The 560424-nt window shown below is 47.0% G+C and overlaps 31 protein-coding genes and 2 long non-coding RNA genes across 85 annotated transcripts in view; 16 read left to right on the forward strand and 17 right to left on the reverse strand.

Moving 5' to 3' along the window:
* Positions 1-2099: 2099 nt before the first annotated feature.
* dock4b (dedicator of cytokinesis 4b) lies at positions 2100-56041 on the reverse strand. 4 transcript variants are annotated; one of them, XM_088287050.1, is made up of 52 exons: positions 55859-56041; positions 38936-39019; positions 37196-37236; positions 36955-37107; positions 36425-36573; positions 35939-36023; positions 34479-34630; positions 32415-32496; positions 32290-32350; positions 32017-32149; positions 31785-31873; positions 29605-29730; positions 28072-28196; positions 27572-27734; positions 27155-27261; positions 25585-25738; positions 24774-24871; positions 24601-24684; positions 24170-24270; positions 23801-23882; positions 23456-23626; positions 22644-22836; positions 22442-22578; positions 21617-21751; positions 21121-21219; positions 20393-20487; positions 19861-19936; positions 19684-19784; positions 19556-19614; positions 19334-19482; positions 19164-19249; positions 18253-18279; positions 18009-18104; positions 17861-17921; positions 17693-17786; positions 16972-17120; positions 16493-16579; positions 16299-16403; positions 15625-15766; positions 15262-15428; positions 14525-14611; positions 13000-13176; positions 11207-11290; positions 10050-10169; positions 9839-9960; positions 8680-8800; positions 7927-8008; positions 6892-7001; positions 6406-6478; positions 5414-5509; positions 4828-4889; positions 2100-3984 (listed from the first exon to the last, which is right to left on the reverse strand). In XM_088287050.1, exons 1-52 carry the CDS (start codon positions 55893-55895, stop codon positions 3544-3546), a joined length of 5910 nt encoding a protein of 1969 aa, XP_088143176.1. In that variant the 5' UTR covers positions 55896-56041; the 3' UTR covers positions 2100-3543. The 4 variants fall into 4 exon arrangements, with proteins under 4 accessions (XP_088143176.1, XP_088143175.1, XP_088143178.1 ...); XM_088287049.1 differs by having other exon boundaries at positions 8680-8812; XM_088287052.1 differs by lacking the exon at positions 18253-18279.
* Positions 56042-66537: 10496 nt separating this feature from the next.
* Positions 66538-70396, forward strand: ifrd1 (interferon-related developmental regulator 1). Its single transcript, XM_088287828.1, has 12 exons — positions 66538-66774; positions 67670-67774; positions 67846-67927; positions 67993-68117; positions 68181-68338; positions 68407-68457; positions 68530-68708; positions 68783-68891; positions 69309-69443; positions 69509-69637; positions 69715-69810; positions 69886-70396. The coding sequence occupies exons 1-12, from the start codon at positions 66744-66746 to the stop codon at positions 69970-69972; spliced, it is 1287 nt and encodes a 428-aa protein (XP_088143954.1). The 5' UTR covers positions 66538-66743; the 3' UTR covers positions 69973-70396.
* A 12343-nt stretch (positions 70397-82739) lies between these two features.
* On the reverse strand, positions 82740-91238 carry tmem168a (transmembrane protein 168a). 2 transcript variants are annotated; one of them, XM_088287826.1, is made up of 6 exons: positions 91170-91238; positions 89859-90756; positions 89084-89359; positions 87940-88082; positions 85780-86057; positions 82740-84292 (listed from the first exon to the last, which is right to left on the reverse strand). In XM_088287826.1, exons 2-6 carry the CDS (start codon positions 90690-90692, stop codon positions 83742-83744), a joined length of 2082 nt encoding a protein of 693 aa, XP_088143952.1. In that variant the 5' UTR covers positions 90693-90756; positions 91170-91238; the 3' UTR covers positions 82740-83741. The 2 variants fall into 2 exon arrangements, with proteins under 2 accessions (XP_088143952.1, XP_088143953.1); XM_088287827.1 differs by having other exon boundaries at positions 91065-91183.
* An 18662-nt stretch (positions 91239-109900) lies between these two features.
* On the reverse strand, positions 109901-113692 carry gpr85 (G protein-coupled receptor 85). 2 transcript variants are annotated; one of them, XM_088285861.1, is made up of 3 exons: positions 113250-113692; positions 111474-112759; positions 109901-111330 (listed from the first exon to the last, which is right to left on the reverse strand). In XM_088285861.1, exon 2 carries the CDS (start codon positions 112607-112609, stop codon positions 111476-111478), a length of 1134 nt encoding a protein of 377 aa, XP_088141987.1. In that variant the 5' UTR covers positions 112610-112759; positions 113250-113692; the 3' UTR covers positions 109901-111330; positions 111474-111475. The 2 variants fall into 2 exon arrangements, with proteins under 2 accessions (XP_088141987.1, XP_088141997.1); XM_088285871.1 differs by having other exon boundaries at positions 109901-112759; positions 113503-113691.
* A 1234-nt stretch (positions 113693-114926) lies between these two features.
* Positions 114927-115514, reverse strand: LOC148341121 (small integral membrane protein 30). The gene has a single exon (XM_088285881.1). It carries the CDS (start codon positions 115435-115437, stop codon positions 115246-115248), a length of 192 nt encoding a protein of 63 aa, XP_088142007.1. The 5' UTR covers positions 115438-115514; the 3' UTR covers positions 114927-115245.
* Positions 115515-115633: 119 nt separating this feature from the next.
* foxp2 (forkhead box P2) lies at positions 115634-211070 on the forward strand. Of its 7 annotated transcripts, none has more exons than XM_088285802.1 (19): positions 115634-115979; positions 144172-144237; positions 144625-144692; positions 167591-167789; positions 179337-179426; positions 186569-186706; positions 188067-188156; positions 189312-189501; positions 190534-190876; positions 192049-192153; positions 197371-197458; positions 198628-198711; positions 200739-200949; positions 201531-201634; positions 201824-201925; positions 203501-203622; positions 203812-203881; positions 204516-204811; positions 207245-211070. In XM_088285802.1, exons 4-19 carry the CDS (start codon positions 167598-167600, stop codon positions 207387-207389), a joined length of 2370 nt encoding a protein of 789 aa, XP_088141928.1. In that variant the 5' UTR covers positions 115634-115979; positions 144172-144237; positions 144625-144692; positions 167591-167597; the 3' UTR covers positions 207390-211070. The 7 variants fall into 7 exon arrangements, with proteins under 7 accessions (XP_088141928.1, XP_088141920.1, XP_088141957.1 ...); XM_088285794.1 differs by lacking the exon at positions 115634-115979 and adding an exon at positions 135552-135850; XM_088285831.1 differs by lacking the exon at positions 115634-115979 and adding an exon at positions 135552-135850 and having other exon boundaries at positions 201558-201634.
* Positions 127754-133198, reverse strand: ppp1r3aa (protein phosphatase 1, regulatory subunit 3Aa). The gene is made up of 4 exons (XM_088289088.1): positions 132289-133198; positions 131672-131724; positions 131518-131597; positions 127754-131281 (listed from the first exon to the last, which is right to left on the reverse strand). The coding sequence occupies exons 1-4, from the start codon at positions 132996-132998 to the stop codon at positions 129542-129544; spliced, it is 2583 nt and encodes an 860-aa protein (XP_088145214.1). The 5' UTR covers positions 132999-133198; the 3' UTR covers positions 127754-129541.
* Positions 211071-223306: 12236 nt separating the features above from the next.
* On the forward strand, positions 223307-357709 carry mdfic (MyoD family inhibitor domain containing). Of its 2 annotated transcripts, XR_015842000.1 has the most exons (11): positions 223307-223826; positions 223951-224126; positions 225390-225464; positions 234016-234297; positions 282165-282266; positions 287066-287127; positions 287388-287441; positions 289923-290214; positions 292392-292441; positions 330708-330986; positions 357532-357709. XR_015842000.1 is itself a non-coding variant. In XM_088287795.1 (5 exons), exons 2-5 carry the CDS (start codon positions 224027-224029, stop codon positions 237919-237921), a joined length of 702 nt encoding a protein of 233 aa, XP_088143921.1. In that variant the 5' UTR covers positions 223308-223826; positions 223951-224026; the 3' UTR covers positions 237922-238053. The 2 variants fall into 2 exon arrangements, 1 of the variants encoding a protein (XP_088143921.1); XM_088287795.1 differs by lacking the exons at positions 282165-282266; positions 287066-287127; positions 287388-287441; ... (2 more) ...; positions 330708-330986; positions 357532-357709 and adding an exon at positions 237677-238053 and having other exon boundaries at positions 223308-223826.
* tfec (transcription factor EC) lies at positions 329841-355997 on the reverse strand. Of its 2 annotated transcripts, XM_088287793.1 has the most exons (9): positions 355878-355997; positions 352187-352389; positions 336225-336458; positions 335682-335783; positions 333940-333985; positions 333118-333174; positions 332918-332993; positions 331920-332067; positions 329841-331145 (listed from the first exon to the last, which is right to left on the reverse strand). In XM_088287793.1, the coding sequence occupies exons 2-9, from the start codon at positions 352370-352372 to the stop codon at positions 330702-330704; spliced, it is 1293 nt and encodes a 430-aa protein (XP_088143919.1). In that variant the 5' UTR covers positions 352373-352389; positions 355878-355997; the 3' UTR covers positions 329841-330701. The 2 variants fall into 2 exon arrangements, with proteins under 2 accessions (XP_088143919.1, XP_088143920.1); XM_088287794.1 differs by lacking the exons at positions 352187-352389; positions 355878-355997 and adding an exon at positions 339491-339762.
* Positions 357710-358719: 1010 nt separating the features above from the next.
* akr1b1.2 (aldo-keto reductase family 1, member B1 (aldose reductase), tandem duplicate 2) lies at positions 358720-362762 on the forward strand. Its single transcript, XM_088285660.1, has 10 exons — positions 358720-358903; positions 360222-360389; positions 360556-360672; positions 360742-360819; positions 361018-361140; positions 361594-361700; positions 361781-361862; positions 361996-362079; positions 362138-362220; positions 362304-362762. The coding sequence occupies exons 1-10, from the start codon at positions 358721-358723 to the stop codon at positions 362344-362346; spliced, it is 1068 nt and encodes a 355-aa protein (XP_088141786.1). The 5' UTR covers position 358720; the 3' UTR covers positions 362347-362762.
* A 371-nt stretch (positions 362763-363133) lies between these two features.
* Positions 363134-365144, reverse strand: LOC148341127 (dnaJ homolog subfamily B member 9-like). Its single transcript, XM_088285673.1, has 3 exons — positions 365011-365144; positions 364498-364744; positions 363134-364054 (listed from the first exon to the last, which is right to left on the reverse strand). The coding sequence occupies exons 2-3, from the start codon at positions 364712-364714 to the stop codon at positions 363630-363632; spliced, it is 642 nt and encodes a 213-aa protein (XP_088141799.1). The 5' UTR covers positions 364715-364744; positions 365011-365144; the 3' UTR covers positions 363134-363629.
* Positions 365145-365244: 100 nt separating this feature from the next.
* pnpla8 (patatin-like phospholipase domain containing 8) lies at positions 365245-372826 on the forward strand. Of its 11 annotated transcripts, none has more exons than XM_088285633.1 (13): positions 365245-365377; positions 365449-365543; positions 366312-366488; positions 366779-366829; positions 368196-369080; positions 369153-369302; positions 369366-369517; positions 369606-369700; positions 369777-369948; positions 370025-370082; positions 370538-370732; positions 371577-371772; positions 371950-372826. In XM_088285633.1, the coding sequence occupies exons 5-13, from the start codon at positions 368211-368213 to the stop codon at positions 372222-372224; spliced, it is 2163 nt and encodes a 720-aa protein (XP_088141759.1). In that variant the 5' UTR covers positions 365245-365377; positions 365449-365543; positions 366312-366488; positions 366779-366829; positions 368196-368210; the 3' UTR covers positions 372225-372826. The 11 variants fall into 11 exon arrangements, 10 of the variants coding, with proteins under 10 accessions (XP_088141759.1, XP_088141721.1, XP_088141704.1 ...); XM_088285595.1 differs by having other exon boundaries at positions 366332-366488; XM_088285587.1 differs by having other exon boundaries at positions 365251-365377; positions 365423-365543; positions 366332-366488.
* LOC148341129 (A-kinase anchor protein 14-like) lies at positions 366252-366641 on the reverse strand. The gene has a single exon (XM_088287887.1). It carries the CDS (start codon positions 366639-366641, stop codon positions 366252-366254), a length of 390 nt encoding a protein of 129 aa, XP_088144013.1.
* Positions 367497-367982, reverse strand: LOC148341130 (A-kinase anchor protein 14-like). The gene has a single exon (XM_088287888.1). It carries the CDS (start codon positions 367980-367982, stop codon positions 367497-367499), a length of 486 nt encoding a protein of 161 aa, XP_088144014.1.
* A 1955-nt stretch (positions 372827-374781) lies between the features above and the next one.
* nrcama (neuronal cell adhesion molecule a) lies at positions 374782-395631 on the forward strand. 2 transcript variants are annotated; one of them, XM_088282206.1, is made up of 31 exons: positions 374782-375006; positions 381190-381237; positions 383984-384123; positions 384576-384593; positions 384897-385002; positions 385260-385453; positions 385528-385650; positions 385727-385897; positions 386274-386385; positions 386458-386642; positions 386747-386878; positions 386997-387140; positions 387203-387314; positions 387390-387704; positions 387767-387891; positions 388106-388135; positions 388483-388584; positions 388649-388846; positions 388927-388997; positions 389248-389473; positions 389557-389672; positions 389960-390179; positions 390248-390370; positions 390435-390611; positions 390722-390754; positions 391377-391445; positions 392091-392213; positions 392308-392463; positions 392660-392791; positions 392987-393065; positions 393581-395631. In XM_088282206.1, exons 3-31 carry the CDS (start codon positions 384000-384002, stop codon positions 393813-393815), a joined length of 3951 nt encoding a protein of 1316 aa, XP_088138332.1. In that variant the 5' UTR covers positions 374782-375006; positions 381190-381237; positions 383984-383999; the 3' UTR covers positions 393816-395631. The 2 variants fall into 2 exon arrangements, with proteins under 2 accessions (XP_088138332.1, XP_088138340.1); XM_088282214.1 differs by lacking the exons at positions 384576-384593; positions 388106-388135.
* A 610-nt stretch (positions 395632-396241) lies between these two features.
* Positions 396242-403327, forward strand: cntn1b (contactin 1b). Of its 3 annotated transcripts, none has more exons than XM_088282224.1 (24): positions 396242-396388; positions 397226-397281; positions 397372-397407; positions 397494-397620; positions 398268-398449; positions 398517-398612; positions 398685-398897; positions 399001-399100; positions 399250-399434; positions 399508-399632; positions 399794-399911; positions 399973-400123; positions 400198-400325; positions 400432-400604; positions 400694-400817; positions 400888-401055; positions 401215-401364; positions 401488-401558; positions 401624-401876; positions 402122-402243; positions 402303-402492; positions 402580-402701; positions 402778-402934; positions 403005-403327. In XM_088282224.1, exons 2-24 carry the CDS (start codon positions 397227-397229, stop codon positions 403079-403081), a joined length of 3123 nt encoding a protein of 1040 aa, XP_088138350.1. In that variant the 5' UTR covers positions 396242-396388; position 397226; the 3' UTR covers positions 403082-403327. The 3 variants fall into 3 exon arrangements, with proteins under 3 accessions (XP_088138350.1, XP_088138357.1, XP_088138365.1); XM_088282231.1 differs by having other exon boundaries at positions 396256-396388; positions 397222-397281; XM_088282239.1 differs by lacking the exons at positions 397226-397281; positions 397372-397407; positions 397494-397620 and having other exon boundaries at positions 396259-396388.
* Positions 403328-408154: 4827 nt separating this feature from the next.
* pdzrn4 (PDZ domain containing ring finger 4) lies at positions 408155-422707 on the forward strand. 4 transcript variants are annotated; one of them, XM_088288932.1, is made up of 10 exons: positions 408155-410528; positions 410613-410799; positions 416948-417185; positions 417262-417364; positions 418825-418923; positions 419117-419179; positions 419683-419784; positions 419854-419961; positions 420031-421035; positions 421104-422707. In XM_088288932.1, the coding sequence occupies exons 2-10, from the start codon at positions 410634-410636 to the stop codon at positions 421674-421676; spliced, it is 2457 nt and encodes an 818-aa protein (XP_088145058.1). In that variant the 5' UTR covers positions 408155-410528; positions 410613-410633; the 3' UTR covers positions 421677-422707. The 4 variants fall into 4 exon arrangements, with proteins under 4 accessions (XP_088145058.1, XP_088145059.1, XP_088145057.1 ...); XM_088288933.1 differs by having other exon boundaries at positions 408157-410528; positions 416962-417185; positions 421104-422706; XM_088288931.1 differs by lacking the exon at positions 408155-410528 and having other exon boundaries at positions 410537-410799; positions 416986-417185.
* A 4013-nt stretch (positions 422708-426720) lies between these two features.
* Positions 426721-453774, forward strand: pphln1 (periphilin 1). 3 transcript variants are annotated; one of them, XM_088289027.1, is made up of 13 exons: positions 426721-426867; positions 428286-428392; positions 442795-442977; positions 443252-443429; positions 447845-447898; positions 448035-448105; positions 448200-448391; positions 448471-448535; positions 448733-448843; positions 449157-449308; positions 450129-450184; positions 451037-451177; positions 453205-453774. In XM_088289027.1, coding segments are annotated over exons 5-13 (1062 nt in total). In that variant the 5' UTR covers positions 426721-426867; positions 428286-428392; positions 442795-442977; positions 443252-443429; positions 447845-447897; the 3' UTR covers positions 453478-453774. The 3 variants fall into 3 exon arrangements, with proteins under 3 accessions (XP_088145153.1, XP_088145155.1, XP_088145154.1); XM_088289029.1 differs by having other exon boundaries at positions 449157-449302; XM_088289028.1 differs by lacking the exons at positions 426721-426867; positions 428286-428392; positions 442795-442977; positions 443252-443429 and adding an exon at positions 447359-447411.
* Positions 432374-435697, reverse strand: gxylt1b (glucoside xylosyltransferase 1b). The gene is made up of 7 exons (XM_088287892.1): positions 435443-435697; positions 434688-434889; positions 434445-434576; positions 434122-434373; positions 433889-434012; positions 433563-433735; positions 432374-433027 (listed from the first exon to the last, which is right to left on the reverse strand). Exons 1-7 carry the CDS (start codon positions 435640-435642, stop codon positions 432866-432868), a joined length of 1245 nt encoding a protein of 414 aa, XP_088144018.1. The 5' UTR covers positions 435643-435697; the 3' UTR covers positions 432374-432865.
* yaf2 (YY1 associated factor 2) lies at positions 436309-444954 on the reverse strand. Of its 2 annotated transcripts, XM_088289032.1 has the most exons (4): positions 444719-444954; positions 444232-444357; positions 438213-438368; positions 436309-438047 (listed from the first exon to the last, which is right to left on the reverse strand). In XM_088289032.1, the coding sequence occupies exons 1-4, from the start codon at positions 444742-444744 to the stop codon at positions 437792-437794; spliced, it is 564 nt and encodes a 187-aa protein (XP_088145158.1). In that variant the 5' UTR covers positions 444745-444954; the 3' UTR covers positions 436309-437791. The 2 variants fall into 2 exon arrangements, with proteins under 2 accessions (XP_088145158.1, XP_088145157.1); XM_088289031.1 differs by lacking the exons at positions 444232-444357; positions 444719-444954 and having other exon boundaries at positions 438213-444225.
* Positions 445670-447379, reverse strand: zcrb1 (zinc finger CCHC-type and RNA binding motif 1). The gene is made up of 8 exons (XM_088289030.1): positions 447213-447379; positions 447012-447117; positions 446869-446897; positions 446645-446756; positions 446472-446579; positions 446284-446393; positions 446131-446209; positions 445670-446057 (listed from the first exon to the last, which is right to left on the reverse strand). The coding sequence occupies exons 2-8, from the start codon at positions 447093-447095 to the stop codon at positions 445908-445910; spliced, it is 672 nt and encodes a 223-aa protein (XP_088145156.1). The 5' UTR covers positions 447096-447117; positions 447213-447379; the 3' UTR covers positions 445670-445907.
* A 769-nt stretch (positions 453775-454543) lies between the features above and the next one.
* prickle1b (prickle homolog 1b) lies at positions 454544-469089 on the reverse strand. 2 transcript variants are annotated; one of them, XM_088289025.1, is made up of 8 exons: positions 468882-469089; positions 459505-459702; positions 459068-459181; positions 458421-458558; positions 457028-457231; positions 456769-456955; positions 455688-456674; positions 454544-455618 (listed from the first exon to the last, which is right to left on the reverse strand). In XM_088289025.1, the coding sequence occupies exons 2-8, from the start codon at positions 459691-459693 to the stop codon at positions 454702-454704; spliced, it is 2736 nt and encodes a 911-aa protein (XP_088145151.1). In that variant the 5' UTR covers positions 459694-459702; positions 468882-469089; the 3' UTR covers positions 454544-454701. The 2 variants fall into 2 exon arrangements, with proteins under 2 accessions (XP_088145151.1, XP_088145150.1); XM_088289024.1 differs by lacking the exon at positions 468882-469089 and adding an exon at positions 461486-461742.
* LOC148341139 (uncharacterized) lies at positions 463724-483226 on the forward strand. Its single transcript, XR_015842372.1, has 4 exons — positions 463724-463848; positions 467442-467562; positions 479676-479804; positions 482030-483226. It is a non-coding gene; the product is annotated as an uncharacterized LOC148341139 (long non-coding RNA).
* A 2344-nt stretch (positions 483227-485570) lies between these two features.
* On the forward strand, positions 485571-486492 carry LOC148341140 (uncharacterized). Its single transcript, XR_015842373.1, has 3 exons — positions 485571-485690; positions 486107-486276; positions 486347-486492. It is a non-coding gene; the product is annotated as an uncharacterized LOC148341140 (long non-coding RNA).
* A 3453-nt stretch (positions 486493-489945) lies between these two features.
* On the forward strand, positions 489946-503033 carry shank3b (SH3 and multiple ankyrin repeat domains 3b). 5 transcript variants are annotated; one of them, XM_088288771.1, is made up of 27 exons: positions 489946-490143; positions 491831-492002; positions 492133-492336; positions 492447-492518; positions 492602-492710; positions 493331-493482; positions 493564-493693; positions 493854-493891; positions 493999-494115; positions 494441-494518; positions 494692-494758; positions 494857-495076; positions 495301-495479; positions 495572-495685; positions 496097-496172; positions 496256-496338; positions 496420-496544; positions 496614-496746; positions 496929-497009; positions 497099-497116; positions 497321-497451; positions 497535-497628; positions 497862-498404; positions 498553-498837; positions 498898-499999; positions 500146-500172; positions 500535-503033. In XM_088288771.1, exons 1-27 carry the CDS (start codon positions 490136-490138, stop codon positions 501133-501135), a joined length of 4959 nt encoding a protein of 1652 aa, XP_088144897.1. In that variant the 5' UTR covers positions 489946-490135; the 3' UTR covers positions 501136-503033. The 5 variants fall into 5 exon arrangements, with proteins under 5 accessions (XP_088144897.1, XP_088144899.1, XP_088144898.1 ...); XM_088288773.1 differs by lacking the exon at positions 497099-497116; XM_088288772.1 differs by lacking the exon at positions 500146-500172 and having other exon boundaries at positions 489947-490143.
* A 933-nt stretch (positions 503034-503966) lies between these two features.
* Positions 503967-507030, forward strand: tymp (thymidine phosphorylase). The gene is made up of 9 exons (XM_088288782.1): positions 503967-504232; positions 504412-504614; positions 504705-504803; positions 505194-505323; positions 505397-505515; positions 505575-505737; positions 505963-506190; positions 506286-506426; positions 506496-507030. Exons 1-9 carry the CDS (start codon positions 504115-504117, stop codon positions 506636-506638), a joined length of 1344 nt encoding a protein of 447 aa, XP_088144908.1. The 5' UTR covers positions 503967-504114; the 3' UTR covers positions 506639-507030.
* Positions 507031-507065: 35 nt separating this feature from the next.
* On the reverse strand, positions 507066-508199 carry lsm8 (LSM8 homolog, U6 small nuclear RNA associated). Its single transcript, XM_088288783.1, has 4 exons — positions 507993-508199; positions 507669-507709; positions 507358-507485; positions 507066-507276 (listed from the first exon to the last, which is right to left on the reverse strand). The coding sequence occupies exons 1-4, from the start codon at positions 508021-508023 to the stop codon at positions 507186-507188; spliced, it is 291 nt and encodes a 96-aa protein (XP_088144909.1). The 5' UTR covers positions 508024-508199; the 3' UTR covers positions 507066-507185.
* A 722-nt stretch (positions 508200-508921) lies between these two features.
* grip1 (glutamate receptor interacting protein 1) lies at positions 508922-526010 on the reverse strand. 8 transcript variants are annotated; one of them, XM_088288778.1, is made up of 25 exons: positions 521515-522031; positions 517456-517536; positions 517239-517374; positions 516944-517089; positions 516782-516865; positions 516636-516711; positions 516395-516540; positions 516088-516235; positions 515840-516009; positions 515465-515602; positions 515121-515267; positions 514715-514901; positions 514488-514633; positions 514297-514377; positions 514148-514217; positions 513925-514070; positions 513699-513843; positions 513400-513539; positions 513151-513336; positions 512927-513080; positions 512690-512801; positions 512508-512540; positions 511937-512164; positions 511506-511652; positions 508922-511360 (listed from the first exon to the last, which is right to left on the reverse strand). In XM_088288778.1, exons 1-25 carry the CDS (start codon positions 521645-521647, stop codon positions 511070-511072), a joined length of 3471 nt encoding a protein of 1156 aa, XP_088144904.1. In that variant the 5' UTR covers positions 521648-522031; the 3' UTR covers positions 508922-511069. The 8 variants fall into 8 exon arrangements, with proteins under 8 accessions (XP_088144904.1, XP_088144903.1, XP_088144900.1 ...); XM_088288777.1 differs by lacking the exon at positions 521515-522031 and adding an exon at positions 525701-526010 and having other exon boundaries at positions 513699-514070; XM_088288774.1 differs by having other exon boundaries at positions 513699-514070; positions 521515-522034.
* A 1323-nt stretch (positions 526011-527333) lies between these two features.
* On the forward strand, positions 527334-530274 carry kin (Kin17 DNA and RNA binding protein). Its single transcript, XM_088288524.1, has 12 exons — positions 527334-527560; positions 527650-527744; positions 527898-527941; positions 528208-528330; positions 528403-528587; positions 528688-528736; positions 528812-528863; positions 529237-529357; positions 529440-529568; positions 529639-529738; positions 529813-529913; positions 530196-530274. Exons 1-12 carry the CDS (start codon positions 527447-527449, stop codon positions 530253-530255), a joined length of 1173 nt encoding a protein of 390 aa, XP_088144650.1. The 5' UTR covers positions 527334-527446; the 3' UTR covers positions 530256-530274.
* Positions 530275-530405: 131 nt separating this feature from the next.
* On the reverse strand, positions 530406-536329 carry itih2 (inter-alpha-trypsin inhibitor heavy chain 2). Its single transcript, XM_088288526.1, has 21 exons — positions 536139-536329; positions 536012-536044; positions 535787-535825; positions 535265-535437; positions 535087-535191; positions 534742-534904; positions 534573-534680; positions 534373-534501; positions 534182-534298; positions 533955-534123; positions 533755-533880; positions 533506-533687; positions 533191-533376; positions 532960-533099; positions 532690-532862; positions 532462-532611; positions 531904-532017; positions 531626-531824; positions 531385-531557; positions 530777-530888; positions 530406-530695 (listed from the first exon to the last, which is right to left on the reverse strand). The coding sequence occupies exons 1-21, from the start codon at positions 536238-536240 to the stop codon at positions 530548-530550; spliced, it is 2841 nt and encodes a 946-aa protein (XP_088144652.1). The 5' UTR covers positions 536241-536329; the 3' UTR covers positions 530406-530547.
* itih5 (inter-alpha-trypsin inhibitor heavy chain 5) lies at positions 531658-550435 on the forward strand. 4 transcript variants are annotated; one of them, XR_015842067.1, is made up of 18 exons: positions 531658-531759; positions 531831-532031; positions 537036-537223; positions 537298-537342; positions 537643-537806; positions 538142-538246; positions 538787-539043; positions 539125-539294; positions 539373-539489; positions 540158-540329; positions 540403-540712; positions 541751-542382; positions 542550-542591; positions 542910-543026; positions 543205-543585; positions 543669-543962; positions 547186-547273; positions 547552-550435. XR_015842067.1 is itself a non-coding variant. In XM_088288515.1 (16 exons), exons 3-16 carry the CDS (start codon positions 537089-537091, stop codon positions 543923-543925), a joined length of 2904 nt encoding a protein of 967 aa, XP_088144641.1. In that variant the 5' UTR covers positions 531658-531759; positions 531831-532031; positions 537023-537088; the 3' UTR covers positions 543926-546752. The 4 variants fall into 4 exon arrangements, 3 of the variants coding, with proteins under 3 accessions (XP_088144641.1, XP_088144640.1, XP_088144642.1); XM_088288515.1 differs by lacking the exons at positions 547186-547273; positions 547552-550435 and having other exon boundaries at positions 537023-537223; positions 543669-546752; XM_088288514.1 differs by lacking the exons at positions 547186-547273; positions 547552-550435 and having other exon boundaries at positions 543669-546752.
* tmem110l (transmembrane protein 110, like) lies at positions 544708-549511 on the reverse strand. Its single transcript, XM_088288525.1, has 8 exons — positions 549052-549511; positions 547978-548026; positions 547782-547877; positions 547577-547698; positions 547208-547320; positions 547055-547138; positions 546853-546984; positions 544708-546069 (listed from the first exon to the last, which is right to left on the reverse strand). Exons 1-8 carry the CDS (start codon positions 549227-549229, stop codon positions 545953-545955), a joined length of 891 nt encoding a protein of 296 aa, XP_088144651.1. The 5' UTR covers positions 549230-549511; the 3' UTR covers positions 544708-545952.
* Positions 550436-550565: 130 nt separating the features above from the next.
* sfmbt2 (Scm like with four mbt domains 2) overlaps positions 550566-560424 on the forward strand; it is a 12853-nt gene continuing 2994 nt past the window's right edge. The window contains exons 1-13 of one of the 6 annotated variants that reach the window (XM_088288519.1): positions 551023-551164; positions 552773-552858; positions 554727-554851; positions 555461-555564; positions 556102-556342; positions 556552-556566; positions 558148-558236; positions 558616-558865; positions 559013-559110; positions 559256-559357; positions 559592-559822; positions 559945-560071; positions 560140-560253. In XM_088288519.1, the coding sequence (XP_088144645.1) occupies positions 554773-554851; positions 555461-555564; positions 556102-556342; positions 556552-556566; positions 558148-558236; positions 558616-558865; positions 559013-559110; positions 559256-559357; positions 559592-559822; positions 559945-560071; positions 560140-560253 (1450 nt within the window). In that variant the 5' untranslated portion in view covers positions 551023-551164; positions 552773-552858; positions 554727-554772. Of the gene's footprint in view, positions 550722-551020; positions 551165-552708; positions 552859-552893; positions 554630-554726; positions 554852-555460; positions 555565-556101; positions 556343-556551; positions 556567-558147; positions 558237-558615; positions 558866-559012; positions 559111-559255; positions 559358-559591; positions 559823-559944; positions 560072-560139; positions 560254-560424 lie in introns of those variants that run through there. The other 5 variants (XM_088288518.1, XM_088288522.1, XM_088288520.1 and 2 more) reach the window with 5 other exon arrangements.

Consider the following 560424-nt stretch of genomic DNA (forward strand, 5'->3'; position numbering starts at 1 on the left):
TTCCGTTTGAGTCCGACTCCAGCCATGAAATTTCTCACTTGTATTCCAGTTACATCGTTTTGTGAGACACGGGAAGACTTTCCATCGGTTCTTTGTCGAAGAGTTCACACACGGGTCATCGAGGCCTCTTCGGCGCATCTCAGAATCAGGAAGAGCGATGTGATTTGCATCCTGGCTGTGGCACGGCGGACCAAGCTCGACGGCCTCAGAACGGTTCTGGAGGGATCGTGATAGTTTGCCAACCGGTCCATATAGGTTTGAGGACTTGGATAAGTTGCTTTCAGTGTGTCTCTCGGGGGTCCTGTTGAAGAAAATGAAGAAGGACAAAAATTAAGCATTTTTGGAAAAAAAAAAAACTCGTTCCTCACATGTATGTTTGTGAAATTAAATTAGGACACAAACATCTCGCTTTGTAACCCACCCAAAATGCATGCACAGAAATTTGTCTTTTATGTGGACGGTGAGCCTAACAATAAATCCATTTTATTTATCTTATGGAGCGTTTCAATGCATTGTTTTATGTCACAAAAAAGGTACAATTGCTCCTAGCTTCCACTCGTACCATCCTACACACAAATACAATCTGTGTCATCCAAGACTTCCCACCCGCACAAGACTATTTCCCTGCTGCCTTTTTTTTTTTTGTCTTGATCTGCTTTCAAAGCGCACCGAAACAAGCTTGTCATCTCTCCCGTTTGGGGATGAAGCGACGTCCCCTCTGAGGACGGGCGCCAGTCGAAAAATTAAACTTCGCTCGCGACGCCGTTAAAAACAAGAGTGGCGTTTGAATCTGGCAGGTGGGGAGGAAAAAAAAAAATACCCCCCCCCCTCCCTCTCCGCCCCCACAATAATCTGCGAGGAGACAATAGAGCAAATCTCAGTGAGTGGAGAAGTCAGATAAGACGTTTTCCATTCCCCCTGAGGAGATTTGAAGAACGAGACAAACACCTTCGGGTTTTTTGCGGATGTGTGTTATGTTCTCCCAAATTCACCGCAAGCTGCACGACAATAATAGCCGGCGCCGTCTTTGCTCAAACCTCTGATAATTCCGATTCATTAGCCGTGGATGCTCGAAATGGAGGATGTTTAGTGCTTGTATAATGCTGCTGCTTATGCTCACACACACAAAAAAAACCGCACGCTGAATGCCCTGAGAAAAGTGCTGAATGCGAGTCCAATTGGAGCAGGCTGACAATATTTAGACGCTATCATGACACCATACCTTCTCTCTGCAAATGTTTCTCAACGTCCTTTTCTTTTGGGCCTTTGTTTGTTTGTTTTCATCACGGATCCGAGTGGCCAGACGACTCGCCATCACGGCACAAAATAATTGCTGTGAAATTACAGCTGAGGGCGTGTAATCATGATGAGCTCTGACAGGTGTCATTAGCGTGTCAACACGCAAGACGCGCACACAAATTCAAAAAGCAACACATGTACGAAGCACTCAAAGTTAAAAGTACACGGAGTTTGCAAGACAGGCAATGTTTGGGGTTGAACAAAGCGCAGGGTTGATAATAATGATTTACATTTCGGAAGGGGGGGGAGGATAAACCAAACAAAAGACAAGTGACACCTGCTGTTATATGCAGTTCACTTTCTGGCCGGTAGGCGGCGGCCATTTTGGAGCATTTTGTGCGAAACCCGCAAAACCAAGACGAAAAAAAACGAATCGTGTCTGCAATTTCGTGACACATTTTTTCTCTCAATTAAATGCAATAAAAACATCATTTTTAAAAGTTTATTTTGGAGGGGGCCATTTCGGATTGCGGAATCTTTTCACGTGCTGCAACTCTTTTTTTTTTAATCACTGTGTGACAATTTATTTGTTAAATAAATATGATAAAAACATTATTCTATATGTGCATATATCGTGTTTACACGTGGTTGTAAGTATTATACATAAATGTTTTTTAAGCAGAGATGTCATGGTATTTCTGTTTGAATTTCCTTTATCATGCTGAAAATTAAAAATGATACAGCAATATAACACCTACATTTTTAAGACAGGCCCGTCTAAAAAGTGTTGTAGCTTAGTTTCGATTTTCCAAGTGGCTTGCACTTTCTGCAATTCCAATTTGTCTAATAACACAACAAGCAACATTTACAGTGGGCAGTTTATTGAACTTGTAAATGTGTTAGGCGTCATTAAAGCATGACCTTTTATTTTTCTACACTCACAAAACCCATAAAAGTTTGCACATTTATAATAATAATCATTTGCTGCTCCAACATTACATTCAAAGCTGTAAATTGTTATAACTACATTTTGTTAAAAACACAGTATTTACATAAATTGCAATACACTTTTTTTTCATATATTTGGCTTACTTACATTAATCTCATCACATAATTTACAGGTTCTCCAGAACTGATTCATTGAAATATTTCATGTAAAAAAAAAAAAGTCAAAAAACAACTACAAAAATGAGACATACAAACAATACTAAAGCTAATCCCCTCCCCTCTCAACCCATTTGCAAAAAATGCATCAAAGGAGTCCTGATTGAGGAATATTTGATGCTGAATGTCCTCTACTGTTTGAATCAGAATGAACTGCTCACAAATCAACAGCTTCACAATACAATGCCATGAAACAGGACCATTTACTTTGAAACTTTACACGTGATTTCCAATAGAGGGTCCATAACAGTACTTGTCGCATTAATGAGAGCATCAGAAAATTGTGCTTAAAAAGTTACTTAGGATCAGTAGATTAGAGCATTTGGGGTCTTCAAAAATCACCTTTCAGACTCGCTGCTGAGATGAGCATTTCCTTGGCTACTTGGCACCATTAAAACAAACAAAAAAAGTGTTCCGTTGTGCATTCCACTTTGGCACAATACTTGTACCTCACCCGTTTAAGGTCATGCAAGACGATCAAGGGCAAGTCCGGGCTCGAAAGCATGCAAAAAAATGCCATGAACTGCCAACGCGTTTGGTCCGACTTCCTGTTTCAGTCTTCAATGAAAAGTGCAACGCTGATTGGGGAAAAACAAAACGTCGACGGAGCGCGGTGGGTTGTGAAGGAGACGATTGGCGATGGGCCAAGCAGCCTTAAAAAGTTGCTGGTCGTCAAACATTAAAGTTATCTTTGCTTTAAAAAAAAAGTACCATTGCATGCGTGGATATGATGATTTGGAGCTTTGTTTCACGACACTTTTTTCAAAGTGCATGCTCCTTCTCAAGCACCATTTTAGCCATACAGCCTTCGAATGTACAATTGTTAAAAAAAACAAACAAAAAAAAAACGTGCAGGATTCACGGTTGCCAATACTTAAGGCGAAAACAATCCTCATACAGCATATAGCAATATACATATATGTGAAATGATGACACCTATCAAAACTGTCGTTTTAAGTGTAAACACGTCGTCGAGCTATAGAAAAACTATGTTCAGCTTTTAAGAACGGCCTGTCGTTTATTGGAGTGGAGGTACGAGATCCGAAGAAAACAAACAAAAAAAAAAACCCAAAAGTTGAGTGCCCAGTAGAAAAGTGCAAATAATGCCAGTGAGTTTGTTCCCGCCACGTTGTCGTCTTCCTATAGCTGGGACACCTTCCGGGGCAGAGGCCTCGGCCGGGGCACGCGAGGGTCCGAGGTTCCGTCCAGCTTCATGCTGCCCGTGCGCAGCTGGTGAGGTTTGGGGGGCAAGGCGGGGGCGTCCGTCTGCGGGGGGATGGACAGGCTGTGGGGCAGCGGCACAGGCCTGCCGCGGGGGTTGTTCCTCTCGTAGACGCTGTAAGGCGGCGGCGTCTTGTTCTCTCGGCGGACGGGCTCGTCGGGGGCCGCGCCCGGCGTGGTGGCCGTCGGCGCGGCGAGCGGCTCGCCGGCGGGCAACTCGGTCCCCGACGCCTCGGACACGCTGCAGCGGCTGAGCGAGGAGATGCCGCTGCTGTAGCTGCCCGAGAGGACGGGCGAGTTGGAGACCAGGCTTGTGGAGTGGCACTCGGTCGGCGACGGCGTGAAAGGTGGCATGGTGGCCTGGTGGGTGGGAGACAAACACGCACGCATTAGTTCTCATCTTCTCAGTCTGGACGCATCTTTTGACTGACTTGGCCACACGCGCTCGCCGATTTACCACCACATGTATATATGTGTGTGTGTGTGTGTGTGTGTGTGTGTGCACTTGAGCCAGTGTTTTGTGCACCAGCTGGCTGTGATTGACAGCACCCGAGCTGTCTCTCACACTTGCAGAGCGGCTTTTTCTCCCCTTTTTTCCTCCTGCCTGCAAGCCGTCACCTGCGACAAAAGCGGCACGCTTCGCACTGTCGCTTGTGACGAGCACACAAAGACGACAGAGCGGTAGTGGGAGAAGGAAAAAGAAAAGAAAAAAAAGCCTTTCGCCTCATTAAGAGCTCTGTGTCCACCTTCGATAGCTTTACAGGACATCCATTAAACAACTTAGAGGAGCGACTCCATGTCAATAAAGACACCGGAGGTGTAAAAATCACATCAATGTTTAGAGAAGAATATCCACAGTTCACGATTCAGAAATGGGTTTTTATACGCAACATATCTCTGTAAAATCCACCTATTCATATTTTTTTTTGTGTGTGCTTTCCACAAACAAATAGCGTTGCTTGAGGAAAGACCACTTCGATGCAAAATGCCAGAACATGCTAGCAGGTTTTTTTTAAGTCACTCATATTTGAACACACGAGAACAAAAAATATTTTTCAATATGCATTTTCGGACGGCAAAGATATTTGACAGAATAATCTTCTCATCATTGATTATTTGGCTAATTCATTAAAATAAATAAATAATCAACCCCCCCCCCCCAAAAAAAAAAATCTGATTTACCAAGCAAAGAAGCGAACCAACCTTTTGCGGTGACCTGGACATGAGAATGGGCGACTGCGACCTCATGTTTTTGGCCGAAGAACCTGCGAGAATGACAAGCGGAGGCGATAAAACGGAGGGCAAATTGAAAGGCTTTGCGCCGTGACGCAGCGTGACTCATGCAAACATCCACACATGCAGCTCCGAGACGGCCCCGTGGCTTCCAGCGGGAATGAATCAAACGCTTGGCGATGTCGTGCGGGGCCTTGGGGCGGCATTAAATGCTTTTTAGACATGGAACAGCTGCTTTCGCCTTTTGCAACAAGGGCAGACGGGGGGGGGGGACACGTCAGCGTCTCTTTAGCACACTGCCGGGCCAAAGAAGTAAATAACGTCTCGCTCAAAGTGGACGGATGGAATAAATCGACATGACGACGGCGGTCGGTTTGGTCTGATCAGCAAAACGACAGAAATGGACTGACAATCCTGCCAAAGTGCGACGAAGGAAGGCAGAGACCCACTGAAGCAGCAGGGGGCGTGTCGGAATGAATTTGAATTTCATCCAGGCGACGTCACGGCCGTCTGATCGATGCCCAGGCGTGCGTGTGGATTGGCTGGAATGGAATACCTGCGTACGGCGGCCTGGGTGGGATGGGAGGGCCGAGGAGGGACGGCACGCCCTCTTTGACGCTGTCCAGGCTCCAGCTACTGGGCGTGGCTCGCACTTTTGACGGCACACGGAGGACAACACAGTCACCATGACAACAACAACAAGATGGCGGCTGCATGCGCAAGCAAGGACCAATCGTGCGCATGCCAAGGGAACGTTTTGCATTGTGCAATCATTTATCACGACCGTTAAATCGTTAGAATAATGAAATGTAAACAATATAGGTGTGATGTATTTCGATTTTAAATAATTATAGGACCTTACCATTTTAGTTTTAGGAATTTTTTTTTGTATTGATCAAGAAATGCTTAAAATGTGGTTTATTTTCGTCAGATTTTGAAGCTCACAGTTGGAAGACTAAAAATATCATGCGATCATTGATGTGACTGACGCGTAAGGAATCCTATTAAAGCTACTTTTGCTTTCGGCAATTCAAAAGGTGTCATTTGACGCAGTCGACGCCACGGCGGCTTTTCTGCAAATGGTCACACTTGTCTTCTTTGGTGGTAATTGCGCCGTACCGCACCTAAAGTGTGTCAAGTTCACCATATTTCTCATTTGCACGCGCATGCGAGAGGCGAGGAAGCGTCGCCGCCTCATCCGCCGACGTCGCTTCCGCTGTAGTCGCTAATTATTTTCACAGCTCCGCCGTTGTTGCCTTCGTGACGGCGCGCTTGAAAGAAAAATGTGGAGCGGCTTTTGTCAAACATATGCATGCATTTTCCTCTTTTTTTTTTTTTTTAACAAGATGTGCATGTTTCTGCCGAGCTAAAGAAAAACAAAAAAGACATAAGCCGGGGCTTTACATTTGTGAACTAATTAGCGATCGGGCTCCGAACGCAAACGCGCTGATGTGCTTGATGCAGTCACCGAGCCATTAATTGAACCCGGGAGGTTCATTTCGAGAAACATCGCAAAGACGTTGCGCAGAGTCAAGAGGTGCTTTTTACCTTTGTCGGGAGCCGAGAGGTTGGGGTCACTGCGGGGTAACGTGGTGTCACCTATTTGGTGAGGAGCAGCCCTCTGCGCGCAAACACCAAAAAGAAACAAACATCACAAAAGTAGGCGAGAAATGTCCGTTTGCGCTCATTTCAGTAATGGGCTATTTTTTTTTTTTTTAAATCAATCTTCCATTAGCAGCCAATAGCACGAGCATGACGGCCTTGCTGATATTTGATTTTTCTTGCACAACTTTTGAGGAGGTGAAGTTGTACATCCTTGAAAAGCAAACATATATTTGTTCTGTTTTTCTTTTTTGTCCTTTAAACCAAATCCGCCATTGCGGCTCAAGTGTACACATGCTGTCCTTTCTAAACACTTCAACAATCGCTGTCACTTTTCAACAGCCAGTGCTGAAAACATGTTTGCGGCGATATTTGGAAAACTTTGTATGTTCATCCGTGTGTAAGATCCAAAGCGTGATTTTGTGTGTCAACCTGCGCGGGGTCCAGCGGGTTGGGGAAGATGGCGCTGACGGGCCTCTCTCTCGGCGACAGGCAGGCGTTCTCTCTGGAGTGCTTGTGTTTCTCGGCCATCTGCGGCGAACCTGCGGTGGGCGGCCGTGAGTCAGCGCGAGAACGCACAGCGAGCGGCGGGGGAGGCGTTAGACTGTTACGCGCCAAGACCTGGACACGGCCTGAGTCTCTCGGCAGCTTGATAAATAGCCCACGCCGAACTTGGGAGTGGACAAGCGCGACGGATGCCGCAACATCCCTCAGCGTTGCGTCGCTGGCGCGCGGCCAGATAAGAACACGCGAGCAATAAGTCACAACGGGCAGAACGGCAAGCCACAGGCCACGTTTATAAGGGCGCCGCTCGCCGCCAGCGGCGAATACGCGTCCATAAACGTCGGCGTATATTCCGTCTTTTTATGATTTGGATCAGGCAGAAATACAGCGCGACAAGCGAAAAGACGAGAGAAGATATTCAGCAGAGATTGCCACGAGGTCGAGCTCGAACTTGTCGCCTCCATGTTGCTGCTTATTTTCACTTTGGATTCATTCCCAACTTTTCATTCTTTACCCTCCCCGTCGTAGTTAATGCGCTCCGTGCAGCCTGAGCTGTCGATCTCTGCAACAGTCGGGATGACATCGACTTTTAAGAGCGTCTGTTTCCTCCGCGTGGCTTGAAAGGCAAAGAAGAAAACAACTCGTGCAATCAAAGCTAGGAATAAATATTTAAAATTGTGGCATGCAAATTCTACTTTCATTTGTTATAAATAAAAAAAATACAGAATTATATGAAAATTATTGGTGAAACTCGCTTCAGAAATGTTTAAAAAAAAAAAAAAAAACTCATCAAACCGGCCTTGACAAAAAAGACGAGTGGATTGGTTTTGGCGCGTTAAATAAATTAAAGGAGAAGAATCTCCTGAATCTTTCTGACTTTTTCAAAGATTCAAAAGCTTGGACAACACCGGTTTGCGAGCAGAAGCTCACCTCGGAAGGCCTTTGAAAGCGTGCGACTCTCACCTCGGGCACTAGAGGGCGCTGAGCTGGTGACATTGGGCGAGGCCGAGTGGTTGGAGCTCAGGCTGGAGGTCGACGGACTGGGCTGCAAACAAACAAGCGTCTCATCATCACGCGCCGTCAAAGCGGTGCTCTTACACCCCCCCCCCCCGCGCCATTGATGAGTCTCGCGCCTGACGTCAAACGAGGCCATCTCGCTTGCCGTTCTCCAAAAACAAAAAAAAAGGACAAAGTCAAAACGGCTCAAGAGGCTTCAATGGCCGCTGAAAGGCACTTGAGCGACGCGCCTCGTGCTCGCTTTCAAAGGAGAACGCGACGGCAGGGCTTGCCGGCAACTTGGAACGACAGAAATCGCAACCAAATGGGATCGGCGCCGTTTGATTGACGGCAAACACTTCTCGCGTGAGTGTTTGTAAGCGTCCAAACCGATAAATGAATCCAAATTAAAGAACATTGCAAATGGAAGCCTCCACCCAAGCGATGGTGCAACTTGAGCTGGCAATTGCTGCAGTATATGCGTCTCCATGGCAACAGATGTCAAATAAATTTTTCACCTTTTTGGATTTTTTTTCCCTCAAGCAGCATAAAAACAAAGAACTTTTTGTTTTCTTTTTGAGCCGTCTTATTCCCTCAGATCTGTCTGTCTGCTGTCGTGCCGTACAGCCACGAATTTGAAGCTTTCATTTTCAAGTTGGCCTATCGAGTTTGATGCGCCATTTGCATTTTTTTGAATTCCTGGCTGGTGGGTTCAAGTACCTGCATGTTGAAGACTTCATCCGAGCTTTCCGACTGCCCCGTGATGTTGCTGACCTCGTTGGACGCCTGAGAGGACAGCGACGACGACGAGTAGCGGTTCACCGCCGGGTAGCTGAGGAGGCTGGAGGGGAGGCTGAATTGTCAAATGTGCGTCAAAAAGCAGGAAGTGATGAAGAAAAGAAAATATTTAGCTCACCGAGACGCAGCGAGAGCCGCATGGAGAAAGAAGAAGAGGAGGCAGACAAACAAGAGACATAAAAGGGGAGGAAAATGTCAGATTCGAAGATAATGGCGGCTCCCTCGGATTGGCGAAAACACAAAAGGTTTGCATGAAATCCTCGGCAAAGCGAATATAAATGAAATTCAAAACTCAAAAAGAGGACGAGGGAAATGTCAAGAGGGAAGCGGATGCAACGCTGCCCCCTGGGATCAAACTGTGGAGACGGAATGTCGCAAGGAGACTGCGTGGCAGGGTCACTGAACACGTCAACACGCGCGCACACACACACACACACACACACACACACACACCCCATCTGGCTGCTGCTCACACATTGGTCGGCCTTCCGCAAGCTCAGGTGGATACAAGACGAGCACAAAGCGGCGTTCGAGGTGATGAGAGGACATGAAAAAGTTTCCAGGAGAATGAGGGAAGATGAAGTGACATTGTGACAAAAGTCGGATTCATTATTAAAGCCAACAAGCGCTTCTGTTCAACAATCTTTTTTTTTTTTTTTCCCCTTTCAGTCCTCACGTCATCCAAAGTTATAAATGGTATAGAGATAGCTCATCCATTTTTTTGGTCCCCTTGCGTCGGGGTGACCATGTGTAAAATGCCCCCCCAAAAATAAATAAATAAATAATTTATATATATATATATATATATATATATATATTTATTTATTTTTTTTGGCGGGGATTTGCAACGGTGCAGACGTACGTAAGCAGGACACATATATGGGACGGTTCTTGTCACAATAAATCTAAAACTAAAAAAAAATCCAGAAGCCTTCAGCGATGCATTTCGAAAAACCAATTAAACATTCAATGTTTCACAAAGATTTGTTTTAAAATGGACACGTTTGTTGAGACTGCACGTAATAATACGCTTCGTGACGGTAAAAAAACGGTACAGCTGCATAAAGATGGGCTCGCTCACCTTCGTCTGGCGATCCCTCGGCCGCCATCTGGGCTGATGATACTGGGCACCGAGTTCCTGCACGTGCGTGGGCTCCCATTGGTGAAGTGCACCGGGCTTGCGCGCACATAAGGCGGAAACTCCTGCGGTGGGGGAAAAAAAATAAATCAACATTGTGAGGCAAATAGTTTGATGCATCGAATCTCGCAAAGAAAACGGCGGCGCCACCCACCTGAATGCCCAGACTGGATTTCATCAGGTGGAACTGGTCCACGAGCTTCTTGTGCAGAGGTCTCATGTCCTGAGGCACGACCTTCTCGTGCACAGCCAGCCCGTATTCCAGAATATGTGCCTGCAAGACAAACGGTGGCTGGAGGTCGACATGTTGGGCAAATAAAAGCAACCGAGTGGCACGGGTCCAATTCGGGGGAGCTTTGCACTCAGGTGGTCCGTCGTCCACCTCAGAGGACCTTCTTCAACTTTTTTTTTCTGACAAAGAGGTCACGACAATGCGCAGTCAAGCAAAGCGAGCCGCGCCGCTTCCTTTCGGCTCCTTCCTGCCTCGGTTGTTTCTTTTCCTCGTGACCTAGTCGTCGCCCCCCCCCGCGGTCGTTCTTCAAACACGTCTGCCAGCCGACGAAATTTCAATATTCAGCTTTAACAAAGGCGGCCTGCGCATCATCATGCAAACAGATGCGTCTTGTTTTTGCACCTTCATCACAGCGGATGCTTGCTTTTTTTTGGGGGGGGGGGGGTGTGTCCAGCATGGCCTTTGCGTGTGTTTTCTGCACAGCACTTACACACACACGCGTGTCACTGCCAAGCTCGTTTTTGTTTCACTAATTTGAGGTGTGATTTAAATACGAAATGCGACGAATTGTCATCCTCCAAAGTTTTTATGACAAATTGTTGTAATTAATCCAGTAAACATTCAGAAAAGATTATTTTTGGGGGGTTTTGGGAAGAATGTTTTTTTTTATTTTTATTTATAGAAAAATTTAAACAGTAAAAATGTACAATTTTTAAATGTAAAAATGTTTCGTAGTTTTCAATTACTGTAATATTTGTCTTTTATAAAATATAAATACATTTTGGTTTCAATTAAAACAATTCTATATTTTAAAATTAAATGTATTTTAAAAAAAGGACATTAATAAGAAAATAATAAGAAAAACATTCGTGCATTGAGATCCAAGGTGAGTTATTATGGATTAGCATCCGCATTCCCATCTTTGTCCAGAGTTGCGACTAACGCTCGTCCAAACGTGAGCAAGAGCCATGTTTACTTCTTGTTCAAGCGGTTTTGTTTTGTGAGCGCTTGGCCACGGACGCCACATAAATAAATAAGCACAAAATATCTGACTGTGGCTTTAATCTACCGTTACCAACCTGTTCAAACATGAGCTCTCTCAGGCGCCCGATCTTCTCCCCGTCCTCGGGGTGATTCATCATGTAGTCCTTCACAAAAAAGGCCTGCGTGAAGACAAACATCTGTTAGGCACAAACACGGAACAGCAGGAGGCGGTTGCTTTGGTTTTTTTGGTGGGCCTCGTCGATGCACTTCAAAATAAAGTTTTACCAAAGAAACGGACCTCCAAACGCAGACTTGAGAACAATCGCCAAGCGTGGTTTTTTTTCTTCTTCTATAATTAACAAGTTCATGGATCCGAATGAAACGAGAGCAAGTTAAAAATAAATAAGCGCTTGATTGGAGCTCATTTGGTCAAACATGCCACTCATTAAAGACTTTTAGGAGGTGCAACCCAAAAAATAAATAAAAAGAGGCTGCGAAAATAATCAATCGACGTTGAGGTTGAATAGAAATTCCGAGGAGTGGCTCAGTCAATCATTTGAAAAAGTCCAATTACAGATGGAACGAGATTGGGGAAGAGGTGAAATAAATCAGACAGCATCGCCTCCGCCGCCTCCCAAAAGGGACTTGAGCTCAAATTAAAGCCATAAATCTGAATATTAATAAGCGCAATTTTGCCTCCGTTTGTCGCGGAAGCAAACGCCGCAGATGTCAATCGGAATCACGCTGGGAAATGAACAGCTTTTTGGAGACGACGAGGCAGGGCGGCGCACGCAGCAAAAAAAAGCGCTCGTGAAAACGCCGCTGATGCTTACGATCAAACTACTTTCCCTCACTGTAAACATCTGCGCCGAGGCCGCAAGACGCCCGCCCGCCCGACGCCGACGCGCCGCTCTGTGGGAAAAGGCGGTTGCTATGCGACGCGGCGTTGAGGATGGAAAAAAAAAAATTGGAGATGGTCTTTTTTGTTAAAAGATGACTCGCTGCGGCTCCAGCCGTGAATGTTCCCGGCAGGATGATGCGGAACAAAAGCTCTACTTGACTGGATTCATCCCGCCCTCCATCTCTCCCTCAGGCCACATCTATCCGGCCGTCGACTTCGCATGCGCTCCTTTTAGTCGTCCTGTATTCTAGGGCTGCGGCGGTCCAACGCAGCGCCACCTCAAATCCAATGGACCGGGAACCAACAGAATAGCCCGGCCCACTCAGAACATCACCTTGAAAGTCGTTCAAGTATTGGCCAGAATGCTTTTTTTTCTCTGTAAAATCCTTCTCGATGGCATCGAATTGTAACAGAAGTGAAAAAAAAGCAAATGCTCATAAACGCCGAGCACCAACAAGGTACGTTTGGATCAACTTGAAAACGAGTCGGTGAAATTGAGGTTGCGACGTTGGTGACATTTGGGACGAAGAAGCACAGTCGGGCTTTTTGCCTGCTAAACTTGAACTGTGTCAGGCTGTCGGCGTCAATCGATGTTTGCCTTTTTAACTTTCATCTCAAAATGTTGACGAGCACGTCTCTCTCTGGAAGGATTTCAAGCAGAATGTCATCCGTGCAGTCAGGGAAGCCGCCTGGGCCTGATGGGTTCTCTGCAGAGTTGTGTTTTTTTTTTAAAACCTTTTTCAAATAACCTCTCACCCTGTTTTGCACATTTTGACGGATTTTCCAGGGACGGCTGCTCTTTTGGTTTGCACCTCTCTGCTTCTTTATTCAACATTGACGTCAAGTTTTTGGCAGAACCGCCGATGAGAAGGTGGAGCACATGAATAATTGTTGCCGCCGCTCCTTTTGACTCGTCTTCCTGACAATGTGCATCAAATTAAGAGCTACCCGAGGAAGAATTATGAATATATTTTTATCCCGTGGTACCTCTTGGTAGCGGGCCAGCCCGCCGTTGACGGCGGCGTCGATGACCCCGTTGAGGCACATGGTGAGCGGGTTGACGTTCTGCATCTGCCGACTCTGGCACTGCGTGATGAGCGTGCGCAGCTGCAGGTTCTTGTTCTCGATCACCTCGATGGCGTTCTCCAGTGGGCTCACCTCCACCTGGAACCGCCATTCATTTCAGGTTGCCACATTTTGCAGATGCCGTCACAACGCGCCCGCTTTGTATAATGTAAAACAAAGAAATCAATAAAAAATACAAGCAAGATGAATTATTCCAGAAAGGTTTTCTTTTAACCTTCATTGAAAAAGAAAATGAAGGCAAAAACGGCACATAAAGTGAAAGGGACTTAATGTGGTTGCATAAGTGTGCACACCCTCTTCCAACTGGGCAAGCGGCAGCATATCAAGCAATTTAACGGGCGTGACTGCAATGCCTCACCTCTGTCGAAGTTATTTTTGGGTGCAGTAGATGGAAGCCATCAATATTCTTAATGCGGCAAACGACGACTTGCACTCAGCAAATTGACGTCAGCAATTACTTCAGGTTCTTTAACGCGCCATCGCGTCGCTAATTTCCAATCGGAGCTCATTGCGCCTTCTGCTCGCATGCTAATTGCGAATGTGCCCTGGAAGCGGAGGTGGTTTTTTTCCCAACCTGGGCACCGTTTTGGAGTTTAAGCATTGGGCAATAGCGGGTGTTTACTTTAAAGGCGATGCTGTGCCGTTGCACATTTCCGCGAGATTAAAGTCATTTCAATTAAAAAGCCAACTGTCTGCATGTACTGTGAACAGGGGAGTCATTTGCGGGCCACAAAAAAAAAAACAACACAATGTGCTTAAAGGCGATAAAATGCCTTTCATCACCTTTTGCATTTACAATCTTTATATTTATTATGTGAGGGGAAAGCGCAGCGGCTTTTTGAGGATGAAGTGCAACGTTTGCAAGAGATAATTAGTCTTGGGTCACCCTTGAATATGATGCTTAAGAAAAAAAAAAAGGTTCTTCCACTCACGCCGCATTTCTTTTTTTTTCTTCCCCTGTCGCACGGAAGCCTTAATCCTCTTTAATAGAGCGTTTGCCGGGGCCATATTTCATATGCTATTGCACCACCGAGCTGTCATTGGCGCTTTTTGTAATCCACAATTTCACAGCATACTCTTAAATGTGCACATGTATACATGGACACAGACGCGTGTTTGAGTCTGTACATACCGGCCCCTAAAAAAAAGCATTTAAGAGCAGCCATTGACAGGAAGAGAAAAAAAACGGTTCTTCTCCAAAATTGCACATTTGTCACGAAAGCAACGCAATGCAATGTTTAGCACGACATCCAACAGAAGGCGCGATGATTCGACGGAGCCAACAAGAGCAAACTCGTGACCGAGGCCATTACCGTTGCTCAACGCAACGGAGGCTGTGCTCCAAATGGCAACGTGCAAACTCCAAAAGTGGATTAGGGGCGTCCATCGTCTCGATGAGAACATCGTTGTTGTTGTTAGCGCTCACCAGCTCTCGTTTATCCACCTCGAACCACCGCGAGATGCCGGGAAGACTCTGGACCAGCGTCAGGGTCGTCCTCTCCACCCACAGGCTCTGCACCGGCACACAAAATGGTCACCGTGATCGGCACGTGCGCTGAAGAGCAGCGATACATCAATCTAAAAGCAAGCAAAGCGCGTCTTGCTCGAGGACACTCCAGTAGCGAGCCCGGTGGATCGATGATGAAGGAGGCTCTCCCGACGACCCGCATTGATTTTGTGCTATTTGAGGCCGTGGCGCTTCGCTATCAACGCACAAAAGCGTAACACGTAAGACAGCATGACTGACAAGTAAAAGACGACCTTTGGGCATTTTTCCACCATCTTGGCTGGTGGGCACTTAATTAAGGCTGATGGAAGTCCACGAAATGCGCGCGAGTAGCTTTCGATAGACGCTAAATAAGATAAGATGCATGACGAGGCCGAGCGCGCGCAGCTGCTTGCTTGTGCTCATCGTTGCAAAAGTGTGCATGACCGTCTCATGATATCATTAGTTCCACACGAGTCGTACATGTGCAAAACACACACACTCATTAACACCTAAGTGTGCACACGGTCAAGGTTTTTGCTGAACAGAAGAACCGATTCCCCTAAAACGTACACGACGGGAAATATAAGTTCATTTCATGGTGAAATTGGATCATTTTTCTCAGCAGACCTGAGACGCGAGCGCGGTGGTCGGGAAGCGCCGTCTCATCGCATTACCTTGAACTCATTCTCCTTGTCTTTGGTGCCCTTGTGGAAGGGCCGATCGTATCGGAACCTCCAGATGTGATTGAACTTGTAGAAGCTCTTGATGTTGTCGGGCACGCCGTCGCGCTGAAGCACGTCCTGGCTCTCGGGGATCGGCGTCACGGCGTAGATCTGCAAGTCTGGAAGTGACGCCTTTTAAGGGAAAGGCGCCGAGAAACAGTTGGAGATCGAGTAATTACCAGAAGCAGGCCACGTCGGAATGTTTGGTGTTGGTGTTTCACTCCATGACCGGATCATCAAATTATTTTTCATTTATTTTGGTCCAGGCCTATTTCATTCAAATGCAAATGCAACGGTGGAATTTGGAAAGGATACACTGCGCGTCGGCCTGGTAGATGGTCTGGTCCGGCTGGTTGACGTGCTGCATGGCGATGGCGTGTGGGAACTCGTTGAGCATCCGCTGCTGGAAGGCCTCCAGCCTCTCGTAGTCGTGGCCGCGGCACACAAACTCTTTGTTCTGAGGAGGGGGCAGCCAAAGGCAGCGTGGCGTTAGTTTGACATCTAGTGGAGAAACGCTGCTACTGCATCAGAGGACGCTCAACGATCACATCACACTCGAGGACGCTTGTAGTGGAAAAATGCAATTCTCCCTTTGGGCTTCTTCCTTCTTTGGACTAAGAAATGAAGAGTTGATGGTTTTTACAGCTTTTCTAAACTCGAGCGTTAGTTCTCAAGTTCTTCCGGAGCCTTGGAGCCGCGGTCGATATATTTACAGTGCTTTACATGTTACATATTCTCGTCAATTTTCTTGAAACGCAAGCGTGATCCCAATTGGCAAAGACGGCACATTTTAGGTCAGAAAAAGCTCACGGCACACCACCAAGCAGAATAGTCACAAAAAATATATTTGTGCTTGTACAAACTAGTCGATGAGTTGACTACTGGACCATGACGTTTCCGGCATGATGTTGCATGTCGATTGAGGCAAAAAAAAGCATATCAATGAGCGACTAGTTTATGTGAAGCACAAGTTTTTGCTTGTGATTTACCCGTAAGAAAAAGGGGAACTTCTTTCCGTAAAATCCCACTCTGAAGAATTCTGGCTCGAGCCGTTGCTGGTCCATGATCTTGTCGTATAGCGACGCTTCCATCATCTGGCGACACAAATACAAATGCATAAATGCTCCCGCCACAAAAAATAAAAATAAAAACAAAATAATTCTCTTTGGCGTGGGTTGCTCACCCTCATCTTGCTGAGGTTCCGGTAGTCGTAGTAGGACTCGTACTGGTCGGCCAGCTCTCGGCACAGGATGATGCCGTTCTCCCAACACTGATGACAACAAACAAGAGCAACTCAATTGTGGCTGCAGAGCTCAACTGCGTGCACTAGGTGGCGCCAAATGGTCGACTACAAAGCAGGGGAGCCAAATTGGTTCTCTCCTTCACGTCGCCGCCGTCTGGCTAATTAAATGGACAGCCTGCTTCTCCTTTCCCGCCGCAGACTAATCTCTGCGCACGGGCAGACGACATTGAGCTCATGTACAGTCCGTCTTTCCATCAGCGGAGTTAACAGGATTTATTTGGCGTGTGCGCGAGTGTTGAAGAGGTTCTTCCTTTTGCCCTGATCGTACTCAGCGGGGAAGGTCAACTCCAAGTGCAATAATTAAGACTGTGGCTGCATATGGACAATAAAAGGAGATTAATTGGAATTCCACGGCTCACCTTGCCTCTGTCAAAGTTCTGGACGATGGTGAGGTGTAAGAACTCCTTCCTCTGCCACTCGCTCTGCATGGGGTAGTTGAGGAATTCTCGCAGGGGCCGGTCGGACCACTCCAGGAGCTCGTCGTACAGCAGCAGTGTGTACGACGCCTCTGCGCAGCAGTTGACAAAAACAAGTGAAATAACGTCAAATAAAAACGGAAAAAAATGTGTTTAATTGCAGGCTAAAAATGATCTGTGATTATGATCTTTAAAAGCATTTTTAAAATCGTGTTGTCCAAAATCTAAAAATTTAAGTCATTTTCATACCCTACTTTTCATTTTTCTTTTTGCTTTGCTTTGAAATATGAACTCTTTTTTTTGTAAATGCTTTAAAATACTGTGCTTTTAATTTTGGGAAGCACGTTGAGTTACCTTGAGTCTGAAATGTGCGGCATAAATAAAGCTGCCTTTGTGAAATAAAATAAAAACGAGAAAAAAAATTTATTTCATTTTGCATCAATGTAGAGCTGTGCAGACGTTGACCACGCAATACCATAAAGTCTTTTCCTTTTAAAATCAAAAACTAAAACTAAAATTAAAACTAATAAAAAAAACTCAAATTAAAAAATACAAAACAAAGCAAATTAAAAACTAATAAAAGTGAATTGAAAAAAGTCCAAATGAAATAATAACTATAACAAAAAAAAATGGTAAGTATTCAAACCCTGGCGTGTTCTTTTACCTGTGTAGTTCTGCGCCTTCAGATGCAGATCATACAGCTTGTGGATGTAACGGATGTACATTTCCTCCTTGTTCAGTTCTGTTTTGTAGAAATTCTGAGCAGCGATAACACACCACCGGAAGGTTTTGAATTTGCACTAATCCCAATCCTGAATTTTGGCGTACTCACCAGCAAACTGACAGTGCAGCCGATTTTCTTGCCATCCACTTCGCCAAGCTTCATGCAGTCCCTGTGACCAAAAAAAGGGAAGAATGAAAAAAAAAACTAAATACAAATCTTAAATGGCAAAAGATTGGAAGCGTCGAGGCCCTTTCACCTGTAGTCCAGCAGCCTCTCCATTAATCGTGTGACGGTAGCGATGAGGGAAATGCCGCTCTCCCGCCACGTCTCTCGCTCGATCTTCTTCAGCAGGCTGCCGAAAGTCATGTCAAATGCGGTGAGAAAACGAGGTGACCACGCAAACGAGACCATCCGAAGACGACAAAAAGGGGGAGCATTTCATTTTGGACCGCTCCTCACAAAAAGACGACACCGAGAGAACAAAGAGAAGAGCATCTTACCTAGGGTACGGACCAAACAGAGGAATTCTACTCCAGGCGGGAAAGCATAGGCGGGATAAATTAATACGATTAATATCAGCACACACACAGAGAGGTTAGTTTGGAAGTTAGTCGCGCTAGGAAGGAGGAAATAATCTTGGCGTTTAAAAAGTAAATCGCCACAATTTGCGCTGCAATTGTAAGCAGGCGAAAAAGAAAGCAATTTCAAATGAAACATTTTGACGGCCAATTTTTGGAATCCGCGACAGAAAGTTTTCAACATGATTGACGATGAAAGGCGAAGGCGATGCATGTACATGATGGGATTTTTTTTTTGTGACATTGCACCGACGCTCAGTTGAAAGAGACAAAATAGTCAAAGAAATGAGATGTAACACACACACACACACACACACACGCGCACGTAAAGCATGCGGGAGCACAAACCTGGAAAGACAAGGACGGACGGACGGACGGGACCAAGACTGGACGCGGACGCGCGTGCGAATATGCAAAGTGAAGACGAACGCTGACCCGCACTCACCTTGCCATTCGGAAGCCCTCAAAACATCTTCGAGTCATTAAAAAGCCAACAAAGTGTGTGTTTGTTTGCAGCGCGCTGGTTTGCAGACAGGCTTATTGTTGCTAGGATACCAAAGCCAGCTTCCCACATCTCTTTGTTATGAATAGAAAAGCTCCATCAAAAAAAAAACACCTTTGTGACATTGTTGCGACTGTAAACAAAGATGAGCGGACGGCGTCTTCATTTGATGAAGGTGATAAGACGCTAGTGACCAAAACGGTGAAAAAATGGCAATGTCGCCCGCCCAAATCCATTTTAAACTTAAAGCCTCGTACTCGTCCACTTTTCCCCCGCTTTGTGCGATGAATGCTTAAGAGTCGAAGTTTGAGTGAAGCGTCGTCCAACTCACATGCTGTTGAAGAGCTCCCTGTACGTCTCATCTCCTTTGCCTTCCGACATCAAGCTGTCCAGCTTGTCGATGAGCTTGGCCTCCACCTACGTTCAAAAAAGGTTGACTTCCGCAACACCCTTTTTTTTTTTAAGATGAGAGGACGCGTTTTGCCGTCAGCCGCGACGAACCTGTTTGAAATTGCCGCTGCGCCGCTGCTCCCAATCCATCATGTCGTGGAAGATGGGGATCATGACGTTCCTCAGGTCGGGCTGCGGCACCAGCGTCACCTCCAGGAATGGACCGATCATCGCCGGGATGAAGTTCAACTTGTGCTCCCCTGGAGACGGCGCGGCCAATTCAATTTCACATCCCACATTTTTTTGTAGCGTCTGCCGCGAAGGAGAGCTCACCTAAATTCTGCCACATGCTGAAGATCTCGCAGCCCATCATCACCCTCATGTCGCCGTACCTGCGAGGTACAAGAATATGACGTGACGCGACGTTGACGTGACGCGACGCGGCGCGGCTCGAGACTTACTTTTCCAAAGTCTTCTTCCTCTTTGAGGGAGAGAACGACTCCAGCTGAAGGCAGGGCTGGTTGATGAACAATACCGACAGGTAGAAATACGAATCCCACACCTGAAAAGCAGCCCACGCCCAACATCGCTTTGATTTAAGGCTTCTTGGAGGCTCGCGGCCTTCTTTTGCATCTTACCTTGTAGTCAAACTTGTCATTGAGAAAGTTTTTCCTCAGGGCTTCGGAGAGGTAGAGGACGGTGGTGATGATGACGCTGTAAGAAGCACCGCAGAAAGTCACTTACAAGAAGGCGGCGGCGTGGAATAAAAACGGCATCAATACGAGGAAACTCGACAGCAGGGACGGGGATTTATATAAAAGTCCAAATGTTTATGTGGCCAAGCAGCCGCAAGACGTCTCAACCACTAGATGGCAGACGTACTTCGCGACCAAATCATGTGAAAACAAACAAATGTTTCCGTCATGCCATCAGTCATGAAAGATTTCGACTAAGTCGCCACGGCAATTCCGATCACATATTTTGTCCCATGAACCGCTGACGTTTCGTTTAAAGCGCATGAGCAACTAAATTTGTGGATGTTGCTTAACTGGACAAGCGGCCGTTGTGACAGCCCAAAAGATAACAGGTAGTTGCACGTATTAAACTGCTGATACCATGAAAAAAAACAATTATTTGGACTAGAACGAGCGACAAGGGGGGCACGCTTACTTGTTGGTAACCAGTCGCATGACAGTCCAATCTTTAGGGAACATCTCCGGTCGGATGAGAATCCTGAAGACTGTAAAGATCTGAAGGAGGAAGTCCTGCAGCCAAGAATACAGTTATTTGTTTAGTTATTTGCATTGTCGTAGTGCCAGTCAACTTGCGCCACTGGAAATTTCAACTTTACTGACGCACAACCGCCAGTAGATGGCAGCGACACTTTCGATATCAGATAAGACCAGCTTGGGAGTCCACTGGAAGACATTTTGTTCCACTGCTGATTAAAAATGAATGGAAAATGTATTTTTTTCTTACATTTGGTAAATTCTGTGCATCTCTAATTCATCAACACAACATCCGGCGGGTCTTGAAAAAGTCAAAATGCTCTAAAATGGCAAAAATACCACACGATAGTACTTTATAAAATGTGTAATCAGCAAATGAATTCATAGTTTCTGCCTCATGATTTGAAACTGCACTTCTGGTATACTCGCCTCGGCCACAGGGGGGCAGTAGAACACAAAAATAAGGCACAAACAAAGAAGATCATTCTGGTTGTTTGAAATAGACAATATGTCATTTTCTTTTAGGTTTAGTTTGTCAACTTTAACGAGCTAATAATATTTTTGAAGAAATGTCTGTATGTAAATTTTGAAGCTATTTGACCAAACGCTTGTCCGTCGGCAGTCCGGTCGCTGTGAGTCATCGGATGCGGAGCGAGCGAGCGCCCGTACCCTCAAGTCGTCTTTGCTGCCGAACGCCTGCAGCAGCTGCTGGTAGTGTCTGTCGCTCATCTGTCGCAGCAGCGCCAACAAACACGCCACAAACTCCCCCTGGCAGGACGACACACACACGCGGAGAAAAGCGTGATCATCAAGTGTCAGTGTTTTTGTGGTTGCTTGCATTTTATTCTGCAGAGTTGCCAAAGTAAAATGCAGTCTTTATCACATGTGTGCCCTTCATTAACTTTACTGGACAGCTGCAAGATATGTGGAAGACGCCAGTGTCCCTCCCCTCCCCGAGGATCCTTCAGGACGTGGTGACGATGAGCTCATCGTTACTCACCGCCAACCCCCCAAAGAGTGTGTGTTGCATTATAAATCTTCATTACTGCCATTTGTGTTAACGATGTTGGCACAATTGTAGTCGCCACTGCAGCAAGTCCTTTTCAAATCTATAATTACTTGCCAAAAGGAGAGCACAGCAACACACACACACGCATACGCATACAGTGACATCCTGGAATTGAAGTCTCATGGCAGGCCCGGCAGGCTGCGGCCGGTTGCTGATTTCCAGGATGGTCCTCAGCAGCACACCCAGCAAGCTTTCCACGATCAGGTCCACTTCTTCCGATACCGCCGGCTCCTGCCGGCCGAGCAAACAAAGCAGAGAAGCTGACGATACAAGTTTTAAATAAGAATGCAAAGTGTGTGTGTGTGTGTCTGACAAATCAGACAGGTGACAGGCTTTGGGCAGAGCCATAATGAGAAGAAGCTCCGGGCAGGCCCGTTGACTGTCACCGCTGTCACGTCGCTTTAGACCTGGTGTGTGTGTGTGTGTGTGTGTGTGTTTTTGGAGCCGAGTGGCACAGCGCCCACTTCCTAAATTGATGTTTCTCATTAGCGGAGTGCGCGGCGGCCAGTGTGGCTCTGACAAACTGACCGTAAACGCACAAAACAAAGCAATCGGCTCCCGCAGCCTATTGGCTGGGAAATTGCTGGAAAACTCATTCCTGCAGCTTGTAGGTTTTTGTTTTTTTTCTCCCTCCAGGTTATGACGGCCATAATTCACTTGCACACTCTTAGAAGTGAATGGCAGAGGCAATTCACCGCATAAGAGTGTGCCGGATTTCCTGTAAGCTGATAAGGAAAACAAAACGAGAGGGATATTTTGGGCTTTGGGGTGAAACTTCGGGCTCAAGCTAAAAGGCGCTCCGAGTCAACTTCATTTGACCTTTTTTGGAGCACTCGAAAAAGGGAGGCAATTTCAAACCCAAATGTGATGAATGTCTGACTCGCATGAAAGCTTTTTGTTTTGCGCGTCGGCAACACTCACCGAGGTTCCGTTCTCCTCCTTCTTGATGAGCGACAGCATGCTGGTGAGGATGCGCGCGCACATGACCAGGTCTCTCTGCTCGTGCATGTGAGCCTGCAGGATGCGCAGCACCACCGGCGACAGGATGCACCGCGATTCTACGCCGAGGACAAACGGAATCAGGCGGTGGCTGGACGCGGCGTGGAGACGAACGCGGCCTCACCTGCGTTGATGTACAGTTGGCTCTCCACCGTCTTGGCGAGGCACTGCAGCTTGACGGCCTCCAAGGGGCAGTCGGCGTGGACGATGGCGGGCAGGCTGCCCAGCGTCTCGCGGACGAAGCCGGCCACCTCGCGCACCGTGAACAGCTTCAGCAACTCCGCGTAAACGGCCGGGAAGGTTCGCAGGAACACCGCCTGCGGACGCAACCGTGTGAGGTTCGTTAGGGGGAAAAAAAAAAAAGCAGAATTGGGATCACTTTTTTTTTTCATGTAAAAGTCATCCTTTTTATGAGTTTTTCCTTCCAGTGGATTCTGCATAATTAGTATGGAGCACTGCAAGAAAAAAATAAAAAAGTATGGTAATATGTATTTTGATTCTTGCTCGGTGCTTGCCTCATCCCTTCAGTAAGTTCAGAGAAATTGGCCTGGTAGGTTTTGTTTTGTTTTTTTTTTGGGCACCGCTGGAATCTGCTGATGACTTGAATGCCAATCCTATTCTCATGAAGCGATCATTTGGGGCCACACAGAATGAGAGTCATCCAACACACGCAGGCAATCGGCGCATATTTGCCCACTCGGTTACAAGTGTGTAATTTCCACGATCATCCTGTTTGTTTTGCTCTTTCTTGAAATCCGTCGCCGCCGCTACTCGCCATCTCCCAGCAGGGGAAAGGAAAGCAGCCGCAGCGCGCTTTGACGCCACTGCCATTGCTAGCATGAAATGATTCAATTACAACTGCACGGAGTCAGGGAATTGGAGGCGGGGCGGGGAGAAGAAATGTTTAAAAAATGCTGACGAGAGATTTGCACGTGCCTGCGTTTGTGCCACCGGGCCGGCGCCTTTGCTTTCCTGCGAGAGGAAGAAGCGGATGGACATGAAGAGCTCGTGGATGCACACGCGGAACTCTTCCTCGTTCTGGCCTCCCGTTGCCAAGGAGAAGAGGCGGCGAGACTGGATGATGTATTTGAAGATGTACTCGCTGGCCTGGAAAATAGCGAGGGGGGGGGGGGGGTCATGATCAGGCAACTGTCGCTCAGAAAATGGCTTTGTGATATTTGTCTCAATCTGAAATGAGGTGTCACAACTTCTCAAGTTCAGGACCACCCCCCCTCACCCCCCCTTCATGCTTAAAGTGAAAATCAACAGACCGCCTCTCACCTTGAGCACCTGCTGAATATGTTCCTGATGCTCGGCGTCCACAATGCGGTCCACGTACCACTTGAGAACTTTGATCAGGTCCCTTTGAAAAAAAAATAAATACAAAATATTTGTCACGTTACATACACAAGAAGAAGACCTTAAAAAAATGCTGAGAGGAAAAACACTTTTTTTGGTGTGTGCAATGTGTGTGTGTGTGCGATAACATCATCGCTCAATCTTAGCAGGTACACAAAGTGTGAAGTCGACAGGCAGACAGAACAGCCAGCTATGAAATGGCCTGCTTAAGAAGGTAGCACCTCCTCCCCCCCAACCCTTCTTTGAGTTGCCACAAGGGGGCGCCAAAGCATTTTGCTTGCCACTACACACCTGTATGACAGAGCTCCTGCAAAGTGGCTCTCAATGTACGTGTCCATGACTGGCTTGAAGTGCTGAAATTTGCTGTCTTGGAGAAGATTGATGATGTGAACCTGCGGGAGAAAAACAAGATACACTTTTCATTTTCTACACACCCTGTGGAAAAGGGTGTCGGCAGCCTCCAGAAGTAGCGGGTACCTTAAACTAACTAACTAATATCTGATCTTAAAAAGCTAAACTGTAACTAGACAAATGCGTCACATTGTCATATCTTTTCATCACTCTGAGCACCTCGCCGAGCTCCCAGACAAAGATCTATCAGCGCGGCGCGCCGTGGCGTGACCGCGGCGAGATTGCTTCACGGGCCTCTCATGTGTTGCGTCTCACCATCGTCCGACGGCGGGTGGCGTTTTTATTCTTGTTTGTGGCGAGAAAGCACTTACGAGGCAGTCAAACACCTTGAGGCCGTATCTCTGCGAGCTCTCGTCCAGAATACCAAAAAGTGTGTCCAGGGTGTCTTGCAGGAACTGCGGGAAAAAAAAAAAAAAAAGAACAGGAGACATTTTAGATATTGAAGGTCCTCAAGAGGGAAACGTCAACAATCAATCGGGCCCACTTTGACAATCTCGGAGCCATCGATCTCCTTGAGCTTGGAGAGGCTGTCGTTGATCCGCTCGGGGTGCGCTCGCCACTTCAACAGGTCCAGCATGTCGCCTGAGGGCGCGCAAACACGCAGTTGAACGTGAGAAGCTCAGAAGCCACAAGTGACAAGCCGTGTAAAGCAAAGCGGCGTCATGAGAGCGACATCGGCGCCGCCTTCGATGAACGGCGGCACAACCCAACAAATGTTGACATTTTCAAGTGGAGCCGCATAAAAGAAGTCATTTGGCCGCGTCCCCAGACGTACGCATGAATAAAAGAGAATTCCGCTGTCGCTCCCGATCGCTTTTCACCTGAAGCAGCTTTTCTTTTTCTTTCTATTTTCTGCACGTCTGCTAACGTCACATCAAGTGGAAATTTGACAGCTTCGCGTGCGCTTGCAAAAAGGAGACGAGAGACTTTCATGGCTGCCAGGATGGCCGAGTGGTCTAAGGCGCCGCGTTCAGGACACATTCGAATCTCGAATTTCCCCATTGTGGGACTAATAAAGGGAATATTATTATTATTATACAAGTGGACCAATCGGGTTTCGTTTCCTGAGTTCATCGTAATAGCAAAGAGCAGGTGCCGAATTTCACGAGAATAATACGCAGCCCCCACGCCATCTAGTGTCGGTCATAAAAAATGACGCTTTGTGATACTTGCAATTATTCCAACGGCTGTGACCAATTCTAGAGGGCTTGTGCGGCTAAAAGCGCCCCACGACCCGACCGACCCACTGCAGGATACGAGGATGCAGACGTCCGCTTACTAAAACGGCTTTTTACCGTTTTGCGTGAGCTTGGTGGAGCAGAGGAAGCTGGTGATCCAAAAAGACTCCTTGGTGCCTTTTAGCGTTTGGTTGTTGGACGGGATGTTGGCCTTGGAGAAAGGCAGCTTCAGATAACGCGTGCAGTCGGCCAAGCTGCTGTTCTCCTCACACTGCACAAAAAAGGAAAAGAAAACAATTGATTCAGTCGCATGCAAAAAAAAAAAAAGTCTGTCGGTCCAAATTGCACCTGTCGGCCATTTTAATTGAACAGGTCGCTATGAAAATATGGACCAGGGTTCCAAAGAAAGGTTTGGGAGGGTTTTTTTGTTTTTTTACAGCATTTGTTGAGTGCACGATAAACAGAAAGTCAACATGTAAACTACTTGTTTCCAAAATTAATGAATCATTTTTTTTAAATTTACATTTTATTTCGTGAATGGAAATGTCTGAACGAGAACAGCCTCGTATCTAAAATTGATTCTCACTTTGACGTCAGACTTAAAATCTTTTTATTCGACATGAATCATTTCCCATGAAATGAAATTGCGTCTTTGACAAGCGAGTGGCAAAATGCCCAAATTCTTTCAAGGTCCTCACGTAACGCCAGCGGAAGTCGATCATCAACTGGTTATCTCATGATCCCGCTTTTGGGTTTTTCTTTGCTTTCCAATGTTGCCAGTTGGAGTTACCCAATCGCAGAAGGAGGCCGGCGTTGTTTTATTGATCGAGCGTGCCGCCGCCGCCTTCGCGCTCGGCTCAGGCTGCCGGAGCTCCAAAGCTCGCGCACACTTTGGACTGCTGCTTCAGCATCTATTTTGGGTCTGACGAGAAACTAGGCCATGCAAGTTTGCATTGAGCTCTTCAGCAACTTTCATCTGACATTAGCAACCCCCCCCCCCCCCCCCACAACCAAGCAAGGAAAGCATCTGACAATGCCACTGAAGGCCTGTAGCGAGCAGAGGGGTAAAAATAAATTAAAAATCAGACGTTGGGTGACTGTCGAGCCCGGCGGCTGACAAATGAATCAATGCGGCGTGCACGTCATTGTGCGCGCAGCCTGAGGTTTGCGGCCCCCCCCCCCCTTGCCTGCAGCTGAGGACACAGTCTGCAATTATAGCCCAAGCAGGACGTTTTTAAAACGAGACATTTATTTGCTCCGGGCTTTTGATGTGTCACCACCAAAAGGTTTGAAGCCATGAGAGTGCGTTTTTTTTTTTTTTGCAGGTCTGTAATATGATCTTGAGGGACGCAGACAAGGCACACCGGGTCCGCGTTTAAAAGCACGTACAGTGAGAATTACAAGTTCAGGAGTCCCTTCCGAGGACACGACTTGGCTCTCAAATAGTGAGAGGACAACACGGATGCACTCAGGAGGCGTGAATCACATAATCATACACTGCGTGATGCCATTTGGGAGGAAACCTGCGAGACGCACACAAATAGCTGGCGTGCAGAAAAAAAAAAAGGACGCAACCAAAACGCAAAGGGAAATGAAATAACGGCAGGATTTCAAAATTCTGATTCAAGACAAATATAGAAGCTTTGTTTTGTTTTTTTTTCCTGCAGAGGGCAAGCAGGCCTCGTACCTTATGGATAATGAGCTCATGGGTGCCATCTGGCAGAGTCCGTCCGTCCTCCTGCATCAGAGGGACAAAGGAGTAGCCGAACAGCTTCTTCTCTCCCTTCTCTTTCGCTGCGGAGGGAAGCCAACACAAACGGCATCACTCGACCAAAGCACGGTTCCATATTCTCTACATTTACGAGAGCAAGTCGAGCATTTGCGGGAGGCGCAAAGTAAGATGTCAGCGGGCAGTGAACGCACCACAAGCACGCAAACATGTCATTGGTTGACGAGACGTAGAAAAGTGGACGGCGCCATCTTGCAATTTTCAGATCCATTTTCAACGGACAGGCATCCCGTTCGGTTCGAATGAAACGCAGCAGGTTTGCCACTTGGCGGTTTGATGTCAACACAGTCGGAAATGGAGAAGCTCGGCACTTACTGGAGCAATGTCGGAACTCAAAGCGAACGTGCGATCCCCGGAACATGTCCACGGGGATGGGCAGCTTGATCTGCTCCGCCCAGCGTGGGCTATTGTTGTGGTAGAGCACCAACGAGCGGTACTCGTCCCCGCCCGGTTCCGCCGAGCCGGCGGCCACGTGACCCTGAAGGGAAATGAAATGCGTTGGAACGGGAAGGACGCGCTTTCCGCGCCTTTCTATTTTCTGTCCCAAAGGGAAACCACCGAAGCAGATGGAGATGAGCAACACGCCGGAGGTGCGGCTCTCATCTGGGTCAGCCGTATTTAAATGAAGAGTTTAGCTCCGTGCAGCTAAAAATAAGGAGCCATTAAGGGATGCGCTAACTTAACTAAGAACTTCAATTGGAGGCGTTTAGCACGGAGACGAGTTGAAAATTGCAAACACGTGATCACGGAAAACCTCCGACAATCTTTCAGTGTCATGTTTTGGATTAGGAAGCAACGTTTAAACGTCGTTCTACCTTGAGGATTTGCCCGCCAATATCCAGCAAGTAGATGGTGATCTCCACATTCCTGGCAACACTCTTGCCACCCTTTTCAAATTCTCCTTTCTCCAGGGTGACGTAAAGGTCATTCCGCATCTCTCCTACAAGGTAAAAAAAAAAACAGGCATTGATTATGCAAGCAAGCGCAGTGTTTTGAATGACCTCCCAACAGCTTGGAGACATTTGCGCGCGTGTGTGCGTGTGTGTTAATGCATCCTGACAGAATTTACATTAGCGGCACTTAATGACACATTTTGTGCTGTCGTTAAATCAAACCCAGCGAGCTGACATTTAGCTGCTATCATCCACATTTGAACTTGAATGTCAGTCAAGACAAATAAATCAAATGACTTCAGTCGACTGTTTTTGCCCTCTTGGATTTTATGATCACAATAATCTAATATATTTTTAAGGTCATCTTTTTTGTCATTGCCCTCCGCATGTGGACGTGCTCATGGCGCCGTGCCAACAGGCGAAGGAAAAAAGCTAATTGCCTGCAAGGCAAGTAAGGTCGCCGCCTCAAGAGGTGACTCGGACGCTAATGTTCAGAAAAACGACGTAAAAAAATCTAAAAGTTGATAATCTAAAATCATTTTTACGAGTCCAGTGAAGGGAAAATGTGGGCAGTTCATAATGCCATCTCTAGGGTCAAAATGGATTTTTTTTGCTCTTGACAGTGGTAACCATAGCAACAGAGAGCATCCTATAGACTCCCCATCCTGTAACTGCCCCCAACACACACACACACACACAAATGGATTTAAAAAAAGAAAAATAGGCAGGTGAGTATAGACTCAATGGCTACAAAAGGAAAGTGGAGAAGGTGCAATTTGTTTCGGAGACGAGCAAAAACAGGAGAGAAAGATGCCGCTGTTCACAGAGGAGCGAGCGAGCGAGCGAGCGAGGCGGCTTCCTTTGCCCGGGGGGCAGACTTTCTTGGTCAGAAACGGAGAGCGACAGACAGCGAGCGCGAGTGCGAGTGCGTGTAAAAGGTTTGTAGTCCGACGCAGACAAAGAGAGCCGACATAAATCTGTGTTAGTGAGGCGCTGGGGGACCCGCCGTCTGCGCTTGCTCTTTATCGGGGTGACCAGACAGAGCACCTCGCTTATGTCAAAGTAAGCTTTATCGAGGATTGCACACCAAAAAAAAAAAGGATTTGGCCTTCATGTGAGGCCAAGCCAAGAAAAAAAAAATCGATTTCAGCACTTTTTCTATTTCTAGTCGTCATGTGGTGCATGACAATACGGGCGCCGTACTGACGAGGCCCGAGGCGTCTGCGTCATGTGACAGGCATCTATCTGCACTGTGAGCACCTGAGAATTAAGATGAATACTTAATCAAGTAAATGTAATTTGCTCTCAAGCAGTGGGTGAGGGTGTTGCCTAGGCAACGGCAGTGGATATCAAAAGGCAGGTCAACGTATATCATGCATATGCTTGTTTTTTTTAAATGAATTTTTACATTAATGGGGCTTCCGTTACAGACAACCCGTTAATGTGAAAAATAACCTGGCATGATGACGTCAGAGAAGCCCAGTTTCCTCGTGATGGACACGCCACGTGTGAAGAGCACCATGTACTCGCGCCTCAGTTGATCAATGTCGCCGTGGAGGAGCTGGAGAGCCACCGCCAGCCCTAAAAAAAATAAAAAATAAAAAAAATTTACATATTCAAAATGAATTTCATCACATTTGAAAAGAGGCTCGTTATTGGCGTCGTGTGGGTTCGGTGAGGCCTCGCACACCAGCAAAAACTTGACACCGACATTAATAACCGCAAAGCGCTGCGGCTGCGTGTGTGCAACCAAACACCCACTGCTCAAAACAAGAGAGAGGAGAAAAAAAAAAAAAAAAACACCCGTGACTCATTCGCAATTCTTTTTATATTAAAAATCACAGCCTCGAATGTCAGCATGAATAAAAATGTGCACAGAAAAGGTCGCGCTTGAGGATTTTGTCTTGTTGGGGAGATGAAAACGGTGACGGGGCCTCTCAAGTCCTGAGATGCGACGGCAAGAGAGGAAAGCGCTGTTAAAAATCCAAGGGAAATATTTCCATCTTGAGACCCATGGAGACGGCAAAGTGCGAGCTCGTTTATGAATTTGGGTCTGATCAATTCCTTCATTGCGCATTGTCAACACGGCCACAAAAAAAAAGCCGGCCATTTATGACGGGCGAATTTCAACCGATGCGCAACTCCATGCATGTGTTGACAGGATGAGCTTGTTTGGTATTTCAAATCTAGTTATGATTCATTTTTCTGCAGCTCGCAATTCAAGCTGACACCATCCGTTTACATAAGACGAGTTGCAATAATAATTTTGGCGGAGGCGCACAAGCACGATGGCAATACAATCTAAAGGGGGCGCTATTTTAAAAAAAAAAAATTTTTTTACCGCCACAGTGGACTCGAAAAGCGTCATTTGGGCCGACGGACCTCATTATTATTCGGCTTGACAAAAGCGTGGTCAACCTCCGCTGGCCTCAGCCCACCCGGCCAGCCTCCTCCTCCTCATCTTTGTGCGTCCAAAACAAAAGAGCTGTGTGCGGCAGAACGGCCTGCTTGCCGCTGCCTACGCTGGCGTGGAGGTGAGAGCTCAAGCAACTACCTGGCCTGACTCATCGCTTGCACAAACACTCTTATGAAACCAGCCCTTTCAATGCGCTGCCCCACAAAAAAAAAAAAATGTTCCCAAGACGAGAACCGGACTCTTGGCCTCTTGCCGTCCGGTTTGTCTATTTGAAAGCGCTTCTAATTGGGCGCTAATAAGAAATTCCTGCAGCCGTGCCAGGCCTGTTTCAAGCAAAACAAAGATGACACACATTCTCGCACACCATTGCACCCGCTTTAATTGTCTCGCTGACATGAAGTGTTTTAAATCACGGGTCTTAAATTATGCATGGAGATCTGCGGCGCCTTTATGTAGCGAGAGTCTGAGAGGATTTTCAAACAAGTTGCCGTGTCCAATTATATGCTCGCAAATCTCAAGCGGGATCACTCAAATTGATCATGTCTGTCTACTTGTGTTGCTCCATCGTTTTTATTTATTTTCCGCTGCACCATTTCAATCGCACAGCGAGCGGCAGCTCAGTATGCTGCAATTCTCCGGCATCGGATACGGCGCAGACCGTCTGTGACGTTCAGCATAATCGCCGCGTCCCGAAGATGCAATTTGAGGGACGGCTGATGATAAATTACCATTCGAGTTCTCGTCAAGTCGTTTGCCCTCTGGGAGAAGAAACGCTGACTCGGTGTGTTTGTCGATTGTGAACACAGCTTCCCCTCACCGGAGTCAAACTTCTCGACAATCTCAGGTGAAATCTTTGTGACGAATCGCTTTTTTTTTTTTTTTTTTGACACCTCCGGCCAAGCCGTTGCCATGGCAAAGTGCTGATGTTGTTGTTGCGCGTACGCGGCTATTTGCGTCGGCGCGTGTGAATGCGTTTTGCAAGCACTTGCAGGCTTCCTGCGGAGACGGCCACGCAAGCCTTTCAAATCGCTCGTCTGGAAAGAAGAACTTGTGTGCGCACAAAAAACAACGTGACTCAGAGCGAGCGGAAACGGACGCAACCAGATTTGCGATGGCACGGGGGTGCTGCATTTCTTACGCGCGGATTGCAGGATTTATCATTTGGAAATTTGCATTTACCCACAATAGCAACGTGGATTCATCGTTGAGCCCGACTTACCCGTGTTGGATCCGGACAAGTTATATCTGGAATTGGCCTTCTTGATGATGTTCTCATGAATTTGGTACCACTCACTTTCTGTATTACACCTGAAACATCAGAAAGAACAATAAAAATCAGAAATGCCAAAATATGAATCATGACATGAAATCTTGTTCCGATTGGTCGCGGAAGTCTGTGGTCTTGAAAGTTGCTCACAAAACAGGTGGCGAAGCGTCGGCCGCTGACTTACGCGTAAACCTTGAGCAGGTGGTCGTCCTTGGAGTCGGCCGTGAGCAGATCGGCGACGCTGATGACGGCGCAGCCGAACGGGCGACGGTATTGAACGCTGCACTGGTTCTTTTTCTCCCCGGCGCCCATTCTCCCTGCGCAAAAAGAAAGACGTGTCACGAGTAGAATAATTTCCACTACTAGTGCCACTTATGACTAGTAGCACTAGTAGCACGACGAGGCCAAACTAGTAGATGATTCTTGATGTGCGCTAAACAAGACTGTAGATGCTCACCTATTCTGATGATGTGCACGACGATGTAGACATCTTTGCGTAGATCGCTGCTCCCCAGATCCTGATGGGAATGGAAAACATGGTTTTGGACGGATTCACCGCAACGGTTGGCGTTCGCCACTCACCACAAACAGTGTACACTGTCTCTCCGTCTTCTCCGGCGACTTGGGCAAGCCACTCTTATTCAGCCTGACAAAGAAGCGTTCACTGTAGCGACAAAAGAAAGCCAAGACAAGCGGGATCAGCAAGTGTCACTGGGAAAAAAAAAACATGAAACAGAAACTAAAAAAGAAAGCAATAATCTGTCCGCACAAGAGAGAAAAATAACGAGCGTGCCCAAGAAAAAAAAAAAGCAGCAAACTGACTCACTAAAACTGTGACACTGCTGGAAAAAGCACGTGGGATCACATTTCAAATGAGAACAAACGAGCAGAACATTAAGCGCATGACGGGCAAAAGCAGAAAGGACGGCTCACATTTGCACCGTCGCCCGAAAATAAAAAAAAAGAAGCGGCGGAGGCATCCTGCTGGATCCTGCTGGGCCCTGGCGAGGTCTGGGGGGGGGCTGTGGCCTAATCCAGTTAGGTGACTTTCACAGTCGGCGCGATAAGCGCAGAGAAAGCCGTGTAATGCGCCACAGCGACTGTCGACGAGCCAATTCGCTGACGCGGCTCGCCGTCCGAGCGCACCAAAAAAAAAAAAAAAAAAACTGAAACGGTCAACTCTTCAACTACTTCGCTCTTTATCGCGACTGCGAATGATGAACACAAGGTTTGTTTAAGAGCGCCACTTTCTTCCATTTTTGGTGGGAAACAAACCAGCTGTTATTTGGGCTGAGGTTGGCACAAACGTTTGAATGAATTGGATCCAATAAAACACTTGGAATGTGACTTTTCACACATGTATTCCTTCAGCGGAACATCTTCCCTCCTTTCATCGTCACTTGGGAATCGCACGTGGATGTGGTTGCTCCTCATTAGCTGCTCCCCGGAACTTTCCACGCCATTTCTCCGAGCGTACGCGGACAGATTCCTGCGCTTCAGACACAAAGCTTTCCTCCACCTTAATGAGCAGTCTATTGTTCAAACCGGCAATTAACGGCGAGTCAAGCACACGCACACACACATGTCCTCGCCCCGTCCCGTGCCAGGCCTCCCTCACAGCTGCAGTGCGTTGATCACCCGGGCTTGGAGGACCGACCGGTGTTTGCCCCCCCACCGGGACCTTATCTCACGCTATCAGCGCTCGTATTAACACAACATGAATGACCGAGTTCCCTTCCCTCCGGGCCCGCTGAGCACTCGCCGTTCCCTCTCCTGATATCGATAATTGCATTTGGGGCCGTGCGCTCGGCCCATGGAAGGGGAAGGGGGGGGCCCGCTTGGCTAAAACATTGGTCCTATGAACCACTGGCGTAAGGCGACCAAAAGGGACAGTTTGGTCCCGAAAACGTTGAAAGTTCAGCACTAAGCACCAAAAGGCCACGTTGGACACAAAAGAAAATGGCGCGCTGCAAGAAAACGGCATGGCACTGAGACAACGGGTCGGACCCCCATCTGGTCGGAACGCGCCAGCTCCGGAGTCAAGCGGTGAAATGACTCGCTGCCAGGCGGCCAGTGGAAATGGGTGTGTCTGTTTACTTGCGGCGCCAGACAGTGAGAGACAACGCTGGCGAGGTGCCAACGATTGATTCCCCCCCCCCTCTCCCTTCTTCCAAGACAACTGATGCAATCGTCAAATTAACACAAACGGCACCAGTGGCATTCTCAAATCATAGCTGAATGCATCGCCCGTGACCCAAATGCTAGCCGGAAGTCGAAACCTAACCTACATCAGCAATTCCACTTCATGAGTTTGGGAAAAAAAAATTAAATCACGTTAGGAACGACTTTCTGAAGCTACTGTGTCGCATTTTGAGAACAAAAATCACAATTAGACCCTCATACAAAAAAAACCCAAACTTTGCTTTCTTGTCAAATAGTGTGTTGCCACGGCAACAGGGCTTAACAAAATCAAAGCTTTTGATGACTTGAGTTCAGTATTTCACTTATAAACCGTGCGTGAAATGTAGTTTGGCGATGTATAACACACAAAAATAAAACTAAAAGAGTGGCGAGTGCATTCTTTAATGGTGACGGCGCCACTCTGAAGTCCGTACGTCTTTGGTGTTTTGTGCGTTTAGCGCTTACCTAAGTGGTCGGTTCTCCCGCCCGTCATATATGTGGAAGAAAACCTCAAGCTCCTCCCCCAGATTGGCACTCATCAGACTCTTGAGGTGGACGAACAAATGATGCGTGCTGGCGGGTGTCGGTGTCTCCTTCTTGCGATGCCGATGCTCCATCTGCGACCGAGCGTCAAAGTCAAATGGCGGGGAATGAAATAAAAACATTTTGGAGACAAGCATGCAAAAACATTTAAGTATACAAAGGGATGGATTTGTTGAGGGGAACAAAACTAAATCTAGAAGCCGCAAATCCTCAAATACAGCAAATCAAACGGACTTCATCCGATTGAAGGAACAATCGGCCAATCCCATTTGACAAACGACATCCTTGAGCAACGCGGTGGCCTATTGGTTAGCACGATGGCCTCACAGTGCCGAGGTCGTGGGTTTGATTCCGGATGTATAAAATTGCATTTTATTTATTTTATTTTCAGCACCTATTTGGTTAACAGGGCCACTTGCTCAACTGTTTGAGAGGTTCAACTGTTCAAACAAACGCACACAAGAAGCAGCAGATGGCTGAGAGCTGCTGCCAAATTTGTATTCCACAATCACACGATGCATCGATATGGCGAGGGGAAGAAGGAATCGGATAAGAAGCCGGAAAAGGCCGATGCGAGACGTCATTAGTTTTCCACTAAACGTGTTTAGAAGCGGCCTGACATTGCGACTTCTATTCTTGTTTGTTTTTATTGTCGCTTTTTGCTAATCTCGAATGATTCCTCAAAGTAATACAGCCGTCATGTTCCCGCAATATGACCTCAGTAGCGCACGTGATCCGCCTCTCCGTTTAAAAAATCCGCTCCACTGTGGCGCGCAAGCAGAATCGTTCTCCCAAACGAGAATTGGACGAGCAATCCCGGCGAGCCGCGTGCTATTGCGTCGGCATTTCTCCGCGGGCGAACGCCTCGTTTCTCTATCTCGTCCCGCCGGAGTCAAAAGTGCTCATTTTGTGAGCGCCGTTTCGCGGGAGGTGCATTCAAGCGAGCGTCCTGCTGCGCTCGGCTTTTGTCTGCGCCGACAACAACAACAAAACACAAGCGGATGGATTAAGCGCTTCAATTACCCCTGTGAGAGGAAAGTCACCTCACGGGGTGTGTGGAAGATACAATCTTCCCCATACTGTACCGGAGAGGTGGTTGCCATGGTAACAGCGCTCTCAGAGGATGTGAAGGAGAAGCGGGGGGAGCGCGCACAAGTCATCGGCGTATTCGGTACATTTTCAAAATCAATAAAGCTTCAGCTTTGACAAAAAATGTCCACCCTGACGTTTTCCAACCTTTCAGCAAATTCACATTTTAGCTCTTTGCATTTATCATGTTATTATTTACAAACAAATCGTTTTAAAAATGGGGGAAAAAAATGCCCATTTATTTGGGGACATCTCGATGGCAATTGCATCTTCTGGACTGAGAAAGCGCTCACCAGTTTGTAGAGCTCCGTCACACTGATTTCGTCTGGGTCCACCATGCTGAACTCCCGCCTCGGGACCAAGTCCAAGCCCAGTTGTCTGCAGAGAAAGGACGAGAATTCCTTGTACCGTGCAGACGGACACTCACGCAAAAGCAAAGTTGCGCGATGGCCAAGTCCGTCACACCTGATTTGAATTTGGTGGAGCAAACTCAAACAACTTTCACGTTTGTTTCATTTTGGCTCAAAAAGATGAGAACTGGTCCATGTCCCAAAATGTATGCACCTGACTGCGAGTAAATCTGAGAGGACAATTTCCAACCGAGTACTTCTCCTCAAATGTCCCAGAAAGACCCAGAAGTGCCGTCACTAAATATAGAGCGAAGGGTCCAGAGAGAGCCGCAGAAGTTTGAATCTGTCATTTATTCAGCGGCCCGTGGCACTGAGGGCGACAGGTGCCAGACGGCAGGCGATGTGACAAGAAAAAGTTGTCAAACTCACTCGTTGCCCCAGTCCAATCGGGCCGTGATGTGCTGCTTGACGTCCCTCATGCGGTCGTGGGTGAGGTGGCCCACCAGAACCTGCCTCCTCAGGTCCAAGATTTCATTCATCACGTGCCAAAGCCGGTGGAACAAATCCCCCTCGTTCTTCTGCGGGACGGGAGCGCTTGTTACATCAAACACGGCACATCGTGGGAAACAATCTGCTGCGAAAATATGAAACTTTCATGCGAGCCACAGACGGAATCCAAATGGACGACTTTGAAAGGATTTGTGCAAATTAGCCTGGCTGTCCTGCCGCTTTTCAGCCTCAAATGGATGCACTCTGATGTGTAAGTATTCATCAGCGCCCCAGATAACTTCGTGGGCCGCAAACACAATCGAGCCGACTAATGAGTGTGCGTAAAATCGCTTTTGGTGGTGGAAATGAACCGGGTCAAAGAATTCCGAAGCAAAAGCGTTGCACGTGTGTGTGTGTGTGAGGAAGCGCGCTCACAGACTGGCGCGAAAGGCGGGAAAAGCATTTCGTACCACGTAGAGCCGCTTCCACATGGCGCCCCAGTCGCGCAGCGTCAAAGTCATCTCGGTGATGACCGAGTCCTCCACAGGGACGACCGTCTCAAACTGTCCTTTGTTCTTGACGTGGGCATTCTTCAGGTGGATGTAACTGGTGGGGAAGATGCCCTGTGGGCACGCAACACACTTGGTCAAGTCGCAGACACGTCAGAGCTTTGGCGATGGTCGTTAAATGTGAACCAGATGACACCCTTACCTTTACATTTGGATTCTTCAAGATGAAGCCTCGGTACCAGCCTGCAGAAACCCAGTGGCAGTTATTTTCATCGTGTCGCCGTGAATGCTTATGAAACTTTACATGAGGGGGAGACTACGGAGAGCATGAGTATGTTGAGGTTGGAGTCGTACAGCAGAGTGACAGATATTTATATATATGGAGAGAGAGAGAGAGCTTCCATGTTATGAGCTATGATTATTCCTCATATTTTGCCATCGAGACAGCAAGACATCTGTAAGCGACAGCTGCCGATTCAAAACTCCGCAACAACATTGTACAATAACGTGGCAAGGGATTGCCGTTCAAAGTAAAAAAAACATCACACAGCTGACACAGCGCGCTTGTAGGCGGGGGATGCGCGTCAGGCCGTCAGCGTCGACACTTTTGCAGTGTTTTGAAGTGCCGACGGCGACGTCGACATGAGGCAGCGCCATTCGCCCGTCTCTGCGATTTTCGTGCCGCAATGTCACTCAGCATCGTCCCCGCTGCTGAGCTTGTGACGGCCTTCGGGGCTTTTGTCAACTGCCGACGGATGTGTGTGCAATAGCACAGCCCTCTGACCGGCTGGCTGTCTCGGTGTACAAACAGGAAGAGAAAGTGTGCGTGTGTGTGTGTCGAGACCTGACAAACACACCGCAAAAAAAAAAGTTTGGTCAACTCAAAATTTCGCTTGGACAATTGAACCTGCCAAATTAATAACGAGAGCCGCAGCCAAAGCTGGCACATTGGAATTTGATTTTTGTGAATCGTTGAACATTTGGACCCCCCCCGCCTCCCGAGCCAGATGTGTGTGGAAAGGTTACTCACTTTTCACGCATATTTCTATGAAAGGCCCATGAAGTTTTCTGACCCAGTGCAGCACATTTCCCTTTCGAATACCACGAGCGAGCTGAGCTTTCAACGTACCGTGCAAAGTTTCGAGACACCCCGGGCCAGACGCAACAAAACAGCCCCAGAACATAACAGAACCTTCTCCATCGTTTTCTTTTCTTGGTGTGCTTCATTTTTGTGAACTTACAGATGATGTTTCTTGTCACAAAGTGCCAGTTTTCTCTTGGCTGCCCGTGAACTTTTCTCGACAAGCAGTTTGGCTTTCAAGAATTATTTTTAACAGTGGTTCCCCGCAAAGTCCATTTTGGCTCAAACAATGAGAGACGGTTGGATGAACCTTGACCCCTCCCCAAAAAAGCTAACTACATACATTTTAATTCATTACAAGATGACACAGCAAAATTGGAATGACAGCAAAACATTGTACGTGGGTGCGAGCGAAGGAGAAAAGCAGACTCGGCGTGGGCCGCGTGGCTGGAAAAGCAATCCGCTCCCTTGAAAGGAAACGGCAGCGGGTACCATTTCATCCCAGCGCGCATTTTATGTGCCGTTCACCGAGCAAGTCCCTCAAGAAGCTTTTCCGGCGTGCTCTGTGATATTAGCCGGACTGGAGCTCCTCGGAGTACAAATCCACACAAGTGAGCATCCGCGGCACGAGCACGAGCACGAGCGTCACTGCCCAAGCAGAACCAATTTATTTTCCTCGTTCTCAGAGAGACGCCGCATATGTGGGAACAGGCACAAACCACAGTAGACGAGGAAGTGAAAATGAGAAGCGCTGCTATGAGATTTTGTCATGTGTGGGAATTGTTGTCCATTCATTAAAAATGATGAAATAAAAAAAAAAAAAGAATCCAGGTCACATGTATTTGCCGTTGTCTGACCTACCTTCACATTTTTCCAGGATCTGCACCGTGTCGCCAATTTCCAGCGGGAGGCCATGCTGGACGGTCCCTCGGAAACTGGCCAGCACTGTGAACAAGCGCAATCAAAAAAAGATGCATCTTAAATGTTTTCTGCAGAGAATACAATCTTTGGTGTGGAAACAATCATCTCCGAGGAGCGCAAAAACAATCGCAGCTCATGGCATGGAAATGAGCCCCACTCATTCCTGGAGGTCAAAATGTGCTTAAGACATCATTTTTATTTTCCCCACTTCAAGTTTGCCATTGCGATTTACTTAACATTTTTTTTTTTTTTTTCCAAGACCTTTCTCTTGGACGATATGACAAACTGCAGCAGTGTACTGTCGAGTTTTTTATTTATTTTTTAACAAAATCAGTGACGGGTGGCAGTCAGGTCAGCCGAATGTCCCCGCAAACATACGTTGACAAGTCCGGCCACACACACAAATGCTCACCCTGTTAAACGTGTCGGTGCTGGTGTTTTGCGACGCAATCGAAGACAAGTGGGCAATTGAAAGTGAGCGTTGGCACCTGGACGCACGCGATGCCAAAGACGGATTCGTCTCGGCCATCCGGTTTACCTGAACTTTCACTCCAAACAGGAAATATTCCAAAATCGTTTGACACTTGGGTTGCAATTGGAGCGCAAAAGCTGATGAACAAAACAGTCATGTTCCGATAAGAATCCTTTGGCAGCGCCGCTCCCTCTTTGCATTTGCCCAGCATTTTTCTTTCAGCTTTCTTAGCGTGCTTGCGATCTTGAAGCGCTTTTTTCTCCGGTAATGTACGAATTAACCACATTGCGGTCAATTATTCAACATTGAGTCTTTTTTTTTTTTTTTGAAAGTCTGCTGCACGTCAATCCACAAGCCATCTGCAGTGTGTCCTCAAATGACGGCTCAGCATCAAATGATGCCCCAAGCCAGATTTCAGTCCCGTTAAGGTCCCCCAAAATACAAAATCAAAGCGCTTAGCCCACTAGAGAGCACATTTCTGTCTTTAAAAAAAAAAAAAAATCATTGAAAGGTTTCCGTTCTTGACCACATGGCGACAGGTGCTCTCTCGTGGGAACAAGTGATGCAATCGATGCTGACAAACGCGTCCGCAGAAAAGACGGCGGAAGATGCGAGGAGCGAGCAGAAAATCGGACGAGGGAGACGCTGGTCTGACAGAGATGCGGCGTGTCACAGGAGTGCGCGCCAGGTTAATGCGTCAACACTCATCTCCATAATAAGCCACGACTCCGTCGCTTGGGCGCCTCGTGTCAAGGCCGCTTGAAGAGAAATGCGGAACTCGGGAATTGGAAGAAAAGGACCGTCTATCATGACTCGGGCCCATGCGCTATTGGCCCAACTCGCAAAACAAATCAAAACTTCCATAATTCCAATGAAAATACATCTACGTCACGTCCTCTTCGGGGTTCGGGTTAGGATTTGAGGAGATCTGTGTATCTGAGCTCCATTGCTCTTCCTAAAGTATAGTCGTCACCGCAAATTTGAATTTCAATTTCGAGAACTGAATTGGCTTTGAAAGAACTGAAAGTGAAAAGGCAGAGTTGCGTTATTAGGCAAGATCAGTGCACTTTGGCAGAAACGGAGAGACGTTTCGCAATTTTACCTTTTCAATGTAATTATTCAAATGCAAATATGAATTATTCAAAGTCAGCCCATGGCAGCTCATTAAATATGCATGCCAGGTGTCAATGTCGGCGCCAACATCGCAAGCGTTTATAGATGTGTTGCGTGTCACATCCGTACATAGAGGAAGGCTTCATTGGAATATACGTTCATAACAAAATTGCCAAAGCTTTGGCACTTGACCCTTGACCTCTGGCCTTTGTAAATCGACACCCCAAAGGGGCCGGACAAACTGCCCACCTCTGGAAGCATGCAAAAGAAAAAAAAAATGGTTGGCGTAACAAATAATGAAATGAAGTCGCGGTCCAGCAAGGACGAACTAGAATATTGAAAGTGTTCTCGCACATGGTTCCTGTTAACGTGCGAGAGGAAGTGGCGGTGGCGACGAGGCCTCTCGTCTCAGATGGGTCTAGCAGGTGTTCTCCACTTCCACTCCGACTGGAGGCTTGTCAAAGCGCATTAAGTTGGTGCGTGGCGCTCCTTAGAAGAACAAACACAGCCGGGAGGGACGCTTGGAGAGCGCGCAACAGCGGCGCGTCTCCTTCGCAAAGAGCAAAAGGGCCCCTTCAAAGCGTATACACAAACTCAGGCAGGTCTGAATACCCGATGAAAGCTCCTCCTTGTAAATTTCCTTGCAGAAAACGATGACATTCCACTCCGAGCACATTTTGACCCCGTTAGCTTGACTCGTTCTTCTCCCCGACGGATCCGACCGAGTTTCGCGAGCGTAATCCACGCCCACGTGGTCATTATGCAGCATTTCTATCATTAATATGCTCATTGTGCCAACGCAGCAACTGGTGGCGCCGCGCTCGCCGGCAACGCTGCCAAATGCTCGCTTCATGAATATTCAAGCGCCAAGTGCGAAGAGACCCAACGTGTGAGCACGATGAAACATGGCGATCATAAAACGCCAAAAAGAAGGAAGCGCCACTTCTGTCCCACTCTTTCACAACATGTGTTTGTTTTTGTAGAGCAAACAGAACCGAAATCAAACTCAATAATCAAATGTGTCGACTTCCTCATGCGCCGATTTTCGGGTCAGACGTGACACGTCAAGCAGGCAAAGCAGCTTTTCGTCCAGAGATGTGACATGAAAACATTCCGACTCCGACCAAAACGAGCTGAGCTATGCTTTTTGTTCGCCAACACGGCGAACAATGTTTCCCAAATCAAAGGGCCCTACATATTTACCGCTCACTCTGTGGTGAAGTCAAAGAAAAAAAAAGAAAAAGTCTTTAAATACACCCCACGACTGTAATCGCTTCATGCACGTGAGGCCGTAAGTCAGAGACGGCGGTTAGCGACACAAGGACTTGAAAATGCAAACTCGACGACACGCTCTCAAAGACACGAGTAACACAGATGGGTGTTGATGCACATCGCAAAGGTCATTTTTGGATTTGTGTGAAGAGAAACTGTTTGGGAAAAGGCGAGCAACCGCATCGTGCAGCGCGAGCTCGACAAGCTGCCACGGTGTCAGTTGGGAGAAAAAGCACAAATCTTTCCATCCCGAAAAAAAAAAAAAACATTCGGTGCCGTTCTTGGCCGCACGACCTCCCCCAAACATTCAGTGCCGTTCTTGTCCCCCAAGGACACACATTTGTCCACACGTTTCGGAGCCTTCCGCAATCAAATGAGCCCGACGACACGCGTGTGCTCTCGCCGCAAGGTCACCGAAGGTCGGGCGTTCGAGAAAACTGCGGCGGAGACGTCGGCGCACGCCAAGCTCTGGCGAGGACGCGCGATTAGGCAGCACGTACAAAAGCCAAAAGCACGAAAAGCAGCGCATGCGAGTCTTTCATCTGGCCTCCTTCATCGCCGGCTGCCGCCATCTTTTCACCTCGCCTCTGCGTGCGACCCGGCTGCCGTCGCACCGGCCACTCCGACAACAACTGCAGAAGCGCAACCTTTGAAAGCAGAGCGGCGCCAGCAATATTACTTTTGGGAAATTGCTGTAAAAAGCATTCCGAAAGCCGCTTATTTTTCTTTTACTCCATCGAGTGACTTTTCTGATCCAATAGAAGGACTGAGGTGGCACTCTTCATTTTCACAATCGAGTTGAACATCATCAAGTGAGATTCTAACGAGGCGCCGGTGGGGTGGCGTTTAATTTCAATTTAACGGACTAATTGGGGGTTGCGGTCGTCCTTTAGACAAATGACATTTTTTTTCGTGGCCTAAATGCACTTCAAGTTTTTTGGGGGTACTTATTTACAGAGTGTTTGCCAACATTTGCAGTTGATGCAAACTTTCCTCGCCGTCCACCGAATGTAGGTCAGCCAACTGGATCATATTCCTCCACATTAATCTGCTGATGTATGTGCGCTAAAAGCATGCATTGGCGGCTTGAATTTGCCAAGAATTTCTAATCCCCCGTCGCGTGACATCATCGTCAAGTCTATTTTGCGTATTTGTGGAGAAAAGCATCCAAAAGGAAACGTGATCCAATAATTGAGTGCGGATTCATGTAAAATCATCACAAGCATCTGTCGCCGCTCGCTCGGACGCTTCCAGATGCTCCCACCGGGGCGCTGCAGCTTTCCATTTTTCCGACATCGGGGCCTACACACGAGAGCGATGGAGGCAGAGCGGCTGAAATACGCCTGAGGGAGGGGGGGGGAGGAAGGAACTGAGATGGGCGAATGAGGAGGCTGTCAAAAAAAAAAAGCAAAAAGACGCAAAGGAGTGAAACATCTGGCTGGCTCTGCCACCCAACTGTTAAAAGTGGGCGTGTTGATGCAAACCCGCCGCATTGTGACTCACAGAAATTCTCTCCACTTCCTTTAGCAAGTAGGTGGCGCCGACCTCCATCTGCACTTCAGGCTCTCGTGAATCAAATTAAAACAAATGATGCCACATGCAAATAGAAACACACGCGCAGGCAAAACCATGAACACAAGCCACCTCGGAGAATATGACCTTTCTTTGTGAGCTCTCACACACACACACACACACACACACACACACACCCACACACACACACACGCATGGTGATGATGGACTCGGTCATATCAAAACAACCTGCTACCAGCTGCTTTTGTTTTTTCGAAGCACCTTGAGTTGCCTTGCAAGTTGTGCATTTGTCACACGCTTGTGCAGGATGTTTTGAGCCGAACGGATGATTTATTTATTTATTTTTATTTTTTTAAACAGAAACCTGCCATGCTGACGTCACCGCCCCTCTGTCGGTCGTGGGCCGGTGAGGCCAAACACAAAAGCCCACACAGCAGTGAGGGAGACCACAAGCACATCCTCGAGCTTCCAAAATGCAAAAAAGACGCCAGGATATGTTTGATGATGTGGGTGAACATGCAAAACGTTGCCATGCGTGCATGCATAATAAAAAGCTCTCAGGTTTTATTTTATGAGGAGGAGGGGGGGGGGGACACAAATGTCCCCTGATCATTCAAATTCACTCCAGTCTCCCATTTCGGTTTGCGTTGCCGCTAGTGCAACTCGTTGTACAAGCGCCGCGCCGAGACACAACATCAGCAGGTAAGCGACGGAAAATGATATCATTTGACAAAAATGAGCACTGCAAAATGACAGATGGAACAATTAAATGCCGTTACACGGGAGAAGGCGCAATTAAAACGCATATTCACCTGTTGAAAAATTGCGTTCGGCTCGACCGGCTCACGTTTCACATTTAAGTACATTTGTGAATAAACGGGATGAAAATCATCACTTGTTCACAATACGATAACGATATAGTTTGTTTTTGTTTCGGGAGATCTTTTTCAAATGTAAAACTAAATGAGTGGAAGACGACCATTGCCATTTTTGTTTTTTTTACTACACGTTTCCATGTCTCGTCAAATTGGGCACGTCTGCCGCCAACCGCCGAGAGTCTAATTTAGCCTCGTTTGCCGCAAACAAGCTCAAACACAAAAAGGGGAGGATGAAAGAAGCCTCACAAACAGCTGAGAGAGACGCAGCGTCGCTCCCTGCGGATTGAGAATCCCAAATTCCGTGTCGTCGTTATCCCAGACGTTCGCTTCACAGCCTGGCCCAGTGGCCTTCATTCGGCGCTCGTCCCAAAGAGAGAAAACAAAGAGCCAGACCGCATAATTGTGTGTGTGTGTGTGTGTGTTTTAGAGACAGTGAATGGAAGGACTGCAGTGTTGGCGGTCCGCGTTGAGCGAGAGGAGCCGGCGGGTGAAGGTTCAGATGTTAAACGTGCACTCGGCTTCGCCGCGGGAGGCTGAGACGCGCAAGCGAGTCCCGATTGAAACAAGAGCACGGAAAGTGATAAGCGCTCGCTCGCTCGGACAGACGGCGGTCGCCTCCGAGCGGAGCTGAAGCTACTGAAGACGCTAAAAAAAAAAACTGCCTCCAGTCTAGGACACGCAGATGGCAGACGCTTCACAAATACAAGGCAGTGAAGCGGACCTCATTATCGGCCCGTAAGCTCACGGGGGCGCGCTACAAACTTGCACTGCCAAACGGGAAGCCGAGAACAAAACAGCGAACAAAGTCACGATTGTCAACTTATCTCCAACCTTGAGAACAAGCGCCGCTACCTTGAGAGCCGATTTGTGTGAGGATGAAGTGGAATTTGCTCAACAAAGCCCGACGGCTTCCAAATGTCCAAACGAGAGCAACATTGACGGATGACTAAACGAGCAAGATCTGGAACGGACTCTGGTGCGCGTTTGTGTGAAATCCCCTTCCAAAGGTCAACCCGCTTTAACGGTCAGTCAAGCTGGATCATCAAATATTCATTGAATCCATTTGACCCGAGATTTAGTGCGTCTGCGTTTTAGGTCTTGTGCATCTGTTTGGCGATAAGGTCACGTCTTCTCATGTGAATCTGAAGTAAAAAAAAAAAAGGCATCCCGTCATAATCTAGGGGGGGGGGGACGTCCCAAAAGAGTTCATTACCTGCAAGACCTGACTTGAACGAGGTATTGAGCAAGTGTACCGAGAAGCACCGAGTGGACCCGGCCCACAAAAAAAGCGTCAGCACTCTCAGCTGACGCCTTCTGAGCGCAGGAGGGTTATTTCTTGTCAAGACAACGATGGCAAAATGACAAAGTGGTGCCGGCGGAGACGGACGAACGCAGCAGCGGCGGTTCTGCCGGCCGGCCCGGGCCTCGGAATAAAAATTAAAGCTTTTCACGTGATGTGCGTTGGCCTCTTCGTGAGCCGCAACATATGGAAAATGAAGGAGCGAGTGTGCGGCCGTGTCTTTACTGGCGCCGGTTCTCATTCTTTCCCATAAAAAGGAAGCCCCACGGGTTGGATTCTGTGGTTTGTTGTCTTGCCAACGCAAGCGACATTTGCAAGAAGCCGACCGTCACAAAAAGTGATGTCCAATCAGCGGTTGTAGCGTGGCGTGCATTTCAAACAAACGACGTGCTCACTTCGTTCGTTGGCCTGCTTGGCAGGCACGTTCAGCTCAAGCGCTGAAGCGGTTGACGATTCCTGAAGAGCAAACCCACCGAGCGAAGCGCCGTTCGTATGTTTGAATGCACGGCCTTCATGCGTGCACGTCGTCCGGCATTCCGACAGGGTGAAGGGGGTTCAGCTGTCGTCTGAGCTATTTTGCGGCACCCGGCATGCCGCCGGTGGATGGCGGAGGATTTTCCACCGTGATTATCAAAGACAATGAGCACGAGCATGGGCAAGCGTCTTCCTGGAATCCAAACGGCTTGTGGAACACAAACCAGAGAGAGTACGACAGATGCCGCTCGATCCCTCTCACGGAGCAAAAATAATTAACCATTACTCAACCGACACATGGCAACATCGTCTGTGCCTACTTTGAATTTTGAGGAGCGGCTCCACACTGAAAGAGGCGACTCTCCAATTTGTTTCAAAATGGCTCTCTTCCTGTTAGGCACCTCAAATTCAAGAGAATCCCAATTGAAGGGAGTGGCCCCGGTTAAAGTAGGATAACGCGGCTTCGGCAGCAAGGCGAGGTGCTTGTTCAACTGACACAGAAGCGCAGCTAAAGTCCAACAAGGATAAAATCAATGCGCTTGAGTAAGACACTTGTCGGGGTGAGGAAAAACAAAAAGCGGCCCAGTTTCTCTTTTTAGGTCAGTGGCAGTTGCAAAGCTGGCGGTGATTAAATAAAAGTATTCAAAAAAAAAAAAAGTCTACAGGAGGTTGAAGTAGATGAGGAGGAGGAGCGGGCGAGGCTGGAGTGATTAATTTCCTCTTTGCTTTTCTCCTCCCACCGTCGTACAAAGTAGAAAAGGTAACCTCATTTGTGAGCCCGTTCCACGCTCGGCGCTCGCTGGAGGGAACAAAGTCGAAAACACGCTAACGAGCTGTGGAGAAACAAACATCGGGATGAAGTTCGGGCGTCCGGCTCAAAAGACGTTGCGCCAAATCCCTTGACGGCCCATCACGTTGCTGTCGTCGCAGACTCCTTCGCGTGTTCTCGTTCGTTCGCAAGGAATCGCTGACAAACTTGCGTCATCCGCTTGCTGGCAACGCAACAAAACTCAAAGCAATTCTTAAATGGGTCCATAATTAGAATAGCAAAACCGTTTTGCCGTTTCAGCTTCGTGGGAAAGCGGACTGACCGACAAAGGTTTAAAATTCCCACGGGCTCGCTCCAAAATCTTGTCGGAAGTTGCCGCAGCAGAGTGGAAGCTCTTCCGTTCTTCATTCTTGCAATGGCAGCTTTCCCAAGCTCAATAACTCAAATAGCCAAACGCACAATGATCGACAGCAGCTCTGGTTCCCAAGCACAATTTTTTAAGCCCTGGAAGAAGATCTCCATCCCGGTCTGATGATGTTTAAGGGGGAGTGAAGAGTCAGGAGGGAGGATTTGTAGCGGCTCATCACCGGGGACAAGAATACCTCACACCGACTCAGGTTAAGTTTATTTCATCAACGGGCAGCCCAAATGAAAACTGTACGAGAAAAAAAGGCCGGACGCGGTCGTGCACACTCAAAGACGTTCAACAAATATGTGTCACTTGATGAAATCTTCCGACAAAGAGAAAAATCAATCGACTCATGCGTCACCGTGGCCCACTGGCCCAGAGTCTTTATTCCTCGGTGGCGCCGGTGACGAGAAGGTTACTGGTGCATTAGGCAAAGAGGATTATGGCCGCCGTCCAGATGAAGGCCCCGGGGGGGCTTACGTGACGCATCATCACTGATGAGGTCTGGAAACATCCCCCCCCTTGCAAATCAACGACTCCTTCCTGGCCCGTGACTGCGAGTCACAGTTGATCTCAGAAGATACGTTGGGAAATATGGAACAGGAACCGTCCGGATTTTGCTTGAGGACACGAGCCTGCCATGCGCTAATCTGACAACGTACAAGAAGAGGCGCGGTATGATCCATTTGCGGCTCACTATATATAGATTCTCCACGCTCATTAGGTCAGCAGGCCACAGCGGAAGGCCCCGAATGGCAAAAGTGAGCAGAAAGACGGAAACGGACGAAACAGCTGCGGGCTGTTTTGATTACGATTTCAAAGGGCGACGGAAAACAAACAGGTCAGATTTCACGCCACGGCTTTGAAACCGGCGAGCCCTTCCACGAGGGAGGGAGTCCGCTTTCAAAGACGTCAAATTCACTGACGATGCTTTTTTCTGATCTTGAAAGCAACGCTCAAAAGACTGAAAGATGAGACGGAGATTTGTGAGCATCAAGGTCACAGCGGATGCGCCCGATAAATAAGCAGCGGTCAAAAGATTTCCATTATTGATCCATTAATGGTGACGATTAGTGAAGAAGTGCTATTTTTACATGTGCGGTCCCCCTCGGGGGAAGAAACCCCCACTACGCCATCGCTCTCGCTTGATCAACAAAGCCATCTGTCGGCAAACAGAATCTGGGAGTGAATCCCGGTCAAACGCGGACGTTTGCTAAGTGGCACGTGCTGGATTATTTCCATGCTCGCGTCTGGATGGATATGATCCGGTGGCCAGCTCTCAACACAAATGACTTGTTCGTGGGGCCTCATCGGGGACGACGCTTCCTGAATTGAGCGGCGGTTGTGGATTTGGCAAACGGGAACTGTTTTGTTTTTTTCTGCTATATTCAAGTCTCCATGCGCCGAACAAAGACTCCCACGGTGGTTTCCTTCCCCTCTGGCCCACACAAAGGGGATATGTTTCAGCTACTTTTAGAAGCAACACTTGACGCTTGGAGGTCCTCGGACTCCCTCCCCTGAGGGTGGAGAGTGATTGAAGTCGGAAAAGAAAGACGCCAGGTGGACCCTCGGTGAGGTTCGGCTTGTGGGGAGCAGCAGGCCAAAGTGGATGGATTTTTTTTTTTTCGTCTGCAGTGAGACGACTTCTGGATTGATATGCCATCTTGGAGTTGCGCAACATCATTTTAAGAGCATGCCATCGAGTTTATCTTTGAACTGCGAACAGCGACCGATTGCAAATCGACAAAATTCCCGAGACTTTAAGAATTGTTTCTATCTTCTTTTATAGTGACACAGATTTCAAACTGAAAAATAGGAAACACAAACTGTGGTGAAGTTGTAAAACGTCTCAAAAAAGGACCCCATTCAATCAAGCGTCAGATGAGAGAAGCTTGAAAGCGCTTCTTCCCACAGACAAACAAAAGTTGAAAAAAGAAAAAAAGAAATTCCAGCCGGGGGCTTATTAATGCAAATATTTAACGAAGAAATCTCTTTTTATCTGCATATGTGGTTTGAAGGCTTTCCTTTTCACTCGATAAACACTTGAAAAAGGGGGCAATCCCGGCAGACAGGTTGGGTTGAGTAAGCAAAGTGGGTCGCGGCGGGAGGTGGAGTCAAACCCATCAATTAAACGCCCTCTTAAACAGCGAAAGCCAGACAATTCATTTGGAAATGCAAATGAATTATTCAGCAATGCTTGGTTCCAATCGTGTTTTGGAGCTTTCAGTTGATCTCGTGTCAGAGTCGTCTGCACTTCAGTCGAAAAAAATACATCAGAGCTTGGAACGCGCAGAAACGAAAGCGCCTTCTTCCTCAAGTCGAGCCATTTTCGCGTGTAACGCAAATCAATTGCAATTCGGCCCAACATTCCTCAGACGGAGCGGGAGAGGGGGAAAAAAAGCGAGGCGTGAAAAGCCCGTCTTGCATCAAAGCTTTGGGGAGGAGACGTGAGGTGGAGGGCCATCGTAAACATGGAACGGCACGCCAAGGTCACAAAAGCCACCGCTGAGCGAGAATCTCAACTGTGGTGGAAAGATGATTTAGAGCGATCAACATGGTCATCGCCGCTCTTCAACTTACGAAGTAAGACGCAGACGGAACCGAGGATGTTCTGGCGCTGCAATGCAGTCAATGTGAAAGTCCTTCCCTGACACTCATTGGCGCATTTAATCAACAGCAGGCTTGCCTTCCAAAATTGACCCGTAAGATTATCCTTTGAGGTCTGTTGTTACGATAAAAGGACCCCAAATGGGTTCTGGGGGACAATCTTTGTTCAATCTTTTCGACCAAAAATTCAACCGTGTGAGGAAAACCAAGTACGCCAGTCATGTGACTCTGCGGCCAGTGACGTGAAGATGTCGTCCGTGTATAAAAGTGGGACCCAAAGCGAGTCTTTTCTTGCCGGCTCCTGCCTCCGGTTCTCTTCTGAAACACCATCGACGCAAACCTGGAAGCGTCCGCTCGCCACAACATTATCGCACGATTAATCGAAACGGTATCCGATGATCTTTAAGGTCGTTGGCGACCGTGCCACGGGTCTTTGCACGGTCGCAAACAAATTTGCAACAAAAACAAAATCCATTAAAAGCATAAAAAGGATAATTGTGCGAGCTGAAAGAGTAGCTAAGCCTCCTCCGTTGCTAATCTCATTTTACCGCATTTGTGCTGTCAAAAAGGACAATTTTCCGTCAGAAGAGGCGTAAAAAAACAAAAAAAAAGCAGTTTACAGCCTTTTCAAATCTCATTGCAGCGTAAAACACGCCTCCAAAGAAAGCATAACATGTTTTGTAAGATTTGACACGTCGCTCGCACACCAAAGATCCTTTGCGCTTTGCGTCGCTCTCCGAAGCCTGCCGAGCATCTGTAGTACTTTATCATCTGCAAGACGTGAGATCCGCCGAGGCTGCCGCCTGCGCACGTATGCCGGCTACACATAAACACACGAGGCAGACGCAAACACACACATTACGCGGCAATATCTGGGACAGATGAGTATGGATTTGAAGGATAAAAAAAAGGCCAAGACGTGAAGAATGAAACGGATTGGGAGCAAGTCAGGAGTGGCAAGTGTGGGGGAGGGAGGGGGAGGCAGAGTGTGAGATAAGGGTCATGCCGGTGTAGCGTCCTGCTAGCTTGCGGGAAACGGAGTTCCTTTGACGACTGAATGTCGAAAGCAAAAAGGACACCAGATGGAAGCGCATTTTGGATTTCTGCCCGTTCGCCAGAATTCATCCAAGCGTGCTTTATGGACGTTGCCCTGCCTTTACTCTTTGAAGTAAAAGATCCAACAACGTCCCCCACCAAAAAGTTGAAGACGGAATTAAGGCTTGAATGACAAGTCAAGGTCAAACGGCGCGTTTCTTAAGCGCCATCAGTTGCAAGACCTTCCAGGCCTTTCCTCCCGCCGTCTGTCTTACGCTGGAATTAATCCTGACCAACCCGGCGACCTGAGCTTCACCGGGAGTGAAAGTCAACTTCCACGCTGAGCTCATGCCATTTCTTATTGGCGTTATTTGCGCAAAGTGACCATTGAGGTCACAGCCACAGAAGCGGGTTGAGAGTTTTCCAAACACACGTAGTAGGTGGTGCATACGTGACCGTCGAAGAAAACACCGCAGAGTCGATATTTAAAGGAAGCTGACTTGCGCCAGAGCTGAGCGGAGGGAGCTGGGAGACAAAAAAAAAAAAAAAAAATGACCGACCGCAATGGTCAGCGCCTGGCCTCGACGATAACTTGAAAAATCAACATCACGAATCGGGCGAGGTTGGAATTGGAACTGCGAACAGACACCACAGAAACTTTGGAAGAACGTCCACAATCGCTGCCGCGTGCAATTGCTGTCCGCGACCTTGCATGGCCTAAAGTCGCATTTTAACATCATAGCTAGCAAACACACACACTCGCCCGAGACGACTGCGTCTGATTGGACGGCTGACAGCACGAGCGCACACTCATTTTGACATAACAAACTCCAAAAAATGAAATAACTGCACCCAGCTTGGAGCAACCTTGGACACGAGTATGAGCGATCAATATGACATGAGCACATTTCTTCCTTTTTGACGATCATATTAATAATGAATTGAACACGTTTGGTCGAAGTCAGTTGAGGCTAAAACTAGCATGAAAGGGAAACGGAAGCCTTGAGGTCATGATGATTACATTGGTTCACGCACGCACGCCCCCACAAATCAATGCACACTTCCTTTATGGTCAATACGGGCGCGTCGGGATTACAGCCACAGGGAACAAACCAGCGTGTCAATCGTTGTTTTGTTTTTTTTAACACAATGAATGAGCACAAAAAAAAAAAAACATCTCCTGGCGCCTTCACAGCGCCTCTCACCTGCCAATCACAGTGATTGACAATGCCAGGCACCCCTGCATTTTGTTTTGTTTTTTTTCTTCATGAAAATTGCACGCAAGTCACATCTCCCCCCCCCTCCCTCGGCCCACACAGATGACAAACACTTCTGCTGGCAACACCGCCGGAGAATTACAGATCAGTTAAGCCGCTGAATTCCTAATAGGATTCATCCCATGAACCCCTCGCACACACGTTGATATCAAGAAGCAGCACCACAGCAGGCTGTTTTGGAATTCCTTTGCCATTATTTTCCAGGCCCATTGTCTTGAGCTTTTCAAAAAAAAAACGCAACACGCAAGATGACAGCGGCACTTGGTGTCAACGCAAATGTGAAATATGGGCTGTAAATACAGCCGACGAGGGGGGGGGCTCCCGACTGCAAAGCAGGCTGGGATGCCACTGGAGTGGAAAAGAAGGAAAGCCCATGCCCGTGCCCCCCCACCCCGCTGGCCTGTCATAACATTATGCATAGCTGTGGACTAATGCCGCATGTAGGCTCGTCCGTGTCACCGCCAACAACGGCTAAGCTAGCGAGAAGTGGCAAGCGGGAGAATCCAATTGCCCAAAATCCATTCATCTTCTTCTCCTCCCATCTTTTGTGATGACAGATGGAAAGAACCAAGCTTTTTTTTTTGATCCTCTCATTGAAATTGTGGGCCCAAATAAATAGAGCGTGGCTTAATTGTACAATAAAGCCGCAATGGCATTTCCCCTCGTTTGTGTAACAACGCGTTCCCGGTGTGGACCACCGCACAAGCCAAACATGACAGGATGGTTAACGATCACTTACTGGATTATTTCATTGATTATGATTTTTTTAAAGCATTGTTTTCAACATCTGTCCACCTCACAAGGGGGGTGCGCGTTCCACGCCTGCGTTGGTGACGGGTCTTCATCTTTGCAGATGGAGACGAGGCGGCAGGCGAGGAAGCAATTACAAGCGGGTAGGCCTCATCAAAAAACAACCCCTCCTCCGAATCTCGATCCAGAATCATGACTATAATGGTGGAATGGGCCTCGGGGCGCCCCCACCCCAAAACAACCTGCTAATCCCCCGTGGAGTGAAGTGGGAGAGTCCCGGTGACAATGAACCCGCCCCTGACACGCGCCAGCACCCACAGCGACATCCCCCACTAGGGAGGAGGGGAACATGTGAGAGGAGGCGGGGGTCCCGACATTGGTCCTCCTTCGCAGCCAAGGCCGCCGGCGACAAACAATTCATAATCGGGTGAGCCTGGAAATCAATGTTCAGAACTCGCAAAGACTTTGCAGCGAACCGGCTCGTTAGAAGACTTTAATTACGCGTCGACGTTGTGATGAGAAATGACACGCTTGATTGGTTTTATCAAAGGGGTCTTAATGAGGGGAGGAGGAGTCTGTCTGTGGCGTCATGTGACGCTATGTCGCCTTGAGTGACTTATGGAGCACATCCGCATTTTGATCTCTTATCTGATCGCGTGAATTTCTCTTTGCATTCAGAAACGCAAATATTGAACAGCTTCTCATCTTCATCTTCATCATTGTCTCGCTCCAGGTTAAAAACCAGTAATCGCTCAACTGGTGGGTTAATGGCCGCCTTAATACCAACTCGCCTTGAGTCCATTCATATTTCATCAACGGCGGCTATCCGGGCCTCCCTAAATGAGAGATGAATCGACATCTAACAAAACCGCGGCCGTCCAATCAACATGAGCGCCATTTTGCCAAACTGGTTCGACATCAAATAAAACCCGAGGGATTCCCACTTCCAGTTACCGACGGTCAAAGGAGGATAAAAAGCAGCAAGCGGCATTACAAAATGCCCAATTTACTTGTTCTAACACAGAAGAACCTCGATTTAGTGGACCCAGAAGCAAAAAATGTCCAGTCCGGTCCAAACGCACCTTTCAAAGTCGGCTCGGTCTAAAATTGGCAATTGGCGGCAATTTGCGCCAGCAGCTGCCACAGACGGGTCACGTGTTGCAAGCAAACACAAAAAGCAAAAGCAAAAGCTAAAAAGTGGCGCCGTTCGTTCGCAAAACATGAGCCAACCATCAACCTGTTCTCGTCTTCCAGATCTGAATAATTGAGCATTCCTTCGGAATCCGCGACCGCTGAACCAAAGGATCAAAGTTCAATTGGGGATTAGTCGGATCAGAAATTGTTGAACGTGAAAGCCCAGAATTTTAATGACTTTGAATCTTGTTCTTGGATTAAATTTCAAAAGCTGGTGAGGGATGGAAAGCCACCAATGAATTTGCCAGATGATGATGATGATGATGTCATATGAGAGGCGTAAAGGGGCCGGGACCTGAGTGTGAAGTTTTACACCGGAGAATCGCTGCCCACTTCAAAGCAAATATCACCGTCCCTGCAGACGCCGGCGTTGACGTCGCCGTGCATGTAAATATTCAAATAGATCCAAACGGTGAGTCAAGTTAGACACAAAACTAATTTCAGGGATCCATTCCAATCCTTTTGCATTGATCGAGTGTTAAGATGGTCGCTGGCGTGCACCGATGCCGAAAAGTTATCAGAGATGCCAGCACAACCCGTCAGTCGTCTCTTTGTGGGGTGGCCTTTCACAACAGGAAAACGCTGGTTCCTTCCTCAAACAAAAAAAAAAAGAAAGAAAGAACGAAAGAAGGGGGTCCGTGCAACAAAAGATGCACTCGGCTGCCAAAGAGCGTCTTAAAAATTAAAACGCAGTTACTCAGGGGAAAGGCGGAGAGCGCTTTTAATCCAATTAACAGCAGTTTGGAGGGGACAGTGGTGACTATCGAGCCTTTAAAATTAATATCCTCCCTTTAATCCAGCCCAAGTGGGCTTTGAAATTGGATAGTCTGCAATTAAAATCCTCAAAAAAAAAAAAAAAAAATTAAATTGGATCCTTCAGAACGGATCGTGGACCTGTGACCGGTAACACAGGACGGGTGATTCCAAGACAAGGAAGTTGACGCTTAAGAACAAAATCAAACAGGAAAAAGTCCAGAGCGTAGCCTGTGACAAAAAGAGGCCAAAGGTTGCTTCCTAGTTCACGATGGTAAGGGGGTTGTGAGCAGCACACGAGGAGGCAAATATGTTGACGTGACACCCCAAAAATGAAATTGATTAGGGGGACATTTCAGGGGACTGGAGCAGCACTCCCACACTGCAGATTAAGATCTCAGGGGAATATTATTAGGAGACATTTAACACGCTCACATCTCAATGATCATGTCATTGTGAGGAAAGAGGAGGAGGAGGAGGGGGCAGCAAATCGGAATTCTCACCACACAAGCAAGACTGTGCTCCAACAACCACCCCCTTGCTTCCAACATTTGGTTCGGGGTGGCTTGTTTGTCTCACTCTGCTGTTTGAATCACAACCTGAAACAATGCGCGAAAGAATGCACGCATCTTAATGAGAAGAACTAAATGATTCATTCCAATAAATAAGGGGGGAAGGTGTCCTATGTGAAGCGAGAGACATAAAATAGGAGAGAAATATTTAAGATGCTGTTCATTTAGCAACCCGTTGGGGGCAGGGGGTAGTGGAGCGGGGGGCGGCGGGGAGGGGGGGGGCACACGGCGACAACGCTATGCTTTGCAATGTGGCAGTCAAGCGCTCATCATCAGCTCGGATGCTTCCCATTGTTGGGAGGGAAAAAAAAAATCCTCTTATAGTAAACAATCAATTGCAGCTTCATCCCTCCAAGACAAATAAAACCGTGCCAGTAAACGCACCACGCGTATTACACTTTCACACATTCAACAACCACACGCACAAAAAAAAGAAAAAAAACGCATAAACTTACCGACGCCGTATTTTTCCTGTTCCGTAGGTATCCACATCTTTTCGGCGGGTGCTTTTAAGTTTGGCGTGGCAATAGCGGCATTCTAGTGGCGTGCTTTCCTCCGATCCGTAGCTGGAGTCATTGTTTGGATTTGCAAGGCGAGAATGCGCCGCCGCTGCCACGGCCGCTGCAGCTGGTAGCGGTACCGAGAGTGGTGCGTTCATGTGTCAGCGGACATCCCGACATCATACCAACCTCATCTGACAGTTCAATTCGAATGGGGACAAATTACGTTTTCATTCGGCCTCATTCGTTTAGCTACTACGGCAAGAAGTAGGGGCGAGTCAATAATGTTTTGTTCAAACTTTATGGTGGTTTTCAAGGGGTTCCATAAAAACATTTACCATGTTTATAAGCGCAAGACGTTCTACGCGAACGTCATTGTCATCTTAAATTATTTTTACTTTTTTTTTTTAATCTGGAACGGACCAAAGTCTGTTTCCTTTATCTTGAAAAATATGAGTAAAACTGTCCAATAATCGGATACGTGGATGTGCCAGGTGTCATTGAACGCTACAAAACGGCCAACGCAGCCAGAAATGACCGCGTTGCATTGTGGGGGTTGTAGTCGCTTCCGGTGACGTCAATGTGGTTAGGATGTGGTCTTGCGAGTCACAAAATATATTTAGGAGAAAGAAAGAAAGAAACAAACAAACAAAGAAAGAAAGAAAGACGTTTTGACTAAATGATGCTCTATACATTATAAAAAAGTTTAAATTGGTCAATTCAGCAAAATATATTAAGTCTTGCGAATGTGAAAATTGCCTTTGTTGTATTTTCAGCAAAGAAATGCGATTTTATATAACTTAATAAATTTAAACTTGCTTTGTTGTGGTAATGTTATTGCCATCAAATGCAAATAATTTACATTTCAAACCTGTTCCAACAAGGATTAGTTTAATCCCATAAAAAATGCATTTAATTTAATTTATTTATTTATTTATTTATTTATTTTTGCAGTATATTGTACCGCCACACGTCTAATTTCTTGCACGAGGCGTTCGAGATGACCTTGACCAGGACCGTGAGACAAGTGATGCATGAAAAATACATGAGTCTATTTGAAGTAGGAAGCTCAAACCTGGACGGAGTTGCGCAGCCCAAATGAAAGTGTGGATGTGCACGCACGCACACACGCAGCTGTCTGGGTGTGCATAAGAAAGTGAGTTTGCACGCGTGCGTGTCTCTATGTGGGTGAGTGCATGAGCACCAAATGTCACACATTTTTTATGAGCAGGCTGTGTCCTCACTCGCTAATACACTCAATTTCACTGAAACACGCACACAACACACGCACACACATGCACACTCTCTTGGGGTTGCATTTGGCAAAGGGGCGTTCAAGTCCAACGAATTTGCTGTGAATGGCACATCATGATGCTTTAGAAAGCGTCAAATGTGTCGCTCTGTCCCATCGGCACGTCGCAAGTCCATTTACACATCTACCTTGTCGTTTCGATGAATGAATATGCCATGAAAAAAGCTGCACTCTTGCTTGCTGGGAGCATCACAGCTTGCTTGTCACCCGACTGTCTTTTGCAGTGTACATTTCTTGCGCAGAAAGATTCCGCTGGGAATTTTTAATTAAAAGAAAACAGACTGCGTGGGATTAGTTGTACAGGACACTTTGCCTATTTTCAGTCATTCTGATTGGAGCTGTGGGGGTAAATTGTTGGATTGTAGAATGTTCTGCTCTGCATATGAATAAATCATAAGCCGAAGAGGGGGGGAAGTAGCACAGTAAAAGAGAAACCCCACAGATTCATCCCTTGGAGGACCAGAGGTGGTCTCGTTTCCAGCAAGTGCCAAACGATGTTTTGCAACTGTGAATCAATGTATTGTCAACATAATGGCAGATAAACAAGAAAACTTAGGCGGGGCATGCTACGACTAAGACATTAGAGTAAAAACGGTCAAAAGCCTTTTCTACACTAGAAAGGGTACTTTAGATTGTCCCCTGAGGGACTCCTGCTCGCACTGTCGGTAAAACCTCGTAGCACATAATCTGAAAATCGGATTTTCTCTTTGAATAGGAACGAACATCGGACAGAACAAGATGAAAACGGTTTGACCGTCAATCATTTGTGATCATTTTTACGTCCGCTCCATTTACTCCGAACATTGGATTTGCTACAAAGCAGGAAGTGAGGATCAGAAAGTTGAGTGGAATAAAAACATCCCGCAGCTTGCACGCAGCAGGCAACATCCTCACCTACAAAAACAGCAGGCTTTTAAACAAAGCCGTGGAAAAAAAAACCCAATGTGTTCCATAACGGCAGAATAGCATCGACGCAGTTTCTTATTGTGCGCAGAGACGCTTAGATGAATGTGAATAAAAACAAAGAAACAAAATTGCGCCAAACTCTAAAGTTCCTATCGCGCCCGTTTTGGATTTTGTGCAGTTCGCCGACACCTTTCGTCCAACAAAACATTTTCATCTGAAAGTGTGCCAGACTTGCCGCTTCTAAAGGTTGCGTAATCAACACCATCACGTTAAATCCAAAGGCCCATGTCGGATTATGCGCATTCCTCGTTAAGCCTTTGAGCTCCTAAAACATATCAAAAAGATGTCCGAGTGTCAAAAAGATGGCTTATTTTTAGTGGATAGCGGGGAGGGTTTTTTTTTTTGTTTTTTTTTTCCCCTATCGTCACGGTCATCTTATGTCGGAAAAACACCAGCATGGGGCTTTTTCTGTGACTTGTAAGTAAAACAGGAAAAAATGAGCAGATTTGTGGCGTTCGCGTTCATGGCGAGCATTTGTGCTGCAAATGGGGCGTTGACAAACTGCAGCCGGACCGGTCAAGAGCTTTCTTTCACTTGTGTCATATTACCACTTAAAAAGTCATAAAAAACAGAAGGCTTCTTTTCCGAAGGTTTCATGCTTTGGTTAGCGACATGAAGGTCCAGATTGACTCGGTTTTTATGACTCACATGCTCCGTGCTGTTGCACTCTGTGGGTGCAAAATGACAGAATACAACCACCTGGACCCCCGAACACCCACCGGCGATCGGGCCCGCAAATGAATGACCACACACACACACGCGCACACACACGCGCACACACGCACACACTGGACAGATGGCAGTCATAAATGGCTTTCCTTTATCACGTTCTACGTCTCACGTCCCTTCCCGACACCGAACCAGGAGGACCAAACTGATTTCCCCCCCCCCCTTCAATATTGCGATGACAATTTAATGCGTGATTTTTTTTCAAGCTCCCTCACATGAATGAATTTCACCTTTCTTCCTAAATGTTTCTATTGGCGGCGTAGATTAATCAGATGAAAGTTGAAAGGAGGCGTGGCCAACACCATCGTTTGCCACCGGCAATTATTTTGTATTTTTAGACAACTACTGCATAAAAAGATAATATTCCTTATAATATTTCTTCCACCTTGGCTGTAAAATGAAATTTTGGCAAAAGAGTGAGAAAGTATACAAAGTTTTCAGCTCAGCATTTTTTCCCCCCACATTATCTCTTGTAGAAATGTACTAAAGTGTATGTAAAGAAAAAGAGGAAGCACTAAATCATGTGGCTTCCTTCTTTTTTTTCAATGTACTTTTGGAATGAGTGTCGTGAGCAGCGCGCAGAGCAGACACTCCAAGTTTTGTTTCTTGGATTTAGTCACGCGTCTTACTCATATGTGTAAAAACCACCGAGCGCGGCAAAAAAAAGGCCCGCCCGGGCACACTTGCTCTTTATCCGCACGCCGGCTTGTGGGCGTTGGTGTGAGCGTCACGAGCCAGCCTACCTACGGGTTGATCTTTTGAGGCCTTCGTGAGCACACTCCGCGCTCATCAAAACAAGAATCACAACATTGCCGTGATCTCATCTTTTGGGGCCCTGGGCAAACAAAACTGTCATTAGTGAAACTTCCACTCAGCACTTTGGCGAGAAAATATGGCTGCAGCGAGACCGGCTCAAACATGACATAGACAGTCCATTTTCTTTTTTTTTTTACAAGAGAGACCCAAAATATTGAAAGCAGTTCTCCGTATGATGCACGGCTTCATATTTCTTTTCATTTGATGAGCAGATCAGCCAAGTTGGTTTAATCGCATCCCGCTGGTGATGGCAATCTGTAATTTCCTTCCTTATGCGATTAGCTGAGTCATTATGTTGGGCTGATGATGATTGTGATGAATGTGCGTCGCTGCGCATCAACTGGATGGCGTGACAAGTAACAGCAGGACGCACGCTCATGCGATGATATGACGGTCGGAAGAAAATAGAGCGGCATACAAATATTGAACACGGCAATATGGTGTCAAAGACGGTCTGACCTGACCTGGGGCCAGCTTTTTTGGGTTTGATGTATTTAAGACAAAATGTTGGGACAAAATGAACAAGCATGTATTTTGAGTTCATATTTTAATGTACCTGGTTCGGAAGTGTGTGGTGAAAAATCCAGCATTGAAGTTAAGTGAAAAAAGGCCAAAAGTTCAACCCAAGCGTATTTGGAGTTGGAAGCTTATTTATAAAGAGTAAGTTGTCACGTCTGCTCTCCGCCAGTATGTCCTTCGAATTATGATGCAAGTGGAAAGGCTGGCAATGAGTGGTGGTGTCCTCGCGCAAGATGAAAGCCGGTCGAGGGAATGCACATGCTCAGTGGGAGTCGCACTCGGCTTTACTCTGATAACCCCCCCCCACGGCGAGGTGAAACTTTCTATTTTTTGGGGGTTTTTTTGGGTCTATAAGTGGATAGCAGATTCCCTCCTGCATGCATGAGATATCCACGCATAAAAAATGCAAACACTGGCTTGGTGGCAAGAAAGATGGATTGATTTGCAGCCACACACAAGACAAAACAAACGGATCTTCATGCTGAAAAAAAAAGGACAAAGTCATCTCGCAAATGTCAGGCCGGCTGATTTGAAACTCACTCGGAGTGTGGTTATTTTTGTTGCTGCTGTTTTCTTGCAGGATTCGCATCTGAGCACAGATGAACGGCTTGAATGTGGAGGATGCGAGAGGGTGGCGAGGAAAGGGGGGGTGGGAGACGCTGCATTGCCAGACCTCTCGACCAGTGTCAATCAAAACAGCTTTTGTGGTAGTTTGGCATTTTGCATTCTACTGACTTTTTTCAGTTTTTTTTAGGGCACAGCAAATTTTGCATGTGTATGATATGATATAAATATCAATATACAATGTTTTATTTCATATTTTTGGGTGTGAAATGTTAGCATATTTCACATGTAAATCCCGCACGAATTGCAGCTTGTGGCACATTTCATTGTGCGTTGTTCACGCAGCGTTTCTGTTCGACATTTTGCAGCGATTTGCCTTCCGACGTGCATGTGGAGGTATCCAACGTCAAGCAGCGGCAACGCCCTCTGCCCGCCGGCTTATTGGCAGGTGCTTTTGAAGACTGTTAGCAGCTTGACATACATGTGCGCACACCAAAACGCACTCGACGTATCTTTGATCTGCCGTTGTCTGCATACATTAGCAGCATGGAATCATGAGGGAGGGGAGGAAAAAAAAAGCACAAAAAAAAAAAAGAGGGATCCTCTGAAGACTGACTTGATAATCTAAATAATATGGCAAGTACAAAATGAAGCTTTTTCCGTTGGGTTTTGTTCCACTAAGTTGAAAAAAAAGCTGTGACGTGAAGCAAATAATGAAATGGTAATGACACGTTCAACTTCCAGGGTTGTCTGAGTGACTGCCCTTGGTTCTTTGTGTCTTTCTCGGTGAATTCGAGGCTTCTCGAGCAGCAGCCAGTGGTAATATATAATAATAATAATTCACAGTCCGTCGTTGCCCACAGTCGGGACGACAATTTTGAAGATCTCGCGCTCACGCTTTGTTCACTTCTCTTCTGCTTATTTTCTCTACGATTATTTTTACATACAAAAGACGCCGTTTCGGTTACCTAGTTTTGATCCTGACACCACACGTTATAAAATATATCTTGTATTCCTCAGTTAAACCATTCGGTACACAATATGAGCTGTTTCAAATATTCTTGCCTTCTCATCTATGGATTGAGCCCAAGAGGTAAATCCGTCAACGGGCACCCGCGGGTCTGTTTTCATCCGCAGCTCGGAGTCCAAAAGGCGGACTGGCGAGGGAGTGTCGACTCCCCCCACCGTGCCTCGCTGCAGGTTCACAGGAGGTTCCCATGGCTTCAGTGGGCTGCACCCCCGCAGAGCACAGTGGGTGGTGACCTATTGCATCCAAAATATCACCATGGATGAGGGCAGGGAGCATCGCATCGGGTTGCCCGCTTGTGTTTGAAGAGGAGCACTGAGGAGAATCTTGCCCGATAGTTTCGTAGACTTTGGATGTAGCAAATATGATTTTCAACATCTTACCTGCCTGATTTCAAGTCCTTTCTTTTACTTGTAGCCTTATGCAACCTGCGCTTACGCAAGATATTAATCAGTGCCAAACTTCCCCCTCTTTGTGGCCTAGAGGGTTGCCAAGCAACTTCAACAAGGTCTACTTCTTAGTGTCCCTGCAACATTTTGTGCCAAAGACACACACACACAGACAATTTTAAAACAATGTTTCATCATTTTGAGGGTGCAGGGCTTTTATTTGCTCATCAAGTAGCTAAACAATTGGTCTGCAAACAGCGCACATGCAATCGTGATTTTGGTACCAGCACGAGGCTCATTGTGCGCGTTTGCCAGTTTGGCCGAGCTGGCCGTTGTGGCACAGCGAGGGTGTGTCCGTAGAGAAGAGTGACCAAAAGTTTGTCTAAACTGAAGCCTGCTCCGACCACATCAAAATACTGGCGCAGCTGCCCGAATGCGATTTGGGTGATTTATGGGAATTACGGCGCATGTCAAATCCTCCGAATCACTGTATTTTAAATTTGAGAAACATTCCGATGGGCGGCACACTTCTAGACGGAGGGGTGTGGGGGGTTCTGGCGTCTTCAAGTGCCAACATGGCACAGATGATGTACTTGTGACGCACGCGACGCATTTAAGAGGCAGGAAAGGAAATACTTTGATTGGCTGTGGTGACCACTCCCACAGCGGCGCAGTCGGGAAAAAAGACAAATTGCAAAATGTTCAATTGATTGATTAACGATCAGAGCCCTTTTAGTGGCGATCTTTGTGCTTCCTGAGCCTCGTGACGCTGCCCAAAAGTAGTGGACTCTCTCTCAGCAACCAACTTGGAGCCATATTGTCTGTGCTGCGTCTTATTTTAGCCACACATCCTGAAACGTGTCAAACGGCAGCCTTTTTGAGTGCCATGCTGTCGCTTTGACGTGAATTGCGACGCGAGGACGCCCGCCGCTGCCGCTGCCAAGGAGCAACGTTCACATTTGCTTCTGTAAATCGTGACTTCCCACCCTAAGATGGAACAAGCCGCTCACTGTGCCGCCCGTCGCGTGCCAAAACAAACTCACACTGGCCTTCTTCTGTATGTTAAATGCAGCTGTAGTGCACAGAGGCCGGCCTTATAACCTCAGACAAAGCGCGTGGATTGACGCCACGTGCCAAGAGACGTACAATTTGTATTCCGACACGTTTAACAGCCCGATTCCATTTATTTGGACACAAGGCAGAAAGGCTCACATGAATATTCAGATCAATGCAAATTCAATTTTCATCCTTTGGTTGCCCTGCGTGCGCATCCGGTAGAGGACGTCGGAACATATTACAAGTCGCAAAGATTTATCGGCCACAAAAGAGGAAGAGGAGAAAATAGAGGACATTCCTTGAATAGGAAAGGGACTTTTTTTTGTTTTTTTGAAGTGGAACCGAAGCAGCTGTCTAGTAGCTTGGCTCACGACTGATTTGAAACCCATCTGTCTTTGAAAGTGGGCAAAATGGGACTCGCCTCCACGACGGGAGCCAAAGAAGCAAAAAGGGGGACAATTAAACGGCTTTGTTTGTCATGCTTGGCCCGAAGGTTCCAGGTAATCAGGTCACAAGTGATTACCAAAGTGCCTTTAATCCACTTAATCAGATGGGTGGTCGACAATAGCTTATCAGCTGTGTGCGCGCACCTCTCCGGCTTTTTCACACGCCTGAGATAAGTGAGCACAAAAAGCATCCAATGCAGATTTTGTGTTGCGATTCTGACGACATTTTCATTTGCAAACCAAGTCAGACAAAAAGCGTTTGAAAAATGCTTTTCTGCAAAGAGAGACGGCGACTTAGTGCTCTGCTAGCGTGATGAGGTTTGAAGTTTGAGATTAAAAGAAAGAGCAGAGTCGGGGACTTTTTGACCGACCTTCCGCTCGCTCCCCCGCCGCTCCACTCCCTCGGCATCTCTCTTCGCTCGCTATGATCAATTAAAATCCACGTGGCAAATCACGGCAAAGGGCGTGTTGCCGACAAAGGCCTCCATCACCCTTAAAAGATGAATAGATGGGCGACTGAATGTGAGGGGGGAAAAAAGTTGCTTATCAGAAGTGACAGCTAAAAGAAGGTCAACAAAATGGTGTCTTTCAGGTCAAATCAGAAGTGGCAAGCCAAAGACAAAGCCTTCGAGACGTTATCACCGATAAAAGATTTTAGGTCGCCAATGCAACATCAATCTCAAAAGTACAGAATGCTTTTTTCCCTACAAGAACCGGTGACAGTTTCTTTGAAGTGAATGAAGCGTTACTAATTAATTAGTTAATTGGACTTGACGTGGGTGTCAAACTCAAAGCCCGTGGGTTAGAAGAGGCCCGCCACATAATTTTGATAACTAAACGGAGATTTTTATTTTCATTTTGGCAAAATGCAGCCATATTTTCCGTTCTAATATCCCTCGGATGGAAACCATCATTTGAAAAGAACTTACAAAACAGCAGGAGGAGCCTGTGGGGGAAAATACAAATCCACGGAAACAACTCTACAGCTACGTTGAATTACAGAGACTATCATGTGTCCTGTTAAGCGTTTGACAGCGCCATAAACGCTTGTCGATGTCTTAAATGATTGCTCGTCATAAAAAAAAAAAATTTAAAAAATAGAACAAGTGAGTCGCTTTAATTCAACATGCCGAGTCTTAGTCGGCCTTTAGGCCTCAATTTATTCCCCGACAACCGTCGGAGCCTCATCACCTCGCCGCGGGACTCGTCATTATACAATATTTAAAAACTAAGGAGCACGGCGATTAATATTCACGCAATTTCTCTGGTCTGCTGTCAGTCAGCCAGGCGCCTTTCGCTGCTCCCATCATCTGTATTCCTGTGGCATCAAGTTGATCGGGCCCTGAGCTGTGCCCACCGATGCAACGTGAGCAGCATGCCGATCGACCATCACACTGGGCTGCTCTGTGCTGACGCTTTTTTTTTTTTGTGGCAGGTGATTATCCACTCACTACGTCTTTACTTCCTGTTACTTCCAATAAAAGTCACGTTTAAGCAAGCAACCCCACGCTTGCTTAAGTCCACAAGCTGAAAATCCCACTTTTGCAAGTGAACGTGATTCCACGGCACACGCCAGTTTATTAAGGAGTGAGCGCAGTGCAATTAAATTATGCATCACAGAAACATATCTGAGGGAATTGCACACACTCCATAGCAATTGGAGCTGGCCTGTGAGGCAAGTCCATTTGAATTTCAAACAGAATGGCTCCCTCTAGTGTGCCAAAGACAGTTTTGGAGAGTCCTCATGCAGGTTTAATCTGGCTGCCAACCTACTTCAAAAAATGAGTTTGGGATAATCAAGCAGTCAATTGGAGTTACTTTAGGCCTTGTTAGTGACATGCAAAACCAATTCAACTACCATTCTTTTTGGTTTTTACTCAACAGATATCACACTTGCATTTACACACAATTTTCTCCTGTCAATTTTGATTCAAACTTATGATTGCTGTCTGTTTTGAATAATTTTTGGGGAAAAAATGCATCCAATGTGTACTCTGTGTAGCTGAGTCATGGGGAGGACCAAACCCTGTGCAATTGCGTCAGAGATAAAAAGAACATCCACATTGTCATGGCATTTGACACCACCCGCACAACCAAAACGAAAATAAAAATTGTATAAAAAACAGGAGCAGTGTTAAAAGGTGCATCTGTAAAGATAAATCAAACTATAACCTCAACAAATGTTGTTAAAATATAGATTAGTTTTAAATAGTTTGTCACAGAGGAAAGCAGGAAATGGACACGAATGCTAATCCATCATATAAATTAGTTTATTATGTCCCTGGAAGAGAATAATGAGACTTTCGTTGTGAAAAAGGGAGAAAAATGAACCCCAATTTTTTTACTCTTGAAATGATTCATTACTTTTAGACTCAGAAAATCCAGTGAAGATTAACATCCTATTCAGACTTTGCACTTGAGGGTGCTGCTTTGCATACAGTTCATTTAGTCATGAGCGCTCCAAACTATTTCAGACTGGGGAGAATGCTTGTTTGTTTAATAGTCGACAATAAATCATCAATCAATCAGTTTGCAAACTAAAGCGCAGTTGGCTGTGCATTTACCCTACTGATTGGATTAAATGTTATTGCAATGCGTTGTATTGATTGTTTCATGCATGTCGCAGCACCAAACATTGCACCACCTACAAGATAAAATGCGAGCATATTTGCAAGAGGACATGCAAACGCGACTGTTGTAAAAACGTGACCGTACAACCCGACGCCCACAAAGTGCGCACATTCACGTCACGCGTGTGGACATGAGACCACGACGCTGCGCCCTGATTGGTCAGTTTTGCCGGTAAAAGTGGCGCTGTCGCGTGATCAGCGCAGTACTGGTGTGTATGAGGGAAAATGTATCGTCTCGGTCAACAGTGTACCTCCCAGATCGCTTTCAATTGCAGTTTTTTCACGGTGCCGCGGGGGTATTTTCATTTTGCCAGACAACACAATAAAAGCTGGTCGTGTATTGGCTGATTTTGGATCAAATTCTGCAGATTTTTGGGCAGAAGAAAATGCGAAAGGCCAAGAAGAAGAGTGGCAGGGGTGAGTTAGGAAAGTGGGCCTTGTTTGGCGTTGGTCGCTGTAGTTCTTTCACGAGGCGCAGCCATTGAGGAGCGTTGAACGTGTCTCGCGCGCGGACTACAAACATGGAGTTGTAGTTGCAAAACCTTATTTTGCGGCTAACTTAGCAGCTAACACAAAGCGGTACAAAAAACGTGCGAACGCACGACGATTTGTGTTTTTTGTTTTCACGTTTGTTATTTTGAAACATCGGGAGCATTTATGTCGGGACACTAGCGAGGCTTAAACCCCGAGGAAGGCTAATTCTCCCTTTATAAGTCTTCGTCAATACCCGTTAGCAAAGCGTCGGTTAGTTTTCGTTAGCTCACTTGTTAATCTTGAATAACTCTCCTATAGAGAACAAGACAAATGTCTTGACGTAGCCTTATTTTACACACGTATTATTTCTTAGGTGTAAGGCCTCCGTGCCCTGTTGCTTGGGCGGAACTGAATGCGGACTTTGTTCGCTGATTGTTTTGGGCGTGTTGAAGGCGGTGCTGGCTTCTTCCCTACATGCATCAGCTGTTCAGTCCACGTCAACACATGCACTCAAATGGCCTCAATGCACGTCGAACTCAGCTGAGTGTGCTGCATTCCCTGCACCATGCGTGGTGCATCTTTATACCAGTGATTTTTTTAATACTAAATAAAGGCGTAACTGCGTTTGATACCCGTGTACTGAAAACTGAGCGCTGTGTTTGCACAGCCTCCAAAATCAACCTGACATGTTGTAATCTGCAAACCAGCAGCATACGGGAACAGATTAGATAACTGGTGTGTTTGCACCGGTACCCGTGCTGTGGCAATATTACATAAGAGGCGTATCATATCTTGTGTACATACCATAGTTTTGTTTCTCCTCTTCCTTCTTCTTCAGGGGCGCAGCATGGAAACGTGCAGCCTTTCAGCGACGAGGACGCCTCCGTTGAGACGCTCAGTCATTGCAGCAGCTTCAGTGATATCGCCAGTGTAGCGGATGAAGGTGAGCATCACTTCTGATTGTGTACTGATGACATTATGTGTTAAAGTACTAAGTGTGGTTTATTTTCTTAGGTGGCGAGGCCAGCGAGGATGCAGCCCAAGAGGATTTCCAGTACAAGCTCAAGGGGTTCATCGACAGCACCGTGGACAAGAGGTATTTGGATTTAATTAATCCATTGAAAAGATGAGCCGAAATGAACATTTCTGCTCTTGGTTCAGTGCGAAGACCAGGCAGGGGGCGTTGGATGGGCTAAAGACGGCAATGGCCACACGTATCTTGCACGAGTTCATCTCAGAGCGAAGGATGACCATCACTGACAGCATTGAACGCAGTCTGAAGAAAGGTAGCTGGTGTGGAATTGAAGATGCACACACTCGGGTCAAATTCAACGGGTTGCCATTTTCAGGTAAAGGCGAAGAGCAGCGGGCTGCGGCGTCGTTAGCTTGCCTTCTGTGCATCCAGCTGGGCTCCGGGATCGAGAGCGAGGAAGTGTTTAAGACCCTCAAGCCGGTTTTCAAGAACATACTGGCCGACGCCTCGGCCAACATGCAAGGCAGGCAGGCGGTGAGTGGCTCATAACGTGGCGATAAAGGAGCTTTTGAAAAGAAGCTCAAATAAAGCTCTCGTTTTAGGTGGCGACAAGTTTGGGCCTCTGTACTTTGGTTGCAGAAGATGATGTTTTGGTGAGTTGCTTTTTGTTACTAGTGGAAAACTGGTGGATCTTTGAATGACTTCCAGCGTTTGGATTCCTCCAGGACGTGCGCTGCACCATGGAGTGCTTCGAGAACCTCTTCGGCCGCTCCTATGCCAAGGCGGACGGCACGTGCGCGTCCATCAGCGCTGCGACCAGCCAGCTCCACACCAACGCTCTTCTGTCCTGGGCCCTGCTGCTCACCATCTGCACCGGCAGCCAGCTCAAAGACATCTTGCACAAGTATGTCAGGGCAGCGCTTGGCGAACCAAGACGTTTTTTTTTCTTCATTTTCCTATTTCTTTTTTGTTGCTCAGACATCTACCCAAGCTTCCGAGGTTGCTGGAGAGCGACGACGTCAACATGAGAATCGCTGCAGGGGAGACCATCGCGCTGCTTTTCGAACTGGCCAGAGACTTGGACCCTGTGAGTGTCTTGTTCTGAAATCAAATTTGCCAAAATTTTACAGTTGCAAACGTTCCGTGGTAATGACAAGAAGTTGATTGAGAACAACTATCGAGTGAGTCAATGTGTGCTGGGCAGCCACAAAACTTTGACAGCCCGAAAGAGTGGAATCAAAGCGGTAAATAAGTGTCCAATTTGCATCGGACGCATCAGTCACTGATCTAAATGACAAATCAGCGGTGGGGCCTGAATAAATAACCCTGCAGACCACCCCCCTAAAATCTCCGATGGACGATAACAAATTCAGAGCGCATCCATCCTAATTGACTATTGTTGAAGTAATATGAAAGGCAGGTAACTGTGTTCTCTGATCTGAAAATCCGAGTGACGCAATAAAATGTTTCAAATGGAACCTTAAGTGTGGCCGTTGTCTTGTAGGAATTTGAGTTTGACGGCTGGGACGAGCTGTGCGACAAACTGAACGCGTTGGCCACCGACTGCAACAAGCACCGGGCCAAGACGGACAAAAAGAAGCAGCGTTCCGTGTTCAGGGATGTGCTCAAAGCCGTCGAGGTGAGCATGAAACCGAATTGTTGAGCGCGGCACGACGTCACCAGTCTAAACCAGGTCGCTTGCAGGAGGGCGACTTCCAGCCGGAGAGTATTCGCTTCGGGACCGAACGCATGACCATCGACAGCTGGCTCAGGAAGAGGATGTATGACGCCTTCAGGGAGTTTGTCGGCTCCGGAATGAACTACCACTTGCAGGTGTGTTTATTTCGAGCCACCGAGACGTCACACCGTCATCGATTTTGAAAGCCGATGGTTGACCGCTGCCTTTGCAGGCCAACGAATTCATCCGTGATGTGTTCCAACTCGGACCCCCCGTGCTGGTCGACTCGGCCACAATAAAGGCCATGAAAATCTCCCGCTTTGAGAGGGTAAGCAACATGTCGTTTGCTTTTTGCTCGTGGCCAAACCAAACGTTGCATTTAAAGCCGGCTCCCTTTTGACAGCATCTTCACAACTCGGCCGCCTTCAAAGCTCGGACCAAAGCCAGAAGCAAGTTTCGGGACAAGAGATCAGATGTGGGCGACTTCTAAGGATTCTTTTTTGTTTGTTTGTTTTTCCTTCCTTCAACAAATTTGCCGTGATTCCCGGCTCATCTTCACTTGTTTTATTAGCACAGCCTTTGCGTGTACCCGTTTGGGTAACATTTACACACTACATCACTTTTAGTAAACACACTTACATGCGTGTTCATTAAGCATGTCCGCATTCATTGTGACATTGTACATATTGTTCAAGACTTGTTGAATATTCCGGTTGAAGTTATGTCACATTTAGATTCAAAGTAGCATTGACTGTGTTTGTATTTTTGCCCCCTCCCCCTTTTTATGAATATGTGTTACGTTGCACTATTTAGGTGACCACGAGAAGTCTCATTGTGTAGAATCTGGTGTTTATTCTATTGTATTGGGTGTATGTTAAAAAAATATGGTGGATAATAAAGTGCAGACAAAGAGATTTGACTTTTCTTTCTTAACATTCAAATCATTAATTTGTGAAACGAGTGATTTTATAAAATGTACTTTTTTTTTATTGTGAGGAATATATTCACCATGGGAATAAAAGTTATAAAATCTTCACCCCGATAACAGAAACGTTGAGCCATTCGGTATAGAATATCTCTAAAAAGCCGTGTCAAATGAATTTCCCCAAGATTGGTGGAATATATATTTCTGCTTTGCTTCGCACGTTTAAAGCGCACACTGAGAGAAGGTCATTGTAAGCCAATGGCATGTGTGTGAATCTCTTTTACGACTTGGTATCAGAGTGAGGAATCTGCCCATAAAGGGTACCCAGCAGAACATTGTGCCCCCCCGACACACTTGTGAACTCCCCAAGGTTGTTGTGATTGCGAGCTGGTCAAGGCCGCCACAAATAACGGAGGCGGACAAAGAGAAACCACCAAGCGTGTTATCAACAATTAGCTGCAGCTCTTCTGTTAAGCAAACGTGATCATCCTGATTGGATTGGCAAAAAAGGAGATTGGGAAGAATGCTAATGAGCTATTACTCATTTGAGATGGTGATATGCAAATAATAAGGAATGAAACCGTAAGTTAAAGCTGCGCTGTCTATGTTGATCATTAGAAGGTGAGAAAAAGTCAGCCCTAATTTAGGCCTACAGACGCAAAACTAATAGCAAATTCAGTTTTTTCCCTTGGATTTTGTCCAAACATTTTTGTCAGACACACATGTGTGGTTCTATGTGCTTCAGTGATTCCACAAATTAAAAATACATTGGCCCTAGGATTGTAAGGCTTAAATAAGGAACACAACACATCCACAACATCTTGGATTTGTGATGATTAGATTGCACTGCAAGAATCATTCCGCAGCTCGCCAAGTGGTGGCGCTAAGCCTCCATCTGCCTGCTGCTGCAGTGTCAGTCGCATTGACACTAATCATGTCTCCACTTGAAAGTGAGCATGAGTGATGATATGGAGCACCCAGTTTGGAGGTTAAAAAGGATTCCGTTATACAATTCTCAAATTGCTTCATTGACCCCCCCCCCCCCCCCCCACCTCACCCCGCCTCTTCATCACGAGCCTCGATGGTGCCATGACAACGCAAGCACGTGTTGCAAATACTAATCATAACAATAGAGTATTAATGAGCGCATGCTCACACGAGTGGACATGCATTTCATTCATGCGCGAGTGGAAACAAACCATATGGAGGGTGCTCGCAGCCTTGAAACACGGTGCAGCGATGCACATTTTGTCGTGCCGGGCGCAGATGCAGTGCAGCCCCCACACTGTGTGACTCATTGCTGTTATGCGCGCACAAACACACACACACACACACACATGAACACAAAGACACATCATACCTCCCACTCCTGCCTCTCCATTCCACCCCCCCATCCCCCGTCAAGTCAACCCTCCCTCCTTTCCATCCCGCCTCGCCGCGATGTGGGCCATTGATGATGGCAGACCCCCATCAGGGCCGACAACTGTTCTCCGGATGAGGCCATCGTAATGAAGGTTGGGGGGATGTTGACGGTGGAGTGAGGAGGAATACACCTGCCGCCAGTGCTGGGGAGTGATGAAGTACAAATTTCACGACTATGCTTAAAGGGACTTTCACTACGTATCCCCCTTTTGGTCATTGTACCACCTAATAGGGCGAATCGGAATCTGATTTGGTTGCAGCGCCATTATTCTCCCAACGTAGCAAACGGTGGCTATCTTAGCAATGCAATTTTGGTGAGGCTGGACGTGCGTTCTGTGACTATTTACCATCATTTCGGATCGCCCTGTTTGAGAATCGCACCTGTGCACGTCAATCTCGAGGAGTGAAGTGAAATGAGTCCACGTTCAAATCCCGATCGAGGTTTACAACTGTTAACTCCCCCTTGAAAAAGATGATTCTCTTATCTGTACTTTACTTGAGCACTTATCTTTCTAACAACTTTCTACTTTTACTTTCTACATTTTCCAACAGATAACTCTGGTAAAATCGGTTTGTACACACACACATTATGAGTGAAAAGTCCCTTAAGCGTCTTACAAGCCTGTGATATCCCATAATATTGAACTCATGATATCTTGTCTTAACAAATCAGCTCACAAACAAATTGGAGGCTTATCATCTTCATGGCAACATTTTGGCGTTAGTCGAACGTTGTTTTGCCACTCGTAAATGACTCGCAGAGTACATCGTGTCTCTCGGGTTTCCAGGAAACCAGCCACGGCATGAACAAAAAGTACAAACTAGATTATGACCAGCGAGATCTGGATGCGCTGTCGTCGTTCTACGCTATCCACGTATCCTAATGTATGATCAGACATTGCGGTGCGAGCAAATAAAGGCAGTAAGCTCCATTTTTATAAGCACCTCAATAATTCATAGGTCCATTTTTATGTAGTTTTCAGGGTATATTTTTGGTCGGGTAGAATCATACAAGGTCCTTTAAGTTTTGACTGTTATTTTAGATGAAAATATTGGACGGACTTGAATGATCTACAGTAGATCGGGTACGATGGCGCATGTGAATTTTTTGATCACGATTATTCCTTTAAAGACCTTTTTTTTTATTTACAATTGTTCAAATCATTCAAACCTATAAATGAAACATAATTAATGATGACATGCGACAGGAAAAAAAAAAAAAATCAACTGCTTTCAACACGATTGCACAAGAAGTGTGGAAAAGGTGTCGTACTTTTGACCGACGCATGTCACAGCTGATTTGAATTTGCATGTCTTCTGTGCTCATTTGGATTCTTTTCATCGTTTGGAATTGAATTCCGTTTGTACGGGCCGAGAGGGACATCAGCTGTTGTAACAATCAATTTTCCTTCCGTTCCTGACTTCAATGAAACTTCCGTTCAATCCTAATTATGTGAGTGCACACCTGAGTATACGTGCGTGTGTATCAAGCTGACGTACAAGTGTGTGTTTTTGCAGCCTATAGATGAGATTGTAGTAAGGACTTCATGAGGTCATCAAGTAATATGCCACCCGTGAGAGAAACTACGGAGATTGGAATAAGACCTGGCATAGTGTGTTTAGTGTGAGTAGCGAGTAAACTCACACACGCACACACACCACAGCTTAATACAAGAGAGTCCGGACACATTTTATACGAGGCGCTACGAGCCAAACACACACACACACACACGCGTGCAAAGACAACCTCCCTCTCTTTCCACACATCACGCTGCTGTTTCTGCTTTGCCGCGGAGGTTGTTGCCAAGGCTCGGAATGAGCCACTTGATTGGTCGACCGGGCTCATCAGTGTGAGAACTCGCCAGTAGGATTGGCTGCTCCCATAAAGGAAGCTCCTCAAGATGCTTTGGCCATCTCATTATCGCAACATGCTGCTCATGTGATTTAATTAGCCCGGGCTTCAAATTAGCACATCTCCACTCCTCTTACTCCCTTGATCACGTCTTTTGTAGGTAAATTAAAAACAAGGCAACCATTCCGCACTTCATCATACCAGTGAGGATTCTCGACGGAGTCATCCTGATGAGATGCATTATGGTAAAATGGTGGGAGTGATATCATCAGTGATGCACTACGCCAAGCGGCTTTTTCACCATCTGCGCTCCATAGTCGTTGATAAACAAGACAAAACATGTCCTCGGCCTCAAGGTGAGCACACTCGCCGGTTAGCACGGGCGCGCACGAGGCTTGGGCCGGCGGCGGCGTGCGAGCCCGAGCGCTGCGCTGCGATGCATGCGCTGAATTAAACAAGGTCACTCGGTGCAGGCGGCGCACGCACACACATGCGGGCGGTCACTTCACAAACGAGGAAAAGGAAGCCGGCCTGCAAACAACGGCTAGATGCTAACGCCGAAATGTATTTATTTACAAGCAACAGGAAGGAGGCTTTCACGATAAAACAATTTTTGTGTGCCGACTGAGAGAGGAAAGGTTCAAAGTCAGCGTCATAAATCGGGCTCACTTTTTGACGGGGCATGTCGCCATGGCAACCCATACTGAGAAGCTCGGTGAGAGATTTACGTGTATAATCTCGGGCCGATTTGCTTATCTTTGTGCCTCGAATCTAGCACTTTGTAGGCTGACCTTTTAAAATTTGACATATTAATTCTAAATACTTTTTTTTTTGATCAGCACTCTTCCCTGGAGCTTAAAGATATAAGATTAACATTTCACCAGTTAAGAGACCTTGAAAAGTGTTTACGTAAAAATGATAAGAAATGAAAATGATAACGAATATGTCAAATCATCGCACTTTAAGGTCTTCAGTTGACCTCGGCAGATCTCCAGATTGGTTACGAGGCTACGAATGAAAAGAAAGAAAATTTTTTGTTGCACCACCCGAGTGAAAATAAAGTCCTAAAATAACTCAAATATGCAACAAAATGACAAATACAAAGGCGCGACTCTTGACGTTGACGCTTTGCATAAAACTGATGAAGTGGCACATTTCCACGCTTTTTTGTCGTTGTCAACAAGGCCACAAATAACGCTAAATACAGTTTTCTGAATTGGAATCGGAATGGCTCAGCCATGAATCACGCAACTTCACTTCGTTCGGCCCGCCACAGAATTTCTTGATGGCTTTGTCTCCTCGTAAGGTGCCGCGGCTGCCAGTAATCTCGGTGATAAATTCTCGTCTGTCACAACAATAAACCCCGGTCCTCGCCGGGGAGATAAAAAAAAAAAAAAAACACCGGCAATCGTCTCAATCGGTATTGCTGTTAAATCCTTCACACAATGCCTTTGATTATTATTATAATAAATGTTTTGGTTCAGTATCCTTCATTTGCATAACAACTAAAGAGATATTGTGCTTTAAAAAAAAACATTTATGAAAACTTATAAAAACCACACAATCCTCCCTATTTTTTTTTTTATATCAGTACTCACTGTCATTTATTCTTGATCCTCAGTATAGAAGAGCGGTGACAACCATATATCCGTCTATCGGTCAAATTTCCAATAGTATGCCACATTTCAGGAGAAACAATAAATATTCCACGACCATATTAGCAGAGCCACGTCTGCGATGGCAGCAACTCGTTCATGTTTCTGGTTGACCGGGCCTCCCAAGCTCGGCATTGGCAGCCATTTTAGCCTCCGGCATGTAATCAACGTAATCGGATGTGTTTATCCACTGTTGTCTGAGTTTACACTCCATTCCCTGCGAAATGAAACATGTACAGCAGCTTGTATCTGCATATAGGGAAATAAGGCCAGTGGTTCGTTTCACAGCTCATTAGGCAGCGATGATACATGCAGAAACTCACTCGAGCCTTTAAAGACGAACAAGCAGCGCGTGTCACGACAATGCCACACGTTGAAACGTTGCACAATGACATGGCATTGTGACTTCTTGTCAAAACACGAGGAAAATAAAGGAAGCGTGCGGGGATAAAGTAGTCGGCACGAAGAACCTTTGCTGACCGGCTTTACTGCTGCTGTTGCCATGGTAACTGTGCCGCGCTAACCCTGGCGGGCGCAGCAGCTCTCTATGTGCTCGAGTGATGATAAACGACATTTTCATTAGAGAGCAAGTTACGGAACAACAAGAGTGGCACGAGGATGTCACATCACAAGTATTCCATTTCTTTGCAGCGTCGACACTTTAAAGTGTGCGTGTGCACACTGTGGAACGTTATTTTAAGAGACTAATTGGAGGAGGGGTCATCAGTGTCTATCAAAAAATAAGCTTCAAAATATATTAATTTTTTTAAATAGCAGTTACTCCGTTAAAATTGGATTCCATAGATAGCGACCCTCTGCAGAATGGTGGCGCCGTTTGGGAAGCGTGATAAATAACAAGCTCATTGCATATCCCCTCACAATGCGGTGTCAGTGTCGCTTGCCTTCATTTATTAACCTATGGACAGGTGGTCTACAACCTGAGCGCCCCACCCCGGCCCCCACCAGCACCGGCTTACCATTGATGCTCTCTAATTAGTCTTTAGCTTCACTTTGATCCCCCATCTTGTTATTCAAGCGCCTTGACTTCTTTGCCCTTTGCAAATAGCAAAATCATCCCTTCCCACGCTGCGATTTACCGTTATCGTCGGCAAGGTAATTTGGAGATGAAAATGAGCAGGGACAGGAAGGAGAGTTCTGCTCTGAAACTCATCTCACCTCCTCCTCCTCCTCCTCACTATGAAAGTCATAACTCGATTCTTTTGTGTCCACTGACGATCGAGCCTCGATCTCAAATGCGGCGTCGCAATATGAGGCTCAATAAAAGTGATGCCCGCCACGGAAAGATGGCTGTTGGATAACTGTTCAAACGTTTGAGCCAGACAAATGAACACGTCAAAACAAACAAACAAACAAAAAGCCGCAAATGAATGTCTGCTTTGCCGTAACAGAAAAACCATACATTACATTAAAAAAAAAAGTTTTAAAATTCCATCACAGCATGTCTAGCTAAAAGGAAGCGCAACCATAAAAAGCTATCAAAAGGGATTTTGTCTCTATCGCTGTGTTTTTGTGATCCGATTTTGTACGTGCCGTGCCTTCATAGTACTTGCTGTTTGCGTTTGCTTGCTTTCAACTCTTGCACATCACTCCTCACATACGTCCAACAAGTGGACATCCGCCTCAGGACATGTGTAAAGCCTTGAAACCGGCGCATGGAGAGAAAGCAAACATGGGCAATTTGCTCCCAGACACCTTGGAGGTGCCCGACCTCATCAGAGAGGAGATGATGATGAAGGGCACAAGAGGAAGAAGGGCACCACAAGGGTTTTGGACGACGGAAGCCAGTCCGTATGTGTGTGTCACAGACGAATAGAATTCAAAATAATACAATGAATAAATAAATTATGATAAATAAAAATCCCTCTGGTTTGCGCACATGCCGACGAGCGGCCTGCCAATACAGCCATCAATACGTGTTCATCTAATAAATGCACACATCTTGGAAAATAAAATTGAGTTTGGCTGACAGTCGCCAGCAGAGCCATATTGGATGCTATTGATCGCCAGCTGAGGCACGTGGGGAGGGGGGGGGGGGCTGGTTTGGGTGAGTAGACTCAGCAGAGTTTTGCTCCGCACGCGCCACTTAACCTTGAATCGTCCATAGCGGGAACGTTCTTGGGAAAGGGAAGGCCACGGATTGGATTTGAGCAGTGTTGGGAAGGTCGTGCGGAGGAAGTGTGCAGAGCGGGAAAAGGAACGGCAGAAAGGTCACTAGGCAAAAATGATGAAGTCATCTGTATTAGATTTGGTGTGGCCGCAGTCGGGACGAGAGCTGGCGACACGCCCGCACCTGCAGCCGGAGCTCCCCCAGGCATCAGCACTTAATCACTTGCGCAATCCGAATCAATAGTCAGGGCTCGGAAATTTATTGAGGCTCTTAAAACATGTACTTAGAGGGAGAAGTAAATACAGCGACGGTTTGGTTTGCAAATATTGGTGGGGCAGAACCCACTTAAGAAAAAAAGGGAAAACTAAATTTTTGTGTATCTACCGCACAAAATGCAGCAGTTTAGTTTTCTATTTTTATGAATAAGGCCGCAGGGTCGAGGCCGGAACGGTACTGAGATCGCGGGCAGAGGGCGAGGGACTGACCGGCAAAAAAGGCTCAAGTACCTAACTCTGGCATCAATGTTACGGTGCTTTAACACTATAAGCAAAGGCGAAGGAAACGCGTCTGGTGTGTCAGGAAAACACGACTGCACATGCATTTTCTCGTTCACCCAAAATGCTTTTTCCGACCTGCTCGCCGTGGTAAGGTGTCATCTTAAATCACCATGAATGAGCAACATGTAAGACCTTAGAAACTATTACGCCCACCACCATCATTCTTTTGCGTCTTGTCGACGACACGTCCTTGTCAGACAGAACCACTTTTTTTGGGTGAAAAAAAAAAAAAGCACCGATAATCGTTGCCAAAAGTGCTGAGCCTGACGCTTCCTCGAGGGCTTGCATCCACGAAAGCACTGATGCAACAAATAGGCAATGTACTCCCCGACGGCTCGGCAAAGATGCACTTTCTAAGAGCAAAATGGAAGACGAGCATACAGCACTCATCAAAAACGTGGACAGCGAGAGTTGTACACAAAAAAAATAAATAAAATTAATGGACTCTCGTGGATGCGTTTTGGTCCAATATCCTTACTTAAACTTTGGAGCAACCATAAGACGAGCGATTTTTCTTTGAACGTAAGCCGTGCTGGCCGACCATGCGGCAACTGGCGAGTTGAATGTAGATTAGAAATAATATTTGTGGGTTCACGTTGAGAATGTAGGGCTGCTCTCATATCACCGGGAAGGAAAAGTTGGAAATGTGGAAATGGAGTGGAGCGAGAAGCCACTCGGTCATGCTGTCATGAGCCTCCATTACAAGGACCGCCTGGCACGTCCGCTCGTATAAATCACCTGGCGAATACGAGCGGAGCACGGTGACTGACCAGCGCTCCGCTTCCAGAGAAACACCTGACGCCGTCTTGCGGTCCGGTTGACCTCAAAGCAATTTCAGCTCAGACGCTTGCGAGTACGAGCATTATTCGAAAGCGTGATGGAAATGAATGTCGGGGTGCACGCTACGGCAGGACAATGCTTCACTTTGCTACAGACTACTTTCTGGTTCAGGTGTCGCGATCGTCGGATACAAAACGTGCGGGGCTGACCTGACGGGGCTACAAAACTTTTGCTAGGTTTTTATTTCGTTTTGGACTTTGGTTATATCAATTTGAACTTAGAGCAGGTTTGTCATCTTTAGTTATTATCTTTGAAAATAGTTTTGTTTTTGTTAGTTTTAGTGCTAGTTTTTTCTTCTTCATTTTTTTTTTTTTTAAATATATGGATTATTTGTCTCACTCAACATTTAAAGAAGTGAAGGGCGTAGAATCAGCTGCCACCAGACAAGGCACCACTGTATTTGGTGCCACGTCCCGTCTATCCTCAGCGTTGTCTCGTTTCTTTATCGACTGATAATGCGCTTGCTGGCAGCGTCGCCTTGCTGGCAACTGTCTTGCAAGGAATATGATGCAAGTTGTGGATGAGGCGACTGTACGTGGCCAAGTGGGAAAGTGATGTTGAATCTGTCAGCGATTAGCAGAGGGGAACGATAAACACTTTGCCTGTGGCGGTATTGATAGGGAAATGCGAACATTTCGGCGCAGTTCTACGTTAATTAATCAGTGTTTTAAGGACGGCGCAGGCTGTTTTGACATGGGCAGTGTACGTGTCCAAAATAGGCAAATTAATTATAGTCCAGAAGTGGTGGGGGCCATGTCTGCGAGTGCAAGCTGTTTTAATTAGCGCCGTGCGACTTGTTCAGTCGCTGTGCATGTGTACATCTGGAAAGCCAAAGACACACAGCGCAGCGATGAAAAAACAAGAATGGGAACATAAAATGTGCTTCTTAAGTCTTTTCGCCGCTGATGCACTCAGCACAGAACGCAATCACTGCTCTGTCCAACTCAGCTCGGAGACAATCAATAAAAGGCTTTTATTTCACATTGTGGCTAGCCGCAAGGATCAATCCCCCTCCCCCACCCCCGGTCGCCCCATCCAGGGGTGATAAAAAGTCAGTCCCTGATGTCGCACCTCCAATCTCCAGGCCTCAAGTAAACGTCATTGATGAGTAAATAAAGAATACATGACGGGTAGGGGATGCCACAGGCAAACGCTTGTCTCGCCGGGTCCAAATTGTGATTTCATTTATCTTCCGCTGATTAGAAAATAAATATTAATAAAAAGCCTGACCTGGGGTGACATAAAATGTGCGCGGCCGTCCGCAAAGGTAAAACAATGGCGGCAAAATTGGCACAATATTAGAAACATAAACTGTCTTTTTGTGTCATGTGAGGTGGGCCATTATTGACTCTTCAAAATAAACGCGGTTGCATAAGGCAAGGCAATATAGCAAATGCTTAAAAAAGAAATTACGCATTTAGAATATTGCAATTGAAATACTCGCTAAACTAGACACTATGACCCAATGAAACAGAATCACAACTGAGCCATCGTCACATGCTTATAATTCCTTTTCATTCCTCTGAATTCTGCCTCATTTGCGCCTTTTTCTCAGACGGAGCCTGCTTCAAGGCTGCAATCAAACAAGCTCCTGATGGACCCCCCCGGGTCTTACTGACAGTGTGCACACAGGAATATGAAGTACACGTACACGGCTGAAATCATGCAGAATGAATCACATCACGACATACGTTTGGTCCCTGTCAAGTCAACCTCTCTTAATACCGGAGCTTGCTTGTTTTCCAGGAAGTAAACACATAAAAGTCCCTACTCGTCGCTGCCGGAGTGCCTTGTTGTGTCACGGTTGAGAAGACACCCCAGTTACCACAGTGCCGCTGTCTGACAGGCTGCAGAGAGTTCGGGTAGCGCTCGTGTGTACGTGAGTCATGCATAGAGTTGCGTGAGATGCACGAAGCGTTTGGAGACCGACGGGAATGCTGGGAGCTGACAGACGAAGAACGCCGTCAGTTTAGCTTGACAGTAAAAAGGTGAGGTGGATAACACCATCAACGGGAGAACAGAAGACAGCCGTGTCAAAATGTTCCCTCGTCGCAAAGACCTCAAAATGTGTTTTGTGAGATTGTGGGGAAATGGAACACCAAGTTCTGAAAGATGAAATGAAAATTGGACCAAAGCTAAACACGCCGCCCTCCGATATTTTCAATAATGAGTCAAAGCCAACCCCATTTGCTTCTGACTCATGTTCAACTCCAGATGCAGAAACACAACGGGAATCTCGCCTCAACCCGACTGTGACACGCCGCTAATTAGCAAGCACTCGGCTCCCGCAGCGCGCAATGTCTTGTTAGTTTTCCATTTACACTTTTAATGCGATCAGCCTTGCTCTTGCCTGGTCTGCCGCATCCAAAGTGTGCTTACAATATCTTTGATTAGGGACGACTAATCTATTTACAGCGACACCTGGAAGACGACATTTATGGCACCTATTAACAAGATAATCTGTCCATTTTCAAACTAATTCCAACTTAATTTAATACAACAGGTGTGCTTTCCCTCCCTTTAAGACGACTGGGATTTAAAGGTTACACTCGGACAAAAATTTGTTTAAAATTCAATCATTTTGACCTTCACTTGACTCAAAAGGCTCCACTATTCCACAAATCTATCTCCAAATCGTCCGTTTAAGAAAGAAAAAGCCACAACGTTCACAGAAATATTTCAACAAACAAAATTCATACTAAATTGGAAACTGAGTGAAAATTAACTCGTGAAAATCAGACATTGCGTTTGAATTGCAATTGGCTTTGGAGCCAACCTCCCTGGATGTGGCCACAAGAAAAGGAAGATGGATGACAAACCAACCAGGGAACACATCCTCCTATCCATCCAACCCTTCGTGAGTGAAGGTAATAGCGTTGACATTTCATTGTTGGGGATAGTCGGAGCCTATTGGAATCAGTAATGCCCCCAAAACATAGAGACAAGGCAGTAATCGCTTCCTTCTGGCCTGAGAGGAGGCGGTAATAAAAAGAAATTCAGCATTTATCTTTATGTCCATTTCTACTACATTTAGCTTAGCTCATGTGTGAAAGTGATGGCAAAAAGGAGTAAAACACAAAAAGCCATCACGCTGAGCTCACTCCAGGTTCATTCATAGGCATTAAAAAGCAATTATCACCACACAACTGAGTCTTCCTTTAGCGAGTTCATACACCCTTTGCAATTTTAATGAATGGACCGGCGGTAATGCACCAAATTACTGGAGCAAAACTCGCAAGCGAGAATTGTGTTAAAGGGCATAAAATTGCCCTCCACCCTCGCTTTGCCTTCAGAGAAATGTTGGCTGTCAGATAAAAAAAAAAAAAAAAAGAGGGAACGGCTGTAAAAGCACATCTATTTCCTCAAACATCCGCAGTGAAGCGTTGCGTCACTTTGCCGCTATTGGAAGCTAACGCTGCGTGACAAGTGATTAGCCACACACGTCGCGTGCAGCAGTGTGTGTTTACATGCTTGGAGAATGTGCATGTGTGCGTGTGTGGGTGTGTGGGGGAGGGGGGGGGGGGGGGGGGTGGCCAGCCGCCTCTGACTCAGCACATCCTCATTGGGCCTCAAGAGGGGGACCGGCTCTTTTTATTACCTAATCCAGTTTGGGAGATGAATCTGGCCCGTAATCCAATATCGTGGTGAATGATTGTTGGCGTAGCCGCAGCTGTACGGCAACTATCGCCGGACTTTGCTGAGGCTGCAGCTTGCAGGGGATTGAAGGAAGAGCAGTCCCCTACCTTCAATTTTTTTATTTTTCCTTTTATTATTCGGAAAGAATATTTTTTTTTTAATTACCCAGGCTTTAAATGGTTTCCCTGCAATCGACGTGCAATTCCTTCCCAGACAAACCCACATTGGAACAACAACGAATATGAATCTTAAAATGACTTTATTAAGTTTTGTTCTGACAGCTCCACAAAGGCACATGGGGGACGGGGGGATTTGCATTATGAAAGACACCAATCACGGAAGAAGCATAATGCAGTAAAATTATCTACATTATATGCTTAACGGAATTTAAAATGACAACGATATAGAGGTTAGTTGTTTTTACATGAAATTATTAGTATTATAATAATTATGATTATTGTAGGCGGTATTAAAACCGCTAACAATAATCACGTAATGTGTCGGTTGCATTTCTCCCTTTTTGCGGTTGCTGGGTCGCCATGGTGGCAAGAAAATGAACATCTGAGCGTTTCGGATTGAAAGTGACAGCAAAGGACCCCATGCGCAACACTGAGTGTGTGTGTGTGTGTGTGTGTGTGTGTGTGTGTGTGTTTGTCGGCTAAATGGTTACATCACATCTTTCAAAGCGCACATCATTTTGTGCATTAGAGGCCACTCCCGTGGCTGTCACTTCTCAACGGTTGGAGTTTGCGAGGTGAAGTATAACGCAGAATCTAATTCATAAGTACAAATGAAAAAGCCACAAAGTGCAAAAGAGGAATAGTAAGGCACGATCATCAAAAACAACAGAAAAAAATAAGAAGCAGGAATATCAGCATTGTCTCACTAATGTTAATTGAGCTTGAGAAAAAAAAAAAAAAAACACAAAATGACATTTAGTCTAACAATCACTCGAAATTAAAGAGTTGGCCCAACTTTTTCCCCCCAAAATGGCTAACCCACAAAAGAACCCATTTTTTCGATATCTTAGTAAATTCTTTAAGGTTATGTAACTTTGGGTTGAATCAGTAACCCCAAAATTTGTCTTGGTGCCGTTTTTGGGTTATTTCTGAGCCAACAGTATTTTTTTGTTGTTTTTTTTTTTTTTTTTTAGAGTGATGTGACTGCATTATGTCCGGATTCAAATATCCGTGATTAAATGTGCTTAAATGTGCTCAACTAGTCCAAGTGTCCACGCGGCACATCTACGAGTGCACCAGTTTAAGGCCCTGCCCGGTGTCCAAAACGGCAGGAGGGAACCACGCCAGTTTGCACCTCCGGAAGCAGCGCAGACACACGCTGCAGAACCAAAAGAGGTTGAGGCCGCAGCACCAGTTGGAGAGGTGCACCATGGGATACGTCGCCTTGGGAAAGTGGGTCTTCCAATGCTTGGCCACGTCGCTGCCCGTGGGAAGGTGCAGCGTGTAGTCGCTCCAGCGTTTGGACAAGCCGTAGACGGCCGCCACGCCGCGTCCCTTCTCAGACCACTGCGTGTCGCCGTTCGGGTTACAGTTGAACTCCACCCACTCGGACGTGAAGTCCCCGAGTAAAGGGGCCTCACCGGCCTCCGGGTCGGGCCCGGCGGCGGACAACTCGACCGTTTGTACGGCTATGTAGACCCCGTCTGCCCTACGTACCTCTTTGATCCAGGGGAGGGAGTTTTCGGTGTCCAGGACCAGGATAAGTCGCGAGCAGTGGCCTGCGTTCTTCTCCTTCCACAATTCCAACAGCTGGGCAAGATGAAGACTCTCTCCGTCTATAAAACCAGAAGCGATCAATAAATCAAGTACAGTGTTGCCTGTTGTACCTGCTTTGGTTACCGGGATGCAGCACAACAGTAAGAGATTCAGTCAAATGGAATAAAAGATTTTTCAGAGGATAAAGAATATGCCAGTTAATATTGTTCCATATTGCTCTCAGGGTTCTAAATATCAATGGCAACCATGAGAAGGTCCACTATAGGTTAACGTTAAGATAGTGGGGCAATCTTAAGGTAATGATTGGTTGATTAATGAATCATTCTCGTTGATTTAAGTTTACTTTGACAGTAAAGTTCAAGAGAAACGTGGGCTTTTTGTTTCAAAGAATTATTGAAATGATGGACAGTCAATTGTTTTCTCTGCTCAGTGGCTATTAAAACTCATTTGCTGCTATTGATGGATATAAAAGCCAAAAAGTACGATCATTAAATTAATTACAATTATAAAATGTTTTCTATCCTCCAGAAATAGTGAGGATTAACTGTCGTGGTTCAAGGACATTACAGCATGACACTCTTGATGGACACCGCGTCTGTGCGTGGATCAAACCTGTCAACTTCCACTTGCCCGCCTGTCCGTCGAACCACAGCAGACGCGCAAACGGCACAAACATGGCCGGCTTTTAACAGAATGGGGGCGGCCAAAATGACAGATTAAAAGCACAGAGTGCAGAGCCGTGTTGCCCTGCCAACAAATGTGAAATCAGTTGCCTGAGTCAAGGGCATGATCTGCGGCGCCACGTAGGTAAATTCGAGCTCCAAGTGTTATTTCGGATGCTCACATAAAGCTTTCATGAGCATTATTTTTGTTCCGAGGCAATGTGTCAAGTTGTCACGGGTGCTGCAGCAAGAGCGTCCAAAACTTTCCCGGAATCCTTCGCTCGGCTTCCGTCCTTCACAGCCATTTTAACTCCTTTGGCTCACTTGTCTGGACTGTGACAAATCAGCCTGTGAATGACTGACGGAGGAGGGCGAGAATGCAAAGCGTAGTGGGATGCAAATGCCGTTTGCAGGTTGAAGGCAATCTCTGAATGTGTGTGTGTGTGTTTGGGGGGGATAAGTGGTTTATGTCGTTTTGCTTTCAGAAGAAATAAAGATGCTTAACGGTATTTCTAAATTGTGACGCTTTCGGTGTCTAGAACAGCATTAAAAAAATACAACCTAGGAAAATAATGACATATCGCAATACTGAAATTTTGCTTTACGAAACCCAAGACCAGTGGGGCTCTCCGTTCCCTAATTGCGTGGATAACAGCGAATGAGTTCCGGTTGGATTCAAAACGTCTTTGCTATTGACAGCACTAAAAGCAATGCAAGTTAAGGTAGGCCATTTTAAAGTCAAAAGAAAAATGTTTCTGTAGTTAGAAGTGGAGGTTTTGAATCCAATTTTAACATGAAAATAAGTTGCAGCAGCCAAACTACGAAAAATAAAAGTGCGACTACCCAGATTCGTCAGGTCGATGTGAAAATGTGATGCGTCTCACCAGCTAGCGCCCAGGCTCCACTTTCTTTGCGCGTGTGCCCACTGTAGAAGATCAGGTAGGTGTCGTGGCGCGGCCCGTCCGCCGTCCGCAACTCCAGGAAGTTGCACAGCTTGGCATGCAGCGTATCCAGGCTGACGCCGCCGGCCGAGTAGTCGCAACCGAACGTCTGGATCATGTGGTGCGAGAAGAGCCGCTGCACATTGTTCAGCATGCCCGTAGAGCGAAGGTTCAACTGCTGGGCCTGCTCCGGGGGCAGCAAAATGGGCTGGCCATCGGCTCTAAACCGGGGAGAGTCGATAGCGTCAAAACACTGAAGTGGCTTCGGCGATGGGGTGGGCAAAGTGCATAGCAGAGTCGGGAATGAAAGCAAAGGCTGAGGCGAGCAGGTTGAAAAGCAAAGTCGAGGGCAAAGTAATTTTCTGGAAAAATGTGTGTGTGTTTGTGTGTGGATGGAAGCAGCATAAGTAACACTGAGGGGCAACACACACACACAACGTCAAGGCTGGCTGCAAATCACACGGCCATACATTCCCCTTCAATTTGTTGGCTTGATGTTATTCATGGCCAAGCGGATGGAAGTGATGCCTCAGGCCTTCACTCCAGACATCTGCATAACGAGGTTTTATCATTCCTTCAACATCACCTTTACAAGGACAGGTGAAAGTTGGCTTTGCAGGATATGGCCTCACAGGAATATTCTTTCATTGACAACTACAACTATGTTAAGACATGTTGGCATGCCGCTGGGACGAAGGACACAAAGTCAGACAAACACATTTGTAAGATCAAACAAATCCAATATACAACCTTATCTACCAATGCCTTCAATGGTTGACCCCATCCCTGGTCCCTTGCTCTAATATGGCGCAACTGCAGAATGGGATGTGGAGGCACCCTTTTGGATGTGCATCGTATATTAAGGAATGCTTGTTTGTTGAGGTCAATTTTTCAAAATCCTTGCTGTGCTCCTCTTACAGAAGCTCAGTCTGGCATTGTTTTTTTTATTTCCCTCCCGTTGTGTTACGCTTTTCATATGCGAAACGGGGCACTGTAAAAGGCGACCTGGCGGACTATCGTTCCCCCCGTTGGTCATTGTTTGTTCCATTTCGTTGCGCCCTGTGGTAGAGTGACAATAAAGCTATTTGAATTTCGACGGACTATGGAAATTTCTGTCACTAGATGTTCAGTTGTGTAGAAACTGAAGGCAGAGGGCTCACTGATATTGATGGCCCATACAAAGACAACGCCTTACACACACACACACCCATGCACACACACGCACACACACCCACTGGTTTTAATAAGAAAAATGACATGCTTCATTCTCGCACAGCGTCTTGGCAAGCTCATCTAATCTTTTCAGATCTCATGGCACCCAGGGGAGGAAAGGCTCGCAGTTTGAGATTCACGCTGCATCTTCCTGTCTCTCTTTCATCCTCGCTCTGAACCCCTCCCTTCTGTCAAAATGCCGTCCCTCCTCGCTACTCCCTCACTTGCTTGCTTTACAGCCTATCCTTGTGTTTCCTCCCCACAGTCGCACCCTCCTGTGTTGTTTTATTCCGGCCTCCCCTTCTCACCCCTTTTGCTGAAATCTCCCTGTGGGGCTCTTGTCATTGTGGCAACATGATCCGCGGCCATCAAAAAGCCGATTACACACCACCGCATTCTCATCATGCCCTCAGTCGTCCCCCGCGGGCCCGGCCGTGAGCAGCCTCGAATACAAAGACGCGGCGACGACGGGACGGGAGTTCGACGGGAAAGGTTCCACGCGGAGGAGGCACGTCACCTGACCGAGCATCACTTCTTTGGTGACAATCATTTCGATATGACGGCGAGCTGCCACGCCTTAGGCCAGGGAGGAGATCATCAAAACTAACTGGCCTATTAAAAAAAAAAAAGGTGGCAGGCCATCTGAGAGCAAACTGGGGGAGGCGTTGGGAGTGGCGGCGGCTAATGGCTAACCGCTGCAGTACTAAGTATGCTGCACGGGGGGGGGTACCAGAACAATCCCTTTAGGGGCCGAACATTAGCGGCATGTTTATGCATCGTTATTGGCCTATTTATCCAGTTGGTTTTGCGTTAACTGAGAGGGGAGTTGAGATGAGAGATCATATTTACAACAATCCTGTGAAATGCTTCAAAAAAAAAAAATAATCCCACCTGCAGTACATGGTGGGGACGACCAGGGCGTAGCCAACGCAGGTTCCCCCGAGACAGCTGCCCAGCTCATGGAACAGCCCGTGGGCCAACGACTCCAGAGGGAGCACGATCAACAGCGCGCTGAGGAAGAAACCGTTGGCCGGCTGCAACGAGAGAGGACAGCACCGCAAAGTCACTTCCTTCCATTTGTCACTTGCGCTTTGTGCAGAAGCAATCACGGGCGCTTAATTGGTGGTGACAGCCTGCGAGATAGTTACGCAACATGGGACCGACTGCAGGATCATGCTAGAAGACACATAATGTCTCAACGCGATTAAACATCCAAAACTAAGTGCTTTCAGAAATGGAAATGAAAAAGTAAAGACAAACACAAACTTTGGACTTGTTACACTATAAATGAAATCAATTTCATGAGTCACTGGCACGCAGTCTCATTTAGCATTCTCAAGCAGACGTGTTGCTTTCACCACTTGCCCGTTCAAGTTTCTGAGAATGCTAATCAATTCCTAAAAGTGGAATTGGAAAAAACAATAAATGTCTATACCAGTGACTCCCAAACACTGAGCATCGGGGATTATTCAATTTCACTCAATTGGTCTTATTTGCTACAAATCATGTTCAATGACATATAGAGACAGTCACATAAATAAAATGCTCAACTTCCTGTTCAGCTAACCAGGTCGTGATTTCACACTGAACTCATGTCCTTTTCCATAAAGGGTTACGCAGCAACACCCCGGTTGCCAGCGTGCCCATATTTGGAAGGGCTGACATAGCTGCTGACCAGGAAGTAAACAAAGAGACTTTTGCCAGTAGTTTAGATACGAAGTAGACAGATTTTGTAAAAGAAAACCGTGACTTTGCAGAGGAGGAGGATGGGGGGGGTGAGTGGTGCATCCTTTACTAATGGCGCAGTGGGAGCCAAGACCGCCTCGAGCTTTGATTCAGGCTGAGCGGTGTGTTCTTAAACAAGTTACTGTAAGTCATTGCGCACACTTATTCCTTCATTGTCGTCATGCCGTTATCGCTGAATAAGTGGACCAAAATGGCACTAAATCACTCCACAAGGTGCTCTCCTTTCAAAGCCGTGACGTCGCAACGCTAAAGTTGACAATGAAAGTTGCGAGTTTGTTGTGTCTCCTACCTGCCAGGACACAGCACCCAGAATGAGCGTGGACAGCAGGCTGAAGAGCGCCAGCCGCTCTGAAATGAGGCAAAAGTGTCGGATGCCCCTGGAGGCCATGACCTGCTCCAAGCTGCGGCTGCTGGAGCGCTGCGCCCGCCAGGCTCGCTGGCACTCGCTCAGCTTGCTATGGAAGCCCCAGACCGTTATGAGGAGGATGACATGGCAGATGGACCAGAAGAGGCCAAAGAGGCAGAAGCCCGGGATCACCAAGTACCACAGTTCCAAGTGGCCGAGCTGTGGGACAGAAAAAAAGTCGGCAATGTGCTCTGCATGCTTGGTTATTTTTTTATTTTATTTTTTTTTAAGCACCAGCCCATGTGGATTTTGCAGCTTAGTTTTTTTAAGTGTATGCCAAAGCAACAGGTGGCGTTAAAGGGAGCATGAGCTTGACACACAGGGTTGTGGAACCTTTCTCCTACCAGCGGCCATTTCAAAGTCCTCAAAAGCCCATTCCATGAATCTATGGAAAAAATATGATGCTCTAATGGTGTCTTTGATCCTGTTCCTCGAGGGTCAGTTTCCTTCAGTTTTCCTTCTCTTCCTGCTGCAGCACACCTGATTCTAATGATCAGATTCTGCAGAGCTTGCTCTTATCTGATCAATTGAACCAGGTGTGTTGCAACAAGACAAGAGAGGGGGAAACATCCAGGAACGTAACCCATGAAATAAAATTGGAGAGAGCTGACTTGCCCACCTCCATTAGACTAAGAAATGGGTGAAAATTCGGTCGTACCTTAAAAGCAGCCATGATGATGAAGGTCAGCTCCAGCAAGCTCAGTGGCAGGAGGGACAGCCGCCTCCACATGTTCCCCAAATTGAGCACGGGCATCCAGCGCTCCGTGGCGCCCAGTCCGCTGAAGTACACGTCCAAAACGGGCTCGCACAGCAGCCTGCCCAAGTAGCACCCTAACGCAAAGGGGTTGGCGGCGATGCCCAAGGCTTGGAAAAACACCAGCGAGGTGACCAGAGAGAAGCTGACCAGGTTGGGCAAAGCCAAAAGGGACTTCATTCTCAAGTCCACGATGAGAGCACCCAGCGCCACCACAAGGCCAACGATGGCCACTGACTTGTTGAGAAGCATGGTGGTGCTGGCGATGGCAAACCCGAGTAGCTCGAGGAACTCGGTGGACTTCAGCAAAACGGGTTTGTAGCGGATAGAGCGGCATATTCGCTCTGTGGCCGCCCATACTGCCTTCATGAGCACGCTTGCCAAGAGGAGATAGTTCGCAACCACCTCCTTGACGTTGGAATCCAAGGCAGGACTGTTGAGGAAGCACAGGAGACCCAGCAGGAAGCCGAACCACAGATGGAACAGGCTCAGGCTCGCTTGCTCCATGCCAAAGTAATAGTGGAGGATGCTCGCAATGCCGAGGACGAAAAGACCAAGGATGAAGATGACGAGGATCATTGGCTCGCTTGTCAACTCCCAGCGCAAGTACATTCCGACGCACACCGCCACCATGAGGTTCAGGCTTGACAGGTAACCGAGGCAACGTATTGATGTAATCATGTCCACCTCCTTGGGCCCCTCGGCCATCAGTTCTTCTTCGTCTTCGTCGTGTGCCATGGCTGACGGTTTGAATAGACAAGCAAGTCTTGTGTGTAGTAAAATTTAAGATGAAAATCACCCCCTGTGAACAAATAAAACGCATGTGATATTTTGTAAACTCATGCTCATGTTCATAGTCATAATAGTAGTTAATCGTCATAGTAGACAATATGCAGCGACATGATTTGCAACCAGTGCTGAAACTAAAGCAACGTGACAAGCACATCAAACCGTAAAAAAGGACAGTCGATGTGGAAAAGTTAGCCAATTAGATGGCCAGCGTGCAGCTGACACTTTTCTGGCGATGTGGCAGTTGATCAGGGAAGCTGAATGCTAACTAACATTAGCATAAGCGATGTTTTGCCGATCATCGAGTGCTAACTCACTCACTGCAGACAGAGGGAGAAGGAGCTTTCGGAAGCACGACGGAGCAAAATGCTTAAACTATTCAGAGTTAACTATTATAGGATATTTATCGTTCAAATGAACGCTTACATGTTGGGGAGTAGTTTCAAGCAGCTGTACTTCCGGATTCTAAACTACAGCAAGTAGCGAGGGTAAAAGATTAATCGAATCGCTTTTCGTTTTCGTCCATTCTGGACCAAATTGTATTTGAAAATTATTGGAAAATAACAATAAACAACTTATTTGTAACGCAGGAATATAAATTCACTAAAGTTGCTAAACTATTATAATTTACTGGTTCTTATTAAATTATATACTTTCGGCCCATTTCTGATTTTATATATATATATATTGATAGAGCAAACCTCATTTGAATTTACCAAGACACAGTGCCTCAAATTATTTTGTATTGTACCATGTTGTATTAATCATCAAAACACTGACCTAAATTTACAACCTCATTTCAAAGAAGTTTCAATTGTGTCAATTTTACTCAAGATGGCTGGAGAAAAATCTGAAATTTCTTTATAAAGATAAGGCACTCCTGGTCAAAGGGGGGGGAAAGTCATTAGGGCTCCTGCACATCCTAATTCATCATCTCCATTCATATCTGGTTGAGTAACAAGATCGCTAACACGATGAAGGAGTCATCACATTTATCCAATTAGACCCTTAATGTGACATCTCTGAATAATTAACCCATATGGCGCGAAATCATTTGTTGCGTGTATTTGTGTGTGTGTGTGTGTGTGTGTGTGTGTGTGTGTGTGAGTTGAATACAGACGTACACTTTTCAAAGTGAAAGGATCATCTTGGTTCCTTATCCGAGCTTGTAAAAATGATGTGTTGCTTTTTCCACTGAAGGTTAAAGTGCTGAAGGATCTCAGAGGGAGAGAGATTTGAGCGATTTTAGAGAGGTTGCATGAGGATATAGGAGTGAAAGCGCACGAGGGAGAGAGAGAGAGAGCATGGATGGAGGATGTGGTGGGAAAAAAAGAATAGAGACAGGTTCACCTGAATTATGCAGAAGGTACCTTCATTCTAATGTCAGACATTCCTCCACCAGCCCTTGCATGTGCCTCACTACACAAACCAGTGGCACAGACACAAACACGGACTAAGGCTGACCCGACACACTATATTGTCGAGTCAGAACTTTGCCAAGTGCGATTGTAATTCAGAAATGTCGAGCTTAAATAAAGAGTGAATTGAGAATTTGGGCATGAAGGACACTGGAGGTGAAACGATTTGATATGCTTCAAAAAGCTGGTTAAAAACTGCATTGTGGGAGAAAACAAACGAAAGAATCTAGTTGCAGTCTTGGAAATGGTGATCCTGGAAAACTCAGTCTTTGAAAATTTCTGTCTCGGCTCTTTGCTAAAAGCATCCCCAACTGTATGTAATCGTCAAACACACGAAAACAAATGACCAAATACCTTCTATTCTGGGTGACTTGATTCATCACAGCGTGTAAACACGCAAGACGTAAAGACACGAAGCACTTGTCATGGCCACGCCGAGTTTGGGTTAGAGGAAATGAGACAGAACTAATTATACATGAAAGAGTCATTTGTAGGCAGCAGATAGAAAAAGCGGCGCTTCACTGGCGAACTGCAAAAAAAAAAATTCCGTATCATCTGGCGGGTGATTGGCTGTACCTCGGTGGCCTTCTTCACATGCCGCCGACAGCACGGCGGCCATCAGGCGGCCAGGAGAGGTCTTTCCAATCACTGGTCTCATCTTCACAGAAGGCAGTCTGAGAGGATGTTACAAGGGGAAGATGATGAAGTCAGAATCAAAAGAGAAAATGCTTTTGGTTTGAATGGGAGGAAAAAAACAGCGGATAAGACTCTTGACTTTTATTTGTCTCACAGGAGGAGAATAAAAGAGATGCTGGAAGCAAGAGAATGAGAATTCCAAAGATAAGAAACGTCTCAAATCACCTTCATCCCCCAGTAGGAAATTGGTGCCACCTTTTTTTTTTTTTTTACTGGAAAGAAGATTCATGTGACGTTGCAACGTCGATTCATTTAGTACAGTTTTGCAATCGAGCGAGATTCGACACACAGTCCGGATTTTGCGGCTTCCAATGGCCTCTCTACTTTGGCTTCCTCACATGTGAGGCCAATCGAAGACTGGTTCCAAGTTCTATGTATCTTCCTCCCAGTTCTGAGATTCAGGTTTGAACTTTGGCACAGGCTTGTGTTCCGTGTCTAAGTTCCAGTTCTCCACGACCGAACGGAGGACAAGCAGGATAGAAATGCTATCCAGTGTTGTTGTTGAGAGATCTGCACTGCATCATTTTTTTTTTCACGGAGCTCAATACGGTAACCATAATATTGATTTATTGTGCAAGAACTGCTTTTCATTGGACTTTTGGATTAGCTCTTCCATGACCTTGAATTTATGAAGCAGACGGACTTCTTGATGATGAACTTCAATAGTGCTGACAGGAGGAAAATTCCCGTCCAAATAATTAATTTGTTTGCGCCCCCCGCGTGAAATGCCGTACACCCACTTAAAGCCAACGGTGCGGCGCCACCTAATGGCCGTTCGTCCTGCGATCACGCGTGCCGACGATGGCAGCATAGTTCATGAATTAAACGCACCGTTTCACAAACGAGCGATTTGAATCCCGTCGGCGTCGAAAACCTCGATGAGCTCATCTCGTAATTGGCCGGGATTAGTCAGCGTTTTGTCAAAGTGCGAATGCCGCCTGCTTGCGTTCAGCATCCCATCGCCAGATGGGTGAGAGATAAAGATTTGGCCACTTGATTTCCCGGCGCTCTGTTCTGCTGCGCTATACATGCGCCGGCTCACGGAGGGAAAATATGGATGCTTGCTGTGCTTTCTCAGGTTTGACAAATCAGCATCTGTTGGGCTGTCTGCGAGCCAAAACCTCTCCAAGTGTCCATCGATAATAGAGAGAGGACACATGGAAGTGCTGAGATGCTCTTTAATTGGGAGCTCTCAGGTGCAGAATTAAAATGGGAGAGACGGAAATGAGTCTGACAGTCAGTCAAAATGAAAAACTATCTTTGGCTTCGGAAATAGCCGCCCTCATTAGTTTTCTCCGACTCGGTCTTTATCAGCAGTCTGTAACAATGAGTTTTTTGTGGAGTCTGTTGCTCTTGTAGCCTGGCTCTGGATATTGTGGAGTGCATTGCTTGCAAGACATGTTTGTGGAGTATCTTGCGATTGATCAACGTGCAGCCGTCGCTTTCCGTCGGCGTAGTTTGACAATCCATAAAAATGCAATTCATTCTTCTTCTTTCAAATGTACACGGCTCAAATCAAATAATGCTGCCGCCAATCCGTAAACTAGCAAACCTGGAACCCGTGACGGAGGAGAGTTTATTCTGTTCTTTCGTCGAGGTCGGCGTCCTCTACGTTACCTTTTCAGGGTTAAGGCCAACCACTATTTTCACGCAATAGCCAACAGCCCTTGCAGTTGTCGTGATACAAACCTCAAGAGGAAATTCTGTTCATCTGATGGTCCAAGGTGTGAGCAACAAGAAGGCGGTGACTCATGATCAGAAGCCGAGGGCTGACTAAGTGTGGCCGGCCACACAGGCAGGATCCACGTCGGTGTGCAGAAGGTGGCGTCGAAGCCAAAGGAAGCCACTGGAACGTAGTCCGTTGGATGAACAAGTGCCGATTAAAATGATCCAAAGGATTTGGACACAGGCTGTCTCTCCCAACGGGGGCACATTCTAGCCGTGACTTGCTGTGTGATTTAACGTGCGCACGGCTTCTGCGCGCGAGCCGATGATTCACCATTTTGATATCACCGTCACACTCTTCCAACGTGCCGATCACTTCTCTTTTTCCTTGTCACTTGGTCTCCCACTTGCCCCGGCAAATCGTTTGCTCGCAATTGCGTTCGGCCTCGCTTTACTCTTCATTGTTAGTGCGGCGCATGCAGAATACTCATGCAATGTCAAGGTAGGGGAGTTCAGTCAGCACTTTCATGCGTCATTAGAGCACAGATAAAAGCACAGACGACGCCTGATTGGCCACCGAGTGTCTTTTAGAAGACATTTGCTTCAATATCATTTTACTATACGTGGTTGTGCGTAAGGGCTCCAGTATGACTTGTCCATAAAAACACGACGTGTTGCTCTTATGAAACTAAATTAATTTCTGTACACATTTCATGAGTGGAGCCATGTTGTTTCATGGATGAGAGGCGGATGACTGAATTTGACAGGCAGGCAAACAGGCGGCCACCCTATTGCTGAGGAACTTTAATTGGTGTGATCTAACTTATATCGTGTTTGTTTTCATGGCATCATGTATTTATTAGTGAGTCTTTGACGTGTAACGTGAAGGTCAATCTTGTCTAACCCTTCTCTCAGAATGAGCTTGTGGTTTTTTATCGCGATCCATTTTGTGCAGTCCTCCCACCCTCATTGACCAGGCCTAATATTCAACTCCGTGTCGCATTGCAGGCAATAAAAACACGCAGGGAGAGGAGTCCTATCGAGAAATATCAAGTCAGTATTTTTGATAAAAATAACAGTAAAAAGGCTCAAGTCTCGTCTTCCCCGGCAAAAAAGATTTTAGAGTAATGCAATCGTCTCCGATGAAAATGTGCAGAAGTCAATTTAGCTTTAAGACATTTAGCCTCTCATTCGAAACAATTCTTGGGAGGAATTGAAGCTATTTGGCGTCTATATCTGCTCATTATGTTGGTCGTTGATACCACTTGGCTGAATTGTTGAAGCCACTGCATATGTTTATGCGGGCCCATTGAAAGCAATAAGACACTGCGGCGTAAACAACATTTTCCAATTAACTTAATCTGAAAGGCCCCCTTCGGAATAAGCAATGAAGACAAGCGTTGTGGTTTTAGGAGCATGTACAGTACAGCATACATTTTAATGGACACGAGATGTTCTCTTCTCTTTTGTCGACTAAAATACTTGGCTTTTATGGCTTGGAAAAGAATGACAATTGGCTTAAAGGTGCAACAGCCACGTCAAAGATCCCCATGGGGTAAATGGCGCTTTGAGTTCTCTTGTCGCTTTGTGCACATTCTTTCATCAAAAGCGTTTTAATAATAATAATGCCTTTATTAGTCCCACAATGGGGAAATTCGAGATTCAAACCCAGGCCTCCTGGGGAGACTGGGTCCTGAACGCGGCGCCTTAGACCACTCGGCCATCCTGGCAGCCACGAGATTCGAACCCAGGCCTCCTGGGGAGACTGGGTCCGGAACGCGGCGCCTTAGACCACTCGGCCATCGTGGCAGCCAAATTAAGATTCGAACCCAGGCCTCCTGGGGAGACTGGGTCCTGAACGCGGCGCCTTAGACCACTCGGCCATCCTGGAAGGTATCTCTTTGTATTTAATTCATGGAAATATGTTTTCCAACATGCGGAGTCCCCCAGGGCTCCATTGTTAGCACCCTGTTTCTCTCTAAGAGGAAGGTATTAGACAAATTAGTTGCAAACGATGTTGTACTCAAGAATATCTCAGTCGAAGAGCAATGAACCACAAGAAATGACTTGACAATGTGCCAGCAACAAGATAAATCAACCTCTCGCCGTCCTTTTTAATTGGATTTTCCCACCTCTTTTGTTTGGGACTTTAGCCATGAGATTGATTCTCCCTGCAGCTGTGTCATTTTCTCCCTCTGAAAAAAAATAAGATAAAAATAACAAGTAGATTTGTCGCCTCTCTGTTATATTACACTTTTTCAAATAACCTTTCGAGCAAGCAGAGGCTAATCATTTTGGTATTAGTCCAAAAACTCATGGAGTCGTTTATCATAAATGTCAGAACACCCGCATCAAATCCAAAAGACATTTTTCCTCCGTCTTCACCATCCAGGTTGGGGCTCCTCCTCATGTCCCCTCCGCTGCCTCAAGGCTGCTGTTTTGATAACGACATTTCCATGGCTAATGTACTCTGGTCATGACTCACCCACAGATAGATTGGCCAAATGCACTTTTTCTTTCCCCGCAGTGCCCCACTTCCCAGTAAAGAGCTGTCCGAGACTGTTCAACTATGCTCGTTCTTGTGGTATAATGTTGAAATGAGATCATTTAGATGCCGGAGAGCAGGGCAGACGCTGGCAAGTCTCACTCCTAATTTACGACGCAGGAGTTTGCATATGTGGCGATTAAATGCGGCAGAGTTTCAAAAGGCGGCCGATGCAGAGCTTGTTTGAACGCACGTAAAAGGCGGACACTTTGATCCCAAGTGGACATTTCTGCACAAAAGCAACAACAAGGAGCGTCTGCTTTTGACGACAATATACCGGCTTGCGCTTTAGCTGGGCAGATATGCTCGCCGTCCGTCGTAAACAACCCGCGTGCGGCGTGAATGGCAAATGCTGCACGTCAGCTACAATGCAGAAGCGATTGCTCATCAATCAATATGAAGTGGAGGCTATTATAAGTCCCGGCCACCGTTAGCCGTGTATATTAAGTGTTCCATTTCACAGTGAGAAAAAATAAGGGGGGGATACATTGACGGATGAGCTGTAAGTGAATCCAAATAATGCAATTCGCATTTTTACGGAGTTTTTGCGCCCACAAAAGTCTAACGTAGGTGCAGCGTGGGCTGCAGTACCTCGGTCATGCTCGATATACGCTGAAGGCCAATCCTTTTTTTTGTCACTCGGAGAAAGCGCATATATCTCGTAGCAAACAGACGACATAGCGGCGCGCATCGGCCGTTTTGTTCCGGGAACACGCGTGGTAGTATTGCGCAAGATATGCTTAGAGACAAAAGCAATGTGTCACAGCCTGTTGACTCCGATAAGCATGTTGAGGTGGAGACCCTTTGAGAGCAGCCCGGAACATAATGGATGCCTGGATTGTGCGCTACAACTATGTCAAGTCTTGTTATCGACACCAACAATGGCAAAGAAATATGCTGAAAAAAGGAATAAAAAAAAAAAACCAACAACGCGAGCATGAGCGATTTCAACTCAAGTAAATAAAAGCCAATCAAAAATGCAGGAAAGCGCTTTTCTTTGGATTTCTGTTTGATGAGCCATCCAAGCACATCGTCACTGGAACCAATTGGACCTGCGCATCCGTCTGATGGCTTTTGGAATTCGCTGGAATGTTGTTGTTGTTGCCTCGCCGTCTTTGGAATGTGTATACCGCGCACTTTGTGAGCAAACGAGTCTTGCTCAAAGGAAAGAATGAAACTTTGGCGCCACTTTGAAGTTATTGCACCTGTCTGTGTGCGTGTTTCCATATTTGACCTCCGTCTCTTTTGAACCCTCCTCTCTAATTGGCTCTGGCTTTCAGAACCCAATGCGCAATAATTACATCGATGATTTATGGGTCAAACAAAGCCCGTCGTGTGACACGGTACCTGCGGGAAGTGTGGGGAGTCGCAAAAAGGATGACTTTGTGACAATTTCTCCATGAATCAACTTTCCCGCTCTGGCTGCACCTGTCACAGCAGAGAAGCAGTGCTACCTCCCACCGGGCTCCGGGGAGAGAGCGTCGCAGCAGATGGGTAGGCCGATACAGGAGGGATCCGCTTCGCCCGATTGCTTTCTATATGCGGGCGGAATATAGGTCAGTAACACATTTGCTCTCTTTTATAACGTGGCGCATTTGTGCCAAATGAGCGACTCCCACTCGCTTGTCACGAGCGCTTTGTTGCCCCTGTGATGAATCAGAAACAGATTAGAACAGGAGGATTGTAACGTGGCTGCGTCTTCTCTCGGTGAGAAGGAGAAGACTTGCGGACAGCGGAAGAAGGAAGGTGATGGAGGGAAAAGAAGGCCACGGCCGAGGGCTGCATTGCTCGAGACAATCACAAGTATCACCGAAATCTACCTTTGTGCATTTCACTAAGATTGATGAACTACGCCCTTTGACCTCAGCGAGATTTTACCGGTTGCAACCAAGAGACCACCCGTTTTACTCGCATGGAAGTCAGGATTGTTGCTCTACACCCGCGCAGGCTTTTATTTTTCTTTCCATCCCTGCTCCTGCGCCTCTTCCGCCGCACGGTAGCCGATGGTGACGAATACCTCAGCTTGCATGTATATTTAATACAGAGCACTGATCCAGTTATGGGATGACTATTCATAACGCTTGAATGTTTTGGGAGTCATTCCCTGAGTGTTCATGTCTCCGACCGCTCCCGTTCACCCCTCGTGTGGTTTACTTCGACATGTCTTTAGTCTCTGGCGTAGTTATGATTGAATCTCCTGAAATCTGCCTGGCAACAAGAAGCCCGGGGAAAAAATGATGCAAAACCTAAACTGTCATATGGGATTCTGTTGCTCTTGTTGCTGTTGATTTAAAAATGACAAAATATAAAATGGATAATAAGAGACTATAAATTGTGGGGATTTAGCTAAACCCAAGTGGTTGGTGGTCAGTCCTATAAAAACACTGGTGGCCCCCTCTAAGCTACCCGCTAACCTCACAATCGTATCTCACTTTGTTTCTTGCTCCCAGCCGACACAAATACAGAGCTTGGAAAATGAACTGCCGCCTTGGCCACCGATGGACATTAATAATTCATTGGGGAGCCGGTGCGGCGCGAGAGTGGAAATTAAACATCGGTTTTAGCCTGTGCATGCAAGGCGCTGGAGTCTGCCATGCACGGCCAAACCTCAGAGTCTATTTTTTCATTACGACAGCAAGGCATCTTCTCCCCGCAGTTATTTGTTAGCGAGGAGCTGATTTCCGAGTGACAGATTATCTTCAATGAGGTTTTGTGGTCTGGAGAAGAATATTTTTCATGCCTGGAAAGCAAATCCCCCACCAGTTAATTCACGTATGCCTTTGCAGCTTTCATTTCTTTTTTTTTTCATTCAACTTTCTTGAAAGAAAACAATATCACGCAAAGGATGGGAGTTGGCCGTTGGAGGGGTTGGAAGCAGAGTGTCGCCTGACAGAGGCAGAATCACCGAGAGCCAAAATACACCGGAGGGCGCTTTGCTCGGCCTGGACTCCGATCCAGCCTGACTGGCATGATCGAGAAAGCTTCAGGTGAGATGCTGTGAAGCTGATCGAATTTCAGCCGTGTGACTCCATCGCAAACCTCGAACGCCCAACGGAGATTGCCAAATGAGTTTTGGCGTCGCTGCCAGTCCGCTTTTCCGTTGCGGCATCATCGGGACGGCAAACGCTCGTGACGTGCCGCCGCCACAGGAAGAGCTAAATTAATCATGGGTGGGAAATTCACACCTCCTGTCAAGTCTTTCCTGTCTTTGGACAAAAACTAGGAGAGACACGCAAGACTGGCCGCCGCCCTTCGGCCCGGCATGACACGCGATGCAAATTGACAGTTGGGGCGCATATAATAGACTTAATGATGAAATGCTAACGGTATTTTGAGCTGGTGTCGCTCCTCCTGACGGGCTCCGAGGAGACGGCGCCAAAGCGGTGACCTTCAGGTGTGAATGATGATATTTACAGGGACGAGTCGCTCCTTGTCCCTACCCCCGGCTAGAGCAAATTTTACAAGACGGAGGGGAAACTCACTGACGGGGGCTTGTCAGAGGACTGACAAAACGAGGCGGATCCAGACTTGGAGATAAAACCTCTCGTGTAATCCACTTTTCTGGCGGCCAGCCGTCACATGGTGATTGTTCATGACCCCCAAGCATGGAGCCCATGTATCATCATTCATCAGACATTCTGCTCAACTTTCTGCAGATCTGCTGCGAGGGGAGGGTGGCGATTGGGGAGGGGGCTTTCATTCTTTCAGAAGACGGATTGCCAAACTGCGGTGCACAAACCCGTCGGGCTACGATATAATGAGAAAAATAATAGCCCGCACGGCGTGAATGTTTTGGGATTTTGTCGAAATTGGAATGGTGAGAATCGGTCGGGAAAGATGGAAGGAGAGACGCCTTAAATAAGTGAGGGGAATAAAATCGACCAAAGTGTCGAATAATAATAATCCAGCTGGTGCCCACGGGCAACGTGTCGGTGACTTTCAGCGGAGACTAAATTAAGACCCCGCATTCATCCTTTTCCCCCCGCCCATCATACTTTGTGTAAGTGTGCAATCACATCGGCGTGTGGGTGGCGGCTGATGAGGAAAGCAAACGGGCGTGCAGGGGGCCGTGTTTAGCACACATGACTCATGATAAATTCAAAAGACAAGCTCCTCTTTTTGATTTAATGTTGCCGAAACGTACAGTGAAGCCTCCATAAGCACTGAATATTTCACGGCGCTTAAATGGCTTTTTGCCGGCAATTTTAATTGACTTTTGCATTCACAAAGCACAAAAGCCTATTAGGATTCCGTTCTGCATTGGACGGAAATCCATTAAAGTTAACAAGGACTCGTAACCTTCATGCTTTCTTATGTCGGATAGCTTCTTGTTTATTCCGCCGCTCTTTGGCCTCGGCCTCCGCTGTCAACTGCGCGCTGCATCATGCGTGCTTGCTAGCGATTCATAATTCATTTTTTGGGGGGGAAAGCAGGTGTCTGGCCTTGCGACTGGCTCCGCCTTCCCCACATGGTGGTGTCCAGACAAACCTACAAAAATCCCATATGTCATTGAAACTAGGGCAGCGACACAATATGCAAATTTGGAGTCACAAACTTTTCTTTTTGGCGAGGGTGGGGGGGGGGTAAATTAGTAGCAAGCAAAGTTGTTGGAACATCTTTCATTGAGAATTCGAACAAAGTTCAATTCAGCATCCAGCGAGTGGTGCTCAAGCACCCTTTGGTCGTCCATCAAAATTTTTGAAAATAAAAATGAATCAAGTCCGAGTGAAATGAATGCAACTTTTTTTTTCCTTAATTTTGGGTTGACAAATTTGGGAGGCCTCTCGCCATTCGACTGTCGGATTATGTTCCGCCATTTCTATGACCGGAGTGAAACCATTTCCTTGTTTTAACTGGCGCTTCAATTACAAAAAATGATTGTGCTGTTCTTGGAGTGTGTGCTGCTTATTCCAGTCACTTGTTTTTGAAACTTGTCACTTTCTTACCTCAAGCCGACACATATTGTTCACACAACAGATTGTTATGTGCGATTGTGAACTCGTAGGTGGGCAAAACCAAACATATGAAGGGAGAGTTGCTGACACAACTGTGAAACAAATACGCCTGTAGTGTACGTGTTTGTTTACATCGCCAGCTTGATTGATTTCAGTCGCTTTAGCCTTTCTAGTTTGCAAATTGAGCAACACTGCAGGTGTGATGGAGTGCCGTGAAGAAGCATTTTGGATTGATGAAGCGGCCTTCTTTTCGATCATCTTTGCGCTTTGGGCTGTTGACTGACAGCCAACATGAAAAAAGAAGACAAAGCCACAGGTGACAAATGTGTGTTATTCTGGGCCGTCTTCTCCGAATCCATTTGAGTGGCGCCCACTCGAGACATCGGTAGCCAGCGCTCATTCCGTTTAGCCGCCATGGATGGCGGCCATGACGAGAGGCAAATAGATGGTAAACCAAAGGCCGGCTTAGGAAGGAGGACTGACGGAACAAATGAGAAGGTAGAGTGGGAAAAAGAAAATTTTACGGGATGCTCGCGACGATTTGGAGTTCCAAGTTACTTTGCTGGCTGGCGTCCAGCGAGTGGTGTGACTCACTTCTTGTCCAAAGTCAGCTGGGAAAGGCTCAAGATCATTTGCGACCCTCATGAGGATCACACTTTAATATTTTTACAAAGACCCACATCGCCTTGACATACCCAAGCAGACTTCCTTGGGGATTGTCTAAATTGTTGCTTGTGAACCAAAACTGAATCTCACTTTGGCGGGAAGCCTTGCGGGATCCTCGTGTCGCTGTTTTTTCATCCTCTTTTTTTTTTTTTTTTTTTGCTTTCCTCCGAGATTAAAGACAAACTCTTTTCCTTAAGAAATAATTTCTCCATTGCAAATTCCATCTGGTATTCTAACTGCATGCTTTTTTTTTTGTTGCCGTCTGAACACACTGAAACAGTTTTCTCAGCCAGAGCTGCTCCGCCGACCAAGAGATTTTCCGGCATTAGCCGCGTTCCCTTGTGGTGCTCTGCTTTAATCTGCCTTTGGCTGCCTGTCTCTACAAGCTCAGGTAGCATCGGATCAAATGAGAGGAATGAATCCAGTGAATGTTTCCAAGCGCCACAAACAGAGAGAGTCCAAAAATTCCTTGCCAGTGTGGAGAATTTGGATCCCCTTGTTCGTCCTTTCAAGGGACCTGGATCGGACATGACGTCCACTTCTTTTAGTCTCCTTAAGCGCAGCCATCCTCCTTTCTTTTTTTTTTTTCTTCCAAGCGCTCTGATTCTTTTCCACTTGACTGCCCGCGTCGCATGGGATTATGGCCTCATGCATCCGTTGACGTTTTTGTCGTGGGAAGACACTCGAAAATGAAGCTCGGTGCTTTTGTACATTGTTCTTGCTCGAGCGCCGGGTCGCACACTTGCAGGACTGTGGCGCACTCATTAGCCGCAGACATTCCTTTTTACATCATTTAAAAGCTCTCAGAGTGAAACAAGAGGCGCCGTGCACTTGCAAAAATATCATGGCTGCATTCCCATTGCAGCCGCTGCCGTGCTTTGCGGGAGAACGAGGTGGGGGCGTGTTGGCCAACTGAATACTTCATCAGGCTTTCTCCCGACAACACAAGCCCAGGTTTTCCGTCTCAGCTGGCATCACACACACATACAGCCAACTGCAAGTGCAGAGACGCGCCAAACTGGAGGGGAGACAAACATTGCATGTGGACTGCAGGTTGAATGTCAGAAAAGCTTAAATTGGAATAACATGCAAACAACTGAATCGAAAGCACGATAAGATGTTGCGGCCCCACGTTTCTGCGTTAGTCTCCAGCTTCATCCTGATTCCACCTTAAAGAATTCACACCCCCTGACTTTTGAGTCCTCAAAGAACTTTAACATGTACAGTATGTCTTCCAAGGTATTTCAAACTTGACACCAGATTTGAAGCTGGCACCATCCGAGAGTGTTTCACTTCAGTACTTCATGTTCCGCATAAACTCCCGTTTTGCTTCCGTGCTGCAGCCTGTCCCAGTCATCGATTGGCGGCGTACGGCTAATTAGCTCGGATCTTATCGCTGCGACTCGCTTATCTGCCTCCAAATAACACGACGGGATTGCCGCCGCCTGTTAAATCCGATCGCCCCCAGAGCTGCTTATTTAGGCGTCGCTGCGGCATCCGTTCCCATCGTCAACGTCTAACCGCAACATTTTGTCTCGTTCGGTGGCTCTGTGGTATTAAGTTACCGGAACTCGACGTATGCTGTCGAAGACGAACGGGAGAAGGCTGAGCCCCGAGCTTGTACGGGCCGGTCGTCCAATAAAAAAATGAACTTACGTCGGGACGCCGCTGCTGACGACCGCCTGATCTTATTTCCCAAGACGCACACTTATTGATTGCCTTCCGCGTGCCAGCGCTGGAAAAACATTTTCACATGCACTTTTGCGGCGACACGGATGGAATAATGTGCCACGGACATTGACATTCAGGTGCGCCGCGGGCCACGACCGCCAAATTGGCCGGGGCATCACCGACGCGGGTCAATGAACAAAATCAATGGCCTCCACGATGAGAAACAAGAGGAGGAAGCATTTTTTGGCACCCCTAAATTCATAACTTCTTAACTTTATGAAAAGCATCCCCTCCTCTCTGGCATTTCTCGCTCCAAGCCGTGGACACAACAGTCTTATCTCGCGCTGCCTTGCTGTCAGCGAGAGTGCTCTATTTTGGGCTTTATCTCCAACGCGAGCCGGAGCGGAGCTGTGGGTCTTGAAGCCGAGCCGGTGCTGCGGCAGATAAGACGGGGACACTGTAACCTGCGTGTCTGCGGTCAGGGTGGGAACAGACGGGGGCCTCCGCTTGGCTATCAAACGGCTTCCACTTTGCGGCCGACGGATGGGACGGGGGAAAGGCTTCAAAACGTCAATAAGGGCGCAAGTTTGTTTGTAGAATCGACTTGAGTTCTGTGATATGCGAGGGCAAAGGGTTCAACACAATCACAGATGGGTGGGGGTGCGGGGGGGGGGGGGTCTTCAGGCTGTCTGTCTGTCTTGCAGAGTATATAGAATCAATTTAATTCAACCGTGTCGAGCAAACATCAAATATTTGCTATTTTTGATGACCCAAGCATGAAAAAAATGAAAGAGTATTTTGTACCGGTCCTCGTTTCTTTGTCTGGCTCATTTAATTCATTCGGGCCTATAAAAACTGAGAATATTCTCCGTTTGTTGGCGTACAAGTTAGCAGTTTGCAAACGCTCGTCATGCAAAACAATCCCGTTTTTTTTTTTTAACCCGTCAACCGAGGAACCCGCCACACTGACCTCTTTTGTTTTCCGCGCATAAAAGCGATACCGTCGTGCATTTCCCCACAGAGTTTTGCGCAGGCTTTGAAGATAAAAATATTTCACATTTCTGAAAAAAAAAATGGCAGCTTCATCAAACTGCCTTTCTGGCTGTTGCTAGGCAACAACACGAGCAAAGAGCGCCATTGCCCCTATTTGCCTCAGTTAACTTTCAAACAAAAAACAGGAAGAAAATGTTCCTCAAGTGAATAGCGTGGAAATGCGACTAATTTAACTCAAGCGAGAACTCCAACTTCCCATCAGAAGGCCAGCCACCTCTCCGATCGGGCACAATGAGAACTTATCAGCCTGTAATCATATCAGTGACACGCCGTCGCCTTTAGCAACCGAGCAACGGAGAGCACCATAAACACACCGTGTTCCCTCCGCTGTTTTACGAACTGTTCCCAAACGGATTTCATGCACATGAACCACCTCATTACGGAATTTGTAGGCAGGATCTAACAGGCGAGCGTCAGGATGGAACAGCTGTGTTCATCTGGAAGGCTTCCATGCACACCATCGACGATGTCATACGTATGGCCTCGCAAAACGACGGGAAACCGGTGGCGATCAATAGTCATGTGATCGGGAATGGGGCCACTCTTACAAATGACAAAAGTGAAAGACAACAGCGGGGACATCCGTAAAGGCAAAAAGAGGAAGCCAAAATCCTCCGTCAGAAATAGCGTGCTTCTCTTCATTTAAATAACAAACCACTTCAGAAAGTGTGCACAATTTTTAGGTCAGGAGGCTGCGGCCCGCCGCGGATGGAATACTAAGCGGGTCATTGGCTATGCGTGCACAACTCCGGAAGCACTTGGCGAGCCATAAATGCTTAATTACAGAGCAGCGATGTGATTGTTTTAAAGATGCATTCGCTCCATGCTAAGTATGCTTCGTGACCAAGGATGCACGGAAACCACTTTTCAGTCTGTTAATTGTGACTAACAACTTTTCCATTTATGTTTGGGAACAAGCACGGGAGTGTGTGATGCAAAATTGATTCTCTCTTGTTTGCATCATTCGTCAGGCTAATCAAAACCTGCACACACACACATATTTCTATACATATATATAAAGCCATTCCCCCTTGAATGAAAACTGAAAATAGAACTCATCAATCACCAGTGCCATCAATGCTCGCTGTCACTGATTGATTGATTGGTTTATAAATGCAAAAAAAACAAACAAAAAAACACATTTGCATCCCGCCACTTTACGTTCGCCAGCCCCACTTTTTCACAATCCATGCGAGGAATTTCGGAAACAGCGCATCAATCCGTTCCCTGCCATTAACAGTCACGAACCATTCATTATACGGCGCGGAAGGGAGCACGCGTTTTCTTCTGTTCTCGGGGCACAAACAGCAGCGAGGAGCAGCAGGAGAGGAGGCCTGACTCACAAGAATGAGATGTTTCCAAAAATAAATGAGATCGGTTGGGAGTGCTGAATAAGCTGGAACAAGAAACAAGTGGCTTAACCCGCCAACCTCGACCCCCCCCCCCTCTCGGATTCATCCAAACAAGTCGAATTAGCGTGAACAAACCACCCGTAACGATGCGAATAGGGCATAAAGAATCAAGTCCTGACGCAATCATAAGTCAACAAGAGCGGGAAGGGGACGACAAGGGGATTTCTTGCGCCAGCCCCGGTCGCTTCCGCGTTGTAAATAAGCTCCGTCATGAAGGCTACACGTTTGAAACTTTTCCATCCGTGACAGATTGCCCTCCGCAAATGAGAGCGTGCTGCAGTATCATGCTTCCAAAGCCCCGTCCCATCGACGCCCCCACCCCCCCTCCCCTTATAAAACAGATAGCACCTTTTGAATATTTGATCATGTTGGGAAAATGTTTGTACGTGCCACTTTGAGTCTGCAAACTTTAAGAGCGCTGCAAGCCTCTGCAGAACAGTGCAAGGTTTAGGGGGGGGGGCACAAAATCTATTTTCTTGCATGGCATCGCACGAGACTTCAGCTCTGTGAGCATGTGAACAGAGGTGACAAACTCATTTGCATTGATGACCACATCGTAATTTAGCAGCAAGCAGCTAAATGAGAGCTTTCATGCGTAAAAAGTGACCATTCAAACAAAATGTCGACAGTTCGTGTTGTGTTGGTTTAATTTGAGATTTTAGCGGCGCTCGTATGTTTCTGGCGTTTGTTTCGGTTCCCAGCATGCATCGCACCATTCAATGCAGATTTTTCTGGGATGGATTCACCTTTGGATGCTCCACTGTATTTTTGTCTGCGTCATCTCAACACTGCCGGGATTGGTGCTGCTACCTAAATCCCAGATTAGAGATGACAAAAAAAAAAAATCATCCATCCGCAGCATTGATTGTGCATCGGGACCTGCGGGTATCATGGCATACTTTAATCTAGCATGGGTAATCCTCGTTGGTTGCGGTGGGGGCGGAGGGTTGGGATTATGCCTCAGCAGTTGTGTCTCCTCACGTATTCCAATTTTGGCATACATGTGCTTAAGTAGTCGCCGGGCCACCAATCACATTTGATCCCCAACGCCATCACTTATCCGGAGACTTAGCAGCATCAAGGACGTGTTTACTCCCCAGCCAGCACTGTGAGAATTTGCCACAACCTGTGTGCATTTCTGCAGCTATATCCGCCACCGTGCCCTTTCATTCTGTTGCCATAAAAACTAGAAAAAAAAAAATAAAACGCGCCGTCCTCTAAGATTGGTACAAAGCTACTGCACCAACTGTCCAAACAAAGCATCGCCGTTCCTCTGCGCTGAGAGAAAGAAGCAAACATGAGACTTCATCCCAAGCCTGCAACATTTTGCAAACGGCTGTTTGGATGAGCGGGAATTTTGTACAGTAAAGCCAGCCGTTATTTTTTTTTCAAATGGCATCCAAAATCAATGACATTTGTTCCGACAGTGTCGTGAAACGCAAAGGCCTCTTCACGCAACAGACGATGCGGTGGACTTGCATACGTTTGTTTTGGTTACCACGGCAACACCAGTGGGAAAACAACACAAATACGAATTGTTTAAGTTCCGTTTCCGACCAGACGGAAGCAAGATCGTCGCAAGTTACATGACATTGCGTCAACAAAGATCATCACAGTCCTCCAGGAACTAGTCCGAGCTGCTAGTATCTTTTTGAGCAACACCCGTTGAATCATTTAAAAGGCGGCGATTCTTTTCTATTAGCAGCAGAGCGGCCAGTCTGCATCATTGGTATTCCAAAGATGGTTCCGTCTGTAATCGCTTGTCTGACAATAAATGATGCAGCGTTTTTTTCTTCTTCTCCTTCTTTGTTCCCCAGATGCAATCAAACCCCCAAATGATCATTACAATTCTTTTTTTTTTTATTGGACCTTCTGTCGTTGTGCATCTTTGGCTAATGTGATGCGTTTCTTCATTATCGTGGCTGCATATGAGCAGACAAAGAGTTTGCTGTCGGACACATGTTCACATTCTGCACACGGCGAGCATGAGAAAACAGCGAGTATATGTACAGCATGTCGCCAAATGTGAAAGCCGTGCCCTGAGGATGTTGAAAAGCATGTTGTACTTGAATGGCGGCCTTATGCAATCCAAACAAATACGCAAAAAAGCTGTTCTTTATCTGCTCCGCACTCCAGGCAGACTTTCCACACAAAGCACAACTGCCCTTTTAATTAAGTGCACAAAAAGCGATTCGACGCTACCCGGTCAACAAATGCTATTAGCTTAAATTATACACGATGAATGAAAACGACAAGATGTTTTTGTTTTTGTTTTTGTTTTTGGTTCAGGGTTGCAAAAAAATTACGGAACAAAACACAATTGAACGGTTGGCAAAGCTGCACATTTCTTGTTCGGTGGTTCAAACATTGGATGTAAAGTTGACCCCTGCGTATTAATTGGTTTGATTAAAAACAATTCTCGTGAGCTTTCTGGGCCGACTTTAACGGAAGGCAGACTTGCTCAAACGTCCTCCAAGCGGCTTCCTTCCTCGCCGTGCCAAGAAACGGGATATTCAAAAGCTCACCATAAGCAATCCAGCCCATCTTGGCGCTCACTTAAACGGCCATAAAAGGCTTGCACATCATCTGCAGGAGGCCATAGGATGATCAATGTCCTAAACAAAACCGTAATTGCCAAGCTCATAATGAAAATGGATCCCTAATAGGCGTTTCTCATCGGCGCAACCCGCAGCCCGCCGTGCAATTACCTGGAGTGTTTACAAGCCCTTTCGCCATCATATTCTTGGGTACTCGGGCACCCCGAAAAAGACTCTACTTAATGTAAGCCTTTTTTTTCATCTGTGTGTTTGTTTGTTTTGGGGTTTTTTTGTTTCTTGGTGGGGGGAGCGGGTCACAAATCAAATAAGCATCAACAGTGAAATTCAATTTAGGAAAATAATCAGGCACGTGCACACATTTATGGGGGCAGGTTCTTAAGTTAAAAACAAAGGGCAATTATCATATATATATATATATATATATATATATATATATACTTAAGCGCTCGCCAGTAGAAATGTTGCACAAACACATTTTTGACAGTTGAACATCCCATAAGTAAATTGAGTAGCAAATGAACCATGTTGCAAAATGGAAACTTTCTTTTTTTTTATTATTATTATTATTATTATTTTTGAAAAAGAAGAAAAAAAAGCAACAGGTTACACAATTTACTTTCAGCGAAATGCAATCCTAACTGAAACTGTACTCACATTCGGGACTCCAAAAAGGAAATAAAAGACTCACATACTTACACACCATCTATAATTTACAAAAAGGAACAGAGTAATTGTTAAAAAAAAATGGCCACGAGAGAGAGAAGAGAGAGAAAAAAATGATCAGTACAGAGCAAAGTAGGGAAAGTAGAAACAAGAGTGTGTGCCTTAAATGTCCCCCGTTTTTTTGTCTTTTGACTTTTTCTTATTTGTTTGTTTGTTTGTTTGTTTTTTACAAATTGTGCAATATATCATACTAAGGCTCTGGTCTTGAAGTGTTTGATGCACTCACACGCACACACACACACACACACATTTCCTGTGCTATGAGCACACGGTGGTCGTAGGAAACTGTAAAAAAAAAAAAATTTAAAAAAAACAGGAAAAGTAAAGTGGACATGCACTTCATGTGATTAAAAATAATAATAACTAAATTTGCCTTGCATCGAAGGACTGACTTGAGAGGAGTGCATGGAATGAACTAAGATGACAATAGCATTGTAACCATTAAGGCAAGAACACCCGGAGTGGCATCGGTAACAATATGATACATGGATATGATGACACATTTATCTTCAAATGTCTTTTTTTTAAGCACAAGTTTGTTCCCCAAAGCATTTTTTCAAAGAAAAATCTCCATTTTCTTCCCCCACTGTAAAAGGTGATTTAAAAAAAACTAAACTAATCAATGGCAGACACTATTCGGGACGAATGGCAAAAACGACAAGAGATCCACTTTAGTTGAAACTTCAAAAAAACGCACTTCAGAAAAAAACCTTCCCACTTTTAAGCTCCCCGTCCCGCCCCTTGGTAAATAAAAAAAAGTTACCACTTACATTAAAACCATTTAATCCTCTGGTGATGGAGTTATTCCAACACGTTTGCCTTACTTACAGCGATTTTCGTGTGTGTAGTCTGTTGCAAATTAAAGCATTCATCGTTTAGTTTGGAGAAAGGAGGAAAAGTGTTGTCTTTGCAACCAGCATCTTTACATCTTCTTTTTTTGTAGTGCAACTCTGAAAAATGTAAAACATTTCCAGTGATTCCTTGAGAGGTATCATTTCTTTGTTGGATTGTTTTTTTTTTCTTTTCATTTTCTTGTATTTCACACCTCACAGAATAATGCATCTTGGGAAAAGAAAATCCAAAGCGTTTTCATTGTCTGCGTTTTTGCTTCTCTGCACGGGCATGGCCTTCCGCAAAACAACGAGGGGCGAACCACGGAGCCCTGTTGTACTCCATCGGCCTCCTTTTTTTTTTTTGGGTTGCGATCACCAAAGGTGGCTGGCTGCTGGAAAGGAGGAATGAGGAGAAGAAAAGATAGCAGAGAAAGAGAGAGAAGGAGAGCAAGAGCTGTACAAGAGGAAAAAGCCCAGATCGATCGGGGGAGGGGGGGGGCGAAAGTGAAGGTAAGGGGAGGGCGGGCTTAAAAACCTTCATATAACGCAGTAGGGTTCCCTCGGTAACCTGGATTTTCGGCAGTAGAGGAGTGTGGTGCTGAAGCAGCGCCGCAGCTCCCTGTTGGAGAAGATGCAGATGAACGGGTTGACCCCGGCCTGGGCAAAGCTCATCCACACGGCGGCGGTCAGGTAGCCCGCCGGTACCACGGGGCCCCTGGCGAACACCCGCCAGTAGCACGCCACCAGATAAGGCCCCCAGAGCGCCAGGAAGAAAAAGGTCATGATGTAGAACATCCTACTAATCCTCTTCTCCGTTTTGAACTCGTCCAAGACCAGGAGACGCCTGCGGCCCGCCGCGTTGCCGTTCTGCCGGATGCCCAGCAAAGTGGGCGGAGTCGGGCCCCGGCCGAAGCCGGCCAGCCAGTTGGCGGCCGCCTGGCCGCTGGCGCCGGGCCCGTGGAAGGTCCAGTTCTGGCTGACGGCGGGCACGAACTGGACGGGCTTCATTTTTCGCCGGTCGTGGACGAAGAAGATGAGCTTGAGGTAGACCAGCTGCGTGGCCAACAGGATGAGCGCCAGGAGCAGCATGAAGCCCAGCGAGTCGTTGGCCCGGAAGGAGCGGTGCTGGAAGGTGCACTGGTCCTCCTCCTGGATGAACGAGTACGTGCCCACGTCGAGCACGGGCGGGAAGGCCATGGCCACCGACAACGTCCACACCATGCAGATGACGGCCAGGCAGGTCCAGAAGGTCAGCCTCTTGGTGTAGAAGCGGTGGTGGGCGATGGCCAGGTAGCGCGTGACGCTCACGCAGAAGAGCATGAAGGCCGTGTGGAAACAGGAGAGCACGCCCAGGAAGGCGATCACTTTGCACGTCAGCGTGCCGTAGCTCCACGCCGAGCCATTCTTGACCGAGGTGAAGACGAAGGGGAAGCAGATGGCCGAGCGCAGGATGTCGGAGGCGCACAGGTCCAGCAGGAAGTAGTAAGGCGCCCGGTGCAGGCTCTTGTCTTTGACCAGCAGGATGGAGATCAGGAGGTTCCCGACCACGCCGACGCCGATGATGAAGCCCAGGGAGGTCAGTTTGAGGAATGTGGCGAGAGGAGAGACATTCTGCAAGATGGTGTGGTCCCCTGCATGGCTATAGTTCGCCATAGATGGAGGAGGGATCATAAAGATAAGCGGGGAGAGCTTCAGCCGAGTCTCATGATCTGGAGGAGGCCAAGGGGGGAGGCGATAGATCCATTTGGGCTTTGAGGAGGTTTCCGGGCATGTAGGCAACCTCTCCTCTAAGGCATCCTTTGTTCCTTTGTCTCATCACACCTAAAGGAAGCAAAACGAGGAAGAGAAAAAAAAAATCATCCGCCTATCAGCTACTGCAATGTCTCTGTCACATTCTCCTCCAGTGCTTCACATTCGTTTCATTTAAACAGCCACACTGACGCCTTATCGCGTCCATCCTTTTTGCACTTGCGAATGCGCAGTGAAGGAAATGTTTCAAAAGCGACCTTCTTTTTTTTTACGCAAGCGCGAGCAGGATATTTTAAAGCCCCCTCGAACAAAATAAATAAAAAAAATCAAATAATAATGTGCTCTTGATCACACCCTATATTCTGCACAACGCACACAAGCTGGATGCAAGTAAAGTCGCAAGAAGCGTTCGTTTTGCATCCCCGCTTTTTTGTGAACCTTAACTGCGTTATGATTTAATGAATGTCCACAATTTGCCGAAATAGCACAATGAGAACATGTTGGCTCACAATTGCGTATTTCTACATAAAATAATGTCGCGTTTGTCGAGCGGTGTACTTACGGTTTATTTTTATCTTTAAAAAAAAAAAAAAAAAAGCCTCCTTCGACTGTCACATGAAGCAAAGCAGCAACACTGGATGAAGCAATCCCGGTGTTTTTGTCACTGCTTTAGATAAAACACAACAACCTCGACGAGACCAGAATCATGTCAAAATCCTCCAGGAAACACAAGAAGAAAAAAATGGGGGGTAAAAACGAAAAAAAAAAACAAAAAAAACACTCAAATCAAATCAGGCGATCGATCCACGCTGTACCTGTGGTAAGGATCCGTTTTCACATCCCCTGGAGATTATTTCGTCGTGCTTTGTCGCTGGTTTAAAAAATCCCGATTGTTGCCTGCCCCCCTTTTTTCCACCACGGCGAATATCATACAGTAAACGGGGAGCAGTGCGCATGCGCCCTGCATCCCTATTTGTGATCCAAGACGCGTCCTGTCTCTTGTTGCAGCAGCAGCAGCAGCAGCAGCTCTCATCCACTCAACTGGGCCTCTGCTGCCTCGTAAAAAAATAAATAAAAAAACACTGCACAAGCCACCACTTAATTATGCACATTTACATTGTCACGCATTAATTCAGGCATCAAAACAACACAGCGGTATTCATAATTTAAATTTTTTGTTCCAGGCTGATCAGCTAATTTTGATTTTTTTTGGGGGGGGGACTGAAGGTACAGTGTTTACATTATATATTGTATCTGTCACATATGCAAAACTGAATTAATAATACATTTCACATTTTATAGGAGCAAAAGTAAACATATCTTTCAAAATGATTTGTCTTTACATATATCCTAAAGGTGACTTACAGGGTACCTCAAGGGTCTGTAATGGGTTCTAAACTATTCCTAATATATATTAATGATGTGCGCCCGATTTGCCAATGTTTAATTTGCTGATGACACTACTCTCTACCGTGCTGTCAAATTCAAATACTGTTGAAAGTGAACTTAATACAATGAAAAACAAAACAAGGTTGATTTTACATACATATATATATATATATATATATATATATATATATACATACATATATATATATATATATATATATATATATATATATATATATATATATATATATATATATAACGATAAATGTGTTGGTAGCTATAGCGCCGAAATGGGTCGAGTCAGGATGACAGGTTCACTTGAGGTAGAAGTCATCCCATATACGGTGAATGCATAATTGACAAGCACTTTGCTCACTGTTGTTCCCTCGTCCTGGGCAGCATGACAAATTCATAGAATTGGTTTTCTCAAGCATGCAGCCGTCATGTCGCAAGCGTGTGGGACAATGTGTTTTTTCGTGGGAGCTCTGCTATAAAACGTGCAACTCTTGGCGGGGTGATGGCATTTTTGATGGACTCTTTTCATTCTCATTTTATGACACACGAGTTCCCCGGGGTAGTCGACGGTGTAACCCCCCTGGACTTGAACATGTTCTCCATTCAATAGGCTCTTCATCCCGAGTAGGGATTTATTTTGAAGGATATCTAGCCATGCAATAAATACATATAAGAGCGTTGGGCAGTATATTGCGTACTTGTCATTTTCTCTGTTTTGTCGACAGTGGTGCAGAATTCCCCGCATTTTTATTTTAATATTACTACGTTTAAGTGTGTGGCTTCCTTTAAGTTGGATTCCAAACTAAGATGCAAAAACAATCACAACAATCCCCAGTCAGGGATTAAATGATTTTATTTGTCAGCTTGCTTCGATTTGCCAAGCACTTCGCAATGAAGATGAAAAAAATAAAGTCAAGTATGCATTTTGAGCAGAATACAAGTATTATCGAGATTATCAATGCAACTTGCTCCCCAGTCATTCTTCCGGATTTGCGCTTCTTCTCTACGACGTTTCCGCTGCAGGCGCACGATCCTCTTCACGAGTTTATCGGTCGATTTGCATCAAATCAACCACAAAGAAGGGTATATAACGTCATATATATGGATCCGTGTTAGAGCGTGACGAAGCGTTGGAACAAGCGACTCTTTCCTCCTCACAGCAGTCTGTTTCGCTTCCGCGAGTACCAGCCCAAACAGGCGCAGAAGCCCACCATGGCGACGACAGTTCCCAGCAGCAAAGCCACCGCGTCGCCGGCATCGTACGCCGCCGCGGGGGTTATCGTTTGGAGGAAAATCAGACAGGTATACGCAGCCGCAACGCGAGAAATTTGCTGTTTGGGTGTCATGTTTTGGTCGCTCCGACTGCGGCGTCGTCCGCTTCCGGGAAAGCTGTAGTGCGTGCCTACGTCACAGTCATGCGACCGAAGGGTGGGACTTCCGGTAGTCGTCAGCCAATGGAAATGTAGGGTTTTGTAACAGCCGTGCATGATTTTCATGGATTGCAAATAATAACGAAATGAAAAATGAAGTATAAAATGTAAATGGACGCTATCCTGTCCTTAGTATTAGCAGGATATTTTTTTCTGGAAGCACCATAAACCAATCTCAATTTCTCGTCGCAGTGGTAACGCAAATGATTGCACCTGGAAATTAATTATTTCACAAATGTCTTGAATTATTGCAAACACTCAAACAGGATCCTTTCGAGTGCTTTTGCATTGGTTTGGTGCGCCATATTTTATGTTCATTATACATAAGGAACGTATCAAATGGATTTTCACGTGTCTTGGACTGTCGTTGTTGAAATAGAAACTTGACCTGTACAGACAAAATGGCGAATTCAACCTGGAGATGAACCACACTGCGTCACATTTGCAGCCAAATTAAGGTAAGCCCTTTTAACATTTAACTGCTGGACTGCATGCACACCAGTTTAACTTTCTCCAACTCCAGTCTGGGATATCTACAATTTATTTTGCCACTTGTAAATATCGATAATGGGAAACCCTCTCCAAGAAAAAAAGAAAGTTGCTCATTTGTTCTAAACTAATTGATTGAGAAGATATTTTTGACTCTGCAAGATGGAATTATTGTGTCACAATTACCTTACAAAGCACTATTTTTTCATTTATTTTTACGCATTACAAAATAAGGCAACGATGATGTCAAACATTCCAAAAATGTGTCAAAAAACAACTTATGTGTTCATGTAGAGTCAGAGAGAGCGTGTCATGAGCGTGGCCGCTGAACATGCACGCGCATCCGAGAGTGTCAAGCTGGTTGATTCTTGAAATGTAAATCAATTTATTGTTTAATTTGAAGATATTTGCACACGATGACTCATCGGTGCTTGTAGCGAAGTAGTAACCGTCCATCTGGGCGTGTTTACTTGAAGAGCAAGTATGTTGTCATTAAATCCCCCCCTTCCTCGAATTTAATGCGGGCGTCTGCTGGCTCTGCAACCCGGAGCAGAGCAATAATGTGCAGCTGTTGTCGACCTGCCATTTCATGAGAAACCGTCAATAACCTTGCATGAACAATTTTGTTCCGTTGTATTCTTAATGACGTGCATGTCGCAAAAGAAGCGTGTGCAAAATGTGACGCTTCAGTCACATTTTTTGGAGGGGGGGTGCATTCCAATTCATTTGGGCCGCGTCGCTCTCGCAGGGGAGCGCTTCTCAAATTGATGCGCGCCGGTGGAATCGATCTCAAGGAGTGTTGACTCAAGGTGATCAAGTTTTCTTCAGATGCGCGCCGATGTGCGCCCTGCATCAAATTTAGCTGACAGCAAAAGTGCATCACGGTGACTCACGCCCATGTGTGCGTGTGCGCGCGCGCCCACAATATATGCAAGGGGGATTGATAGCTCATCACATTTCATTTCGAAGTGTAAATGTCACCCCTGTGCCTTGCTATCATGAACACAATCATCGGGTTGGTTTATCATCTGCACACTTCTATGGAAAGGCGCAACACACACACACACACACATACACGCGCATGCAAACATTTTTCCAGATATGATGCCAGATGTCTTTTTTAATCGTTTGTGTATGTGCTGACTTTCCACACTTGCTTGATCTATGCATTGTTGTATTAGTCGTCGTATTCTGTAAATATGATCAGATAGATGCAAAGCTCATTACTGGAGGTAAAAGCTCCTGCGCCACCTGCTGTGATTCAAAGTGCTTTTCCATTAGTGCGCTATTCATCCTTTTTATTCAGCCTGTCAATCGCTGACAAAGGAGTGTGAGGAAAGTGGAGGGAAGAATTTCTTGACATCGGTCTCGAGACCTCTTTTCAAGGGTGTCGCTCTCGTCTCGCAATCTAAGGCGGTTTTAGTCTGTCGGGTCTCGGCCTCGGACAGGGCGGCTTCTGGATATTTGATCAAAACCAGTCGAGGCCAGGCCAGCACGACCGGTCTGTGAAAAACACAGAATGCAAATGCGGCGATGCCTTACTGGTGTCGTGTCGAAAAGTAGATGAAGACGACCAGAGACGCGGCCGAGTGATGTATTTGTTTTTCATATATTTGATCTTGTCTTGGTCTCCATACGCCGGAGTCTCAAAATGATTTAGTCTTTGTTGGTGTGGTCTTCTCTTCAGTAGAACTGTTAAGAATCATTCACTCAGGTGCTGAATGGCATCCTGAGAAGGGCAAATTTGATGATGTAAACAACCTTTTAAGTGACTATCTCGGCCATTTTTTTGGAGTGGGGGGGTGGGGGGGCTTTTGTCTGGGGCTTCCACACCCATCAAAGACAAGTCATTAAAATTGGGATGATGCCAGTCCGTGCAAGTACACAATAAGTGGAATATGCACTTTTCCGGGCGCCGCCTCTGAGGCTGCTCGGAGACGTCAGTTCCATTTACTTATGAAGTTGTACCAGCGCATTCTCTGCAATTGAGCCGTCAGCTGCTGCCAGTCAGGGGAAATTAACGAGACCGCTGATTGCACTGTTGGTAATTACAGATTGCAGCAGGAGGTGCGCTGTCATGCCTTGGAGATATTTTCCAGCTTGCGTTCCCTCCCCCCCCTTAGCCAGGTCAAGGAATTCTCGACAGAGGACATTCTCTCTCTGCTGGCCGCACAGATAAGCGTTACCTCTTGCAAAATATTCCGACATTGTCTCCGGATTTGTGTAAAACCGTGACGACGGAAGCCAAGTGGCTTCTGGCACGTCCCGCTCGCTGACCCATCGTACATAGCGATGAGCCGACATCTTGGGGCGGCATCCAAGCCAATCAATCCACTTTAGAGGAAAGTGGAGGGAAAAGCGCCAAGTCCCCCGTTCTTCGAGCATGCATAAATACACGACTGATTTTTCTTGATGCTAAAAGATGGAGAACGCTTGCGTTTGTCGCATTCAAAGGGACAAAAGGCATGACTGTTGGTATCCATCGCCCGAAACGGAGATGAAGGAACGATTTGGGTTTGATCCCCAACTTTCAACCAAACCCCAAACACCCACACGTGGGTGTAGTCGGATCAGCAAATTGCTTCACATTTGTCCTCTTTGCTAGATGACGACTTTGGTCATCTATAAATCCGAAAAGCTGAGAATTGTGTCGCTGTCTCGATATTTGTGGACCGGTCGGCAAGTGACGTGAATGTCCACTTGCAATCCACGTAATGGTTGTCAACCTCGCGCTTAAGCGGTCGCGGCAGTCGACAAAGCTGACTGCTGCAACTGTAGCGCGCTTTCTTGGAAACCAGGAAAAAAAAAAAAGAAGAAGCCATCGGCTTGACTGCCTTGCTTTAAAATTCTCACAGAGAGATTACGTAACCCCGCCTCCTCCCCCGTCGAGCACGCTGGCCATGCAGTCGTCGTCTGGGTGTATGTTTTGTGTTAAGCTCATGTGCGTGCTAATGCCGTCGCTTGGGGATGTTTGGACATTTTTGGGTCTGGCTCAAGATGCTGCATAAGGTTGCCTGAGATGTCGGCGGCGGGAGGGGTTAGCGTAATCCCGAAAACAAGCACCAGCAAGTCTCGGACGGACAAATTGCTCGACAACGGGACAAAATGTCGTCTCTGTGCTCTGTGCTTGTGTGTGCTTTGTTGCTTTTTCCATTTTGGATTTTTGCAGTCCGCCCATTCATTAGGCTTGTCGTTTTCTAACCTTTTAAAATATTTTTTTGCACAAACAAAAAAAGTCAAGGCAATCATGTGCATTAGCTTCTCTGTCTAAATTATTTGTCAGAACACAAGTGTGTTGTTGCTCTGATTATTTTTGTGTGTGTGTGTTTTGGTTGGCGGCACTCGAAATGATTGCTCTTACTCAGCAGAAAATTGCTTCAAATTCAGTGGATACCGAAGCAGTTTGGAGATTTGTAATTGGAAAAGCTGCAATGAAAATTGAATGGCAAGGGAAGAGAAGTTCTTAAAACATGTTTGAGCTTCAGTGAGTGAGCAGGCAACCTTGAGATGTTTGTGTGAAATTTATTTTTATTTCTGCACAAATAAGATGATGTATTTGCGTCTTTTGGCTTGCATGCCAAACGATGCAGAGAACGTTGCTCACCAACAGCTGTTGGCTCCTCCCATCTGACCTGGGAGACTTGTGATGGCCGCCGGCGCTCGGGCAGTGTCAGCATACACGCGCACATGCTGGCATTTTTTTTTGTTGCTTTTTCTATTCCCAGCGTGATGGGCGATATCAGCCTGCCTGAATGTTACTGAGACGCAGAGGACAACATGCACACGCTCGCTCTCCCTCACACACTCAGCTGGAGCCGATGGAGGAGGACTCAACCTTGAAAACCCCCTCGAGTCCCCTGGGGGGGTTCCCGAAATGGCCTGTTCATTCACTCATTGCTTTTTTTCTCTGTGTGTGTGGGCGGGGGCGGGTTCTGGGGGTCAACATTTGTTTGTGAGCTTTTCATGTTGACCATTTGTGATGGCGCATGAGTGAAATCAGGTTTTGTGTTTGTCATTTTGTCCTCGCGCTCACGATTGATCATCTCGGCCTTAACTTGACTTGGTTTCTCTTCTCGTTGGCAAGTCCAACAAATGAGTAACCGGAACATGATTGTCGTCTTGCAGGAGTCATTCCTAATCCAATTAGTCGATCAAATAAGGCGACCCGGATCCGATCGAGCGTAAATTGCACTCGCCGAAGCCCGAACCGAAGGCAAAATAACTCGATACCAAGCGGTAATTGAAGGCGGTTGCAGTCGAGGCCTCGGCGGGGAATTGAAATCCAGCGCATCTTGCTCATTTCATTTCAAGGCAAAAAAGATGAGAAGTGTGTCGGCGTCACGACATTTTGTAATCTTAATTGAGACGAGCATGAGAAGGTTTGGTTCACCTTAACTTTAACCCTCACCACCTCTAAGCTCCTTTTGCACGGATTGATGTGAAAAAGTCACGCGAGGTTATCAGCGGCGAGCTACAATCCCGGCCGTAATGAGACTGTGAATAAGAAAGGGGTGGCGTGCTTAAGCTGAACCCTCATTTGGCGGCAAATCAGCTCCGACTCCCTCCCACGTTTGCTGCTGCTTAAGAAGCGCGTTTTGCTTGAAGTAGGACATCTGATCAGGAAAATGGAACGCTCCCCAGTGGAAGATATCGCATACGTGCATTTTTTTTTTCTTTTCTCTTTCACGATGATGTGGCGCCAACTCCCGCTTCAGGTGGATGGCACCGTGGCGGGACGCTCTCAGTTTTGTTGTGTCCTTGGCTCAACCTGCCCCCAAAACGAGTTTACATTTGCATGCATTAGCGCTCTCCCGCGGCTCGCCCGTTACCCGCTGCGCCGTCGAGCCTGATTAATGATCTGAGCGCACCGCTTCGCGTGGCAGCCGAGTGGGCCGCCTGCCTGCGCTAACATCAAGGTAAAAAAAATCTCAATTTTGGCTCTGACTGAAAGTGGGTGAAGTAAAAAAATTGGATTCAAAATCACATTAGCGTGTTGTGTTTTGTTGATAAATGACACGTGTAAAGTTGACGGTCTAATGTGCGCTTTGGCCTCGGTAGCAAGACGATTGAGTGGAATAATTAAGGGGGCGTTTCCATCAGGATTTTACGCTCCCGATTCCGATACGATCATTCATGAGTGACTTTTACTTTATACTTTATTTTACTTTTTTTACTTTACTCTTATTTTAAAAATCAATTCATTTAAGTTTTTTTTTCAGTCAATTTATGAATCAGTAAAAAAAAATATGACTACATTATTATACAAATATGGGACATTATTTCAAATTGATGTAAACGTTTATTTAATTTATTTATTTATTTTTCTTGCCAATTAATAGATTCATTATTAATACGCCTTGACAGCTTAAAAAATGTTTTGGAAAGTCTCGCTTGATTGTCACAAAGTCTGATTTGTGCATAGAAGGCTCTCTGCGACGTTTGCACTTTTTCACCTTATTGCCTCAAAAATGAAATTGATAGCACATTCATTTTATTTGGTCAACAAATATAATGTTCAGGTGCATCTTTTCGAATCGTATATCCAAAGAAAGACATCCTAACGGAAACGACTGCTAATTGAGGGGACCTTCATGCTTTCGAGTCATGTAGCATAGCGTGCAACATGCTATCAAGTTGCGACATTGCACCGCATTGAGCAGCTGCATGTCAACACATATTCTTCTTCATATGGCAACAGACCCACTCGAGGCGAAGGGATAATGACGGAACGTTTGAATGCGTGCACATTAGGACAGACGCGTGCGCGGACGCCCACACGCTTGCAGGTATTCGTAATGAATGGACGTTTTCGCGCCGCCACGTCCTTGCATGCGGGCAAGCGCTGCCTCGGGCTTGCCACTTTTGGCATATGTTCGCATATCGTTCACTTTGATCGATCTGTCGTTGCCATTAGAGCGAGCGGCAATTCAGCACCAAGGACAGAGACGGGGGCTGGAAGACTGGAAAAAAAAATTTTTATTTCAATTTGAGCTAAAAAAAAAAACAGTGGAACTGTTTTGAAAATACTCAATTAATTGTTCATCCCTCCAAATAATTTTTACGGAGAGGCCATTTGCCACTGACTGGCCTATCAAAATGTGGTCTGCTTTGACAAAACGTTGAGGATCCAATCCCTTTGAGTCAGGAGCCTTGGCATGGCGGGTGCAGCTGTAGAGCAAAAAGTGTGTGTGTGTGTGTGTGTGTGTGTGTGTGTGTGTTTGGGTGGTTGAGTGAGGTGGCATCAGTCCAACAGTGCAGCGAGCCAGTCTGACATAACACGGCGTAACTCACTTGAATGACATTTAAAGGACCTTTTCAGCACAATCTGTAATCCACAACGCTCCACATTTGTACCCAGACGTGCATCATTCGGATTCAGTCGTCGTTACTTCACTGATGGGCTATTTTCTTTTCCCCGCCGTGTGGCAAATGCAAACAAATTGATCGGCATTGGTGCTCATTAACCGTTTGACATTTAAGTTGGGCGAATGAGGAAGGAAAGAAGGTTTGGGGTAGCCGTGCAAACCCCTGGAATGCGTCATTGGCTCGCCGTCTTCTTGCTTCGGATTTCATCATCTGCTGCGCGGAAGACACCTCGCATGTTCTTTCTCTCAACTGGAATCCCCCCCCCCACCCACCCCGTTTTTCCCTCTCTCCCACCCGCTCCCTGGTTTTTTGAAATGAGGGCATACAGAAAGAGGAGGGAGGATCACATTTGGGATATTAATATATTTAATTTTGTCCGTGCGTTGAAAGTAAATCAGAGTCTGAGCTTAGCCCCCCCCCCCTTTGTGTTTACACGCGCAGGCTTGCGAGCACTCCTCCTCTATTTCCACTGGCACACTTGCCGCCTGCACTGATTTGAACCCCCTCAAATAAGTCCAGTACAATTCTGTGCTCTCACCTTGGCAACACAAAGGAGCACAAACGAAATGTTTCACTTATTTCTCAGCCTATTCAGAATAATGACAAAAAAAAACCATGATTTTTGACATTTTTTGACTCCCATTTTAAAGCCTCACATTGCAAACTACACTGATGGACCCAATTGGACTCAGTGGTCGAAATTCTAAAGTCCTCTTTCCCAAAAATGATTCACTCAACATTACTAACTCGTGGAGCTGGATGTAATAACTTCCTGTACCTTTTCAGTGAACACAAAGGTACCAATGTGTAAATATTTTGAGGCGATCGCCCAAGAGCTGAGGGTCCAAGAATTGACCCTTGAGGGACTCCATCTGACGTGGCTTACTCGATCGCATTTCAAAATTCCAATCTATTTTCTTCCTAGATGGAGCAGGACCCTTTTAGGATTGTTTGATTTAGTCCTACCCAATTAGCATTAGCATTAAGCTAGTGAACTGAAAGACCAAGATATGGGCTTGTTGTTTTTTTTTTTGTGCTATGATTAGTTTTTAGTGTTTAATCAACTTCAGCTAGGTGTGGCGAGTAACCTTGTTTTTGAAGACGGCCAAAAACTTCCTGACGCTGAATGTTACAGCGTTGCCATGGAAATAAGCATTTAGGCATAAGTGCTGGGAATGATCCGTTACCATGGCAAAAGGGTTTTACGAGGCCAAGTGGTGTCGATCGTGACGGGAGATGGGTCTCTGGGTGGCGTTCACGCGCACAAAACATTCCCGCGTGATGGAGCGCTGATCGTCCTCGTTGGATCTATTCATGCTCCGTCTGTCTCCGCGGCACCTTTGATTACAGGCTAACTGGATGGACTGACACATCTTGGGAGACTTTTATTATCTACTCGTGGAAACAGTAAATGAGAGGGAAGCGGACGTCTTTGATGATTGCGATGCGAGGCGTTGAATAATCATCACCACCTCGCCGTGCCTTCATCAGCATTCTGCCGCGATCGGCGCACCTGATTTATTTCTCACCCTCGCAGTCGTGTGCGTTTTTGTGTTTGTGTGCGTTGCGCAGACGCGCAGGGAAGAAAAACATCAAGTAGAAAATGGAAAGAAAGATGGAGGGGGGGGACGAGGACATAAAAAAAAAATCTTTTCTCTATGGTTGCGATGCAAAGACAGTCGCCATGGCAACACAGCAGTCCCACTGTAGGCGCCTTTCCCTCTACGCCTTCTCTTTTGCCCGCACTGCTTGCCAACAAGGTATGCAGGCAGCCACCCCCGACACCCACTTCTTATCATTTGTTGTCTCCGACGGTGGCGGTTGGCAAATCCAAAGTATTGATGTGCATTTGTTGCAAAACGTTGTCGTATTCCGAGCAGAAAACAAACACAGAATGAATTTCAAAATATACATTTGTTGATTCATTTTGGGACCTAAACCCGCAAGAATTTAGGATACTCTAAAAACCGTCAAAAATAACCCGATAGGATTTAAAAAGTTGACATTTTGGCTTAATTAAACAACCCTAGAAGTTGGGTCAAAATGAATAAGCCGCAAAACAAAAATACAAAAATTAAATAATGAACCCAAAAAAATACATTTTACTGTTGGTTTGTAAAAAAAAAATACATCCTTAATCATTTATTGATCCATTTTCTGCTTGCTATCATCTCGAACGTCCGCCGTCAACGTTGGCACTTGAAGGAACTGGAAACGTCGTCCCATCGCGCTCAATTTATTTATTTTTCTGCTCTCCCAAATTGTACCTGGCTGATTTCGCGGCTTTTTAACGAGCGCTCTTCTTTATCTTTTCGTCCTATTTAATCGTGCTAATCTCCCCTGATGAGCCAGAGGAAGCACAAGAAAGGTCGTTTGGGGTTCAGCCGGAGTGTGTTGAAAAAAAAAAAGATCGGTGCAAAAGAGACAGCCAGAGCCGAGAAGCACTTATTCCCGTAAACTGACAAGAGCAGACGGAGGTGCTGCTTCCCCTCACCTGTCACTCAAAGTCAAGCCACTGGACGTACTGTGGACTTGCACCGTCTATCACACGCAACACTTGGCTTCCTGTCACGCGGACACACACAATTACAGGCGCACATCACACACACCGGTCTTCACATTTTTCCCCCGCCTTGTAAGCAGTGAACCAGAGCGGGCCGCTCTCCTTGTTAGTGCGGGAAGAGAGAGAGAGAGATTCTGGAGCACATTTACGTGTATATCTTGGGAGAACACGACAATATCACGTGCTGTGCAACCTCACTGACGAGGTAACATCTGTCCTCTCCACTCAACCTTTTTAGCTCCGGAGGCTGCTACATTGTTGACAACGACCATGCTGTTTGGGCCCGTGTGCGTATTTCTTTCATTTGGAGTCCCGCAGAGAACATTACTCTGACTCCTGACTCTTTACGCACACTTTTGTGGTCGTGCAATTTTGCATATTTTGATGTGATGGATGGAAGAGATACTTTCACATGTGCACCCGTGTCATTGGACAAGTGTGCTTAATTGTCCGAACGGTGGGAATCAGAAAATGGATAATATTTTCAGATTGACTTTTATCATTTTGCCACTCGCCTTGCGTTGACAATCAAACTAGTCAATTGATATTTAGGCAATCGTGATGTTTTCTTCATGGATGGGATGGAGAGTGCTTGTAAGAAGGTCATGAGAGTTGGATTGATTCAAGTAGCAAAAAAAAAACGTGTGTGTGTGTGTGTGTGTGTGTGTGTGTGTGTGTGTGTGTGTGCTTGTTGTCATACAAAGACACACGTACGCAGAAAGAGTCTTGTGCTGATTTACAGGGCCACTGCTGTAAAAATCGATTCAATTCAGGTCACCCTCGTACACGGGGACACGGTGGAGCTATCTCATCTGTCTCTTCCGTCTTTTCTTTACATTGCCTTTTGCGGGCATCCATCGCCCCCCCCCCTCCCCCTCCCCCTCACCGGAGCACTTTTGTCCTTTTCATTCACCCATTTGCCTCCTTTTTATAAGCGCTCATCCATTCTCTGGAGCGAGGAAGGAGGCGCACACTCTTTAAAAGTTAAATTCAGTTCTCAATAAATAGCTAAGCGCACACTCTGCTAATTAAAAATGCTGACTAACTGTTCTCCATCAGACGCCAAAGCGACGTCCGCCTGATTAAAACGCTTTTTGATTTGTTTTGACACGTCCGAAAATGGATTTGAAAGATCATCACAGCAAAGCGAGGCTGACGCTGGATAGAAGAGGAAACTCGAGAGAAGGGGAGGGGGGAAAAAGGGCAAGTTGATGAGAGGCAAAAAGAGACGATCGTCGAATCGGATGAGATAGACACAGTCTTGCTCCATGCGTGACCTTTTGACGGCAAGACAGGGAGGGGAGCCTTCATGAGTTGCCTGCAATATGGCCGATTTCATTATTGGTGGAAAGAAACTTTTTCCAAATTGGACTGCTTGAGTATGACTCATAAATAAACAAATAAAAATGATAACTGCTCGTGGTAAGTTCTCTAATGAACTTGCACGTAAACACGCACTTCAAACGAACTGTCAACGGTTCTTGTCAAAAAGAAAAGAAAGAAAAAAAAATTTGTACTTTTGGGCGCGGACATATTCGAGACAAAGTCAGAGGCGCAAGGTGGTTTCATTTCTTTACCCAAGATGCACTTTGCTTCTGTACATACAGTACATCAAACTCCGCCCCCATTTGCCTCCCCCATGCAGCCTTGTTACGCTTCGCAACATGTGAATTGAGGCGTCACAAACACATACGTGCATATGGCGCCCCAAACATGACATAGTTACTTGGCAGCAGATTCCCCACACCCCCACAAAAAAAAAAAAAAAATCAGTCTGTGCCTTCTGCTTCAAGCATCCACTGTGTAGAACGAGCAGAATCAACAGCGGATCATGTCGTCGTAGCGAATGTGCAAGGAGGTGCAAAAACATTTTGAAAAGATCAAAGCACCCAAGGGCTTACAAAGCGGGGCGCACAATTTTTATGAAGGCCGGATCGGTACCGTGATTGCGGCCAGAGGGCGGGGGACTGGCCAGCCAAAAGGGTCATGTGCCCAGCTTTTTATATTTAGATATATTGGTTCCTTTAACATTGCCACTGGGTGTACCTAATAATGTGGCATCAAAGTGGACGCCATTTGCAGCCATATGGCCGTCAGCACGCTGATGAATCCCTCAACAGGCTGCAATTAGTGTTGGTGTCCCACCTACGTCCCACCCTCCAAATGCCAAGTGTCACGAGCACCAGCAGATGGAAGCTTGCCTGACATAAGAACGAGAGGACGAGTATAGTTGGTGGCATTGCAAAGGTGTAAGGGGAAGAGGTCATGATGTCGGCAAAGTGCAGGATGGATGCATGCAAGGTTGGATGTCGGCGGCGGCGGTTGGGTGTGTTGGACAATGCAGTCTTGTCAGGTCTGCGATCTGTCAGCCGAGCGCCTCTGGTCCCCTCAGGCCTCGCAGCAAGGCCCAGCCTCCACTCGAGCTCTCATCCACTCACGCACCATGTCCTCATTCACCCTCTTGTCCCCGGCAGTGCACTTCATTGCACGCTGATTCGTTTTTTTTTTTTCCCCTCTCTATTTGTTTTGCCACAGGGGGAGGGGCGACTGGGATTGTTTGTCTGCGTGTCGCTCTTTGCGTCACACAACCGCTTATTATTTAGAATGACATCTCAAGTCCAGGATTATGCAGATGGTGTCAAATATTTGCTGGAGGTGTTTCCTTTTTTTTTAGTTTGTGTCACAGGAAACCAGCCTGATGGGTGATAAGTGAGGTTGCAGTGACATCTAGCGGAAGATAATGGCGTTGCACCATAAACCCACTCTTGCCCGTGCTCATTTCTTAGTGTGTGTGTGTGTGTGTGTGTGTCCCTACTTTTAGATAATGCAATAATGAAGTTGAATTTTTAAAATTCACTTGTCACAATACGACATTTTCTCATTTTTGTAAGATTACAACTTTGGCACAATTCATTGTTCTTGTACGCCTTACTTTTTCCCCCTTGAAAGAATACTTCTTTGTTCTTATGTTTAATTTTTTTTAATCTAAAAAAAGAACATGAAATCGTAAAATTATAACCCCCCCTTCAAAAAAAAATACAATTGCATTGATAACTAACAAGAACGCTGTTAAGTCAGCAAAATTTACACAGTTAACGTTGGACTTCCTTTAAGATCTTATTCTGAAAGACAAAGCGCACCACTTCTGTTCGTGAGAGGACGCTCGCTGACTTGGGTTTTTAGTAATTGTCATCATGTCGAATATACCCATGCACAAGACCTCGAAAGCTTCATGAACAAATGAAAGCGTCGGCAGCACGTCTGAAAATATCACACACATGATCTTGATGCGCTCTATTTTCACCCCAAAGGCCGTGCCAAAGCACTCTTGCCACCCGTCACGGGCTCGCGCTAACTTTTCTCCTTTGGCGACTCGACCTGCTTCACATTGTTCCGTCGCGCTCAATGTTCATCATGACATCACTCCCTTCGGAATGCTGAGCTGGTGACCTCCGTCACGTGCACGTCGAGCAGGTCGCCGTGTGTGATTTGTGAACAACAGGAGAAGCGGCCTTCTGCCGTGCCAACGCTTGGCGAGCCGCCATCTGCTTGGAGGCTGCCAGCGTGGGATTGGCGCCCGTTTTACAAAAGGTCGCCGTACCCCGGATCGGATCAAGTGACTTCGGCTGAACCGCTTTGCCACCCACCGTGCGGCGTCATGACGTCTCCGATGAAACGCGGACTCATTTTGAGCGAGTGATGTCATAACGAGGCACAGACGGATTGATCGGCGTGATGCCGGTCGCGCGCGACTCCAAAATAGTTTTTACCGTCACAACGAACGCATGACTTTGCTCAGTGAAAGTAATCTGATTACAGAAAGACTTTTAAAGTCACGCATTCCGTAAAGTAACTCCCGTATTTTTGGGACTACAACCATTCGAATAAGATCTGCTAATGGATTGGCTCGGTTCGGCTTGTAATGTTTCACCTCGGACATTTTGCTTCTTAATGGCGAGCGTTCGACTTGAAACGAAAAGCGCAACTCGATGTGATTCTCTCATCAAGCCCCGTGATGTGTTGCCTTTAGCGGCTCCCACCAGAAGTCGTGATAAAACGGCGCCTTGTTTGCCGGGCAAATTTGACTTCCTTCCGAGTCTGGTCGACAGGCACTTAAAATGAAGCGATGGATGGCCCCGCAGAGACGGAGGAGGGAAAGCGGCATTCTCATTCGGAGCCACCGAGGTTTGCCGAGTTTATTCATGTGAATAGCGAAGGGGGGGGGGGGGGGGGGGGGTTAAGCGTCAAAATCCTGAGCAAGATACTTCATTGCGGGCGAAATACGGCAGACAAGCGTCAAGACTTTGACAAAGATAACAAATAAAAAATAAATGTTCGGGTCCATCCTCGATTTTGTTGGCTTGAGCCCCCCGAAAATGGTGTGACCGGTCGTTTATTTTATTCAAGACAACCACGGCACGACTTGAAAAATAGGAAAGAGAAAAATCCAAATATAAAAACGTTCCGAACGTTTGTGTTATTGCACCTTCTCCCTCGTCCTCGTTCGCCGAGACACTTTCGAGATGAACCAACATTACTCGAGTGTTCTATTTCACACACACGCACGCGAACACACACCGCACCTTCTGTCCCTCTTCCGACCTAACCGACAATCGCCTTGTTGGTTCCCCCCCCCCGAGGGCCCCTCCGCTTGTAGAACCAGCAGGCCACCGAAAGGACGAAGAGCGCGCCGAACGCCGGGACGTCGTACAGGACGACGACGACCAAGAAGCCGACGACGAGCAGGCTGCAAGTTACAATCCTGCTGATGTGACTCAAGATGGACAACAAGCTCCACCACGCCAAAGCGCCGGCCCCCCCGCGGGGAATTTGGTCACGGTCAACTTCGGCCACCGCGTCGACATTCGTGTTTCCTCGGACATGAGCGCGGAGCCTCGCGGCCGAATCGTCTCCGACTCGTCTGGACTCGATGGCGTCGACGGCGTCTGCCTCCATATCGTCCGATTCCTTGCTCGTCACGTGAGCGTCGTCCGTCACGCTTTCCACGCGACCTCCCTGGTTTTGATTCCAGAGCTCGCTTGACATCTCGCTCCTCGTCACGTTTTCCATCGCGGGACGGTCGTCTTGTTTCTTTGCACGCGTCGATCGCCGACGTTCATCGGAAGATAAAAGATGATGGTGGCCGTCTTTTGTCGTGGCCGTGAGGCCGTCCTGATCTCCTCTAACGATCCGGGCGGCGCCATCTCCAGTATCGTTGGAGATGACGCCGCGCTCGCCCGCCAAACCCACGTGGCCCCGATGCGATGTCGCGTCTTCACTCGTCATTTGTTTCGGATCGAATTCATGCTTAGCTTTGAATCGGCGACTTTCAAATGCGGTGCCCGCTGTTTGATTTTGCTTTTTCGGAGGCCCGACTCGCTCGTCTTGCGCGGATGTGACGGGACGCCTGCCGTTGATTGCCGTTCCGTCTGCCGCTCCTCGTCTGGCGGCTTCTTTTGTGCCGTGTCCGATGGTGTCACCCGTCACGTCGCGTTCGCCACCTGCGTCTTCGCAGTCAGGACTTTCTCCCCGCAAGATCCCGTCGCCGTGGCGACTGGCATTTGCCGTCACGTCTGTTGTCGCGGGCCCCCTCCGGCTTGTTGCTACGGCAGCTGCGAGCGGCGCCGAGGCGTCATCTCCTTGTCGTCCTCCTTTTATCTCGTCTTCTTCATGCCGGTGACACCCACTTAAGCCGTCGACAGAGTCGCAGGACACGAGCGCGGCCCCCGCTGAGCCGCATTCCCGGAGCTGGCGGTCCTCAGAGTGTGAGGAAACGTGAGCCGGCGAGGCATGTGACAGCGCCTGACCGACGGGCGAGGCCGCCAAGGTGGCCCGCCGATCATTCCGAGGCGCGCCCGGGTTCTCGCTCGCCGGGGGAACCGGAGCCGCGCTTTGCGGCCATTCCGACTCGGGGACGCCGCAGTGGTCCTCGTCGGGAGGCCCCTGAATAAACGCCCGCCATACGTCGCGCACGGAGCTTTCGTCATCACGACCCGGACCTTTCCCGTTTAGAAAAGTCCCCCAAATATCATCGACGGACAGCGCACCTCTTGCGTTTTCCTCCGGTGCTTTTGACAAGGTCACTTTGGCTCTGCCACTCCAGATATTGTCCACGTTGGAGCTCACCCACTGCGGCTGCTTCTCGTTGTCCCAGTCCAGCGCGATCAGCGGAATTTGGTGATAGGTGAGGACTCGTTTCCGTTGGCGTTTAAGCAACAATTCGCCCGAGGGTTGAAAGTTGCTGGCCGGCTCACGCGAGGGAGCTTGCATCCGATTCTGCGAGAAGATCTCTTTGACGTGCGCCAAGCGCGTCGCTCGCCGTCGGCTTTTTAGGCTCGCCACCTGTCAAAGAGGCCACAAGTTCAAAATCTGGACGCTCCGAGCAAAGCGAGAGTTCCGCGAGGGGACGTTTGTTGGTTGTGAGGCTCAAAGGGCGATTGACAAGTTAGCCAGTTCGTGTTTAGGATTGTGGCTACAGTTGGCAAGGACGTAGAACTCTACTTCTTCTCGATTTATTTCCCTTCCATGGTGGACGTTCTGTTCCAGACGGCAAAAGTGAAAATCGGAATGAACCTCACCAAAGGTTTGCGTTGAGCGTGGAAGAATAACGACGGAGCGTCTGCCCTCGTCTCCTCCGCTTCGCTTGGGGCCTCGACCTCTGCGGGTCGACAAGGGTCAAAGTTTACCGATGGAAGGAGAAACACAATCGAATGGCGACGCACGCAAACATACCTGCAGCAAGTGTCACTGCGTCCATACTTTCCTTTTGGTGCGCGCTCGGCCTCCTGCAAGGGCACAAACATGCAACCGTGTCAGTCGGCTTTCCGTCAATACGACGGATTATTATTCACGATTTGAATAATCTGCCTCTGATGATGTCACATGCAAAAAAAAAAAAATAATAATCTCAGTTTCCGGCATCACAACCTGATGTTGTCATGCGTCGCGACTTGTATTTCTTGCTGATGTCCAGATTAGCACGTCCGCACAGGAAGTGCATGTCTCTCTCGTTCCAAGAAAGACGGACAACAACACCATATATGGGCAAAATGACGTAACTGCAGCCGAGTTGGCCGGCAGAAACGGCTGCGACTTCAGCCCCAAAAGCTGCTCTTGTTTAAATGCGAGCAGCGAGTCGTGTCAAGACGTAAACACGACAAATGAACTTTAACCTTTCCTTCTCCAAACTTTGGAATGCTCTTTTTCGACCGTCACTTCTTTGGCTTCACTTGTTCTTCTCGAACGACAACGTTGACATTCCTCATTTCAAAAGCTTTTTCAGTTTCTTCGTCGCAACCTGCTCATGACGGTCTAAAGAGTTTTCAATAGCCCAAAAGTGAAGATGTTACCTGGCTCGGAGGCAGCTCCTCTTCATCTTCGGGTCGTCCGCCTCTTGTTGCTTGGCGGGACTCTTCCGGTGGCAGAACATGACGTAGTTCATCTCCCGGTTGTTGGCCCAAAAAGTGCCGGCCGACGTCTCGTAGCGCAGGCAAAACTCAACGCGTGTGCCCTCTTGCTGGAGCGGAGGGACCACCGTGTAGCGGAAGCTGAAGCGATCCGTTTTCCGATCGCTCGATCCAGGTACGTAGTCGGCCAGCAGGTCAAAGTGGCTCTTCCAGCTGTCCAGCGTGATGCGGGCGTAGACGGACTTTGTGAAACAGAGGTTGAGGACCCGGACGTGGCCTCGGAGTGTCGTGGTTCCCGGGAGGAGCTCCACGCTCTCCAGCTCCACCATCTGCGCCTCCAAGCGCCGCGCCAGCTCCTCCTCGGACGAGGGCGCCGTAAAGAGACACGACAGGTAGAAGTCCTCTTGCGCCGCCGCCTCCTCGTCATCGGCGCCGTCGATGTCGTCGTACTCCCTGATGGACACCAGGTCCAGGCCGAAAGCGTCGGCGAAGGACACCTTCCTGCGGACGGCAGGAGTCACTTCCCATTTTGCATCCGGAGCGGACCCCCAAGGCGAGCCGGCCTCCACCCTCACCTCGTCTCGTTCGCGTTCCTGCCTTCCTAAAGACAACTTGTCCTCCTCCAGGAGTTGAATGGACAGAGCCTCCATCATGTGCGAGGGTCCACAAGCCAGCTGTTGGCCCGGCCCGTCCCGGCCCGTCCTGCCGTCCGTCCGCCTCGCAGCGCCGCGGGGACACTGGAGAAGGGGCGAGCAAGGGAGAGGCGACGTGACTGGACAGATGGAGTTGGGTTGCAGGCCTATTAATAGGACGCATGCAGCTCAAGCGAGGGCCCGCATTGGTTGTTGGCTCCTTTATCCTGCCACAATGTGTTTGCTAGCGACAAGGATAAATAAATCCAAACACGGCTTATGTAACGCCACTCTGGAAATTACAAAGCCCACGTCCGCACGACTGATGCAAGTCGTCCTTTAAAATCCAAACAAAAACACAACCCTCAGGCCTATTCTTAGTCAGACTTCCCCAACTTTTGTCCTCATGTGCCCCCCCCCGACACAGGATCCTACATTTCCCATGATGCATTGCTTGTACGACTGCAGGCCTCAAACTAAAAAATGACTTTCATGATCTACAGCTCTTCTCTCTTGTGACACTGTTTCACCTAATTTTTTTTTCGAATCAAAAAGGGGAGATTATTCTGTTCTTTGTACAGCAAGATTAAGCCGTGAATGCGTTCAACCATGTGAAGTTTAATTCAACTAATCCTCGATATGCAGTGCGACCGTCATCCCCTTACGGTTACAGTAAATCTTGTCAGTTGACTTCAATGCGAGTCGCAAAATCCCTCACAGGTGGCCTCTGCCCACAAAGAAGACTTTGTTCCCGAGCCAAATATTTCCCTCGAATGACTTTCAATGGCCTCTTTGGACTTGAGCTATTATTAGGCGTCATTCCTTTTCACTCTTGTGGACTAAGATCGCCTCAAATGTTCACTATGCGACTGAAAATGTTCTGAAAGGAGCCCTGATGTTGACCCTGCGCCGTTTTATTAGAAATGGGACGTTTTTTGTTCTGCGAGTATGCTGTAGACTTGTAATGTCAAAGTGTGACCACTAGATGGTGGTGTTTGATCACGATAAAATGCAGCCTGATCCAGTGGCATTCGCTTCCCAAGATTTCTTTTTTATGAGCAAAACAAAAATACAATAATGTCATCTCTAGATAATGTAATAAAAGAAAAACATGAGCCCTGTCATGAAGCCAAAGCAAATGTATGAATGGAACACCACATAGAGAAGGGAAAACTGGATTGCTATTCTAAAATGAATCAAACTATGTCAGAAATCCTTCAATATGTCTGCATGTGATAAAATAAGTAATGGGAAAGCCATCAAAATTTAAATTTGAACGAAAAATATAAAAATATGTTGTGTGCGTGCCCCTAAAGTTGTGTTTGCTGTGCGTAAAATGCAATTTCGACAAAAAAGTTTTTTAATTCTTCTCGGCGATTGCTGCTTGTCATTCGACAAATGACCACTCGGTGGCAGCAAATCCCCACAATCTCGTTTTCGCCCCGCCGCGGACGGACTTCCCACTTTTAATTGAAATATTCGCATCTCATGCAACATTTTTTAACACACTAGCACAAAAATACATACGTTGGACATATTTATTACATTAAAATCATAGCAGAGCTGTTTTTGCACATTTTAAAACGAGTATATCATCCGTTTTACTGAAGAAATTTTACATTTCGGACTTTTGATATTGCAGTGATCCAGGTCAATGCTATGCATGACCATCACGACCCCCCCCCCTCTCTAGAACGTTAATAAAAATGTTCAGCTTGTTTTTTGCTTTTATAGTGGCTGTTTGAAAAGAATGCATTTGGAATAAGTAACCTAAATTGATGAACAAATCGAATTCAACTCATCTCTACATAACGTGCATTCATGTTGATATTTACATGTAAATAATTGTCTTATATATTTCATTTTTTTCGTGATTATTTAAGTACATCTCCTCTCAGCCGAAATGCCCTTGTGCTTGCAAAAAAAAGTATTCAACGAGACTAATTACCTGTGAAACTATATGGCAAAAAAAATAACAAAATGGTGCGTCTTTTTGCACTTTTACATTGCACTCATTTTGTAGCAATGTTATTATGTCGTTAACGGATATTATTTAAGAGGAAATATTTGATGGTCTTTTGTCTTTATTAAATGCCAATTTATTACAGTTGTTACAGTCCACTTTAATTGTGGTTATTTGTATTTATTGTATTTATTATTATTTATTGTTTATTGCTCGCCATCCTACCACGCGAAGTAAACAAGCGCTGACATCATTTGAGTAAGTGGCAGAAAAAAAAAAAGGTTTTTTTTTTGTTGTTGTTTTAATTGATTTGTTTACGGAGCAGGTGGCCCGTGACGTCACACGGGGTCGCAGTACGCCCAAAAATAACAAAAACTCACCTCCGCACTGAGGGAGCCACGAGGATGATGAGGATGATGATGAGGAGGAGGAGGAAGTGAAGAAGTGTGTATGTGTGTTCTCGTCCCAAATTGCGTGGCGTGGATACATCTTGATGTGTGTGTTTGAATGGAAACGCGAAGAAAACACACACACACACGCACGCACGCACACAAGCAGCCTCTTGGCTTTTTTTTTTCCCCCTTCCCGCATTGCGCGTCATTCAAACGGGACTGCTCGCTTCCCCCTCTGGGTTGCACAAGTAAGCCGAATAACAGCAGCATTGACGGGAGACGCCGGTGCCCGACGGAGGAATATTTGTGCTTATTTACTCTTCCGCAGCTTGTTGCCGCTTTTTGTCATGCTCAACTCGGACTGTCACTTGTGAAGCGCTTATCGTCAAGAAAGAAAAAAAAAAAACGGAGACCTCCTCTTAACATACCTGTCCTGTTCTTTCTTTCTTTCTTTTTTTTTGTTTTTTTGTTTCACTTACTTCACGGCGAGGAACATTAACCTGAGACTTTTTCTTATGGTAAGTTGCTATCCTTATTATTATTATTTTTTTTGACGTGCACTTTGAATGTGACCCGACTTGCGTCATTAGTTTGTTTACGTAAAGATACGTCACTTTGGGTTTTTGTTGCAAAAATAAAAAAAAGTTAAAGTTAACCTCGCACTCTTAAGTTAAGTCTGCTGTCTGGATGTTGAATTTGCACTTTTGTTGCTGTCATATATTTTTTTATTTATTATTGTTATTATTATTGTTATAATTATAATAATAATTATTATTAAATTTACATTTCACATTGTCCCTTAATGATGTAAAACACAACACCATAAAGATCTATGATAGAAAATAAAAGGAACAACTAATTGTATTTAATGGTAGTTTGTAAAAATATAGACTCAAATATATTTGATTTAGTTTGCCAAAAAATCCAATCCTTGTCATTTAAAAACAATTCTGATCATTTTTTATTTAAGAATGTCCAGTGCTAATCATGAATGAAAAGTAAACATTTTCTCACAAGGAACAATTTTCATGTTGAAGTAACTCGTGAATTCCAATTTCCACTTCTGTGTGAGAAAAAAAAAAAAGACATTTTCTTGTGTGCAATGACAAATCTCATTTGCAATCAATTGTTCATTTTGTCAGAATATTTAGTGAAACAGTCTTCCATGGAAAATATCTTGTGAGAAGCAACTTAAAAGTTTTCTGACCAATCTTTTAAGGTGTGCTCATTTATGCTGAATCCACACACGTGTGTGTATGATAAGCGTCACTTACTTAATCTTATTTTTTCACAATCGGGCCTAAATACAAAAGATCCTTTTAAGTGCCTTGCCACTGTCCTCATGAGTAACTCACGCCATGATCATATTACGTTACATTTTTACCAATCTAAACTGCAAAAGGCAGAACGTATCTAGCACATGAAGCAAACAAATGTGAGAGATGTCGAGATGAAAGTCTGCAAAGACGCCGATGCACCGGCGTGACATCGACTCTGATCCCGTTGTGTCGATACTCTCGCCTCTACTGTATCGACACTGCGTCGCAAATACCTCCCAAATCAATATTTCGCTTTGATGAGTCGGGACGAGCTGCGGCGACCCTCCTCCCCGAGGGAGCCGCGGGGTGCACAGGTGTTTCCCTCCCCGAGTTATGCAGGTGTGCGAAGCGGCGTACCCGCCTCACTCAGCAGCTCGGCCGCTTCAAAGGTGCGGGCGGCAATAAACGGCCCTCGTGAAATATGCCGGTGACGGTGCACAATCGGCCTCTTTGTTGCCGCGGCCCTGGAATCATTTCTTAAAGACGGCCCTTGTTTATTATGCACGAGAAATGACATTTCAGTTTGGATAGATTTGAAAAAAGGCTGGCCATTAGTCTGGTCGTTGCTTGTTGGGAGCACTTATTAAAGGCACTCTCCCCTCTCGGCATCCATTTTTTTTTTGATTGCTGCATTCATCATGGGGCGCTCGTGCGCTACATTATGGTAATCGGAAAATGAATGTCCTCCACTGGATTAATGTGTGGAACCTGTCATAAGTTTCAATCATTCATCAAAATCAACTTTGCAGCTTTGTGAACGCAGTCGCATTCGTGTGTGTGTGTATTTGAAAAAAAAAAAAAGAAATATCTTCAAACGTGGAAATCGGTGCTTCTTGTTTGTGTGTATTTGAAAAAAAAAAAAGAAATATCTTCAAACTGAGGTCGAAAATGCTCTGCAATTTCTTTGTCATTCCTGGAAACTGAAACGGACAAAAGTGGGAGGCCAGATTCAACACGAAAAGTCGGAACCTGGCCAAAAATTGAAACGTTGAGGCCGTGAAATGGTTGCGGTAGTTTTGCATTCATCTCTTCCTGAACACAACTGCAACTAACACATTTTTTCAATGAAATTAAATAAATGTCCTCACATAGAAACGAGGCCTCTTTTGTAACGGTTCCACTGCAGTCGTATTTGTTTTTCAAATAAGACGGTTATCCAAATCAGATGCTGTGGCGTCCGTTCTCCGACGCTGCCCCTCCTCTAACGCGTTTGTCATGTGAACGCGAGCGCCAACGTCGACCTCCGAAAAAAAATAAAGGCGAGCTCAACCCTGTCGCTAAGCCAAAAAGGCAATTAAATGAAACAATCTTTAGGTTTAACTTCCCAGCCATGTTGCCATGACAACCAGCATGCATGTTAAGGCAACCGCAAGTGAGCATGTTGAGTCCCCCCCCACTCCCCCCCCCGCGCCCAAAGTAAGACTGGAATTTGTGTTGACAGTTTTGGCCTTTAATGGCACTTTTGTGCCGCACAAAAGTATTTGTTTACCGGGATCGTACGCTGCGAGCTGTCAGCCTCGCCAACATTTAGTCGTCAAGATAAAAGAGTGTATTAGGCGCTTAAGAGGCCAGCGTCATGACCCACATGGCTGGAATGATGTTTTGTGTGGCCAGTTGCGAAGGGTCTTGGGACAGCTCAGACTTTTTTACTTCTGCTCCGGGTCACTTAAGCCAAAGTCGATCCTCAGCTTGTCGGTCGGCGAGGAGCGAGACCTGCTCAGGGTTCGAGGATTAGAAAAAGCCACCTCGGACGCCTTCGTGCTGGATGAAGTGCCGCTTTTGGCAAATGAAAAACGTTTGGATGCGAGTGTGCGCTAATTTCTCAAATATTTTGGTCTGTTCTGCTTTGACTCGTAATTTCGGCTACTTGCTTCTTTATTGGTTGACGTGGATTCCCAAAGCCCGTGTTGCCTCTTCCGTACTCCCGTCAAATTTTGAGAAGCGTGACGACAATTACTTTCAACTTTCAAGTCTCGGGCCATTCAAATCCAATTTTAGGTTCCTCACTCGTGATAAAAGGTGAAAGGCTTGCGACGCGAGGGGATCCGATTTGGATGTTTTTCTGACGGAGATTTGACACCCTTTATTTTGGGTAAAAATACAAATGCCTTTAATTGATTTCATAGCCACACACATTAGTCAGTCCGCCTTCGAGTGCACTCTCAGTGGCCGCGCGGTCGCACTGAGTCACCATGGAGGTCGATTAAAAAAAAAAAAAAAAAAAATAGAGTGCACCTGAGAACCCGCCAGGATTTACGATGGTGGTGCGTCTGCTGGGCATGGACGTGGACTCCCCCTCCAGTCGGGCATTTTGACAAGCACCGGTCCGAAGGAAGTTAAAAACTGAGTAAAATTAAAGAAAGCGGTGACCCAATCAGAACAGAGCTTCCATATTGAATATTAATGATAGATTCAACTTGTCGTTCGTGGCAAGTGTTCAAGAAAAAGACGCTGTGGGCTTTACGAACCCAAAATATCTTGCAAACCCAAGAAAAGGACATCCGAGATTATTTAAAAAGAAAGAAAAGAAATCAGTTGGACAGTCGTCGACCGGTCGCGTCTTTTCTGTCACCAGCCTCAGTGACAGGCTGTTATCTTCCCTTCCCTTCATTTAACAATCGCTTGTTTACGAGCTGCGGTCACGCTCTGATGAATGGCTTTCTCTCTTCGGGGTGGGGGGTGTGGACAGAAACAAAAAAAAAGATGGAGCGAGAGCGAGGGCGATTGTTGGTTTTGGGGTGTTTGTTCTGAATGAAAGATAAGAGGTCACCCGTGGCAAAAGGCAAGGTCATCTCCGAGCGCCTAACCACATGTGACGGCCAGCCCGTCGCTTGTCGTTAGCACGCCAGGCTAACAGTCGCGCTAGCTCGTCCTCACCTCGTCCATTTTCATGTTGGGAAGAGCCAAAGTTTGCACATTTCAAATCGACCGCCGTCAACCGGCTTCTTATTTACGCCGGCCGATGTTTCGGCATTTTTGATGAATTGTAAACAAACGACGTTTGCTGCTACCTTTTCTCATTTGGAGCCAAAAGGAAAAGTATGTTGCGAGAGGAGCAAATAAAGCGAGGGTGGTTGAGGGTGTACGTGGGGGGGGGCGGGGTGCTGCTTTGTGACAGTAACACTTTTTGACAAGCACATTAGGCCGCAGAAAGAGCATCCAGCTCGGGGCTGAGGGCATATGGCGCCGCCTTCTGCCGGCGTCGCTCCAGACCAAGCTAGAACGCTGGCGCGGGGTCACCGCGGTCTCAGGTTTGTTCCTTCTGTCTCACTCGGACAAAGACAACAAAATGCCGGCCGGGGTGACGACGAGGCTATTTGTTGGTCCGGCGTGCCGAACGGCCAAAGGACAAAAGGGATGTTTTGAAGGGCGCCCTCGCTTTTGGCCAAGATTTCCGTCGACACGAAGCGACGGGGACATTTGACATTCTCGCCAATGTTCAGTTTTGAGCGGCGGAGGGATTTTATCTTCTTTCAGCATCCCAAGGGATCTCTTGGACGACGAGCTCTCATCCGACTCTAAACAATGGCTGTGTTTCCGCCGCGGCGGCTTTGGCGGACTTTGGCTCGGTAGAAACTTGAAGATGACGCGTGGCTCGGCGTGCATCTCGGCGGGCGGGTAATTCCAGTGCGACTCGCGGATCTCAACTTTGGGCTTTTCGGACACGCTTTTCGCAAATGGAGACAATGCTATGTTTCCATCTTTTTATTTCGACAGTCACTTGCGGTGAGCCGCCGGGCAGATGGTGCCGTCTTGAGTGCCCATCGGAGCCCAAGCAGCTGTTGTTGCACAGAAACTTTTTTTGCGCTCTTCCTGTGTTTCTTTTTTTTTTTTCTTTTCTTTTGGCGTCAAGTCAAACCTGTTCCAACACCTGTTTCTGCATATGCAAATCTGTTGTTTTGTCATTTGATTAAACAAGGCGCCACGACAAGGGTCCCTCGTGGTTGCGAACGCGACTGGCACCGAGCCCAGTTGGCATGGCGCACACGAGATGCCGGGGGGCGCGAGGGGGTGACTCAGCCAGGAGATGCCCTCGTGGTTCAATCTGGCTGGCTTCCTAAAATGTGGCTAATTATGAGCACTCTTACGTGATTAGCATCTTCTCTCTTGGAGGGAGCGTTAAAGGAAGTCGTCCCAAAAAAACCAAGTGGCACACGCGTGTCTGGCACACGACTTGCCCCCTCCTCCTCCTCCCATCCTCACCCCTTCATCATCTGGCGCTAGGGCTGGGCGATATGACCTAAAATCAATATCGCGGTAAATTGGGCAATTTTACCTCGATAGCGATAAATTCCCCCTGAGGACCAAAATCAAAATAAATGCATATTAACTTTTTTTTATTGACTAACTGGTACACATTACTTTCAATGAAAAATAAAAGTACAAAAATCATTTGTATAAACATTCCAAATAGCTTGCTTTGCATGACTTGAACAATGTCACAAAGAACAGGAGAAAAAGGTTACCTCTCACAAAATCTTTTTCTGCAAATAGATTGTGCCGACGTGCTGTCATGCCATTTGCAAAGGCCTAGATTTGTGTAAAGGTATCTTGTAAACAATATAAATAATGCCATGTGCAAAGGAGCGAGTCGCCTGAAACAAAATGCTAAATAGAATGGAAAAAATGTCAATGCCAAATAAACGCGTGTGCTTCATCAGGAAAATGTGCCGTCTCGAGTACTGCGGTGCGCGGTCGCCGCTCGTCGTCTACGTCACGCACATTCAGGCTCAAACAGGGATCCATGTTGCGACTCGACCACAAGTCGGATGTGGATGCAAAATGCTTGACATGTGTCCGCTCCCGTCCCGATGTTGTCCATATCGGGAAGTACGGTTTGCGACAAATATTTTCGTGCCTCTTGTCGGCTACGTTCATGAGGCGTTTCCCTCCTGTGCGCTCCACTGGAACGAGAGGAGCTCTATCTTTCGAGCTATAACGCTGGATGGTGTCAGCGAGGGTGACGATGACGATGGTGATGGCGATGAAGAGTGGGAGGAGGCCGATCGCGCACTTCCCGTTTCGTCCGAGTCTGGAGCCGTTCACTTGTATTCCGGCCTGTTTGCCGAATACGACAAATGAGCGCCACAAAACGGGCTTTACCGGAGCGGTTTGCAAACCGCCGAGGAAGGATAGAGCCTCGCCGAAATTTCGTTGACGCTTCACGTGACCTGGCCACCACAGCAGGCCTGACAAGATTCTAGTTTTGGTCCGAGCTGGGCACTTGACCCTTTTTTACCAGTCAGTCCCCCCCCCCCCTGCGGCCGCCATCTCGGTGGGCGTCTCCCAACCAAATGTTGTGTTTTCAATCCTTATCGCTTGTGCGCATGTCCAAGCGTGCCTCAGATGCAAAAGTGAACGACCCAAATGAGCGTGACGTTTTCAAATGACGTCATTTGCCCTAAAAACTCAACGCAAACCGAGCAGATGGAACATTCTTCGTTCGGGAAGAGTTTGGGAAACGGACCAAAGTTGGTCTCCTTCAATCAAATCTGTGGGAAGCGTTGAAATGTTTGACTTGCTCTTTCCATGTTTTTTTTTTTTCAATTCCACAAGGCGGCTGCCCGCTTGTCCCGTTGCTGTTTTTAAGAAGTTACCAACGTGTGGCCACTTTTTGGTTGTCTGTCCTCGTTCCCACTCGGTTTGACGCTCGCTGGAAAAACGTGACGAACGCCTGCGCCGTGCTCATCTCGCTTGATAAACCAGCGGCAATCTCCGCCCTCCTCTTGCAGCCTTCCCGCCACGGCTTGCTGATTTGTAACCCCCCCGAGCATGCACAGACATGGGCCCCCGCAAGCCCCCTCTGATACGGCGAGAGTTCATTAGAGATGGGCCTTTGATGGGCCGCCTTTTCATGTGACTACCGCTTCCTCAAATACCTTGATGTCCGAGCTTAAGAAGCCATTGTGCAGTAAGCCCTCCTTTTGATGCGACTTATTTAGATCTGCATACTCAATCAAGGGGGGGCGGAGTAAATAACCAGCCAGCAGATGGAAGCAAGGAGATAAGGCGCCGGGGCGAACAATCGCATTTGTATTTTGTTATGATGTTGACAGCAGCTAAAATTCGCTAATCTGGAGCCGCTGATCTGCATTTCAAAGAAATCTCATTTAGGAGCGGCGAGGATAAAGTTCCCCTCATTGTGTCCATTTTATTGCATTCTTTCCTAATTTATCAGGCTGCAGATTTAACACGTTGCGCACGGCGCTTCTTAAATACTGTGAAAGCGGCCGGCGTCTAGACTGCGAGCGGAGGGTAATTACACGTCTGACCATGAATAGAATGGCTTCCCGGACTCATCCTGAATTGCTCCACGAGCACTGATAAGGTCCCCGCCGAAATATGGCGGCCCGCTTCCTTCCCATTTACTTTTCAGATCAACTTCTTGTGTACCTTGTTCGCATAATGTCCTCTTAAGAGGTATTTACGGCCCCCTTGGTGTGCGCGTACTTGATGTAAATATGGGCCTATAGCGTGATTAGGCCTTCTTGAACGCTTTGACGCAAGTCGAGGGATTTATTTATTTATTTTGGTCATGCGGACTTAATAGTTTCTGATGCTTTTTTTTTTTCCTAAATAAAATCCGCCACGCGTGGCCAAGCGGCGTCGCCGCATTCAAGTCAACTTAACGGCAATTGGTGTCAAGTCAGTAGCACATGCCGTCTTTTATCCACAAATTGATTACTTGTCAAGATTTTACTGCGGGACACACAACATTCAGAAGGGATTTTTTTTTTTTCTTCCCACATGCACGCACGCCACTCCGCTTCGGTCTTGAGCGAGCAATCTGTGCAGCTTCTTTTTTTCCGCAAACTCAAAACAGTGAGAAATTATAGCAGTTGGCATGTTTTGTTTTCAGCTGTGCTTTGTGCTCGGGGCTTTTTTTTTTTTCTTTCCTTTTTGGGTACAGTTCACAGAGCACATTCCTCCGGATTCAGCAGTTGCCGGTTGCCTTTCGGGGTCATTGGAATTCTGGGAGATTAAGAAAGAGAACATCTCCGAAAGGAACATCCGGGCCTTTTTGCTCGCCACCTCTGGCAAACTTCCATCACATGGATTCAGTTTGCGAGTGAACGCCGCGTCAAGCTCTCGCCTCCAGATTTTTTCGGTACAATTTTTCTGACGATATTCTACAGATCTCGTATCGTTCGGGCGGACTGTAAAGGAGAAGTCATCTGCATGGAAATGAATGAGGACTCGATTGTCTGTGGGCGTATCGGCTTGATTTATTTGGTGTTGAGATTGTGTCGCTTGAGGCGTTTCTTTTTTTTTTTTGAGAGTCTGATGTGTGTGTGTGTGTGTGTCTGACTCTACGCACACACGCGTTCTCGTGTTTCACAGCAAAATCCAGGTGCACTTTGTTGTCGCTCAGTTTATTGCCTTCACCGACAAGCCGTGGAGAAAGGAAAAATAGTTCCGCAAGCGCCAATCGAGCCCGCACATGTCAGCACCCGCACCGCGCAAGCATTAAGAATAAAGATGGCGTTAAATGTTCACTAATGATCGATTTGCTGTCGCAGATTGCTGCCGCCGTTGCGGGACTCCCTCCACCCTCGTGACGGACGTCAACTTCTTCCCCCTTCCAAGTAAGTCCGGCGCTTCCAACTATCTTTGCAAAGTCGCTCGCGCGAGGCCAGTCGACTGATTGTCGTGGCCGGCGGAGGTCAAGAGGAGCCTTATTATTAGCCTCGCCCCAAAGTAACAAATGTCGTCCACCTTGATGGAATCGCCCCTCCAGTTGTGCTTGTTTCACACCTCAAAGCTTTTCAATCGACTCTCGCTCGCAAGTTATGATATGCGGACAAACGTCAGCGCGCTTTGCTGTCTTTGCTATTTATTTCCTCGACGCCTTCGTTGAGATGTGCGGCGCCAAAACGATTCAAAGTGACACGACGACCGATTCGGTCTTGTCGGACGCGCTTTTAATGCAAACGTCTTTTTTTTTTTTTTTTTCCCCTCTTGTGTTTTTTTAGGCTGAAATATGCTGACTGTGCGTCTATAGAAACGACGTGGAAAGACGCGAGCTGTCCGGTCCAAAGTGGTAAGTGAAGTCCCTTTAAAAAAGATTTTTTTATCAATTTTATTTTTGATTGTTGTGTCATTGCACGCGGGCGTGTGTTGTGCTTTAGCGTTTACAATCTAACTTTGAGTCAGGTCAGCTTTTGGCCGACATTTCACTTAATTGACAAATTTTGTCAACCGATTCCTATTCATAGAATATTCACCCACATTGAATCTGGATTTTGGGAAATACCTTCTTAAAATATCAAAGCACATTTATTGACATTGGTGCAGCCAAAAAGTTGTCGTATCTTTCCTGAGCCAGACGCTCCTTTAACCCATTTGGAAAATCTTCAAAGATGAACTCTCACTTTTTCGGCCGGCAGATCTAAAGTGACTGGCCTGAAAACTTTTTTTTTTAATTGCTGTATTTAACCAAATCTCCGGCAATGAAGCATACCTCGGCGACTTTGAAGCCAGCGCGCTTGGCCGTCTGAAATTGATTTCTTGTCATAGATCAGAGCGCTCTTGTCATTTCATTTCCAATCCTCCCAGCCCGCTAAGTGTCGGCCCTCTCGGGCGGGCCGACCTCGGCGGATCTTTACCGCGGCCACTCGAGACCCGTCCGGGGCGTAAGGGGAGAAATCAAAAAGGAGGACGCCGATGATTCCCCATTGGCAAAGCGTTTTTTTATCTTTATCCACCATTAACCCCAGCGCCCCAGTGTGTGGCTCAGATCAGGACCACTGGTCAATCCCCCATTCACCACCACATGGAATATTTTAAAGTTAAGCTCCCTCGCTTAACAAAAACTCTTCCTGATCAAAGGCTGGCTCGCTCTTCTTCCCTTCGCTTGGTGCCGAGGATCTCCCGCTGCCTCTTCTCCATGTTCCGCTCTTTTGTCTTCCACAACTTTCCATTCGATGAGCAAGAGCGATGACGAGATGGAGACCCGTCCTCTTTTGAAACGTCCGGAAACGTATTTGGCCATTTCCGCCATCACGCGGCGAATGTCGAGCGAATTGCCGATGGATTGCAGATTTCCGAGCGCCCCGCAAGTCTGACGTCGTTTGGTCTCCAATAATTTCTTCAAACAAGCGGCGGGTCTCATCTTTCACGTGTTTTTCTTTCCACGCAACTTAATTGGAGAACTTTTGGGTGCGGAAGCCGGCCTCCGTGAAACTCAAGCGGAGACGGGCGTGACATCAGAGTGGCCCGACATTGGATTGAACTCCCCATTTCAGGTGGGAAGAATTACGAGCGGCCCGCCGACGGTGTCCGATGAATCGGTGGCACGCAGTTGCACGTTCTTCTCCCAAGGTCTAAATGCTGATTGTCCTGACAGATTGAACGGCTGCGTTATCAGCAAACTGTCAGCGCGCCTCGTTTTTCAGCCTTTATGGAAGCCCTTCACACTTGAGCGTTCCGGCGGGCCGTCCGCGTGACCTCAACTTCAACGTACACTATTTTTACCCGCCGATGACTTGGAGTTGCTCCGATTTCGTGCGCGGCTACCTGGAGGCGCATGAATTTGTTTGATTTCAATCGAAACGCCGCCGCTGGAAACGCTTTTAGGCACGGCTGCAAATGGTTTGTCGGGAATGATCATTTGATCGCAGCTTGAAAAGGGATCAGCTGTGCGACTGCAGCGCTACCTGCTTGGAAGAAGAATGGACGTTTGGTGTGTGCTTGTGTGTGTGGGGGAGGGCGGGGCAACAAACACACACACACACACACTTGATCCGGGTCATGGATCTGACAGACAGTGGAATGTGAATGTGTGTATGTTGACAAAGTCCGCTGCACTCTGAATGGGCTTTGTGATTACACCTCATCATGCTTGCTGCTTGGGCCCTGTCCATGCAAGGACCCCCCCCCCCTTCACTCTCACTTCTCCCTTACCTCTCACTCCCCATTTCTCCATCTCTCACTGTAGTGCCTCTTGGGCAATCATGTGGTCACACTACCTGACTCCTTGCTACTCAAGAGTGCAGTTGACAAAAACAGCCCGAGGCCCGTCATGTGGAAAAGATTCTGTCGGCACACTGCATATATTCCATCGCACCACCCCGACCCCCCCTCACAGCTCCTCACTTTCTCCCCATGTTACCGATGCGCACGGGTGTTCCCTCCCGCCGCTCACCTGCGAAGCCGCGGTTCTCGTTCGCTTTCCAACAGCCCAACCTGGCGAAAGCCTCCCGGCCGACGCGGCGAACGAAATCTGCGCACGATTGCTGCGTTGTCAGTTCAGACGAGCGTCTCTCTGTCATGTAACACAAAAAAAGCATGGAGGTCAGTGAGAGCGCTCGCTTGTCAGTCAAGTCGGCGGTCCTGCGCTGTCAAGCTGCTCACCTGTATTTATTGCACGAAACACTCTCTGCCTTCCTCAGGGGAACTCGGGCCTCCCTGCTCGCTTTGCGTTCACTTTCACTTCACATTTTCTTTTCCACTTTTGCAGTTTAGCGTGGCGCACCAACCCTTTCGGTAGGATACGGACCTTTTCAAATAGTACAGACGTCGTATCTGCTGGCACCATTTTGTTTTAGGGTTTTGCAAAGCAATCAACAAAATTGTGTCTTCCGTCTTGCTCCCTCCCGCCTATGCCGTGCAAAACTGCTCAACCCTCCCTTCTCTGCTCATGAGAATATAAAAAAAAAAATAAGAAGAAAGGGAATTTCAATTAGCTTAAACATTACCAGGGGAAAAAAAACACGATTTACTGCGCAAAAGAAACTTAAAAAAAAAAAGCACCTCGCACGCGTTCGGTAACAGTCACAGATACAACACTTGGTACTTGGCCACGCAGAGATACTTTGGGGCTGCTGCTCGATTTTATGCTGACGCAGTTAAATTCCTGTTCTGTATTAAATATAAAACACACTGAAAAGAAAAACAGGAACAAAAAAAAAAACCCAGCACCATCTGTCCCCCATTTTGCCCCTGAAGCCGACTCGCCTCTGTTTGTATTATTTCGGAATCTTCTCTCCATCTGTGTGCTTTTTTATTTTGCGCCACTGCCAACGCTTTTGTTACCGCTTCTGTTTAACGGCGCGCCGCTGCCTCCGAGGCGGCCGCCCGCGTTCATCTCATCTCCCCACCTGACTGAGCGCGCACGCGTCTCAACGGCTGATTGAAACCTGTGTGGCCAAGTTGCTAATGCTCAGCCAAGCATTATATTGTAGATCAAGTAAATAAACTGGCGGAGGCATCTCGCCGATGCGTTGGCGTTCACATTCATGCATGAAATCAATGGCGGCCGCGTATGGAGAGCAAGCCCGAGTTGTTGCCCGCAGCTCTGGAATTTCACAACTTATATGTTTTTTTTGAGCATCTCTCTAGAAAAGTAACACGTGCGTTCAAGGTCTTGTCGCCACGCCAACGTTGTGCTGTTGACTTTGGTGTTAGCTCGCTGCGCTAAAAGCCTCGGCTGTCTGTTAACGCTTCTTTTCTTTCAACTTGCCCATTCACAAAGTTCTTTCAAACCTTTTATTTCCCACCATTATTTTTTCCAGTAAGACTTATTCAGCGTATCGGCTCAATTGAAGGACGGTCGGGTTTGAAAAGCAGAATCGGCGCAATGATCCTTTGGTTGGGCTCGGCGGCCGTGTCGTAGATCCAAAGAAACCCGCGCTGATATTTTCACCTGGCATTATGTAAAGCTCCGCTTCCACCCGTCCAGTTAAGTGGGCCGGGTGACATGCTAATACCTTTTGCTTTGTGCCCGCTGATAAATACTCAAGTGCTTCTTTCCCACTCGGCTGCTTCCCAATGTGTTTGGACAGACTTTTTTCTTTTTTTTGTCAAAAGGGGTCATTCAAAACTCCCCTCTGCCTTTTGTCCAATATTTTTCCAGCGGTGATAGTTTTTTTTTTTTTCTTCTTCTCCCCCATTTATTTAGTGAATAGTCAGCGGGTGAAAAAGAGGAAGAGTGATTTACATTATGGAAATGATGACACGGGTTATAATCGCAGACGTATTCATCGTGGCCGACGGACCTTTGTGATACTTTGTTCCCTGTCCCCTCAATGGACCACTTGCTTGATTCATATCTTTAAAAAAAAAATGTTTACCATCATTCCATTCAAAAGGACCACAAAAGAAACCGTACTTCACCTAATTTGTATTCCTCGTCAGTAGAATTGCAAAACCAAGTATCGTAGCTTTTTTTTTTTTTTTTTTCCAATAATTGAAAAGCGGAGTCGCTCCTCAAAAACCTCAAGAAACGACACCTTGTAACGACACCTTCTAGATAATAATAATAAAAATCATTCAAATTAGTAACGTACATGGAAAGCCGACGTGTCATTTAACGTAACTACAATATGCAAATAGATCATGAGAATTGCTATTGCTCATGCGGTTAACTGAGCTACGAATGTTTTTTTAATTATTTTTTTTCATTTTTACAAAAAAAACTAAATGCAATGAGAACACATTTTTTCCCAATATACTTTCCCAGGATTTCGTCATTTTTTTATATTTGCAAAAAATTATTTAGGAGAAATTATCCAACTTGCTTAGGCACGTGTGCGCGTAATATATCGTACCACAACACGGCGGCACGTCACCGTTGGGTAATTATTAACGCTCAGTAGGATTAGTGCTTTGGACGCCGATGTTAAATTGCTTTCCGTGGATTCTCAGCGAGACTGAAGAGCCGCCCCCTTTTTCGTGTATTTACACTTTCATATGATCTCATAATGTCAACAGATGCAAATGTGTGCCAAAGAGAAAAAGCTCGGAAGCCAAGATGTTTGTCTTGCTCGCTTTTACGCCCCCCCACCAAATTGTTTTCCCTTCAAAGTCTTGACAGCATTCGGGATTAGTGCCATAGCTGCTAACAATCATTAGTGTGTTTTCACCATTGTGCTGTTTTCAACCATCAACACCCCCCTCCCCTCTCCCGCCCCTCCCCCCAACCCAACTCCTCATACCTCCTGCATGTCTCCTGTTTTCGTGGGCGCGCGAAGAACGGAAAAAAAACGCAGCGACCTTCGGTGAACCTTCCTGACGTACAGTCACTTAAATGGTTTGTAAGACGTTTAATGACCAAGCGTCTTCATCTCGTCATTAGATGCGTGATATTAAGTGAATTGGCTCCCCTGGGCCGCCGTGCCGCCTTTCGCAGATCAATGGACGGAGATGAAGCTTGAGGGTGGCCACTTGCAACACCGTTTTTATTTGGACTCATTTACTTTTGCAGATGAAATGATGTGAACGAGTGTCTCCAGTTTGTTTTTTTGTGTCTGCCATTTGGAAAAAACAAACCAAAAAAAAAAGGGTTGATGGCTCTTGGGTTTATTTGGATGGTGAAAGGACGTGAAACAATTGGCAAGGTTAGGACACCACGCGGCGGCAGAATGCTAGCGTTGGAGTTTTGGATTGTTTGAAGGCGTCGCGGAGATTGCTCATGCAGCGCGTGCACCTCGGAGGCCCGCCGGCCCGCGGCTCGATATTGCCCGTATTCCCAATGTGAATATGCTTGAGTGGCGATTGGGGACTCGCCGCACCACCAAGCCGCTATTCTCCACAGCCGGCGCTACGAGCCCGAGTTAATTGTCCATTATCTGCCATTATCGGAGCTCTCTCGCCGGCTCCCGTCTTTTATTCTCGCCATCACCGCCGTCTCATTCACTCCGCTGTCGTTAGGCCCCGGCGACGAGAGTTCACATCATCACGTTTGGTTTGGTTTTCTACTTTCATGGGCAACATGTACAAGGGAATTAACCAAAAAATGTGATGGACTTGCCAGATGTTTCAGTCCAAATTCATCCATTTTGGTTTGGAAGCAAGCGGGCTCGTCACGCGACTAAATCCACGTCGAGGTCTTTGAGGAATCCTCGGAAATTTCACTTGATGGTACTGTTTTCTCGTGTTTTGACTTCACTGGAGCCACTAGGCATGTTTTATGGACGGCCGGCACACGCTGTGGCAGACGTGTGCGCGTCCTCCACAGTCGGAACGAGCCGCCGAGTATTAGTCACGGGAATATCGTCGGAAGAGCAAGTCGAAATTTTCTGTACATGTTTTGTAAATGTTGTATTTTTATTATTCATACGTTAATTTAGAATATTCAAAGTATTTCATATTTTTTTTAAGATGGTGGATTTTATTGTTAGCTTTTCCTGCTCACCTTCCTCTCATCCATTGTTCATGCACAAATGCGTCATGAAATTTTTGAAGGTTTAAGAAGAAAACATTTTATTAAAGGGAACATGTTTTCCTCCATCCGCGAGTGAGAGGCTAAAGGATTAAAGTGAGTGTAAATTAGCCCCGGATGGATGCCTTAATAAGTCCTCACCAAACAAACGAGGACGTGTCGGTCCGGTGGCCGAGCCAGTAAAGACGCAATGCATCGCAGCGGAAAAAGAAAAAAAAAAGAAAGAAATATCAGCGCTTGTATTACAGCGTTAAGCGCATCATAAATAAAAGGTGCGGCGCTCATAATTGAGGCTCTGGTGTGGAGAACCTCGGCTGGAGATGAGAAATGGAAATGTGTGTACTGGTAAATAGATAATCAGACAAAAGTAATTGAGGTTTTCAAAGCTCAATCTGCACTGCCAGCGTGAGCTCGTTTGCATGTTAATCACGCCGCTCAATTGCCATCATCGCAGGCCAGTCGGCGGCGCACGCTTCCGGAACCGGCTTTTAATTGCATTTCAAATGTCACCGAGGTGCAACACATGTCATTTAGCCAGGACGGCGTCCAAATTGATGGACGAGGCCATCGCCGTCGTCCTTCGCCATCATCAAGCGTTTCAAGTTCTTTGGCATGGAATGATGCCGATGATCGTTCCCGAACGCGGCTCAGTGCAGTCCAGAGAGGGGGAAACCTGCAAAACAGGCCGACTTCATTTTTCATAGCGCTGGACCACAAGGAGCAATAAACCGATATTCCTCTTCCTCTTTTTTCCAGATGCCTTCTGCATCGCTCGATCTTACCAAAAGGAAAAAAAAAAAAAAAGTTCTGCCGAGACGTACATGAAAGGGAGGAACTGTTGAAATGTTAATTTTACCATCTGCAGTCGAGTCCTGCTACCTCGTGCCCCCCCCCCCCCCCACCTTGCCTGCTTTAATCCTTCTGTGGTTGTGTTGTGTTTCGCCAATGTGCCGCTATTCGGCCCGTTTGAAGTGACGCCGAAGCGTGGCTGCAAAACGGAAGGCCGCAAGCCATCTCAGCATCTCAACTCTTCCCGGTTCAGCGTCTTCGTGATTTTGCCTTCTCTCAAGCTTAAAAAAAAACGATATCATGTCCGGACGATGCTTAGTCACGGGTTGAATGTGTGCAGCAAAATGAAAAGGCAAGAGGATTGAATTTTACAATATTTACGAGGTCATTTTGTACTCGGGCATGGTGCTCGTTGAGTTAAAAACTTCATTTTGAATATTAATCAATAACTGCCGATTTCTGTGCCATTCCAAATAATGGTGAGGCTTAATTTTCTTTTCTTTTTTTTTCCAAACTCGCCAAAGCCCGCGTGTCCACCTCTCCTTGGGGGAGCCGTTTCGTCTCTTTTGGATTGTAACCGGTCGTTTACGAGCCACCCTTTCCCCGCCCTCCGGTTTTCCCGTAAACTCCATAAATCCCCCCAAAAAAAAAAAAATGCCAGAATCCGCCTGGGCGATTTGTGTTTTTCATCTCGCCCCTCGTCACAAAAACAAAAAAGCTGACAGTTTTAAAGGTGAGAGCTCACGAGCGCCAAGTTTGAAGATGTTGCCAAATGGACGGATTCCATTGTGCGATTGGATCGTTTGGCAATTAGGGTGAGACATCCTGTGTGCCGAGTTGCTTAGCATTTTCCTTGGCCCGCAGCAGATTGTTTAGTCTGCTCTCATTGTGAGCTGTTTCTGAGCTGCAGTTGACGCTTGTTTGCAGAGCGCTGGGGGAAAATGTGAGAGGGGCCACTGCCTTTTCTCTATTTATTTATTTTTCCCCCCGTCCTTGGAGCTGGAAACTGATTTGTGTTCATGTTCCTCTATTCTCTATGAGCCTCCTTTTTTTTCTTTTTTTTTTTTAAGTGCGGCTGCTGAAATCTAGACTCTGTATGACCTCACTGCGCCGCCTGTGTTTCATTAATGACCAGCCCTGTGGTTTGGGGAGAGGAATATTTTTCATATGACACCGCCTTGCATTAGCGCGGCGCGGCAGCTGCACAACCACAAAATCATCCAATTTTGTGGCTTGGGAAGGTGTGAAAAGTTCAGCTCCCTTTAGCAAGCCTTGCATTTATAATTACGCCCCCGTGTGCACGCGTGAGTGCGCATATATGTGTCAAGAAGGGCAACTACCCAAGTCTTAGAAAAAAAAAAAATCACCTGCTGTCTTTCATTTGACTTTTTATATCAAGCGCTTGCGAGAAACAAGGCAAAGCATTTTTGTTGATTTTCTGCGTTCTTTTACGCCGTTTTGGACTGCGGGAAGCCGGCAAAAGTTTTTCAAGTCGACACATCTGGCACCGGAGTCCGGATTGATTGATTCCCCAGCCTTTGTTGGGAGCGCCTCCCGTGAGCGCCATGCAACACAGAGCAAAGATTTGCGCCCCTCCCCTCATATGAAAGCCAGACACTAGACTACTGTAACTCGGTTTGGTACCTCGCTGGATATTAAATATCCAAAAGGAAACTTCAGATTTGTCCCAAAACAAAGAGCCCTTGTGCTGCCACCATTCTGGCCCCCACCGCTTCGTTTTTGCTACTGTCATCACAATTCAATCACCCCAAATTTTCATTCCTCTTGCGTTCCAGCCTTCAAAGTTCCACTTCTGCACTAAAGGTGAATCCGTGAGATCGAAGCACGTGAACGAAAGCCTTGCTCGAAATGGACCGAGTGTATTTCTTGCTTTCCGTTGATGTCTCGCAGGCGGCGGACGGCTGCTTTTGAAATGAAAAAAAAAAATTCCCCTTTGCCATCTGCCTCGGTGTTTTCACGGCGACGCGCTTTGATGAGGGCAAAAGTCGGCGCAGGGGGAAAGTTAATGATGTTGCCATCGAGCTCGTAACTTCTTCAAGTTGTTTCCTGCGAGCGGTTGTGTGTATTTCTGAAAGTCAAGTTGAGCGGCTTCTCATGAAAGACGTGCAAACGCTGTTTTTGATGGAAAGCAAAAAAAGTTCTTGTTTACATCAAAAAAACTTGAGAGGATTTGGAGCGCTGTAAAGCGAGTGTGAGGAGTTCAGAGCGGATTTTTTTTTTTTTTTTAAGTAAAATGCATCTCTTAAAAGACGTTTTGTATCTCGGGTCACGATTATAAAACAATTCCGTCCGTTAAAACTGATTTTCCAATTCAAATATATCTATATATACATATGTCGTAAAATTCTATCGGTTAAAAACTATTTAGAAGCATCATCTCTGAAAGTAATCTATATTTTTTTTCCTGCTTTAAAAAGGTGTTTAACATGAGCATCCGGATTTCTTGATTCTTTTTTTTTTTTTTTTTTCCTCCAATTAAAATGCCTTCAAAGCGATTTTGGGCCACTTAGGCCGAGCGCTCTTTTTCAAATTCCGTGCTTTCCATCCTTCCTTTTGAACAGCCCCAAGCTTTTGATTCGCCGAAATCCCCGCTCACCTTAAACGTTTTGATAAATTGTACATTTGCTCCTATTTTCAAAGTCATCAGCGATTGCTTTTTTGCCACTGAGCGCACTGAACATGGACAGCTTTTAAAGGCAGTGAGTCGCTCTGATAAGTGGCTCAATCTTTGTTGCAAAGGCTTCTTTTTTTTTTTTTAACTGAAGCTTTAACAGCCACTGTAAAATGAATTAGAATGTATTTTCTCTGATTGAAAATTCTCTTTAATCCAGTGTAGCCGTGTTGTGAGCAGCTATTGAGGAATACAAATCAACTTCCTTTTGTCGTCAAGACCTCCTTATAATGCTAAATGGAATACGGCAAAGCGCTTTTCAAAGTTGGGGCCTTTTTTTTTTTTTTTTTCCCCATCCATCCAAAAGACGGTCGTCTGTTTGTGTCACACGGTGGTCAACTCACAAGCCTTCATTTGAGCCTCATCGAAAAGCGATGGGCTTGGAAATGATTTTGTCGCCGCGCCACTTTTGGGCCAACCTTTTCAGCGGCCGAGCACATCATCAAAGTGAAACTTTCGCTTAACTTGTTGCCGAAATAGTTTCTCGTTTTCCGGGGGAAAATTGCAGCGGACAATTGTATCGGGGAATCTCGCCTGAAGGAGAAATTGCCACTTGCGTACTTGTCTTTGACCAAAGTGAAGAAGCCCCCCCCTCGCCCACTCCAAAGGGAAGCATGCTGTTTAGGAAGATAGAAAGGAGTAATTTTATTACTCGCTACATGTCTCCTCAGAAGCTATTTCATTTCTCCTTTTCAGCCTTTATTTGATCTCATATTCCAGAGTAGGACCGATTCAAACCCGGTCGGAGTCCGTTTATTTTCATTCGGAAAATACATTTAGAGTTGGGGGGGGGGGGGGGGGGCGGAGCGAGCGGGGTGGAAAGGGGGCGGGTTGCGCTGAAGCGAGTTTGCTTGCGTTGTCCTGCTGGAAATTTGGGCTAAACTGCATTTGGCGGGAAAAAAAAGAGAAAATGTTCTGGAAGCGTGCGATGTAATATTCAAGGATGACCTCTGAAAGCACTTTTTCTTTGGATTTTTCTGCTTTTTCTGAAAATGGCAAGTAGCTTTCGCTTGGTCGCTTTTTCTTGCTGATGTTTTTGCAGTGGCAGAACATTACCGTTGATGCCCATTTTTATTATTTGTTTTGTTACTAAGAATTTAGTAAGTATGGAAAAAAAAATTAAATAAAACAATACAATTGGGGTTTATTTGCCCTATAAAGGCAAAAAGAACTACTGTACGTACATTGATTACATTTAATAAAAGCAGTTTATGAAGTCATAAGTCCAGGTCGTACGACTGCGGTCGGTTCCATAAATGAAGTTGAGTCGAGTCGGCTTTTGTGGTCGGGAAGGAATTCGCCTGCGGGGTTAAGAACGGTTCAATTCCCTTTTCGCTATGATCAAAATTGTTTTCAAATAAAAAAAGGACCTCTCCACTTAATACAAATTCAATGTAAAAAAAAAATGTCAAATGCTTGCTTACATTTTATTCGATTTTTTTTGGGTAATAGCTGCTCCGTCGGCATGCAAAGCGATCCATCTGGCCCGCGCTGACTGCGCTTTGAAAGAAGCGGATCATTGGGAAAGTGTGCCATTTATTAGACAGCCCACTTAGACGAGCCAGATGGAGCCGGTCACTTGAGAGGTGCCCATAAACTCTCACGCGCACCCAACTCTGGTGTCAAGAATTAACCCCCGGCGCACCCTCCTTTTTCTTCAAGTCCACTTCTTTGTTGGGCAGTGCAGCTGTGCCGGCTTATTTATCGCCATCTCTCCGTCTGCGTCTGCGGCGCTTTTATATCTTCTCCTCGTGTCTGGTGACAGCACAATGAAAACATTTTTACGGGTGTCATTTCAGCGGAAGTCCTAAAGAAAGTTTCGGGCGGTGCAGTCGGAGGGTTATCGCGGCCTCCAGTGGGCTCGCTTCCACACGCTGAATTACCTCCAGACGTAAATCCCATCAAAATTAGCTTTGAATCAGCTGCGGTCGGCCGTTTAAAAGAGCGAATAATCACTATATTCTTCTTCTTTTTTTTATGAATGAATTTATTTGAATATTATTTTTTTTAGTGCAAGTGGTGTCTAGTTTGGCCATGAATGGATTGCCACGCGGTCAGCAACGCCGCCGCCCTGGCAAGAACTGCCACTGCAATATTTCGTGGCAGTTAATTTATGAACGTTATTTCAGCGCCTCGCGCATGGAATTAGTTAGCTGCGCTTAAGTGCAATGATTTTTATGTTGACAGCATGATCAACAACCGTACATGCTCGACAGTAGTTTCATGTGGACTGCGCCCAATCTGCCGCATCGTGTCTTAAAAGCGTAGAACGCTTTGCAAAATCCACGATGAAGATGGCCACATCGGCAGAAATGGCAAAAAAACATTCCATTTATGCCGTAATTCCCGGGACCCGTAAGCCCGGGTCTTGTGAGAACAGGTTTTGGTCAGACTCCACGGGTGTTGCGCCACTGGAGCGTATCTGGCTGGCGTTCAGTTGCGTTGCGAGCACTTGTGGGAATCGTCGTCCCCTTTTGCTGACCATTTCAGCGCCGCTGTACCTCGGGAAACAAAACGACGTCGGAAGTCATCCGTTCGCCGGGATCCCGATTGTGATGCTATCGACTGCAGCGGGAAAAGGGCGGGCTGTCGGGGCCTTTCATCTCGTCTTGCAGGTAAACTGCTGTGAGCTTCACTCGCTTATGTAAATTCTCTTTGATTTGATTCAAACGTGCGTTTCAAGGGATGCTTTGTGTATATCCAATTTAACCTCAAGTGTCTGTCGCCTTTTCAAGAGAGAGCGGTCAGCTTGAACTGCCTGACTTGCGGAGTTATCGTCTCAAATGTTTAATCCCTTTTCTTGGCCGTCATGTAGACGCAAATTCCCGGCTGAAACGAAAGCACAGAAGCAGGCCAAGGAGTCGTTGCCGAGCGCAATTTACGTGTGTTGATATTCAGTGAACGGACCGCCTGGTTTGTTTTCAATTGGAACCCGAGGCTCGGTTTGGTCCAGGAGTCTTCTCCCCGGATCTTGTTGCCATTCGGTCGAGAAAACAGTCTCTCAGGGACGTCCCGTTGGGCTCCGGGCCAAAGTTGCAAATGGAAGTCATGTGTGGCGGCACCGAGAGGAAAACGGCATCGCTTCTCCTCGTGGAAAAAAAAAAAAAGAATACAGCAGCACTTGTTTTGAGTGTCGACTTCACTCGGGTTCGATAATAACGGCTTTTGCGGTCAACAAAACAGCGGCGAATCCGTCAACAAAATCACGGCCTGCTTTCTTCACTTCATTGCTCTCTTTTATCGCCCCCCCCCCTTCCTCGCCCCCTCCTCGTGAAATACATATGCAAATATATTTGGATGCTGTCATTATCAGCCACTTAATAGGCATTTCATTAGGGGATTTGTGAATAGGGCAAAGCACGTTGCCATGGATACGCGGCTGCTTTAAGTACAGTAAATTAAAACGGCGCAGCCTGCTGAGCACTTATATAATCATGGCTTCTTAATGCTCTGTGCTCTCTGTCCATAAGCAACGTGTCATGTGATCAACACCGGCCACGACTTAAATAGCACTACCCCCTTATTATGCATTATTTGCCGCGGGACTAAGTGGCCCCGCAATTGTGCTTTGTGCAACATTTCACGTGAGCATGACTCTTTTTTTTTTTTTTTTTTTTGCAAGTGTGTGTGTGTGTGTGTGGGTGGGTCTCTCCGGAAACATTTTGCTATCATTGTGTGCGAGTTGCCAAGGAGCTGTTCAGCAGATTTGAACAGACCACTTCAACACTTTTTTTTTTTAATCTGAAGGTGGAGACAAATCAGAAAGACCCCCCCCCCCCTTGCTTTCCCCTCCCACTACACCGTCTAAGTGTTGGCTTTGATGCTGTCGAGCTCCGTGCCATTTTCTTTTGTGTATTCCAGAATTTGTTGACGGTGACTGACGAGGGGATGAGACCAAACCGGGGTTAGTCTTTGAGAAAGATGTTTTGAAAGGGCTGGGATGTTCTGAACTCCTGTTACCGCGCTTGTGACTTATTGAGGAGTTCTTCAGGGGTCAATTTCCACATCGCTGACGTCATGTTGTTCTTTAGGCCACAGACAGATTAATTTGTTTGGAATTGCAATGAGATTATTTTTGAAAATGGCTCCTGCCTAGTTTCAAGTGGACCAACAGCACCCCTGCTGGTTCCCCTCGAGTACTGCACCCTCATTTCATGTCCACTGGCTAGCAGAGGAAGCGGCAGTGGATGGGAGTCATCATCACACTGCTGTTGCTCTTGGCGGGCTTTGTAGCCAGCTGCTGCCAAGACCCCCCCCTCGCGCCCCCCCTCCCACTCCGCCCCCACCTCCTCCTCCTCGTACCCACTTACACATGTCTGCACCCGCCACCGCCATGCATACCCCCCCCCTTCTTTTTTTTTTCCCAACTCTCTTTCTCCTCTCCCGACTGGGCTGCCACCACATCAAGACGCTGGTGGGCCTGTTTGTCTCTGTTGACCTTGGCAGCCCAAAAGCGCTGGGAGAAGAGACAAAGGGAATAAATAACTGCGGGGAGGAGGCGCAATTGTCACAGATCTGTCGAAATCGGCGTTGCGTTCCCCCAGTGAAGTCGACGTTTCTCAGGCCAGGGGCCTCTTGTTTGCCTTTTGCAGGCAGGCGCTGCGGGTGGATTCATTTAAAAGTAGCTTGAAGCTTTGAGTACAGATTGCCGGCATAAAACGCATGCTTTGGGGAAATGACGGTAATTGTTTCACACTTGTTTGTGCGTCTTCATTTCACACCGAGTGTTTAGTGTCGGATGCTCCATTTTTTTTTTTTTCTTCACCGCCTGCCTCGTAATAATGATATCATACGGCTGAAATATGCTGCGGCGGGCGCCGCCAAGATAATGTGCCGCTCGGAGCCTGTTAAATCACGCCGGCCCGGCGCTCGGAGCTGCGAGTTCAAGTGGTCTTTACCCCGCGTCGGGGGGCTTCGTCTCCTCCCCCCCGAGATAAATCTGTCGTCGTTGCCCGGGGGTGGCTGTTTTTAAAAACAGTTGTGTTGTCATTTTGGAATTGGATTGGACTGTGTGTGTCTTGCGTACACGTTGAAAATGAAATCTCTGGGCGAGCTGGTGGCAGATGGGCCGTCTTTCTGCATCTGCTGCGAGCAGACTGGGGGCTTTGTACTCATCTCTCTTGGGGGAGACCCGGGCTTTCTCCTTTTCCAGTAGATTCCTGTCTATCGGAGCAACTGAGAAAAACATCTGTGGCATGCAAGAGAGGAAGAGGAGAAGCAGGAGAAAGAGTGTCAATACAGAAAGAAACGAGGATGCAAATCGGATTCACACCAAATGTTTTGCATTTGTGACAACGCGACCTGGAAATGTCCCTTCTTAAAATGTTTTTTTTTCTTGACGTTTGAGGCTTTGTTTTGTGCTCTTTGGACGTGTTGGCGTATCCGCGTCAGGGTTCATTGTGAAGGCAAAAAAGTAAAAGAGTCGTCAATGAGCTCAGGACCAAAACGCCTTCCTATATACGGTACCCACTCCCCCCCCCCCCCTCTTCTTGTCCCAAACGTACACAATTCCTCTGCCAACGACCATCACCCCCCGCCCCCTCCTCTCTACGCCCCCCCCCCCTCCTCAACCCCCGCGCCGCGCGATCAAGCCGCTGGTTTTTGTGTACTATTGGTCCTCGGGCGTCAAAACAATCCAGTGGGGCTGCCTGACTTGTTTTAATTAGGCGGCACTCAAACGGCAAGTGTCTCTCCGACGTGACCAGGCAGAGGTGCGCCGCTCTCCACTTGTACTGTAAATACATCAGCGCTGACGTTCCGAACAGGCCACCTCAGATAGTTTCTTCTACTTTTGATGATTATTAGCGCGACTCTTTTTTTTTTTTTTTTGTCTCCCCCTCTCGGCTTCATTTTTGATGCTTTCGGGCATCTGCGCGTCGCCAAATGTTTCCCTAGCAGGGGGAGTGGATTTCTCTGGCACTCTGCTCTTAAAAGGTAAGGTCACAGCCTCTCTATCTTTCTGCGCTCATGTGTGATCTTGTGCAGGATGTGTCACAGCAAGCGGCGCTTTGTGGTCGCCGGAGCGCGGCTTGGCTAATTGTTTCCAGCAGGCACGGCTCCAGGATTTTTTTTTCTCTCTCTGGGCTAAATTGGCGGCTTGACCGACACAAATAAATGAGATTTTAGATTATCGAATAAAATGCCAGAGGGGCTTAACTGGGGCTACCCCGATTTTTTTGACGGGGGCTCCCCATCCCTGCTTCCGGAGCAGCCCTTCGCTCAATTCTTTTTTTCTTTTCATTCACACCACACACGCTAGTGAATAAAGACGAGACGTACCTCGGCGAGCGAACAAAAGCAGTTTGGGGGGCGTCCTGGGCTCCGGCCGGGTTTTGGAGAGGCGAGCTGCGCGCCGCTCCGCCTGCGGATGCGTGTGCGCACAATGGTGTCGGAGCCGCAGTGAGAGAGTGTGCGATTAGAGCGAGAGCGAGTCGGCTGGCGAAGGGGGAGAGCCGCAAACCGACCCCCATACACACACACGCGCGCGCACACACACTTTGGTTTTAGTTGCAATTAGAAAAAAGTACATTTCTTCATAAATCAGTTTTCAACTTGCACTCATACAATAAAAATTATTTCCGAGTGAGGCACGAGAAAGAAGCGAGCGTCATAAATTTCTATTTTACTCCCACACACACACGCTCGCACACGCACATCCTCTCAGTCACACACTTGCCCCCCAATCCGGCATCATGTCCGGATTGGGTTGGGGGGCCTGGTTGGTTGGTAATTGCCCCGGTGACAAGTGGAAATGATGGAATGATTGCCAGGAGATGTCTGCTGTGGTTCTGTTTTTATTTTTTTTGTAATGCTGATTTGCATGAATGGCATATTGGTGGTGAGGTGGCAAGAGAGAGAGAGAGAGAGAGAGCGAGCGAGCGGCGGAGTTGGGGCGGGGGCTGGTTTGTGGTGGGTGGGTGTACGTGGCAGCAGGGGGTGGGAAGGTGGGGGTGGGGGGCGGTTGTGCGGTTTGGAGCTGGCTTGTTTATGATGCCATCGTCCCCCCCCCCCCCGACCCCCCCATAAACACGGCTGGAGTGATGACACAGATAGTGTTGCCTCTCCACACGCGGTGACATCGCTCGACTTGCTTTTTGAGCCCTCGGCGGCGGCGGCGGAGGCGAGACCTCTGCTCTCCTCACTTTAAAGGTAAAAAAAAAAAGAAGAGAAGAGTCACGCGTCCATCCATCCGTCCGTCCGTCCGTCACTGCTGTCATCCGCCATCAACTTCTTTTTATTGCCGTCTTGACTGCTGGCTGTGTAACTTTGCACCGCTGCTTAATTAGTTCTGATGAATTGCTCCGTGTGTGCGCGTGTGGACTTTGTAATTGTGCTAATTTGTGCTGCTGAAGAGGTGGGAGTTTTTCCTGGTGGCAGTGGTGGGAGGGGGGTCACTTCCAGATGTGTTGCCTGCTACTTTTAATTGAAGGAGATGCCGCAAGACAATTAAAGGGCATCCACACACACGCACAGATGTGTGTTTTGCGGGGACCAGCCAAATAAGCAAACTCTTGAAGAGCAGATGTTTAGTCTGAAGAGGTCACAAGACTGATCACGGGCAAAGCGCTAATTATTGTTATCAAAGACAAGTGTTGGCTAATTTGTTGACTTAAATATTGATGAGGCCGAGCGCAGGCACGCGATTGGGCGACCGCGGGCACGCCATTAACATTTCATCGCGCTTTGTGCCGGAATGCGAACGGGGGCTCCTCTTCATAATTTAATACCCGAATGCATAATGAGCTATGTGATGAGTTCACACGGAGAATTGGCCAAAGACTATTTTGAAGGCAGATAATTTACATTGTTCTCCAGAGTCTCGCCTGTAATAGCTTCTGCAGCGCAATAAAATTAAATGCTACACATTTTCAGTCACCAATCCCCTTGGCGATATTCACTTTTCAGCCTCCTCATGCCTGCTTTCATTTGTTCAAAAATATATGTTGGCGAATTACTGAACGAGAGCACACGTTTACCTGCGTGTTTTATTTAGCGCGCGCCGGCCAATTAACGGCGTTGATTAGCCGAGCTGCCTTATTTGTTTTGAAAGTTGAGCCAATCACTTTGTTATGCTAATTGTGATGTAATTTAATTTGAGTTGCCGTAATGATGATGCCGCTATTATCCACATAAATGATGCAGTTAAGCAGCACGGGCCTCATTTGCATGTGCTTGTTGAAAAGGGGCTCGGGGGAGGGAGGGCGGTTGAGGGCTTTGTGGCTGAAAGGAGTCGGCTGCTCCCGTATCACTCCCGCTTTCCTTTTTCCACCTCTGCTCACTCTCGGGCGCTCGCTGGGTATTGACAGTCCCCCCCCAAAAAAAAAAGAAATTCTAAATTAAAAATGCCTCAGCGGCAACAATATTGTTATACTTCTTTCTCCAACTTTGAATCTGTTCAGTGGATTGTGTCGCTGCCTCTGTGCGTTTTATTTAGTTTCATTTTTGCTAAAAATCAATTGCTTAATCCCGACAGGAGCGGGCACCATGCGTCTCCCCTGAGTGCTTCTAAAGTCCCCAGCCGAGCATGAAAGAAGTGTGACTAAGCCACTGTTAAGTCCAGGAATGCCCATGTCCTATTTGGATGTGACTTTTCGCCTTAGAAACCCCCCCCCCCTGCCCAGCCCCCATTTTTATGCCCCTAATTGCTTACATAAATCTTATCTGCTATGAATGAGGAGTGTTGCAGCGTTGTCAAGCGCAATCTTCACCCTTATTTACCAATTCATTAAGATCTATCGATGCAGGACTGCTGAGGACGAATGACGACATCAATCAGAGGTGGCGACATAATGGCCCTAATCAAGCAGAAATAACGGGAAACGTCACAATGAGCTATGTCTCCAGTCGGCTGCGTCCCGTGCGTGCGTGCGTGCGTGCGTGCGTGCGTCCGGCCGATCTGTGAAGTCGCGGCGAGCCTTCGTCGTCTCCTCTGGCCACGGCGCCTGTCACCAGTTTTGCTCCGGCGTAAAAGTCCGTCTCGTCTTAACGCGGCTCCGTTTATTTTTTGTTTTTTTTTTAACATGAGTTGTGCAGCACCAGTGGAATACGTCCAAGCGTGCGGGACTTTTAAATGGAAGCAGTCGGCTCTCTCTGGTGCACCTCCTTTACTCTTGGTAAAGATGATTGGACCAGACAATGAGGCCCCCCCCCCCCTTCTCCAAACCCCCCTTTTTATAGGTCAATTAGCCCTGATTAGGTGGGCCGAGTTAATTAATGCAATTGGCAAATATGCAAATGAGAGCTGACTGATGGGCTTTCGTCACTTGTCTCGCTCGCCCCCACGACGGCGGTGGCGGGGCTGTCCGTAAATGATACGGGACGACCTCTTTCCCTCAGGAAACTCAAAGCATATTTTTAAAAATTCCATCGCTTTTTCCTTTCAGATTTTTTTTTTTTTTAAACCAGTAATTGGATATGAAGTGTTTGTATTCTACTCTCTATGTATTATAGAATTCATCTGCCTCATACTTTTAATTCTAAGGAGCCATTGTGTTCATTACAACTTCCCTATGCTTGTCTATTCTTCCTGCAAACACACACACACACACACACACACAGCGGCAGTCCATTCATCGACACCGTGGCAAAGAAAAGTCGTCCTTTTATCTTCTTCCGTCTCATCTCCTTATTGTAAATAGAAGAGAATTAAGTTGGGAACACTCTTGACTGAATGTCCGCTATCACGGCGCTACAATTTATTGCCGGCTCAAATGAAGAATTGAAACACGACGGCGGGTTTTGTCGACGTCGAGCTCATTGGACAGCCGATAACCACATTTGATTCCGTCGCTTTGAATAATGTTAATCCCGGCAAAAGTCCATTATTCATATTCATCTCTTTTCATTTGGCCCCATTTGTGATTTTGTAAATATGATTTCCTCACGCCTCCCTCTTCACACTTTTATTTTTTTTTTTAATTCCTCTATTTAAGAGCGGAAACCATCACCGTCCGCAGGTTTAGAAGAGGTCGTCATGAATGTTCTTTTCTGGTGACCTCGTCGTTTGGATGGCACGGCAGCCTGGTGTGTCTGACTTCCTCCGGCTGTCGGTTTGTCGCTTTTCCAAAGCCAGAAGGCGAGCCGACGTCAGTTCATCATGGAGGATTTGTTCAAGACATCAACTTTGTAGTTTTATTATTTTTTTTTTGCTCCTTTTGATTTGTAGATTTAATACATCATTGCAACTTTATTTCCCCCTCCGCTCATACGTGGCATTTTGATTTATTAGCCAATCTAAAGTATTGAATATAGACAGCCGCCTTTTGCCCTTGCCTACTTTATTTGCTCCGCGTGCTAACTTATGGCAATGATGAATTAATTTCACTCAAGCACACAATGTGTGATTATTTGAAACGGTAACCATATCTCCACTTGATGAGAGCGCTGTGAGGAGCCATCAGAGTGTGAAATGTAATTTCTATTATATTCCTTCTTTTTTTTTTTTTTTTTCTGAAGAGAAAAGAAATATCCCGTTTACCACCTGGAAGGAGAAGCGATAAGGGACAAACGTCCGGGTTCACATATTTACCGCTTTTCTTCCGTTTATGAAAACATATTTTTTTTTTTGCAAAAGATGCATATAAAATGAAGCTTCCAGATAGCGACGCCGTGACGATGAATTGCCCGGAGACGGTGAACTGAACCGGTGTCAGGCTTCTTGTGCATTAAGTGTGTGTGTGTGTGTGTGTGTGTGTGCAATTCAGCAGTCGACAGCAGACAGCTGTGCGTGGCTGCCGGATGGATGCTTGGTGTCATGGTGTGTGTTTACCGCACATGATCGAGCGGCAGACAGGCCAGGTAATGAGGCTACATTAAGAGCTTTTAGAGCTCGCAAACAAAGATGGAGGAGCGCTTCTTTCAGCTTTAACCACAAGCGGCGGATTGCGCTGTGTGTGTGTGTGTGTGTGTGTGTGTGTTGACGGAGCTCGGCACGTTCTCCAGGTGCTGACGGGTTCTCGACAGATTTTCCTACCGACCGCATCAAGTGTTACTCTTTGCTCAGGGCGGTATGGCGAGGGAGGGGACGCCCGGGAAAATAGTTTTTTAGTGTCTGTATCTCCAACTCATTTGGGTTCTGTTGGGCAAGTTCTGGTTCTGCACGTTCCCGTTTAGCGTCAAGCGACATGCTGGCAAGGGCGACCTTTCGGGACGCTTTTTGTCACGCCGCCATCTTGGGCTAAGTGTGCAGGATGATGTGTTCGCGCGCCCTCCTGGTGTGTGTGTGTGTGTGTGTGTGAGTGTGCGTGTTGTGTGCGTGTGTGTGTTCCAGCACCCCGCCAGTCTCCGGCGTCCAGCCCGCTCATCATTGCAGCTTGGCTGTGTTTCTAATTGACACTTTAATTGGCAGTTTTGAATGCGGCCTTTTAGATGGCTAATTAATTTATCTCGCCGCCGTCATTAAGGTTAAAGCGGCATCTGATCTCCGCGAATACACTTTGCATACATCTGCATGATCATTAAGCAGCACATTTTTGATTTTTTTTTTGGGGAGGGGGTCGGCTGTTTATTGTGTTCTTTTTTTTTTTTTTTTTTTTTTTTTTTTTTTTTTTTTTTTTTTTTTACGTCTCGCTAGCTCTCATTTCTTTGTCTCAGTTTTCCAGCAGTCCGAGAAGGGGGAAAAAAAAAAAAAGCAGCGATGCAGGCTCCATTAGAATGTTCATAAAATGGTAGTAAAGGCAATCAGACAGTCTTTCTCTGAATATTTTAAACATCGGCCATGTAAAATTTATGCCTAATTTGAATACTTATTAGCCGGCTGATCTCGGCTGCAGCCTTGAGTTTCTTAGTCCGAGATTCATCTCCAGATTGGATGTCACATTGTGCGAGTCTTGAATGCCCCCCCCCTCCCCCCATTGCGTCTTTCTTGCCTCCATCAGTGTTGAGCGGCGCCGTGTTAAACAGGGGCCTGTTTGTTCACAAGCGGGCCTCTTCCCTGTTTGCTTGTGTCCCAGGCAGCTGTCGCCCTGCTCTGTGTAACAGCTCAGTCCTGTTTGTTCTTTTCCGCCCGGATCCTGTTTATCCTGGCTGGGGACATCCTTTAAGACCTGTCCTCTATCAGCCTCTCGTCAAACACACACACACACACGAAAGGACATTTGCACAGCGCCATTAAAACAGAATTTACTAGGCCAGAGAAGATCATGACACGAGCATTGGCAGCGCTCATTCCTCCTTTGTTTGCTTTCATCGCCGGCTCAATCCTGATTATACTTTTATTTGGAACCAAAGAGAATTCAAACTTTAATTAATTCTAATCATGACTTGTTTAGGTGTGCATAATTGTGCAAATATTTCTTAGCGTTTACAGTGAGAGCCTTGAGTGATGTCCTCTCTGCCCCGCTGAAGGTAGCGAGCAGTAAAATGCAAAGGGGGGGGGGGGGGGATGATAAAACATTTATTACTAGAGAGAGAAAGAGAGAGAGAGGAGCTAATATGCATAATTTATGCTGTTTTAAGCACAATCATTAATGATAGTCGTGATAAATTCATTTCCCTTTCTTTCTCTCGTGGCCGCTTTTTGAAAGGACGCGAGATCTCGATACGTTCCAAATCTCATTGCGATTTGATGATTTTTTTTTTCTCAAAATGTGTTTACGCTTCTTGGTGGCGAGTCTAATTGTGAACATTTTCATTTTGTACAATTAGATGAGGAAAGATTTGGGCTAATATTTGGCGAACGTTGTGGACATGGTGTGATTTGGCCCCGCCTCCTCCTCCTCCCTTGCTCGGGCATGATGAGCTTTTGCGTCATTAACGCCACTTCACACCTTCTTGTGCCGCAAATAAAATACAAATAAATACAAAATAAATAAAATTCCCGCAGGGTCAAGTTGGCAACTATTTTTGGAGTGCCTGTCGTAAAGATGATCGCAAGAAATGATGTATGTTTTAATTGAGCCGGGCATGCCTTTGCCTTTATTTCCGCAAATGATTCTCTTTTATTTAGTGTGGCGATGGCAGCCTTAATGCAACGTCTTGAATCTTTAATTTATGCCTGGGCTTTAGTGGATATAAACCACATTTAGTTGCCCCCACTCCCTTGTCAAATAGGACCAGGACGTGCATCTCTTTGTACTCCTTCATTTACACAATGAATGCATAATTGCGCCTCCTCCCTCCTCCTCCTTCTTTAAATGCTTTAATTTGCAGAGGGGGGCTTGAGGATAATGGCTGCATTTAAAAATATATATAGGATGGACCGCCCCCCCCCCCCCCCAAAAAAAAAAAAAGCGAGAGGGGTGGATGGGTCGAATTGTCAGAAGAAGAGCCCTAACCGGTGCCTCTTAATCACTTCTAGGTTTTAAATGATGATGATGATGATGATGCAGGAGTCGGCCACAGAGACAATAAGCAACAGTTCAATGAGTCAAAATGGAATGAGCATCCTAAGCAGCAGCCAATTAGAGGCTGCTGGTAGAGATGGCAGATCAAGCGCCGGTGACACGAGCAGCAGCGACGTAAGCACAGTCGAGCTGCTGCATCTGCAACAACAGCAGGTAAGTTGTCTCACCCCCCCACACCCCCCACTGCTTTCTAACACCCCTTCAACCCTTCATCCTTCCCTCCCTCCCTCCCTACGCACCCCCCCCCCCCCCCCCGCTTTTCCATCATGCTCCTCTTCTCCGTAAGACACGCGCACATTCGACTACTTTTTTGGACTTGTTTAACACGCATTGTGTTGATCTGATGGCATTCTCAAGCTTTTTGTGTGATTTCATTTTTTGTTGTTATTTTTGTTTATGGTTCACTTTTGCCCGCTTTTGGAACGCGTCGCCTTGTGTGTGCGTGTGTGTGTGTGAGCACACGAAGACTTGCGCGTGTGTGTCATGGCTGCTCAGTGTCCACCAGAGGGCCTCCTGCCTCACAAACACACCAAGCAGCAGTGACACCTGAAACCAGTACAAACTAAGTCTATATATATATATAAATATATATATAAATATATTCCCCTGCAGTCTTTTATTAAAGCAGACTGATTATCTTTTGTGATTAATCTAAATAAGACATTTGCTGGTATTTAGGAAAGCAATTATCAATTTTTTTTTTAATTTCCCAGACATGTTACGATCAAGCCAGGAACTGAATAAAAAATTATTGATTCGATTTCCAAAAATAATCGTTATTTGCAATCATACTACAAGTAACCTGTAATTGGCATGTCGTGAAACTTGAACTTGCCTCACAAGCGGATATCAAACTTGTCGCCCTTTGCATTACTCAACAAGTAGCTCTCATTTTTAAAAATGTGATACGTCTTCATGAGTGTTTGTTTCATCATGAAGCAAATAAACAACAATCAGCGCTTCGGAGAGAAATGATTTTGCAATGCATTTTTATACATTTGTATCCGATTATTCGATTAAGCAATCGATAGAGTAATCAAAACTCACAAATCTTTGATTTAGGTGACACACACTCACACGCACTCACCTGTGCTCATTTGCTCCTAATTCTTTGCACCTCATTTTCCATGTTCAGAATTGTGCTTCATTGTCTCGGGCAGCGAGTTGAGAACGCGTGAATGAGTACGTGAATGCGTTTCGGGGTATTTTTGAAAGTCAGGCGCCAGCGGAGTAAAAGAGTCAAGTGCCTCTCATGTCTCTTCATGGTGAATGATGGCTTTGACAGTTTGCCAAAAGAGCAGCGGGAGATGCGGTTGCGGGCGGGTCGAGGGGCAACGCCGCGGGTTTTTTTTTTTTGTCGTCGTGTGTCCTCTTTTGGTTTGCTGCTCATTTTCATACCCGTTGTGTGTAAATACGTGTGCGTGTTTTTGGAAGCAGCTGAAGCCCCACAGTGGTGTATGTTTGCAGACTGGTGGGGGTCAGTCTAGCAAAATGAAGCATGTCCCGCAGCCCCTCCCACCCGTGACATCCCCTCAGCCCATCCTCCGTGCCTGCTACAGCACCCCAGCGGCCGCAAGTCGTCATTTATCACTCGTTGGGTACACACACACACACACACCCCATTGAGGTCAAGCAAACTTCTCGTAGCAAAGGACACAAATGGCTTTAAATGTCTAGTTAAGTCTCAGCGATGGACTAAGAGCTTGTTCCGGTGTGTGCTTGTGTGTGTGACAGTGAGAAGAAGAAGGAAAAAAAAAAAAAAAAAAGCGGGCCGGGCCTTCTTCCAAGTCAGTAAGAGACACATTGAAATGAGCAGTCCAGCTAACAGGTCTCTGGAGGCTTTTTAAAATCTTCACACACACACACACACACACACACACACACGTGCGCTCAGCACAAGAAGGTCCAGTGCTTCTCACAAAGATGGCGGCGTCCTCGCGCGTTGGCTTCTCGCATTCTTACACTGGAAGGAGTTTGCTTCACATGTGAGTGAATGACATGCCAGCGTTTAAGTGGTTGCCGGGAAGGAGAAGAGAGAAAAAACAAAACAAACAAAACTGGAAAAAAAAAAAAAAAACGTGAGCCCTGAGTCTGTTGGCTCTAGTCCCCCCCCCCCCCCCCTCGCCACATTTGCCATGACATTGAGTGGTCCGGTGGGCATAGGAAGCTGCAGTCTCTCATCACGCTGCTGGAGGGATGATTAATAATAAGCACTGATGAATTCCCCCCCCCCCCTTGTCCCTCCGGGTTGTGCCATTACCCAAATACCACCTGCAGCTATAATTAGAAAAGCAGCAACTTAAGGTCTCTCGCCTTAAATTGGACTTGTAGCCTTGTCCGACACTAAGTTGGAATGTTTAGAATTTAGATGCCCCCCCCCCACACACACACAAGAACAACGCATCCTCGAGAATAAACCGAATGATAGAAATTTATTATTTTTTTTGTTACTGAACACTTTGACTCGCCTTCACTATGACAACTTCAAGTCATCAATCAGATGACAACAATAATGCAAACAAATCTGTCGCTTTATTACAAGGTTATGCAAATATATGGACTGGACTTCTTAGACCCTGTATGAATAAAACTAAAAATAAATAAATAAATAATTAAAGCCGACCGACCAACCTAAACGAAGCAATGTCAGTTTGAATTTGATTAATTGTTCAGCTCGATTAAGATTTAAATTTTTTGGGAGTTAATATCATCCCGAGAGTGTCATTCAATCCTGAAAATTGATGTGAAATTTTCAATCCGATCCTCGGATTGGATCTCAGATGGTGAGCGTAGTCTGTACTAATCTGGTCATTTTTGGAGATCATATAAAAAAAAAAAAAAAAAAAAAATAGGCACCCTTGTTATCTATGGATCGGAATAATAAGCACCGTGTCCGCAATCGAATTTACCGCCACTAATTTCTGCCGGGGGTTTCACCACCCCCGCCACCCCCCCTCCAAAAGGTTGCCTAAATGGAGCTAATTTGATTTCAGATCTGCGATTGGATTCCTACTTTATCTGATTGCAATTTGCCTGCCGGCCGCGGAAATGTATCGGCGCAAATGATGAATGTTGCTCGCCACTAATTGCCGCGCGTCGCCATCACTCGGGAAAAATAAATAAATAAAAAAATGCAATAATGTAATCGCGTACTCGGATCGATTCATCATTGACGGCGTACGTTGTCATAATGCGACGCTGCATGAATATGCGAGCATTGATCTTTGAATTGGGAGCTCGAGATGAAGAGGCTGTTAGTTGATTATGTTGCTAATCAGGATTGATGAGTTCATTCTGGATCGGTGAGCATCAGCCCCCCCCTCCCCACTTTTGGGAATGTTCTGCACTTATTGATCAAGGCTCAATGTGGGCCCTGCCCGTTATTGTAGTGACTTATTCGAAGCAAAGACCGACGTAGCAGCTGGTCGCACACAAACGCGACTTGTTTACAATTCACCCGCTTGACAATCGAGTGCCGCTTTCCGATTTTAACGACTGGCGGAACGCGTTCCATCGCAGTGACGCAGTGGTCCGAGTTGGCGCTGACAGCAATTAACCTGCCTTCCAAGCAGTTTAGCTGGCGGGAAATGGTCAGGATGAGCAATTTTGACAGCAGGTGACGGCTAATTTTTTTTGGGGGGGGGCAAATTCAAATGTAACCAGCGTGTGCCACTCAACATTCATCTTTTGGACGAGATACTTTGTGTCGGGTAAAAAATGCTGACATGCATTGTTTAACTATTGTCACCTCTCACAAATAAGCCCAAGCTTCTTTCGCTTTCTGCCCTTCACCTGCCTTTCTTTCTCTTTCTCGTTTTAACACGCACACACACACAAGATGCAAATCTGTGCTTTGCCCTTGAGCATAATTTAAAGGCCTAATCACCCAGACTGTCCCCTTTGGATGCAAAAGGAAAGGAAAGGCATTTGGGGGGTGGGGGGTGTTCTGGCGTCTCATTTGCACCCTTCCACAAAGAAGCTCATTAGGTTTATCTTTAAGGCCTGAGATTGCCTCACTCCAATGTGTAAATAAGACGCCAAGCGGCCCTGGCGTTTGCCGCATCAATCAGCTCTCAGGACAGAAGAGAGAAATATGTTCCATTTCATAAACACGCGCTTGAAAAGGAAGCGGCATACGTCTTTGTAAAATGATTGCCCCCGCTCAGTGAAAAGACACTTTCCGTGTGCGACTTCTTTACAATGGGAGCCATCCTTCTTTCTCTTCCAAGGCGAGCTATCGGCAGACTGTCCCCGCAGGATAGTACATGCAGGCCGCTGACATATACGCCTGTAGTCTCGCCCCCCCCCCCCCCATTCTCTGCGATGACACTAAAGATATACAATGTGAATGACAGCAGGACGACTGTTTGCGCGGCCTTCCCCAGACAAAACACACGATTATTCTATTATCTGGACAGATGCCGCCGCTTCGTACTCCTGTAGCGCCGTCTCCTCTTTTTTTTTTTTTTATTCTCCGAGCCGGCCTGTCCATCTCTGTTTAAGGCACATTACACGTGGCCTGCTGAAATTTACAGTGGCGCTCTCCCAGTAAGTCCATTTCGCGGCGGCGTCTCTGGAGAGCGCGGCGAAATGTCAGGCGCTGAGGCTTGAAAGGGAGACGAGGGCAAAAGGGGAGAGAGAGGGAGGATAGCGGCATTAAAAGCAAGCGAGAGAGAGTGAAATCTGCTGGAAATAAACACTTCTGTGCGATTTATGCTCAAGCCGTCAGCGGCGGCTGCGAAGGCGACCGACGGCAGGTTGGTGCGGTGGATAGCACGGCAATCGATTGGCAGGAAACTCCGTTAATTGGTGACTCGATTGGCGTTTTTGTTTTTTAAATAAATGAGAATTTTCCTTACTCATATTCAAACTCAATATTGATGGACCCGAATCAATCGATTTTTTTATTTTTTATTTTTTTAAACTCCGAACGGACCCGAACGAACCTGCAAAACAAAAGCAGCAATTGACTCCCGTCCGGATACATTGGACTTCCAGTCACGAGCCCGCGTCCACTGCCGAGTTGGTTTTGTACGCAGAACCCGGGCCATCGTTTTCTCGGAAATGCTTTGCAACACGACCCGAGACGGGCCAAAAATGCTTTTGTCCCGTAGGTCCATTCGCTCGTTTTCAACGGCCATTGAAGTGTCGACTTCCTGACAATAAACTCCTCCTTTCTTTGGCCATTCTCGTTTCCAAATGAACTCGGCCAAGGTTAAGCACCTGCGTGTAAATAAAAGGCGGCGTTCGTCTGCCGCCAACATGCACGCCGGGCGGGATCAATGGTCACTTCACAACTCATTTCCTTTTACGCCTCCCTAACTGCCCCGCTTTAGCGCTGGCAAATAAATGGCCGCCGGATCTATAAGTCGGCTCACACAATGCGAGCTGCGAAGGCGACCGAGGTGCTCGTCCGAGCTCAATACCCTCGGCAGTCGTTTATTTGCCGGGGCGCTGAATGGAGCGGCATCTTTTGTGGCGTGGCGATCGAAAAAAAGGCATTCTGTCATTGTTTGTTGCCACTCCCCTCTTGTCGGCTTCAACCCGGCACCGGCGGCAGGATGGAGTGTTACGGCCGCACGCAAACACAAGCCGGATATATTTGGACGTGAAGTGGAGAAAACACACACGATGCGTCGCTGCTTGCTTTTCGATTTCTCTTCCTCAACCGCCCCCCCCCCTCGCCCCCCCTCACCCCCTCCCCAGCCCGAGTGGCTTACAGTCATTTGATAGGCCACGGCACCACTATCCATTTAACAGAGCTTAAAAAATCCTACATATGCATATGGCGGGGTGTCTTAAGCTGACAAGCAAAAGACAGGATTTGCTCGAAGGCAGCTTTGGAGTGTTGTGAATTTAACAAGCATGTCTCGTATTACAGTTCCTCTCCGCTTTAGCCATGAATAGTAACAAATCAGTCTCCGAAACGCTTGCCCGACGGTTTGTTGTGTGTACCGTCCCCCCCCCCCCCGCCTCTCTTCTGCCGCTCCTCCACCCAAATATGAAAATGACTTCAAATCTGGCTCAGAAGGCGACTTGCAAGGAGCGGGAGCATCGCTAATGACATCGCCGTCCTCGTTATCTAATGCGCCCAGGATCTCCACGAACACTTTCCAGGTAGCAAGGGTTTTTTTTTTTTTTTTTTCTGGTTTACTTGTGAACACTTTCTGCTCCTCAGATTACCTTCATCCCTGACCCATTTCTTGAATAGATAAAGAGCTCGCTGCCATCTCCCAAGATGTTTGCACTTGTAATACGACCAGGCTGCTCCGTGTGTGTGTGTGTGTGTGTGTGCGTGTACATATGGAAGAGAGCAGGCCGAGGCTCCTCTTCACAGCCTCTCATCCAAATGCAGTAAATAAGCGCCACGCCGCGCCGCGAGGAATTCAAGGCTACGAAAGCCACCGACGGTCTGACGTGCTACTTTGGCTCTCCACACTGAAGGAAGCGTCCGATTTTGGAATGTCCAACATGTTCATCCATATGTCGGCTCTATTTACCAAAATGTACCTTTTGTTGCGAAAGATCGATCCCAGTCTTGCTTCAGCAAATGCTGAAACGGTTGCCTGATAACGGTACGCCATTCCTCATCAAGCCTCGACCGCCGCTTATTTCTCCACGTAGGATGACTCAATTGATCAGCAATAGCGCGGCGAGGCTTGCTTGTTCCGCCCTGAGAAAAAGTGTGTCTCCGCACAAAGGCGCTTTGTGGGGACTTGGCCCCGCACTTGAAGCTTGACTAAGCTGATTCCGCGTGTGTGCTGGCGAATCCGTACTCGGCATGTGCATTGTTGTCAGACGTTGACACCATAAATATACATTCGCTCCGTGGAGCTTTGCCGTGCGATGCGATTGTTTTAGCCATATTGTTCGCCTCTCGAATCAGGAAAGCTATGATAAGCCGTATTTATAGGAAAAGCCTTTCGGAATTTCGATGTCCTACCGCAGGGTTGGGGTTGTTTCCGACGAAAAATGATTACCAGTCATCGGAGTAAATTTTTCATGCCACTTTCAACCGCCGCTTTTCCTTCTGAATGGAATTGTTCTGCCTTTGCATGGGGTGCTATGATGGAGCCATCATGCTTTTGGCGCATTCATCAAAGCTCAAGAAGTGGGGGGAATGAAAAAGAAAAATGTGAAAGCAAGCCTGTTCCTTGCACCGTGCGCGACCGAGTGCGACATTTTCTTGTTAGGAGAAATTACAGCCACTAACTTGAGCTCCTTCAGCATGAAATTGAAAAAGAAGCATTTGGTGCAAATTTCCATTCTTGATTCAATGAAAGATGTAGATTAGGCCTTTGGAAAAGGGCGGCCGATGGCGACGGAACAAGAGAAGTGGGACGCTGCTCACTGTTGCTTGTTGGCGCCGGCGTGATAGCGCCCACTTTGGGGAAAGGCTCCGTTTGGGACTCCGTCAGCCTGGCGCTCGAGTTTGATGTATTCCCGCACCTTTGCGTTCTTCCATTGTTCATCACGGTGCCTCGAAAGAAAAAGTCGATCCACTCCTCGTCACACTCCGTACCCACGGCGGCCGATGATGGATCGACGTCGGGCGTCAGAGTGGAAGGCAGATAAGTGTATCTTCCGCAGCGCTTAAAGGTCAAACGCACGCCGTTGTAATTGGAATATCTGCGAGACGACCAGACGGGTAGGAATACTGAAGATTGGGCAAAGATTAGAAATGAGATGAGCGAGCGGGAGAAAGAATGGAAAGGATGCGACGGCTTTCCTGACAAATAAACGACAACCACGCAAATGGCGAGCCTCAAGTCAGTTTGCGACGTCGTTCTCAGTTCAAGGTCAGACGTCTCTCCAATCGGGTGACACTTTACACCCGCCACTTAACCCGAGCTCAGAATCGTACTATTGACCGGCGAGTTGTCCTTGCCACTCGCAAAAGGACCTTCCCAAGATGCAAGACGGCACTTTCAGGTTTTTTTGGGACCACTTTGTGACTCGGGACATTCTTTGAGGTCTTTGAGTAGATCCATTCACGATACTGAGCCAAAATTCTTCGGTATTTGGCCAAATCCTGAGATAGTTGCGGACTCTTCCTTTTCCCAACTTGTCATTGGCCAAATAGTCGGCGTCTTGTTCTCAAACTGGGCCTTCAAAGAGACAACATTTGTACAAAAGAGAGCCCCACTTGACCTTCCACACACTGTCCATCACACACACACACACACACACACACACACACACACACACACACAAGCGGCTCTATTCTGTCCCGGTCTGTATTTTATTTCCTGCCTGTCTCTTTGTGATAGCACATTGTGGAAGCTCTCAGCTGTCGGGGCCTCGGAAAGGACTTTCCCTAAGAGCGGCGCTAGATAAAGAGCGGCGCTGAAAGGGCTTGCTGTCACCTTATCTGCGGGAATTGCGATAGAGCCCAGGTGAAAGTAAAGACTTTGGCGAAAGCCACTTGCAGAAAAAGTGAGTGGGACCCCCCCCCCCCGAGGATTTCAAAAGCCCTGAAGCACCGTCGAATGATGAAGAACTGCAAACTTGACTGTTGCTTCGCCACTCCATTTTCGCTCGTTGTTTTCTCCACATAAACGTGACCTGCCAGATGGGCAAAGTGGGCCCTTGTTTTGCCGTGAAAAATGAAGTGCGAGCTTCCACGGCGGCGCTCCGCCCCCGCCGTTCTCCTCCGCCTATACAGTCCTTGGCTTTCTTCCCCGTGTTTGGAGCGAGCAAATTCATCTTGTCAATCCTCCCGGGAGGGTGTAGCTATGCGCCTCTGTTTACTGTGGCAGAAAGTTAATATAAATTTTCATCAGTGGGGGAAGTTTACACATATGATTCTATTTGTCCTTCATTATTAGCACCTGAGTCTGGGGCCTGGGTAGGCATAATTGTCTACAGACGCAGGCCAAATAGATGCAAGGCAAAGGCAAATAACCACAGCCCAAAATAATTTGATGCTTGTGTGTTACAATCCGCCACCCAAGGAATTCTTAATCTAGAGAATCAATAAACAAGCAGTCGCAGGGAGTGGCGGTCGAGATGAGAGGAAGAAATGAATAAGGTGATGTGTGGATGTAAGCGCGAGGTGAGGAGGGAGGGGGGGGGGGTGAGTTGACGACTCAAAGTGCAATCGTATCCGCGATAGAGTGAACCCGTTACCAAACTGTGAAGTACAACCCTAATATCCATATATATTTAAAAAAAAATATATATATATATATGGAAAATAAATCAAAAATAAAAGTCAATAAATATTAAATAATATATATATTTATATATCTATCTCTGGTTGACGGCCGGGAGTGTCAAACGTCAACCCCTTCTACTCCCTCCACCAAACACAGGTCACGCACGCAAAAACATCTGTTCCATACACGGAGGCCTTCGTCGCCGTGTTTACGCCCCCCCACCACCTTCCCGCGCCCACCTGCGTCGCGGTTCCAATATCCCGCGCATCCCGCTCATAACAACAACTCCCAACGTGGCAGCAGGCGGGAAGTGATCTGCGCTGTCCAAACACAATGTCACAGCTCTTCAGACATATCCAATTCGGATGTCACGGCTGCATAACGCGCGGCTCTCCAGGTGGATTTGAAAGAGTGACATTCTTAGCGGATGGCTTATTCCTTGTGTACACACGCTCACGCCCGGCCGATCCTCCACACACAATAAGCAAAGCAATCTGGAGATTTGTAATGCTTTCTGGGCCGGCTCGGCTAATGTGTTTCATGCTTGTTGAAGGTCTTTGCATGCTCCTTTACAAAGGTGCATTGTGACGCCTCTTCCTTATTAGCTTGCTCCAAACACAGAGAAGCTGAATGGACGGGGATGATGTATTATTTTTCTCCCTTTTTTTTTGAGCGCCCGCCCCTTCCCCAATCTGTCAGTCTCCTCTTCACTCTCTCCAGTGATCTGTGCATGCCTATTAATATGGCCCAGGAATGCCTGTGTAAACATTCTTGCCCCCCCCCCCCCTCGCATAATACTCGCCTGTATGGCCTTTCTCCCGACCTCACTATCTGAAACCAATTACAGCGGTTCCATTTGGGCCGAATCTTATTTTCATTAGGATCCCCGTGTCACGCTCTCGGTCGCCCTGTTATTTTCCCTCCTCTTATTTATTTTTTTACCCAGCTCAGTGATAGATATCAACATCAAATATGCCTCTGAGTGCTTTGTTATTTATATAGCGAGTTAACCCCCCCCCCCGCCCCTCTGTCTAGCTCTCGTTCTCATTCTCAAGAATGTGTCACATTGTGCCGTTTCTACAATGTGTGCATTAATAGAGCGCCGATGTCAACTTTTTTTGTGCATAGCAACCCGGTTTAAATAGACGGCAGGTATGCGGCGTGCCACGTTTTTATTTTTTTTTTTGTCGACTTGTGCTGCTCTTCAGCAAACTTTTGATGACTTCTCGCTCTGCGTTTTGTGCTGTTGTGTGAATGTTGTGGAGCGAGACAAAATGGCGACTTATTCAGCATTTTGCGGGGCGGAACATGTTTTAATGTCTCTTCTCTCGGGTTTTACGGAAACGCACAAAATGGCCGCCTGCACATGCAGTCAGCTTCTTTTTGAATAAAATGTACAAACGGTCGCCGAAGCTGATGAGATCATCTTCAGCTTTCTCCTTGCATGCGTGGTTCTGTTTCGGATGCTTTTGTTTGTTTGGCACTCAACTTTTCGGAGGCTCCGCGTGACTCACACGCACACGCATATGCAAATGAGGCAGTGGCCACTGGGCTCCCCGTGGCAAGGAGACGGATCAATGCATTTCGGACCAAGTTCCCCACTCAAGTGTTTGTTTACTTGAGTCTGGCTCCTCGTGTGCAGACGCCCGACTCGGTCCTTCCCGTAATTGATCACGCTGGCGACATTCCCTCGAGTGGCATAAGCATGGCAACTTTTTTTTTTTTCCCTCCCATCCCAATCTCATTTTCTTTTTCTCTTCCTCCTCCCGTCGTGTTTGCTCGGCATCTCAATGTACTTGTTCAAACAGACGCGTCATATGCAGCTGTTGTCATGGTTACCGGCACGCAGCCACGTATATTCCCCCAAGAAGTTTTTTTTTTTTTTTCCCGTCGTGTCCTCGCAGGCTGTGAAGTTTTTGTGGGAAGCACTTGATGCTGATGGGCCGGGCGTAGGAGATATGCGGCAGGCGGCAGGCAATGTGGAGCAGCAGCAGCTGCGCGCGACGATGTTCGCCGCTGCACGCTTTCATCCGTCCGCTCTTGAAGAACAGGAGAGAAGCGGCGAGACCAGCTGCTAGCGTACCAATTCACCAAACCTTGAACAGCGCCATCTTGAGTTTTTTTTTGGGAACACATTACGTAATCACTGTGACGTCACCTGCGCTAATAACGCGACTGTGTTCGTTGTTGCCTTGTGGCGTTGTTTTTTTTTTTTTTAGTGAAGTGAACAGCTCCAAAAAAGAGGCCGGCTAATGAATTCATTCGGCATCCAATGCAGATTTTTTTTTTTTTTTTTTTTGTCCACTTTAATTACAGCTCCCGGGGACACTTCACGTGATGCTAGCTGGACTTCAAGTCGCTATTATGAATATGCAAATGTGGCGCTAATGCGCAGAGAGCCAAGTGGGCATTTCAGTCGAGCACACACTAGACGGCTCAATTCTTGTTTTTATATTATCCAGACAAATGTTATTTATCGTGTTGGATTGTCAGAAATCCATTTTTTCCTTTCTCACCCGTTCATTTTTGTCTTTCCTGGCAGGCGCTACAAGCAGCGAGGCAATTACTCTTGCAGCAGCCAGGCTGTGGCCTGAAATCTCCAAAGAGCCAGGACAGGCAGCGTCCATTGCAGGTAAAACGGCTCCCTACCTAATCGCCCAAAGTCCATCTATAATACAACAAGCGCCCCCCCCCCCTCCCCTTTACCCCCCCAAAAGATTGCATCCCTTCCACAAGTGTGTTTGATTTTGCCCTCGCAATCCCTCTCGGATCTGTCGCGCAATCCTAAAGCCGGACGAGCCGTGTTCGGCAGTAAGCTCGACGTCGGCATGTGAAAAACATCCAAGCGAGTCACGGCAAATCCGAATACTTTGGAGCGGGCTTATTTGCCAATATCAAAATTCAACAAGATTGGGTTGAAAGGATTTCCACTTTTTTAGCATAAACGCTAAACGCCTCTTCACCGTGTTTGCTTTGAACTCTGGGCTCCGCTAATTGCGGTGAATGTGACGCTACCGATAACGTGCAAGACGTTTTTTTTTTCTCCATCAGTTAACGTTGTTGACGCCATCCTAGCAGGTTGCAGGCTGCTAATTTTATCCGCGTGTCGAGGCTAATTTGCCTCATTGACTGTGAGCTGTCTATTCCCGTTGTCGGTGATTCAGAAAAGGTCACACTTGCGTCGACGCGCGCTTCCACCTCTGTCACGCCGATGTACGCATTCACACGCCGCACCGACACCTGCCGTTATCTCACGCTCCTCATTGTGCTCGAGGAACTTTGTTGTCCTTCCCGGACTTTTTTTGTGATATCGTCATTCCTATTTGGCCTCAACGAACGCAACTCAAGGGAGTTTGCGTGTCGCGGAGATTTTGCCTCATCGAGGGCTGTACGCCATTAAGGAGTGGCAAATTGGCGCGCGCGTCACTCAACGATGTTTTGGCGGAATCTTCCGATGGCAACACCTTCAATTGGCGTCACCCCCCCCCGCTGGCTTAATTAGGAAAAGATACGCTCGGCAAAGCGCCGCACATCGGGAGTGCTAATATCACTTGATTATTTGGAAAGATGTCGTATTGTTGCCGTTGAACTTCTTGTTCGCCTTCGTTCTTGAATACGTCCCGGTCTACAAACACGTAGTGAAGAGACAATATTGAAAGGGAGCACGGCGGGCCGTGTCCAAGCCTCGAATAACAGCCCCACAAGGTAAATATTGAATATTTACATTTGCTTACTCCATCCTTGCTCGCTGTTGGCCATAAGAATCGATATGATTCGGCGGGCTTGTCGTCGGCCGTCGCTAATCCAACTGTTGAGCCGGCCTTTATTAACATCGTCCACATCCCGCCTCCCCAAAAAAGTCGCCACAAGAACATCGTTGCAGGAGCCAGTCCAATGGCACTCATTCCAGGTGACATTTTATCGGCGTAATGCTTTTGTTGTGGAAATGTCATTGTGAAACGGCGACAAGGAGGTTATTTTACGGAAAAAAAGGCCCCTTGGTTACTTTGACTTATTTGCTACGAGGCATGTTCAAGTTATCAAATTCAAAATGGACATTACGACAAAATGGAAGTTTGCTTCATTTCATTATTTCAATGAATCAAATAGTTTAGTGTGTTAACGTGGCCAATTGAAGTAGCGAAACTACATTCAAGTGAATTCATACTTCATTTGCGTTTAAGACCAAAGCAAAACATTTGTGTATTGTAATGCTTCAAAAAAAAAACGACGAGATGACCTTGAAAAAAATCGAAATCACAAAAAATATTCAATCATTTTTCAAAATGCTTCCGCTCTGCTTGTTACCAGTCCACAGATTCCACGACGGGCTGTTCGACAGCGCAATCATTTTGGGAGCTTTTTCTTTCCAACGTGTTTTCCAGCACGCACGCTGATCCCCGTGCGTGATTAACACAGCAGAAAGTGAGGAAAGGATTAATACCACCGTGACATCCCGCTTTCCTGATAAATCCTCCGCCGTCTTCCTCCTTCTTGTTCGCCAATCTTTGGTATTTAAGAGAGGGAAATGATCCATAGATCACGCCATGTAAATTATTTAGTACACAAGCATCTAAGTGCCTCGGCTTGCAGTTTTAATTACCCGTATTAGTGGCTAAAGTCGCTCTCGCCTGACTAATTCTATCCGCTCGATCGCTGGCTGGCTCGGCGGCGTTGACGATGGCGCTCTGGCACCGGCACACAAAGAAACGAGTCGCAAACACGCATACAAACACGCAAAGCTCGGCTTCTGCACATTTGCGTAATGTGACAGCTCTATTATTACCCGCTAAGCCCACGGGAGCGCTCAATAAACACCTATTTCTGACGCTAAATCTCCCCAAACCGCCGCCGCCATGATGCGCTCAACGCCACGCACTTCTTCTTCTTCTTCTTCCACTCGTATCGGCCACGTGCAAGGTGTTTATACACTGACATTTGAAACGCAAATAAAAGAAACGGCGACAACGAGAGGCGGGGAGGATTACCGAAGCCGGCGCGCGGCGACAGTTTCATTGGCGTGCGCGTAATGCGTCCTCATGCTGCGCCAAACCCACCCAAGGCGGCTTTCGCCGTTGCCACGTGCCAGTTGAGGAGATCTCGGAGCTCGGCGCCCTCGCTTTTATCCTTGTTGGGTGGTGTCGCAGTTTATTGCGGTAAAAGAATCTTGGGGAATAATTTGTGCATTAAATTGCAAATGCAAAATTAATTTTTAAAAAATTGCAGTTTATGGTTACGTGAGGACGGTCACCCCCAAAAAATCCAATTTGCACCTCCTATGCATATTGTGTTGTGGTATTCTGCATGAAGTCGCCACTACGCTGTTTGTTCCTCTTGCAGCACAAAGTTGCCACCTGCGGAACTTTGACTTTTATTCAACTTTTATTAAAGCGCTTTGTTTAATTCATCTGCTTTGCACTCTTCCTCTATAACTTTCACAAGTGATTTAAAAAAAAAAAAAAGTGTTGATGAGAGCAGGTTTGCCTACATCAGCATGCATCCCCACCCCCCAAAAAAAAAAAGAAATATCTGTGAGCTCACATTTCCATGTATGAATAGCCGCTGGTTGCGTCTGAAAATAGTGATCACAGCTAAAGGCCACGCAGAAAAGTGGGGGAAAAATATGATGTATTCATGAGCAAAACTCGTGTTGACTCCAAGAGCGGGGACGAGAGGGGGTGGGGGGGCGTCAGCACATTTAAAGTCAAACATAACTGCTTTTTTCGAACTGGAAAACAATTTTTTTTTCCTCCACCCGGTCCTCCCTCCTCCTCCTCCTCCTCCTCCTTTTTTTTTTTTTTTTTTTGTACCTACAGGACAAGCTTGGTAAATTGCGAGGACAGAGCAGGTTCATCTTTGTGATGCAAAAGGAGTTGAAATGCAACCCCAAGGCGCTGTATAGCCGAGTTTGGAGAGAGGAAAGAGGAGTAGGGGGGGGCGAAAAAGAAGTATCTCAGACCTTTGATGTAGCGGCAACAAATTTACCTTGTGACAGAAGATACATGGCCGCAATAAACGAGTTCTACCAGCACTTACACATGCAATCAGATGATTCTGGCCGGGGTGTTAATTGGATCCTAACCGCCAGATCTGATACGCCTGGGCCCCGCCGGTGACGGGTGTGTGTGTGCGGGTGTGTGTGGGCGTGTGTGTGTGTGTGGGGGGGGGGGTTGTTGGAAGCCTTTCCAAGTGATGAACTGTAATTCAGTGAGCTGCTTGAAGCACTTGTAATTTACTGTGTGTCACTGATGAAGAGGCTGATCCAGTGGAAGGCCGACTTACCTGCAACATCACAGGCGAGTGCCACTGCCAGCTACCCCCCCCCCACTCCACCCACTCCACTCTATTTCAGCATCTTCTCTACTTCAGCATTTTTCTCCAAACCCCGCGGGGCGCCATCCGTCGCCAGCCGAAGCGCGCCACTTGAGCGATATAGCCGTGCTATTTGCAATGATAGCGTCACAAACAAGCGAGCGGCGCCTTCAAAAGGCGTAATCAACGTCGATCTGCATGTCGAGATAAATCAATGAGGGAAAACTCCACTAAGCCAAACCAAACCCCCACCAAATCTCCTCGGGCTCCTTTTATTAGAAGCTTTTACATGATGCTTCTTTATGTTGTGATAAATGAAGCTTCCCGCGTACCGCCGAGCGCTTATGGAAATTGATTTGGGGAAAACATTGCGTAATCTACTTAGCCGGAGTCCTGACAATCTTCAGTATCGATCTTCCCTTTTTAAGGCCAAGACGCCGCCAGGCGCGCCGGCGCGTCGTTTAACATGCACTCCAAGCGCACACTTGAACTTCGGAGTCGCACGCTGGCTACGGCAGGTGCCTCCGGGGGCCAAGACCCCCTCACGCCCAAAGTGGCGGCCATCAATAATTGTGTTGCCGCGTTTGGCACTAATTGGATAGTAAATGAGCAGTGTCAGCTCCAGGGAGCCGCCAGGTCACAAGTCCACAAGCGAGGAGGGTCGGCTTGAGTTTTAACCCCGCCCCCTTGGGACGAGGGAATCGGGCTTGCTGATTGTGGGCCTGCTTTTCATTGTCTTTCTGCCTCCTTTCCATGTGTACAAGCTCTGGGCTTAATTAGCAGCGGCTGTCCCTGCCAAGGATCCTCGGTAATTACCAGCTTGAAGCTTTCCCGTTTCTCAGCGTGTCGGACGCTACCGGACCGAGCTCTTGTCCTTGGTAACCGTCCCACACCTCCCACCCGTGTTTACGGCTGACGTCCAATCACCGCTTCCCGCCACACATGGCGAGTTGTCCTCTAATTGTTGAACTGGCCTATCGCCTCGGCCCGTCCGAAAACGCCATTTAGCGACAGCACGTAGTGGAAATTGCGTAATGGTGGGAACGTTTGTCCAGTCCTTCTAAAAGGTGTTTTTCAAGCTCGCTATAAGAAATTGACCCCTTTTTAAGATACTGGGTTACGTTCGCGCTGCCAAAGCTCTTGAGTATGATATTGTCTTTAGAGTGAAATCTGCTTCTCGAGATGAAGTCCAATATTTAACGCATAACCTCTTGAGTGCCATTGACGTGAAATGTCGTCAATGGGAATCCTTACGAGGAACGCCAGCGACGGCAATTGCCGTCAGTTACATTTTTGGCCTGGAATAGGCGGAGAAAAGTCTTGGCCCAAACTGCTTTGTTCATGAAATTTGGAATGTAAATAAAAACACAAACTGTGCGGATTTTTTATTATCATTTTCGGCATCAGCTTAAAAAAAAATCCATTTCGTTTGTTCCCTACTTTCTAGTAATCGTGCGTCGTACTCAATTCAGGCAGCCTGCAATCGGCCTCTTCTGCTAATTTCAAGTCTCGTCAAAGTGTGAGCGTCATTTGGAAACTGGCGGCGAAGCATCCTCGTGGATGAGAACGCAACGATCGGATATCATGTCTCCTCTTCTGCGGCGAGTGTATGTTTGTGCCGCCGCCATCGTCATCATCGAGTAAATGCTCATTAATTTCACCCCCGCGTGGCAAAATCATTTCTCGGCGAAGCAATTCAGCCCCCTGTTCCTTTCAATTCGCCGCTCCCGTCAATCAAGCACCGGTGAGGCATCTCGCCGAATGGAGGTGTTATATTCCCGCAATTATCATGTCATATACTCGAAAATGTAAATGAACGTGTGTGTAAAATTAAATTTATGGGTTGTCAGTGAAGAATGCGAACCAGGAGAGCAATTACTTATCCGCTTTCATCTGTTCGCCTCTGATACGTCAAGCAGAAAAGCACGCCGTTAAATGCGGCGAATTAGCATTGTGCCGCACTTCACAATGGACCGCTGGCGCTTTCTCTCCTCCTTTGTTTTCATCTCTCGCTTTTCTTCAGGTGTCTTCAACTCGTTTTTTAGTTTGTATTGTCATTCCGCTTGCCTTGTTCTTTGTTAAAATGCATTTTTATAAATTCACTGCATAATTCATCTTATAGGTATTTGACCATGAAGGCCTTTATTTCCCCACTTAGACAACACCGAAGCACTTTGAAGTACAGCGAGGAATTGAAATGCAATTTCACTTGATGTATGCATGCGCATACGTTTATGTTAAATCGTAAGCCTCGTCTGCTTTTTGTGCACCAAAACATCTCGGAGCCAGCATCCAATTAATCGTCTTAATGAGTGCGTCTTTAATGTTGTTTCTGCGCTACTGTCACGGCGGGCCGACAGAAGCCGTCGTGACTGCCGGCTAATTACTTACCTTGCCAATGTACCTTGAAGGGTTAATGGCGTCGAAGGTGTAAGCGCGGCATTTGCATAATTACACGTGGGCTGTTTAATTTGCAACTTTTTCCCGCCTCCCGCTTGTTGTGCACGCCTTTCCTCCTCGTCCAGAGGAGAGGAGCCATGTCGCGGCTCCGACAACAACAAACCAACCAACCTCCTCCTCCTCCTCCTCTTGCACCTTCCGCCGAGTCCCTTCTCACTAAGACCCTAATGAACAATGGAGGCAGGATTTGTTTGAATATGAATATGAATGTGCGGCAGGGGCCGGCTGCAAGTTGACCTTCAGCTGTGATTTTCAGTTCATCAGGATTAGTCAAGGCGGGCGATCAGGAGCCACTAATGCATAATGACTTCTAAAATGAAAAATGTGTAGTGACCATGCAAATGTCTCAGCTAATCAAAGAGGGGGGAGAACCTGGGCCGGGAAGGGGAGAGAAGCTAAACAAGGACGTGTCAAGGCCTGACAGCCGGCAAAGGAGGGAGGAGAGGCACGCGTGGAAAGTAATCAAGGCGCCTTGATTAGCCGGCGATGAGGACAGGGATGTCTTATTGGCCCCTTGACACAACGCGCCGGCCGGCGTCCGGCGTGGCCGCCCGCACGACAAACACGGACGCAATTAGCATCCGCCTGGGCGTGACGACACGTTGACATTCAAATTGTGGTGAAAATCCTTTGTTGACAAGCTGCCGTTTGGAAGACTTCAAGTGGAGTTGGTTTTCTTATGTGCGGAATCCATCAACGGATGTTTTTGAACAACATCGACATTGGGCTGGCAGCGCTTTGAATCCACTTCCTGTCTGTTTCACATTCGCCCTGCTGATAGGAATAGCTCAAGTAAGGGAGTTCAAGGGACCTGCTAATTAAGGTCCACTTCTATTTAAATGGCTTCCTTTTCCCAACGGGAATGGCGAGGAAGGAAAAATAAGAACAGCAACACAAAGGCACGGCACCCACCTGTCCTTCAGCGTCTCCTCTAGCCCGCCACCTCCAGTGCACCCGTTTTATATTAAAAACAAAATATATCTATTTTCCGTCACGTGGCAGGTTCCAGTCTCAGTGGCCATGATGAGTCCCCAGGTGATCACGCCACAACAGATGCAGCAGATCCTCCAGCAGCAGGTGCTCTCCCCCCAGCAGCTCCAGGCCCTCCTCCAGCAGCAGCAGGCTGTCATGTTGCAACAGGTAGAAACTCAACCCACCCCCGTTTAGAACTTCCGAACATAATCTGCCTCACAAAGAAACCAGAAAGAATCTGAATCAGAAGCGCTATGCGACGCACAGAATAGCACTTATCGGCCCTGATGCCACTCTGAAGGTGCCACCACATCCCATCTGCAGTTGCGCTGTAATACTGAAAATGGCAGAAGTTGTACAACGAGAAGCGTTGCGAGATCGAGTTGTGCGTCGCATTCGTGTGATCATAAAAGTGCGCTCCGTACGCCCTTGACACGTTTTTACAGAGAGGAAGCTGGAAATTGCTTCTAATTAAGCATCTCCCACGTGTCGCCGGTTCAATTCCCTCATGTGGGACTGCGGGCCACCACACGTGCTGAGTGATGACGCGTGATGTAACGTTTAGGAACGCGCCCGTGTCAGAGTTGACGTACGTTCCTCATTTGAGGCTTTGATTAAAGCAAGGAGGATTGTTTAATTAAGATTTTCACTTGTCACAATTGCTCCTCTTTATTATTGCGTGCGGTCGACTTTGCGACCGCGTCTGCCGTGGCAACTTAAAGGCACTTAAATGTTCAATTATTAATCGGGACAATTCGATTTGGCTACTATACGGGTTACGTGAGCGGTCTTGGCGCAGATTTGCTCGTGTTCTCGTAAAAGCATCAGATGCGCTTAATGAACAGGAAATACGCGTTGTGAATGAGACTGAGAGCAACGTCCTGTTGATTTATGTTCATAATCTGACTGGAGCGAGACGCTTAGCCTCCCATTCATTTTTATTTTATTTATTTTTTTTACGATTGCATATCGTCTTTGTCGCCGTTTTAACCACAATACAAAGCTGTCGAGTGTGTACCTCAGGCAACAGGTGCTTCTGCAACCATTAACGAGGTCGCCTTAGCGAATCAGATGGCTGGATCAAGTCAGTTGCAGAAAAGGCAGAAAGAAAACCACGTCGTCAACAATGCAGCTTGGCGCATTTCCATTTTGTCGTTTGCAAGAAGACGACAACAACATAGTTGCCATTAATTAAGTTTGTCCGACTCACTTTCTATGACAGCGCAAACGATCCAAGTTTGTGTTTTTCACACTTTCAATTGCGTTCGTCCAGACGGAAGAAAGATGCAAATTCCAAACGCTGTCAAAAACATTCCTGATAATGTGTAGCATTTTTTTGCATAATCAATGAGCAAGTCGGAGCTGTATATTTGGAGGAAAAGCCCGGCCGCATTTTACGCGAGGACTTGTAAATGAATTCAAATCTTTCTTGTACATCGCAATAAAAAGCGGCGATAAGAAAGCAAATTTGGCGACGTGTGCTTGTATGGATTAACGTTGGTGCGTGTGTTTGTCTGTTGGCGTGCAGCAACACCTGCAGGAGTTTTATAAGAAACAGCAGGAGCAACTTCATCTCCAGCTTCTTCAGCAGCAACATCCTGGCAAGCAGGCTAAAGAGGTAATTTGATTAGATTTGTTTTGGGGAGTTTTTCTCCCACCAATCATCAATCCGAGCTACTTAATGCAGAGGATGCCTCGACTTGCTCGACTAATGAAGTGTTTCGAGCAACAACAACAATTGATAGAAAAGAAAGCCAAAGGCGACGGGCTGCGACTCATTAGTGAATTGTTTCCACGCGCCCGAGTTGCACGGTGTGACGCTCATGAATGACATTGACGGGCAGCCGGTCAACGCAAATGGATCGCTGCCTTCTCATCGGCTGCCGATCGCAGAAGCGGCTTGACGGCCTCTCGTCCGAATGCCGTCAAATTGATCCGAAAACACACACGGCGCCGCTTCTTCTTGGTCTGCCCATTACGTTGCCCCGACAGGAAGCGGCGCGCGACCTCCCGGCGGCTTTGTTTCTGTTTGGATTTGTAAATTGTTTTCTTCTTCGCCTGCCGCGGAATATGGAATAGAAACGACTCCCTTATTTCTCCAGAGGAGGTGCGATGGGACGCGACGAGGCATCGCCTCACCGTATCGTTCCATTATGCAGCAGCTTGTGATTGCGCGCTCCTTCCTTTTTTTATCGCGGTACAAATATCGGGAAACGATGCCGCGCTGCTCATTTCCTTTGGCGTCCGATGAACTCGGATAGATCCATTGACCCATGACCTTTGGAGCCGATATTTCATTTGAAATCCACCGCGGTGGCTTTTGGAGGCAAATAAAATGAGAATTGTGTCTCTGTCCCAATATTTATGGACCTGAGTGTATCACGTTGAACTTTAAGCTGAAATATATTAAAAGTCAACGTCACTCTCCCTCTCAAGGATGCTTGAGGACAGCTTAATAGCGTAATAAAAGATACAGGAGATAAAAGGTCACGTAATGTGCTGACAAAGCAAAGTCACACCCCGTCCACCCCGAAAAAAACAAAAAAGAAAATAATAATAAATATTTGTCGTATTGAATCTGAAAAATCGCAATGTTGGCAAGCGAAACGTGTTTCAGAAGTCTATCTAGTATGTTTACGTTTCGATGAAATGAATAAAAGATGGGAGCATTTTAAAGTTGGAACAAATCGTTTGTTGAATTTTGAGGTTTTTTTTTTTAATGGTAACATGCAATGTTTTGTTTTTGCTTCTGTACTTTTGCACATTGCAACAGCAGCAACAGCAGCAGCAGCAGCAGCAGCAGCTGGCCGCCCAGCAGCTGGTCTTCCAGCAGCAGCTCCTGCAGATGCAGCAGCTCCAGCAGCAGCAACACTTGCTCAACATGCAGCGGCAGGGCCTGCTCTCGCTTCCCGGCCCCGCCCCCGGCCAGGCCGCCCTGCCCGGACAGACTCTGCCCCCGCCAGGTGAGCCCGCAGAGCGCATCGGCCTCTTGCGTTGAAGGCGCAAACGTTGGTCGGACGCTTCTGGCTCGGTCTCGCTCATCGGTATGCGACCTGCGACCCTCCCGTGTTATCTCGCCGTACGTCGGCGTGTTTGCATTGCCCTCATTGCTATGCTCCTCCCGCCGGCCGCCTTGTCGCCAACTCGCCACATGATCGGGTTCGAAGCTTCCATAGCTCATTTTTGCGTCCGTATTTGCCGTTTGTCTGTTCCCGAGCACTCTGTCACCTTGCTCTTGTTGTTGTTTACTTCCAAGGAAAGAGAGAGAGAGAAAAAAAAGGGGAGAGAGTAAAGCTCCGTTTTTCTTGCCTAGAGCAAAATAAACACCTTTTGTTTGTTGTCGCCCCGAATGCCGGCGGGGAGATAGAAGAAGCAATTCCGTGGTGCTGAATGTTGCATCGTGCAAGGGTGGGCCCACGTAAACACCAGTCTCAGTTCTCAAATTTTTTTCTGCGTTCATTTGGACATTTTGTTTGAATCCGTAAAAATGTCTCCATTCGTATATTTCTACTTTAAGCTCACTCGCTAAATAATTGCGAGTTAATAATTGTACTACATTACATTACACATTCTGATTTAATTAGGATTTTACGTAAAAAAATATTTTCTTTTTTACTATAAATAATAAAACCAAATAAATTACAAAAAAGAACTTTACATGTAAAATTATTTTAATTATTATATTATTTTTGCCATTTTTCCTAAAAAAAAAAACCAAAAAAAAAAGTAAAATAACAATATTAATATTAATAATTTAATAAATGAATTATTATTCGGGCTTTTTGAGGTTTTTGAGATTTTTCCATTTTTGGCTTTTAAGTTACGCGATACGGATTTTACCAAGCATTGTTATTTATACCCAAGACATTTCAGAAAACAATTTTCCCTGTTGCGGAACCGAAATCTCAATGAATAAATATTGCAAAATATGATGATGATGAAAACCTGATTCCGAATGTCTGCATCGCAAAATTAAAAAAAATCTTCCACTGCAGCCGGCCTGAGCCCGGCAGAGCTCCAGCAGTTGTGGAAGGACGTAACTGGAGGCGGTGGAGGCGGCGGCGGTGGAGGCGGCGGCGGCGGCCACGCCATGGAGGACAACGCCATCAAACACGGCGGCGTCAACAACAGCGGCGCGGGCGGCACCGGCGGCCTTGACCTCTCCACCAACAACCACAACAACAGCAGCAGCAGCAGCAGCAGCAACTCGTCGTCAACTACCTCCTCCTCCAACCCGCCCAAAGCGTCGCCGCCCATCTCGCACCATTCCATCGCCAACGGACAGTCCCCCGTCCTCAACCACAGACGAGAACGCGAGCGCGAACGCGAGCGCGAGAGGTAAACATCAGTGCGATGCGATGAAAATGAATCCCAGACAAAAAAAAAAAAAGAGAATACCAGATGAAACAAATAACAACACAAGCTTGTTTCCGTCTCAACTGTGCACACGCGTCTTATTTGTTCCCGTTCAAAGAGGCGCCATTGTTAACTACAGGGAAAACAAGATGTTTTGTTTATTTGTTTCATAAGTTGATCACAAAACAAGAGGTTTGTCGTCCCAGAGGAGGAGCGCCCGCGCGCTAGCTAACGCGCGGGCGTGGATATCAAAAGCTAGCGACGGAAGACACGCAGGCAGGCACGCACACAACAACAAACCTCCCCGGCAGACGAGACGAGACGAGATAACCCCCGCCGACATTAAGTATTTAGCGCTTTCTGCCGCTTTTGGAAAATTACCTTCCTTGCTTGCTTGTCATGTAAACAGAATACACGATGCCTTGAGTGGCGTTTCCAGGATGTTTATCCTTGTGATGGCGTGTTTTATGAATGCACCCGTGCACCAAAACACTGACTCTTCACATATCGGGACATGCATTATTCAAAGGCTTTACTTGGGCGCTATTATAATAAGGCCTTCTGGTAGCGCTGCTTGGAGGTGGAAGTGTTGTGTAATTGGTTTACAGTAGATGCTATCGCCGCCGTGACACCGCAAGGCGGGAAAAAAAGGATACGTGGAGGAAGCCGGAGGAGAAAAAGACGTTATCGGCCCGCGTCTCGAGGGCCGCGCGCTCATGATCGAACGAGGAGTATTGTCGGGAGCGCTGCTTACCAACACGCCGCCGATCGATGCGGGGTCAGCCCCCCGTGAAAAAGCCGCCGACAGCCGAAAGGTTAAACTGTCATCTTTAATCGGGTGGGCTTTCTCGGCGGGCTCGCGAACAGGCTTGGGGATTTCCTTTTTATTTGCTTTCGACTTTTTTCCAAAAATGCCTCATTTTAGATTAGTTTTTTTAGTTTTTGTTTTTTTTTACATCTATATTTGACCATATGAGTTAGCATCTTACATTCTGGTTTAGGAGGACATAATAGTTACAAATGTATCCCATGGCATCCGAAATAAAAGGTTCTTCTTCCTCGCATCCAAAATCCCTTTCTTTTTTTTTTTTTTTTTTGCATCATGTCTCCAAACTTGAACTTGTCTCATGGCCTCTCCTCTCTATTTTCTGCAGTTCACAGCATGAAGAAACCGGCGGCTCCCATCCCTTGTACGGCCACGGCGTGTGCAAGTGGCCCGGCTGCGAGAGCATCTGCGAAGACTTTGGACAGTTTTTGAAGTAAGATTAAGATAGGAATACGTGCGTCGCGTCCACAAGCTCATATTTCTATTTCGTGAGTCGTTGCAACAACACGTGGAGCGACAATATAATAGTCGTCACAGTTATATATTCTTGATCCTCTGCGAAGGACTACGATCACTGGCGTACTGAAGACCATTTGCTATGAATATAAAAATGCCCCAAAATAAGATCAATCAACTCAGCGATTAAAGCCCAGGCACAAATGCTGAACGGGGTTTCTCTGTTGCCTCTTTGACCTTGCCGACAGCTCGTTGACGGGGTTCGGCTCGAGCGGCCCCGGACCCAGCCGGTCGTGATCCATAACAAATCTCCTCCGCGGCGTGGAAGCGCCTGATAGGCTTGTGGAGGAAGTCGTCAAAAGGCTAATGGCAACTCGCACGGCCGCACACTCGCCTCCACAACAAAGGCCCGCCATTCGGCAGCGGAGCCAATGAACTCTTCATGCTCCATCAACAATTTAGTTAATTAGCTCATTTGTAATTGGCCGGCTTTGTTGCCGGGATGTCAGCGAGGGGACATCAAAGGAGGGAAGGTGTTTGCGGCGCCGACGATTACAGGTTATCACGCCGCCACTCACTCGGAGAAGAAGGCTTTCATTTGAATATTCTAATTAGATTTGTAATTAACTGTGAAATAACGATCCGGTGTGTATATAAACGGCCACGTGGATGCAGTCCGCAGATTGTTGTGACTTGGTTTTTTGTTTTGTTTTTTTCCGCTGCAAAGCCAAAAACTCATCCGGCTTACGAATGAAGCGCATTAAAGCCGCTGTTTATTGGGCGAAACAGCCAGACAGTTTATTAAGCTGCATTTTCACGCACTATCAACTCAGATTGTGAACCTTAATTGACACCATTGCATGGGAATGAATCCGAGGTGAAAGTAAATGACGGCAGCAGCCCGACACGTCCCTCGCCGACGATGCGTCACATCGAACCCGGGCTATTAGAGATAATGAAAGCTACGATTGAAAACAAAACATTTTTTCCTTCTCAAAATAAAATTTGAGCCAAGCGAAAAACGCATCTTTCGTTAATCAAACTAACTCTAATGATCCCGAAAATACCCTTTGCATTTGTTTGATATTTTAAACAAAAATTGTATTTTCAGGTTTTTTTTAAAGCTTTGATTTCAGTTTATGAACAAAAATACTTTTCCAATTTTTGTTGATGCAATTTTTTCTAGCTCGACAACTACTCCAAATATTAAAATAAAAAAACAAAAAAAACTAAAACTAATACAAACTAATAAACCCGACTTACTGGATAGAAAAAGGAAATAAAAAAAGAACTCTAAAAAGAGAAAAAATCTGAAACCTTGCATCAAACAAGCACTATCCCTTTTCCTCATGTATCACTTGAGCCCGTTTATGTGGTCCGGCGCAGGTAGTCGAGTTTGCCTTCCAGCTTGGGGACGAACGCACGCATGAGGAGGCAAGCTTGTGTCGGATTATGTTTTTTTTTTTTTTCAGTCATCTTTGCATCACCTCGGTACGCTTACTTAAAGATGGTCTGTATGCTCTAAGGATCTAGTGGAGGTAGCTTAGTGGGTTATTTAGGAGACACTGTGTGGAAAAAAACCACAGGTCAGACACTGCAATAAGCTGGCAAAGTGATGCGAGAGGGGAAGCGAGGCAGCAAGTTGAAAGGTTGGCTGACAGTTTTTTTTTTTTTTTTGTAGCGATGCTTTCCACAACATCGCCTCCAACAAAACAGAACAGCGTCTCGTTTGGCTTGTGCGCCCGACACGCACGTACACACCCCAGCGAGTCAGAGGCTGGCTCTCGTACACTAACCCAGCCGGCACATGAAAACAGACGGCAACAAAGGAGGCGGGCTCGTCACGGCAACAAAGATGGCTGCTCGCTGGCGTGCCTCCGAGCGCTGATTGTCGGTGTCACACGGAGGCCTTTCATGTTGCCGGAGATGCCAGTTGACTACACACGCGCGGCGTTTAAACGGGGTTACATAAAGCGGGTGTCAGATTTGGATGACAGTTTCCATGTCGCGAGATGGGTGTGGGTTACGGGTGTGAGGAGGAGGAGGAGGAGGAGCTCGCTGTTGACGTTGCGCTCAGTGCCTGCGACGCGTTTAGTCGTCTTTTGTTGTGTTGCGCCGGGGAAACGTGTCGCCATCAGCGTTTAAAGGCGCCTCCGAGTTCTTTGAAGTGCTCTCACCTGCGCGAGGTAGCTGCGAGGTGGCGACAACCCAACGGGCGCTCTGAAGTGCAAAATAAGATCCGGTGCTATCCAAGCGTTTGCCGCGTGCCCGTTTTGCCGATGACGCGCTCGCCGGCCTTATTACTGGCACTCACGTTGAAATGGCGAGCTTGGCCCGCTAACCTGCCGCCTGTAACCCGCTGCTAATTAAACCCACAAGGCTGCAGCCAAGTGTCTCCATATAACACACACACACACACACACACACATGCATCGTGTAGGCAGTGAGGCTGCCCCCCTCCCCCCCGCAGCCCCTTGATAGTTGAGCTTCCCCTCTACCCTTCCACATGTCTGCCGCATTGTGACAAGACCTTTAAAACGGAGGGCATTACTTATGCATCGCCACCACGGGGAGAGCGTATGTGCGCTTGCATGCATGTGTACACATGCTACACGCGTGTTTTGCTCGTACCCGAGCGTCCGTGTACGGCGCAGTGCGGACGCGAGCGAGGAAGTCGGCCGCGAAGCTCGCAACCCATGACAATACGCGCCGACAATTAGTCGAGCGGCATCGGAGTGTCGATTTATTACCGGGCCCTGAGTGGACGCTGATGGCCCGCATGCATATTCATATCGGATAGAAACATCTGCTTCTTGGAGGTGTTTTGGTGATTAGAGACTTGCAGGATGCAATAAAAATAAAACGAGTTGGGGGGGGTGGTAAAGCTATTTATTTGTTCACGCGGTCAATTCCTGTGTTGTTTTTGCGCTCTTGAAGTGGAAGTCAAGTCAAAAATGATTTTCTATGCGTCTCTTTTTCTGATTGTTGGGTTTGCAAGCTGAGCGCACGGGCACTTGGACGTCAATTTCAGTCAACAGCAGGTGGCAGTACAGGACGCAGTTGCTCCATCCTTATTCCACAAACAAAATATTAATCAGGATACACTTTTTAAGCTCATAAAAACCATTATTGCAAAAAAAATAAAAAAATACAAATCAAAACTGCGGCTTTATCGGCTCAACTTTTCACTTAACAATATCTCAACATATGGATTGCGCTTCTTCGGCATTGATTTTATCTCTGTAGTGTAAATATAAATAAAATAAAAATAAATTAATTAATTAATTAATTAAAAAAACGTACCGACCAACCTAATTGAAGCAGTTTTTTTTTAATAGCATTTTACCAAATTGCAACGTCAATTTGAATTTAATCAATTGTTCAGCCCTAATATATACGTATATCTAATTTCAATTCGAGCGGGCGTCTGTGATATGTTCATTTTTTGCAGCTCGGTTGCACTCCACTTCCAAATGAGAGGCCCCGGCCGGCTCAGTAAAGAAGGTGTATTCTTGAATGATTGTTTCTGTCTGCCCGCCTGCGTCCCCCTCACCCCTCCTTGTCATGACTCTCTCCGTCGTGTGGAATTATTAATGCACAGTAGGACATGCTGCCATTTGAATATTTCATAAATGTAGTAATCTTCGCTGTAATGGCTTCACTAACTGGCCAGTGGCAGGTGGTGTGTTTTGAATCGTTGGCAAACATGCGGACGAGCTGAATTCAGACAAAAAAACAAAACTTTCCTCCCCCTCGCTGCACCCCCGTCCGCCCCCCCCCTTTTTTTTGTAATGAGGTATCTTTGGGGACGGCGAGCAGTGGGCGCGGTGCTTTTGAAGCAGCTGTAATTCATGACACGCGCCATACATCAAGTGCATAAGATAGCATTCTGGGCAGTGAAATGAAAAGGCTATTTGCAACATTAGTTCCCTCATCCTGCGAGGGACGCGATTAAATGATTAATGAAATGCCCCCTCTTCTGCATGCACATCCTGAAACAGCAATTAGGCGGCGGGCTGCACAAACACGCCCACCCCCTCACTCGCTCATCTCAAAAATGCTTGAAACATTTCTGAACGGAACAGGATGGATCGCCGCCGACCGAGTGCGTATACGCGTTCACGACGAACCCGGTTTCTACCGGAAATCATCTTTGAAAGTGAACCTCTCGTTACGCCGGATAAAGTGGCAGCTTTGGCATTTGTGATGCGTCCGTCCTCAAAGCTGGCTTGGCACGTTTGCCGCCGACGATCTTTCACAACCCCACAAATCCTTTTTTAGGGCCGGGCCGGACAACCACGGTGAGGTCTTTCTAGTTTTATAACTGGGCAAGGAAAAACTTCAAATCCCATTTTAGGGAAAATTAAGAAAACCACAAATGAAGCGCTATATGAGGTGTGGGCAAACTACGGCCCGGGGACCACATGTGGCCCATTAAACGTTTTGATCCGGCCCGTTGAACTTGAAAAAAATTAAATGAATAAACCGGTGTGTCAAAAACAGATATTTTATTGTAATGCTTTTGTTCATTTTCATTTAAAATTAAATGAAACATCCCCACTCTAAATAAACACACATCAGGCCGGGCAAAAAACAAAAAACAATCCATGTTAGAGGTTTATTGTGCCATTTCCCCAAAAGAATTCACGCTCCGCTGCGTCTGTACCCCAAAGTGGCTCGTCATAACTGCTCGTCGGTCTACGTTTGTTTTTCTGCTCCATATTTGTCTCTATGACGCTTTTGTGTTGTAGGGACGAAATCCAATCGAGACAAAAAAAAAAAAAAAAAAAACCTCATTGAGTGTTGCAGCTGCAAGGCCGTCTCTTTCTTCTAATGAGGCGAACACAGCAGATCGCTTTAATGCCAGTCGGAGGAGATGCTTTTGTGTGTCAAAATGTTGCCGCTGTTAAATGGTGTGTATTGTTTTGCGTAAACGAGGAGACAAAAGGCGAGGCGCTGAGCCAGCTCCTTTTCCTCCGGCTGAAGTTGGCCATCTCAACCGGCGCGGGCCCATTGTCATGTTAAACATGGCGCCACACGCCGGCATGTTGCTTCTAATTACCTCGTTTCAATGTGGAACAATGGCGCCCTAACCCGATCCTATAGATAATTCCCCCACCATAGAAATTTTCCCCAAATCGCATTGAAGGTGATACTGACGTGGTGCTGAATAAGTGAACGTGTTCGCCCGCAGGCACCTAAACAACGAGCACGCCCTGGACGATCGGAGCACGGCCCAGTGTCGGGTGCAGATGCAAGTTGTCCAGCAGCTGGAAATCCAAGTAAGTTCTCTCCTTGTCACGCGCGCTCGACTCATGACGCCGTCGCCGCTTGCGATTTGTCAAACGGGGCCACGGCGAGGTGGGCCGCAAAAAAAGCGAGCACCTGACGAATTCAACAAAGCCGCCAAACAATGAGATGGTCGGGCCTCGCAGCCAAAGCCATTATGGCGCTTTTAATTGAATTAAGCCGCTGCTTTATTTTGCCCGCTTTGCTTTTTTCTTTCCAATTAATAGCGAGCGCGTCTCTCCCGGTCTGCCGTGTTAATTAACTGCACTTTGCACCTGAAGAACGCTCAAAAGGAGGGAACTATTTTCAGTAGGTGGAGCGTGACCTTATTAAGAAGTCATGCTGGCGAGATAATGAGAGCGCTGATTGAGCGACATCATTGCTCGGCGCCGCTGACATCTGCTCGTCTTTCTCTTACTTTTTAGCGAGTCGCGTCAGAAAAGAAGCGCTGCAGTCAGGTCCGTAAATGGCGGCACATGGACTTTGGTGGAATTTCAGGCAGGGACAACTGGTAGATCATCACCCAGGATGAAATCCAGCATCTGGTCAAAAATATGGATGGACCCGACTCCGCGAAAAATTTGTTCTGACCCGGTTTGATCTCAAGACTGTCGAGGCTTTGGTTGTCACGACGCTTGGTGAGGGGTCCCCCGACAAGATAAAGACGGTCGCCCAAACACAAATTGGCTAAGAACCAAAACGTGCGTCTGTTCCTTCCCCTGATCGAAACCCAATTGAACATCCGCGGAAGGAAAACGACCGTCGGTTGTCTTCTTTTGCGTTTCCCTCGACTAATGAGGACCTTCTGGAGGTCCGGTCGCCGTCACTCTTGCCCATGTATGAGATTGATGATGGTCCACGAAGGCTCGGGGCCACTAACAGGACCCAGAGAGGCGGGTCCGTCTCCCGCCATGTTTGGCAGGACCCCTTTCACCTCTTGCCAGCCCGCGGCTGCGCTTCCATCCCCTTGACGGCGTCCGCGGGACTTCAAGCCCATCTCATTCCTGCCTCGTTACCGGCCGGGCCTCGCTGACCCGAATTCCGCTGTTGACAAAAAGATGAAGCGTTATTTGTTTTTTTTGCCTGACCTGTCCACATCATCCTGCGTGTTTCTTCACTTTTGGACTTAATTGTCTCTGCTTCTGTGTGCGCTCTTTAACAGCTTTCCAAAGAACGCGAGCGTCTTCAGGCCATGATGACCCACTTGCACATGCGGCCCTCCGAACCCAAGTCATCTCCCAAACCAGTGAGTGCATATTGCTCCGTAAACACGCCGGCGACGAGCAACTGGTTTGAGTGACAGCTCCAGATGAAGATGTAATGGGTTCTGTATGGCCCGCTTGCGGCGGGAGGACGACAACTTTGGAAGTGTATTAGGTGGTCGAAGAAGCGTGGAGAGCTCGGCGAAAACATCGAGGCTTCTGGGGGCGGGGGGAGGGGGGGGTCATTTCACCGTGATAGAGATAATGGCCAAAGCAACCTGTTGGCTGCACGATTGAGCCCCCTCGCACTCAGACGTTGTCATTTCAGCAACAAACAGCAGAAAATGATAGCCGAGGATTGATACCGAATGCTGATCTCAACACGCCGGTGCCGCTCAAATTGGTCCCGCTCTCGATCGCCGTTTAACATCTTTCATTCCCAAAATATTGTCAGCCTCCAATTTTTACACATTGAAATTTTGCCGTTTGCTGCTCAGTAAGTGGCCACTTCCCTTCATCGAATGACGATAATCACGTGATCGCATAATCATCGGATAATTCCATCAGGAATCAAACTGCCTTTTTCTTTTTTGCGTCCTTCTCCCTCTTTCTTCCGCAACACAACGGTTCCGTGTCATCCAGTGACGACGGCGGTGACTCTAATCCGCGCTGAATATGAATGAATGATGTTAATGAAGTATTGCGTTACAGAAAGCGCACATGAAAGAGCAGCTAATTGCATTTGATGCCGCTGAAGAAAGCGTGGAGGGGGGGGGGCTTTATTCTGACAGAATTCCTAAATGAACATTTGGGAGTGTCCTCATTTTATGGCTTCCCTCATCTTTGAGGGTATCGTCCTAAAAGTCGCAATCGGCAATTCTTGGTTTTGTTCCGGCCAGTCATCGATGTCCTCTCGTAACTTGAAACAAGTTTTGATACAAAATGCTCTTCAATTTAATTGAAGTTGCCGGAAGTGACTTAATGTGCGTTCGAAATCCAACGCAAAGTTTCAAACTCGTTTTCAGGTCAATAAAAAGATCCACTTTGAACCTCTCCTAAACTTTTCCTCTTCTTGGCGGCTCTTTAATTATCACCCGAAAGGCCCAAAAGCGAGCCGGCGCGTTCCAACTTGACATTTGATGCGACTTCTCGCCGCAAACGGGCCGAGCGATCCCCTCTCGCCCCGTCGTCCCCTCCTCGCTCCCATCTTTGAAGTCGTCCCCACTTGTCGACTCACAATTAAGGCAATTTGCTTTGAATACGTAACGATGTCATTACCATTCCCGGCCGGAAATTAGCGGCACGGCTGAAAGGTCAGTTTGGCGTTTTTCCACTCGGCTGGAGATTTGGGAGCAAAAGACGGACAATTAGTGAAGACGCGGCGCGGCGTCTGGAGTGGCCTCATGCTTTTGGGTGAGTGACGTACAAAGTCAACGAGTCACTCTTTGTTAACGTTTCCAAGTTTGGGGATGAGTTTGCCTCTCCGATTTCGTCAACTTCACTAAGGTGGCCCTTCTTTATCGTCCGATGACGACCCGAGCAGCCAGACGTGCTCTTGAATAAACATGAAGGACTTAGACGGCAAATGTGCGGTGGGGGTGCTTTCTATTTGTGCTAAGGGAGTGCGGGTGTGATGAATGGAGAGATAAAGCGAGATGGCGCCCGATAACACGCGAGCTGATCGTTGGCTAATCTGGAACAGCGTGCTCTAATTAGAAATCGCGTGATACAATTTGGGGCTTGTAATTAGCCGAGATGGGCTGGCTCCTTTCCACGAGGCTTGTTAGAGGAAACATGCAGCTGCGTCGGGGGGGAGGGGGGCAGCGCATACACGTGGCTCGCCGAGAGGGGCTGCCGGATGACTCGACATGTTGAATTTCCGAGAGAACATGACCAAAAACAACTTGGCTTGCCCATATTCGGAAGTGTTCGTCGCCGGTTGCTTTATTGCTGTTTGCGCTCTGATATCACTCCGCCAGCCTTCCTGACATTGCACTACAATTTGTTCTGTGCATTAATAAGTGCAGGGTGAAAAGGCCTCCTGAATGGTTGCGTTGTGTCTTCCTTCCAGCTCAACTTGGTTTCCAGCGTTACCATGTCCAAGAACCTGCCGTCGGCGTCGCCCCCGAACTTGCCGCAGACGCCCACCACACCCACGGCCCCCATCACCCCCATGGCGGCCATGCCGCAAGTCCCCTCGGTGCTCGGCGGCGCCAACGTGCCCAGCATGGGCGCCATGCGTCGACGCCACTCGGACAAATACTCCATGCCGCTGTCGTCGGGTAGGTCCAACTACGCAGCGCCGGCGTTTTCGTTCCCGATTCTCCGTTTGATCACGACGGCGCGGTTGGTTAGCGCGCACGCCGCTCCACTCAGCCAGATGTCTGCTGGCTTTTGAAAGAGCAAGCCCGTTTTTAATCACTTTATATGTAAATAGGAAAGCTACGCTGCGCATAAATATTACATCAGTGTTAATGAAGTTCAAATAACGGGCGAGTAAATACAATATTTATTGCATTAGGACGTTTCTGACTTTTGCATTTTCAAAATGTTCCGCCTTTGATGTTTGTATTTACTGGCTGTGTTTAACGTGAAGTCACATCAATTATTCAGCGTGCGGCTAACTAACTGCGCCGATCTCATTTTATGGATTTATTAGTGTTTAAGATCTCTCATGAGAGACATTAATTAAAAATGCATTTTGTTCGACATGGAAAATGCTGATTTGATGTCAACCTCCATCCCTCCCCTTTTTCTTTCTCTCTCGCTCGCACCCCCCCCCTCCCCAACCCCTCCTTTTAATTTGATGAAAGTGTGAGCCAGTGCAATACCTGGAGGAATAAAAATGTACCAATTATTTCAGGTGGTGACACAGTATTTATTTTTCCAGAGATTGCCCCAAACTACGAGTTTTATAAGAACGCAGATGTCAGACCGCCGTTTACTTATGCAACCCTCATAAGACAGGTGAGTGGGAAATAAATTAACTTTGCCTGATTAGATTCAAATTAATTGCGGCATGAATCACGGCGCCTCTGCACTCGAGATCTGCACCCTCGCGCGCGCGTGTGTGCGTGTGTGTGCGTGTGTGTGTGTGTGTGTGTGCGTGTGTGTCACGTCGTTAGGAAAGCATTATTTGATGTCTTCTCATTCCAGGCTATCATGGACTCGTCCGACATGCAGTTAACGCTTAATGAAATCTACAGCTGGTTCACGCGCACGTTCGCCTACTTCAGACGCAACGCCGCCACTTGGAAGGTAGGCCCCCCACTCCGCCCCCCCAATTCATAAAACAAACAAAAAAAAAAGGGCGCTGACTTTCCGTGGCGGCACAAAATAAAACATTTGAACGTCCAATTGAGTGAATTCAACCAAAAGAACCTTTTGGAGCGTGCGCCCTCCTCTTCCATCCCGATGACAACATCTCTCAGATGTCTTTTTTATTTATTTATTTATTCCCCCCCCACTCCCACCCCCTCCCCACCGGGCGCAATTAATTGCAAAAATCTCGGCGTAGGGGGAGGGCTCCGACGCACTAATTAAACAGCAGCCACTCCATCATCAGCACCTTTTGTTGAGCGTGACACCCACTCCACCCCCGCTTTCCCCCCCCCGAGCCGCCTCGTCGCTGCATATCATTGATTCATTAGGAAGAAAGATGGCCGTCAAGCCGAGCGGAGGTCAAACCTCGTCCGGCCTGTCGTGGAGGAGGAACTCTTTATTTAGCGGCACAATGAGGCCCATTTGTTCACGTGTCGCTGCAACTTTATTGTCCTGTCTCCGTGCACAAAGGTGGTTGGGGAAAACAAAAAAAAAGAGAAAGTGTCTTTCTTTCTATCGGGCATCAGCATGCAGGAGCAAAAGTGAATTAATTTGGATTTGGGATGCAAATGAGCACACGCGAGGGAGGGAGGGACGGCGCTGCGTCAGAAGTGCGCGGCGCATTTTGCTGATGGACAAAATCGCTGACATCACGGCGTGTTACGACAATTTCCTTTTTTTTGTTGCCATGGCCTTGCCTTTGACAATTTGTTTAGGACGAAAGAAAGGAATGAAAGGTAGTTTTAGATGGCTTTTTTTTTTTCTTGCGCAACTCTTCCGCACCCCCCCCACCCAACCTCCCCTTCATATTCACATGCCGCTCTTCCTCTCGCCTCATCCCGAAGCTTATTAGTTCCAACTATATAGCATGCATAATAAAACTGCTCATTTGCTCATTAATATTAAAATGATCATATTCAGAGCCATGGGCATTAAGATCAATCAAATCCAGGGATTTTCAGGTCAGATGCGAGATCTGCTTATGAGTTTTTTTTTTTTCCACGAAGGAAGAGCAGACGCACCAAGCCGAGGGAGGTGATAAATGTTGGAGGCGGCGATATTAAAGCCGTGCTTATTGTTGGAGTCTGATGCATGTTTTAATTATGGTCATAATATTTTTTTTGTAATGAATCATCATTTCCGGTCGGGCTTTTCTCGTGACAAAGTGCGAAGACGTGTCGGGCTGTCATGCTTTTCGACAGCGTGTCCATTAAGAAGAAGCGAGCGTTAGCGACATCGCCGTCATCAAGGCCGCCATTACCACTTCTGTCAGCACCATAAGCCATTCGCTATGCTGATTACCTCCTTTTAGCCGACTTACTCTGACTGATATGTACTATGGGCCCGACTTGTAAGAGCATTCCCCTTTTCACTCATCCCCCCCCCCGTTTTTTTTTTTTGCCTTTATTGCTAATTAAATCAATGGAGCGTGAATGTTCAGAATTCCTTAAAAAAAAAAAAAAAATCAATTGTGTGCCTAACGAGAGCGTTCTGTCTTGGTGTGACCCGCAGAACGCCGTGCGCCACAACCTGAGCTTGCACAAATGCTTTGTGCGCGTGGAGAACGTGAAAGGCGCCGTGTGGACGGTGGACGAGGTGGAGTACCAGAAACGCCGGTCGCAGAAGATTACAGGGTACGAGAGACAAAAAAGGGGGAGGGAGAACTTTTTTTTTGGGGGGGGGGGGGGGGGGGGGGGCAACATTTTGGGAAACTGAGAGCGACCACTTTGATGCGCACTTGTGAAACAACAATTTTATTTGCTTTTCCTGAAATGAATAATTCCCGATGGTAATTGAGCGCAATTTCACGTCTTCCTCTGCAGAAGCCCGTCACTTGTCAAGAATCTTCCCTCCAGTCTTGGATACGGATCAGCACTCAACGCCAGCCTACAGGTAGGAAGCCGAGCGGACGACGGCGCCCGACGGTCCAGTCAGGAAGCCCCCGCGCGTCCTTCCTTCCGATGCGTGCGCAAATGCGAGGGCATGCGCATTAATATTTAGCCAGGCTGTCATAAATGATTTGACTTCATTGTGTACGTCGGCTTGGTTCTCATGGCAAAAAAACTTTGAAAATTTAATCGCGGCATATAACTTTAATGCTCGGCAGGCTCAAGTGTCAGAGAGTTTTTATGATTTTCGAGGTAAAGTTTTCAAGGAGACGAACGAGGGCGTCTGAATGGCGACTGCGAGCGCGCTTGTCACTCGCTGCGCCAATCCGGGCATTATTTATTCATTTTGCTTCCTGTCAGCCATTTTTGTTTTTTGTCCTGATCTTAATTCTTGATCTTTCCGATCAGATCAAAGCAGTTCACGCGGGGGCTACGCGTTCCACCTTTTTAAAATGAAGGAATAAATAAAGAAAAAAGGTTTCAAAATTTGAAATAAAATTGCAACAATAACGCATGACGCAAGATTTCTAAAATGAAAATTTGTATCTAAAATTGTTGAATGTTAATTAAAAGATTGTTTTGTCTAAAAAGTTGCGAGTCAGTGGCCATTTGTCTAAAAGTCGTGCGATGTCGCCTAGGCCGCCCTGGCCGAGACCACCCTGCCTCTCCTGGGGACCCCGGGCCTCATGAACAGCGGCTCCTTGGGCGGCTGCCACGGCCTCCTGGGCGGCGACCCGTCCGGACTGTTGGGCGGAAGTCCGCCCGGCCTGCTGGGCGGCAGCCCACCGGGCCTCCTGGGCATCAGCCCCCCCGGCACGCTGAGCTGTAGCCCCCCCACCCTGTTGCAGTCCGCACACGACGACCTCAACGGCTCGCTGGATCACCTGGACACCAACGGACACGGCAGCCCCGGTTACTCCCCACTGGGACTCATGTAGGTTGCGCGTGCTCGCTCCCGCTTGGCATTCACATCGGGCCTTTTTCACTTGTTAAAAAAAAAAAGTCCAAATGGTAAGAGCCGCTGTGTCGACTGACGGCCATCAAGGAGGGTTCCTGCTTTTAATGGCCCAATTATTGTCGAATTTGCACGAGGCACACTCACACTTGGCACGTTTTTACGACTTTGAGAGGCTGTCTGGGAATGTAAGATATGTTCAACCACCCACCTGGTGTCCTTGTGCCCTTTGTTAGTTTAATTGCCTGATATTTAACCCAGGGTACCGCTGCTTTTTTTATGATGTCATGACCCCGGGGCAAGGTTACATTCATCATTCATCCCAACCGCCTCACGTGGGAGCCCCTCACTTGCGTCGCCGCTGGAACGTGCAAAAAACTGTTGGGTCCAAAATCACCCAAATTGGGTCAAAAGGCAACTTTATGAGTGGGTTGTTTATTTTCCCCGACCATTTGGGTTGGCGAAATTGTTGATCCCCCTTTTTTTTTTTTACCCCATGTGGGTTATTTCTTATGACCCAGGTCTTTTTGCATTCTAAAACATTTGGGTCAAAAATAAGACGAAGGGACCGACCCAATATTTTGGGCCAAAAATGAATAACCCATCAACACAAATTGGGTTGTTTTCAATTTTTTTTTAGACCTCACTTTTAGTTAAAGGGAAAAAACATTATCAAGGTGCTGAGAAACGCCACTTTTATGCTCCCATTCTCGTGACGGAAAATGTGCTCGTCATCCACACACACCTAATATGCATTCAATGTCCATCAGTGCTCACTGGCAAAGTCACATGACATCCTCTTAGCATGTCCTGGGCAAAAGATGCACTTTCCCAGTTTGTCTAAGAGGTGAGCGCTTGTTTCGTCCCGCCAGACGTCCATACATGAATGTGTCCGGGCGTGTTTACCCCCCCCCCCCTCCGCCCCCCCACTCTGAAATGGAGTGTTAAGTGGGCCAAATCTGCTGGCGTGCCCCACTCCCTCAGGTCATTTAACTTTTAATAACAGAATGGAATTGATGTATTTTTTTTTTTTCTTAGCCTTCCTTTCCTCTCGCTCCGACTGCCTCGACACCGACATGAGACGCCGCGTCCGTCCGCATAAACTAGCGCCAGAACCTCAAAATGGAAGAAATGTGTTTTTCGCCTCCGTCTCTTCCAGGATCTCTTTTAAATAATGGAGTGGCCCGTAGCGCTCAACTAAATCGTACATCTCCTCTTAAAGGCCTTTCTCGGGAGAGGGCACCCGGCTCGGACAATTAGACAAACCTCTGCTTCCCCTTTAGCGCCGAAAGTTCACGCTATCGCCGCTACGGCTAACCAGATGGCCCCGGGACATGCCCGCCGTGTGTGTGCGTGAGCAATCCCCTCACAAACATCCGAAGGGGAGAGATTTGCTTCGAGAAACATTATCTATAATTATTAATATATTAATTTGCCGTGTTTGCTTTTGAATATTTCAAGCAAACCCGAACCCGATCAAACCCGTCGCTAATTCCAAATCGCCCCCCCTCTCTTTGCGCCCCTCCTTAGGAATGATGAGAGCAGCCCAGGAGAGAAGCTATGAGATGAGTCCTCATGTACTCCAGCTTGATAAGACCCCCCCCCCCCCCCCTTCCCTCTTTCCCACCTCCAGCTCCCCTGTCGGAGTCTGAGGGGATTTTCTGATGCATCCGATGTGTCAGAAATAATTAGCTTTTGTCAGATTTATCATGGTGGCACAAACGCCCCTCCCCGACTCGGGCCTCAGATCATGTTCTGCCTTGTTTGTGCGTGACAGCATTATTCTTCTTGTTAGCCGACCAACATTGGGCTGTTTGTCGCGCGCTCCTCCCGCCGACGCTTATCGAGCCGAGATGTTCGTCCATTTGGAGTTAAAAACATGTATCATGGCGTCCGAGCCCACTGCCACGGCTGAAGTTGATTAATGGCAGAACCTCGCCGCGTTTTTTTTTTTTTTTTTCCCCTCTTGAGGAGCGACACGCGCAGACTCTGCATATTAACGAGCGGCTGTGCTTTCTATTAACTAGATAAAAAAGCCTCTCCTCTGCCTTTGCTCCGGGGGGCTTAGGGATGAGAAATTCTCCATTATTTATCATGTGGCCTGTGTTACACCCCCCCCCCCCCCCCCCTGCCAACCCCCTCCCTCCCACTCCACCCTCCCTTTTCATGTATTTCAACCTGGTGTCATCAGTAAACTTTTAAATGCCAAACATGTCTGAGGCATCGCAGCCCATCGGCCGTGTTGTCCGTGTTCTTCCTTACAGTCGACGCGGGCATCATGTCCAATTAGCGTCTGGCGAAAAACAACACGCTTGCACACTGGATAATGCATGCCGCGGCCTTCCCGTGTTTACCGGAGAAAAAGAGAGAGAGAAAAAAAAAAAAGTGACGGCAAATGTGGTTGTGTCGCAGGCCGCCCGTGCACGTCAAGGAGGAGCCTCCCAACATGGACGACGACGACTGCCCCATGTCGCTGGTGACGACGGCCAATCACAGTCCAGAGCTGGATGACGACCGGGAGCTGGAGGAAGGGAACTTATCGGAAGACCTGGAGTGATTTTCCTTTTCTATCACCTTAGTTTTTTTGTTTGTTTGTTTTTCCTCCAAGGCCAGACTTTTGAAAAGAACCACTCCTCAAAGTTCACGTTAACTGCCGCCCACTTTCCTTTTTTGTTTCTCCCCTCTCTCTCTTTTTGTCTTTCTCTCCACTGGGACTATTTATTGAGCATGCATCCGGACGCTCCAAAGGAACTCTCTGCTGCAGACCTTTGGGATCGCAAACATGTCGGGCATGAGATGCCTGTGGGAAAAAAAAAAAAAGTATTTGATCCAGGATGGTGTGGCCACCACAGAACAAGGATGATGGACTCACAGATGGATGGATATGAGGAGGGACGACACAAATGAGCAAAATTCCGTCGTATTCTGCCAAAAAGAAGGAGAAAAAAAAAGGACCATTTTGTTTGTGAATAAGCCGAGCCACAGTAGTTGTTGATGTCTAGAGACGATTGCTGGTTCAAATCGAGTCTGTTGTGTCACCGCTTGTATGTCGCTACGATCTGGATTTTTCTTTTTTCCGCTTTCATTCAATCCATTTCATCATGTGTCGTCACAGACACCAACGACTGTAAATGCTATTCCGTCGAACGCAACCAAAACCGAGTCGTTGCAGTCCCCAAAAAAAAAAGGATCCAAATTGAAAGCGTCATTCCAACTCAACATCTTTCCTTTCCTTCTGAAAGCTTTGTCGACCTGCAAGCAGTCACAGGCAACAGCTAGAAACCAAAGCCAACGCTAGCTTATTGACACAAGACGCCAAACTCAGCTGCTCGGACCAAGAAGAAGCTTTCGTTCCGCAAAAAAAGAAACTACCTTCGACTAACCTCTGGGATTGCTTCCTTTAAAGGCCTCCTCAAAGACGCTCCATGGAGATCTTCGAGCACATGTACCGCCGGTTTAAAACCAAGTTAAAAGGAAAAAAAGGCTGCAGGTCAGAGAGAAGCTAAACGTCAAAGTGGATCATAACCAAAACAAGAAACATTTGTGGACAAGTGCAGAATTATTTCCGGGCCTATTTTCCTGAATTGCGCAATTTTGTGGAGCGCCACTGCGCCGCTGTGGGTGGAGCCACAACTGTCGCTGCCAATTAAAGCGGCTCCTATCTCTGTGCAAAAAAACGTCACAGCTGTAGCTATACAACTTTGGAGGGCGATTGAAAAATGTTGGCGCACAAGATTTGTCTGCTTGTCGCCCCTCCCAATTCACCGAAATTCAATTGACTTTCTACCACAAATTGTCACTCTGAGCACCCGACGGCATTTTTGCCTCACCGCAGATGCGCTTTCGATGAAAATAGAGCCCATTGTGTTCCACATCATGATCTTTTTTTTTTTGTTCTTGTTAATTTAACTAAGCTGGTGAATGTCATGTTCTAAACGGCACTGTCACGTCACGACTGCAACCACCGACAAACCAAACATGACAAAAATATCTAGCAAAGCCAAATAGTTTTCCAGTGCAAGTGGATGTGGCTTGGTCAGCACGTGAAGAGCAACGACGAAATATGAAGAAGAAAAATATGAATAATACTAATAAAAATAATAATAGCCATGTCAGAAAGGTGAAAGGGAACCTTTTGGAGGTTATGTTTGCTCTCGATCGCTTTTATAGCTTGATGGATGTGCTCACATTTCGTCCTGTTGAAAGTGTTGTTGCTTTAATACAAAATGCTCATTGCTGTTATCAAGAAACCAAAGTTCGACAAAATTCTGCCTCCGCTTGCAAAAAAAAAAAAAAAAAAAGGGATTTCATGAGCATTTTAGTTGGATTTTGTTCAAAATTGACCACGCTTGATTTCTTTTTTATTTTAAGCAATTAATAATTGTTGTGAAAATAACGCAGTCAAACCAAATTGCTTGGCAACATTTTGTGGCAAAATCTTACTGCATTTTTTTTTTTTGTGCGTGATAAAAAAATTAATGAAACAATTTTTACTTTTTTTGGCTAAAAGAGAATTCTTGACCTTAACGGCAAAATTGTTAGTTCGCGTAAAAAAGCAAGTTGTTTGTTGAGATGTTTTGAAATAAATTGAGGAAACAATTAGTTCATTTCTTTGTTGTGTAACGTGGGAACGCCAATTTTCACAACAGCAAACTTCATATTTTGTTGACTTGCCCAACTTAAAATGTTATCGTTTGTTGCCTTACTCATTTTCTTCTGCAGATTTTCACCCGATTTTCCTCCAAAATTTTCATGAGATGACATCAAACCGGAGTTTGCGATTTGCTAGCATATTGTTGAAAAAAAAAAAAAAACAAATGTCAAAGATCCGGCACAACGACGGCGTGTGGGCCTGCCGTGACCAAAGCTGCAAACCAAGCAAGCATTTAGCTTTGAGAACCGCTTCCACTTGGCGAGAGGCCAACTCAACTCAAGTGACTTTCTTAATAATCTTACCACACCAAATAAAAGGATCTTATGTCTTTAAAAACAACTTTCAAAAAAGGTTCTCCTGCTTGTTCCCAAAAACGACACAAAAGGCTTTGAAAAAAAAAAAAAATGCTTCTACCTCTGCTCATTCCGAACGATGACAGATCACACAAGAGCTGTTACACTTTTCCCAATGTTGACCCCGCCCCCGGCCCCGCCCCCCCAGTGCGTCAAACTTTGAAAGATTTGCATAGTAATAGGTTGTCCTCAAACATTTGTAGAGTGCTGATGTATAGATTACCTGTAAGGGAATATTGTGTTTCAAACATGCATGCCAAACAAAACGAAGCAAACAAACAAACAAAAAAAAAAGCGAGCAAATCATTTGGTGGACAGAACGAGAGCTACGATTGAGTGCGAATGGCGGCAAGGACGGCCTAGCTAAACGTATAACAATGCATCGGAATGCGTTACCTCAGAGTTTGGGGAGGCTCAGCCACAGAATGCGTATTACCTGTAGATTTGCATGGGTTTTGTATAAATTAATGAAGAAAAACACACACACACACACGTACAAAAAATACAAAACAACAAAAAAAAAACAAGTCTAAAATAGTTGCTTGCACATAATACCAGAAAGACCTCCAGAAGTTGCTCCTCCACTAGATTTTAGGATTGTCTGGATTTTCTGGGGTTGATTTTTGTCTGTATTTTGATAACTGTGCATACTTATGTAAAGAAAAAAAAATCATAATAATAATCGGTCGACCCATACATTGACCCGACTTTTTTCTAAAGAGGAAGAATCCAATCTGTGTTTTCTTTGACCGGACTTTTTATCCGATTCACTCTCATCGCTGGCTCCGAGTAGCAAACCTGCGTTTTTTCTGCATCTGCTTTGCTGTAAGGCTTGAAACCTAATGTGTGTATTTATTGCTTGTACCTCTGTGCATACTTTATGAAGCATTATGTCCGCCAGTTGAGTCACGTATCCTTTCGACTTGGCTAATAATTGGGAGTATGATCCGCCGCCGATGTGTGAGGTCAACCGGGACTGTAGCGAACATATGTTTATGTCATTAGTGAGAGAGAAGAAGAAAAAAAAAAAGTTTTTTTTTTTTTTTTTCTTTCTTGACGAGATTCAGCTACTTTTTTGATACTTTTCATGACTGTGTACTGTGTCCATATAAAAAGGTTCTCTGACGTTAGAAGGTCATGGTGGACAATTGTAACGTCATTATTTTCTGTATTTCATGGCATTTCACTGCTGAATAAAATAAAGGACCAAAAGTTGGAATTTAAAACGCAACCTCGACTACCTCCAGCATCTCCGCCTTCTTCACTTCTTGACTTTGTTGCGTTTACTCTGCACGGGCATGAAAAGATGCACGTTGACGGCAGCTTCGGAGACTCCATTTAAACATTAATGGACATGTTACAAGTCTTTGTTTCGTCTTGCAGTACTTTGAGTCTCGTTTAGAGGAAGGAACGCCACAAATGACTTCATGAGCGCCAGAATTAGAATGAAGTGGTATTCGCATTCAGCCAGCAGATTTATTGATGACAAATTAGTGTAAAAGGGCTTTGGTGGATGGAACATTTTGGCGTTTAAATAAACAATCAGCACTTGACCCTTTTTTGCCGGTCAGTCCCTCGGCCTCTGGCCGCGAGCGCTGCCGTTACGGCCTCGACCTTCCAGCCGTATTCGTAGAAATTGTTTCATGATAAAGTTCAGCTTGGAGTGGCAATGAAAACAACTTTAAAAGGTGTTGAAATGTCTTTTCTGCAATCGTTTCCAGAAAATAAAAAAAAATCATCTTGTAATTTCTTTCCATGGACTTGTCACTTAAGATCCAATTGGCTGGCGGGATTGATGGCTGTTGAGAGGTCAAAGGCGCTAACAGGCTAACTGGAGCGGGCCCGCCGCACCTTGTCGGTCACGGAGCCCTCATTACGAGTCAAACGGGAAGCCACCGTGACCAATGGGGTCGCCCATTAGCGGGCGTTCCAAAGGGTGCTCAGGAACATCGTAACGCCGCCACTCCTCGCCAATGCGATTGTCCCGAGAGAGGTCGGAAAACAACACTTTTTTTGTTTTTTCCCCTTTTCTCGCCGTTATCTCCTCGCCAACGGCGTTCCGGAGCATTAGCAGCACCTCCTGTCTCCTCTTGCTATTTATGCAGCGGCAAGTGTTTGTGAATTCAAGTGAGCGATGGCATACGGAGCGCAACAAGGGCCGCCCCGCCGCCTGTGTACGACACAACATCAGAGGCATGAAAGCGTGCGAGCGGCTCCTGGCCCGCCTCTCAGAGAGCATGAAATAATAATGGCTTGTGGTTAGAGAGGTATCTGTGAGTCACACTGGCTGCTTTTCATAAAGTGGAGTTATTTACAGTGCGATGAATAAAAGAAAGGCGAGTTGGTGAGGCAGGCCTTTTCCACATGAGCGACACGGGTGGAAAAAGGAGCTTGTAATGTACTGTGGCACTCGAGTATACTGCGCCCCGAGACGCTGCACAGAATAAAGAATGCCATGAGGAGGGAGGTGATTTTTTTTTTCTATTTGTAAGGCATTGTGCGTGTGTTGCTGAGCATCGTTACATTTGATTAAAACAAATTAATAAATCGGCTGTTATACTGGAGAGAGAGAGAAGAAACTCCATGCTACTACTTGAGTTTGGTTTTTTTGCAAATTTAGTCTGAGAACAGGTTTCCACCCCTAAATTAGTCAACGCATCCTCATTGCGCCCATTTGATCTCTAATGAAGACCAATTGTGTCAACACGCGACAGGACACCTCCCATCTCGCACTTTATTGATTAAAGAGTGCAGACTTTTTTTTTTTTTTTTTGCTCTCTTCCCCAATTCTGACCCAACGATGCGTGGCGGCTCCTCTGCTCCCCCCGGGCTGCCAAATTGCCCGCTAAATAGTCCAGCGGCAATGGCAACGCTAATTGAGATCATAATTATTATAATTGCGCTGCCTTAAATAATTTTCATTGCTCTCAAGTTGATTTTGGACACAGTGCAAAAAAAATAATTGCATAGCTCCGAGGCAGTTGGATGGGGGAAGGAGACTCGTGTCAGGTGACCCCCGACAACGGCCCCGCCCCTCTGACACTCAGACACTTTTTGTTAAAGTCCATTTCAAGTTAACGTTGTTCTTTTTTTGAGACCTGTCCGTCTGCAATTTCCATGCGGCGGCGTTGGGTAGTCACAGCCGACCTATCCTCACAATGTCCAGTTTGACGTGAACGTGCATTTTTCAGACTGTCACAAAGTCATTCTCTCTTACTCCCTCACCTGTCCATAATTCTGAATCTCACTGATCAACCTATTAGAGAAAAATGCTGACATTAAGCCGAGCATGAGAAATAAAAATAAACCTGAAGTCGAGATTTCATTTCATTTCAAGCAAGACCCAAAAGATGCTCGAATTTGTAAATGAAAAAATGTGAATGAATAATAGAGAGCCGAGCACTGATCTCTGTGGGACTCCGCTGGTGACATTCCACTACTCAGAAGCGACACTGTCATGGAATGGATCATAGAATTCCACGTAAATTGTAAATGTTCTGTAGATTATAGTTTAGCCCATTGGAGAAGGCAGTGCCCCTCCCACCGGTAATAGCCAAGTCGTACTTTTAGACAAGTTACTCAGATACGTTGTTTGCTCCTAACAGGAGCAGCTCGTCTGAGGTGATGCAGGAATTAGAAAGCGGGAAAAAAAAAAAAGAAGAGTCCAACTCCGGTCTTGAATCCGCAGAAAGCACGTGTGGCCTTCATAATGGAATTTCTTAATGGGAGGATTTCAATTACCTGCTTCCAGCGCAATTAAATTAGCTCTTTGTCTCACATCTCAATATGTTTGTTTTAAAGGAGTCAAGTGTTGCCGCACTTGTTAAAGGAGAAGTTTGCTTTCTTTTTTTTTTTTTTTCCTTTAAATTGAAAACCTCGCGAGTTGATCCTGGCGGCGTTTGCCGATGGAGAAAAGAGGAACGTAGCATTCGCGAGGAATGCTGGGTTAAATCACTTACTGAAGATTTTTAATGACGTTTCAGTGTTCCTCGTATAATTACTCTTCATCCGAGATGGGCCCTAATGCTGTCGGACAGTCGCGGTTCAGGCTCGCTAGCTCGCTTCATTAGCGTGTCATTCCTATTTCACATCAGAGGCTTTAATTGTAATGCTGAATATGCACAGCTCCCCGCACGAGCCTAATCAAAGTGGATCCACTTGTATTATTAATATCAGAAATCAGCCCGCTTGCTATTTTTTTTGTAATAAATAAAAGAATACAGACGCATAAATCAGCTGTCATTTATTAGCGCCGCCGTGGCATATCCGCCAGACATGCAAGGAGAAGGCAGCCCACCTCCTCGTCTTCCTCCCCTCATCACTCATCAACATTTAAAAAGTAGCAAAGACAGAGAGGAGCGGAAAAAAAAAAGAAGAAAAGGCGCCGCATTAAATATACATGCTAATTCTGCTGTGGAGAAATCCGATTACAAAGCAGGTGCAAAGTGGCCCAAAAAAAAATGTTTGTATCAAATCCGAATATCTGCGACAGAAAATATTTGCAGATTGTTTTTGTGCGTTGAATCAAACTGCAAAGCTTTGTGAGCCCGCGTTGCAACGACACAGCAGCAGGGGTACCTAATGAAGTGTCCGTCAGACGGACTGTCGCATCTGATGTGGAACGACAAGCAAAGTTGGTGCGTGACAGCTGCAGGTGGAGGAGCGCCGCATGAATGATTAATTGGACAATAATGGGCAGACAGACATTAATTAGGCATTAATGAGAGGCCTCACCTTCCTCGCTCACTTTTTAAGTGCATCTCAACCCTCTCTCCTCCGCTGCCAGCGTGAATAAATAATTGCTTCAAAACACTCCACAAACACGGCCGGCGAGCCGCGCAAACTCCTCCGCCAACGCGGCAACACGTTCCACAAAGATGGCCGACGCGATTCATGATTTCCACGTCGTTGTTTACATGCGGGTCAGCTCCATTAGCCGCTTCCGACATGTACCCCTCACATCCTCAACATACATGGAGAACCCCAGTTTGATCATGCAACGCCCGACACACACACACACACACGCGCGTGCCCAATCTCCATCCTTTCCATTCCCAACCTCTTTGATCTGTCATTTGCATTTCTGCGCCTGCAGGCTGGAAATGATGTGGATGACATTTTTTTTTTGTCTTCTCCTCTTCTCCTCCGTTGCTCTTTTCTTCCCTCCATCTTTTTAGTCGTACACCTGCTGAATGTGTTTGCATTGTCTTTGTCGTTCCCGATCAGCCTCACGAGCAAACAGATAAAAACGTTGTGAGCAATGGGGTGGGTTGGGGTCCGTTAAAAAAATAAATAAATAAATTAAATTAGGAGGGGAAAAAAAAGTATTTTGTTTTTTTTCCCCCTCAATGGATCAGGATCAAAAAAAGAAAACATGGAAAGAACACTGCCATCTATCTTCAAAATGAATCACTGCAGATTTAGTTTTGATGTATTTTAGAATATGTTGTGCAAAAGGGGAACATTTGCAGGCGGAGCTTTGCCGAGGGCCTTTACTTTATTTTTTTTTTATCTGGCTTATCCTCCCACTAATGCCAGTAACGTGCTAACAAAACGCTTGTTAGCGTTAGCGCGGTTGCCTGGGAGCATTGGCTTTGATATGTTGTCAGGCCAATATGGCGCCGCTTCCTGATTACCTCGCTACCCCGCCGCATGTTTATTGATTGCCAGTTAATAAAGCAAGAGCTGCCGGAACGCGTTCGCGCGCCGCCTTTTGATGTGAAAGCGATGAATCGTCAGGCAACGACGACGCTGACGTCGCAATGCTGGCGCGTTCTTATGTTTTGCTTTGGAGACTTATTGTCATGGCGCTGGATAAAGAAAAGCAAATACTTTAGCTGCGGGCTGTCTCGGCAACTTTGGGCCGCCGTGCGTTCTGCTGACGTGTCATCGTGCTTTTCTTTGCGTGTTTGTGCTTTCATGTCATTTCGAGCCTGTCACGCTTGGATCTGTCAACTTTGGGCCTGAAAAAAAAAGGCAAATTTGGACCATGTTTTGATTGTGAGCATCCAGAATGATTATGGTCATTATAAATGTTAAGAAATTAGTATTATAATGAATTTAATTATAACAACAAACACAAAAAACGCTCTCTTTTGGTAACATCAAAATGTGTCATTCGTGATTCCTACATTCCGGCGTTTCACCATAAAGGACGCGACGCAACAAGGTCGTTTCGTCTCGTCTTAGCGTGTTCGTTGCGAGTCAGCGGGGGTACGTTGTGTTTGTTTGCAGACTGCCGCGATGTTCAACGGGCGTCGGCCGGACACACGTTGCACATCCATTTGCGATCGGAGGCTCGCCGTCTCCTTGCTAAGGTTGCTCTCCTTCTCCGCGTGTTCGCTTGGTCACTCCAACGCCAACTTGCCCCTTGCGAATCGCGGCAATGGCTAAAATGGTGGCTAATGAATCGTCAATCTCAGTCGATGTTCATTCGGGTATTTAAATTTGGATCCTAAAATATTTCCAGAGTTGAGTCTGTGAAATCAAAGTTGTTTAAAAAAAATTTGCCGAGGGCCTTTACTTTACCCTCCTTCCCCCTAAAAAAAAAAATAAAAAAATCTCATGTCAAATTGCATTCTGAACATGAAAACATTTCTGTTGACATCATCCAAGTGGTGTCAATTAAATAAGATAAATAATTCAAACATTTATCTTCTCCGTGACGTGCCTTGGGAATTTTTAATCAAGGCCGGCTATTTGCTTTAAATTAGCAGTGTCAAGCCAGCGCCTTGTGGAAAATCCCTCGTATCATTAAAGATTTATCAATGGGAAATCTGTTTGGGTTGATTTGGCTGTTAATTGGCTAGGAGGGACGACGCAGCTCAGCGGGACGCCGCAACAAGTCGCCGCCGGATCGGTTCCGAGCGGGCGCTGCCGGGACGGGACGGAGGTCGGCGACGCATCGGGAGGTCGTCTGTCGTTTGGGTTGCGAAATGTTTCTTCAGATTCATCAACAACAGTTTTAAAAGATGTATATAAGAGAAAATTAACAAAACTTCAAAAAAAAAGTGGAACAGAATAATAGCTTCCAATATTTGTGGTCAGCTGTTCTAATGGGATGGAAATCCAAGCCAGCTGGCGAGCGCGTTTGCGTCTCAGCTCTCCCAAAAGGTCAGACTGAGGTCAAACAACAGTTCTTCCGCTTCCCCCCCCACTTCCCCCTTCTCTTATTCCCTCTCTCCGTTTAGTCCACATGTTCCTCCTTCATTTTGTCCCGCTGTCATCGCGTCACTCACGAGCAACTTTGCACGTGATTTCCATTCGATGAGTTTGAGCGCGAAAAGCCGCAAAGAGACTTTTGGAAGTGTGGCGTTGAAGGCTCGAAAAAAAAAAAAGTCTCCATCTGCACAACATGCTGATGTCATCGTTCTGGCCGCGCTGAGCCATGAAAACGGCCGATTGTTGGCCCGCTTTTATTTGCTGGGTGGAGTTTTTACATGAGGCCAAAAGTTGACTCCGAAGTTGGCGTTGGTTTTGGGCTTCCAGGTGTGAGCGCTCCCAAGAGACGTGCTTTGCGTGGCGCGAGCGATACCAATTAACGTATTCATGATATTTATATATTTAAATGTATTTATAAGGCCCGAAACCCTGAGGATGGGCGGGGAGGGGCGTGTGTGCGACTTTACATTTGGCTAATGACATGCAAATGGATTGGAATGTTTCGTGCTCTCCCAACGAGTTCGCTGTTCCGGCTGGATATGACGAGGTCACATGTTGTAGACAAAAGAAACTTTTGGAGCAAAAGTGCGCTAAAAAAAAAAAAAAAAAATAGACTGAAGCTTCATGAGCCTCCACTTGCAGCGTAAATATGCTAATCAGGGCACACTCTGCCGCGCATCTTTTCAATTGCTCACACTTCTGCAGCGTCGATTCGCTCGGGCGTTTATCGAGAAACAAACAACAACATTAATTTAATAGTCAACACTTAGCGAGCGGTTCCCTGGAGTTTTGGATTAAGTGTCGGAATTAGATTAGATAGATAGACGCGTCCTCCCCACGAGGCTGAGCGCCACTGTATCAAATTAAGGAATCAGAGGCAGCCGAGGCTCCCGCTGTTAAAGATCTAATTATCGCAAACACAATAAACAGCTTGATTGTTTTTAATGTCATCCACTGCGGCGCCACGCATGCCAGCGACACCTCTACCTCAACTTATTGCACGCTGCTATATTAGATTTTCGACAGACTCATGCAAAAAAAAATTCAACATATATATATATATATATGTGTGTGTGTGTGTGATATTTGTGTGGGTGGGGGGGCTGTTGCATTCTACAAAAAAAAGAACAAAGCGGCAATAGGGAGCGCGAGTGAGTGATGAAAATATTTATCTAGCAACAAATTGATTCTTGATAATCACCCTTTTGGAGTGTGATTTTAAGCCACTCTCTCTTGCATGTCCAACTTGAATTGATTAATTTTGCGCGAGGTCGAGAGCGGGGGTTGAAATCCATCATCATCATTTAATGTGCTCCCTCTCTAAATCTCATCGTCTCTCCAGCAACTCTGACATTTGGAGAATTCTTTGATTAACATAATTAGACAACTTTGATGGGAGATTTGCCAAAGCTTCCTTTTCTTGTTTCCGCGTGCCTCTCTCTCGCTCGCTAATACGGTGAGGATTACTCGTGACATTTCTAAGGGTGCGTTTAACCACAAGATGCGCAGCAAATATGATATTGTTATTTCCCTCTCAAGTTTGGAGAAGGTCGTTTGATAATTGCAACTTGCGGAGCGATACATTCCTGCCCTTCTGACCTTTGTGGCATCTCCGATTAAATAGCCGCCTACGAAAATCAATCAACCTTCTTTGAAAAATGTTTTTGTGTGTTCCGGGCCTTCTTCACCAACGAGCCGTTAATGCGCAATATGTATTGAATTCAAGGCCAAACGAGCAAATGCTTAGGGGCGCTCGCAGCCGGATGCTGATAGACTCTGGCAGCCTGCTTTTTCTCCGCCCAGAGCTCCAGCAGTGATTTTATTGATTTTCCCGACTGCGCCGCGCTTATTGTTACCCCAGCGTGCTGAGCGCCGTTCATTGGACATGAGCGCCACCCGAGGCTCTGATCCCTGCCCGGGAACGCAACAGGTGCCTCGAGTCATTGGCGGAGGGAGTCTCGCTGTCGGTGTCAATTTGGCATCGGGGCCACGTGGCGCAGTGACCCACTGCAGCCAACAGGTGGTGCTGCGGTGGGAAAATCATTCTCTTTTTTTTTTTCATGATTTAACTGCTAAACTAATATCAAGACAAACTTGTTTTTTTCTCGATAAAGAGTATATCTGTCTGTCTCTCTGCTCCTGCTCCAGGTCGCCGAAATGAGCGCAGCCGAATGAGTCGCAAAATGACTTTTGCTCGCTTCCGCACCCACAACGGCGTCCGTCAGGTGACGTCACCTTTCGCTTCGGGTTTGTCTTTAATTATTGTCGGGGAGGAACGCGCGGGCCAGCTCATCAACTGCATAAATATTTGACCGCCGTTCCATAAATTGGCATTGAGGGGGAGTGTGACTATTTTTAACCACGCGCCTGGTCCGATCCGCACATGACGCGTGGAGCGACGCGCCGTGAATTGGCTCTCCGCAGGTGACCGCCGCTCGCCTCGGCATGAGGTAAATTAAAACGCACATTTCTGCTGGGGAAAACGAGGGATTTCAAACACTTCCCGAATTTGTCTTGTTTAATGATTAGCCGTGTCGAAGCCTAATCTGGGAATCTTACGGGCCGGGCATCCAATTAATCAAGGTGTGTTTGAGTGTGTGCGGGATATGCCAGCTTTGCCGACCGACTTGTTTGCGCAGAATTTGCCTTTTCAGATGTTGATTTTGCAAGAATTTAGAATGTGATCTTCCTCAAGCCGGGGGGGGGGTGTGATGGACAAGACTCCAGGGTGCATGCCGATGCCGCTGGGAGGAAGGACATGCATGTGATGAGGCGTCACGCCTTCACAAATAAAGATCCCACTGTGACTTTAGCCAGTGTCGCTTTAGCTTGGCTTACGGTTTATGCTAATCACAAATCTGCGGAGGATCATAGAAATCCAAACAGCCTGACATTTTTTTTTGATTAGCATTCCGCGTCGGACAACAAAGGCGGAAAAAAAAAGGACAAAGAGGACGTTAAAGTTCTCTCGGGGAATTAAACCGTCACATTTATTTTCATATTTACGAGAGAATTTGGATTCCAAAATGGCCGCCGGAAGACGGCTGTAAAAAAAAACAAGTTGAACAGCTCCTGTTTGCACTGTAAGCGAAAGAAAACATCAAAGCAAATCTGCAGCAAATGGCGACGACATCGACATAAACGGTGGCGGATTTTATTGCATCGCCATAAACAGCACGTGTCGTCGTGATCATTGCGCAACATCGTTATTAAACTCGCAACGCTGGCGTGAGATGCTCGTTCGTAAAGCTTGAGTGCTTGAAAACTGACGACTGACTGCTGCGACGCCGACGTCACGGAAAGTCAATACAAGCCGCCTCCATGTTTCGACGAGACGTCTCAGCAAAAAATGTTGTTGTCATGCGGCCGGGCCTCTGGACACACCCCCTCCGACTCCACCGCGCTCAGCATCAATAAGGTTGGATGGCAAACAGATGGGTGTCAACTTCAATCTGACTTCCCCGCGGTTGGACACCGGTTGGAATCAGGCATCTCACACCCTCCCCCCGCCGTGGATGGCGGCAACCGGAGCGCCGTCTGGCCCGAGTTATTGCGATAACCTTCCCAGTGAGCTCTTTTGTTTTTTAATGTCACTATTAATCATCGAGCGGCGCTATTGTTTCTCGGCGGGATACATATTCATGAAGTGTGACGCTTTTGTGCCACCATTTGCTACCGATGACGCGCACCCGCGCACCACATGTGCGAGTCCCAAGTCATTATTCACGCCTGTTTATTTGCATTTGTCTCTCATTGAATCGATCAATTGATACCGTTTATTCCTTTCGCAACCGCAACCGCCCCGACGCCGAGTCTCGGATTTTGAGCAGGCGGCCTCAAACGACATTTTACTTGCAACAACACGGATTTAAGATGGCGCCATTAATCATGCGAGGGTGCCGCAGTTCAGCCGGTGTCAAGGTCAGCTTCAAAAATACTGACTCATTAAGTTGCGCTCGTTCGGCACAACTTTCAAGATGTGATTGGGTACAGATGTCGCCCCTGCCGTTCAAAGCGCCACCTCCACTCGATTCAAAAAAACAACATTTATATTTCCGTCTGTGCAACGGAAAAAAAGATCATTAAGGGAGGACTGATTGAAGGACCCTGCAAAGGTTTGCGGCTTATTCAAGCAAGCTTTCTCATGGAAACAAGTATGAGGTTGTTATTGGGAAGTCGATTAATAGCTTGAGATTCTGTGTATTGACTTTCCCAGAAAAACGGCGGCGATTAGTTTTCTCCAGACGCAAATTTTAAGAGACAATTTCAAGGAGAGAAAGTTTGCTGTTGATGCAGCACGAGAATCAACAATATTGAGTTCAATACAATGACTTCTCTCTCTCTCTCGCGCGCTGTGCTCGTGGCCCCGCCTGCAGAAGCAATCGGCTTCAATTATCGGTTATCGGCTTCCATGACTACGAATAATCGGTACGGACCCTGAAAAAAAAGCATCTTGGTCCCTCGTTGTTTCTTACATTGCAAGAAGCCGCTTGATTGGGAGTGATGCTCAGACGAGAGACCCGAAGCTAGTCAAGCTAGATTTTGCGCTAAAGGTGGCCCCTTTTGTGTCTCCCGCCTAAACACGGCCACGTCTATTTGTCTCGGCTCACAAGGGCGGGGGCAAACTTGTCATCTCGGCGTCTTCCCTCGCACACTTTGGCAATCAGGCGGCGTGCCAAACAAACAGATGAAGTGAGCGACGAGAGACGCTTCCCCGTCGTGTCTTCCCAGACGTGACTGCCAACGGATGCAACGGCGCCGCCGCCGCTTGACAAAGTGTGACAGCGCGACGCGTGCGTGTGTGTTTTGGGGTACGCCGTCGTAAGCGCATGATCACGCACAGGATAATGTTTGTCAGCGGCGGCGGCGGCGCTGTCGCCGGGAACCCGAGGCAGACAAAGTGGGGTTGATTTCACGCCCGGTGTCTTGCACGCTGTAAGGTCCAAATCCGATTTGTTAAATGGAATGGTGCGGAAGATTTCGCATCCCTCAAATGGACGGCCACCCACGTGGACAGCACTGCATGCCGGTTAACCGAGTTCTTGGCTTTGAGCGGCTCCCGGGAGTGTCTGAATCCAGGTAATTACAATCTGAGGGGGTACGAGGGGGGTCCTCTGTGATTACACATCAGCCCTGTAATGGATTCAACACCACTTTGAGAACGGAGGCATAGCGTGCGGCGCGCCCTGGGCTTCCCGCGGCCGAGGCGAGGGACGGCGGCGACGTGCGAGCGGGCAGGGCAGGGCGGGGCGGGGCCGGTCGGTCCATCCGCAAGATGGATTACGCGGGGTTTGCCGAGTTCAACATTGACACAGATTCATCGTAAATCATTATGCCGGGGACCTGGAGTGATTTCTGCATTAGGAGCAGAAAATGGAGTTCAGCCAGTCAATGAGGGAGGGCATATTTCACATCAATCACCTCCACACTCTCATGTTGCCAAGGCTTAAATCTCACTTCCAATGTTACCAGTAGGGTTCAATGGCTATGATGGCAATCAGCGAGACACCGACTGCACTAACAAGACCCTACTGACTCCGCAGAGGACATTTATTTCCAGTGAATTAGACGGGAAATTAATTGGGCAGAATTAAGCGCTCATATTGGATGTTTGGATGGCAGTTTGTGGAGAAAGTTTGAAATTGATTCGGCCAACTTTTCAAGTTGACCTCTCCGGCAAAACGTACTCCATATTACCGAGAGCCGATGTTTCCTTATAGACTTCCAAGTAAGGTCCACCATCTTGCGGGGCGCTGACTCCACCCATCCTTAAAATCTGTTCTGCCGCGTTTGCATTTCAAGTACCTGGAAAAGTGAAAAGAAATGTCTTGTAAATTTAACAATGCTGATTCCAAAAAGTGTCAAAATGGGGCTTCAAAAACGCAGTTGCATGCGCTGGAACCACGTCTCCCTCAACCATAAAAAATGTTTTATATCTCCCCTGAGTTGTTTGGAGGAAAATGCAGAAGCACAAGTGTGATATTGAAAAGATTTTGTTTCATCTTATGTATATAAAATGTTTATCAAATGTGCGTACGCACAAAACCTTGTGGTAAAAAAAATGAAACTACAGACATCGCCAGGCTGCGCGTACAGTTAGGATCTCACGTGCCCCCCCCCCCCCACGCCCTCCGCACACTTGCATTAATTGTTCAAAACAAAATTTGTTGCATGTACCTCAGTGTCAATGTTTGCAATACTTTTGGATTACTGAGAGCGATTGCAGCTTGTCAATGGAAACCAGGCTGGACGTGCGCGTGCGCGGCAGTTCCTACAGGTGGGATTCATCAACACACGTGACTTTTCTGCTGTGCGTCGTCGGGGGTCTGCACGTTTGATAATTACGGGCTTTTTATTTTTTTATTTTTCATGGACTTACTGTCCTTTTCGAAAATGTTTTAAGCATTCTTAGATACGTTTGTGATTTGGACACGCCCACTTCCACGGTGGTCCAGGAATTCAGCTTTTGACTGGTTTTATTTTTAACGTTTTTTAAAAAAAATATAATTTACTTTCCGGCTGACTGGTGTTTTTTAAGGAAACGTAAAATGCGATTTATTCCATGGAGGCAAGGCAGGAAAGAAGCTGTGAAGCAATCCGGATATGATGAAAAGTTCTCGGCGCTTGAGAGAAAAAAAAAACAGAAAGTTTGGGACGTCAACCGCATCTGCGCGAAGTCAAACTTTTGGACAGTGCAGCCACACGCGCGACTGGAACAAGTTTACGGTGATTATCCGACTTTCTCTTCCGTGCAGCTTCGCGTAAAGAAGGATGGAAGCGCGTCACATTTCACATTTCAAGCAGAGGAAGTGACAAGTTGTGAAAGGTAAGCGGCGTCTTTCTAAACAATGTTTGCCGGCGGTTTTCAAGCCCAAAAAGAGACGAAATGGGACAATTTGCCACTGCGAGTGCGGCTGACTAACCAACCACGTTTGTTTTGCCTCTCCAAGCCAAATGAGGTCACTTTGGACTCCCCGCAAAAGAAGAAGTGCCCAGCGGTCGAGGCGTTGAACATTTGCCGGTGTCATGTCCACGGAGAGCGGCCAGCCTGCATGTGGGCCAGCCGGGCCAGGCAGGAGAAGCCCCCAGCCGGGGCACAACCCCACTTTGCTGCCCCTCATTCTCGGTAAGGATGGAAGGAGGTCAAAAGACACTTTTGCATCTTTCTTTTCTATTTTTCGTCTTCTCATGAATTGCATCAAGTTGCCTTTGCAAATGCAATCCCGCAAGCAAAGGCGACCTGCAGTGTTTGTATTTAGTTTTTATTATACATCTGTTGACGCTTTTATGTTTAATTGGCTGCTGCTATGACGTCCATTCTACGCGACATGCAATAAAAAAAAAGTTATTTTCATGAACGGCTGCATACGCCAACGAAACTTGTGTTGTTCAACGTCACTCCATGATAATCGCGATTCTTGGGCCGGCACCAGCCCGGATCGGAAAATTCGGTCCAACTAACGATGCTGCGAGCTCTTAAGCGCTTTTCTTCCGCCTCATGTTGAGAAGCGATGCTCCTCGGCCGTGTTTTGTCTTTGTCTTCCCTCCTTGTAAAGTCCACAGAAACGCGCTGGTGACGATGAAGAGAAAACCACAGCCCAATTATAGTTTTTAATTAACTTCCTGGTTAGATTATCACATGTAAAATAATCCACCTCCCCCCTCGTTTGTCTTCAAACACGCAACGAAGCGTTAACCATCCTATTTATACCAAGCATCATTATGGCACTGTCAAAAAATAGCAAAGTAGGACAAAGTAAGCAATCAGTCAAGCTGCTGGATTGCGAATGGATTTTCGCCGGCCCCTTCAAAGGCGCCTGCGCTTAAAACTGGATTTTCCCTCCCAGGGGAGCGAGGATGTAGCGGGAGTAGGCCAATTGCTTTCTAACCACAATCGCTAAATACTGCGATGCATCACCACACCGACGTCACCGCCATGCATCATCTCCCAACGGCGCCGCATCCATCCAGCCCCCCCCCCAGCCTTGATCCATCAGCGGCATATCGCCTCGTCTAGCTTGTGAGCATCGTTTCAACGAGAACAGCAAACAAGGCTCCAAACGGGTCCCAATAAAGTGGATTGTTTTCTCCCCCCCCCTCCCGAGACGACAAGTCAAAGGGGTGGACGAGCGCAGCCGTTGACGCCGGCGTACTTTTTTCCACTTGGACATGAATGCCGCTTTCATGGCAGGTCGAGTCGGGCGTACGAGCGCCGCAAATGAGATCCAGAACTCTGCGAAGGAATGCCTTCACCTGAACCACACATTTAGTTTTTTTCCTCATGTCATGTGACCTTGCCGTAAACGTTTGCACGTGTTTTGGAGTCTTTGGTGTTCTCTTGCAAAAGATTCCGCTTCCCTCGGCTAACGCTAACTGTTTTTGACCGTAGATGCCCGTGACGCCGCCGCGCCGCCGCCTTCCTCCAGTCACGTGACCCAGCAGGACCCCTGCCAGCCAATAAGAAGTAGGTTTGAGCCAACGACAATATATTTCATGTCGGCAACATGGCGTCTTCTGGCGGTTGCGTCATATTTTACCGAAGAACCAAATAAGTTGTCCAGAATGGATGTTTTGACAGTTTGACTGTGCGTGCGCACGAGGCCTCCACGTTGCTGGCCAACTGAAATGGTCGCGCCAGTTTTTCCAGTTGAAATAATACCAAGATGGCACCTTGAGGCACTTTTTTTTTGCAAGCCTGCAGCCCACATGTTTTGCCGTCTGATTCCGTCTCCGCTTGACCTCGCGTTTCCATTGTCCTTCTGCTTCCTATCCGGGAGGAAATCCTGCTTGCTGTTTATTGCATATCACCGACACATTTTTTTTTGGAGTCCACGGCAAACAATTGGCAAGACACCATTTTTTTTTTTTTTGCTCCCATTTGGCATGACGCAGCACTAAGTTGAAATTCTGCATTTAGACCCGCTTTGTCAATACTCCCCAGATTCATCTTGGTGTCTTCTGAAACAGAATTTCTTTTTTTTTTTTTTAGCAAGTGGCGCCACAAAAAATAACTTGACTCATTACTTGAGACCGAGCGCAGATCCGTTTTTTTTTCTTGACTCTCTTTCCAAACTGAGGCTGTGAAATCCTGATTGATTGTCGTTCCGTTGAACGTTTTTCAACCCTTCCGCCTTGAAGACGCTTCATGTGAGCGTCTGTGTCATTTTTTTATTTTTTTTCCAAATGTGAGTGTTTACAAAGAAGACAAAACGTGTTCGGGGGCGAGCGAATAGCAGCCGATTGCTTCGGTGACGACGCGTGAGCTATAATAAGAACCGTGTTTGAATTTGACACAACAGTTCTTTTTTTTTTTTTCATGTCTCCTTTTTTTCCCGATATTACGTTTAATGACTCGCCAGGGGCTTGTTTACCGGAACGTCAAGGGAGCGATTTTTAGTTGCAAAAAAAAAACTGTTCAGTCAAGAGGTCTTCGAAGCTTGTCAGTTGTGCGTGTTTTTCTCCCGATGGGAGGCGATTTCTCTTTTATCTGAAACTAATCTCATGTCGCAACAGTTTTGCGTTGCGACTCACAAACAGTCCGTGCGTTGGAGAGACGTGTGACTCAACAACTCGTCTTGAGAATCTCAAGTCGTCGTCGTCGGTCCTCCCTTTTGCTCCCCGTGCTAATTGAGAGCCCTCATCGGCCGCAGCAACAGGAAATCAATAAGAGATCATCCGCTTGGCTGCATCCTGCCCCTGAGCGCTCCCTCGCCGTCTGACTCCAAACTCGCGTCCGCGCGGCGCTCTCGCAACACCAAGGAAGTCATTATATTGTTGCGCTGACTTTTTGGTTGGTTTGGAGCGTTTTAAGCGGGCTCACTTTACAACAGGAAGATGAACACACTCTTAGGAGAGGAAAGGCAAGCACACATTTTTTAAGTTGAAATGGAATTTCAAAGTGTCTTATTCAGACAATGTAAAAATCGGAAACAAATCCCACTCTGAAGAACTGAGCTGCCGCCGCCGTGGTGCTCGTCAAGCATTTGTGATTTTCTCGACCACATTGGAGTCGTCGCCAGGGAAGACGACTTCCTCCGCGGCTCCTCCGTCCTGGACGACTTTGAGCTTTGGCGGCCGGCCGTCCCCAAGCGACGCTTTTGGCTTTTCCCGCCGCTCGTATCTCCGGCAGGACCTCGACTCCCTCGGCTTCGCCCCGGAATAAATTGGAAGCGCTTTGAGGAGTTTGATGGCCGCCATTATTCAGCGGCTTGTCAAATACTTTTTTGAACGCCGGCGAAAGATGACCTTACTCGCTGCTTTTATCTGCCGCCCGTCAAATAACACGACTGTGTTTTAAAGCGCGATGGCCTTTTGTGCGCCTCTCTGATTGGACTTGAGCGGCGCACCTTCAAGGTGGTTACCTGTGCGTTCAATTGACCTCTTGGCGAATGAGTTTGTGACCCGCGCTAAGTGAAGCGAAGCCGATTTGCTCGTGCAAGATTGTCATTTTTGCCATTTGCGTGCGCAACTCCAAGCTGGAGCCAAACCAAATGAACGTTCTCGAGGAAGACTTTCCAGCCTGCCTTTGGTTCTCCTGATTGTCGCTCTGCCCGATCCACATCGTCTTTGCGCTCCTCTGAGCCAGAAACAATGCGACGAAAGTACCGGGCCGTTATTTTCAAGTGATTACTTTGCGGTGGGTCACGGAGTCCAAAATGGGATAAATAGGGTGAAATGCTAGCGTCGGGGTTGATTAAAATGGCCGTTGTAATTCTACCTCTGTTGTAATTATTTTCTCATTGTCTTGCCACAGATAGATTTCATAGGGGACATTTCAAGTGTGTTAATTAGCATATTTTACCCAAAGTGCCTGAGCGGATTCAGCGTTTTTTTTTTTTTAATAGCCAATGTACTCGAGCCACACGATTAGTTATGCGTACCTTGATTGTCAAGAAAGTTGAGAGCGTCACTTTTGATTGTGGATCAAGAGTGTTGTTTAATTATACGAGCGAGTTCTCTTCCTGAAGTTATTTTAACGCCAATTGACCTTCAGGACCTAAACGTCACTTTCAGGACTCCAGACTGAGACCAATTTGCACGCGCTCAAGGTACAAAATGGTAAAAAAAAAAAAGGCTCTGTACCTGATTTTTTTTTTTTTTTGTGAATAATTGTACTTACATATTTGTAACTTTTATTTACTGGTCCCCATTTGAATGCCGATGTTCAATATTCTCGAGCATAAAACTACTCGATTTAGGATGCTCTCATAATATCTGCATCTTAAATAGCTGCCGGTTCCTTGTAAAACTGCAGAATTTGAGGTGAAGACTGAGATCAAATGTGATTTATCTCAATTGTTTCTAAAAGCCGACTTGTTTACCAACTGCTCCACATGACGGCATCTTTTCTAGAACCGCTCACAGAAAGCGAAGAGAGAGCCTCCAGCCGGTTTAAATGAGAGCGGCACGGGGGGATTACGTGGCCTCTAACAGGGTTTTGGCTCCAACATTAAGGTTAAAACCCTTTTCTATTACTCAGATGGGTGCTGTTGTTGCCCCCGCCAGCTCGGCGGCCTCCTCGTGTTTGGAGGTTCACTGCCTCGCTGCCGGGTCATTCTGTCAGGCCCCCCCTGAGCAGCCGAGGGTGACCAGGAACCAGTGGGGGGGGGTGGTGGGTGCCGTCCAGACTGAAGCCAATACACCCCCCCCCGCGCCCTCCTCCCGGTTCTCTCTTTCAGGCTGGAGCTGAAATCGATACGGGCGTCTCCGCCTTTAAGAAGCCACTCAGAGGCGGACGAGCACCTCCGTCCCGAAGCTTAGAGCTTTGATTGGCGTCCTCGAGATGTGAGGCGCTGACCCACAGCTGTCCCATTAGCGGAGGGTTAATACTGAGATTGCGACTGAGCAAATAAAGGAACTCGGCGTGGGGCTGTTTTGATAGACCGCCGATCCTCTGCGTGACCCGCGCTCGCACCTCAGTGCTGTTTTGGCCTTTTAGCGGGTTTGAGTCGGTTGGCTCGCGTGCCACGCAAATGCTCGCTTGCTTGAACTTCCTGTGGAACTCTGCGGAATGTTTGAGTCACGGCTCTAACTGCCGCCCAGAATGCAACTTCTCGTGGTCTCACTCACTCCTTAAGAGGGAGGTGGGGTGTGTTTTTTTTCGGGGCCCGGCGCTCTCTGAGTCACGTTCTTGCAACGCGGGCCTTCGACGGTCACGGTTTCACTTTGAATGACAAGAAACGGGAAATTGCGAGACTGAAGCGTCAGAAGCGAGGCAAGCGTTTGCTACAGGATGAGCACGCTGCCAAATTCCACATAACGGCGTTGAAAAATCAGGTGGCGGGAGGAGGCGAGGCTCCGACGAGTCTGAATGGCGTCTACTTGGCAGCGTTCCCGTAAAAGGCAGTTTTGGGGTCCTCTTTCGCGACGGGAACACGCATGTCCTGCAAAATTCGAGCCCTCTCAGATGCAGTAGGACGGGTGACATTTTTGTTGGCACGTGTCACATCACCTTCCACTTCTAATAACTGATTGGCGACCCGAATGCCGTTGACAAGCCGACGACGGCATCTCACGTCAACGTCCAAAGTTACTTTCACCGCGGCGGCTGCATCTTTTTTTTGCATATTTCAAAGAAAGTCCTTGTCTTCAAGTTTGGAAGGTCAAATGGTAAACATGGCTTTGATACGCCCAAGGAACATTTCAATCAGAGCTCCTTTTGTAATAACATTCATTGTACGCTCTATATTCCCCCCCCCTCACTCTCTGCGTCATATAATTCCCCTGGTTTTGCGTCTATAAATATGGACGGGGAAGATGTATAATTTCTAATGAGAAAATATATCCCTTTGGATTGAAAGGCAGGGGCTGTTCCACACTCTGCTATTTGTTAGGAGGAGAGATGATACCTGGGGCTGTTTTGGCGGTGCCGGTGGTCGGGACGACTCTGGCGAGGTCATTGCACATTTTACAAATTAGCATTTCAATCATGCAGGTACATGCGCAGCCGAGCGGAAAATATACACGCTTTCCTAATGCCGCCGCACAAAAGATAAACAAAACATCGGCGCGGGCGAATTAGCATTTGCGAGCTAGCTGCCGTTTTTTGAATTATTTATTTATTTTTTGCTTTTTGGCTCCGAATGACGCCGCTGTCCAAAGTGTTTGCTTTTTGTTAGCGGACGTGGCTGACGCGATGTGACGTTTGAATGACTCGTGATTGGGCGCGTTCGAATAGCCGCGAATCGATTCATCCGATCGATTACTCGAGTAATTCCAGCCTTGACTTTCAGGCTAACTTTTCGCAATAATCACGTGACTTTACATCGCTGCTCGGTACTTGGCGATGAGATGCAAACACAAGCTATGCTAAGCTACGTTAGCATGTTCTTGCCTTTTTCAGAATTGCACCTCCTCTAGTGTCTTTTGGGAGCAATTTTCAACTTTCTCCTGTCGGACCTTTTTTTTTTTATGGGGAAAAAAAAAAGAGGTGTTGCTTTTAACATACAGAGCGATCCGCACGCTGCCCCGCCCCCGACGGCATTCTCCGGCGCTCGGTCCCGGCGTGGCGGCGGCGTTGAAGACTCGGTGACAAATGGCAATTATATTTGTGTGTTCTTCATGAATCCATCAAACGCTGGCCTTTTTAAAAATGCTCCCCAGATATCCCAGCCTGTCAACTACTGGTAGCGCCAACCAAATTGGGATGCTGCTTAGACAGTCAAGAAGCACTCACCCCGCAGTTTCCCCTGTGATGTGTGTGACAGCGTGTGCAGGGGGGGGTAGCATGTTTTATTCAACTACAAATGTACACTCTCAACAGTTGTTGATGTGCTCCAAATGGGGTGGTTACAAGTCCAATTTGGTCTGCGGTGTTTTTTTTTTGTTGTTTTTTTTTTGTGTGTGCGTGCACGTGCGTGTGGGATACATGTAGTTTTAATGCATCCTGTCACGTTTGGTACATTCACTTTTAATGTTCTTATTCGAGGTTCGGGCTGATTTATTTTTGTTACTTTTTTTTTTTTTTTTTACTACCTACAGTCAAAACGGTGAAATTGACATTGTTTAGCATAGCAATTTGCAGCAAGAAAGCTTGAAAATTATACCGAAATGCACAATTAGTGGCGTAATGTAATCAATTCTTTTGCAAAATAATTGACAAATTAATATGACTGATTCTGATATTTGGCCAAATCAAATTTTTCTTCCAAGTCAAGGTGTAAGATAAGTTGAAGATCACAATAACCTCAAGTAACTTTATGAATCTGTTTATCGATCTGCCGATAGTCTTGGTAGGATAACTCGGCAATGAATTACGCCGAAAAGAGCGCTTCCAAATTTTCTTCTCAATTTTTTTTAAATTTCTAAGTTTGTCTGCGAGTCCGCAAAAACTCTGGAATCCAACCAGTTGAGGTGATCCTCTTTGCTAATTTTTTTACCGATTCTCCACCAAAACTTTGCCCTAACTTACTTAGTTCAATTCAATTGAAAGCGACTTTCCATGTTTCCATTTTTTTTTTTGGTCTCATTATTTTTTCATCTTTGCAGTGGCAACTGAACACGTCTGTCATTGCCATCTCTGACAGTCTCATCATTAGCGTGATCAATGCGTACGCATATTAGATTACGCATCGTGCGTGTCCATTTATCTTCATGGGGATCGAAATAGCAAAGAAAGTTGCGGTTCTTCGGTGAGCTCATTTCATTTTAGTTGATCTTATTTTTTTTTTTCCATGCTGGTGGCTACGTTAACAACTATTTCTACTTTGGTAAATTGAAAGCTTGACTTCCTGCACCGGGGAGATAATTATAGCTGCCGGCGTTTGTGGCAATGAGCTTGTTTATGTGCGTGGCAGCCCGTGTGGGCAACCTCAACCGTCAAAGCGACTGCCCTCTTCCGTCTTAGTCCAAGTTTGATGCTTGAATGAAGTCGGCGAAAACTTTGAGCGCTTTCAAGTGACGCTGTTGCGGTGGCCCCAAAACAAAGCCACACGCTTTGACGCTGCGAGTGCGCGTTGATGACCAAGATGTGGAAGACGCGCCGCATCTGCTCCGGCAAAGTGCGAAACCGCAACAGCTGCGGCCTCATCACCATCCTCTCGTTAATGCACTTCACAATGTTGTCACGTTGTCACAGGCTTCCTTTGTCTTGCGGAAAAAAGACGGAGGAAAAATCCATCAAGTGGCTCGTGAATCACGGCATTCAAAGCTTGCCGCTTGTCTAATTCCGACCGCGAGGAATCCCCCCCCCCCCACCGTCCCTGAAGTCCCCATTTGTTGATTGAAGCAGCTGGACGAGCTGCATTTTGAAATGCGCCGTTTTCCGTCCACATTCACATCCGGACTGTCTCCGGGTGACGTGCAGCTAAAATGCACAGAGGCCCGATTCCCACACTGGCTTCAGTTTAACGAGAGTTGTTGCGAGCTGACACAAAGATCAGTTTGTTTTTTTTGTTGCTTTTGTTTTCTGAAACACTTCTGGGATGCGACTGAGGGGCCACATAGGACAAGGATGACAAAAATGTTCTTTGAAATATGTCCAAAATGCGTACTCTTAATGTGTTCCATTTTTGCTTGTACATTTTTAAATGCTTTTATATAAAAAGGGTTTGAAGCAAGGTCGTTCACCATCTGTAGAAATAAAATAACATTGCAAAGAACGCTTTAGTTGATGAAATAAAACAACTAATTGAAACTACTTGCATTTAATGCGCTAGATCAATAAAGTTGTATTGTATCAAATGAGCACTTTGGGGTGACTTTTAAATTTCTGTCCGTGCTGAAGACGGAACTTGAAACATTTCTTTGAGAAGTGCACTTGATTTCACAATACTCGCAAAAAAAAAAAAAAAAAAAATACATGCCTGCCATCGAGTGGTGATTGGTGGTATTACAACTGAAAACTGCAGAGGATGCCTGCATATTCACAGGTCACCACCTGTTGATATTTTTTCTTTGTTTGGAAGATTTTGTTTCCACGTTATTTTGGTTGAAATCATATATTGAATGTTTGAGCTTTTTTTGAAGAGATTTTTATTATTTTTTTTATTTTCCCGCCCCCTCAAAACTTTTTTTTTTTTCAACTTGATCAACAGGGCCACTCAATGTGGTGCCGCAAGTTGCCCATCCTCGCTCTCGAGTTGAAAGCCGCTCAATTAGAAAGACTGGCGCCAAAGAAAGTGTTGAATGGCAAAACGGGGGTGGGGGGGGGGGTGAATAATTCAGCAAATGGGAAGTTTGCGATGCACCGGCGGGCTCTGATGTGTACGCAGTTTGTCGTCAACTCCCAGTAGAGCTGAATGCGCAGGTACTCCTCTGGGCGAGACGGCGTATCCTTGGCTGGCTCTCATCCTTCGCCGCCTTCCTTATCAGACGGGTCGCCGTCTTCTGGCTTGAAGACTTGCTGAGACCACCTGAGCGAGCGTTCAAGGGAAGGAGATCATTACCGCTATTTTGTATAAGCGCGCTATCGCAGGCGCTTTTATTTCCCCCCTCGCATTAATCTGCCGCTCAACTCACCTGGGTACTGCTCCCATCCGCCAACTGCGGCGGCTTTTGTGATCGTGTCGCTTGTGAGGTCTCTACATCTTTTTGCCTCTTGCTGTCATCCCGCCGCCGAAATGTTTGCCATCTGATCAATATCGCGCCGCGGCGCACTCGGAAGATTTGCTCAGAAGCAACGGGGCCAATCAAGTTTTTCCACCGAGCCTGACGGCGGAGTGCTGACAAAGTTCTCACGCTGGTTTCAATAAAGTTACGCCGGTGTCGAGCGTTTACCGACGACGGAGTTGAAGGAAAAGTTATTTTGCGAGGAATCGGATGGCGAGAATCATCACAATCGGTGACAAGGATACAAAGTTAAAATTTAAAAAGTTGTCTCAGTTACCTTGAAAATTTCATTGAGTTACTTTACTGATTTTTTTTACTTTTCTTTTTAAGCTAGATAACACTTGGTCAACAGCAAAGAGTATGCAACAAAATATTTTCTCAAAAGGACTGAATTTCCAGCTTGAAAACGCAAATCTCTCGCGTTCAACGTCGACGAATGAGTGATAAATGTCTTTGTTCATTTTCAGATCAACCTCAGATTGCAAAAGGGCAAAATGGCGTCCGTCTCACCAGCGCCGACGCCCCCGTTGACCTCGATGATGGCGCCACGGTCGCGGGCGAGACGTGCAAATGTTCACGCGCAAATGCCGCCACGGGAGGCCCGAGCGCGGCGACGGCAGCGCCGCCTTCCACGCCGGTTTCACAGAGGATGCAGCGAAAGTTAAAGTCCAGCCTGTCGGTCAACAGCGACGGCAGCCGACGCAGCAAAGGAAGTTCCACCGGCTCGGGAAAAACGCATTTACCAGAAGGTGAGTCGTCGGCCACCCGCTCGAAACTCATTCAGGACTCAAACTAACTTGCTAACCGCGAACGGCTAAAATGAACGCATCCAGCTTTTTACTAATCAAATCTTGTTTTGAGCTCACGGGAAAGTCGACTGGAAGCAAAAATCTCTTACGGCTTTAACATACGTCACGTTTCTTTGACTTGGTAAGCGTATAAAAAATATTTTGAACAGAAACTGCTATGAGTGTCACGTTCACATTTCCACTCTGCAGTGATTTGTTTCAAAAATGGATAAAACGTGTTTTTATAATATTTTGAATGCATAGATTTTATCTGTAGTCCATGTTTGTTTTCTTTCAATGATTCGCCAAAACATTGGAGTGCAGCGCCAACTACTGGCGAGGAGGACTTACTCTGTCTGTTTTATTGATTGATTGATTTATTTCTTAAGATTTTGCCTTAAGTATCGGTGGCAGGTATCCGCAGCCTTCGTGATTATTCAACACATTGAAACAAGGCCCGCTATCGTCCCCGCCGCGGCATGTTTATCACCGGTTTTCGTCTCCTGATTTGCGCGCGGCACGCCATCGTCGAAGGCCGTCACTTTGTCAAGTGCGGGTCCAGTAATGACCATCGCCGCAGATAGCGAGTAGGTGTGACCGCCTAACAAGGGACGTGAGCGCGGGGTGCCTATTAAAAGTCATGAGCAGCCCTCGCCGGGCCCCTCGCACCTTTCTGGGCTTCGGGCAAGCGGGGCCCTCATTAACGGGACCGACGCGGCCGCCCTCATCGGCGTCCCGCGCCGGTCGCCGGCTTCGATGATGCATTAGCGCGCGAAGCCATCTGAAGGACGCTGATTGATACGAGTCCGATTGAGATGCGTGTTGACGTGAAGCAAAAAAAAAAAAAAAAAAGTAGGCGGCGTGAACTTTATTTGATGATTTGCCGCGCTTGAATTATGCATCAGGTGGAGTGGTGGGCGGGCAACATGGAGAAGAATGTACACGAAGGCATCGTGCAGAGCCCGACTTAATTGGAAAAGAGTGCACAAGATCGGGCGACAAGGGTGGAAATGAAATGGAAAAAAAAAAATGACAGCGGCTCAACAAGTTGTTCTCATTCTGGCTTTTTTTGCGTTGACTGTTTAGCAGACGCGAGCGCTTGGCGTCAATACGCCGGCTCGGGAGTGTTTATTCCCCGGCGGGGGGAGGAAAGCAAAGCCAAGCTGTTGTGTTTGAGTGTTTACATGGATTAACATAATCTGTTTGCCTGTGAAATTAGTCTCCTAAACGGGCCTCCCCGAACACAACAAATAAAAGAAGCTCGCTTTTGTGTTCTTTGGCACCAGAACCAATCGACGATAACGCGGCGGCGTCGTTGCCGGCGGTTCTTGCCTGCGATTTGTGCTTAGTTGCGGCGAATACGTCTCCTCAAAATGCTTCCAATGCGCAATTGGGTTGCCAAAGCTCACGATGGAGCACGTTCGGTCTCGTTCCGTTCGGACAAAATGGAATATCGGCACGATCGTGCGTTGGGAATAAATAATCAGCACGAAACCCTCAAAAGTCTCCCCAAAACGCTGATTTGTTGCCGATCCCGTCAATGACGTCAAATGATGACCTTCGATTCTTGCATCGAAAACATCGGTAATCTTGCGACATGACGCCGCTTCATTCTCCGATGTTGGCCATCTGAGCTTTCGTCCTCTTTTGCGACTTGTTTGCAAGCGGCCTCAAGATGAGTTTCAGCGTGTGGGTTGTGTTGTGTGCGCCGTACGAGCGCCTCCTCCTCACTGGATCCGCATATAATCGCTGCTCTTCAATTATACATCCAAGTGAATGGCTGAGAGCGAGCGCCGGCCGCCGCTTAATGATTGTGTTCCCTGTTTTTTATTTATCAATTTTTTTTTTTTTTACCAGTTTGCCGCTTTAGATTCCGAACACTCGCGTGGCTCGTGGCTCTGCCCTCTGGGTCCTTCAAAGTTTGTTAGACTGAGCTTTGAGGTTTTGATTTGATTTTATTTTATTTTCGTTCCCGAGTTTAGCGCTCTCCTCTCGGCACCTTGCGGGGAAACGGCCATATGTTTAATAGTAAAGGAGCTCCATCTCCCGCAAGTTGAGATCAGCATAATAAGATGCATTAAAAGTTGCGTACACACTTCACGCATCTTGCTTATATCACAGCAAGCCTGCGCTCCTGGTCAGCTCTGCACGCCCTCTGAGCATAAAAAAAAAGAAAGAAATTGACTTTGATTAATCAAACATGAGCATCCAGCAGTCCTCTGCTTGCCTTCCTTCCGCGTGCCGTCCTCCGTCCTCGCCTGCTTTCTCCTTCGCCTCTAACCCAATCAGCAACATCCCACTCCGACAGCTCAAGATGGGCTGATGAAAGTTATGCAAATTTAGCCTGTTTGGAAGAGTTTTTTTTTTTTTTTTATATCAGTAGTCCCAAGCAGTTGTGCTCCGCTGGATTTTGCTTCCGACACAAAGAACATGGTGACTTGTACGGTTCTGCAAGACTCTAACAAGATATTCGCTGATCACTCATAACGAGAACATTAGTGTGAAAATGAAAATTTGATTTTGCGTAGTTGCCACAATATGGAAGTAATTGAATTTAAGGATTTTGCCATGTAGGATTTCTTCTTTTTTTTCTTTTTTTTTCTAAACTGAACCAAGGATGCAATTTAAAATGTGGACAAAATACGTACAAATATGTGCTCAGAATATATTTAAAAACATTTCACATTGCATGTATGTTTAACCTTCTAAAATGAGGCCTACTCATGCTGCCAACTGCATGTCTGCCATCTAGTGGCGAAAGGTGCAATTACAACTCCAAACTACAGTGCCTCTCAATGTAACGTTGTTTCTTGATGATTGGGGAATGGCATTGGGGTTATCATTTGCTTGCTTAATAACAAAGAACTAACCTTGCCGCTTTATTGTTGACTCGAACCCCGTTTAAAAAAAATTCCCTTCTTGTCGTCGTTGCCATTTTCTCGCAGGTTGACTAATTGGGCCTAATCTCTAAACACTAATGAGCACATTTGTAATTTGTAATGGTCAATTGTGCCAAACTTGCCGGCGGCCTCATCAAAAGGCTCCAGAGAGGTGAAATGTTAATGGGAGACGTACGGCGTGGCTAACGCTCGCCGCCGACCGCTCGACGTCGCTCATCGTGTTGGCAGGCCGTGCGCATGATAATGTCGCAATTATCGAACGGTCTGTTCATCAAAACGGACGGTGAGGAATTCGTTGTTGTGTATTCCGCACGTTTGCCGGCTTCTCGCATGCAACAGCTCACCCGCGTACTAATTTTCAAATTAAACCCGTTTGAATTTTATTGCTCCCAATTGTGGATTTCGTTTAAAAAAAAAAATATGGTGCCGTCTGGGCCCAGACTGCTGCGTCCACTGCATCCTGGCGTGCCTCTTCTGCGAGTTTGTGACGCTTTGCAACCTGGTGGTGGCGCCGGCGTGGTGCCCGTCCGAGTCGTGCTGCTGCTGCTGCTGCGGCGGCGAGGACGTGGGCGACGATTGCAACTGCTCCTGCGACATGGACTGCGGCATCATGGACGCCTGCTGCGAGTCGTCCGACTGCTTGGAATTCTGCATGGAGTGCTGCGGCATCTGCTTCCCCTCGTAGGGACGCCCGCACCTTTGGATCGCTCTGCAACCGTATTGTCGTATTTTTTTTTTATGTGCGATACCTCCTGAGTGTACTTTTTAGGATGCTAACTGACACTGGACTCTTAAAATAAAAGTAAAAGTAACTCCAGACAGTGGCTGCATTCACTTTTTCCGTGTTGTAAGCAGTAGACTGGATTAATAAAATGGAATTTTAATTTGTATTATGTAAATTAATCGTTTAATTAATCAGTAATCCTTTTTTTTTCTGCAAAAAATCAACATGGGCCTATTTAAAAAAATAAATAAAAAAATAAAAACATCCATACCCTGCTGTGTAGTTTGTCACTCGTATTCAGTCGCAAGCTAAAAGTGAAGCCAAGTTTTCAGTGGTGACCTTTGGGTGACCTCTTCCTGTTCACCCCTTTATTGACCTGAGCAGCAGCTCAGCCTCACTGATCTTTTACGACCGTAATCATTTTCAACATGGCTCGAGAAGAAAAACAAAAATAAATCGCACAAAAGGTTTTCTTTCACTTTGTTCCGTAATCAGTCCCCCCCACCCCGAAAAAAAAAAAGAAAAAAACCCTTTCCAGTGTTTTGTGCGTGCCGTCCATCGCGACTCTAATGCGACAATTGCAAAAGGAGAGGGCCGCTTTGTTTCCGTTTGCCGTGAGCAGGTGACTGAATCATCAGCCCTCATTTTTCTGTCGCCAATATTGACAAAATGACCGTCCCGCCGTCCTTTCTTCCTCTTCTCAAACCACTCTCTGCTGTGTTTGGCCGTGAAGACAAATAGCGGATGCTTTTTAGGTCATCCGATGACTAATTGGTGGCGTTGGCGAGACTTTCCTGATGGAACATGCAAGCACATTATTGAATTGAATTTTTTTGTGGGGGTTTAATGAATGCCTAATCGCCGTCATTACCTGCTTGCTCGTTGGCATGGATGTCGTCGGGGACGCCGTGTTGAGTCGTTAAAGGTCGTTAAAGGTCGTCAAAAGTAAATTGGAACGCTTCTCATTCTGTAGCGATGCTTGTCAGGAAAAAAAAAAAAAAAATTCTTGTCTTTGACAAATCTGAAAGATTTGCAGTGTTGACTCTTGCAATTGTGCTCATCAGGTGTCGGCGCCGTTTGCCAACGCGAGCCGCGTCATCGCCTGACGCATCAAATTGCTTTTGACAGCCAGGCTGCGGAAGCTTGCCGTGTTTGTTTACGTGTGTTTCTTGCACAAAGTGTGTCGAACGTCATCAGTCGTGACAATTGAAGAGACGCCGTTTGCTGCTTTTTATTTCATGTGGCATTGCCGATGACTTTTTTCCGTTTTTGTTTTTTTTTCTGTACAAAATGCAGCCCGGGCGTCGCCGAGTGTCGGCAATGAAATGTAAATGATTTTCCGAGTGAAAGCCGCGTCGTCTTTGTTCTTCTCTCCTTTCGAGCAACAATGCGCGACGGCGCTCGCACCTTAAATATTTCAAGAGCCCCTTTTTGCTCGAGCTTTGCTGCGGTACGAGGGCCTCTGACTGCTTCTAATCTCCTCGCTACCTGGAGGCGTCGCCGCGGCAATGCCAAGATAACGCGAGGCGAGCGGCGGCGGGATTCGCCGCGTGCCCCGGCAAACATCCGCCTTAGAGAAAGAAAGTGAAATGAAAGGCGAGATTCAACTTTCACTTCCTCCCGTGTCGTTCGAATGCCGTTGCATGTTCGGCTTGCGAGCGGCGTATTTTGTATTTTTTAATTTATTGTCAGTTGGGTGTTGGCGTTCTTAAATAAGTCATCATCTGTTTGAACTTTTGCCGTCTGAGAGGTGGTGCACTGCGGGAGAGGCAAATTGAGGCGGACGTGGCGAGCGGGGATGCCTGTTTATTTGCTTGTCCACGCTCCTGGAGCTCGAAATGACGTGTCGGCACGTCACGGGCCCATTTGGACGTGTTGCCGTCTCCCGAGCAGCACTTTTGATTGTTTGTTCTGAACATGACTTAAATGAAGCGGGCCTCCCCATGGCCTCCAGTCATCTGCGTCTGGCGGCTTGTTTAGCTGGCCCTCGCTTGCGTGCGTCTTTGTTGACGTCAGGGTTTGCTGCGGCATGTGAAGTGGAGACGTTCGTTAGGGAACGAGGAGTGGTGAAGTTGCGCTCGAGTTTGCAAAAGGCAAAAAGATTTCATTGATGCTCACCCAAGGACGCCACCAATTTCTGAATCATTAACTTGGACTTCCGCATCTTGGAGCCGATCAGCGATCAGTGAGTTTAAAAAAAAAAAAAAAGAAATTACCCATCCAATCAGAAGTTGAGACAATCTTGTTTCTTTACTGTCCAGTCGCTCGGGTGAATCGCCCAAATTTACGTATCATTAAAATACAAAAATATGAAAGCTTACAAATTCTCCCAATAATGCTGATAAACGCTCGGTCAATTAGAAATGGAATTATTGTCGTTCTCAAAACATTGACGACGACAATTGCATCCATCTTGTGTGAGCATGAAATGAAATCAATTGTTGGTCCCAACATGGACGATGATGAAGGCTCATTTTGCACTTTTGAAAGATTTCGCCAAAACCAACAGTGGCCTTTTTTTTTTTTTTTTTTGTGCACTTGGAAGCACAAATGTTACAAATTGAGCATAAAGGAACGCCTCTTAATGGAAAACCTCCTTCGCGGTGGCCCGGGTTGCGTGCGTGCGTGCGTGCGTGTGTGTGCGTGTTTGTGTGTGCGTCTTGAACTGCCCCGCCCGACTCTTTGGGTTGCTTTTGCCTCCTTTCATGCAGAAAGACAACACAAGAACAAGATCTTAATAACAGCAGCCATTGTGGCAAATATCGAGGACTCAACCTTCCGCTTGAAACACCCTCTTCACGTTGAGTTAACATGAGTGACAGGCACACACACGCACACACACACCCACACACACACCCACACACACACACACAACACAAGCAGACAGACGGCAACTTGCTTTTGTCACATTTTTGCGAGGTGCTGCCCTTAAAGGTGTGACCTTTATGCCCCCCCCCCCCAACCCTTATACGACATAGTTCAAAATTCAAACTTTGCAACGTAGCAGAAGTGAGATTGAAAGATTCCTCCCAACACCCTGAAAAAAAATCTTCTCGCCAATTGCAGGTTAAAAATGGATATGCAAATGAGGGCGACATTAGCGCATGCACGGCTTGTTCATAAATGAAGAGGAGGCATGAAATAATTTTTGGCCGTGGCATTGTTCTGGATGGAATGTGACGTCGAGATGGCGACACGGCCAGTGAACTGTGATGTTTTAACGTTGCCTCGCCACGCTGACACAATGGCGGAGAACAAAAAGCTTTAATTAAGGGCGCCCTCGCCCTACCGTGATTGCCTGAATATTAATTTGCTTAAGTGTTGTGGAACTTGATGTTCTTTAAAAACGGGCTCGATCCTGAAATCCATCTGGAAGAGCGCCATCCCCCCCTTTTTTTTTTTTCTTTTTTTTTGGGACGACTCGTTTTGCTCTGCGCTAACACGAAGCATCTGGATGATGACGTCAAATTTGGGAGGAAAGGTGCGTCGATGTGCGAGAGCGTCTCGGCGTGGGCGAACGTTCCTCTCCGCTGTTGATGTCGTTGAGGTGTCAAGTGTAAAGTTTTTAATAAGTGCCATTTGTTCAATCTGCTGTTTAAACACGCCCGTCGCCTCTTTGTATCCTTAAAGACGGCTTGGCCGCCGCTATCTTTTAATTAAGTCCCGGGCTAATGTGCCACTTAATTGACTAATCTGGAAGATTTTGTTTTCTTTAATTTACTTGAAAAAAAAAAAATGAGGAGCTTTTTTTTTTTTTTTTTAACACGGCTTCTCTGATAGGGAAGGAGAAGACACGGTGGATTGTTCAAAGCAGCGCTAACTCCCTCTAATTTCGACTCAGCGTGACAGAAGAGGCTAATGGCTAACTAGGCCGAAGTCAGTCTTGTCGAAATATTTTCGCAGGTGCGCTTGCGGATCTAATGAGCACTTTCGCTTGTTTTGTGATTGCACCGTCGCATGGGGGGGGAATGTAGCTGCGTTGATTTCTCGACTTATTAGAGGAGGCATTTCGCCAGCGGTTGGATCAAGGAGGGGAAACGGAGGCTCACCCGGTCATCACCAAATAGACAACAGATTCAAATCGGGTTTCAGTTGGGCCTGAATTGTTTCCAATGGGAGGTTCAGAAATTCACATTTAAAGTCAAGTCATCAAACCGGATTCGATCGGGATTGAAATTTAGCGTAACAAAATGCTCTGCATCCAAATTCCAGATCCAAAAGGTCATCGTCTCGTTTCGGTCGCACCAAAGCCACCTCTCGAACTTTCGGGGCCGAAGTCAACGTGAATTACGCTGACGACGCCAATCGCCGTGGCGGCGAAGGAGCAAAAAACAACAAACCCGATGTCATGTGACCGTGGCACGCCGAGACCGCGATGAAATGGAAAAGTAGCGTCAGCGTCCGACTGGCCCATAGTGAGCGGCTTCTAAACAATGAGTCACCCGGCGCGGCGTTGACGGCGAGCTGAAGGAAGGAAGGAAAGGTGGGCAAAAAAGGAGCCTCGCCAACACTGAAAAACATTTCGCATTATTGACACACAACAAAACCCGATCAATAATTGAATCACAACTCCAGTCATTCATTAATTTGGCCTCAATTTGTGCGTCTTGTCATTTATTTACTCATCAAGCGTAGTTTAGTCGAGAATTATTGCTTTAACTGCTATAATGCATTTCTTAATTTACTTGCTGGATTTTTTAGGCACCAATATGTTAACACAAAAAAAAAGAGAAATAAGAAATATGATGCAAATGCTGCCAGTGCTTTTGTATGTAAATAGAAAGCGAGGCCGCCGTCAATTCTCAATGGGAAGCTTTTTGTTTCTCGCCTCGACTCCTTGTTCATGATCGTTTGCAAATTAGGAGACGTCTGTAATTGGCAGGTGGACGCCGACGCCGACGCTGAGTGACAGGTGACTCATCATTTGGCCCAACCTCCTTGTGGTCACGCAACTTCCATTCTTTTCATTTCGCTTCAAAGTCACTCGGTTTTGCTCGGAACGCTTCCCGTTTTGTGTTTTCCCAAACATTCCTTGCTTCAATGTCCTCCTTTTTGTCAAATGAATTCTCTTTCTCTCCAAGCGCCATCTGGTGGCTTGAACTTTCCGTCTCTAAACGGCCATTTTGCGCCGCGCGAGCAAAACATTGCTTCGCCCGCTCGCCTCGGAGCGTCTCAAAGAAGCAATTCGCTCAAAGCCCAAAGGCCATGTCGACCATATGGCGCCGCGTCGTCGTCGTCGTCGTCGTCGCCGCGGCTTGTATAACATAGCGTGCATTCATGCCGCTGACTTGAACAGGAACTAATTAGTACGCTCGCTGCTAAGTCGGCTTCATTTAAATTACAGTTAATTGACTTGCGGAAATTAGGACCGTTTGAAAGAAATGAACTCTCTCACTTTGGGGCGTGTGAATAAAAAAAAAAAAAAAAGTGTAGCAGAAGTCCAATTGTTTGACTTTTTCTTCAGCGTGCTTGTGGCGTGCCGACCGCCGGCCCGAGCTGACGTTTCTTGTTTACCGTCGCATCAAAGTGGCGATGGCGATGCCGTCTCCAAGCAACCTCGGGTGTTCGCACAAACGGTTTTCTTAGCGCGAGTTCTTTAAAGGCAGAAAACGTGTGGCAGGAAACGCATGAAAAACACCGGGCAGGTTTTTTTTAATTTCATTTCCACAATTTTTTTGTGTCGTAGCAAGACCAACTCGAAAGTGATCTGACTCAAATTGATCCAACTTTCCAGGATGACGATGACACCGAGGTCGCATCGTGTGCATTGCAAGAAATTTGTGAATTAGAAATTTGACGGCGACGAAACAAGACGGCAAGACTTCGCCGTTCACCACAAGTCACACGTCGACGTTGACGTTGGAGGACGCGGCCGAGTCGCCGTCCTACTTTGCGTCCCCGTTGGCCCGCATCTCGCACGTTTTTGTTTCTAGTCGCATTTGTAAATCATAAGTCATTGTTTGAATTCGAGGCGCATGCCGACGTTCCCGCTGGGGAAACATCAAGTATTAAATGCCCCCCCCCCGCTTGCTTGTTTGAGTCATTTACGCTCAAACGAATGTCAGTCCTCGTCTCCAGGTGATTGCGTCTCCGTGTACGAGCTGCTGCCTTTTTTTTTTTTTTTTTTTTTGATGGCTCCACCTGAGAGATTTGCCCAAATGAGTTCCCCCCCCCCAAAGTGGTTCCCAGAGTTTCAGCTCTGGGCTTGTTTACCACTCAATGTTTTTTTGTGATTTCCCCAAAGCAATTTGAGAGGCACTGTCTTTTTTTTTTTTTTTTTTTTTTTTAATTCTCCGACAGAGCGCACGGCATTTATTTCGTTTTCTCTCTGCGCTCTAAAACGGCTGCACTCGCTGTCAGTAAACAAAGTCCCGTTCCCATTAACCTCCGATTCCCTCGGAGAAATCCACAAACGGCACACAACAACCGGCAAGCGCACACTCATGTGGAAATATTTGTCCTTCCTCCCCTTTGCCGGCGCTCTCAATGTCTGTTTTGCCTAATTGCTTTAACACTAGCCCGGCATGCTAATTGCACCAAGCGCCCCCCCCCCTGTCACCACATCATTTACATGGCCTGCTTGATTTGAAATTTAATCTGCTTGAAGGGGTTGTGTTTCATGCTCACTTTAAATCCTAATGCTCTGCGGGATTGAAAGCAGTTCATATTATTGAGACGGTAAAATAAATCCATGTGTGTGTTTGGATTTTTTTTTAATAGCGGGAAAACTGCAGGAAAAAAACAAAACAAAAGTTTGCTCCGGCATTTTGGGTGACATCAAAGAGGAACTTTGATGAAAGCGAGCAAACGGCGGTGGAGGTGAGCTTGGCGCATGGGCCGGCCTCTCGGCTGCCGATGACCTTTTTGATGTGCACCTGAAAGAGCGCAAGTTCACATGGCCGCACTCAATCAAAGGCCAATTGAAAATTCTCCCAGGTTTTTGCACACTGGAGAATGCGTTTCCTCCGGAGGACGTCCTTTTTTTTTTTCCTCGCCACGACCTTTTGGACTTTGCACGCGCTCGCCACGGATTTCGGAATGTTCGTTTGAAGGAAGATTTTGAATTTGCAAAGTGTTGACGTTGGCGAGTGGTACGACGACGTGCGTAACGTTGCCTTCAGGACAACTGCTCGAAATTCCATGAGAACATTCGGAATACTTTTTGCATTATTTTTTGCATGCAGACGCAACGCCGGCGCTCAGGGAGGAGGATTATTTATGTGGAGACGGGAACTGGATTGGGCTGTTTTGGGGAAAAAAAAAAAAGTTTCCCCCTTATTTTTCAAGCAAAAAGAGAGAATACAGTCAATATGCAGTCAATTATAAATATTTATAATCTTTTTCAAATCCTGTCAATCAACACAGACGTGAGGGGATAAGCTCCGTGCAAGCCGGTTGGTCCGCATCTCATTTGCATGCCACAGAAAAAGCCTCGGCTTGCCATCCTCGCTTTTGTTTTTGACTTTGCAGGCCTGCTTGTTCTCGCCGTAGATTAAATATAGAAGTTTTGTTCTCGTTGAGGAGAGATGTTTTTTTTTTGTTTTTTTTTTCCAACTCCAAACACACACACACACACACCCCCAGAAAGAGACGAGGCGGTATTGACGCCTGATGCTGATGGCGATTCATTATTGAAAAGGAAATCGTCTCAATCTGACTGGAGTTTGTTATGGGGCGCTTTTGTTCTCGTCATCTATATTGCAGGGCATCTTTGTCAGTCAGCGCTGAGAGATCTTTTTCTTCTCTTTTGTGTTTGTGTATGTGCGTGCTTCTGTGTGAAGCGGCGGGAAAGAGTTCTCGGCTCTCTGTAGTGTTTGTCGGCGTTGCTGTCCTAATAACTTGACTGCCTTGTTTTTCAAGCCATGCTCAACTCAAGTTCCGCCTCTCCGACGCTGCTCGCTTGGTCTGTTTGGCTGTGTGACCTAAAAAAAAATAACTGCCCTTACATAGCTTGCGTCCCCTTGTCACCTTTCAATGAATTACGGCTGACGTTTTTGCCTCGTGGTCACGTACAAGTGGAGATTTTATGGGGTCAGAGTTCAAAGCAAACACGGTGCATCCGCATTTTGCTGTTCTGCTGCAAATGGTTCGTTTCAATCCAGATTCAAATTTGTTTCATGTTGGACGGACAGTTGAGTCTTGGCGGTGTTTTGTGTGCCGATGATCACAGGCAATTGTGTCTAAATTCATCGATGATCTATTTGTGACTCATCGCGATTTTTTGGGACTTTGTGGCAAACCACGCAAGCTGAGAATCTCCTCAAAAGACTCGGCGTCGTTCTTTGTGCGAAAGCCGACGGCGAGAAAAAGGAAACACCTGCACTCAGCAAATCATCTCTCCAAAGTCACATTTGAGCGCTCGTCAACAACCTTTTTTTTCCTGATTGTCACTTTAGCTCAGCATCCTCTGCACTTCATCACTTATTCAGACATTTTGCTTGCGTGGGCGGGCGAGCCGTCCTCCTCAAGAGCGCTTGTTGTGTGGCATTCCGCCTTGATTTCATGCTTTGCTGATGGAAAATTAGGGCCCGGCGCATCTCGGCATGAAGAGGAGGAGGAGGGCGGATGGTTGGGTTTATTGCCTCAGGACACTCTCCCTGACAACAAGAAAACTGGAGCGATGAAGAGTACGAGAGGCTGTGTCATTGGCTGCTAATGCACTCTAAAGACGCGTGGAATCCCCAACGCGATGTCAAGGAGCTGCCGTACAGAACACACGCCCCCACCACTACAACCCCGCCCCCCCCCCGCCATATTGTTGAGGGAGTCTGGCATCTTACATTGGATTTTGGGGGGGGCGCGAGTTGATTTGCATTTCTTTCTTTTTTTTTTTTTGCCTCGCTTTCTTTTTCTCTTGCCTGTCTGTTGCCCAATGAAGCTCTGAGGATAAAGTGCTTAGAGGACTGCCGACACTTCACTTGACTTGTTTGCTTGTTCAAAGATACGCCACAGTACACCGCTAGTTGAAATGCAAGCGCGGCTCACTGTCAGACGTGTGAGGAGCATTTTGACGCCGGAAAAGGGGGAAAAAAAAAAAAAGAAAATTGGCTATAATCCCCCGATGTTATGTAAGTGGGAAATAGTTGGATGCTCGTGTTTGTTTTGTAACAAAACCGGACGCAGATGACGCGAAAGCTTTTCCTTGATAGGTGTACCAAAAAAAAGTCAAGTTCAAAAATGATCCTAGCGTCACATCGTGGAATTGCGTTTTTCAACGTGCCGGCATCGCTTGCGACCAATCACATCTGATTGTGAGAAACGCCTGCGTATCGTATGTGGTGCATCGACGCATCTGCTTTCTTGCTGCAATTTGCCATTTGTCACTCTGGAGAACGCCCGTCTCGCCGTTAATTTGTTCTCAAGTCATCGGAGGCCGCGTGGTTATTGTCACGCTGTCACCTTAGCCAGTCCCGGTATTGATACGTTGATGCTGATCGCTCATTTGCTCCGACCGCAAGCATCCGAGACGGGACGCTCAATCGATCGCAATAAGAAAACGGATCGATACGTTGTTTGACAGTCATATTCAAATGGACGGAGAAAACTGGGAAGGCTCCAATTATGAGGACACCTGGAACGTTTCGCAGCCTAATGAGCCGTTCCAATGCCATACGAATAGTTTTCCCTTGCTACGTTGCCGCTTCACTCTATCGCGGCGTTTTCAGCCATTGTGCGTTGACCTCACGCTCGATTTCTCCGCTTCATAGCAATCCTGGTGGGTTCATGCTCGTTTTGGTGCCGTTTTAAAAACTGTTTCCACGACAACCGTTCTTTGTCGTTGTCTTCTAAATGGAAGACAACAGAGGATTGACAACTTTTTAAAAATGTTTGCGTGGGGCTTGATCCTCGTTGCTTAATAAAGGCCTAAATCCCCCGTAGAAAATAGGTGAACTTCCGCAGAGGTTGACTATCGGGAGATCACGAAAAGTGTCTTTAGTCTGCTTGCATTAAAGTCACAGCAAGTTTGGCATCGTCGGTCCCGAGTGTTTAATCGAGTTTTCCCATCTTCCGCAATCACAGAAACTCTAATATTCCATTTCCACAAAGCAATCACCCAAGAAAGTTTGGGGAATCAAACTCATCCCAAGTCGTCTGACTGCCCGGACAAATCAATATTCACAGAAGAGAATCCTTTTTTTTTTTTTTTTTTTTTTTTTTTTGAGATCTCCCAAGCAAATGGTGAAGGAAGTGCATGTGATGAGGATGAGGCAGAAAGACATTTGAAGCTCAAAGGCACGATCTGCCGCTGTGAGCCAAGACTTAATTACGACGACCTTACAACAGTGCGATAGCCTCAAGCCACGCGGCCAGGCTAAGCGAGCGCCCCCCCCCCCCCCCCCACGCCCCATCAGAGCGTAATCCATCCTCTGCTGCCATCAGGCCACACAACTTGGCTTTGACTCACCGATTGGAACATCAAGCGCTCGGTGACCAAGACTGAGCGAGGGTGTTCAAATACGGCAGGTTGCCGCGGTAACTCTGCAGGCATCGTCACGTGACCCAAAGGACGTCGGTGTCAAAGAAGTCGACGACCACTTCAGCTGCACTTTCTTGCGAAATATTGTGTATTGGCTTTCCTGAAAATGTGCCACCAAAAATGCAAAGTATGTGAATGAAACGCACCCCCAGTATAAGGCGCACCCCTAAAATCAGCCGTAAAAAAACATTTTGGTCTTTGTATCTCTTTATGCAATTCAATTCAAATACAATTCATTTAAACATCATCACGAGGAGCAGTGTGTTCTCATTTATTTTTTTATGTGCAATTTATTTTATTAAATGATTATTGAAGCCATTGTTTTACGAAAAGCGCGTTTCTGTTCAAACTGTCACAATCAGACAAAGATGTCGTTTTTCATCACCACTTGTTAGCGATGCTCATTCTAGTAATCCTTGAGAGTCAAGTATTTTTTTTAGTCGGAATTTGGCCAACCACTGGATTAGCTCAGATTTAAAAAAAATTTTAAGACATCTAAAGCACCCTTTTTCCCAATTTAGAGTAAATGATGTTACTTTTACATGCCGAGCAACTAGAATCGAGATTTGGGCTCTGTGGAATGTGCTTTAAACTTCCAAAAAAAAAAAAGAAGCCCCGACTAATCAACGGGAAGACATTCTGTGGTTATTTCGACGGTTCTTTTGCAATTTGCATTCCACGTGTCTGCCTGCTTCCGAGAGTCACTGCCTGCTACAAGTTGAACTTGTTTTTTTTTTTTTGATTAAGTGTTTGTAGGTAGCGCCTTAGGCCCCGTCTCTCGTAGATAAGCAGTAATCTTGCCGTGTGCGTGCGTGCATGCGTTGTGTTCTTCCCGTAAGATTCTTGCGTGTGCGAGCCGCGGGGCAAAGAAACGGTTTAAAATGCAAGAATTTAATTTTGCCGCTTATTTTTCCCCTCGCAGAAAATGAAGTGTCATTAACTCGCCGTCCCCTTCTTTTATTCCCCGAATTAGCTTTTAAAATGAGCTCCTTTTCTCTTAAGTCGATTGCGCTGTCAGATTTTTTTTTTTCTTTTTTTCGAATGACAAAACACATCAGAAAGCAGCGCGAGCGCTTAATCTCATTCATCATCTCCGTTTAACATCAAAACACGCGACGAGTCGATTATTATCAAAGAGGATCCCGTCCCCCCCCCCCAAAAAAAGTCTTTTAGGGAGGAAGCGTTTGCATGTTTGACAGCACGCCAGTCTTAACGAATGGGAACTGTGGCGTTTCCTTTAATAGATCTATATTCATTTTCAAATGAGTTGATTAGCCAGCACAATGTCATTGGATTCAGGGGCCCATTACACATTTATGATGGTAAATTACTGAACATTTACAATCCAAATGAAATTTCATGAGGAGGGGATATTGAAAAAATGGAAGGGAGAGAGAGATGCTCGCCGTTCATCCCTTGTAGCCTTGCCTCATTGCATCCATCTTCCTCCCTCTCCCACCCCTTCCCTTTTCGACCTCCCCCACTCTCTTCTTTTTAGGCTGCATATCACATCAGTGCCCCCTGTGGTCGAGTTGGGCATTGCGCCGTCTCAAGCTTTGTCCACTTGCACCGTTGCAGACTTGATGAAGAAGTGTTGTTGTCGTCGTTACCTTTAAAGTGTAGGCCATGGATGAGTTTTATTTATTTATTTATTTTTTTAAATTTTTTTGGGGGGGGGATTGTGGAGGAGGGTTCCGCCCTCGTCATCTTTGGTGTTACGTTACCATTAGGGCAAGTTTTTCCTCGGATTCCTATCGTTTCAAAAGAAAGCGAGTGCCGATAAAGGGATGGTGAACCTGCTCGCTTTTTTTTTTCCACTTCTCTCGCTCTCTCACTCTCTCTCTCCTCCTCCTCTTTCCAGTGTGGCGGTTTCGTCCTCGGCCCTCCACCTCTAAATAATTCATCATCCAATCAATCATTTTCTCTTTGTTTTGGGCCCCAGTGCCTGAGATGAAACGGCCCGCTGCCAAAGCTGCTTTGCCTCATCTGAGGCCTGGAAAACATGATCTGCTGCTGAGATTACAACACACACACACACACACACACACGCACAGTAGCACAAGAATGCGCATACACAGAAAAACAAGCTCTTGTCGATGGACTGGATTTAAGAATAATGAAGAGCGAATAAAAAATGTCTTTGTAAAAAGGCCGCTCGTTTTATGTGATGTCATGAGATTGTGCAGATGGTACTAGTGTGTGAGCGCGCGTGTGTGTGTGTGTGTGTGTGTGCGCATAATCTTCTGCTGGTCTTGCCTATAATGATTTGCGCAAGATCAATTTGTGCAAAGTACGTGGTTCTGTTCAGTGAACTTCTTTTTTTTTTTTTAAATTGCAAGCCATTGTGCCGGAGTTGCACGATGGCAAGGCAGCGTGTGATCTCCGAGCTGTAAGAGCCGGTTAGCCCGCTTAGCTTATTTAACGGGCCTCGCCTTCAAGCCGGAGCCGCCTTAATAGGGGGAAATGTCTCGGACAAGCGATTTGAAGCCGTTCGGCTTCATCCCTTTGGAGAGCTCGGCAGGTGTTGCCGTTGAATGTCTGCCTGCCTTTTTTTTTTCTTTTTTTTTGATGTGCGAACAACACAGATCCCCGCCGCCTACCTGCTGCTTGAGCTTCATCACAGCCGGCGCACGTCCGTTCTGGGAAAGAGAAAGACAGACGTTTGGAGCATTCAAGTGCTCGGATGGCTACGAGCGTTCAGTTTTTTTTTTTTGTTAATAAGGTGCTTTTCTATATGAACTCTGTTGGATAGAGCATGAAAGGTGACTGCGAGCCCATCATGGTGGTGCTTTCGCCCCTGAAAAAAATATTCCCTTGTGTCCTTCTAACAAGGGGAGATAAACCCTCTGTAGACTTGGAGCTCAAATTCGACCAGTTTTTTTTATTTATTTTTTTTTCAGACGTGAAGCTTTGATCCAACACGGCGAGTTCATTAGCATAAGACAATTCCGAGTGATTTCCGTTAGAAAATATAAAATCATTCTACTGCAGATCAGCAGACACATTAAAATATGTAAGCGAGTTGTCCACAAATAAGGTTGAGGCGCCAAAACATTTTCTTGAATTTTGCGTTTTTGTCACTCAATTTTGGAGTCAGCCAGCTCTCGCGCAAGTGTCTCCAGTTGGTCCGAAATGCTGCTGCTCACCTCCTAACTGGAGGGAGCACGTAACCTTCACCGAAGAAAAAGGTTCTGTTGTTATTTGAAGTTAGGAGCTTTCACTTCTGCTCGTGGGACTCACAAAACTTGAATTTCTTGCACCCTCAGCTGCCCGCCATCAAAGACTTTTTTTGTCCACCATATCTGCCTCATCATTGACCCCAGGCAGGGCGGGCCGCCGCCTCCGCAAGACCTCCGGGAGTGGGGGGGGGCGACGTTAAAGTGCCATCCAAACGTCCACGGCTCGCTGCCTATTCAATCGCTCATGTGAAAGTTAACGGCCCTACGCTGGCTAATGATTTCCTGTCATGTTCCGGTTGGCGCGGCGGAACCCGGGATTAAATACCAGCTGACGATGGAACACATCAACTACACGCAATGGCCGCCGTTCATCAACTCCGCCCTCCCCACCCGTCAAGGATCTTTGACATGTTCATGGCTGCTAAAGACGGGAGCAGGAGACATTTGAAGGCACTGAGACGAGGCGAGAACTTGGCCCTCGGTTTTTTTTAGATGTAGTAGGGAGTCTTTTTTTTCAATTTCTGTTGGGATTTTTTTTTTTTGCTTACTCTGCAGTTGCTCCCACCCTCCAAAGGGATGTTAGATGTCTTTGTGTACACAGAGATGTTGGAAGTTTGAGGTAGGTAGCACTCACTTCCGAAAATCACCAAAATCCCCCCGCAAACCAGAAGCAGCATCGCCCCCCCCCCCCCCCCCTGCCCTGCCCCCCTCACCTGCTCAGGTCCTGTGTTGCGTGTGATCATGTATCCTGTATTCATCCGGGCTTGCCTCCATGGCTCCTCTCCTGCTACAACATCAACATTGTTTGCCGGACGGGCATCTCTGGCCGGGCGCGATGTGGAAACTTTGGACGGATTTATTATTCAAAGGCCTTGTTCCCGATGCTGTTTCAGTAAGGGGATGCGAAGGTGTGTGTGTGTGTGTGTGTGTGTGTGTGTGTGTGTGTATAGAGAGAGCAGGCTGACACAGTGTCAGTGCTTCAAAACCCCACGGTCGACTTTGCCCCCATTATTTGTTGCAGACACTGGCGGGATCACACAAGTGTGTCACCGCTTGGCATTTGGATGTCTGTGTGGACGCTGCCAACAAAATTCCGGGAGAATTTAAAATACTCCTATGGGTGGATATATTTGTAACCCGTTCTCATAAGCATTTTGTAGGATATCCTGCAAAAAAAAAAAAAAAAGGAACGAGCTGATGAACATTTTGAGAAATGTGGAATGGTGCACGCTCTGTCCAAGTTGAAGTTGGAAGCTGAGTATTTATTGAGCGGGACGGCATGTTTATTGGCTGCAAAAAGTAAAAGGAAAATCAATGGCATTGATGGGTTCAATTCATTTGTGGCTCGCGCCTCTCTGTGTTGACCCAAAACATTTCATTCAGTCAATGAACTTAATCTAAGGCGCCGTGAGCTACACGGCTCCTCTCCCGCTCACCTGCAGGGCAAACTTTGCACAATTCCCATGCAATATTCATACCTCGCCTCAGAATGAGGATTCACGATCTGGTCATCAGTTAAAAAAAAAAAAAATGGCAATCAGTGATTGTCTCTTGTCCTCTTGAAAGAGAATAATTCTTTAACATGCGCCAAGACTGTTCAAAAAGCGCCTTTTTTGATGAGTGACACTTCCCGTCCCCCGGATGCTTTTTATGTGTGGAACTCATTAATAAAGCAGGACCCCTGAGAGACAGACAGGGGAGACATGAAGCGTGCACGTGTGTGTGCGTGTGCGTGTGTAACTTTTGGTGTTTGAATTGTCAGGTGCGATTTTGGGACTGTGATCTTCACACAACAAGGTTCAATCACGCTAGTTGTAGTGCTATTTATCGTTTTCTTCTCTGACAATCTATCACTTTTCTTTTGGAGCAAAAGCGGTGCACCGTTTTTTTTTTTTTTTTGGGGTGGGGGGATAATGTCAAACACGGAATATTAAATAGAGTCAAAAAGTAAGAAGCGGAATTCCCTGCAGTGAGGTGTGTTACTCATTAAAAAGTGGTGAACATTCCAAATGACTGTAGATCTCTTTTAGAAAAAGACTTTTCTTTTTCCTGGGATGTCATCTGTGATTCATTCTTTGTTCTGCCTCGTTATATCGCAAACAGAAATTTCCCAAACGGCCACTTCCGGCATGTTGATCGTATTAAAAAAATGTCAGTGACGAGTTGACAACCTTTGACAGCCCGACTTGTTTATTTTTTTAGTTACCGTAATTTTCGCACCAAAAGGCGCACCGCGTTATAAGGCACGTTACTTTTGTGCAGCATTGTCTTTGAATTGCATTTATTTGATAGTTTAGCAGCAACTGACAACCAAAAAAGGCCTTCAAATAATATAAAGACGTTGCAAAAATGACAAACCAAACATTTGGACGTATTTTTGGTGCGCCTTATCGTGCAGAAAGCAAGTTGTGTTCACACCGCCATCTAATAAGAATCCAGTTTTAATGAATGCAACAAGCACATGGTTGCAAGTCAAATGGAAGTGTTTCCTAAGTGAGCTTTGGTCTGCCGACAAACAACACGGAGCCGTCGCAAGCTGTCATTTCAAACGGCAAGCTTTTAGTCAGCATATTAGATGTGTCAACTCATGAAGTGAAACGGCGTGCACATGTTCAATATTCATGTTTTCCTATTTGTCAACCAACATATCATCACAAATTCATGAAAAAAGCCTTTCAAGCTGCCATGCTGGGACAAGGCTTTGTGCGCTGTATCCATTTTTTAAAAGACGACATCCATTTAGGGCTCATCATCGGAGATTTGCATCCCGAGCCTTTTTGCAAACTAAAGATAAATATTTTGTTTCATGCATTTATTAAAGCAACACACCAATGCGACGTGCTTCCTGTGATTGGCCTCATGCTCCGAGTCGCTAATGGCTTTTTGTCACTTTGTTTAGTCAATAATTAACACAGCAAATTATATTATTGATCAGAACAGTTGTTTTGCAACTTCAGCTTGCTGCTGTACACAAACCTTATTAGCTGAATAAGTATTTGCATTTTGTTTGTTTTTTTGCTCCATCCAAGCCTGCGTTTGGGATAAACTTGGCGTACAATAAATGAATCCGAGTGATCTGCCTGTCATCCGCATAGCAATGAACTGAAATCCTTGCGTTTTTATAAAAATGTTAGTCAGGGGGAAGCATATACAATGAAAACAGCAGAGGCCCCGACATTGATCCCTGAGGAACGCCATTCGACAGGTGGGCAGAGCCGGATCCCGCGCAAACGAGGCTAACGCAGAAAGTCTGCCAGGTTGGATCCGACGAGGCAACAGTGCAAACCGCGGCGCTGCCGGCACTCTCGCCCTCCCCTAAGTTGAAATATTTGACACCATATTGGGTTGCTGTCAGCTGATTGTCGTGACGTCTTCCTGTCACGAGGACCGAAATGGCTTCCAGGCGTCGGGAAGAGATGTCGGGTCTGTTGCTAGCGGATGAGCGGTCCTCAGCTGGTCTAGCTCCTTCTTTTCTGCGCAGTTAGCCTTTTTCATTAAAGCCCAATGTGTAATTATGGCAGGGGGGGCAGCTGCATCCTCCATTGTTGTTTAATTAGCCAGTTAATGTTGTTACTTAGTGCTGCAAAGCCTCCATTTGTCTTGCTTAAGGAGCCTTTCTCTCTCTGTCCATTACCACTGGGAAATTCCCTTTATTTATCGTAATAGCTTCATACGCAGCGGCAGTTATGTACTAAGGCCATCAAATTTTAATGGGCTCCAATTTGGACTCTTAACAATGTGTTGAAGTTCTCCTCCGCATCGGGCGAGAAGGCCGCGTCTGGCGTCGATGCTCCAAAAGCCCACCGACAATTTTGCCACGTGGCTTTTCCGAGAATTCCGTCAAACTCGTCGTCCAATTGTGAAAAGGTTTTGCGTTTGGTTTCAGGGTTGCGGGCAGCCTTTGCTGGACCACAAAATTGAAGTTGCCGACGTTTATCGATCCCAGTGATATTCTCCAGCACTTAACCTTTACACTAGCCGAACGGGATATGAAGTCCCTTATTGAATGTGTACTTTTATCTTCTTCTCTGGTGACATGGCTAATCAATACCACATGCCCTCATTAGGGCGAGGCGCTCGCATGCGCAGCCGCCTGCAAGGACGGACAGCTTTGGATGTCCAATTTAGCGACACGTTTCGACCGCAAGTTTCTCGCAACTTTTTTTTCATACTCAATTCTTCGTAACTTTTTATTTCCTGGCATAGGCAAGATGCGGCCTGATAAGCGTCGACCGTATCTTCCCCGTCTATCCGTTCACTCTTTCACCTGAAGGGTCTTTACACTCCTCCGTGCAATCGCCTGCCACATTATCTCATTAAAATGTACAAAGAAAACTCCTTCTCTTTATCTCTGATAATCTAATTAGCATCAGCCAGATGGTTTAATAAGGGATATCGGCTCCATTTAGCCTCCCAAACGGCCCGCTGGAGGAGAACAGTGGAGGAGGCTCCTCTCCACACTCCTCTTCACTCTGAATAGCTCTCCAGGGTTCACATTATTGCTTCCTGTGCCTGAGGCGAAGCACTCCAACTCAGGAGTTTGGGGAGGATGAATGCATCCAGGAGAGAGACGTGCTCAAAGTGAATCAAACAGGCAGAGATGTCGGAGACTGCTGGGAATGTTTTAAACCAAATAATGGCAGATAACCGACTTCACCTTTCGGTCCCCCGCGAGGAGGACCAAACATCTCTGATTGGGCTTTAAATCTTCCTGAGGTGCTCCAGTCCGTCTGTGCGGCGTCTGTTTAATTGTTTGAAGATCATTCACCGCGCCGAGGATGTGAACCTTTTTTTTTTTTTTTTGCTTGAAGTACAAAGACGAGCAGTCGGGCCAAAAGTCGCCCGGTCTGACTTCACACTCCTCGGCCGTTCAAACGAAGGCAAAGCTACCCCATCATTATGGAGCGAAAAAAAAAAAAAGTTCAATGTCCAGATTACATTAGAGGAGCCTTCGCCGTCCGTCTTGGCTTCTGACACTTTTCCCCGGCGTAATGAGCGAATGCTTCCGCGGACACGAACGCGCATGTGAAGTCCGGTCGGCGAGCTCCGACGCGGGCAATCTGGCCAAACGCGTCGAGCAGAACCAGACGGCGGAGGCGGTCGCCGCACGGGCCCGGAAGAGATCCGCTCAATTAATTCTCCAGCCTGAGCGGCGGCTTTTCCTGCTGGCCAGCGGAGAGGAACAATCATGACTGGTTTTGGACTAAGAAGACGTGCGCGTGTACAAAGCGCGCTTCGAGATTTTTTAGATTGACGCTTGGAAATTGCGGCAGGTCAGTGAGAGGCTGTCGAGTTCCGCCTGGGCGAGCGAGTTCAGCTCGGCCTGATCAGGGCAGATGAAAGGCATGAAAAGTGTGAAGCCCAAACTGATGGAAGAAGAAATGATTTGTCGGGAATAGCAAACTTACTTGGGACATGTTTGTGTTGGCGCGTGGCAAGGCCTCGTTAACGTTGTATCGTAAGAAACGAGGTTTTTGTGACATGATGACGGGACAAAAAAAAAAAAAACACCTTAGTGGATATGTTGTGTGTTTCTCTGGATACCGCGCTCGTGTCGTTGAGAAATTGCATTCTGGCTTTGATTGAATTCAAACTAAATCTTGGCCAATCGTCAGGCTCTTGGCAGGAGGATATGCTTGACGCCGTCATTATCGACTTAAAGGCGGCGTTCATGCGTGAAACCCATTCCGACTGGTCAAAGGCCGCTGTTTTTTTGTTTTGTTTTTCTTGAGGAATTTTTGCTTCTGGTCACTTTGGCGCAGAGAAACGCGGTTCAGTCGTTTGTCCTTCCTTCCTTAAGTTCTGCTGAAATGACTTCTCGTGTAGGAAGCGTCATCTGATGGCGTCCGTGACAGGATGTATGATTTCCAAAGAACACATCACGTACGGTATTCATGTTGCCTCTACATTTTATTTTATAGACCTCGAGACGCACACATCATATATCAGCTGTCTCCCGTTTCTTACAGCTCACTACGGGCTCTCGTTCGCTCTGTTTTCTCTTGAATTATTCACCAGTGTCATCATGTTGACCTGTTCCTTGTCAGTACTCCAGCTGTGTGTTTGTGCGCGTGCGTGTGTGTGTGTGTGTGTCAAGGCCAAGGCACGCTCCCCTCATGCAGTCTTCGGCTGTAATTTGTGTCACGGACTTGAGTTTGATGGGTGAGCAGTTTCGTGCAACACTGTCACGAGGGTGGAGTGGCAGCGCACACGCGCACGCACACACACACACACACCCTCGGCATGGCTTGTCTCCACGATACACTCGTATCAAGCTTGCAGTGTGTGTGCGCACCTGTGAGCACGAGTCCCCCCACCTATCGCCGTCGCCGCCACCTCCACCTCGACACGGTGTCACAGTGAGGAGCCCGGAGGAGACAGCTGAGGCCGCGTGGCAGCGGGGGCGCTCGCAGCTGCCACTTGTCACATTAGTCAGCTCAAATTTGGAGGAAATCAATTCGGAACCCTAATTCGCCCGACGACTTGTGCAGCCCAAAAGCCCCGGACGTCGCTGAGCCACACACACACACACACACACACACACGGAGCGTTTCTAAATTCCTCCTAAGACGAGCATTCCACTCTCAGGGGACACAAGTCATCAATCTTAAATCAGTTCCTCCAAACTAATGGCAGTCTCAACCTGACCAGTCCTGCTCAATTAAATTATTACTGGATTGACAAAAAACTGAAGAAGCGGAAAGCTGAGTGGGATGAAGGAGGTGAGGGAGTGGGGGGGGGGTGCAAAAGTTGCACTCCTGCATCGTGCATGCATACACCAGGACTTGTGCAAACATGGCACCTTTTGGTGGCTCGCTGCCGTATGCTAACGAGCGCCATCAGTCAGCGCAGATTAGCGCCTCAGCTCTGCTTTAAGACAATACGCCAAGATGGCAGAGACGCTTTGCCAGCTTAGCGCTTCCTCGGAAATAGTTTGAGAATTTGCGCATGGAGGCCTCGCAAACGGTCCTGATTCAAATGAGCATTTTCCTTTTTTTTCATCAAGGCTGTACGAGCGCTAAAATCCAAATCAGGACGGCGTCTTGACAATAACGGCTCGATGATGAGCCATATTGCTGTTTAGCGCCGCCGCCTGTCAAGCCACCGAGTTGACAGTTTGGGGAGAGGCGCTTGTTGAGACATATTTACCGTTCTCGACTGTCACCGCTTCCGCGGCGGAGAGAGTCGCGAACGCCTTGCGAGGCGCTTGAAAGTGATGGATGAAAGTTTGCCGCTCCCGTGGCGCTGGGCTGAATTAAATTGAAAGCTACTGTTTATTCCCCCTGTGTCTCTTTGCGGAATCAGGTTTTATTTGTTTGCAATTGATTTAAGATGGGGGGGGGGTGCTTTATTGCGCAAGAAGGGCGAAGAAAATAGATGATTGAATTTGTTTTGCCTCGCGTGCATCGCTGCTTGCGCTGCCGTCGCTTAAATCAGATCATCGTCAACTTCTGTCAAAAACACGCGCGCTCCTTGTTGAGCAGTCAGTTAATTTGAAAACATGTTTTTATTTTCTTTTTTTCCTGAGCTCTTAGACTTCCTTCTGGCTTTGTGCATGAATCTTGTTTTAAGGACTATTGTTCCCAAAAGACTTTAGGGGATGTTGGACATCAAATTAATTCATTATTATTTTAGAATAAACATGTTTTGGGGGGGGGGGGGTTGATGGTACTTTGTAGTATAGCCTTAGCCTCATTAGCAACATCTCAGTTTTTCCCCAAATTGAGAAAGAAATGAATTTTACTCCCGAAATTCTAAAATATACTGTAAATTGTGACAAGGGCAGTGGGCTGGGCATGGACCCTTGCGGTGCCCCTGTGCTCATTGTGGTGGTCCTGAAGAAGCTGCTGCTGACGAGCAAGCTTTTGTTGTCTTTGTGTGAGGAACACGCTCCTTTCGACACTCCTGCTAGGCGTGATGATGTTAACATGTCTCGTGAGTGTAGCGCTCGCCGACAACAACTTGCCAATCGCTCTCGATAATGCCAAATAATGCCAAACTGCTCTGCGCGACCGTGTCCAACTTTTTGCCCGATTTCCCACCAAATGGATGTGGAAATCATGAGAAGAAATGGCTTAAGCGGGCGCCGTCTCGGGTCCCCAGCCACACCTGGCTGTGATGGGTTCTCCGGTTAAGGAGCGCTCGTCAACCGCGTTTCCCTTGTAGAAGCAGTCTGAGGGCTTCCTGCGGGGAACGCGGCTACCGACTCATTATTCATCATCCATGGCTCTGCCCGAGCCCGTCAGGCAGGCGCTCTCCCTCGGCAGCGGTCCATCTCCGGCACCATTCATCATGGGCTCCAACACAGCTAAGAGCTAGATTAGGCCAGTGAGACACTTAGGCCCGAGAACACCGGCGAGGCGCCTTCATTAGGACCTCGCCGGTGATCTCGTACGAACACCTCAGCGATATTAAGCTGGGTCAATTATCGTGTCGCTCTCAGCCAGCCATCAAGGTGCGGGCCGTCCGGGCTTGAAGTCCAACTCGCCGAGGAGAAAGACACACATTAGCATTAGAACATGAATTAATATTGCCGGAGTGCTTTTAAAAGTGCCAGCAGAACTTTCCTTCTGCTTTTAGTTGTCTCGCAAAGTCACGTGATTCATTCGACTCGCTGGGATGTCATGCGAGTTCTGTTAAAGAGGAAGTGGACAGTAATGAAGACTGCAGACAATCTAATGAGCTTAATACAAAAAGAAATCTATTTCGGCTCTTTTTTTTTTGGGACTGGCGCAGAGTGGTCATCGTGGAACAATACGGCAGACCGGCGTTACTAATTGCCACCGGAGTGCTTTCATTTCACCCAACTAAGTAACGCAAGCGTCTTTCCTTGCAGTGAAATGTGTCGACTTGAGTATTTTGTGAGCTCCTAAAACTGCGCGAGTGCAGCTTGTGCTACAAGCGCAGCCGCAGGTGCTTGTGGAGTAACATGTGCCATTATGTATCTCCTCCAGGCTAATCTGATTAAATGATCTCCCCAATTTAGCCCCGCCCCCCCCTTCCATTTCAGGAAATATATTCCTTTCTCTTTGAAGTCGAGCGGCTAGCGCGTTTTGTCTGCCCTCTCGTGCACCGGAGGCTTGTCAATAATCATCACCGCAGTATCGGTGTTGCCAGCCTCATGTCAGGGGGGAGCGCTTGCCTTCAAGTCCTGTCCTTCCTCATCTTCAATGTCAGCCCTGGGGCTCTAAAACAACATATGTTAACCCCCCCCCCCTTCTACGTCTCTGCTACCCTCCACACACACACACACACACACGGAAAAAAAAGCATCATGGCACTTGTTTCTTTTGCCAGAAACAGATGGTCATGAATGCCACGTTGGCTTTTTTTTTTTTTTTCCTCATTGACTAAAATGACAAAATCATTAAGTGGTATTGCGTAAAGGCCGTCCGCTTTGGCGCATTGTCTGGCACAGCATGAGTGCCCGTCTAAAACTCACACATGTAAAAGATTAATCTTTTTGCCTTCAGGTAAGTGAGCTGGAAATCAGTGGGTGTTTAAAAAAAAAAAAAAAAAGAATCCCCAGCTCCCCCCGTAGCTGTTTGGTTAGTGGGAAGAACAGAGAGAAAAGGGCACATCCTCGCTCGGATAGGAAGTGTTCTTGTAGTGCAGAGCAAGGAAGTCGGCGGAATATTAAGCAGTAAATATTCCATACTTGGACGTTTTCCCTGCATACTGATGCGCGTGTGTGGCGCCATCCCGATAAAAGTCGGGATCGCCAACTCCTTGAAATGGCGCAAAGCTCACACAATAATGGCGAGATTCTGATATTGCCGACGGGGAATCCGCTGACGTGGCACTTTTTTAATCTCATTGATCACCAGCCCCCTCACTCCCGCTCCAAAATGAATAAAACCACGCGTTGTGTTTTAGCAAGGCAATAATCGGATGAATATTTGATAACGCTCCGTTATTACCCGGCCGTTACATCATCAACGGCGTGAGCTCGCACCGGAGACGGACTCTCCTTCCTCGCTCGTGACAATTCCGCTTTTGATTTGAACGGCGACCTGCAAAGGAAGCCGATAAATAGCGCGAGTGTCACTCGGCGACCGTTAGTCCGGCTCTGATTTTTATTTCCATTCATCTTTTTTTGGGGGGGTTTGGCGGGCTCTCTATAATCCATCTCGCCATCTGAGAGGTATTCCCCCCGGGTAAATTACTCCGGAGGCCCGCCTGGCCTCGCGCCGCATCCGATTGACCCTCGGCTTGTTTGCCATTTTGTATACGGCGCTGTTTATTTAACAAGGAGCAGAGTGAGTGTGATTTCCAGGGACGCGTCCCTGCGATAGTTGCTTTGACACCCTGCCTGAGTAATGACCCTCATTATGGAGCCTCTGACAGCTCCCTGAAAGGCCTGATTTATGAATATGCCGGGACGGTCGGCCCGCAAGCCTCGGAGCGCCGTCAGCACCCGAGACTCTACATATGTGTTGCGTGGGCGTTTACATACATATAGATGGTACACCTGCTCCGGGTTGCGATCAAAATAATGCCTTCCTTACTCCCGCCTCTTGGCTCCTTTTATTCTCTTCGACTTTGCATCAAATTGCCACTTTCCAATTTCCAGAGCTGGGCACTTGACCCTTTTGTGCCGGTCAGTCCCCCGACCTCCGGCCGCTATCTTGGGATGGTTCTGGCCTCGACCCTTTGGCTTTATTCCTCAAAATTGTCGGCCCGCGACCCCGCGAGGACGGACGGCTCTGCTCTGCCAATTTGAGAGTTGAGTATGCAAACACAGCGGGGGCGGGGTTAGACCTTCATTTTCTTCCCTGCCTCTTTGGTCAGAACTTGATGAAAATTTCTGCCTCCTCCCGGATTAACGCTGTCCATATTAACCCTTCTTAAATATCTCGCATATCAAAGGGCGGCGTAAATAAGTGATGAGGGATATATCGGCTCTTCTTTTTGCCCACGGTAGAATCAATTAAATGTGCAAAAAAAGGAAAGTACTGACCCCTCCGGTTTGGGAATTTCCACCGGAGCTCGGTCAGCAGGAGTGAGGAAAAGCGGCGGCAAGGTTGCGCCGATATTTGGCGAGGTGCTGATAAAGGGAGTGAGCGGGCGAGAAGGCTGAAGGATATTCGGAATCGAGCTTGAGATGAAGCGGCGGAGGATATGCATAAACGGGACGATGAGGCCGATAAAGCGCCAGACGACTTGCGCCGTGATTCGTGAGGCTCACCCGCTTAAGACGTGCTTCCAAATCCTCTTGCCAAGCCCACCGCTCGCATCCTGCACGCCCAACGCCGATTCCGCCGAATACGTTCAAATGTCGGCAATGTCTTTGCTTTGCCCGAGACGCGTCGTGCTTTAGCAACCATTTCTGGATTCCGCCACAAGTTCACTTTTGAAAAGTCACCTTCCAACCGTCAAGACTGTCCGCTTTTTCATTTGTTCTTGTTTTTCGATGCAAGATACACAATCAATCATGTTGAGGTGATTCCAAGTCCGAGCGCATAAACGTGCCAGCTCTTTAAATCTCCTACTTGATGAGGAATGTCAGTCCGGTCTCGGGGTAGTTTGCAAACACACACACACACACACACACACACGCACACCAGTCCACTTTATGCCCTGCATTAAAAAAAAAGCCTCAGATAAAAGGTAAGGAATATGCTTTATTAAGTTTAAATATGCATGATGTTTCAGTCGGGGAAAGTGCAGCACAGCATCAAGAATGTCCAAAAGCTTGACTACTTATTTCTCCCTTCCGCCCACCCTTAAATCACGTCAATAATTAAAAAGTGAAAAAGGGGACACGTGGAAGATCCTCGCATATTCTCTGCGTGCATAAACACATTCTTATTCGTGACCTTGAGTGCCCTCAGACATTTTATCTTAAAAGTTACGTTTCATGTGAGAATGTGTGTGTCACAAGCTGCATCTTGGAAAAAAAGGTAAAAAAACGTCTGGAGTGAGTCTTGGCCTTTGCACCAGGAATTCTGTGGACGCATTCCACTGAGAATGGCGTCAAAAGAGCTCGGGAATTCGTCGCCTCCCGAATACGCGCGCATGTCAAAGCTCGACGGACCTGCCGGCTGCTCCGACCCGCCTCTCGATTCGTCTTAATCCAATAAAAAGCAGATATTGACAGTGTGACACGCTCGCTCTTATTAGTCAATTGATTTCCTTTTGACGACGGCAAGCGCCGGCGCTAAGCTGCGGGCTCGTTCGACGCGGCTTAGCCTTATTAGCGAACGGAGATCCCTCCAAACGCGACGGCCGAGAGTCCCTCGGCGGCATAAATAGATAAATACATAAATACATAAACAGGCGGCGCAAAGCCGATGGCGTCGCTCCCTGTTGATTCCCGGCAATCCCCGCGCGATGAAAATAAACGGCTCCGGTTCGCCGAGTGCCGCTTCAAGAGACGCGCGTGAAATGTTATTTTCCCCGACTGCAAATGAGAACGCAAATTGTTTATGGCTCTCGCTCCGGCGGCAGTCGGCTGAAAGAGATTTAAACGGCTACGCTGTGTTTACCCGCCATCATCGCCTTGTCATGTTGCCTGCGGGGCGGCTAATGGGCCTGTAAACTCTTCTAATGAGAGGCGCGCGATGTTATTTATCTTCCGTCTCAGCATCCTTATTTATTTATTTGATTTATTTATTTATTTTTTTTACCTCACTTCACCCTGCCGCTCTTTTTCCTCCTTGTGAATCTTGCCTGCCAGTCCTCATCATTGGAAAGCGCCAGCTTCGTAAGTGTTGACTTGAAGCTATTAATTTCTTTGTTACGACAAACAATGAAAATGGATTGACATCATCGAATAAATCGTTTTGGAAACTCTGAACTTTTATTCTACCTTATTGCATGGAAACGGACTCCTCACGTGCTCGCACTTCCTAAAATGTTTGAGAAAGTCACTAATCCCGTAAGCACTTTTTCGTGAATTAGTCTGAGCGGGCTAATCTGCAGATCACAGTGCACACTGCGCAGGTTTTTAGACAAACTACGTCAGGCCTCGTGATGAAAGAAGAAATGCAAAAAAAAAAAAAAAAGACTTTTGGGATGTGCTTAATTACACGAGTGCAACGGAGAAGCGTCTCCGCCGGCGTCGGTGCGCTGGCGTTGCTTTGCCGCTCGACTGGGCAGATTATGCTCAGGTGTGAGCCGCCGCCGCCGCAGAAATCCGATTACTTGTGTCCAAATAGACTTGTCAGTTTGCAAACTCCAGATGCGATCATTCCCGGAAGAAGGCTTATTACGGGGGGGTGTAAAGCCAACGTTGCTGTCAGATGTTGGCGTGGGAAGAGACAATCGCTCAGTAATGAAGGATTTTTACATGTGTGAGGTGAGCAAGGTGCTTCCTCTCGGTGCGGCTTGCTGATGTTGATTTAGTCGACTTTGCATAGCATGAAAACGTCCCGTCAAGAAAAATGATTGTGTTGGTCGGTGCAGTCGTTGGGGGTGAAACAAAAATCGATTTAAATCGGAAAATCATTTGATTGAACTCATTCATCAGACATGAAGAAATGTAGTCCCCGCCTCCCAAAGACGTATTTATACGTCTTTTTGATTTTTTTTGCATCCTAGCTCCGTCTTTTTATCACATTAGAACACATTATTCTGTTGGCATGGCAAAATCAGTCAAAATCCAGAAAATTGAAAGCTCAAATTGAGGGGTTTCCTCTAGTGAAAATATCTGGTATTAAATTAGTTAATAGCTGCCAGTGCGTCAAATGGAACTGAATCAAATTTGAGCGTGAGGATCCCTTTCCAACTTTATTGTTCCTTCGTCATATTCCGTATTTTCTCCCCTCTATTTACGTATGCGCCGTACTTTGTTCCATCACGCCGAAGATGATCACCCGTCACGGCAAATTATGGAGTCGCTCATTCCCCCGCGTTTGTCTCCACGTCTGACCTTTTCCACCTGTCAAGCCTCGGACTTGACCGCGGCCGAGTCGGCGCGGCGTCCGACGCTGACGAATGTCTCTTTTATGATGACGCGCGCGTACGCCTCGCCGATGCCCAATCACTCATCCTCCCGCTAAATCGCCCACCCTCTTGCGCGGGCTCTCGGTTGAAAAGGTCACACAATTAAATGGCTCGGGCCTTGTGTTGGTGTCATAGGAATGGTGATGTATCACTCCGGGCGGGCTGTACGTGTACCTGACACACTGCGAGCATGAATATGATTTCAGAGATCATTAAAAATGTAACAGCGTGACCTAATTACCCGCGCTCCCTCTTCGGCTAGCATGCGGTAAACGAGATGGAGAGAGGATGTTGAGGAGGAGGCGGGCGAGGGAGGAGCTGTGTATGGCAATGCCGTTCGCCTCATCCCCAATCCATTCTAATGACTTTCCGTTGCTGCTTTGTCAATCAATACGAGCCCAAACGGATCGCTCGGGTGTCGCCGTGGCACAGGCCGGGCTTTGTTTGCCATGTGTGACGGCGCTAGCGCTAAGGAATCGTTCTAATTAGCGTGTTAGCATTTAAGTGGATGAGGTTTACGAGCACCGTCGTTTATCTTGGAGTGGATTGCTTTCGAATCGCGAGTGGCTCCGGCGCTGCCCCTGAAAGGCGCCGAGAAGAAAAGCGGCGACTTGAACCGAGCAGGTATAGACGGCGGAAAAAGAAACGTTCCATTGTCTTTATTTAAATGAGAGTTCCTCTCGGGCGGCGTGGCATTTATTTATCTATTTATTTCTTTATTTTCCGCTATTGATTGCTCGGCCCGCGTGGCAAACAAGGCAGGTTGCCATTATGCGGCGTGACAAAGCGTTTCATGAATCTCTGACTGAAGTCGTAAAAAGGCCGCGGCTTTTCATGTCGCCCCCCCATCGATTGAACGCTGCCGAGAATGAATCGCAGATCAATTGGCTTACCTTGCGGCCAGACTTAATGAGAGCGCACGACCGTCAAGCCTGCTTGTTGTCGCCAGGATTTTGTTTTCCACTTGTTAATGGCAAGAGATGAGAATGCTAATTGCCTCTTTTGGGATGCTCATCAATCCGTTTCGCTATTGTCGCCGAATAGTTTCAACCTCTTTTGCTACGCTGCAGCTTCCCCCGACCAAACCAATTGAATTCAGAATTTGTCCCGTGACATCATCTCGATTTCTCCCAGTCTGACCATTTGACTGCCGCACGTATTGTACAAACATGAACTTGGCGCCGTCCTCAGCTCGGTGCCAGTTGGTTGAAGTTAGGACTTCACCGGGCCTCCCTTCTGGCTTGGACCCGGTTGGCGTCATCTGACGGTTGTGCAGATTGCAGATTGTCTCAGATGTCACAGAGACGAGACGGGTTACACGGAGGCAATAGCGCCTCAGTGTGGTCGCTTGCTGAGAAAATATTGCAGTCACGGTACTTGCAGTAATATATATATTTTAATATATAAAAACTTTGCATTTCATACACTGAGTAACTTTGGTGTATTTTTGTCCCTTGCAACGTATTCAGTTCGAGTTCAATTGCAGGGGCCAAAAAGAACAGTTTGGTTATTGTACGTATGCCAGTGAAAGAAAGGCAAACGATTCCGAATACGCAGCAGGCACGTCAACAAGCCTACTATTATTTCCGCCTTCTCCTCCTCTTATGCTGCCAATTGTATTTTTTTTTCGTTCTCAAGGAGAAAAGTGGAACTCCTTCTGGCTGCCTTCCAATTGTATTGCTGTAATATAGCCGATTAAGTGGCGGCACGACGGCAACAAACCTTTGATTAAATGGATTTGAATGACAAAGAAAGGGCCAGACCCCCCCCCCCTTGATAAGGTTTTCTTTTTTGGAATCAATACGCATGCACGCTGACTTTTGACACCCGCCGTTTCCAAGTGGAGCATTTCTGAACACTCAGACTCTGGCAACCTGAGATTAAATCAAGTCGGCTATAATAAAGTATAATGTTATATTCATTTTGTCATCATTACCGATTGGAGTACGCTAAAAGGCTTGTGGAATATAATGAGTTCCAAATAAGTTCGCTGTGCTAATGGGAAAAGATGTGTGGATGTCTAATATTAGTTGGGGCTTCTGCGCTTCATTAGAACAGAGAAGATTGAAAGAGATTTTTTTTTTCTCCTTTTAGGTGTCAAGTTCTTTTGCCCCTAATTATACATTGACAAGAAGAACTTGAAGTGTTATAGCTACACCTGGCAGATGTGTTCCATATCTTTGTTTTGTTTTTTTTCCCCCGACAGCGAGAACATGCTTGGAAAAGGGACGAATATAATTGCAATAAAGGCCGATCAAAATGTTCTAAAGTCAATAAAAAAATAAATAAAAAAGAAGCGACTGTTTGAGACATGGAGTCATTACCTCCGTCGAATTTAAGAGCTGCATTTACCCGACGAAGGCGTGCAAATCTATGTAAGTATCTCCACTGTTTGCATAATAGATTAGAAATTAGCATTTTTGTTCATTTTCCATGTATGCACAGTGCCTGGAAGAATAACACTCCATGCATATCAGATCAGCCTGCCTACAATTTTGCGCAGTATATTATTTGACAATCTAAAATGTGTAATTTGCATGAAATTGCTTAATTAAAACACAGTCACTGGGGGTATTAATTTCTTTGTCTGACAGCCGAGTGGAGTGAGGGGAGAGCGGGGGAGATGTAAAATGCTGTCAGATAGTGCTGTCACAGAGGCAGAAAGGAAATTCTGCCACATTTGCGCACCCCCCCCCAAACTCAACTCCCCTTCCTCTAAGAGCGCGGCACGATGGCGAGGATAACGCCTGCCCTGCTAATTTGGGTTAGGGTGGTAAACGGAGGCCACTGCACTAGAAAGATACCAGGCGGGGAGGGAGTTGGTTCAAGATAGGATGAGAGGTGGCGTGGGGCAGGGCGAGAAAGGGGGGGGTGTGTAGCCTCGCTGTCTTTGTGCCATGCTATCATCGTTGTCTTCTGGGGACAAGCGTGCCAGGCGCGTGCCACTGATACATGGCGCCGTCGCTTCCGTTTGTTTGCCGGAAAAAAAGTTTCCCTCCCCGCCTCTTTTGTTCCGTAAATCAATTCCTGATGTCTTATTTCTTATTCATGTTGCAAATTGTAAGACGAAAACCTCATCAAAACGCAAAAGCAAAATTGTGAATCAATCCGCGGTCGCTACTGGCGGCAAACCAGCTAGCTAAGAATGAACTTCGGCTAGCTACGTTGCTACGCCACGCGCAGCCGCTCAGAACGAAAGAAAGAAAAACAACACACGGCAATGTCGTAGCGGTACGTGAGCACCGCGCAAACATTTTTAAAACATATTTGTAAGAAATTTAGCTTTCCGTCGAGACGAGAAAATAGTTTGCTGCTTTCCACAATTTGAATTTGAGAAAGAAAATACTGTCAATTATTTAAACAACAAGAAAAACAAGTTTATTTATCATTTTGACATTTTAGTTTAAAAAAGAGACTTGCGTCAGATCTGTGAGATTAAAATCCAAATTCAAAAGTGGCTCATTGATTCCAAAAAAATTGCTCCACAAAAATAAAAAATTGTAAAAACGAAAGAACTCAACCACGCTTTAATTGTTGCCACCTTGTGACGATATCAATGTAGGAAGAAAAGGGCATGCGGGCCGGCCACTGAAGCAAACGGATGATCCCAAAAAAAAAAAAATCCACGGAGAGGTGGGACGCTTTGGAGCGTGACAAAGAATAAGATTAAAGCAGCTTTTTTGTTGGAGCGCGGCGCGTGTGTGTGTGCGTGCGGCACATCTGTACCCTTTTCTTAAATATCAAAGGCAGCGAAGGTGCCTTAACATTTCAGTAATTCCAAAGATACACGAGCAGTTGGCGGGGGCGCTGGCATGCGAGGTGGAGCGGCACAAACATATTAAAAAATGTCCATGTGGGTCAAAAATGGTTTATTCTCTCCATCTTAAGACAATTACATTTTTTTGTGCCACCAAATAGATTGTCGCATGTTTATCCTCTTTGAAGAATGATTTCTTTTAGTGCCGTACTGATGAGCTCAAACGAGCTTAGATTGGCCATTCAAGTGTGATTTCATTCGGTTTGTCATTGTTGTATATTTTTATGAAAAATAATTTTTCGTCATGTCAATGGCAGAAGTGGATTTGAGATTTTTCACACCATGGCAAGGCCCGCATGACGAGAGCGAGAGAGAGCGAGGGAAATGTGTTGGGGGTGGGAGAAGATGGCGACAGGAAGGCAAGGGAGAGGTCGTTGTCGTCGGTGTCAGCAATGTGAAGGCGATGGGGCAGCGAACACGCTGACGGGACCCCCGGCGCAACCTTGACGACCAGCTTCAGTGGCACCTTAATTGCTCCTTTGATGGCGGCGCAAAAGGTGTCGAAGGCAATCAAAATGGAAGGTGTCGCCCATTATGCATTTTCCTTTCATGCTGACCGACTTTTCCTTACATCCTTGCCCTCTTCACATTTTTTTTAATTCATCAGCAGCTTCATCTTTAGAGGCCTTTAGATTGTAAAAACATGCATTTTGATATCATTTTAAATCAGTTGGGTTGTTGTTTTCCCAATTTATTTGCTGAGGTTGTCACGTTCTGTGACGGATTTTATGTCGATCTCATGCTTGCGTAAAAATTGCGTGGTGTCACTGAGCAAAAGGTTGTGTGTGTGTGTGTGTGTGTGTGTAGGGGGGACCCCCCCCACCTCCCTCACCCCCTCAGCTGCATGTGCTGATCAAATGGCGCATGGGGGAGCAGTTTAGAGCCTGCGCCTCCTTTTGAAATAACGATAATGGATTCAGTCCTCTCATTAATGGAGTCCGAGAGCTCGTTAGGCGGCCAACAAACAAGCGGGCGTCATCGGTGCGCAAATGCCAAGTGCTCCCGTCTTCCTCCGAGGACACGCCGGGTGTGGGTCTTGAGGTAGCGCGTCCCCCTGACCCGACTTCAAAGCTCGGCGCACTCCGCCGGGAACTCCCTCGGTGACGCTCTCGGGCCTCCGGGGGTCACGAGATCAAGGAGGTGGGAACCGATCTGGCCACTTGCGGCGTGCCGCTCGGCCCTCTTTAGCCTCTTCTTGTTTGGCGTGTTCGGCAAAGCGTAGAAGCCTGCCATCGTGGCACGTGCCGGCTGAGAGGAATGCGTTCTATTTGGGCCACATTTTTTAAGCTCGACAAACTCATTTGGAATTTTTCATTGTATTTTTTTTTCTTTTGACCTTTGCCTTAATGAGCGTTTAGCGCAGCTGTGGTAGTTTTTCTGCATTTTTATTTTTTGGTTTTAGTTAGTTTTAGTTTTTTGCTTTGCATTTGAATTTATTGGCCGGCTAGCTCTTCCATCTTAAGAGTAGATGGAATAAATATTCAAGGTGATTTTCGTTGCGTTGCATCTAATGGCCATTTTGGCGCCCCCTGGCGTCCATCGGGGGGCGTTGCATCTGCCGCGACGGCCTAATGGGCGAGCCGATCGCTCAACAGGTTGCTAGGCAGAAATTTGCAAGTCTTAAGTTCAATGATGTTTGTTAGTGCATGCGTCCGTCATGCTGGCTCGCCGGTAAAATCGATATTCACACGGCAGCTGATGACAATCGACTTTGACGCGAGTCTTCATTTTATCATGTCAATGCATCTAAAATTAAGTCTCTCTACAAATACTCACATTCCTTTTCCATGTGCATCATCAGTACCCGTCAAAAAAAAAAAAAAATCCAATCTTCACAAAGCACAGATTTGGACTGACAGCCGTGAGTTCTTGACGTCCGCCTCGATTAGCTTCTTCCTGGAAGTCCAAGCGAGCGACGTCTGGAAGCAAAATACGCGCCGCCGCCGCCGATGACGACGACGTGCGGCGCTCTCGTCTGCCGCTCGTATCCGGAGAGAACTCCTTGTCAGGATCACAGAGTGGCGGCGCACTCGCGAGGGTCCGTTCCAGCCCCACAAAGGGCTGAGTGATAGCACGTGAAATTATCAAGCCACACTTTAGTTGGAATGCAGCGCGCAGCCTTCATTTGGCGCGCTTTTCATCAACTATTCATTTATCTCCAACGTAAAATGCCATTTGCATCTGAGAATTCTTCCTCGCATTCTAATGATTGTTTTGAGCGCTATCAATTAAAAGTGTCCAATTACCGAATGCTTCAAAAGTGGGATGGAAAGTTGCGTCTCATTCCCTTTTTTTTTTTTTTTTTTGATCTATTTACTCGCAAGCAAGGCGGCGCGCCAGCGCCAACTTTCAAAAACAGCCTCTGCTCCAGATGAAAGGGTCATTTGATCATATATTTTTTATTTTTGTCGTAAAGAGAAAAGCGTGCCGATGAGGAGTCATTCCCCATTAAAGTCAAACCAAATTATCTGGTCCGCATTAAAAAAAGCTTTATAAAAAAAAAAAAAAAAAAAAGTGAGATATGTATCATGCATGTGGATATGCATAAACATGATGGAGGAGCTTAAGTAGAAAATGAGATCTGATGCCGTCATGAAGAAGAGAAAACCGGCGTGCTCGGAATGCATTTAAATTTAAATATTCATGTCATTATAATTCTGAGGAATGTGGAGCGACCGTATGATATTTTATTGACGAGGTTTTAAAAAATGAATGCTGTCCCCACTCCTTAATAAAAATACTTGGCTTTGACTCGCGTGGAGACGGTCGCAGGCGACGGCGGCGGCGGCGAACGGACGTCGGAGCGCCGGTGTCTCATTTCTGCGCGCCGGGTTACCATGTTGGACACACGATTAGGGACACCTGCACCATCGCATGAAAGCCATGAGGATAAGTTGCGCTCTCGTTGCCGTGTGTCCAAAAAGGCGGCAAAATATCATGAAAGAGCCATGAAAGATCTCGCTCTCTCTCTGTTTGTATATAGAGTAAATCAATCCAGTAAATATAAAAATATATTTTTATGTGAAGAGAACTTTGAACAAAGATTGCATTTTAAATTGCAATCAAAAGCAACTTGAAAATTTGAACACATTGAAATGCATGTCATAAATCAAATTGACGTTTGACTGAGGTGGGTGCTGATATTTGTGCCCTCGTCAGTCAGATGGACTTGATTGCTGCATGAAGAGAAATTATTTTGTCATGTTTTCCCTTTCATTTGAAGAACCTTCGACCTGGAGGGTGTGTGTGTGTTCGTCTCCAGACAGACTACATGAAGCCTGATATGAGAATATAGTTTGAAAGAAGAGAAATGAGATCCAGGCGGATAAATGAATCCCCCCCCCTCCTCCTCCTCCTGGTTTTCTGCTCCTGAGTAATTATGTTGTTTGGCCGACGGCGAGCAAGACGACGCGGGCCAGGATGCGCCCAACCTGGTGACGTCAGGCTGGAGGCGGGTGTGTGTGTGTGTGTGTGTGTGTGTGTGTGTGAACGTGTGGCGTCCCTCCTCATGTTAATTACCTTTTGTTTGGCCGCTCACAAATGAGAACGTTGAATCACCAAGCCGCCGTTGCCGCTTGTCACGAGCACATCACCGGCGCGTGATCAATAATGAATGAAAAGCGCATTAAGATGGCCGACGCGGGAAAAAGTGATTAAATTACACCGATTATTACTTCCATTTTTGATGTACTGCCTCCAAGTAATTAAAAAATAAAATAAGGCGGGGGGGTGAGATGTACTCCTACGGTTATGAAATTACATTTATGTTACAGGAAAGCCACCTTATTTTCATAAAAGCATTATTTATTTATTTTTTTTTTAATTTTGGAGGAGTTGCCTTGACATATGAGCCGCTCTCGTGCAATAAAGCAGCCATTAGTGGTGCGAATCCTAATTTTATATTCATCTATGTCCCTGAAACAGCTTTAAGATGGTCGTAATTCTCCCCGTCGGAGTTAGCGCGCGCCGCCCGCTCCATTAGTTTACGGCTCCGCCCGGGCCTCCTCTCCCAGAACATACACAACGAGCGGCGCCGCTCGCCGATTACGCCCTCATAAATCCTCGGCCTCCTTCATCTTCCCGCCGTCGACGCGCGTCACGGCGGATAAGCCAAACAAGATGGCCTCCAAAGAGCGGCGGCGGCGACGTCAACATGGTGTTTGTGATAGCGCTCGTCAGTGGGATTAGCGTGTCCGAGCCCGCGGAGCAGCTAATTATCTATACGTCGGAGACGCCGTTCGCCGAGATGCCTCACGCGAGTGTGTGCGATCAAAGATTTTCTTTTTTTTTTTCTTCCTGTTCGGGGGAAGTTTTCAAACTGTGGAAACAATGTTATTACACTTTGGCACGATGGCGGCGGTGTAATGTGCTATTTGCCATGCCGGCCCCGGATCCCGCAGATGGAAATTAAGGGAGAAAATTGCTGCTAACTACTCAATTACGGCGCTTGATGGCGCGGCTGACCCCGCTTGGCGGCGGCGGCAACACGGAGCCAATCACCTTCCCCGCGTGGCATTAAATTAGAATCGGGGAAGAGCACAATTGCACACATCCATCGCAGAAAGACATGTGAATTACCTCCGATGCTTCGGCTTCATATTGAACAATTAAGTGCAGCCGTGGGATGGTTTGAAGGCGAGGTTAGCGTGGCGGAAGCAAGGCTCCGTCGCTGGATTTTCAATTGAGCAATTAAAGAGACGGAAATCTTAATCTTAATCTTTTGCGTGTCGGCGGCTCGTCATCAAGTATAGGATTGCGTCGTTCCAAATAATGGATCGGGACTGACACTGGAAAATGTTCTGGGGGTGTTACGTAGAATTTATTTATTTATTTTTTTGTCATTTTTATTGACAGTTACGGTGGTGAATGCTTGAAGGTTGTTGTCTTCTCGATTCTGACTCGATTTCAAAGACAAATCTTTATTCAATTATTTGCTTGCTGGGCGGGGCCGCCCTCAGAACTGTTCGAATTTTGCCTGACAAGAAAATCCAGATTATTTTGTCTCAAACACAATTTTTCCGATAACGATTACGATTTCTTCATCCCTTCGGATTAGCCGCATTTTACGAATACGACACACTTCAGATCGGTTCTTAATGAAACCGCTAATGAAAGAAGAAAGTGCATCTGAAACATCTGAAACAAAATCAAACGTGAGGTCGCCAGTCCGTCTGTAAAAACAACTTGCTTGCGTTTGAATCTTTGATCATGAATTATTCCGATTCCGTACGATTCCACTATTGCGATAATAATCAGATCACGTCTTGCAACGTGTTTCTCGAGCAGGTCGTGAAGTTGGACGAGTCGCACTCATCAGTGTCAAGTGTGGTCAAGCTTGCTCTCTTTGCGCTCTCGCTTCTCCAGTAAATCGGAGTCATATTTCCCATCGAAGTGGATGTTTGCGCCGCGTGCGATGTGTTTACCCAGCTGGGAAAGACGATCCCCGTGCGGCGGCGGAAAGTGTAACGCAATGACTTGATTTATTTTCCGCTCCCTCGGTTGGAGACATTTAAAACCACGCTACATAATTGTTTTTTTCCCGACGTCCAAGTTGGCAACTTGAGACGCGCTTTTGTTTAGACGTTGATGCTAAGTACTGTAAAGCTGCCCACCGGACCCCAAATCTCCCCGAGGCCGGTGTGCCGGCAGCAGCCTTTTTGCGGTTTCACCTGACAGCTGCGAGTCAGACGATCCCGCCTCCTTGTCGGAATCGGCAGCATCTGCAGTTCTGCAATCAGCGCCGACCGCAGTTTAGTTTTGCGCCTTTTGCGCGTCGATGTTGCGGTTGCCGTCCGGGGCGGCACGTTGGCGGGCGGCGTGCCCGCTGGCCAGCTCCTTTGCCGGATTATCTCATCCCGATCTCGGACTCAACCGTAGTGCCGGAATGAGAAAAATAGAGCGTGGTTTCTATGATGGACGAGGTGGAATGAAGAACCGTCGACCATCCATGATTCTCAATTGGGAGCAAATGGTCGGAAGGAACGTTTGTCCGAGCCCTTTCGATCAGTCGGATCGTCTTTCCGTGCCGTTTTTTCCGGCTCGGTCTCAACCCCGCCTCCCCTCAAATCCAACAAGTGGCCCCACTGCCAGTCTAATAATTGGACGGACTGACTATAATATCATTTGAACACGCCCCCCCCCCCCCCCCCCCTCACATCTGCAGGCAGATTTAACCAAAGGCAGCGCATGCACACACACATTGACACACAATTGTTTCCAGCAGTGTCAGTATTACGACGGATTCAATGACTTGGCCTCCCATTTTGTCTTTTTATCTTGTCCGGGCTGTTTGCCGATGCGTCGTCACCGGAGGGGCTAAATACACACTAACCTTTTTTTTTTTCCATATTCAGTAGGTGTCAGACATCAAAACATTTACATCATTAAAATGCTCACCATTTGTGGCCTTTGGAGAATGGCAACCTATAGTAGATTTAAATCGCCTCGCCCCCTCTTCCATCCTCCTAGAGAGCAAAACAAAGAGCGCCATTAGTTCTTTATAGTAACGGCGTGCCGTCCCAAGGAGGACCTACCTTTTGGGATCAATTATGTGGCCACGGGCTCTTTTCAAAAAAAAAAAAAAAGAGCCGTACCTGATTAAAACCCTGCCGGTTTCCCAAGGTCCCTTTGTGTGGAGTGCCTCGGCCCTGGCCGCCGCTATTTATTAGCATATTGTCTTTTAAAGGTCATTGTCTGTTTAGCGCGACCCCACTCTATCCCGAGTAGCTTGCCGTCGGAATCGCTCGCTATTGTTCCGCTGCTTGAGCTCAAGGGGATGAAGTGGTGAATCGTGGTGCGTTTGGAGCCACCGGGCGTGCAACAGGAGGTGCGTCAACATGCCCGTGGATTTTTTTTTTTTTTTTTTTTAGTGAATCCGCCAGCCAGCTGGGCAAAAGCTGCTATCAGCTGTCTCGCAAGGGCTTTGACAAAAGACGGACGCGTGTCGAACACTGGCACACATCAGAGCCTGGCGAGGTGGGGGCGGGGCGATGATGGGGCGGAGGGGGGGTGCGCTGTATTCCACGAATGTGGACGGACGGATGTTAGAAAGCGTAGAGCCGAGGCCCTCGGTGGGACGGGAGGCAGAAAGGAAATGCCTGTCTGGCCTCAGATGTGCTAAATGCCACCTCCTCATATGCGCTCCTTCAGAGCTTCCTCTGGGGACGTTAGGGGGTGCCAGAGAGCAAAAAAAAAAAAAAAAAAAGCCGCAGAAGGAAGGATTGATTGCAAATATGACACGCTTTAAAAGCACTCAACGTCCTCTGGACTTTTAAACGTTGTTATTCCTCACTTTGCTGGCCTGAACTTCACAATTATTTGCCTCAGTGGTGTTTTTATCGGCGGACTTCTCAGTACAGCAGTGATATCCTTCGCAAAGGATAAAGAATATACGCCTGAAAGTATTTTTTTTTACTCGTTAGCGGTCTGATAGCCGGGTGAGCAGGAAGTCAGAATAAGAGAGTCAAATGGGCAAAAACAAAAATGCGGAGGTGAGCAACTCGGTCTGGCAATACATCAAGACGCGACAAGATGCCTGGGAAGCTTGAAATTCTCCTTTTTAAGCAAAAGTGCCACTTTGACAGATTTAAGGAGAGGCCAGGGACATGATGTGCGATTTTCGAGGCCACTTTTGCATTAAAGAAAAGGAATACGTTTCCCTGGTGAGGAGTGCACTCCATATATGGACGTGCACATCTTGTGGAGGCGATTTGAGGGTTAATGCGGGTCACAGTGAGAAAATAAAGTTGCCCAAAAGGGACAGAAGGATACATGTGTGATGCAGTCTTTGTACTTTTGTGTGGAGTAGGTAGAATGTGTGTGTGTGTGTGTGTGTGTGTGTGTGTGTGTGCCATGAGAGACTCCAGGCATCCATCCACATCTGACTTTGATTAATTGGCCTGGCATCCCTCCGTCTCACCATCGGGCGCCTTGACAGGAAGCTCGACCGTAGGACATCACGAGGAATGAGCTTTTTTTTTTTCTTTTTTTGGGAAGCTTCCTTTTTTGTCTGCTTTTGCTCGCCCTCCCCATGTCGACCCCGCCCCCCCGCCTGCTGACTGTCAGCAGGAGAAGACGACACACTCCGCAGAGCTTTGCCAGGTCTGCTCAAATCACTCAGGCACTCTCAAAGTGACAGATGGCGCATTGTTTTCCATACAGCAACCAAAGTTGAATTCAAGTTCCATTAAGAAATCTGCAGTCAACTGAACGATGATAAAATAACTCCTCCCATTCAAGCTGTTTTTATTTATTTAATTTTTTTTAATGACAGTTTCCTGAACAAGGTTGCCACTCGTTCTTGGAATGTGATTCCGTTTAGCTCTGAAAGCATTTAATTGGTTGAGCGGGACGACATCAAGTTGTAAATTGATGGCTTCTCGTTTCCTCTCCCATTGAACTTTTTGTTTGGTGTGCATCAATCGCTGCTGAATTTGTATTTAAGCCTCGGCGAAACTGCAACGTGTGTGTAATTGATACGGGAAGAAGGTCCCCTCCAAAGAAAACAATTTTTGTTCTCTTGTGGAAGTGGTTGGTGGCATCTGGTGTCCATTGACGTTGCGCTTTGGAAATGAGCCGCACTTCTTGTCCGCACCTTTTCGGCGGCCTTCATGACCTCTGGCGTCCTTCTGCTATTCATCACGTGGCGTTCCCAACAGGGCCAACACGCTGTTAACATGCAGAAACAAGTGGCACATACGACTGCCAAGTCCCCCCCCGCCCCCTCGTCGTTTTCCTCCCCTCCTCAGTGTTTAACCTCGCTCAATTTCCCCGTCTGGATGAAACAATACTTGTGATCAGTGCGTGTAATGGCACCTTATTAACCTCAATTACCACAATTAAAACCCGGCTGCCACTGGGCCGCTTTCAAGTCTTAATTAATCAGATGGCAGCGAAGAGGCCGTTCCATGCCCCTCACGGGCGGCAGCTGGCACTCGTGCGCACCTCCTCCTCCGCTCTGACCCAACATGTGGCCTCACTAAAAAGCACATCTGGCTCCACAAAACGTCTCGGTGCTGGCAGTCAAATGCCGCCACTCGACAAATGAAAGGCGAGCCTCCGCTCTGTCTGTGATGCGACTATAATGAACGCGACAAGCCCCCTTGGCACGCTGCCTCGTTGGCGAGGCTTGGAACACTGCCCAGTTTGTTCCTCGCTAATTGCTTAATTGATGCATTGTTTTTACCGATGATACGGATTTGCCCCTCCCTCCCCGCCCGCTGCACATGGCTACAGATACAAAAGGAATTACACCCCATTAGCAAGTCATGCTCGCTTTCAGCGGGCCGAATTAGTCGACTTAAAACCACGGTGGCAGCTTCCTTAATTGAGCACAACCACTTGATGGAGCAAATAAATAAAAGCGCCTCGCCTCGCCTCGCCTCGCCCATCCTAAGCAGCCGCCAGAGACAAATGAATATCTCACCGTAGTACCAACTGGAGAGTCATTCATTGCAAATGCAGAAAGAATTTGATTTGGAACGTTGCCGATTGCCCATTCGGGCTCTTTAATTAGCCGGTTAATAAACACCCCCTCCCCCCCTCCCCTCCCCTCCCTCACCGTGGGAAAATAGCACTAAACGCATCCCATCTTTTTCAGTACTTTCTGCTCTCCGTCTCCCGTTTGTTTGTCGAGTTTGGTACACACGTGCACGCGTAGTCCCTCAGCCTATTCCCACTGATGCGCGAGATAAAGAGGATGCTTCCCCTCCGTCGCCGCGTTCGTCCTCGCGATACTCTCTGACGGCTTCCTGCCAACCGGGGGCTGGCAAGCCGCCGGATGAAGGCGAGCGCCGGTCCGCCGAGAGATGCCGAAGACACAAACACGCTCCTGCTGCGGTCACAAACACGAGGCACACAAACAAACGCGCGCACACACGTGGGGGAACTCCACAGGCGTTTGCACGCACACACAAACTTCAAGGCCTTTTTCCAAGGGAGTGGAAAGGGAGCTGCAGCGATGTTATTTATTCATCCCGTTTGCTTGTAGTCAGGAGGCAACAAGCCCCCAGAGCTGTAAACACACCGAGGCGCGGCCGACCCGGGAATAACGAGCGGTCCAAGTGTCGGAGCGTTGACACGGCAACGACCGACCGCACCCGCAAGACGAGACCCATCTGAGCGGAGCGCGGAAACCGAAAAGAAAAAAAGAGTGGCCGGCTGTGTTCTGCGGCATGATAAATTGATTTTGTACTTTTCCTGAATATTAATTGAATCAGGCGGGCTTGGGGACAGCGGGCGAGGGAATAATCAGGTAAAAAAAGTAGAAAGAGGCAAAAAAAAAAAAAAGAAATTGAATGTGCCCAAGGAAAGGGGACGTGGCATCCCTGGGTAAAAATAGCATCCCCTGCAAACACATTTGCTATTATAGCCCCCCCGCCCCCCCCCTCAAGGATTGGCATGAAGTTGGAGCAGCAGAGAGGAAATGCCGACTATTGTGATTGTGGTGAGGGAGCATGAAGGCGACGCGTTGCCATGTTCGCTTTCTTGGACTCGTTCACATCCTTGTCTTGAGTTGCGGACGTTCTTTGTCCTCGTTGGGGTCGCGGGTGACATCGGATACCCCGACCCCAACCCTGACGATACCCGTTTTTTAGAATGTCAGAGGTTGCTTCCGAGGTGCTGTCGTTTCGAAACCTTCAATCGTAATTCTTCATCTTCAACGCACTGCGTTAGTTTTGTGTTAGAACCAAAATGAACTCGTTGAAAAAATCGGCGGATGCATTTCGGAGCAAACTGCTTTTTTTGTTCATCCTCATGTTTCCGACCAGTTTTTCTTCCATGCAACCTCAATTGTGTGTGTGTGTGTCGTCTGGCGCTATTCACACGCGGCAGCGATCCGCTTTTGTGATTCGGGCTCCTTGAAGCAGCCTCTCCTCCAGCGCCACGCCACCAAACACCTGCTGTACAGCCGTCTTTTAATGAGCGTTCCACCTGAAAGGCGCGGCGGCCCGAGGAGCAGAAGGAAGCATTTCAGGCGTCTTTTGACTTGAACGCCGCCACCTGCGTTGAGAGATGTGAAGGCCTTATTTCTCGGCTCAAGCGGTTTGCGCTTTGATGAGCGATGCAATCACATGGCGGACGCACGGGGAAGCAGAAAAAAAAAAAAAAAAAAAAAACTATCTTAGCGAAGCGGGAGGTACACATCTTTACATGCCCCCTTCTGACACACTCAGGCACGCGTGTGTGTGTGTGTGTGTGTATGTATATATGTATACGTATATATGTATATAAAACCATTGCAAGCTACCCACAATACTAATAATTTGTTAATGTTCCCTCCATCGCATCTTTTTAGATTTGTGCAGGTGTGGGTCATGTCGTGCATATTTAATGTGTTGCAGAATATTGCACACTGTTTGAATCTGCATTACCATCGCAATGACCTCATCCTGCTCATAGACGATGTCCTTTGAATTGATGGCGCTGGCTTTTATTTGTCTCCGTCATTGTGTACGTTTTGCGTTGAAGCCGCCTCGCAATGTTTTCAAACTGCTCAACAGGCTGGTGAAATGGGCTCATTGCGCCTTTGCAAAAAAAAAAGATTCGGTGGAAATGTTTTTCTCTCTCTCTCTCTCTCGGAGGGACGAGGAGGGGGCGTCGTCGCTCTTTGCCAACAGCCACAATCAATTAGCCGAGCGGCTGGTTTTTAAAGCGCCATTTACTTTGCGCCCGGCGTTTAAATGTACATGAAGAGGCGCATGTTAGCAAATGTGCAATATTGATGGTGTTTGTGTAAACGCTCGTGTGTCTCTTTTGAAACTGTTTATAAAGTCTAATGCGGCCGCCTTTGGACTCCTGCAGTTTTGGGTTTGTTAGCATTTCACGGCGAAGAGGGCGGTGGGGGAAGCATGTGGGCAAATAAGCAAAAGCCTGCAGAGATTATTAAATGTGAAGCTCTGATGTGCAAATGAGCCGTTTCCTCTCTTGCTTGAAGACGACGTTGGTTGAGATGTTGATTTCAGTTGATATTAGCCAGCGCGTGTGCTTTAATTCCTTCCTATGTACGGCGTGAGATGATATTAGAAGGCCGGCCGACTAATGACTGTCACGACTCGCTACAAAGTGACGGACTTTGGCAACCGGGTGTCAGGCGCTAATTCAAATTAGCCGTTTCCCTCCCCGCTGTCCAGCCGACTGGCATACTGCGCCACGTTTGAATTAAAAGCCGGCCGATGTTTGTGTTTGGCCGCGACGTTGCTTGGAACCTCACACCTTCTAAAAGGCGCCGGCACAGCTTGACCAGTCTTTTTCCTCTCGCTCTGCTGGAACAGCTTGAGTCAAGGCCTGATTAAAACAAAAAAAAAAATCATAATAAAATAAAATAAAATCGCACAAACAGCGGGGCCGGGGGGCCTCGGGGGAAATAAAGATTTGGATCGGGATGATTTGAGTAGATGAGGACGGGGCGGTAATTACAGACGTCCCCGATCGCCGGCGCCGATAGAGCGAGCGTCCGGTTCGGCGGCGTTGTGGGAGGCGGATGATGAAGGCAGCGGCGGCGAGCCCTTTTGACGCGGATGCGCGCAATCGCATGAAACGGGAGCCGAGGTGAGTCACCCGGGGCGTGACTTCTCCTGCCGTGCCACCAAAACTTAATCACACTATGATTGCGCCAGATTTTCGTCTTTTTTGCATCCCTCGTCTCTGTTCTCGTTTGATAATTTGTGGGGAATATCTGACGGAAATGACGACAATTATGTTGATGATAGCCCACTCCAGTGACGGACGCTCATCGGCCGCCATTGTTGTTAGCGTTTAGCCTATTTTATTTTTTTTTTTCAAGGTGGCTCTCCATCCTGCCAAAGCGTCAACGCCGCCCGCCTCCTCCTGGGTGACATTTGCGACGGGGCCCCCGAGGGCACGCCGAGGCTCGCCATCGAACGAGGTAATTGCGCCGAGGTTTCCCCTCACTAAATTAACCTCTGCGCGGGAATTTATTGGCCGAGCCGCTCACTCGCTATTATTCAAAGCGGACGCTTATTTCTACGGGGACGAGCTGTCTTTGTCAAATTGATTTCAATACGCAACAACCGCAGCGTTTCGTACAGCTCGCGTGTGTATTTCTAAATACATGAACGCGTGTGTACGTATATGTTACCGTGTATGTCCGATATATATCGATATATGTAAATCTCAATATTGAGGCAGCGACGAGTGATAATATTGTCAATCGATGCTTCCGATTTTGATATCCATTTTTTGCGCGGTTCCAGCGACTGTGCGATCATCAGACAGAATTCATATTTAAGCGGAATAAAAAGTCACGACGAGGCTTTAGCGACCGCAAACTTGAGTCCTTCTCTCCACTTTTTCTCGCCGATGAATGGCTCCGTCGACATGTTCAATTAGTCTGGCTCGAGTTCAGAGAGGCCCGACTGATGTTTGAGGGCCTCATTGTGCGTCTGAAATATGTCCGCCGCTTCTGAATAAACATCAATCCGCCGACCAGATGACTGGCCAAATAGGCAAGCGGAGACGAGCTGCCGGGGTAATGTCAGGACTGCCCGAGCGGCGTGATTTACACTTGCTTTGGCATTTGAGCCCACCGACGGGAGAGGGCATCAGTCACATTTATTTGACTTTTCCCGAGCTCTCCTTCATCGCTCGTGCTGACAAGCCCTCAAGTCATTCTAGTGTATCTACACTTGTAAGGACGGCGCTCTCGCCGCCCGCCTGCCAATTTGGCGGCCAGCTTCCGCCGACAGGAGATGTCCGACAAACCCGGCCCACCGACCCGACACCAACAGGCTACCTTTTGCACCTCGTGGCCCCGTCCCATCATCCTTTAGTGCGCCACTTTGTGAATCAGCTTATGAAAATGGCCCGCCTCATAAAGAGCAGAACCCCGCCCGCCCTCGCCACCTGCCGTCGGAAGGATATCGCCGGCGACAGATCTGACCTTTTCCTCGGCGGCAGTAAAGTGCCCGCGCCGTAACGAGGTCTGTTGAGTAAGCAACTTCCAAGGCCGGGCTGCTGCCCCCCCCCCTTTGGAAGAAGAACGCAAGTTTCTGATTGGCATTTAACTCGTTAATTAGCGCATGCGTGCGTGTTTGCGTCAGTCGTCCCCGTCCGAGACGATACATTTCCACGAGAGAGACAAAATGTTGGCTGCTGCATTTTTAATTTCTTTGATTTAAGCTTGAACTCGAGTTTTCTAGTCATTCGGGGCAGAAAATTGAAAAGATCGGTCAAAAAAGTGGTGCAGATTGGAATGGCAAGTGCGGGTGGTGCTATGCATGGTGAGCGAGGAGCAACAATATCGCAGGGTCGTGACAATCACTTGGTTATGAATTTCTCGTGAATTTGCAACCAACGAGTGGCCTCAATTTGGTCACAGATCTCAAAAGTGGACAAGTGTACCTCATTTTCTTGGCTCCCCTCCCGTCCGACTGATTGTTGGTTTCACCTTTCTGCCAATGTGGTCACTTCAAGTTGCTCTCAATCTTCCATGCGTGCGTCCATTTGTCAGATATCCAGTGGCGTCTGCTACAACTCATTCCGCTGTGCTGGAGGGTGGCGAGTAGGAGAGCCGCGTGTGTGTGTGTGTGTGTGTGTGTGGAACCCCGGGGTAGACGCGCCTCCTGTCACCTTCCCCTCCCTCCTCATCGGCGCATCTCTGCTGCCGTCAGCAGCCCAGAGGCAGAGCAGCGCCGAGCCAGGTGGGATTAACCCTGTGGCCACCCACGGCAGGTGCTGAGGCAGCCACGCGTCCAACCTCATTAAGAGGAGCTGCGGAGGGCAGCGTGGCAACAAACACAAGGGGGACGTTTGGGATGTCCCTTCTTTATCTACCGAACACGTGCATCCATTAAAACTGGAAGTGGCACCAATGTTCCGCTTTGATCTCCTTCTCAACCTATTTTGAATTCCAAGTGGGTTTTGCTCGCAGGACAGTCACCTGTAATACTCAATATCTTTTATTTTTTTATTCTGACTGTATTCACTGATACAAATGTCGATTGGCTGATCCGTCCAACCGCCACGTTATTGCGCCAACGACTGCCGAGGAGGACTTCCTTCATGCCAGTTTTTTTTTTTTTTTTTCTGCCTGACGTCTCGGCGGTTGATTTTGGCAGCCTCCGTGACGACTCGATACCTTAAAATAAGGCCGGTATCCGTACTTTCCCATCGCTGCGCAAACATATTTCAAAGTTAACTGTAATGTTTATAAATGCTGATGATCAATTTATTCACAGCCCCTTTCCAATTTTTTCCTTCTCTGCCCCCGAGCACGTCCTCTCTTACGCCTTTGAGAGGAAGTTGCACATGAAGTGTGGGATAGTTTCAGACAAATTACGACCTGTTTCAACATTTCTTTCCAGCCTCCTAATAGGGCTGCGAAGCATCTCTCAATCATTAATCGTGTCAAGATATAGAAATTAGACGCAACTTTGATCATGGCGCACGCCTCTCGCCGCCTTGCACTTCTGAATTTGCGAGTCGGCCGGTTACATTTTTTTGTGGTAATCTGCAACCGGCGCGGTCAGGTTGCTCTCCTCTCATTGGTCGAATTATTCAAGACGCTAAGCAGCACTTTGGGCCACTTCGAGTCCGAGTCTTTGATTGGGGCTGATTGGTGAACGGTTGCCTCGGGGCTGATGGCCCGAGGCGGGCTCGCGCTGGGACGCCGGCCTCTGAGTCCATCGCCGGCCCTCGGGGAGGAAAGGTCCAGCCCCTGTCCCTCCGCCGGCCCCCCTCCCGCTCCCCGTAAACGTCTCAGCTCACCAGTCGTGCCTCCGAGGTTTGATTTTTGAGCCTGCTGCCGACGCTCGGGTAATTTCTTGTCACTCGACCTGCCAAGAGCAGAATGCAAATCCTTGGCCTTCCTGTGCGCGCGCGTGTGTGTGTGTGTGTGTGTGTTCTCTATAAAAAGCCGAACTCTCATCACCGCCTCGATGCATCACGCCTGCAAGGAACGTGAAATGTGGCACTGCGCCTTTGTCTCTGGGCGAAGACGCGACTCTCCTTCACTGCTCATCAACCCACCGCCTCTAATTTATAGACGGGCATAAAAATATCTTTATTTTCCCTCTTCTCGCCTCCGCTTGCGTCGCCGCAGCGCCACAAAATAAGACACAAGCTGTTAACCATGCTAGGTTGTCCGCATTGCCGCAGCTTGAAACTAAAAAAAAAAAAGGCTTGAGTTTTCAAAAATGCTTTGTTTGACTTTTTTTATGATTACTTTTAGTTCTTTTAGTTCGGTCCTTCCGCAGTCGGTTTTTGCAGGAAACACGACGCACGTCTTAGTAAGATAAAAAAAAAAAAAGTCTTGCTGAGCGGAATTTCCTAGAAAAAAAAAAAATTAATATCATATATCACACAATCGTTCCAAAAGATGTCGGGGTGGCCAGCAGGGGGGGTTGGTGACCGGTTTTAGCTCCGGCCCTGCCTGGATTTTACCTCTGGTTGTCTACAACCATGCCCGTGCAGTTTTTGTTCTTAGCCTATTCTTATTCAGATCAAATCCCAAAACTCGTTCCAATATGCCGAAACTTTTAAATGGATCTCGCCATCCAATTAGGTTCCGGCATGCCCCAAACGTGTTTGGCGGCTTTTTCGGGGAGACGCTTTCAAGGAGAACTCCACGCGCAAGATGAAAGTGATCTCCTCAGCTCTCATCTTCTATCTCAGATCCAAAAAGCAACCTGGCTCATTTTGTGCTGTCAGCACTTTTTATCTAAAAAAAAAGACATTTTTTTTTTTCCCTGGTCAGATAGGGCTACTTCTCTCCGCCACAGTTTGCCCGAAGTCTTGTGCATCTTCGGAATGTGAAAGATTTGAAGGCCCCGGATAAAAGGCACTTTTCTAATCAACGTTATTTCTCCTCAAGCGATTCTTTCTTTTTTTTTTTTAAATGCTGTTTTTCATTATTTATAAGTGTTCTGAAGGTGCTACCGAGCTGATTTCTTTCATGAGGCCCGTGGAGCTTGCCGAATTGATTAGATAAGCTAAGAAATTACAATGTGGAGCACGCGGCGCTCTGAAACGTACGCTAAAATCTACCCAATGTGAATATTAATACCCAGGGCTTATAAGTGCATATTTGAATGCGCGGGGCAAGTTAATACACGGACTTTCATGAACTGTCCAATATGCACAACAGTAATATTGCAGATCAAATGAAATATTACCCTCCTGATTCTCAGCGGCTCCCGAGTGATGCGTTTGGGCCCATCACAATTCCATCATTAGTCGTCCAAAAGTCTGCGCTAATCTCCGTTTCACTAAATAATTCCCCAAGATGTTAATCAAACACACGAAAGCATATTTGAAAAGTTGAAGCAAATGATCTTAATGGTGATCAAAGGCCGAGCGGATGTTGCCGCGCGCGCGCGCGCGAGCGAGCGAGCGAGCGAGGCCCGGCCGGCTAATAGCCGCCGAGTCCGAGAGGAGCACATGAAATGCTTTGTCTCCTGTTGAATATTTCATTGCCGCTACCTGTTGTTTGCTGCTTCACGAGCAATGTGCGGGGCGGAGAAGGCAAAAGAAAAAAGGTGATTAATCATGCAAAGTTTTCAAAGGAAATGCTAATTTGCACATGCACAGCCAGGAATGCTTTTAAGCTCCAAAGCCGCGCTACATTTTGCAGGGTGAATATTTTAGCCCTCCAGAAAAGCAAACTTGAGTAAAAAAGCGAGGAAGAGGGGTCAATGTGTCGTTTTTTGTTTTTTTTTTGCTTCTCAGAATGTCTGCAGGGATCGATGAGCTTGGGATGATCGCAATGCCGTGGGTTTTTTTCAGCATCGGTGAGCAAATTTTGCCTCAATCTCAAATGGTGACCTCATTGTTGTAGAGGAACAAACATTTTGTAAGACGTTCTCAGCCCACCGTGTGAAGGTGTTTCTTCGTTTACACAAAACACTCGACTGGCAAGAAATTGTGACAAACTTTTTGGCCAGTTGACCACATTCGTTTATAAATAACATAAAAGACAAAGACATGCATAATTAAAAATCAAAATGCAACTCGTGGATTGAAGACGGCATTCTCTTTTGTTTTTCTGCAGAAATATTGCGACTGAATCAACAGCGCCTCTGCAGGTTGCAGCGACGTAGTGCAGGTAAGACATCAGCAATATCCTTTTTTTTTTTTTTATTTGTCTCCTTCCGTATTAAAAAATGAGCACAGCCAAGAAATTAAATTTTGACTTGAAAACAACTTTGTCACTACGCAATACCAAATATACATTTATTGGGAAAGAGAAAGTTTAAGATCTCTAAATGTGATACGTTTCAAGTTCTAACGTAATAAATTAAAGTTGCACATTCAGTTGGTGTGGCGCAATCCGCTTTCGTTAACCCTCCGTCCGATTTTCCTTTCTTGGTCTTGGATGACAATCGGTATCCAAAGTCGCACTGACACGACGGCTTATTTGCCTAAAGTGGGATTGACGCCAACACCGTGCGCATGACGCCGCGTGGACTGAACGGCATTAGGAACGCGTGCGCTAGCCGTTAAACGGCCATGATAGCATCCTGATGGCCTCCTCGCTATCGCGACGGATGACGAGCCGGAGCGACGGTAATCGTCCCTCGGCACGGGAAATAATGAAGCGTGCGCGAAGTGTCGGCCGTACCAGCCTTCAATATCCTCTCGTGAAATGAAGTGAGGGGAAAAATAATGATCTAAAGAAGAAAGAGGACCGAGGAGGGGAAAAAAAAAAAAAACAACAATCAATAAAGGCATCTAATGATAAATATGAAATTGGTGTGTGGTGTGAATATTATTTCCCCTCTCGGAGGATGCCGGCTCGATTATTAGGATGAAGGGAAGAAGCCTATTTGTATGTAAATGGGAGATTGATTGTATTTATTTGCTGGTGGAGGGTCTGTGAGTGACACACGGCGACACGGCGACACACCTCCAGTCAAGTTGACAGCTGTCCAGGCGCTTCTGACAAAGGCAAGAAAGAAGAGTTGGAGAGCAGAAAGGGACGGAGAAAGATCATTCTTTTAGCTGCCAGCTCCAGCAGGGCTCACCTCTCCAGAATATTCTAATTACCAGCCCTCCTCATTATGGATGCCGTATCCACGAGAGCGAGGGAGAGAGAGACGGGCGGGCGGGGGTTGGCTTGATAGGGATTGAACTCCAAGAAGGGAGGACCAATTTTGTAATTTCTTAATTACTTTTTCGCTAGCCTAGTTGTGGCCACAAATTGAATGTTTCTTTGGTGCCCCCCCCTCCCCCCCTCCTCACTAAATAGGCTATCATGGTTTGGCGGTGACGCTCGGTGAAATCTATTATTGCCATTTGCATGGGCGTTGGGGGGGGGCTTTTTTGTGGCGGGATCGTGCCGAGGGGGCGCGGGAAGAACAAAAGAGCTCATGAGGGAGAAAATAGGACAGAAATGATCCGCCAGTGCCTTCATAAACGTGACGTCAGGTCCGTAATGAAATCTTTTGAGTGCGACCAGAGAAAATGGTGGAATCTATATCTGACACTTCATGCTTTGCATAGAAATGACACACAAGGAGAGCGTCAAACGCACCCCCCCCCTCCTCTCTTTCGCTTGATGTCCCCTGATTAATTTACAGCACTTTTGTTACATTGGCGTCACCCAAAAATAAATTAACCACAGTGGAGATATCAGAAACAGGCGAAAGGAGGTGCAATTTATTAAAAAGATGAGATTAAATAAAACACCTAATTGACGGTGGAGGGGGGAGGGGGGGTGCAGGAAATAAAAAAAGAAAAAAAATCTGCATTGTTGTCGAGGGAGAGCTCGCATTGGAGTTAAAAGAAAAAGAGGCGAACGACGTGGCCACTTGATTTCGTCTGAAAATTAATCGGCTATCAAACAATCTGGCAGCGTCTGGGCTGATTATACGACGGTGGGGGAGGGCCAATGCCCTTTGTGTAGGTGAAATGTGTCGGCGACTGTCATCGTAATATACCTCGGAGGAATGAAGGTTAATTCTGATGTACAGCCTGCATGGCCGTCATTATGGGGCGAATCATGAAAATAAATTAAGCCAGTGAAATAGACACGGGTGGGCCGCGCGGCGGGAGCTCGTCAAGGATGGACGGCTGAACTTTGGAGACGATTATTGGGGGGAAAAAAATTCAATTCAGGCACACCTAAAAAGACACCTTTATAGAGGGCAGCCGTCGTTTAAATGACAGCACCGTTCTCATTTTCCTTATTGGAACTCAAATTTGCACACTTTCAGCTTGCATGACTTTCAGTTTTTGTTTTTTGTTTTTTTTTTCTATTCTCCCAAACGTCTCTTCCCGCCTTTTTCCCTTTGACCAAATTCCTGGAAAAAGAGAGAAATGAATTGTCATTTAAATCAATACCTAAACACAATTCTCTTTTTTTTTTTTTCAAAACCATGCAAATTATAGGAATAATGATTTTTTTTTTAATAATTTTGTTTAAATAAGTTTGTTTTAATTTAAAATTTTATTTTATCAACATTGTCTTTGCTTTAAGTTATAAAATACACATTTCATTTATATATCAATATACATTCAAAATGTGTTTATATAATATTTAAAATTTCCCAAAATAATAATAATAATTGACCATCTTCCCTTGCAGTCATCCTGGCTGCTGCAACACGACTCCCCTCCCCTCACCGCTGACTGCAGGTGCCCTCGGACCACGTTGCGCCCGATGAACTGTCGAAGTGCTTGACCTCTCACCTGCGCGCAAGAGCGAACGTGAGGGAGGGGCGACTCGCCGGCGGCGGCAGCGGCGGCTTAATCTCAGGCTGGTGTCTGACAAGCCGGGCCGACACGGGCGGCGCTGACCCTCGCTCAGACCTTCCTTATCTGTTCATCTTCACCTCCTTGTAACAAGGCTTTGAATTAACACCTCGGCAGGGCGGAAGGTAAGGGGGGAGCGCTGGCTCTGACGAACAAAGAAAACACTCCGCACACACATAAAAAATCTTGGACTGCTTTTTTGTTTTGTTTCCACTCACACACGGATCACCTTTAGCACATTGTTCATCTCAACCTCCCCCCAAAAAAAAGAAAACATTTAAGCCGTTGACATGAAATTTCTTGATAGCGTGTTAAATATTTATAGGACTGTTTTCAGCCTTCAGTTGTATTTTATGGAAGATTTGTTGTGGCGCACAACAGAAACAGAACTCCTTGTGTCTTTATGGCGCGGGCAATAAATGGACGGAGCAAGCGGGCCCGCTGCAAAACGTCGTCGTAAAAAGCAGCGGGGGGGCGCGGGGGGAGAATAGCTTGGCACTTTGAAAAAGCTCAAATAAAATAAGAATAAAAACGGGTAAAAATAAATCACCATTGTGAGGGGGGGGGCAAATATGAGGAATGACATCATCATTTCGACTTTTCAAAAACATTGATGTCATCTTTATTTCATCTCACCCGTGGCGACAAATCTTTTTTTCCTCCCCCAAAGCCAAACATGCAAAATCTTCACTTCCTTTGCCTCCATCTTTTTCTCCGCTCTCGTCCCACCGCCCACCCGCTCCCTCCTCCACCTCCTCCAATGCCAACAGTTTAAAGAAACCCCCCCCCCCCGCACAACCCCCCCAATATCATTATTAGTATTGAACTCATTTCTAAATTCCAAAATTGGCTGAGGAAGATCATTCGTTGCGGCTGATAGTAAAATCAATAGCTTTTGTGTTAGGCCAGCAGAGGCGGGCGGTCTCTCTGGGTGGGTTGGAGCAGTCCGTGTGTGTGTGAGTGTGTGAGTGTGTGTGTGTGTCGAAGCAGCAGAGTGCAGTGCAGACAAAAGGCGAGTGAAAACTGAGGGAGTGGGGCCACCTCTTGACGACATGGACACACAATCACACGCGCTCACACACACTCACTTTTCACTCTTCTTCCAGCTGAGCCACAAACACACGTGCTTAAATTCACTTGATTTTTGCACACATATGTGTGGTGTGTATATATATATATATATATATATATATAAAATCAATAATTATCTTTGATAATGAGTAATCATTTTGATACCGATTGAACATACAATTGTCCAAATTCTCAGATTTTCAGCTTCTTAACATGACGTAAAAGCAGACCGATTATATTTGTTACCTGAATCAAAGTAATAAAAAATTTATTTTATTTTGGCAAACTATTTTGCTCCATTTTTTTATGTGTTACAGACCCACTTGCTTCTGTGTGTTCTTGGAATATATATATTTTTTAATCCAATTCATCTTTTGAACAAAAGAATCAACAGATGAATTGTTTATTCAAATACACACACACACACACGCGCGCGTGTATATATATATATATATATATATATATATATTTATTTATTTATTTATGTAAGATTTTTTTAATAACCTAACATTTAGATTTGGATGAAAAAAAATGTTATTCAATTTTGCATGTGTCCCTAATATTATGGCTGCTAATTGTATTATAAATCACACATTTTTTTTTTAATGTGCTGGCGCAGCCCAGTGACGGAATGAGGACAACTTATCCCAATGAGAGTCAAATCAATCAAGTCCTTTTAATCACCACTCTGCTTTCATAGTGTGGCAGTAATGATGGAAGCCGATGTTGGGGCAATCCCATAAGACAACCCCCCCCCCCCACATGCATGCAGACACTCTGACAAATTTCATTTCTCAATTACATTATCTTATTAACCAATCAATTGTCGGCCTTATCAATAATTAATGTCCCTCTAACTATTAGAACGTAGATTAGATGGCATGCCAGTCTCTCGTCTTCCCTCTTTGATGCTTCAAACTGGGCCCAGCACCTTAATGGGAGTGCTTTCATGTTTACAATTAATTTTTAGTCGGCAACGCGTTAGTTTGTCAGCGTAAGGAATATTTTTGAGCAGGTTTCACGTTTCTGTGTCGTGCTTGTTGTTGTCTATTCTTTTGCTTCGGCTCATTTAAAGCATCACTCTTTGGTTGCTGGCCGCAAATTGAAGGCCTGCACACTGCTTTTATTTGATTGTCTTTTTTTTTTAGCTTCGATCAGAGGTTCAACACACGAAGAATCTCGCCCCCTTGATGATGATGATTTCCTTTGCTTTTATGTTTTTTTGTTGCAGGTCGTGAAGGTGCGTGGGAGGCTGCGTGCGGCGTTGCCCTCCGACTTGAGGTAAGAGCCGCGTTACTGCGGGGAGGGCTCCAAACATCTGTCAGCACTCAGAAGGAGGCTGGGGGGCGGGGGGACCGGGTCGAGGGAGGCCCGCTACGCCGGGGTCTCGCCGAGCAGCGCTCGCATTGGCACGAAGGCCTTGTTTATTTGGCCTGACCTCGCGTTCGCCGTCTGAGGTTATACACGCCCTGCGTGCCGGCTGAAAGGGGCCATTGTCCTGCGGGGAGCAGATGTGAATAGTTGCCACAAGGGGGATGGAATGTGAACCGGTCCACAACCAGCTCGACTCCTTTTTGAACTTGTATTTTTGGTTAATGTCAGATGATTAGGAGCTTATATTGCATGTTCAAAAAACACAAGTTGGACTTGTGCTCAATGGACAAAAATATTGGGACACACCTGTGAAGTCATTCACTTTATGAAATGGAAAATGTGCTATTTAAAAAAAAAAATCAAAAAGTCATCTCACATTTAAAGGGGATTAAAAGGATTGGATATGATAGAAGTCGACTTTGACCACACCCACAGCGGCGCAGATCCGTCGGTGTGTGCTGGTCTGAGTTTGTGTCCATGCCTTCAGTCGGGAGACGTTTTTTAAAATGTATATACCGACAAATCTTGAAAGCGACATCCTCTCTTTTTTTTTTTTTCTAAATCGGCCTCTCCCTCATTCTCTTCCCACGCCTGGTCTTTGCATCAAATTCAACCCAAAATGTGGAGCACATCCCAGCTCTGCATTTCTTCTTCCACAGAGTCACGAGTAACAAATGCATTTTCCAAACGGCTCACCTCTCTTCAGGGTTTTCATGAAAATGGCTCAAGCTGGAATAAATGAGCTGGTTTCCATTGAGATAACCCCAACTAGCTTCTGTATTTTTTATTTTAATTATTATTATTATTTCTTAGCAATGCAGTCGAACACACTCACCGGCGCATTGACATGCAACGAAGCTAATGGTGGCCTGGCCGCGGCGAGGGCGGGGTGGGGGGCGGGGGGGTTGGGCTAATCTTGGCTAACTGACAAGATATAAATTGAGGAGACATCTTCCGCTGATTAGCTCCCACACCCACAATTATCCAACTGGGGTGTCAAGCAAGGTTTAACATCTCCACTGATTCGGCTCTCCCGAGACATCCGGCAAGCAATGCAATCGCTTTTAATAACCGCCACGCCATCCCTCCATCCGCTCTTTGGATGCCTCCGCTCCCGCGGATCTCAACCATCCTAGCTCCCTTCAAAATTAACCTTTCCTGCCAGTAAGAAAAAAAAAAAAAACATAATTTCTCACTGACTTTTTTTTATTTTTTTTTATTCCATATCTCCTTTAATTTATTCAAATTGCCCAAGTCGGAACAGCAGAGCAATCTGAGCACGCAGTGCACTCCTGATTTTTTTTTTACTTTATATACCTTGTATCTCCTGGCAAATAAGGTGACAGCCCCCCCCCCCCCCCCGCAACCCCTCAAATGGCGGCCGCTATCCCCCTCGAGTCTACGCCTCATTAAAATTCATCTGATCTGAATATTTTATTTTTTTATTTATTTTTTTCTTTTTGCAAATATGGGCTGATTTCTCGCCGCGACATGAAATGTTATTTTAAACTCTCACACACACACACACACACACGCACACACACACACGTATCCCGACGGGCAACGGTGACATTGAAGCCCTCCACTGCTTGACCTCATTTTATGTCATTTTGAAAGAGGACCTCGAGGGGCGGGGCAGGCGAGGGATTGCAAGTTACCTGGAATGATGGACACACTTGATAATTCTTCCCCCCCTTCCTTTTTCCAAATGTTCACATAGCATCAGCTCACTTTAAAGCCCCTCTCAATCATGCCCCCCCCCCCCCTCCTGCCCCAATCCTTCATCCCTTCATCCCCACCTGCTATGCTCTCCCCCTCTCTAATGAACTGTTTGCTTCCGGTGATGGAACGGGGACACAAAGCAACGTGATTAATAATTTACTGTTTAGTTTGACTAATTGATCTGTTGTGGGAGCCGGGATAAAAGCCAGGATGCACAATGCCTTTCATATGGCATTTATCCACAAGTCACAAGCACGGCTCCCTCCAGATGAATAATGAAGCAAACAAGATCAAATAATTATCACTTGGGAGTCGCCAAAGAGAGCGAGCGCGGGCGAGGGAGGCTTACAAACAGCAGCCAGTTTACCTTTGCTTCTTTCCGCGCAACACGGCAACACGGGGGACGGAGGCAGGTTGGCGGCAACAAAGATGGAGAGGGAAGGGCTTGCAAGGGCGACGGAGGAGTTGGGAAGTTACGAGAAAACTTTTAGGCGGCTCCGCTGCGTCAAAAATAACAGAAAATCGGCTCTAATCGACATCCCGCTCGCCCTAATTCGGCCGTTGAATCGACGTTGGACTGCAGTCGTACTCCGTCATAGATTCTTTATCGTCTGCGATGAGCCGAGTGGAGCAGAGATGTCTACGCGCTGTCTTCTGCTAGTAAATTATGACATCACTGTGTGTTCTTATGAAGCATCTTTATTTGAGTGTTTGAAAAAAAACATGACAATTTCTTATTTCCGCGAGGCCGAAATTCCAAGTTTCCTAATTTAGACCGCAGCGCGGATCTAAATCTTGTCCATCAAAATTTTGTGGCACGAACACGGCCGCGGTCCGTCATAACAACTCAGCCGAGTCAGTCGAGCGCTTCCTGCTGGAACACATCCAGGCCTGCGCTTTTCCCTGCAGAGCCGCTCCACAATGTTGTCATGCAATCCAAAATCAAATCAGTAATACAGCGCCGGGGCCTGCTGCCTCACCACGGGAGATGGAGAACTTTCTTTTTTTTGGGGACCTTAGAACCCGGCAGGACACCAATTGTTCTCGTCGCAACTTTAGGTCAGGCAAGATGACAGAAATTGTAATGAATCTCAAGTGACATTTCCGACTTATAGAGGACAAATAGTGAAATGACTCAGCAGCCTCACACGGAATAATCACCGAGTTAATGTCTCCATGTTCGGGAAGAAGTCTGGAATGGCGTTCCCCCTCCGTGCACCTTTGGGTTGGATTAAAAAATCAAATGAGAAACATTTCTTCCTTGCTTCATGGAGGTGTGAATGGTGAGGTGGAGGAAAGGGGGAGGGGGGAGGGGCGCTTCGCATCTTGTATCTTGAGAGATGTTCATCTGTTTGCAGATGAGCCACGCGTGCTTCGTTTTAGCCCGTGAGATTGACACAAATTTGAATTTTATTGTTTTGGATTACACGTTGAACCTTTCGCCGGCAAATCGGGAACATTTGCTGCTGTTGCCTTGTAAATAAGGTTGAACGCGGGCGGCCATGCGGCGTGAAGTGCCAATTTGTGCACGCGTTCCCACCGCCGCCGCCGCCGCCTCCTAATAAATATTCCCCCGGCTGGGTGCAAGAGTGTCATTAGCTGCAAGTAGCAAGATTAAAGAAGCAACTAAATGCCCATATCATTGCCCTATTAACACGTGACATCTATGTGGATCGGAGCCTGTCTAATTAGGGCTGATTGATTGGAATCAATGAAAAGGGGAGCGAAGCAGGGGGCGGGGTTTAGAGGTGGGAGTCTTGTCGAGGTATCCCGAATTAAAGTCATATCCTCTTATTTCTTATTTGCTTTGGCTGTTGAACAGGCAGACGCACTAAGTTGCCTTTGATGCGCTAAAAAAAAAAAAAAAAAAAAAAACGCCGCCCCCGATCTGAAAAAGTAGTCGCCTAATTTTGTCACGGATATTACACAGTCGCACGGCAGAATCAGTGCAGGTTGTCATAATTATGTTAACATAAGCGATATTAAATGCGACAGGCCTTGTTGCAAAGGTGAGGCGGCGGAATGGAGTCGGCGCTCGGCAAACCCCCGCGTCAATCACGCCGGCGATTCGTATTCCGCCAAAGTCGAGCGCATCTGCCCGGATGCATTATTTATGTCAGAAATAAGCAGCTTAACTCGACGGCGCTAGCAGCTATTAGCAGGAGACGCGCACCTATCCGGCTCGCTGTCTCTCTCGTCGGAGGCCGCGTTTGAAGCGTTTGATTGCGAGGCCAAATGAGTCCCGCCGAAGTGTTTTGCGGCGCCGCAACAAAGGCTCGCCCGTGTTTGTACTTGTCATTAGGATGTGTATCTGTCTATTCGTACCCGCCCTCGCTGGCGCGCCGGCGCTCTCTCGGCGGGCCTCCAAACAGCCGAGGTTAGGGCGGCGGAGTTACAGCTCTATCGTCCTGTCAGAAGCGCAGTTTTAGATCTTTCGATCCGTCGCCCTGCGAATCTGACGGACGGCTCTGAGGAGGCGGGGAAAAAAAAAATGCTGCCGTTGACGATACAAAGGCTGTTGTTGATGAAACACGATGCGTGAGGGTGGTGTTGTGTTGTTCTGTCCTCGACAGGGATTGAATAGTTTGGATTTGTTACCTTTTCAATTAGTTTTTATTAGTTTTTGTATTAGCTTTATTTATTTTTTGAATATGGTGTATTTGTCAAGTGCAAGCTAAAAAAATTCTTATTCCTTCTTCGGTACGGTCGTGCAGCAATAATTATATTTGAAACAAATCCGGAAACCTCACGTATGATATTGACTAAAACGGATATTTTTGGTGTGCTTAGTTTTATAAACGTAAAGGTGTTTTTTTTTTGTTTTTTTTAAAAGCATTTTCTTTTTCATTCCGTTTTCTCAATGTTAGTTTTCGTTATGTTGCGGATCTGATTCATTCTGGTTGCATGCGGATCTCTCGCGGTTTTCGAAGCAACGAATGTTTGAATACAAACGGTGAAGCAAAACACGTAGACCAATAGTCTGACTCTACTTACTAACGTATTCTTTCTCATCTCCCAAAAATTGAAGGATCTTCTGTCTTTGTGTTGCCGATAACGTGCCATCCAAAACTGTTGCCGGCGTGCTAATCAAAACATTGCAAGATGACAGCCGTCTGTCGGCTTGCGAGAAAATCTCCGCCGAATGTCACCGACGGCGCGTCGTCATCATCAGCCCTAAATGCAGCCCTCCATCACGGCCGCAAGGCCTCCATTTCCTTTTAGCTGCACGCACGCGCACGCACTCGCAATGTGTGCAGCCATGGCAAGGGCTGCCTTTTTACCCCCCCCCCCCCGCTTATTTAGATGCACTCGAGCACACAATGGGGGTGCATTAGCAGCGGCCGCCCTCGCCGCCGCTGTAATTTCATTGTGGTTACCACGTGCATCCTACTTGACTCTCAATTCACTGTCTGGGATGAGGGCCAAATAATGGGATTTAGCCTGTCGGACGAGAGCTCGCACCACCCCCCCCCGTCCCCTCCATATTTGCGAGTGCGGTTGGACGTGGGCGCCTCATACATATAATAAATAATTACCCGGTGTCGTTGTGCTCCTGCGAGTGCAATAACGTGTGCGTGTGTGTTTTGGCACATTGTATGCATATATGCCAATTGGCTTCGCCAAGGCTGCTGGTTTGGCTGCCGTCGTCAAGTGCGGCGCTTCTCGCCATTTGTGGGTGGAAAAGGCGGAGCTGGTGGCAAATGGACTCGAGAGTAATGACTGGGGAAAAGATTGATGGCGGCCATGTTGAAATGGAAGCAAATGCATCCATTTGTTTCAAAGATCCGTTCACATTTTCGTTGAATTTAATACCAAAAACTTTGTGTAAAAAAAAAAAAAGTATGTTTAAAAATGGCGCAACGCACCCTGCAAACTTATGACTAAACTTTTGCTTGCAGTTTTTTTTTCACGATGACAACTGCACGAAAATTGGCTGGAAATATTAATTAGTCCTAAAATGAAGAACAAATTCTCTTGACTACTTTAGCTGCGTAAAAAGTATTTTTTTTACACAAGCACGTCTTAATTCTGCGGGAGGCGTCACCTCAAGATTTGGAAGTACATGTGTGCGAAATCCATCTAAATACTTTCCTAAGCATTGTAATATTGTGATTGTCCCAAAAAAAAAAAAATGTTAAAAAGGCCTTCATTTGCTTTCACCAGATAAGCGACGTGAGGCGAAACATCCCGGCTCACTGCACGCTTCAACTTTGATCGCCACTTTATGTCCGCTCATAAGCATGCAAACAAAAATCCAAATCGGGAAGAACAAAGTCTGTCTCCCATTTGCCGAGAGGCATTAATTTATTCCGCTTAGTGTTGTGCTTTAATTATTACAAAGCCCCCGCCCCCCCCCGCTCTTTTTTAATAGGCAGTCTGTAGCTGAAGCTGTCAAAAAGCTGCGGCAACAATTTCATCTGTGAGTCGGGAAACAAACGCTGTCTTGGCGTGTTGTGGAAAAGCCTTTAATCAGGCCCTGGTGTATTTTCCTGTTTGTCTATTATGTGATAGGGAAAACATCGCTTCCAAACGTGTTCTGTTGTTACATGACCTCGCTAAACAATTCCCATGGAGGGGAGAATTGATAGGGAGTTTCATAATTAAGCAAATTAATGAGTTTGTTCAGCGAGCAACCAAACGCTTTGTACGACGCCAGCGCCTATCTCCCGCGAGACATGAAAAGTCGTACTTTTGTCGGCCGGCGTTCTTTGCATTGCCGAAGCGTTGCGCTGTTTTCACGCTGATTTGAAGCCACGCAAATAGACTTGGACTCGTGCTACAAAGGCGACCAGGGCGAGCTGTTTACAATCGGTTGCATCTGGAAATAAGAATAATTGCTCCGCGCTTTAATTCCGTGTTAATACCCTGCAGCGTCACAATGGCCTCTCTGACAGCAGGCTATTTAATGAGCGGCCATTTTGTCCCTTTGACTGTTGTTGCACTGGGCTTCATTAATTCCTACAGGTCTGGGGGGGGGGCGCTAGTGCCATGGTGCACGTCCCCGGAGACCCAACACAGTCAACTGTCTGCATGCTTGATCATCCTTTATTTGACGGGTTTTGTTTTTGCCAGGGAGAGCCTTTTTCTTGCCAATAACAGCAAACTAACATTTATATTAAGGATATTCTCCATATAGAGACCGTACAGGATAAACATTTTTTTTTTCTTGTATAACCAATCAATCGCTAAAACAGCTGAAAAAAGCATTTCCAAATCAAAGACGTGTTTGTTCCAAGCGGACCGGCAAAAATATCTCCAGTAGACTTGACAATCGTAACCGTCTTCTTCCTGGACTCTCTCAGTCGCAGCTCCCACCAGAGAGATTACTCCAGTCCGTAAAACGTTACACACACTCCCAATTAGCTGTAGAAAACATTTTGTGTCAAATAAGCTATAAAAAATTGATTGTCCAACTAAACGTCAAAGGGAATGACAGATCGGTAAGCAACGCGAATGCCGAAGCACGCGGTCTGATAATTAGCAACTGTTCTGCGACGTTATCGTTGAAGCACAAAGCGGTGCTGCAACACACGTAGACAGACAATATTGCAAAATTCAAGTCACTGACAGCGATGACGAAAAACTGAACGATATATGATGACCCTCCCCGGCACCTTGTGGTGTCAAAACATTTGTGTATTTTTTGCTGAGTTCTTCCTCCTCGGAGGGCTTTTTTTTTTCCCCACCTTGAAATGGAAATGGCGGCAACTTGCTTCCTGTGGCCTCTAAATATCAAATGTTTATTTGAATATCTTTGTCATACAAAATCAAAATGCTAATGCGTGCATCATTAACACTTTGCTGACTTTCTTGTTTCTTTGTAAACGTCGGCAGCCGCAAGGTGAACGCGCATGCTAATCGAGCGCTAGCCATTTTTGCAAAAGGAGATGTCGCTTCTCCCCTTGGTCCTCCTCTCTCCACTCATCGCCGACACCCCCCAATCGGCCTCCTTCCTACCCCCCGCCCCCCCTCCCTTCCTCCTGCCTGCACCGGCAATAAATATCATGTCACGAGGATGGCAATGCTCCTTCATGGAACACTGCATGTTTATTAGAGGCAGGAGAAGTTTAAGAGAAATGCTAACAGTGTTCATTAATGGGCCGCATCCGCGTTTGATGAGCCATGGCACATCCTAGCCACCGGGCAAGCAGGCGGGAGTTTTATAAGGGCTGCAGGGGAGAGGGCGGGGGGGGGGGGGGGGGTGTTGTATAGGTGGAGGCGTGTGATGGGCTTAACGGCCGCCGGTAAACGGACGGTAATTGTGTCCAAATTGTGCGGCGAGAAGGCTTTTCAAGGACTGACAGTGACGGAGCAATTATGGCAAGCCAAGCGAGCTGTGTCAAATTAGCCCTCTCCTACCCCCTACTCCGTTTCCTCCTTGCTCCCAGACCTACAACCCCCCCCGCCCCCCTCTGCTATCCGCTGACGGGGGAGTCATATTTCTTTGCCCCAGCAAGCGCTGCTGGAGTTATAAAGCCTTTATGGTGAATGATAGGCACGACTGGCCGTGGCGACGTGATGATTCAAATTGTCACCGGGCGAGCCAGGGGTTGCGCGGGTGATATTTAGAAGAGCCATTTGCACGCCGATCGAGCTTCTGGTGTCAACCTGTAGGGGGCAGGCTATTGTCGCAGCCGTCGCAGCGGCAGGAAGTGACAACTAACAGCAAAGATGTTGGGAATCCAGAAGAGTTTGATTGGATTAACTGCAGATCTGAGTGGTGGTCTCACAGTCGGGCCTTCACGTAAGCAAAGACCTGTCAAGCTCTAAAAGTGAATTTAGATATTTGTTTTGAAATAAATAATACAGATAATTGCAGAAAACGTGCAAGACTGAGGAGGAGGTCGGGCGCGGTTTACTTGTTGTTTGAGTTTCCCCAGAGTGTTCACTTGTCATGACATGAGGTGTGCCACAGGGATCAATTTTAGGTCCCATTTAATTTGTATATGCTCCCTCTTGGCAGTGTCATCAAGACGCAGAGTGAACTCGCAAAGCTACGTTAGCGATACGCGGCCGTGCATCTCCGTGTCTCCTGACGACACCAAACCCGATGGATTGTTGAAGTTTCCCGCGCTTTGCGACTTAATCTACAAAAGTCATCAGTCAGCATGAGCCGTCATGGCCGGATCACAAACAGTGGAGCGTACCTGACTTTGGTAATTACATGTGACTGCAAAGTGGGCCATGCCTTCTTTTGTGGGCTGCACAACGGCTGCCTCATTCATAACGAACTGCAATCAGTTCAGGCACAAGGCTTTTGTTTTAGCGCCAGAAGCTCGGCACTGGGTCGTGATTTGTTTGTCCTCACGTGTTTGTTTTCAGTTTGTAAGGAGACTATTGTCATGCCCCTGTACTGATGTTTAGAATGCAAACCCGAGGGGGGGGAGATGAGGACAACGTATCGGCCGCATGTGCAAACTAGATGGGAAAAAAACCGTGTTGTATGAAGATCACAGAAGCGAGGATCAATAGAAGTGATGATTCAAGATGTCGATCCATACATGCAAACGCTATTCTAATTGATTTTCTCCTATTGATTGCGTCAGCCTCGCCGCCGCTTCGGGTTTAAGGCGCGAATAATGTTTGTGTTTGATGATGGGAGTCGGACACTGATTAGTCCTTGCAGCATTTCCAAACGGGCTTTGCTAACTCTGATTTTTTTTTTTTTTTTTAATTACAATAAATATTAAAGTCACCTCCGCCCCCGAGAACGCGCTCATGATTAAAGAAGCGTCAATTATGCAGCGTAATTTGATAATCAGCTGGTGAATTATTGAAACCATTCTGACCATCAATCACAAGCTGCTACATGTTAATATTTACCTGCTTTTAAATATAGATTAGAATTTTGGTTCGTGTCGAAAATGTCACATTAGAGAAGCGCACACGTGAATAAAGAGCAGCCAGTTGGAAGTGTGCATGTGTGATGCCTTTGCGTGTGTTGGAGTCCAAATCTATCAATCTAGTGTCTGCCATTAATGTCACTTTCAGCTCATCATTTCCCAAATTAGAGTTAATAATAGATAGCTTGTGGCCATCAACGTTAATGCACAACTGCATGGAATTTTACATCCCGAAAGTGACATGGCGAAGTTACCTCTCAATATTCACAACGCTTCCATGCAGATGCCCAAAATCTTCAGAAGTGAGCTTCCAACTACCCCCCCCCCTCCCAAAACTTTCCTTTTAGCCGGAAACCAAACATTGCCTCGGCCGGAAAATGGCAACCCGTGGCTTTGATTATTGATTTAACTCCTTAAAAGCGACGTCGGAGGAAGCGTGGCTGCTGAATGAACGCGCCAGCTTGCCGTTGCACGCCATCGGCAAAAAAAGGCCCGCGCTCCTGTCAGATCTTATCATGAGGTGACTTTCGTTTGACGTCCATTTGCCGGGAATTTTCCTGATGGAATCTCTCGAGTCGACATGTTCTCACACGTTATTATTGTTATTAGCATTCAATCCATCATGCTCCGCCCATGATGGACGGCCAGCTCGCCCGCTTTGCATTTCATTTGGAATAAAATCACATTAAGTTGACTTGCAACATTCATGTTTTTTTTAAGATTATACTTCATGTGCACCAAGAAATCGGCAAATGAATTCACCTTGCGCACTTCAAACGAACTGACGACGGTTCTTGAAATGTAAACAAAAGGCAGTTGTCTTCCTTTTTGTACTTTTTTTGGCAGCTCTTTGTTTCCCAACACATACCCCAATTGTCGCGTGAAGGTGACACGCCATTGGACGCTGAAAGGTACCCTTGAGAAGTGCCATAGGAATCTAATTTCGATTTATATTTATTGCTATTTTTTTCCAAAACGAAACTCGTTTGTTCTTTGAACGAAAAATGAAAAAAGTTGTCTTGTAAACATGCTCATGGAGGATCTGAAAGCCCTTAAGGGGTCTTCCTGCCGTTGGTGGTCTTTTGTTCTGGTTATCATTGGCTGGATTGGGCAACGGAGACTTCACCTATTGATTTATGTTTAACCCGCTAAATGATCCGCTTGGCACCTTGGACAGCGCCGCCCGACGTTTGATTTGAGGTTGCCTCAGGACATAAATGTTGATTTGCGCCCGGCGTGAGGAGGGCGGGGGGGGGGGCAAGCATCTTCGGCAGCGCCATTACATATTAACATCGCCGCTTACGGTCTGAAAACATGATGAGTACACTGAAGCCGAAGTTGCCCGTCGGATAAATTATTGACACTGTCCTTTACGCAACCTGATCTTAAAAGTCTTCCGATGCCTTCCTTCATAGAAAGAAGAAAGGTTGTCTTACTTTTGAGGGCATATTTTTCTTGTCAACACGCTTGAATGTGGATTTGCATCGGGGGTGCCAATAAATTGAACAGAATGAGCAAATGAGGACGTTCCACCTCAGCTTTGGCCAAACAAAAATTGTGAAAATAAGGATTTCCTTGAAATTTCTCTTGTATCAGGTGTCCTCGGCCCCAAAAAGTTAGCGATGCCCTCGCCTAGGCGTATGTCACAAAGACTCCACCTCTCGCCCCTTTTCATTCCCAAGCGGTCTCACTTTTGTTTATTAGCACGATTCCCCGCCGGTTGTTTATTCATAAGCCATTGTTTTCAAGCGTGCGCCGCTCTATTTTGAGGGCTCATATTTGTCAGCTGAATGTCAACGGATGGCTCGAGTGCACCTCCCGAGACTCCCATCCTGACAAGGACATTTTTTTTTCCTCGCTGACATGCTCTCTTTTTTCTTCAAAACTAAATATCTTGCCTTCTCTTTTCTGTCCCCGTACTCTCCTTTTTTTTTAACTTCCCTGACACCTTGGCCAATGGGAGTTGCGTGCGTGTGCCCGGCGGTTGTCAGGCAAGACAGCCAATAAGCAATCAAAGTGGCGGCCGGCGGCCGAGACAAAGAAGCGCTCGCCTCTTCCCGAGGTGCTGCAGCGAGCGGGCCAACGCAAAGGACTTGCATGTATAATTAAGTGAGCGAGGAAGCCGAGGCCACTTAATCTTGCCTCTAATGGTGATCCCGGCTCCATCACCGGGGGCCCTCTTGGGGGGGCCGTACCCCAAAGACCCACTCTCCGGGTCACCGCTGTCCCCCAATTGTCATTGGCAAATCCTTTTTATCGGCCGGAAGAGCCGTTTTCCCGGACCGCTGGCGTCGATCCATTCATCATGGCTTTGTTCCTTTAAGAACCGCGAGGGCACACGGAGGGTCCGCAGAATATGCTATTCATCATCCGGGAGAGAAAAATAGCTAAGAAATGAACAGATGCATACTTCACACGTCCCCAGCTCACAATAGGCGGATATGTTTCCAAGTTGCTATTGTTGCCATGACTCCCCCGGGAGAACGTGACGCAAACAGGAATCGTGTCGTGCTTCAGCTGATATTTTTAAAGTATTGAATGCATATTTGGTGTCACTCATTTTCCAATAATCACGCGATTGCGTCGATGTACGAACCGATACTGAAATACCGATACCTCCTAGGGCGGATCTGTATGATCCAAAATTCATTTTCAAATTGAAGTATCGATACTTTTGACGATAAAGTCATCCCAAGTCACGTATATTTTTCATAGGAGCACTCTCTGACAGTGTCACACCTCAATATACTTTTAAAATACATTTTAAAAAATTAATTCATAAAAGAAATTGCTTGTAGTCTTTATGAACCTGTGAATTGAAATCCACCCAAACGCATTTGGTGCAAAAAGTATCGATACCAATCGCCGATACCGGCTTGAATTTGAACCGAATCGGATGATAAATATCACAGTTAAATTGTGTTCTGAAAAAAAAAAAATAACTGTAAGGCAAATGAAGGGAAAAAAGCAGATTTTTCTTTTTTTTTTTTCTTCCCCCAAAAGATGTGGCTTCTTTTGGTGCGTTTGGGCGACAGGGGAAGTGAACGTCCGTATCCACCTGCATTTATTTATGAGCGCCTCTCATCCGTACCTGGGCTGCCGTTTTCTGGCATGAACTCGGCGTATTAGAGCGCGGCTATATAGTACACACGCGGCAAGAAGAGATGCTGATTTTCTCCCCGTAGACACAGCAGACCAAAGTTTAATTCCCACGTCTCCTTTTGACACTGCTAACGGCAGCATAATGGGCCCATTACAGGCGACCTGCATCATGCCTAATTCATCGGCCCGCTATCTGTGCGCATCTCCTTATTCAGCAGCCTCCTCCTGATTCAAAGCAGCAGCGGCAGTTAGCGCGGGGACCCAACCCCCAATCATCGGCCGCACCGCCGGTGACCCTTTCGCTCGCCGCCGACACAAGTGAGGAATAGGAAGCGGGACGAGTCGAGCGGTTATCTCCGGAATGCTACGTGGTCCCGGCGCTGACGCTAATAGGATGTTACATTGCTTTAAAAGGCTTTAATGGCTCCCAGGTTGGGGCCCCTAATGGCCCCTCTTTATACACCAATGTGTATTATGAATGGCAATGACAGCGTTGCCAAGTGTCGCCGCCTGTGCCGTTGCGCGGGCGGGGAGGGACGTGGCTTGTAACGCTTATCAGACGCCGCGTCGCAGATGTGTCACACACCGCGTGCCAAGTCAGCTGTCGGCAGCGTGTCGCTTCCAACAATGACGTTGTTGACTTTGCCACAGTTACGGTGCATTAGCCGGCTCAGAAAGAGTTGCTGACGGGTTGGTTTGGCTCATTTTGCTCCACTTGGCTGACAATTATTCATCTGCCTCCACTAATACAAAGAATATGTGACCAAAAAAAAAACCCAATAATAATAATTTTTAAATAATGATAAATAAATAGCAAAGGAAAGCAGGGGTAGGTCAGTTGCAAAATTTGGTTTAGAATTAAAAAGAAAAGTTCAAGCCATCCAATGGAGGGACGTGTAATTAATTTTTAACAAAAAAATTATGTAAAAAAAAAAAAATAATAATAATAATCAATTCCAACTCGACACGTTTTTATGGACACGTGAGTGCCTGGATTAAAACGTAAAGTCGAGCCTGTTGGGGAGGTTGCGCAGCTGATTGCCTTTCTCCCGTCTGCCCAACTTTTTCTCTTTGCTGCTGCAGAATCATTGGACTCTTTCATCTTGGTTGGCGCCACCAAATAAGACAATGATTCTTTTCGATGGCCTGGATGGTGCGTGATCCTCCACTTGATCCGTCGGGTCACTCCCTTCTGTCGTCGGAGCGCATGGCGAACACACTGCCTGTGTGTGTGTGCGTGCGCTGGCGGCGTGTGAGAGAGCGCCTGGAGGATTGACAGCTCTGGCAGTCATTACACGCTGGATTGAATGCTAGATTAGTCCAAAGTGGCTCAGGGTCAAGCGTCTGCCTGCTCCCTGTTGGCACTCAATGACTTTAATACCCGCTACTGTATTAGTCAATTACCTCAAAGGCAAGGCCGCCCTCTCGTCTTCTTGGTCGTCTCTGCCGTCAACTCTACGTGGCGATCTGGAATACAATACTGGGAGGCGCTTTCTAATCATTGAGATAAAAACCTTGATGTCAAGTATTCCGGAGTAACGCTCATCTTAGGACGATGAAAAAAATTCACAAAAAGAAAACGTTTTTTTGTAATTTTGTTGAAACGAGCAGCTAGTTTGCACGAAAAAAAATAATAAATAATTTCCTTTTTGATGTGGAAGCTCTCTGCCGACCGTAACTCGAAATAATGGCCCGGAAAAGCCCACTAGAACATCTGAACAAGATATTTGGGGTTCATCAGCAATGTGCTGAGTTCCATTTTGCAAGAGTTAGATTTTTTTTTTACATTGTATCATTTTTATTTATTTTTTGGGGACTTGTTAGCATGTAAGCATCTGGTGCAACTCTCCTCCCATTAGCTCTCATGTTAAATTGCTCTCATGTCATTGTGTCATGATGGTCTCTCTTTTTTTTTTTCTCTCGAATTCTCCCTCCCTTTCTCTGGAGGTGACTGATGTGACCTTTTGGTGCACACGGCTGACAATTACTTCCACAGGGAGCCTGAATTATTTGCTTTCTCCGGTGACGGAGGCTCAGGCGGGTGCGAGCTAAAATGCCGTAATTACTGAGCTAAATTGCTGTATTATATATTTATAATCATATATATTTTTAGGCCATTCATGTTTTTTTATTCTGCTCTGTTTGTGGGCTGTGAATGCAGGCTGAAATGATTTCTTTGAAAAAAAAAAAAAGGTCCAAAGCTACCACAAAGGTTTTTTTTTGGGGGGGGGGCACCTTGTCGGTCTTTGTGAATTTCTCCGTCCGTTCTACGAAGAAGGCTTGTAGCGGCGAGCACGTGAGCGGATCGGAAAAGCCTTGGTCATCATGTGACCCCGGCGCAATTATTTCTCCTCCACTAACGGCTTCTGCTTAGTCGCTTGTATCGCGGCCTGTCAGATTGGCCCCCGGTTTGATTTGTCGTACCGAAGCTCTTTAGCGAGGCCTTAAAACGGCGCCGTCCTTAATTAAGCGGCTTTCGAGAGGGATGAGTGACTGCGGGGGGGCCTTCTCGGGTCACATGTTTTCGGCTGGAAATGACGGCAAGTTCACGCAGAGGTTTGAAAAATCAGCGTCGCCCGATTTATACGATTGTTGCTAAATAATGTGGGAGGATGCGGAATTTGTGAAATGATTTCGTCTTTCCATGTTTGTTGAGTTTGTTTGTTTTTTTTTTTTTAAAGATAACTCAATGTGCTTCACATCGTTAAAAGTACAAAGCAGTTGAAAGCAGTTGGGTCCAAAAGACATTTAAAGGTAAAAGAATAAAAAGACGCCGACTAGAATGATGCAAAGATCGTAAAACATGAATTTCAAACCGTCGTTGCTTTCAAAGCAGTTCCACTTTTTGAATCGTATTCTTCCAGCAAATGGGGGGGGGGGGGCGGGATTGCACACAAATAGAGAGAAAGAAATCCTTTATTTGGAGTGGAGGGGGGCGTATTCTATTGGGGGGGGGGTTCTTAAATTCTGGAAATGACAGTTCACCATTGCTGTGTGCTTTGTGTATCGTTAATCAAATCAGGATTAGTCGCCAATCAACTTTTTGTATCTCTGACTTAGTAAATGAGTTACTTCAGCGGGCCGGGTGGTATTCACGACATGACACGATTCACATTCAATAGAATTAAAGGCCACAGCGTTCGTATTTTGGTGAATTTCAACCCGCCGTCATGGCAAAGTGGATAAAAAAGGCGCACGTGGAACGGACGCACGTCGCTAATGAGCGCGATGGAGCGGCGGCTGGCAGCCTTAAGGTCGAGGGTGCCCGAGCGCAGAAAAAGTGGGACCATTTGCACGCGCCATAAAGGACATTTACGCTGAGGAAAGCCCCGCCCCCCCCGCCAGCTGTCCTCGTCTCTCATTGGTCTTTGTTTTAATTGTCCGTGAACCAAAGCCGTTGTTCTACCGGATCACGGCGAGCATGTCCGGCTGGTTCTTTGTCACATGGCTCCGTCAAGAACTCCATGTTGTGTTCACAAAGAAAATCCCCAAAACACTTTTTCAAGGCTTCTCATTTGAAGTCCTAAATGATCTTTGTCGCTCTCAATATCGGCAGTCGATTTTCCAGACGCACTCGTTTTTAGTTTGAAATACTGCCACACGAACACTCGCAAGTTTCGATTTTCCAGCGTCGTCAGTGACGCAGGCAACTTCCACGTTGAAACTCTTGAAGGAATGCCGCGTTCTCATCTTCCTTCCAATAAAACACATTCAAAAGAAACCAGCGCCGATGATCACGTTGCCTCGTGGCCCAGTTGCACCCGAGTGTCCCTCCTCCTCCTCCTCCTCCTCCTCTCGTCGCTCATATTTCTGCGGCTTCCAAATGATTCCATAATTCTGCCGGGGTCTCCGCCTATGACCGGACCTTCCACTGCCGGGCGCTTCAGTCTCACCTCTCGCCTCTCATTCCTCCCCGTATTAATAATACAAAGGCCTCCACAAAGTAGAAGCCGCGCTTGTATTTTAACAGCACCGGGTTGAGATGTAGCCCAGGTCGCCCCGAGTCTCAGCTAATATTCTCCCGGCGCGCTGCGAGGAGAAGGAGGCGAGGCCTTGGAATGAAGCCATTATTTCTTGCCTTCTCAATTTGAAATTTACAACGAGTTGGCCGTGCGCAACCTGCGGAGGGCGCCACTGCGATCGGATCTGCGTTGCGTGTTAAGAAGAGCTAAATGACCACTCGGGGATGGCCGCGCTTGCACTTTTTGACCCGCCGTAATGGTAATGGTGAGGAACGGCTCGCGAGCGCGGCAGGGGGGGGGGGCAAAGGCGTCTTCTCCGCGCCTCCTCTTTGGTGAAGACGACGCCGACACTGAGGAGCAATTACAGCCGGAAGCGGGCCGCCGTTGGACGGTCGTCACTCAAGGATGCCGGCGGGGGTGACGAAGGCCAACAGGAAGTAGGATGTGCACTCTAATAGCCCTCGCAGGTTGAAGATCTGCTCTAAAAAGGACTCTGTGATGTCTTTCTATTATTCATTTATTCCCAGACGATTCCGAAGGACGAGGCCGAGCCGGCGTCTCCGGTTATTGATTAAATTGCTGAAAATGGAATGAACTAACCGTTCCCGGGGTTGAGTTTTTTCTGGTGTATCTGCTCGAAGAACCGCCCCCCCCGCTCCCGTCCGTCGTCTTTCCTTTCTGTCGACTGTCACAACCGTCTTGCCGGGTGGCGCCGAAAAGGGCACATTTGTTGTAGCGCTCACGCTTCCCGCTTTCATTTGTCTTGGTCGGAGCTTTGTGTGCCCAATATTGATGGCGAGGTAAAAGCGTTGAAAAATTGAATTTGAGCGAGCGCTTCTGGGGAAGAGTGCCGATCACACCTGGCCGTTATTTCTTTCTTGGACCTGAGCCTTGCGCTTCAAACATTCTGCTCTTTTGTTGACTCTGAAAGCTTGTCGGCAGATTGTTCTAAACTAGAGCCTGCTCAATTCGGGCTGAAGTACTCTCAAGCCCCCCCACCACGAAAAATAGAGCTACAAATGTTTCAATCTGGATTCATGACGTATTTGGCCACTTTCACATTTGTTTGAACGACAAAAGATGCGAAACGAGTCTTTTGGCTTCCATCTGGATTTTGGCCTGTTTTAGTGCCGCTTCCCCTCTTTTTTTGTTTGGTGGTGTACCGTGAGAGTTTGCTAACGTTGAGCAATACTCAAAATCTGTCAGGCGGCATTTCCATGCCGGGCGGCACTCGCAGAGACCTTCGGGTTGCAGGAAAAGAGAAATTTTGCGGCAACAGTCCTCGTGAGTCAAGATGGTTGGCTACAAATGACGATCGTCCTTCGTGATGAGTTTTTTGTTTCGCCCCGAGTGAAGTGTGTTTCATTGAACAATTGGATAATAGAAGCGCGAGTGTCATCTAGTCTGCACGGCCTCTTGGGAAAACATCCTCCTCACTCTTCGGGGGAGGGTCAAAGTTCAGGGCCATGTAAACAACAGCTCCTGATTACTCTTCAATTTTTCATTTGATTCTGATTGGAAATCTGGCAGTGGCCTTGGCATGATATGAAACATGGATTAGTGGCGTCTCTGGTTTTAAAGGAGGTGGGGGGGGGCAGCCATTGATTTCCAAGCTACTTAGGGCCTGTTTGTATGTACGGACACACTGAGGTGTTAGCTTGTTAAATGCGAAGTGCGTCGCCCTGTCGGCTTGCTCGGTGAGCGTCGTTTGCGATGTGATGGCGGCTGTTAACGTTTGAACACGACGCCGACGGGTCTGATCGTCTTCCACATCCACAGCGCTTGGGTTTATTTGCAGGTGATTAGGTGGATTTTCTGCTTCGCAAATTCATGATCAAGAAAAGTTGAAGTGTTTTTTTGTTTTCTTTTTGTGGGACTTCGGTATGCCAAAACAGCGCTTCTCCAAATCGATGATAAATAATTATTAGCAGGCTCATGTTCAGCGCTCTGGGCCGTGGATATGGCTTGTTTAGTTTCAAACAGCCCCCAATCAATCGAGGCCTTTCATCTAAAATGGATGAGAGCGCCTTCTTTCTTTTATTTATCCATTTCTTGATTTCATTTGCCGGCGTTCAGCCCCTTGCCTCACCCCGACGCCCGCCGAGGTTTTAATTGTGCATAGCGGTTGTGTGCTTGTTGTCTGCGCTCGTCCGGGGAGCGCCGGAATTATGGATCCGCGACACGAGTTGCCCGATGATTGACAGGCGCGTTCCGTTTGGAGGTGATTAGGTGCACGCGGTCCAAAAGCAAAACAAGCGATGATGGAAATTTCAACACCCCCACTTCAACCTTTATTTTTTTATTTTTTGGACTTGAAAATTCATTGCTGTTGAAGGGTAGGAGAAAGATTATTTTTCAGACAATCAACCGTTTTGTCCGTAATTCATATTTTGGAGTGTTTCGGGACCGAAAGAAAGTAATTCATTTATTTGTTTTAAATTATGGTCCGATTAAGTTTGCGTCATTTTTCAGCCTCAGCCTCTCGATCGGGCCCAATTAGGAAGCGACCAAAAGTCAGGATGTCGGTTTGTGGCACTCCCTCGTTTTCCTCTTTCTCATCTTCTGACCTTCTTCCTGCACCTCAAATGGATAAAGGCCTCTTTTATTTTTATCCGATCCTATTTGCCCTTTGTATACGCCAGGTGCGAAAATAGTGATTAACCCTCAAAAGGGGCGACAATAAAACACCCTGTGGCTGTTACATGAAGCGATATGAAAATGACACGCCGAATGTTTGTCGGCCCTTAAATTAGCGCTCCATATTTTAGTGCGATTTCCACCGGCGAGGCGTCTCACCTTTGCGACTTCTCGCGCGCATTTGCAGAGTGCGAGATGTCTTTGTTTTTGGGCCGACGATGACTTTGGAACGTCATCTAGTTGACGCCGTTTTCAAGACATTATATTTTATTTTTTTTTATTTGACCGCCAACAGCTGCTTCACCTCCAGACTCCATGCAGTGAAAGTTTATTTAAAGTCAACGTGATGAGTGCTTTCTCCATCACCTCGTAGATTTATTTAAATCGTTTGTGCGTGTGATTTCCTCCCCCAGACCCTCGCACCGCACCGCCGCCCCCCCCCCTCCCTTCTCTAATCTGGCTTCCTGTAGACTAAACATAAAATTAAAAAGGGCTGTGCCGTATGTTTTATAGTAATCTGGCAAAGAAAAGAAGGAAGAAAAAAAAAAAAGAACTGGCATCAGCGACTTTTGCAGATAAAAGTGGCGCAGCTCTGCGTGTGAAAAGGCGGATAAAAAAAAAAAAAAAGGAATCTATCCTCTCTAGTTACCCCGCCTCTTTCTTTTGGTTTCGTCTTTGCATATGTTGAGCAACTTGATTAACGGCCGGGCCAAGCAGAAGCTAATTATTTTATTGAGCAGGGCGACGAGGCGGGATCCCACCCGCGGGGATTTGGCTTTGGCTGCAAAATAGTAAAAGGGTCCCCCGACATGTGTGTGATGTGCGTCGCCCCCACCCAGCCCCTCCCCCTCGCTGCCCGTCCCAGTGGGCTACGGCAGGATGAGCCCCAGGTATGGGTGGTCTCATCTCCCGTCTATCAATAAGCAGCTTAAAAGCCGCACTGGAAATGGGAGGGAATACAATGCTGTTGAAATTTGATTTTTTTTTTTTAAGCCCCCACAGGTCAATCGGTTTCAACGCCTTATTTAGGCTCTTCCTATTATCACTGCCACCCCCACCTCACTTCTCCTCCAACCAACGCCTCAACCTTCAACTCACTGCTTTTTTTTTTTTCTCTCATTGGCGCTTCACACCTACTGCGACGATATTCGTGCATTATTCATTTGAAATGCTTCCTGTTTGGACACATTAGACGGTCTCTGATCGCACTGGTCAACAATTTGATGGCATTTTTTTTGTTGTTGTACGTAAGCTTTTCTAGTACTTGTTCTAGTTTTACATTTTTTTCTCAGGTTTTCATTATAATAAAAATGTTATTAATTGTAACACGCTAATTTATTTAGTGATATTTATAAATTAAGCATTAGGCCAAGCCACAGGTAGGATTTTCTTTTTTTCCGATATGCCGTAGCAATAATTAACAGCACGTGGCGCAAGCTTGTACGGGTTGAATATAAAGACACAAAATTGAAAGCGTAAAAGTAAAGACATTTTTTTTAAATATGTTGACGATGATGTGAATCGGATCAAGTGCTCACTCGGTCGATCACGAACAATTATTTGAATAATTAATTGCAATGAATTGGATAATACAAAAACTGTATGGAAACTATGGACTGCATCGAGCACAAAAAAAAATAAAAAAATCTTTGAAATGATTTACCCTTTTCATGTTGCACTGAGCATAAAGTCGACGCATGTATGTAAATCGGCATCCGACTGCAAATATTCCATCATGACTGATAATGACTCGACGTCGCCTCGCGTCTTCCTCCCGAACCTCCGGAGTGACCTCGCACTCCCGCCTGCTACTCGAAGCATCTCTGCCCGTCGACTCTCGCCCACCTTTCGCCGCCCACTCTTACTTGAGCTGCGGACAACATCCCGTCGGCCTCTCCAAATGCTGAGGTTAGGCTTTAATTGTGGCGCGGCGCTCGCAACGCCAGACAAAACAGCGGCGCCCGTGTCAGCCGACGTGTTGTGAATAGTTCACATAATACCAGCGTATACACAGCGGACACGCAGGCAGCCACCTTTTGCTCTTCTCCCCGAATAAGAATCTGACATAAATTCTGCACATATAAAATTAGTAAATGCCACTGTAGCCGTAGTTAAATATCACGTAAGACCCTGGGGAGGGCGAGGCGATGGGAGGGATGGAGGTGGTTGAAAGGGGAGGGGGGGGGGGGCTTACCTTGGCCTATTTTTTCCCCTTTAACAGATTGGAGGAGAAAAAGAGAGAATGCTGGCGACAAAAGAGAGAGGATGGAGAGGAAGCAGCTGTGCGCGAGCGAGGGGGGAGGGGGGGGCGCTCGATGCCGCCACCGCTGTCACCCTCCGCCCTCCCTCCTCTTCATTTTGAAGCCATCAAATAAAAGGCGTCATTAGAGGTTAAGTGGGCTCCACTCTGGCACCCTAATAAAGTTACTTCGGAGAGGGGCCAGGGGTTGTTCACACAGACATTTGAGGAAATGAGCACCAATGTCGTCGTTAAAAAAAAAAAAGTGGCGCCTTTACCGTGTCGACAGCGCAGCTTGTTGGACGCTTGCTCCACGGCGTATTTTTGGAATATCCAATATCAGTTGATTAACTTGCGGTGATGGCAGGCCAACCGAATCTCGATTGTGTTCCTTTGAGAGTTGAAGAGAAGAAGAAAAAAAAAAGATAAAATCAGGGATGGGCAAGTTGGGAGGAGACCACAAATTTTGTGAAACGGCTCTCTCGTCTTCTCTGATGAAAAAATCCGGAGCTCTTAAGCAATGGCTGCCATCTAGTGAGGAGCACTGTCATTACAACTTTAAACCAAATCCCGAGCGGGTGACTGCGTGTATTTTCGAACCGCCTCATTTTTGTCTGAAGTCGGACTAAATTGGACTTTCCACTCGGCCTCCCAATAGCAACCTGTTGCTTGCGCGCAGTCTGAACCTTGGCCGAGAGCCAGTGTCGGGCGGGTAGGAGGGCGGGAAACCGCTTCCCTCGCCTCTTCCTCATTAATTCAACAGGCAACCAACGTGGTGTTTACAGCCACTAAGTGACGAGCAGAAGGCCGTTAAAGCTTTAATGTTGCATCGCAACAGCTTGCTCCTGCCAGTCGTGTTGGAAGCATTTATCAGTTGCACTCCGACGGGCGCAAATTGCATGAACGGGAACGGACCTGATTGAAGGCAGGCCAATGTGGTTATGATTTGCAGAGTAAACGTTATTCCGATGGCGTGTCTGAGCAGCACATTCTCCTCTTGGTTTCGTTGGGACTGACGGCGGTGTGCAGTCTGCGGCGGCGGGGGGGCGCTCCAAGAAACGCTTCACGCTAAATGACTCCAAAGCATTTAGAGTCCAACACTCGGGATGGAATTTGGGAGAAGCATATGGAAGCTTTTATGTCATGTTTTTCTGGTTGATATACAGAATCTGTAAGAAATGATAATGCCTTGCAGCTGCGGGATAAATAAGGTGTCTGTTCGTGGATGACTTGATGGCCTCTGTTTGAAAAAAAAAAAATGCAATTGTGTCATTTTAAGCCCGTACTGCCAACGATTGCTCTCGACATATTTATCAAAAGTTTTTTTGGGATTATTTTTAAATAGCCTTTCAATTTTACATGCCTCATTTATCAACCCTTCTTATCGTCGCCCCAAATTGTTTCCCATGTGGCCACAGTCGCCTTGAAAAAGTAACTGAAGTACTTTCAATAGGAATGTAATCAGATTACTAGAGTAGACATTTTTTTTTTGTTTTCAGTTTATTATCCCTCTTGGGAGGATTTCAATTCTCCCAAGAGGGATAATTCACAATGTGAGACCAAGAGCATTCTTGCGCTTGAATAATCGTCACTTGCCACAAGTTCCTTCCGAGTTGTTCGCCATCGAATGTTTGGGAAAACATTTGAGCACATCAAAGCGCGCTTTTGAGATGACGTATTGTTTGAAAGGAGCCCGCTGACGTGATTCGGGGTAAAAAGGCGAACTTTGACAGCTCTCTATTGCGCTCAAGAAAAAGTGATCTGCTCGGCGGAATGCGAGCGCGCCTCTGACAAATTGCATTACGCCGCAAATGGCCGAGTATTTTGAGAGGCTCCGATTTGTCGTCTCCAATGAAGGCCATGGACGCTCAGCGGTCCGGGCGCGTTGCCCGACGGCCGCTCCGCAGCCAAACTGATTGGACGTAATGTCTGACAGCTGTCGGGAGCGGATGCGTGTTTTTGGCGCCGAAGTTTTGTGCACGTCCGGGCGGCGAGAGAGAAGGCGAAGAAACGCACCACTGCCAGTTGTGATGAAAAAGGAACAGGAGGGTCGTTGGGCTCATCTGGCACAGCTTCCCGTTCTCGGGGCCTCGTGTCAAGTGGTTGGTGTGCTCCACTTCCAGCTGTGCAGCGTTCGACTGGACCTGCGGGGTTCTGCGGTGTCTGACGAGTGGGCTAATGTGGTTGCGGTCAAGTTGGGTGGCCGGCAGTCATGGGGATTACGCTATGTTGTTTTGCCGCTAGTTTGCCGCGGACGAACATTTGGAATACTGCTTTAGAAATTTCAGTTGAGGATTATTTTGGAAAAAAAATAATAAATAATTAATTAATTTAAAAGAAAATTTTATATATATATATATATATATATATATATATATACATATATATATAGTGATAGACTGATGTGTTTTTTTCAGGGCCGATACCGATTATTAGTAGTCATGGAGGCCGATAACCGATATTTCAAACCGATATTCATTGATTGGAAAAAAGGGTTCAAATGGTGTCAACATTTTTCTAAATTAAAAACTCCAATACTTGACTTAGTATAAATGCCTTCAAGCACGTTTCTTAAACAACTTTAGTGATTTGTTCAAGCTTTTTTTTCGATCTTAGAAAATAGAAAAGCACACGAGCACAGCAGAGAGAAAGAGAAAGGTGCGTACGTTAGCGAGCCAAAATAAACCAGCTTTTAATTTATCGGCCGATGCCGATTATCGGCAAAATGCCAAATATCGGCCCCGATAATCGGCCGATCTATCACGAGTACGTACGTGTGTGTGTTTGTAGCGGTATATTTTGACTTATTGCAGTTGTGTTTTGGAACGTGCGCGCAGTTTCTACTTGTTCAGCCTGACATGTCGATGCACGTCTCTCAACAGCCGCGCAGTGGATCAAGCGTTTGCTGTTTGAGTTCCTTGTCACCGATTAGCAGCCATTAGCAGTCTGCGCTTGTCTCATCGCCTGCGCTATCGATTTGACGGCGAGCCGCAGTCAAACAGACGTTAATGATGCAAACAACACAAGCGCACGTACGCCAAACGTCCCCGGATTGTCGAGAACGAGATCGGGGATTATTCTTTGGCAGCGCAAACAAAAGTCAGATGACTACTTGCCATATTGTTCCGCCGGATATTTATCGCGATGGATGTGAACAATCTGAGCTGAGACGATGGTGCGCTCTTTTGCAAAGGGATTCATATTTCATCGTGCGCTAATTCATTTATGACGCGGAAAATAAAAGATTATGGCGACGAGACGGTTGTTGATGTTTTCATTTGTTTGTTTGCAAAGAAGTCGACGTGCTCAATAAAACAGCAAATGACAACACGGGCGTCCCGCGTGCCGAGCGCGACACGTTTTGAATATCTATTATTTACACAAACAGGGTGTCGGCTGTGGAGCGAGCACTTTGTTTACTAAATATGTGTTTGGGCCCGGATGAAAACGCGGCGCTTGCATAATTCATGGCCCGCTCGCGTTTGTTTGCTGGCGCAAGTCGAGCGCCGCAAAACGTGCCGGCGCTCGCGCATTAAAAATAAAACGAGTGCACGGCTTGCAACAAACTCATCAATATTGCACATTGCGCTCGGGTGTGACTTTTTCGAGTTCCTTTATTATATATGAAGCGATTTTGTTGGATATCGCACTAAACTGTCTTTTCTTGTCAAAATGAAAGTTAAATTGAGATCAAAGTGTCATTTTCTGTCCAAATCAAAACTTGAGGCAATTTCCTTCCTTTTACTCCTCTTGGCCAAGTACACACAAATAAATTTGGATCATTTGATGAACATACTTCAATAAAGAATGCGATGATTCCCTTTTCCGTCCTCCTGCATTTGGCGGTCAGGTGAGAGCTTGCCGGCTCTCTCGCCGCCTTCAGGGCATCTCCGGCGCCATTTAATCCAAATGCCAATTTGGAGCGCACAAATAGGAAGGAGCCACCTCCCGCCCTCCCGCCCGCCGCGGCGGTTGTTTGGCAGCCACCAGCGCACACATTCATGCATCTGTAAGATGTTTCATTTCATTTGAAATCTATATTTTGATTTAACTCTCAGCTTGGCGCATCTATAATTGGAGAGGAGGGAGCTGTCCGGAGGTGCGCGCTTGTCAGTCAGCGTTTCGGTTGCCCTCGGGGGCCGCCTGGCACTCCTGCGGGTATCAAAGTGCTGCTAATTAAACGCGGGCCCCACCGTCCGGGCCTCGGCATCTCCGGGGCCAAGCGAGAGCCCCTCGCCTGGCGGCTGCTGTCCTGGCCGTGCCTTGGAGAGAGCGGCTGCTTGCACTTATTACCCATTGTCCAATTGACTTCATGTTTCATCCGAAGCGCCCCCCCACCCCCCCACCCACCGCCGCCCTCCTCCACTGATGACTCTACCAACCCCCCGCTGCCATTCGCTGTCACCTCCACCACCTCCTCCGGTATTTATGATTTGATATTTGCCCGGCCTAATTATTCTTCTGAAAATCTCCTCCAGCCAACGTCGGCCTCGGTTGTTTGTCATTTGATTTGGGCTTGATAAAAGTGAAGGCGGGCATGCGCGGTGGTGAAATAACGGCGCCCCCACCCATCGCCCGTCCCAACCGCGTGGGGGGTTATCAATCCCCCCCCCCCTCCTCCCCACGTGCCCGGCAAACTGATATCCCAGAAAATTAACTTCAATTAATAACCCAAATCCCCCCGACGATGCGGCAGCCGGGGCACGGTGGTTTTTGAAGGAGAACCTTCAAAGATGTCGTTCTGGATGTTTCACGCTGGGGAGGAGCCTTTTTTATTTTTTTTTTCCTTGTCATCAGCCACCATTTGAATATCCCCGATTAAACCGTTTCATTGATTTGGATTTACATAATCATTCAAATAATGGGGGATTGGCACAAAATAGCAGCAAGCAGCATGGCTGTTGTCCTCACGTGCCCTTCCGGCGTTTCCCACGGTGGCACACAAATACAACAACCGCAGCGTGCTTATCGCCTCCGCCGCCACAATAAAATGCGAGTGTGTTTTCTCGACGCTTCTCGTAAGGCATGGCGGTCACGTCTTGGTGGGGGGGGGGGGGGGAGCCGCTTATTTATTTGTGGCCTGTCAGGATAAAGAGGGCAACACGGAGCGAGTCTGAGAACATCATTTCTCTGGGAGTACCGTAGCCTGAAGCGCTGGTTGCGCATCCGCGTCTCCACACACACACGAGCAGTGAAAGTGGCTGTTGACCCGCTGAATAATGCTTTTTGACTGTTGTGGCTGTGTGTGCGTGTGAAGCAGCTTAGCACTCCCCCGCTGCCTCCTGTTAGGGGCTAAAAGGCTCCATGTCAACAACAAGCAAGCGACCCTGGCGCACGCCAACACAAACACAACATGGCACGTCTTAAATAGAATAAAGATAGCGAGGAGGACGTCGAAAGGCTCCATTAGCCTCCTGACTGTCGGGGCGGGCTCAGTGTCACAACTTGGCTGGAGACGCGGCGGGGAGCTTGGAGAGGCGCCAGCGGCCTGTTTACAAGCCAGACATGTGTTTGATCGTGGCCTGCCAGCGCTCGATCGCCGCCAAATCCCCTCCGTATGAAAAATCAAGTCAAGGGCTTCCTCTGAAGCGCCTCGGCTCAGCCGGGATGCCGTCAGAGCGAGGCGCTGACTCGGTTTGTTTCGCCGCCCCGTCGGCTGTTTGGGACGTTTGTTTGCTTGCCTCGGCTCATCGGCCGCATTAAGTCTCGCATTGAGCCTCCAAAGTGACTGATTTCGAGGGATCCCGTCGAGGAGCTGCCTCAGCATTTATTTTTTTTTTTTAAGTTGACGGTGGAAAGTTGTTTGTTTGTAAATTGTGAGTCGTTAGCTTTGTTTTGGGCCGTTCATGTCAGGCTCCAAAGTGGAAATATACAAAGTCAATCTTTTTGTCGCTTTTCATCCGCCGTTGCTTATGAGCGCCCCCCGATGGTCCAGACTGCAATGGCATCCGATTCATATCTGACGTATGTCCAAAGAGGCCTGGAATGGAATTATTTGGTGTAAAATGTCTTCTGGCGTTCAGACGTTATTTTCATGCTCCAACTATCAGAGCACTGTCTGTCCTCCGAAGCACAAAAAAGTAAGATGGCGAGCTTCTTTTCTTCTTCCGCCGTATGTATACGGTGGCATTAATCATGCGCCCCGTGCTGAATGTCACAGAGTGTGCCTGCTCGCTCTGAATAAACACTGTCATCCCTCTGCAGGAATAACCTTCACATTTTGCCACTGCCATGCGGCTTTGCTTGTGTACAGTTTCTGCCTGTGTGTGCGTGCGTGTGCGTGTGTGTGTGTGCGTGCGTGCGCATCTTCCAGCCAGACATCGGGTTCGGAGGCCGTGTAAACAAAAGATCAGTACAAGGCAGACGTCAGGAATTTGCTTGTGCGTCTGTACTTTCTCCGTCATCTTTTACAGCATTTTTGTGTTGGATTATTTTGAGGCAGAGCAGAGTGTGTGTTTCTCTCTCTCTCTCTCACACACACACACACACACACACCAAGATACATCTCTCTTCTCTCGTCCTGTGTCACATCCTCGCCTCCTTTCCTCTGACCGAATCCCTCGTTTGTTTTCATTAGCGTGATTGCCTCAATGTCTCTCTGACCTTCAGCCGTCTTTAACACTCGCTGACACGCGCGCTCCGGATTATCACTTCTGATTTCTGGGGTCTCCCCCCCCCCCCTCCCCATTCCGTATCTCTTTCTTTCTGTCCGTCTCTGTGACGTGTGAGGCAGCAGCTCCCCTTAGAATAACAAGCCTTCTTTTCACTTATTCACTTTTTTCTTATTAATCACCGGTGATGAGCAAAAAGGGGGGGGGGGGGGGCGTCCATCACTGGTCAGGGTAGATAAAGTATAGGGGGGGCGTTTTGCAGAGTGACCTTCAGTGGTGATTGGGTACAATTAAGCCTTGAATGATGGTTTGAACTGTAAAGCCACTGGGACAGAAAGGTGGCGTGGACACGCGTCCACGCTGGCCTGTAAATACGTTATTTGCCGCTGCTCCCCACATCATTATTTATCATCAGCCGTGTCGTGTGTGTGCGTGTTGGGGGGATGAAGATTAATTGGAGGGCTGATTGAAGGCAGCACTCGTGCGAAGTGGCTCATGATAACGTCTCCTGAGGGCACTTCCACACGACGTGACGATGGCGTTCCAAAGCGATGTCGTGTACACGAGGATTTTTGGTCACAAATTCACGTATTTTCAACGCCCCCCCTCCCACAAAAAAAAAAAAAAAAAAAAAACATAAGCCTTCAATGTCTCCGTGGTGGCGCTCGCACAAATGTAACCAAGCTAAGCATGTAAGCCTCACATCTCTGAGGTTGCGAGTTTGATTCTCAGCTGTGAAATCCAGAACGTGTCCATCGGGGTGAGTGTGACGCCACCGACTGGAAACCGGTTCAGATCAGAATTCTGAACCGTGGTAAAGCGTTGCTATCGACCTCCTGGTTCTGTGTCTCGTCTCGGCGTTTCTTCGGTTGTTCTGACCCGATGGTGGAGAAGCCATCGGCCGTTCTTGTCCAGATGTGCCCGAGATTATTACAAGGCTCATCAAGCTGCTTTGGGAGATAACGGGCCTTAAAGGTCCAAAGCGCCGCAAGGGCGAAGAGGTCCTCCACTTTGGTGCTGTCCATCTGTGAGGGTTCTTGAGGACCCGGGGCTTGGTTTTGTCACGCGGGGAGAAGGGGGTGGGGGGGGGGGGGCAGAGGGCTTGAACGAGGCCCATGCGGAGGCTTTGGCTCAAATGATTACGGAAGACCGGGAGCGGTGCCCGGAGTCATGAAAGACGTCGCTCCCTCCAAAGTACGCTTCTTCAACTTTTGCCGCTCTCAGCGTGTCAACTGAAGTTGTTCTGCAACTCCGGAATTTCTCAGGAAACCGACCAGCGTTTTCCGTGAAGCTTTGATTGCGCTGCGCCGTTTTCCAGTCAGCTTTCAGGCGAGCTTGAGTAATTGAGTGAAAATATGACATACGTGTGAACCTCCCGCTAAGTTGAAGCATCACCTTGGAGTGACCCCTCGGGATGTTCTTAAGGCATCGCAGATGTCCTTTGCAAACAGCCTCCTCTCACGGTAATCATGAAAAATGATGACCCCGAGCCGGTTTTGTTTATTGGCGAGATCTGGCTTATTTTGAGACGGATTCAAGACACATACGAGATTCTAATGGCCGGCAGATGCGCCGCGCTGTGTGTTTGTTTGCAGAGGCGGATTTTTTTTTTTTTTTAGTTTCAATACGGCAGCTGCTTCAGATCAGAGCGGTCGGCCGGAGCGGGTCCGCCCGTCCACCTGGCAAAACATGACGGGAACGTCATGGTGACGGTGATTAGAACAAGCCGGCTCACAAACGGCCGGTTTATTGAGATGATGCATCTGAATGGTTCTGTTGTTTCAGCTGCAAATTGGGGGCCGGTGGGGGATCAGCGTCAGACTGAAATATGGGATCTTCCACAGGCCCAAACAAAAGCCAGACAATCTATTTATACTTGAGTGTTCACCTTCTCTGGATTTCTACTGGTTTTGTGATGCGGAAGACAGCTGGGCCTTGCAAACCCGTTTTTGAGTTAAGCGGACATGATGTTGTTTTCTGATCTTGTTTTTTTTTTTTTGTATGTTCTTTTTTCTGTTCAGTAGCAGTTGTTTGAGGATTTGTAATTACGTAACATCTATGCTTGTTTCCTATGCGTTTCACATTATATGTTAACTTTGGTCTTTTCAAGCTGGCAATGCAGTCGCCATTTTGACTTTGTGTCATCGAAAGAAAATATGAAAGTACATTGCACATTCTGGGCCGATGACAGTGTTAAAAAAAAAAAGCACATTTGAGCTTGAAGAGAGAGACTCACATGATCTGTGAAACGGTGACGTCCCCGAATGTCAAATCGTTTTATTACATTAGAAGGAAAGTAGAAATAATTGATCGTTTTTGTGTCGGTTAATTAAGTTGATATCCCAAAGTTCCTTTTCCAAGCTCCGTGTGGCAACATTGCCGACATGCCGCGACTTTTCCTTGGGCCTCCATCAAACGGAATCAATCTTCGCTAAAGCCTCGCCGTCACGTGCGACACCAGCAGCTTTTGCCGCCATCTCCTCCTTTTATCGGCTGCCTGTTACTGCTGCCGCCACTTCATAAATGAAGCCATTACACTGGATGGGGGGGGCTTTCCGTACACATAAACAGTTTGTAGGTACTCAGTCTTGCTGTCTGCCGGGGAGCTTTAACCCGGGCCGGCTTAGTGGCGAGGCAAGGGGGCTTTATGGGACATTGGGGAGCAGCTCGCGTGGACTAAATAGAATACCCATCGGTGTCTGTCCCAATGTGACATAAAGCCGGAAAAATCTCGCTTTCTGTGTGTCTGACAGGCAAACAAGAAACACGCACACACACACACACGAGTGCTGGTCTCAATGCAGCTCAGGGGTTTTATGCTGACACTAAAAAAGGTTTGGACTAAAAGGGCCTCCCTCTCGCCTCCGTGTGTTACCTGCCCGGCTGCTGCGCCGATGGAGCGACTTAGCGACTGACTTGGCGACTGAAGTGCAGTGTGGTGGAGATCTGACAGGGATCTCCATGTGATGGGCTCCCGAGGGGGCGGGGGGGCCGCAGCCAAAGTCTTTCTTCGGCTTTCTTGGTGGGCTCCGAGGCCGAGGCAGGCTTGTTTTCCGAAGACAATGTCTCAAAGAACTCGTGTTTTTTGTCAAACTTTTGGGGGCGTGCTGCCGTGTGTATGTTGGCTTCGTTGCAGGTTGCTATGGATATGCTAAATGAACGTCTGTCTTTTATTCGGTGGCATGTGCACAAACCAGGATGTGGAGGAATTGCGGCCAAACTAAATGTTGGGATTGTGTGAGAGGCCTGGGGTTCCTCAAACCTGCGCTATGTGAAAAAAAAAAAAATACAATTAAAATATGCTTTTGCCCAAAAAAAGTATCGGGACACTTGGCCATTCCTGGTGTGGCGAGGATGGCGCGGCTTCCGTTTTTACAGCTCTGTAACAACCTGTTCGTCGTCACTCCATCGCACGAAACTGAGCTTTTTTTAACCTTGAGCAGATAAAAGGCTAAAAAAAAAAAAAAATGTTCGGTGAAAGCTCGGAAGTCTGCAATTGTCCAAAAGGTCTTAGTAAGATAAGGAATTAAGCTTTAAGCATCTTTCGACACCGTTTTGTCTCGATATTAGGGCACCAGTCATTTCTGAGAGAAGTTTGAAGAAAGATTTTCAATGCAATTTCATGAATGGAATTCGCTTGGGGGGGGCGACAAGCACGAGAAAGAGCTTAAAGTCGAATACGAGTAGCCACAAAAGGCATTCTGGACTTTTTCGAGCTGTGATAAGTTTAAAAAAAAAAAAAAAAAAAGTCTTTCTTTAAAATAAAATTAGTTTGAAATAAAGCAGACGTGAAGTTCTTGTGAGATGCGCAACAATAAAAAGACAGACGACAAATTAAAAAAAAAAAAAATGGTTGCGCACATCCTGGACGTCTTACGTTTGGCAGCAAAGAAAAATCAATTTTGCTTGACAGAGTGCAGGATCTAAATATTTAACTCGCAACGTCTCTGTTAGCTCAGACGGCTCTGGAAATACTTGAACGAGCCACCGATAATATTTCTACTTTTTGCACATGGCCGCGACACCTTCGCAGCAGTGCCTTGATTGAATTGGAGCGTGCACGTTAAGTGTTTTTTTTTTTTTGATGGAGACGGCTTGATCCTTGTGCACCAGTGCACCACCACAACCCACACACACACACACACACACACACACACACACATCCCATTATACGGCGTCAGCCAGGCTCAAAGTGGATCATTATTTACTAAACAGGTTGCCTAACAAGAGAAGAGTGATTCCCCTGCAGGCTGGCACAGAAAAAAAAAAAAAAAAAACTCCTGCAAGCGTGGCGCTGGAGCAATATCCATCATAATTGATGTGTTGCAAAGCAGATTACACACATTAGCGCACACTGTTGGAGCAATGACAGCTCCGACTGAACATGACAAATTCCATAATGTGCGGGAAAAAGCCCTTATTTGCGTCTCGGAGGCCACCGCCGACCGAGGGGATATTTGCATTGAGTTTGTTGACCTGCGCCAACCTCGCCTCGCCCGCGCGCTCCTTTATTTGTAATTAAGATCACTAACGAGACCGAATGGGCTAATCTAGCACTTAGCATGAGTAGCATGGATGACGCTGGCAAGTCGCAAGGTGATATTTACTCGGAAACCTGTCGGATTTGCGTGGTCGCGAGGCATCGTGAGCGCGTGCGTGAGCCTAATCGGTCTGCTTGATGGAGAAATAAAGCTTCATGCTCCGTGGCGGATGACAGAAAAAAGAAAATATTTTCTGGTGAGAGGTGTGTAGGATGTGCCAGCTTGGCGAAAAATCCTGATTTCAACCGTTTTTCCTTTGTGCTAATCGTCCTTTTTAAGTCAAAGAAAATGTGAGTTAAACTGTAACACACACACACACACACACACACGCAGTAATTAAGTAATTAACACCATATGTTAATCACTAACGACCCAGCCAATAAGCCATGACAGGCCATCACCACAGACGTCCTCGCCCAGCATGCTCTGCTTGGTGTGTTTAAAAAAAAAAGAAAAAACATCTTGTGGTTATTTTTCCTCGTTGCCATTTAATCTATCGACCGGAAGTTTGTGCGCAGAAAGTGAGTGGACCCGTTGCTTGAAAGCAAATTTTTTCGCCATGTTCTGCTTTAGCTGCACTCTTTCCTTCGCATGTCATCCCACACAATCAGGAATAATCGTTTTGATACAAGGTAAGCTGATTTGCCTAAGCCAGCGACTAATTAAGTCAACTTAATCATTCCATTTCAATTCATGTCTTTTTTTTTTTTACCCAAATTTCTTTCCTTTTGTAGCCTGCAGCTCTCGCACGCGTCCCAAGTCTGTTACGACACTGACCTCTAGTGTCAGATGAGTTTGCAAAAGTGACGTTACATTGCTTCGTCCCATTCCAGAGTTGGGAAGGTTTGGCCTCCCAACGCCCGAAGTCCGCAACGAGCACGAGTAGATGACGAGTCAGGGTAACGAGAGCCAAAGCTTTTTTTTTTTTATTTCGTCTTTGCCTGCATCGTCAAGAAGCGGATGGCCTGTGGCAGACGTGTGTGTGTGTGGGTGTGTGTGTGTATTTTATTTTCCACCCCACTCATGTTCCTGACAAGGAGATTGTTGCATCTTGGCCAATATGGAGAAGTGCAGCAGTGAGTGTGTTGCGCTGCGGTAATCGGCATAATAGGGTCAGGCCTGCATTTAATAAACGATGAACGGCAGCTCCAAAGGCCCCGGCGCCCGGGCCGGGTCGCGGGAGTGAAACACGGCGCTGAGAGAGTTACAGAGAAGAGCGAAGGGGGGCGGTGTATGAATAATGCACACGAGATGGCCATCAGAAAAACCTAAATGCAGCACGAAGGTGGGGTGCTGGCGGGTTCGTTATCTTCCTCTGCTAATGAAGCTCATCGTGTTCCCCGCCGTCCAGTGTGGAGAAATAAAACAAAAGGCGACGACGTCATTCCATCAGGGTCCTCTCGTGAGCCGCAAGTCCAAGGTCAAGCCGATAAGACGAGGTGGAAGTGTGTCGGGGAGTGTGTGTGACACCGGCCGGGGGCGCGCTTGTGGATTAGCATGGAGATACAAAAAGCAAGAAAAAGATCTTGACACACACACTCACTGTGTGTGTGTGCTGGTAGCCGGCGGGTTCGGAGAGGAAATTGTTGTCTAAATTTACATGCAAAAAGGTCGTGGTCCCCAAGTGCAGTGTATTGTTTTTTTGTTTTTTTTTGGCGTGAAATCGGACAAAATGCTTTTTTTTTTGCTCAAAAACAAAACAGGCGATGAAGTAATAAATTACATTTTTCTACGACTGCTGGATCGAGATGACAAAATGAAAACTTTTTATTTAGGAAAAACGTTTTTTTGGGGGGGGCTTAAATGGTCCATCACACCAAGTTTGTATGAAAGCCAACAAAATTCCCAAAATTGGGATGAAAATTTAATTCGAAGCGTTTCTATACTATCGACAAATTTGGGCCTTTCTTTTTCAAATGAAATCCCATTTCCCGTTTAAAAAAAAATGATAATTCATCCCAGCAATTGAGTGCTAATTATCGTAAACGTAAAAAGCCTTCTGGTTTATCAAACTCTTCCTGTAATCTCATCTCATGTGCTTTATGCATGCACATTTTTTCTAAGCTATTAACATGCATCAAAAAAGAGAAACAGCATAATTGCCCCCACGCTTGAAAAAAAAAAATACAGCAACAATCGCATTTCCATTTCACATCTACCTCGTCTGTCGTCCCGCTTACGTTGTCTCGGCGGCGTCCGTCCGTGTACTTAATGATGGAGATTTCTGATTTTACTTTTTAATATTTCCCCCATTTCTGTGTCCGCTGTCCTTCCCTTCACCTCCAGCCCACACTGTGATTTAAAACACACACACACACACACACACGCGGGCGGCGTCTGTTTTACGGCACAATAACACAAAGCACGGGGCCGAGACACCTTGGGTCGCCCCGGCCCCATCTGTTGCACATCTGGAAGTGGTGCACCACAACCAATAATTGCAAGTCAATTTGTTTGAAGTTATGGATTTGGCATCTGGCGCCATTCATAAAAACAACTCTGGAAATCGTATTCATTTTATAGCATTTCGGAAAGGCCCAGCCACCCCTTTGTTTTCTTTTTTTTTTTTTCTTCTTTTTTACTGTAGCTCCATGAATGCGCAAGGGGCCATGTTAGCCAGACTTTTATTATTTTTTTTCCAAGGGGCCCACAGCATTTTGGGATGACTTAATGACCTTAACCTTTGTGTCATAGTTTTGCACATTTCCACAGTTAATGGGCCGGCTGAGAGGCAGGATATTGTTGTTTGTCACACATGTGTGACTCACGGCCGGAAATAGATATGACACGTGATGCTTAGCGACTCTCGACATGGTTCTTTCCAGTGGCGCCGCTGCTCATTTGCGCAGAAGATGTGTCATTGCAAATCCAGATGAGGGCCTTGAAGGTTGCTTTCGTGTGTTGACTTGCATCGAGACACGTGCATATGCAGGAGGTGATTAAGTGGAAGCGATGGCAGGCTCGACAGGTGAGAGCGTCGTCGCGGCGCGGGCGGACGCTCAGTGGCTGACGGGGGCTTTGACAACGTCGTTTTGGTGACAGGACGCCCCTCGGCTGGGGAGGGTCACGACATCCCTTCCCTGCTTTAGATATGTCAGTCCTTACACGGCAGCTCGCGTACCACAGTGCTGGAATTTAGGAGAGGACTGGATGAAAAAAAAAATATATATATATATGTACACGCATATGTGTGTATATATATATATATTTATTTATTTATTTTTTTGTGCGTGTGTGTATATATTAAATATGGTCTAAAATAGAAGAAAGGAAGAAAATAGAATGTGAAATGTGGTTGTCATTTGACTTTGTGCATCACACAGTGCATTGCTGCCACCTGCTGGTGGTTTTCATGTAGCAGCCATTATGTTGTGCCTAGGAGGGAAGGATTTTATTGACAGTATTTAACCCTGCCTTGCCTCAAAGTGATTTGGCAGATTTGGTTTTAGCAGATCTTTCCCCACCTGAGAGTCTAATCGGTTTCTCATCAAGACGAGAGCAGGAAGTCTCCCTATAGTGTCTGAAAAATGATCTCTCACGTTGACGTGTTATCGGATACTCGGTGGCACTGCTTTCGCAATCTGACGTGCGTCTTCCAGTACGTGACTTGATGAAGTGTGATATTCCAAATAAAAAGCGCCCCGTTCTGATGTCACCGTTGCCTCATCCGACCACAAATCCCGTTTGAAGCCCTTGCATGGAACAAACCTTCAACTTTGTCCACGACGGCCTTTGAACGTTAGGAAATGCTTTTGTCTTCGGAGTACGTAGTCTTCAAATAGGGGAGGAAAAGTTTGCATCCTGTTTTAGTCCTTTGTGCATGCTTTCATTGAAGCTAACATGCACGTTTTTGGAACGTGGAGGCCGGAAGCCAGAATTTGAAAACCTCAAATCTTTGAGGCGAATAAGCTAAACAATTGAAGAAAAAATCGCAGTGTGCTGTAAACCGTAAGAAAAAAAATATCGTGAACTAAAAAACGGATTTTGTTAAAGTACTGTTGGCACTGTCGTATTCGTGTGTTGGATGTGTGACATCAGAATTTTGAGACTGAGTGTGAGTTGTGGCCGACAGCAGCATTTCTCTGGATATGTTCAGTCATTTTTTTTAATTCAGATGCCGTTAAAAGGATAGAAAAAAAAATTGTGATATTTTGAAAAGATTAATAAAAACTTTAAACCCATTTTAATTGCCCTGTCATCTGATTTTTCTGAGCGAGTCGTATTCATTTATCTTTGCTGCACAAACATGGGCCTGCGAATCGTTTGTCTTTTCTGGCATGCTTTTCAATCAAACTTTATTCGCAGCTCACCTCACGCTAAACTTTCCAGTGGTCGCCGCTCTTCATTTTTCTCGTCATTATGCGTCCTCGAGAGCTCATCAGTTGGCCGTCCTCATCAGCTCTAGTACTACTTCTCTTTATTATCCACTCCTTCCTTCCCGCATTCCCAATCAGCCACCTTCGCTTTCACCGTGAAACTTCCCATCTAGTTTTGCACACTGATTTGTGCGTCAAGTTTTTTTTTTTTTTTTTTTTTTTAATAAATAAAGAAACCATTGAAGAGCACAGGTGGAAGATTGTTGTTCCATTACCGTCATGACAATTTTTTCAGATCATAACAAGAAGCTCATAGTATCAAAAAAGGGGTTTATTATAGTCTTCCCCACCCCTACTGTGAATAAAAAAGTAACAGGGTAGATAATATACAGTAAATATAGTTTACGATTACATGGATTAAGCATGTATAAATATATATTTTTAAAAAAATGAAAAGGCACAGTGTTAGGAATGACAATGAAGACGTAGCTTTGACCAGGGATGGGAACCACACTCTGATTTTTGGGAAAAATACAAATTTGTGGGTGGCCAACCGCCAGCATGCGTGTTTGAAGCTGTAATATCACCATTCACCACTAGATGGCAGACATGTCTAAGTTGCTCTTTCGGCGGGCCTTGTACTGTACTCTACTAAAACGTGAGTAGGTCCTCAATACGATTCAGATTTCAAGTGAGAAAAAAAAATGTTCTTGCACTTAAAGTTGCAGTTTTGTGCCATCCCTGAATGGTCATTTTGAAGTAAGAGAGCCCTTTGCACTGGGAAAGAAAAAAAAAAATCATCTCAGTCACACATCTGTTTGTGGCCCTACGAGGCCCCACTGATTAAAAAAAAAAAAAAATGTGTCCACCTCCAGCATTTAAGTTGTCCATCCCTGGCTTGGATTGAATAAGGCACGTCGGGGAAAAAAAACAAAAAACAAAAACACTCTCTCAGCAGTTCTTTGGAATCGACTTGAGTGTACAGCGACTACAGTGTTAGCACAAAAACAAAACAAAATCAGTTTCTCCCTTTTTTCGTACGAGTCTGTTTCTGCTCTTTTCGGGACGCAGAGATGCGGGAAAGCTGTACAATTTCTACAGGAAAAAGGGGGATTGCGCAAAGTCAAGTCTCCATTTTCAAATGTCTGATCCCCCTTTTCAAGCTTGGTTTTTTTTTTTTTTTTTTTTTTGCATTATAGGTCGTCGCCCTCCCCTGAGCTGAAGCTGCTGCGGCGGCTGCTGCCCTTGGACGCGGCTCGAGGCGAGCCGGACGACAGCAGCGGGTCGGCGCCAAACGGGGACAGCGCCTCGTCCATCAGGATCTCGTCCAGCCGGTGCTCGCCTTTGAGCGTGGCGCCGAAGATCTCGGTGAAGTGGGACAGCGGGTCGGAGAAGGTGCCGCAGCCGTCGGAGCTCGCCACGTGGTCCTGCGGCCCGGACGCCAGCGGGATGGACGGCGCCACGCCGATCCGCTGCAGGTAGTCGCCGTTGGGGTCTTCCTGGTAGAGCGCGGGCTGCTGGGGCCGGGGGGACGACTGCTGCTGCTGCTGCTTGAGAAGGTGCGAGTTCAGATCTGTCGTAGCCAGAGAGGTCGCCATGTTGGGGAGGCCGTGCGCCCGTGCTTGGATCTCAAGTTCCTGCACAACAAGAAAAATCGTAACCACCAAACCTGATCCAACAAGCGCACGGGGGACATAAATAAAAAAATTATAATCATGCAACTTAAATCAAATATAAACGTCCGCCGCTGAGATTTATTTCTCAGTTTATTTTGTGTGAAATATTTTGTTAACAAATGGAAAATGATCATCAAAAATTGCCATTAAATTTTCATTCGATTTTAAATAAATATGTTAAGTTACTTTAATTCTCAGTTGACGCCCATTGAAATGCATTGTGGGTGGCAAAAATAATTATTTTATGCATAATATATTTTTTAAATCATTTTTTTCGACCAAAAATCTAAAAAAAACTAAAACAAAATCCATACCAGTCGGCCTATCTGTGTTGCAACGTAGACCCTCAGGCATGTATTCTTTATCATCTGCCAAGAATGACTAATATGACTCCCGTACTGAGGCGCATTGTAGGCGATCTCAACATTTTGGCTTGGGTTCATCCTTCACATTTTTTTCTTGACTTGTAGCTGTCCTCTGAGAATAGTTTTTATTTGTGAAATCCAAAAGCGTGCCGATTGATGAATGTTTGTTCGGATACGACGGACACGACGGGAGTTAGGGCGTCGCCACTTGTCATTTCCTCGACCGTTTGCTCATCATTTACGTGGAAGCACCTCATCCCGCCTTCCCAACACCGAGAGGTTTTTCGCCTTAATGAGTCGGCAAATTGGTCGGACATGCCAGCGAGTGACATGACATTTCTTTTATTTATTTTTTTTGCTGCAATGTTACCTGAATCCTGAGGATGAGCCTCCTGTTGGCCTGCTCCAGCTTCTTCTGGCGACTTTCCAGCTCGCGAGCGTGCTGCTGCTCCTTTTGCAGCCACCTGATGTACTCCACCGAGGCTTTCAGGATGGTGCCTTTGTTCCAGCGCATGTCGCTGCACACATGAGGGAAAATTCTTCCGTTTTTTTTTTGTTTTTTTTTTCTCCCCCCGCTGCTGGAATATCCTCTATCGGGGCTCTTTTTAACATGGAGCCTTTTATGAGAAATGATGATTTACACGCGGCAATTATTCATCCTCAGACCTTACATGGGATTCTGAAAGGGGATTTTAATAGAATAATTAAGTAGCGATGTGGAAAGTCCATTCTCGTACTTCCTCGGTGTCTAAAATTAATCCCTGGGAAAAAAAAGGTGAGGGGAAATGAGCTGATTGGGGAACTCAAAGGTGCGAGATTAGCGGCTTTTTCAAGGCAAGGTAGTGAAATTGTCGTTTTTCTGCAGGTGTGAATCCCCCCCCCCCTCCGTCGGATCAAAACTCATAATCTCTTTTATCCCGCGCTAATGGCACCGCCTCGACAGGGCCGACCTTCCATTTAAAAGGACGACAGAGTTCAATTGCTTGAGATGGCCGCCGGATTCCAATTCAAACGTCCGTTCTTCCGACTGATTCAAAATGGCCCCCGCTTGCGACCCCCCCCCCCCCCTCATCCGTGCAGATGAACTGAAAAATGCCGTCAAGTCAAGTCCGGATCGGTTTTGTGCCGGTTTCCGAGCGCCTCGGTGAAAGCAAATCGTCTGCTTTTAATTTGGGAAATGTTTTCAATGTTTGTGAAAATTTCCAAACGTTTACAGACAAAAGTAGTGACTAAAAATGCGCCGTGATTTTTTTTTTTTTTTTACAAATTTTCTTCTTTTTAAAAAAGATAAATTAATATATAGTGATTATCACCGTCACACTTTGAGATATGTTGGAATATAAAGTGATATGTTAGTCACAAACTTACGGGTCGTTTGACTTTGGTATGAGCGTGCCCAGCTCTTTAATTCTGTAGTTGATGTTGTATCTTCGTCTTCTTTCGACTGAAATCCAACAACAAGAAAGAAATTTCACTGTAAATTAAGCCGAGCATTGTGCGTCCCCCCCTCCCAAAAAATAATTAAATAAATAAAGAAAAATTCGAGGCGGGTTTGTGCGGACACTCACTTAAATTGTGGTTGTCTTTTTTCTGTCTCTCCTTGGCCATGACCCGCGTGTCGTGTTCTGTCGAGACAAAGAAAAATCATCTCACAAATGGATTCTCTTCGCAGTCTGATCCAGACAAAAAGGTCCAGTCAAGGGAGAACTGAGGCTGCTCAGAGCCGAGGTCAGCCTGTTTCCAGCCGTGCATTAGCCGCCGCAAGCTCGACCTCTCACACACACACACACGCGGAATGAATGAGAGCCCAGTTTATATCCTGTGGCCAAAAAGTGAGCACTTTTTAGAAGGCCGTACTCCGTAATTAGGCAAATTTACGAAGCGGCCTTGGAGAGGGGCAAGAAAATGCCTCCGCATTTACATTTGTATTCACATTCTTCCAAATGATGTAATTAGGGAGTTGAAATTGGATTTGCCAATTTGTCTCTGTTGATTCAATCAAGACAATTTGGCGTGTGTGTAGGTGCGCATTGTCCTCTCGGTGCCCGCACGCCACTGGGAATGGGCGGTCCTTCGGCCCATACCTTCCATTTCCAAAGTCGTTTAGGCCGCTTTTCTTGATGCAGCAGAAAAATCAAACGTGTCTCAAAAGGCGCCGCTGTTTGTTTGTTTTTAAACAACTCAAATGAGTTTGCATCCGCCAAACAGGCCGCTATATATAGGACGGCTCATCCTGACTATTTCGAACAGCGATGCGTTCTCATCTGCGTCCTTATCCGATTGCGACTGAGTGTATTTGTTAAGGCTATGGTATGAGTTCATATTCCCTTTTTACTGTGAGCTTTGTGGGGTTAGATGTGCGACTCAGTCCACCATTAGGGGGTTCATACCTTGTTCACCCCCATACACGTCCAGCATGCTGCTGCTGAGGGACACCTGTCGGCAACACAGGGAGACACGCGGGTCACTTGGAGAGAAAAAAAATCTAACTCATATATATATATATATATATATATATATATATATAATTAGGGCTGCCAAAAATGTGTTAACTTGAGATTAATTAGAAACATTTTTTTACGCAGTTAAATATTTTAAAAATAATTTGCATATATCGTCATATATATGAATGAGCTGGAGGAAAAAACATCAGTTAAATTGAGCACAAAAATTGGTTGGCACAAAAATCCCAAATGAACTGTTTTTTTTTTTTTTTTTCTTTTTTTTTTTATGACCCGGGAGCAACGTTTGACCACTTTTCTGTTTCCACACAAACTTTTGTCGCGGTGGTTGCCATTTTCCTGCAACAATTTAGTCAAGGAATCGATGGCCTAATAAATGGACTAATCGATTTTAATAAAAAGATTTATGAGAGCCCTAATTTATAAATATAGTGGCTGTGGATTGACAGCGAAAAAATGCCGCTCATTGCAAGTGAAAACAACTTAACACTCCGACAAGGTCCTAAAAAGTTGATTTCCATGACCTCAATTGAGACTCGGCCGTCCCTGTGACCTCAGCCCATGCCCCATTTTCCAAACCCTTCCACTCCACACAGAGATGGGCTCTGTGTTGAAAATAGCATCCCGTTAGATGAAAAGGCCAAGATGGGTCAACCGCATGAAACAGAGGCAAAACTGTTTTTCTACGGCTGTCGTCTTTTTTTTGTGTGAGAAAGCGCAGGGCCGCCCTGCAATAATGATGCCTTTTCAGCGATGGCGCTGGATGTCAACATGTCGCACGCCAGCCGCCTACATGCGTGTCTGAATCGCATTTGTGTACTTATGGGGACATGTGAACGTATGAGTGGGGACTGTTTGAAAGAAGCGTGTGACTTAAGAAGAAACAAAACAGGAGTGCAGCCCCCCGCTTCCCCCCCTCATTATCTTACCAAGATGGCCGAAGAGGAGGAGGGGGAGGCGAAGCGCTTCTCAAAAAAGGTTCCAGCAATTCTCGACAACTCCTCCCATCGTGATGTGACAATCCGGCGACTTGTGTATGCATTCGCTCATTCAATGTGTTGACAAAGAGGAACATCTTGGCTAAATGGGTCAGACTGATAGATTTAGCCACGGTGTCATTCCTGAACAGTCCCATTAGCGGCCAGAACCCCAGAAAAAAAAAATCTTGCTTTGAAAGCGACTAACTCGGCCTTATCGCCGTCACCCCCGCCTGTCATGTCGCGGTATCTTTTGGGTTAAGCTCTGCGTCACTTTATCAATCGGTATCTCGCTGACTCCCGTACGGTATTTATTGAGTTTGGCCGGAATTCCGTCGTATCCGTCCCACGAGCCGACGTGTTGTCGACCACAAAGAGATTGTGGCTCTGTCTCGCTTTACTTGACCGGCAACGCTGATCTTCTTGAGTGATGTGAGAACTGTTGCTAAGCCCTCGTGAACTTTGACTCATCTCTCCACTTAAGCTGACCTCAAAGATAGCGCCCCCCCCCTTAGAACCCCCCCAGCCCCCGAGACCACCCTTCTCATCCACGTTACTTTTTTCCCCAAGCTGCCACTTTACATTTCTGACATCCCGAATTCACCTAAAAAAAAATAATTGAAGCAGATAACGCAAATGGACCGAACGCAAGTCCCATTCAAGAAGCGCCTCGTTTGGCAAACGCGTACTCACATTGTTTTGCATCAGGATGTTGGACTCCATGCAATCCAGACCTCCGTCTTTGAAGCCCGATTCAAGATTGATAAGGTCATCAATCACTTCATCCATTGGGAACTAAAAGAAAGAACGAAAGAAAAAGTCATTTGAGTGGATGGAGGACAGACCGAGGATGGCCAAAGTCGCCGTCGTCCACCTCTGGAGGCGGGATTTCCCACCGACTAATCCAGCAACAGAAAAGTCTGACGCGGCATTCGTTATCACAGATGACAAAGTCTCAAGTTATTGATGAGCACTTCACAAACCAGAGATAAATGTTGACAAGTTCTTCCTGTGCGGTATTTCTTCTGACTTCTGTCTAAAACAAGCGTCAAAGAATGCGGAGGAGGACCGAGAGCGATCGCTCGCAGCAGTAACGGAAATAACCGCAGATCACAATGCTTTCACTGGCAATGACGGGAAAAGGCGTCATCGGGAGCGTCCCCCGGACGCGCGCTGCCGTCACCCTTTATTGGCAATTTCACTTCCTTACAGTGGTTTTGCGAAAGAGGCACCCACCTCGCTCTCGTGGTTGGCCATGGTCATCAGGGTGACCGGGCTGTCCGGGTTGCTGCTGTCGTTGACCGAAGCCATGTGGCCGTTCCTCATGATGGGCACGGTGGGCAGCGGCTGGCCGGGGCCGTGCGCCGCCGCCGACGAGGCCAACTTGGAGCCCAGCGTCAGGTACTGCTTGACCTGCTGGCTCTGGCTCTGGTGGAGGTGGAACTTGTTGCTCTCCAGTTGGCTCTGCACCTGCGAACGGGACAAGTTGCGCTCAAGTTGGGAGTGTGGACACGTCGTGACTCACGTTTGTCGCGAAAAGATGACCTCAATCGGGACGCAGAACTCGTCGTGAGTCACGGCTTTGTCATTTGTATTATTATTACGGGCTGCGTTTTCTCCAAAATGGACTCGCTGTTTTTGATGTATTGCGTCGTCCAAAAAATGACTTGAGAAGCGTTTCTTTGTTTCGAGCCGCAAAACTGCCTCGTAAGCATTTACATTCGTTGAACGAGCCGTCTTAGCGACGGTGGTCACGGGCAGAGTTTGGATGGTCTTACGTTCGAAGCTCGTGTCGCATCCCGCATGGTGTAGTAGCCGCAGTCGGATAAGTGTGGCATTCTCGAAAATCGTCAGCTTGGATTGGCGGGCTTGGAGCAGCAGGACAACTTTTGGAGATCCGAGTCTGCTGCCGTGGCTGATCTTGTGGCTCCTTATTGACTTGGTGTTTGTCGCGCTGCCCCGCCGGTGTCTTTATAAAGTGGCGTCGTTAGGCCCAAAGCGGAGGAGAAGCCAACGCATGACAATGACTTCAAACGGCCGGGGTTTGATCGCTGCGGGACGTCTGCCTTTACCGTCTCTCACTAATTCGCTGGGACCGCCCATTTCTGTGTGAGCGGCCAATGGGCGCTGCGCTCCCAAGGTCCTCTTCTGTCTGCTTCAGCACAAATGACCCTTGTTCTCCAATCGGGCTTTTAAATAACTCCACTAATGCCATTTTTAACCGGCCGTTCTCATTCACGGGCCACTGTCAATGCGGAGCGCTAAGAACGATCGGTTCCGCCGACAGCGGCGTCAATAAAACCATTTTGAGGTCTTCAGCGATAATGTGTTGACGACTATTTCCAGAAGTCATATTTCACCGTTGAATGGAGCGCACAATGCCGCGCTCTGTTGCGGCGGGCCTCCTTGAGTTTATGCTCCGACAACTATTTGGAGAGCAGCTCAGATTGTGTGCGAGCAAAAGTTTGGAAACTGCCGTCAAATGTCGTCGTCCTCTCAAAGGTAATAAAAAAAAAGCAAAAAGAAAAATGGAAACAAAGCACTTTATCTGAACTGGCTTGAACTTTTTTTCCGTCTCCAAGGATAATTTTCCATGACGGAAGCCAGCTAATCAATTAGAAGAATCGTTGAGTGTCCGCTTGACCTTTTGACTGCTCGAGCACCAAAATGATATTTCAGGAGAATGAAACGTTTGCTATCCGCCGTACTCAGGATGTCCGTTCTCGGGAATGATGAAGGCCACTTTTGTTCCGAGGCTGTGTGATAGCACGGATCGCTAATTTGCGGACAAAAGGCTCAAATGCTACGTAGCGTTAGCTGCCGACACGCAGCTAACAATCAGATGCCAGTCTTTTTTTGTTGTTTTTTGAGAAAACACTCATACGACCGAGGAACCTAATACAGGTTTGCGGAATTTACAAAAAAAAATATATATATATATATATATAAAACGTTTGAGGATCTTTTCATTTTGAAAGCTACACAAAGTCGGATTTAGTTCCTCACTGGGCCACAAACGGAGTTCCTGAAATTTTTGTTTCCAAAATGAACCGACCAAAAAGTAAGCGACAAACTTTTTTTTTTTTTTTCTGGGTGACGTCAACGAGCACGCCGCCGCACAACCGGGGGCAACGTTTCGGGACTCAGCACGTCCGTCGCCCTCCTTGAGGCGTCCACCTCACTGACACAATACTCAGCTTGTCAGTCCTCACTGAGAACTCTTATCTCTCGCAACAACACGCCGGTTGTTAGTCAATCTATTTTCTTTTTCCGACGGGCACGCCAAACTCACACACGCACACACGTCGTCCTGTGCGTGTGTGTGAGCTCAGTGTTCTGGTTTCACTTTGCCGTTTTGGCTACTGTAAATGACGGAGACGCGCTTGTTATCCACTTAAAGGAATCTGATTAGATTGGAGAGGTTACGGTGCTTCAGTCACCGAAGCTCCACTCCACAATGGCGCGTCTGTGCAAGTGTGAAGAAGGCATGCCGGAGGATTAGCAATGGCCCTGCACACACTCGCATGCATGCACGCACACTCGCGGGGACAGCAATAGGACAAGAATCCGATCAATCTGAGCCCGAGTTTGGGATTTTATTCTGCCCTCTCCTCCCCTCCCGTCCCGTCGTCCTCCCAATAATTTGGTTTGAGACACTTGAGTGTTTCTCGTCGGCGATGCTGAGCTGAGCTGGCACCTGCTGCAACAATTCAGCCAGTGAGTTTGCTGGCTCACGTGTTTTGCACGCATTCGCGTCACAGATGGAGCAGCAACAAGAAATAAACCAACCCCTTGGAACGTGCTCGCAAATCGGCTTGAACATGCTTGCAAATGCGTTTCAACATATTTGCCTGGCAGAAATTTTCACTCCGCATTGACAGCTCGACATTTTTAGTTAAAAAAAAAAAAAAAAAAACGTACGTAGGCTTTAAGAAATTCGAAAATGTCTATTTTTTAAGTCTTAGCATTTCTTTCAGCGTTTCCGTTTTTGCCCCGCGATTGCCCGATGACCGTTTTCGACCAAAATGGCAGACAACAGCAAGCACCGGCGACTGCGTCAGGTGTCATCAAAATAAGTCGAGTAACCGCCGCTCTTGAAGGCGAGAGACGACGAGAAAAGTCGTTGCGCAGCAAAGTTTCAGTCTTGCTCAAGTTCTCCTTTCACTTCAGAAAAATCCAGCTTCTTATGAAAGAGCGGCCGACTTGAACGCGCTGTGGATAAACCCGTTAGGACGAACGTGTTTCCATCATCGTTGTTATTTTTGCCGTCAGAGCAACGGTCAGGACTGTGAAGGCGCGTAAAACGCATAATCAGAGCGCCATGCATAAAAAAAAAAAAATAAATTCCAAAAATGATGATTCGCTTCACATCTGGTGCAGTAATGGAAGAAAATGCAAAAGCAAACGCAGTTGATTGTGCAGTGGCATTTCTTGACACCACTTGCACGCCTCCCTCCCCTCCCCTCCCCTGCCCTCGCCCTCGCCGGCGCCCTCGCCCCTACCTGCAGCAGTTGGATCTCCGTCAACGTGACCACTTTGACCACGCAACGTCGACTCATGGCGCCCGCGGCCTCTCCCATTGCTGGGGAAAGCCCAAATTTGGGAGCCGATCTCTCCGAGTTTGGCGTCTCGCCGTAGCACACGAGAGAAGAGGAAGAAGAAGAAGAAGAGGTCCCAAGGCCTCCTTCCTGAGCTTTGCAGAAATATCAGCGAGGAAAGGAAGGCATGACACATCAGCTTATTTGGGGAGCAGCACGGGCCGCTTCCTCTGTGTGTGTGTGGGGGGGGGTGCGCACCGTGTGTGCGTGTTTGTGTATGTTAGAGGAAAAACCTGACAGAAGCAGAAACGGCGACGGCGGTTGAGCCTGTGTGTGCGTGAGCGAGCGTGCGACATGCTAACAAGTTGCTTCTGCCTGCACATGGCCGCACTTTTCCTTCCTGCAGAAAATTCAGCACATTCTGCCAGGTTATCTCCATGACAGCCGCTTCCCTTGTCGGGCCGAAATGCCGCCACTGGAAAGTGGAGACGCTCGTTACTGGTTGCGGGTTCAGACAAACATGAAGGAAGAGCACGGTGATCCCCGTTCAACACGTTCCAGCAAAATCACGCGTGACTTAATAATGGCTGCCAATGAGAGCAACTACGAATCGAACGTGTTACGATCGCGAATTTAGGGACAGTAAAGTCAAAAATTGTCTTATGTTCCACGCACCCTCACGAGTTTAATTACGGAATTCGGATTAACGTGGAATAAGAATGAAGCGGCCAAATCCCCAAATTTTGATCCATCCGGGAGGGCGGCCATTTTGCCACTGAAAATGACATCACAGTGCCGCTCGTGCCAAAGAACATCACACACCAAAGCAAATTTACTCACAACAACAACAAAAAAAAAAAACATGGCAAAAAGAATCGGGTCCACCAAGAAAAAAAAAAACCCTCCATACAAGGTATTGCTTTCTTCCAAATGTCTTTTCTAGCGAGTAAAGCAATTCCGCCTCATAACGTTTGGATTGGATGTGCCGTAATAAACCATCAATGCGAAATTGGATCAAGCAAATGAAATCTCGCTAATACGGTGAAGTCCCGTAGGGACATTTGATGCTTTTTGAAAGGCGTTCATACACACGCGACACATCCAATATGGCCGCCTTTGCTCCGCACGTTCCGCTGGCGGACGACTGGGTTCATTATTTTAGTTGCCGGAACCAAAGGAATGTCTCGCCGCCATCTGAGGCTCATGTTTGACGTGCGTGCGTGCGTGCGTGCGTGTGCACGTGACTGCCGCTCGCCACATGACTGCAGATCACGTTTTGTCAATCAGTCCGACGCTCGATCACATTTCTTTGAGATTTGGACGTGAAATTTTGCAACACTCGGCGATGTTTATCTCATGAAAATGAAACTTTGAATCGATGAAAGGGCGTTGACGTTTGATGCACGGAAGTATTATTGCCTCATCGACCTGTGCGACTCGTTTTGCTTCGCTGGGTTGTTGGTTCTTTGCAGAAGATAAAGAATTTATGGACGTTGTGTGCATTTCACCACCAGGACTTTTTTTTTTTTTTTTTTTTTTTTTTAGGTTCAAACAGACGGCTGCCACTGGAATTTAAACAGAAGCGAAATGTGCTAAAATGGGAGCCATTTTTGGTTGAGTTTTTTTCTTCTCCTTCCTTCGTCTGTTGAACTTTTATTAGTCCGTCGCTAAATGCGAGTTAATTTTGCCAATCACAGATTTTTTTTTCCCCTCCCCGCTGTGCATTTTGCTGTTGTATCATGTTGAATGAAAATTCCATTTTTTTTTTTTCATTTTTGGTGCTCACCTTTGTTAGTGGCCCGGCGCACGCGGCATGTTTTAAACATCAGGGACTTCTTGTAACAGCCGGCCCGGCTTCTGAGGCCACGCATCAAAGTGCGGCTCGCACATCTGAGGGCTGTTTTATCCTGCTCGAAAAGGAATGCATAATAGACGCGCGCGCGCGGCACCGCTGCACTTTTAATGATCCGTTCTATGAATTAAATATGGCCGACATTTTAAGGCAGGAAAGTGTTTGCTTATTGTTTAATATCCCAATCAAGTGAACGTCGTCGGCCTGCATCACTTTCATGTTTTCTAAAAGATGCTCGATCATAGCTTGGATTTAGATCTGTGGAATTTTGTAGGATTTTGTGTTTTTATGTACGGTATATTGATTTAAGTGCATCGTACTACTACTAATAATAATGCCTAACTAAGCCATTGTCTATCAAATAATATGAATATTCCTTATGCATGACTTATGTCCGATTCATCCCTTTATCGTTTTGTCATCAATCGAAATAAATGCTCTCACCTTTACAATTTTATTCTATATTGCACCCCCTCGGATTAAAGACAGACCATTGATGTCCAAAATAAATTTCAAGCCGCACTGCTTGGTGAGGGAACAAAAATGTCTTTGTCTGTCCGGTAATGTCATTTCCTCATCACAAATCAAACCTTAACCAATGATGTGACAGCGGGGAATATTGTATCATGGATTCGAGAAGCAAGCTTTTTTTTTTTTTTTTTTGTGCCAAATATGTCAATTTTAGTGCCGTTGCTGATGGGAAGTGCTGGTGAGCGTGTAAAGAAAGCTCAAAGAAATGACGCAAGGCTTTCGCACCTCCAATTGTACAACTCAAGCAACCCAAAATAAACCAAAAAAAAACAGGGGGGGGGGGCCCTTGAAGATGCGTGCGGCCAGTCCCTTGTCAGTGCCAAGCCGATGTGATTAGTCAAATGGCATAATAGAATTTTTGCCGCTAAATCGATTAGGCGGCCATTCTCACAAGAGTTCTGTGTTGGAATTTGCAGAGGACGTGCACATGCCTCAACTGTGCTGCTTGCACGTGCACACACTCAACAGTCAGTACACCTGCAGTCTCCACTCAGTTTGAATCGGAGGAGGAAAAAAAATCATTTTGCAAAGTGAGCCCTTCCTAAAATGTTTCGAGTTTGCCTTACTTCACAGTCAAAGATCTCATTGGAATTAGTGTGCCTAATAAAGTGGCCAGTGATGTTTTCTCTTTTTATCTTTTTTTTATGCATGCCATATAAGTGTCCTCATTGCTTATATACGACGATGCAATTTATAATGCGGGCAATATGATGGACTGCTACCAGGCAGGGAATTCCGTTCTGTTTTCTTCTAACGTGTAAGACGAAGGTGAAGTTGTATTATTCGTATTTAAAAAAAGACCTTGCTGGGAATCGCTCGGAACTTCACGTGGCTGGAATATTTAAGTGGAAAGTTGTCTTTGGGAATATTTTTTGGAGGGAGGTAGCCTCCGAAGAATCGTCCCAAATCTTCTGACCTCAGATTTTTGTTGTCGTGTCAATAGCCAGCCTTGTGAGTAAAGTGCCCGATTGTTCAGGAGAGGTTGGCGGTTTCACAAATGACGCAAATAGCAAATAGTCTTGACTCCGGGAATGGAAGTATCTACACACACGATCGATTACACGATGGATATTAATATTGATCATTCGAAGCAGGCTACGTCGACTTTTGTCTCGAAAGGTCGAGGAAAGCAACGGTCAAATTTGCAAGCAGGCCGTGTGAGAAAGTCGAAAGGAGCCGAGAGCAGGACACAACGGATTGGATAATGAGAGACGAGGGAACCCGAGTCCATTTTACCATCCCACACGGAAGTGCCGTCGGTCTCCTCTTTTCAAATGTGCCAACAAGCGCTGAGAGCAAAGGAAGACGTTGGCGGAATTGCCAAAACTGCAGTGGGAGGGCATCAACGCTCTTTCAGTTCTAGGCTATGCCGTGCCCCCCCCCAGCCCCTCCCATAAAAAAAAAAAAAATTCCCATCAATGAATTTTCCAAAGTCTGAACTTTGAAGCTTAATGTGGCATCAAAAAGGGCATCCTACTCATCCTAACCGCATTTGTGAAGCACTGTTCAAAAGCTTTTTTGGTGGGCATATGTTAATTACCCCCCCCCCCCCCTCACTTGGCTTTTAACTCTATTGTGGAAAATGAAATAATGCAATCGCTTTTTAACGAGAACTAAGCAGAAAATTAGATCAAGCTTTGACCTTAGCCGAACTAATATCGTACGGTTTGTTCTGTGCATACAAAGAGCGGTTTGTGTTTCGCACTTCCCGGCTAACTTGGAAAGAGGGCCGGCCGGCGCGCTGAGTGGGAGAGCGCCAAAAGTATTGCGACCAACCTGGGCTCACTCTTGAATGAGTTTGTTGAAGAAGAACTGAGCAATCTGAACGAGGACGGACACCAGCGGAGTGCCAACATTTTCCACAAAGGCACTCCAAAAAACTTGGACGCATTCCCAGTCCTTTTGTCCGGGCCAGGAGTGACTAATCTGGAGTACGAGGACAAGTCCGGGTGGGCTGCGCTGCTCGCCTGTATTTGAAATTGAGAATGGTAATAATAATCGGCTCGTCATCATCGAAAATGATGTTCAACAATAGATAGAAGAACAAAATTAAATAACGGCAAACTCTTGAGTCTGAATAACGAGGACACTGCCATCCGGTGGCCTGGCATGCGTACAACGTAAAAGTCAAACCGTTGTTCAAACGCAGAACGATGCCGATCTTCAAGATATAACTAACGGACCGCGATTCATGACAGAAAACCCCCAATTTTTGTCCGTTGCGTTTTTCCGCAGCACGTCGAGTCCCTTTTCGTACTTGCGGCACGTCAGCCAAGTCGACGCAAAGCTGAGAAAACAACCCGGAGTAACCTCAAACTTCTCCCTCTCATCAGTCACGTCTTAAAAATATGTCCCCATTTACATATTTGCGCACTTTGCTCCGTCTCCTTCTCATCTTGTCCGCCTTGATGTTTGTCTCCGTCGCTCTCTTGATCGGCTTTGCCGCCGTCTATCTCTTCATCTGCGCTTACACCTGCGCGAGGCTAACGTGAGACGACACCCATCTTTTTCATCACAATGGGGAGCCCGGGAGACCAAAAGACTCACTTAAAAGGCGTGTTTCAGGGTATTAATTGCTTGACACGGCTCACCCAGGTATGCCAAACCTTGCATGTGCCGCAATTAACCAGACTCAAATGCTTTGACGTCCGAACGAATCACGTGTCGCGGCCACGCAAACTTAAAACTAAGTTAACGGGGGGGGTGCAAAACGTGGACTCAAGTTAGAATACTGTCGGTCAAAGTAGAACGTCATCCTCCAAATGATTACTCAAGTAAAAGTATTCCGTCAAGGAACTTTTTAAAGTAACTTCTGATGATGATGATTTAATAATAAATAATAAAAATGGAAATGTGCAAATTTAGATATTGCCTAACAATGACTCTTGAACGAAAGCAATTAAAGATGCAATCTTTGAATTATGCAAATTCAGCCGCAAGAATTGCTCCTTTGTTTTCATTCATGAAACGGCGCGAGTTCCAAAGTGGAGCTCTCGCAAGCTGAAATGTGGACGGATGATCGGAGCGCATCGTAATTTTTGGAAAATAATCTCATTCAGATTTTTTTTTTTCGCCCTCAAAATCGCACTAGTAATTTACGATGCTTCTATACTATTTCATATTATTATATTATCAAATTCTGCCACATTGTGATGATTTAAAATCTAAAAAATATTGAACGCACCATTTTATTATTTTTTTTTCAGCTTCAGGTCAAATTAAATTGAATGTCGGACTGACCCAACGTAAACAAATCTCATTAAAAAAAATGAATAAATAAAAATTGCTTCTGTGTGGGCGGGGCCGCTCAAGCGTCATTTGCTGTCATGAGACTCGGTCGGATTGGCCAATTGGAATCAAACGTCACTCGTGGTCGTCTTAGAATAGCGCAACAAAGTCATGAAAAAAAAAATCTCCCAAAAAAAAAATGATAATTATTATTTGAAGAAAAACTTCATCTCCAGCTTCCTGGTGTCAATAAATCAAGCCACATCACTTTTCTTTAACAATCCTGAAACTTCTGCCTCTAGATCCAATTAGATTAGAATTCCCGATGCCAACACAAGAGTGGTCATATTTCTCCGAGCTAATCTTTATCTTGACGCCCTCTTAAAGTTTGGCGACCCGAGAGAAATCAAAAAGACGCCAACATCTGCATGACCGCTTGAGATTTCATCGCCACTCGGGCATGCCGTGCAAAACCGGTGTCACGTACCTGCCCGTACCAGTTATATTCCAGCATGGTGACTGTCGGGACTTGGCGGCGGCCAAAACACGCACGTCTTCAAACCACGACGGCAATAAACGCGGTCGAGTCGTGCGAGTGTTGAGCGGCAAAAAGCTTCACACATGTCCGCATGCGTCGGCGAGCTCCGATTGGCGAGCCCCGGCCGTCGAATTTGGGCACTCCCAGAGCTTCTGACCTGTTGATAATGAACCTGAACCCATTATTTTGAGTCAATGAATTGAAAGAAATAGGGCAAGGAATGAAAGCCGCAGGGCCAATTAACGGCATTCTTGGATGTCTTACGCCGAGCTCGCCGCTCAGGCACACCGCTTTGCGCCTTTTGTCTTTATCCCCTCTGTTATTCATTAATTATTCCGAGCAGGGTCGGGGGTGTGGGGGGGTTTCACGTGGCTAATTGCGCAGGGCGTCGTCGTCTCTCTTTTGCCCGATCGGATGCCTCTTCCTTGACTCGTGCCGCTACGATTGCAACCTTAATCTGGCATCCACGTCACGTTTAACCGACGGTGCTACGAATGTCGGGTGCGTGCGGGACAGCGAAGGCCCCGTCGGGTTAAGCGAGGCCTCGCCCCATCCTGTCAGAGATTTGCCCACCTCAGATCAATTGCACGTGCACACACACACACGGTACATTTGAACAAAGACCAGGGGTTGATTTTAGTCCGGCCCACGAATCGGCCCTCGTGCGCCAAATGTCCAAAATAGCCTGGGAACGCGTCTTTCGCGCCAACTGTTTGTGTATGAAGAGACGTGAGACAGCAGTGGGCTTTCAAGACCGTTTTTCTGAATAATGCCGAAGGGTCGAGACCGGAACGGTACCGAGATCGCGGCCGGAGGAGCGGGGGTCAAGTGCCCGGCTTTGCGATGCGACGAAATCTGGACTCCCATCTTCATCTTTAGACTTGAATGTCAAACGTCTTCAGCCTAGGCCGTCGACGCAATTCTCCAGGCGAGGACTCCGGTTTTCTGACGGCTCGTGGCTTCCTTCCGTCCAGCTCGGGCTCGTCAGGTTCCCAGCACTACAGAGGCCAGTTTGTGCCTGTGGATTTTTCACAGTCTGAGCCAGTTTTAACGGGCCATTGGCAACGCATTGCTGAGTTTAGGGTAAACGTGGATGACTGTGAGTCACATTGTCTCTCACAGGAAGAGGAGCATCGACGGTGACCTTTCAAGTGCGACAGTGCAGTTCATAAAGAACGACGAGCAGGAAACAAAAGGAAATTCAATTTTGCCCAGCGATAACAGAGTAATCACATTAGGAAAAGATGTTGTCTGTGATGTCGGTTCCCTTTTAATGCGATTAGAAGATAGACAGCGTATCACGGCTTAATTATCCTCTGCGAGTCCCTTCATCTCGTCCATGAATGGCGGCCGGTTGTCGTCTTTTATTTATGCATGCTCCGATTTTGGACTCATTACGACTGTCCAATCAGAGGACTTCCTTCATGCTCTTATTTTTTTTCATGGCATTTCTTGCAATTTTTTTCAGACGGTCGGGAATGTCGCCTGCCTGCCCTCTGATTAAAACTGGAAAATGAAATTGGACTTTCGAATGACAAAAAGCATCTCTCCGAAAGTATCGGTCAATAACTCAAGTCTGCGTATGATGATTGTCGTTTCCTGCCGTCACGTCACAGCAGAAGGCCAAATAAGGTCAGACGCTCATGCTGGCTTTCCCCCGTAGTCTCGACAAACTTTTGGGAAGTCTTTTCTTCAATAGGGAGGTTCTGTTGGACTCGGGTCTGGTCCCGACGCCAGCAACCGAGCACGGGCCCGTTCTCACGTCCCCGAATGGCTCATGAAGCATCGCTTCGCCGCCACTCGTCTCAACCTCAAAGGTGGAGTCCCTGAGCGGTCGCCAGACCGCGATTCGGACCGTCCATGAAGGTACCAAGCTGGACCCGAGCGGTGGCCGCGGGACGTTGTTGTTTTGATCTTGATGGTTCCCGACCACATCATGACAACAATTTGTCTTGCATTGCTCGTCTTTCAACTGTGACCCACTAAAACGTTGACCCCACAACATCTTTTTTTGGAAGAAGAACCAATACATTGTTCCACTTGCTGATGCTTTTGATCCACATAATTGTTTCCATTTCCTGATATTTTATTTCATTTTTTTTTGGCCCTGTCACACTTAAGCGAGATATGACTCCAGTTACGTGACGGTATCGGCGCATGCAGACGTTCCCCCATTTCCCGGCCTGTCATTCTGTACAACGCATAAACATACGCAAACACACGGGGGGGGGGGACATGAACACCAATTATCTGAACCCCGCTTATCTAGCCTCCAGGGAGACCGCCGCCCTCGTAAACGCAGAACCCCGAACCATCACGGCGCTTCCAGCGGGTCCCTGACGCGCATTCCGGATCCACTTCACCAACGCCACCATTTCCTCGTCTCCACGCATTGTAACTTTGCCCCCCCCCCCCATGGCTTCTTTTGAACCCTCTTAGTCTGCGAAGATAGTTTAACTGAAAAAGACTGTCGACTTGACTCAATTAGGCCTAATAGGATTAAAGGATGCCGGTATGCGCCGCGAGTTTTCAAATGGCCGTGGAATTTTTTTGCAGACACCTGCTTCATCCGCGGCGGTAATCTCACCAAAGCGATGGAGGAGGCCGAGGCCTTGGCCACGCCCACCTCGCCGTTCGCCTTTGTTTCCAAAGGCCTGACCACTTGGCCTCGCTTTACCTTTTTTTTTTTTTTTTTCGATCTGGCGCATCTGCTTCAAGGTCAAATCATAATCGTTATTTTATGACTGTGTTTTCCCCGTCCGATTTAATCTTTGTCCATTTCCAATCTTGCATTCCATTCTTAATAACCGACCCAACAAAAACAGCTGCGAGCGTGTAACTTGATTTCACTAAAGATGCATGTTAGTTTGCTTCCTTTTTTTTTTGTTGTTGTTGTTTGTTTTAAATATGATATGATTTGCGAGAGTCTTTGCTGCGGTGCTGAAAGGCGTGCAAAAGCGACCGAGGACTGCGGTCAACAAAGCTCCCGCGGGGCTCACGTTCAATCTGATAACATTTGGGATGGTGGTGGACGAGGGGGCGCAAAAGCGCAAATGCGACCAGACGGGGACAGATAAGCGAGAAAATCGAGAGTTGACCGTAACCCGACTAACCCGAACCCCACAAATAAATCCTGCAGGTCGAAAAGTCAGAGCCATATTTTTTATCACTCCGCCCTGTTCAAAGTTCAAATAAATGTTTGGCTCGTTTCTTTTTTTTTTTTTTTTTAAGTATTCTACTTCGCTGGTTGATCGACCAGCGCTGGGGACTGAAAACGACTTGGACGTTTCCCAAAAATGACATTTGGCGATCAATATATCGTTTATTTTTAACGATCATCCTGCTTTCTTATCGTGCATTGGCGGTCCTTCCCGGCGACTTGTCATCGTCCGCCCCCCCCCCCCTTGTTGCTAATCACCATTCTTCCCAGGGGTGTCATACGGAGTCAACACTTTTCCTTCCCGGAGGTCTCTCCGTGTGTCTGGACACTGTGAATAGCGATCTTGGTGGCCTTGGATCGCCCCCCTTCACCCCCCCCCTTGCAAGCACCACCACCTCAGCCACTACGAGGGATTATGATATGTTTCATCCACAAGTGCCAGAAGCCACCGCTTTAGGAAGGGTGAAACTGGGTGGGGGGGTCGGTGATGCGTGTGTGTGAGACACGAACGAGTAAAAACAATAACTTGTCCAATTAGTGTTTTTTTTTTTGTTAAGCATTTACATTTTTCCAATATTGTTTTGAGAAAAGAATGAGTCAGCCCTTGTGGTTGCCAGTTCCATTTTACCAAAAAAATGAAGCATTTGTTTTAAGGCGCCGCGTTCCGGACCCAGTCTCCCCAGGAGGCCTGGGTTCGAATCTCGTGGCTGCCAGGATGGCCGAGTGGTCTAAGGCGCCGCGTTCAGGACCCAGTCTCCCCAGGAGACCTGGGTTCGAATCTCGAATTTCCCCATTGTGGGACTAATAAAGGCATTATTATTATTATTATTATAGACGGGAGAGGGGGGGGGGCGATCTCTTCAGTTCCTAATTCTAGCGTGTTACTTTATTTAGATGTTTCTTTTTTTAGAGGTGCGCTTTAAAGCGCAGAATGGCCGTTTGTCCCCTCAGCAAGTAACTCAGGTCAGCAGCACACAAGACAATTTCAGATGCAAGCTTGATTTCATTAGATAATTCAATTGACAGTTTTTGCTGCATGCCAGATATTTGAGGGTCAGAAATGACGGGAAGGATTTGTTCCAAGACCAATTTGATTTCATTTTGGACACTAATCTGACTGTCTGCCTTTTTTTTTTTTTTGTGAACTTGGACTAAAAAGAAGTTCTGGTCCACTGTTGTTGTTGCCGTGGCTCCAAATTGAGGATGTTGTTCCAAACTAGCGCCGCGTTTTGGTCTCTCTGTTTTTTTCAAAGTGGCTAAATGTAATGTTTCCTCCAAGAGTCACTGTGCAGGACTGTGGTGGGCCTGCAGCCGTTGCACTCATGCGTTCTGGTTCAGACCGTCCAGATGGGTGGTCCCACCCGGACGCCAAAGCCCGAAAGTGCGCAGACTGAGCTCATCGGCATTGTTTTTGCGCATGGACCCTCCGCCGCACTTGATCTGCTTTCCAACTGACTTTGCTTTTCTTCCTGGCCACCGCCTAAATGCGCATCTGGAAGTCCGCTCCATGCACGCCACGGTGGAGTTTGTGCAAAAACTTGGGTTTGTCCCACGGCGCCCGATGACACGCTGACTGCCCACTGTGACTTACAAGCTCGACCACAGATCTTAACGTAACAAACTGCTACTTGTCCCGAGCGTGGCAGCGACATTTACTTGCGGTTTTTATACCTCAAAGTGACAGCCCAGCATGCCGGGCTGGAAAATGTTCGACTGCTTTTTTTTTTTTTTTAAAGCTGATTTTTGCAGGAGAATATGACAGAGGTGGTTCTCACGAACATTGCACAAAGTTACGCAACAAGAAGGGATATCTCGACACGCCGGGTCAAAGTAACCCAAATAAGGTGAAATCGATAACCTAGCGCTGGGTCCAAAAGGAACCAAGCCGAGTTATTTAAACCCGCCGCACCGGGTTGAGAATTAATATTTCTCTATTTTTAAAAAACGGCTGGCTCAAAAGTAACCCAAATTGGGTTGCTTATGCCCCGTATATTTGGTTGAGGATATGACCCAGCACGTTGGGTCAACATTTTGATCCAACCTCAGGATACAAAAGTGTCCAAAATGGCGATCAGCATTCAGTTTTCAGCACGCCCAAATCCAATCTTCAACCCAATGTGCTGGGTCGAAATAATTAACACAACCATGGGTCGAAGTAACCCAATCTGTTGAAAAATAAATTAATTGAAAATGCAATGCAGGCTCAAGTGATTAAAATGCTGTTTTTCTTCTGCTTAAAGCCTGCAGGACAAATGCTTGAATAGCATCCATCTGCGCATAGATGTATTTATTTTTTTGTTTGTTTGCTTGGCATTTTGCTGACTGGTGGCATTTCTCAGCGAGTTGCGTTTTCCCCGAGATGAGAAAATGCCAAATGAATCGTTCAAGCCCCCTCCAGGCTCGATTTCCATGCTCAAGCAGGACGTTTGCACCTGAGCATATTCTCACGAGCGCCGCCCATCCTTTCGTCCTGTTGAAAGGGGCCGGCTTGTTCCTCCAGGCTCAAACAAACACGTGCGCGCGCGCCACCGCAACTTTAGCACATGAAAGACCTCCCGGAGAAGCGAAACGCGTCACGTAACAATGCTTTGAAGTCTATCAGTCAGCCATCTAACGTCGGGGATGTTTTCTCTTCCTCCTCCTTTCCAAATCTGATTGATATCGGCCGTCTGGATCTTCATCTTCTATTCCCTTCTCGCCGTGGTCAGTCTGGGAGTCATTTGGCGCTTGTTTCGCCCGCGCTCCCCTGTTGCACTCTTGTAAGAGTCGGGCTCAATTTTGCATCAAAGCAGCAAAATAGACCAAGAAGATTTCTTGCTTTTCACATCCCGGTGGCAAACATTTGCCTAACTCCGTGCTGAATGCATGCATAAAATTGCAGCGGTGCAGGTTGTCAGGCAACGTCAATGCTGGCGGGGAAATTAGTTTGTTTTTTTTCCACAAAAACGTATCGTTCCAAATCTGCCCCCAAAAAATATTAAGCCTACTCCCGTTGCAATATTTAAGTATGCGAATATGAGACATGTCTGCCATCTAGTGGTGATTGATGGTATTGCAACTTAAACCGACAGTCCACCCGTAAATTAGTTTTTTCCTCTCAATATTTTTGCATATTTAGTTTGTAGTTTTTTACCATTTTCTGCAAAGTATATTTGATTTGATTTGGGGGGTTGGATAAAAAAAGGGGGAGGGGAGATTCTTATAATATAAACGATCTATTAATTACAATGTTGATACGAGGCCCGTTGCAGCTTATATTGGTCACATCATTAGGTACGCCAACAAAATCTATTGAGCTTGACTTAATTCATCTGTCAACGTTGTAATTTTTTATTTGTTGATTTTGCCTACCTGCCATGCGTTCTGGGAGCGGTAGAAAGCGGACGATTGGACGCCGCTGTAGGCGCCATTGTAGGGACAGCGAGCGCGGAATCCGTGGCCGGCGCCGCTCGGCCACGCGGCGCAGAACTGCAACAAGCGCCGCGGCTGCGCTCCCGAGTTCCGCAACATCTGTCGGGCGTCGTGCCGGCGGATCATCCACTGGTCGTCAGTCGCTGAAAATAGACACGGAAGAGAATCCCGTTATTGTCTTTTGAAAAAATGATGCTGCAGGTTACTGGGTCTCATTAGCGGCTAATTTGTCTGCTAATCCAAAGCACGCATCACGCCACCAATTTTGTCGTCGCCTTAAATCAACTCAGCCGAGGCCGTTGTGGGAGATTTGTCATCCTAATAAGGCAATTTTTTTTCTTAGATTTTGTGGATGCATGAGTTTGATGATATCGACGGCATCAAAACAACAACTAGCAGCACGCTTCCGATCAAAACGGGAATCCTTTCATCGGTTGAATGGGAAAATTGTAATCCGGTTCAAGTCGAGCCCAATATTAATTTGTTAGTGATTTAGAGTGATACGAATAATCGAAATAGAGATTGTGCTCAACTGTGCCGTTTATAAAAGACAAAAGAATAGATGTGTGATTTTTTTTTTTTTTTGTTTCTAAAAATTGTCATTTATTTGTGAAATCATGCATTGAGTCGTTTGACGGAAGCGGACGTCTTTTGTCCGCCGGGAGCACAATTTCTGAAAGTACTTTGCCTCTAAATGACAATCCACGTCATTGTGGACCGGAGACTCCCGTCGCCGCCAATGCGTAAGAGTCGCAAACCTAATTGGCTTTCATTCCGTCGCCGGCATTGCAAACATGCCACTGGCAGGCATGCGTGTGTGAAAACGTGTGGCATAAAGCCACGCTTTCTGCAAACTGTCGACCTCGTCGCATTCCCGCAACAACAGCCACGTCTTTGTCTGGCTTTTGGCGAGCGAGCTCTCTGTTCGTCCCTGAGCAAGGCATCATTCCATCAACTGGCACATGAAGAGGTTGCTCGGATTCAGCTCGCAAATCTGCACTTGCTCCGATTGACATCTGCGCTTGGATGGCGGAGCGAGACGCCTGGGGTGTTCCTTCCTCCATCTTGCTTCGTTAGCGAGCGGAACCTTTTAGCGAGTGGCTGCTGAATGCTTTTTACAACAGGAGGACAATGACGCCGCAAATGTGAGGCCGTCATTATCTGGTTTTAGCCAACTGTGAAACTGAAGGTCTCCTGGCGTGCAGATCAGGTGGAAAAGTTACGGAAGCCTGAAGGCAAACGGCACAGGTAAAAACTTCTCAGCCATCGGCCACTTCGGCATTCACTCTTCAGTCCTGGAAGGATAAATCCAAGTTTTGGGATTTTCTTTTGTATTTTATTTTAGGGCAGCAGTCTTTTTAATACAATTCAACTTTATTTCTATAGCGCATTTCACAACCGCTGTCAGCTGACAGTCTCATGTTGAGTCGAAAGCTCAAGAATAAAAAAGTGGGTTTTAGAAGTGGACTGGCGAGCAGCAGCATTTTGGACCAACTGCAGACGCTTGAGCAGAACTGGCTGACTCCAAAATAATTTAATTTGGGGATGCATTACTGGTTCCAAGTGCTGCCGATAAAGAAAGGGCTTCACTTTAGCCAGCTGCCGAAGATGAAAGAAGCTGAATCGAATAACCGCGCAAATTTGCCGATCTCATTTAAAATGCCTGTCCAATTTTAAAAGCCGAGCTGGAGACTAAAACGCGGCGCTTTCTGCGAGTTTTGCATTCCTTTCCCGCCGTTTGTGAGCGACGCAGCTCGCTCAGTTCAGCTTTTTTGTGTCTGCGTGGAACGCCACCAACTTGAACCTCCTTCCAGAGCCGACGAATGTGATTAGCATCATTCGGTCAAAAAAGGCGTTCCTGAAGTGATTCGAATCGTGTTGAAAAGAATGTCGTCGCTTTGCTCAATTTCATTAAATGTTTCAAGATAAGAGTCCGTTGTTTGCCTTTTTTAAAGGTGACGCTCTGCCTTTTATTTTTTTTCTTTCTTTTTCCGAGCAAACAGACGGCGGTCACGTCAAATCAGTTTCTGTCGACGGCATGGGGGGGTAAACAACAAAAAGCTTGTTTTCGTGTCGACTTTTTGCCAGTCAATCGGATCCATTTTGGGACTTCAAAGAGCCGTACCCGGGAAGACGCCGCAGACCGTGGATGAGCATTCACTTTCACTTTTCGTCGGTCAAAAGTGCGCGCCACCGCTGAGAGGAGGTTAGCGCGCTGCGGCTTTGAAGTGGTGCCTCGGAGCAGACAATGTTGACATTCTTCCCGCACATCGCCGAACGCCGCATCAATACATTCTTGTCTCTACCGCTGTCAAATCAGCCAAACCTTCGGCACTTTTGAATGCCTTTATTTATATATACATATATATATATATATACAACTGCATTCAATTATTGAAAGCTCTCTGTTAATAAAAGAATATTCAATGATAATTTTAATAATTAAAAAAAAAAAACATTTGCGCGAAATACGAAATGTTTAGTTTTGTGTGTTTTGCGAGTCTTGTCTCAAATTTTGTTTTATTCAAATATCAATGACATTTCAGATTTGGATCTTTATTTAGATCGGTATTTTTTTTTAGTTTCCTCATTTTATTGGCTGAAGACTTTCCGTATTTGATTTAGTTTTTTATTTAATCAGAACAAATTGGAAGCTATTCAAATATCAAAGCAGCGGTGGAAGCAATACCCAGATTGGCCACTAGATGTTGCAACATTTCACAAAAACGAAAAACCAACCCCCCCCCCCCCGAAAAAAGGAGTTTGGGCGGGCCAAAACCTTTTGTTTGTTCTTTCCTTCCTTGCTTGCGCTTCAGGGTGTGACATAAAACGCTTCCCTGCGTGACTCGGCAAATAAACTGTGACTCAGACTTGAGTGATCAGACCAGATTGCAAAACACAGTGTGCGTGTGCGCGTGCGCGTGCGCCTCGTGCAAATAAGATCGCGTGCATGAAGTCTCACGCACACGCGTTCGCACTGCAATACAGCACAGATTCAATTCTGTGCTCGATATAACTGTGCTTCACATTTGAAGTCAATAAAATTTGCAGCACACTCTCATCAAGTCTTTCTATTTGAAAATGAGATGATTGTGCTGAATCATTCTCATGATGGTTCCTCATTTTTTTTGTCCAGTCTGCTTATACATTGCATGTCCCCATTGGAGAAGTTCACTCGCCTTGTTGTCAATCAAATCAGCTGACTCAATATGAGGAAGTGGCGCATGAGGAACTTTGCCGAGGAAGATTTTCCTGCTGTGTCATCCTGACCTTCCACGACTGGACGACAAGCGAAAAACAAACAAACGAGCGGGCGCGCTAATGCTCATTTTAATTTGGAGGCAGCAAGAAAAAGATTCATCAAGCAAATAAATGTGATGCTCAGATGCACGTCCGAATCGTAGACAATCAGCTCCAATTTCATTTTCGAGAAATTGAATTTATGAAATGTTGTTGTTTTGACACGGCAGCTTTTTTCGCAGGATTTCGCTTGTTGGAAAATGAGTCAATCCACTTGCGCTCCAATATTTACAAGCTAAGTAGTAAAGCTGCTGCATTGCATTTGAATTTTTTTTTTAATGCAAAACAAGAAGACCTCATTTAATTGAAGATAATCTGAAAAGTTAGTTACCTGAAGTTTGGCAGGATTCTCCGCTCTTTCGCTGCTTTTCCTGACGAGCAACTGTTTACGTTTGGTGATTCCTCGAAATATGAGCAAGTGAAAGGCCCCGCAGACTTAAAGCCGTGCCAGTTTCCTCTTTTTTTTGTTGGGCATCTTTTTTGGAGCTGAGTGCAAAAACGCGCAATTGCGTCAGCTGACCCATATTCTCCACCGGGTCGCTTTCATTCTGGCAAGTCACGATGGCCTCGCTGCGTACGAGCACAATTATGCACATTAATACCTCGCTGGCAACAAAAGCGAGCAAACCGCAAAATGAAAATGTCCATGTTTTTTTTTTCATTTGAGCACAAATGCACACTTTTGAAAGATGTTAATGAAGTAATCCCACAGCGCAGACAGGAGATTGTTGTCACATGGAGGAAGCAGCCAGTCCGTGCCAGAAATTCCTGCATCGTACTTAATTTGCCAAGAATAATGGTTGATTTATTTTTGGGCAGATCATTTTGCAACTTCCCCACATTATTATTGCCGTCTGTTGTCAAAACTCAAAGGCAATGTGATGCCACTTAAAAGCCGTAAAAGTGGAAGCGCTTGAAGCGAAAAAAAAAAAAATAAAGTCTTGACATTCAAAATTTGCCGCAAGGCTGATTGGGCCCTTGTACTTGTTTTTTGGGCGACGTCGTTGCGCAAAAATCTGCATAATGACCACCATGATGTCACAAAATGGAGGAGGCCGGCTGGACACTTGGCGCCCGATGTTGAGCGGGGGTTAAAAAAAAAAAAAAAAAAAAAAGCTTTGGCGCATCCGTGTGTCGACATGCAAATTGAAAAGCACTCATTGGGTTGTTTTCCTCCAAGCGACGCCTGAGACCGCCAAGTGCTCAATCAAGAACCAAACTGATGTGAAGGACCTGAAAGAGGACGCCTCACGTACAAAAAAAAATTATTTTTAAAATCAGATGCACACAAAAATCATTTTCATTTTTCATTTCAACTGCGCACACACCAAACATTTTGTCCTAACCTCCTCAGTGTTTGCGTTTCAACAAGTTTCAATCAGATCTGGAATTTCTTTCACTTAAAACGTCGTTAAATAAACACGCCAAATTGGTTTTATTTTTTTGATTAAGTTTCTATGATGGATGCCAGGACATTTGATAGCATCAAGGGAAATTTCAATTTAGATCGCAGGCCCATCTTGAGGCATGCACGCAAACATGCTGAATGGGATTCCTGTGCTCAACTCGAAACGCAGACGGAATTTCTTGAAATAGGAATGCCATTTGTTTTTGGCCATAGAACCACATTTTTTTCCCATCCTGTAGTCAGTAAAAAGGGACTGCGATTAAATTGGAAGAACGACCTTGCGTGAATTAGCGTCCAATGGCGTCTACGGTGCCGTTTGTAAAACGGTCAACAGAATGTTGCGCAACCCAATCGGATGAATACAAAAGCCTCTTTGTGGCAGTAGAAGGCCTCTGCGCACATCTTGGCTTGTATTTTGTCGACCCCTTGCGTTTGTCAAATAACAGTTTGTGTCATTAAAGCTCCCGTTGGAAAGGTGAGGTGACTTCTGTTCAAACTCTTCTGGAGAGCCACTTCATTTCACACAGCATGTTCAAATATGTGGTCATTTTCTCCCCTCGTCCTTTTCTTCTAATAGATGCTTGGCCTGCACAAAACAGCGGCAGCGGCGTCTTGGGCTTTTGATGAAGGCGCCGTGTGACCGCGTTTGATTCCGGGGCCACTTTGACAGTTTGGAGGCTGTCTGAAGTGAGATCAGAAGCGCAAGAGGACCCGGAGAAGCAGACGTCCAGCCGGGCGAGAAGATCAGAGGAGACATTGTGAGGTACACAGCAATACCGCTCCTGCAACTTTTGCCTTTGTATGTTTTTTTTTTTTTTCTCTCCCCAAATATATGTGTAGCACTTTTCTCTGCAGCTCTTATCTTCTCCTCGTGGCTCAGTAAAAGAACTGTAAGGTTTTATCTGATTTTAAGCCAACTATTCCTCGCTGAGTGTGCGTGCGTGCGTGGGCGTGGGCGTGTGCGCGAGGAATGTGCGAGTCTGTGCGAGGGAGAAGGTTTTATTAACATTCAGTAAGTCCTGATTAGGCAACACCAGGGCCAGTTGTAAGACGCAATTATTTTGATTCAGCCACATCCCAGGACGAGGATAAGAAATGATTTGTTTGATTTACATTTCACGATGTAACGCCACTTGTCATTAATGACTGACAATCATGGTAAATATTTTAGAACTTTTGGGAACGATGGCACCTTTTTGAGCTCCTCTACTAGTTCTGGTAGTAGTATTGCTGTTGTCATTATTATTATTAAGAATTAGAATTCCCCTTTACTTATTTTTCCACATCATTTCGAACTGCATGTTTTTTGTTTTTGTTCATCTGTTAACATCTCATGAATTCATTGCGTTTTCCTTTATAGTTCTCATTATGAGCATTCCCTGCACCAAAACAAACTGCTTTTCTGACTTTGCATCAAGTACACGCGTCCAAATGTCAAAGGACGTGTTATTTAGGATAATGTATTTCTATATTCTGTGTTTAGTTACAATAAATCAGTATGAAAGGACATAAGTGAAGGCTGGTGCAATGTCTCCCTCTTGTGGCAAAAAGCAAGAACGTCGTAATAATTCAGGCGTGATGAATCAGCGTAATCAAACAATATATTATTAGAAATAAAAATGTAATTCGGAATATCACAGTCCATATGTGTGTAACAGTATTTGCGTGTGTCTCTGTTGTCTTTTCTGTGCGCGAAATCGCCAAATCACTGCACCGTTTGATTTCACGCATGGGGCAACCTGCAAGGCATCACCAATCAATCGACGATGCCTTTTTTCCGCTCGGCCACACAAACACAAACACGAACACACACTCGAACTGAGTCAACCTGTTGCCCTGCACTCCAGCCCAAAGCTGACAGTTTCGCTCGTCCTTCCAAAGTAATGGCAACATCCGTGAAGCTCAACACCGATGCACTCATGCCCATCATCGGGCTGGGGACGTGGAAAGTGAGTCATCCGTTACTTTTGTTCTCTTGGATCTAGTGGAAAGTTACTAGTTTGTCTCTCTGGGTACAAGTGATAAGGGAAATAAATGCGCGATAGGAGACAGGCGTGGCAATGTTCCGTCAAATTTAGACGTTGCGTAACGAGTCGCCAAAATAATCATCTCACGCTCGGAAAATGCGTTGTGGTGCTTAAAGCTAACCGTGGCTAATGCTAACCTAAATGTGTGCATTGGAAGAACGGTTCGAAAGATGCGAGCGGATTCGTTCGAGTTTCGCTAGATTATGCAATCTTTCACACCTCGCGACCTTAAACTGCGGATGTGGACGCTTGTCATCGTCATGTCGTGTATCTTCTTCACTCTTACGGTTAGCGAGCCAGCAATACAGATTAGTATGTAAATTGTGGCATTCGTTCAAAATGAAAGTGACCATGCAATGGCGTTTAAATATTTTCTTTTCATGTATTCACCACAATTGGTTGTGGATGTGTGCATTGCATGTTTTTTTAGATGCATATGCAGTGAATTGCAATCAAATCATTATTGCTCTTTGGTGGGGTTTTTTTGTAATATTTATTTTATGGGTCTTCACTTGATGATCAAAATGTGACCACGTGATCCCAATTCAAATTAAGCAGTGCTTTGACAAATAGTGTCCAATTCTTGTTTAAAAAAAAAAAAAAAAAAAAGAGGCTTCATACTTTTTGATGCCACTCCCAGGCAAAGTAAAGGTCAAACTGGGACAATTGTGTAGGTAAAACTAGCTTTTAGCTTGCCGTGTCAACACGAATGCTCATACGTTGTGGGAAATGCAAATACAATCCTTAAAGCAACTGATGACATTTTTTTAATTCAATATTGCTGTCTGGCCGGAGCAGAAGAAGACAACGCAACAACACATAAAGGCCGACCACACGCTGCTTGCTGGCTGCTCGTATTTTTCAATAACTTTTCTGTCTCTTGAAGCCCTCTGGCAAATAGCTGTCATGTTTGATATTTTTCGCCTCACGAGGTTAAAAAGAAATAAAAAGAACCGCCATTCCAAGTATTTTTGGAAGTTTTCTACTTTCGTATAAGTAGACTTTTAAAAACTGGTTTATATCTTGATTATTAAGCATTATTTGCCGTTATCTTCATTTGCCTGATTTTTAAGAATAATTTGTCTTATCCTTGAAAGTAGCAGCTTTTTTACGTGCTCTTTTTCATGCTGCTCTTTTTCCGTATGCAATCAATTGTATATTTGACACTTTTATCTTAAATTTTTTTTTGTACTGCAAGCATGTTCAAAATAAATATTAAATTAGTCATTCTTTTTTCAAGTCTGAATCTGGGAAAGTGAGTGAGGCGGTGAAAGCGGCGATATCAGCGGGCTACCGGCACATCGACGGGGCCTTCATCTACCAGAACGAGGTGGAGGTGGGCGAGGGAATCCACGCCATGATCAAGGATGGAGTGGTCAAACGAGAAGACCTTTTCATTGTTAGTAAGGTAAGTTTTTTTTTTTTGTCAATTCTCAGCCCACTCAGCGCTATGACAATGAAGCCGTGAAAGAAGCCTTCAAGTCCAGCAGATGATGCTGCGATGACACAAGAAAGACCACCGCCTGTTTCGGATGCTTCTTCATGTTCCTGCGCCACATCTTTTTGTCCCTTAGCTGTGGTGCACGTTCCATGAAAAGCCCATGGTTCGAAAAGCTTGCGAGAAGACTCTGAGCGATCTCAACCTGGATTACCTCGACCTCTATCTGGTGCACTGGCCAATGGGATTCAAGGTAAACACGGCAAGTGTTATCCCGTTGTTCTCGATTGCTTTTTCAAATCATTTGTTCGTAATTATAAAGGCTGGCGACGACCCATTTCCTTTGGACAGCAACGAGGAAACGATTGCTGATAATTCCGACTACCTGCAGACATGGGAGGTGAGTTAAAGGTTTGCCAAAACAAGTCATCAAATTGTACTTTTTATGCATGGAGTCTGATGATTTGAATGATTAGATTTTGCTGATGATGTAAAGGTGGATCATTCGCTACAGAGCCGTGTGGAGCTCCTCAGAGCACACGAATAGAAGAGGATCAGAGAAAAAACAAACGATGAAAGTAAATGTTTTGTGATTTAGGGGATGGAGGAGCTGGTCGATGCCGGTCTGGTCAAAGCCATTGGCGTTTCCAATTTCAACCGGGATCAAATTGAGCGCCTCCTCAACAAGCCGGGCCTCAAGTACAAGCCTGCCAATAACCAGGTATATCGACGTGTAATCACCGATATTGATGTTCCGTTTCTATAAATATGGCAGAGTCGTCCCTAAAAAGAAATGATAGTCGTGCTGTCCTTAAAGGGTAGTTGTAGTCTGCAATGTTCTCTCCCTCCCGAGAAGGAAAACCAAAGATTTTCTAATTCCTCTAAATTTGGTGCAGTTTCCCCCCTTAGGCTAAGCTAATAAGTTTAGGCTTGGATTGATCTTGCCGTGTATTCAATGAAGCTTCTCTTCTCCTCTCTGCCCTGCAGCCATCGTACAAAAAAACAGCAGCAATGCTGAACATGCGCCATTTTGTGTTTTTGCAAAAAGCAGACACGATTGGAGAGGTTTTTGCACTCACAAATCAAGCAAGGAACATTTTAGGGAGCCCTTCCCGCCCCAGCCGTGCGCTGCTTGACGGAAGTGGTGACTTGATTTGCGCATGCGTGCCTGCAGGTGGAGTGCCACCCGTTCTTGTGCCAGGACAAGCTGATCAACTACTGCCACTGGAAGGGCATCAGCGTGACCGCCTACAGTCCCCTCGGCTCGCCCGACAGACCTTGGTGAGGTTCGCTTGCCGTCAAAGTTGGCTTGTGTCCGGCCCGTTTTCGGAGTAACAAAGTCCGCCGGCCGCGCGTTGCAGGGCGAAACCCGACGACCCGTCGCTTTTGGAGGATCCCAATATCAAGAAAATTGCCAAAAAGCACAACAAAACGTCTGCTCAGGTACAGCAGCAATGAAAGCGACATCTGGTTTCTATGACGGGTTTTATTTATGAATCTCGCGAAAATCGCAATATTGGGTGGGGGAATCGCAAATGTGTTCCGCTGTCGTCTTAACTTTGGATTTAAAAATCAGATCCTGATCCGCTTCCACATCCAGCGGAACGTGATTGTGATTCCCAAATCGATCACGCCTCACCGCATCCAGGAGAATTTCCAGGTAAGAGGCGACACGCTCATCTTTGTCTGGCACGTTGCGCTGACGACAATGTTTGCAGGTGTTTGACTTCCAGCTGAGCGACGAGGACATGAAAACCATTTTGGGCTTCAATCGCAACTGGCGCGTCTGCGGGATGCATTGGTGAGTGTGTCGAAGCCTCGGGAAGCTTTCGTTGGGTGTGTAGCGTCTTTTTCAAACGCGCTTTTATTCTCCTTGGCCTTCAGGAGCGTCAAACACAAGGACTACCCTTTCCACGCCGAGTTCTGATGTGGAAAACGCGGCAAGCGCCAATGCTGAATGTTGCCGCTTTCATTTCTGTTGTGCACTGCGGGGGTACTGTTACCGACCTGACAAATATTTCGCACTCTTTTTTTTTTTTTCGTAATCGATGGCGAGGGCAACCAAGTTTGAAATGTTTCAATATCTAGCACTATACATTTTCTCCTTGCGTGTTGCATTGATTGCACTTCCTCTTATTTGCAAGTCATATGTGGCACTTGTGACTGTTGGCATTGCTGAGTCACGCGTGCTACTTGTGATGGCGTTGCCTCATTTTGTTTTCACTTCTCCCGTGTGTGCCGTGCTCGGGATCGGCCGCCGTTTATGCTCGTAATAAGCACGCGAGGTCAGTAAATGTCCGTGCCAAAATTAGTTGGACTCAATAAAATGCAGATGGTAGCGTGTATTGGGATTTGTCTGAGGTGTTTGAAATCTTTCATTGCTGACCAATAAAAAAAGATAATCTATTAAGTGTCAGCCAATTTAGAGCATCTGACTGAGCTCTTAAGGCTCAACGAAACCTTATTCCTTAAAAAAAATAAATCAGCAGTCGAATATGGCTTGTTTTTGTGTTGGATAAAAGAAAATGTAGGAAACCAGCATGTTGGGTGCAGTTATTATTTTTGTCCGCTTGAGGTCGCCATCCTCACATTCTACTCCGTTACAGGTTTTATTACAATTATTTCTTTTATATTCTGGACATTTGTGCAGTAATGCCACTTGCAAGTTTATTTTCTAAACAAATAACTCACAGATTGGGAATAATGAGCCACGTTCTATTGCAACGTTTTTTTTTTTTATTCCTTTTCCAACCATCATCCAATCACACAACACGCGCGCGCACACACACACACACACAAAGTGCAGACGTTTAGACAATGATTCTTGAAACAGCACTGTCTTTGCATAATAGGCAACATGAAGAGCATAAAGTGCTGAGTATTGCACATGATCAGCTTGAGGTTTTTGTTTTGAACATGAAAATATTGAAAAACATCTCCAGGCATACATAAAATAAGTGCTTGTTTTTTTTGTTTGTTTTTAAATTCAAACTTCTTATTCAGTCCCCACTTGTTCGCAAGCTTGAAGCAAATAATGCGCGAGCTTATGTCGATTCCTTATGTAAACAAGCTGACCTCATTGGAAGTGATTGAAAACACACTTTGTTCCTTGAATACAAATCTCATTGTGAAATTCACCAAAAGCCTCGTGATAAATTAGCATCAATTTCCAAACTAAACCCAGCAGTGTCCCGTGAGTGTGTTTGCCCCTCAGGAGCAGTCGGTGAAGGTTGTCACCATGTTGCCCCTCCTCTGCGTCACTGTCCTGCAGTGTTGCTTGGCTGAGCGCTGGAATCTGCCGTCGCTCCTGGTAGCGTGCGCGTTAAAGGAGAACATCTTCTCCAAGTCCTCAAACATGTCATCAAACAGTCCCCCTCCTCCTCCTCCTCCGCCTCCTCTTCCTCCGAAGGGCCGCCTCTGTTGGTTCCCTGTGGCCTCGCGGAAGAACCTCTTCTGGTGGGCTTGATGATGGGAGTGGAAGTGTTGCTGCTGACCGAAAAAGTCAAAGTCCTTGAAGAGGTCATCGACATTGAACGACCGGAAGTTGTAGTTGCCGCTTCCGCCGTGAGCCGACGGGCCGTGGCCAAACTGGTCGTACTCTCTCCGCCTCTTGTCGTCTGATAACGTCTCGTACGCTGATTCAAAACAAAGGAGACATTGGCTTTTCAGTTGCGTGTATGCAATTTGCAGAGCGGGGCAGTCTGGCACGGACGGATGCCCATTTTTGGGCCAGTGTTGACAAATTATAAAAAAGGGTTCGATTAACACCAACAGTGAGTACTTATTTATTTCTGGAGAAGAAGAAAGAGGAAACTAATAAGAAGACCATAATCAGAAAAAGTGCACGGTGCTTTTTTTTTTTTCCTTCGTCGGCGGGAAAAAAATGGTTCAATTGCCCATCTCTGACAATTTGTTGACACTTTTGGCCATAGCCTTGTTCAGTAAATGTGTCTTCGTGTGCCGTTTTGAATTTTGCAGAATTGAGACAATAACCCACCCAACACACACGAAATTGGATAATTAGCAGAAACTACAACATTGCTGCTCATCCTCGGAATGCAAAAAGTTTTCTTCTTACCCTCAGCTATTTCTCTGAACCTGGCCTCGGCGTCCGGGCCCTTGTTTCGGTCCGGGTGGTACTTGAGAGCCAGTTTATGGAAGGCTTTCTTAATCTGGCGCTCCGAGGCGTCTCTTGGCACCCCCAGGATGTCGTAGTAGTCCCTCTTGGCCAATATGAACTCGGAGATGAGCAAGATGTGAAAGGCGAGCAGCAACACGCACTGCACCGTGGCCATCACTGCTTTGGGGCTTCTTTTGTTCAGCACCTTTAACAGACGTTCACAACTTTGTTACGCCGCAATTATATGTAGGTGTGCATAATATAGTAAGACTCATGAAGCGTTGCAGCCAACTGTTTTTTGTAAAGTTATAAAACGCCACCCTTCCGAATCAAGACGTTTACTGGCTCCAGAAAATGACAACTCGCTATTTTTGGGTGAATGAGCACGTCTGGCTAGCCTAAATTCCACATAAAGTTTTTTTTTAAACAGCAGTTAAGTAATTATGATCTAAATGGGCAAGTGCAGCTTACCTGGGTCACCGAAGAAGCAGCCGGGGACACTGCCGAGTGCTGACGGCTCCAGCTGATAGGAAACCGCAAGCTAACGTTTGTTGACGAAATGCATTCCTGAGCCCGAGCACCACGACTCGCAACGCTATTGGTCCATTCCGCCGACGCAGTGACGCAAATCCCTTTGATTGGTGGAAGTTGTCCACGTAGCTTCGCGGAACAGATGACTCAAGATAACGTTTTGGAGTACTTCCGGTTTCGTTTTGCTGAAACGACGTGTCGTTTGTATTTTACATAAGAAAGATAGATGTGAAAGGTCAAGTTGCAGCAAGAAAGCCTTTTCTGAGTCTTAAAACACTACCAGTGAACTACTAAAGACTGGAAGAAGGTGCTATGAACTGAATAATCAAACTTTTACATCTTTATCATGCAGGATTTCTTTTTATGCTGTTTGAGTAGGTCTGGGACTGTTTTGCTGGATCCACACGGTCTGAGATGCGCCTGCAACTAAAATGACCACCTCAGCATTCTGCAGAGCCATGCTGTACTTTCTGGTATTTGCATATTTATAATCATCTAAATAAACGTCCAAAGTAATGCAAGAACTACCTTTCGCAAAAAGAACAAAACAGTAAGCTGCAATGGGATGAATTGGACATACATTTGTATGTATAATTATCAAAGTAGGCAGTGTATGTTTTGTTTTTCTGCCACTATGATGCCACTCCTGCCTGCCCTTTGGAGTGGCATTGGGCAGAGCTGGGCAGTCCGTGACCGGGGCGGAAGGTTGTGGTCGGAGGGCGGGGGAGTGACCTGCAAAAAAAGGGTCAAGTGCCCCGCTCTGGTATTGGGAAAATTACATAATGCAGTTTTGTAAATATTCTGCTAGTGAACTTCCCTATGGTATTTACATTATAAGTCAACTTTACCCATGTTGATGCGCACAGTGCATTTTCTTTATTGTCTGTCTTTTAAAATGCAGCCTACTGGCTGTGTTGCATTTGCTTTGACAATGAATGCATTTCAACACTTGACCCTTTTTAAGGGAAACAATGGACAGTTTGTTTGGCAGACATGTTTTAAGTTATGCACCTAATATATACACGAGAGTTCATTCAACACAGTTGAGATGATTTGTACACTACTCAATACACCTGAGAAGGTACCCTTGCACAGATACGATTCATGAATTTTCCAACATTGGTTATTTATCAGAGGTGTGTCTGTGTCTATAATGCGATTGCTCGAAACAAGTGGATCCATCAACATAAGTTGCGCATTGCTTCACTTGCTGCAATCTTGCTTTCTATAATGTCCAACAGCCACTTCTCCGTGAATTCAGTCCCGCCAGGTTTGTGCATGAGCCTGTTGGACTCCACGACAAAGTGCACATCGATAGGCTCCGTTTGCGGTTCGACTTTGGAGACATCTACCACGAAGTAGACGCCAGCCGCTGTGGGGATGGGCACCTGCGGCGATGGGGTGCTAAAATTCGCCAGGTAATGGTAAGATGTCAGTTCCTCCTCTTCGGTCCAGTAGAGAAAGTCCAGGCTGTATATCCAGTTCGGATTCAGCTCCCATGTTTGGATAAACTCCGCGATCTGCTCTTTGCCTACTTCCACAGTGAAGTCTTTGGCAGACACCCAAAGCATGTTTTTTTTTTAATATATTTTATTTTAGTCACTTGACAGCAATGTTGACGGACCCATTTGCATTGTGTAAAGGTATTAAAAGTTTTCTTGTGCTCGTCGTTGTCGATGACATAATGGTTTTGTTTTTTGTTTTAAAGGGTGAACACGTGACGTTTTGGTGCGGACATTAGCTTGTCGCTATCATTAAGGTAAATCAACTTCATGTTACGTGTCTGTTCTTTCGGCTTCTTCATTAATTTGGCGATGCGCATTGCTCAATTACACAGAAATGTCATCAAAACTATTGGATTCAAAGAGGAACAAGAATTTTAGATGTATATTATGTAGGTTACACCAGATTTACGTTCGAATAATTTTTTAGTTTAGTTTATCGAATGTACACGTGTGTGCAACAATTACTTTCTGAAGTCCATACCATATGCCAACGTCCAACCTCTAAATATTTTTTTCTTTTGGTGTATAATATTTAAATGTATTCTGTATCTATCGTACGCGTCTTATTTTCGAATAATTTTATGGTTATTGTTTTTTTTTCATGGTTATTTTTGTAACAGCGGAAGCGTCGTCTTTTACGCAATTTCCTGTCTTTTTCCTGTTTTCGAGTTGGCGTTGACGTTGCTCGTAGCGCAGCACTCAGTGAATGAATGCATTTCGTTTGTTCATGTTTTGGTAGGTAATTGCCGACGTCGTTGTGGGTTTTGCTATCTCGTGTTCGTGCAATTTGAGAAGCGCTTGCCAATGCGGTTGATCCGTCTTAGACAGTTTAATTGCTCGTTTCCATTTAGTGTTCACAGTGGCATGATGATGATGATGATGTCTCATTCGTGGTTTGTCTTGTTCCGATATTCTGAATTGTCAAAATTGAATTGCTTCTCTTAGCGCAGCTTTCTTCTCAATAATGCACACCAGCCACTTATCAGTGAAGCGGGTCCTCCCCGGCGTGTGTACCAACCTGTGCGACTCCACTACAAAGTGGACGTCGACCGGCTCCGTTTGCGGTCCAACCTTTGGTACTTGGACGGCGAAGTAGACGCTCGCCGTCCCCTGAATTGGCTTCTGCGAGGACGGACTGCTGAAGCGAGCCCTGTAGTGGTGGTAGATTTGATGTTCATCTTCTGTCGAGCACAAGATGTCCAGACTGTAAATCCAGGGAGGTTTCAACTCCCACGTCCGAATATACTCTGCAATCTGCTCTTTGCCCACTTCCACGGTAAAGTCTTGGGCCGTGACCCACTTGATGTGTTCTTCGTGTGGGTCGCGGTCTCTCTCGCGCAGGATTTTGATGAGTTCACTCGATTCGGCTGGTAAATTAAGACGAGGTGCAGGACGATGATCATCCATTGTCAGAGGTTTTAGTGTGTGTTTAGAGGAAGCGGCGGCTTTCATTTGCTTGGTCTGTTTCCATGACTACCAACCGCATTAGAAATGTCACAGAGCCCCCTAATGGTCTCTCTTGTATTGCAACAACAAACTATTACTGATTGAGTACTGCAAAGTTGAGACTTTTGGACAGTGTGAATTACTAACCCGTGTCCTCTCCACTTTTGCTCTCAGTGAGCTGCCGGACGCATGTCGCGGATCAGGATCACACTAGACGGCGTCACCAAGGCAGTAGGAAGCACCGACCTCATCTCCAAGTTCTCCCGTCTCAAGCCTGGCAACCCTGCGGTGGACGGCGTCCATGCTGAAAAGGTTCTGGTCAAAGCTGAGAAGGTCGCATCGAAGGACCTGGATGTCTCGTTGTCTCCTAAAGCCACCACTGGAGAGGCAGACGGTGCTAAATGTGTAGCAGAAGATGACAAGAAAGAAGCGCAAGCTGCAGAAAAGCCCCTCGTCGCAGCCACGAGTTCCAGCTCCGCTTCAGAGGTGTCTGTTCCCGTCTCGTCCTTACAGCACACAGCGCAGCTCTTCCACCCAACCAACATGGACGAGACATACAATACTTTAGCCCAGCACATCAACACTTACTTTGGCATGGGCACGCACGGGGAGGAAGGAGAAAACAAGCGCCCGCAGAACGGTGAGAGCTTTCCTCGCAAAAGTGGCGACCATATCCCAGTTTTGTCTCCGGCGGCAGCGTCCAAGAGCATCGATGCACCCGCTGCCTCGCCTCCATCGGAAGACCTCAGTCACCGAGACGCCAAACCTCCATCTGACTCCCCTGCAAAAGAAAGCAAAGCTCCATCCGTTCCGCTTCTGCCCAGCTCCCCCAAAAAAGGTTTTACCCACTATCTGTCCTACCCTCGTCCAAGTGTCCAAGCTTTTGTGGGACACTACATCGCTCCGCTGGTGCCCAAATTCCGAGGGGACGCCAAAAGTGTCGAGAAAGACAAGCTCCCTGCTGCCAGGGTAGTGGAGGCTTCTGTGGAGAAGGTGGACAGTGAAGATCAGAAGGCGGATGAGGCCAAGCAGCAGCAACTTTTGGCTCAAAGGGAGAAGGTCATCAAGATAATTCCGTCGCTTGAAGGGCTTTTAGTGCAAAATGATCACGCTGATGCGTTGTCTTTGCAGATACTCGCCAGGGTGAGTGTTGACAACCGGACCAGAGCGCTTGTGAAAGGTCTGCAGAGAGTGAATGACGTCCAGCTCCTCACCAGTCGTGTGGAGGAACTCAGCTGTCACCTGCTGGACTTCCCTGAGACGCGTGGCGTGGCCATCAAGGTGAGCAGGAAACATTTTCCAAGTGTTTTCAGTCATTTCAAAACTCTTTTGTTGGTTTTCTAGGAGAAAGCGATCCCATGCCTGCTGCGTTTGCGTCAGGCCACAGACCTGCGCTTGCAGTCTGCTGTGAGAGAGTCACTGGCTCTGGTCGGCTACACCGAGCCGGTGAAAGGCAGAGGAATCCGAGTCCTGGCCATAGATGGAGGCGGGACAAGGTATAAAATCAGATAAAAATCCCCCCCCCCCCCCCCCCCCCCCCCAAAAAAAACGCTCTCATTTGTGTGCATTGCTTTTTGGACGCAGAGGTCTACTCGCCTTGCAGACGCTCCTCAAACTGCAGAATCTGACTGGAAAACGAGTCCACCAGCTCTTTGATTACATCTGTGGAGTCAGCACAGGTATTCGGTCGTCATCCCGGCACGGACACGGAAACGATCGTCTTGCCTCAGTCGGCTTCTTTTTGTTTGCTTTTAGGTGCCATCTTGGCTTTCATGCTGGGGATTTTTCAGATCCCCCTCGAAGACTGCGAGCAGATGTACCGGAAGTTGGGCTCGGACGTCTTCAAGCAGAATGTCATCGTCGGGGCCGTCAAGATGGGCTGGAGCCACGCTTTCTACGACAGCGAAATCTGGGAAAACATCCTCAAGTCAGCGCTTCGTCATTTTTTTTAATTCTTCTCCAATTCCACGCCAGTTTGTCCGACATAAATGTCTTTTGTTCAGGGAACGCATGGGTGAGGGACGCATGATCGAAAGTGCCAGAGATCCAAACTGTCCTAAAGTAAGTCCTCACTAGTAAGACAATTAACTAGTTCTTCCACCACTAGTCGTTTTTCTCCTATTATTTGTACAACCTTAAGATGAATGAACATTTATTCCGTATCCTTGATATGGAATAAATGCTCAAACACGTTTTCTATCCTCGATTTCCAGTTGAAGGCCTTTGTACTTGTTTGCGCGTTGTCCTCAAGTTGGGACAACTTTAGCATACTTGGAGGACAAATAATGGTAACTAGAAGCTACGCTAGCCCAAACTGATGTCCCAAATGGGCATGGTGCATTCAAGTCCCGCCATTAAAATAGGGAATCTCATTTCGAGATGGGGAAAAAACACGCAAGATATTTTGAAATGAACACCACCACCAAGATTACACAAGGTGGCGCCAAAGTATTATTGTTTTTGATATTTCCAAAAAAAAAAAGAAAAAGACTTTAAGTTTCCATTTTGTCCACCAGGTGTCAGCAGTGAGCACCCTGGTGAACAGGGGCCTGCCTCTCAAGGCCTTTGTGTTCCGAAACTACCGGCTGATGCCAGGAGTGAGGTCGCACTACCCAGGAGACTGCAAATACAAAATGTGGCAAGCCATCAGGGCGTCGTCTGCAGCGCCAGGTTACTTCCAGGAATACGTCCTTGGGAAAGATCTCCATCAGGTATGACGAGCCGCTCGGACAATTGCATCAAAGCGGCCGCAGTTTGTATGGCGATTTGAGTTGACAACTCAGAAGCATCACATTTGCTGCAATTAGAAATTTTATTCATCCACAAAGTGTTTTGCATACACTGAAGTCCGTGGCACATTTCGTTTGTTCTCATCACCCCTTCAAGTCATGTCAGAAGTGCTGGAAAGATTTTGAGTGTGAGACTGCGTTGTGCGCCACATTCCACATGGACCCGAGTAGCGTCACATTGACAATTTGTGCAGCCGCAACCGCCCACCACTCTCGCACTGCTCCTCCACTTTTCAACACACAGGGCGATATTTGCTAGAATGCGACATACTGTACAAAGTTGACGTTTCTGTCTGACCTTAGCTTCCTGATGATGTAAATCTCTTCATATTTGCATTTGAGATGAGTTTTTTTTCCCCAACTATGAAAATTATTTTTAATGTTTTCAATGTTTTGGTCGTATGTGATGCCCATTTGAAAGAAGAGAGCAATGCAGTGATGTTGAAAGCGACCTTTAACCCTGAGCCGCTCGTATGTCACACTCTCCATCTTTATTTATTCCAGCAAAAAACAGAAAAAAAAAACACTCTTGCAGAAGAACCAGAACTGGATGCAGGGACAGCCTGACAAATAACAGAAGCAATAAACCGGAAAACGGACGGCATCCTTTCATCGTGTCTTTTTGTGTCAGGCCCCCCCACCCCCACCCCACTGTTGGCATTATTTAGGTCAGCTACTAGAACAAGCGAGGAGGTACTTGACTTGTGACAAGCTGTTACAAGTACGGCTTCAGCTCTCTAACGTGTTTGTCTTTGTCGTCGGGTAGGACGGCGGCCTCCTGATCAACAACCCCACGGCGTTGGCCATCCACGAGTGTAAGAGCCTGTGGCCCGACACGCCGCTGCAGTGCGTGCTCTCTCTTGGCACCGGGCGGCACGAGGTGGCGGGAAAGAACGGCACCACCTACACCAGCCTCAAAGACAAGCTCACCAACGTCATCAGCAGTGCCACAGATACCGAAGGTGCCGTGGGACAAATCTTTTCAACTAAAGTAGCCCAGAATGTATAAAGAAATGTATTTTAATCCACCGAATACATCAAAAATGCAAAATAGTAATGGAATCACAAGTTCTAGTCAAATATGCGTCTTATTTCTTGAAAGTTTGCGTCATTGAGCGAAATGCATGTTCTTTGTTCAGAAGTGCACACCATGCTGGACGCCCTCCTGCCTCCGGACACGTATTTCCGCTTCAACCCGCGCATGAGCGAGGACGTGCCGCTGAACGAGAGCCGCGTGGACAAGCTGAATTTCCTCATGGGCGAAGGCGAGCGCTACCTGGAGCGCAACGACGCCAAGCTGCGCAAGGCGGCCGGCGTGCTGACGCGGGAGAAAAGCAGCATCCAGAGACTGGCCGAGTGGGCCAAGCTCAAGGCGGACATGTACGAGGGACCTCCTTTCACCTCCAAACTTTAACTAGTCTGCTAAGGTAAGATGCTGCCAATAGTTTGCTGAGGATCCCAAGAAAACAAATTGGCAGGTAGGCAGTTTTGCAATGAATTGTTTACATTAACTTTGAAAAAAATGAATTTAACAGGACCACTAGCATGTACTGAGCATGCATGTTCACGCATTATGATGAGACGTGGGTCGCTGGAAGGTGCAGGCTTGAACCTCACGGGTGTATTACATAAAAAAAAATGCTCTGACTGATGGTTTTGATAAAGCTGTAAATATTGTTTGATTAGTCATCTTCATACATTTAGCTAAAATAATGCACATGGAGAGCTGATCATGATTGCCTGTTTCTAACTCCAAATGAAAAAAACCAAAAGATGTCGTGCTCCTTGGAAGTGTTCATTCGTAACCTTTAGGCATGTCAATATTTGATGTGATTTGTTTATTTAAATCCAACTTACACTTTTAGGCTTTTCGATATTTTGTCATCATGGGAGACATTTCACAATGTGGCACATTTACAAAAAAAAGTGCACCAGATACATATGAGTCACTGCACATGTTTGTTTTTAGAATAGGATGCACCACTTTCTCAATAAAGTCACACTTTTATCACTGGAGTCGTCTTTAAAAAGCTGTCTGATAATGCTAAGCTTGTGTAAATTGTACATGCTTATGTACTTTGGGTTCATTAAGTAAGGTCAGTCGGGGTCACCCACCGTCGACATAGCCTGGAGTAGACCTCAAGTTGATTTGAACTTTTTGGACTAGTTTTGTGCAAAAGTATTTTTTTAATTTTTGTTATTGTTCATTAATAAGTGTTAATTAATTTTTTTTTTGGGGGGAGGGGTTGATGTTCGATGACACTTTTGAGTTGACATGACTACTTTTGCAGGTGAAGTGCCAACCGTGGTCTTAAGCCCCCCCCCCTCTCCCACATCGGGCCGAGCGAGACAAACGAGGTGAAGGTGAGATGAGCACGATGTGGCTACGGTTAAGTCGATGCTCTCGCTGGGCTGTGTTTACATGACGAGGCGTGACAAAGTTACACATCCGCGCATTCCTCCGTCGAAGTGGAGTGGAGTGGCAGAAGCTGTCTTTCTCCCTCCCACGCTTTTTGCTGGAGTGCAAAAAAAAGAAAATGGGCAGAATTGTCTCTCGGCGTTCCTTAGCAACTGCTCCACTTGTCAGTTTTCTCAATGTGCAATATAATGTCTGCCTCAATGCCCAACTGCTTATTTAGCTTTAAATGTCTGATGCCGTTTCACAAAGAAAAATGTTGAGAAATGCTCCTCACTTTCTCCCGAATTGTGTATTTTGCGCTTGATATTTTGATCTTCCGCGTGGTAGGCTGTTGGTAAGGAGATGATCTGGTCACTCGGGAGGCCTGAAGTGTAAACTTAACACTAACAGTTTAAGAGCAGGTGTCTGGTTCTTCTCAAAGTTGGCTTCTGCTATTACAGTGTAATACACACAAACTGGATGGAAAGCGCGCCGTGCAGATCACACCAGGCCGGAAAAGTCAAATGAAAGTGTTTGGTTTGCCATCTTGTAAATGACGAGCTTGATCATAAATGAACGGTTGAGGCCTCCTGTAAGAAGGCGTGGAAAGGGAGACGCCACTGTTAGCACATCAGCAAAATAGTTTTTTTTTTTTCTTTTTTTTGGCACATAAGTGTCGCTCAACACATTTCTACTCATTTCTTCTTGCAGGCGCACACACCTGCAAAAAACAAACAAGCCTGAGTCAACACTGTCTGCAGCATCCCAGTGCAAAAGTGCAGCGAGATGTTGCTTATGTGTCACCGGCGAGCCGTGCATGCACATCTCTTTCCAAAAAAAGAAAAATGAAATCATGCAGAGATCTCCATGTCTAAAACGTGAGCCTCTCCTCACGGTCGGCCTCATTAGACACTTAAGCGAATGATCCTCCGCCGGCGGGAGTGTTGTGGCATGCAATTTATATGACGAAGTGGAGCTTGTTTACACTTGAGGAGTGAGCATGCCTCATGGTGAAGTAGATGTCACCATGTTTTCTGCATGGTCTGATGCCCTTAAGCAGTAGGAGGGGGAGAAAATACTTGTAGGCTTGTATATGTATGTATTATATTTTTTAAAAATGTAATATTGTAATATGGCTCCAACAAATGTTTTGTTTAACCCCCAAAATTGTCGAGAAGCAGTAATATTATAGTTGTCCACGAAAAACAGCTTGTAAAATCCGTGGTTGCCACAGTAATGTATTGCTGCAATACCCACTCCTGCCGCAATTTTTAGTGAGGTCGCTGTTTCCCGGCTTACAAATGTACAGTTGCAAAAAACGGGGTTGTCAGTTTGTCGCGTGTAATTTCACACCACAAATATAGTACACAGTGTGTTAAAACTCAAAATGATTTTTTTTTTTGCACAAGAATAATATTACACGTGTATTTTTTAATATCCAGCGGCAGCTCAGAAGAGGCGTATGTTATACTGTAGTAGCAGGTCCGTGTTTTCCACTGTAGAGGGAGCATTTCTCACGTTTTTAGGAGGAAGGGTGGGGGGCGACGGGGTGGAGTGGGGGGAAGAGGGGGCGGAGGATCAGTGGAGGTGAGGACCACCGTCTGCTGCCGCCGCTGCTGCTGCTGCAGTGGCCGAGAGGGACTGACACGCGAGGCTGGCCGGACGCGCTCCCTCACCTCAGCATCATCTTCATCATCATCAGCATCGACAGCATCGTCACCATCACCACCGGCATCGCGCACGCATCGGCGCCAAGGCGAGGAGGGGTGAGGACGCCACACCGGATTTGCAGCGTACTGTGAGTTGGAACGCCATACTTGAATTTCGGAGGGGATGGGAGGTTTGCGTTTTGCCCGAACATAATGGTGCCGTGCACATTGATTCGTCTCCCCGTGACGATGTGCACGTCGCGCAATATGGACGGACATTGTTGTGTTACTGTTGCAATGTGTTGACGATTCTCATGAGCGCTGCATGGCTGCGATGTTTTGGCGGAAGCAGCGGCAGCCGTGCGATGGCTTCATTGTTGCGGCCGGCCCAAAGGTGCACACTGCACATCCGCCAGCTGGAGCATAAGCTCCATTTCTCGACGTGTCATTTCACACGCAGACGCTGCAGATTAGCCACACGGGCCTTCATCTCCTTAACAGATGATGCTCATGCTGTTTTGTTTCAAGAGAGAATTCAGCGGCAGGCCTTTTTTGTTGGCGGTGCTTTATTCTGGCTCAGAAAAAGAAGGCATCTTTCCTGTACGCTAATACAAATCACCGAGTTTGCATAGAGGTGAGTCACATTCTTGCTTGCTGCTAAATTATTTGCATGGCGAAAAAGTGCAGCAGTGTACATTTTGAGGTGCAACGCTTCATCACTTTGCTATTGTGCCCTTGACCCTTGACTATTTAATAATCAGCCACTGTCCCCTTTTATTAATTTTTTCTTATTTGAGAAAGCACCGCAAGACTTCTTGTAGGATGTCATTTGTCATGCGTCCACTTGAAAACAAACTATCCTTGAATCCAGATACATATTGAATCATCTTATATTGGAGAGATGCGCACGCTTAAGTGGTTAAGAATTAGACACAAATTTGTACGTGGAATTTGCGTTTTCGAGATGCCACTTTTTGTTTTGAATTCTGCCTCATCTAATGTGGACGCAGCAGCCAAATGAAAACAAATGAGAAGATTCTGTCCACATTTTGGCTTAATAGCTTGAGCACCCTGCGGCCCTGGTGACGGGTTCGAGCCAGGGAGAGAGAGAGAGAGAGGTGTTCACGGCCACCTAAAACGCGCTCCGGTAATCTGCCCCCGTTACTCAACAGCTGGGCAGTTTTTCTTTCAAGTCATGTTTTAAACCAGGCTTGTCAACAATTTTCAGCGACGAGACGGCGCCCTTGAAAATCTTGTGACTAAATTTAGGTTACGTTTCATCAACGAAAAGGAATAACATTGAGCGAATCAAACACACTCAGTGATTGGGTCGGCCTAAAAATAAAATTTTCTTGGTCACACTCGGAAAATGATTAGCGAGGATTGAGGTCAGTCAAGAGCTCCTACTTGTCAGAGAGCCAATCAGTCGTGACGATGATTGCGCTTAATTTAATTCATAGGCCATCAGCGGACTGGTTTGGGAGTTTTTATTCGCCCTCCGCCGGGAACGTTAGTGTCGGCTATGCAACATGTTCACAATTTTATTTTCTTTCCGCTTGTGCTGCTGGTCCGACGCCAGAGAGAAAAGCGTCTTTTGCGGATCGTTTTTACGTCCAACGGAATGATGAGAACCCGATAAGAACCGAGTCAGTTCTTCATGTCTGATGCTCGCTCGCTAAATTAATGGCGAGACGAGAGGCCGGGTGTGCTTTAGCTCAGCTTTTCCCGAGCTCGGCCTCGAGCAGGAAGTCGGACTTTTCACGACACGAGCGTGTTGACGATCGTCACCGGCTTGCGTAAACATCAAACATGCCGGCGGTGTGACTTTGTATAACGCATAAATCTGCTGGTAAAGCAAACACGCGTCATCGCACGTGCAAAGGAATTTGCCTGAAGAAATATCTGGCAAGCAAAGTTCGTCTTTCAATCAAAGCTTTGGATTTTGGAAGATGACAAAAATTGGGGGACTTTTTGCGCACGTTGAGAGAAAAAAAACTCCAAAAGTTTGCAACGTTGCTTTGCATGTCGTTTGCCTTTGCTGGTTTGCACGTGTCACGTCGGCAAACTGCATGCAAATGACTCGGAAGGACCTCAATCATCTTTATTTTTTTTTTTGCTTTCCAACATATTTCTTCACAGATGCCAAAAAGTCTCATGTGCCTTCTTCCATTTGTGTGATCACGTGACTGGAAATAGAAGCGCCTTTTGATCGTAAAAGCGCCGCGAGTTGTGGTTGCATCGAAAATATCGTTTATCACTCACGTCAATGCGTTAAACTCCGCTTGGAATGTTGCTCTCTCGATCAACTCGGGTATATTTTTCTTGTCATTTGAAGACGGCGGCTGCTTCTTAACATCCTTGGGAGTTAACCAGAGCGTCATTAACTTTTTTTTTTAATGACTTGGATGGCAGCCCGAGATGCTTTTGGTGATACTGGATGCTTTTTAAAAATCGTCCTTTTAGGGAAGCCTTTTTGTCGAGCCCGCACGATTGTCTGCATGCAAACAAAAAGAAAAAAAAAAACAAAAAACAAACAGAGAGCAGCCTCAAAGGCTAACACAATGAAGTGTCAGAAATGTTCCAGGACTGGCGTCGCAACTCTTTAGATTGGCTTTTTTTTTTCAGTGTAAATTAAAAAATAAATATAAATAAATTAATTAAATAAATAATAATAAAATAAAATAAATCATCAAATTAATTTCATTTATTCTTAAATGTCACTTTTCAACTTCCGATGAAATTTCAATTTGATGCTCCGCCTACTCACTAATACCGTAACGTGTAATCTCATTTTGTAACTTTTAAAATCAAGTCATCAGTCCTTTTCCACGCTAAGATTGTAACGCTGCCTCTCAGGTTAGCTGGGAGTGTTCGTTCCTTCTCACGTTGACGTTCTCGCATATCGCCGATCCATACGGGTCAGCGCGTGACAACGAGGCCCATTGATCCAGCGGAGACCTCGAAGGCGTTTGTTAATTGTAAACACGGTGATCCTTTGTCAACTCATTTACGTGGGTCAAATCCACTCACTTCCTTAATTAGCCACAATCCCCCCGTGGACTTTTTGTTGGATCATGACGCTGCATCATTTTCTTTTCGCGGGCTGACCGCTTTCAAGTGTTGATTTTCAACGAGCAGATTTCTTGGCGCAAATTGTTGATCAATTATGCAATAAGTGCTGATCATAACCATATGCAGAGGATCAATATATATTTCTTAACTAGCAAAGAATGCCCCGGATTCATAACTCGTAACTCCCCCCCCCCCCCCCAGAAGGCCGCGGTGTTAATCGCTCTTAAGAGTGGCATCCATTTTTAAAGAGCAGTGAATAAAACGAGGCCTGTTTTTGGCAAACGGAGTCGTCGAGCTCGACCGGGGTCTCTTGGCTTGGGGCTCATGAGCGCAGGCGGCATCCTTTTTTTGTTGTTGTTTGTTTTCCGAGTGACAAAGTGCTGACTGGCGGCCGTTTGTACGGCGATGGCGGCCGTCGGCTTCCTGCTGTCTGGCCGTCCGGACTGCCGAGGCGGAGCGGTGCACGAGTGCACAGGGGAGACGTTGAAGATGCTTAGGTCGGCAACTTTTAGCCTTGCAGGGGTGATGCTTTTTTTTTGTTGTTGTTGTTTTGACCTTCCCGCTTGTTTTAGTAGCGGATTCAGTGAAATAATATCCTTGCTTTGCTGGATGCAAACTTGCGTGTGCGAGACGAGCTGTGGCAGCGATCAGACTTGCACGTGGAAGCATTTTCTCACAGTGATTAAAAGAAAAAAAGTGTAATCTGGCGTCACGTTTTCCCGCTGTGACTTTGTTCAACTATTGAGAAAATAAACCATTTTAAGACAGTTAATTTAATTTAATTTTTTAAGTGCATCATTGTTAGTTTCGTTTTTAGTATTTGCTTTAGTTTTTTTTTTAATTTTTTTACCTATTTATAATATTTGTGGAGTGCAAAATGTTACAAGCTCGAATTTGGAACTGTTGCACTTTGTATTCAATTTCCTACTCAAGCCTCAAAGTGAGAACACAAATATTTTCCTTCCCTTGTGCCCTCCACCCACCGTCCGCTTGCCTTTGCCTATAGTCGGTCAATATTAGTCGTCTCCCAGGCGTCCTGCGCTCCATACCATCCGCTGTTGACCCACCCTCATCCACGCTCCGGTTTGCTTTTGTCTTCCTCGCCATCTTTGTCTTTCCATGGCCATGACGGTCTCCACGGGATACGAGAGGCTCTTTTGCAACGTGTCGTTGACGTGTCTTGTCAAGTCATGCCATTTTTTTTTTTTTTTAGTGTGTGTGTGTACCATCCTTGTGTGACATTTTGTGTCGACTCCATCGTGTGCCATATGTGGTGCTCCTGAGGGGTGTCAAGCGTGGGAACTGCAGAAACAGGCGATTTGTCCTTTTAACCTCTTTGCATTTGGGGGGGGGGGGGTGATTACTTTCAAGGGGTAGTAAATCTCTCTGATTAAACTCTGCTCTCCCTGCACTTTTATTGGCGAGTGCACGCTCTGTGTGTGTTACATCCCATCTGAAGGACATTCTCCGACTTTTAAAATTAAAATGGCACTTGTAGAGAGTCATGGTAACCGCCGCCCCTGCTTTGGTTGCGTCTTGATGGCGCACACGCACACACACACGCTGACTAGAAAGGTGCACTTAGTGGAGCGCAGACCTCCGTCAAAAGCTGTCAAGGGAGACTTTCCTCATTTTTACATTTTCAGCACCCAAAAGTGAAGATTTTGTCTCTTATGAACTTGATACCGTCATTATTTTTTCTGTCCAATTAACACCTTTAAAAACGCATTCAATCACAGCTCAGCTTGTGATTTTTAGAAATAAGAAGGAACGTGGGTCTTTTTTTTCTTTTTTTTTTTTTTTTTGAAGCAATCTGACACACATTACCTTAATTAGGTCATTTGTCATGTTTTTGGGGACAGCGGAAACATTGAGACAGATGTTCTCTGATTGGCCTGAGGCCCCCATTTAAAAAAATAAATAAATAAATCTCATCACACACACACAGATGGTGCGTGTGATGGGCTGCAGGTGCCTCACTTTTCCCAATTGTGCCCTCTAATCTCGTTGCACACTTGAGTACAATGACAATAAAGGGATTTCTATTCTATTCTATTCTATTAAATGTTGACCATGTTTTGTTTTTGGACTAATCGCTTTGATGAAACACAACGGCGTCTGCAAGGAGCCAAACACGAGAGGAAGGCGTTCACACGCACCCTCGTAGCAATTCGCGGCCGGGCTATTCCGTCACATGCCGCCTGTTTAGTCCCAGATTGCTTCATCTTCTGAGTGGATCGTTTATCTTTTTGTTTTTTTAAATTGCGATTGGCACTGTGCTCCCAAAAATCTTGTTACTTTGCCACCAGGACAGAAAAGCTTGTCTTGAAACAATTTACTCACTGCTTTTGACTTTATAAAAAGAAAAAAAGACATTTCTAGCTTTTGCGTTGCCACGGCAACGTGGCTCCCCATATCTCTTCACCCCCTCAATTCTTCTGTGGATGAAACGCTTTTAGATTTGTCTGTCAATAATTCATGTTTCATGTATTTGCCGTCATTTTCGTTTCTCTCCCTCGTCTACGTTTCGTTTCAGTTCCTCAATTCATCCGAATTCAAGCCGGTCTTCGAGTCGGGTTGACGGTAGTGTCATGCTTTTGAAATTTGTCAACGCTCAAACAAACAACCGGGTGCCATCTTTTTTGTTTCCATGGCAACATATCACAGCTTGGTCCTGGCTTGCCGCTCTCCTTCCAATCCGTCGCGGCGCGGTGACAGCTACTCAGCCGTGTGTCACGCAGGGGCGGCTCAATAAAAGCGATATGAGCGATGCAAACGTGAGCTGAACAGAGCGTCTCTCTTCATATATTCACGGTCACGCAGGCGAGCCCTCGGGTGGATTTGCGTGCGTCGCTTGCCCCCTAAGGTTGGGAAAAGCAATAAAGACGTCGAGGTTATTGATGGAAGGTGTGATGTTCAACAAGACTCGCGATTTGATCGCCTTCATGAGAACAAAAAAGGTCAAATTGAACATAAATGCGGAATGAGGCTGCCTATCTTTGGCTCGTTCATCCTGTCTTTTAGCGTGCACTTGAAAATTCCTCAAAATTGTTCAAAATCTCCTAAGATTCTCCACAGTTTGGCTCCCATTTGTTATTTTTTGGCAAATATTTTCCAGGTCCTACCAAACAAACAGACGTGACTGAGCTCATTGTGTCGTGTTGCGAGCACGTGAATGCGATGCCATTCGGTGGCAAGCAAGCCCTTTTCTGTTTATTATTAACTTGGCACTCATGACCTGCGATATGATTTGATTGCAGATCGCGGCCATTTCCTGGAAGGGAAGCGCGACCGTCACACCTCCGCAGGTAAGGAAGATCTCTTGCTGACTTATTCTTGGACAATCCGATTTGAAAGCCATCCTGCTGATGTTCGGAAAGTGAATCCCGCTCCGTGGAGTGTTGCGTAACGTAGCACTTCTCATTACGATCATCGTGAGCTGAGGCGACGCTGCATCGTGCCACGTTGACCTCCAATAGTGAGTCATCGTGTTTAGGATGCCCCCCCCCCCAAAAAAAAAAGGGCGGTGACTCTCCCTTGAGCCGTCCTTTGCGCTCTCCAGAGTAATCCCGGCAAACAGATGGGTGGATGCGGAAAAAACGAGCCCACCAGCATCAAATCTCCTCTCATCTCACCTCCTGCCCTGTTTTTTTTTTTTTCCCGATCGTGTCCTTCCTTCTCTAGTTTGCGTTGCGGGGTGCCACCCCCCTCGCTCCCCGTTTCCAACATGCTCACTGGTCTCATAAAGCACCTCTTTGGTACTTTCATTGATTGATTTGAAAGGTTCGGCCTTGAAACGCGCATTTTCGAGGAGTGCCACGCAAGACTTTGTGATTTCAAATCATCCACTTTAGCGGTCTATAAAATAAATCCAAATGTTGTCCTGATTATATCGAAAGCGCAAATTTGCAGAACCTCAATATGACCGATGCTTTAATGGACTGATTGATGTGGAGTGTTGTTCAAGTTTGGCCCGCGGGCCAAATGCGGACCGCTCTGATGTTTAATTCGGCCCACCGAGCATTTCCATTGTCAAGCCAAGTTGGCTTGCATCAAAAGTCGAGCAAGCGGGTTTCCGTCGAGTCAACGTACGATGAGCGACCCTCATGACGAAATCTTCTGTGCCGTGTGACTTGATGGCCTGGAGTGGCTTTGCCGTTTCAGCGCTATGCCGGCGGTAAACAACACAAGAGGACAATAGGTCGGGGAACTGGCGGATGGAAGAGAGACACGGGCCGCATCAGCACTTCACAAAGCCGGCCGGGATTGTGCGGATGATGCGAGAATGGACGACCCCCGCCCCCTCTTATTTCAGGGAGGGGGGGGGGGTGCTCGTGAGGCGGTTTGTTGTGATTGCATGTGATCCCAGGCAACTCCCAATTTTGCGGCGGATGGCGTCAGCAGTTAGCAGCACGTTTTACAGTCGCATCCTTGAAGAGGTTAAACAAAACCTCCCGACAATTTGCGTGCTTTCCCACCCAGTGTGGGAAAAGTGCAACATTCGTCGCTTGGAGCAAAGCGTTTCACCTTGAGTCGCTTATCTAGAAATTGTTTGTCTGGGCTTTTCTCTCAAGAGCTCGGCCTATTTTCTCACCCGACAACTCGTTTAAGGCTTTTGGTTTTTTTAGGCGGCGTGAGGCCGAGCTATTTTCGGAAGCGCTTGGCCTGCACCTTGTGAATTTCTTTCATGGAACAGCTGCCTGATGTCGGCGACGCAGGCCAAGTGGCTTTTTACGTCTTTATTGTCACGCCAAATGAGACTTGCGTCTTGGTTGGCCACACTTCGCTTTTTCCATTTCGTTGTGCTCCGACTTTGTATTGCAAGTCAACAGAATCATGTGTGGATTTTTTTTTTTCTTCCCCTCTTCTTGAACTGCGAAATTCTCTCGCTGTTTGATCCGTGAATGGACAAACCCGCATTTCATGGCCGTCCACTCGCGCGACTTTCTCTGACTTTTCCAAGCTGTCTGTTTGTGTTGCGAGCTGCCGATGACACGCTGAGCGGAGTGGCCGCTTTCCTCCGGGAACTTCCTGTTCGAAGCCTCGCGCTCTTGACGTCTTCCTTTATTTTCCACTTTTGAAATGTCAGTGTGTATTTTTTTCTTTAACTTGCCGTGACAGCAGATGGCCATTTGCATCCCTCCCTCCCCTTCGCTGCGCGTCCTCCTCATCTGCCACGTCAGGCTGCCAGCCCGTCAGCGTCTGCGTCTGACACCGCCAGGCGCTGACCAACTTGGAATGTTGTCTCAATTCAAAGTGACGCTTTGGTTTCGTGTCATGTTTTGCGTGGCGTCCTCCACTTTCTTCTGATTGCGTGGTCAGGAATAGCTTTCTGTGATGAGGCGGCGCGGGGCCACGGCGGGAACGAGACATTCCAAGGATGGAGCGATTGAGGGCTGCAGGGTGCCTCTTTGACCTTTTTGAGTCAGAGGATGAGCAACGAGACACCCACGAGCCAAACGCGTCTCGTGTCGCTGTTGTTCGTCGGGAATGGCGACTCCACAATTTCGGCTTTCAGTACGCTAGTTTAATGTTGCTACTAATTAGCATCTGTGTTCAAACTGCAGCTCAATTCCTATTTATTTATTTATTTATTTAGCCGTCGGTCCAATTTCTTGCGACAGAAGCGAGAGATGTGGAATGTTAATTGTTCGGACACTTTGGAACGATACCATCGGATGTGTTCGGTCGTCGCAGGTAGATCATTTTCCGCCGTGGCGCGTTAGCGTAATTAAGCTCAAGATGGCCGACAACATTAGCATAACGTGATTTGGAGCATGGCGATCAAATTAAAGGATTTCATTTTGGCATTCGCTTCTCTTCAGTACCATCGAGCAGAGAATGCAATCGGACGTGCGAGCGTAATTAGCTTTAGCCCGAGGCCTCGTTTGCTCACAAACTCTGCTGAGCTCAGCTAAATAAATTCTGGACTGCAAACATTTTTTTTCTCGCCCCCACTTTGATTATTTGAATGGGCTGAGCAAAGTCAAATTTAAAGAAAAGGATGTTGTTTTTCTTTGCCTTTTTTTACCTCAAGCTTTTTTTGTTCTGCAGGGTTGATCCTGACGCTATGGACTTCGCCGTGGTCCACCTGAACGTGGGCAAGAATACGATGAGGTCCTTGGGCGCTGGAGCCGTTTTTCTCCTGATGCTTTTGAGTCACATGACGTCAGCGCTGGAAGTGCCCCTTGATCGTAAGGATGTTTGTCGTCGATAAGAAATTTCACGACGCGTCCGCCAAATGAGGTCTAGTAGAAGTTCAGGAGGCCGACTCGTTTGAGATCGCTTCTTGTATTGCATCTCATTACGCAGACATTAAGCCAATTCCGACAAATTCAAAATGGGACAATATTTGCAATAAAAAAAATGTTCATCAGTTTGAACATTAATTATCTAGTCTTTGAATTTGCAAATCGTTGTGTTCTTTTTTTGTTTTCCACAACCTCCCAACTTCATTGGATTTGGGGGTTGTGTATTGTCTTTTTTTTTCCCTCTTAACATCGAGTGTCCTTTCTTTATATTTAAACAGCCAATAAAAAGCTATTTTTTTTCTTGAAGCTGCGAGTTTTGGCTCACTGCAAAAAAACTAACACCTCTCCGTCATATTCTGTCGCTGTGTGTCTGCGTTGCCCTGGTGGACAAAAAGCTAAGATCCTGGAAGGATGTAAGTCTGCACCAATTGTGACCTCTAGTGTGACCTTTTTTTTTTTTTATCTTCTTTTATTTGCATTGTTTGCATGCCGTTACAGTTTTGTGATCCAAATGCTGCTTTTCAAGTCGTTGTTGGACTCACACATTATGACCAAAGTTTCGGGACACAACCAATATTCTTGTCATTTGAATCGGTCTCGGTGTCCCAATACTTTTGTCCATGCCGTGTCGCTTGCCGTGACGTGTCCTCGCATGCTGTTTTTTGTTTTCAACACGTCATTGACTGCGTATTAATCACAAGTCCCCCCCCCCGCAGTGCCGCAGCCCCCCACGATCACGCTACAGTCCCCGAAGGATTACATTTTCGACCCACGGGAGAACATCGTCATCCACTGTGAAGCCAAGGGGAAGCCTCACCCCAGGTGAGAAGCGGCGGCCCCGCCCACGAAGCGGCGGCCCCGCCCGCAACTGCACCTTGGCATCTCTTGCCACTGATTTTAGTTTTCTCCTCTCTTCTATGAAATGATTGATCTATTGTGAAGATGAGCAGGGATTTAAAAAAAGAACTTCCTTAGCAACGGTTGTCAAGGAAAGCAATCGGCCCCTGTCAGGCCGAATAAGTCAGCAAGGAAAAGGCCTGGTGCAAATCAATTAACGTACGCGCTCTTGTTCTTCTTAGCTTTTCCTGGACGAGGAATGGGAGCCATTTTGATGTGGAGCAAGACTCCAAAGTTCTAATGAAGCCCGGTTCGGGAACGCTGGTCATTGACATCAGTGGGGAAAAGGCCGAGGCCTACGAGGGAACGTATCAGTGCACGGCCCACAACGATCACGGCACGGCGGTCTCCAACAACATTATCATCAGACAGTCCCGTGAGAATTCATCGACATTTTCCGGACAGACTTTTGGTGTGAATATGCGTGACCTGACCTGTGGTGACTCCCAGGCTCCCCCTTGTGGTCGAAAGAAAGACTTGAGGCCATCACGGTGCAGATGGGGGTCTCGCTGGTGCTGCAGTGCCGCCCCCCAGCCGGGCTGCCCCCTCCCGTCATTTTTTGGATGGATAACAGTAAGTCAGTCTTGTGATGAATCTTCACTTCTCAGCTTGTCGGATTCCTAAAAATGTCTTTCCTGCACGTCGTCAGTTTTCCAGAAGCTGCCGCTGGACAATCGCGTGTCGCAGGCCCTGAACGGAGATTTGTACTTTTCCAATGTCCTCCCGGAGGACAACAGGAACGACTACATCTGCTACGCTCGCTTCCCTTACACGCAAACCATCCAGCAGAAGCAGCCCATCGCCGTCACGGTGCTGCAGAGTAAGTCCGCACCCCCTCTTTGACCTTCCGAGACCCTCACACAAAAAAAGGCACGGCAAAACGTGCAAATTTTGCATGCTTATGATTTCTTTGTGTTGCAGTGGATGCAATGAATGAAACTTCTTTTTACAATCTCACTAACTTTAGTGGTGAGTGTTGCGAGCTCATGCAAAGCATTTTTTGTGTCGATCCGCTCCCGGCCCGACCGACTGCGCACGCCCCCAAAACTCCGTGCCTGCTCCTCCGCGTGTCCTTTTCATCTTTTGCCTCATTGTGTGCCCCTTCGACCCACTTTGACGCCCTCAACGGCCCGTCGTCACCTCCCGTGCGCCTCAAACGCCTTCAAATTGATCTCATTTGCTCTCTTGCCATTTAGCCAACCCGGCAGGGGAGCGCCGGCCCGGTTTCATGACGCCTTTGGGCGCCACCAGCACCAAGATGGTCCTGCGAGGCGAAACCCTGGAGCTGGAATGCATCGCCGAAGGCTTGTAAGTGGCCACATAATTGCATTGGGAATGCGTTGGCGACAGAGTTGACGGCAATAACCGTTACGGCGGCAGGCCCACGCCGGAGATGTCGTGGCAGAAAGACGGAGGAGAGTTGCCAACCAGCCGAGTTTCCTTCCTCAACTACAAGAAAACGCTGAAGATCTTGGACGTCAGCGAAGCCGACGCCGGCGACTACACTTGCGCGGCCACCAACCGGCTGGGCTCGGAGCAACACATCATCAAGGTCACGGTGAAAGGTCGGAAGCCCAAACTTGTAAATGCCGCTGACTTGAAAGTCTTTCTTCTCTGTGCTGCTCTCTCGGGTTTCTTTCTCTTTTCTTATTTCCTTCCTATTCAACAGCGGCTCCATTCTGGATCAGCGCTCCCAGGAATCTGATCCTCGCCCCAAATGAGACCGGCATCCTGACTTGCCGGGTCAGTGGAGACCCAAAGCCGGATATTCGCTGGTTTGTCAACGGCGTCGGCGTAGAAAGTGAGTCTTTTGTACTGAAAAAAAAAAAAATGACTTGATTATTTGGGCCCTTTTTCGTAGAAAATTTTTTTAATTTTTTTTGTGTACTGCATTTTTTTCTTTCTCTTTAATGCGCCAGATGCTCCCGAGGACCACACTCGCCAGGTGGACGCCGACACGGTGATTCTTAGCCGTGTGCAGTCCGGCTCCAGTGCCGTTTACCAGTGCAACGCGTCCAACGAATTTGGCTACCTGATCGCCAACGCATTTGTCAGCGTACTCGGTGAGTGAGAACCGTCGGAATCGCCGTTTCACGAGCGTGACGGCCATTTTTTTTTTATGTAGCCGAGCCCCCGAGGGTGCTCACCCCCCCCAACCAAGTGTTCCAGGTCATCACCAATAGCCCGGCTTTACTCCACTGCGCCACTTTCGGCTCACCGATCCCGACCATCACGTGGTACAAATGGCTTCCGTTTGCTTCCGATGGCGCCCCAGAAATGTCCCCATCTTAAATGGCGCCCGCTCTCCGTAGGTTCAAAGACAGCCAGATCAGCATCAGGAGCGAAGACCCCTACGTGATCCACGAGAACGGCACCCTGGAGATCAACGTGGCCCAGTCGCAGAACAGCGGCAAGTACACGTGCATCGCCAGCAACAACCTGGGCCTCAAGGAGAACCACGTTTTCCTGGAGGTGAAGGAGCCCACGCGCATCCTGAAGCAGCCCGAATACAAAGTGGTGCAACGAGGCACGAGCGCCGTCTTCGAGTGCAAAGTCAAGCACGACCCGTCCCTCGTCCCCACCATGACCTGGCTCAAAAACAGCGGCGAGCTGCCCGACGACGAGAGGTACGCTCGACTCATCGCGGCGTCGACGCCCGCAAATGAGACGCAATGTTTGTGCTCGCCAGGTTTGAGGTGGACACGGACAGTTTGGTCATCAAAGACGTGACGGATGACGATGAGGGCACTTATACGTGCATCATGAACACCACGCTGGACCGCGACTCCGCCAGCGCCACGCTTACAGTCGTCGGTACTTCCGCTCTTTCTTTCCCCGCGTCTCCTTTTGGTGACACTGCTGAGAATGTGAAAGTGGCGCAAACAGCAGCTTCCGTTCGGACAATTGACCACTTTTTTTCTTGTTTTTTTATTTTTTTTTAATAATTTTTCCTGCTTTTCTTGTGCTGTCTCGTGTGTGTCACTTATACTAACTTTGTGTACTCTACTCTTGATTCTTGCTCTCTCAGAGGCTACTCCCACTCCAGCTATTGTCTACGGTAAACAAATACTGTCTACAGTGTAGTCATGTGACCTTGTCTGCACCCTTGAACCCTCACCCTCATCTAACATTTTTTTAAATTTATATTATTATATATTATGATATATTTTTTTTATTATATATTATTATTTTTTATTATATATTATTATATATTTTTTATCTATATTATTTTTTTTTATATATTATTATATTTTTTTTTTTCTGTATAGACCTGAGCCTGAGTGTTTATTTTATTTTGTGTTTATTTTCATTCCGTCACTAAGAATGACTTCCTCAATCACCAACAACTCCTCAATAAAAATTGTTTTCATTTGTAGTCGTTCACGTGCTATGTTCTCTTCGCAGAGAAACCTGACCCGCCAACTGATCTGGAACTCACCGACCAAACTGAACGGAGTGTTCAGCTCACTTGGATCCCCGGAGATGAACACAACAGTCCCACACAAAGTATGTCTTTTGAATTGAGTGGATTGGAATCTCAAATTTGTGAATGCTCGTTTTCTTTCTCAAGAGTTTTTGATCCAGTACGAGGATTTGCTGCACCAACCCGGCGTCTGGGTCAACATGACGGAGGTCGCCGGTACGAGCAGCACGGCGCAACTGGAACTCTCGCCCTATGTCTACTACTCCTTCCGGGTTCTGGCCGAGAACCAGGTCGGCTACAGCCAACCCAGCCAGCCGTCGCGCCAGTACAGAACCAATCCGGCGGGTCGGTACCGAACACGGCTGCTAATTTGCAGCAAATCTTTCAACGTAGCCCATTGATGTCTGCTTTCTTTGGCATTCCAGCCCCTGATGACAATCCTTCAGATGTTCGGGGAGAAGGAACAGAGCCTGGCAACCTGCTCATCTCCTGGACAGTAAGCACCGGGGCGAGGGGTTCGCTCGCGCTACCTCCACATTTGTGTTGAAAAAACAATTAAATTCTAAAACTCAGCACAACAGTGACATCTAGTGGCAATAAAAAGACAAGGCAGGCCTGAAGCACTGGCGCAATACTTTGTCGGCAGTTTTAAATCCACAAGCAGTCGACTGGAATAATAATGATCTAAATCACGCCGTTGTCATTTATTTGGCAACTGACTGATAGAAACTAAAATGTCTGATTAGTCCCTCACAGGATTGCAGTCCAATGGACCCGGTCTCGAGTACAAAGTGCTGTGGCGGCAACAAGACGTGGATCAAGATTGGTCGTCCAAAACGGTGGCCAACGCATCACACTTTGTGGTGTCCGGAGTTCCCGTCTACGTCCCCTACGAGATCAAAGTCCAAGCGCTGAACGACTACGGCAACGGGCCGGAGGCCGACGTCGTCGTCGGATACTCGGGGGAAGACCGTGAGACTGTTTACATTTTCATTCCGCCCCAGAAATGAATTCCTCTTTGCTCACCGGTTCCCTTTTTTTGGGCTGCGCTTCAGTGCCTCTGTCCGCCCCCGACGGCGTGCTGGTCACCGTTCACAACAGCACCGAGGCCCAAGTGCACTGGGAGCCGGTGTCGTCCAACTCGGTCCGCGGGAGGCTGAAAGGCTACAAGGTGCGTTTCACGTCAACAAAATGGGAGGCCGTGAACGGGGGAAGGTCGCGCGCGCGTGCCATCACTCGGCGAGCTTGACATGTGAAGGCTCGTTAGCCGTTAGCTGTCGCGCTAACCCTGACGCTTGAGTCTAAATTTAATGTTATTTTTTTAACGGAGCAAGGAACCCCAAAACAAGCTTTCAGGAACTATGAACGGTTCCCGAAATCTAAAATAGTTTCCGAGTCGCCTCTGAAAGGTTTTCAGAATGTTTCTCACTCGCTTGCTTGACGCTCCGTTTGACGCAGGTCTACTACCGCCGCCGGCGAGTCTCGCACGAGCCCGAGCACGTCGAGGAGGTGGATGGAGAGTCGCAAGACCAGGTTCTGACCTTCAGCGGGAACCGGACCGAGGGACGTCTGCCGGGCCTGCAGCCGTACAGCGTCTACAACATCTTCATCAGGGTCCTGAATAGCAAAGGGGAAGGTCCTCCGAGTCAGGACAGAAAATTTCAGACCCCCGAGGGAGGTGCGGACGCAATTTCCCGATGTTTTCAGGGGTTGCCGGCAAAAGTATTGAAAGGTGTTCTGATTTAGTTCCAGGACCGCCTACTTTTCTAAACGTCTTGAATCCCAGTTTGGACTCGCTCACTCTGGAATGGGGCCCGCCACTGAACAAAAACGGACGCCTTATTGGATACACGCTGAAATACCAGCCAGGTAGCAGCTGACACTTTCACAGCTTTGCGAAGGACAAAAGCCCCATAAAATTGTTCTTGGTCAGTTGTGAATAGCTCGGAAGCGGGACCGCTCACCGTCTTGGATTTCCTGGTCAACGAGACCACGGTGACGCTGGACAACCTCAACTCCAGCGTCCTCTACAAGTTCGACCTGAGCGCAAAGACCATCAAAGGCGCTGGCGCCAATTTCACCAAAGAGGCCTCCACCGCCACGGAAACAAGTGAGTGAGATTTCGATTCGCAACTTTGGGGAATCATTTGAGCCCGGTTGACGAAAAAAAAACCAACACTTTTGTCGCCACTCTCTCTTTTCTTTTGCTTCTCTCTCAAGCTCAAACTCGTCCCACTGCCGAGACGGGCGAAGGTAACCGCTGCACTTTTAGGTTTTAGTCGCCGTGCATGTTTCAAATCGGACGGAAACAAGCCATCGTGTGCAATAAGTATACGTTTAGCGATTTAGATCGTTTTGTCTAGACTCGTTGTCGTGCTACTTTCTTTTTTTTTTTTTTTTATGATTTCTGACTACTTTTCTAAATTTCGAAGTCAGCCTGACGCTCTTATTTTTCTACTTTAATGAATTTGCTCTTGCATGCATGCCGAACCTGCATGTGCTCTTTTCACTGCCGCACTCAAAACGGTTTAGAAAGTTTGACCCGTGGGCCACAAGCGGCCCGCCACATTTCCTCATCCGGCCCACCGTTCATTTCCATTTTTGTTGCATTCATTTTGCTTTTTAGCCTCCAAATGAGTTCATGAAAATGTTTGTTTTCTTTGTTGTGGATTTATCGCATGACAACAATTAATGAACTCGACGCTTCATTTATTCTAAATGACGTTTCAAAATGCGAATGAATTATGAGTTGATAAAGCGTTTGCCGTTTGCGAACGTTGCATGCTGGATGTGAGCGAGAGTTGGCGCGAGATGCTCTCGAACCTCCGCCACTCACTTTCTTTGTGTTGTCTCACTCTTTTCCGTGTTCTTTCAGGCCCCGCCGAGCCCCCTCCTCACGCAACCTCCCCCGTCACTCAGTCTGCGCACCCCCCGCTTCACAAGGGTACACAGCGCTCCCGATCTGTCGTGCTGCTCGTTCAAATTTCGGATTTGTCTTTTTCACATGGAAAGCCGGCCACTTAACGCCATTCAATAATCAAACTAAGCCACTCGCTAAAAAGTTTGTTGGGTGAAATTTCAAGATGGCAAAGTTCATTTGGCCAGCTTGTGAATGCAGTCAATACTACTGGCTTTTATTTTGAAAATAAATAAATTAATGAAAAAAAAACACAGTCCTTCAAAACTTATTTTTAAAAATGCATTTTTAAATGAAATCAACATTTTTTTGTCTTTTTTTTGTCACTCTCAATGTTGCAATGGCTAAACTCCATACAGTGTTTAAAATGTATTTTTAATTTTTAATGTAGTGTTATTGAAGCTCAATGTCACTCTGTTGACAGTCCAGTTTTGATGCAGTTTGGAGCTCAAAATAGTGAGCGTGTTTCCAGCTTGAAATCGCAAATCTCTCTCCTTCCTCCTTTGCTGCCGTCCAAACGACGACGTCGCTCCCTCGGATATTCTCATGACTTGACTGGAAAATGTAACGTGCTAGATTATGTGCATTTTTGGAGTCCCGCGTCGTCATTTCATCCTGAAACTTCACCTAACAACTCAATTTTAGTGACTTTTTTTCCCGTTCTATATTCAGCGCCTTCTGTAGGCCCAGTGTTCAGCATAGTGAACACGTCCGTTTGGGAGGAGTGCGCGCTGATCGCTTGGGAATACTTTGGACCCCATAAGAACATTTATGTGGAATACACGGTAGAAAACAGTAAGGCTGCCGCTCGGCGTTTGCTGCAATCCCACTTTGGAAATTTGTGTTTGGGACGTCAACGTCTTCTCCTCTCCAATTTCAACAATTTCAGGTAAAGAGGACTGGAAAAAGGAGTCGGTCAACGGCTCTCACTCGCATATTTTAAAAGGGTTAAAGCCGGGCACGTCGTATAGAGTGCGCGTGGTCGCTCGAGACCCGGCCGGGCCGACGCTCCACACCACAAATGAAGAAGTGGTGACGGTGCCAGGTGAGGCGGCATGCCTCAGCGTAGTTCACGTTGTCTCATGAGTCCCATTGGTGTCAGTCTCTTCAAGTTTCCACTGGCCTTTTTCTTTTCGTTTCTGTATTTCTCTTCATCATTGCAAATTTGCATCGCATTGCACATTTTATTTAATTTTATTTTTTTTAAATCCAAATGAACTGTATCTCTGTGCGTTTTGCAGCCGTGGCCAGTCGACACGTGGACATCGCCACCCAAGGCTGGTTCATCGGGCTGATGTGCGCGATCGCTCTGCTCATCCTGGTGCTCCTCATCGTCTGCTTCATCAAGAGGAACAAGGGCGGCAAATATCCAGGTAGGCGCGTACGTTGCCGCAAGTTTATTATGCTTGACCAACAAAATGGCTCCAAATGGAAATTGAGCCTAAACATGTTCCCGAAACGGCAACCAAATCAAGATCTCAACAAAAAGAGAGTATTTTCGGCAAAATGACCAACTTTGCATATTCAACAACCAAAATTGATTGGATTCATTTGTTTTTAATCAAAAGTGAAAGAGAAAGAAGAAGCCCACCAAGACCCAGAGATCCAACCCATGAAGGAAGACGACGGCACCTTTGGTGAATACAGGTAACACAGACAGTTTTATTTATTTATTTATTTTTTTAAATTTATTCCCTTTTGTACTTTCTCATTTCATGTGGTTATTTGTACATAGAACAATTTGCCAAGCGGCCAAGACATCACCGGAGCGCTATACCAAACACTCCACGGAGGCAAGGCTAAATGTCAACTAACGCTAACCTCCATCTCGTGGACAAAAAGCACATTTGTTGTCCACTTTAACAAAGTTAATGCTATGAACACTTTTAGTTTTAGTTTTAGAAAATAAAACGCAATTATCTATTTTGTTCGTTATAGTAGTTGTCTTCCCTCATTTAATTATTATTAGCTCACTTAGCCTGGTTTGCAAAGTTGTCAAATGCTGGTGAATATTTGTAAATACGCCCATCAAAAGCACATTTTCATTTTTGTTGGCATGTTGTAGAAGAAAAGGACTGTTTAGATGCTTGCAAAAAATGTTTAGTTTGACGATTAGCAAGTTTTAGGATTCATCACAACTGTTTTTTATTTTTTTCCAACAGTGACACGGAGGACCACAAGCCGCTGAAGGGCAGCCGGACGCCGTCCAACGGCACGGTGCGGCGCGACGAGAGCGACGACAGCCTGGTGGACTACGGCGAGGGCGGCGACGGCCAGTTCAACGAGGACGGCTCCTTCATCGGCCAGTACAGCGGCAAAAAGGAGAAGGACACGCACGAGGGCAACGAGAGCTCCGAGGCGCCGTCGCCCGTCAACGCCATGAACTCTTTTGTCTAAACGACCCTAAAAAAAAAAAAAGCGTGGACGCTTTATCTTGGACCACGGTGGATCATCACCATGGCAACCTGTAACCCAGGATGCTCCATCATCTCCTTCCACAACCCCCCCCCCCGCACCCCCACCCCGACACTGTCGCACCTCCTGAGCAAGACGGACACCGCCGCCCAGAAGGTGTCGAAGGAACGACTCTTTAGAGAAGCAATATAGAAAGGAATGTATCAGGAGCTTTGGCCGTACGTGTGCGTGTGCGTGTGCGTGTGCGTGTGCGTGTGCGTGTGCGTGTGCGTGTGCGTGTGCGTGTGCGTGTGCGCCATTTGATATCCTTTGCTAAAATTTCCATTCATCCGCAGGCGTTCGTTCCCTGCATGGAGTCCAACGTGATGCTGCTTTTGTTGTCACGGAAACGTGCAGAGTTTGATTGGGTCGGCCATCCCAAAGTGTTGTGTTGTGGCCGATGAAATGTGTCAATATTTGACGGGAGGAATAGATTCAGGAATGGGATGGGAAGGGGTGCCACAGCGTTATTAAATCAGATCTCATTTGATTCGTTTCACCACCTTCATTTAATAAGGCACATATTGTACATTGGAAAAGCTCACAAAACACCATAAAAAAAGGGAATTGAGTACAGCTGCTCCATATTCTTGAAGTCGCTTTAAAGTGAAATTAAAATCTATAAAATGAGGCGTTGGCCACTAAAGTCGTTGTCTCTGCTCTCAACGGCTTGGGGGCGTGTCTGCTAATTGCGTTCAAAGCTCATCAAATACCACTTTACTGCCTCTTTAATTATTTCTTAGCTTGTGCAGCTGTACCTAATGTTGTGGGCAGCGATGCCCAGTTATCCATCACGATAAAATATACAAATGTGGAATGTCTAGTGCGAGGTCGAAGCTTTTTGCATTTTATTTTTTTTTTATTATTATTTTTCGAAAGGAGTTCAAATGGTGGACTGGGAAAATGTTGCCAATGATGCTGAATGTGGGAAAGGAAAGTAGTAGTTGACACTGGTGGATTGATGGTCAATATGTTGTACTGTTTACAAAAGAATGTGAGTGCATGAGTGCCACTGTGCGTGCGTGCGTGTGTGTGCGCGTGCGCGCGCGTGTGCATGCATGTGTGAAACGTGCGTTCCGCCTTTTTCCTTCATGAACTCTCGTCTGCTCGTCCCCCAAATCTCAAACAAAGATTTTTCTTTCTCCCCCCCCCCCCCGTGTGTCGTTTATCATAACTTGCATCAAGTTTTTAGGTCATGTCAGCTTCCCGTGTCTTTTTATTTTGTAAATAACTGATTTGACCTGAGTGTGGAAAAAAAAAAGAAAAGCAAGAAGCCAGCTGCGTTGTGGCTCGTGTGACGGGACTATTGACCGTTTTTATTTGCTGTGAATTTTTCTTTATTCTTCTTAAAGTGAACTCACAAGATCTGAAATGAGATTATTTTGCTTGTGGCCGAGCTCTGGTGACACCCGTCTTGTTCGTGCACTTTTTTTTTTTTTTTAAATATATGAAATGCACACACATTCACAGGATGCATCGTTTTAAGCTCTATGGACAAAATTGAAGCACGTGGAGGCTCTGTCAAATATCTGAAACATCATTTTGACGTGCCCGAGCAACGCAAATGCTGACTTGACACATTTCCACGTCTGTAAAGCCGCTCCAGTGATATGACGACTGTTCAGCTATTACACGTGAGAAGCATGAGAGCGAGGCTGTGTACACTTCGGTATAACGCAACAACAAAAAAATATTTTGTATTTTAAATGAAGTTAAAACTGGAGAAAAAGTATAATAAATGTTGGCTTCAAGATTTCAATTTGGCACCAATTGTTTCCTCAACCAGTTTTTGTTTATGCTTGCTGAAAGGTGTTTTGAATGCATAAGCAAAATATTAGGGACGCCAAGGCCATTTGTCATTTTAATTGAACATATTTAAAAAAAAATAAAAACAAAAAATTTCTAAATGTTTATGCTTTTGTGCCGCCGTTGAGAAATGTTCAAAAATGGCAAAATTTCAATCAAATATACAGCACTGCAATTATTTTCTCAATTGCCGGGTTTTTTCTTGCTGCGATTACGATGACAAGTGAAACGTATGCCATTCTTGGAAAAAAATTCTGAAAATTAATTTTTGTTCCTTTTTTTTTAATGATAAATAGGATGGGCCCTTGTATTAAATAATTAACTTTGTGGCAGAGATTAGACATGTCCACTGATTCTGTTAACAGTATAAAAAAGCCTTTCCAAAGATAAATGTGCCTTTTTTATGTAGCCCAGGCATGTGTTTTTCTAATATAATTCCACACCCTCGATGTCAAACAAGAAATTCTTATTTTGAGCTCTTAAGCATCCCTCTCATCCCTGCTTTCCGATTGGCCAGCCGCGGTCACGTGTCGCCCTCGCCCTCTGCTCCAATGGAAAAGTTCCTTTAGCTCTGGACGGGGCTTGTGTGCGTGTGCGTGTGCGTGTGTGTCTGCGCGCGCGGGACAATGCGCGACGGCTGCAGGTGTGCCAGGCCCGACGACACGTTCATATTTCATACACCTCATTAAAAAATAAGAAAAAAGAAAAAGGTAAGACGGCTGTTTTCGTGTCTTCGTGCATGTTTGTGATTTTTTTTTTGCGTTTTTGTGGGCTGAGGACAGCGTGCAAGTGCAGCTGGTGCTGGTGGGACCGGATTACCGCAATGCAGAGCAGCTGGTGCAGGCGTCGTTGGGGTGCGCACTTTCTTACTTTTTTTTCTTCAATTTTTAAAGAGGTAGACTGCGACCCGTCCTCCACCCCCTCCCCCCAAAAAGTGTCAGCATAAAAGCTTCGCATGTCCGCAGACTGTGGAAAAAATTCCTAAAAATGAATATTTTCGAATGCGTGATTTTAATGGAAGGGCACGTTTGCATGGTGCAGAAAAACAACTGAGCTTGACATTGAATGCACAAAAGGGATTACTCCTCCTTTAGATCCTCGATAGGTCGGAGCCTTGTTTAGATGTCATCATCCTCATCCTCATCTTTTTTTTTTTTTCTAATTCATGCAGTGACCTAAATTTGCGGTGCTCTGTCCAAAGAGGATCTGTGACCGGATTACAAAGCATCAATTGTGATGATGACGTCAGGCTGCTTTTTGTTGCGTTTGTCTTTGGAAATAAGGCAGACGAATCTTAGAATGGCATCCCAGGGTGTGAGAGGAGAGATGAGGGGCATGTCTGCAGCAGGAGGGCGGTCAAGTGCAACTTGTTTCTGTTGAGTCATCACTGCATTGTGCTAAGTGGGGAGCTTCCGTGCAGTGCAAGAACATCACGTGACACAGTGAACCCAAATCCAGCCACCGGACGCGTTCTAATCACATCATCTGTTATGTGCTTTTGCAATTTTGCCGATTTATTGACATTGTTTCGTTTGGATCCGAGTCAGGATGGCTTCCACTGCCTTCTTGCTGCTGGCTCTCGTCTCCTCGGCCCCCATCACATGTGAGTATACGTGCATATGATATATCGTATAATTGTTATGACTAAAATGATGTCATGTCATTTATGAACATGGGACACTTTTCTTGTCAGCGGCGATCCTGTTCGGGGAGCCAAGAATATTTGGGGGTAAGTTGTTGGAAGGGAAAAAAAAATTGTTTTCCATCGTTGTTTTTGTATCTTTGTCACGATGGTTGTTGTTGTGTCATATTCAGAGGAGGCGACTGGCTACGGGCCAATATTTGAAGAGGAGCCGGTGGATGTGGTCTATACCGAAGACTCCCCCGATGGGAGGATCTCCATGAACTGCAGGGCCCGGGCCAACCCGCCAGCCTTATACAGGTCGTCCAACGGTGTTTAATGCATATTAATTACATTTTGGACTACTAATTTATTGCTTGGGCCTGATTAGCTAAGGTAGCGGGCTGGCGGCTAGCATGTCTTTTTGACAGCTCTGAAGTTCAGGGTTGGAATCTCGGCTCTGTCCTCTCAGTGAGGAGTTTGCCTGGTCCAAAATTAGCAAGCAAAAAATGTATAGTGCTGTGTCTGCATCTGCGTACATGCATGCGCCTTTAAGAGGCGGGGCTTTAAGGGGAACATGTGGCATTGCCAAGTCTGCCTGTGACTGTCTGGGTGAGAACTGTGGATGACACAAGCTTAAAATTTGAGTCCTTTGCAGGTCTGGCGTGCCTCAAGGTTCCATTCTTGGACCGCTTTTATTTTCCGAATCTTCTACAGCTTGCAGCAAGAAAGCGTGGCACCTCATTCCATTTTTATGGAGATGATGTGCAAATTGATATGCCACACAGGAAACAATATATATGCAAATGTGCCCCCGGTGATTGGCTGTGGACCAATCAAGGGTGGACCATCATTGCTCAGCCCAAAGTCAGCAGGGATATGCTCCCGCTCGCCTTAAACCTTCGAACAAAATGGAAAATGTTTGGATGGGTGACTCACGCAGACGTTATGTGGTGTCCGCCTGCTAGGTGGCGCCGTGACAATTGGGAGATCAAACTGATGGAGCAACCAGATGAGCACTACAGCCTGGTGGGGGGCAACTTGGTCATCAGCAACCCGAGGCAGAAGAAGCACGCCGGCACGTACATCTGCGTGGCTCATAACATCTACGGCACGCTCATCAGCAAGGAGGCCCGCGTCAAGTTTGGATGTGAGAACCGGCAAAACCATAGAAAGATTTTCCCGTCATACATGAGTGGACTTTTTCTGTGTTGAAGTTCTCGAGGAGTTTCCTCAAGAGGAGAGAGAGCCGGTGACTGTAAAAGAAGGCCAGGGGGCGGTTCTGCTGTGTGCCCCTCCCAAAGCATGGCCAGGTGTGTTCCCGGCCTCAACATCTGGTCCTCCGCTGGGCTTCTCCGGCAAACTTGTCTGCTTCCTTCCCTCAGAGGAGGTGTCTTACCGATGGATCTTCAACGAGTTCCCCGTGTTCCTCAACATGGACCGCCGCCGTTTCGTCTCGCAGAGGACCGGCAACCTGCACATCTCCAAAGTGGAAGCTCAGGATGCCGGGAACTACTCGTGCTTCGTCTCCAGCCCCGTCCTGGGGAAAAGCGTCTTCTCCAAGTTCATCCCCCTCATCCCGTTGCCGCCAGACGATGGTGAGTCGACACATATTTGATGAAAGTCCCGAGTCAAGACTGATGGCACTTAAATCGTGTGCATTTCCATATGTCCCTTTCAAAACTTGTTTTTGTGCTTCAGGTGAAGAAAGAAAATACCCAGCAGACATCCGGGTGAAGTTCCCAGACACAACAGCCCTGCTGGCTTCCAACATCACTCTGGAATGCTTTGCTCTGGGGAAGTACGTCTGATTCAAATTCCGAAAATGCTTCTCAGTCCTTTTTATTGCGAAATTTTGAAAATCATGGACGGAGAAGCAACGAGGACTCAACGATCCCTTGGCTTCCCCTCAAAGAATCTGATCTGATTTGGGTTTTTTTTTCACGGCAGTCCCATCCCTCACATTGTTTGGAGGAAAGTGGACGCCACGGACTTGCCTGCCAACCACGAGATCAGCGAATCGGGCGCGGCGCTGCACCTCTACAACGTCCAGTACGAAGACGTGGGAGCGTACGAGTGCGAGGCCATCAACACCAAAGGGAAGGACTGGCACAAGGCCTGGCTCTACGTGGAATGTGAGCGTCCCCGCCATCCCGGCGCTGCGATTCCGCACAATGCGTTGAACTCAATCCCGTTTTTGGTGTCCAGCTGCTCCGGAGTGGGCCGAGACCATCAACAACACGCAGATGGACATTGGCTCCGAGCACACCATGCGCTGTGTTGCGTCAGGGAAGCCTTTCCCGTTCATCCGCTGGTACAAAGATGGCTACATGGTGAGCATCGCAAAGAAGGTCGTAGAATAATATCGGTCCGGCAATTTCATCAAGAAGGCCGGAGGGTCATGGTCCCGAGATCGCGGGACGAGGGCGGGGGACTGACTGGCAAAAAGGCTCATGTTTCTGGTTTAGTTTTGTTCTTGTTTTGGTTTTGCCAGTCAGGAAAAGGCGAGCTTAAGTTTTCCAGCCTGACGTTTGGCGACTCCGGGATGTACCAGTGCATCGCCGAGAACCCCTGGGGCATCAAATACGCCAACGCCGAGCTGCGAGTGATCGGTGAGTCGCAGAGTCGCCTTTGTACCGCAGCCGGAGTGACCTTTCCACGTCTTCCCTCCAGCCTGTGCGCCGACGTTTGAGTTCAATCCCCTGAAGAAGCAGCTCCTCGGAGCACGAGACGGCCGCGTGCTGATCGAGTGTAAACCTCGAGCGGCCCCCCGCCCTCGTTTCACTTGGAGCAAGGGCAAAGAGCTGCTTTTCAACAATTCCCGGTGGGTGGCGCCGGTCGCGGCTTTCGCGACTGTGCTCGTCTCATCTCCGCTAAACCCGACTTTTGCTTTGGCAGCATCGCCATCATGTTTGACGGCACTCTGGAGATCTTGAATGCCACCAAAAACGACGAAGGTTTCTATACATGTTTTGCTGAGAACGACAGAGGGAAGGCCAACAGCTCCGGTTATCTCACCATCACGGGTCAGTTACTAGAGATACATTAGCGGAATCATGAGAAAAAGAAAAAGTGAGTGTATTATTTGTGTCGAGTAATTTTGAAAGAATCAAGTTTGTTGTTGTTGCCCAGAGGCGACCAGCATCACGGTGCCCCCCGAAGACACGGAGGTGAAGGTGGGCGACGAGGTGGTCCTGGCCTGCTCGGCCTCCTATGACGCCATGCTGGATATCGCCTTCATCTGGGCCATCGACTTCAGGGTCATCGACTTTGACGCCGAGTGGCAACACTTTGAGCGCGTCATGGTAGCATCTTCCTTTGATGGTCGTCTATACGTGAGAGAGGACTATTCCTAAACAGAAACTTTCTTTTTTTTCTGTGGCTGCTGCCAAAGAGCCAGGAAGGCAGCGGGAACCTGCGCATCAAGAATGCGCAGATCTGGCACGAGGGCCGCTACACGTGCACGGCCCAGACCGTCGTGGACAGCGACACGGCCTACGCCGACCTAAAAGTCGTCGGTCCGTCCAGTTTCTTTTCATCCCGAGCGCAAAGAACAGAAAGACCAGACATGACATGCGTCTGTTGCAGGTGTCCCGGGGCCTCCCGGTGTCATTCGTGTGGAGGACATCGGCGACACGTGGGTGAAGCTGCTGTGGACGAAAGGAGCCGAACACAACAGTCCCGTTCTGTACTACACCATTCAGACCCGGCACTTCTGGTCTCTGCATGAGGACGACTGGAGGAACGCCAGCACGTGTATGCATCAAATAGCAAAAATAGTCACATTTAATTCGAAGTGCACAACTTGGCCACCAGGTGGCAGTATAATACTCGCGTAATACACAAAGAATGCCGAGCTGGAGTAACATTTAATAGTGAAATGTGAAAAAGTGGAAACTAACGAGCGTCTTTCAGCGCCGACCTTCCTCGACGGCACCGTGGAGCGGGCCGACGTCACAGACTTGTATCCCTGGATGGAGTATCAGTTCCGGATCATTGCCACCAACGAGTACGGATCGGGAGAGGCCAGCATTCCCTCGCTCAAAATCAAAACTTGGGACGCACGTAAGCAGCGTGCTCATTGCTGACGGTCAATTCGATTCCTTCTTTGTGGTTATTTCTTGACCTCGCTCAAGGCAGGGAATTGACATTCGTCTATTAAATGACCAAAATGTTTTTCCCTCCTAGCACCGGTGGTCTCTCCCACAGACGTGGAAGGCTACGGCGGTCGGAATGGCGAGATAATCATCACGTGGACGGTAAACGAACGACATTTTAGCAAAGGGACTTTTAGAACTTCTCTCACCACGTTGACCTCCCACAGCCTGTGCAGCCGTGGTATTTCTACGGCAAGAAGTTTGGCTACATCGTGGCCTTCAAGCCTCACGACGGGTACGACTGGTGGTACGAGACCATCTCCGACCCGGAAACCAGGCGCTACGTCCACAAGGACTCCTTCTTCCTCCCCGGCGACGAGGACTTCCAAGTGCGGGAGTTCCAGGTGAAAATCAAGACCTTCAACGTGAAGGGAGACGGCCCGTACAGCCTCACCAAGGTCATCTACTACCCTCGAGATGGTAAGAATACTCCCGGTGTTGTTCGAGAGGTTCTGAGAATCAGATTCAAATCAATCATCACACCAACATTGAACCCAAGGGTAGCGTATACTTTACCGGCTGAACAAAGGGGTCCAAGTACTGACCTTTGAGGAACTCCCCACGTCACATTTTGAGCCCAGTGACTCCATGCAGGAGAGACATTTCCAAGCATTGTCTTCTCATCCTACCCTGCGTACCCCTCAATGGCTTTCCGTGTTCTTCAGTACCCACGGAGCCTCCGACAGATGTCTACGCTCGCCCAGTGTCGTCCACTGAAGCTCTGGTGTGGTGGCTCCCGGTGGTGGACACGGGAACGGGCCTGCAGCAGTACATCGAGGGCTATCAGGTAGACCCTTGACCAAATAGCTCAGGACGACCCGCTTCCTGACTTGTATTCCATGTCAGGTGAAATACTGGCGAAAGTACGACGACACGGAGCCGGGAGCCAATCGCATATTTGTGAACGCCACGGCAAACCAAACCAGACTGGAGAACATGCTTCCTGACTCGCATTACCTCATCGAAGTCCGCGCTTTTAACGGAGCAGGCCTCGGCCCGCCTGGCGAGCACTGCGAGATGTTCACCAAAAGACCACGTAAGACCACCGACAACATTTGAGAAGACGCGTGAGCCAAAAACTGGCGCTCACCCGCTGTAAATGTCTCGACGTCTTTCTGCGCAGCGCCAGCGGAGCCTCCCAGGATGTGGCGCTTCATCTCCTGGACTGGAAAATGGCTGTACGTGTGGTGGGATCACGTCACGTACGACTGGTTTGGGAACGTGTCCTTCCCGCTCTATTACAAGGTGAGATTATTGATGCCAGAAGAAACGTTTGAAACGGGGCTGGGAGCGAGATTTCAAAATCCCACCTACGTTTCAGGTGATGTTCCGGAAGACAGGCTACATCTACGGGAAGGTCTACGTCACAGGTTGGCACTTCATGGACTTCCCCATGCCGCAGTTTGGCGACTACGAGCTCATGGTCCGCGGACGCTACGAGGGAGGCGACGGTCCCGTCAGGACCATTAAACTTCTGGGTAAGACTTCGGTCGCGACAAGCCATTTCAATGTGGCGGCCTGTTTCACATAAGCTCCGCTTCTCTTCAGGTAAGGCCTCCATGACCACGCCCACGCTAAGTCTGGCTTCCGCAGTGTTGCTGGCGCTCTGCGTTATGGGATTGTAGTTTATGTTGCTTTCCTCTTGCACACTTCACCTGAGTAGTGATTTTTCTTTCAGGTTTAAAAAAAAAAAAAAGCTTTTACTTGTTTGGAGTCAATGTATAAAGTAAAGTCGCAATATTTCTTATTTATGAGAAGCACTCTAATAAGCAGTCAGATTGTATGTAAAGAGCTGTGAAATAGCGACTGCGATGGCAGAGGACATTGTCCCACTCACTCGTCCAGTATTTATTAAAATAGTTCTCCACCAATCTCTGCGATGTTTGATTCAACATTTTTTTTTACATGTCAAGATAAAAAAAAACAGTTTTTATCCATTGAAAACATCACACATCTTATTTAATTTTATTTTTTTTTATGTCGGGGAAATAAATCTGAATTTTCCGCTCCTAAATCAACATTTTATTTCCATTTAGAGGTTATAAATTGCGTGTATTCTTCACACAATAAATAAACTGACACGTGATATTTAGTTTTCAACAGCAGATGGCGCCATAGTTACGTAGACTGCACTTGCGAGTTGCAATTTTTCACTATTTATGGCTACTGGTGGATGTAATGGCCTTGACTGGTCTGAAAATAATCCAGCCGAAATTCCCGATGGCCGCCCCACCCCTATTTTTTTTTTAATGATTTAAAATATGCCTTTTGCTTTCTTCCATTGGAAGGATTAATGCCACTTTTAAGTCTTGTTGTTGAGGCTCCATACGAGTAATTGATCAGCACGCAGCTTTGTGCATGTTAAGGTTGTAAAGATGATCCCTTTTAATGCTTTTCTACAAATAGGGGTCAAAGTGGCCACTTAATGTTTTATCGCCTAACTTGACACAGATGCATTTTTAATGACTCTTTCCAGCTCAAAGCATCAAATAATGCTGCATAAGTGAAAAATGCTAATGCTCGCAAAAGACCAACTTTGCACTTTTTTTTTAACGTCCTCTCCCCGTAGTATTAAAAAAAAAAAAAAAAAAAAGCTTTAACCTGCAAAACTGAGGTTGCCATTGGGAAAGAAATGTTGCCAGTCAACCAAATGTTTGAGTCTTCGATATGCTTGACTGGATGGTTAAAAGAAGTCGTTTCGTTGCCAAAGTCATCCCTAATGTGGAGAATATATACATGAGGGATTAACGCTCCCTCAAGGACACCTTTCGGGGACACATTTTCTCCTTTGCTTGCTGCGTTTTAATTCACTTCTCATTTTAATTCATCTACAGTTGGTTGTATTTTTTAATGTTTTATTTTCTTGTATTTGTTGCCTGATTCTGATTTAGTCAACCCCCAAATTTTCTTTCCAAGATTCTGTTCTGCAAGTGCCTGAGACTAAACACGGCAATCTGATGAATATTACGTTTGCGGGATACGAGTTAAGCAGTAAAATGCACGCGGTTTTTATCCGCCTCTCCGGCGGCCATTTTGTCACTTGCTGTAATTTTCAGGTTTTTTTTGTTTGCCATTCCAACACGAGGATGGCCTCGACTTCACGAAGACAAGAAAACAAGGTAAGAATTTAAGTTTTCGAATTTTGCAATTCTTTGAAGTGTGTTTGACGATATTTGGATATTTTCGGCTCGTCTGAGGCTGTACAATCGTATTTGTGCAGAATATAGTTTTATCACGTAAGCTGTGTCGGTCTGCAGCTTTCGATAAATCTATTTATTGATTTGTGTTGTTCCTTCCGATGAATCATCATTAAGGGACGACAAATGAAAGTTCCTTTGTTGACCACTTGAGCGTCACTCGGTTACACGTTAGGATGAGGTCAGAGGTCGGAAGCTTTGGCCTCATACTGTCAGACATCACCAGAAGCCAAGAATCTCCTCGGAGAGTGAATATTTTCTTAGGTGATAAATGTCAAAGATGGAGAATCCAAAAGGAGGCTTCCTTGAGGAATTGCTTTGACCTTTGCAGTGAATCAACTTTACAAACGATAAGTGCCCGAGACTTTTATGGAAATTGACTTTTTCACCTCCTTTATGAAATAACTTCATTTTTTAAAAAAAAATTCTCTCCTCTTCACCGTTTAAAAAAACATTTATTGGGTTATCTTAGTGTCATATTTAGTTTGATCTGAAACATACAAGCGGGGAAAAAAAAAATCTCCCTTGTGGAGAAGCTCGCCATCGTCCATCTTTGTGCGTGTGCGTTTGTGTGGCCACGTTTGCTCGGAGGGAGGCGCTCGGCATTTCACGCCGATGGATACATTAACCAAAATCTATGCGGCCTCATAAATGTCCTGCCACCATTTTTTATTTGCCTAGTAAAAGCTGTAAGTTTGACGCGTAAATCCCGAGCATAAAATCAGGCCAAATAATCCGGTTTATTTTTCTCTTTCATTGAAATCTTCTAACGCTGCCAAATTGAGCTTAGTTTTTGTGTGGAATGTCATCCCAGGGCGCAGGTGTACCTAATGTGTTGTGACCTCATGCTTCATTTGACCTTGCCACGCCAGCTTTATGACCTGTGACACTCACTGAAAAGCCAACAAAGGCTTCCAGCCAACGATCGTAAATCTAAATTAGGAAGCGGCGCCGGGTAGAATTGCACCCGACCATTATTTATTATTGGCGGAAGGATGTGCATTTGCCTCACGGGAGGAGTCACTCTCTGCAGATGTTCATACATGAGCCGCGTTGTACGCTTTATTTTAGTGACTTTGCTTTTTATTTTGGTGACATGCGAGGTATGTTGTTGCAGGGTCGCTGAGGCTGATTGCGCCCCCTAGTGGGCTGGCATGTTCGCAGCAGCAAAGTAGATTACGTGGCGTCAAAATGGGAAACATGAAATGGAGGAGTCATGTCATTATTTTCGTACCATTTGCAAGACAAACACAAAGTTGGAGCAACACGACAATGTTTTAATACATTTATTTGTCATTTTTACTTTGTTAATCGCGTCACTTGAGAGCATGTCGGGTGCAAAGAGACAAGGAGGTAGATCATCTGTACTGTGCGTCGCATTACTGGCACCTTTTCAGCAATGCTTTCCTTTCTTTTAGAAGGAAATAATTGCAATTCGCAGGAGAGGAGAGGTGTACCTAATGAAGTGTCTTTTTCAGTGTGTGTGGCTTCACACATGATTAGAGCACGTCTCCGGCGTATGTGCGCTATTTCACTGACAGATCTCCTCGTAGAGCCCCTCTGTCACATCTCAGGGTTGCCATGGCGACATATGTCCCCCAAAAAAGAAAAAAAAAAATCCGCCCGCTAAGAGTGATTTGATTAAAAGCAACGGCACGGCGGCTGTGGATGGCGAGTCCAGTCCAGTCCTGTCTGACAGACGCGAGTCTCTTCAACGTGCATTTCAGGGGTGTCATAAACATTTTTTTTCCAAATGTAAATTGGCAATCAAAATAAAAATGCAATTCGACGATAAGCAAGTTTGAGCTTGAGCGAGCTGGTTTAGGTCGGCAAGCGTCTTTCGCACTCACTCGCGTTAGCGGCGTCAACGTATTCTTTTGACCTGCCGGGTCATCTTGTTCCAAATCAGCCGTGAGGGGGCCGGCGTAGATCAAAAGATTTTAGAATCCAGCAAAATGCAAATTTCACAGTCAGAGAAAAGTCGGCTTTGTCATTTTTGCCATGTTGCAAATGCTCACTTTTACACATTCAGCTCTCTTTCCGCTCTCACTCTTGTTTTTTGTCTCTCATAGCCATCAAGGGAACAGTAAAAGTTTTTCTGAGCCACTTTGGCTGCAGATTGGGCCCAGCAGGAAGTCTTGAGCCTCGCACACCCGATCGAGTGATCAATCACTAAAGTGGCAACATTGATTTGAAAAGTATTACTTTGCAACCGTTTTTTAATTTGGGAGGACATTTGTAACCGTGACGTTGCTGAAAATATAGATTCTACTTTTTAGTGGAGGTGTTGAACAAAACGTATCGACTGCAGGTCGCAAAGGGCCCACAATCAATGTTTCCTCGTTTACGTGCACTCTCGCCTTATTGTTTGCACGAGACTGTCGAGTGTCTTGACGGGTGATTTGTTTAAAAAAAAAACTGCTTTTGACTCTGCTCTTGCTTGCTTATTTGTGTTGCTGCAAACACAAAAGGGCTCGTTCTTATCTCCGGCGCAAGGAGCAAGAAGAGGAACCCGGCAGCTGCAACCAAGAAGTGAGACGACAATGCTCAGAGTTCAGCGACGTAAAACTAATCCGACGTACGCCCTCTGACCCCGGCGCCCGTTCTGTGCCGTCTTTATCGCCGACTGGAGCGTGCCAGATTAAGACCGTAATGAATTCACGGCCGGGATGATGAACATTTGCAAGGAAAATGAGAGAAATCTCGCGTTTCAAATTGGATCGTCTCTTAGGATTGATTCGTTTGGTCTGAAAGTCTCTCCCGAGTGGCGTCTCGTCCACATCAAGAAATCCGAGAGGGACGATCTGCTTTTGAAGTTTGAGCGTAACGCTTTGTGTCAAAGTGAGTCCCAGAGTGGCCGTGCGCGCGCGTGTGCACGTGCACGTGCGCGTTGGCCTTATGCCCCAGTAATCCAGTTAAGCACGTGGACAATGGAGGAACAGCTGGCTTGGCCTTCTTGAGCTCATCTCAAGCACCGGATGATGGCCTCACAGAGATGGAAATCAACCCCCGCCCCACTCTCGCCCCCTCCTAAGCCCCGCCCCCAATGTCTTTCCAATGGACTTGTGCGGCGCAACCCTGACCGCATCTCGACACTCACCGAGAGAAGCCGCAACGTCGCATCTGTGGACGTTGAACTCAATTGGATGCTGCAGCTGCTTTAAGCGTCAAGAATACAAAAATGCTTCAGGTGTGAGCGCAAGTCGAAGTCGAAGCACCTCGGAAAAATCAAATTTCCCCAAACAATCTCTCGTCAGTGGCGCGGAGGCGCATGTTTGCGCTCAAGTGGCAGTGCGCCGCTTTTAGACGTCCTTGCACCGTGATTAGGAACGAAGCAAAGTCCGCCACGGAGCGTTCCAAGTTTCACGTCTGCCGTGTCGCATCGTGAAGCGGAACTGAGGCGGCCCCCCAAAAGGGTGTCGGGTGACGCCGCTCCTCAAACGTGGACATTTTCTGCAGTCTGGCTTGCTCAGACAATCGAGCGCGTCTTGTCTTGAAACGGGCACTCGCTCGGCATTCACCGATGAATGATTTTTGCCCGACTGCCACTTTCGGAAGCAAAAAAAAAAAAATCCTGTGAATGTGAACTTGCTCAATGCAATCTCCTTGCATTGTCTTGCTTGTCTTTTGTTTCTTTAATTCACTAATGAATTTTTTTTCCTGAATGTGACCATTGTGACGATTGCATCTCAGCATTCGTCCATAATTAAAAGTTGAAAGCCAATTAGCGAGGCGGGAACGACAATGGCAAAAAGAGACTTTGCACCAATTCCCGTCTGGCGCTTTGTGAGGCGCGTCGCGTCTTTTTGTGTCGTTGGTCAGATGAGCGGCTCAGCGTGGTAAATAATGGATGTCGTCCCGCCAGTGAGAGCCGTGAGCGAGGCGCCTTCGGGCTCTTCTCACGCCGTCAGCTCGGCAGCGAGCGCGACACTTAATTGAATTACGTTGAGGTTTTGTCTTGTTAACTTTGCGTTTAGAGGACGGCAACTTGAAAAGTCCCCAAGGACGCCGTCGCTCTTTGCGCTTGACTTCGATCCCGTTTTGCGTCAAGTGCGACACGTCGACCTCGCGGCGAGCTCTTGTCGTTTCGCTTTTTGAGCGAGTGCGTTTGAACGTTCCCGCCGCAGACCTTCAACACTTTTGCGCTTTCAAGTTTTACAAGAGTCTAAGACGATAAATTTGAAGGAGACGTGATAGGAAGAGGGCAATATGAACAATAAAAATGGATGGCGCGGCTCATAAATGAGCGCGATGATGATTTCACCTTCTGATGAAATGCCACCGCGCGAGCGTTTTTTACGATTCCTCCGGCGAGAATTAGCCGGGCTGGAGCGGATGTTCGCAACTTGTCGATCGGGTTTGCTACCAAGATAACGAATTGAAAAGGAAGGGGAGGGCAATTCATGAGCTGGTGAGGTCTTTTTTTTTCTTTTTTTTTTTCTTGGACATCAGGCGGTGACCTCATCCGAAAGTGAGCGGCGACGGGCGAGGAGGGTTAAGTGTTATCTCGGGGGTTGTCGCTCGGACGCCCTTGACTGCCCCACTATGGTCCTTGTAGCCGCGTGCGTGAGCGGTGATAAGCAAGATGACGCATGTGCGCCGGCCGCCTCGTCTTCTTGACCGTGACAGCTATTGGTCACGCGGCACTCTGGCTAACGGGGAGTTCCCTAATTCTATTTGGTGGTCGACATAAATCAGCGTGACCCGGGCTGGCCTTGTTACCTCCATAAAGTGCGGGGCCGGTGCTTTCATTTTCCCCTTTTGTGACCACCATCACTCGTCATCAACAAACTTTGTGGGAGGGAAAACGTTACACGCCTCAGCTCTTTTTTTTTTTTTGTGCTTGATTGGTCTTTTTTTTATGCACAGAGACGGTCACTTGGAATTCTGTGTAGTTCGTAGAATTAATAATCACACTAATTATTTGTCTTAAAAAACAAAAAAACTGAACCGGCTTTCGTGTCGTCCAATTAACTTCGTTGTAGAAGTTGTTGTCATCTGAAACATTTGTCAGTAAACTCGTTAGCGCGCCGGCTAGCATGCTAGCTCGATCGTCTTTGGCGTCATCTCGTACGTCGTTGCCTCACTCGGTTTTGTCGCCTGTGGGTCCACATGACATGGCGGACTAAAAAGCGAGCGGAACAAAGATTTTGACCTCGTCTGCATTCCAGCATGCATATTTTTGCAGCATCTTTACTTGATTTCCTCAAAGATTGCGCTAGCCTGCTCACTTTAGCACAAGATCTTTACTGAGCAAATTAAAAGGGAATGACCTACAGATGTCACGGAATCACCGCAACCTCATTTATATTTCATCCGGATCCATAAAAACAAAACCGCCATTGCAGGAATGGTGTCATTTTATTTCTTTTTTTTCTTCCATCCCAAGTGTTGAGTGCCGTGGGGCCAGTTGGGCTGCAAGCTCATTTGAAGCCAATCGATCGTCGTCTGTGTTTCTTCCGGTGCCCTTGTCAAAGTGTCCAGGCGGCATCACTTTGGTGACTGCAAATCTATGGCGGCTCTCGCGTGTGATTGAATGAGGCGGCCATTGATTTGCACGCCAAATCCACTTGCGCGCTCGCTTAAACAGCAAGACACTTGTTAAGGCTTAACAAAGACCTCGCGTGGCGTCTTTGCAAACACACCTGCACACCAACGCCAGCATGCTGACATGCTGCACGACACACACACACACACACACACACACCCCTGCTTCCCTCCCAGCCAATGAGCAGGAAGCTCACCCGCAGCATGTTGTGGAGGCAGCCTGCCACGGGAGGGGGTGTGTCCGCCTCAGCCAAAAGTGTGCGTGCATGCGAGGGTGAGCTCGCACACTGCAAGAGGCGGCCGACGAGGAGCAGGAGGAGGAAACAAGGTGCTTTCACTCATCCTGTGAGGGACGCGCACGCCACCAAGGCGGCCAAGTCATGCGTGTGTGTGCGTGTGTGTGTTTGCACAGAGTGGGGAGATCCTCTGAGGGATGCGAGAGGGGAGCCGAGGAGCAGGAGCGCGGGGGGAGCTCAGGCGCGCGCGCATCTCACTCGGACGGACGGCGCGCCGTCTCCCTGGCAACCACGATGGGCTGCAATTTGTGCACCTTGCAGAAGCGGGAGGAGCACTACAAGCTGCTCTACGAGATTGCACAGGTGAGAGGATGGCGCAACGCAAAACGGAGAAAGAGCAAGGAAATAAGAGAGGGAGAAATCAAAGTGTAATCTTTGGCCAACTCTTCGCTTCATCCTGGTAGAAATCCATCATCGAGTCAAAAGTCAAACTCCCAAGCTGTGAATTGTCGAACTTTCCCAAGAACTGTCGGCTAACGTTTGATTGCATCTTGAACTTCACTCCTTTTGTACTGACGTCTCGTGAGAGTTTTGACCTTTGGGGCACGTTTTAATATGCTTCTCAGAAAGACAGAAGATGCGCTTTTCTTTTTTTTTTTCTTTTTAAAGCCTTCAAACACGTTGTCAGCATGGACAGAAAATTCTGTTTCACAACGTTTGGACATGTTGATTAGAAAGCAAGTGCCTGTAAAGTGTGAATCTCACGGTCGTATTTTCATGGATTAATTTTTTTCCCCAGCAATCGTGGCAATCTGGTCAGGTGCTGAGTGTAGCAAGTCGAATATCGGCGGGCCGTTCATTCATCATTTAGTGTCGAGCTGTGCACACACTTGGAGACGACGTCATGAGGATGAGCAGCATGTTCGTGTCGAACCAAACCGAGCTCCAAATCAGAAATAGCAAGCAAGAATGAGTTGTCGGGCCATTGCGCAAAATATGGAGCTACTCGCTATGTAGATGTTGGACATCAGCACGTTTATTTAGGGAATAGAGAAAAAAAATCTCTTTTTATTTGCATTATTGATTCAGCGATTCTTTTGCGTACTTGTAGAGGCCGCCTGCGAAGAACGGTTCTGTTCGATTCTCTTTTAGATGAAAAGCCATTTTCCATTTCAAGTTTTCAAGTCATTCGAACAAACGTAGGCGGCAGAAGCTTGCGCTCTGTTCACTCTCCGGTGCTATGCTGCCCCCTGGTGGTTTGGAGTGTGACATCTGAGGCTTTGAGCAGTCCCCATTCTAAATTTTTATAATCACTCTCCCAGATTGTATCGGCGGTGTGTCCACAATTGCCGCCAGAGGCCAGAAAGAGGAGAAAACGAAACGAGAGTTGAGTTTGCGTGAGCGAGAAGTGTGTCACAGCGCAACTTTGTCCTCAAACTGGCGGCTGACGAGGGAGTGCGAGATCTCCCGGCAACCCCCCCCCTTGTCGCTTTTCCCTTTCATCGTTGCACATTTCTCAAGTGTTCTCCTCGTGCAGCCCGACTCGCTCCCTGTCGTTCCCCCACTTTGCGTTTTTTTTTTTGCTACAGTTTGTGTTTCCACGGATACCGCCTGCTTGGAATCAGAGATGAAAGCTTTGGGGATGATTGGAGCGAAAATGGATGCAAGTCGTTCACTTTCTGCTCTTTTATTGATTTTCAAAATGGAATGTCGATGATTTATTTTTTTTTGCCGTATGGTGTAATGATTTTTTTTGTTTTTGTTTGTTTTCACCACAGTGCCATCTGTTGGCTGTGGTGGTGAACTGCATCACTTGCGCGTGATACAAATCTGACAATAACAGATAAATATTTGATTTTTTTTTTTTGTGCCCTTTTCTGTACCACGATGCTAGTGCTAACTTTCCGTTACCCTAAAAGTCCAAAAAGCAGAGCAGTGTAGCCTGTGCCGTCGTGGGGTTTCTTTCCGTACGTCGAACTGATAGTGCAAGACAATATCAATAATCATCTTGTTGTTGGTGCCGAGTGTGTGTTGTGCTATCGGGTCAGCGACTGCGTCGCGGTTGCGCCCGCCGGGGCCAGATGCTCAGCCACATGCCCGGCCTGTTAGACGGCACCGTGGGGGATTTACACGCAGACCCTCTGCAGCCGGCCGCTCCATATGTCCTCCTCAAACCTGAGCCGTGACGTCATCCGCCGTCTTTCCGTCTCTTTGCTGTTTGAACAAAAACCTCGAAGAGGGCCACCTTATTATTTTTTATTTTTTTCAATTTGATCTTCTTGTCGGAGCGTAACAAGTGTTGCTGCCGGCCTTCGCAGGTCAGCGAGTGGACCTTTTCCACACGTGAGCGTAATTGCACTTGACAAGTGGCTCGCTTTCCTTCCTCGGATGCAAACACGCTCGGCTGTGGGACGGCATGTCAGGAAAGAAAAATCGATCGCTTTATTTTTTTTTCTTAGATGTCATACACTTTCATTTCATTGACTTGTTTGCGAGGGGTCAAACAGGCAAAAGGCAAACCGCCAACGACGACTGTGCTGGCTCTGATAAGACCGGAATGAAAGCTTGTCTGGGGGTAGACGCAACACACACACACACACACACACACACGCGTTCCCTCCTCCCCTCCAGACAAAGCCAAAAGATGCACGCACACACATTTCAGAGGTCGACACACAACCAAGATGCGTGTTTATGGCACATTCTCTGCTTTACTTTTACGACTGTGTAAAAATGTCGCCTCCGGTCTTTATGCGTGATGAGGAGACTTATCAGCTTCGGCCAATTAGCCTGGTGGAGATGATAGGATAGGAGACGAGCGAGCGAGCGCTTAGAGGAGGAGGCAGGAAAGCTTCCATTCTTCCTAAAAAGCATTCTGTCCTTTCTTATCAGTCGGCAGGCCCCCGTTTCAACTTTGTGCCTCTGCACGCCTTTCACTCTCTCCAGCACTTATTCATTCACTTAGGCCACAAAGGACGATTTGATTTCATTTTCTAGCAAAGTAAACTCATTGAATCAGAGTAAGCCAAGAACACGCCGTCTGCTCACCTCTGCAGGCTGCGTCCAAGCGTCTTCAACTTGCCTTTCGTTACCGATCACATTTTTTAAATTTATTTTTGTTTGTATGATTCGTCAATTAAAATAATCCTGAGTCAGCAGCTGTCAAATTGAAAAGAATGTGCCCGCCAGTGTTGGATTCCCAACAGCAGGCCGGTGTTGAGTTGCCACTTAACTAAGCCGAGTTTGGAAGTCGATTAGGACCGCTCGGAGGCTGCCGGCGAGTCCGGTTACGGATAGAATAGCACAAACGCATCTGTGTGCTCGCGGCTTTGATTACATGCGGCAGGCGGGGGTGTTGAGGGGGGGGGGGGGGGTGTCGGGGGAACTCGAACACGATTGTGTGCCGCTGTCCAAATGATGCCCAAACGTCTCTGCGGATGCTTTTTGTCTTCCCATTTGCGCGCCTCGGATGCGTCAACATATTTGCATGCAAATAATTAGGCTCAATCACAACTAATGGGCCTTTTTTGGGGGGGGGGGGGATTAAAAAAGTTCTGATTACTAATCACAAACTTACTAAGAGGAAAGTCCAATTTTATCCAATTTCATTTCATTTCTTGTTCTTTTTTTCTGCTGCGGTTTTTCCATTTTTTTTCTCTCCACCAAAGGGCAAACTTCATGTTATGAATAATGCTAATGAGCTACGCGTTCCAGTTAGCATAAACATTCAGTACTTTGAAATTCATTGACAAAGTTTGAAAAATATGAAGTTCACACTCGGGGGCTTTTTTTGAAGGCAAAAAAATTATAATTTTATGCAAAGAGCCACTGCATGAATCTTTGATTTATTTATTTTTTTTTTAGGTTTTTGGGGTGGCTCTCGAGGAAACCAATTCATTTTCCAAATGTTTTATGCAAATGCTTTTTTTTGCCTTCAGCCCAAATCTGAATTAAATTACTTAGAAGATAATCAAAGCCCATCTTCCCCGTTTTTTTTTTTTTCGGTTCATTTCTTTCTTTATTTTTTTGTGCGCTTGCTTTGTTTGTGAATTGAAGCTCCTTTACACTGTAAAAGTGCTTTTTGTCTTTTGGGGACTTTTCGATTATTGATTAACACAAATAGAGTGAAGCGCCGACTTAAAAGGATGCCCCGTTACCGCCATTTTTTTATTTATTTTTTTTAACTTTTCAATTATGAATCCTCATTTGTGCTGATTTCGAACTCTGGCAGCCATTTGGAGTTGACGAAACGTCGCGAGTTATAGAAGCGCATCACCTCCGATAGCCTCCTTGTGAACTGGGCCATCTGGACCGTCGATGGGGCTCCGACCGGTGACCCCCAGCGGCCCAATTTGACCTCAGTGACTGTTGGAGGGAGGGACGCTCTCTCTATTGTCTCGCGTGTGCGGAAATGCACAAATAGTTGATTCCATGCGATCCTCCGCCTCGAGACAAAAGCAGGCTAATTAGAGCGGTGGCAACATGCTGCCTAATTGTTCTCGTCTTGGCAGGATGTTGAGGTGGCGGAAAGTCTTGCGCATGTCGGCCGCCTTGCTCAGCTTGTTTGTTCAAACGCAGACAGCGAATTTGTCATTTGACGCGCCGTTTGATTTGTCACTTTGCGCTCTGTGGATTGGATTGCAGCAGAATCCGAATGAGAATACTTGAGCAGTCGGGTTGAGGCGGTCCGATGAAGAAAACGGAGCAGCGATACCAAAGGAGAACGAGCGTGTTTTGCATATGGAAGAGAGCAGGAAATGAAAAAGTGCAAAGACACACGCTTGCGTCACAAATGTGTGTGCGCGCAAAGAGACGAATTTCCGTCTGAGAAGAAAATAAAAAAAGTTCCATTTAAAGGGAATAAAAGCCGGCGTTGCTGAGAAAACAAGTTATTGATTAGCATGTTGACGTTCTTCCGCGTGCGGCTTCATTTATTTTATATTACGTGCATTTATTTAGTGATTTATGGCCGTAATATCACATTTTACGATTTTATTTTCGATATTCTTTTTTATTGCTGATTGCTTCCACCGCTTCTCGGCGTTGAGCACCAAAAACTGTTTCTGGTAAACTGCCCTCATTGAACCCAAAAGCACGCGTGCTTACGTGGACGCGAGCGAGGGACTTGAACTCAGCGCGACCAGTTGAAGGACGCTACAGCCGGCCGAGGAATGTGCGGCGAAACAAAAAAATAATATTTCTTTTGAAGAGAGCAAGGCTTTCGTTGAGTTAATCCGTCTTTCGCGACGGCGCGTCGACTTGACGCCCAACTAATTGGCTGTTTTTGTGCGCGAGCTCGCGTCTGCAAAACGCCGAAGGACCCTCGATGGCACTTGAGCCGACTTTTTGCATCGGCGATGACGGCTAAACTCTTCAGTCGACGTCGGCGAGCGGCCATCTTGATTTTGCCGCCTGCTCTCCATTTCATTTGCATGTTGCGCTAATTGTCTCCCGTCAACTCAGTTTTGTCACTTTGATGAATGGGTGCTTTGCCGAAATGAAAAGGACGACAACCCTCGTGCCATTTTTATGTTTCCCCTCATTCCTCATGTTTGAAGGAGTGAGCTGATGTAGGATGTATTTTGCCTGCCCTCAAATGTTGCCCCTGGTTTCAAAGTTATTTTCGATTCCAAAAACGTCTTCCAGCATCAACGACGTCGCGAGGCGAAGGGTCAACGCGATTCGCCGGCGCCTGTCGCTCCAATCCCGCTTCCACTTTTATTATTGAAATGAGACATTTATGGCGGCTGCGGTGGCCTCAAAGCGGATTGCTGCAGATTGCGCTCGCCGCCCGCCACCTGCGCTTCCTTCTCTTGTCACAATATTCCAATTTCTCCGACTGGAATAACAATGGCGCTCGTCTTGGAGTCGACGTCGGCCGATTGGGCCAGGAGGACGTTGAATAGCCACAAGCTGATTGTCCTGAGGCGTTTCGGTTACACCGGCGCCGTTAATGCGGCGTCCGTCGGGAGAGCATGTCGGGTATGACGAATGTCCGGACGATGACTTCCCATCTGATCGGTTCTGCATCATGCTCTTATCTCCACAAATAAAACGCCATCTCTTATCTTCAGTCGTCCCCGTTTGAATTAAAAAAAAAGATAAAAGCCAGTGACAGATTTTCCGCGGAGCATATTGACGGCTTCGGGCCGACCTTCACCCCACGACTTTGAAGGGCAATTTCAGGCGACGCCGCGCTTGGAAGCTCTCGTGGCGGACGATGACTTCAATTAGAAGCTCGCAAACTGTTTGATGAATAGCCCGCGGCCTCCAACGGCTCGTCGTGTCTGCGATGAGCGCGTTATTCCTTTTCAAATCTAAGAGGGAATCATAAAATACACTCGGAAATTATTGTTCTTAGTTCTCTAATAGTCTCGCGGTGCTTAATTAGCCGGCAAGGTGAATAAAGTCGATTTATATGAGATGGAATCGAATAAAAACGGCCACTCCTGTGGTCTCGTATTTCAGGTGCTTGAATAAAAAAAAAAGCAAAAAAACAATTGTAGTAAAGTGTTGTCGCGGCAGGTGAACAGGCGTGACTTCTCCAAGGTGGAGCCGGATGAGACGGCGGCGGAGGCCGTGCAGGTCGTCGCCCGGCACCGAGGCGTTCCGTCGGAGGAGGAGGAGGCGTGCGTGGCCGACGTGTGTACGCAAACGGACATCACCTTCGAGCACATCATGGCGCTGGCCAAACTGCGACCGGTGACGCCGCCCGTGCCGGACGTCTGCCCCTTCCTTTTGTCGGACAGGTGCGAGCGACGTCTCCCGTTTGTTTTGAACAACCAAGATTTGCTTTCATTGCGCTTTTTTTTTTTGTCTTTCCAGCTGTCATTCTATCCACACGATGGAACACGAGTTCTACGAATGTCCCGAGTACCTGTCCAATATGCCGGCTGAAATCGAGCGGACTGGGGATTATGTTTATGAGGTACGACCGCATGCTTTTTTAATTTGTCAGTGATTCGTGAAAAAAGATCCCAGAAAATCCCCAAAAGTCAATTAGCAGCATATTTCATGGCTTTGCCAGCGCCGCATCAGCACATGATTGTGTATTTAGTTGCCTGGTTTTGTTTTCTTGGATTTGGACTTCATGACCTTGCTTGTTTAAATCAAATGAAGAATGACGTTTGGCAAGCATTCGAGCCCATTTTGGATTTGAGCAATGCAACATCCGATTGCCAATTGCTTGGTTGGCTGCTCCACACAATGTCAACGACTGCAACTTGTACTTTAATGAGCAGACGAGAACACGTGCACAATGTGTGCGTGTGTGTGTGTGTGTGTGCGCTAACAAATGGATGGCGGCGGACCTGTTGGTGATTGTCTGTGACAGTGACGAGCCGCCGTCAGTTTAATGGGCACTTCCTGGTTGGGCGAACGCCATTGTGGGTCATTAGGGCTCCCTCGCTGCCAGCTGAGGCCTCACTTGCTGCGCGATGCGGACGAGAGGCTCTGTCCAATCACAACAAGGTCAGCACGGCAGCCGGCGAGCACCGCCGCCCGCCAGGCGAGTCGAAACTCAAACCTGGAGGGCTTTCTGATTGGACGAATGACACAGCACGGTCCCTGGAGTTGCTGCTGATTGACAAATTGCTGATAATTCACGCAAGTCAGCAACATGAGACCAGAATGCTCACAAATTGACACGATTGCTTGAACCGGGAGAGGAAAATATAGAAGCGCACAAAAAGTAGCTCATGGTACTTTTTAAGAGGACATTGTCTAAAAATGTACGGAGAATAGACAAATAATGTGACAATCCTCAAAGGCGTATATTCGAGTAACCTTATTGCTGCACTGAGAAGTTTGAGAGACGAGCTGAGTCTCCAATGCAGTCCATTTGTATCTGTCGTCTTCTGCCCCCAAGTGGGCAAGACGCACACTCCAGCCCAAGGAGGAAATACAACAAATAACGCTGAATTATTTTTAACGCTTAGAAATTAAACAATCACGGTAAAATTTGGAGTAGACGCTGTACAAAAAAAAATCAACTAATGAAACGTCACCTTGTTGCAAAGTCAAAACTCGATCCATGTGCCGCGGGCTTTTGCATTCCATCAACGACGAGCATTAGATGCAGCAATCATTTCTTTTCAATTCGACATAATCGAAATGTTAGGTGGCAATTAGGCAGAAACGTGGCGAGCAGATGTTGCAGGCGTTGCGCTCGCTGAGTAACATTCAGACGTCGTATCGGCGGCTAAATGCCATCTTTGGCGCTCGACGTAAATGACGATCGCAAAGCCGCTCATTTCAATTGTTGGTTCAGGAAATGAGTTTCCACGTCGCGGCTGTCCTGATCCAAATTCGACCTCATCGCGTCTGAGTGAGCCTCCAGTCCATTTTTTGCACGAGCCGCTCCAACAACCAATTGTGATTGTCCAACAGGAGGTGGAGTTATGCAAGCAGAACACTCGAGAGAAGCTTGGCCTAACCTTGTGCTACCGGACGGATGAGGAGGACGACGCCACCATTTATGTCAGCCAGGTACCAGCCCGTCCGATGATGAGCTGGAGCTGCTGCACGCCGGCGCCGAAGATGAGCGGCGTTCAAGCACGCGATGCTGCCTGTCGACTTTTGTTGACTGCCACCAGATATTCTTTGTTCAAATGATTGTCCGGTTCCAACGCGTCATTGCTTCAATAAAACACGTCTGGTTCTTTTGGGTTTTTTTGCGCAGGTGGAGCCAAACAGCTTAGCAGCAAGAGACGGGCGCATTAAGAACGGGGATCGTATTCTACAAGTAAGTTTTGTTGAAGTCTACATTTGACAAAACCTTTTGGAGCTTGGTGTCCTGTGGCCCTCGCATCCCGGGAGAGTAGAAACTGAATTTACTATCCCTCCGATTGTGGAGTGAACACGACTGTCCCTGTCGCGAACAAACAAAGACCAGCAAAAAGACAATCACAAAACCCCCACCCACATTTCAGCTCATAATCCTCTCGGCGTGGTGTTTGTGTTTGCGATGAAAGATCGTAGCCTGCACGGTGCTCTGTCGCCGCGGCCCCATTATCTCCTTACGGCAGCCGCATTACTCTTGAGGAGAAAAGATGAACGCCGCCTGTCAAAGAAGAGTTAATTGTGTGGCGAGTGAAGACTAAAGAGGTTGGACGGTGCGCTTGCTCAACGTGTGGTGGAACACGCTTCGAGATCTAGACCGCGATAGCCGGAAGTGTTCTCGAGCGCAGAAATGCTCGGTGGACAACCGTGCAAAACTGAATTTTATGGGCATGTTGTCCGGTGCAGATAAATGGCCACGCGGTGCAGGATCGAGAGAAGGCCGTTTCCTTGCTGTCGGGAGAAAACGCAACGAGTATCGTCCTGCTGGTGACAAGGCCAGAGACGCAGGTACGCACCACGGGACTCAACTTCACATGTCATGGTTGCTTGCTTCTGAAGGTGATGTTTGGTTTGCAGTTGGAGCATGACGTGTGGCTTGACGAAGTCCAAGAGGAACTGGTGAAGAAACTGAAGATGGAGATCCTGGAAGTGGAGAAGACGGATCGCCACCTCAGTCAAGACGAGGTGAGAATGAGTAACTCGAGCTTTGACGAGGAAATCCCAAATGGCTACCAGGCAAATCTTTATCCACAGGCTCAAGAGGAGAGAACAACGGACACCGCTACCTGTTCCTCCAACGGCCAAGACAAAGACAGCGGGTTTTGCTGCAGTACAGATAGTCCCGAGCACCAACCGTTGTTGGCCAGTCTCTACGGGAGGAGTCCGGCTCAGTGTTTGAGGGACCAATGGCGAGCCCAGAATCCACATGTACTATCAGCGGACTCCCACAAGACTAAAGGCCAAGGGTGTGAAGGGGTAGTGAGCATCCACAACGGTGGGAGTGGACTCTTGGCTCTTGAGAATCACTTCCAGCAACTTCTGGAAGTCAAGTGTCAAATCCGGAAGGGCGTGGAGTGCGGGGTGTACTCCATTCGACACAGTATCGAGTGCAGCCTCACCGAACAGGCAGGAGGTGACGGAGATAGCGCCGAGGAAGGTGAAGGGGTGGACCAAGAGCTGAGGATGTTAAACGAAGAACTGCGCAGCATCGAGCTGGAGTGTCAGAACATCATGCAGGCCCATCAACTGCGTCAGGCCCAGCAGACGGATACCTCGACGTCACCGGCTTCTTCTCCAGGTCGGAGGCTCAAAAGCCATGGCAGGCTGGCCGACATCCACGAACACCCTCAAAACGATAAGACCCGAGAAAAAGACAGCTCCAGTGCCTACAACACAGCGGGGAGTACGCGGTCCGCTCCGCTGGGTCGGGAGCGATCTCCCGAGCATTCCCTGCAGGGACGCATCAGCGTCGCCAACCAGAAGAACCTCCAAATGGCCTCGTCAAAGTCCTCCAGCCCCATCCCTATTCCCGAGTCTCAGGGGTCACCAGAACCAATTGCACTAGCCGATCCTTGCGCCGTTTTCTCCAGCAGCCCGGACCAGAGTAACCCCTCTCGATCCGAGTCCGACCCGGCGCTGCCCGCGGACGATGAGCGGTTCGAGAAAAAGGGCAAAACCAAAGATCCCAAAAGAAAACCGCCGTTTGCCTCATACCAAACCAGCCCTTACCACGGCTCGCTCAGATCCCGGCAACTTCAGGTCGGTATGAGGTCATTTCTAATTCAAAAGTATTGTCCCTGCGTTGACGTTGTCGTCCGGTTTTCCAGAGCTACATGCAGCTGCTTCAACAGCACTCGTCCTTGGAGTATTCCCAGAGTCAGCTGAGTCTCCTGAGCGTCTGCCGGGACCCGTTGAACCGAAACGCTCGCTCTGGCGAGCCGCGTCTGGAGTGGAAGGTGAAAGTGCGATCCGACGGCTCCCGCTACGTGGCCCGGAGGCCGGCTCGCGACCGCATCCTGAGGGAGCGCGCGCTCCGCATCCGAGAGGAGCGCAGCGGCGGCATGACCACGGACGACGACGCCATCAGCGAGATGAAGATGGGTCGCTACTGGAGCAAGGAGGAGAGGAAGCAGCAGCTGGCGCGAGCGAGGGAGCAGCGCAAGAGGCGGGAGTTCATGCAGAAGAGTCGCTTTGAGTGTCTGAAGGAGGGCGTGGCCAGCGGGGCCGAGGGCCACAAGGAGATCAACATCCTGGAGCTCAGTCACAAGAAGATGATGAAGAAGCGCAACAAAAAGATTCTTGACAACTGGATGACCATCCAGGAGCTGATGAGCCACGGGGCTCGAGTCCCGGACGACTCCAAAGTCCATAACGCCTTCTTGTCGGTTACAACCGTGTAGGAGTCGTTTACGGCGCTCGTCAAGTCAGCGACGTGTAGCATTCCTTCACTTGAACACTTTTTTGCAATGAGATATTTTTCACGATTTGTAATCTCGCGGCCGAACGTTTTCTATGAACTTTTTTTTTTACACTCGATGTCAATTTGATGTAAATAGGTTGTTGTAAATGGATGACCAAAAGAATTGATTGTACACCACGGCGGATTGTCCCGGAATTAATATATTGGGGATGCCAATGCAAGAAAAAAAAAAAACTTCATTTAATTTAATTTTGAGGTTTTACCTCAAGAATGCCACCGAGGAGCTTTTGAGCAGACGCTTAAATTAATGTTCGACACTCATATTTATATCGGTTACTCTTATTTATTGTAAATTATAATTCTTAATTTATGATTACGTGGCTCACCGACAAAACATTTAAAGATGTCAATAAAGGTCTCCTTTTGTAGCTTTACCACTACGAAATTTGGCTTTGACTCTTTCATTAAGTGGAAAAAAATGTTTTAGATTGTTTTTTTTTTTTGTTTGTTTGTTCTGGACTCCATTTTTGTCTTTCATCGAGACTTTTTTTTTTTTTTTAAATAACACTCACATTTTCTGGTATCCTCTGGATGTCTTTCTTGAATAATTCTCCCTACGCATTGTGAAAGCAACGTTGAAGCGTCTTCCTTTTTATTTTCGGGCCTGCTGTTTGGCTTTGGGTCGTCGCTCTCATCTGAGTTCTCCCATTTGTGCATTTCATTTGTGATCAATGCCGTGCAATCAGCTGCGCCGTAAAGCAGAAGCAAGCCTATTTGAAGGTGATTAGCGCGCATGATGATTGCTAATTGAACACACGGGAGCGTAAAATGGGAACGGCAGCACCTGGGTTGTTATGACCTCGCCGGCGCCGTCCTGACTGACGTCTGCCGATTTCCGTGTTATTGCTCGCTGGATCTCAAAGGAGTATTTTATTTATTTATTTTTTTTTATGATGTTTCTGAGCTTGACGAGGCATAATCATGTCACTGCAGTTTGCAAGATTCATGCATTGTGGGAAGGCTGACTGCTTGTCTATAAAGAAGGGGGGGGCTGGGTTTCCGTTTAGAGCTTGGAGGCATACTCGCTAAACTCTACTTCCATTTCAAAGCACTTGCAAGACGCCGGGGAAGTCTCCTCATCTCCCTGTCAATCTGCCGCGTCCGTCCGCAGCCCGCTGAGCTGAGGAATTAATGAGACACATCAGAGTGGCGTCTTTATGCATCACATTAAATCAGGTAAACCCCCCCCCACAGCCTGCCTCCGTGCATGTGCATCATCCAAGGACAACAGGACAACTGTTATCAATCGTGTCCATTTTTGATAGATTAATCCCAGTGAGATTAGCGCCAGTTATTCCAATTTTTATCCTAGTGTCGATATAAATTTGTGAACTATGCGAAATATTCTCCAGGATGTGCCTCATTCATATTCCAGCAGCCAAGTAGGCAGGATGACGCCGCCGTTGAAAATTGTAGCAACCCGGCGCGCTTTTAATCTAAGAACGCCTTTGAAGCGGCGAGCGGCCACTTTGGGAACTCTGGAGCGGGTGACACTTTGCCTTTTTTCGATTTTTGTGTCCCTTTAGGGAAATGTTTCCCATTGGGCTTTATGCTTACGTCACAGTCGACGCTTGTTGTTGTTGTTGTTCGTGCGCGACAGACGCAGTTGCGTCTTGATCTTCATCAAACCTTCAGGGATGATTGTCACGCATGTCAGCAAGACCCCTGCCGAGTTTCAATGGTGGCCCGTTTCAAATGAGCAAGTTACTTGGCATCCGGTCACTGGTGGGTGCCGCTTGAAAAGAACTGGACATGTCGTAGCGGGTGGAACCATAAAAATAATCATAATTTGTTTGTCTGAATATTGCTGGGACTCGGCGTTCAATTCAATGAAAGTCTCCCGAGCGTGAATGCGGAGGACAAAAATAAGAATCAATGAAAAGCGCTTCAAAGCAAATGCAGTCGAGCGCAATTGTTAATCGCTCTCATTGGTCGGCACTAATTAAGCCTTTCATGCGAAGCGACCGGTCAATGAAGACGAATGGTCGCTCCCAGTTGGCTTTCTTTAATTGCTGATCAATTAAGAAGATGTGTCGGCAAAGCTTGTCGATATTTCATATTCTGGATTGTTTAAGCTTAAGAAGAAAAAAAAACAACATAAAGGTTTCTTCTCATGCACAATAATCTTCAATTTGGAGACCGAGTTTCGCGAGTTACGTTGTTCACAAATTGAATTGAATTTATTTGCTTTGCTTTTAATGCTTTTGAATGTTGCATTTTTAACTTTGTGAAGAACATTGAGCTGTCTTGTGTCTACATAAATAAATCTGTCTTGCCTTGATAACTTTTGAGATTTCCAATCCTGCCATGACATAAATCCCGACGACATCTCGCAGCTCACGTTATGTTCGGCCGAGACGTGCAGAATATAATGACGAAAACATCTTTCCCACCCTCGGCTTCCGTGCACGAAACCTCCCGGTGGGGCTTCCCGCTTTCACCTCATTCATCGATTTCTGCAGCAAAAGCTCCTTCGCACGGCTTCCTACTTAGCGTCCTGTTTTCCTCGGGGTGCGGAGACGTGCGCTAATAAGCAATATGCTTCATTCTCCATGGAAGAAACGCTGCGATTTCTCGGCTTGCTTTTATTACGGACAGGTTAACGTCGACGCGGAGGTGACGGAGTGTGGCAGCGCGATTAACACGCGGTCACCTCACACGTGGACATTTCCACAAAGCTCCACTGGAAAGTGGTTTGCTGCCGTTTAAAGTATGGATGATATTTCAATAGGCGGCGGTTATACGTTTGACTATATGCAATCTTAAGCATCAAATAATTCGACCTGCAACCAAAATAGCCACGGGACATTTTCCCCAAGAGACTGTCGCTGACGACATCAGACATTGCACGCAGATCATATTTGGGCTTATTAGCCACCCCCGCTCCAAAAGCTTAATTACATTGTAACGACAGCGAAAGCGTTTAACCTTGTGCCACACCAATACATTAGCTGCTCCCATTGCTCAGCGGGGAAAGAGAGTCAGCGAGCAATTACGGGCGGCTAGTTTAGGCTTCCCCCTCGCAGAAGAGAACATGCTGCAGAGCTGTCGCGCTAATTGGCGAGGGGGGTGCAATTCCACAGCGGCCATGGGCGGGGGGGGGGGCATACTGCTGCAATTTGAGGCGAATGTTACTTTTCAAAACTTCCAAATGGATGTTGTTAGATGACGTGCTGGTGGAGGGAAGGGCCTGTCAAGACCACATCCGCAAGACCTTAGCCACTACTTGTTTTAGTTTTTAAAATATGCTACGCTCAATTGGCTTTCATTTTTTTTTATTTGCTTGTGTACCGCAGCATTTTCATGGAAATGTTATTAATGTTTCAGACACGTCATGTCTTTTTTCATACTTAATCCATAGGCTCCATGCATGCAAAACATCTGTCTGCCCCCCCCCCTCCCCCGACCCCACCCAAGACGCTTCCGTACAAGGACAAAACAATTAAGAGTGAACGAGAGGCAGATGGTCGTGAAGGACGTCGACGTCGACGCTTCAGGTGAGAAGAGGCGTCACGCGGCGGTGAACAACTGTCAAGTATCATCCTCATCTCATTCGCTCGTGTCTCTCTCTCGCACGCCGCTCTCACAGGCAGCCTCTTGCCAATCTCATACATGTGATGATGCCACAAAGGGGGCTGCTGGGAGCTCATTGCGCGGAGAGATGCGTGAATATTTCATGTCGACACTATCAAACCGAATCGCAGATTAGCATCCCTCACAATTACCCCAGGTGATACTTGCTTGGGAGGCCTGCTGCATTCCTGCACATCCGCCGAGGGAGGGGGGGTGCGCTTAAACTTGTAAAAACTGCACTTTTCAGGCAGCAGAGTAATCAAGCAAATCTCTCCAGGGGGGTTGTGTGGGTTGGGGGGGGTGTCTAATGCATCAAAGTGTCTCATTTGCCCACTTCCCCGTTCTACTCGGAGATAACAAGCTAACTAAATTACACTAGCGGCTTATCTGCAGGTAACCAGGACAACCGGTGGGCTTTGTTAATAGCACAGACAAAGAGGAGGAAGCCTGCTGCAAAGCTTGCCGACTGTCTGGAGAGGATGTGGCTTCTTCCGTGTGAGTAGAGAGAAATGACGAGCCATTTCAAAGGCCCATTATCTCATATTTGGCCATAATTGAGATTGACAAGGGCATGAACGAAACTGCAATGGAGGTCTTCAATTTTAGATATCACCTGCGATGTGCCGTAAGGGTCAATATTGGGGCCACTTTGATTTTTAATGTACTTCTATAATGCTAACAAAATATGACACACTGCATGATAACACACAAGATACCGCTGTTATCTTTGCTGGCGATACAATTGTTTTCTTTGCAGGAGAGAATCACCAGCAGCTGGGCCAAACTGTCACAAACGAGTCGGGCAAATTGAAATTGTGGTTCAATGTGAACAAATTGTCTTTGACTATTAAAAAAAGAAATAGATAAAGGTTTTGGGTGATCACACCATCCACATCGGTGAATTAAAAAAATGATAGTTTGGAAATAAAGGATAAATTAATTGTAAACGATCATAATATTATCTGAATAGACAAAAATTCATAGTTATGATCCGCAAAGGAAGCCATTAAATTGTACACCAAAATGGAGACAAGCATTCTTTGTTGTGGAACGTGAACATAGTTTACAAAATGTTTTAAAAAATCAATTAATCAATCAATCAATCAATCAATACATAATAATAATAATAATAATAATAATAATAATAATTGTGTCTGCCACTCATATAGACTAAAAAAGGCAACTGACGACACTCGGAGTGGCGCTCGATTATTATTTTTAAACTAAGTACGTTTACTGAAGCTGCGTCATTTAAAGATGTAATACCAGCATTCACCACAAGACGGCAGACATCATTCACCAGCGCTTCCGTGCGCGGAAGCGAAGAAGAGCCTGTTACGACCACTTCCACACCGGTCTCCGTTCGCACAGGTGAGCCAGCCATTCAATTTGGGAATTTGAATGCCTTCTTGGACAAACAAGTGGTTACATGATTTCGAAATCTTTTTTGTTTGTTTTTGACAACATGCACAAATAATTGCGCTTCGCACTTGTGTGCCAGCTTTGGATTTTCTTTCCCACGAGAGCCCTCTGCGCAGGTTGGAAAAAAATCACAATATGTGGTTATTTTGCTTTGTAGTTTGTCACTAGATCTTACATATTCTTTATGCATTTGAAAAGTCAAATATATTTTTAAGCCGCGTTTGTAATCTGAATGCAATAAGTTCCAGCCCCAGAACTAATTTATACTTTACTTTTGTTTTATTTATTTTTCATTTCTTGTTTGTTTTTTTTAATCAGTGTGTTAAAAGTAAATATAGTACAATATACAAATACATGAGACGATAATGAATATACTTTTATGTTATTTTGTAAGCTTTGATTTGTGCGAGTGGTCCAGTATAAAAAGATATGAGTGTTGGTTCAATAAAGGTTAGGAAACGCAGAGCAAATATTTTCACAGGATGTTGGTTGACAAGACGTAGGGTCTAATCATGGAAATGGACTCTGCAAAACTGACAAAAAGCCAGCTAATTGTGATTCACGGCTCCAGATAGCAATCAGATAAAGTGATTAAGCTTTGCTTGGCCACATCTTCAAACCCGGCCTCCTTGCAAGCCGCCCACTCGACCCGTCCTCCTCCGAGGCGCCGTCATATTATTCCCTTATTAATCTTCCTTTGTTTTGGAGCAGCGTTGCTCCTGCGGGTGCTTTTTCTCCATGCAATTAGGAGATGTAATTATTCCTCGACAGGGCTGTAAATCCAAACAATCTATGCATGTGTCCACCGTCTTGGGCGCAATGTGTCTTTAAAAGAAAGAAAGAAAGACCACAATGTAAACATGCACGCTGAGTGGCCATGTTTCACTTTTTTAAATACTTTGCTGATGGTGACGAGCTGTGAAGAAAATTAACAAGGAATAGAATTCTTCTGTTGAAAAGCACCAGTAACTGGAAAAATATATTTAAAAAAAAAAAGCAACTGTGGTGCATGCTAAGCTTCAAGTATCGAGACGGAAAGTGGATCATTAGATATTGAAAACATGTCAAAAATATGACAAGGCGGCGTAAAGGATACCAGCCGGGCGGCGAGACAATTACAGAGAGCGATGAAAACGTAAAGCTTTCATCGGCATTGGCCAATAAAACATTAAGAGTAGCCGCCCCGACAGATGAGATACGCAGAAAAGATTCAAAGGCTGCGCCGAATCAATCACCAATGCGCCGCTTTGCAAACACAACAAAACGCTGGCTTTTATCGGTGCCTGTAAAACAACAACGCCGATCGTCTCGAGCAAGCGGAATTGAGGAGGCGATTTTTAATGACGCCGTCAATTGAGGAGTCTTCGTCTTTACGGATGTTTCATTTGTTTGACGTTCCACAAAGCAAAAAGCAAACGTTTGCCTTTGAATATTAGCCAGATACATTTTTTTAGCTCGTGTTACCATTTTTTTTTTTTTTGTTCTTTCGTCATCCTCATGCAAGACTTTTCATTGTTCTTTTCTTTGCCCGCAGCTTGGTCGCCAGGTGCTGGATTTGAAAACGTTTTCTGCCGTCGCCTCGCCTGCATTGACGCCATCGAGCAACTTGAGCCTTCGCCGCAAAGACTGAACGCCCAAAACGTGAGTTTGATTCTTTTCTACGTGCCAAACCAACCTTGCTGCTTCTGAGTGACAATTTTTTTTTTTAAAAATCCATTTTATTTGACGTCCCGTGGTGGGCTGCAGTTTTTTGCGTACCGCTGCCATCGCAATTATGAAACGGCGAAATTCTCTTTTTTACGCAATGTTGAGACCATGTTTATAGTTTGACGAGATTTCAATTTTAAAAACGCTTCAACTTAAACAACCTTTCTAAAATAATTGTATTTTGAAAAAGGACTTTCTTGCAGCAACGCATACAAAGAGAACATCCAAAAATATTCTCCCGGTTGTGACAAAATGTCTCGTATGCCACCGAAGGCGCATCCTCGTTCTTACTTTTGCGTTCGTTTGTTTTTTTTTCCGCCCCAGACAAATATCGGTCGGCCTTGTGTCACTTTCTGTGTTTTTATCTGCTTCACTGCCTCCCAAAGTGTTCTCGTATTGACTTTTCTCTTTTCCCTTCGCCTCGCGACCGCCGTTTTTCTCCCCAGACAGTACAAGATCCATCTTTTGAGGCGAGATAATCACGAGTTTCCCCCCCAATTATATCCTTTCACCGCATTCCCTCGTTAGGAGACCTCGTTAGTCGGCCTGCTCCCGACTCGACTGGAGATTGATCGCCCCCCCCCCCCACATCCTAAAAAAAAAAAAGAAAAAAGCCATCCGCCTCATATCCTCTCCCCGGAACATCGGCGCTTGCTAAACAGACATGATAGGCTCTCTGAATGCTTTTGATTACGCCGACTTGGAAAGCCAGCAGGATGCTTCACTGTTGGCGTACGCATTTAATCAGTGACGTCACCACCAAAGTGAGAGACAAATCATCTTCTTGTACGGACGCTTTTTCTTTTTTTTCGCTGTTGTTTGATTGATTCATCGTCTTGCGCTTCCCACTTGAACCCGTCCATCACGCGGCATAACAACAAGTTAAAGGCTTTAATTAACACAGTCGATCCTCATCGTCATGGGAACGGATAGCAGGTGTTGTTCCACCTTTTGGGCTTGGACAATTACAAGGTGTGAAATACACACACACACACACACACACACGCGTGTGTGTGTACAGCATGCGCCCGTCAATTTGTAGTTGGCATTTCATCTTGTCTTTGCCGATTTTCAAAGTCTTCCACGTGTGTGCCGATCAATAAAATGGACGCGGGCGTAAATTGACACCTGAGGGAGCCTCGGGCCGAGATAAGGCGCCCGCAAACGCTAAGGCTGTAATTTGGAGACGAGTGGGGGGCTTTTATTTCAAATCCAGCATAAACGCTGCAATATTTACTCCAGAGATTCTCGACCAATTTCATTTAATTGGTTTGAAAATGACATATTGCCTAAAAGTCACTTTTTTTTTGTTGTTCTTCTGGCTCGCTCAATTTATTTAATTTATTTATTTATTTATTTTTGCCCGCATTTGTCATTTGCAAATTTTTATTTCAATATAGAGCACAACCGACGTTTGCAAATTTGCTCAGTCATGGCTTTCCAGTTTCCGTTGATTCAAAAGTATATTTACGTACTCCCGTGCATAAAAATGAACTTAACAAAATGTTGCTGATGTCTCAAAAAAAAAAAAAAAAAGTCCACATCCTTCACTGTCACACTACCTGGTTGATGAAGTGAACAATTTGAAAATGAGCCACTTGGATTCACTTAAACTGCGGATGAAAGACAAACTGGGCGGGCGGCGAATGGGGCCCCGCCCCCACCCTCGCGCGCACGCACACACATTGAGACAATTGCCTGTAAGTTGCCTCCCGCCAGGCAGGTAATTGCTGTCTGCGGGGGGGCAGGTGCCTCGACGGGAGCGCGCAGGCTCCGTTCACTGCCGTTGTAATGACCTAATTGAAAATGTCGCCGGGGCCATGTGAGCGCGCGTGTTGGTTGAACAGACCGGATTTTGGATGCATCGCCGCAGCACGTGCAGATTAAAGCATCTCAAACTGTTTCAGCCTTTCAGGAAGTTTTAGTCATCATTCCCACTATGCCTGGGGAAAAAAAGATCCGAACGGCTTTTAGAAGTACTTTCATCCTATTTTGCGGCCTCTTGTCATCATCCTTGGATGTCGCTCGTATGCACCAACATTATTTGGGCTGGCAAGTGTGCCTCAAGGCTAACAAAAGCCGCACTGGAAGGGAAATGCAGGGCACCAATGTTTCAACATTTTGTCCTTCTCGCTGACTCTAAATATACTGAATTTTATTGATTTAAATCCTGACTTGGCAGAACAACAGAAATTCCTCCGAGCTGGCTCCCTAAAAGCAACAGCGAAAAATAAAGAAATAAATCGCCGGTCTTGGCTGCATGTGGCATTTGCCGTCTGACAAGCGGGCAGAGCTCACAAGCTGTGAAGTAAATAAAGCAATCTGCGCCGTCTTGATGTGACCGAGCCCGGCCGAGATGTCACATTCCATCTCACCGGACATCAAACGTGCGCACATTTGAATAAAGCGCGGGGAGGGGGGGGGCAACGTGACACGGGCAGCCATGATATAGCGAGCCTATTACAACATGTAAATGCCCCCCTGCTGTGCAGTGCACGTGCACATTTGCACGTGCACGCGCATGTGTGCAAAAACACGCAGAGCTGGAGCGAGCGGCTGTGCTTCTAGAGCATGTCAAGAACGAGTAAAGTGACCTGAAGAAAGAAAGAAAGAAAGACGGTTTAAGATTGTTTTGTCATCCAATCAAAATGTGCGTCAATAAATGAAACCTCTTCAACTGCAGTAGTAGAAGTTAGCAAACAATAATTTCGGATTGAAGCAGTCACAGAATCGTACAATTTTTCCATTAGTGCATTTTCCATTTGAAATGAAAATGTCATTGTTTAGCCAATGAATTGAGAATATTGAAAATTAGATTGCACGATGAATGAAATACTATTTCCGCTTTTTTTTTTTTTTGTAGCCCAATGTAAAATGAGGCTCATTGTAAAACTATTCGAAAGCAAATCATCGCATCTGGAGGTTGTTTTCTTTTGATGAAACCTTTTTGTGAGTGCAGCAGCCACAGGAAAGCGTACACAAGATGTCCTAATTGTCGCATCGGCTGTGTCAGGCCTTCTTTTTTTTTTTTTCCACCCATCAAAACACACTTGAGCAGGCGTTTCACCGGCCTTCCCAAGTGCACTCATCCCATCTGTCTTTTCAGCATTTATTTTTTTTTTTTTGTATCATCACAATTTTGAAAAAAATGGCCAGCCTCACCTTGAGGCATTTTATTTTGCCTCTCTATTTTTCTCTCCCTTATTTTTGTACTTTTCCATCCTGGCTGCTCAGTACGCTGTAAAAAAAAAAAAAAATCCTAATTTATTATGATACAAAACATAGTCCAAAAAAAATAATAAAAAATAACGTTGCCAGGCTGTAAAATCTTAAATTTTACCAGCGCTTCTCAGTTCAAGCCATTGTCTCGGTCAGACCAAACTGAATAGAAACATACATCGAAATGAATGCCACTAATTTGTGATGCGACGTTTCAACGCGCCCGGGAGCCAGACGCAGACGCTCGTATTCACCTCCTAATGAGGGAAAACATCAAATGATTCCCCCGTCGTCAGCGTTGTCCACAATCACGGCTATTGGGTCATCACTTGTGCTTTATGAGCACGTGCGAGCGAGCTCAGGCGCACAAGCACCAAGCACCTCAGGTGGTCTGCTTTTAGATTATTGACAAGTGCATCGATCTGTTTCACAAGCACGCCATCCGTCTCCATAAGGAGAAAGTCCAACTGTTGTTTGTGCTCAAGGAAGCGACGACGAGTAGTAGAGAAAGTTGGTAGTTTTTATTTTTATGTTAATTCTGTGTTTTAATGTAACTTTTATTAGTTTTCGTATTACTTGTAGTATTTTTTCAATAAATAAAATAATTATGCATTGAAAACTAAGGAGTATTATTTGAGGGCCTGATAGAAAAAAAGTCACAAGTATTGTGTAATAAAAGTAAACTCAGACAACTGCTCTTGCTAGTACATAAGAATCAGAGGTGAGCTTTATTTCTTTTTTTTTAACAACATATAATGCAAAGATCCACGCAGGCTGTTTGTAACAAAATTAGTATTTCAGCCCTAAATACATTCAATGATGTTGTAACAGGAAAAATGGAATACTTTGGTTTGCTTTAGTTTGCAACACTCGTTCAACAAAAATAGTAACATCTTCATAAATTCACAGTTTGGAAAAAAACAAAAAAAAACATGCACAATCGAGTGGAGTGACGCCATATAAAATATGTACGAGTTTCATTATTTTGATAAATTCTCCAATATGGAAAGTGAAGCGCTTTCTCTTCATGCTTTTTGCAGTTAGTCGGTAAAAAACATGGAGTGTAAATACAGAAGAGAAGTTCAAGTTTGAAAAAAAACAAAACAAAACAATCAAACAACAATCAAAATCGGCTCATCGGGTGTGCGATGCAGAGGTACCAAATGTCGAATGTAGCTTCCGGCCGCGTCACCGCACGAGCGTCGCCTTCCTGTTAACGCCGGCCAGGCTGTGCACCAGCGCCTTTGTGAAGAGCGCGTGAGATTTGCCGCAGTAGGTGTGCGTGGTCTTCAGCAGCTGCTTCTCCAGCGGGGCCAGCAGCGACGACACGGGGTCGGCGCCAAACGAGAACTAGGATCAAAAGGATGGTCACTTCCATACAACACGGTCCAATCGAGCAGGAGCGCTCAAACTGGTGGCTCAAAATGGTTTTAAAAAGTCACCGGTAATTAGGTCGCCTTTTTGTTTTTGACTCAGACAGTAATTGTTAAAGTATTCCGTTTTGTTTGTGTAGGAGTCCGAAACTTACTCGTCGTCTTATTAGTAGGGATGTTTGATACCAATTTCTTTTTTCAGACAATCACTAACTGGTATTAGAAATCAAATGAATATGTAGAATAGAACAGAGGTGACTTTTTTTGCACGTGTGTTTGGCCATAGATCCACCATTGCCCTGATATATGTGACGGGTAATAGAATAGGCAATGACATTTGCTCTGATGGCATCATTAAGTAAATGCCAGCCCGGTCGTCAATATTTTTACACTGCTGGTAAACAGCCCATAAACGTCCTCACGGAAGGGAAATGAGCTTTCCCATCACACCCTCAATTTGGGTCGTCAATTCCCGCTGACGATGACAACCAGAAGTGAAAGCGAAAAGTCACCTTTCGGATGGCCTCGTAGACGGATCTGAAGGCGGGCTGCTTGTGGTCGTGGTACACGCCTCGGTTTCCGTGCAGGATATAGATCCCGTTGTCCTCGGCGGCGGCGCAATTGCTGCCGTAGATGCAGTGGTCCGGACGGTAGTTCCACTGGCACGGAAACTCCAGCAGGAGTTCTGGAAAAGCACACAAATAAATGTTGTTTTGTTTGCAAACAGCCAAAAGGATTCAAATGGTTGCTTTAACGCGGATCAAAGCAATATGTAATTGGAGCGCCCTCTGGTGGAAATTTTGGCAAAGTACAACTCATAACGTGACTTGCTACTCACCGGGGTTGTAGTGGAAAATGATATTTAAAAGATCCTGGTCTCCCCAGGTTATGTTCAGTTTGTATTTTTGAAGCAGTGGCAACAGCAGCTCCTCCCATCTGAGCCCCACGGAGGTCATATCATTCTGTGGGCACAAAATTCATTTTCTAATTCGGAAGCAATTATAATGCACGGGGGACATATGGTGGTCATCAGCTGTATTACAACTCCACCACAGCGACCCGTCCCTTCACCTTAAAAAATGTGCTCCTCATCCTTGTGAGATTCATGAGCATGACCCCCGAGTTGATGCCGGTTCTGCCGTAAAAAGGGTGCCGGGCGAAGCGACTGTACCAAGCGATGCGGGGTTCCTCGTGCTCAGGGGCCATGGCTGCCAGCTGCGCCGAATCGAAGCCAGACAGAAAGTCCCACAGACGGTCGACAGGCTGTAGGAAGAGGATGTCTGAATCCACGTAGACTAACGAGTCAACGTCCTTCAGGATCAGCTGCGCACCAAAACAAGAATGAGACAAAAATATTGCATTCCCTCAAAGCTGCAGCGGTGTTTGTCACTCACAGGTAGAAAGAGTCTCTGCGAGGCACACGGCTTGAAGAGTTTTTTCCACTCGGCTGCATTCTCACTGGGAAAGCGGATGAGGTAGACTGTGTAGTTGAACCTGGAGCGAATAAAAGCGGGCCAGGATTCCAACTAGAGCAGAGAAAACGGGTGAGGACTATAATTCCGGATTGCAAAACAGTCCCGAGTGAACCAATTCTCGAGACGTCTTGGTTGTGATGATTTTACGAAATGGTTGCTCACTGCTTCCATGAACCTGGCGTGCAGCTGGTCCTCCGCAAAGATGTGCAGCTGGAGGCACTTGATGCTAAAAAGCACTGCCGACTTCAACATGGTGACCGTCTCCTCCAGCCTCTCGCCGCACGCCACCACGGCCAAGTGCATGTGGGCCGGAGGTCTGCTCAGAGCGCTCACCTGCGGCTGACCCCGCTGACGCATGATGTACCTGAGTGGCATTACACCAAAGCAATCATTACTTTACTGTTTAAATGGGCATGACCTGTTTCAAGTCCAAAAAGTTTCACAAATTTCTTGTGAGTTGGTCTTGCTTACATTTTCATCACGTCCTCTAATCTCGTTGCACACTTGAGTACAATGACAATAAAGGGATTTCTAATTCTAATTCTAAAAAATGGCTTTAGTCCTCGACTGATTTTGAATCCGCCCTAGAGTTTTCACAATAATTTAATAACAATTGGATTTTATATAAAATTGTATCCATGAATGAATTAAGGGTTAAGTTCAGCAACAAGTGGACGAAAAAAAATTTAGTCTGTGCAACTTTCTTGAAGTAGTTGAACGCATCATCCCCCAAGTCACACGCATGTTCCAAGTCTCGCGTGAATCCCGTTTATAGATGCACACTATGACGTCACGAACTAGCGAGCGCTCCATTCCATTACAATTTCTAAACATCTTGAGCCGCATATGTCGGGCCGATGCAATCGGAAATCGTTTAAACGACTAAATAGTTCCGATGACGTGTACATTTCCCTTACCTGTTGTGTCGGCGTGAGCGTTGTGGCCCCGTTTTGTCAGGGTCCTCTCCCTCTTCTGGGACTCTTGGGGGGACGTAAATCGTCTTCGCCCCTTTTTTCCCCGGCGATGCATCGGCGTCAAATAGCGTGCAATAAACGTACAATCCCGAAAACACAGCGAACACCGTGCACATCAGCAGTGCACGAATGTAACGCCGCATTATGGAATTTGAGCACGGAACTCGAGGCGAAAGTCATGACACATAACGACGCGAAGATTTATAAAGCTAACAGTAATGCTAAGGCATTTCCCGTTAGTTATAAGAATAAAACATTAAAAAAATTATATACTGCCCTACAGTTGGAAAGTTGAACGCTCAACAGCGCATTTTAAACGGCTCTTAATGTACTTTATGCGTGGTACAATATACCTCACAATATCTAGAATGCAAATACTTGTGGCACCGTTGTTTGGCCATTTTATTTTCTAGTGTTTCCGGGTTTGGTCTTCATTCGTTGTCTCGCCTTTATGAAGGTCCCCCAAACAGATTCAAGAGGTCAAGATCCGAAATGGGGGAAGGGTGGCTGCAGGACCCCCACAACCCCCCCAAAGTCAACTTTCATTTGATTTCACCTCTGAAAAGAACCATTCATGGTGATGCCTGTCTTTTGATTTAGAGGGTAGCTTCCTAGACGAGCAGCTTCATGTTCAATTGCATGTTAATCAAGTGGAGAGCAAATAAGTTTGTTTTTCAAATGTTTGCACATCAATAAGTCCCATTCATAACTGCAATCTCACGTTTGTGCCACATTTGTTAAGCAGTAATTACTGGACAATTCACCAGGTGGGGCTAAAGAGCGAAAACAAATAGTACACATGCTGCGTCTTTGTTTTGCATGTACTAAAGGCAGTTTAATAGACGAAATCAAAAGTAAAACTGCATATAATAATTTTTTTGTTTACATTTTGTTACTCTAACATAGACGTAATAAACACATTTCATAACAACGGAGCACAGCAAAAGGAAATGTATCAACAAATGTAAAAAAAGGGGGGGGAAATGATTCCAACGTTGTTACAACCAAGTAAGACATTTCGAAGCAGTTCTCAGGGGCCACGCACATAGTCCCAGCTAGTGTTGTGAACCTTGCGTCAAAATAATACAAACATCGCTTGTCCCCCATTTGAACGCATCATGCTGAGACAGTTGTTTGAATCGTTGCTTAAAGTAATAACCAAAAATAAAAACATGGCAATAACACTGATATGACACATATAGCCACATCAAAACATGGTAGTACAATGTTTTGTAAATATCCACTCATCTTTATGAATCTAAAGGTTTGCAGAAGTAATTGCGAAGTGAGAATAACTTCATTGCTCGGGTGGGAGTTTAGGTCATCTAAAGCTCCCCCAGTTGGCTACATGAAAATGATGGCGTAGAAACACTTTTTTGAAATTCGTCACCTGCCCTGCAAATCAATGTTCAGAAGTCTTCACGTGTTGCATGGCACCTTCGTCACAAAAGCGCAACCGCGTCATCTTGGCTCGTCGTGCAGGAGTTGCCTTTTGTGCAGCACCGCAGATTTGACTCCAAAAAACAAAAACATTGTCCATTTGGACTACGTTCCTTTCTCAACTGGCGCGTAATCTTTTACAGTATCTGAAACCTGATTTGACATGTGCCAGGATGTGCAGAAATTTTCTATTTACTTTTGTGGGTGTCAATCCTGAGTTACTTCCAAGCCGGCGTGTTTGATCCCATTGAGACAACCAAATTCATTCCTAAAAAGTCAGTTCAAGTACAAATAGCCCAATTTGTCCAATTAGCTTTGAGTCCCCAATAACAATAACAAAAAAAAAACCCTTTCCAAATTTTTGACTTTAATTCCAAAAACCTGCCCACAAACGAGCATTGAAGAATATCCTCCAGTTTTTATGGTTGAGTCCAAAACATCATCTTAGATTCTACAGCTGACGTTCATATGAAGTTTGGAGTATCAAGTTTGAGGTTGCAGGGTGTGACAGATGGGCACTGTAAGGCACCCCCCCCCCAAAAAAAAAAAAAAACCAAAAACTTATCTGTATCCCTGGAGCACTTCACACTGTCCAAAGCTTGTCTGAGTGTGTCCTCACAGTCCTGAAAAAAAGGCTGTTCCAAGATCCGAGCTGTCTGTGAGGAAGCTTTGCATCATGCGTGGCGATTTGAAATGACCCAAATGAAAAGTTTCCTGTTGGTGGAAAAAGTTCTGAAATCAGGGAGGCGACTGAGTCAACTTGGATCGGATGCGTCTGCGCCTGAAAAAGCCTCCGAGTTCCCACTGAACAGCAAATGTTCGTTCAAGACAGTCAGCCGGGTCGGGGTGGGCTCAGTGCGACTCCCCGTTCACCGAACCGCCCTCCCCGCGAGGCGAGGACGAGCGCGAGAGCCCCTTCTCGGTGGTTTCCGAGCTGGAGCCGTTCTGGCTGTGGTGGTCGGCGGCGGACGACGCGGCGCTGGAGGATGACGCCGAGGTAGACGAGGGCTTGGCCTTCTCCTTAAAGTCTGTGATGATGACCGTCAGGTCGCCCACCGTCACCTCCAGGTGCTGCGCGCTGCTACGGTCAATGTTTTTTAACCTGGGCCTGAAAAAACAAATGCCGGAAAATCTCTTTATGACAGGCGAATAGCATAAAACAATGACAGCGTAATTTATTTAATTTTATTTTTTTTGCATTGGCCATTGGACTTTACTTTTGGATGTGTTGATGTTGGTGGCATCCGTTCACCTGACATCTAAACTGTCTCACCTCATCTTTTTGTGACTGTTCTTCTTGAGCGCCGGCTCCTTGTCGCTCTTCTCCCGCTCAACGCGCTCCTTCTTCTCCTTCTTGGGCTGCGAGGGTAACACGAACTGCTGAGTGGCCTGCTGCTGCGAGACGAGCTGGGAGACGGGGCGTGGCTTCCTGCCGGGTCGCGGTGTGAGAGGACGACAGCCGTGGTTGGGAGGAAAAGAGATTAATGAGAGGGAAAATGAGAGTGAGCACATTGCCGCGTGCGAGCGCCCCGTCGTAATCAAGAGCCAATAACGGCTGCCGGGACTGCTTAGGGGCTCGGACCCAAAGTGTTCTTCAAAGTGGTGCTCGTAGAATAAAGATGCGGAGTGCAGGTTTACGCAGCGTTTCTGCATTCACTGGACACCTCGTTAAGCACAATCTGATGCGAGAAATCGACAAATTTATCAAATGCAGCGCTGCGGCGGACGAGTGTATTTTTACAATTTGCAAGTAAGGCCGATCAATTTAGAAAAAAAAAAACTCATTGCAATTTCTTTCTCCGCATCATTGCGTTTTCGATTTTATATATTCCCTCTTTCCATGGTTGTTTGGACAAAGCAATACATTAATCTGTATTACAATAAAAAATATCGGATTGATTTAACTGTGCACATGAAAGGCCGAAGCAACTCTGAAGTGTGAGGCGGACGTGTGAACCTCTTTCCAATTGTAAATCTCATGAAATAAAAGCTGGATGTCAGTCATGATTTGATGGGAAACTCGAACGTCTTCAGTACAGTACTACAACAAGAACGTGACGTTGCCGTTCCAATACTTTTGGAGGGGGCTGTGTTCCAAACATAAATGGTTGAACTCTTTATATGAATTTTGTCCGGTCAACATCGCTCGCCAGGACGCTGATCCATGACAGTTGTTGGTGCCTGTACAAAGGCTGGAACGGTATTGTGTGTGTGTGTGTGTGCGAACATTGTGTGTGTGTGTGTGTTTCAAGGGCTGGCAGGACCCCAAGCCAAGAGGCAAGTGTGCTGAAAAGGCCATCTGTTGAGAGCGCCCCATCCGCATCTTGTTTTGCACGCACGTGACGCGGCGTCCAGAAGCAACACCGCGTCTACCTGCAGCGCACGTTTTAAAGAGCGGCGCCAATTGACGTACGCGTCTCTCAGTGGCACCTTTACCCAGATGGCCGCATGCATGCGCAGACGTTGCGCGTGGGCGAGCCACAAGGGCAGTGCTCGTTAATGTTTGATATCGTTGCCTGGATGAAATCAAACCCAAGATGTGAAGTGACGCCGTGAACTCTTTTGAAAAAATAAATAAATAAAAAAAAGCACCCTTGATGGGGCGTAATGGATTGGGAGAGTCCAACTTGTGCATGTCAGAGCTATTAGTTCTGCGGGCATGGATGTTGTTTAATGATTCAACGGTGACCCATTTCGACGCTCGGCTTAAAAAAAAAAAAAAAAAAACTCTCCCCGTCATGTCTGTTGCAACATGTAGTGATGCCGAAGTGCAATGCGAACGGCTCTCCTGGCCGACATAACCGTGACGGAGACGAATATATCCGTCTTGTCAGCGCCGTGCTGCGGAACCGCTGACGCCTTTTAAATAGAGCCAGCCCACCCCAAAATGCCGCCTCCAACCCTCCGGCAGTCGCGGCAGAAGCAATTTGCCGCTCTCCTTGACAAACCTGATCCTCCTCCTCAAGTGACAAAGCTTGTTTTGTGGGCCCGCCATAACCGACGAGCGCTCACAAAACTCACATTCTTTCCCGCCCTTGGGCCGAACGGCGCCGAGTCTTCGGGAGGCGACAAACGGCTGCATTGGATTGAATTCCAAGATGCTTCGCCAGACTGAAATATGACAAACATACGGCGCACTCGACCCGCCTAATTGGATTGGTTGGAATCTGGCCCATTTCGCTCGTTCAATAACCAGGCGGTGAAAGAGGAGACGCCCAATCTAATATTAGCACGCCGCGTCTAAACAGAGGGGCGTGTGTTAACCCCATCAAACAAACTGTTATTATCGTTGCACTTAGGCCTTGGAACGGTGTGCGCAGCGACTCCATTGATTTCACAATTTTTTCAACGACAGGATACGCATGCATGCCAGTCAACCGAGCAGCCGTCAATCACACCTTCAACTTGTCCTGTCCTGCAGGCATCAGCGTACAAGTGTGTCCTCGCGACTCGCGTTCCTGACAGAGGAACTCTGGTTAACCTCTCCCCAAATATGTCCTAAACATACACACACATGGACGCCAGCGAGTGTGTCGCACTATCACACTTCTCCAGCTTCCCCCTCCTCGACCTTGCACATGTGCAACATCTGGCTCAACAAAAATGGCCGCAGCCACATACCAAAGTTTGGACTACGTCTCCCTGAAAGGCGGGAAGTAGCGGGAACGCCACGTTCACTGTGACAGAGACTTTTACTCACTTCGGCCCTGGACACGAGTGTGGGCACCCTTAAGGTGCCATACTGAGCCTCTTGGAAAACTGTGACGCGCTTTGGGGGATTCAAGACACAATGGGCTCTGTTTTCATGGCCGGCAGAAAACGGGCGCGCAGTGTGGCGTATCTCTGCAACTCGACATCGGTCATTTTGCAGACGAGCGCCGGCCGGCTCGAAGGAGGTAGGGTGGGCTGCGCCGCAGTGGGAGTGGTCACTGCCAATTTCTATTATGTCCAATCAAAGCGACGACTTTGCGACGCTATTATTTTGCTCAGCAAGATGGTATGACTTGATTTGACCTGCGTGAAATTTTGCGATAACTTGACTTGCTTGATTTTTGTCATACTTATGAGTTCGTCCCGCCTACCGTGCACCAAACCAACTTTGCGCACTTTGATGGGATGTTGTGCAAGCATCCGCAATCGTGGCTCGAGCCAAGTCGTCGTGTCACTAAAGCAACAAGCCACATGACTGATACGATGACATTCATCTCAGCCCTGTGATGATTGTTGCGAAATAGCTTATTTTACGCTCCGTCGCACATTCTCCGCTCCGGTGTGGGCGTCCGTGTGTCAGGGCGCGCTCGTGCGTTTTCCAACAGCAGGTAGTGAGGCTAGCTCCCGGGAGCTCATCCAACCCGATGATTAATGTCTCTTCCCGCCTCTACATGCTAGCATTGTGAGTGTATGATTGCATGTGTGTGGGGGCGGGGAGAGACACAGATGGCTTGTCGCGTCCCGTGGTTTATGACACCTTTTAGACAGCCCGCGAGCCACACCGCCACATTCTCCCCTCCTGACTCCCGTTCAGAGCTGAATGTCATGCATCAGTGTCAGCGCCATAATTACAGGCTTATCACGTAGCCGGAATCTTGAGCCGCGGTGACGCGCCTACGGCACGCTTCTTTGTCCCCCCCCCCCCACCGCGTACATTCACTATTTGTATGCAGCACGAGCATTGAAAGCTCTAACCTGAAGGGCGTGATTGGGGGGGGGGAAGCGGCAGAACAAACATAGCTCGGAGATCCAAAGTCTGTTTGACCTGCAAGATAGCCGCTAACAAACGCACCTTCATGTGTTGCGTTGTGAACTCTGCGAGCCTAATTTGCATGGAGATTGCGACGATATGCTGCGCTGTAGCCACCCACGTTAAGCTTCAATTACGATTAATCGCCGTCTATTCACCGTCTGCATAGTGTCGTCAAAGGCAATTCTGTGCAAGCGGATGACACGCTTCCAAATGCTGACAGAGAAGGTTGACGCTTGTTTATGCAGCACTGATGAAAGCTGCGCATCAGGCCGCCTGTCAGCGTACGCCCTCGGTTAAGTTCAACTCTGTCAAGAGAGCAACCGCACAGAGGAATGTGTGTGTGTGTGTTTTTGTGTTGGTGTATGTTGCAGAAACAAGGAAAAGTAACAAGAGACCAAGAGTGTGTTTGTGTGTACAAAAAAAGAGATATATTGTGCATATTCTCTTATAACTTGAAGCTACGTTGAAAATGAACCAATCACATTTAAGCTCGTGCCAACCATAATTTGACACCACGAATGTAAAACATCATTTCTTTATTAGCAACGTTGGGGAAAAAAGCTGCACTGCATCAAACTGAGAAGCCGATCTCGTCGGTGGGCCACACTCATTTTCATATTTACACCTCTGTCACACTTGTTTCGTAACCGGCGCGGGAGCCGTCTCCATCTTGCATTTGCATGCGGCATGTGTTTTGCCCTTTACCATGGCGCCAAGCAAGCCGCTTGGCTATTTTGTACGCTCATTAACAGCGGCGACCACCTGTGCGACCATCTTTGCCGCAGTGTTGGCAAGCCAACGCGCCAACGTTTCAGCGGCCAACGCGTGCAACTCTGATTTAGTGGGACCCCCCCCCCCCCCCCTTTAAGTTCCTCGTCGTGTCCCAAACCCTAAGGTGGAACAACGGTCAAAAGCCCCTCCTTAAAAGTACGGAAGAAAGCCACAGCCGTCCGTGGAAATTGTTGAGGCCGTGAGGTGTGACCGGAAAGCAAGACAAGTTTTAAAAAAAAAAAAAAAAAAAAGCACAAAACAATGTGGATAAAAGTTCGATGCTATGCAAGTTCATTTGAGCAATCCTCTTATTTTAGTAATTATGTGTGTGTGTTTTAAGTGTCAGGGAAAAGACTCCTTCCATGACGCTGGCTTTGTGACGACGGCAGCCAGCAAAGACCAACGTTGAAGCATGGTCAGCAACGTGGAGGAATAAAAAAAATAAAATAAATGACACCGTTACAGAAACTGTAAGCCACAAGAGAGTGACGGAAAGGCAGCCCCTAACGTCCCCTCGACCCAGGTAAACCAGAATGTGTGTGTGCGTGTGTCTGTGTGTGCGGCCAAGTGCGAAATGCGCATGTTGGGTGCAACTGTGCGTGAGAGTGTGTCTGATGACAGCAGGCTGATTAAGCTGTTGCATAGTAATAAGCTATGGCTGTCTGTCTGGCAGCTGCGATGACAACCTCTTTCACAGCGAGCCCTCCCACACACACACACACACACTTATTTGAATGCTGCGCTAAAGTTGCATTTCCTCCCGCTCAGCCCTTTGTTGTGTATTCATCCTGTTACAGAGTGTCCAGCAGGAATAACACTCATTTCCTGGATCACTTCACTCCCATCAGCAGCGGCACAGGGGGGCTACAGAGTACGTTAGTCTACACCCCCCGCCACCTCCAAGCCACCCTGCCTCCATCGCCATCAACAAGTACGGGGTGCGAGCGTGTGTGTGCACGCTCACATCTCACCAAGGTCAGTGTCAACACAATAGCAAACCGAAAGAAAATTGTACATTTTGACATCTTCAAAACATCATCGCACATACGATGAAAGTAAAACCGGATGGCCGCGCGAGATCGTTGAGCTTTCTCCAATTTCATTTAATCGGCTCAAAATGATTTCTTTACTCCAAATAATGAATCCGTGCTTATCTATCCATGTCGGCGACGTATAGTGACAGCCAGAACAATAAAATACTGAAGGTACATTAAAATGAGACTTGACACCAATAATACATTTCAATTACACGCAAATTGTAGCTAGTCACCAGCCAGGCTAGTGGACTGTAAAGTAAATAAACAAGTTGTTAAAATACATTGGACCATTTTCTGATTGGATCAGTTACCGTTTTTTTGGGGGGGGGGTTTTGTCTGATCTGTGATTGGCGCCAAAATCCCGATTGTGCAAAGTCTGCATAAAATGAACGCATGCATTTATTGACATTTTTTCTTTGGCGGCGAGCTTGCATAGATTTTCCAAATGTGAAATATGTGCCGTGGCTCAGAAAAGGTCGGGAATCACCGATTATACGGCATGACATCAGAGCAATCCGATTGGACGCTGTCTCCATCCAACGATGCCGTGACATCACTGCCGAAAAAGTCCAATATTTTTGCTTCCCTTAAGTGTTGGGACGATGAAAAGTAACAACACTCACGGCCAAGATTTGTTCTTTGATTCTCAGTTCATTAAAAGACTGCGACGTGGTTGCGCGCTGTCATCAACGAGCACAATGCAGATTAAAGACGCCAGAGTCGAATGTGCAAGGTCTTACCTTGTTGATGTCCCTTTCCTGACATCACACATCATGCACTTAAAAGCCTCCGCCGTGTTCTTGTACGTGCACACGCTGCAGTCCCAGAACCCCTCGTCGGAGGAGGGCTTCGGTTGACGCTTCGGCCTTGAAAACAAACACAGACGAATAAGCGAGGGAAGCCGCCGCATGCGGACGAGAGAGGGTGGCCCCTTTGCACCGAGCGACCGCTCTCGATGGCACACATCTGGCTGGAAGATTGCAGAAGGAAATCGTGTGAACGCGCGCGGTGATCCCAACGCCGTAATGAGGCTTTAACAGCCGCGAGCGCGCGCGCACGCTCGCACAAACACAAGCGCACGCACGCAAAAAAGGGGGTGAAGAAGAAAGCATGGAGAAAAGGCTTCTTTTCTCTTTTCTTCGGCCCCCTCCCGCGCGCTCGCCACTGTCTGCCCCCACCACACGGCTTCATTTAGGTCGCCTAGGCCGCTCCAGCCGCCGTCGTTACCTTGTGGGACTCCTCTTGTCGCCCATGCCAGTCCGGGATGTCTCTGGAACGGGTTGCCCAGACGAGCACAAGCCTGTTTTTTTTTGGGACCCCCCCCCCTCCTCGTCCCGATTCTTTGAGAAGAAGCGATGCGCTCGTTGCAGCTTCGGCTTCCAGCTGTCGTGGAAACTCCGCTTGGGAGCCAGTCACGTGACCCGCCTCGGCCAATCGTGGGCGCGTTGCTTTCGGAGCCTGACATGACATTCCTCATGATGGCTCCACTGCGCCGTCATTTGCCCTCATTGTGCACATCCAGGACGCCAATCGCTGTTTTATGTTTTGAATTATTAATTGTGTGGTAAATATTGCACGATGTGTGAAAACATTCATTCTTGAACCAGTATTTGCAATTGGTTATCTCCATGTCTAAGAGGAGAACCGGTATTATGTTCCATTTTCAAGCCGCACGCCAGTTTACTCTACGCAACATAGGCAAAAACACTCAAGTTGAACTCGATTTTAAATGTTGATTACAGCATAAAGGAGCTGCAGACAAAAATTGTGCTCATTCTTAATTCTTATTGATGCAGTCAGAATTAACCCAATATACTGATCAATGGCAAATTTTCATCAGAAATGTCTTGATATGTAGTATTGTATTTTTGACACGCAGTTTTTGACACAAGCTTGCGGGACTGAAAAAAAATCCACCTATTGCTGAGCCTAATCCTAAATTCATAAATATAAACATATGTATTAAGGGGTATGCAGTTCTCCAATAAAATATGAAAACTGATTTTCCGCTTCAAACCAGTTTCTGTTACCCAGTTATACATGACTCTTGATAATGTAAATGCTGAGTGGCCCAACCTTGGTGTAAAGTGTATTATGGACATGGGAAACCGTCGACAGCTGCATCATTAATTGGAAGGCAGGGATGCAGATAACGGGTCTCTCAAAAGGACTAAGATAAATGATCAGAACATCCCAAAAAGTATTTATTTACAACAAATTCAATTTATGTACAAGCCAAATACTGAGATTGACTGTCTCGCCCAAAGTCATCTGGGATAGGCTCGAGCGCGCTCAGGACCGTAATGAGGACAAGCGCTATCAAAAATGGATGGATGGATACAGCCAAATATTACAGATGTGTTCCAATTTAAAAGAAAAATATTTAACAATAGTAAACCAACAAAAAAAGTCCACGTTAGTCACTAAGCTCTTCCTCATCACTAAAGTATGCGCTCTTTTTGATCCGGAGTTTCCTGGACAATTCGGATGTAGATGGATGAGCGCCGTCGTCCCGAGACGCAGCTGTGTTTTTTCTTTGCCTCTCCTCATCGTCAATACGTGCTTGCTGTGAGGATACAAGTCGTTTATTCATCTGACCATCTTAGCGTTATAAGGAATTCTGTCAAGCAGCCTTTTACCTGAAAAGCGATGGCTTGACTAAGACTATCAAGTGCTGGATCCTCTCCTTCATCCTCACTTTCCAGTTCTTCTTCTTCGCTATGAAGGAAATAAAAGGCTGTAAGCATTAAAGGAAGATGCATCCTATTTTCAGCAAATGTCTTACTACTTACACATGTTCTAGTTCCTGAGCTTTTTTCTTTTTTTTCTTTTCCTTCTTCTTTGGCGGCTCTCGCTCTCCCAGCATATTTTTGGGGCACGCATAGCTCATGTGTCCTGTATCCTGGTGTATTTTAGCACAACATCAAATCCGTGAAAAGTGTTCCAAATACACACGAAGCAAAATCACAATTGTACTGACCCCACATTCGTAACACCTGCTCTTGTCTGTGTAGTTGCGCCTCCTGATAAATTCAGTCGCTCGGCCGTTGTCGATTGCAATACTGGCTTTTACAGTTCTGCCAAACAACTGGAAGGCAAGCCCATATGTGACTCCCATGCAATAATAATAATATTTAAGAAGTTGTCACCCACCTGCTTGTTGTTCACAGCTCTTGCACAGTTATGAGCTGATTCTCTGTCCAGGAAAAGAACGAATGCCACTCCTTTGCTTTTGTGGGTGTCTTTATCTTTCACAATTGTAACCCTGAGAAATTGACAGCCATTACATAGCACCACAGGCTTCTTTTTTTTTATTTTCATGCTAAATGAAGTGAAATGATTTCCCAAGGTACAATTAAGACCATTGACATACTCACTTAACCACTTTTCCATACTTGGTGAACAGCTGAAATTGCATTTTGTGATTTGTATGTTTTGAGGGAAAAACAAGATGAAATATCAGATTTAACATATTCCAAAATAGTTTCAACAAGCAACACCCTTACAGATGCACAATTACCTTGTGGAGGTCGTTGTTGGTGAGAGAGAATGGTAGGTTGGACACGTAGACGGTGCTTTTGCTCGGTGCTAATCCCCCGCTCATGTTGAATTGAATTCATACGAAACTTGAAGAAAAATCCACAATTCGGAACGTGCATTCGGTTAGCCACGTACGCCATATAAAACACAAATTGCAGCACTCGAAGTCAATCTCACTTACCAATGCAGTTGACTGTTATTAAACAAACATTTATATATATTCAAATACGTTTGCTGTCCTAAAATCTCGTATTTCCTGCATTTGTGTGTTTGTGACGAGAGCGAACAAATACTGTTTTTATGTCGCTGACTGATGACGTAAATACCCCCGTCCAATAAAATTCGAGCAGTTCGAATGGTCGCATTCTGCAAAAGCTAACGTGAGTGCAATTTAGAAACAGATAAGCCGGTTTGTGCCGTAAATGTAGTCCAGTATCTTGGACATGCAATTACGTGGTTATGGTTTATTTTCTTAGGCCGGAACGATGATGCAACTGTAAAAAAGAAGATGCGCATTTCGACGTAGTATGTGCAGGCTACCGTTTGCTAATTAGCAATGCTAGTACGAGTCTGTCTAAATGCGCTTGAGACGATGAAAGGCGTCGTGTTTTTTCTCGTGAATTTATGGCACGTTGATGCTAAAGTGTTGTTGTGCAATCCATTTAGTTGCTAAGGACACATTTTCTACCTGCATTCGTTTGGCAGAGGGCGCAACTCCACATTGTGTAGACGGTGTTGCATTTGAATGACTACTAATTCTCTTTGAGCTCCACACTTAGGGAGAGTAACCGTTTCTTTTTTAACTTTCCCCAGGTTTTATTGCAAGACTTGACCCAAAATCAACTCGGCGAGCCCCTGGATCAGAGAGTGCGTTGATGATTGCTCTTGATCTGTCAAGAAATGCATGCAACTTGATTTATTTTTTCTCCTGTATGTTGAGCGACGTTACATGCTGACAAATTGGGTGTAATCTGTTTTGTTTTTGTATTTGTATTTTTTGTAGTGACTTACAGAAGGGATAGGAGCGTACGAGAGGTGTATGAAGAGCGCTTTATGCCTGACAGGCCGGGGAGAGTAGGTTACGACCCGATGATTAGTTCTGTTTTCACACAGCAATCTCTGAAATTGTTGTCAGGTCTCACCTTTCAAAATCCACCATACTTTACAGGGTCAATACTCTCGAGGAGGGGAGAGGCGAGGCCACTTCGGCAGGCCTGATGGTTATGAATATGAAGGAGGTCCTCGCTTTTTCCCAAATGGGGGAGGCCCACGTAGTTACCATGGAGAAGATCAGCGGGGCTACCATGGGGATGCCGGTCATTTCCCTGCCGAACGCAGAGGTGGTCCTCCGTCAAGAAGGGTGAAAGCATAGATCAGCACAACTCGAATTGGATTAAAATCAGATCTTGAAAAGCCTAATTATTACCTTTTCTATCTAGCATGAGGAATACCCTTACAGAGGTCCCAGGGAGGAGCAACACGCAGGAAGGCCTATGGAATATAAGTAAATGCTCAACACACGTTCAAATTGTATTGGAATACTGAAAACAAAAACAACAAAGAATGAAGTAATGATGACTTGATGTGTTGCTGTGAAAATGGTCCATTTCCATTTCTCTTTAAACTCATTTGTCATGTTTTTGAAGGCTTTAGCTAAAAGCTTCACCATTAACTATTTTTTTTTTTTTCTTGTGCCTTCAGCAACCGTGCACCGCCGCCACCTCGCAACCAAGGCATGTACCCAACGCCCCGATCGCTGCCAGAAAGTGGGGCGGACACGCTCGTGCAAGCCATCCTCAACCTGGATCGAGGGTAAGAAAAAAGGTTGTTATTGATAATGCTGTTATAAAAACTGAAATTGAATAACAGTTTGTGAACACAATCAAATAAAAATGTTTTTTAAAAAATGAAAGCAAGTGGCAATTAGAAATTATTATTCTTCAGAATGTCGCGTTTGGACGCGTGTCACTGCATCAAACTTATCGTAAATTAGTTACTCAGCCCGAAAGGTGGCGCAATTGTCAGTCAAGTGTTGTCCTTTTGTGATTCATTCATGCAAGATGGCAGCGTTGTCATTGGACAACATTCTCATCCTGGCATTTCTTGACCGCTTGTGCTGTTTCAGGGATGAAAGGCAGGAGTACCGGAGGAAGGCGCCTCCGTTCCCGCCCCCCAGGGACCGCTCCCCCCACAGCCGCTCGGGTTCCAGCGTGAGCAGCAGGAGCTACTCGCCGGATCGCAGCAAAAGCCTTCCGTTCCCCTCACAGCAAGGCAAGGGTATGTCAGATTGCTGACGCGTTATTGTTTTTCGTGCAACGGCCAGCCTGCTTCTTTAGCCCAAACTACAATTGGACGGCTTTTGTGGTTCTCGTCAAAACGTTGCACAAAAACATTAACGTCGCGAATGCATCCAAGTCGCGCACATCGTCCACCGCCTAGTAAGCCAAAAACAACTTTGAAAATAAAAATCTCCTCCTTTGTTCTTTCTATTCTTGATCAACTTCTGATGGTCTGGCTCACTGGCTTTTCAGGTGAGGATGGTCCAGAGGGGCGTGCGGGTCCAAATGAGCACCTCTGGGGGGCGCTCTTTCCTCACAGTGGACTTGAGTCTGCGGGTCTGTACATGAGTTTTGCAAACAAAGGAAGACCTGAGTGACAGATGACGCTTCAGCGTCATGTCAAAAAAATAAAATCCTACTTTGAGCAGAACATTTTTCATCAAGATGATGTGCTTAATGGGGAGCAAGTTTGGCCTGGCAAGATATGCCAGTTTTGTTTTTTTTTGAAGCAGGAAAAATGCAAATGTCGCAATATTGCAATGATGCTAATTCTGTCACCCGGGTCTTTTTTTTAAAACAGGTTGCGTTACAAATGTTTCACTTTAGTGTCTAGAGGTGACCTCACTCTCTGTTTATGGAGATGCAGTCACACTTGAACTTGTTCCTCCATGACAGAGAATACTAAATGCATGACATTTCGGCGTCCTGCGACATTGTAGTTGAGCTTTTAGCCTCTCTCCTCGAATTTTCCTCATCTTCTTTGTCCTTTTTTGTTTTTGCCTTCTCAATCTTTGCCTTGTCTTGTCATTTTTCCTCAGAAAAGATCCCGGGTCTTTCAAGAGAAGGCTCCCCGAGCAGCGCCACCTCAAACAAGGTGAGCGCACAAACCGAAAAAAACAAAACAAGACAGAAAAGTACATGTGGACCCTCTTAAGTTGGGTCTTTCTAGTGTTTGGCCCCTTGAACTCTTTCTAATGGCTTTGGAAGTGGCCCGGTGCTTTTGTTTACCTGCCGCGCAAGCAGACTTCAGTCCCGTTGACTTGGAATGACGGACGGCTGCACAGGAGGGCTCGCGTGTCACAGAGAGTTGGTCACGTTTTTTACTACTTTGTATATTGACCAACGCAGCTTTGTAAAGAATCGTTTCGCTGGTGTCCTCCATCTCCACCGTAAATCGAGTCAGATGTGAGCATGACCACCCAGAAGGGAAACGGATCAGCGCATTAGCCCAGACTCGTAATTTTATCATTGGATCTTCGCCTCCGCTATGGAACAGAACACAGTCCGGTGTTTAAATCAGAACAAGGGGTTCCTCTGACGCATGGAAAGCGCCCAACTTGGCCTTTTCGCGGTAGCACATTCAAACCAGAGGCTGTTGGTTCCAATTTAGATGACAGAACATGGATGCGTTGCGTGTCGTGCGAAAGCCGCGCTGTCAATTGAACCCGCCCAACGTGCTGCCGCTTAGTTGCAGCATTTGATGTTGGGCCAGTGCATCTTTGCTCAGTGTTGGAGGGGGGCGGGGGGCACCAAGCCGTAACCTTTGCCAAGATGAAAGCCTGCGCTGTGCCCCCAGTAAAGGCGCCACTAATGGGCCCCAGCCGCTGCCTGCTGTGGAGAGTCAACAAAACGCAAACGGGTTTTCTGGAGCCAGCTCTAGACTGAGCTCACCCAAAAAAAAAAAAAAAATGTCGCCGTCTCGATGCATAATTGACATCTCTTCTAGGAGGAGAACAATGCGCCTGAAGCCGAAAAAGAGGAGCCGGCGGCGGCTGTTGTCATCGAGGAGAGTCCGAAGATAACCACAGACAACTTAAAGGAGAAGCGATCGCTGGCAATTGCCAACAAAGCCCGAGAGATTGAAATGGTGAACACCTTTTTTTTTTTTTTCTCTGTTCTGACCTTTTTTGGTAAAGTAATTCTGATTCATAAATTATTGATTCAATTCTAAATTATTGTCTAATTATAGATTCTGATTTAATGGGAGATGCTTAACTTCCCAGGATTTTCCTCCTAACTCTTTTAAAATCTCAATTAACGAGCCCTGGATGGACTCATTCTGCCAAACAACAAGTTTCCGTCTTGTTTCTGGAGACGCTTACGTAGCCCTTTTGCACGAACATTGAAAAGTTGCAGATGCTTTGTGCGTTCAATAAATGGAGCTTGGGGGTGGAGCTTCCAGCTCTGCCGGCTCATCTAATGAGGGCCTTTGCAGCTACCGCCGCTTTACTGGGACCATTAAACCCGAAGCAGCTCTGCCTTGAAGCGTTGAACGCGCGCTCGCCTCACAAGAGCCTCCGGGCGCTCTGAACGTGCTCGCTGACGCTGCACATTCAGGACCGATTTATAATCCGTCTTCTTTCCAGCCCTTCTCAACATGAGCTCATTTGGGAAAGCGATTGTCTGTAATCACCTTTTTACATTTAAAACCTACACCCGGCCCTCTAAAAGGAGAAAAAAAAGTAGCCATCCAGATTTGCTTTGGAAAAGGTTCAAGTACAGCCATCGTTTGAAAATGTTCCCAAAAATTGGCGCTTTCACCTTTCTCATGACGGATGGCCGTGCGCCAAAGTGGTTGACAAAGTAGACAAACCGAGCCGCCGCAAAATTGGCAAGCATTTCTTTCCCGTCATTCAAAGATGGAGTAACTGTTTACTTTTCTTTCTAAAACATTTGAAATTGCGCTTCTGTCGCTCGCGTTTACGTGCGGCGTGTTTGTTTGGCTTTCTGCGTCCAATCTGGCCTAGCCATCTCGAGCGTACACGAGCGCGAGTCCAGTCGCTCCTGGAAAAGCGCAAACGTGCCATGCCCATCCTAAAGGGACTTTTCCGTGTCCTGCCCGTGCGCGTTTCCGGAACGTGCTCAAATCGCGCCTCTGAAATTCTACCTGAGCTGCTTCTCGTCGTCAAGAGTTGCCTTTGGCTGCGGTACGAGCGAGCGACGAGGCATGAAAGGCAGTAAAGCGGATCATGTTTTACTCCTCACATTCCAGGCCGCGACATTTGTTGAGGAATCGAAATATATTTGAGTGCTCTTTCGTTTGGGCTTTGAGGGAGCCCCACTAATTTGGTTTTTGCCGGGCTTGCTGCCTGTCCCAAACAACGAACACGCGTCGGCCGCTCTCGTGCGTCTCCGCTCCAGTTGAACGGCCGCGTCGCAATCCGTCGACTTTTGGGGAAGTTGGAAACTGGCTTCATTTCAACGTGGCCGCCCCACCCACACTTAAGCACATTTCTTTTCCTTCCTGTTTGGATAACGAGAGGGAGTCTTTTATAATACAGGAAGGACATTCTTAGCACTTTGTGTTAAAGTCTGTGGGGGTTTTTTTTGTTTTGTTTTTGTTTTTTTTCCCTCTCTCTCTCGTCAAGTGTTGTTCATGTTCTTGATTGGATATTTCCTGAGATCCGTTAATTCAACCGTTCGCGTCACTCCGTTAGTTCAAAATGAGCATCAGAAGCGAGCGTTGCTTCCTGGAACTATTTGTGTCGTCTGGACCAATCAGCGGCCTTTGATGTGATTGAGGACCTCAAAGCGGCACTTTTTGTCAGAACGGGCGGCTGTGAAATGACGGATGTTTGCTCCCTGCCCAAGTCACACTTCTGAGCTTCAAGTGTTTTTAGTGCTTCGTTCCCTCCCAGCTGCCATTTAAGATGCCTTTATGGAACTTGAGAAGATGTGTTAATACCAGGACAATTAAAACAAATTGTGTTCACGCCGAAGTGAAAGACAAAGTTGGGGGTTGGGGGGGGTGTTGATTGGTCTCCTTTTCTCAACTCAAGACCTCATCGTAATTCGTCAACCCAATTTGTAAACCATCATGAAAATGGAACAAGGAGTTTTACTTTTTTTTTTTTTTTTTTTTTTTTTTTTGATTTTTGCCCTGTCCACTCTCAGGTGTACCGCCGGGACTGTGAAACGTTCGGTACGGTGGTGAAGATGCTGGTCTCTAAAGATCCCAATCTGGAGAAGCAGCTCCAAGTCCCGCTCAGGGAGAGCCTCGGCGAGATGCGCGACCGTTGTCTCGAGAACCTGAAACACTTCATCGGCGAACTGGATGAGGCGATACGGCAGCCGGAAGTCCCCACTTGTGACTCGACCACCCCTTCGGCAAGCTTGAGCAGCCATAAACCTTCAAAGACTGGGAGCAATCCCAGCTCCACTTTCTGACAAATGATTCCGAAGGAACATTAATGGATGAACGTCTGACCGTGGCGGATCACTTGGATTGTTACTCACTGGACACATGTTGGATTTCTGGATTGACACAATTTTTCCGGCACTGGGGGTGAAGGTTATTCAGTGTTAGTTTTTTTTTTGGGGAAGGGGGGGTACTTTTACCTTCTAAGTGTTCTCTGTTAAAAGCTGAAATCTACCGGTGCTGTCACCATCTTAAAGATGACGTGTCTCTAATCGTTTCAGTGAGCAGAATGGAAACATTTATTTCAAATAAAAATACCCGCTGTATTTTTGCATTTAAATTATTTATTGTGCTTTACACATTCTGGTATGGAAGCTATTAAATGTTAAAAAAAAAAAAAGTGTGCAGTTGATGCAGGAAATTCACCAAAGCAAGAAGAAACCAGCGCCAAAAGTATTTTTCACAGCGTTGCAAAAATATTTTATTCCAATCATCTTAACAGGTGTGGTGAATATTTGGGCTCAATATAGACTTTACATATTGTGGTAAATGTGGCACTTCACTGGAGAGCACAGTTTCTCAAACGGCACCTTCTTGGTTTTTGGGAAAATATCAACAACACTTCATAAGCATTCACATATACCTCCAATATAAAGAGAGCAGAATTCAAATCAGAATATTTACAAGATGTTTTTGCATTAAATAAGTATCTGTTTAGTTTCTTCTTCTACTTTAATCATCATCCACCTGCGTGTAGAAGGAACCTATGATCTGTACACTCGGCTGCAAAGCTCAATGAAACAAAACTAACCTTTAGATCAGAGATCTCAAACTCCGGTCCTCAAAGGGCCACTTTTCTGCATGTTTTACAGAAGTTTCCCCCCCGCAACACACTTGATTGAAATAATCAGCAAATTCTGCCGGGGCCTGATAACGATCGGGATTATTTGAAGCAGGTGTGTTGCAAGAGGAAACCTCAAGAACGGGAAAAGAAAAGTGGCCCTCGAGGAGCGGCGTTGGAGACGCCTGCATTTGCTGTTTGCACTCAAACTGTACTAGGCCACTCTGCAGCCCTTGCAAAACGCAAAAACTTATTTACAGTTTCTGTAAGACTCATTCCTTCCAAGTTCCATTATCGCCTAAGTACAACTCAACATATATCTAGTGCTCTTAAACACCTGTACAAAACATTTGTGGTTGGAAAAAAAACATTATTGCCTTATGCAGGTCAGAGTGTCAATGCAGACTGAGCTTTAGGAGATAATACAGTTTTTGGAGCGGTGGCTCTTTCGGCGACCAGTCTTTGAGCCATGACTTTGGGACGAGAGGGCAATGACCCTCGGGTAGTCCTCAGCAAAGTAGCGCCCAGCAGGTCGAGGCTGGGGGATGGGCTGACCCAGGAAGTAACCCTCCTCCTCCGAGTCTGATGATGATGAAGAACAAGTGGAACACCACTCATCCTCATCTTTATAGAGACCCATCAAATGCTCAACCCGACGGTCTCCTTGAGGTGGACCCTGAATCATATAGTCCGACCGTGTTTGAGAGTATGCCAGTGGTTGACTTGGAGATCTTTGTCGAGGGCTGCCCAAGTTATGTCGGTGATGTCGGTATGGTCTCTGCGCCTTTTCCGGAGGCGTCATATTAAGGGCAATGTCCGAATGGGTTTTGCGGCTCCTGTGGTGCCTGCTGTGATGGGAGTTCTGTCTGTTGCGCCCATGGTGACTTGATGGGCGGCCCACCTCATCGTGGGCATAAGCCCGCCTCTGTGGCCTCTCACTCATGGGATGCTTTCGAATGTCGACCTCAAATCCGTCGTTATATCCATTATCCACAGTGTCGTCTGTGAACTTAACCATCTGAGGAGGCCTGGACTGTGACTTGGTCCTCCTCAGAGCTGGCGCATGGACAAACGCAGAAGGTGGTCCTTCTGAATGGGGGTACACAGACAGAAGTCCTCCCCTGGTTGCTAGGTCTCCTTCTTGTGCGCTCTCCTGTCCGCCCTTCTCCATGATGAGGTTGAGAGAGTTGTTACTCTGGTGGAGATGAGATGAATTATAGGTCCCCATGTTGCTCATTTTCTCACACACATCTCCCACCAATGATTCCTGCATTGTATGGACGGAGTAGACCATAGGCCTTTCCCTCCCATCTCCATCAACTGATGCACCTAAGGAAGCAGAAAACATTTTTAAGGGGACTGAGTAAACATCAGACCAAGCACCATCATCCTCCTTACCAGTGATATTTGACAGTGCCAGTGAGTCCATGGAGTCTCCCACACCCTGCCCGGCCTTCCTCAGCTCGTCTGCGATACATTCCAGTGTATCTTGGTACCACTGCCTGTTCTCTTGCCATCGGGAATGTTTGCCTGCACTGGATTGTTCCTGTTCCTGATCTTGGTCCAACTCTAACTCTTGGATCTTTCTGGCACTGGCAGGCCCTGGATGACTCCCATAGGCTGAGTCTCCCAGCCCATCCTGAGACTGGGCCCAGTACATTTCAGGAAGATGTTTCTTGCTCATGAGTCCTGGGCTAAGGCTGTTGGCTCTGGATTGATTGGAAGTTTGGCTCTGGGTGGGACTGGTAGGGGTAGGTGAAGAGGCAGTGAGTCCAAGCGTTTCTGGCTTCAGCCAAGGGTCGGAAACACTTATCAAATGGTTTCTGTCATGACTGGGGGTAGGTGATTTTAGGGGTGGCTGCTGAATCTGGTGCAACATTCCTTGGTTACCGAACTTGAGCAAGAGCTGAGTCATATAGTCCTCATGCTGGGCCCATTCCTCTGGGTCCTCCTCTCCCCCAGCGTCCTGCTCCTCACGATCTCTCCAGAACCTTTCCTCATCCAGCCCTAGATGAGAAAGCTTCTGCCCAATGACATCGATATCCCCATCAACTTCGCCCTCAACCAACTTGTACTTGCTTGCAGAGACGATGGTGGAAGGGTTTAAGACTTGAGACTGTCTCCACTGTTCAGCGGGCCTGCTGCTCTTACCCATGCGAACACTGCGCCGGGATTCACGTGAACGAGCCGACTGGAAGGCAGAGTCAGAGGAATCTGAGGCGTGGATATCCTCTCCTTGGCTGCAGGCCTTTGAACAGTAGATGCGCCCCTGTTTCGGCAGGAAGGGACAGCCCAGCAAGGACGTCCTACATTGAGCGCAACAGAAGCACTCGTCCGTGGCATGCCAATGTCCACCTTCGTAGGTCATTTGAGCATGGTCCACTCCTATACGGCGGTCGGGTGGAAGACAGATTTATGAATAAGGAGAGGAACGTGGCTTTGGGTTCCCCAAGTCGTTGGATCCAAATGTTTGACTTACCAATATTTTCACCGCAGGCCTCACAGTACTCTGCATACAGCGACTCGAAACATCCGCAGCAGTAGGGCCGGCCATCTTTCATGATGTAGCGTTGCCCCCCTAACATGGTCCCGCACTCAAAGCAGGCAAAGTGCTTCATATGCCAATGACGGCCCTCCGCCTCGGTACACTCATCTGCGAAGATGATCTTGAGGAGAAAGGAATGCGAACGGTTGGTGAAGTGCGATGAACTTCAACTCCACCCGTTACGGCGACTTACCTCGTCGCAAGAGGAGCATCTCGGTTTCATAATTTCTGCATGGTGTCTCCCGCAGAGGATCTTGCCATTCTGATAGAAATAGATCAAATCCACCAGCAGCTCTTGGCACGTAGCGCACACAAAGCAGGCCGGGTGCCAGCAGGGGTTCGGTCCAGCCCTGGAGGCAAAGATTGCCATCTCCCCTCCGTTGATGCCACCTCCACACTGCCAAACCGAGAGAAATGAGGCATGAACGACATATTCGTGGCATCTTGTTAATGCAGTGGCTCTGCAGATAAGTATCTTGAAATTGCAGAGTAACACATTTTTTAAAATAGACGTGTTCATCCCTGATAAGACTTTGCTCCCAAACCAAAAAAGCCAGCGATGTTATCCAGTCAAAACACAGCCGCGAAACCAGAACTAGTGCTAAAACCAAGTGGACATGGACGCAAAGCTTTTAAAACCAAACCACGGATTGTGTGTCACGTCTTTCAGAATAGCTCCATCTTGCATTCTAATTCAGGATTAGATGTTCTTTTAGCTGACGTTCGCTGAGTTAAGCAAGCGTTGTCTTTCAAATTGTCTCAAAGTCATAAATGTCAAATCACAGTTGGAACAGCGACTTAGAACACAGCCCGCCGTCCTTGGTCTCGAGCCGCCAAAGCTCATATGACTCCAGCGAGGTCGTCACAGCGCGTCTCGGCGCCCAATCGCGAGTCTTTATTTCAAGCATGAGAGCGAAGGGACGCCAACAGACGACGATCGGATCGCGTGCCCAGCTGTTTGCTATTATTACGAGCGTGGACAGACGGGGCCTGTGGCTTATGCCTGTCCCTGAGAAGGCCTCATAAATTGTCTCCCAACATTTGTGCGTTCAACGGCAGAAGTTTACACGAGCACGTGGCTTTGCATAGATGACGAGTTATGAGCCAATGAAGACGTGACACGGTGGCATTTCCACTCTGGATTAGCGTGCGTGTCGGCATGTGTTGCTCGCTCTCGACACATGATGCGTTTGTTAGCATCGATGTTTGGGTGCTGACATGCCCGCAAGGCTTTAATTTGTTCAGTACCAGTGAATGTTGGAAGGAAGTTTTCCATAAGTTTTAATTTTTAAAATAAGGCTTCGATGGACAAAGACCGGAGGTTGATTAAGGCTGGAGGTTCGAGGCCGGAACCGTACCGAGACCGCGGCCGGAGGACGGGGGACTGACCGGTCAAAAAGGAGCATGAGGTTACCTCGCCCCTCGCTTCCTCCAAATAATGAGGGCCGCATTTATTAGTGAATTCCAAACCATCGCCTGAGCTATAAATAGCGCGAGCCCCACCGAGCGGTTGTGGTCGACGTGAAACCTGCCTGTTAGCTACGTGACCTCGAAATGACCTCTTGGCGTGCGCGCACGCTACCTACATTTTCGCATCGAGTGTGTTGCAGCGCTCGGGGCAGGATCTTGGGCGTACCCCTCCCGAGCGCCTCTCTCTTCCGCTGGCCGCTGAACATGTGAAGCTCCCTGTTCTCCTCCTCCGTTAGGGACTGGCAATAGCGAACCTGGCGGGGAAAAAAAAAAAAAGAACGTCTCAGTGTCTGGAAAAGTGGTTTATTTTCAGTTCATCTGCTCAACTCTTTGCCTGTGTTCTGAAACGGGGTCGATTCCCAGATAAAAGACGCCGGGCGCACTTTCTCCCTCCCTAACCGCAGTCATGCGAGGAATTCTTCCTCCTCAATCACCAACAAACATCGGCAAACCTCCCGCGCGTGTTGACGAGACTTATTGTGTATCCGCTGCGTGTTGACACAGAGACCACCTCAGTCAGCCCCCCCGCCGTTGTATCTGCTAATGTAAACTCTTATCAGAAGGAGGCGGGGGGGGTAGAGGGGGCTGCTCGACGCATCGTAAAACTGTCCCACAGACGAGGGAATGTGGCTGTTTAAATTCTCAGAAAGATCCTCAACTTTCTCTGTGGCCGTGATCAGGTTGTGATTTAAACTGGGGAGGCTTTGAGGTCAAACTGATTTTGAGTTTGGATTGCTCGATTCATCAAAGAAACTCTCGTTACCTCATTGTCGTGAGGCGGCAGCTGGTAGAGGAGTTGTCTGATCCGATGTTTCTCACCGGCGCTGTTCACGTACGGCACCTTGTCCTCCGGCAGACAAGAAAAATACATCTGGACCTGCAGGTGAACCCCAACGCATACGTTTGCATCATTTGGCGCCGTTTGGGCACAACGACGACACAAAGAGCATAGACGGAATCAATAGAGAATGGCTGCCACTGTGCACGTACACGTGCGTGCGCACGCGTGCCGCTTTTTTTTTTTTTCCGGATTCATTGAGCCAACATGTCAATCTCAATTCTTTCACAGGCAACCGACTGTGAAAACTTGCGAGAGCGTCATGTTTGCTTAACCCATTTCCCTTTAAAAGTATCAAATGTTTGTGCATTTTACGGGTGGCCTGATTTATTTGCTTACTCGAAGAAGCAATCTGCTGTTACCTGCTCGGGTCTAAGTCCTGGCGGCACCCACGCGTACTCCTCCATCGCGCAACCCGAGTCGTCATCCGAGGTGGAGCTCCTCTGGAAGCTCATGGACACCTTTCCCTTCTTCCCTCCGGGAAGAGGCTCCACGTCCGGGCCTCGGGGCGAAGGACGCTCCCCTCGTTCGCTGCGCTCCGGGTTCATCATGCGCGGCCGCTGCAAGCAAAAAAAAAGTGTTTGTTTTTTTTTGTTCGTCACCCCATTCGTGTCGTGAGTCCTTTCAAGCTCGATGAGAAATCAAAACAGAGCACTTAAGAGGCTCTCCAGATGATGTCATGGAAAAATCCCAGCAAGCTTTTCCATTCGCTCGCATTCCAGTGCTGTGCCCTCAATATGTGCAATCTTCGGAGATTTTCACGCGTGAGCGGGCTTTGTGCCGTTCTTTCAATCTTGGACAGCAGATGTTGCCGGCCTGTAAACATCTGCTGCCTTGCAGGTTGCGTCAGAACATCCGTAAGCCGACCGTGGCCCGGATGACAAGTGCTGCTTTAAATAAGCCGCTGGAGCAGGAAAAAGAAACCCGCAAATGCTCGCATCGCATATTCGGACACTGCAGCGCCTGGGGAAAAAAAGTGCTGGCTTTCTTTGGCATGCAGAGGAGAATTTGTTTGGGGGCAAACAGATGCTTTGCATCCACGCCGCCGAGTTGACGTGGGCGCCATCTTTCACATGCATGAGGGCGGCGCTATCTGGGTCGTCCGGATCTCGGTGGCCTCGACTGGCAAAACGGTAGCGAGCCAAACGAGTGCAACTGTCGCGTTTGGATCCGTGGCGAACCTTCGGATTTGCGAACTGACATGGCAAATGTTTGTTAGCCTTCGGGCTCTCGAGGCATTTGCGCGATTAGCATACAGTTCCGTGAAAGAAAGCCCGGGGCCTCAAAACACCAAACGAGCAAAATGCGACTGCTTGAATGTCGCTTTGTTCTTCTGCGCCTAATCTCTCCGTTTTTATGGCCGGCTAGATAATGTTATCACTGAGAGAATTCTTTTTCCGCCCACTCCATGCTGCTCTCTCACGTCACATGGTTAGCTGCACAATTAGATGATTGAGGTCTTCATTTTGCGGCGCTCCGTCGTTGACGCTTTGACGTCAGCTGAGCGCTTCGGGGCAGCTCATCGAAAGAAACTTGACATGTTGGAGGGACAAATACTTTTTTTTAAGCTTTTTTAAGTTAGTCAAAGCGTATTTTAAGTTTGAGGGCGGAAAGAGACCATTGTGTGTAAATGGGGCGGGGGGTCACCAATTGAATCTAAAATGACGTCTTTATTAGGACGTTGGTTTATCTGGAAACAAATGTCGCTTAATGAAGCATTTTCCACAACCAACGGCATCTTGGAGATGTTGCCGATTCCTTCAACGTCCGACCGACACGCTCAACTTGTAATAACACAATGCTCGTCTTTGTGGGGGGGGGGGCACAAACAGAAATGGCCACCTGAAGGCCGGCAGCGACGGGGGGAAGGTTGGCCGAGTTGCAATTTAGGAGTCACAACATCGGGGCCTGCGTAAACACGGGCCAGATGTCGTCGGCTAACGGTTAACCGCGTGCTCCTCCCCCGCTTGACTGACACTTTTAGAGCCGGCTCTCCTTCGCTGCTGACGTTGGACTGAGCGGGTCAAAAAGTTCTCTCAGACACAAGTCAGAATTTTTTTAAGACAAAAAAAACAATCGTGAAGTGGTGTCTTGACTCAGGTTAGACACAAAAGATTTGATCTTTTTTCTTCTCTGAGACCGGAGATGTGGAGCTGAAGGGGACACGATATAAAGCAAATGCTGGTGCAGAAAACAAACAAATGTTCCCCAACGCTTGAGGAAAAACACGAAAAAGCGCAGTTCAAAGGCTGAGGTCATCGCGAGCTCGTTCACTCCTCAAGGGTGTTATTTTAAGGCCAAATGGGTGTCGCGGGGCGCTCGCACGCTGCTTAAATGTCTTACCTCCACGACGAGCATCCTCCTCCCCACCTGAGCCAAACGTTCTCTCGCTTCCTCTCAACCGCGCGGCGATCGCTCTACATAGCGGCAGCGCCGAGGCCCTTGCGTCTTTGCTCTAATCAGATCCAGATCCAGGTGGGTCAGGAAATGCCCCCGCCTCGTCCAAATGTCTCTGAAAGTTAGGAGGGAGCCCCTTTACAGCTGCAGAGCACCTCATTTAGGGATCCCCCCCAATCCTTGAGGAGGTCCGAGCGAGGTGATGTCTCTATCTGGAGTGTGTCAAGATCCCAAGTGTGTCGGGAGTGCATTTGTGTGCGACTCGACGGCCCCTCCCTCATTCCTCCCCTCACCGGCAAATAGCCTGCCACTGCCCTTCAATCACACACACACACCCTTTCCTCCCCTCAAGTGACACCCCGCCCTCCCCCCTCCGACAACTTGACTGCAAAGTTTTCTTGAGTGCTAGATGACATGTCCGCGCTTCGTGTTGATAAGTCATTCCATTCCGGCAAAAAATGTAGTATAAAACCTTGTGGAAGCGTGACTAACACATGTGTGCCATCTAGTGGTGATTGGCGATATTACAACTAAAATATGTCGACTCCCTCGTATTCGCGCAATATGAAGGAAAAAAAGGGGAAAAAAAAAAAAAAAGTTCCGGGCAAAGTGTGTACTTGCTTTGAAATGAAAACAAATAGTAGCCGTGTCATTTGCGACTTCTTGTCGTGCTGCGGCAGCTCGAAGGTGACTTCTTATTTGGACAAGGTCGCAACCATCTGTCATTGTAAAAGCCTGAAAAGCAGCAATCCTTTAAAACGCCGCAGGTTGAAAAATGAGTTTGCTCAATTGTCCGGCGGGACAAAGGCAACCCCCCCCCCCCCCATGCGCCCCCCCGCCCTCCCCTGACAACCGAGCTAAGTGACTTAACAGAGGGGACGGCGAGGCTGTTTGTCACATGCCAAATTAGCTGCCGCCAATGAGCAATGGCTCGCTTTGGCACTGCAGCTTTCTTTCCTGGCAAGGCGTCTCCAAACGGAACTTTCGCCGCTTCCATGAGAAGACATGATCTCTCTTATATCGTCGCTATTTTTCTATCTCTGGAAATGTTGTCATCATTTACTCCCATAGAAACCGTCTTGGGGTGAAATTTCCAATGATGATTTCCCCAAGTCGCCTCATATTTCTCTCATATGTTGACATGCGAAATCTTCAAGTATTTCCATGTGTGGCCTGCGAAGCGTTGTTGGGTGTGCTTTTTTCTTTTTTAATCTGAATGCCGCATGAGTGGCCTCGTCCTTCACAATAGGCACAAATGATTCTTTTGACCTTGTCGTCTCCTCTGAAAAATTGGAAATCTCTTAGAATCTCGAATGTGTTTTTTCATTCTGCGAGCATCGATTTCTCCTGATCTTGTTATTGGAATGGTGGAGGCAGCCTTCTCATGTCGTCGTGTTTTGCGCGGTCATTTGGACGAGTGCTGAAAGGATTCTCCTCCGGTTCAGTTCACACGTCCAAGACTCTTGCGAGCAAAGTTAACGAATGGCCGGTTTATGCGGTCACCTCTGACCCCGAGCATTTGCCGCTCGTGAAAATGGACGTGATTGTTTCCTTTTCATTTCACCTTTTGACTGCATGAAGCTTGGACTTGATGCAACGAGTTGCCACAACACGCGTTTTTGGTGCTCGACTTCATGATCGTAGTTTTGTTTTTTAGATTTTTTGTTGTTGTTCAAATTCAATTCATTTGATTTACTTTTTAGAGCCGTTTTTTTTTTTCCAAAAATGCTTTGTTTTAGATGCGTTTTTCTTAGTTTTGGAGTTAGTTTTACTTTTTTAACACGCAGTGTGGAGTATTTGTGGCAAAAAAATGTAAATTTCGCAGGCAATGGCCCTTAGCTCGCTCGGACCAGAACTCACAAGTGCGTCTCAACTTGTTGCCGCGTCATAAAAAGCAAATCCTTCCTGGGAAAGTGGGCGGCGCCAAACACAAAGACAAAGCACGCCCCCAAATATGAACGCACGTCTTGCTTTCTAAAAGTCTAGAAATCCTTAAATGCAGAAATCCAAACGTAAATTGTAGCCGCAAACAAAAGGACAATCCAGAAACGCTTTCCGCGGACAAGCCTCGACGTATAAATCACCGGCAGGCTTGTCTAAATCGGAATGCGCTACGATTTATGACGCCGATTACCTTAGCTAAGTATATCTCCTGTATCTGTTTCAGATTTGAATAAGCCTTGATGATGTTCGGCTGCAGAGCATCCAGCACGCCTCCGACGTCTCAATTCGCCGTTTCTCCCGCTTGGCCCGAAGCTCGTCCTCCTCGCTAACAGCCTGGCGGACATCTTGCTCTGGGGTCTTGCCAGGTGAGTGTTAATATTCCTCGACACTCCTCAACTGGCGGATTTCGGCTCCCGGTCATAAAAGCCAGCGCTGAGATTTGCTCGCCGCCGCGGGGTGTGACTTAAACGCCTTTGGGACAATGAGGGGCCGCCGTAAAAGTGCCGTAAAATGCAGGAAATTGCAAAGTAAATGGCAAGCGACCTTACGGAGAGCTTGGGAAGTCGCAGCTTGGGTTAGCATCTCGTGTTCCACTCCAACCAATTAGTTGTGCGAGCCTTTGCCACATTTTTGATGTTTTTTCATTTAAAAAAAAAAATCGCTATCTATCTGCTTTCTAAAATGGAATGCGATCACCTGACATCACGTTAGCACCCATTTAAGGTCACTCCATGTCTGGGTCAGTGCGGACACTGGAAGGCTTCCGTCCGATCTTCCGAAACTGAGAAGAAATTAAGGTCATTGTTGTGTGTTTTTGTGTATTTGTTTTCTAGTGGGGCCCAAAACTCGGGACTGTCTTTTTTTTTTTTTTAATTCTTCGTGACCCCACACGATGCAAATCGGCCAGCAGATTATGCTTGCTGCAATTTTCTTGGGGGGATAATTTTCTCCACTGGGAGTGTCGGCTTGCGCGTGGTCACATCCGTACAGTCGAGTGCTGCCGCATGCGACGACGGCCGCGCGTTTATTTTGCACATGACAATATTTGGATCCGTATGAAGCATATACAAAAGTTTTAGGACTCCCGTATCCAAGAAACGCTCTTCAGGGAGATCGACCCCTTGCCAAAACTCCAAAACAAAAAAAGAAGTACTCTGACCGAATCTGCAAGGAAAATTCCTCCGAGATGCTGCTTGAAGAATGTTGTTGACTCACACGCGATGATTTACGTTTGTGTCACACACGTGAGCCAAAATAAATGCTGTCAATGGTCGCTCAGCGTGTGAGGTATGCTGAAGAAATCATTTGAGAGCGCCGAGTTGCGAGGCGCAACGCCAATTGAGTTCATACGCGAGATGGAGGCCGGCCATCGAGGCTGCGGACGCAACGGCTTGTGGACAAGGACAGCGTCACATTTATGCGGTTGAGCTTGTGATCGTTACGCAACTGCTAATATCGCGGCCGCAATTTTCTTCTTCAAACATAACAAGAGCGGCGATGGCGAGTCTGACCGAGTTGGCCGCCCTCGAGGCCTTTGCGCCCACGTGGGCGTGCGATGATGTCACGCTTGTTCAGCTTGGAGTCTGCCGAGGCTTTTGTGTTTGTGCGTCGCCGGAACAGCTGAGAGCGATCCGCTGAGCTCAGCGCTTCGGCTTTTGGACGCCACGAGGGGGCCGCCCATATGGAGGCTATGTGACGGACGCTGCGTTCAGTCAACTCACTGCCACAGAAAAAAAAAAAATGGCGTTCACATGAAATGCCGAAATCTTGGCAACGCAGGCTTGATGTTTGTGGGACGGTTCTGAAGCCGGTCCTTCGACTAATTCCCCCCCCCCAAGCTCATTCTCTACCCGGCTGTCGTCTCCCGGGCGGCCATATCCTTAGATGGCCTCTCCGTTCATTTGGACCGGCGAGATTGTTCCGACTCCAAGCCTCCTCCCGGTTTCCTATCCGTCCCGCATGGCCGTGCTCTCGGCTCTCGAAACACTCTGAAGACTAATCTGCAACAGATGGACGAGGCAATAGCGAGAGCAAGTGGTTTGAAAGGCTCCACAGCGTATTTGCAGCCTTCGCAAGCAAACGAGGCGATCCGAGCTCGCGGACGGCCGTCACGATGTGCACGACGCTCCTCCGAGCGACTTCATTGGACAGATTTGGACTTCCGAGCTGTCCGTTCACAACTCGGAGGTCGGAGAAGGCCCCGAGGGGCATCACGCCGATTTACATCCGCCCCAAATCTCGGCAACGTATCACAAGCGACGTGTGTAGACATAAACGAGCCGTCGCATGTTGAATGACGGCCTTCTTTGAGTGAGCGTCTGCTTTTTGAGGTCACCCGTGTCGACACAAGAGCCACTTTTAAGTACCTCATTAATGCAACGACGGGGAAGGAACAACTGGAACCTGCAGCGCTGCAACCCGGACCAGTCAAATGAGTGTTTGTGTCACTCGCCGGCGCTCGGAAAGCCCCGCCCTTTCATCCGCCGAGCGCTCGGGTTGACGACGACGTCCTCTTTTGAAGAAATAGGGCAAAATAATGCGGATTGTGTTTCTAGCAAACGTTTTTCCATTTGCTCGCAGGTCATCTGTTAGCAAGTTTCGCAGACATGATGCGACGCGACGCGGCAACAAAAAGTGACTCCGCACCCTCGCCTTCCGGAGATTCTCGCACTTCCTGGCTCCGAGGAGCATCAGATTGGACCGAAGCGTTTCCCCTCGACACGAAATCCTTTGGGACGCACCAAAAACATTTCATGTCGATGTCGTCATCTTGCTTATTTGGGGGTCAAAAAAACAAAAACGTGAGCGTACATGTCGCCTACGCAAACGGAAGCCCAGCGTTGAGCGTGCACGAGAGCAATTTAAGCGAACGCGGATTTGCCCGCTTTCTTGTCCGTGACCGACGCAAGGTAAGCTCTTTGACATGGCGACGCCGAAAGCCGTCATTGGTCTTTGGCTTTCCTGCGCGGCTGGGTGGTCACACAACTGTGAGTAATTACGCGCTTGCTGCGCCGACATCTTAAATGAGATGCGATCTATGCTATTAGAGCCAAAAGCCTTTGAATTATTCTCATCTAATAATCATCTCCTTTTTTTATGTCTGCCTGACTGTCTGGGAAGCTTTTTGAGCTCGTGTGTGTGTTGGGGGGCTTTAATCATCATCAAATAGAGCTGTGTGTACACGTAATTAAGTTGGTGCCGAAGCGACTCTCACTCGCAGCCGGGAGTCTTGGTTCTGCGGCCTCCCAATTGGTGTCGGGCATTTCTTCAACGTCTGGCCGACTCGCATTCCCCGCAAAGTGACCATAATGCCGGCCTTGTGCGGCCTGCGGGCTTCCGTGTGGAACCGCCACAGCCAAAAAGATCCCGATTAATGGTCAGAGATGGAGTGATGACGACCGACGCCCCCCCCGACCCGGAATGCTCACACTGAGACGCCACAACCGTCCAATTTGTGTGCGGCTTGTTGCACTTTTCATTTGATGACTCAAAAGTAATTTACTGGTTGCAACTTTGAAACAAAAAAAATAGTTGCAGTGAAAGCCGACATTTTAACGGAAGTTGGCTCAGTGAGAACTTTGCAGTTAGCTGCACACACAACCGGCGAGATCGTTGCTTGGCAAGTGCGTGTATGTTTTCTAACATTTGCAATGATTTACGCACCCCTGTGCTCGATTAATTCCAGCGCACGGCCGCACAAACGCACCTCGGTGTGAGGTTCCAGACGCACAGTCGGGACAGTGTTGAGCGCGAGTGTGGAGCTCGACACGCATTCGTGTTTGTGTTTCTTCCAGTCTGTGCTGTGCGCATGGAAACATCTGCAAAATATTTGGTGCTGTGATGTAAAACAACATCAAGTCAAACATTTTAGCCACGATTCTTGTCAAATATGCTCTTGTGCTTCTCCGCTCCAAATGGAGCGCGGTCTGACTTGAATGTATTTTTTTTTTTCTCTCAGGACAATCGAGAATACCCAAACAATGTCTGAGGCTGGATTTCCTTTCTGGCACTTAAACAACGGCCCAGGATCGCAAAATCGCCGTCGCTTGTGACAAAACAACGAAACGAGGTCCGTCCTGGTGAGTGGGCGTCGCCCGAGTGCTTTTTGCAATCCTAAATGTCAAATTGGCTCATTTGATCGAACAAAACCTTTGTTCAGATATTACAAATGTTACAAAAGCAAAAATATTCACGTCAGAGTCACTGTTTTGGGCGCGCAAAAGCTATTTTTCTCCGTTTTTTTGGGCAAGGCAGCTGAATTTAATTTTCAATTTAAAAACTGAACTGTGTTTACTAAACAAACGAAACAAACAGAATCAAACTTTTTTCTGTTTTCATTTTGTAAATTCAACATTTTCTTCTCGCTTCCGATTGGCCATCAAGGTTGTAGCGCCACCTGCTGCTTTGGTGGATTTGCGCTTGGCTTGACTGGCCCCCCCTGCGTGCATCAAAAATGGCTGACCAATTAACCGGAGCTTAACTCCCATCTGGATCCAAACACCCTTCACACACACACACACGCACTCGCGCGCTTGTGTGCACATATGCACACACACTCTTGGAACGCTCAAGCGCCACACACAGACGAGGAAACACACACAGATACATACTCATTAACAAAGGCTTAGCGTCCCCCCCAGCAAAGAAGGGCCCCCCCACCGAGGGGGGAAACACACCTCACTCGTCACCTGATCCTCACCCTTGACTGCTCTGATCCTGAATCAGCAATGAAAACCTCGCCTGGGGTATCAGCTGTGGTAGGCAGACTAAAGTCCCCCCCCCCCAGGTCCCCCCTTAACCTTGCCAAGGATCTGCATCAAGTGGCGTTTGCGCCTCAAAATAAACGCTCCGGCTGGGCTGCTTGTTTGCGATAACCGCCACTAGAGGCCGCCAGTGGCTTCGGCAGGTTGGCGCTCTTGGCGTGCTTCTTTTCCCACCTAACTTGCACTCCATTGAGGAAAAGTTTGAGGAAGAACCAGCCGCATGACCTGTTTTAACGGGCCGTTCCTAATCACACTTTCCGGCGCTTTTCTGTGTGCGTTTGTCACTTGACTTTGTTCTGCGGTTTGTCCACGCTGACACGTTTACTGCCAGTCGGAGCGGTACGCAGAGCGGGCTCGTAAAAAAAGAGACAGGAGAGAGAGCGAGAGAGGCAGAGGAACCGCCTGAGTGACAAGCAGCAGCTGAGTCCACACATCTGGAAAGCAAAAGTCAGCCCTGCGCGGCGCGTCTTGACGCCTTTTTTTAAGCTCAGCTGCAGTTTCACTTGTCTTCTCTCTGATTTGATTTTCAAATCAGCCGAGATCACTTTTTTTGCTATTGATCAAAACTACTCTGTCATGGTCACGATTGCAACACATACGAGATTGAAAGCATGTGCCAGTATAAAATGACTCACCCAAGAGGCAACCAACAGCTTGAATGGAGCCACGCGCGTGCGATATTCCCTTGCAACGCGATCGCTTGTGCGGGCATCCGCGCACAAGCCACTAAAAGCAACCGGCAGCCTTCGGCGGCGTCATCTCCGAGTTGAGTCTGAGAGAGAGAACGACCAGGAGTGAGCCGTTTGTGCAGCTCTGGCAACGGCTTTGAGAGTCCAGGAACGATATTAGCACTTCTGGATGTCTATTGGCTTAAAAAAAAAAAAAGAAAAAAAATTCCCCACTCCCTCCGTCCTCACTCCTCCTCCTCCTCCTCCCCTCTGCAGCCTCGCTCCTCACTTGGGACAGGCAACATGCTGTATTGTGTATTCCGCCCCAGTAACCAACACATCTCGTGATATTTGGAATCATAATATGGTGAAAGTAGAACCAAATATTATGAGGGAATCTTGAACTGTCAAAGGCGCTTTTTTGTTTGTACCGAGTATATTGGACACGATTAACACCAAAGTTACCATAACAACTTGCTGAAATAATTTCAAATGGGCTTGAAAAAATAAAAGGTATTTTGCATTTCAAGAAAGGTGGCGTAACAAGAAAAAAACGATTAAAATCGGAAAATCGGTTTTGATTGAAAAGTTGCCAGTGCATCAATTGTAATTGAATCGAATAAGTTAAGTCTCCATAATTCATCTCAGGATGGCGGCCATCTTTGTGTGTTGTGGCATGTCTTGTATTGTTGTGATTGCGACCGAAGCGCTCCGGGCCGCCCGCACGGCTGCAAAATGTGCGCTTTTGTATGATTTACGACTTTATTGTTGAGCGTGTCGGCTTCGTCTGTTTGCGTTGCGGCTCTTCCGTCTGGGCGCCATTCAACGTCTTACACCGAGATGCCGAGCCTTTATAAAAAGGGAAATTGGATCATCTTTTGTGTCGCCGTTTCCCAACTGTGCCCGTCGCCGAGCCGAGCGCGCCCCAGCGCCTCTTTTGTGCGTCCGCTCACAAAACTGTAACATTAAGCCTATTTACAGCAGAGCGAGAGGGGAAGGGATCTAAAAGGTAAGCCCTGTAGGCCTAGGCATGCAGCCCAAGAGGAAGTGAGGATCAGTGCGGCATGGCCAGAACAAAATGGGGGGCCCCCGGGTCAGTAAATCCTGCCAGCGAAAACGAGGCCCCGGTCGGAGGCGGCCACTCGGCGCTTCCCGCTCCGCTTTCGATGGCCCTTTTTATGGACTTTGCTTTGAAAACAAGCCGCATTGATGTGGGCCAGCGCACTTTGTGATGTCGCGAGCAATGAAAGCCGCCCTATCTTTTCTATCTTTTGGCCACGCCAGGCTCATCTGTCACGCTGCGTCCTGGTTAGTCAGTCCGGGCTGTCATCATTCGTCATCGTGGATGCGACGTGTGAACTTTGGAACGCCGGCCGTGCTGCAGATTCTTGTGCACTCCGAATCAGGATTTGACATTTTGGCCCCTAAAATGCTAAAAAACAAAACACCATTCCAGCGGATTTGACTCTCGTGTCCAATTTCAAACGTTTGTGAATGAAGCGCTTAGTCAAGATGGGTTTGGATGAGTTCTCAGTTTGTTTTGACAATATTGGCGTCTGTACATGAAACATTTCCAAGCGTTTATGTTATGTAAGCAAAGACAAATGTTGCATCGTGTTTTTGCGGCCTGAAAGGTCGCACACGTAGTCGTTAAAAAGCACAGAAAAGTGTCAGCTAATGATTCCGAGTGGAAGATGGATTTCATTTTTTATATTCGTGCTGGCAAAAAAAGTTTTGTCAAGTTGTTGTCGTCGTGAACGCTTGTGACGCAAAAAGCCAGTTGAAGCGCTACGCTTCCATTTGGAGAGCTGCAAAATCAGCCGCCTCTGTAGGGAAGACATTCGTTTCCGTTTGTGGTCGTGACCCCCCCCCCCGGGCTTGGCGCTCTGCCTCTTTCTTTGTCCGTGACCTGGAGTAACCCGGCTTCAAACTCCCTCACCCCCTTTTTCTGCGAATGAGGTAAGTGGCTCCAGACATGGCTCCGGGGGGAACTGTCAATCATACTGTGGGAATCGTGTGGCTCCAGCCGTCCCCGCAACAGCAACCGGGTCAGATCGGGCGGGCGCCGCCATTTTCTTGCTAGCGACCTTTCTTTGTCATCGTGAGCGTTTGGAACGTGGCAAGATGCGCCTCGGCTTACTCGCCGTCACTCCTGCAATGTGACGTCATCACCGCGGTAGTTACGAGGAGTGCAAGTTAAAGGAAGGGGGGGCAATTTGCTAACGCTGAGCTGTCATCGGAGACGTCGGCTCGCTCAAGTCGAGACGGATTCGGTGACGTGACATGGAAATGCCGAGCGCTCGAGTTTTTTCTTGACTGTGCTAATGTTGCTGAGCCACAAAGCTAACATCTGTGAGTCACACCTGCCAGTTGACAAGATCATCATCGTTCGATTTATGTGCAGCCAATGTCAAAATGTATTTTCTGGACATTATATGCTCAGTACTGATGCATTTCATACTTTTGATATGTCAAATTTCATTCAACGCGAAAAAATATTTTGAGGTTTCTTTGTGGCAAGTGAAGATTTGAACAAATTCTCCCTCCATGCTCAACTTGAGTCACTTTCCAGAGCAAAGTCGTCGTGACAAGTGAACCTCGAAGGGTCAGATGCGCCGCGACACAAAAGAAGCTTAGCCGACTAATTCAACTAATTCTGCTCCTTTTTTCCCCGAGTGGGAACGCTGCGGGTGAACGCGGAGCCGCGGAGCCGTTCCTCATTTTTGGAATTCTTGCCACCTCTGAGAGGTAATTGTTGAAGGACGTAAATCAACAGTCGGCGTTGCGCCCCCCCACGAGGCGCAGTCGCGTGCGCGCGCGGCTTGCTGACGTCTCCGCGTGCTCTTCGCAAGACAGGCGTGCGCGTGCGCGTGACACGGCGCCGGCTAAACGTTAATCCCGTCCCAATGAGGGCCGAGGACGCACATCGCATCCGGCGGGCTGCCTCAGACCTGATGTGACAAAAATGCCAGGAAAGGCCAACCTGAACATCTGAACTTGATTTGGGGTCCATCAAAGGATGTGAGGGGGCGGAGTAAAAAGAAACGGAACATGCAGCCTGTTGCGACCCGATTGAAGTTGTCAACACCGCTTTAAAAAAAGAAATTAGATTTGCACCTGCAGTTGAACACCCACCTGCGTGCGTGCGTGCGCGTGCGTGCGTGCGCGTGCACGTGCGTGCGTGCACGTGCGTGTGGAGGGGAGTTTCACCCTCAGGGCAGTACTGTAAGACGGTGAAATCCCAAACGCGGGAGCACTTTAATTTGGCGGTGCGCAAGATTGTCTCGTAACTTAAGAATTCATCTCATATTTCCCCCCAAACTGGTACAGTCGGAATTTGGGGGCAGAACTTCAGCTCATTTATTTATTTATTTATTTTAAACAAACGTGTAACAAGCGCTCGTCCTGTATGTGTTGTAGCTGCTCCCTTTTTTTTTTTTTTTTCACCTCTAGCATCGTTACGTCACTCTTAAGTTAATAGTCAACCTTTTGTCTAATCTTCAAACCTCTGCTCAGCCAAAGTTTTCCTTTTTTAAAAGATGTGAAACAAAATTGAATGAGACAATAAACGGTGCGCGATTGCGTTGTTGAAACGTGCTTTTGCACCCCCGTCCTCATCGGGGCACGGCGTGCTTGTGCGTTGAGTAAGAAAACACGCCAGCGCCACAAACGGAGGGAATGACGAGGCTGTCGGAATCAAGTTAAGCGATATCGCATCGTTCCAATTTTCTTTTTTTTTTCAGTACCGGAAAGATAGACCGACTGTCCCACTGGTGCAAGATGAGCACCCCCGGTGATAAAACTGCGCACCTCCATCTGGACTTGGAGGTGCACAAAGCAGGATGGTCGCACAAAGTTTTTTTTCGAAGCGTTAACAAGTCTTCGGCGCCACAATTACATTTTTGGATTGCAAAAATGTTACTTTGGGCGTGACAAAACCACGTTGTGTCCCTCAAGACTTAAAAAGTACGCTGTTGTTCTATTTTTCCCACCGTCCCGTCCAGTTGGAACAGATGCCTCAGTCGGTCCAAAGATGTCTTTTCCTGCTTTTATCGCAACTTTGGCCAAGTCAGCCCGAAACTCCGCCTCCTCCTCCTCCTTCGGCCCGCAGCCTGTCAATGAGATCAAATATGGAAGTGGTGCATTCAAACAAACTCGGCGGACAAAATGTCCATTCACAAATCGCAAGCATTTTGAGACAAAGAACTTTTGTCTTCTTGCCCTTTGAGGATAAGGAGCGGCAATAAATCACGATGTCCGCGCTCGTCTCTCGGATCACGAATGCTCTCCAAACCCACGTGCTCAAAAGTCGTCCGCTTCAACGTGACCCCGTAACGTGAGACGATGGCGTCGTTCCTTCTTATCTCATCTATATTTTAACACGTGACGCCGATAGGCAAATGCGGCCCGATGAGAAACACATGTTCTCCGACACGCCGAGGGACGTTCCGTTCTGATAAGCGTGTTGTGTTTCGGATGATGTATGCGCACGCTGCCTCGACGCGGCGCTTAATCAGCCTCCGAGTGCTTTGGGTGAGAAGCGAGCGACCTCACTCGCCGCCATGTTGAGGAGAAAGAAAAAAAAAAAAAAAAAGACGGTCATTGTTTTTTTTTTTTTCGAGCCCGTGTACCAACGAGGATTTGCAGTTTCTGGGTTGGGATGGCAATTTTCTCGTGAAGCGAAGCTTCCGCTCATCAATTGTGAAGAGCCGGTCTGCGTCCTGAGGCTTCGTTGGGAGACAAAAAGGAGCGCACGCCATATCAGAGAATACGGCGACACAAAAGAAGTCTGGGCTCACGTTCCACGCGCTGAATCGATACGGAGCTGGGCACTCGGTCCACCGTCCTTATTCATAAAAATGCGTCAGGGAATGCTTGGCTGGATCTTGTCCAAATGTTTTCCGCCTTGGACTCGAGTCCCGGTGGCCCAAGTGGACTTTCCGTTGCGTTCAAGCGTGTCGGCGACGTCAGAGGCTGCCGTTGCGGCAAGGTGTCGAATTTCACGCACACGCGTCCGCACGAGGCGCTTCTCAGGTGTGTTGCGTTGCCACTGCCGCCGTCCGTCCTTCCTCTCAAAATGTCTGCGAGGACGGATGGCACCCTCGGCATCCCGTACGGTGTTCGCCATCTGCTCGTTGCCGCACGACAAGCGAGCGCCGAATATTTGCCAGGGTGACTTTGCGTTTTTTGGTTGTCACGCCTGCCGATGCTCCATAACGTCGCAATGCAAATTAAGACGCTTAAACGTGCTTGTTTGTGTTTTTGCGCACCACCATAAATTTGTGCATGCGACGGCGCCAACTCGAGAATGTAAACAAAACAGTCCCCGCGAGACGACGTGGCGTCTTCTGCTCAGGTTGTTTCGTGCGTCGTGAATCGAATGTCAGGAAGTGAGAAAGAATATTTTCTCCGAACTCGAGCGTGTTTGTTGAGTGCGTGTGCGTGAGATGAACGCCATCTCGCTATGTTCCCGTTAGCTGTGACTCACCGGGCTGCTGCCTTGGCATCATTTGGTTGCCACGGCAGCCAACTCTTGCTGACTCGCCAAGTGAGTGTGAGCGACTTGCAGAAAATATCCCCCATAAAAAATCAAAGCATGTTTTTGTTGAGGTACAATTCTCCCACTTTTTTTTTTTTCATGCTGCTTGACAGAGTTGAACCATTTGTGCGGAGCAGCAGGGGAGACCGGATGGAGATAAAAGCTTCCTCTGACTTCAGTGCCGTCCCCAAGGAGGCAAGATATCAGAAGATGACCTCGCGGAGGCTTTCTTATTTTAGTCCCAAACGCAATTCAAGCCTCTCGAGCACAAATGTCGCTTCATTTCGTTTGGTGCGCATCACGAGTGCCAAAAAGCAATTTGGATTTTTGCCCCCAAACGACACGAAAATAACATGGATTGGGTGCGAGGCGCCATGTTAATGAAGACGCGTCAGCTTGACTCGATCGGCCGCTCGGCCCGCACGCCATGTCTTCAGAAGTACAAGGTGGAGACGAAGCAAGTCTTCTCTTCCGAGTCCAACAGAACCAGAAAGGCAACGTCCGTTTGTGTGAACAACAATTTCGCCTTCCTGTGCCAAAAGCGAAGGCGGCAGCGTGCCCGTCTTTCGAAGCGTCCGTGAGTGAAGGCAAAGTTGAGCTCCAAGCAAAACTTTTGTTGTTGCAACAAAGCAAAGCAAAGGCTCGCTTTCAGGCCACTTTTCCCAAAGCCCAAGACATTTATTTATTTTTTTGGTGCATACGCTCCATTAGTGGCAGACGAACCTCACGCGAGACGATTGGGTGGGCTGACATCCGCGCAACTTTTCAGCTGTTTTTCAAAATATCCGCCTCGCCGCCACACTGACGAGCCGTCGTCCCTCAAAAGCGCAATGTTTGCGAGGTTGAGGGTCCCGCTCACCTTTGTGCCTGCCCAGGTCAAGGTCCACTGACCCCAAGACTAACGGGGGGGTTAAAGGTCATCAACCTACAGCCGAGTCTGCCACGTTGGGCGACTTTCCGAAAATGCATCTTCAAAAGTGAAGCGGCAAAGGAAAAGCAAAGATGCCTTCTTTACTTTGGATGACCTTGAAAGACGACAGGCGACGTGCAAATTCAATTAGAAGCCCAATTTGAAAGGAAAACAAAACGGGTCGTCTGTTGGCGGTGATGGATGAGAACCGCCCGATGGATGCCCAAGCGACGTAATCGCGTCGCCGTCGTACGTCTGCAGCTTCCAAAGTCCCGTTCCGGCGTCACTAATCGCTTTAGGGGCCTTCTTGTGTTTTTAGGCTCCTTCCAACTCGAGAAAAAAAAGCCTCCTCCTTTTTGGATGCAGAAATAATTTGCTCATTCACTTCGACTTAAAACGAGACCACCGAGGGGTCGCTTTTTTTTTTTTTAAAGTTGGAGCCATCGGAGTTGAATAAAGACGGCATTCATCGACTCGCTGGCACGGCGACTGTTAGCTTAGGCTGAAGGTGGAAGCCTACGACCACTTGGACACTTTGACGACCTCCAACCCCGCATGAATGACTTCAATTGCTCAAGTCAATCCTGCAAAATAGCCGTTGACGTTCCGCACAAAGCGGCGCTCCCAAAAAGGTCTCTTGCCTCGTTTGTGACCTCTTCGCTGTGCCGTGCGAACTTCAAGTGTGCGACGCTGGAGTTTCTCTTCTCCTTTGTTGGCCTCGGCTCATCCCGAACAACGCCCGTGCTTGTTATTCACAGCCAGTTGCCTCACAACGGAAGTGGACGGCGCCGTCGCAGCTTTCGGCCCACGGGAAGTGCAGACGCGTTTAGCGGACTCCATCTAGAACGCAAACCCGGGCTGCCCAAAGCGCACTTAAAACTCATTCACGGTGTACTTTTTGCCTTCTATATCCGTCAATGGCAGTGAATGACTTCACTATTTTTTTTTTCCGTTTATTGAGATGTGTTAAACGACTCGGATGAGAAGAGGCCGGGCTCCATCAAGCTAGCTCGATTAACCTCATTCGCTTGGACGACCCGAGTGTGTGTGTGTGTGTGTGTGTGTGTGTGTGTCGATGCTGCAAAGTCGGACCGGTGTGAATACAGTTGCGTTTTCCACTCATCTCTTCCATCGTCACAGGTCTCTTGAAAATAAACATCTTTCCGAGGCCTGCTCTCGCCACCCTATGCCCCCCCCCCCCCCCGAGACTGTCGGCAAACACATTGAGAGCTTTTGTTCACTTTGCAGCTAAAAACTGTCCCAGAAACGGACCGCCGGCTTCAATATGTGCGCCTGTGGATGCTCTAAATTCTGCAGGATTAGCTGCCGTGTGTTTACAGAGAGGTCAACAAAAGGCTTGTTTGTTGGTGTTCAAAATGATCAACAACAACAACAACAACATCAGTGACCTCTGCAAAATAACCCCCCCAACCCAAAAAAAAAGAAAAAATCAGTGTAATTAGTTTTTCTACTCAAAGCCTGTCTCAGCTTCGGAGGCTGCAAAAGGCTGAGCCTGGAGCTCATCGGGTCAGCGGCTCCTCCATGTCGCCATGGAAATGGATCAATTATGCATGTAGGTTGCATATTATTGACACACGAGGGAGAGGCCCGCGGCGCCGGTCCACAAACTAATGATGAAGTAATCGTTGTGAGAACTCGACGGGAAGCGCTCCATATATGGACGGCGCGCATCATTGCTCGAGGTTCGGAGGAGCATGCCTTTGAGTCCCGAGAGTTCTGCTCAGGACAAAAAAGTCAATCGAAGAAGAATGAAGATTGCCAAGTCCTGTACATTAAAAAAAAAAAAAAAAAAATGCTGGAAACAATAAAGCTGCCATGTTGAGTACAAGTGCCTCCTCGTCAGCGTCATTAAACAAAAGACGTCTGACTCCTTGTGATGCTCATTACTGTAATCCCCCCCCCTTCGCACCCCCTGACTCGCCTCCACTTGCTGCACTGAGGCGGGATGCGTCTTCTCCAGTCTCCACGTTGGGACTGCCGAGCGTATACAAGCACCCCACAACCCCCCCCAAAACCAGTCCTTTATTATCGGCCTTTATACGAATAATATACAGACTGCGATTTAACCTTAATTTGACCCCGCCCCCCTGCCTCGGCTCGGCTCCACTTGTCCGTCTGTAGCGCCGTATGATGCGGGACGGTTTGAGAACAATAGACAAGTTGTCTGCTCGGTCACGTGATTGTGGCATGCAACTTGTCCAAATGTGACCATCATCGCAAAAAAAAAAAAAAAAAAAGCTCTCGCGTCTGCGTGCTCGGCTGTACTCGAAACGAAGCACATGTGTGCTCCATTTTCCAGCCTTTTCCGTCAGGTCTTACAAATTAGTCTTCAGCAGATCCCTGGGAGGTTTTTATGAGAAGCGGTGCGGCTTAAAATGCATTGCTGGTCGATGAGCGCAATGCATCTTGCTGGGCACATTTTGGATTTTTTTGTCATCGTGACGTTCATATTATAATGCTGTGATTTTGTCCTGGGGGGGGGCGGATCTCTAAAAAAATGTGAAATTGTTCTTGGAAAAGAACCGCTTTTTTTTTTTTTCTCAGGCGTGGGAATTAAAACTCCTGACATGGAGCGCTGCATGTGCCGGCTTTGAGACGGACTCGATTGAAGTGTCGCCGATCGACCGACTGGAAAAGTTGGTGAATTGCAAGAAATGTTGGATGCCTTTTTTAGCCCATGTTCTCGACACACGCTAATCTAATTTCTGCTGTATACTTGCGCCGTCCAATCATAAGCAGCGGGAGGAATGCGCACGGCGCTGGAAGGCGTGCATATGTAAGGCAATATGTACACTGGAAAGGACGCGTTTCTGTTTGTGTGCGTTTGTGCTCTAAGTGCTCGCATACAGACAGCGGCTGTTCTCGGCCCCCCCCCCCCTTAAAAAGCGCCCACGTCTCGCCATTCCTCTACAAGTCCACATGTGTTTTATTAGCAGGCAGGCCCATCGGACTGTAAATTCCAATCGCGAGGAGACGCAACATCACAGGAAGGACGAGGAGGGCCACTCGGTGAAAAATCCACGCGCGGTTTTCTAGGTGGTGTTTCATCACATGCAGGTTCTCGCACTCTCCCTTCCCCGTGTGTTTGCGTCGCACGGATTTGTTGTCGCCACTTGGAAACCGCGGTGATCCCAACGCCGACAACAGAGCAGACAATAGTTTCCGTTTGCCCCGGGAGACAATATCACAACGGCGACGCCCCCCCCAGACACGCACAAACGGATGAAATCCGCGTTTGCTTGCTGATTTTGTTTCTGTCGCTTCTTAGCGTCAACATGGCAATCGCGATTCGGGCGTGACATGCTGGGTCGTAACCTCCCTGGTGCCCCCTGAACTTGCCAAGCGCACACGCAGGCGCATGTTGCAGACTCAGCCGCGTTTGGGGAGGTATAGAGAGACCATCACAAGAAAATATATTTCTTTTTAATATTTCATTTCAATTCGCAACAAGCAACAGTTTGGCTGATTTAAAAGAAGTTATAAAAAAAAAAAAACACACAACTGGACCGATAATGGAACAATACTCTCAGGCGTGTATTCTTTATCATCTGCAAAGAATGATGGATAGTCAAGCCAAGAGAGGAGCTGAGCCAAAGTTTTGTGTGTTGTGTTTTCCATAATCGCGCGTCTTCCGTCACTTTTACTTGCGCAAACTTTTTTTTTTTTTTCTGGTCTGCGTGATGGTCTGGTATGGCAGGAATGTCACACATCACACCCGCAGACGCAGCAGCCACGCCGGCGACCACACACTCGCGGGTTTACGGTCACTTGACAAGTGGATTATCGTAACGTATTAACGTCCGCACACACACACACACACACGCACTCTCGTCTTACGAGGGGTGGGAATTGCAACGTAAGTCACGGTACGATATTATGAAAGGTGATTTATTGCAAGCTCGTTCAACACCTTCACTCCTCAATCTGCCAACTCCATTCTCATAATATCTTGGACTTTTCTTCTTTGTTTTTTTAAGTCGAATTCGTTCGCTCGTTGGTATGTCGGAAAGAAGTCTCCAATAAAGCAGATTTGTGCTCTAAATGTTTTGTTTGGAACGTTCGTGTGAACTGGAGCCACTTTTCTTCCCCACAAATCTCGCCGGCCTTTCGGAATCTAAACATGGATGTCTTCCCGGATGTTCTTAATGTGAGAATGACAATCGCGTGAGTTTCATTTCAAAGAGCGAACGACGCCTTTTGTGATTGAGAGTACGGGAAAGAAAGGTTTGAGAAGAGGAGTTGGTTTCCTTTTGATGTTATCGCGATATTAATTTGTTTTGTTTTCATCAAGTTAATGGATGAGCTGGAGCCTGTGGCAGCTGACAACTGAGCGCGAGGCGGGAAACACCCTGGACGTATCGCCCGCCACCCGCAGGGCCAGAGGACGCTGGAGTACCTTGAGAAAGCCCACGCAAGCACGGTGAGAACATTTTGCAAATCACTCGGCAACTCAAGTAACCAGAAATGGTTTCGCGGTGGCAAAAAGCATAAATGTCGCGGGAGTCGGGACGCTTCCAGGCGGGACGCCACCCTCGTTTGAGGCGAACACGAAGCAAGGCTGTCATCTCGCCATTTGCACATCAGACTTTGTCTTGTCTTTACTTTTCCGAGGCTGGCTCGCATACGTGTAACCACCACAACAACTAAATGCGCCCCCGTGCCCTCTCCCAATACTCCCAGTACATTCTATATGCCCCCCCCCCCCACACACACACTTTGAGTACAGAAATTGCAGCCACATGTCGCAGGAGAGAGTTCAAACACACACCTTGAGCACCAGCTATTATCCATAATTGGCTTCAAAGTCGAGATGGAACAATCAGTCGGGGAGGGAGAAGCTCGAAACCAAAAGACAGAAGACGTGAGAAGGTTGATCTCGTTCTCTCGTGCTCTCAATGTGCTTTTTGCTCTCCAATACACATGTTGGCCCCCTTTCCCTGCCGTCCGTCGTCTGAATTTTCAAAAAGATTGATTGCCTTCCAAGGGTAAATCTGTCCCAGGCTGGCTGTGTTCCCTTCCCACAGTTCCGCCACCCCCGCCCGCCCCCCGAGCGGCCCTCTGCCGTCTCCCATGTCTCGCCCTCGTCTGGCATCTTTGCCCTTTGCACTCCGTGTTGCTACAAGCTCGCCACCACGTCTTCAGTGAGCATTTATGCGGCGCCGGGCAACGTCGCGTTCCTCGCTGACGAACAAAAGCGTTCGGCGGCGTTATTGAGAATTTGTTTGTCGGGTCGCGTCACACGAAGCGCTTCCATCTGGCTGCAAGCTGCGAAATGAAAAAAAACATCTGACAGGCAAAGAGGAAGTCAGCTTTTGTGCTCGTCCTTAAGCTTTAAAAGATTAAGGACGACGTCACCTGCACAAATGAACATTGGCATCAAATTTAAGCAACCCGCCGAGGGCCTCGCGCCGCGTCGCCATTGGCCAGGATGAAGCGCGACTTCCCCTGAACTTGCGGTGAACCCGCTCGCCGAGTACCAAACGGCGACCCCGCGTTTATCTTTGACCCCTGCGTGGAAACAACCTTCCGCAGTTCTCCTCGGGAAAATTGCCGTCTCCGAATGGTCCGGAGCCTGGCGGAGTGCACAGATTGTCGCTATTAGCTTGCGACTGCGCTGATGCGTTGCGACACGCTCGTCCTCGTCCACTCCGTTTCACATTTCCAAGGAGCCATTAGCTGATTCTGCTTATTCTTACCGAACTTCCGCGCGGACCGAGTGGGCGATTCTATTTTTTATTTGGACTTGCAAGTTTCTTTTTTTTTTCTTTTATCTCTCTGACCATTGGACTGTCCTTCCGGCCTTCGTGAGAGCCGTCACCTCCTCCTCGTGTGACGTGTCCGAAAGCAGCGGATCGAGTCAGCAAACCTTTGAAAGAAAATTCCCAAAGCCTTTCAAGCGCGGCGTTGCGTAAGTGGTCCAAGCGGCCAGCGGTCCCGTGAGGAATTTTCATGCTCTCTCACGTGGGTGTCACTTGTCAGATGGAAGATAAATCAGATCAGCCTGCATTTTGTCTGAGGCGGCCGCTTTGAGCCGAGGCTTCTCGGATTCCAAGATAAAATTTTGTTCGGGCCTCCTTTGAAAGGCCTCAGAATCTCTTTAAAAAAAAAAATGCATCCGCGAGAGATTTTTCCAAATTTTGTTGTCATTTTGGTGACGTTGCAGATCAAGCATGGAGTGGGCCGTCCCCCCCCCCCCCCCCCCCCGCATTCCTGCAGACCAAGCGTCCTGGCCGCAAATTCTCACATGACTCAACAATAACATCCACGAGTGACGCAAGCGTTCAAGTTTGCATTGGCCGGCCGCGTCGTTCGCACGGCCCAAAAATGAAAATGGAAGCTGGAGGCATTAAGGCACCATCACACGCATTTCATGAAATGCCGCGGCACGGAATTTAGTCTGGGACTTTGCTGCGGCTCTTTTCATCCAAGCTGAAGGTGATGGCCTGCGACACTTGCGAGCAGCCACCCAGCGTCGCTTGAAAAAAGACAAACAATCATCACAACACTTTCTTTCCAATTTTTTTTTTTAATGTTCCCGTTTGTGTTGGCACCGATCGGACCAAATGTGAATTTTTTTTTTTTTTTCCACCACACGTCCCTGAGGTTGCTCTTCATGTTTTTTTGTTTTTTCTTGTGCCTCGCCAGATGAATTCCACGCCTGAGGACTTGCGCAACTCAATCAGCTGCATATCAGTAACATGCGTCCCGAGCAGCCCCTCGACTCTCCTCGCCAGCCAAAACGTCAGTGCTCTTTTCGCGACCGTCTGCGCTTTTTCATCTTCTTCTTTTTCTTTTCTTGGATGCAGTCTGTTGTTTGGAGCAGATCTGCGCTCAATCAGCGGACGCGCTTCTCCGAGTGTTTTATGATGAAACCGCTCGCTCGCTCGGTGGCAGCTCGCCCGCGTCAAAACCAGGACATCGTGTCCTAAACCCGCAACGGGTTTGGAATGAGTTCAAAATTCGGCTCCGACGTTCGGAGATGGGATCGTTACGTAATTTAGATTTTAGACTTTGCTGAAAGCGCATCGCCGCTAACTAGAAGTTAGCAATTTCATTTTAAAATGTGCGCTTGTCGCTGACTAATCGACCGCGTTACCTCTCGGTGAAGTTATGAGTTAAAAAAGTAAAACGAATGAAAACAAAATTCAAAAGAAGCATTTTCAGATTTTTTTTTTTTATTAAAACAAACTTGCTCTAAGAACAAATTCAACCAAACTGAATTTAAAAAGGCAACCTAATTACAAAATACAATTTCCGTGCCGTAATGTAGTCGACTTGTTTCTTTTTCTGATTCGGTGAGTGTGAATAATTTTCTCTGCTGCGACGTAATTATGTAAATGCGACGAGCGCTAATGCCGTTGCACCTTGTGCGTAATCAAATCCAGCCGGCGATAACGCACCTCGGTATGTTGCATTATCTAATGGCCCGAGCTTGTCAAGACGGAACTCGTTTTGGTCCGCGATCAGCGGGGCCGTATGCTAACACATTATTTGCTAAGTTGCTCATCAAGTTCCCTCCGAGCTCCTTGGAGAGGTCTCGCAGGACAGGAAGCGGTTCCATCAATCACCGCGGGACGGCTCGTCCTCCTCCCGGGGCGCCGCCGACCTCTCGTCGCAGCTGCTCCCGAAAGACGCCTGCTTCCCATTTTCATTCCTATCTGTCCGTGAGCGCGCAGCTGAGCTCCAGTCAACAAGGCAATTAGACGACTGCAGCCGAGACTCCAAACCAGATTTACCTTCAAGTCACTTGATGGATGTGTGTGTCCAAAAAAAAAAAAATGCTTAACAAGTAAAGACTCGGTGGTTGCACTCGTGCTCAAATAAATTCCGTTTTGGAATCGATCTCATGTGACGCGTGGTCATTTTGCCCCCAACGGCGTACGCTTGTCAATAGCTGGGCCGCCGTTAGCGGGTCAACTGTGGCGCTGCCACATGTCGGCCTCTCACGTGCGGCACCCGAGTCGCGCGAACCTCAACGAGGGCTCGGCGGGCGCAGACGCCGTCCCGCAATCGACACGTCAGCCAACGATGGCGTCGCTCCTCTTGCGTTTGTGTCGTCGTGAATGCGTGTGCACGAGAAAATGGAGGCGGCGTTTGCTGCCCACCAGAGCTGCTACTGTGTGGCGTGGAGAGCTTCGTGCGACGCCTTCGCCAAAATCACTCCTGCGTCGGCCTGTCACGTCTGGGCTGCAGCAACACACGTTGACAGACAAACGCACAAAATGTCCACTCTTGAAGAAGTCTCTTTGTTGAAGCGCTGTGCGTGGATACGTTCCAAACATGGCATCAAAATTTTTTATTTGCTCAAGGACGTTTCTTTTGACTTTCCCCACTTCCTTTTCGGGGTCTATTAGTTGACGTTAAAGCTCAGAAAGAAAAGCCACCGTTGCTTGCCAAGTATCTTTCGTTGGGATAATATCCGTGCACGAGCATGGTAAATGTCTTTCATAACCCTCGACTTCCTTCTGCTCGTTTTTCAAGACGAGGGTTGACTGCGTCACCGTGGAAGTGGGTCAATATTTATCCACGGTCGGCCCGGGGTGAGAATGACGTGGCCGGGCGGTCGTTTGCATTTTGGGAGAAGACGTAAGACTCAGTTTAGCTCGCTGAATTGATCTCTCCTTTGAAGGCTTTTGATGTCTTTTGCCCTCATTTCAATGAAATGCGGTTCTTCACAATGACCGATCGTGGCACCGGCACATGAATCCGGACAGCTTCTCCGAACAGGGCCAAGCCGTTGTCCGTCTTCAACTTGGCCGCTTTTATGTTAGTTGCAAGTTGAGGAAAAGTCGAGACATCTGGAAGCAATAGTCACCAAAAGAGTGTAATGAGATTGTGGAGAGGCTGGAGATGCGCCATTATTTCCCACCTTTGCGCCACCTGGGGCGACCAAATTATTGAGGCATTTCATCTGCCAAGGTTTTCGTTTGACTCCTCAAGCAAAAAAAAGAAGAAGACGCTCTTTTAAAGAACTTAATTTAGACTCCAGCATCCAGGTCGGAAGTCTTTAAAGACTTTGAGTTATCCTGTCCTCTTTCTTGTGATATTTTGGTATCAGTGGCACTTGAAATTAAAGTCCGCAGATGATCCAATGTGGCAGTTTGTCTTCCAAGCTGACAGCCTGCCTGTTAGAACCACCAGCATCCATTAAGATCTTCCAGTAACAGCAATTAAATATAGCCTTAAGGGATCCAGGGAGGGGGGGAAATGTTTTCGCGCTTTACACACTCATCAAAATTCCAGAAATTAGTCACAGGAGAGGCTGAGTTTTGATTGAGTGCGGCCTCCCAGGAGTGAGCTCAGCAGGGATGCATGCATCATTGTAAGTCATAGCGCCTCTTTAAATGTCTCATAAAGGTGAAAGATTTAGCGGTGGACTCATTAACCTTGTAGCCCCGTGTCGGAGGCTGTTTTCTCTCGGAGAACAAACATCAGTGTCTGCAAAATGTTTGTCTCGAGCCCTTCCAACCCTGCAGAACGCGTTCGGGTCATTGCAGACTAGCATTTTGCCATGGCTGTGAGTGTGAGCGCGACTGTGTCCCACATGGCAGGCGCGAGAGGATCCAGCCCCCCCCCCCCCCCCCCCCCCCCCCCCCCCCAAAAAAAGCGAGTGAGGAGGGGAGAGAAAATGGGTGAATGGGTCGAGGTGCAGCGCATGAGGAGCTTCTTGCAGCAATTAGACTGTTGCCGCCCCCTTGTGGTCAAAATGTAATAGTGCGGCTCACGACAAATCATTCTTCCGATTTTGTCAATTTGGGACGACAGATACGGTGTTAGATTTATGCCACAATTACGTCAGCGTAATGTGATATATCAAGTACAAAAATATCCTGCGTGCGTACAAACCTGTCCACGTGAAAGCATAAACTAGATTTCTACGCTTGCGTCTTCTCTCCGCTACGTTCATTCAACAGTTACGATACAAGCGTGAGAATTGTGCCACAAATTTTTAACCAATCAGGAGTGGGACAGTAGGCCTATATCTGATTGGCTGTCTACTGTCCAATTGTGTATGCCAAAGGCGGGTCTTCCGGCCCCCAAAAAATCAAAACAACTATGTAGCCAAACGAATCCCTGAAAACACAGCTGGTGGTTAACAGAAAAATCATCGTTGCCCTAATTATTCTTCTTTTTCTTCTTCTTCTTCTTCCCTTTTTGACAAATTACGACCTACTGTCCAGGAGCTAGCAAAGCCATTTGGTAAGTCAAGTAAAATGCAAACAATTCCAATTGACACAACCCAGTTTGCTTCAAGAACATGCTTATCCAGGCCGCACACCATCAACGTCACGCCCTTGCCCGGCAGGTAAGACCACGCCCCTTAAACTCAATGAGTCACCTTCATGCGACTGAGTAGTTCTGTTGTGTCGTCCAGTATACTGGTCCACGTTTTCCAGTCGCGAGCAAACTAAGTGGTGTCTTGTAAATGTGAGGTATTTTATTTAATGAATGTAAGGATGTACGACACTTTTAAAATCGTTGCAAATAGCTGTTGTTTAATAAGCAAAACAATTGGTATGATTAACCCTTGTGGAGCCCTAAAACCATATGGGGGATAGACAGGCATTGCATCGCAAAAAAATGCGTTTGTTCCCTCGTAAAAACTTTGCATTCCCATATCATACCTTTCGAATATATTATTTGCATGACATCCGTGCAGCATTAAGTGCACGAGTTGGGTGGCATTCCTCAACATCAGTATTATGCCTTTTATCATTTAAGACTACCTGTACCGGCAGGCCAGGCGGGGAGCGTGACGTTACGGGCCATGACGTTCCCCGGTTGGCTGCCTGCAATCCCATACATTTGGCTTCCTGAGCGCTGAATTAAGAAGAAGACTTGCGAAAACCTCCAGCAGAGGGCGCTGTAACACCTCAGCTGCAAAGATGCCAGTGAGTTGCTTTTTCTTTTTTTGTTCCCATAAAGAAACCTTTTTAATAAAGTGCTTTTTTTCCCCTTCAGAAGTCATGTGACCATATGTGTCCTTAGGGAGATTCCGATGGCGCCTGTGTTGCTCCAGGCAAGTTGTTGTCTTTAAATTTGACCAAACCAAGAATAGTTATGTGATTTTTCTGCAGGAGAACATATTATGTGCATGTAGAGTGAGGCCTTGAGAGACAAGTCAAGATAAAGTTGTCATTTGGACATTTTTTTTGCTTTGACTTGCAAACAAACATTTGAAATAAAATCATACGGAGAATTACATGTTGCGTTTCTAAACATCTCATAGTTTGGCTAACAATGCAAAACATCGACGGACTAGCGTGGGAAAAAAATTCTCTATTCTCTGCGCAGAATGATTAATATTACTTCGAAGTGACCATCTCCAAGTGTTTCTGTAAATTTAGGTGATCCTGCCATTCATTTCAGTGTGGAAAAACGTTTTGCGAGTTTTCACTTTGGATCGTTTTCGCGGAACGAATAAAAACTCTGTTGAATGAAACTCTTATCTCAAGGCACCGCTGTACTCGTTAGCTTTTGAGAAGTGAAATAGTGACGAGGGAGTGAGGTTGAATGAAGTCGGCTTTTAATTTATTTAATTTCCCATCATGCACAAGGTGGGCTCTGATTGGTCGGAGAGGGCTTCCCCCCTCCCTTGCTGTTCCGGTGCATCGTCGTCATGGCAACGGGGCCGCTCCTCCACACCCACGCCGATCACCCCGATTCTCTCACTGGAAGCCAGCGAGCGAGCCAGGAAGAAAAAAGAGAGAGAGAGGTGTGTTTTCAATCCCACGCATTGGAGTGGGAGATAACGTGCGCATGCTCACGTGTGTGTGCGTGTGTGTGTGCGCGCGCATGTGCGTGCGTGGGCTGAAGCGACCAGCCTTCCGCTCGTCCTGCTTCTTCCTCTCCGCTTCATCTTCTCGTCTCCAAATACTCCTCCTCCTCCTCCTCCTCCTCCTCCTCCTCCTCCTCCTCCATCATCTTTCTCTTCTTTTTCCCATCAGTCATCAGGATGGAGAACAAGTCGCTGTTCTGCTGGGTGAGTTGCTGCACATGTGTGTGTGCGTGTGTTTGATCATGCCATTGTCACAACAGCTGATCGTTGGTGTGTGCAACTTTTTTTGGGGTGTCCTTTCCTTGTCTCCTGTCATGCGCTCTTGTGGGCGTGGCCTGTCATCATCACAGCTGAACATGCGTGAGGGTTTACGATAAGATCGTGTAAGGTAAGATTAGTGTGACTTGTGGAGTTTCTTGAAGGAGCAATTGAAAGTTTTGTCACTTCAACTTTTGTGAGGCGATAGCTTTTTCCATCAAGGTGCTGCCCTCTGCTGCTTTGGATGCCTCCGCTTTACTCCTGCTGGGGCTTCCTTGATTTGTGTCTTTTCCTTCCGCCTCGTTTCCTACATTGCTCCTGTCCCTCCTAATTTACTTGACCACTCCTTTCCTTTCTCACCTCATTTGCTACAATTCCTCTTTTCACCTCATTTCCTTCATCCATTCTTTCCTCACTTCCTCATTTCCATTTGTTCATTTGTCACTTCCTCGCTTCCTTGACTCCTCATCTCCTTCCCTAATTTCCTCATTTCCTTCCCTCCCTTTTCATTCCCTCACTTCCTTAATTACTCCTCTCTCACCTCTTTGCTCCCGTGACATCTCCTCGCCTTCTATCACCTCCTGGTGTCCAACACTTGTCATATCCTCACCTCCTCCTTTCCTCTTCTTCCTCACCTACTTGGTCACTTGAGACCTCCTCTCCTTCTCTCCGCCCACTTCTATCTTTCTGTCTATCTATGTTCCCTGTTTCCTAATTGCCTCCCCGTTTCCATTTTCACCCTTTTCCTCACCTACTTTTCTCATCTCCCTGATTTTCTTGACTCCTCCTTTCCTTACCTCCTCCGCTCCTTCCTCATCCTCCTTACTGACTCCTAACCTCCTCCTTTCTTTGACTCCTCCTCTCCTTTTCCAACGCTTCGTTTCCTCACCTCGTCCTTATTCTTCCTCTCCTTGCTTGCATGCTTGAATTCAGTTCTCCTCTCTATTCACCTTCTGTCTTCTTTGCCCTGACTTTTTTTTCGTACTTTCTTTTCCCCAGCATCCTCTCATCATCTTGTGTGTGCGTGCGTGTGCGTGCGTGTGCGTGTGTGTGCGTGCGTGCGTGTTGTTACGTAAGTGCGGCAGTGAGTGTGTAGGCCGTGGTCTATCTGAGAGTTGATCTGCTGCTATTGCTAGGAGGGAAAAAAGACCACTTCAAGCAGGAAGTGTCTCTGCTTGGCACATCACGTGGTTGTCATGGCAACGTGTGAGTCTTCAGAGACAATTTAATGTCTCGTGTCCACCGGGTTTTTGCGATGAGAACAACAAGCCTCCATGCTTCAGCTGCTGGTGATGTGAGAAACTTGACAAGATAAAGTGTGTGTGTGTGAGAGACAGAGAACAGTGGATCTTATCGGCTCCTGCCATTGGTTGCCATGGTAATGGGCAAGAGGAGCTACATTTCCAGCGAAATATATGTGCGGATATGTGACCGCAAATTGATCAGCATCTGGATCAGCATCTGGATCGCACATCTTAAAAATTTTACTTGAAGTTCGACTGAATGGTGTCATGAATTCGCACTCGATGTCAAGTGTTTGCGCGGCGACCGCACGCCCAGTATGTAAACAAATCCAGCTGGGAAAATGGATCAGATCTGGATTTCAGGGCTCCACTTCATGCATAATGAGATGTGACCACATCCGAATGTGAAAGCGGATCTGGATCTTGTGGTTCCTGGCCTTCAAGTTGCATTTCAATGTCAACTTTCTCCATGACACTAAACTTGATATATCAAGTCATTTAAATGTGTGTGTGTGTGTGTTTGTGTGTGTGTGTGTGTGTGTGTGTGTGTGTGTGTGTGTGTGTGTGAGCAGGAATGCAGGCACAACAACGGCATGTGAAAGTGGATCGGACCTGGAGCTCATCTTAAGGATTGCCAAAAATGTGTGCGTGTGGTGACGTGCGCGTGTTATCAGAGTGGTCCAGCTTCTCACCTTTTCCTTCCTCACGTCCGTTTCTTCGCCCACTCAGACAGGAAACAGGAAGTGTGAGTCACGGGAAGTTGTTGCGATCTTTGCCGAGAGTGGAGATTCGCCAAATGTTTTTAAACAATGAAAACGGTTCGCCGCTTCCATTCCGTTTGTGACGTTTCGGTTGATTCATTCGTGGCAAGTTTGCATCCAAACAACTTCCTGTTCCAAACAAAATGACTGTTGGCGCCGCCAAAAGCGATGGCGGTCACGTTGTCTCCATGTGGCCTCCACCAACCTGCTGCTTTTGTTTTCTCCTCTCACCCCCCTCCCTTTTCCACATCCTGGCGCCCGCCCCCCCACCTTCCCCTCGCTCTTCCTCCCCCTCCCAGGATGGGCCGACCAGCTCCCACAATAGCGTCTGAAGGTCTCCCCGTCGCCGTCCACCTGAGGTGTCCCACCGCATCCTGGACCTGCAGACCGCCGAGCGGACCGGATCGGAAGCAGATCGGAAGCCTGAAGCAGAAACGCCGTCAGGCTTGGGATCAGATCGCGCTTTGGAAAAGTTTGATGGGAGTGCTGCCAATAGGTATGAGGCTTCGTCCAACGCAACACAACAACGCGCGGGATCGACGCAGACAATTTTCGGACTCGTCGGGCTCGGCTCGACTTTGACTTGGAATTGATTTGAAGAGCTTTCTTTGGTGCCGTCTTGATGCGCTCAGGAACATTGCGGTGGAGCTTCATGTCAACAAAAGTATTGCTTTGACGCCGCCTTAAGCAATCTTGGTTCCAAGGAACTATGCTGAAGTGAGTTGAGGCGCTTTTTTCTTTTTTTTTACGTCGTCCCACCTGCGATCAACGTTCTGATTAATGGAGACTTTGACTTATTTGTGACGCGCCGTCGCAAAAGAGTGAATTTGTGGCGTGCGAGTGCAGGGATTGCATGGAACCACATTTGTGGGCTTGTTGCTCTGGCACGCTGATGACATCATACGTTCTCAAAGGAGAGTGAGCGAGCGACGGAGGTGTCGCCGAGCGCTCTTTGGGCTGCTGCTGATTATTCACTTGAGGAGCGTTGTTAGCCTTGTACACGACAATGCGGGAACGTCGACCGCCTGGCTCGTCATCACTTATTCAACAGTCTGAGTCAAGTGTTGTCACTAGCTCAAAATAAACCACTTGTACCTGCTGAGGGGCTTCTTCTCGCTCAAGCAGGCCTCCCCAAACTTTTTGTTTTTCAAAAGACTTCCCCCTCGATGCAAAAGGAATCAAAACGTTTTTGTGTCTTGATTAAAAAATGCATATTTTTTTCCACATTTTTTTTGTTAATTTTATAAGATTATAATTTTAAAGTCGCATGTTTTTCAAAAAAAAAAAACATAAACATTACATAAACGCCGACATTTTGTCTGGATAAAAACTTGCACCTAAAAAAAATGCAAATTCTTTCTTGGAAAAAAAAATTAGCCACCCAAAAAACACTTTTCTTGAAAAATATGTATAGTAGTCTCAAAAAAGTAGTTTATTCTAAAATTAAAAAAACCCAGCAAAAATACGCCATTTACCTTCAAAAACATAAAGTAATATATTTATTATTCGTTTTATCGGCGGTACCCATTTCTAATAAATTAAATGTTCTTTTTTGATGACTTAACATAGCAAATAATTGATCTCACAATCTCGGTCACATCTTAAAAATGTCTAAAGTGAGTGCCCTCGTTGTCTGGGGGAGCGGCCGCCATTTGACGATGTCCCAGATGTGTCAAAGCCGGACGGAAAAAGCGCGAGAGTCAGCAGGTAGGATGTAGTTTTGGCATGGCAAACTGCGAAAAATGTGTTCAGCCGCGTTGCCATAGCAACAGCGAGCATGTCCAACACACGGAGAGTGACACAGTGAGGTTAGCACAGGATTCCCTGCTATTCCAGTTGCCATGACAACACGCCACTCGTGCCCTCACCGACTCACCGGGATGCGAGCGGCCCTTCGGTTTGGGGCTTCATCAAGCGACTGGTGGTCTTCGTTAACAGGAAGTCGAATCTCACGAACAGGAAGTAGAGAAGCGTGCTCTTGGCGGATTGACAGACTTGTCACATATCTAAATTGTTGGAAGATGAAATGCATCGTGGGAGACATTGCTCCTCGGAAATGATCGCTCCCTGGATCCTTCTTGGTATTCATTAGTGTGGGCGTGTGCGTGCAGTTTTGTCAGAGTTGAAAAACAGGAACCGATGTAACATTCCACAGCCATTATTAGCAATTGAGAAGGCAGCGGTCACATGATGGTGAGCAACATGACTGATACATTGAACAGCTGAACTTAAGTTCACTTGGTAATGTTAAAAAAAAAAAATTACGATCGTGAACTTTTTGTGACTCGTGTATGCATTTAATATCAGTGACTTTGAACGTGTGCGGCGCCAAAAGGCCCGGTGAGTGACGTGGGCGCCAGCGATTGAGAGTTTCGTATCTCTTGTGTGACTTCCTGTCTTGCAGCCACATGCCTCTGAGTCCGGCTGCTGACACCAAACATGATCGCCCACGCCAACAGGCGGTTACTAACGGCAACCCGACAGGCTCTCCCGTCGCCCGGGACGACGACGCGGAGGACACACCCTCTGGAAACAGCATCGTGGTCCGCATCGGCATCCCGGACCTACAGCAGACGGTAAAACACACGCTAGCTAGCACGCTTGTGTCCGCCGGCCGACCGGACGACGAGAAGGAATTGTCGGCGAGGCCAAAGTGAGCCAGTGTGGCATCAAACATGTCCGTGTGTGCGTCTGTGGCTCTCTCAGAAGTGTTTGCGGCTGGACCCAGAGTTACCCGTTTGGACCAGTAAGCAGAGGGTTCTGGTCACCTTGACTCAGTCTCTGTCGGATGTTTTGAACTATGGTCTCTTCCAGCCGGCGTTCAACGGCCGAGCTGGCAAGTTTCTGGACGAGGAGCGACTTTTGAAAGAGTACCCTCTCCCACCCATCACGCCCATCCCATACCTCGAGGTGCGCTTTTTTTTGCACACAATTTCAGTCTATGAAAATCCCGCCATCGTGAACGCGGCACCCAAAAATGTTCTTTGTCCATGCTCTAACGTTCCCATGTTGTCTTCCAGTTTCGTTACAAACGCAGAATTTACACGCAGAGTTACGTAGACGACAAGCAGCTTGCCAAGCTGCACACCAAAGTAGGCCAAGAATTTCTCAATAAGACGGCGGATGAGCCAAAAGCTGTGCTGACCGACAAAAAAACTTTGTTCGTCCGTCTCAGGCCAACCTGAAGCGATTCATGGAACATGTCCACCAGAAGAACGTGGAGAAGGTTTCCAAATGGCTGGAAAAAGGCCTCGATCCAAACTTCCACGACTCGGACAGCGGCGGTGTGTAAACATTCCAAAATATTACAAAGTATTGCGGATGCCGCGGGTATAGTTTCCACTTTTGCCATTGCTCCTTATCAGTCAAACATTGTGAAATTGGATTAAAAGTGTTTTCATTTAAATGAAATTTTACAAAGGAATTAGATAAAAAAAATTAATAATAATTAATATTTAAAAATTAGATTTACTCTATGATGAAAAAAGATAATGTGAACATGTGATTTATTTTTTTCCCAATTTGTAGAAAAATTTCTTATATATCTTTATTATTATTGTTTAAAAAACTGATTTTATGCTTCAAAAAGATTTGGAAAACATGATTTTCCGCATTAACGAAAGATTTAAAAAAATGCTTTAAAAATGTGATTTCAATATTATATTAAAAAAGGAGATTTTTTTTTTTTTTTCAAAATGAGTGTCATTTTAGATTTTTAAAAAAAAATGTGATTTCAATATTATGTTAAAAAAGATTTTGTATTAAATTCTTTTTTTGGGAAATCCGTTTTTTTTTTAATCATCCAGAGCAATAAATCAAATCAAATAAATGGCCCTGTCGTATTTTTATTGGACAAAAGCATGCTTTGAATTTGAAAGAACAGCGCAATGTGCTCCCCTTCCAGAGTGTCCTCTGACGCTGGCGGTCCAGTTGGAGGAGAGTTGCGAACTCATCAAAGTTCTTCGCAGTGGCGGCGCTCACCTGGACTTCCGCACCAGGGACGGAATCACCGCTCTGCATCGGGCCGTCATGTGCCGCAACAGCGCCGCGCTCACCGTAAGAACATCGGGCGAGGGCGCCAGCGCCGGTCCGCCTCTCGGCCGAGCTTGTCAGTGACTCGCTTGTGCTACTTTGCAGACCCTGCTGGACTTGGGAGCATCTCCAGACTACAAGGACAGCAGGGGGCTGACTCCCCTCTATCACTCAGCCATGGTGGGCGGCGCCCCCTACTGTTGCGAGCTGCTACTGCAGGACCACGCCACACTCGGTACTTGAAATCAGCTTTCTTCAACATAGTTCCTGGTACCAAGATGCAAGTCTTGCTTGACTGCATAAACAATCATTCAATGCCACGCATGTGCTTATTGTTTCACGACTTGTGAAAAGGCATTGGGCTGATGAAAGGTTTCTGGTTGTCATGGTTACAGGCATGACCGACGAGAACGGATGGCAGGAAATCCACCAGGTGACAAACCACTCACTCTCACGCGCCCACGCGCACGTGTGCTCAATCACTGCTAAAATTACATGTACAGATTCAGTATGCGTAATCATGCATGTGTGTGTGTTTAGGCGTGTCGCCATGGAAACGTGCAGCATTTGGAGCACCTGCTGTTCTACGGGGCTGACATGAGCTCCCAGAATGCATCGGGAAATACCGCGCTGCACCTCTGCGCCCTCTACAACCAGGTAGGAAGATGACGCATCAAATGTATGCTGCGACGGCTCCCTCTAGTGGCCACGTTTTGTAGCGCATCTCCCAATCATACGTTTCATTTTGAACTGCTTTATTTATTCAGATGCAGTTGTTCTTTGCATTTTCTGTCAAGTAATTATGATTAACTCATTATTTAAATGGAGTTGTTTACTTCATTTCATTTTAGTTTAAATGTTCAAACTTTGCATCTTGTTAAAGTGGCTGGAACCAACGTTTTGGGAATAAAAACCTTTATCTGTTTTTTGATGACTTATTTGGCCTACTAATCTACTGGTTTCAATCTACTGCCCCCTGCAGGACAGTTGTGCCAGAGTGTTGCTGTTCCGAGGAGCCAACAAGGACATCAAGAACTACAACAACCAGACTGCCTTTCAGGTCACACACGTTACAACTGCCTTTCTTTTGCTCGGGATGGATTTATCACATTTCCATTCATTTCACTGGGAAAAGATTTTATTTTATTTTTTTTTTTAAGGACTTTTAAAATTGACCCCAAATGTTTGAACGCTGGTGCATTGTGGAACTAAGATGGATGTTTGTCTGTGCAGGTGGCCATCATCGCCGGGAACTTCGATTTGGCCGAGATCATCAAGATCCACAAAAGTTCTGATGTTGGTGAGTGGCACACATCACTAGATAATTATACCTCATCCACTCCAACATAGTACTTAGACTTTTTGCGTGTGTGTGTGTGTGTGCGTGTGTGCAAGCAGTTCCCTTCCGAGAATCTCCTTCGTACACCAAGCGGCGCCGCCTGGGAACCCTCAGGTCCCCGGCAGGAAACGGTCTGTCTTCGCCGCGCTCTCTGATTCGCTCGGTCAGCGACAACGCCCTGGAAAGCCCCGCCTCCTCCCCCGGACCGTCCCTGCAAAGCTTGGAAGCGCACCTCGACACGCATACGCACTCGCTACGACGACACACGCGCCGCCTCAGGTGAGCGGGCCTGTGGGTCACAAAATGGCCGCCATCAAAGGAAATAATCAATAATCTTAATCAATAATAATCTTTTTCAAAAGACAAAATGAAAAAAAATCTAAATTACAACTGCAATTACAATGCAAATTTGGAAAAAAAAAAAAATATATTGTTTAATTAATTATTTTAACTTTATTTATCAGATTGAGTCAAAAAAAAAAAATTGTTCATGTTATTGTCAGTCCGAGTGGCGGTGGAGGTCACATGGAGAGCAGCCCCCCGTCATCGCCTCCCCTCACCCCGCAATTGAGGAAGAAGAGGCTGTACAGCGCCGTGCCGGGCCGCACCTTCATCGCCACGCGCTCTCATGTTCCGCAGGGGTCCGGAGAGATCCAGCTGCACCGCGGCGAAAGGGTGAAAGGTCACTAGACACGCACATTTTTGGAGTCCAGGCGAGACTTTTTATTTTTTTTCCCCCTCCTAAACTTCTTAATCCTGATTTTTCATCTCCAGTTCTGTCCATCGGCGAAGGCGGATTCTGGGAAGGAAACGTGAAAGGAAGAACAGGCTGGTTTCCTGCCGACTGCGTTGAAGAAGTTCAGATGAGACAATACGACCCCAGACTGGGTAAACACATGTGATGTGAAATCCAAATTTTCCTCATTTTCTTCTGGAAAAAAACTATGGAAAATGAAACCAATGTTTTTTTCTTTACCACTGGTGGCAAATTATAAAATAATATGAAAAATATAAGAAAATAAATGTTTCATCTGAGACAAACGTAAACACGATCATTACAAAAACAGGCATAAATAAGGAGAATAATAATCAATTGAGCCATTTCATAACCTCACCCGTTGGTTTCGGCAACGCAGACTCTCCATGCTTCGCTTTTTAGGCACAGGTTATTTCATTGTATTTTTTTTTTTTCATTTTTGATACAGAATTGTCTCAAAATCAGTTTGCAGCCATGTGATTAGTGTAAGCGGCAGACAAAAAAGAAAAAGAAAACTGGAATGAATTGAGAATGTGTTTCAGAGACGAGGGAGGACCGCACCAAACGACTCTTCAGACATTACACGGTGGGCTCTTACGACAACTACACGTCTTACAGGTGAATCGCGCACCTCACGTGACTCGCCGATGAGCGCTTTTGTCGTTGCATCGTTGCTAACGACTCGATCGCATCGTCGTCAGTGACTATGTGATCGAGGAGAAGATGGCCGTGCTGCAGAAGAGAGAGAGCGAAGGATTTGGCTTTGTCCTGCGAGGAGCGAAAGGTAGACGAGCGGGAAAAGTCGCGTGATTGGTTCTAGGCACTCTTGGGAAAGAAAATGCTCAGAATTTTGTGTCATTGCAAGCTGAGACCCCCATCGAGGAGTTTGCCCCCACGCCGGCGTTCCCCGCCCTGCAGTACCTGGAGTCTGTGGACCAGGGGGGCGTGGCCTGGAGAGCCGGTCTACGCACCGGCGACTTCCTCATTGAGGTTTGCTTCTTTCAAATACAGCAAACGTGAACGAGCATTTTAAATCTTCATCTGTTTCGATGCGTGCAGGTGAACGGCGCCGACGTGGTGAAGGTCGGCCATCGCCAGGTGGTGGCGCTCATCCGACAGGGCGGCAGCCGCCTGCTCATGAAGGTCGTTTCCGTTTCCCGCAAGTCCGACACCAACCTGATCAGAAAAAAAGGTTCGTTCTAACGACTCCAGGAAGTCAAGTCTTGCTCGCACACAAGTAAACAAGGACACGAGTATGCTCGGTGCGAAGGATGCTCTGACACAAGTGGACAAGCTCACAATTCCGCCAACGTTGGCTGTGCTGCTAATTTTGAATCAAGTGAATTTTTAATCTGATCGATTTTCCTCTCATAGCCCCTCCCCCTCCCAAGCGAGCCCCCAGTACTTCATTGACTCTTCGATCAAAGTCCATGACCGCTGACCTGGAGGACATAGGTAAAGCACATGCACGCGCACGTGCGCGCGCACGCACACACAGTCAATATGTAAAGAAGAATTGTGGACTTTTTTCCCTCCGTGCGCAGCCAGGAGGAGGCGCTTTGGTGAGTCAGGTGATCGCCAAGGTCACATTTTGTGTTGTCGTGTTCAGGCTGAGTGTCGGTCAAAGTGCTTCTGCTGTGTGTTGACGTTATGGGAACAAAATTATTTTTTTCCCAGCATGCAGTTGTGTTGCTAATGCAAGAAGAGAAAAGTAACAAATTGAGTGGAAAAAAAAAAAAAAAAAGATTGTTCTCTGCAACCTGCAGAGAAACTGGATGACATGTTGGCAGGGAACACACAGGAAGTGGTTCTGCGGTCGCGGCCCTCCGATGACTTCAGGGCGGCCACGGTCAAGCAGAGGCCCACCAGCAGGAGAATCACTCAGGCCGAAATTAATGTAAGATTCTTTCCCGCCCTCGCTGGAGGAAATCGGACAAAATACACACTCAAGTGTGTGTGTGTGTGTGTGTGTGTGTGTAGTCGCTGTTTGAGCGTCAGGGTCTGGTACCACCCTCCGGCCCAGAGAAGAGCACCATGGCTCTTCCCCGAGGAATGTCCAGAACCAAAAGCTTTGGTGAGTCTTCGCAGGAGGGTTTTCGTCGCAGGAGCAAGGGAAAGTTGAGAATGTTTTAGTCGGAAGAGAACGATCAAGTCCCAAGAAAAGCTTCTTGTTTTGACAAAAGCTTCATCTGAGATTGACTCGCTTGTGGTTGTGTCGTGTATGAGATCATTTAGCAAAAGTCATTTTTTCACATCTGGCTTTGTTGGTGCCTCGAATGCTGACGTGTCTCCACGGTGACCATCCAGGCACCCCCGAGGACGACCGCATCTCCGCTCTGATCCACGAAAGTCGCTTTCCTCGTAGTTCCTCTCTGACGGACAGCTTCATCCCGCCGCCCCCTCAGACGGCGCCACCCCCGCCCCCGTCCCCGCTCTTCCTCCTGGACTCGGGGCCTCCCCCGTCTTTTCTCCCACCTCCTCCCCCCGCCAGAGGGGAGGGCCTGACTCGGTCCAGCTTCAAACCGGGAGCTGAGCCCAGGCTGCAGGAGCTCTCGGACACGCCGTCCAGGAGCCACGCCGAGCGGCAGAGGAAAGCGCGCTCCATGATCATCCTGCAGGATACGCCGCCGCAGCTGCAGCCGGAGATGCACGCCGCCGCCATGCACATGTCGTCCTCGCACACCTCCACGCTGTCTCTCCACACCGCCGCGCTCGGACACTCGCCGCTATCGCGCCGCCGAGGACGACCCATCGAAAATCCTTACGCCAATGTGGGCCAGCAGGCGCCTCCGGCCAAACCTCAGAGGAGGAAGTCACCGCTGCTCAAACAACTTCCTGTGGAGGAGCAAGGTAGGTGTGTGGTCTCCGACCTCATTGAGAGGGGGGGGATTTTTATGAATAAGGCCGGAACCGTACTGAAATAGAGGGCGGGGGCTGACCGGCAAAAAAAGGGTCAAATGCCCAGTAGTAGATCCATATGTCCCCGTCTTGTGTGCAGGCTTCAAAGACCAGGATGCAAAGTCGGAGGCGAGCGCACCCGGCAGCCCCAGCAGGGCAGAGCTCTACCAGCAGCAGGTTCTGTCTGAGCGCGCTCGCGTCCACGGCCGCCGCTCCTCCCTCTTCCTGTCCGTAGAGGGCGCCGTCTCCGACAACCAGGCACCTCCTCTCCTGACTCAGAGTCACTCCATGGACGACCTGGGCGAGCTTCCACCTCCCGCGCCCGTCCTCTCGCCCTCCCCTACCCCGCACACCTTCCTGCACCCGCTCACCGGCAAGCCTCTGGGTAAGAATTACGATCATCGCCGTCATCTGTAGCGCAGTCAAACATTTGTCCGCTCCGCAGATCCTTCGTCTCCACTCGCCCTGGCTCTGGCCGCACGGGAACGAGCGCTCACCGCCCGCACGCCGAGCCCCGAGCCGCGACCCAAACACGCCTCGGGCTCCACCACTCCCATCCCCACCCCGGCTGCCAGTCCGGAGGGCCGCCATAAGCGCACCCCGGTCCCCACCCCGCAGAGCAGCCCCGAACCTCGCTCCAAGCGCACCACCCCGCAGACCAGCCCTGAGCAGCGGAGCAAGCGCACCACCCCTCAGAGCAGCCCCGAGCTGCGCCACAAGCGCGTCACTCCGCCTCTCTTCCCTGACGGACAGGTGGAGCGTCCCGAAGCGGAGGGCGGAGTGACATCGCCCGCGGGGCCGTCCCCTGAACGCTGGAGACCCATCCCACTGGCAAGCCTGGCCAATGAGAGCCACGCGGCTGTGATCGACAGGCGTCGAAGCCTGACCATTGGGAGCTCAGAGGAAGAGGGCGGTGCCTATACTGTGACACTCCCGCCCGCATTGTTGTCATCCAGTGATGAGGAGACGAGGGAGGAGCTCCGCCGGATTGGTCTGGTGACTCCGCCCCCTGGTTTCACCGCCCCTCCATCCCCCCTGGCCATAGCCCCGCGGCGGGGCGGCGAGGGCGATACGGGCGAGGACGACGACGACCCTCGTGACGGCTCGCTGCCTCCCTCCATCACCTTGGCGTCGCCCCCGGCCCCGCCCTCCCCCTCCTCGCCACCCGCCGGCCACCCCTCCTCGGCCCTCAAACCCCGCCTCCGCTCGCCCATTGGCCGCGGCCGCTCGGCTCTCAGGGACCCGCTGCTCAAGCAGTCGTCCGACAGTGAGCTGCTCCCGTCCTCGCCCGCCTCCCCGGCCGCCGCCCGCCAGCCGCGCTACCTCTTCCAGCGCCGCTCCAAGCTGTGGGGGGGCGGTGAGGAGGAGGGCCGGCCCGCCGCGCTGGGAGGCCAAGGGTCCGCCTCGGCCCTGGAGCTGAGCGGCAGAACAGAGTCGGGCCTGGACCTTGCCAACAGACTCCACCTCCTCAACAAAGATAGCCACTCCCTGGGGGAGGAGCCTAGCCCCCTCGACCCCGGTCGCAGGTCCCCCGTAGGTGGGGCCAGGTACGTCGGTTACCTGCATGCTTATGTGTCTGTAAATGTGTTTGTGTGTGTGCGTGCACGTGTGCGTGCGCGTGTATGGTCGCACCTACCAGGGTAGAGGTTGAGGCACGTGCGGCGTAACACGAGTGTGGTTTGTGTTTTTGCAGATGTGTGGAGAGGGAAGAGAGCAAATCGTAGGTTTTTATCTCTGGTAAACATTTCTTGTTTTCGCCCTAAGATTTTAAGATTTTATTCTGCGGTTTATATCGTCCGTGCGGCTGCAGCTAACACTCACTTCACCAAGCTCATTGACTGTGACGACATTTAAGATGACGACCACCATTATCGAAAGAATTTCCCCCCCTCGACTAACATGCACTTCTTTTTCGTTTCATTTTAAAGAGACTAAATTGTTGCCCTCATAGCGCTGCACGCTAACACAACCTTAAGCAGTTCTTGGGTCTGGAGTGTCTCACCTAACACGCTAACACGCTAACATGCTAACGCCTGCTTGATGCTAACGTGTTAAGATGCTCACAATTGGGTGATGTTGCAGGTTGTTCTCCAGTCTGGGTGAGCTGCACACCATCTCCCAGCGAGGATACGGCGCCACCTACACGGTCCGGCCGGGAAGTCGCTACCCCGTCACCCGCCGCAGCCCCTCCCCCTCCCCGTCACCCTCGCCCTCCGATAGGCCGCCAGGCCTGGGCTCCTCCTCCTCGCCCTGCTCGGAGCGCCCGGACCTGAGCTCGGGCCGCGGTCTGACCATCCTCAAGTCGTCCAGCCTCAGCCTGCCGTCGGAACCCAAGGAGGTCCGCTTCGTCATGCGCAGCGCCAGCGCTCGAACCCGCTCCCGCTCGCCCTCGCCCTCCCCGCACGCCTCGCCGTGCCCGTCGCCCGTCCTCAGCGGGCCCCTGCTGGCACTCAGGCCCTGGCGGCAGCGCCCGCTCAGCTTGTGGAACAAGTACGACGTGGGCGACTGGCTGGAGAGCGTCGGGCTGGCCGAGCATCGCCAGCGCTTCCAGGAGCACGAGATCGAAGGCTCGCACCTTCCCGCCCTCACCAAGGACGACTACGTGGAGCTGGGCGTCACCCGGCTGGGCCACCGCATCAACATCGAGCGGGCTCTCAGGCAACTGTTGGATGCCGCCACTTGACCACTGTCACCGCCATAGGTCTACTCGCTCTTTTTGTCAACTCAGCTCTTTGATCGCCGCATGGGTGTCAAATCCTTCCGATCGCAACCGGCGACGGACGTCAACAATTACCTTGATTGATGGTCGTGATTGAAAGTGTTGAAGCGTTTTCATCTCATCCATCCCAAATGTCTAACCCATTGCGTCCATCCATCAAGTCCATCACATCCATCCGTCACGTGTATCGCTGAACTCGACTCATAACGTCTTCCTTCATGTGTCGCCATCGACTTTACTGGAAGACGTTCAACAAGTAAGTCTCAAAACAACTCATCAGCCATTGCTAGCGTGTTAGCGCCCAAGTTGGCTTAGCTGAGCCTGTGTTGGCCATCAAAGAGCTGATTTGATCTTTTTTTTCCCCTTCAATTATCATTATTAGTCCTGAAAAATATTAGTCTTGATTTTGAATATTTCTGAATATAATGGCCTGGATGCACGCAGCACTTTGGCGTTGGGTGTAAGGAGGCATGTTCAAGACCCTGTCAAGTGAAAATAAATACGGCCTGTAAATTTGACATGCCACAGAAAACAACCTTGACCAATTGGAATCATTGAAAAAAAAAAAGGAGAAAGTCGCTGTCAAGTCCCCTTTTTCTCATTCGGCTTTGTCTCCATGATGTGCGCACACTCGAGGCCAACAACGACACTAAACAGCTGGCACACAAACTGAAGGGAAAGTAACGCCCCAAAAAATCAGAAAACTGAAATGATGAAAAACCCTTTAACGCTAGACAGAATCTCCACAACAGAATTAAATAATAGTTGCTGATATTCGTCGTTACTTTAAAAGCTGTATCACATATCTCTGATTCACTTGACGGGGTTTTTAACGGCAAATCAGATGCCGTCCGACCTTTGCACCAAAAAATGATTTAATGGCTTGCCGTGCATAAGGTTCATTATCCTCATTTAGATTTTATGATCAATGATGTGCTCGTGTTGACTTTATTCTACTTTCACTTTTGATTTGACAATGAGTTGAATGCCTCCGTCACCATGGCGACGTGCTGGAGTTCTTGATGACTTGTCAACCTGTGTGTGTGTGCGCGCGTGGTGCGTGTTGATTGGACATGGTGCTACATGTTGGAAGCCATCTGTACAGGAAGTAACTTCATCATCCTTAAACCAATTGCAGCAAATCAATCACCAAAAAAAAAAAAATTCAAAAACAATCAAGCATTCGGGCATCAAGGTCTTTCGAGGATTTTCCACTTTGCCGTGAGGTTATTTTGACTTTTTGTTTTTACCTCGCCATATGTGGAAATTTCTGGAACATTTTCTTCTCGCATGCCAGTCACGTCACGCTCGTAATAAGGACTCCTGCACAAAAGATATTCCACACTGTGAATACGTTTCGAATGCACACTAGTAGGGCCGAAACATATTCACCAAAAAAAAATGAAAGTTAAAGTAAATTACATATTCAGTGACTTTGAATTTTATTGAACATTTTTTTAGGGCACTCCTTCAACATGAAACAAACTAGCTTTGCTTAGCACACTAAGTCTCATATGGACGCGCTGGTTCGGAAACATCTCGATAGTTTTTTGGTTTTTTTTTTACTGTTAGCATACAGCACACAAGCTAATGTGCTAATGAGCGCTAAGCTAATGTAAATGTTAGGATGTGGAAGATAGAAAATGTAGCTGAATTGTTATTCCTAATTCATGATAAGCAATAGACTGCTGGTGGTGATGAAGTCTTCATGTCTCATCGAATTATCTCATGTAAGTGTGCATTAATTGATTGATTGATTGATTATTGGATGGCTTTGATGTTTCTTTGTGCTCTTTTCTTTAATTTCACACACACTAAACATGTTGTCATGTTTCTAATAAAGGCTCATTTACTATGACAAGCCCATGTCCACCACCTTGTCGTTGAACCTAAATTAGCATGTAGACGGCAAAAAAAAGCGAAAGAAGATCACGATTCACAAAACAAAAAAAAACGTGCTAACCGTTAGCCGCTAATGTGTCTGCTTGCATTGCAGAGCCGCCATCATTGCTGAGTAGCTGCACGGCATCGAGACTGACTCTGATAATGACGAGAGGGAACCTGTCACGTTAAATACGACAACCGAACTCGGTTTTGCTCCCGTTGACTTTTTAAAAATATGTTTTACAATGCCTGCGCCCATGAATATTTATTGATGTGTTAAATACCGAAAGAGCACCCGTAACTGAGACGTTGTCTTTTAATGCTGTGCGCCTTATGGTCAGGAAAATACGATCATAGGATCCTGCAGGAAAACACTTGACGACCCCGTGCACCCCCGACATGCCCCCGACCACCGCCTTGGTCACGCTGACCTGTTAATGACTGACACTCGCTAGTTATATATAAAAAAACAGAATGGGTGTAATCCAAACAAGGACAGGAATTGAAAACAAAGTTTGCGAAGAGACGAGTCAGTGAACTTGAATTGCGAGTCAATAACATTTGAGCACGTCCCCTCCGCTGCCATTGGCGGACTGGTTGAGGATCCTGCAGAAAGTTCAGGGTTCGCCGCTCACAAATCTACATTTTTGCTCACGTGAGCACTTTTAGATGATTCTGATTATTATTAATAGAATTAAAGATTTGAATGAGGTATTTCACGTCATGCTGCCAGCTGGGATAAGAACTGGAATGTTGTTGATTCTACGCTATAATACAAACAATGCCCTGCGAAGGTTGTTTTTTTTTTTTTTTTTTTGAGGGGGTGGGGTGGGGGTGAGGGCGGGGTCTTGTTCAGGGTGAGTGCTGTGAATTTGATTTGACCACACTCTCGTCCGTCTGGAAGGTATTTACAGGATATTTTGAAACTTTCAAAATGGACTTGTTTGTCTTCTAAGTGTCGTGAAAGTGAATCAATGCAAATCCATTTGAGACTCACGTTTTTCGCGTCTTCCGTTTCCAACTTTTGATGGTTTCATTGTGTGTCCACGTGAGGCAGCCATGTTGACCATCCCGGACCTGATCAAGAAGAAGCGGGACGGCCAGAAGCTGAATGATGGCGACATTAAAGCCTTCGTGGAGGCGCTGACCAGCGGGAGCATCCAGGACTGCCAGACAGGTGCCACATTTGCCCTTTCAGAATTTTCTGCATGGACTAGTAACTTTTTGGGAGTATGAGTAGGACTACGAAAGAGTACGGCAAATCTCCCTTCCTTGGTTGGGCTGGTTTCTCGATTCCGATTCAATTTGTTTTTGTTTCTTTACGTTGTAATTTGCTATTTGTCGTCCTCGTTTTAGGCGCCATGCTGATGGCCATCTGGCAGCAGGGCATGGACACGCGCGAAACGGCGACGCTGACCAAAGAGATGATGCTGTCGGGGGAAGTGATGTCATGGCCTCGAGAGTGGGCGGGGCTTGTGGTGGACAAGCACTCCACAGGCGGCGTGGGTGACAAAGTCAGCCTGGTGCTGACGCCCGCGCTCGCCGCCTGCGGATGCAAGGTGGCTCGAACGACTGACCCCCCCAAAAAAACTAATTAATCACTTTGCAGCCGTATTCCAAAATCAATGTTTTTTTTGATGACTGTCTAGGTACCCATGATCAGTGGGCGGGGCCTGGCCCACACCGGGGGTACACTAGACAAACTGGAGTCCATTCCCGGTTTTAATATCCACCAGTCGACTGAGGAGGTACCTTAATTGAGTCACGCTCAATTTTCAATTCGAATTTTTCTTTTGAGGCTTTTTTCTTTGATTCCCAAAAAAATTTCTTTTTTAATGTTTTAAAACAGGCTATTTTTCAACCTTATTTGTTTTTATATTAATTAATATTATTAATTGCACATTTTTTTACACTGAATTATTCTATTAATTCAATGATGCAATTCCATGTTTTTTGTCACTTTATTTAAATATTGAAAAGAAATCACAGACAAAAATATTGCATCATTACTAATAATCAGTTCTTCTTGAGATGACACCAATATGCATTATCTCAAGCCGGTGTGAAAATGTCCAAATGTTGACAATCATTTCAAAACTGTGCTTTTTGCAAGATTTTTATGCTTGAATGTTTGTCAGGTGCGAGCCATCCTGAGTAGCGTGGGCTGTTGCATCGTAGGCCAGACGGAGACGCTGGTTCCTGCCGACCGCATCCTCTACGCCACACGTGACATCACTTGCACGGTGGATAGCCTGCCACTCATCACGGGTAGCGCCCCGCGCAGGTATGCCTGTCACAAAATGTCCGCAATTACCCAACGCCCGTGTTGTCTTGCGGCCAGGCTCCATCATCTCCAAGAAAGGCGCCGAGTCGCTGACGGCGCTGGTCCTGGATGTCAAATTCGGTCGGGCCGCTCTCTACAAAGACTTGCACGCTGCCAAGGAGCTGGCGCGGCTCCTGGTGAGTTGATTGGTTCCGTTGAATTGTCTTGTAAGTACTTCAGCGCTGGGCTGTTGCAGGTGAAGGCGGGTAACGAGCTAGGCATGCGGACGGGCGCCGTGCTAAGCCGCATGGACGCCGTGATCGGTCGCAGCGTGGGCAACAGTCTGGAAGTCATCGAGGCTCTCGATATGCTCAAGGGCGTCGGCCGACAAGATCTCATGGAGCTCGTCGCCACGCTTGGTAAACGGGTTTGATGGGCACTTGACCCTATTCTGCCGCCTCGTCCTTCCGTCCTTCCACTTCCATCCGTATGGAAACGTACAAGAATGACTAAAAGTGTACGGGTCCGTCCTCATTAGTGAGATCTGAGTACACTAGTTGGTTCCCACACGGGTAAAATGAAAAGAGTGCACTGACATGACGATTAGTTTCCCTCACTCCCTAAGTGTGACGATTTGGTCTCAGGCGGCCTCCTGCTGGCCATGACGGGTCTGGCGGCCGACCAATCGGAAGGCAGACGCCAGATTTCCCAGGCTGTGAATGGTGGCGCCGCTCTTCTCAAGTTCCAAGCCATGATGGAGGCTCAGGGGGTCGCCAAGGACACAGCGAAGGCGCTTTGCTCCCCCCGCACAGATTACTTCAAGATCCTGAGGAAAGCCAAGCATCAACTTGACTTGACCGCCAGCCGTGATGGTAGAAACCGTGCTTCACGTTTTCCATGTTTGATGTTACAGAGTGATTGCAAAATGGATACGTTTCATTTTTGGACATTTGTGATTGTGTTGTAGGCGTGCTAGAGGACGTGGATGGTCTGATTCTAGCGGAAGTGGTTCATAAATTGGGGGCGGGGCGTTGCAAGGCTGGACAGTCTGTCAATCACAGCGTGGGGGTGGAGCTACTGGTCTCGCTAGGCCAGAAAATCAATAAAGGTGAGCTTCCTTCCGTTGACTCTCAAAACCTTAGGCTTCAGGCCCACGCAACGTTTCTTTTTTGTTCAGGCTCTCCCTGGCTGCGAGTCCATTACGAGGATCCGGCGCCGAGCCCAGACCAGATCGAGCGACTGCAAAGGACTCTCGTTATTGGATCGGACACCGATTGCCAAAAGCAAAGTTTGGTGCAAGAAGTGATGCTTCCAGCTTGATGTGCGTTCTTTGACCGAAATCATGTTGGTGCCACCGTCACAGTGTTGACTCGTTACCATGACAACATGACTGAGCGCAAGGGATGGGAGTTAAGCTGAAGTGTTTTTTTTTATAAATTTTTTTTTTTTTAAATTAAAAACGGCTTTGGGGGGGGAAAAGAGGCTAAAATGTAGATTAAATGTGATTTATTTTAATAATCGTACATTTTTTCTATTCATAATGAATGAACCTTTTTTGTGTAAAATTTTGAATGTACACTACTGTGTGCATTTTGAATCTTCATAAATTTTCTGTTTTTTTTTACTAAAATAACACGTAAGTTTATTTTAATGTCATTCTCATTTGTATTATTTAATTATAAATTAACCAATGAATAAAAATGTAATCAGCGTTTGTATTTTTTTCTATCTAGAGTAAATCCCTCCATTCATAAGTCACAAACTTTATTTAAGCTTTGAAAGCATAAAACGTCACTCAACAGAACATGATCCATATAAAACAAATAATTAAAAAAAAAGAAAAACGACATTGGTGGTAGTTGAAAGATCAGTGGACGACGGAGTTGAGCGGCTCAGCTCGGATGTTTCCCAGGTCCAGCGTGGAGTCCGTCTCCTCATCGATCTCGCCGATGACAGCCCTGTCCAACGCACCAGAAAATAAAATGCTGATGATGTCGCACGCGCGCACGCACGCAAGCACAACGTGAATGCTGACGTACACGTTGTCCCCTCGGACGATGTAAAGTCCCAGAACCACTTGCTCCACGCCCTGACCCGAGCTGAACACACGTTCGTGACTCTCGTCCAGAATCAAGTTGATGGTCTGGTCAAAACCCTTCAGCGTGCCCTAAACGGAAAGCATGGAACATCAGACATTCACAATTGTCAACTTGTGTGTGCGTGTGTATTTTAGTGTAAGATAAGTTTGAAATGATAGCTACGTCTTTTGAGTCATAGTTTGGGTTTAAATTGTGAACATGAATTGTTTGTATTTTTCGGCTAGGTATGGCAACCACAATTTGAAACTCACCACGATCATCCTGCCGTCTGACGTCACGATGGCCACCGTCCCTGAGGGTTAAAACACACGTTTTCCAATTACGTGACCCTCACGCACGAGGAAGATGATGTCGAAGCTACGTGATGACACCAGGTGGGACAGCAACTCATTCACACCGTACGGAGATAGTTGCAAAACGCTACGTGTTTACACGAATAAGGAAAGCTTAATAGTCACTATTACGAGCGTTTCGCTCCTAAAATGAGTGTAAGAAGTCATCAGAAGGTGCTACATGCAGTCATTCATTAAAACGGAGTATATGTTAGCTAGTTAAGTTAGCGTGTGCTAGCGTACGGTTAATGTAGCTCTCCAGCGCCGTGGACATGCTGCTGCTTCCTGCGCCGTAGATCCAGCGGCCGCCTCACTTGGAAAAAGCCTTTGGACTTCTGCTAGAAAGAAAGACAAAAAAATAAAACTAATGTAAAAAAGTGGAGCCTGTGTGGAATTGCAATAACAATGCAACCGAAACAGCGAGGACTGGTGCGTACGTCACGTCCGGTTCCGGCAAACACGCTCAAGACGCTCAACAATGAATTTGTATTTTGTTTGTTTGTTTTTTTTAACGTTTTTTTAATAAATAAAAAATGCATAAATAGAAATTTGGAATTCAAAATAGCAACAATAACAGAAGTAGTAATAAAAAAAAACGGACCACTTTGTACGTCATATCCGGATACGTCAAACGCAAGTGAGACGCTCAGATATATTTTTTATTATAATTATGTACTAAACAGATTTTAATTATTTTATTTATTAACTATATTAAAAAAGGACCATTTTAGAGCCAGTTAAAAATAATAAAGTGTAGGAGAGTATCCACGTGGGATCGTTGCCCTCCTCAAAAGCTTGAAAAGTCAAAAATAATTTGCCTTATCAGACAGTTATGACCTTGAACACAGAAAGCTGTTATGAAGCAGTTTTTTTCCCAAATAACTAACACTATATAATTGCTTGCTTTACTGATTTTAGCATGTTGATATTTAGGTGGCCCTTTTGTAGTTATTTGGACTAACAATAGCTTGAGAAAGGAGAAGGTAAAAATGTCAAATATTTCTTAATGCAAGTTTTTTTTCCTGTAAAAAAAATCAGGACCTTGATTTTTTTTAAAAAAAAAAGGTTGCATTTGTTTAATGCAGGTTTTCCTTGGATGGAATGGATTGTCAAAATGAGTTTTTTTGTTGATGAATAGCATTGTGATACTGAAGACAATGAAGTCCAAAAAGTGTGTGGTAAAGGCGTCATGAGTAGTTGGTGTTTATTGTTGCTCAGTTGTCATCCACACAAAGAAAGGTGGAGACAACAGGACACACAGCAGGAACATCATGCTACCAAAGTATGAAATTTGTACAAAAATACTTTACAACATTGTCCATGTTCCTGAAACAAAATACGTCAGTTCACTTGTTTGTTTGTTTGGTTGGTTGGTGAAGCTACATGGAAGTCAAATCTCCTTTTCCAATGGCAGTGCAATGTGCGTTTGTGTCTTGTGTGTGCGCGCAATATCCTGCAATGTTGCAATACACGCGTACAAACACAATGTGTGTATTTGTGTGCGTGTGTCTGTGTGTATGGCTTTATGGTGTGCATTCCTGAAGCCACGCCCCCAAGGCCCCTCAAGTCCTTTCTATTGGCGGAAATTGTTGTTTTGTTGACGTTAGCTCAGCCGTGCTACTGAGCAAGCCCTGTGTCTTGTGCTGAGTATGCGCTTTGTTTGGTAGCCACAAGTGGGCGCTGTGCTTCAAACAGCTTCACGGCTATTTAGTAGAACGACCAATCGCACCCAAGCAAACGACAGCCAATTACGAGTCTTCCCTCTCGGCAACAGAGAAGCATAAATGTTTTTTTTTTTTCAGAGGCGTATGAAAATGTCGACTTCCTAATGAGGCAAGAGAGCTAGTAGCTAAATGTTGACGTCACGCACGTGTCACAACGTTTTCTAAAATGTGAAAATGTCATGGAAACCACGTCGACGACGAGGACTCAACGTTTTTTTTTTTTCTTTTTTGACAATGTGAGGTCCAGTCGTCATGGAAACAAACAAACAGAGAAAAGTGACAACAGTCAATCAAAACACACAATTGATTAGCATAATTGTTCACAGTTACTGGAGGGAGGGGGCGGGGTCATGCTCGTTGGCGTGTGTGGTCGGAGGAGAACCAATCAGAGTCAGGCGTTGTTATTGATTGATTGGTTCCAGCCAATCTGCTGAATGTGTCATCCGGACTGCCAGCCTATTGGCTGAGGGACGTTGAGGGGCGGGGTTAACGGGGTTTAGGGGAAGCCTAGCTCGCCAAAGACAACAATAGACGCGCACGCACGCTCACACTCACACACACAGTGTGGCCAGTCAACGTGTGTAAACATTAAAAAAAATATTTAAACTGCTCAGTGTCTGTCAGTGTCATCGTAATTATTCTTGTTTCTATTATATATTTTTTTTTCAGCACGTCCCTCCAGGAGCATTTTCATGGCACACAAGTCCAATGCTGCTCCAATCACTTTGGATCAATAAAAATCCGTCCATCGGTTCTTGGTCGTCTCCGTGGCGACGATGTGCAGTCAATAGGTCGGAAACAGCGACCCATCCTTGGTCTTTGTGCTGCTGCTGCTGTGCTTTCGTTGGAATTCTGCTTCCTGTCATACCGTTAGACCACGTCCCCCGAGGCCCGGAAAGGACTTTGAGGGTCCAGTTGGGGATAAGAATGTTTGGATTGCCATCAATTGTCAATTAAAGACTGGGATTAAGACCATTAATGAGATTAGAATTTGGAAAAAGGAGGAGCCGTGGTGCGATCAGGTTTTGAATGGGGATCGGCATCAGTACTGGGACATGGATTTGGATTTGGATCAGGATCAGTAGAGAGATGAGGATTTCGAGTGGGATTAGGATGAAGAGGGGGGGGGATCCGGTTTGGGAACAGGATCAATAGATAGGTCAGGTTTTCAAAAGATTTGGCGTGGAATCAGGATCAGTAGTGAGATAGAGATGAGTATTTCAAGTGGGATCCGGATCAGCAGGGCTGTCAAGGTTTCGAGTGGGATCCGTAATGGGATCGGGATCGGTAGTGCGATAAGAACTGGGCTCAAAGCCAGCATCACTTGTGGAGTCAGGATTCGTCATGTGATCAGGACTGGTATTTGGATCAGTAGTGGCATCAGAACCGGGATCAAGATCAGGGTCAGTAGTGGACTCTGGATTGGGATCGGGATCGAATCAGTGATGGGGTCAGAGATTCCAGTGTCACACGACTAGGATCAGAATCTGGATCAGGATGAGGACCAGGAAGTGTGTGTGTGCTTTCAGGCTGCCCGAGCAGGTCAAAGTTTAGAGGTTGTGTGTAGCACCGAAGGGGGCGTGGCCAGTTCAGTCCCTATACAGAAGTGTTAGTGACTATCCCCGCCCCCAGGGCAGCCCCCAACCCGTCCCCGGGTTTCTTCCACTTGATTGGCACGCCGTCCTCGCCCGCGTCCTCACGGCCTTCTTTCTGGTGAGCGATTGGCTGAGTGGCGTGGCTGTTGTTGGTGCCTTCCGTGTGATTTGTCAGCGGATTGGCTGAAGAGGCGGGGTTTCGGCTGATGACCAGATCCAAGCGGTTTGACGACTCAGCGATGAGTGGAACCACCAAGCAGCAGTCGAAGTCCCGAGTGCGCACGTGGTTGATCTGAACACAAACGTGACACCTTGTGTTAAAAAAAAAAAAGACAACTCAAGTAGAAGTATTAACTCAACTCCTGTTCCTCAGTGAAAGTTTGGGGAAAAAAAAGGATTAGGGTTAAGGTATATACTGATTTTGCAGCTCTGCTTACCTGCAGAAGTCGGTCGTACGCTTGCAGGCCTCCGCGCTCCGCGGGGCCGCCACTGCGGATGTTGTTGACGTAAACGCCGCGATCCAGAACGCCGTCCGATACGCTGAAGCCAAAGTCCTCCAAGTCGGAAGACTTTTCCAAAGTCAGCTGCAAGACGTCAAAGACACGCGTGTCCGTCAAACAGCCAATAAAATAACAAATGTTTGCATGAGATGACGTCACAAAAATAACAGGCTAAAATAGAGAGCAAATAATAACAAATCAAACAAAAGATAAAAGGACATTGGAATGCAAATATGACGTGAAATTTTTCACTTCTGAGACAATGATAAAAATCCATAAAATAATCTTACAAATATTGATAAATGGCTAAAAGAATAAAGTCCCAGCCTAAAAATGACCAAAAAAAAAAAAAGTTGTCACATCTTCACCTTGTGAAGTTCTACTGGCGTCTGGTTGAGGATGTCGTTGACTTCCTGCCTCATCTTCTTCATGGCGAAGGCTCTGCGCTGGGGGTCGGAGGGCAAGGTGTTGGAGCGTGGGGTCACCTGAGGGCGACTGCTGCTGCGTTCTTGGAAGCTAGCCTGGCGTCCCAGCGAGGTGTGGGGGGGGGCCGGGTCGTGGTTCAGGCTGAGGGTGGAGCCGGACATGATGGTTGCCTGGAAACCATCGATCACACGTCCATGTCAACGCCACTCCAGAAAAAATATTTTGCCTTTTGTGCACCACAATTAACAATTTGTTGGCAATCGAGTGCAAACGCCATTCAATGTCAAAAAGTTGTTTTAATATTTGTAAATGTCACTAAAATCAATTGAATGCGGCTAAATTTCAAAGCATCAAATATCACAACAAGCCACTTAAAAGTCACTTTAGAAGAAGTTAAGAGAGAGACAACATGTTAGATGTTAGCGCACCCCAAAATAAATAAAATAAAATAACAGCAGCAAGGCAACAGGAAGGAAAGAAATGATTGATTAGTGGAGGAACGAGGGAAGATACCCCAGTGATGAGCGCCGTCTCCTTTTCTGGCTCCTGGAAAACAACCAGTCCTTTTTTTTTTGTCCACTTTGTTTTTAAGCTTAATTCTAAAAAATAATTTCATTGGTCGAAAGTCCCGCCCCACCTGGCATGCGTGTGCGTGTATGACATGTAACAATCAGCATACGTGTGTGTGAGTGTACCTCCAGTTCTCTGAGGATTCCGCTTTGTCCACATGTCTCCAGATCCTCCAAAGCCTGAGACCAGAAGTTCTCCTCCTGGTCCGGTTCTGTCCCGTCATGACCCACCGTGAACCTGTATCCCATCCGCAGAGGTCGCAGGTCAGTTGCACGCACACGCACACACATTGAGGAAAACCTACATGCTATATTACGGTGGACCCGAGACCCACAGAACCAAGGTCCAAAATGGTCGCTCACCCGCCGAGCGTGACGTGTTCCCAGTCGTCGTTGAGGCCCGACAGGTCCGACAGCGGATGGGCTCGCTGGCGAGAAGAGGCGGGCGATTGGCTGTTGCTCGTCTTGGCGTTGCGCCACTCGTGGAAGGTGAAAGGTGACGACTGGAAGGAAGGAGCTAAAACCAGGCGGGACGTGTCACCACTAGGTGGCAACGCGGTTGACGTACGTGACGCGCATGCAAGTACCCGGGCTGGTGAAGCTGGCGTCCATGTTGGATCCGTCCCAGGACTCGACGGCGCTGTCGACGGACGGCAGCGTGCAGAACATCCTCTGAGCCGAAGGGGGCGCCACAGTGACCGGCTGCTCCTCTCCTTCGTCGCCGTCGTGGTTCTCCTGGCCCGGGCCGATCACGCAGGATTTGGGACTGGACACTGCGTAGACGCAAGCACACGTTGAGATCCGGAGCGCCTGGAGTGGCGGCGGTGAGGACATACGCTCGCCGTGTTTCTTGATCTTCAGCGTGACCGTCTCGCCCGCCTGCTGGAGGAGGCTGATGGCCTCGCTCAGCGGTTTTCCCTTCAGGCTGCTGCTGTTGATGGCCAGAATGCGGTCGCCCACATGGATGGCGCCCGTCCTGCAAGTACGCAACCTTGTCGTCTTACATTTCAATTCAAGTGTACCGTTGTCGCTCTCAATGTTTAAAGCGTTACAATCGAAGAGAAACCATGCCAATAATTGTGATTTAGATTTGTTTCCATCATGAATGCGAAGACTTGTTTTTTTTTTTGCTGACCTCTCCGCCAGGCCTCCCTTGGTGAGCGAGGAGATGATGATGGGGTCGAAAGGCTCCTCGGTGCCTGAGATGGTGATGCCGAGCGGGCCGCCGTACCGCTGCAGCTCCACCGTGTAGATGATGCTGCCCGACACCTCCTGCTCATCTGAAAGGCAACGCGTGCCTTCGGCGGTTGGTTGCAAACGGCGCCGCGTGCCGGGCGAGGCCGGACCACGCGGCCGCTTACCCGAGTTGTCCTCGTCTTTGCGTATTTTGAGCTTGACGAGCTCCTCGCACTGCTGCAGGATCTGCACCGCCTCCTCCATGGAGCACGTCTCCACGCGGATGTTGTCGATGGCCAGCAGCTTGTCTCCCAGCTCCAACGTGCCCGTCCTCCAAAACACCAACGCCGGGTCCAATTACGGTCCGTCTCTTAATAACATGTTTGGATGTGAGTGTTTTTGTGTCACCTGTGAGCGACACTGCCTTTCTTGATGTCAGAAATGATGAGAGGGTCTCCCGCTTTCCTGTTCGATGGCGCTGCAACAACACAACAACATGCTCAGTGCATGCTTGTTCGGCCACTTAAAAGTTTCTCGTGTGACCGGAAGAAACTCACAGCTGATGGTAATTCCCAGTTCCACTCCCGGTTTCTTGGGGAGCTTCACATGGAATGTTCCGGAGGATGGGATGACCGATTCTGGAGAACGCAAAGAAAAAGACTTCATGCATTGTGTATGCGCCAGGAGGGTGGGGGTGCACGTGTGTGTGTGTGTGCGTGTGTGTGCGTGCCCGCCTGCCGGCGCATACCGGCCACGTCAAACTCAATCTCCAGGGTGAGTTGTGCGGTAATGGAGGAGTCTCTGAGCAGCTGATTGGTTTCTTCCAAAGTGGAGTCTTCAGTTGGAACTCCGTTTATGGACAAGATCCTGTCACCTATTTGCAGGATGCCACACCTACACACACACACACACACACACACGCGTTTATATATGACTTGTGTATTTTGTGTCAAGTTGCACGTCACGCGTATCCACCTCTCAGCAGGACTGTCGGGATCGATGTAAGCGATGAGCGGCGGCGAAGAGAGCGTCTCGGTGGCGAAGACGCCGCCTTGGAGCTGGAGGCCGAAGCCCATGATACCGTCGCCTAGCAACGTCACCTCCGTGGTCTCCGTGTGGACCACTTGACCGGCCAGACCCACCGTACTGGACGCCAAGGACACTGACGGAAAAGGCGAAGCACACGGAAAGGTTACGTTGACATCAACATTCTGATAAAAAATTATATTCGAAGAGTGCCTTTCAAGCAACCCAAGGACGCTTGCCAACAACTTGTGAGAAAATGAAAACGTTGATTATTACAAGGACGTTAGCGGTTAGTCAGTCAGTCGGTCGGTCGGTTATTAAATATTTCGATGCTGGTGACAAAGTTGTTCCTCACAGGAGCTCTTGAAGTCCTTCTTCTTCTGCTTCTTCCTCATGAGCGTGCCCCGCGGACTTGTGGGATACGCGTTCCTGGGAATGGTCATGTTGAGGGACGACAGGCTGTACGCCGACATGGAGCCCGGCGAGAACGTGTGTCCCAACGCTGCGTGGTGGCAAACACAGCCAGGCATCAAGGTGACGCGCTCGCACACGCACTCAGTTAGAGGCACACAAACCAAAACACACACACACACATTCGTGCATATGCGCACACATATGCTTGAAGACACACAACGCGTGGACCATCATAGCCATACACACACAAAATCTGGCGCGCAGGAGACAGAGCGGCGGACATACACGGGTTGTTTGTATGGCGGTTGTGCGACCTGGCGCCTGATTGGTCAGGATGGTACGTGTTGTAGTGGTAAGGGGGGAGGATGGGTGCTGAGGTTCCGGTCTCCCAGGGGAGGGGGCGGGGAGAACGCTGCACCTTGACTGCACACACACACACGCACACACACACCCACACACGTGCAGGGCAGTGTTCAGGTTAAGACGAGGAACGGCATCTGGGTCAAAGATTTCATGTTCATGTGTTGCCTTCAGGGTGATGTCGGCATTTTGTGTGCTTGCTGGGGTGCGTTCGAGGCCGTTGTTAGCTTGTTGTTTGTTAGTGGTGATGTGTGTGCGGTGCATTTGGGGGCAATGAGAAGTTAGTGTGTGTGCGGGCACCTTGCTGTGGTGCGTTCAGGGCCGGTCGGGCCTGGTGCTGCGGCAGGATCTCCATGCGGACGTTGTGGCAGGACGCGGACAGCAGCTGTGTGGCTTCAGCTAGAGAGCAAAACTCCATCGATTTACCGTCCACCGACAGGATGTGATCACCTGCGTGGAGGGCGCCACACCTACACGCAGCATGACACGCACGCACATTAGGACGTGAGTGTGCAGTGTGCGCGCGTGGTGCGTAGCGTAAAGGTCACCTGTCGGCTATGCTGGCCGGTTTAACTTTGTCAATGACGATAACCTGCTTGCTGCAGAACATGGACGAGGACAAAGCCACACCCAGGCTGGAGCCTGTTGCCTTGGCAACCTCCACCAGCAGAGGACCCGAAGCCGAAGACACGGAGTCTAAACACGGAAGGGCAAAGGTTACGTGTTAAATGAGGTGAGTGTGTGTGTGTGTATACAGAAGCTTGTGTGTCATTTTTGTGCGTCAAGTGTCTGTGTCTCAGTGTGTGTGTGTGTGTGTGCGCACGCATGCGTGTCGCTGTTTCGGTGTGTGCTGACCCATGACAGAGACGTCATATTCCAGCAGCATGGTTGCTTCCTGTCCACTCTGCTTCAGAACGCTCATGGCCTCCGCCAGTGTGTTGCCATGGAGACGGATGCCATCGATACTCAGCAGACGGTCCCCAGGTTTGATGCTCCCCTCCCTACACACACACACACACACACACACCCCCACACTCTAAGTTCAAACTGGAGCAGCAAGAACTTCGGAGTTCTTGGTTTCAAAACCGTTAGTCACCTGTCAGCAGGTCCTCCCGAGCGTACGGTTGCAATGACGATGGGTCGACACTTGTTCCTGTCTTCATTGGCTCCGCCTATAAGTGTCACTGATTAGGACCACACACAATCAACACCAACCACACACGCATGCGCATGCGCACACACCTCTGATGACAAACCCAAAGCTGTTTCCGTCCTTGTGTAGCGTCACCTCCACCGTCTTGAACATGACACCCGAACCCTGCACGGCTGCAACACAAGCCGTCAACAACACGTCAGGGGCACGCGCAGGTCACGCGAAGGACACGTCAGGCGGTGCGGACGTACAGACGGGCGGCAGCTCGTACTCCACCTCCAGCAGCACGCGCTCGCCCACGTTCTTCAGCAGACTGATAATCTCGTCGTGGCGGAACTTGGCCAAGTTGATGCCGTTCACAGAGCGGATGTAGTCGCCCACATTCAGCTGGTCGCTCCTGACACCAAACATCAACAAGGTCAGGGGGATTCTCCATTTGAGATCAACATCGTGCATTTCAGTGTCGGTTTACGGACTACAACTTCTTCTGGAGATAAAGCCATTCTCTTAATAATAAGCCGTGTAGTCCCACTCCGGACTTCCTACCTGGCGGCGATTCCTCCCTGCCTCAGATTGGACACCCGCGGCTTTCCGTCCTTGTCGATGCCGCCCGACACGGTCAGCCCCAGCGTGGTGCCCTCCTTCTTCATCAGCTCCACCAGCGTGCACCCCCGAAACTCGTCTGGGGATCGCAGCCGCGCGGCCGTCACGTGACCGCCCCACTTACTTCTTTACTATGCGTTAGCATTAGCATTAGCCTTACCCGGTATGCTCTGCCTCCTGATGGCCAGGGCGCCGTCTGACGGACGCGTGCCCGCCGAGTGTTTGGTGTACGGACCTTCATCTGCAAACACAACACAAATGCTTTACTTCATCTCCAAAAAGGAAGACTGACAAGATGAAGATGAAGCCAAAGATGATATAGAAGATGATGGCAAGATGTTGCGATGATGGATCCGGAGTAAAGAAATGCTGAGGTATCTTCTTCTCTCACCGATCTCACAACTCCTGCACTCAACACGCAACACGCGCACACACAAAACTAGAGCGACACACCACAAAATACACGTGATGACGGCAACGCTAGTCTGCCTTATCTGACATCTTGCATTTTAGATCTCCCTCTCACAAACACACACGCACACACACACATAGTGGAAAGCTGTCTTGTGACAAACACACACACACGCACACACACGATTATCAATCAGTGATCAATTGGCAGTAAATGTTTTACTGTCATTGGTCTCTCTGGTTCTCTGCGTCTGTCTCTCTACCTTTATTCACCCTGCGCAGGATCTGACATCGGCATTTGAACGAGACTGCGATCATGATGAAGCCCCCAGCTCGGCGTCGCCGGCTGCCCAGCCAGCGCCATGCACACTAAACCGCTGCAACCCTCTCCTCCTCGTCTCCCCTAATCCTTCCGTCGCTCCTCTTCCTCTCTCTTTTCCGTCGTTCGGCCGCTGCGAGCCGAGTGCCTCCTCACGCGGACGCCATCACGTAGATGAGGAAGAGGACGAGGAGGGAGGAGGAGGAGGAGGAGGAGGAGGAGGGGGAGGGCGCTGCAGATGTGGAGCGCCGCCATGAAATGAGGATGAGGAGGGAAGGGGGAGGGGGAGGCTGATCTGATGCTGTGATGACGAAGAGCGGGAGGATGGAGGAAATGCATCAAACGTCGGAGGATGAGAGAAATCGAAAACCTGTCAAAGCGTCCCACATGCTTAACACCCCCCCTCCTCCTCCCACCCCATTTCTCAGAACCGCATGGAAAGAAAATGTGCGCCAGCCCTTTAAATCAACCTTTGCACATCTCCCAGTGTGCTGAGCAGTCACGCAGAAGTCGTTAAAGTGAAGCTTAAAATGAAATTGAAAAATAATGAGGCGTTCAAGTACACTCGGGACATTCCATTGTCAACGTGTTTGAACTCTAAAAAGAACTAGCTGTTCAAGAGCGCCCAACACTCCGTTTTACTACACCATCTCACGGCAGAAAAGGTGCGCTGGCCCTTTAAACAACCTTGACACACCTCACGGCGTGCTCAACAGCCAAGCTTAAGTCTTTAAAGTGTGAAGTCTACTGGAAAAAGAAGTGAGGCATTCGAGCACATTCGGGACGTTCCATCAGCTACGGTCACAAACACACCCACACATGCCCACACACACACCCACACCCACGTCAACAAAATGGCCTTAGTGAAGTCTTCTAAGACCAGGTTGAAGGCAAAAATGACAAGCGCACCCCACACTTTTTTCTTTTTAATTACATCGCCTCTTAAAGCTACGTGGGCAAATTGTGCACTGGCCCTTCAAGTCAACCTTCACATGCCTCCCAGCGTGCTAGTTAGCAGACTACAGGAGAGCATGGAGCATTTACACGCTTCATGATGCTGATGTCACCACCGGAGGGAAAGCGGTGCAATGATCGCAACACTGCCACGTGATTGGCTGCATCTGCCGAAAGGGGCGTGGTCTGCTCCAACATGTAGGTCAGTGTTCCAGATGCCGATTATGTGGGATTCATTTCATTCTCTGTACATGTGTGTTAATTTGTGTAAAAATTGAGCTGATTATTTGAATATTGATATGATTTGAATATTTCTTTTTTTTTTTTTACAGATTTTCTTATGCCAAGAACATTCAACAACATTGGTGAGTGTTACTACTGCATGCCTTCTATTTGCGCTGAAGCTAATGCTGACACGTGCAGTGGTACCAGACCGCCAGCAAAAGGTCACAACTTGGGCATGTCAACTATGTTTGCGTGATTGCTAGAAAAAAAGTGGCATTTAATCATCACACTTGAAATAAGTAAACAATCACATGTCAGGGTACACGTGTGTAATGAAATCATTGAGACACTGCTGTTACCATGGCAACAAGCTGATGAATAATTGAAGGGAGCGAGTGCCCCTGCAAGTACAAAGAGTAATTTTTAGACTTGTAAGACATGTGCGTGCGCGCGCGCGTGCACACGCGCACTGGTCTGCTCAATGGCTGGCTTTAAAGTGAATCTTAAAATAAAGTCTAAAGAGAATGCCGCGTTCAAGTACAATCAGAATGCTCCATTAACTACAGAACATGCTTGACACACACATGCGTATGGGAGTCAACTAAATAACCCCGTTTAAGTCTTTAAAGTGACGCTCAATTCTAAAAAGTATGTAGCGTTCAAGTACGGTAGTTTCCGGACGTTCCATTGACAAACCAGTGGCAACATGTTAGATGAGCGCACGCTCTCACAGCTGCACTTGCACACTTAGTGCTTGGTGGTTTGCGTTAATAGCACGGTGACGGGGGCAAACAGGAAGCGGATGTGCTGTTTGGCAGCCAAGAGGACAGACATGACACTACTTAGATGCACGATGTACAGTAAAGTACCGGCAAGATATTACTTGCATACATTACGTACTGCAAGTATTTGTTTACTAAAGCGCACACGCACAGTGAGTTCAAAGGAAACCCAGGCAAGGCGCGAACACATGAGTGGCACGGGCCTGACATCATTCTGCCTGTTTAATATGCAAATGTATGCGGCCCTATTGTATCCACACGGAGCCACATTGCAGGCACCGAATAGTACTTGACTGCAAAACGGCCACGTTGGACCATTCATGTTTTAAATTCCAACGTCTCATTTTACAATCATGTCAAGTGAAATTGCCTCATCAAATGTCTATTTAAAGCTCAAGACACTTTGAATGGTAGTGACGCACACACACACACACACACACACACGACATGACATGACACTCGGGGTCACCAACATGATGCCCTCGAGGGCAGGCCTGTTCTAAAAATAGCTCAATAGCAAGACTTTTGAGAAATAAAGTGCTGCATAGTTGATGTTCAAGTTCCTGTTGTTAAATCCATGTTGATACTTGGAGTGTCAGTGTCATTCATGAATAATATGACAATTTCAGAACGTCTTATTTGAGAAGTGCGTATGAAACTTGAAGCCCTCCGTATTCGGCAGTCCCCAAGAAGTAGCTCTCATTTTTCCACAAGTTGGTGACCCTTGCACTCCAAAGTCATGTTGGACTGCTTTTGTCGTCACGCTTAGCTAGCTAACTGCCAGCAGCCGGTGCGGGTGTGTGCGTGTGGGTGTGTGTTTGTGTGTGTTTGTTTTCCGGAGGTTGAAATCGTGCTTGGAGATGTTGTCGAAATTCCTGTAGTGTATCAACACTTGTTATTACCCACAAAACACCAGGTGGCTCAGCTTCACCTGCATGCTCTTAAATTATACATCAAAGCGTGCACACATTGTGTACACATGTAAACTATGTGTGTGTCTGTGTGTGCATGAGAGACGTGTGTATCAGTATCATCATGAGAATGTGAGACACGTCTCTTTGTGTGAGAGATGTGTGTATTGTATGAGAGTCTGAGTTTTAAATGTGTGTATGCATCCTGTGTGCAAATGTGTGTTTATGCCTTTGAAATTGTGTTTGTATACGTGTGAGTTGTAGAAATGTTTTGTGTGTGCTGTGAGGCGTCTTTGTGATGAATTTGTGTAAGCGTGAGATGTGTGTGCATGTGTTTATGCCTTTTTGCGTGTTTGTGTTTGTCTTGAGGTTGATATGTTTATGTATGTATTTGTGCATGTGTGTGTTTGTGTGTACCTCTGAGAGTATCACGCATCTGTGTGTAATTGTTTGCTTGCGAGCATGTGTGAGTCAGAGACATGTCAATGTGTGTGTGAGGTGAATGTGGTCGTGTGTCTCTTTGTAAGCTTGTGTGTCGGTGTGTCAGATGAATGCATGTTTGTCTACGAGTGTGTGTGTGTGCCCACAGGTGTGTTTGTTGCAGGTGTGCCACTCACGTAGCAGGCGCGTGTGGTACTTGCTGGTGTAGAAGTAGACGTCGTCGTATCCTTCCTGGTAGTCATCGTCGGCACGGTACCTCCTCCTGCGCCTCCTTTGGAGCAGGCGCAGGAGCGCCAGGAAGCGCTCCATCCTCACCGGGGGGCTAACGCACGCACACGGCTAACACACCGCTAAGGTACGAGAGTCGCTAGCGGGAAGCGGCATTCCACACAAAGAAAGTCGGCTCAGGTTTCTTCTCGTGCACGCACGCACACGCACACACCTCTGGATGGCACACACACTCTTTGTAGCCTTGCCTCCTCTGCAGCCTCCTCCTGTCCTGCCTTAGCCAATCACAGCACTCGCAGCGCACACACACACACACACACACGCTCACAGTGTGTGTGTGCGTGTAAATGTGCACTTGAAGAGTCAGCAGACATGACTTTTCGTCTTTCCTTCCTTCCTTCCTTGCATCCTCCACTCATTTATCCCTCCATCCTTTGCACCATTCATTGCTCTTTTTATGACACAAGCGCACGCACACACACGCACGCACACACAAATGCAAGCACGCAGTTGATTCCACGGAGGGGGAGGGGCGGGCTCCATTCAGTCAAGCAATGACAGAGCTTTCCACAAAGGACGGGAGGAAAGGAAGCCAAGTGCATGAAACAAGGGATGAAGAAGAAAGAACTACAATTCCCATGATGCAACGGGGCCGCGTTTCATTCAATGAATCGAAGCGTTTTGAATCTCATGGGGAAGCAACTTGTCGTAGTGGAACGTCATCTAAATTCTGGTCTCGCAGAACTGTTAGAGTAGAATAAAGTCTCTGAAAGTTGTGTCGTCAGATCGATTTGGCAGAGTAGAATGTAGATGAGCAGACTACGCGGGTTGAATCCACCGAGGTAGAATCTAGTCTATTCCAAATCGGTCTCGTAGAATGCAGCAAAATGCCGCCTGGTAGGATCCAGTAATCCAGGATCCAGTTTATTCGACTCTCATTTAGTAGATGAAGTAAAGAATGCAATGCAGGGAACCGCCACTGCATAAACGTGAGTTGAGATGCTTTAGACAAAAATGGTGTTTTGACGCCATCTTGTGGCACCGACAGGCAATCATGAACCTTTTCAGCGGATGAGTCAATTACGGGCGAGTTTTTAATATTCATGACAGGTTCCCGTCTCGATCCCCCGTCAAAAGTGACACAACGTCAAGTCGAATGTACTCCAGTAATATGGAGTTGAATGGTTATTTACTCGATTACTTTGAAGAATGTAGACTTCGTGAAATATGAGAATGTCGTCCAGTAGAATCTGGTCTACCAACAATCCAGTCTAGTAAAAGTACGTCATTGAGCAGAACGGACTTTATTGTGGGACAACCTTGAGGTAGCAAACCAGAAGGGTTGAATTGATTGCGCCCTCTTGTGGTTGCTATTAACCAATGAAAAGATGGCGTTGTTCTGCAGCGTGAAATGAAAGCTCGCAAAACGCCGGCTGAGGCATCGTCTTAGTCGTTTGTCCTTTGCCTAAAATGGGAGAAGAGAGCGACTGACTGACATTTGGTCGAGAGAGAGAGCTGCTAAAAATGACAAAACCATCCTCATTTGCATGGCGCTCATTTGCATATCACTTGCAGGCCTCTGCGCCGCCGTGCTGCCATTGGCTGCCTGTCTGAGCGCATGCGAGTGTGCGTTTAATCACATTCGCCACACGCGCCGGCTTATCCTGCTGCTCCCCCGCCTGGACGCTCTCAGGCCATGCAGCGCGGCGCCATCCCATCAACGTCGTCCTCGCCGGTCCCATCAATATGATCGGGCAGTCGACTCACTGAGGAGTGAGCGGCCGGCCGGCGCCGGCACACGTTGCGTTGGGGCACACATGATCACGCCTGAGGCGCTTTTTTTTTTAATTTTTTTTTTTTATGGCTGTCTGAGTGGCTGACCTTCATTCCTAATGGACAGCACACAATAAAAAAATAGTCGAATCGAGTATAGGCGTGCAGTCCAGTCAAATATATTCTTGTTGTATAGAACAAGGAGCAAGTTGGCCGTAATGCGATACGACAGTCTAAACGAAGCTGCTCAGCTCTCGTCAACATAGTTCCTTGGCGCAAAGTACCAGCGCCGAGTACTTAGTCAATTGCAGATTTTTTTTTTTTGCCGGGGAGGACTTTTCTGCCGTTAAGTATCGATGGCTGGTATCGGCAGCCTCCGCGAGTATCAATGACACGGACATCTATAGAATGGACCAACAATAGGGACTGCAAATTTAAAAATGCCAGATTGCTGATTGGCGGCGTTTCCCTGCATAGTAAAATGTCGCCTAGTACAATTCAGTCTCGTACGTTATAGTCAAGTCGAATCTAGTCTCGTATTAGTAGGATGTCTGAGTAGCTGACCTTGATTCATAAGAGACACACACACACACACACACACACACACTAAGAGGAGGTGCAGCGACTACTCAATGAAAGCAGAAATGCCAAACAGGTGCACACACACAAACTGATGCATCATGTGGGGGTGTGTGTGTGGGGGTGTGTGTGTGGGGGGGGGGGGGGGGTGTGTGTGCGTGCTGGGCGAATTCAAGCAGAAAATGACATGATGTTTGTTTGATGCCAGCAGCTCGGCGCTCCACCTGGATGCGGCCCAAGGCTGCGTGTGCGTGTGTGTGTGTGTGTGTGTGTGTGTGTGCGTGCGCAGGGCAACAAATTGAGGACAAAAGTTGCACTACTAGACAATGTTTTCATGTTTTACAATCCTCCTTGCATTGCCATCACACATGATGGCGAAGTTACACTCATACACACAGACGCGCGCTCACACGCGTCAGCGTTTTATTGTTAGCTGTGATGATGATGTGTGAGCAACAACGCACACATTTTCTTGCTAAATGTGTCGCACATGAAAAAGATTCGGGCGCATCACACGCACACGCGCAGGTTTGCTTGACTAATCCACAGGGCAAGGATGAGCAGAGTTGTGACATCAGCACTTCTTAAAGGACACTGTGTGCACGTGTGAGAGCGTAGGCCAAAAGTGTTGTATGATGTCACTCTGTGGCAGTGTCTGATGCACAAAAAAAAAAATTGTGACTATAGCATTTCGGACATCGACATCTTCTTGTCCATTTCCATATTTCGGAATATAATGTACGCCACTGTACGTCGTCTAAGGGATGTAAGGAGGATGTTTGTTAGTCAAGTAATATCTGTACGTGTGCATGTAGTATGTGTAAGTCGAAGTAACGTGTATATAGGTGGAGTTCGGTCAGTATGTACCGATAGTCGAGTCAAGTACAACGAGGTCAGTCCTGAAGCATGTGCAGTCATGTCATGTTGAACTGTCACGTTAATATTTTAGTGTGCGCGCAAAAGGATTCAAGTCTTTTCATTTCCAGTAATTCCCTCTATTGTCTATTTTTATCCATTCTTACTGGAGCGTTATTTTTAAACCTACAAGATGATAAAAATGAATCGAAATCACCAGTGATGTGCAGGAAAATGTGAAAATGAAAAGAACAGACTTGGTGGAAGGTGAGAATATGAAGCTGCAATAATATTATGATTTATTAATGAGAACATTTACCAATCAATGGTTAATAATTATCTCGACTAACAACTTGACCATTAGTGATTTATTAGATGCCACTTTGACAAATGAACGTTTTAAAAAAAAGTTTTATATGATGGCTTCAATGGTGTTAAACTGATTCATGTCGACGTGTGCGCGCACAAAACACATTTCGTTCAAGCAAGGGGGTGTTGCGGGGGGGGGGGGGGGGGGGGCGACTAACCGGCGCCTTTAGACCGCTTTTAGTGCTCCTGCCCCGGCCACGCAGGGGGGCAACAGCCGGCAGGTCAGCAGGTGGGTTGGCCGGCTAGCGAAGCTAAGATACACTGCTAGCTTCACCTGCTGACTCGACGTAACATAACGTAACGCGCCGTCACTTTACCTGACGTCACGTCAACGGACGTCACATCACGTCAAGATCAGACTGTGCGCCACACGAACACGCGCATACGCACGCACGCACAGCGTCAACTTCCACGCGCGCGGCACCAAAAGCCGGTGTGGCAAGCGAACGCGCGCCAGTAGACACGCACGCACGCGCATACAAGCAAGCACACGCAGGCGGGCGCTGAGAAAACGCGAGAGGGGACGTCGGCGGTTCGGCGGCGCCGCCGGCTGCATACCTCCTTCCTGGTCCGCTTGCAGACAGGCCGGGATGTTCTTCTTCCATCCGGGCATGATGCACCTCAGGGCGGATATAGAGTCCAGGGCGGCCGGCTAGCAGACACACAGCACCAGCAGCGGCAACAACATGTTAGCTCGTTAGCTTTAGCTTCATGGAGGAGATCCACCTCCGTGTGCACTTCCTCTTCTCCCTCGCCCCTTCTTAGGCACGCGAGACCCCCGCTGTATCGCTGTATCTCTCTCTCTCTCTCTCTCTCTCTCTCTCTCTCTCGCTCTCTCTCTCTCTCTCTCTCTCTCGCTCCCGCTCCCTCTCTCTCTCTCAGTCTCTCTCTCTCTATTTCTTTCTGTATGTCGCTCGCCCCCCACCCCCTCCTAAATGGAGTCTCGGGCTCAGGGTGGTATCGGACTGGGGTTGGGGGGTTTGTAGGGTGACTTGACGTGATGAATGGCGTCACGAAGTCCGCAAGGGGCAAAAAAATGACTATTTCTACGCTTGCGCAGGTTAACCGATTGTTGATGAATTGTTAATAACATGATTATTAACTAATACAACGTTTACACTAATGTTGCTCACGTTCGTGTGTGTAAACATTTTGGCACACAGAAGGCAAACATCTTCGTCTTGACTCACCTCTGAGGAATCCCAATCCTTAAAAAAAGTTTAATCCCAGTTGTTTTTTTTTTGTGTTCCAATCCACGTCAAACTTTGATTGTCTTCATAACCCGACACGAAGACCCACAATATGAAAATGTCTCATTTGTCAACGTTGTGTAAGGATGAGCTGACATTTTCTATTATTAGACTTGAAATCATCGTTGATGGTGAATAATGATGGAGGGAGGCTGAGAGGAGGAGAAGAGTTGCTGGAGTGAAAGAATGTCTGCAGGCTACAAGACAACAAAGTGTGACCTCAATATGGCCATATTCATACACGGTACACTTAAAATGCACCGTAATATATATCGTTACAGTTATGGTTGAATTGATGTTATTTGCCCTTGCTTCATGTTCACATCGAAATAAATGTGTCCAAATAGATGCTGCTTATGATTATTTTTTCTTGTGTCCAAATGTCTCCACGGGCGTAACTCAAACCTCAGCTACTCACTGTCTGTCTACCTTGTGTGGAGTACCATGGTACGACAAAACTAGCGATACCACCGAGCGCCACACGAGGGAGACAACATTTCACGTTGCAATGAGACTCACGTTTTATATGTCCATTAAAAAAAGGAAATACTTTGTTTCATTTTCATGTTTCACTAAGGGCATACAACAAGCCTTCGTAAATTTAATATTCACTTATCATTTTTAGTGAATAATATCCTCAAGACACTCCAACAAGTCCTTTCACCGAGCAGAACGGGAGCTCCATTCAACTGTTCAAAAACTATTTTATTTTTAATTTTGAATGAGAAGAATAACAGGCATTCTTCACATTCCTTACAAGTCCTCACAATTCCTTTGTTGCTGCTTCGCGAAAATACAAATATTTAATTTAATTCTTTAAAAAAAACGTGTAAATCGACCAAATAATTTGTGTCACTACTTCTAAAAGCCCGCAGAGGGCGCAATTCCATATTAAACAAGGAAGAAGCCCAGTCTTTGTCAAATTCTCGCGAGATTATGACGCACATCACCCGGAAGTCGCTCGGTCAAATGTGTTTATGTTTGGTCCACACTAGCTCTGTATTTCTAAAAACGTATCGTTTTTTTTTAAATACGAGAGTTTCAGCCGACCAAAATGGGGAAAGCCGATTTTCTCTCACCCAAGGCGATAAGCAACCGGATAAAATCCAAAGGTCTCCAGAAACTGAGGTGGTATTGTCAAATGTGTCAAAAACAATGCCGAGATGAGGTAAGGGCATCAACCCACTGGAAGCTGTGTTGCGTCAAATAATGGTCCTTTTTGAAGTTGATGGGTGAATGTTTTGCGTGTGCCACCAGAATGGCTTCAAGTGTCACTGCATGTCCGAGTCCCACCAGAGGCAACTTCTGCTCGCCTCGGAGAGTCCACGCAAGTTTATGGACTTCTTCTCCAAGTGCGTTTCTTGCAGAGCGGGCCACTGGGCGTTTTTGATTGATTGAAATTGATTTTTACAGACTCATCACAGACGCCATTCGTGTATGCTTCTTAATTTTTAAATTATTATTATCTAGAATTAATTTGCTGCTTTTGTTGTTTTTCTGTGCAGTGAGTTCAAAAGTGGCTTTGTGGAGCTACTGCGGCGGCGTTTTGGTGAGCTTGGCCAAATGTTTTATATTATTTGTAAAGTTGCACCATTATGATCAAATACTATTTTTAGCTTTGTATTTTATCATGATCATGACATGCCTTAAAAATTGAACTAAATGTAAAAATTTGCGCTGTATGAATGTGAAATTGATCTGTATGTTACTCTACTGTTTATATATATATATATATATATATATATATATATATATATATGTATATATATATGTATATATATATATATATATATGTATGTATGTGTATGTGTGCAGGAACAAAGCGCGTTCACAACAACATCGTGTACAACGAGTACATCAGTGACCGCGAACACATCCACATGAACGCCACGCGCTGGGAGACGCTCACCGACTTCACCAAGTGGCTCGGACGACAAGGTCGGCAAGATAATAATTAGATTAAAATGTCTCGGATGGGAATTTCGTCCACAATTGACGGTGTCTCGCCAGGTCTTTGTAAGGTGGACGAGACGCCGAAGGGCTGGTACATCCAGTACATTGACCGCGACCCCGAGACCCTCCGCCGACAGGAGGAGCTGGCGAGGAGGAAGAAGCACGAACTGGATGACGAGGAACGTAGCGCTAAATTCATCGAGGAGCAAGTCCGCAGAGGCCGCGGGGGCAAGGATGAGGAAGTGAGTTCCAAACAACATGAGCTACGATGTTGACAGATGCTCTGGGAACCTGATCATTCAAATGACTTTTACTGTTTTATTTATTTTTTTCATTCCCTAGGAAGATCCAGTCTATACTGAGCTGAAGCGAGAGAATGAAGAGGAGAAAGGTAAATGTCAGACGTTTGATGATTCTACGTTGGCCTTGTCCTGATTGCACTTCACTGGCTTTCCTTTTCTCACAGTTGCTTTCAACTTGGGTGCTGGTGCATCAATGGCTGGTCCTTCCACATCACGGTACGATGACGTGAACAGATTGAGTTGTTTGTTAGCTAGATGTTTACTCCAAAAATGGGCGCGTAATCCTATTCTTGCAGTGGCGTAAGAATTCTAATTATATTGCATTTTGTATGTTTAATGTATAAAATGTCGCTCTGCTTTTACAGGACATGTCACAACTTTTTCTTATACATTTAAAATGGTTGTCACGTTAGTTCAGTCATTTAAGCTTTTGAGAATTTATGATGTTCTTGTAAAAAAAAAAAATTAGAATAATTCCTTGAATTTTACATTTTCATTTTTTCAAATACTTGTGATTTAAAAGTTTGTGCCGGGAGAATGTATTATTTTAAAAATAAGTTATTATTATCTGTTCATCCATTGTCCCAAGTTCCCTGCTGGCGCCAAGTGCTCTGGCGAAGGCGTCGTCAGCAAAGAGGAAAGAGCCGCCGTCTTCCGCTTTTGACTCGCGGGACAAGAAGCGCAAGTCGGCTCTGGAGCAGATCATCGAGGTAGCGTCTCGAGCGACTTTTGGCATCGGAACGTGTGCGCGCCGGCCGGTGTCCTCGCTGACGTCAGCGGCCTGTTGTTTAGATGGAGGAGAGGAAGAAGCAGCAGCAGCAGCCGCTCAAGACCGATAATTGGCTGCAGCCAAACATCGTGGTCAAGGTGGTCACCAAACGGCTGGGGGACAAGTTCCACAAGAAGAAGGCCATCGTCATGGTAACCGCATAATCGCTATACACGTGCAAGCGCCTTCACGTGCACGTTGTGACGACTGTCTGGCCTGCAGGAGGTACGAGAAAAATTCACAGCGGTGGTGAAGATGATCGACTCCGGGGACAAACTCAAGCTGGACCAGAACCACGTGGAGACAGTGATACCTGCACCGGGTGCGTGCCGACATTTTGCAGTTCCAACCAGGAACGAGTTGCCGTGCACGAAATGTGACAAAGTTGACCCGCAGGTAAACGCGTGATGATTGTGAACGGAGACTTCCGCGGCACGGAGGCCGTACTGGAGGGCATCGACGAGAAGAAGTTCTGCGCTTCGCTCACGCTTGATTCCGTAAGTAGATGTTATAGTTTATGGCCGTGCTCTTTTGATTTCTGTTTATCAGTCGATGATCTTTTTTACAAGAAGAAAACCTTTTTTTTCATTTTTTTTTATTTTTTCCATTTTTCTGTCCATCAATCAGTCTGTGCGTAGCTCCACCCCTTTGGTACAGCCTTTTCTCAGCACAAAACGTTACCCTCCAAAATTGTTGATTGTCTTGTTAAATGTGCTTGTTGTTTCTCTGGTAACCAAGAAACAGCAAAAGAAAATTCAATCTTGTCTTGTCATCCTTAGGGTCCACAAAAAGGAAAGCAAGTGGACGTCGCCTACGAGGACTTCTCGAAACTGGCTTGAACAAACTTTTTTTTTTTTGTTTTTTTTTTGCCCTCCCTCTTCTTCCTTAAGACCTCTACTATGTCAGAGTTCTTAACAGCCATTTTTCATTTTGGAGCTACCATTTTTTTTTTAAATCACAAGTCAAAGCAACAAATTGTACAGATGACATTTAGCTTTCAATAAATTCAATGTGACAGATAATTTCAATCATTTTAACTATAAAATTAAGGAACTCGCAAATGGGACATCAGTGGGGGAAAATTACTCTTTTTTTTTTCTTTCATATTTTTGTAATTGTTGTTAATGACTTCTATTCCATTAAGATGAAGCTGTCAAGGTCCGGGACGATGTAGGCGCTGTAGTGGCCGTCGATGAATCCTTTCCCGCTGTTGTGCACGAACCAACAGTAGACGTTGGTGCCGCGTCGCTTGTCCTGTCTGTAGTCCTTCTGCCAGCCCCTGGCAAGCGCAAACAGCAGATGGCGCCGTTTAAAAGTCAAACTTGTGAGATTGTGAAGTGGGCAGTGGGCGCAAAGCTACCTGGTGACTTGCAGCTTGTTGCCCTTCACCTCCATGGTGGCCTCCTTTTTTAGGGGGTCTGCGCCGTTGTGGATGTCGTAAATGTTCACTTGGGGCCCTTTGGAGAACTGACCTAAGGCGCCACACACACACACAAACGCACGCATTCAACTTTTTAGTGTTTTGTATGAATATTATTTCTGTTTCATTATAAACCTCAGCAACTCTCCAATAAATGTTTTGCAAATAATGTCCAGTCTATATGGATGAAATAATTCCTTGTGAAATACAGTGGTGTCTTGACTTAAAGTTTTTTTAGACTAGCGTGTGTTCAGTTCACATCTTCTCAAGTGACATACGTCAAACGAGTTCTAACTAACCGATTTTATATATAAATGTAATGGCTATCTCACTTAATTGTTGTCTGGAATTCAAATTTTGGCAGGCAAAACCAAGCGAAAAATGTCGACCAAACGACGGCTCCTCACTGGCACGACTTGTATCTCCAATGCCTCTCACTAATCTTGTGTCTTAATTCCTTTTACTCAGTGAACACGCCACTTCGTCCGTCAAAGGAAGGACCAGGAGCAGATAAAAGAAGTTCTTCTCCATCGACAAGTTGCAAGTACCGATGAGGCCGTGGACCAGTGGCGAGTACTGGTTGCCATTGGGCAGGTAGACACCCAGGAAGTCCACGTTGACCGGGTGTTTCTTCCACACGCGATGGAGAAGAACCATCACTTGGATGCCCTGGTTGATGGTGATGGTGACCTGCGAGTCCTTCACGATGGAGAGCCTCACTCTGAAATGGGTAAAACAAAAAAAATGATGACATCAAAAGGTGTCGTCTTCCGGGTGGCGTCTGCTTACCCGCTTTGTATGATGTTGGCCGTGGCGCCCCAGGTGAAGCTGTGGTTGTTCTTGCCGTCGGTGAAGGCGATGCGGTCGGTGCCGACGGCGACGCCGATGCCGTCCGGCTGGTAGTAGACGGCGATGACCCCAAAGTAGGTGCTCTGCCTTCCTTCCTGCAGCATTTTGTTGCCGACTAACTGCGCGTTCACCGCCACACCTGCAGGGTCGCGCAAAGTCACGTCTTGATGAGAGCGGGAGAGAGTGAGCGAGGGGGCTTGATGGAGCCGCTGTCATACCTGCGCCTCTGTCGCTCACCAGGTTGAGGATGTGGCCCGGTTTGGAGTCGATGTTGAAGCAGACGTCCGTGTTGCTTTGGGGCAGGTGAATGATGAAGTGCGGGTCGTTGTCCACTGGGTGAGAAAACGTGAGTGTGCAACGTTTTGTGACAAAACCTTTCATTCATAATTGTTACTGAATAGTTATTATATTTTTGTTATTAATAACTAACACCTGATGTGCTACTGTAAAAATCCGGGCAGATTAGCAATCGGTACCAAAAAATATGAATATATAAAATCAAGAATAATTTACTTGCATCTGTAATTAAAACATTTTTGTGCAAAAAAAAAAAATGTTGACCGCTGTTATTAGATGTGTAACTACAACATAGTTTCTTGGCACCGGGATACCACAAGCAGAAGCAAGAAAATAGGATTGTTTTCGACAGATCTTTTGCGCCATCTTGTGACTTCTTTGAGTCTTTCAGAAAAAAGCACAAAAGCAGCAAATCATGTCGCTGAAGTTGTCCCCCAAAACTCAGTGAACGGGAATTTGCAAGGTGCAAACCACAGTACCTAAGTTGACCTGCTTTGGCAACGTCCACTCCTCGGGGCCTTTTTCCACATGACTGGGCGGGGCCGGCGTGGTCATCTGGACCCAGGGTGGAGGTTGGTAGACAACCTTCACTGGCGGCAAAGTCCTCCCACCCCCTCCTATTCCGCTTCCTACACGCGCACATTATTTACTGGATGAAGCAAATCCAAATGACTCCTGGTGGCGGCGGCGGGGCTTTGCCTCCGCACCTGAGCAGCAGCCTTGCTTGGGGTCCTTCGGGGAGTCTGCGAGCAACCTCTCCTTGCTGTCCTCGCTCTCCACCAGCAGAGCTGTGAGCGGAGTGACAAACTGATGCTCCATGGCCAATGCCAGGATGCGCTGGGTGATCTTTCTCTTCTTGGCGGCGGTTGGCGCCAAAGACCTGACAAGTGGAAGGGACACAAAGGACAGTGAAGGACTGATCCATTTGTGAGGTTTTTGTCGTTGTGGCGTACTGTGGTGCAGGGAGTGGCTTTTACCTCTCACTTATCATCTGTTTGATGGTGATGTAAGCCCACAGCTGCCTGGCAAAGCCTGTGAAAGAGTGCTGCTGTCTGGCCAGCTCCATGTCCAGCTTGGAAGTGTCAACCTCCGTCTCCAAGGTGATGTCCAGCAGGGCCTGCGGGATGAGAGGAACGTGACGGAGAACCAGTAAGCCCCCACCCCCTCCCCCCAGCCTTCTGATGCTTTCTCGTAATTGCGTCACTCACACCCGATGCGGTGGTGAAGCTGGTCAACGTGTCGCTCTCGGACGGTTGCACCTTGCCGGCCACCACCAGCTCGGAGCCCCCAAAGTATTTGTCAAACTGGTTCTGTGTAACGTCAGACACAGAGTCCTCAGGGAATTGGACGGTGATCCTCCGCAGAAGAGGATTGGAAACCTGGCTGTAGAACGCCTGCAGGTAACATCAGGAAAGTGTTGGCTGACGAGATGCAAACATTTCACTTTATTTTGTGCGTTGACGTGGTTATGTATCATTTCAGTTGCACAAATTTGTAACGGTGGTGTCTGAATGGCATTGTACCCGTAGCTGCTCGGCTGCGTCATGGTTAGCAAAGATGCGCTGGGCGGTGCCGCGATTCTCCATGGCGATGCGCTCCAAGAAATCGTAATCCACATCAAAGCCAATGCCCAAGGAGAACAACGAAAAGTCCTCCCTCATCACCTTCTTCACGTTCTTCTGGATGGTGCTCAGCTTGATCTCACCTGCAGAATCATCCATCTTAATTAGCTTCTTAACGAACAAGATTTGATTGGCCGGAATGAGACTCACCTACTGTCGGGTCACCATCCGACACCAGGATGATCATAGAAACCGATCGAGGGTCGATGAGACCCTGATTGGATGCCCTTAGCAGGATCTGCACTGCTTTCATCAGCGCTTCATTGATGTTGGTGCCTGGGGGGTAAAATGTCACTGATGAGCAACCCAAAATGTTCTCGGCTTCCAAATCCGTATTTGTCTCGCGGTACCGCCAACGGGTTTAATGTTCTGGACGTATTTCTTGGCGTCTGCAATTTGTATGGGGGATCCCGAGACCAGGTCTTCGCTCCAGCATCGCACGTTGTGGTTGAAATCGATGATGCTGAACTGGTCGTCAATCGTGAGGTCATCCACGATGGCCTGCATGGCCTCTACCGTCTGCCAGAAAGAACTGCAAGTCAGTCGGACCCAACGACCGCAATTGTTAACGGCTTACCTGCTTCATCTTGACCCCCCACATCGACCCGCTGACGTCGATGACAAACACAATGTTTTTGGGGAGCGGAGACATGTTGGAAGGGGCGAAAAAGTGGACAAAGTGGCCGTCTGAGACCTAGCAGGACCGATTGGTCTCGATCAGTCGCAGTTTGTCGTGTGTGCGCAACCATTCCGTGGCGTGTTGGGTACCTGCAGCTCGCCGGCGTTGCTGTCGCGCTTCACGTCATATTTGACAGTCAAGGCGCCATCGATAGCACTATCTGTGCAGTTGTCGCACTTCCTCTGCTGCTGCAGGGTGGGCTTGAAGACCACGTGAGCCTGAAGGAGGAAGGGGGGGCATGTAAACCATTTCCATTGCAACCCCCCCAAAAATGTGAAGTCATTCTTACTTTCTCTGGGGTCTGTGTCACGGCGACCTGCCCGGTAAACTTGTCACCGAGATTGTTTGACGTTTGCAGCATGGCAATTCCCTTCGGCTCAAAGATGTAAACATCCACCTACAGACATACGTCAGGGTTGTTCAAAGGGTTTCTGCTGGGCTTCTAATGAAGTTCGTACCTGGAACTGAGGCACCAGTCTCCCCGGTTGCAGGTGGAGCGAGTGCTCATAGAATCCCAGCTTCCTCTCCATCATTTCCTGGTAATGGAGCTCAAACTCAATGTTGCTTCCTGGGGGGACGTGGACCTCCGTCTTAAAGGTCTCCAGGTCCAGGGCGTTAGCTCTGTTGGGCGGAAACATTCAAGTCTCCCTTAAATTGGACTTCTTCTTTCCCTTTGGACTTCAGGGGTTACCAGAGTAAACCTTTCACTGGCCTCTTTCATTCACACACATTTACTCCGTACACCTCGATTCGTGATCTGTGCCTACATTTGGGTTCGAGCCAAAATGTATCTGGCAGACTACCTGACGATGCCTGCCGCTTTTCCTTTGGCTCGTGCCTGAGCGTACAGATTCCGAGCCACCGTCTTCTCCTTCACCGAGCCTGTGAATGTGATGCCGTTGACGTTCCTGAAGCACAAAAAGCAAGTATTTATAACTCTGCCTGCTGGTGATGCATTGTCAATCTACTGCGTCCGCTCACATGGTGAAGTTTGTAATGAAAGCTCGCTTGGGGATCTGCACGTTGAAGCCGATGGTCTGGGACTTGGAGCCCGAGTTGACCACCGAGCTCCGGACGGTGGTGTGGGCAAACCGCGACGTGATCCGGCTCTCCACCCTGTAGCTCTTGACGGTGATGTCTTCTCCACGGATAGCCTGTGCAGAGCGGCAAGCGTTGAGATGTGTGTTTTGATAGAGAATCTGCCCTGAAGAAGAACTCGAAACAGAACTACGAGGAGGGCCTCGGGTGGGGTTAATTGTGGTAGGACTTGTGTTTAGCACTTTGGGAGGATTCCCTGCCGCCCTCTCTGGTTGCTTTGACTTGAGCGACAGCTGAGCTCAATCTGAAGTTCCTCCAACCATCTTGGGAGTGCTCCAGAACCAGGTTAATAACCCGTCAGTCAAGGGAATGTCCTCAAACAGCAATTTATTGATTTTGTGAGATAAGGTCGAACTCTTGTCATAGTGCTGGTGAGAGATTAAAACAACAAGTGGAGGGTCATACCTCAAAGTCTTCCTGCTCCTCGCTGGTCAATACTGCTCTCTAAAACACACAAATAACTCATTGCACTTATGATGGTTTATATGGAACTGGTAGAAATACTGCAGTGTGTATGAATGGATCTTAGTGGATTGAGACATTTTGGGGGGGGCGAACACCGGTTCAATAACACGACACCGTAACACGGTGATCCGCATTCCTTCGCTGCCAGGCCGAAGAATATCCCACCTTGTGTCTGTCGCCTTGAGTCTGACGATCTGACTGCTAAGAGAAGGTTGACGATTGGTTTGGTTTCGGAAAACGTATTAAGAGAAGTCTTTGTGTGTAAATCGGGACCTCCTTCAAGCGGACTCACCTCCTCGTCCTCCGATTCCCCGTCGATCACAAACTCAAAGCAGCGGCTCTCTCGGAGGCCCAAGAGCCCAACGAGGAGCAGAAGAAGAAGCTTTCGCCTCATGTTCTTAGCGCGTCGATCGTCCTACGAGCAAGCAATGCTTCTTTGGGGGAGAATCCTTTGCAAATGGTTGAAAGCGCACGAGCGACTGAGTCCCGGATCAATATTTGTGACCAGGTGGGAAGCAAACTTTGAAGCTTGAACCGCACATTGGGTCAGAGTAAACAATGTTGTACAAGGCCCGTCACAGTTTGCTTTGCAAGATGTGCGACTACAACGTTTGTGCTTTCAGCCCTTTTGTCTCCCATCGGAATCACACTTGTGAGAATCGTGTTGTGTTGCAATTTACATTTTTAATATGTGAGGACGGTCTGCCTCGAGAATTTCATGAAAAATGCACAATGACAAATTGAAAGCGCTTCCGATCTCTTCTTAAGAAGGAATTTAGGCTTTTTTTTAGGCGAATAGGAATTATTTTGGAGTAATCTGGTGAACGTCGCTCTTACGTCAAACAAGTTTGCACATTCTAGTTGTTGCATAGTTCTCGAGTTGGTATTTTACCAAAATGTACATTTACGTTATGTGAACCGCAAAATTGTCATAAATTGAAATGAATTGAAGCTCAGCGGTTTGGATGATGAAAAGACACTTGCTGTCTTTAATTGTAACTTCAATTTTGTCCACAAGGTAGCGCCAGATATGTCAAACAGGCCCTCTATGGCATAAATTCCGACGACCAGTGAAGGCATCGGTGAGCAACAAGTGGTGCTCATTGATTTAAGACCCCATCCTTCTTTTTCCTCCTCCTCCTCCTCCTCCTCCTTGTCCTCCTTGTCCTCCTCCCGTGGGTGCGCGCAGGCTGCAGGATCAAATCTTCTCACTAACTCAGCGACACGAGCAGTGCGAGGAAGATGAAAACGACGCAGCGGGTGGCTTTATTGCCTTTATTGCTCTTGTGCGCCTCTCGTTGCACGTTTGGCCAAGTGGACTCTTTCCAACAAGGAGACGATGTTGACGCCAACTTGGACGACTTGGATTTGGACAACGTAAGTGTTTACTTATGTTGTTGGTTTTTTTTTGTGTTTTGAACCGAATTAACTTTAGCTAATTGTTTCTGCAGGGACCTCGCAGAGTTCCACGACAGGTGAAAAGCATCCTCATGAAGGTAGAATTCACTTCTTTTAATTGGGCCAAATGTTCTTTATTAGTGACCCACATTTTTTTGGCCCAGTTGACATCAATTACAAACACATTTGCCTCGTTTGCCTCTTTTGGGTGTGACGCATTCAAGAGAAGGCGCCAAGTGCACAGATGTTCTTCCAACAGGAGAACTGATGTCAGCTCCTGGGATTTGAATTCCTTTTCCGCCTGCTCACTTCTTTTATTTCATCAAAAAGACGTGGGGAGCTCAGCGGACGCAGGAATGGTTCTCGCGTGTGAGTTTTAACTTGTCGTCTCGGTGCAGGAGACGAGGCCTCACATCCACGAGCTGTCCGTCAACACCACTGTCATCTCGCGTTACGCCTTCACGACCGTGCGCTGCATCATGCTCAACCGGCACACCGCCGCCGGCGACGCCGTCTTCCACTTCCCCGTGCCGGCCGGCGCCTTTGTCTCCAATTTCACAATGTAAGAAGCACGCACACAAATTAGGGATGTTCGGCTTTCAGGTGACATTTCAAGATGAACCGAAAATACATGCGAACTGTTTCAGTACTTTTTGTGCCGTGACTAATATTATTTGAGTTGGTTCATTCATGGCTCAAAGCGTTCAACGTCGTGTGGTTGTAAGAAACATGCTTCTGTCCCGTCGCCATGGCGACATGTTGACAAAGGCCCGGGGCACGTCTCACACCCCTCAACATGCCGTAAACGTGTGTCAAGGGGAATTTGGGCTCTTTTGTTTGAGAAAATGCGGCTCAAGCGGGAGCGCTAATCCTCTAACTTTGACCTCCCGAACGCAGGATCATCGCAGGGCGTGTCTACCAGAGCCGGGTCACGCCGAAAGAGAGGCGGAGGGTCAAGCAGCCAGATGGCAAAGCTCGGGACAAAGAGTCAGGTGGCGCAAGGTGAGGTCGTTCCTGCTCTGATCTTTGTGTGGTTCACTCTAATTGCACCTTTCTTGCCGCTTCCTCAACATAGAACAACTTTGTGTGTGTTAGCCAAAAGAAACGCGCTGAGTTTAATGTGGAAGAAGTGACAGAGAAGAGATTGGGAGGAGAAAGAGGAGAATGCCTGGTGGGCGAAAAGCGGAAGAATTGACATTAGCGCTTCTACTTGCATACTGATGATGACATCACCTCCTGATCTGTTGAAGTCATCGTTTTGCCGCCTTCTCCGCTCTTCTTATTTTTTTTCATCATTTGTGGGTGTGTGTACAGTGTATCCATCGACGGCGTGCAGCAAAAAAAAGAGGGGAAAAAAGGCACAAGCTGATTAGATTTTTTTTTTGCCAATAATGTGTCACAAGATTTTTAATTCTGTCTTTGTGTTTCACAATATATCAGAGAGAAGAATAAAAACAATTTGTAAAATGCATTTTACCAACAAGGAAAACAGCACCTCAATGGTTGTAATCCCCACTCCGCCTTTTTCCACCTCCCCTCCAGTTCCGAGTCGGAGGCTTTCCGGATGGCGGCCGGCATTCCGGGCGGCCAGCGGGCCGTCTTCCTGCTCACGTACGAAGAGCTACTCCGGCGCCGGCTGGGTCGCTACGAGCATGTGACCAGCCTGCGCCCGCTGCAGTTGGTTAGCCGCCTGCGGGTGGACGTCACCATCGTGGACCACTTGCCCATTACCGCCCTCGAGGTGCTTCCTCTCCGCCGCAGCCGCGCCGTCGCCAGTGGCGGGACAGCCAGGACGCCAGGTTTGTTGTCCCGTTTTTTTTTTTTTTAGCATCAATTGGTGCATGGTCACCTCAAACACACTTCTTGTCTTGGTGATCCAGCCAAGATGGAGCCTCCCGTCACCACGACGGTCCGAAGGGAAAAGAATGTCTGCAAGGTCACCTTCAGCCCCAACATTGTCCAGCAAGCCAAGATCACCACCAACGGCATCCTGGGAGATTTTGTCGTCCGCTACGACCTCCAGAGGGACATGGGAATCGGAGACGTGCAGGTACCACAACTTCTTCCTCTTCTTCTTCCTGGGTCCAGTTTTGAGAGGACTTCCGAACTCTGGCTGTCTTTCTGTCAGGTTCAAAACGGCCACTTTGTGCACTACTTTGCGCCCAGAGACCTCCCGGTGGTGCCCAAGAACGTCGTGTTTGTAATCGACACCAGCGCCTCCATGCTGGGCACCAAGATGAGACAGGTTGGACATTTCTGGAGCTTTTCTCCAACACTCACACAAAACGACAATTTGAGTGTGCAGGGACGCTAATATGCTAATGTTTTTTTAATTTGGAAAAAAAAATCTGCAAAATGACTGCAATGAATTTTAGGCGACTTTTGATCATGCCCGATGAAAGGGTGTCGCTGCATGCGGTCCGCCGGCTGTCCTGTGCTCCGACTATTGCATCCAGGGTCCCCACACTGAACCACCAGCGTTCCAGTCGACCGCCACGAGTGGCTCTGAGGGCAAAACAATCCCGTTACGATGCGGAGCACAAGGCCGAGCTTTGAGGCAGGAAGGTCAGCAACCATCAAGTCATGGAACGTTTGAGACAACGGTAGCCTCGCCCACCGTGATCCCCGCCCCCGGCCTTCGCCGCCGAACAACGAGCGGCTTTTGATGCGCCCGCACAATAGCCAGCTTCATGGCGGGTCAAGCATCTGCTTCTGAACAGCATATACAGCTCATAAAAGATTCCAGTGCCAAATTATACTCGCGCCTACACACACACTGAATGTTCAGTCCACCCCCCCCTCAAAAAAAAGGAGTTTTTTTTTAAATTTTTTATTGCTTTCTTGTAATATTAATTTTTTCTCTTCAAATGACTTAATTTTGTCCTAATATTGCAACTTTTTTTTTCTTGCCAGACTAAAGACGCCTTATTCACCATCCTTCGGGAACTGCGAGCCGTCGATCACTTCAACTTCGTCAGCTTCTCCAACAAGATCAAAGTGTGGCGACCGAGCGGCCTGGTGCCCGTCACGCCGCTCAACATCCGAGACGCCAAGAAGTTTATCTACACGCTGATGCCGACTGGAGGTGAGAACGTGGCACGTAGCTTGTTAACTCTATTGTGGATTTTGTGGGTGTATTTTGTGTGCCCCGCCCGAAGGCACCAACATCGACGGCGCCATCCAGAGCGGCTCCACGCTGCTGCGCGACTACCTCTCGGGTCCCCACGTCGGCACCAACAGCGTCTCGCTCATCGTCTTCCTGACGGACGGGCGGCCGACGGTCGGCGAGTCGCAGTCGGCGGCCATCCTGGGCAACACCCGCTCGGCCGTGCGGGACAAGTTCTGCGTCTTCACCATCGGCATCGGCAACGACGTGGACTACAACCTTTTGGAACGCATGTCTCTGGAGAACTGCGGCGTGATGAGGCGCGTCCGCGAGGAGGCCGACGCCAGCGCCATGCTCAAAGGGTAATAAAGGAAGAAACTTGACTGAAAAGATGAACAATGAAAAAAATACGCACATTTATTGTGCGACTCGATGAGAAATTCTCAAATTTTAGGGCTAAAATGGAGAATGTCAAATATTTTGTACATTTTGATGAATTCACTGCAGCTCCTTTCGCGCACTCTCAATTATCTGTCGTTAATCTCCCGCTTTTGCGAGTCGTCTTTCACCGCGCTACGTCAGCACAAAGCGCAGCAATGTGTCGGTGCTGACAGTCGCGCTCTTTAATCAGCCGGAGAGCCTGCGAGCCGTCCTCGTCTTTCCTGCCCTTTTCTTCCCGACTGTCCGCTTTGGGCCGGGCCGGCCTGCGAGCTGTTTGCACAGCGGCGCGAGGAATGTGCGTGTGTTGCGTAACCGGCGTCTGAGCTTGCTTGGAGATAATAGACCTCGTGCGTCTTGAGCAAACACGGCTCAAGGACAGGATGGAGGACTTAGGATTGTCTTTTATGGAGGTGAGCAAACTCTCGACAGGTCACCTTAAGAGGGTAGAAGAAAATGCGGAGGTATTTGCTTCCTGGATAAGAAGCGGATGCTGAGGTTTGTCTTCAAGATAGAAGCCATCACTCAGCCAATTTTACTGTCAAATTAAAACAAAGAAGATGACGCATTGTGTATTTAAAACAACCACACAACTTTGCCTTAAGTCCGCTTAATTAATGCTAACTCGTGCTAAGAACTGGCATCTGTGACAGCATTATTTTCTTGAATCAACAAATTTGAACACAAAGTAAAACTACACTCTAAGGACATGCATTCTTTATCCTCTGCAAAGAATGACTAATATGTCCCGCTATGCAAAAAGGACGCTTTCCCCTTAAGGTCACGGTTGTCCTGTCTGGAGCAAATCAAAACTTGCATGCCACTAAACTTTATGAACTTAAACAAAAAGTCAGCATAAATAAATGGACATTTTATTTTTTTATTTTTTTTTGTCGGGGTAGCTGGAACAGATTCTGTCGTGGTCGGGCGTTTTTATTCCTGTCTGTATGTCCCATGTGCAGCTTCTACGAGGAGATTGGCACTCCGCTGCTGTCTGACATCAGGATCAACTACACCCCAGACTCCGTGGCCCACGTGACGCAACACCTCTTTGCCAACTACTTCAACGGCTCCGAGATGGTGGTCGCCGGCAAGCTGAGCAACGTGAGCCCCGCGTCTCTCCGTGTTCAGGTCACGGCCAGCAACAACGACAAGACGGTGACCCTGGAGACGGACGTGCCACTGCGGCGCCAAGAGTCGCAGACCGAGAAGTACGTAAAGGCAGCGGCGGCGACGATTCCTGAATCGGGGGACGCTTTGAAATGGCTGGCGGCCGACTTGGTGGAGCGCGTGTGGGGATTCGTGACGGTCAAGGAGGAGCTTCGGTCACGTCTACGCAGCCGAACCAGCCGGGAGAGGGAAGAGCACGTCCGACGGGCCACAAACCTCTCCCTGGCGTACCACTTCCTCACCCCCCTCACCAACATGCTGGTGGAGCAGCCCGAGGTCTCGGCGGACGGCAACGTGACGCCGACGCCCGACGTCGTCGGGCCGGCCTCGTCTGCGGCGAATAAGGTGCCGAATGACGAAGAGGAGGGAACGTTGCGCAGGGAAGTGGACAGACAGAGTTTAACTCTCAGCAACAACATAAGAGGTAAGATGCGGTCACCAAAACAACTCCACTACACAAAATATTTGCAGTAATTTCGGGATGAACCTAAAATGCAAATTTTGTTGTTCAGCTCCCTGTTCGAGAAGTTTGTTGAGTACTTTAGTTGTGCGATTAAAACCTTTAAAGATGTTTTTTCGTCTTCCTCGCAGATCAAGTTGAGAGGAGACCCGCCAAGATCTCCAAAACATCAGGTGACGTTTTAAAGTGCCGTGGGGGGGCAGGAGTGCGGGGGGTTCTAAGGGGGGGGGGATATCCAGTACATGCGCAGCCTGTCATTTGCAGCCTACAGATTGACACGAGCTGTCGAGGCAGCGGGGCTAATTGTGGGAAAGCAGTCGAGAGGTTTTTCTTCGTTAAGACGAAGAAGCAGCAGCGGCCTCATGGCCTGTCATTACACTTGCTCTATCATCACACTCTTCATCTTGGTGGCTTCTCACACATCTGCGGAGAACATCCTCTTTCTGTGAATGAAATGTTTTCAAGGTTTGCCTTTGCCTCCCTGTCCTCAGCGGATGGCGATCCTCACTTTGTGGTGGACTTCCCTCTCAGCAAGATGGCCGTCTGCTTCAACATCAACGGCGAGCCCGGGCACGTCCTCCGCCTGGTTTCCGATCACAAGTTGTCCGGTAGGAAAAAGGGCTGTACAATCTAAAGCGGTGATTCCTAACTACCGTTGGTCTGAAAATGATGAGGAGGAGGAGAAATGATCTTTCATCTATTTCTGCCAGTGACGTTGATTGACATTCGATCCTATATTCCGCCACCACAATGATGTTTATGCGTTCCGTGTGTGCGTTGGCTCAGGCGTGACGGTGAACGGCAAGCTCATTGGCGCGCCGCCCCCGCCCGGTAGCCGCAAGCATCAGCGCACGTACTTCAGCAGCATCACCGTGGTGGTGGACCGCCCCCGCCGCCGCGCCTACATCGAGGTGACGCCCACCAAAGTCATTGTGGACGGGCTGGACCGCCTGGTGCTGCCGTGCCACTCCACCGCCTCCGTGGAGAGCGGCGCGCTGTCGGTGGCCATCGTCGGCGGCTGCAACGTCACGGTGAGCGTTGGCGGCAACGTCAGCTTGGTGGTCCTGCTGCACCACTACAAGAACCCCGCGCCCTACCAGAGAGACCACCTGGGCTTCTACATCCAAGACAGTGAGGGGCTCTCATCAAGTTGCCATGGCCTGCTGGGTAAGTGGCAACTTTTTCAATTAGATTTCAATTGATTTTTGGGGTCATTTAAAATCTTGAGCTGTCCTTTCACCTCCTCACAGGCCAGTTCCTACACGAGGAGGTGAGCGTGGTGGAAGGAGATCCCGGGGAGAATCCCTCGTCCGCGCTCCTGAAGGTGAGGGGCCGCTGTGTGCCGGTGGTCCGCAAGAGCCGGCGCATCTACGGCGGTGCACAGAGCGTGGACTGCTGGTTCGCCAGAAACAACGGCGACAAACTCGTGGACGGACGCTACGAGGACTACGTGGCGCCACACATGTTCGACACGGGCGAGGGGCCGCATGGCAGCAACGCGGCGTGAGAGCCCCGCCCTGACCCGCCAGACCGGCCTGGTTCAGGTACTCTTTACTTTTTGGAAATGAACTTTGAATACCCCAGCAGGATGGTGCTAAAATGCACAAAGGGATTTTTGGGGTTCCCCTCCCCATTTGCAGAAACACCAAAAACTGCCTGGTAGCTTCCCTTAGCGTTTTCTGTTGGACATTTCTATAATCTTTGTACTGCAGTGTAAATGTTTGGAGAGATGGTCCTCGGCATTTTTCTATTGTTGCAACCCTCTTTTATAGGCGTTGAGAACAATAAAGAAATGCATTGTTGCGTAAAAATAGCCTGAAAGTTATGTACAGCCGCAGCATATGATATTTTTTGACTCATGCTGATATCTTCAAAGTGAGAGTGAACAGAAATAAATAATTAGATATCAAAGTGACACAAAACACTGCCCCAAACGTTCCCTTCTAAAATCAATACAGTACAGAAGTGTTCCGAATACAAATTCATGTTGTTACATCTCAACTAGAATTAACATTTCGGACGCATGCCATTCATTTTTCTTAAGTACCCGACTCACGCGATGCTTTTGAGTCCTTGAATTTAGCGAACCCATCCATCTGTCAGCATGTGCTCCCACCTGATTGCCATGGCAACATGCCTTGCTAACAAACCCCTCAGGGGTGGTGGCGCTTAGGCGCAATGACAAACACTCACCGCTCCTCCCTGTCATCAAGTGGAGGTCACGGAGGCCACCAGTCCCGCCCCCACAGGTGTGCTGCGCTCTCACAAATTCACCAGCTCACAGCCGTCTTCATGCGTCAGTCATCTTTTATTTTTGGCCACAGATTCCATTCTGGAAGGAGCACCGTGTTGATCACGACCAGAGATCGGCTTTATAAAAAAATGTAAAAATGCTCAAATATCAAACAAAACGACATATTTGGTCCAACTTCACAACGATAATCATGATTTGTAAAGTTCAAGTCTTAAAGGTTTGAAAGCACTGTAATATAAAAAAAAAAGTCCATTACACGTGATGTGAATAAATAGGACAAACAGTAATCATAAGATTTTGAATACAAAGTTGCAATGTTAGCTTAGTGTGTCGTGAAACCAAGCAATTGAGTGGCTTTCGAACAAATACTTTCCAAAAAAAAAAAGCAAAGCTAACATTCATTTGTCAACTCGTCAATATTTACACACGTTCCCCAAATATTGAACTTTGCTAGCAACTTTAAGATTTAGTGTTCCTCATAACATGATTTTATGGAACCCTGTTTCTGTTGGTAAAAATAATAATTTACCACATATTGTTTAAAGACTGTAAAAAAAATAAATAAAAAAAGTGAGCGCTTACATTAAGTTTCCACCAGTAACAAAAATAAAAGAAAACATTACAGGCTTTCTTGTTTCTGCTAATAATAATTTTTAAAAAAAAAAGACAAAATGTGGTATTGTTAATTATCTTGTTTCGGCCAGTTACAATTTTTGGGGTATTTTGGTTTTTTTTTGTTTTTTTTACCTTTCCACCAGTACAAAAAATACATTTCAGGCTTTCATGCATCTGCCAGCTAACAGAACAAACAAAAGGACAAGGATATGATAATTAAAAGAGCTATATGGATCCTGTTTCCGTAACTTTTTTTTTTTTCTTTTATCTTCCACGCCATTTCCTCACAACACAGCTGACACCAAATAAGTGCACGCATGTATTTTGCTCACGAAAAGAACTTGGTTGGTCTTCCTTGGAAGTTTGTCGGAAATCGCCGGAGGGCACCACTTGGCGGAATACTGGCACCTTCCATCAAAAGGTGGATTAAAAGCAACTCTCATTCCCAAAAAGTCCCCGGCATGGCGGGAGGGGCGGAAGACGGATTAATGAGTCCACATTTGAAGTGCAGAGGAATCCTTCTGCACGTGCGTTGTTCTCTTCATCATCTTTGTTCCGCCCAAATAGAGACCTGATGTGGCGGTGTTCCCATTAACAAGATGATGTAGTGGAGTGTGTGGAGGCCCTGTCTATCTGCGCGTGTGTGCGTGTGCATGTTGGCGGCTTCACACCACCACCCAGCTGGGCCTCACTTGCGCTCCTGAGTACTGCACAGGAGGCAGAGCGTCGTCGCCTGCCTCCTCGTCGCTCTCGTCCGTGTCCGTGTCCGCCGTCAGCAGTACCTGTGTGCCCACAAAAACATTTACCGGGTGAGGAGGTTAAAAAAAAAAAAGCCCCCTCCCAAAAAAACATATTTCAGTAAAGTTCATCCTGGATTCTGTGAGGAGTAGCAGAGCTGATCATTCCCCAAAACAATTATACAGAAATGTTTATAGCTATGTTGAGCAAAATGTTACATAATCTGAATTCAAAATGTATTTTAATTTTGAATTATATTTTAATTTTCATTTTAATTTGATATCAAAGTATTTTTTACTTTGTAATGTCTTTCATTTATTTTGTTGTTTAATTCAATTACATTTAAAATTCAATTAAATTCCACCCTAAATTGAATTATTTCATTTTGCCACTGAATTAAATTTTTACATTTTATTTGTATTGAGTTTTTTTGTTTACATTTTAATTGATTGTATCTCTTGTAAATGTATTTTCAAATGTATTTTTATTTTAACTTGACTTAATTTGACTGTAATTGTATTTTCCATTGTATTTTATTCTTTTTTTATTGTTATATTGTAATTCAGTTTGATTTGATTTTAATTGTATATTTTTTTTTATTGATCTGTAATGTTTTTTTTTCTTCTTCTGATTATAAGACGAATGTTCATATTCAACCTCATTATTTTGTGGGGGCCAAAAAAAAAATTACACCCAACATAATAAAGAATTGTTCATCCTCCCATGACACTTTGAATCTCTCCTGGTTTGGAAATCCACGTGACAGAAGACCCTCTCGTTGCCCCGCTTTGGGGCAGCAAAGTGGCAGAACCTCCATCAATCCTCACCCGCGACTCGTCATTAACAGCCCACGGCGATGCGTCGCCCTTCTTGGGCGTGACGTCACACGAGTCGTCCAGGCTCTTCATGTTCTTCAACTTTCTCATGGTCAGGCTGTCCACCACCCAGAACATGACCGACTGCAAGAAAATAACAGAAAAGTCCTCACCAAAGTGGTCGCCGAATGGGGATGCGGCGGCGGAAGCTTACGTTGACGATGAAGGGCACGATGAGCATGACCACCACCAGCTCCAGTTGAGGGTTTGCGATGTAGCCCAGCAGAACTTCCTGCAGCTGGAAACAACAAGGTATTGCATAACCAATCCGCATTTTTCTTTCAGATGGTTCGGGACGTGCGCGTACTTTGGACCATCCTGGCACGAGCAGCACCAGGCTGATGGCTCCTTTTTCCAGAACCATGATGAGCAGGTACGTGCCACACTGGCCCAGCCACGCTGCCGCCTGCGGGGGGTCGCCTACAACACAAAATCAACTTCATATCTAATATGGAGATATTATCTATGATATTGGTCAATATTGTGAATGTATGTCTGCATTCAGCCAACAATTGAAAAGACGGCCTTGTGTAGATTTTTTCCTTAAGTTTTAACGCCATTGCGTCTTCCCCCTTTGACAACAGTGACCTCCGGTGGCTAAAACAAGAATTGCGGCTTCACCTCCACTCATGCGTTTCTTCTCTCTTCCAGCGTGTCATCTTCTGTTGGAACTCACCGTACTCGCCAAAGGTGAGCAGCGTCCACTGCTTGTACTCCACCACCTTGGACACCAGTTTGACGCCCAGCCAGATGACCAGCATGCCCACAGTGGCGTCCAGCAGGAAGTTCATCAGGTAGCTGGCAAACGACAACAGAATAAGCAGATAAGATCTCGAGAGTTCATTTATATTTCTTTTTAAAAATGAGAGAATGCGACTGACAGTGAGCAAGGGTCCTCCTTGGTGAGCGTGGACAGGAACACGTTGGCAAAGTGGATGAACAGGGCACCGATGGCTTGCTTGGACGTGTCGTAAAACCTAGAAAAGTTTTCATGTGAAAATGTAGAACAATTTCCACTTTAGTTTCACATTTTGTGCCGCTTTATACGTAAATGTGAAGAAAATGAACATTTCTGACCAGATCCTCCATGGTCGGCGGATCCCTGCGGGCTCTCGAAACCTTTTCACTGCAAAACAAGTCAGCGTGTTGAGATAAGGAATCCTTAAACTTAAAAGATTTTTGAGATTTTTTTATTTATTTTTAACTTTGACTCATGAGCAAACATTTTTGATATGGTACATTGTTGGCAGTGAACTCACTTGACAGCAACATCTTGGCAGATATTGAAAAATTCATCAAAATATTCTCGTCTTGATTCTTAAATAGTAAAGTCTGCGTATCTTCATGCTAACAGTGCCAAATGTTTCAATTGCATCCATTTGGTGATCTTATAACACTTTGCGGATATTTGAACACAGACAATATAACAATGCTCTCGGCATATATTCTTTATCTTCTGCAAAGAATGACTAATATTACTGCAGCTTACTGGGGAGTTTTGAGCGTCATCATGTTTAGCTGTTTAAGGACGATCGGAGTGAGTCGCTAATGAGTAACCGAGTGGAGGCTCATTGATCTCTGCGTGTTACAGCTTGATAAAATCACTCCGGTGCGTTGACCTTTGCCATGTGATTCGTGTATCACATGCACGCTCACGCACACTCCAGCGTTTGTTTATTCAATGCTGCTGTGTATGAGAATGCTTCCAAATTGCACATTTGACTCAAATGAGGAGCAACACAGCGGGAGGACTCTTCTCACTGAGGTGGCCTACATTCCAAGAGTCAGCTGTTGCAGCATCACCAGTTATTTGTCGGGCAATCCGTCGTTGTTCTTGCGCGATAAATACACTGCCGCCTCAAGGAAGTAGACGTTTTCAGCGTCGACTTTGACATTTGCAGCCTCCAGGGACAGATGATAAAAAAAATAAATAAATAAGAGGAACTCAAATGAGGAAGTCACACACTCAAAAAAAGCATCAACTTTTTTGTAAGGCCACAAAACGTATGCAATAAGCAAGAAAATATGCGGACTTTTCAAACGCTTTTGGTGCGCGCTCTGAGGGGAAAACAAACGTAAACAACACGCCACGTGTGCAAATGATTTAACGTTATTTCCTGGTCAATTGTTGATGCATTTGTTGTCACTCACGCATGAGCGTGCTGAAGGCGACGATGGCCAGAAGCCCCTGGATGAGAACCCCGAAGCGGTCCGTCAGGGCGCCGTCGTCGCATCCGTGCGGGTTGGCCTTGTTGATGTCGCTCATGTTGCTCACCTCCAGTTCTCCGGCATCGGACAACCGAGTCCTCGCCAACAAAGAAGCGTACATGTCCAGAGATGCTGGCGATGAAGACGTGTTGACAGACAAAAGCGCAGCTCGCTCCTCCGCCCTCACTGAGGTTCTTTTTCACGACGTTGACTTGCAGTGATTAGAGCTGAAAATTCAATCGTCAGCGTTGCAGATAAGGCAACTCAAGCAAACATAGAAGTCGATTTTCTCGCTCACCATACATATTTATGTTGAAGAAAAACAACTGTCAAATTTTCCCTACTTGGAAATTGTAGTTTCCGGTTTGCTTGTGTCAAAATAAGACCATTTCCTCCACTTTGTGGATTAGCCAAATCGTGTCAGCCGTTCACATAGTAATGCTATTTGACACACTTGTATTTAAAAACACGTGCAACCTCATTTTTCTAAGGCATTTTTTCCGTGTTGTGATTTGGCTGTGCTTTTACTTTTTGAGAGACATCCGGTCAACTTCCGGTTGTGGTCCGCTGTGATGACGCTGCTGCTTGTGCCGAAATGGTGTTTTTTTTTTATTAGTATTATTGCAAATGGACTATGTAAACAATGACATTTTCTTAATTTATTTCAGTGTATTTAAATTGGATTATTGGGTACAAACGTTATAATTGTTTCCAACCAATTTGGATTAAAAAAATAAATAAATTCACTTAATATTTGTCCAAGAAGAAGGAACTGAATTTCAAAAACAAAGAGCCTCATTTGGGTGTAAAGTAGGCACTTTAATCCGCTATTAGGCGCACGGGAAAGCCTCTTCAGGAGCAGATTAATTGCAAAACACGCATGCGCCAACCATCTGTTCAACCTGGAGGTTTGCACGCACGCTCTTTTTTTTTTTTTTTTTTTGAAGTGGAGGGGGGTTGGATTGATTTTAACAAACCTATACAGCCACGTCCAGAGTGCACCTACTATACAATAGTTTGATCCGGAATATTTTAGTTGCATTGCATGAAACTTCATGCAAATTCTCGTGACTTTATTCATCCACAAAGGAAATTAATTTATTAGACTATTTTATAACGGTACTGAAGTATCTTAATAATGAAATGTGAATACTGCATAAAGCGAAATTTTACAGTGGGGAAAAAGTACTACTTTCAGTTTCTGTCATCTTGCGATATATTTTTGAGAAGTTGTCCATATGTTTTTGGAAGATGATAATGGTGATGTGGTTATTTGTGACAGTCACGAGTTTGTCAAGGGAGTTTCCACCAACACCGCCCCCCCCCCCCCCAAAAAAAACGTAATCCTAATTAAAAAGAAATACAACCATTCCTTGAGGTATTTCCTTCCACGTGACATGAGAGCATCAAAGAAGGGCGTTCAAAGTTGACTTGACTCTCTTTAATTCCGTTATCTTTCTCCGTCATAAAGCTTTGCTCTGAAGCTTGCAGCCACTAGAGGCTACTGTTGACTTGAACAAGGAAGGAAGAGCGAGTGAAGGAAGCATTTTACGCAACTATTGGAGAGTCCTTTTTGGGGTTGTTGCTGAGAAAAAGTGGACAAAAAAAGACGGGTAATTCTGCGATGCTTTCACGTATATGCCAAGTGACCAGACAAACGAGCTTTTCATGCATTTGCTGAGGTTTAATATTTTTCAATATTAAGATGTATTCGAAAGTGTTTTTTTTTATGATTGAATTAAGCAGTGTCTCGCTGAAAATGTCGACTTTTGTCCTGAACTGCAGCTGTGTGTCCATGATGAAATGCGTGTTTGTTTGTTTTTGACTGCACTAAAAGGTCATTGAAGGCTTCCGACGAGGGTTGGGGTTGGTGGGGGGGGGCGTCGATGTTTAGCGCATGCGCAAAATCGAGATGCCATATTGGAACGGGGGCTGCTGAGCGAACAGAGCGACGTGCTGACTTTGCCGTGTCGAGGCGAAGCGGGAGCAAAGCCAGCGGGAGGGGGGGTCCGGCCGGAAGTGTCCTGGAATAGCAAGAAAAAAAAAACGGGGCCAGGTAAGACAGGTGACGACTCGGCTGGGTGGGATGGGGCACTTTATGCTTGCCTTTTGGTCTTTATGGCGACCAGATGAACACGGAGGGACTTATTTCCTCTTGTGTGAAAGCGTTCAAGCTCCCGTCGGTGCTTTGTGATGTTAAAAAAAATGCATTCCCTATCTCAACTTGCTGAGAGTGTTTCGTGCGAATAAACGTCTTTGTGATGCGGTTTTTTTAACCCGGAAATATCGCTTTTAAAAATGACACCCCCGCGGGTTATCGACCGCCGTTTATAACTGAATTGATGGTCCACATGCTGATGAGTCACTTAAGTTTTTTTTTGCGTGACTGACGACAGGTGCGTTTAAAAAAAAAAGTAAACCGCCGCAAAAATATCAAAGGCAGCGTCACTCCGACCAACATGGCGCTGCGTTGACTTAACTGCCACTTTAAAAGATCTTTTGCACGAGGAAAAAATACACCCGCGCCGCGCCAACTGCTCACTTTGGTCTCTTTTGGTGCGCACACTCGCGATTTAGTGAATTAAATTCAAAGTGTACACGGGGCGATTTTGTGCGTGTTTTTTTCCGCCGCAGTTTGCAGTGTGCAAAGTACATGAGAGGCGCCGCCGAGGCAGCCTGCTCCTCAGCCTCCTCTTCCTCCTCCTGACATGACGACCGCACACAAGCAAACGCGACGTTTCCTCTTTCACTTTGATCGCTTTGTAAGAATGCGTCAACCAAAATGCACAGTTGAGCACAGCTTCAATGCTCGTTTCCGGTCATTGCTTTGAAGTTTCATTCCCTTTTAACCAGGCAGATTAAAATGCGACATTTCTAGGCTCTATCTTGTCGAAGAAAGGATCTTTTTTTCAGGTCGCTGCAGATAAAACCTTACACAGTAAATTATTTACAAAAAGTTCTCTGCAAAATTGCGACATTATTTTCTTAGGACGTTATTTCTAGAAAATAAAACATTTTATCAAAAAAATGACTGTTTTCGGAATCCATCGTCACACACCTTTATGCATACAATTTTACTTGAAAAGTACTACTTTTATTCATCTGACTTTTTATATCGTGAAGGTACAAACTTTACGACAGAAAAAGTTAGAACAAATTATTCATGTAAAATGTTTTTTTTTAAATCTCTTTTTATCTCCTCTAAATATAACCTGAGTGACAATGTTTCCTTGGAACAAACGCATGAGCATTTTTAAATGGTTGCAACTACAAGAAAGTACAAAATTCAACCTTTTTTGTGTAAAAAAAAAAAATCAAACCTTTTAGCCAGAATAAAATGTGAAATTTGTAAAAATAAGTAATTTTCTTGGAAAAAAAAAATATTTTTTTAAATCTTGAAACGTCATAACTTTATTTCTCCACTTGATTTTCGCCTAAAAAAATTGAGAATCCTATTAAGTCGTAGTTCTGTAAATTTTCAGTTTTTCTTCAAAATGTTGTTTTTAAAACCAGCTATTCTTGTGGGTTAACAATTTTTTATTTTTGAAAAAAATGCAGGTTTGTTGCCTTCTGATTTCTTTGTTCTTTTTTCCCCTTCAGTGTTATTAGTGGGTATGCTGTGTTTTTTTCCTGTAAAAAAAAAAAATTTGCTACTTTCCCAAAGTATCATTGAAGACTTGACGGAGAAGTGAGCGGTACAATAAGCAGCAGCAGTCCTCGTAGTTGGAGGAAGCGTGTCCACCTCTGCGGGTGAGTCTAAAAGAGGAGAACCTTAATAGGCGCTAATGCAATCAAAGGTGCGGCCGTGCAGCAGTAGTTAATCTGCTAAATCCTCCATTAAAGTTTTTGGCGCTGCTTTCGTGGAAGACACGTGCACCTGGCACATCGACTATAATCAGAAAGATTTGATAATGAGCATGTAAATCGACCAATTCACCAAACTTGTCATTTTAGTTACAAAGGGCAGTTGAAAGCACCACCTCTCGCCAGAAACAAATTGCTTTTCCATCCATTCTTCAGAAATTAACACTCAATTATGGACTAGTTTCACCCAAAAAATAAATCAAGAAATAAATGCTGATTTCTGTCTAAAAATTAGCTTGTGTCGCACATGCATACTCAGTTTGTCCCAAACATACATGCTCCGTTACCGTGCGATGTGTCTAAACTTGTCCAACTTCCCAAGAATTAGCAATTCCCACCCTCATAATTGACTCAGCCAAGATTTTATTATCTACTCAAAAGCTGTGCTGATCTTATATCCAAAAGTCTTAAAACCGATTATTTGCTTTCACAATGGGCTCTTCTGACTGGTAATTAAAAAATGGAACTCTTGAACCAATTTATCAACCCTAACCTTCCAAACATTGTTTTTGCGACACTTGTGGGCAGTTTTAGTTTCATTTCATCTTGTAAACGTGAGTCATTGGCAACACATGAATTAGCTTTCATTCTTTTCTATCGGTCGCTAACCATTCAAACAATCCAAGAAGCCAAACCCGCCCAGCACCAAACAACAAAAATAGATTGAATGTGGGAGAAATAAAACGTCCACATGAATCATTCAGTAATTTGGTCTCTTCAAACAAGTATGAAGAACATTCTCTGTAGGCCCTCGGAGAAAAAAGTATTAAGTGTGTCAAATATGTTTGCGCGGCTAATAAATGTCAGGCCAACTTTGGGTGGGAAATGAGCAAAAGCCTTTGGCCACTGACGCATTTCCTGTTGTGTTTGTCTTTGCACAAATCAAATAAAACGAGCATCACGCTGACTCGAACTGTTTTGAATATTCTGCCGACCTCATTTGATGCACTTTTTTGTGAGTTGAGTTAGTTGAGTTCCCTTTTGACAGCGGAGTCCAGTCGATGCTTCTTCAGGACTGGGTGGCAAACGCCGCGTGTGTGTTTGGGGCTGTGTCAGGCGGTGCAAATTAGTTCAGCTTTTTGTTTAGCCAGGGAGGGCAACTCGCACGCCTCATAGTTAAGTTGACTGTATTGTGTTTATTCTTATGTCAATTTTTTTTCTGTCAAAGGATTAAAAAAAATTGCAGTGAAGTCGTAATTGTTGGACAATAAAGCTCTTTATTTTTTTCCAAGAAAAAAAAAATCCTTACATTTTTTGGGGCTTGTAAGCAATACACCCAATTTATTATCTAACTCAATTTCTTAAAAAAAAACAAAACATAATTGTTAGAATTACGGAGTCATTATCATTATACTTTCACTTTCAATTTTCTTTCTCCTTTGGTAAAAAGAAAGTGTGGGATAATTTCACAGCACTACTTTTGAGTGCGGCTCATGTCTTTCCAGTTCTGCCGCTTTGCCGCTTATCTGATGGCAGCTCAGCTGAGCAGGCGCAGTCCATGTCGGCTGCCGGTTCATCGCGCACATTGCCAGGAATGATAACAGCTTTTTTTTTTTTTTTTTGCTTACCTACTTGTGGTTTCGAAAAGGTTCCTCTACCAAGGAGGTTGTGCCTTACCGGCCTGGGTTTTCCCTTTGTCATCAACTTCCTGGCAACGGTTGTTATGGAAACCACATTTTTAGTGTTGTGCTTCTTGGGTTGATTTTATTTAATGACGGTCTCTTATTTTTCATTTTGTTCTGCCGGTGTTTCAGAGGAGCGTGAGATGCGGTGACGGCGACGAGGTCTGAGGTTGCAAGGATGCAGTCGCTTGCTCAGGATCAGTCAAAGGCACCGCCTGCCTGTCCAACCAACGGCAAGGAGGAGGAGCTTAAATCAGGTGAGGAATGTTGCCCAAAAAAAAATATTTCCTCATGAAGCCTGTTGTACAGAACATCGCTAGGCTTGTTTGCTCTCAGGAGCGCGCAAAGGTCTCAAGAAGCCACGCGTGACATGAAACAGGAAGTCAAGCATTTCGTCCACATTTAGCTTGTGGCCTGGAATATTTTTTTCTTATCTTGAGAAAATTTAGCCGCTGCTGCTGGTTTCTCTTGGCAACCTGAAAATCCTTTCACATGAGTAGATTGTCAACCAAGTGTCAAGAAGCCAAAAGAAGAACAGAGAAGGCTGGAATTTTTATTTGTAGCAATAATTTGAGAAAACTCGGCTCCCAATTCCAGTTTTTAATTTAGTAGTCACATCTATCACAGAAAATAAGACTAGCTGGAAAATATATTGGAAGTCAGCCATTTTAGGTGTAATTTTCCCGGGATCTTGATCATGAATAGACCCACAAAAAATGTTGCCATATTGCTTTGAAGTGAGCATTTTTGGGGTGTTTTTCAAAAATTGTGGCTAAATTTGACGTTTACGAATACTACAAAGAGTTTTCGTCATTGCGTCTTGGTGTGTGAGTGTCATTCTGCTGTTGGATTTCTTCACAACTCAGAGCCGGCGCCCATGGAGGCGCAAGAAGAGGAGGCCGAGTTTAACTGGCAGGAGTACATGGAGGAGACGGGGGCTTCGGCAGCCCCCCACACCGCCTTCAAACACGTGAGTCGACCTGCTTAAAAGCCGCTGCTGGCAACGTTTCCTCCTGACGCACAACACAACACAAAAGCAGGCATTACTTTTCCATTAAGCGCTCGCTTTGAAGTCAGGCTGAGATGTTGTGTTTGAACGAAAACGCCAGCCAGGAAGTAGCCGGCTCGCTTGGGGTTCCGCTCGGACAAATAATTCTGCCGAGACGCGAGCGCCTGGCGAGTAGAAGCGCACCCGGAAAGATGCCATCCAGTAAAGTGCGGCGCTCATCGTTCCTGTTCGCAAACATTTTTTTTTTTTGGTCTCCTCTCGGGCCGGCCCTTCCGTCCGCGTGCACACACAGGCGGCGTGTTACATAAGCCAAGTAGAGTGATCCAGCTCGCTTGCAGCAGGAAGTCATGTTAGTGCTCGTATTTTGTTTATTTCTGACTTCCTATTTATGGCGAAGACCAACGAAATCTGGGAGAACTAAAATTTTAACAGCATTTTTTTTTTAAACTGGATTCGCTGTCCTCCCATTCGTCCCGGTGCCATTTGTGTGCTTGCCAGGTGGAGGTCAGCCTGCAGAGCAGCTTCCAGCCGGGCATGAAGCTGGAGATGGCCAACAAGGGCGCGCCCGACACGTACTGGGTGGCCACCATCGTGGCCACGTGCGGCCAGCTGCTGCTGCTGCGCTTCTGCGGCTACGGCGACGACCGCAGGGCCGACTTCTGGTGCGACGTCATGACCGCCGAGCTGCACCCGGTGGGCTGGTGCACCCGAAACCGCAAGACCCTCACGCCCCCCCAAGGTGCGTTTGCATCGACGCAGAGAGAAAGAGCAGAAGACATGGCAGTGTTTCCCAACCGTTAGTTGACATGAGAAGAAAAATGAATTGAGTAAAATTGGATTAGTGGTTGGGAATCACTGACACAAAACATAAGCGGTCGCATCTCTTAAAAACACTTTAAGATGCTCCATCTACTGGTTTCATTGGTTTCCTCTCTTTTTGTCTCTCAGATAAGCTGAGAAAAGGTAAGCTGCTGCATGAGCCCCCCACTCCCCCCCCTTCCCTCCCTCCTCCCTCTCCGTAGGATATGACCCCTCAGCTCTCTTGCTGCTTGCACACTAAGTGATAAGTGACAAGCACAGATGGAGCGTACCTTGCCCACTCTGTGATAAGCACTCGCGACTGTGAGCGGCAGATAAACGTTCCTGCCGAGGTGCGACGACATGGCACAAATGTCCAATGGAAAGCGGTGGACAGCCACCATCTACTGGATCGTGTTGGTCATCAGAAAAGCTGGGCCAGGCCAACATGTTGGAAAACATATTTGGACAAATGTAGTCAGTTTGGATTCTAGTTGACAAATCGGCCATGGCAGTGAACGACTGAGTGAAGGCTTTTTGGAAGGCTGGCGCCATATTTTGAAGATAAATCAACTTTTAAAGTAGGACTGCTAAAATCGAGGACTCCTTTATTTAATTATTCCCCGCTAGACACTGTTAACTGTTAAAAAAAATAGCAAAATACAAGAAATGCAGTTTTGATGCAAACTCCCAACATTTCACACACACAATGGTGTGTTAATTGCGCAAGGGCAACATTCCCTGCATGCTTGTGATGTGTTTTGGCTGCGGCCGGCGCCTCGAGGTCAGTAAGGCAAACGTCTTCACACTGCGCCACTCCCACTAAAAGAAAAAAAACCATGACTAAGCAAAAATGACATTTCGAATGGCGAGAATTAAAGGTGCCGTGTTAAAAGTGGAGACGCTCGAGATCTCGCAAAAATGTTCAATGCCGATTCTGTGCATCCTGCGCCTGGAATTGGCGACTCATGCGGGAAGCGAATGTCATTTGCTCCCATTAGCACCGATCGACATCTGCTTTTATCATTTTTTGGCGCCACATTGATTCTCCAATGTGAAGCTGCTGTGTGTGATGGCAGCAAAATATGCTAATGTCTTTCATATATTCCTATTTGGTGGCTTGTTAAGTAAGGGCATCATATTTGTTGACACTTAAGCTTTAGCAGTCTGGGCCTGCGGGGGAGGGGAGATTGTGTGCGTGTGTGTGTGTGTATGCATGCATGTGTGACGTGATGGGGGTGTAATTTTCCCTCCCTCAAGGTTAATTATGCACTTGATGTTAGGTGAAAGTCGAGCATGTGTGTGTGAGCTGCCTTTGGGATGGAAACACGGAGAAGGAGATAATTGTTTGTAGACGTCGGGAGGGAAGAGGAGGGGGCTGCGCAGGACATGTAAAAATAGTTGATCTATTTCTGCACACAGCAGCGCTTTTGTGCATGCGAAGGTCCAGCACAGTAGCAACAAGAGACGAGCCTCGAGGGGGGCGAAATGAGAAGATTTACTCGGAACTGTTGAAGCAAATATAAACCTGTTATATTAGCTACAAAATAATGAAATCAAATATTTGAGTGACACGGTCAGAGCGAATGAAGCACAGTCAGTGTTAAATAACAACTTTGGGGTCCACGCAAGGTACTCTTAACATTAAAACAAAAGTAGAAACTATATGCATATAAAATTGTTGACTCTGTTGCATTTTCTTCTACGTGATGTTTATTTTTTTTTTTTCTCTGCGTGAAATTGCAGCCATCAGAGAGAAACACAGAGACTGGACAGAGTTTCTGGTCGGAGATTTGACCGGCTCCAGGACGGCGCCTGCGAACCTGCTAGAGGGGGTGAGTGCCCGTGAATGTGTACGCGTGTGCGTGTGCGTGTGCGTGTGCGTGTGCGTGTGTGTGTGTGTGTGTGTGTGCGAGTGCGTGTGCGTGTGCGTGTGCGTGTATTTGCGGGCACGGGTTGACTTTTCCACATGTTGTAAAATCTGAGATGGTACCCTTGATGCATTTTATTTTGGAAAGCATGTATTTGATAAAGGTCTTTAAAAAAATACTCTCAAAGCTAAGTCATTTTTTTTTTTATTTGTTTTCGTGCTGGTCCCAATTTTTTAAAGATAGGACATAATAATGTATATTTGAAATCATTTTTTTGGGATCTCCAAGCCATGGCTCGCGAACTGTCCCGATCAAATGACATGCTCCATTTTTGTTTCCATAGCCACTGCGAGGGAAGAACACAGTGGACCTGATTGCGCAGGGATCCGTCCTGGAACTCCGCGACGGGTCGGACCCGTTCCTGTTCTGGCCGGTGCGCGTCGTCCACAACGTCGGCGGCCGGCTGCGCCTGCGCCTCGCCGGCCTTTCGGACGAGCACCGGTCTCGGGACGCGTGGCTCTTCTACCTGGACGTGAGGCTCCGACCCCTCGGGTGGGCGCGGGAGAACCGCTTGGCCTTGGAGCCGCCAGCAGGTTCGCAAATTAAATTCCCTGCCAAGCTTTCCGGGAAACAAAGCCCGAATACAATCAATAGATGTTGACTTGAACCGCACGTGAAAAGTTTGTGTGCTTTGGCTCTTAATTTTCCCCACACTTTTTCTCTCCTTTGAATCGTCACAGAATTGCGGACTCTTAAACGTGCGACCGACTGGGAGCGAGCGTTGGAGGACGCCAGACGAGACGGAGAAACGAATGCCGTGCCGCTCGAGGTGTTCAAGGTGACCGCTTTTCACACTTAATGTCAAATGAGCAAAAAGAATTTTCGGGTCCAAGTTAATTTGAAGCCCCAGAAGGTAGCCGGAACTTCATTTTGTTTGTGTGTGATGATTTTTCACTTTTGGTGCTTTTCCTCTCCCGTGCCAGGACCACGCCGACCTGCCTGCGCACGCCTTCAAGGTGGGCATGAAGCTGGAGATGGTTTCTATGTGGGAGCGCCTGAAGATCTGCCCCGTTTCTGTCTCCAAAGTGAGTCGCACAGTCCAAAAGTGTCTTTTCGGCTGTGCACTTGAAACCTGGGCCCGCAGTGTGGGTTTAATCCACCACCCTGAGCACTAATGTTGCAATTCTATAAATGATCAATGCGATATAAAGACGATATAAAATTATATGGCCAAAACATGGAAATAAAATCACTGGTGGACCCCAGCGGATTTGATAGGCCGATTGCGACTGATGTCGAACTGGAACATCCTCTTCCAGGTCTTCAATGAGAACTACTTCCAAGTCACCGAAGACGACATGGCAGCCGACAGCGAGCCGCGCTCGGCGTTGTGTCACGCCAACTCTCCCGGCATCGTGCCCATCCAGTGGTGCCTGAAGAACGGCGCCAAAGTGGAGAGGCCGCGCGGCTACTCGGGGCGCGACTTTGACTGGGCCGACTACCTCAAGCAAGGTGGCTCTGAAGCCGCACCCGACACCTGCTTCCCTGACGTAAGGCGATGACTACTTTAGGTTATGTGTCTTATTTATTTCTGACCAACGTATTTGTTGGTGAAATATGGTGAAGCGGTTGGAACGTTTAAATCACATGGTGGCGACTTGCACATGCGCAGACGTGGCAGACTCGGGCATTCGTCAAGGAAACGTGGCTGGAGGCGGTGCTCCCTGAACGGCCGGCGGAGATCTGCATGGCCCAGATCACTCAAGTGCGAGGACGTCTGTTGTGGCTGCGACTGGAAGGTATTAAAAAAAAAAAAAAACAGGCAAATGCGTTTGCATGCTGAGGAAATGTCGCCGTCTGCCTCCAGGTGTGGCCAAGCAGTTTTGCGAGACCATCGTGGACGTGGAGTCCATGGACATCTTTCCTGTGGGCTGGTGTGAAGCCAATGCTTACCCTCTCAACCTGCCGCTCAAGCCTGCCAGTACGTTCACACACACACACACACACACACTATTCCACAATTTCTCCTTGACTTTGGTTCAGTGCGTCAAAAGAAGCGACTGTTTTCGACCTCAAATCATCAAAATGGTGGAAATTGGGAGTGTGGATGAACGAGAAAGCGCTCACTGAACGGTGATTTTTGGTGCGAGCC

This window comes from Idiotropiscis lumnitzeri, chromosome 2 (assembly GCF_059441095.1).
Source record: "Idiotropiscis lumnitzeri isolate Australia: NSW breed Sydney's pygmy pipehorse chromosome 2, RoL_Ilum_1.0, whole genome shotgun sequence".
NCBI lineage: Eukaryota > Metazoa > Chordata > Actinopteri > Syngnathiformes > Syngnathidae > Idiotropiscis > Idiotropiscis lumnitzeri.

Coding starts and splice junctions, on each gene's coding strand:
- gxylt1b (XM_088287892.1), bottom strand. CDS start 435,642: ATGCGGCGTTACATTCGTGCACTGCTGATGTGCACGGTGTTCGCTGTG. Junction 434,374..434,444: donor CGCAGAGACTCTTTCTACCT/GTGAGTGACAAA, acceptor TTTGGTGCGCAG/CTGATCCTGAAGGACGTTGA. Junction 434,013..434,121: donor TGAGGAGCACATTTTTTAAG/GTGAAGGGACGG, acceptor TTGTGCCCACAG/AATGATATGACCTCCGTGGG.
- itih2 (XM_088288526.1), bottom strand. CDS start 536,240: ATGAGGCGAAAGCTTCTTCTTCTGCTCCTCGTTGGGCTCTTGGGCCTC. Junction 534,905..535,086: donor AAAGCGGCAGGCATCGTCAG/GTAGTCTGCCAG, acceptor TCCGCCCAACAG/AGCTAACGCCCTGGACCTGG. Junction 531,825..531,903: donor GGTGAGCGACAGAGGCGCAG/GTATGACAGCGG, acceptor GCGACCCTGCAG/GTGTGGCGGTGAACGCGCAG.
- tmem168a (XM_088287826.1), bottom strand. CDS start 90,692: ATGGCACACGACGAAGACGAAGAAGAACTGATGGCCGAGGGGCCCAAG. Junction 89,360..89,858: donor TCATCATGGCTGCTTTTAAG/GTACGACCGAAT, acceptor TCTGTCCCACAG/CTCGGCCACTTGGAACTGTG. Junction 88,083..89,083: donor TGGGTGCTGTGTCCTGGCAG/GTAGGAGACACA, acceptor CTCTCGTTGCAG/CCGGCCAACGGTTTCTTCCT.
- kin (XM_088288524.1), top strand. CDS start 527,447: ATGGGGAAAGCCGATTTTCTCTCACCCAAGGCGATAAGCAACCGGATA. Junction 527,745..527,897: donor TTTATGGACTTCTTCTCCAA/GTGCGTTTCTTG, acceptor TTTTCTGTGCAG/TGAGTTCAAAAGTGGCTTTG. Junction 528,737..528,811: donor AGAGAATGAAGAGGAGAAAG/GTAAATGTCAGA, acceptor CTTTTCTCACAG/TTGCTTTCAACTTGGGTGCT.
- prickle1b (XM_088289024.1), bottom strand. Junction 459,182..459,504: donor CAGGACTTAGACCCGAGCAG/GTAACAGCAGAT, acceptor GTTCACCTGCAG/GTCCAGATGTATTTTTCTTG. Junction 458,559..459,067: donor TGCCGCCTCACGACAATGAG/GTAACGAGAGTT, acceptor TTTCCCCGCCAG/GTTCGCTATTGCCAGTCCCT.
- shank3b (XM_088288771.1), top strand. Junction 494,519..494,691: donor ACAACCAGACTGCCTTTCAG/GTCACACACGTT, acceptor TTGTCTGTGCAG/GTGGCCATCATCGCCGGGAA. Junction 496,339..496,419: donor TGTCCTGCGAGGAGCGAAAG/GTAGACGAGCGG, acceptor TGTCATTGCAAG/CTGAGACCCCCATCGAGGAG.
- dock4b (XM_088287049.1), bottom strand. CDS start 55,895: ATGTGGATACCTACGGAACAGGAAAAATACGGCGTCG. Junction 19,937..20,392: donor ATGCGACTGGTTACCAACAA/GTAAGCGTGCCC, acceptor TGCTTCTTACAG/CGTCATCATCACCACCGTCC. Junction 17,922..18,008: donor GAGAGGCTGCTGGACTACAG/GTGAAAGGGCCT, acceptor TTTTGGTCACAG/GGACTGCATGAAGCTTGGCG.
- foxp2 (XM_088285802.1), top strand. CDS start 167,598: ATGATGATGATGATGATGATGCAGGAGTCGGCCACAGAGACAATAAGC. Junction 198,712..200,738: donor CCAAGTCATCTCCCAAACCA/GTGAGTGCATAT, acceptor TCTTCCTTCCAG/CTCAACTTGGTTTCCAGCGT. Junction 201,926..203,500: donor GCAACGCCGCCACTTGGAAG/GTAGGCCCCCCA, acceptor TGTGACCCGCAG/AACGCCGTGCGCCACAACCT.
- tmem110l (XM_088288525.1), bottom strand. CDS start 549,229: ATGTACGCTTCTTTGTTGGCGAGGACTCGGTTGTCCGATGCCGGAGAA. Junction 547,139..547,207: donor TCGTGCCAGGATGGTCCAAA/GTACGCGCACGT, acceptor TGTTGTTTCCAG/CTGCAGGAAGTTCTGCTGGG. Junction 546,070..546,852: donor CTGTTAATGACGAGTCGCGG/GTGAGGATTGAT, acceptor GTGGGCACACAG/GTACTGCTGACGGCGGACAC.
- LOC148341130 (XM_088287888.1), bottom strand. CDS start 367,982: ATGGATGATCATCGTCCTGCACCTCGTCTTAATTTACCAGCCGAATCG.
- gpr85 (XM_088285861.1), bottom strand. CDS start 112,609: ATGATCCCTCCTCCATCTATGGCGAACTATAGCCATGCAGGGGACCAC.
- pnpla8 (XM_088285578.1), top strand. CDS start 368,211: ATGTCGCGGATCAGGATCACACTAGACGGCGTCACCAAGGCAGTAGGA. Junction 369,701..369,776: donor CATCTGTGGAGTCAGCACAG/GTATTCGGTCGT, acceptor GTTTGCTTTTAG/GTGCCATCTTGGCTTTCATG. Junction 369,949..370,024: donor ATCTGGGAAAACATCCTCAA/GTCAGCGCTTCG, acceptor TCTTTTGTTCAG/GGAACGCATGGGTGAGGGAC.
- lsm8 (XM_088288783.1), bottom strand. CDS start 508,023: ATGTCCACGGCGCTGGAGAGCTACATTAACC. Junction 507,710..507,992: donor GCTGGAGAGCTACATTAACC/GTACGCTAGCAC, acceptor TTTAACCCTCAG/GGACGGTGGCCATCGTGACG. Junction 507,486..507,668: donor CAGACGGCAGGATGATCGTG/GTGAGTTTCAAA, acceptor CTTTCCGTTTAG/GGCACGCTGAAGGGTTTTGA.
- pdzrn4 (XM_088288930.1), top strand. CDS start 410,581: ATGCGTGTGTGTGCGTGTGTGTGTTTGCACAGAGTGGGGAGATCCTCT. Junction 419,180..419,682: donor ACGGGGATCGTATTCTACAA/GTAAGTTTTGTT, acceptor TGTCCGGTGCAG/ATAAATGGCCACGCGGTGCA. Junction 419,962..420,030: donor GCCACCTCAGTCAAGACGAG/GTGAGAATGAGT, acceptor CTTTATCCACAG/GCTCAAGAGGAGAGAACAAC.
- grip1 (XM_088288774.1), bottom strand. CDS start 521,647: ATGGAGCGCTTCCTGGCGCTCCTGCGCCTGCTCCAAAGGAGGCGCAGG. Junction 517,090..517,238: donor CAGGGAGGAATCGCCGCCAG/GTAGGAAGTCCG, acceptor GTTTGGTGTCAG/GAGCGACCAGCTGAATGTGG. Junction 513,081..513,150: donor CGCCAGCTTCACCAGCCCGG/GTACTTGCATGC, acceptor GCCTGGTTTTAG/CTCCTTCCTTCCAGTCGTCA.
- akr1b1.2 (XM_088285660.1), top strand. CDS start 358,721: ATGCCTTTTTTCCGCTCGGCCACACAAACACAAACACGAACACACACT. Junction 360,820..361,017: donor ACTACCTGCAGACATGGGAG/GTGAGTTAAAGG, acceptor TTTGTGATTTAG/GGGATGGAGGAGCTGGTCGA. Junction 362,221..362,303: donor CGCGTCTGCGGGATGCATTG/GTGAGTGTGTCG, acceptor CTTGGCCTTCAG/GAGCGTCAAACACAAGGACT.
- yaf2 (XM_088289031.1), bottom strand. CDS start 438,592: ATGCAGAAACGCTGCGTAAACCTGCACTCCGCATCTTTATTCTACGAG. Junction 438,048..438,212: donor AACAGTCACAAAAAGATGAG/GTGAGACAGTTT, acceptor TTGTTTTTTCAG/GCCCAGGTTAAAAAACATTG.
- mdfic (XM_088287795.1), top strand. CDS start 224,027: ATGTCCACGGAGAGCGGCCAGCCTGCATGTGGGCCAGCCGGGCCAGGC. Junction 225,465..234,015: donor CCCCTGCCAGCCAATAAGAA/GTAGGTTTGAGC, acceptor GTTCATTTTCAG/ATCAACCTCAGATTGCAAAA. Junction 234,298..237,676: donor AAAAACGCATTTACCAGAAG/GTGAGTCGTCGG, acceptor GTCTGGGCCCAG/ACTGCTGCGTCCACTGCATC.
- nrcama (XM_088282206.1), top strand. CDS start 384,000: ATGGACTTCGCCGTGGTCCACCTGAACGTGGGCAAGAATACGATGAGG. Junction 385,003..385,259: donor AAGGGGAAGCCTCACCCCAG/GTGAGAAGCGGC, acceptor TGTTCTTCTTAG/CTTTTCCTGGACGAGGAATG. Junction 389,673..389,959: donor GGAGGCTGAAAGGCTACAAG/GTGCGTTTCACG, acceptor CGTTTGACGCAG/GTCTACTACCGCCGCCGGCG.
- tfec (XM_088287793.1), bottom strand. CDS start 352,372: ATGATCCGCCGGCACGACGCCCGACAGATGTTGCGGAACTCGGGAGCG. Junction 332,994..333,117: donor AAAAGACAACCACAATTTAA/GTGAGTGTCCGC, acceptor GTTGGATTTCAG/TCGAAAGAAGACGAAGATAC. Junction 331,146..331,919: donor GGCTCATCCTCAGGATTCAG/GTAACATTGCAG, acceptor CTTGTTGTGCAG/GAACTTGAGATCCAAGCACG.
- itih5 (XM_088288515.1), top strand. CDS start 537,089: ATGAAAACGACGCAGCGGGTGGCTTTATTGCCTTTATTGCTCTTGTGC. Junction 538,247..538,786: donor AAAGAGTCAGGTGGCGCAAG/GTGAGGTCGTTC, acceptor CCTCCCCTCCAG/TTCCGAGTCGGAGGCTTTCC. Junction 543,027..543,204: donor TTCCGATCACAAGTTGTCCG/GTAGGAAAAAGG, acceptor GCGTTGGCTCAG/GCGTGACGGTGAACGGCAAG.
- LOC148341121 (XM_088285881.1), bottom strand. CDS start 115,437: ATGACACCCAAACAGCAAATTTCTCGCGTTGCGGCTGCGTATACCTGT.
- zcrb1 (XM_088289030.1), bottom strand. CDS start 447,095: ATGAGCGGGGGATTAGCACCGAGCAAAAGCACCGTCTACGTGTCCAAC. Junction 446,757..446,868: donor AAGTATGGAAAAGTGGTTAA/GTGAGTATGTCA, acceptor TCAATTTCTCAG/GGTTACAATTGTGAAAGATA. Junction 446,210..446,283: donor GCTCAGGAACTAGAACATGT/GTAAGTAGTAAG, acceptor TTTCCTTCATAG/CGAAGAAGAAGAACTGGAAA.
- ppp1r3aa (XM_088289088.1), bottom strand. CDS start 132,998: ATGATGGAGGCTCTGTCCATTCAACTCCTGGAGGAGGACAAGTTGTCT. Junction 131,725..132,288: donor AGGAGCTGCCTCCGAGCCAG/GTAACATCTTCA, acceptor GTGCCCTTGCAG/GAGGCCGAGCGCGCACCAAA. Junction 131,282..131,517: donor ACGCTCAACGCAAACCTTTG/GTGAGGTTCATT, acceptor CCTCTTTGACAG/GTGGCGAGCCTAAAAAGCCG.
- tymp (XM_088288782.1), top strand. CDS start 504,115: ATGTTGACCATCCCGGACCTGATCAAGAAGAAGCGGGACGGCCAGAAG. Junction 505,324..505,396: donor TAGCCTGCCACTCATCACGG/GTAGCGCCCCGC, acceptor TCTTGCGGCCAG/GCTCCATCATCTCCAAGAAA. Junction 505,738..505,962: donor GGAGCTCGTCGCCACGCTTG/GTAAACGGGTTT, acceptor ATTTGGTCTCAG/GCGGCCTCCTGCTGGCCATG.
- cntn1b (XM_088282224.1), top strand. CDS start 397,227: ATGGCTTCCACTGCCTTCTTGCTGCTGGCTCTCGTCTCCTCGGCCCCC. Junction 400,818..400,887: donor CGCCGACCTAAAAGTCGTCG/GTCCGTCCAGTT, acceptor CGTCTGTTGCAG/GTGTCCCGGGGCCTCCCGGT. Junction 401,877..402,121: donor CATCTACTACCCTCGAGATG/GTAAGAATACTC, acceptor CGTGTTCTTCAG/TACCCACGGAGCCTCCGACA.
- LOC148341129 (XM_088287887.1), bottom strand. CDS start 366,641: ATGCTTTGGGTGTCTGCCAAAGACTTCACTGTGGAAGTAGGCAAAGAG.
- LOC148341127 (XM_088285673.1), bottom strand. CDS start 364,714: ATGGCCACGGTGCAGTGCGTGTTGCTGCTCGCCTTTCACATCTTGCTC. Junction 364,055..364,497: donor GTTCAGAGAAATAGCTGAGG/GTAAGAAGAAAA, acceptor GTTTTGAATCAG/CGTACGAGACGTTATCAGAC.
- pphln1 (XM_088289027.1), top strand. Junction 448,106..448,199: donor TGCCTGACAGGCCGGGGAGA/GTAGGTTACGAC, acceptor CATACTTTACAG/GGTCAATACTCTCGAGGAGG. Junction 448,536..448,732: donor GGAAGGCCTATGGAATATAA/GTAAATGCTCAA, acceptor TTGTGCCTTCAG/CAACCGTGCACCGCCGCCAC.
- ifrd1 (XM_088287828.1), top strand. CDS start 66,744: ATGCGAAAGGCCAAGAAGAAGAGTGGCAGGG. Junction 68,339..68,406: donor ACATGCAAGGCAGGCAGGCG/GTGAGTGGCTCA, acceptor CTCTCGTTTTAG/GTGGCGACAAGTTTGGGCCT. Junction 69,638..69,714: donor GAATGAACTACCACTTGCAG/GTGTGTTTATTT, acceptor CTGCCTTTGCAG/GCCAACGAATTCATCCGTGA.